This window comes from Ambystoma mexicanum, chromosome 1p, assembly GCF_040938575.1.
Source record: "Ambystoma mexicanum isolate Mex_15411 chromosome 1p, UKY_AmexF1_1, whole genome shotgun sequence".
NCBI lineage: Eukaryota > Metazoa > Chordata > Amphibia > Caudata > Ambystomatidae > Ambystoma > Ambystoma mexicanum.
In genome coordinates, this window is record NC_090921.1 from 92,070,295 (window position 1) to 92,552,400 (window position 482,106).

The 482,106-nt window shown below is 47.2% G+C and overlaps 1 protein-coding gene across 1 annotated transcript; it reads left to right on the forward strand.

The window, feature by feature from the left end:
* Positions 1 to 136,560: 136,560 nt before the first annotated feature.
* LOC138454998 (very-long-chain 3-oxoacyl-CoA reductase-like) lies at positions 136,561 to 403,116 on the forward strand. The gene is made up of 11 exons (XM_069607112.1): positions 136,561 to 137,191; positions 242,879 to 242,925; positions 246,372 to 246,447; positions 273,562 to 273,672; positions 278,327 to 278,394; positions 314,032 to 314,076; positions 324,354 to 324,388; positions 352,063 to 352,144; positions 380,900 to 380,965; positions 381,755 to 381,904; positions 402,773 to 403,116. Exons 1-11 carry the CDS (start codon positions 137,023 to 137,025, stop codon positions 402,860 to 402,862), a joined length of 939 nt encoding a protein of 312 aa, XP_069463213.1. The 5' UTR covers positions 136,561 to 137,022; the 3' UTR covers positions 402,863 to 403,116.
* Positions 403,117 to 482,106: the final 78,990 nt, after the last annotated feature.

Here is a 482,106-nt window from a genome sequence, read left to right on the forward strand (position 1 = left end):
ATGATATGTTAATATATAGCACTTTCACTTAAGTGCTTTATATACAACAAAACACACCCAACCTGTGTTTGTATGCATTTATCAACCTCAGAAGTATGACAGGCTGAGTTGGCCTTGCCGGGATTCGAACCTGCAACTTGCAGATCACACACATAACGCAGCAGCAAGCGCTCAACCTCTTGAGTCATCTTCCCGGCTATTGCTAGCTTGCCAGCTATCGTAAAATCAGCAATTACATGTCTGAATGTTCTCAAAGTCAGAAAGCAAATTAAACTCAGTAGTGGATACCATTAAACTGGTAACTGAGATTTAACGCTTGGCCATTTCATCGGCAGGTCTGGTGCAAAGTTGGCCACATGTCAATCCTGCGTGTATCTAGTTTTCAGGCTTCAGAGGTTGGCAAAATACATACCATTGGGAGGGTTCATAACTGTGTATTAAAGAATTTAGAGTAGCGCAGGGAAAGCAGTGCGTTCACACCTCATCCCATACTCTTTCTGTTAGGAGTGAAGCCTAACAGACAGAGTATGGGATGTTTTAATGTTTTAATTATTAATAACATATGGGTTACATGTACTGTATTGCATTGTTAATGTATTTTTGTATTTTATTGTTTGGTGTGTTAAAGATTTACTTAACCACAACAGTATGAATAAATATAAATAAATAATTGTTGATTGACACTGAATATTGGAGCTGATTGGTCACAATTTGATTGGGCTATGTTTGTGCTATTTTCCTGGGTCCGTTGGGCTACACAAAGGCTTCCGTTTCTGGAAGTCAAGTGCAGCAATGGCGGATAAAGAGAATTTGACCTGCATGATCCGTCCGTGTGGTTTGAGCAAATTAAGCCACAGTAAGGTAAGGAGGCAGTACATTTGTGGGCATTTTTGGGCTTATTTAATTCTAAGGCATTCGGTTGGCATGCTGGGGATCTGCGTGTCTCTCAGGACACATTAATTTGATTTACAAGGCGAGCCGTAGCTGCCTTTGTTCAAAAGCATCCTGTCCCAATCAGCGCGGCAAAGTCTGTGTCCCCTATCTACCAGAGCCGCTGCTATGCCAAAGCAGGCCTTTAAGTAGATGCCCTTTTCACCCCAATTCACTTTTGTTTACTCGCCCTCCGCTCCCCATTCAATGTCAGTCGCTATGTGAATGCACTTCGAGGAAAGTTTATAGGCGCCGCCATTGCTGCCTTTGCCGCCCTGAAAAATAATTCCTTTCTCCTTCCCTTTGCGACGCACGCAATGAAGCCCTACCTGCGTGAAATCTGGATGTCCTGCAGGCAAAGGAGATATGGGACGCTAATGTTTCATAACAAATTCAAATAAAACTTGTGTTCTTGTCGACAGAGTTCGTGCATGTGCAGAGTCTTTCTTCTCGCTCCCCTACCGATCAGGCTGTGTAAAAGACGCCAACTGAGAACAAAATACACCGGTCCCCAGTTCCCTGATGCCACTGGAATCAACGGGGATTTTCTGCACACCAGAAACTATACGTGTCACTGGAATATAAAGCGGGTATAGCATTAGCGATCATTAGGGTTGTTTACCAGGGCAATCTGGGTTCAAAATTCTATGTTGGCAGGCCAGCTGTCTCTCGCTCGCACACAGTGCACGCACGCACGCTGTATTATTCAGGGCAAACCCACAGTTGTTTCGGCGCCATGTGAAGGATTCGGAAGTAAAGAATTATTATGTACCCGTTAGAAAGTAATTTTTTACATGTTATGGAACAATTTGAACAATACAATTACAGTATCAAATTGGTAAGAAAACAATTCATGCCCATTTCGGTTGTACTTAATGGGCATTTCAAAGAAATGATAAAGATAGCAAGGCAGCTTGAAGGAAAAGTTATATGTATAACGTGTGGTCTCTGTTGCCATGATTGCAGACAAGCCCTGGCAAATGTGATGTATTCATCGGTGCAACCCCAGCGTATCCTGGAATGTGGTTACTATGTCATCACGCGAGACTCAGGGCATCACTCCATCCCTGCCATGATGGCTGCATTACTCGCAGCTGTGCAGGTAAATAACAGACCCCCCCCTCCTCTTGGAAGCCTGGCACAGGGTGTAAGGGCAGCAAAATGGGGTGCTAGCTTGCGACCACGGACGAATGTAACAGGTGGGAAATCCGCTGTTATTTCATTTGGTTCGCTCTCTGTGTTTTACTTTTTGCACAACAAAAGGAAGCCCGCCTGGAAGGGGTATGGTTGGTGCGGTAGACTCAGGTAGCTGGGGGAGGTGCAGGGGGGGCTGTGTTGGAGCTGCAGGCGAACTATTAGTTCCGGATGTAGTAACATCCTGCTCTGAGAAGGGGAGGGGGGGGGGAGTAAGACCCAATTCAGACGTTCGGCTGTGCTCCTGTTTGCAGCCTTGCCTGACTATAAACTTTTGGTGCTCTGCTTTCAATTCTGTGCCTTTGCGTCATTATGCGCATGCAGCTAGGCTCAGACCGCACTCTCTAGGAAGGGGTTCAGCCAAGCCTGAAACTGTGTCTACTTCTTGCAGGTAGCTCGTTGGATGGAGGAGATGCTGCGGCCTCTCCTGTGATCCTCAGCCTGTTGCTGCTGTCGACCCAGGTAAGGGGTGTGCAGTCTTTGAGTCCCTAGGGTGACATGAAGGTAACACACATGTTAAATATATTTATTTGGGGATTGTACAGTGCTAATTGTCTACTGCGCGTCCTTTCATCCAGGCATCCGTGTGCCAGGCACCACTTCTGCAATTTTATGCTTCTGAAAACCGCTGGATCAAATTCGACGCCACACCCTACTTCTCTCCTCACATCTCTGACGTCTCTAAGAAGTCACACTACCAGCTGCACCTCCTCAGGGGTATTCTTCCTTTCCTCTGCTTCCCCACAGAAGCTCACTGTTTCCAGAGCTCTCTCTCTAGGCTGGACTCTATTGCAACAGCCTCTTTCTAAATCTGCCTGCTTCTACTCTCTACCCCCTGCAATTTATCCAGAACAGTACTGCAAGACTTGTCCTTGGCCTCAAGCCCAGGGATCGTATCTCTCCAGGACTGAAATCTCTGCACTGGCTCCCAGTGGCTGCAAGGATTAACTTCAAAACCCTCTGCATCGTCCACAAGGCATTCTGGGGCCTCAACACCTTCAACTCTCTCTTCCTAAATATCTTACTTCTTGTGCTCTTCGCTCATCTGCCTCCAAATCCCTCAGGGTCAGTCGCTTTTCCAAACAACGAGTTGGTGGTAGATCTCTTTCCTCGGCTGATGCATCCCTCTGGAACAGCCTCCCTTAAACTTGAGGAGAATCATCTCTGGTTCCGGAAGCACCTCAAAACCTTTCTCTTTGCTTCTGCTTTTTCTTCTCCTCTCCTCTGCTGACCTCCTGGCTGTATCCTGAACTGCACTGGCTACCTGGACACCCTCTGATCACGGGCCCAGGTCCCTCCCCCGCCAGAGTCTCACACCTGCACTGCCCACCTAGCAACCCCTACAGTCCCCCTACCAGCCCCCTGATGTCTGCACTTACCCATGCACTTGCCACTTGCTGGCCGTCACTTACTTATTGCTATCATCTTGTACTGCACTATCCCTGCCCCCTTCCCACGCACTAGCGCGATCCGAATGTCACCTGGCTTAGTATGATTGTTGTCCACCCTCCCTTTGTTTCGCCTTGAAGCAGTTGGGGGCAGAAGGGAATTTGGTCACTGGTCATGTGTAATATTAATGTTTGTGCTACTATTTCGGTGTACTGGGATAGAATGGACTGGCATCGGAAGCTGCCCAACGGACACTGCCTGGAACTGGCTCTTCAGTGAAGAAAGAGGGGAGCCGGAACCACCGAGTGCCTGATCCTGGTCCGGCATCAGCATCAGAAGTAAGCACTCCTTGAGTAAAAAGCAAGTTGGTTGACACCCCTATTAAATGTAATGCTTTATCTTCTCAGTCAATATGCCAGTGAAATCTTAGTCTTTTCCTGCCTCATCTCTCGCCTCTACCCCGGCATTCCTGTGAAGACATCTTGGGGTTGATACCCTTGTAAAGTTTGCAATTGACTATATGCCTAAGCCTACAGATCTACAATTGTATGTATTGTGCTTACAAAGCTGTTTCACCAAAGCACGATACTATGTGAATAAATAACCAGTTAGGCAGAAAAGCAGTAAGGAAACAAGATAAACAGACCGCCAAAAAGAGAGCATATAATTGTGGATGTGGCTTTATTAAATATTGAAATCTGAACAATTTCCAGATCTTGATATAGTTTTTCAGGTTTGAGAAATCTAATCATTTTTCTTTTCTTATATACACATAGGAACATTCGTCTCGTTACAGGCTACATGGTGAACCAAGGGAGATTGTGATGTCGGCACAAAAAGACAGATGAGCACCTCGGCCCGCTACCTGCTGAAAAAAGCGCTGGCACGTGAATGTAGCAAAATGGCAGAAAAGGGAAGATTAACATTGGATTGTCAGTGACAAGAAGCAATAAAAGGTACATAAATGCCATTCAGAACACATATGTTAAATATATTTATTTGAAGCTTGTACACTGCTAATTGTCTACTGCACTTCCTTTCATCCAGGCATCTCTGTGCCAGGCACTTCTTCAGCAAAGTTATGTTTGTTAAGCATCTTTTTCCAGCTCTTTTCAAACAATTTCTACAGAATGATTCCTTTTTGCATTTCAGAATGTATCCATTAAAGCAACAGAAATGGGCTTTGGAGAACACTCTGCTGTTGAATACCGAAAAGCACTGCCGAACACAATTGGGATCTACTGTCTGAAGCAGAAGGCACCAGACTTGTCTTTTTCTACGCAAGTCTAGTCACTATTTACAGAATGCAAAATTCATCTTATTTTTCAAAACATTTAGTTATTGTATTATAAAATGCTAACTGGGTTGGTTCAGGGGAACTCCATTGCTGCCTGTACTTGTCTGGGGCCCCCCGGCCCTCTTGCTTCCTGCGTTGTGGCTGAGTCCCCGCCACCCCTTGCTACCTCACATGGTTTTGTGCCCTCCCCTCTCTTACTCTCTTGCTCCGTGGGCCGGTATCCCTCCCTTGGCGTCCTGGGCTGGGTCTGCGTCTTCCCTCTCCTCTGCTCCCAAGGGTAATCAAGGGCCGCCCCAACACTTGCTTGATCCCTGGGATGAGTCTGCACCACCATCTTGTTTAATCTCTGGGTTGTGTGCACACCTCCGTTTTCCTCCCTGGGATGCGACGTGCCCCCCAACTCCCTGGTCTGTGCCTGTGCCCCCCCTTGCTCCATGGGATGGTTCTGGGTCACCATCTGACTCCCCTGGACTTACCCTAGGTCCACATCAGAATCCCTCGCTCCCCAGCTTGCTCTGGTTCCCCATTTGACTCACTGGCTTGTTCTGGGTCCCTAACAAACTTCCTTACTTGCTGGGCTGTGTCTGGGTACCCATCTGGCTCCCTGCGCTGGTTCCGGGTCCCTCCTTCACCCTTGCTCCCTGGGCTTGCCCTGGGTCTCAATTTGACTCATTGCCTGGTTCTGGCTCCCCACCTAACTTCCTTGAAAGCTGTGCTGAGTCTGGGTACCTGCTTCACAATTGCTCTGTGAGCTTGGTCCGTACCTGACTTCTTGCTTACTGGGTATATCCGGGTTCGACTCCCTGGCTGGTATTGTTTTTTTTAAAATCCATACATGTGCACTAATTGTAAAGTACCCTGTTCTGGGATTGCTACAGTCATGCTTGTGTATATCGGCCCATTTTCAGGTTGAACCTCATTGTGCCTCTTTTAATAAATGCAATTTAATTAAAAGCAGGTGTGTTCTTTTTTAAAAATAGATAATATCCCATTAGCCTTGTTCGACTGTCATATCATTTTACCCAAATGACGACTAAGACCCAGTGAGTGTAATGCCTACAAGAGGGTTTCTTTTCAGGGTTATAGTTAACATCGCTTTGGGATTTTTATAGGATTGTCTTGGGTTTGCATTGCTTTTGGATTTTTATAGGATTGTTGTGGGATTTCATTGCTTCTACCAGGAAGGACTTCTAGTTAACATATTTCGGGTGCATTAAACCAAAAGGAAGCCATTGCTTGGGTTTATTTGAAGATTGTGTATTTTAGTGCAGCACTTTGTAATTGTGGGAGTTTATTGGGTGTGAGGACATGTTAGCTAGAGGTGAGAAATGAAATGTGGGAGTTTACAGATTGGTTCGTGACATGGGGGGATTTGCAATTTTGTACGCTAAATCAGCTTAGTTAACGACATTTGGGTGCTATAGCATAGAAGTCAAAGAGGGAAAGTGACGGCTGCAAAATTCCCTAGGAGTTTTTCCAGTACACTATACGTAAGTCTAAATAGTGTCATTCTAAAGTGATGCCACCAATCTTACTCAAAAGGGATACATCCTGGGGTAATCCAACCCCTTTTCCTAAATCTTTTGGAAGCATCTTGAAATCATTTAAACTCATCCTGGAGTGGTCTGCAATAATTCACAATTCAAAACCCATCCTAAAGTTATCATGGAACCATCCTGGAGTAATCCCCACCCATCCTGAAGTTGTCATGAAGTCATCCTCGAGTTGTCATGGAGTCATCCTCTAGTAATCCGAAGTCATCCGGGAGTAATCCCAACTCATCCTGAAGTTGTCATAGAGTCATCCTAGAGTAATCTGAAGTCATCCTGGAGTAATCCCCACCCATCCTGAAGTTGTCATGAAGTCATCCTGGAGTTGTCATGGAGTCATCCTAGAGTAATCCGAAGTCATCTGGGAGTAATCCCAACTCATCCTGAAGTTCTCATGGAGTCATCCTAGAGTAATCCAAGATCATCACTGGAAGTAATCCAAACTCATCCTGGAGTAGTTTCTGTGATGACTCAAGAGTCATCATCTCATTACATATTTTGGCCTGTGGGAATACTTTGGATGATCTTCCTGAACTATCCATGGATGACTCTAGAATGGAGTCATCGGATGACTCCAGAATGATTCCAGGATGATCTTCCTTTTTGACTAGGGCTGCTATGGTGGCTCCTTATCAGGAGCAGCGCTGTCTGCAGACCGCTTGATCTGGTGCTCCGCTAAATCTGGCAGAAATGTTCTCTCATGGAGCGCGTGCTCGCAAGATCTCGTTGTATCGAGATCTCGCGAGATGGCGCTCCCGCGATCACGTGATGTCCCCACACACCTTTGCTGGAAAAAGGATAGATCGTCATTCCAGGACAAAGTCTGCAAACTTGCTGGTTTCGTTTTCTCTCTCTGGTCTGCCTTGATCTGGAAACGGGGCAGGGCTGCGGGAGCACTCTTGGGGAGGTGCGGGTGATTCAGGTTCTCCTTGTCTTGCCCTTCGCTGTGACTCCCTGAGTGGCGTTGGGGAGTTGGCGCTTGAGAACTCGTCGCCGTAGGGTGACTCCGAGGCATCTCTTCCTGACTGGCGAGGGTTTTCGGATGGTTCTTGTTGGTCTGGGTCTTCTCCGGTTTTCCAGTGTGGCTGCTCAATGGATTCTTTTCTGCGGTACATGGCCACCCTTTCTAGATTCCATATCCTTCCGCCGCTGGTGCAAATGTGGTTTGACCCTTTCTCAATGACTTCCATGGGATTGCTGTATCGAGCCGGTTGAAGTGCCTTTGTGAGGGAGACGTATCTTTACCAGGTCGCCTTTGTTTACAGCTGTCTGGCGAGCGGCTCGACGCATGTCCCCTTGAGCCTTCATGGCTTCTTTGTTACGCTGCATACGAAAAACCACATCTTCCATGTCCACATCTTCATCAGCCCTCACTTGATGGAGCCAAGGTGGTACCAGTGTGGATGCTGCCCTTCTCCCCCTTAGCAGATGGAATGGTGAAACGCCGGTGGCGGCGTTGGGGGTGATGCGGTGGGCTGCGACAGTCTCTTTGACCGTCTTGTACGGGTTTAGGCCCGAGGCATGGGCTAGTTGCAGCACCCCTTTGATGAAGCGGTTCGCCCGCTCGACTAGGCCATTGGCCTGTGGGTGGTAGAGACTTGCTCTCCACTGTCGAATGTTGTTGAGCTTGGGGGATTTCTCCATCTCTCGAGAGACCAGCTGGACTCCATTGTCCGTCACAATTTCCTCGGGAAGGCCTTCGCGCTGGAATATGGTGCTGAGTGCTTCGATGACTGTGCTTGTGGTGATGTCTGAGGTGAAGTCAACTTCGACCCATTTGGTGAAATAGTCGACCGTGACTATCCCATATTTATGTTCTGGGGGCATGCTGTCCAGAGACCTAATGAAATCCAACCTAGTTTGCGCCACACCCCTTTGGGGACTTCAGTGGGCAGCATGGGGGCTTGTCTCACAGCCAGGCGCTTGTCACTGTTTGTGCACTCATGGCACTTTTCAACCATTTGTCGTATGTCCTAAGCCATGCCTGGCCACCAGTAGGCGTCGCGTATCCTGCGTCTGGTCATGTTGCATCCCAGATGGCCTGAGTGTGCTCTGCACAGTATCACTTTGCGAATTCCGCTGGGCGGGATCACTTGGTCACCTCTCAGAATGAGACCTTCATGGTGGTGATTTCGTCGTTCACCTTCCAGTAGGGACGTAGGCCTTTGGAGATTGTTCTTTCGTCAGGCCACCCTTCGCGGACCCAGGCTGCTATGCGCCGTAGAGGATCGTCCTGCTCAAACTCCTCCTGCCAGTGGCGCTCACTTAGGTCCATGTACTCGCCGTTCCTCAAGTCACTTATGGAGGCTACGACACATTCATTTTCCAAGAATGTGGTCCCAGGGGCGTTTTGGTTCAGGAGTCTGGACATGCAATCCGCTTGCGTGTTCTTCCAGCCAGCAATGTAGGCTATCTCGTATGTGTACTCTTGAAGTTTTGTGGCGATCCTGGCCAGTGTCTGGGTGGCAGTCTTGGTGCCGCCCGGACTGAACATGTGAATGAGGGGTTTGTGGTCGGTGACCAGTCTAAATTTCGTGCCCCAAAGATAGGATCTGAAGTCGTCGACGGTCCAGGCACATGCCAACATTTCTTTCTCAACGGTGGAGTAATTCTTCTCCGCTGATGATAGGGCTTTTGATGCAAACACCATGATATTTTCAGTGTCGCCCTTCTTCTGGGTCAGAGTGGACCCCAGCCCGTACGCACTGGCGTCCATTGTGATACAGGTGTCCCATTCAGAGTTGAACGGTTTCAGGCATGGTGCGTATAGAATTCTCCTTTTGATTTCAGTGAAGGCTTCATTTTGTTCTGGCCCCCAGGAGTAGGCTGCCACTTCTTCAGAAGCTCCCTCATGGGGGATGTGGTTTCGGAGAACTTTGGGACGAATTTTGCATTGTACTCGGCTAGGCCCAGGAACGAGCGTAGTTCTTTTCTGGACATCAGGGCCGGGGTGTCTGTTATGGCCTCCATAAGATTTTTCTTGGGGCTCACCCCTTCACTTGAGATGCAGTACCCAAGGTATTCTACCTTGCTCACTCCAAAAACGCATTTCTCGTGGCGTAGATGGACACCTACCTCTTGAAGCTTGCTCAGGACGGCCCTGAGTGCTTTGTCATGGGTCTCATTGTCCTTGGCGTACACGAGGATGTCGTCCTGAAAGAATGAGACATTTGTGAGTCCTTTAAGTAGGGAATTCATCATCCTCTGGAAAGCGGACTCTGCTGAAGACAACCCAAACGGCATGTGGGTATATTGAAAAGTGCCGAAAGGAGTGTTGAACGCTGTCAGGGGGCGTGAAGATTTGTGCAGAGGAATCTGGTGATAGGCGTCACGCATATCTAGCTTCAAGAAGATTGCCACCTCTTTCATCATGAGGACGATTTCGCTGATGCTGGGGAGCGGAAAGCTGTCAGTAACAACCTCTAGATTCAGGCTTCTCAGGTCGATGCATATTCTGAGGTTGTTACTGGATTTCTTTTTAACTAGAACCACTGGACTCAACAATTCGGAGGATTCCACGGTCTCGATGGTTCCTTCTTCGACCATTTCCCGGAGGTGGGCATCTAATGCAGGTCTCGCCGTGGCAGGTACTGCTCTAACTTTGTGTTTCACCGGCACCGCATTGGGTTTCAAACGAATCTTGTGGACAAAGTTTCTCACTTTCCCCAGGTTCTTGGAAAAACAGCTAGGGAAAATCTCCTTGAAATTTTGCACTGCTCCTGGGGAGACCATGAGTACCTGTTCCAGAGTGCTGGGATCCAGTTTAATACTGAGTCTGTGCTGATCTTCCCATCCAAGCACAGCTGGGCCTTTTGGTGAGAAGTACACTTTTGTGGTGGTAGACCTCCCTTTGAATTCAATCTGGGCTCTGATGTAGCCCAGCAGGTTGACAGTTTCACCTCCGAAGACCGTTGGTTTTTGCCTGGTCGTTCTGATTTCCACTTGTGCTTGTCCCATCATCTCCTTATACATGTCGATGGGAAGGATTGTGAGGTCTGATCCCGAATCTGCCATGACACATGTTTCCATTCCGTCCACTTTAATGGTGCAGTGGGGCTTTTCTCTCCTGGCGTGGAGGGCGTTGACCATGATGACCATGGGTCTTCATGTAGCTCGTCATCATCGCTTGAGGCGCGGCCGCCATCAACGCGGGAAACGGTTTTCTCCCACCATGTGCATGCCGGGGCCACGTGACCAATGCGTCCGCACTTGGAGCACTCTTTATTCCTGCCGGGGCAATCATGATCATTCGCCATGTGCTTGGTACTGGCGCATCTATAGCATTTCGGCACATCCTTTTGCTTGGGGCCTTTGTCCCTGGGGCTGTCGCGGGACTGCTTTTCTCTGCACCCTCTCCATTGTAGCGCCGCAAGCTCGGGTACGGGCAGGTGGCTTCCCGTCTCTTTGCGCCTGCTGGAGGTTTCTTCCTCCACCCTGGCAATTTGGATGGCCTTGTCGAGGGTCACTTCTTTTTCTTGGATGAACTTGTCCTGCACTTTCCTGGAGTTAGTGTGAACGACCAGCATGTCGCAGAAAACCTGTTCTGCGTTTTTGCTGAACGCGCAAAGAGAAGCCAGCTCCCTCATCTTGGTGATATAGTCATCCACGGGTTCACTCCCTTCTTGTTTATGGGTGTCGAACCTCAGCCTGTGTAGCACCACGTTCTCCGTATTGGTGAACCTCTTCACAATGCGACGGGTCGCCTCCTTGTATATGTCGTCGTCGTCATCGACCACTGGTATGGCTGTTAAGCTGGCAAAAAATGCGCTGACCTTCAACCCCCATTGCGTTCAGCAGCCTTCTTCCTGGCGGGCGCATATCCCGTGCCACCTAGAGCTTCCAGATACGTGGACAAAAGGGGCTCCCACTGCATCGACGGAATTGCTGGGGTCCCAGGTGAGGGGAGAAACGCAGGGGGCGGTGTGGCGTCTTGCATGGTGGGCCCGTGGGTATTTTGGTATCCTCGTCGCCAATTATGTGGTGGCCTCTAAGGACGACAGGACGCTTAGATGGGTTCTAACTGTCTTTATTAACAAAACAAACTGGTGGGCATAACTTGTCCATGAGCAGGGCAGGGGAGTTACTCACAGTTCCAGTCTGTGCCTCCCAGTTACTTCACTGGAGGCAGGGTGTGCACATGGATGGTACACTGTAAGCTTTCAGGGGCCCCCATGTGGCCTCCTGTGGCATTGGACTTATGCCCTGGAAGCTGGACTGCATGGGCCTCTCTGGGCCTCTGCTATGGTGGCTCCTTATCAGGAGCAGCGCTGTCTGCAGACAGCTTAGTCTGGCGCTCTTCCAACTCTGGCAGAAACGTTCTCCAATGTTCTCTCCCAAGGCGCGGGCTCGCGAGATCGCGCTCCCGCGATCACGTGATGTCCCCACAGTTAGGTGCGCTTTACAAATAAATAAAGTAAACTAATCCCGAGACTTGCAGTTTTATTTTTCTCCAGGTAGGATTCCAGGACTACAATTCACAGAATAAAAAGTCCACGATACTCAGGACTCCAGGACGTGAAAATCCTGATGAAGGTGGGATTTAGCCAGTGGTGTAGCACACATTTTTGGGGTCCCTCTTGTGAGCCTTGCTGAGCCCCCCCCCCGCGATGCCCCCCACACTCAGCAACAAATCACAGTTTGTGCCATACTCTGGCCCGGCCTAGACTACCAGCCCAACTGCCAGAATCAGCACCTCAGCCCAGACCTACCTCTGCCCCCCTCTTCTTCGTCCCAGTACTTACCTATGAGGCACCTTGCCTCATGGGTAAAAACTGGGATGATAAAGAGTGGGATTAGGAGTAATGAAAATTTCAGCTAACTGAGCCAGGCATTACATCCAAGTCCCTCTACCTCATCCCAGTGCTTGTGTATGAGGCAACATGCCTCATACACAAGTACTGGGATGAGGAAGAAGATGCCTAGGAGTAGTGAAGATTTCCAATAAGTAACCCCTGCATAAAACACACTTGTGTATGAGGCAATGTGCCTCATACACAAGTACTGTGACAAGGAAGAGTAGGACTAGAAGTAATTGTCACGACCCTCGCCCAAAACCCCCTCTGGCAAACCCATTGGCCAGGTTGGCCAGGTGGAATCAGGACTCGGGCCTCTAGAGCCAGGCATCCTTTTCCAAAACCCTCTTGGGGCCACTCCTGGCACCTATGGCGCCAGGCTCATACACCATGAGAAACATGTGCTTGGGAACTACTTTTTGTGTTGCCAGCCAACATGGAGGCATCCACATAGCTTGGTTCCCATGAACCAAGCTATGCAGTCTAGTGTTTTGGGTGTGGTAGCCTAGGGACTACTTTACCTGGACTATTTTGTTGGGGCTATTTAAACCACACCCTAGCAAGACAACACGCTTCGCGTTACTTTGCAGCTTGCAGCGTGACGCTTACTGTGTTCAGCTATTCCCTCGAACCTCGGAGAAGCAGAACCTGCAAGGAAACAAAAGGAACATCATTAGCAGCAGCATTTTACCTGCAGTCTTCATCTTTAACCACTCGCAGCTTCTGAGAACAGCTTCCTTGAATCTGCACGCCTCCCGGGCAATACAACCTGAATGAGGAAGATAGAGGCAACATTAAAGAAAGCAGTAGAGACATTTGTAAATTACAAACTGCTCAAAAGGCTTACCTGGCTGGTCGCCTCACGGCTGGCACCACTCCAGACATTCCACTCGCGCTGAAGAACACAGCGACCTACAAGGAAGGAAAACACAGGTTAGCAAAGGCAAGACTTCGCAGCGCTGCGCATAGCGCTTACTTACCGCATCATAGCACTCTTAATGCGCCATCATTTACCAGCGGGGCTCAACCAAGCCAGTTCGCCGCGCTAAAGCTCTGCATACCTAAGGGAGGAAAAAGAGACATTCAAAACAAAGAAAGGCATGCAGGATAGCAACACAACTAAAGAACAGCAATAAAACCTACCAGAACCATATCAAATGGCGTCAGTGAAGTAACTGGACCGCACACGCCCATGAAAGACAACACGCCCCTGCAAAGAAGGCAGGATGGAGAGCACGCCTAATTCGAACAACAAGGTGAGGAGAGGGCCCCAGAGGGGCTGAAATCATACGGGGTGGAGGGAGGATACTTACCCCGGTCGGTCAGTCTTGAGTGTCATGATCTCTGCTTCCAAAAGGTCAGGGTTTTCCCAACTCCCTTGGAAGCAGATCCATAACCCAGGTTCCGAGTGCCAACCAGTCCCAATTGGGACCTTTTGGACCCAGTCCTGGCGCCAGTGGCACCAGGCTCATAAATATGCCCAGTCCCAGCGCTGGAAGCGCCGGGCTCATAATGCTTGGGTGGACTTACCTTCAGCAGACCATGCTGCTTACTTGCCTGCCAGTTGAGCCTCTGATCCTCTTCTGTTTGGAACTACTTTTCCTGTTGGGTGGGGCTGGAGCCACTCCCTAGATTCAGAACACTGGAACTCTTCTGGAAGGCAGGAACTCTTTTCTTACCAGGAACTCTTTTCTTACTTAGGCGTGGCTGTGGAAGGAGACACCTAAGCACTACAGGAGGCTATTTAAACCACACCCGGTGGATGAATCTTGCTTTGCGTTATTCTGCAACCTCTGCAGCAGAACGCTCATCGTGTCTTCTGCATCCGGTCCTGGGCCTAAGGAAAAAGGCTTACCATCCTGAATCCAGTCTTCAGCAACACCTATAAAGACAAGAAAGAACAGGTTAGCATTCCGGCATCTGAAAGGCAAAGGCTTACCATCCTGAATCCAGTCTTCAGCAACACCTATAAAGACAAGAAAGAACAGGTTAGCATTCCGGCATCTGAAAGGCAAAGGCTTACCAACTCTTCGCACGCTCCGGAGGCCTTCGGCGCTGCATCCCGCATCTGAAAGACAAAACAAGGTGCGTTTAAAGACATTGGGGAACTTTAATACTCACGTGCCATTACTCCTTTCCACATCTAATCCAGTGGGTATTCCGGCACCCTGCAGCCGCTCCGAACTCGTACCTGCAAAATAAAAAGACAGTTAGAGCGCATAGTGAAGCAGGCAACAAGCGCTTACTTACGTGCTTCCAGGCGCTTCTATTCATCACACGGGCTCCATCTTCAACTCACTTCAGCCCGTCATCCGCCATCGCCGGAACCCTGCAAAACAAGAGACATCATTACTAAAGACTTTAAAGACATTTGAATGACTCGAAACTTACCGTTCGTGCAGTAAACGACGGACAGCAGTCCTCTGAAGTCAAGAGGCCTGCGCTACCTATCCAGTGAAGAAACTGGTTGCAGCACCCTGCCCCGAGGCAGATGGAGAGCTCGGCATTCACTTACCTAAGGTGAGAGCGTTAACCTTTGGGGGTCTACAGGAGAGGAGAAGAGGAAAGAGATTGGGACACCCCAATAACCCCAGTTCATTAACCCCATATTTTCTATCTGCAGACATCTTACTCTACACGTCAGGCATACAGTGCACAGAGGTCCAGCCAAAGAGCCAACCGGGTGCTACACATCACCTTTGAAGATACGGTAGTCGCCCAGTCAAGACCGGCGCCTCTGCGAGAATCAGGTGAGCGTTACAGAACGCAAAGCCTACCGCAAAACTCTCGCCCAGGCGCTATGGAAACCTCGGATACTGACCCCCTAGCCCGGTTACTTGGGGAACTAAGGGCAGAAGTGCATGCAGCTCGTCAGGAAACGAATGCTCTAAGAAGGGAACTAATTATTTCCAAGGAGAGAACAGACAATCTTGCTAGACAAGTGCTACAGTCACAAGCCGGACAGACCCCGTTACCCGCATCAGGGGCAAATCTTCCTTCAACATCCTCTATGAATCCAGTGCAGATCAACCTACCTGGGAATGTACCTCTGGCTCCGCCCAAACGATTTTCTGGTGACCCAAAGAGGTTTGCAGTATTTATCAATCAGTGCCGGTTGCACTTCTTATGCCGGCCAGCAGCCTTTCCAACTGATCAAGCAAAAGTAGCTTTTGTACTTTCGTACCTTAGTGGCAATGCGGCAGACTGGTCGATCCCTCTAGTTAATCAAGATGATCCGGTTCTCCATGATTTTCAAGCCTTTCAGCTTAGTATGGAAAAACTGTTCGCAAGACATTCACAGGGGCAGGCCTTGGACAATGAGCTTCTTTCGTTGCGACAGGGTAATCAAGACCTTTTGGCTTATATTGCATCTTTCAATAGACTAATAGTGGAAACTCAATGGCCTGAGGACAAAAGGATTACGCTGTTTTATAGAGGTCTACGTGGAGAGCTCAAAGACGTTTTAGCCCAAGTAGTGAATCCCCCACAAGACTGTTCGGATTATATAGACTTGGTCGTTCAAATAGATCACAGCCTGCAGAACAGGAAGGCCGATCGTTCCAAGTTTGATGCTCGAGTATTTTCCAAACCGCCAACTCCTTCCAAAGGAGTAGACTCCGGGGAACCCATGCAAATAGGGGGTCTGAAAGGTCCTCTAACACAAAGGGAGCGGGAAAGGAGGAAACAGTTGCAATTATGCCTATATTGCGGAAACTCAGGGCACTTTCTTCGAGACTGTCCGGTGAAACCTGCCAAGAAGGCAGTAGGAGCTGCAGTTACCAAAGTTACAAACTCTGAGCAGGGAAACGACCTCGCCCGACAAGAATAGAGGTCCTCTTGCCGAGCGTGAAAACCAGTTCCGTGACCTCGCATTTCGTGATACCTATGGTCCTCATTAGCCCTGATAATCCGGATCGATTACATGCAATTGAAGCTTACGTCGACAGCGGTGCCATCGGCAATTATGTGGATCATGAAATGGTTTTGAGGATGAATCTAACTCTTTGTCCCAAGGCTGTAAAGGACGTCATTACTACGGTGGATGGTACGGAGATAGCCTCCGGGCCAGTAACGCATACCACTCAAGAGGTGACGCTAGTAAGTCAAGATGGACACCATGAGAAGATCGTGTTCGATGTGATCAAGGCCCCTCAGTTTCAGATTATTCTAGGAATACCTTGGTTAGAGAAACACAATCCTCTGATCGATTGGCGAGCAAGAACGGTCCAGTTTCCAGAATGTGTCTCTACTTGTCACCCTCCACCTGGTGTTGCACTGGCCGCAATTTCTTCAGAGACTCCCCAGTTACCTCCCGAATACCTAGAATACCAAGATGTTTTCCGGAAGGATCAGGCTAACTCTCTACCTCCTCATAGGTCTTATGACTGCCAGATAGACCTGATACCTGGATCTACTCCTCCTTGTAGTAGAATTTATGCCCTCACCGAGCCTGAGAACCTTCACCTTCGACAATACCTGGATCAATTCCTGGCAAATGGGTTTATTCGTCCTTCCAAGTCCCCTGCTTCTTCAGCTTTGTTCTTCGTTCCAAAAAAGGAAGGAGACCTTAGAACTTGTATCGATTATCGCTCCCTGAACCAGATCACCGTTAAGAATAGATATCCGTTACCTTTGATCCCTGAACTCCTGGACCAAGTCAGAAAAGCATGCATATATACAAAGCTGGATCTTAGAGGAGCTTACCACTTGGTACGAGTAAAAGAGGGCGATGAATGGAAGACGGCCTTCCGCACCAAGTATGGGCTATTTGAATATCAGGTCATGCCCTTCGGACTTTGCAATGCCCCGGCCGCCTTTCAATATTTTATGAACGATGTCCTCAGAGAGCTCATAGATGTATGTGTTGTTGTTTACATTGACGACATCCTCGTTTATTCTTCATCGGAATCTGAACATCGGAAACACGTGAAAATGGTCCTCGAAAGATTGCGTCAACACAAACTTTTTGCTAAGTTGGAAAAATGTGTTTTCAACGTGACTGAAGTTGAATTCTTGGGATTCATATTATCACCTGGCGGAGTGCGTATGGATTCAAAGAAGGTCGATACAGTTCTCAAATGGCCATCACCATCCTCCGTAAAAGGTGTGCAAAGCATGTTAGGCTTCGCTAACTTTTACCGCAGGTTTATCCCCGAATTCTCTCGAATAGTCCAGCCCATCACTGCCTTGTTAAAGAAAAACAAACGTTTTGAATGGTCTACCGAGGCGGAACAAGCTTTCCAGGATTTGAAGACTAAATTTATCTCTGCACCAATCTTAAAACACCCTCGCCCCGAACTCCCCTACATCGTGGAAACTGATGCTTCAAGCCTTGCCATGGGGGCAGTTCTATCACAAAAGGACCCGGTAACCAATCAGTTGCATCCCGTGGCATTTTGGTCCCGCAAATTCTCGCCTCCTGAAATCAATTACACGATTACTGACAAGGAACTTCTGGCTATCAAGTCTGCCTTTAAGGCTTGGCGGCATTATCTGCTGGGGGCCCGACACACCGTTACTGTGATTACGGATCACCGAAACCTGCAATATTTGAAGACCGCAAAAGCCCAATCCTCTAGACAACTCCGTTGGGCATTATTCTTTGCCGAGTTTGACTTCATAATTACCTATCGACCTGGTACAAAGAACGGTAAAGCCGATGCCCTTTCTCGGATGGGAGTGGAAGAACACTTGGTCAACCCTAAACCTGTACCAATCATTCCCGAACAAAGAATTCTGGGTGTAATAGCCACAGAATCCATAGAGGAAGTTAAGGATAAAGCCAGGCAACTTGTAACTCCAGCAGACATACAGAATTGGCATCTGCAGGGAAAGGACTTTGCAGTAAAGGACAACTTATTGTATTTCCAAGAACGATTATACCTACCCAGCACAGATTTACAGAAAAAAGTAATCTCTTGTTATCACGACTCTTTAATGGAAGGTCATCCCGGTATAGCCAAGACCTCAGAAAAGATCAAGCGCTACTTCTGGTGGCCGTCTTGGAAAAAAGATATCAGAGACTTTATAATGTCCTGTGGAGTATGCGCCCAAAACAAGAGTCAAAAGGAAAGACCAGCAGGCCTCTTACGCCCTATTGACATCCCACCTCGCCCTTGGCATACGCTTTCTATGGACTTCATCACCGATCTACCTCCATGCTCCGGATACAATACGATTCTAGTAATCGTGGACTTATTCTCCAAGATGGCGCATTTCATTCCGCTCAAAGGCTTGCCAACAGCAGCAACTCTGGCCCGAGAATTTCTCAAAAACATCGTCCGACTGCACGGTTTTCCTTCGGTTCTAATTTCGGATCGAGGTAGTCAATTTATTTCTCATTTTTGGCGAAGTTGCTGTCGGTCGGCTCAAATTGATGTGAGACTATCGACCAGTCACCACCCTCAGACCGACGGACAAACCGAGAGGACCAATCAAACTCTGGAACAGTATTTACGCTGCATGCTGCAACAAACTGAAAAAACTTGGAAAGATATCCTTTGGATAGCCGAGTATGCCTACAATAACTCTGTCCATTCGGGAACTGGGAAAACCCCGTTTTTTCTTTTGTACGGCAGTCACCCTCGAACCTCGGAGTTGGATCCCCTCCAAGATCTTGAAACACCAGCAGTAGACTACCTGCATTCTACAATCACCCAAGCCTTTAAGGAAGCTGTTTCTCACCTTCAAAGGGCTAAAGAACAATACAAGAAAGGAGCAGATCAACATCGGAAGGAAGCCCCTCACTATCAAGTAGGGGATCAAGTCTGGTTATCCACCAAATATCTATCTCTAAAAGGGCCACGCACATTCAACCCAAGATACCTTGGTCCCTATTCCATCACTACCATAGTAAACCCAGTAGTGGTCAAGTTGGACTTGCCCCCGCACATGAAGATACATCCGGTCTTCCACGTCTCTCTATTAAAACCCGTGCAACCTCAAACCCGACTAACCAAATCTCCAAAACCTATCCTAGTGGATGGAGAACTCGAGTTTGAAGTCAAAAGCATTCTGGACTCCAAGATCTCCAAATCTAAACTATTCTACCTAATTGACTGGAAAGGCTACGGCCCCCAAGAGAGATCCTGGGAACCTGCTGAATATGTCCACGCTCCTCGCCTAATCAAAAGATTTCACCGAACATTTCCTGACAAGCCAAAACCCCCGGAGAAGCCCGGTTTGGGAGGGGCCTTGAGGGGGGGTACTGTCATGATCTCTGCTTCCAAAAGGTCAGGGTTTTCCCAACTCCCTTGGAAGCAGATCCATAACCCAGGTTCCGAGTGCCAACCAGTCCCAATTGGGACCTTTTGGACCCAGTCCTGGCGCCAGTGGCACCAGGCTCATAAATATGCCCAGTCCCAGCGCTGGAAGCGCCGGGCTCATAATGCTTGGGTGGACTTACCTTCAGCAGACCATGCTGCTTACTTGCCTGCCAGTTGAGCCTCTGATCCTCTTCTGTTTGGAACTACTTTTCCTGTTGGGTGGGGCTGGAGCCACTCCCTAGATTCAGAACACTGGAACTCTTCTGGAAGGCAGGAACTCTTTTCTTACCAGGAACTCTTTTCTTACTTAGGCGTGGCTGTGGAAGGAGACACCTAAGCACTACAGGAGGCTATTTAAACCACACCCGGTGGATGAATCTTGCTTTGCGTTATTCTGCAACCTCTGCAGCAGAACGCTCATCGTGTCTTCTGCATCCGGTCCTGGGCCTAAGGAAAAAGGCTTACCATCCTGAATCCAGTCTTCAGCAACACCTATAAAGACAAGAAAGAACAGGTTAGCATTCCGGCATCTGAAAGGCAAAGGCTTACCATCCTGAATCCAGTCTTCAGCAACACCTATAAAGACAAGAAAGAACAGGTTAGCATTCCGGCATCTGAAAGGCAAAGGCTTACCAACTCTTCGCACGCTCCGGAGGCCTTCGGCGCTGCATCCCGCATCTGAAAGACAAAACAAGGTGCGTTTAAAGACATTGGGGAACTTTAATACTCACGTGCCATTACTCCTTTCCACATCTAATCCAGTGGGTATTCCGGCACCCTGCAGCCGCTCCGAACTCGTACCTGCAAAATAAAAAGACAGTTAGAGCGCATAGTGAAGCAGGCAACAAGCGCTTACTTACGTGCTTCCAGGCGCTTCTATTCATCACACGGGCTCCATCTTCAACTCACTTCAGCCCGTCATCCGCCATCGCCGGAACCCTGCAAAACAAGAGACATCATTACTAAAGACTTTAAAGACATTTGAATGACTCGAAACTTACCGTTCGTGCAGTAAACGACGGACAGCAGTCCTCTGAAGTCAAGAGGCCTGCGCTACCTATCCAGTGAAGAAACTGGTTGCAGCACCCTGCCCCGAGGCAGATGGAGAGCTCGGCATTCACTTACCTAAGGTGAGAGCGTTAACCTTTGGGGGTCTACAGGAGAGGAGAAGAGGAAAGAGATTGGGACACCCCAATAACCCCAGTTCATTAACCCCATATTTTCTATCTGCAGACATCTTACTCTACACGTCAGGCATACAGTGCACAGAGGTCCAGCCCAAAGAGCCAACCGGGTGCTACACATCACCTTTGAAGATACGGTAGTCGCCCAGTCAAGACCGGCGCCTCTGCGAGAATCAGGTGAGCGTTACATTGAGCACAGTCCTCCTGTATTTTCAGGCAGAACCTTCCCCGCAGACCACATCTGGAAAAGCTGAGAAGCATACCAGCGAGTAACCCGGCTGGATGGCGTCCCTGTGGATACCAGGTGAGCGTAACAGTAATGAAGATTACCATTAAGTAGTCAGAGCATTCACCATACACTCACACACGCACACCCATCATGCACTCACTCATTCACTAACATTACATTATATACATTACATTATATACATATACAAACTTACATGCACTCACACACATTTACACAAAATACATGTTCTTACCTTTGAATCCATTGATCCAGGACAAAGAACAACGACTCCAGCTCCCTGTAGTGGGAGAGCTTGATTCTTCATGAAGCTGGGGGCTTGCATGTCACGGCGTGCGGGTGACCCCTATGGCTTCAAAAATAAATTGTTTCTTTTTTAAGACACTCTGCCATCATAAAGAAATTATTTCCACTACGGACTAATTACCGTAACAGAAACAATTTCTTTAAGAAGTGTAAAGAATCCTGCAGATCCCTCACTGAAACCCTGCCTAAGTCTCCTTGCAGGTGGCCAAGGGAAGGCCAACGCTTCCTGATCCCAACCCTGTGGGTGGTGTACTGTGGGAGGATCACCTGGGTGGAGACAAGGCCCAGGGTGGTGAGGATATTCAGTGGGATGAGACACAGTATTTTTCCTCCGATAAGGAGACTCTTAACACTGTGCCCAAAGAGGTTATGAGTTATTGTCCTTTTAATGTCTCTCAACCTCCTATTAAACCTAAGGTGGGAAGACAGACACAACGATCTTACTAGGCCAGGTGACATTGAGATCACGCAAGTTTGTTTGTTTGTTTGTTTGTTTATTTATATTGCGCACCCCACCCTAAGGTATCTGAGCGCATTACAAGAATATGCATGTTCATGGTTACAGAATAGGTAATACACACACTAATTACATAAAGAGGAATATAGTAAGAATACAGCTACACACTTTAAGAAAGAGGCAAGGTAGTTACATACAGCTGTAAATTAATACAATGTAAAGATCAAAGGGGGAGATATGTACAATGGGAGAAGGGCGGAGGTAATGTCTAAACAGGTGTGTCTTTTGAGATCAACCAGTGTTTAGTGTCTTTTCTGAATTTGTAGAAGGATTGGTCTGTGTATAATGTGTGGGGGAGGGAGTTCCATAGTTAGGCAGCCATCACTGGGAAGCTGCTACCCCCCACTCTTTTTGCTTTGTATCTCGGCACCATTAGGTGGACAGTGTTAGTAGAGCTGGTTTGTCTGGTGGGAATGTGCAGGTGCAGGGGGAGGGGGTGTGGGAAAAGTTCAGGCGAAGGGGGAGGGACAGGGCAGTACATGGGATCGATAGTAAAACAATAAATAGAATACATAAAAGCAATAAGTAAAAAGTGCAGCCCGCTGGTGGCAAGTGCAGGGTAAGTGCAGACATCAGGTGTCAAGTGCTGGTAGGGGACTGTAGGGATACAGAAAACAGTCCCCAAGTGTGGGGGTTGCCAGGGAGGCAGTGCAGGTGTGCAACTGGCGGGGAGGAGGCTTGGGCCCAAGATCAGAGGGTGGCCAGGTGACCAGTGCATTTACAGTTTCAGCCAGGAGTTCAGCAGGTGAGAGGAGGAGGGAAAGCAGAAGCAAAGAGGAAGGGTTTGAGGTGCTTCCGGAACCGATTATGGTTCTCCTCAAGTTTCAGGGAGGCAGAGTGGCTGTTCCAGAGGGAGGCCCCATCTAAACCATCTTTCTCTAAACCATCTCTAAACCATCTACCTCTAGAAAAGTTAAAACCTACAGCCCCTCTGTTAACATTATTAAGGGAATTAAATCTACCCTTAAAAGTTATCAAGAACTAGAAAAACCTAAGTTTGGTGAAACAAACTACATGTCCCAGATTCCTTGAGGAACTGAGACGAGGAAGAGGGCTGAAGAGGCATGTAGATGTAGTAGTCAGGCAATTGGGAATAAAGGCCATTGTAGGAGTCAGGAAATTGAAACTAATGGCTCACACCTGAAGCCAATTGCCAAACATTTGAGGCATAAAAGGCTGCAGCAGGAGAGGATAGAGGGAAGAAGCTGGAGCAGGGGTAGGAAGGCGGACATTAGTAGCAGTAGTAGAGGAGCACAAGGGTGGCAATTCACAAGGAAGTGTGAGCACAGAAGGGACGCCAGAACGTGAAGATAGCAAATTTCACCTGCTAGATCTGAGCGGGTCCTGTGTTCTCAAAACCTGCATTACCGTGGCTACACCGAGGAAGATGTGCTGAGAGTGGAGTTTTCCCCATGTGTGCCAGGTTGTTGTGATTGCAGAGCCATGACCATGCTGAAGCCTGAGGCCTATAGCAGAGGGCAAGCCAAGGGACTGGGAAGTGAAGAAGACTCCCAATTAATGTGGCCGGACATGCAACATCCAAGGTGCAGAAGGGTGTGGGTCGCAAGTGTGCGCAAAGCAGTAGTAGAAGTCGTGGAAGTGGCGAAAGTGAAGCACCCCACATCTGTAGTGATCCTGGAGCCGGTGAGTGAAGCTCAGCGTTCGGGTTTAACCAGCTCTAAAGTAACTCACGTATGCTTAATAGCGAGTATAAACAGTTAGTCGCTGTGAATCTATTTCTAACATGGAAATGTAGCAAGCGCACTAATAGTGAAAGCCATAGTGGGCGTGCAGGAAGTAAAAGAACATTATATCCATTGTTGAGCATTTTCACTGTTGCAGTAGTGGTCGTGTGTCCTTCATTTAGAAGGGAACTCCTGCTAAAACCATTTCCAAAAATAACGTTGACTTTCACAAGAGTTACAAGTGACTACAGCATCAAAGGAAGGTCGTGTGTGGCCAATTGTGTTTCCTGAAAGGACTCTGAAATCATCCCTGTGATATCACATGGGAATACAATCACTTTAAGGTTACAAATCTATCTTGAAGAGTAGTTGCGTGTACCTACATTTTTTTCCCTTTGAAAACTGAACCTTGTAGTATTCTGAACAATTGTTCTTCAATTCCCGAAGTTGTTGTACTGACAAGGAGAACAAGCATTACCCAAGCTAAGAGGCAAACCCTTTCCATAGGGAAACAAGTCCTATAAAGATCCTGATTTGTGAGGTTGTTAAAGGTCCAGTGGCCCCTGATACCAGTGTGGCAATGTTACCTGAAGCTGGAAGAGTGGCAATACAGCTTCTGGGTAATTAATGGAACCAAGCAGGTGTGAATAAAGCTGGGGAAGGGAGCTGGGTGCTTGTCAAGAAGATTAAGAAAATAACCTATAACACTGAATACTGCTGAAGCTGAAAGAAAGTCAGTCTTGGGGCAGAGGCAGGTTACACTTGTAGCAGTAAGGCAGACAGAAGAGGCAAAGAGGCTGCCCTTTTGTTACAGTTCAGGGTTCTCTTGTCCCCCATCGTGTTTGGCGCTCATTGCCCCATTTCGCCACAGGTCATCGCCTGGCTGCCCCGTTCCTGGAGGGTGACTGTTGCCATGGAAATGTTCTTCAGCGTCCTTTCATACGAAAGAAGCTGTTGCTAGGCCCCGACGCCAGGAACAAGTAACGTGGCAGAAAACACCATGCATACTCGCAGGTCACACCCTAAACTCTTTAAGTAGTGGTTGTCCCATTATTCGCTGCTTCTGTTTGTAAGATTACTTGCTACATTTCTTCAAGACACTTTGTATCCTGTTTTCGAACATTCTGCTACCCATTTTTGACCTCCCTATGTCTGACGTTTGGTACTTATTTGAACTCCTGTTGCCGAACCCTGCATGCTTCACAGACCACCTTTGCCTGACGTTTTGTCCTCATTTGATTCCTCCTGTTGATGAACCCTGCATGCTTCACGGACTTCCTTTTGCCTGGCGTCGGGGCCCTAGCAACGCCTTCTTTTGTCCAAAAGGACGCTGAAGAACATTTCCATGGCAACAGCCACTGCCTCTCATTTGTAGTCTCTCCTGGGCATCCAGCCCGGGTGTCTGCAGCCAAGAGTCAAAAGCAGCAACTGGCAGCTCATGTTTGGGCCTGTTGGGGATGGAAAGGGCTTATGGCCATAAACCCTGCTCAAGCCAGGACTTCACCAAGCTCACTCTTTACCAGACATCTGCTTCCACGCATAGAGATCCATCTGCCCATTGAGAAGCCATCCACGTGGAGCTGCTGTTACCACACAAGAGCAAGGAATACTGCTGTTTTGGCTCTATCTGTCATGTGTTTACTTATAGCACCATCCTAACCCAACTCCGAAGTTACACCTGGTTCTTTTGAGCCAGCCGCTCCCTTTCCGCTCACCCACCTCCCCTCCCTCTCTCTTGGGCTATACCTTTTCTTCATTGTCTTTACTTGTCTTCTACCCTCCACCATGCATCTTGATTTTTCTCTGTTTCTCCTTCTGCTCACCCTTCTCTTTCCCTTCTCTCAGAACCTTCAGTCCCAACTTGGTGTAACTTCAGCATAAACCACCGGCCTCCCCATCTTCCTCCTTCCTCCCAGTACCACTCAAATAAGAGACTCCTGTGCCCCCAGAATCTCCAATCTCATCTATACCCCTCACCTAGCGCCAGTGGAGGTTCGTCCATAGGGGGCACTAGGGCAGCACCCTCCTGTTCCAAGCCCACACACCACCCATATATTTGCCATTAAAAAATAAAATCAAAGACGAAAAAATAAAAAATGTTTACAAAAATGCATTTTCATTATGGGGCGAGTGATTTTAACTTCCTCCATTAATAATGCAAATGTAGCATATGCATTTGAAAAGAATGAAGATTCCCCCTGCTAATAGCGCAGGGAGCCTTGATTCTATTAAAGACAAGGAGGTGAGCATTATGCTTCAACTTCTTATTTATTCCTGTCTCCAGCAATTTCAACAAATCAAACATTTCAAAATGTTGTTTTTTTTCTGTTTTTTTTAAAAACTACATTTCCCTTAAAATCAAGTCTTTTCTGGAGTCCATTCCGACCCTGCCACGTGACTATAGTCCTTCCTGTTCCTGTCTTCCTCCTCTTCTTTGAATGCTCTGAATTGCACTCTGTCTTGTCACTGAACTCTCAACTTGTAGAACTACAGAGGTTTGACCCTTTCGCGTATCTGCACTGCTCTCCCTCGGTTGCGATCGTCCGATCTCGCGGATCTCTTTAACCTGTGCTCTCGCTAGCATGACTCAATTGTTCTTCTGGTCATCTCCTATCAAGATACAAAGAATACATTGGGGAGGCGGATACACTGCCCTATTCTGCATTGGAATAAATCATTAGTGCAATCATAAGACAAACAATTCATCTCCCCCCTGTATCTCGGGAGGTAAAGTAATGCTCACCTCCTTGTCTTTAATAGAATCAAGACTCCCTCTATGTCATCCTAATGGATGCTTGAGCCTTCTCCAGAGAGGTGCATGTTCCTACCAACCTCCCATCTCTTTTCCAAACGTTTCACCAAATAGGAGTCCCTGGACTGCTTCACCAGCTTCGTACGAAGCTAGATCCCCTAGTTGGCTGACTCTAGAGGCCTGAGCCCTGACTCCACCTGGCCAATGGGTTTGCCAGAGGTGGTTTTGGGCGAGGGTTGTGACAGCATGTCAGTCGAACCCCCTGGTTTTTACAGTGTCATTTAGCCCTCCTAATAATCTTTCACGATTTTCAATGGGAAATATTTCACCTAAAATTCTACAATTTTATATATGTGTACCTATTATCACAGAGCATGTTTGGATTAGGCGAGAGGAGGAGGGAAAGCAGAAGCAAAGAGGAAGGGTTTGAGGTGCATCCGGAACCGGAGATGGTTCTCCTCAAGTTTCAGGGAGGCAGAGTGGCTGTTCCAGAGGGAGGCCCCATCTAAACCATCTTTCTCTAAACCATCTCTAAACCATCTACCTCTAGAAAAGTTAAAACCTACAGCCCCTCTGTTAACATTATTAAGGGAATTAAATCTACCCTTAAAAGTTATCAAGAACTAGAAAAACCTAAGTTGGGTGAAACAAACTACATGTCCCAGATTCCTAGAGGAACTGAGACGAGGAAGAGGGCTGAAGAGGCATGTAGATGTAGTAGTCAGGCAATTGGGAATAAAGGCCATTGTAGGAGTCAGGAAATTGAAACTAATTGCTCACACCTGAAGCCAATTGCCAAACATTTGAGGCATAAAAGGTTGCAGCACAAGAGGATAGAGGGAAGAAGCTGGAGCAGGGGTAGGAAGGCTGACAGTAGTAGTAGTAGAGGAGCACAAGGGTGGCAATTCACAAGGAAGTGTGAGCACAGAAGGGACGCCAGAACGTGAAGACAGCAAATTTCACCTGCTAGATCTGAGCGGGTCCTGTGTTCTCAAAACCTGCATTACCGTGGCTACACTGAGGAAGATGTGCTGAGAGTGGAGTTTTCCCCATGTGTGCCAGGTTGTTGTGATTGCAGAGCCATGACCATGCTGAAGCCTGAGGCCTATAGCAGAAGGCAAGCCAAGGGACTGGGAAGTGAAGAAGACTCCCAATTAACGTGCAACATCCAAGGTGCCGAAGGGTGTGGGTCGCAAGTGTGCGCAAAGCAGTAGTAGAAGTCGTGGAAGTGGCGAAAGTGAAGCACCCCACATCTGTAGTGATCCTGGAGCCGGTGAGTGAAGCTCAGCGTTCGGGTTTAACCAGCTCTAAAGTAACTCACGTATGCTTAATAGCGAGTATAAACAGTTAGTCGCTGTGAATCTATTTCTAACATGGAAATGTAGCAAGCGCACTAATAGTGAAAGCCATAGTGGGCGTGCAGGAAGTAAAAGAACATTATATCCATTGTTGAGCATTTTCACTGTTGCAGTAGTGGTCGTGTGTCCTTCATTTAGAAGGGAACTCCTGCTAAAACCATTTCCAAAACTAACGTTGACTTTCACAAGAGTTACAAGTGACTGCAGCAGCAAAGGAAGGTCGTGTGTGGCCAATTGGGTTTCCTGAAAGGAGTCTGAAATCATCCCTGTGAAATCACATGGGAATACAATCAATTGCAACCCTTTAAGGTTACAAATCTATCTTGAAGAGTAGTTGCGTGTACCTACATTTTTTTCCCTTTGAAAACTGAACCTTGTAGTATTCTGAACAATTGTTCTTCAATTCCCGAAGTTGTTGTACTGACAAGGAGAACAAGCATTACCCAAGCTAAGAGGCAAACCCTTTCCATAGGGAAACAAGTCCTATAAATATCCTGATTTGTGAGGTTGTTAAAGGTCCAGTGGCCCCTGATACCAGTGTGGCAATGTTACCTGAAGCTGGAAGAGTGGCAATAGAGCTTCTGGGTAATTAATGGAACCAAGCAGGTGTGAATAATGCTGGGGAAGGGAGCTGGGTGCTTGTAAAGAAGATTAAGAAAATAACCTATAACACTGAATACTGCTGAAGCTGAAAGAAAGTCAGTCTTGGGGCAGAGGCAGGTTATACTTGTAGCAGTAAGGCAGACAGAAGAGGCAAAGAGGCTGCCCTTTTGTTACAGTTCAGGGTTCTCTTGTCCCCCATCGTGTTTGGCGCTCATTGCCCCATTTCGCCACAGGTCATCGCCTGGCTGCCCCGTTCCTGGAGGGTGACTGTTGCCATGGAAATGTTCTTCGGCGTCCTTTCATACGAAAGAAGCTGTTGCTAGGCCCCGACACCAGGAACAAGTCACGTGGCAGAAAACACCATGCATACTCGCAGGTCACACCCTAAACTCTTTAAGTAGTGGTTGTCCCATTATTCGCTGCTTCTGTTTGTAAGATTACTTGCTACATTTCTTCAAGACACTTTGTATCCTGTTTTCGAACATTCTGCTACCCATTTTTGACCTCCCTTGTGTCTGACGTTTGGTACTTATTTGAACTCCTGTTGCCGAACCCTGCATGCTTCACAGACCACCTTTGCCTGACGTTTTGTCCTCATTTGATTCCTCCTGTTGATGAACCCTGCATGCTTCACGGACTTCCTTTTGCCTGGCGTCGGGGCCCTAGCAACGCCTTCTTTTGTCCAAAAGGACGCTGAAGAACATTTCCATGGCAACAGCCACTGCCTCTCATTTGTAGTCTCCCCTGGGCATCCAGCCCGGGTGTCTGCAGCCAAGAGTCAAAAGCAGCAACTGGCAGCTCATGTTTGGGCCTGTTGGGGATGGAAAGGGCTTATGGCCATAAACCCTGCTCAAGCCAGGACTTCACCAAGCTCACTCTTTACCAGACATCTGCTTCCACTCATAGAGATCCATCTGCCCATTGAGAAGCCATCCACGTGGAGCTGCTGTTACCACACAAGAGCAAGGAAAACTGCTGTTTTGGCTCTATCTGTCATGTGTTTACTTATAGCACCATCCTAACCCAACTCAGAAGTTACACCTGGTTCTTTTGAGCCAGCCGTTCCCTTTCCGCTCACCCACCTCCCCTCCCTCTCTCTTGGGCTATACCTTTTCTTCATTGTCTTTTACCCTCCACCATGCATCTTGATTTTTCTCTGTTTCTCCTTCTGCTCACCCTTTTCTTTCCCTTCTCTCAGAACCTTCAGTCCCAACTTGGTGTAACTTCAGCATAAACCACCGGCCTCCCCATCTTCCTCCTTCCTCCCAGTACCACTCAAATCAGAGACTCCTGTGCCCCCAGAATCTCCGATCTCATCTATACCCCTCACCTAGCGCCAGTGGAGGTTCGTCCATAGGGGGCACTAGGGCAGCACCCTCCTGTTCCAAGCCCACACACCACCCATATATTTGCCATTAAAAAATAAAATCAAAGACGAAAAAATAAAAAATGTTTACAAAAATGCATTTTCATTATGGGGCGAGTGATTTTAACTTCCTCCATTAATAATGCAAATGTAGCATATGCATTTGAAAAGAATGAAGATTCCCCCTGCTAATAGCGCAGGGAGCCTTGATTCTATTAAAGACAAGGAGGTGAGCATTATGCTTCAACTTCTTATTTATTCCTGTCTCCAGCAATTTCAACAAATCAAACATTTCAAAATGTTGTTTTTTTCTGTTTTTTTTAAAAACTACATTTCCCTTAAAATCAAGTCTTTTCTGGAGTCCATTCCGACCCTGTCCTTCCTGTTCCTTCCTTCCACCTCTTCTTTGAATGCTCCGAACTGCACTCTGTCTTGTAACTGAACTCTCAACTTGTAGAACTACAGAGGTTTGACCCTTTCGCGTATCTGCACTGCTCTCCCTCGGTTGCGATCGTCCGATCTCGCCGATCTCTTTAACCTGTGCTCTCGGTAGCATGACTCAATTGTTCTTCTGGTCATCTCCTATCAAGATACAAAGAATACATTGGGGAGGCGGATACACTGCCCTATTCTGCATTGGAATAAATCATTAGTGCAATCATAAGACAAACAATTCATCTCCCCCCTGTATCTCGGGAGGTAAAGTAATGCTCACCTCCTTGTCTTTAATAGAATCAAGACTCCCTCTATGTCATCCTAATGGATGCTTGAGCCTTCTCCAGTGAGGTGCATGTTCCTACCAACCTCCCATCTCTTTTCCAAACGTTTCACCAAATAGGAGTCCCTGGACTGCTTCACCAGCTTCGTACGAAGCTAGATCCCCTAGTTGGCTGACTCTAGAGGCCTGAGCCCTGACTCCACCTGGCCAATGGGTTTGCCAGAGGTGGTTTTGGGCGAGGGTCGTGACAGCATGTCAGTCGAACCCCCTGGTTTTTACAGTGTCATTTAGCCCTCCTAATAATCTTTCGCGATTTTCAATGGGAAATATTTCACCTAAAATTCTACAATTTTATATATGTGTACCTATTATCACAGAGCATGTTTGGATTCATTTTAAACATTCCACCATGCATACTTTCCCCATAATTTACATTATCCTGCCATTTGCATTCCCTACATACTGGGGACAACTACTATGTCTTGTTTTAATGACATAAAAATTACATTTAAACTGTTAATCTTTCCCATTCTTGTGTGGTCCAGTTGCAGAAATAAAATTCTTAAAGTTTATTTAATAAAATAGTCTTTTGAGCCAGGTGGGCTGGCTTTTGTCCTCCAAATATGGTCATTCCTTTCCAGGCCTCAGCCAAATGTCAGTTCAGCCCAGTATTGCCATGGAGTTTGTCTTTGAAGCTCTTCAGTTGGAGTGGAGGGGAAGTGCTGCTAAAAAGTCACACCTATGTGTCCCAGAAATCCATTGTGCCAGGCTGAAGCACTGCCACAGAGTATGATGGGGGTGTGAGGTCTTCCCCTTGGCCCATTCATAGTTTCCAGATGCTGCTCCCCTTGGGGGGAGGCAGATCCTGTTCCCAGGAAGCAAATGTCCTTTGAAGCCAGGGCCTGGAAAAACCTTTCCTGCTGGTTTCACAGTAAATGCATTTATTAATTTATTTTGTTCTGAACCAAAAGCAAGTTTGTTGGAATAAAAGATTCTATATGTGTTTTCAAACAAAAGCCCCATCACATTATATGCAAATACAGGGCAACATTTCACTTTTAAACAGATATTTTTCTTGTTTGTAAAAGCACCATTTGACACATGCTCAATTTTCCTTGGCTGTCACTTGACTATGCGGCCTTCTCACATTCATTTTTGGAATCTTTCCAAAGCCCCAGTCATGTTTCTAATGCACAGGCATCTGTCCAAATAAAGATCCCTTGAAACTGACATAAGCTAGGAGACGGAGAGGGCTTTTTATAAAGAATTTAGCTATGATATTTTGTTGCAAAGTAAAGCGTTTTTCTTCGTACAGCTTGTTATGGAGTTCTTTGTTATTTCACAGATCTGGCCTGACACAGCCTGTCATTCAGTGAGAAATGCCCCCTTTTTCTGAAGCACCACCTGAATATGGATGGACATAGCTGGGTCTCACTGGATCAGAACTGTGTACTGTTGAACAGATGAAAACGAGCATCAGAGCGCATACATTTTAAAAGACAAAATATATATTTTTTTTCAGTGAAGTTTTGGGCTGGCAGCCTAGCAGCGCTGCCTTTGTATTCTTTACTTTTTGGTGCAAATGAACTTTTCTCTGGTGCCACTGATGAAAATACTGGCAGCAATTCTTGGGGTATTTGGGGTATTTGATGTTTCATCACGCCCAGGTGTGGCTGGTCAGACAGTGCAGCCATTATCTTGGTGACTACAAAATGCAGTTTTTAAGGCAAAGCAATAGTGCTCAACAGCGCCAGCCCAGCCATTCTTCCGGTGCTGAGATGTGGTTTTGTGATGTAGGGGAGTTCTGATGGGCGGTAGATGTATCCCACAATTCCCCAATAGCTCTGTGACTTTTTCACGTGATTACCTACTTAAGTTAGCCCTGTTTGATTCAGTGTGGCCCCAGTCCTTCAAGCCAGGCCCTTTAGTCAGTGCTGATAAAGATGATGTTAAGAAGGAGGTTTTTTAAATGCTTTCTGCTAAATGCTCGCTCTCTAGTCACGCATGTTACGACCTGATTTCAGATTTTTTGACTGATATCGTCTGTGTGACTAAAGCAATCTCCTCCAACCACTACTACTGTCCTCCAACTACAACGACTCTTCTTTAACTATTACTGAACTGCGTAGCCACATTTCTTTCACACAGTCCCCTTCACTTCACAGTCACTCACCATATAAGCCTCCTTTAGTCAAACGCGAACCACATCTCCCATAATCCCTCTCTTCCCCCGAAGGGAACCCCGGATGGACTGCAGTAAAGCATTTATGGATATGGGATAAGCAGCCCACAGAAGGGATTTCTAACCCCAAAGGAAGAGTGTCATTGGGGATTCTCACCCCTGACCTACTTAATATACATGGTAGCAGAGGGAAGCATCCAACGTATCCAGAGGGAACCTTTCTCTGGCTTTCCTCCAACATAAAGAAGTTTACAGCTGTGACAAATCCAGAGATGTCGTCACTTCTCCCCAAGGGAGAGCCCCTTCCCATGAAGGCAGAGAGGTGAGGCCGCTCCGATAATTCCCCTGGGGGTGGCACTCAGTGGGAGGATCTCATGGGAAGAGACTTCCCCTCTGAGGACATGGGAGACTATCTCGGGAGAATGCGGTATACTAACCCATACACCTTCCTATCCCATGAACATCACATCCACATCCCATACCCCTATATATGTCTGTAAGGTGACAAGTTTAACATCAACTGAGATAAGGAAGAGTAGGGACTACCTAAGGATGGCCTCCTTGACAAGTAATGCGACGAGGAAGAGGTGTGGAACAATGAAGGGCCACGTGAGGACTGGAATAAACATTCTAGTTGTTTTTACCCACTCATCATAAAAAAAGAAGGACTGACAAATATGTCAAGCCATCCCTGGAGGAGTGGCAAGCGTGGAGTTGACCCAGCATGGAAGACAGAAAAGGCAAGAGGCTGGGACGCTGATGAGGAGGTTACGACGTCCCTGATCGGTCCGATGTGGAGAGACCGAACTGAAAGCGGGAAAAGCAGAAGCCCTGGCCCGCACGGAAGTCAGTCTGCGTGGTGGAGCAGAGATGCGCAGATGGTGAGAGCTTCAAGACTGTGGAGCTGCCGCAGTGCACCAGAGAGAGAAGGAAGGCGTGGGAAACACAACAACTAGAGAGTCAGAGCCTTAGACCAACCAGAGCACACCCGCAGAAACCCTAAAGGTACTAGGATTACCGGGACGGTTGGTGGGCCCATAACAGGGTCATAGAAGAATAAGGGACAGATAAAGACCCCCACATCCTCACTACAGGGGCAAGACAGGAAACCCTGAAGGCAAAAAAAGCCATTGAGAATGCCAAAAAGAGAGGTCTGGGACACTCAGCCACAAAAGAAGTGAGATACAAGTCATCTTCTTCATGACAGTACCTGGCAAGAGAGTGAACCAGGTCTGCCAGATTACAATAGTAGAGAAACCCAGGTCTGGGACCCACACCCACAAGGAAAGAGAAGCATAAACCATCTTCCTCATGGCAGTATTTGGCAGGAGTGTGAACCAAGTCTGCCTTAGTCCAGAGATGAGGAAGCCTGGGCCCGGGACCCCAAATTGAGAGAAAATCCAGGGGAAGGGAATCATTCTCCCTGGTGTTGTTGGAATATGTTACTAAAAGGAACGAGAAGCCAGGGGAAGGGAGTCATTCCCTCTACTGTTGTTGAACTGTACATCCAAGTGGAAAGTGGCCAGGAGAAGCGAGTCATTCCCCTTGGTTATATCAAACCCTGAGGCCAAGATAATAGGATAAGGGAAGCATTCTCCTGGTTACCAAAGTTGTAAAGACTTTCTGATACAAACTGTTAGAAGACAGTCAGTGTGTCAGCCAAGGAGAAGTGCTTGAACGTTTTGCCTTTTTGTGCTGGAGGACAATTTTGACCCGGGAAGGGAGCCATTCCCTTAAGAAGATGCCAACACCTGGAGACACACTTCTATCCCCAGTATAGAAGAAAGGAGTCCTTCTTCTGGACCAAGACCGTCTACAGAGCCATTAGTGTTTTAGTTGATGCAAGGAAACTCCTCTTAGAGTTAGGGGGAACATTAGGGTTTCTCTACATTATATTGACTAATAAAACTCTATAACAATCATAATGCCACCTGTGTGAGTCTCCTCTTTCTGCAACCTTTAGATATGGTGTCAATAGTGGGATCTGACCTAATTGACACAAACTGGGGGGACCCTACTATGTTGTAGACTATGTGACAGAGCATCTAACTCATCTACTGCTACTAGGAAGTCTATAGGGTTTGACCTCTCCAGTAGCCACAATATAACTATAGAACTTGGAGAGCGACAACTCATTCCCATTGACCTAGTCTTGGCAGCCCCTATGGGTACATACATCTGATTGGTCTCCAAGTCAGGGCTTGCTTGGAAATATGTGCTGGATGTAATGGCTGGGGTGGGGGACCATAACTATAGAGGAGATATTAAGATCTTGCTCCAGAATAACAGTAAAGACGCTGATCATGCAAAAACCAAGGAGAACATTGCTCAGGGAATTCTGAGAGCACACTATTCCCCAAACTCCTAAGAGTACCGAAGCTAGATTCCACAAAGAATGGAACTACAGGTTTTGGGGAAGCTGACCAAGATCCAGACCCAACCTTAGAGCTACCCAGACAGAATATTGAGAAGGGGAAAACTGACATAATCCAAGATTTAATGTTCGCACAACGCAATGACCCTGTGTTGACTGATGCTTTCCTCCAAGTCATCTCAGAGGGGGTGGGCAGAAAGAAAGATGGTCAATTTTTTCCTGAAACAGGGATTATTATACAGAGGAAATACCACCAGTGAGGGAACCCCTCAAACCCAAATAGTAGTTCCTAAAACCCAAATAGTAGTCCCTAAAAGCCACTGCAGGGTTCTTTTAGAAATTGCCTACACCCAACTCACTGATGGACATTTAGGACCAGCAAAAACCCAGATATAAATGGTGAACCGATTTCATTGGCCAGGGGTATACACTGACATTATAGACTTTCTAACGACACAAATGTCCCCTTCTCCCCAATAGGGATGGATATTGTGAGACATCGATGGGGACATCGGGGGCATTGATGATTGGTAGGGGTTGTAAATGTGCTGGAGGAGGGTTATGTGGGGCTGTCATTTGGTAAAAGCATAAACCCTGGCCCACAGGGAAGTCAGTCTGCGCAGTCGAGTGGAGAAACATAGATGGTAAGAGATTCAAGAATGCAGAGTCACCGCAGTATGCCAGAGAGAGAAGGAATGCGCAGGTAGCCCAAGAACAGGAGAATCAGAGCCTGGGACCAACTAGAGCACACCGGCTGAAACCCTAAAGGTACCAGGGTTACCGGGATGGTTGGTAGGGCCATAACAGGGTCATGGGAGATTAAGGAACACATACAAACTCCACACCCTCACTATAGATGCAAGAAGGGAAACCCTGTAGGCAAAGAAGCTACTAAGAACACCAAACAGAGAAATATCAAAATGTGGGCCTGGGACCTGCACCCACAAAAGAAGAGATATACATGTCATCTTCTTTGTAGCTGTACCTGGCAGGAGAGTGAACCAAGTTTGCCAGATTACAATACTAGAGAACCCAGCTCTGCGATCCGCACCCACTGGGAAAGAGACGCATTAGCCATCCTCCTTAGACTTAACAGGAGAGAACTCATCACTCCAGCCCTGAGAAGTCTGCAGTGGTTACTACAATTTCAAAGCTCTATGCATCGCCCATAGAGTACTACACAGACAGGGAGCTGAATTCCTCCAATAAAAATCACCCAATACCAGCCAAGAAGAACACTGAGATCAAGCTCTGACCGGCTCATTGAAACAAGGCACTATGAGAAAACTAAATTTGGAGGAACAGCTTTCTCCATTCTTATCACCAAACTTTTGAATTCAATTCCTAAAGAAATCAGGACAATGGCGTACCACCTGACTTTTCAGAAACAGATACAAAGGTGGTTATTCAACTTTACGGCATTGAAGCAGACCAATAACAACCAAATACGGATCACTCCCGCTTGGGAGCTTCGCAACCCTCCCATACATGCCCAAGCCATCCCGCAAAAACACTTCAAAACCAAAGTTAAAAGATTAAGTGGATTGAGAGGACCCAATGCCAATCAATATACCCCTATGAGTCAAGACAAACGTATGCGCCAGGGGCCTTTATTGGATAGCTAAAAACAACTAACTATCCTACACCAACTGCTAGCCGCTTTTGCTCACACTCAGGCTAGACCATGTGATGAGGATCTCGTCACTACTCCCCAGAGGGGAGTCCTTCCCTGTGAAGCTAGGCAGGTGAGCCTGCTACGAAACATTTCCCCTAGGGGCGGTGGTCAGTGGTACCTCACAGGGAGAGACTCCCCTCTTGGGGACAAGGACTCCAATTCCATGAAGGAACATCCTGTCCCAGACCATCACTGCCTCAGAAGTCACATTCTGAACAAACCACTATCTGCAATTGTAATAGAATCCCAGTGTTAAAACCCATCACAGATCCACTGAGAAGAAGAGTGGCGGAGTAATGCTGATCACTCCTCCAAGACAAATAGAAAATACTGTGAAGAGTGGGAAGTATGGAGTAAGAAAGAAAACTTCAGAGAAAGAGAAGAAAGACAAAGATCCTCCGCTGGGAAGGACTAAGCTCAGATGCATATAAACAAAAGAAGGACTTACGTCTGGAGAGCACCGATCAGGTGAAGCCCGGGAATTTTGAACCTGGGGGAAAGGAACCAGAGCATTCCGGGGAGTCCTTGGTCAAGAGGACGTGGGCAATAAAGAGGAATTCCATCAGTGCAGGAGCCGGTAGGGAGCCGGCTTGTGTATGTGTGGCAAGCAGTACCACATGGTGACGTGACCTCAAGGAGGTGGATCATGTGTTCTGACAACAACGCAGAGAGCATCTTGCAAAATACTCGGCTTGAGCTGCAGAGACCAAAGAAGAGAAGGAAAGGAAGGCGCTGGAAGCCTGTATCAAGACAGAGTGATCCCGACCCCACAGGAAGAACCAGAGATGCCAACCCAACAAGTTAGATGTAACGGGAATGGGGGGGCGCTGTTGCGCTTGAAGAGTACGGCTGCCTGAAAGGGAATCTCTGTGCTGGTGACTACATCCTCATTCATATCTGTGGCTGTACTTCGACCTTTGCATATTAAAGGCTGGTGGATAAATGCTTGTATCCCCTTTCAACCACCATCCAATTCCTGGGCTAAAATTCAGCTTTGAGCCGAAGATATTGCTGATTTAGAGATGCCGCGAAGCAGCATCACTTTGATTCGGGCCACGATTCCAGCGAGGTCGGCCCCTTGCGGACGGAAGCGCCGCGGCTACAAGGCCTGCTGTGGGGGAGGGGCACAGTGACTGCCTGCCCCGCGCTCTCCCAACTGCTGCGGGAAGCGATGACCGGAGCCTACCCTGATGGGGACTGGTGGGCTGCCATCATCCATCGCACCCTGTTTGCCGCTGCCCCCTCCCACCGCCCGAGCTGGCCTGACTCGCTGTAGGTCAGAGCTGGTGCCGGGGGACCTGCTGGGGACTACCGGCTGCTCACAATACGGAAGCCCCTCCTGCCCTTCGCCAGAGATCGCGGGAGCCCGGCGACTTAGGACCGATCGTCCCGCTTGGTGGCAAGGGACCCGGGCCTGCACCCGGCTGGGTGAACGAAGGAGGTTGCGGCTCCGTGGATTCCACATAAGCGAAGACATTGTTCCTGCTCCTGCACGGTGAGTCCCTGGGACACTGCTAGGCTACGGGCAGTGCTCATCTGCGGCAGTCTACAACCACTTCGCCCTGCGGCCATGAATGTGGTGTATCTACTAATGTTACAACGCTCCGGCTGTTGACTCACCCCTCTCTTATCAAGGATTCATTGCCGCAAGTGTGCAGCTTCGGCCTCACTCCCAATATCTGCGTTCCAGGCGTGCGGACTCTCTTTATGGTCGGGGTTGGGACTCCTCCACATACCCTGTTGCTTACCTTTTATCAACGGAGGGTGCGCGGCTCCCTCAACTAACAGCCTGTTGTTACCCGGGAGACTGGGGTGTCGCTGCACCCTCCACAATACGTGGGAGGACACAGTCCAGACAGACATGGCTGGGGCCAGCTGGCTCAGACAATACTACTTACTATATCATCACCATTAAGTGAAACCCATTAGTCAACTCTGGTTCCTTCAGAGAGCCCCAACTGAGATTCACAAGGAAAGAATACTGGCTTACCCAGACCCCTTGGTCACTACCCAGTATAGTCAGGGTGAAACTGAACCTGCTTAGGTGAGACTGTACCTACTGGAGTCGCCTGTAAGCGAAGTGTATTACACTATCTGACCCCCTTACGACGCTGAATGTGTTTGCTAGTGAAATTGATTGCTGCTTGTTAATAAGGAGGCCATCCATTTTGTATTTAAGCATCCTCTTAACTGAATTAAAATCTGTTCGCCTCCTCCACTTGACTCAAGGGATACACAACCATCCGGCCCTCACCTCAAACACACCTACTGGCCCTGAGAAACGCTGCACATACTCCCCTTCAGAGTCCTCGTGTCAGAGATCTTGTACAGGACCCGTGCATGAGACCTTCGGACCCTCTGGTTGAAGACCCGCTCTGACACATAAGGGCAAGGGTGGGGACTGAAGCAATTACTTCACGCCAGAAAGCCCTACCACTCTTAATCAAAAAAAGTCTTACTGTGTTACATCAGTCACATACTAATGCCGAACGATTATCCACACCCTATTAGCGTCACTGTGTTAGAGTTGAATCTAGAAGGCATTCCCTACACCATTGAGTGCGCCCTAACAGCGCCACTGTGTTAGAGTTGAACTACTGTGTTATAGTTTAATCTAGAAGGCAATCCCTACACCATTTAGTGCGCCCTAACAGCGCCACTGTATTAAAGTTGAACGTAGAAAGTGTGCCTAATAGTGTCACTGTGTTAGAATTGAACTTAGAAAGTATGCCTAACAGCGTCACTGTGTTAGGATTGAACTTAGAAAGTATACCTAATACGGTTACTATTAAAGTTGAATCTAGAAGACATCCCCAACATCATTGAGTATGCCCTAATAGCGTCATTGTGCTAGTGTTGAATTCAGAAAGTATACCTAATAGCGTTACTGTGTTAAAATTGAATCGAGAAGGTACTCCCAACATCATTGAGTGTGTCCTAATTAGCCTCACTGTGTTAAAATTAAACTTAAAAAGTATGCCTAAAAGCGTTACTGTGTTAAAATTGAATCGAGAAGGTATTCCCAATATCTCTGGGTATGCCTGGTCGCATGCACTTTAATGATTAACAGCATAGCACACTACTACGCTTATTCTCTCCTATACACCATCATTCACCTAGAACACAGCGATACTATGACACATTGGGTATAGCTGTTCTCATACTACCATGACCCCTCAAACTACCCATCATTCTAAGAAAACACAGCTAGCTGAGTACACTCCGTAGCTTAGGCGTCTCCTCAGGCCTAACGCAGCCAGAACTCAGTCTGGGTGTCCACCCTCCAGACTGAACACATCCAACTGATTTCCTCAGCACCACACCTACCGCTAAAATGCAGCTATCATGCAACAACCACACCAGCTGCACACATATCCGGTGCACCCACTTACTTTAAGACACTCTCTCTCTACTGACTTGAACTACGGTTCCCGAGGGCGTTCAACCTACCAGCGCTTAGAGATCATACCAATGATACATAAGGTGCTATATAAATGCCAGGTAACATAACATAACATATTGCGGCACCGAGCCACATCCCCTCACCACGACCAGGCTAGCGACGGATACATCACCCAGAATTCACTGTCTTTTCGATATATGTCCCAAGCCACTCAATTGGACACTGATCTTTGGCTCGGACGAGGAGCTTGCCCTCTGGAGTTGCCCCTGCTCCTCCTGTATTGTCTGGTTATCGACAGAAGACCCCACTGGGACCATGACAATAGGTGCCAAACAAAAACAAAGCTCCATCAACATGTTCGCAAAAGTTCCATCTAAACCAGCTGACGATATTCTGGAGCCTGCCCCTACCACATCAGCGCTTCCTGAATCCACTGAGTCGCAGAAGATGATGGAATTTATGCGGGAAGGGTTCACCACCCTTCACTCCAAACTTGACAATATGAATGGAACTATCTCAAAGGTGTGCACAATCCAATAAGAGACATAATGGCTGTTTCCTGGGTCCAGATCCCTGGCTACTGATCCAAAAGCAATTACGCTAACTATTTACCATAATGGCTGATAACAAACTGGGTTACATGAGTTGGAACGTGAGGGGAATAGGTAATTACAAAAAGATGCAGAGTTTACAATTATATATTGAACGACATAGCGTTAAAATACTTCTTTCTACAAGAGACGACTGCTCGTACGGAGGGATGTGAGAGATTTGCTAAGGTATGGGGTCCGCAGAGATACTACACGGACTACTCTACCCAAAATCGAGGTGTCATGAACCTGGTTCACAGAAGTGTTAACTTTCAACCTCAGGGTATCTCACGTTGAGCCCTTGGTTAGATATGTCCTGATCGATGGTACTCTGCAGAACAAAGAGGTTGTGTTACTAAACATATATGGGCCCAACGTAGATGACCCTAAGTTCTATGCTCACCTGGCTTCTCTGCTTGCCGGATTCCCCCTTGTGCCGATCCTTTGTGGGGGGATTTTAATATGATACTAGACGTCAGTCTGGATAGGTCGGGCTCCAAGCCCTGTCAACTCTCCAAAGCGGCCAAAACTATCATCGAGGTTCAGTCCCAGCTGGCGGTCTCTGATGCGCGGAGACTAGTGTACCCTGACTCTCGAACATATTCCTTTTACTCTTCGGTACGTGACTCGCATTCACGGATTGATAGATGGCTGATATCAGACATATTTATTAGAAACATCACACATATGTCAATTCTCCCTGGGAAACACTCCGACCATTCCCCTGTGACCATCTCCCTCAATTGGAGTCCAGATCATAACCAAACTCGATCATGGAAAATGAAATCACAGTCCATACTCGACACAGCCTTCAGGACGGAACTAGAAACTACCATAGATGACTATTTTGTACTAAATACGGGTTCAGTCCGCACACAGGCCACCCTCTGGGAATCATTAAAGCCTACATTAGAGGCATTGCCATATCCAAGGAATCTGGGATTCTGGGAGTGATCCGAAGGGACATCTTTAAGAGTGAGGCAGCACTTTCTACCCTTGAGTCTCAATACACCCTACTGCAGTCCCCTGATATTCTAGCTAATATTGGTATAGAACTGGATACGTTCCGCACACATGCAGAGCGTGAAAGGAAATGTATTGATAACCCCTGCCTTGCTCGAAGATATGGGGAGGGGGAGCGGCCTAGGTTGTATTGGCTAGACTCCTCGGCCAAGAGACTGGCTCTCCACACATCCCAGCTGTAGAAATACCCAATGACGCCTTAGCCCTATCGCCGCAAGATTTTAATGCAGAATTCCTCTCTTTCTATTTATTCCTTTATTCGAATGCAGATAGTGTCACTACGACAGAGGTTGACACATACTTAGACAGTCTCCCCCTTTCCATTCTCTCTGATGAGACCAGCAGCTGCCTCAATATACTATTTACGGCTGAAGAAATATCAAAGGCCATTGATTCCTGCAGAAGGCATTTGACTCTGTCTCATGGAGTTCCCTCTGGCGAGTCCTTGAGAAGTGTAACTTTGGGCACCGTTTTCGGTCCTGGGTCAAATTGCTTTTCTCTGATCCGATGGCCAGGTTCCGCACTGAAGACAGTTGTTCACCCCTCTTTCGAATAGCCAGGGGCACAAGACAGGGCTGTCCCTTCTCCCTTTTAATCTTTGCCATAGCCATAGAACCATTTGCGGATAGGATGCGGCAGGTCCATGCACGCAGGGGGTTGATTGTCTGGGCAGCTGGACATTGTCTCCCTACACGCTGATGATGCCTTACTCTTTATTTGTTCCCCGGCTGACAACCTCGCCCCTATCCTGGAAGATGTTGTCCACTTTGGACGGATATCGGGACTTAAGGTAAACTGTACTAAATCGACTCTATTCCCACTTACTGAGGCCATGTTTCCCCTTCCTGATCCTCTGGGGATCACTTGGTCACAGACCATGTTTTCCTATCTCGGGGTGGTGTCGCCCGCCAACCTAACTTAGTGTTTGAGGATAATTATCAGAAATACCTGACGGCACTAACTAGGAAATGTCGGGTCTGGGTGAAGCTCCTAATTTCCCTTGCCAGCAAAGTCAGTATTTTAAAAATGATTGTGCGCCCCCAATTTCTATATCGGTTTCTCAATCTGCCCTTATGGCCCGGCAAAGACTTCTTTCAAACACTGAACCGCACAATCAACACATTTCTGTGGCACTCTGGCGCAGTCCCCCTTAAACTCGACACATTAACTGCCCCTATGGGTAGTGATGGCTTTGGTGCTCCAAATTTTGGTAGATACTGGCTGGTTGCCCAGGCACAATTCGTATCGCATTGGTTTAGCACTAGAGATCCCCCCACTCGCCACATGTTAGGCTCGAACGTCTTGCGGTCAAAAGACGGGACATCCACTCCCTGGTTCTTTCTCCCCTTTGTCTTAGACGTGACTCACTTCACCCTGTAGGCAGTACGTCCTTTGCGTTATCTAAAATATGGAAGTTACCCAGCGCTTCTTATCCCTTTCACAGCAGCCTACATCTCTGGAATTTTCTCCCAGAAGCTCCCTGTATTCCTCCGCCTTTGGTACGCCGCTGGGCTGTTTCGGGTTTCAAAACTATCCAGGATATCTTTGACCAGGGGAACTTCCTATAATGGCCAGACCTACCTGAGACCTTACAACGGAAGCCATTCGTTTGGCTCCAATACTCGGGCCTCCATCGATTCCTCAAGAGGAGATATCCTAATTTCCCCACTATACCCCCTGATGACCCTATACTTGCTGAAATTCTTAATGCCAATGCTTTCAGAGGGAAGGTCTCCAGATTGTATGCTCTAATACAGGCCAAAGCTGCACCTCCGTTTGATAAACTCATGCGCTCATGGGCGGAGGATCTATAGGTGGAAAATACAGATCAATGCTGCACTCGTATGTGTGCCCGTAGTCATAATGTATCATTTAACTCCCAATTTAAACTAACTCAATTAAAATGTTTTACATAAGCTCCACTACACCCCAATTAGATTGCATCGCATATCACAGGATAACTCCCCCAGGTGTCCTAAATGTGGATCCGAAAATGCAACATACATACATATGATCTGGTCCTGCCCACGACTGGCCCAATTCTGTTTCTGAAATCCTAGACTACACTATTACCCTGTCCCCACTAAAATGTCTCTTTCATGATCTCCCTGTGCTTGGTCGGGACACCAAAAAACTGGCGGGGCTCTGCATGCTCCTCGCAGTACGCTGTATTCTATTATGCTGGTCCCGTCCCAGAGCACCTACACACACACAATGGCTCAATGCCGTGACCTGGGCCTCGAACATGGAAGAGGCCTGGTCGGACCAGCAGCCGCTGATGTCCAAACCCAGGAATATCAGGTCCCTCTTTCGCTCCTATATTTCCTCTGTATCAGCTAATGAAGACGATGGATCCACTGAACCCTCTTCTCCCACTCGTGTCTCTATCTGATTTGATGCATTGATTATTGTTCTACATGTGAGATGCAATTGTTATGTGATGTGATAACCCGTTCACCTGTTTGTTTATACCACATTCCAACTGTATATGACAGATCTGTAACTGGCAGGTATTATTTACTGCTCGCTCTTACCTTGTCTTGTCAAGCTTAATAAAGTTTTTTTTTAAAAAGAAAGAAAAGTTGTAACGGGAATGGTGTGAGATCCGGTAGCGGCAACAGGCAGGCACTAAACAACAGAGAATATCACAAACACTGATAGGTTTATCATATTCGTCCCAGTAACTGTAGCGGTATCAACAAATATAACAAATACCGAGAGACTCATCCTACTCATCTCATTAACAGTAAAATCAACCAAGAGTATAACGAATACCGAGGGACTCAGCATACAGGTCTCAGTAATAGGAAAAACAGCAAAGAGTATAACGAATACTGAGAGACTCACCACACTCATAACAAATACCAAGGGACTCGTCATACTCGTCCCAATCAGTGTGAAAGAAGCAAAGTATTTATCGAAGACAGAGGGACTCTTCACAATCATCCCAGTGATTACAAAAGTAGTAAAGATACTGAAGAGAGTCAAAAGACTGGTAATATTTCTCTCAGTGGTTGGGAAGACAAGAACAATAGCAAAGAGGAACAGTAGAACCTACATGGTGGTTCCCATAATTGGAAGTGCTTGGAAGATAATGAAGTGGTACAGGGATCAGGAACACTGGTTTCCGTCGACTGAGAGACTGTGAAATAAGTAGAAGTGAAAGAGATGTTAAGGCAAAGGAAATCCATAGGAGTAGATGCCAAGACCCTTGAGTAGGGCAACAAGGAACTGTAAATTTGTCAAACCAAGGCATACCTCAGAGAAGGTGGAATAACTACGTCACAAGAAACTATCTCAAGATAGCCTATTAAGGCTGAGAAGACGTTTCAAGGAGAAGGGAATCATTCTACCGGAACCCTTTAGTGGTAGGGTCAGCATAGGGTAGCTTTTGGACAGAGAATGGAAAATTTGATTTTGACTACCACACTGACTACGAGCACCCTAGTTAGGTAGGGAAAAACCCTTTTGGCAGGGACACATAGGCCTTTAGTTTATTATTTAAATAAAACCACAGGTAGAAATGCCACCTCTTTGTCAGCCTCCTTCTTTGACTACCACACCCTGCATTGCCCCAAAAAGTTCTTACACCTACGTGAAGGTGACGCAGTTTCTCAAGGATGAATCACATACTTGCACTATACCCAGTGGCTATCCACAACCTGAAACCCAAACCCCACTAACAATCTCCTATTCAACTACCCTCACTCACCACACACTCGCCATACTTGCCCAGGTGGCTTGAGAAAACCTGCTAGCTGAACCACCCTAATCAACACTTCACTCAAACCAACAAACAGATAACCTTACTAGCCTCAAACATCCGACAAGTCAAACACTGGATGTCTCCCATCTGGCAACAATACGCCTCCAATATTGTAACACATCTGGAGACTTTATCCCTTCTTCCTTAGGGGGAGCCACCCCCTTTGAAGCTAGGGTTGTGAGCCCATTGTGTAAAGCCCTCCCTACGGGTTTAGGAAAGAGGGACCTCACTCACTGGGAGTGACTCTCCTTTAGCGGACAAGAACTCCCATTCCCATGGGGAACTCCCTAGACACAATGTATTCTCTGCCATTATGGGAGTAAGACATGCTGACAGTACATCTATATGGTTGGCTTAAGGTAATACTGATCATTCCACATGCTTGACAAACTGTGCTGAAAAATACGTCCCTTGCTGAATACCAGAGTGAGAATAATAGGCCAACGACCCCTGAAGAAACCCACCGCTGAATCAAGTCTCAGACGTGAGAACATCAGCAAGGGGAGGAGCCGCACAGACCAGCAGAGCTGGCTTTGGTGCAGAAGGAGGCAGACACCAGAGTACGATGCTGTATGCCAGATGAGGAAGCGCACAAGGCTGGAGAAGTAGAGGACGTGCAAAATGAACCGGTCCTGGAAGCGCGACCACAATCACAATGTGATGGGCCCCGAACCTGCAAACAGATGCTTAGTCCAGAGACGAACGGAGTTCTGGATCCTCCACTCTCGAATCGAGAACCAGCGGAAGAGAGAGAGCCGAGATGAGCGAATTTGTGAAGATCACTAGCATCCAGAACCGAGGAGCGGCAAGCTATGGAGAACACTTACGAGACATACCCTCACTAGAGCAAGCACTGCAAAACATCAGGTACGTGAGATGCCCATGTCGGAGGGAGGAGAAGAGAGAATGTGCAGGGAAGAGGGAAGGACTACCCTTGCCCCAGCCAGGTGTCACAGGGACCTGAGAGACAAGAGAGAACGAGACAAATCAAAGGGTTACAGAAGCCTGAGAGACAAGGGAGAACGAGACAAGTCAAAGGGTTACAGAAGCCTGAGCACCCTGAGCAGCATAAAACCTCCTCTGGCATAATGCTAGCACCTGCAGCCCCTGCGGTGTGGGGGGCCCTGCACATGTCCTGGGAGGGCGCCCCTCAGGCTAAAAAAAGAAATATTTTAAAAGATTTTAAAACAGAAAAAGAAATAGTTTCTTTATGAAGGCAGAGTGCCTAGAAAAATATGCTATTTCTATATGATGTCCGAGGGCTCCTCCACCCCATGACATGGAAGCCTACAGGCTGGAGGCCTCCATGTCATGGGGCGGGGTCAACCGTATGACTTCAAAAAGAAAACGTTTCTGTTTGATGCCACTCTGCCTTCATAAAGACATTATTGCTGCTCCGGTTCGGTCCGTTAATGGAAATCATTTTTGAAATCAGAGTGACTTCAAAAAGAAACAATTTTTTAAATAAGTAATGGGGCTCCCCTCCACCCTATGACATGGAGGCCTCCAGATCCTCTGCAGATGATGGGAACAAGGATTCCTAGCTGTTGCAGTGAGCTGAAGGTCTTGTTCCCTGGACCAACGGATTAAAGGTAAGAACATTTATTTTCTCTAAATGTGCGTGTGTGCATGTACTTGTGTGTGCATATAATGTAATGTGCATTACTGAGTGAGTGCATGATGCAACCTGGGTATGCCTGTGTGAGTGTATGGTGGAAGGGTGCACACTCAAATGTATGGGTGGCTGGGTGGGCATGTGTGAGTGTATGGTGAAAAGGTGCACACTTATATGTATGGGTGACTGCCTGGGTGTTAAATGTATGGGTGGCTGCTTGGGTGTGCCTGTATGGTGAAAGTGTGTATGCTTAAATGTATGGGTGGCTGGGTGTGCGTGTGTGTGCCTGAATGGTGATTGTTGTGTGTGCTTGTGTTCAGGGGCTCAGCAAAACCTACATTTCGGGGTGGGGGGCCAACCCTTCAAATATTGGGAGAGACGCTAACTTCACAGGCGGTGGATGAGGTACAAACCTATTTGTGTGGGGGCATCTAACGTCTTTACGCATTCTAATGAGACTATTCTAGTGCAGCTTCAATGTTACAAGCAGTTAACTTTCTCCTTTAAGTCCGAAAGCACCCACTTATAGGCTGCTGTGAGAATGAGGGGTTTCCTGTTGTTGTATGAATACAAGCATGCAAAGTGATTTGCATGCTCATTATTGTGTGAGGTAAGCTCATTCTAGATTGCATTTATGATGTATATTCTATCTCTGGAATTTAGAGTGTTTGACTATGTTATTGCTCAAGGATTGTCAGTTGAGCCTGGGTCATTAGATGTGTTGGGGGTCTTTAATATATGCTCTTACTTTTACCCAATAAAGTCACATAGTAAACATAACTGGAGTGTTTACATTTGCAACACCTGTCCCCTCTCTACCCTTCGAATCACCCCCCTGGCATGCAAGTACTAAACCCATATCACGATTTCAACTGCCTAAAATCTAACAGTGAAGTGCTTTGCTTTAGTAATTGCTGGGCCTTTGTTAACGGCAAAACACAGGCATGTTTAACATCTGTGTCCTGTTCTGTCCGGCAATGGCTTTATAGGTCAGCCAGGTCGAGTCGAGTCCACATAACCCAGTAACATCAATGGTGTTGTGCCACTGCTTGTGTTTAATGCTATGATTACTTATTGGTAATCTTCATTACTTGTAGCCCTATTTTTCCTCTTCCCAGTACTTGTGTATGAGGCAAGGAAGAGGGACGTGGAGGTAATTCTGGGCCGATGTGCTGATTTTGGGGTTTGGGGCAAGGGTTGAAGAGAGAGGGCATGTGTGGGGGGGGCGGGGATTGAACAATAAGTCGTAATGTTAATCCATCTCCAGGCTAAGCAGGAATTATATGTGGTATTAGTGGCTAGAGAGGCATTTTGGTGCAGCCAGTCTAGTCATTTCTTAGTTTGGCTTGACTTTTTTTAACTGGGAATCTCTGATAAAACAGTCCTGCTAAGTGTAATTTCCTGGCTAGACTGCTGCCAGTCTAGCCATTTCTAACTGTGGCATTGTATATTTTTCTGGTCATCTGTTATAAAAACAACCATGATAAGGGTTATTGCTTCAACTGGCATTTTGGTGCAACCAGTCTAGGTATGTCTAAATGTGGCCTGGCATATTTTACTGTATTATGTTATTATGTGTCTAAACTGGGTATATAGTGTGCAGCCAGTTTGACATGTTTTCATTGTGGCATGGCATTTTTAATAGCAGAGCATTACATTAATTAAAGCATTAATGTTCCTGTGCACTGTTGGTGACTTACATGTATTGGGATTTTTGGACTGGTGTTAACCTACAAAACAATGCAAACACTCTGGTTTTTTACCCAATTTTTCTCAGTAAGTGTGCTCCATAATGCATTAAAACACATATATATATATGCTTCTTCTAGTACATTCTGCGGCGTACCCCTAAAGTAGCACGTTAGTGTGTACTCCGCAAGCATGGTAATCTAGGCCGGCCCAGAGTGTGGCGCGTCCCGTGATTTGTTGCTAAACTGGGGTGGGGAGCCCAGCATGCGTCGCAGGGGGGCCCTCAAATTTATGTGTTACGCCTCTGAAAACCTCCAGAAGTGTCACAGGGACACAAGAAAACAAAGAGAGCCAGAAGGACAGAGGGGTCACGGGAACCCTAGCATAAATTCAGACGAAACAGGAGATTAACCCAGAGCAGTATCAGCGAAGGATCAGCAATTATAGTATGGTTTTACTATTATTTGAACAAAAATGTCTTGAGCACTTTTCGGAATGGATAGAGTGATTTGAGGGTCCTAATTTCTCTGGTGATAGTGTTCCACAGTTTAGGGCCAAAGAGCGCATATCTTCTGTCTGCCCTTGAGGTGCAGACTGAGGGTGGAATAGTTAACAGTAGATGATCTTTAGATCGTTGATAGCATCAGATCTTGTCTCTCAACCATTCAGACACTTAAAGATAAGACAGGCCACCTTGAATTTAATGCGCTCGTCCACTGCTAACCAGTGTAGTGCGCAACGAGATGGAGAGACGTGAGCGGTTTTACCCAGCTGGATAATCAGTCTGATGGCCACGTTCTGGGCTCATTGAAGCCTCTGAACTTGCTTGGCCGGAATGCCCATCAACTGGCTGTTACAGTAGTCCAAATGAGCGTTGGCTAAGGCACCCTCCACTGAGGCATGATCATCATTTGGAATATATGGCAAAGGTTGCCGTAAAAGTCTCAGTGAGTAGTAGACTGCCTTTACCTTGGCTCCCACCTGCCTTTCACTACCTAGGTTATCCTGCCAAATACAAACTAGGCTCTTAACCTTACAGGCAAAGCTCAGTTTGGCGCCCAGGAGGGTCGGGATAGGTAGTTCCTTAACAGCGGTAAGTAGATGCCTTGGTCCAAACAGTATAAGCTCTGCCTTAGATGCATTCAATTGGAGTTGAAGTAGGGTAAGAGTAGGGTAAGTGAGGCGTTTTCTTTTAATTTAATTAAAAACTGCAGTCAACCATGTCCTCTGGTCCAATTCCTTCTTCTGGCTCGCCACAATATTCAGAACAAAACACACCTGGAAAACACACTCGCACAGATGCTAGTTATTGCTGGTTCTACACAAACCAACAGCTGAGTGCAAGTCCTGTCTTTTCCCTCTTTCTCCACTAACCGACCCAACCCACTTTCCTTATCCGAACCACAAGAGTGCCTGGAGACCAAACAATTGACAGTGCTGCATGTATAAACCAGCATAACATAACAGACCGCAGAAGCGGTGCTAGGTGTATGGAATAGCTCTCAGCAAAGGTGGAGAATGAATGGGACAGAGCCCAGAAATTCATGTTGCCTTTTGAGGGACACAATACGTCATAAGTGGTGGGTAGGGATCAGAAGCTAATGACTGTGAGTGTCAATTCACTTCAAGCACTAGGCAAATGGGCCAACTGGATTGACTTGCAGTTCTTATCTACCCTCATTGTCTGCATAAGATATATAAACAAGGGTATGATGTGATATGATATGATATGGCATTTATAATGCGCCTATACACAAGTGTTTCAAGGCACGATGAGGCAAGGGAGGGGAACAAAGGGAGGACGGACAACGATCCTACTAGGCCAGGTGTCATTCAGATCGTGCAAGTTCGTGGGAACGGGGCAGGGACAGTGCAGTAGATTGCAAAGATGAAAACAATAAGTAAGTAGCAGTCAGCATGTGGCAAGTGCATGGGTAAGTGCAGGCATCTGGTGTCAAGGGTTGGGAGGGGGACTGTAGGGATACAGAGACAGTCCCCAAGTGCGGGGGTTGCCAGGTGGGCAGTTCATGGGTGAAACGCTCGCGTGGGAGAACCTGGTCCCAAGATCAGAGGGTGTCCAGGTAGCCAGTGCAGTTCCAGTTACAACTAGGAGGTCAGCAGAGGAGGGGAGGAGAAAAAGCAGAAGCAAAGACCAAGGTTTTGAGGCGTTTCCAGAACCACTGATGGTTCTCCTCAAGTTGAAGGGAGGCAGGGAGGCTGTTCCAGAGGGAGGCACCAGCCGAGGAAAGAGATCTATCACCAACTCGTTACTTGGAGAAGCGACTGACTCTGAGGGAGTTGGAGGTGGATGAGCGAAGAGCTCGAGAAGGAAGATATTTAGGAAGAGAGAGTTGAAGGTTTTGAGGCCCCAGGCCCCAGAAGGCCTTGTGGATGATGCAGAGTGTTTTGAACTTAATCCTCGCAGCCACTGGGAGCCAGTGCAGAGATTTCAGTACTGGACAGATACGATCCCTGGGTTTGAGGCCAAGGACAAGTCTTGCAGTCCTGTTCTGGATAAGTTGCAGAGGGCAGAGAGTAGAAGCAGGCAGATTTAGAAAGAGGCTGTTGCAATAGTCCAGCCTAGAGAGAACCAGAGCTCTGGAGACAGTGAGCTTCTGGGGGAAAGAGAAGAAAGGAAGAATACCTCTGAGGAGGTGCAGCTAGTAGTGTGACTTCTTAGAGACCTCAGAGATGTGAGGAGAGAAGGAGAGTGTGGAGTCGAAGATGACCCCAAGGTTTTTAGCCTTGCAGGTGGGAGCAGGAAGAGGTCAAGAGAGGCCGGCCAGAGAGCTGCAGGGTAGGAGGGAGCGGGTGTGCCGATGAGGAGAATCTCAGTCTTACTGGCATTAATGCAGAGGTCATTGGCGGCACAGCACTCCTAGATAGCAGACAGACAGTCAGAGATTAGGGAAGGAGAGGAGGAGGCTGAGGGTAGCCTGAAAATGAGCTGGGTGTCATCCGCATAGCACTGAAAGTTGGGGCAGAGAGCGGCCATGTGTCATGATGCATACCCCCGGGCATCCAGACCACGTCCATCAGCCCCGGGAGCAGGCATCATGTTGCCTTGAGAAAACCCAGCAACCCCTGCTAGGGGCTGTCTGGGTTCAGTCCTGGCGCCTATGGTGCCAGGCTCATATGGGACATCAGTCCTGGCGCCATAGGCGCCAGGCTCATAAGTGCACACTTACCTGATGCAGACCATGCTGCATGAAGATCCAAGCCCATGTGAGGCCTGTAAGGGACTACTTTACCTTAGGGACTATTTTGGTACTCGGGTGTGGTCAGGGAGAAATACCTACCTGGGACTACTTTGAAGGCTATTTAAACCACGTCGGAAGAGCAACACACGCTTTGCGTTATTCTGCATCCAGCAGCGTAACGTTCACCATGCCAGCAGCACCATCCAGCCTTCTGCCACGCCCGCCTCGAACCTGGAGCACCTCGAAAGAAGGAAAGAAGCAAAGGTTAGAACAAGAGTATTACCTGATTTCTTACCTGATTCCGGATTCATCGCATCTTCAAACCAGAGGAAAGACTTTGTTTTAAAAGCGTTTCATCGCCAGCAGCAGCGCCGCGCCATACTCACCGTTCCACGCAGCATCTCTTCGATCCGGCGCTGTCTCCATCTTTACATCGCTGAATCCCGGCACCTAAGGGAGACAAGAAACAACAAGGTGAGCGGAGAGGACAGACAGAGATAATCTCTTTAGCCGCCATATGCTTACCTGATTTTACCGCCAGAGGTATAATTCATCAGCACGTCACATCTTCTTATGCCGCACCTGTAAGATAAGGAGAAAGCAGCAAATTTAACCCTTGGCATTATTTACGGGACAGTGTTGGGTAACACAGACTTTTACCGGAGCGCTTTCAGCTGTCAATCTTCTTAATGGGTCAAAGCTGCAAGATAAAAGAGGAATTGGACAGGAGTGAACTCCAGACATTTTGAACTCTTACGAACTATATACTTACGGCTCTTCGCCAGGACCTTTTGGAGTCAGGATTCGTCTACAACTCTTCCAATATCCTCAGGCCAGTGAAGTAACTGGTCATCAACGCGCCCCTGCGTGCTTCGCAGGATGGAGGGCTCATCCTTCAAGAATATAAGGTGAGATTGCTGAGAGGGCGCTTCAGAGGTGATTAGTGTGGAGGACAGTGGGGGTGCTATCACTTGAATCCACAAGTGGCTAAATCCATCTCTCCACTTGTAGGAGAATATTTCTAGGGGTCAAGCTGACAAGATTAGGAGGGCAGATCCAGTCAGTCATCGCTGCACTACGCATCACGTGGGTGGAGGCCGCAGCAGTCTGGGTCCGACCGACGCCCCTGTGTGAGCCAGGTGAACGTAACAGAACGCAAAGCCTATCTACAGATCCTCACCCGGGCGTTATGGAAACCACAGAAACCGACCAACTGGCCCAACTATTGGGGGAATTTAGGGCAGAAGTGCACTCCGCTCGCCAAGAGACTAATGCCCTCAGAAGAAAACTAATTGTATCGAAGGAGCGCACGGATGATCTCGCTAGACAACTGCTGCAAAATCAAGCTGTACAAGCACCCCTACCTGGTTCCGGTAGAAATCCAGCTCCTGTGTTATCGAGTAACCCTGTGCAAATAAACCTACCAGGAAATATTCCATTAGCTCCACCCGAACGCTTTGACGCAGATCCCAAGAGGTCCGCTGTATTTATGAACCAATGCTGCTTGCACTTTTTATGCAGACCAGGAGCCTTCCCAAACGATCAAGCCAAGGTAGCCTTTGTATTATCATATCTCAGCGGCAGCGCAGCTGATTGGTCAATTCCACTAGTTACTCAGGATGACCCAATTCTTCGGGATTTTCAGGGCTTTCAAATGAGCATGGAAAGACTATTTGCCCGGCACTCCCAAGGACATGCCCTGGATAACAAACTTTTGTCCCTATGACAGGATCTGCTAAGCTATATCGCAACCTTCAATAGATTGATAGTGGAAACCAGATGGCCTGAGGAAAAACAAATTACATTGTTTCATCGTGGACTTCGGGGAGAACTTAAAGACGTCTTGGCTCAAGTTGGGAACCCACCATAGGATTGCGCAGAGTTTATAGACTTAGTGTTCCAGCTGAATCATCGACTCCAGAATACAAAGGCTGATCGAGCTAAGTTCGAAAATCGGGTATTAGTTAAATCCAACGTTGCCCCAAAGGAACAGATGCATCAGAACCTATGCAAATCGGGGGTGGGGGGGGTCAAAGAACCCTTAACTCAAAAGGAAAGGGAAAGAAGAAGACAGATGCAATTGTGTCTGAACTGTGGAACCTCACGACATTTTCTACGGGATTGCCCTATAAAACCACCCAAGAAGGTGGTAGGAGTTGCTGATAAAAGCCACAAAAGAGTCTGATTCGGAAAACGACCACACCCCATAAAGCGTAGAGGTCCGCTTGCCGAGCTTAAAGAAGGACACTCAGACCTCGCATCTGATCATACCAATGGTCCTAATTGATCCTAGACAACCCTCACGTATGCACGCAGTAAGGGCAAACATTGATAGCGGCGCCATAGGGAACTATATGGACCACGAATTGGTTTCAAGGATGAATCTACCTCTTTGAAAAAAGACCACTTCGGATGTCATCACCACAGTCGATGGAACTGAAATTGCCTCTGGGCCTGTAACTCATTCCACCACAGAGATGACACTGTTGGGTCAAGATGGGCATCAAGAGACTATTGTGTTTGATTTAATCAAAGCCCCGCAGTTTCAAATAATACTGGGGATGCCGTGGTTGGAAACACATAATCCTTGTATTGAATGGCGAGAGAAGAGAATAACCTTCCCGGATTGTGCACACACCTGTTACCCGGAGAGTACCCCGAACAAAGGCCTGGCCACAGTCATCAACCCAATCGTGCAGTTACCTCAGGAGTATCAAGAATTTCAGGATGTTTTTCAAAAAGAACAGGCCAATACATTACCACCTCACAGATCGTAAGATTGTCAGATTGACCTTCCACCCGGTGCACAACCCCCATGCAGTAGAATCTACGCCCTCACGGAACCTGAAAATCTTCACCTACGGCAATATTTGGACCAATACCTGGCTAATGGCTTTATTCGCCCTTCAAAGTCTCCTGTATCCTCAGCTTCGTGCCAAAAAAGGAAGGTGACCTTAGAATGTGCATAGACTACCGCGCACTAAATCAGATTACGGTAAAAAACCAGTACACATTGCCTCTGATCCCCAAATTACTAGACCAAGTAAAGGATGCCTGTATCTACACTAAGTTAGATCTCTGAGGGGCATATCATCTGGTACGTGTAAAGAAAGGCGACGAATGGAAGACGGCCTTTCGCACCAAGTACGGATTATTTGAGTATCAGGTGATGCCCTTCGGGTTGTGCAATGCACCAGCAGCCTTCCAGTATTTTATGAACGATGACTTTCATGAACTCATTGATGTCTGTGTTGTCGTATACATAGACGTTATCCTTGTGTACTCATCCTCAGAATCAGACCTTGTTAAGCACGTACGTGCAGTCCTTGAGAAACTATGCCAGCACAAGTTATATGCAAAATTGGAAAAATGTGTTTTTCATGTTACGGAAGTTGAATTCCTTGGATTTATCTTGACTCCAAAAGGAGTCCGAATGGACTCACGAAAGGTGGACGCAATTCTCAAGTGGCCATCACCTAGTTCAGTTAAAGGGGTACAAAGCATGCTCGGATTTGCCAATTACTACCGCAGATTCATTGCGGACTTCTCTCATGTTGTACATCCCATCAGCAAATTTAACCCTTGGCATTATTTACGGGACAGTGTTGGGTAACACAGACTTTTACCGGAGCGCTTTCAGCTGTCAATCTTCTTAATGGGTCAAAGCTGCAAGATAAAAGAGGAATTGGACAGGAGTGAACTCCAGACATTTTGGACTCTTACGAACTATATACTTACGGCTCTTCGCCAGGACCTTTTGGAGTCAGGATTCGTCTACAACTCTTCCAATATCCTCAGGCCAGTGAAGTAACTGGTCATCAACGCGCCCCTGCGTGCTTCGCAGGATGGAGGGCTCATCCTTCAAGAATATAAGGTGAGATTGCTGAGAGGGCGCTTCAGAGGTGATTAGTGTGGAGGACAGTGGGGGTGCTATCACTTGAATCCACAAGTGGCTAAATCCATCTCTCCACTTGTAGGAGAATATTTCTAGGGGTCAAGCTGACAAGATTAGGAGGGCAGATCCAGTCAGTCATCGCTGCACTACGCATCCCATCACAGCACCTTTGCGAAAGAACAAACGTTTCTTGTGGACCGAAGAGGCTGAAAAGGCCTTTCAAGAGCTGAAAGCGAAATTATTGTCTGCGCCTGTCTTAAAGCATCCACGCCCAGAGCTTCCATACATAGTGGAAACTGATGCATCCATTTTAGCCATGGGAGCTGTCCTGTCCCAGAAGGATCCTGAAACTAGTCAACTTCACCCAGTGGCATTTTGGTCCAGAAAGTTCTCGCCACCCGAGTTAAATTATGCGGTTAATGATAAAGAGTTATTAGCCATCAAATCCGCCTTTAAGGCTTAGCGGCACTATCTTCTCGGTGCCAGGCATACCATTACTGTAATCACCGATCACCGGAACTTCCAGTATCTAAAAACAGCCAAAGCCCAATCATCGCGCCAACTTCAATGGGCATTGTTCTTTGCCGAATTGGATTTTGTGATCACTTATCGACCAGGCTGTAAAAATGGCAAGGCAGAAGCTTTATCCCGAATAGGAATGGAAGAGGCATATGTGAAACCCGGAGCCAGTGCCTATAATTTCTGAACAAAGAATTCTTGGCATAACTACTTTACAGACACTAGAAGAAATTCATTTCAAAATCCAACAACTCTTCAATCCAGCAGCCCTGCAGGACTGGGTTAAGAAAGACCCGGATTACTCAGTCATCAATGACCTACCCTACTATCAAGGACGACTATTTCTACCACACAGGGAAGTACAGGAACTTGTTATCTCCAATTATCATGATACCCTAATGGAAGGTCACCCAGGTATCGCAAAAACCGAAGCTAAAATTAAGAGACAATTCTGGTGGCCCACCTGGCGAAAAGATATAAAGTGATGTCTTGCGGCATTTGCGCCCAAAACAAGAGTCAGAAGAAAAAAACAGCTGGCCTTTTACAACCTTTAGATATTCCACCTACACCATGGCACACCTTATCTTTAGACTCTATTACTGATGTACCTCCATGTAATGGATTTAACACCATTTTAGTTATCGTGGATCTTTTTTCCAAGAAAGCCTACTTTATTCCTTTGAAGGGATTACCTTCTGCTTCAATTCTAGCCAAGGAGTTCCTCGAAAACATTGTTTGAATACACAGGTTTCCTTCTGTATTGGTCTCTGACCGAGGTAGTCAATTCATTTCACATTTTTGGAAGAAATGTTGCCAATTGGCGCAAATCGACGTAAGGTTATCAACCAGTCACCATCCCCAGACCGATGGTCAAACGGAGAGGACCAACCAGACACTTGAACAGTACCTTTGTTGCATGCTTCACCAGACTGAAAGTAATTGGAAAGATATTTTATGGATTTCCGAATATGCGTACAATAACTCTGTACATTCAGGAACGGGACAAAGTCCCTTTTATACCATATATGGACACCACCCTCGAACCTCAGAACTCGATTCACCTCAGTACTTAGAAATGCCTGCAGTTAGTCATTTACATTCTACTATTACACAAGCCTTCAAGGAAGCTACAGACCATTTGAAGCAAGCAAAAGAGAAATACAAGAAAAATGCTGATCTACATAGAAGTGAAACTCCACAGTACCAAATTGGAGATCACATTTGGCTAGCTACAAAACAGATACCTCTGAAAGGAACTCAGACTTTTAATCCTAGATATTTGGGACCTTACACCATTAAGGCCATTATCAACCCGGTGGGCGTCAAACTGGAATTACCCTCCAATATGCGAATTCATCCTGTCTTGCATGTTTCACTTTTAAAACCAGTTCAACCAGGAACAAGATTAACCAAACCACCAGATCCAAACTTGATAGATGGAGAACCTGAATTCGAGGTGAAAAACATCCTGGACTCCAAGGTGGTTAAATCGAAACTTTTTTACTTAATCGATTGGAAAGGTTACGGGCCACAGGAAAGGTCATGGGAGCCTAGTGACCACGTTCATGCACCACGATTAGTGAAGAGATTCCATCAGGACTTCCCAGACAAACCAGGACCAAAGGGAGGAACGACCTTAGGAGGGGCCTTGAGGGGGAGTGCTGTCATGATGCATAACCCCGGGCATCCAGACCACATCCATCAGCCCCGGGAGCAGGCATCATGTTGCCTTGTGAAAACCCAGCAACCCCTGCTAGGGGCTGTCTGGGTTCAGTCCTGGTGCCTATGGTGCCAGGCTCATATGGGACATCAGTACTGGCGCCATAGGCGCCAGGCTCATAAGTGCACACTTACCTGATGCGGACCATGCTGCATGAAGATCCAAGCCCATGTGAGGCCTGGAAGGGACTACTTTACCTTAGGGACTATTTTGTTACTCGGGTGTGGTCAGGGAGGAATACCTACCTGGGACTACTTTGAAGGCTATTTAAACCACGCCCGAAGAGCAACACACACTTTGTGTTATTCTGCATCCAGCAGCGTAACGTTCACCGTGCCAGCAGCAGCATCCAGTCTTCTGCCACGCCCGCCTCGAACCTGGAGCACCTTGAAAGAAGGAAAGAAGCAAAGGTTAGAACAAGAGTATTACCTGATTTCTTACCTGATTCCGGATTCATCGCATCTTCAAACCAGAGGAAAGACTTTGTTTTAAAAGCGTTTCATCGCCAGCAGCAGCGCCGCGCCATACTCACCGTTCCACGCAGCATCTCTTCGATCCGGCGCTGTCTCCATCTTTACATCGCTGAATCCCGGCACCTAAGGGGGACAAGAAACAACAAGGTGAGCAGAGAGAACAGACAGGGACAATCTCTTTAGCCGCCATATGCTTACCTGATTTTACCGCCGGAGGTATAATTCATCAGCACGTCACATCTTCTTATGTCGCACCTGTAAGATAAGGAGAAAGCAGCAAATTTAACCCTTGGCATTATTTACGGGACAGTGTTGGGTAATACAGACTTTTACCGGAGCGCTTTCAGCTGTCAATCTTCTTATTGGGTCAAAGCTGCAAGATAAAAGAGGAATTGGACAGGAGTGAACTCCAGACATTTTGAACTCTTACGAACTATATACTTACGGCTCTTCGCCAGGACCTTTTGGAGTCAGGATTCGTCTACAACTCTTCCAATATCCTCAGGCCAGTGAAGTAACTGGTCATCAACGCGCCCCTGCATGCTTCGCAGGATGGAGGGCTAATCCTTCAAGAATATAAGGTGAGATTGCTGAGAGGGCGCTTCAGAGGTGATTAGTGGGAAGGACAGTGGGGTGCTATCACTTGAATCCACAAGTGGCTAAATCCATCTCTCCACTTGTAGGAGAATATTTCTACGGGTCAAGCTGACAAGATTAGGAGGGCAGATCTAGTCAGTCATCGCTGCACTATGCATCACGTGGGTGGAGGCCGCAGCAGTCCGGGTCCAACTGACGCCCCTGTGGGAGCCAGGTGAGCGTAACACCATGCAGTGGGCAAGGAGTACCACGTATTGCTTGAACAGCCAGGGAGAGAGGTTAGACCCCTGGGGGACACCACAGGTAGAGAAAAAGATAGCGGAGAGGAAGGACCCAAGTTGTACCTGCAAGAGACAGACAGAGAGGAAAGAAGTCAGCCACGCCAGAGCCTGACCACGGATACCTAGGTTATCACAGAGACGATTGAGCAGGGTGGCATGGTTGACAGTGTCAAAGGCAGAAGAGAGATCAAGCAAGATGGGGACACATGGGGTGTTAGAGCCAAGGTTGGAGAGCAGGTCTTTACGGATTTTCAGGAGAGCAGTTTCCATGCTTCTGGCAGCTCTGAAGCCAAACTGATGGTCATGAAGACAACCAACAGATTCAGTGTGGAGATTAAGCTGGGAGATGGCCAGTTTCTCCAGGAGCTTGCCCCGGAAGGGAGTGATGGAGATTGGGCTATAGTTAGCCGGGCAGGAGGGGTCGGCAGAGGGTTTCTTAAGAAGAGGGTGCACAAGGGAGTGCTTCAGGGGGGATGGGAAGAAACCAGTAGTGAAGGAGTGATTGCAGAAATCAGCCAGGGCAGGAGCCAGGGAGTCGATGTGGTCCTTGATGGTATGGAGGAACAGGGGTGAACCTGTTTCGACGAGACATTCATAGATTGAACTTGACTGGAAACCTCATCTGCAGAGAAAAGGGGAAAGGCAGAGAAGGAGGGAGAGGAGGTGGCTGCAGAAGGGCCAGAGGAAGAGCAGGGAGTAGGCAGTGGGGGGTATAGGTGGAGAGTGAGGATAGGATGTCCTGAGTTTTAGAGATGCAGTGAGAAGCCAGTGCCGTGCAGAGGGCCTGGGAAGGGACAGGAGAGTAGAGACTGCGGCAGGATTGGCAGTTCCTTGCAGATTTTAAAGAGTTCAGCCGAGTTCTAAGATGCTGCATTGCTACACATCCAATTTCCCCTTTAAGGACTGTTCCCTCCTGTAAGCATCTCGTGCATGCTGGCAACCCCTAGTGATCCATAGTGTGCCTTTGCATCAGAAGCTAGGTTCACACTTACAGCCGTAACTAAATAAAATACAATTTGTACATGTCACTTTTTGGGATATTTAGAAGCCTTAATTACAGTGTACAGGTATGATGCTACTATTTGAAGCAGATGCTCACTTTCCAACACTTTTCCAGATTGATAGAAGGTTAGGATTCAATCTATTAGTTTAGACCATGCTTATGCCTAACCACTTTCTTATAGCCTCTAATAATATGTTTGCAGATCGCTGACTGGCCAGGGAATCTGGATTCAAGCCTCCTCACTTGTGAAAGTGCATGACACGGTTGGCCGTTTGTCCCCGAGCTGGACTTGCTCCAACAGTTACATCTGCTTATCAATATTTACCACCGTCAAACCAACAGAGAGGTCATGTTTGAACAGTGGTGCACTGTTCATGACTCACCAAGGACATTGCAAGGCTAGAAGGCATCATGTAGAAGGTCAACGTCCCTGTTGGCCTATCAACAAACATAGAGGTGTGGAGGACCAATTTGACACCCACTGAAAGATGTCAGGTCTGCAAGAATGAGAAAGTGTCATCATGCTTTCAATCTGCGCAATGCTTACCTGTTAAAAAAGCTTTTATGGGGTTGATTTAACCATGTACCTATGCATTTGCGCCATTTGGGGAGCGCACTGTGGCTAGTTTCTTCCGAATGGTGGCTGATTTTCCTCCGAATGGTGGCTGATGTTCCTCCAAATGGTGGCTGATTTTCCTCACAATGGTGGCTGATTTTCTGTACGCGATCTTCAGAAACTCTAACGCTTATCATCTGATCTTGGTGCATTCAATGTTTCCAAACACTGACCACAATATATTTGCTGGAATGTTTAAAACTCACAATAGATTTTATGTCCTGACTTGCATTGGTTTTAACCTTGGGGCTTAGCAATACCTTTCTTGGGTGATACTGAAACCATTTGTGATATTGCAACGGGTAGATTTGAAGATTGATCTATTGACATGTTCTTTGCGGAATCACTGAATAAGTAGTGTTGGAGTCGGGCATATTGCCACCCTCTGACGTTAATGTTCAGCTATTAGTTTCCGTTCACCAAGTTGATGCACCAATGTTGGGGGAATTGGCAAGGAAACTGGGACGGATGTCACATTTAGGTTCAGGCACAGAGTCGTATCGCTCAGGGGCAACCTGCTTCTCTTGAAAGCAAGCAACGCTGAGCAGTCCCGCGAGTAGATGGTGGACTCCGGCATGAAGCGCGATATAAGAGCTCAATTTAATTTGTTGTTTTTTTAACAAATGGTTATCCACTGTCTGGACAGGCAACATGATGGATATATTTTACAATGTAGTCGTTTAGTTTGTTGTCCATGACTTGAAAGTCCTAGAAGGCTGGCTACACAGCAATATCCGGCATAATGTGTATGACTGGATACACCATAACAAAATAGAATATTGCCAAGTTCGAGAAACAACACCTCTCGTGCCGTAAGGGAGGCGGACAAGGGAGCCAAAGTGGGGATCATGAACAGGAAGGATTATGTTGATGAAATTCATCATCCATGAGCCAGGAATCTTTTAGAAAACTGAAGGACAATCCCATTATGGTTCTGCTAAAAACAATCAACGATTTATTGAGTGGGTGGTATACCATAGGGCCCACATTATCGATATGGTCCTCCAGGGAAACGTGGGGAGTGGAAGCGCTGGTAATAGATGTATGCCCACTTTTCCACGCAAGCCTAATTTTGAGGATTGCAATTTTGCCTTACGATCCTCCAACGGAGGAATGAGCTGCTAACATGATTTGAACTCTTCGGGAAGATTTAGCACCACAAAAATGACTGTAAATCCCCCATATTGAAAGAATGAAATCCGCCCCAAAAACAGGTTGTGTTCCTCCATAAAATGGAGGCTATACCAGGACATATTTGATGGAGCTAAATGCACCAAGATGATGAAATAAAATACATGGGTGTAGGAAATATGTTCCAAAAGAGTATATTGTATCCACAGCTTTCGCCAACACACTTCCCAACACCATGAACACCTAGAAGTAGCCAACCTTATAATCCAGAATCTCCTGCTTTTCATGGACCTCCACAATCAGTGTGCTGTGCAGCAGTGGGAAAGGATGACACTGGGGAAAAGGCGAAAGAGGCAACTGGTGCAGAGGCCACCTATTCCCCGAGTCAGACTACCCCTCTAGGCACTCTCTGCTAGGCAGATACATTTATTTATTTATTTATTGGGTATTCATAATGCGCCTATACAGAAAATGGTGTTTCAAGGTGCAACAAGAAAAGAGGGGGGAACAGGGATGAACAAAACAAAAACGGTCTTACTAGGCCTTGTGTCATTCGGATTTTGCTAGTACAATAACAAGAAGTGTGGGAGGGTGGAGAGGGGGGGAAGTGCCGGTCAGCAAGGAATGCACTAATGCTAAAGAGGGAAAGGAAGTGGTCCGAGTGGTGGGAGCGCAATAGTAGGGGGCGAGGGGGAAGAAGAGCCCATGGGTTAGGCAAGTGCTAAGGGAAGGCCAGTTGGATAAGTGCCAGAGGACTGCACAGAGTGCAGGGGAGAGAAGGTCCATGTTACGCTCACCTGATATCCCCGGGGGTGTCTGGAAGGCTCTGAGATCTGGAACCCTGGATGCGTAGTTGCCCAGTGCTGAATAATGAATCTTAGTTATTTGCAGGGTGAGGTATCCGTCCTGCGTTTCTTGTGCAGGGGCGCTGGACGTTTCTTGGCGAGCTGCCCGAGTTGCTTCACTGGTGCAGTATGCCTTCCTTGGGTCCAGGCCTGCTGTGACCCCGAATCTGCTGGTAGGCAGGTAGGTTTGTTAATTGTAAGTCTTTGTTCTGTTTATGGTGGGAATTCGTTAATGTCTTTATCTCCTTCTTTTCGTGTGCGAAGGTCTTGAAGCCGGCGTGCCGAATGGAGAGGCACGTTTCTAGGTAAGAGAAAGTGCGAAGCGCAGCGCCTTTATTGTCTTTTAAAGCTAACCTGTGTTTTCTTCTTCTTCTCCTCACAGGCCGCAGTGATGCTGCGAGTGGATGAGAGCGCGATGAAAAACAGGCCCCCGGAATCCGTTAAGGTAGCACAGCGCTGTGCGGTTCTTTAATATTGAAAGCGAACCTGAATATGTCTCTTTTCCTTTGCAGATGTTGCTGTGGTGCTCCGGACGGAAGCGTGGCGTAGCGCGATGGAATTCAGGTAAGGCTGATGGAATTCAATGTTTTGGAAGCGCGCGTTCTAATATTGTTTTTCCCTTTCTCGTTATTGCAGGTCGCAATGTTCGAACAGCAGCTGTGGTAGCGGTTCGCCGGAAGTCCTTAAGCTTGTACTCACAGGTGAGTGATGTTTCTTCTTCTCTCGCTTTCCACAGATTGCAGCCGAGTTGAGATGCTGAGTGCTGGATGGTGTTTTCTCAGGTAAAACAGAATAATCTTGTTCTTGCTCTTGCAGGATTACAGGAAGATGCTGAAGACCAGGAGCTGGACACGGTGAGCGTCACGCTGCTGGTTGCGGAATAACACGAAGCGTGTTCTGCAGTCAGGGTGTGGTTTATATAGCCCAGGTAAAGTAGTACCAGGGAAAGTAGTTCCAAGCCTGCCACATCCAAAACACTAGACTGCATGGCTTGGTTCTTAGAGCTAGACTGTGCGGGTGCTTCCATGTTGGATTTAAAGGCCCATGTACATAAATGGGACCTAGTTTGAACAGCCCTTCGTTCCTACATATGAGCCTGGTGCAAAGGCGCCAGGACTGGCTCCAGGAGCTCTTTTGCAGTGGTTTGAAGGACCTCAGGATTCTGGTGGGAGCCTGCTTGTGGCACAACTTGTGCCCCCTCACAGTGGTCATGACAGTCATGAGCTAAGTGCGAGGAATGGGGCTGGATGGGCTCAACGGGTGCAGCCCCAGCCAAGCTAGTGCAGGGGGAGGGAGCCTGGTAGGGAAAGTGCAGGTAAGGGGGGGAGGGTCGGTAAGGGGAGACCAAGTGCAGGTGTAGACTGGTCGAGGAGGGCCTGGTGCCCTGTATGAATCAGAAGGAACCAGGCAGCCAGTGAAGATGAGGCAGAGGGGAGCATTAGCAGGGGAGGGGGAGAAGGAAGGAGGAAGAGAAAAGGGTCTTGAGGAGCTTCTGGAACTTAAGGAGATCCGGCTCAAGTCTGAGAGGGGCAGGGAGGCTGTTTCAGAGGGAGGCACCTGCGGAAGAGAGAGATCTAGACCCCACTCTCTGCTTGGAAAAGCATTTGATCTGCAGAGAGTTGGATCTAGAAGACTGAAGGGCTCTAGCAGGGAGGTATTTAGGGAGACAGATTTGAATGTAGCCATGGAAAGCCTTCTGGATGATGCAGATGGTCTTGAGCTTGATCCTTGCAGCAACCGAGAGCCAGTGGAGAGATGTGAGGGCTTGAGCGATGCGCTCCCTGGGGTAGAGGCCTAGGATAAGCCTCGCAGTCCTATTCTGGATTAGTTGAAGGGGGCGAAGGGATGATTTAGGCAGATTGAGGAAGATGCTGTTGCAGTAGTCCAGCCTGGAGAGGACCAGAGCTCTGGAGACATTGAGTTTCTGGGGGAAGGTGAGTAAAGTGAGAATGCCTCTTAGGAGGTGCGGCTGGAAGTGGGCCTTCTTGGCAAGGTCGTCCGCGATGTGAGGAGAGAAGGAGAGAGGAGTAGAAGATGACGCCAAGGTGTTTTGCTCAAAGGAGGGTGAAGGGTGGGACCATGGAGGGTGGCCTGAGTGTTGGAGGGAACGAGGGAGCTGGGGTCCCAATGAGAAGGATCTCAGTTTTCCTGGCATTAAGGCAGAGATCGTTAGCAGCACGCCATTCTTGTGTAGCAGTCAGAGAGTCTGGAATAAGAGAGGAAGAAGAAGAGGCAATGGAGGGAAGTTTGAAGGAAAGCTGCGTGCCATCCGCATAACACTGGAAGTGAGGAGAGAAGGTGGAGATCAAATGGGCTAGAGGGGTAAAGTTGATGTTGAAAAGCCACAGCAAGAGGACAGAGCCCTGAGGGACACCACTGGTGGAGAGTGTGACGGAGGAAAGAAAAGGGCCAAGTTGAATCTGGGATGGTCGGGCAGAGAGGAAGAGGACAACCAGTGCAGTGCCATTCTATTTCCAGCATAGGCATACCATTACAGAAATACTGACCCTCATCTCACTCGACATCCATAGTAGGGTCAATATTAGAAGTGCCATCGAGCACTGTTGAAGCTGGCATCAGTCCTGCACGTTGGTGCCACTGGCACATATCAGTACACCATGGGCAAGCTGTACGGCATGTTGCTGCCGACATTTTTCATAGTGCTGGGACAGGTGCTCGATGCACTTCTGTGGCATGCCGCCCGCGGCATCTCCCTGCCCCTACGCTGTCTGAGGTGAATGCTGCAAAGGTCACTTCTACGGCACTGCCTACTTTCCTGATGTCATAGTACCATTATGTAATGTCATAAAAGTGTTGGACTGCACCCCATGTTGCACTGGTGCCTCCCCAGCGTTGCGGCAGGTGTACTGGAACAGGAAACTGCCGCATTTGTTGAATGCAGAAATAGCCGGTGATGCAGAGCTGACAGTAAACCACTGCAGTGTCCCCGTTCCTCAGGTTCCGCACAGGATTCCATGGTGCTACGGAACAACACCCTACCAAAATGCATTGACACCCAAAAACGTCAACGCACATGGTTCTTGGATATATATCAGATATGTGAACTCTATGTCCATGGGTAGGAATGGACATGGGAATCAAAGAAGCAAAAAGGGATCACAAGGGAGATGCTGGCTTCTAATGCAACATACATGCCCTGTGCAGAATCCAGCTGCAATCCAGCCCCTCCCTCTCTCACACAATATGCCCCAGAACATTAATACCTCTAGTGCTTACTCTTTAAAGGTTTTGCCTTGTGCGATGACGTCTCCTGCCTGACTCTGAAGAACAACCCAGGTGGGCCAGGCACCTCTCTGAGCCAGTGGATGATAGTCACACGACAGTCAAACTAGCCCCACCAAATCACGCAGTCTACCAACCCCATTTACCCCCTCCTGACTTGCAGAGTCCGCAAGGCTTCAGGGGGAGCCCCGTCGCTCCATCCATGAAGCCATGGCCTGGAACTTTAAGGGAGAAGCTTCCCAACGTTTTAGGTTCCTCCGCAGTGAGTATTTGCCAGTAAGATAGCTCTGCAAGTTGAGCACTCACTGCTGCAATCTGTGTGTGATCTGTAGGTCGCAAGTCTGAATCCTTCAACTCATCCTTTCTTCCTTTTGAGGTTGATAAATGAGTACTTACTTTGGTTGGGTGATAATAATTGCATGCACATGTTCTATGTACAACACTTTGGCAAAAGCACCATATAAATAAAATAACACATTATTATCGTTATCATTTTTATTATTATTGTGTTATTATTATTATTATTATTATTATTAATAATCATATGTGAGCAGAGAGAAGATACATCTTGTGAGGTCACAGTTCACCGCCTTAGACACAGGAATCTCACATACAGATTTGATCACGTTTACGAGCTTCCGGTCTCTTCATAAATACTGCTCCAAGGGAACCTTCTTTGTTTCCAGGCCCATGAAACCTGGTCTTGGGATGTTAACTTTCCATTTCCATGTGCTGTAATATTTGGAATAGAAATACCACATTCCCCGGCCTAAAAAACAAAAACACATTGTTAACAACCCAGCACGTGGTAAAAAAAAGTAGGAGTTCAAAATATGACGGCTTGCAGTTCTGAGCCACACTTCACACGTTCATCATTCTCCAGACCCCGGCTAAGACCACACAGCAACAAGAAGGTATAGAGGGTGTCAAAGAAATTTCAAAATGGCGACTGGGCCTCATATAATTATGGCCCATCCACTATGCACCAATCTGACCCAGGAGTAAGTAAAAGCTGAGACCATCTCAGTCCCTCTTCAATTCCTGGTCACAGTTGCAGACTCTCAGCATAAAATCCACCCACAGGGAGCAGCGAGCAGAGTACAAAGGCCATCAGTCCCAATTACAGGATGTTAGTTGTTGGAGCAGCTTGTGGCTGGCAGTTAGAGGAGTTTGGAGTGGAGGCATGTAGGCTGTTGGAGGCTAGAAGGAGAGCAGAAGTCAGGAGGAGGTGGTGAGGACTAAGGAGGGAGTAACATAAGGAGGAGAAGGTGGGAAAGAGCTGGGCACGGTAGTAATAATGGGAGGAGGTGCTGAAGAGTTGGAGGAGGTGGTAACACAAGGAGGAGGTGGTGAAGAGTTGGAGGAGGCAGTAACATTAGGTGGCAGTGGAACAGAAATGATGGTGGAAGAGCCATCAGGAGGAGGTGGTGAAGAGTTGGAGGAGGTGGTAACACAAGGAGGAGGTGGTGAAGAGTTGGAGGTGGCAGTAACATTAGGTGGCAGTGGAACATAAATGATGGTGGAAGAGCCATCAGGAGGAGGTGGTGAAGAGTTGGAGGAGGTAGTAACACCAGGAGGAGGTGGTGAAGAGTTGGAGGAGGTAGTAACACAAGGAGGAGGTGGTGAAGAGTTGGAGGTGGCAGTAACATTAGGTGGCAGTGGAACAGAAATGATGGTGGAAGAGCCATCAGGAGGAGGTGGTGAAGAGTTGGAGGAGGTAGTAACACAAGGAGGAGGTGGTGAAGAGTTGGAGGTGGCAGTAACATTAGGTGGCAGTGGAACAGAAATGATGGAGGAAGAGACATCAGGAGGAGGTGGTGAAGAGTTGGAGGAGGTAGTAACACAAGGAGGAGGTGGTGAAGAGTTGGAGGAAGTAGTAATACAAGGAGCAGGTGGTGAAGAGTTGGAGGTAGCAGTAACACTAGGTGGCAGTGGAACAGAAATGATGGAGTGTTAGGAAACATTTCATAATTGTAGGTAATGTTCCTTCCATGTGGCAACCCCCAAAACTTTTGCTGTTGTTTTACACCCTGATCTAGACTTTGCCAGAGAAGCGCAGCCTTCCGCCGCACTACTCTGGGCTTTCGCTCAATTCTTACAGGGAAACTGACATGCCCTTAAGACAGTCAGTACCGGGAGACTTCGTTTCCCTTAGTCCTTTCCTCATGTTGCAGCTTTTGAGCCACATGAAACAAGAGTGCACCGTAACTTACATTACCGCGCTCTTGGGTCCTATTGCAATGGCCCTAGAAACTCTCGCTGGACTTATCATGAAATGTGCAAGTGTGTCACGGACTGGGCTGGTGGCAGCTATCGTTTCTTTGTGTTTTGAACCCCTTTTTGCCATGTTAACCGCGCTTCCCGCGTTTGGTCCAAATGGGTGGCCTGGCCTCCAAAATGGCCATGTCACGAGGTTCTTTGTCCTGTCCGCTGACCGTCTTGCCCCTTCACCTTCCCCCAGGTCGAGCCGACCCGGGGCAGTCCTTATTTGGTCATGCACTTTCCCGCGAAACACAACGCTTTCTCGGGCTTCTGCATGCCTTGTGTGTGCCTCCTGGATGTGGGTTGGGATGTCTGTTTCCAATACACATCCTGGGTGCCAGAGAGTCTAGAGTGTCCTGAATGCCTGGGACCACCGTGGTCCGTGATAGGTCCACGTATGGTGTGAGTGTTTGTGAGCGGATCTCCCATTAGGCTCTCTCCGTTTTGGCGCGAAGGGAACTCTGGATAAGAGGAGGCTGAAAACCCCACTACCATGTCGATCCCCTGAGTTCTCACAAACAAAGGATAAGGAGCCAAGTATCCTGCAACTAAGAAGCTGAGTCGAGGAATCGCTGGTGACCTGCTGAAGGTTTGGCACCCTGCACTGCTGTCGTCCTGCGAGACCACTCAACCTCTGATCGAAGGAGAAGGTCTGCAAAGGCGCTTCAACCCTTTAGAATAGTGGGAACAAATATTCTCAGCATCTTCACCAAATCCTGTACGTAAGCCTTCGGAAGCGTCCCTGGGCCATCCAGCGGACTGACCAGCCTACACAGGAACCTTGCTCTGTCACCGCCGTCTGGCTTACTGCTAATCCCGTGTTCTCGGCACTCTCACACGATTCGTTCACTTGGCGTTCCCAGGTCTGAAGTGAGATGTGTGCTTTGGGACCGGAATACACGCGGTTGCCGAGTTGCCCTGCTGTGGTAACAATCTGTGCATGTTCGCTGCATTTGGGACACCCTCGACCCTGACGCCCGCTGTCGCGGAATCTACACGGCGTCGAGACATCCTGCTGATCGCATCTGAACCTGCCAGTACCGAAACTGAACCGGAGAAGCCTGGGTCTGCCTGCATCGGGGACCGGTGAGTAGTCAATGCCCTAACCGGTCGCCCTCCCGCAGGAGCCTGTGGCTTTACATCGCTGTTGTAAACAGCAACCCTTTTCCGCACTCGCGCCCTGCTTCTGCCCCCAAGTGGAGGCCGCGCTTGAGTAGCAGAGAACTGTTCATCATCGTTTTGTTCACCTCTCTGGACTGCCTGATTTCCCTGAAGAGACTCCCCTTTGCCCGTTGGCACCCGCGTGTGCAGGTACTTTTGAGCACAAGGCTCCACTCTTCGTAGGGCTCGGACTTCCTTCTAGTTAGGTGGCCTCTGATGTCGAACTGGGTCTAACGATTACTTGCACTGCCTGTTTTCCTCCCCATCTAGGTGGTCTGCATATTTTGTGCTTCTAATTCCTTAGACCCCTTGGTCTTGTATATATATTGTATTGCTTGTGATGTGTTGGTTTATTGTATTGGAGTTTTATCGTGATTCTTTACTATGGTCGATGTTACAAAGGCCTTGTAATAAATGTGTCTATATTTTTAATATAACACCTGTCTGGAGTAATTTGTAAGCATCCTTGCTTTGTGTGCTCATTGCGGGCTTTCAGTCACCCTCACCCCTCTTGAGACCTAGTCTTGACCGCCGCCATTGCTACCCTGATTGGTCTGGCTTGTCCAGAGGTTACCCTGTTCCAAGAAACTAGGCTGGCCTTCTCAACCTCTGCCCCTCCAGGACAGAGTTCAGAAATCCATCTTAACAAATTGGTGTACAGCGGTGGGATACGACTGAAAGTATCCAGTGTTGCGCACGAGCTAGGGAATTTCAAGTTATTCCTAACAGTACACGTAGTGAATTGTCGTAGTATAATTCTTTAAAGGCCATAGTCCTATCGAAACAGTATGGAAACAGGTACCTTGTTAACTTTAAATGCTTCTAAATCTGAAACATTGAAAAAGATGTGTGCTGAAAGAGGTGTCTCCTCGCAAGGCCCAAAAATGGAAATGATCCAAAGAATCATGGCGTGGCAAGAAGCTCAGCTTGACGCTATAGCTTCCGAGGACAGTGCAGAAGGAGGTGGGGCTGCTGTCACTGGTAGAACTGACAGTTCTGCCGCTGCACTGGTCCACCGCGACCATGAGGACAGGGAGGAGGAAATGTCCAATGTTTCCTCTGCCAGTGCTGATGGGGAGGCCATACTTGAATTCAAGAAGCAAGAACTGCTGTTTAGGCAGAAGGAGCTTGATTTCAATATGGCCAAACTAAAAATCGAACAAGCTGGGAGCAGTTGCGAGATCCAGGCAGTGGGAGCAGAACATGAGAAAGGAGAAAGTGAGAAGAAAGGCGGTCCAGGGATGAAGGTGGTGAAGCGGCCTGGGGAATACAGTTCTAAATGGGACACCTGTCTCCATCTTCAACCCTTGGTGAAGCTCTTGTTGTACTTAGAGTTGGTGGAGGCTATGCAGCAGTGTATGAATGAAAATGTCTAATTGTCAACTAGATCTGAACTGGTGGAGGACATTCAGAGTTAGATAGATAGCTGTGGTTACAGGATTTAGGAAAACCCACATCTAGCTAATTGTCAGCAATGGCATTGCCCTGGGGTAGGATGACTTGACAACCTAGGATGTGAGACGTGTTTTGGTTATCTTTGAGATCTTCCTGTTTGATATATTGACTTTTTGTGTTGTGAAACCTGGGGTAGGATGACTTGACAACCAAGGATGTGAGACGTGTTTTGGTTATCTTTGAGATCTTCCTGTTTGATATATTGACTTTTTGTGTTGTGAAACCTGGGGTAGGATGACTTGACAACCAAGGATGTGAGACGTGTTTTGGTTATCTTTCAGATCTTCCTGTTTGATATATTGACTTTTTGTGTTGTGAAAAATAAAGACTATAAACTCCTTCTTTGAATCCAGTCATGTGTGCATCCTACACATCTCTGTGGCAGCTCTTCACACATTGGTCATGAGGGAAATTCAAGTACCAGAATGCATGTGCAAGGAAGACTGATTTTCTGGTGGCCCCCTGTGATAGATGGAACTACATAATAGCCGGATACCCCGGTGTGCAGGCCAGTAGTCACCACAATCATTGATTTTCCCAATTACTTTGTGACATTTCAAAAAGGAAACAACAGCAAACATGAGTATGCCCAAACGTGTGCTAATAACATATAGCACCGATATGCACTGTTACAAAGTGACCCTGCAGTTATAATCACATGAAGCTGGAAATTGCATCTCCAGGTGCCCAAGACCAGCTGTATCCCAAGGCAAAGCCAATAGGCAAGAACTATGAATCCAATAATTCCCATCTAGGTGAGAGGAAAACCTGCACCAGGTCCAAGATAGTCAACTTTGAATTTGTGAACAGGAAGACAGTGAGGAACCCCTAACCAGGCTCTCGAAGACAAGAGGAATACCAGAGAACATGTGGGTTACCCAGATGCTGCCCACAGACCTAGGAGGGATGGACTACATCTACCATAAACCTGGAATGGACTGCAGTAATGCATTTGGGGATTTGGAATCAAGAAGACTATGGGGAAGATCCCAGCACCCTACAGAAGTGCTTTCTACTGCCCCCAAAGAGGGAGTCATGGGGGACTTGCACCCCTTACCCACTTACTGCGTAAACTGTTCTCTGGACTTAGCCAACCTTAAAGCAGTTCACAGTCTACAGACTAACCCGCAGAACACAGGCAAGCGCCAAACTGAACATCCAGAGGAGAGAACAGCTGTTACAAGCCATCCAGTGAAGAGAACATTCAAGAATTTGCATCAAGATGGTGGCTGCCCTACTAGAACACTTCCTCTCTGAGCTCCAAGCATGCATGACATCCCTTGGACTGGGCATCTTGAGAGGGTCACATGATCCCCTACCTCCAACCAATTACGGTAAAGCCATTCACCCCAAGCCTTATATAAGAGACGGCTTCCAGCACAACAGGTGAAGTGAATTCAAGAGTGCAGATTTGGAGATGTCAAATGAGCATTGGAGAGAGCTGGAGGCGGGAAGGGGTTGTGGTGGAGCTGAAGGTAGGAGGCTGGAGAGAGATGACGAGAGGGTAGGAGGGGAGGTCAGAGGTAAGAAGAGCAAGGAGGTGATGCAAAGGAATATCAGGAAGGTTGAGGTGGTGGTGGACATTAAGAAAGTGGTGGAAAGTGAGTTTGTACAACGGAAGGAGTGAGGCGGTTAGAGGAGGGACTAAATGAGGAGACAAAACAGCAGAGAGGATATTGGCATTTACAGAGTAGTGGGGGATAGAAGGAGGTTGGAGGTGACATTAAGGGATAGAAGGAGCTGGAAGGAAAGCACTAACGAGTGTATCAAAGAGGAGTGTGGCGGAGTGTATTCGGGAGGTGGTTGCAAGATATAGCAGAGTAGAAATAGAGTGTATCATTGAGGCGGCTTGAAGAAGAGTTAGGGGAAAGGAGGTGAAGGGAGAAGGTCAGTGGGGAAGAACAGAGCAAACTGAGCAAGGAGCAGGCACACCCTGAGTCTGAGGTTGGTGAGTAAATGTAGGGTGAATGTTTGAGCACATGGTGGAGCGGTGAAAAACTAGAGGAGAGTTGAACTGTATGATATGATATGATAGGTTATTTATAACACGCTTAATACCCAGAGGTTTCGAGTCAGACTACCCCTCTAGGCACTCTCTGCTAGGCAGATACATTTATTTATTTATTTATTGGGTATTCATAATGCGCCTATACAACAAATGGTGTTTCAAGGTGCAACAAGAAAAGAGGGGGGAACAGGGATGAAAAAAACAAAAACGGTCTTACTAGGCCTTGTGTCATTCGGATTTTGCTAGTGCGATAACAAGAAGTGCGGGAGGGTGGAGAGGGGGGGAAGTGCCGGTCAGCAAGGAATGCACTAATGCTAAAGAGGGAAAGGAAGTGCTGGTCCGAGTGGTGGGAGCGCAATAGTAGGGGGCGAGGGGGAAGAAGAGCCCATGGGTTAGGCAAGTGCTAAGGGAAGGCCAGTTGCATAAGTGCAGGACAACTGCACAGAGTGCAGGGGAGAGAAGGTCCATGTTACGCTCACCTGATATCCCCGGGGGTGTCTGGAAGGCTCTGAGATCTGGAACCCTGGATGCGTAGTTGCCCAGTGCTGAATAATGAATCTTAGTTATTTGCAGGGTGAGGTATCCATCCTGCGTTTCTTGTGCAGGGGCGCTTGACGTTTCTTGGCGAGCTGCCCGAGTTGCTTCACTGGTGCAGTATGCCTTCCTTGGGACCAGGCCTGCTGTGACCCCGAATCTGCTGGTAGGCAGGTAGGTTTGTTAATTGTAAGTCTTTGTTCTGTTTATGGTGGGAATTTGTTAATTTCTTTATCTCCTTCTTTTCGTGTGCGAAGGTCTTGATGCCGGCGTGCCGGATGGAGAGGCACGTTTCTAGGTAAGAGAAAGTGCGAAGCGCAGCGCCTTTATTGTCTTTTAAAGCTAACCTGTCTTTTCTTCTTCTTCTCCTCACAGGCCGCAGTGATGCTGCGAGTGGATGAGAGCGCGATGAAAAACAGGCCCCCGGAATCCGTTAAGGTAGCACAGCACTGTGCGGTTGTTTAATATTGAAAGCAAACCTGAATATGTCTCTTTTCCTTTGCAGATGTTGCTGTGGTGCTCCGGACCGAAGCGTGGCGTAGCGCGATGGAATTCAGGTAAGGCTGATGGAATTCAATGTTTTGAAAGCGCGCGTTCTAATATTGTTTTTCCCTTTCTCGTTATTGCAGGTCGCAATGTTCGAACAGCAGCTGTGGTAGCGGTTCGCCGGAAGTCCTTAAGCTTGTACTCACAGGTGAGTGATGTTTCTTCTTCTCTCGCTTTCCACAGATTGCAGCCGAGTTGAGATGCTGAGTGCTGGATGGTGTTTTCTCAGGTAAAACAGAATAATCTTGTTCTTGTTCTTGCAGGATTACAGGAAAATGCTGAAGACCAGGAGCTGGACACGGTGAGCGTCAAGCTGCTGGTTGCAGAATAACACGAAGCATGTTCTGCAGTCAGGGTGTGGTTTATATAGCCCAGGTAAAGTAGTACCAGGGAAAGTAGTTCCAAGCCTGCCACATCCAAAACACTAGACTGCATGGCTTGGTTCTTAGAGCTAGACTGTGCGGGTGCTTCCATGCTGGATTTAAAGGCCCATGTACATAAATGGGACCTAGTTTGAACAGCCCTTCCTTCCTACATATGAGCCTGGTGCAAAGGCGCCAGGACTGGCTCCAGGAGCTCTTTTGCAGTGGTTTGAAGGACCTCAGGATTCTGGTGGGAGCCTGCTTGTGGCACAACTTGTGCCCCCTCACAGTGGTCATGACAGTCCATGAGCTAAGTGCGAGGAATGGGGCTGGATGGGCTCAACGGGTGCAGCGCCAGCCAAGCAAGTGCAGGGGGAGGGATCCTGGTAGGGAAAGTGCAGGTAAGGGGGGGAGGGTCGGTAAGGGGAGACCAAGTGCAGGTGTAGACTGGTCGAGGAGGGCCTGGTGCCCTGTATGAATCAGAAGGAACCAGGCAGCCAGTCAAGATGAGGCAGAGGGGAACATTAGCAGGGGAGGGGGAAGAGTGAAGGAGGAAGAGAAAAGGGTCTTGAGAAGCTTCTGGAACTTAAGGAGATCCGGCTCAAGTCTGAGAGGGGCAGGGAGGCCGTTTCAGAGGGAGGCACCTGCGGAAGAGAGAGATCTACACCCCACTCTCTGCTTGGAAAAGCATTTGATCTGCAGAGAGTTGGATCTAGAAGACTGAAGGGCTCTAGCAGGGAGGTATTTAGGGAGACAGATTTGAATGTAGCCATGGAAAGCCTTCTGGATGATGCAGATGGTCTTGAGCTTGATCCTTGCAGCAACCGAGAGCCAGTGGAGAGATGTGAGGGCTTGAGCGATGCGCTCCCTGGGGTAGAGGCCTAGGATAAGCCTCGCAGTCCTATTCTGGATTAGTTGAAGGGGGCGAAGGGATGATTTAGGCAGATTGAGGAAGATGCTGTTGCAGTAGTCCAGCCTGGAGAGGACCAGAGCTCTGGAGACATTGAGTTTCTGGGGGAAGGTGAGTAAAGTGAGAATGCTTCTTAGGAGGTGCGGCTGGAAGTGGGCCTTCTTGGCAAGGTCTGCGATGTGAGGAGAGAAGGAGAGAGGAGTCGAAGATGACGCCAAGGTGTTTTGCTCAAAGGAGGGTGAAGGGTGGGACCATGGAGGGTGGCCTGAGTGTTGGAGGGAACGAGGGAGCTGGGGTCCCAATGAGAAGGATCTCAGTTTTCCTGGCATTAAGGCAGAGATCGTTAGCAGCACGCCATTCTTGTGTAGCAGTCAGAGAGTCTGGAATAAGAGAGGAAGAAGAAGAGGCAATGGAGGGAAGTTTGAAGGAAAGCTGCGTGCCATCCGCATAACACTGGAAGTGAGGATAGAAGGTGGAGATCAAATGGGCTAGAGGGGTAAAGTTGATGTTAAAAAGCCACAGCAAGAGGACAGAGCCCTGAGGGACACCACTGGTGGAGAGTGTGACGGAGGAAAGAAAAGGGCCAAGTTGAATCTGGGATGGTCGGGCAGAGAGGAAGGAGGTCAACCAGTGCAGTGCCATTCTATTTCCAGCATAGGCATACCATTACAGAAATACTGACCCTCATCTCACTCGACATCCATAGTAGGGTCAATATTAGAAGTGCCATCGAGCACTGTTGAAGCTGGCATCAGTCCTGCACGTTGGTGCCACTGGCACATATCAGTACACCAGGGGCAAGCTGTACGGCATGTTGCTGCCGACATTTTCCATAGTGCTGGGACAGGTGCTCGATGCACTTCTGTGGCATGGCGCCCGCCGCATCTCCCTGCCCCTACGCTGTCTGAGGTGAATGCTGCAAAGGTCACTTCTACGGCACTGCCTACTTTCCTGATGTCATAATACCATTGTGTAATGTCATAAAAGTGTTGGACAGCACCCCATGTTGCATTGGTGTCTCCCCAGCGTTGGGGCAGGTGTACTGGAACAGGAAACTGCCGCATTTGTTGATTGCAGAAATAGCCGGTGATGCAGAGCTGACAGTAAACCACTGCAGTGTCCCCGTTCCTCAGGTTCCGCACAGGATTCCATGGTGCTACGGAACAACACCCTACCAAAATGCATTGACACCCAAAGACGTCAACGCACATGGTTCTTGGATATATAGCAGATATGTGAACTCTATGTCCATGGGTAGGAATGGACATGGGAATCAAAGAAGCAAAAAGGGATCACAAGGGAGATGCTGGCTTCTAATGCAACATACATGCCCTGTGCAGAATCCAGCTGCAATCCAGCCCCTCCCTCTCTCACACAATATGCCCCAGAACATTAATACCTCTAGTGCTTACTCTTTAAAGGTTTTGCCTTGTGCGATGAAGTCTCCTGCCTGACTCTGAAGAACAACCCAGGTGGGCCAGGCACCTCTCTGAGCCAGTGGATGATAGTCACACGACAGTCAAACTAGCCCCACCAAATCACGCAGTCTACCAACCCCATTTACCCCCTCCTGACTTGCAGAGTCCGCAAGGCTTCAGGGGGAGCCCCGTCGCTCCATCCATGAAGCCATGACCTGGAACTTTAAGGGAGAAGCTTCCCAACGTTTTAGGTTCCTCCGCAGTGAGTATTTGCCAGTAAGATAGCTCTGCAAGTTGAGCACTCACTGCTGCAATCTGTGTGTGATCTGTAGGTCGCAAGTCTGAATCCTTCAACTCATCCTTTCTTCCTTTTGAGGTTGATAAATGAGTACTTACTTTGGTTGGGTGATAATAATTGCATGCACATGTTCTATGTACAACACTTTGGCAAAAGCACCATATAAATAACACATTATTATCGTTATAATTTTTATTATTATTATGTTATTATTATTATTATTATTATTATTAATAATCATATGTGAGCAGAGAGAAGATACATCTTGTGAGGTCACAGTTCACCGCCTTAGACACAGGAATCTCACATACAGTTTTGATCACGTTTACGAGCTTCCGGTCTCTTCATAAATACTGCTCCAAGTGAACCTTCTTTGTTTCCAGGCCCATGAAACCTGGTCTTGGGATGTGAACTTTCCATTTCCATGTGCTGTAATATTTGGAATAGAAATACCACATTCCCCGGCCTAAAAAACAAAAACACATTGTGAACAACCCAGCACGTGGTAAAAAAGTAGGAGTTCAAAATATGACGGGTTGCAGTTCTGAGCCACACTTCACACGTTCATCATTCTCCAGGCCCCGGTTAAGACCACACAGCAACAAGAAGGTATAGAGGGTGTCAAAGAAATTTCAAAATGGCAACTGGGCCTCATATAATTATGGCCCATCCACTATGCACCAATCTGACCCAGGAGTAAGTAAAAGCTGAGACCATCCCAGTCCCTCTTCAATTCCTGGTCACAGTTGCAGACTCTCAGCATAAAATCCACCCACAGGGAGCAGCGAGCAGAGTACAAAGGCCATCAGTCCCAATTACAGGATGTTAGTTGTTGGAGCAGCTTGTGGCTGGCAGTTAGAGGAGTTTGGAGTGGAGGGATGTAGGCTGTTGGAGGCTAGAAGGAGAGCAGAAGTCAGGAGGAGGTGGTGAGGACTAAGGAGGGAGTAACATAAGGAGGAGAAGGTGGGAAAGAGCTGGGCACGGTAGTAATAATGGGAGGAGGTGCTGAAGAGTTGGAGGAGGTGGTAACACAAGGAGGAGGTGGTAAAGAGTTGGAGGTGGCAGTAACATTAGGTGGCAGTGGAACAGAAATGATGGTGGAAGAGCCATCAGGAGGAGGTGGTGAAGAGTTGGAGGAGGTGGTAACACAAGGAGGAGGTGGTGAAGAGTTGGAGGTGGCAGTAACATTAGGTGGCAGTGGAACAGAAATGATGGTGGAAGAGCCATCAGGAGGAGGTGGTGAAGAGTTGGAGGAGGTAGTAACACCAGGAGGAGGTGGTGAAGAGTTGGAGGAGGTAGTAACACAAGGAGGAGGTGGTGAAGAGTTGGAGGTGGCAGTAACACAAGGAGGAGGTGGTGAAGAGTTGGAGGTGGCAGTAACACTAGGTGGCAGTGGAACAGAAATGATGGTGGAAGAGCCATCAGGAGGAGGTGGTGAAGAGTTGGAGGAGGTAGTAACACAAGGAGGAGTTGGTGAAGAGTTGGAGGTGGCAGTAACATTAGGTGGCAGTGGAACAGAAATGATGGAGGAAGAGCCATCAGGAGGAGGTGGTGAAGAGTTGGAGGAAGTAGTAACACAAGGAGCAGGTGGTGAAGAGTTGGAGGTGGCAGTAACACTAGGTGGCAGTGGAACAGAAATGATGGAGTGTTATGAAACATTTCATAATTGTAGGTAATTTTCCTTCCATGTGGCAACCCCCAAACCTTTTGCTGTTGTTTTACACCCTGATCTAGACTTTGCCAGAGAAGCGCAGCCTTCCGCCGCACTACTCTGGGCTTTCGCTCAATTCTTACAGGGAAACTGACATGCCCTTAAGACAGTCAGTACCGGGAGACTTCGTTTCCCTTAGTCCTTTCCTCATGTTGCAGCTTTTGAGCCACATGAAACAAGAGTGCACCGTAACTTACATTACCGCGCTCTTGGGTCCTATTGCAATGGCCCTAGAAACTCTCGATGGACTTATCATGAAATGTGCAAGTGTGTCACGGACGGGACTGGTGGCAGCTATCGTTTCTTTGTGTTTTGAACCCCTTTTTGCCATGTTAACCGCGCTTCCCGCGTTTGGTCCAAATGGGTGGCCTGGCCTCCAAAATGGCCATGCCGCGAGGTTCTTTGTCCTGTCCGCTGACCGTCTTGCCCCTTCACCTTCCCCCAGGTCAAGCCGACCCGGGGCAGTCCTTATTTGGTCATGCACTTTCCCGCGAAACACAACGCTTTCTCGGGCTTCTGCATGCCTTGTGTGTGCCTCCAGGATGTGGGTTGGGATGTCTGTTTCCAATACACATCCTGGGTGCCAGAGAGTCTAGAGTGTCCTGAATGCCTGGGACCACCGTGGTCCGTGATAGGTCCACGTATGGTGTGAGTGTTTGTGAGCGGATCTCCCATTGGGCCCTCTCCGTTTTGGCGCGAAGGGAACGCTGGATAAGAGGAGGCTGAAAACCCCACTACCATGTCGATCCCCTGAGTTCTCACAAACAAAGGATAAGGAGCCAAGTATCCTGCAACTAAGAAGCTGAGTCGAGGAATCGCTGGTGACCCGCTGAAGGTTTGGCACCCTGCACTGCTGTCGTCCTGCGAGACCACTCGACCTCTGATTGAACGAGATGGTCTGCAAAGGCGCTTCAACCCTTTAGATTAGTGGGAACAGCTATTCTAAGCATCTTCACCAAATCCTGTATGTAAGCCTTCGGAAGCGTCCCTGGGCCATCCAGCGGACTGACCAGCCTACACAGGAACCTTGCTCTGTCACCGCCGTCTGGCTTACTGCTAATCCCGTGTTCTCGGCACTCTCACACGATTCGTTCACTTGGCGTTCCCAGGTCTGAAGTGAGATGTGTGCTTTGGGACCGGAATACACGCGGTTGCCGAGTTGCCCTGCTGTGGTAACAATCTGTGCATGTTCGTTGCATTTGGGACACCCTCGACCCTGACGCCCGCTGTCCCGGAATCTACACGACGTCGAGACATCCTGCTGATCGCATCTGAACCTGCCAGTACCGAAACGGAACCGGAGAAGCCTGGGTCTGCCTGCATCGGGGACCGGTGAGTAGTCAATGCCCTAACCGGTCGCCCTCCCGCAGGAGCCTGTGGCTTTACATCGCTGTCGTAAACAGCAACCATTTTCCGCACTCGCGCCCTGCTTCTGCCCCCAAGTGGAGGCCGCGCTTGAGTAGCAGAGAACTGTTCATCATCGTTTTGTTCACCTCTTTGCACTGCCTAATTTCCCTGAAGAGACTCCACTTTGCCCGTTGGCACCCGCGTGTGCAGGTACTTTTGAGCACAAGGCTCCACTCTTCGTAGGGCTCGGACTTCCTTCTAGTTAGGTGGCCTCTGATGTCGAACTGGGTCTAACGATAACTTGCACTGCCTGTTTTCCTCCCCATCTAGGTGGTCTGCATATTTTGTGCTTCTAATTCCTTAGACCCCTTGGTCTTGTATAGATATTGTATTGCTTGTGATGTGTTGGTTTATTGTATTGGAGTTTTATCGTGATTCTTTACTATGGTCGATGTTACAAAGGCCTTGTAATAAATGTGTCTATATTTTTAATATAACACCTGTCTGGAGTAATTTGTAAGCATCCTTGCTTTGTGTGCTCATTGCGGGCTTTCAGTCACCCTCACCCCTCTTGAGACCTAGTCTTGACCGCCGCCATCGCTACCCTGATTGGTCTGGCTTGTCCAGAGGTTACCCTGTTCCAAGAAACTAGGCTGGCCTTCTCAACCTCTGCCCCTCCAGGACAGAGTTCAGAAATCCATCTTAACAAATTGGTGTACAGTGGTGGGATACGACTGAAGGTATCCAGTGATGCGCACGAGCTAGGGCATTTCAAGTTATTCCTAACAGGACACGTAGTGAATTGTCGTAGTATAATTCTTTAAAGGCCATAGTCCTATCGAAACAGTATGGCAACAGGTACCTTGTTAACTTTAAATGCTTCTAAATCTGAAACATTGAAAAAGATGTGTGCTGAAAGAGGTGTCTCCTCGCAAGGCACAAAAATGGAAATGATCCAAAGAATCATGGCGTGGCAAGAAGCTCAGCTTGACGCTATAGCTTCCGAGGACAGTGCAGAAGGAGGTGGGGCTGCTGTCACTGGTAGAACTGACAGTTCTGCCGCTGCACTGGTCCACCGCGACCATGAGGACAGGGAGGAGGAAATGTCCAATGTTTCCTCTGCCAGTGCTGATGGGGAGGCCATACTTGAATTCAAGAAGCAAGAACTGCTGTTTAGGAAGAAGGAGCTTGATTTCAATATGGCCAAACTAAAAATCGAACAAGCTGGGAGCAGTTACGAGATCCAGGCAGGGGGAGCAGAACATGAGAAAGGAGAAAGTGAGAAGAAAGGCGGTCCAGGGATGAAGGCGGTGAAGCGGCCTGGGGAATACAGTTCTAAATGGGACACCTGTCTCCATCTTCAACCCTTGGTGAAGCTCTTGTTGTACTTACAGTTGGTGGAGGCTATGCAGCAGTGTATGAATGAAAACGTCTAATTGTCAACTAGATCTGAACTGGTGGAGGACATTCAGAGTTAGATAGATAGCTGTGGTTACAGGATTTAGGAAAACCCACATCTAGCTAATCGTCAGCAATGGCATTACCCTGGGGTAGGATGACTTGACAACCAAGGATGTGAGACGTGTTTTGGTTATCTTTGAGATCGTCCTGTTTGATATATTGACTTTTTGTGTTGTGAAACCTGGGGTAGGATGACTTGACAACCAAGGATGTGAGACGTGTTTTGGTTATCTTTGTGATCGTCCTGTTTGATATATTGACTTTTTGTGTTGTGAAAAATAAAGACTATAAACTCCTTCTTTGAATCCAGTCATGTGTGCATCCTACACATCTCTGTGGCAGCTCTTCACACATTGGTCATGAGGGAAATTCAAGTACCAGAATGCATGTGCAAGGAAGACTGATTTTCTGGTGGCCCCCTGTGATAGATGGAACTACATAATAGCCGGATACCCCGGTGTGCAGGCCAGTAGTCACCACAATCATTGATTTTCCCAATTACTTTGTGACATTTCAAAAAGGAAACAACAGCAAACATGAGTATGCCCAAACGTGTGCTAATAACATATAGCACCGATATGCACTGTTACAAAGTGACCCTGCAGTTATAATCACATGAAGCTGGAAATTGCATCTCCAGGTGCCCAAGACCAGCTGTATCCCAAGGCAAAGCCAATAGGCAAGAACTATGAATCCAATAATTCCCATCTAGGTGAGAGGAAAACCTGCACCAGGTCCAAGATAGTCAACTTTGAATTTGTGAACAGGAAGACAGTGAGGAACCCCTAACCAGGCTCTCGAAGACAAGAGGAATACCAGAGAACATGTGGGTTACCCAGATGCTGCCCACAGACCTAGGAGGGATGGACTACATCTACCATAAACCTGGAATGGACTGCAGTAATGCATTTGGGGATTTGGAATCAAGAAGACTATGGGGAAGATCCCAGCACCCTACAGAAGTGCTTTCTACTGCCCCCAAAGAGGGAGTCATGGGGGACTTGCACCCCTTACCCACTTACTGCGTAAACTGTTCTCTGGACTTAGCCAACCTTAAAGCAGTTCACAGTCTACAGACTAACCCGCAGAACACAGGCAAGCGCCAAACTGAACATCCAGAGGAGAGAACAGCTGTTACAAGCCATCCAGTGAAGAGAACATTCAAGAATTTGCATCAAGATGGTGGCTGCCCTACTAGAACACTTCCTCTCTGAGCTCCAAGCATGCATGACATCCCTTGGACTGGGCATCTTGAGAGGGTCACATGATCCCCTACCTCCAACCAATTACGGTAAAGCCATTCACCCCAAGCCTTATATAAGAGACGGCTTCCAGCACAACAGGTGAAGTGAATTCAAGAGTGCAGATTTGGAGATGTCAAATGAGCATTGGAGAGAGCTGGAGGCGGGAAGGGGTTGTGGTGGAGCTGAAGGTAGGAGGCTGGAGAGAGATGACGAGAGGGTAGGAGGGGAGGTCAGAGGTAAGAAGAGCAAGGAGGTGATGCAAAGGAATATCAGGAAGGTTGAGGTGGTGGTGGACATTAAGAAAGTGGTGGAAAGTGAGTTTGTACAACGGAAGGAGTGAGGCGGTTAGAGGAGGGACTAAATGAGGAGACAAAACAGCAGAGAGGATATTGGCATTTACAGAGTAGTGGGGGATAGAAGGAGGTTGGAGGTGACATTAAGGGATAGAAGGAGCTGGAAGGAAAGCACTAACGAGTGTATCAAAGAGGAGTGTGGCGGAGTGTATTCGGGAGGTGGTTGCAAGATATAGCAGAGTAGAAATAGAGTGTATCATTGAGGCGGCTTGAAGAAGAGTTAGGGGAAAGGAGGTGAAGGGAGAAGGTCAGTGGGGAAGAACAGAGCAAACTGAGCAAGGAGCAGGCACACCCTGAGTCTGAGGGTGGTGAGTAAATGTAGGGTGAATGTTTGAGCACATGGTGGAGCGGTGAAAAACTAGAGGAGAGTTGAACTGTATGATATGATATGATAGGTTATTTATAATCCGCTTAATACCCAGAGGCTTCTGACGGTGGACCCGGGGATCGAACCTGTGGTGCTCGCCTCGTCTTGCATCCAAGGCGAGCACGTTGCCCCTGAGCTATCCTCCTGTGACTGTAAAAGAGGTCCCTCAGCTATGTGACTGTTGTGATATATTGAGGAGACAGACGAGAATAAGGTGTTGGGCACCCTAAGAAAGGGAGGTGCCAATGAGATGCAGAACTAGCTTGTAGAGAAGCTCTAGTTGCTAGCCTCCTGGAAGATGCTATTACACTACGAACATCTGTCATTGCCAAGGAACAACAAGGAGGCACACGAAGACCCCAAACCCAGGCCAGGGAGTCTTCCAAGAGATGAAGACAAGAAGCAGAGGAGCTAAATCGACAGACTGGGGAGCCAAGAAGGAAGTGTGGGAAATAAGTAACAAAGGAGGGAGAATATTTCTCCAGAAGGGATCCCCGATTGAGGAATATAAACCTCAGAGACTTTTCTTTGCACCCAGAGACCTTTCTTTTCCAACAGAGACTTTTGCTTGAACCTGGAGATGTCATCCTGTACAATCCACCATCCTATCAAGGAAATAAATAGCTTGAAACCCGCCATGTCGTGTCATATGTAACATTTGTTGCATGTTTGTCATTGTGAGATTTGAGAACCTAGTGCAACATTCAACTCGCACCCACCAATCACCATACTTGAAGCAGGCAATGAAGTCTGTGTAGCCAACCAGAGAAGGAACCCATCAGATCACAGATCTGCAGTTCACCTATTTAAGTCCGCAAGCCCAACTACCTACTGTGAGAAATCTGAGGGTATCCTCACTCCTATTCCCCCTGGATCCTCTGCCCAGGTGGCCAGGGAAAGGTCATTGCTTTTGGATCCCGGCCCTTGGATTGAAGAAGCCAGGGAGGATCACATGGGTGGAGTGTGCTTGGGGATTGGGAAAAGGGTACCCAACAGCGAGAAATGTCCCTTTTTACTGTGAAAACCAACCTAACCCTCCCCCGGCCTTTATGGGATATTGCACAACAGTTCCCCTCATTTGTCCTCATTCAACCTACTACAGTACTGGGACGAGGAAGAGGCGGCTAGGAGTAGTGAACACTAGTAACCTATTTCACCACTCTGGTACTGAGATGAGGAAGATGCTTGCAGACTATTGTGAAGGTCAGGCATGTCCCTCCAATTGTAGTCAGGCAATTCAAATTGAAGACTCACACCTGCAACCTGTCAAGTGGTTGCAGGTGTATAAGAAGTTATGAAACCAGCAACATACAGACCAACATAGGATCTGGGCAGCAGCAGCAGGAGTTGGGAACAAAGGAGCCAAAGATAAGCAGCTTCCAGCGCCCGCGGAAGCAGAGCAGAGCTGATAGTGAGGACCAAAGAACAACAGGAGAGTGAGCGGAGCCTTCAAGCGAAGGAAAGCCAACGATCAGAGATGAAACCAGCAGCACAGCTTCCTAGAGGGAATGCGAAGGACCAGTGAGTGAAGGGAGAAAGTCACTTGAACCAGGGCACTCCTGGGAGCTGTGGGGAAAGCAAGGCAAGCGCCAAACAAGTAAAACAGTATGAAACTAATGAAATGAACCTGAGGCCGTCGGTTGGGTGAAACTGAAACGGCAAAGCAAATATTAACAAATAGTAAATACTGCACTGAACAAAACCTTTATAAATAAAGTTGAAACAAGCGACAAATGCATTTGAACTGCAAACAGTGTTTTGTGAAAGCCAAATAAGTGGCAAGAAAGCAAGAGTGGAAGATTGTGAGAGAGCATGACCGCAGGGTGATAAAGGAGTGAAATAACCACCAAGTGAACTCTTGTAATTGAATGCAGTGTAGAAAAGCCTAGGAATGGGCCAAGTTACGTGATAGAGTGTGGCAAAGCCAAAAGGCTGACAAGGAGAAGCCAAATGAGTGGGAACAGCCACACAGGAGCAAAAGCAGAAGACACTGTGTGGGACAAAGGCCTAAGGATCCTGGTTGCGTGACCTATAACGGGTAGACCATGTGGTCTGATAACTGCGCCTAGACAGGGAACCCTCAATTGTGGAAGCCAAAGATATTTTTGAAGGCAACCAAGAATGAGCGAGCTGAATAAAGTGTTCAGCTTATCCAGAAGGGAAGTTAAGTTAATTTGGGACTTGTTTTGAACATTGAGAGATGAAGGCCAAACAGAGGTTGGCAAGTTGAAGTCTTGGGGAAGGGAACCCTGAGACTTGCTGAGGATTAATGTTGTCTAGAGGACAGAATCCTCAAGACCTGTTTTTGTGGATCTGTGTTGCCTTGAACTTTGGGAAGGGAACGCCCAGGATATGTGGAACTGTTGTGAACTGAAGCACCTTAATCCAGAGACTTTTTTGTGGAACTAACTAGAACTTGGGAAAGGGGAGCTGAAAAGGAAGCTAGGAGCTGGAAGAAGCTCAGAATGTTTGTTTGATCACAATTACTTTTATTACTGACATCCCTACACCTTGTTTAGCTTTAGTTGTGAGAGCAAGGCTAGGTTTTGGACACAGACAGACTTTCAAGTCGAACTTTTGGACTCAGGCTTTCATTCGTTTTGTTCAGGTAGGGAAATCCCACATTAGCATAGGGAAAGTTAGGGCTTCACCCATCCTGACATTTGAGTTAATAAATCATTCTATTTTGAACTTTGAATGTGTTGTCTGTGTCTTGCTTCCTGATGCCTTCACAAATGGTGTCAGGAGTGGGATGCGGCTCAACCGATAACAAGATGGGGACCCTACAATTTGAAAGCTAGGCACCAGAGCATCAGACCCCTGAGGGCTCTACTGGGTTTGATATCTGTAGCAATAGGGATGAAACTGTTCCTCCAGGAAAAAGAAGACCGATACCCACTGACTTGATACTGATTCCACTCCCTGATACATACATCAGACTAGCACTGAAATCAGGGCTGGCATGGAGGTTTGGAATAGATGTAGTGTGATAGACCCATATTTTAGAGGTGATGTTAAGGTATTGTTACTAAATCACGGGAGGGACCCATTTCAAATTACAATTGCTCAAGTGGTGCTAGAGAAAGCAGTATTCCCTAGGCTTAAAGAAGAATCCGGGAAGGAGAAAACAGATAGAGGAACTCAAGGCTTTGAAGAGGCTGATGAAACATCTGATGGCTCTCCCAACCCTGAACCCAGAAAAGCTAAAGAGGAAGGGCCTGAGGCACTTCCAGACGTAGCCTTTGCCCAAAGAAACTATCCCTTGTTAGCAGGAGAATTTTGCAAGTCCTGTCGGAACCAGAGGGCAGTGAGAAAGTGTGACCCTTTTTCTTTTTGAAACATGGACTTCTTTATATAGAGGGCTGGCAAAAACACAGTTGGTGGTTCATAAAAATCACAAAAGCTGGTCCTAAAGATAGCCCTTTCAGATCTGAAGGGGGTCCATCTGAGGCAGTACAAAACTCAGGGCCAAATAACAAGTGCATTTTACTGGCCTGGAATCCATGCCGACATAAGGAATTTCATTCAGGCCTTCAAAATCTGCCAGAAAACTAGCACACACATGCCGCAACCAACTTCCCTAAATCCACTACAAATAATTGAGGTCCTGTTTTCCCAGATTGGTATGGAGATGTAAGGCCCCCTGGAAACTTCCAAACTGGGGAATAAATACATTCTGGCCATTGTAGACTACACTACACAGTATCCCATGGCCTTTCCCCTGAGGGCCAACACAACCACTCCTGAAACACCTACTCCCTTTCTTCTCCCGAGTTGGATTTCCAAAGGAGATATTGACTGACCAGGCCTCTACTTTCATGAGCAAGCCTATGGAAGAGGTTATGCAATGATTGCATATCACCACACTACAAACCTCTGTGTATCACTTTGCCTCTGTGTATCATCCCCAGACAGATGGGCTTCTGGAAAGATTTATTAAGACCCTCAAGACCATACTCGGAAGGTTAGTTGAGGTTAGTTGAACAGGATGGTAGGAACTGGGATCAAATGATACCATGGGCTTTATTTGCAGTCAGGAAAACCCCTCAGGCCTCAACATGATTCTCCCAGTTTGAACTCCTTTATGAATGAGAACCCCAGCATGTCCTGGATGTGTTGAGAGAAATGTGAGAAGAGACAGAGGAAGCCCCAATCCCACTCTCCCAGACTGCCAATAGGTTGAAAGAACAAATGACGGCTGTTAGATCTTTAGTACAGACTCAGATAGTAAAAGCACAGTAAAAACAAAAGACCTCCTATGATAAAAAAGGTTTCTCTAAAATCCTTGTCCATAGGACAAAATGTGCTGGTACCTACTCTGTAAAATAAACTTGTGTCCAAGTGGCATGGACCATGCAAAGTTCTAGAACAAATGGTTCCGTGTAATTATAAGATCTCACAACCAGACCACCGTTTTACAACCTAATTGTAGCATGTAAACATAAAGTTCAGTACAGAAACAAGTTTCACAAAGTTCACTTTCACAATGGGTTCATCATCTTTGCATTAACAATACTTGAGGGGTTCCCTTCCCCAACCACCTTACTCTTCAGTTTCAACAATTAACCTTCTTGTGCTTCAGTTTACAATGCAGTACTTTCAATCAGATATTCATGACATGTCTCTCAGGCTTCCCTTGTCTGAGTCACTATCGTTTACCATAACACAGTTCTTATTCTTTTGACGTAACATAGGTCAATTTAAACAATGCGATGGAGCGAATCTCTCAGGCTTCCCTCACCTGAGGTCAGATCCTTTGAGCCCTCTGCGTGACCACTCCGACACTTGGGCTTCCTCTTTATTGTGCCTCTTGCACTCTTGCTTTCTTGTAAACGTGACCCTGGCACTCTTGCGCACTTTCTTGTGAACTTGCCTTTGGCACCCTCGAAGTTCTGTTTCCTTTCTCCTTCTTCCTGGTTTCACAATATAACTTTCTTTTCCAACTTCAAAACTTTTTCACAACTAGGTTCTCTATTTTACTCACACTTCGATCTTCACACAGCTCCCCTTTACTTCATGGATCTTCAGTTTTATTTCACAGAGACTTTCGATAATGTGTTGATTCACACAGGACCACTCTGTTACTCTGTTTCTAATCATTGCTCGTTTCACAGTTCATAGGTATTTCATAAATGTTTTCTTAATTTGGCTTTTCACTACCAGTACCATAATGCCTTCCACTTTCTTTAGGTTTTCTCCTCTTTTCCTTGTCTGTCTCTCTTTCTGGCTTTTGTTTAATTAATTTCAACATTTGCTCCCACTTCGCTAGCTCCTCTCGGCAGCATCTTTTCCCTTTACTTTCAGCGATCTTTGGATATTGTAACTTGCTACGACGCTTCCTTTTCTCTTACATCAAAACAGGCTTTCACTTGACATGCACACCAGGTTTCAATTTTGCATTCGTGAATCTTACAGGTTTCCGTGTTAGCCTTGTTTGGGTTTTGCTTCACCGGCATTGTATCAGGGTCACTTCCACTGTCCCCTCTGACACCTGGGCTACATCAATACGCCCAGGGAAACAAACACTTGGCTGGACATGGCCAGCAGGCTGCAGTCTGCCCTTCTCCGGCTCTCTGGAGACAGGGTTCCCTAGACAAGCTGCAGCCCCATCCTGGACACCAGCCAGCACTTCGCCACTCCTCTCTCCTCCAGACTCTCCAGGCACCTTCCTCTGCAGCTCCCTGCTCCTTGGCTCTCCTGGTCCAGTCTGCATCCCCAGCTCCCTCAACTCTCTGTGTAAAACCACACATTGTATACTTTGCTCACCAGTCAAGTGAAGCCAGGTGTGCATGATTGTGATTGATTGCCTGACCCTATCTGGCCTTATTAGAAGGACCACCTGGTGCTGGTTGGCAGCAATCTTCCCTCTGTTTCTTAATGTGTTTCCCAGAAGCAATCCTCACTGCTCTCCGTCGCCTCTTCTTCTTCCCAATGTTTCTTGGCAATGGGGAGGTGGTGTTTTGGGATTCCTAGGGTTCCCTAGGGATTGTGCGTAAATAGAGTAAATTACTGTCAGGAAAGGGGGTATAAACATGTTGCTGTAGAAAATGGGGTACTGTGTTTAATTCCCTTTTCTCTGTTCTGGGACGCCTCTTCTTTATCTCGGTACATGTTACAAGTGGTGAGGGGATAACAGGATAGGACTTATAGTAGCCCATGAAGGCAGAGGGAATATCGGGGAGGGGGTGTTGGAAAAAGGGGGATACCATGTCTCACCTTCTGGTTCCTCCCTCCCATCACCGAGCACCCTCTACCCAAGTGATCCGCCCCTGCTTGTCCACCCCCAGGTTCTGGATCCAACAGTGATGGGCGTCTCCTGGCCACCTGAACAGAGGATCCCCAGGGAGTAGATAGGGAAAAACCCTCAGGTTTGTCACACAAGCAAAACCTATATGACTTGATAAGACAGCTTACTGAAGTATTTTGAGATGAGCCCGGAAGGGTGAAGGACATTTATCATCAAAATTATCTGCACTGCCGTAGGCAAAGTCGTACACTTAAAACTGAATCGCTTACCCAAAGCTAGAAAAGATACCATTATTCAGGAAGTTATAAACATGCTTGGGGCTAACATCATCGAACCTTCTAACAGTCCATGGTCAACCCCTATTCTATTGGTGACAAAACATGATGGAAGTTGGAGGTTTTGTATAGACTTTAGAAAGGTGAACGCCATCTCTGCCTTTGACGCTTACCCAATGCCCTATATCGACGATCTGATCGATCAGCTTGGTAATGCAGTCTACCTTTCAACAATAGATCTAACAAAAGGGTATTGGCAAGTTCTGTTTTATGGGCCTGATAAAGAGAAAACTCCAGCAGAGACACTAACAAGTCGAAGTGGAGAATAACAATGATGTAGGAATAGAGTTCCTGCTCGCCCAAAAGGAAGATTCAGCACCTGGTTCTGCTGCAGTGCTCAAGCAACAGAGGAGGGGGAGGAAAGGGCAGAGAGAAGGTAAAGAGTAGGAACGGGGGGGAGGTACCTGGCATTTCAATTCCAAAGCTAGCACTGACGGGAGACTATGGCATAGTGATGGGACTGGTCAATGCAGATTGGTGGTGGCAGTTACAGCATAAGGGGTGGTGGGAGGAAGGCTGGCTGTGGTGGTAGCTATAGCAATAGGGGTATGGTTGCAGGCAGGATGATGTTTTTGGTAGCCATGGCCATCAAGGTGCCAGCTGGGGTCTTTGATGGAGTGGTATGGCGGCTGCCTGCACTGTGTCCTGCAGCAGGGGAGGGGGTGGATTCCAAAGCAGGGGGTTAGTTGTAGCAGCCGATGGGCCTGAAGAACTGGCACTTACTTCCTATTCATTGCCAACTTTGGTGCCTGTTAGTAGCGATGTGACTTGTTGTCAGTTGCAATGTTCACAAGAGGATTGTTGTATATGACACTTGTGCAATTTGGAGGAAGCTCATTGCATCGCATGATGAGAAGGGTGCAGACATGACACATCATCACTACTGGCATGCCCTGCCGGGCTACATGTGCCAGGTGAGGTGGCGTGGCTTGGTTGGGATGGCACTATTTGATGTTTGATTGCTTCCGAGTGGTCTAATAGATAGTTATGATCTGCCATGCTCACTGTTTCCAGATCCAAATGGGCCACCATCAAGTCGTATGTCACATGGGAAGATCCGAGCACCACAATGAGTACAGCCTAGGTGTTGAAGCCATATTAGGCGCAGAAGCCATGTCGGCACTGATGATTGTCATTATGTTTCAGTATATGTGCCATACATGTGGTTATTGCCTATGTACATGTTTGTAGCATGTGACTGTTTGACCTGTGAGATATTCTATTGTGAAGTTTATAGTCCATCATGCATTGGGATTGCATGTTTCAGAAGGTGTCAAGTTAAAGTGTGCTGTGATGGGTTGGGCAGCTGCTAGCATTCCAGATTACAAAAGGACACATGACCAGGTTTGGTTTGCTACATTGACAACGTTACATTTATCTCAATGTAGGTTCTTTTTCTGCATTGCCTGCCTTTGAGGTCTCATTACCCGATATTGATTGTGGCAGTTCCTCAGGAGCACTATGACCAGTTCACTCTGCAGTGGACCTGCCAGATTATGGCCTTGCCCTCATATTTGACATTGATATTATCACCAAGCCCTACATCACATCTGGCACTAAACAGGGTTTTCTTGGCTGCCTGCTTCTATCCCAACTGCTCCTGTTTCCTCCAGGACAGTCAAGTGCAGAAGGCTGGAGACCTCCTCCCACAGCTGAGGGTTTGGTGGATCCACAGTGCCGTCTCCGGTGGCTGCTGTCCCTTCCAGTGGATGACAGGAGACTGCAGAGCTTTGGCTTCACATAGGTTATTCCTCCTTTTTTTGTAGTCCTTCATTCGCCGTAGTACTATCAGCTCAGCCAACACCTTTTCCGTGATGTCACTCAAGATTGCAGTCTTCCTTTCCACGGTGGCTTTGCAATGATGGACCCAGGAAGAGTTCCTCAGCATGGCCAACCACATCATCTACATTTCAGGCACCTTCGCTTTGCTCTTGTCACCTGCCAGGATTCTTCACCGTTCGATGGCTGCAGGAAATGGGTGCTGTTCAGTGGAATGAGTTTTTAAAGATGGACAGCACACAGTTTCCTGTTTTCGGCATGATGCTGTGTCCGCCCCGGGCTAATTAAGCCATTTATTAGAGGAATTGCCATTACTGTAAATCCTCCAAATATCATGGCAGCAGCGGTAACTCCACCACAAAGTGGTTGATTTATCATTCAGTAATGATTTCTTAGGGTAATTCTGCCACCCATAATTAATTTCACTGATGAGTTGTTACTGTATACCCAAGAGGTCCTAATATGGTGATAACAATAATTCCATCAGCGGGATTATCTTCACTTCTAGTGCCATAACGAGGGCCTAGGTCTTATAACTAAAGATAAGTCTGATTACATTAACATACTGTTGCAGGGATCCACCTGGGACCAAGTAGAATACCAATGCCATATGCTGTAGTTCACTATGTTTTATCTGGAGATACTTCACAAGCAGGGCTAACTTTAATGAACATGGAAACTTCCCAAACAGAACAAAGGTCAGGATGTTCACCTCTGGATGGGACCGGGTGCCTTTTCCATGAGAGAGCCTCCTCTTGTCCAATGTCTCTTCTGCTGGTTGCAGGCTCCGGGGCATTTCCGGCTTCCGGCTCAATTGTCCCAGCTCATGAGGGGGGCCTCAGCCTTTCCTGGCACTGCAGGTTTTAGGGTGACACAAACCCTTCTTCTCTTGTCTGATCTAGATGCAAGCTCAAGGTTCCGTACCCTACGACTAACTTGTGTGCAAAGTCTTGTACATAGGTGGATCACGGGGTGTAGCTGGCAGGGAGATCTAGAGAGGGGCCCCGGCTTTGGGTTGGACTGGGCTTCCTCCTGATTTCTCCATCTCCACCTCTCAGATCTCACAATAATCTCCCTGACCCTGTTACGTTCTTCCACCCACCGTCAGACCCTGCCTTGGGCCAACCATGCCTGCCGAAGCCTTCCTGTTCTGGCTATCTAAGAGATGGTTCTCTCTCTTCGCCTTGGTCCTTCTTTCACCACCTTATGTTTTTATCTTTCCGTCTGCCTCGGAATGTTACCACCTGGTCTCCCTTCCCACTGCTGTTACTTAGCCCACCTCCTCTCCCCTGGCTTATCTAGTTCACCCTTAGTGTCACACTTGCAGCCTCTTTCATATCACCTCTTCACTGTGGTGTTCTTTTCTTCACTCTCATCCCCTAATATTGTTTTCTCTTTGCTGCTTCCAGTCTCTAATTTTAACACCTCCTCCTTCCCTTTGGGTTTCACCAACATCTCCTGCACCAGAAGAGGACCAAGAAGAATAGGATAACAGGAACCAGTATTTTTACTGCTGGCTCCAGCCATGACGGGACCCAATCAAAGGCAAGCGATAGCCAATCCATGTTCTGAACTCCACCTTCTTTCTTCATTTGAACACCTAGATTGTGCACCGCCTTGATGACGTGGGATAGTGAACCATTCTCAGCATCCTCCAGGTGGTACAAAAATGTAGCAGCAGCTTCTACCCCAGGAGCCAAAAAAGATGAAAAGAAAGTCTCTGCTGAGCTAAAAAGTCGACACTCATCAAGTATTCCTCTGAGCAGCGTGGAAGAGTACTTTTGAGAGAGTTTGAGCTCTTCTTTCTTCTCTGCCTTTGAAATCGTCCTTTTTCTGGCAGCATACCAAATTCTCGTGTGACCTGCAAGCTTCCTTCTGCTTCTTTAAGTGCTGGATGTGCTGTTGGCACCTTGACAGGCATTTCTTCTCCCTTCAGGTGTTCTTCCAGGATTACTAGTAGCACTGAGTGCAGGGTGGCCAGTGAACGCTTAACCCTCCATGAGGGTGGGAGGTGCAAGTAGGCTTGTTGGCCACAAACCCAGTAGTAATCCATCACTGCTGCCATACCTTTCGTCATATCAGGGATTACAAAAGTGTGGTTGCACTGTGTGTTTATGCCAACAGGAACTGTTCCTTCATTGAATCTATGGCTCTATGTATTCGCAGTGGCTTCTCCATTGTTGCAATCTGTGCCAGCCTTATGATGTGTTGGGACCATATTTGCTCCCCCATAGTCTCAACTTGGGCTATTGCTTCTCCGCTGTACTTGATCAGTCCATCTGACCGGCACGTCACTGTGGCGCCCTGCCATTTGTTGTTGCCATTTGAGTAACCTCCCAAGGAAAAATATGGTACTTGTAGACACTGGCGGTATTTCGTGTTGACATTGCATAACGCTGGGTGTAGATCAATGCTCCTCAACTGCACGCTGTGTGCCTGGAATGTACCCTTTATCCTTCATAGTGCAAGATGTACCAGGCATTGTGCCACTGTAATTAGAACTGGATGTGGAACTAAAACCTTAGGAGCCCCTGATGCTTACGGGATGTAAGTGATTTCAATCCGGCACACACCGAAGTCAATGCCTAGCGTGTAATGCGCAACTGAAATCCTTATTTATTTTTGTCTAAAAGTTCTTTATTCTGAACGATATACCACTCATATCACGCCCCTCTCCTGGAACCCCCCCGGGTCACACTGAACCAGGAATCAGGCTGGTTTGCAAAGTTAAAATATTTATTTATGTATTCACAATTTAATCACACTATGTTTTAATAGTTACACAATAACCACCAATGGGGTGATGTAACACTGAATAATCTCTTTAATACACAAGGAGCAATAGTGAGCAAAACAATTCAGCACAGAAATAATACTTTTGTGTGTGTGTTCAGATCAGAAAGCACTGTGGTTAAGGTTCCCCCTGCACACCCCCTCACACCCCCAATAGACAATGTAAAGATATTGGAGGAGAGAGCAGGTATTCAGGAATGGTAGAATACAAACAAAATAACAATCCCACTTTCCCCCAGCAAACGCAAGAGAAAACAGAATTGACTGTCAAGCTGTCTGAATGGCTTTTAAAGTTATCTTGGGAATGGACTGTGTAAAACACTAATATGGTCAAAATTGCTGAAATTGCTATAAATTCTTATGGGAGCCGCTTGGGATAGTTGCACACAAACACAGGCAATGATTTAGTACCAAGAAACAATTTGAAATCTTAAAATTCAAGTCGGAAGCAATCAAAAACTGTTTTACACGTGTCAGAATTTCCCAAAAACAAAATGTGTGGCAAACTTTTTACTGCACGATAACCACGATTACTGGAAAACCATATAGATTTGGGATGCAGTTTTAGATGCGGATTAAAGCTGTGGATGTTAGCTACAAGCAGACGTTGACATTTTGTTTCTAGGACTAAAACCGAGGAAGTTATGGACGTTGTAGTGGAGGTCGTTTTTTCGAGATAGGCGCAAGAATGGAAAACGGGAATGCGCTTTTAAAATGACAAATGGATTTCTGACTCTAGAGCATGATTATGAACAAAACGAATACCCCACAAGAACACAGCCACTTGATCAGAATGACTGCCTGCAGAGGACTCGTCTTCTTCAGATGAGAAAAGATCAGCGCAGAGATAGTTTTAGCAATGCTAGTACAGGAGGAAGATAGGAGGGATAGGATAGAGAGTTCAGACAATTCAAAAATACTCCTAACAATGCGGGTTCTGAATACAAGATAGAATGGTTTTAAGATAGGGATTGGACTAAGTAAGGTACATATGCTAGTGACACAGTTCTATCTATAGATTCTCACTGGATATGTTTTTAAACGGAAACGTCAGGATTCTGGTCCGTCAAGATTCCCCTCAGGGAATTGGATCTGGTTCTAGAACAGACAGGCAAGGCGCTCTGGACACAGCACCGCACAGAACTGGACTGGATCTGCAATGCTCTGGTCACGGCACAGGACTGGATTGGATATGTCCTTCTTGGTTCTGATGATAATAATATCAGCAGGCAAGCAGTACAGTGCAGCCCGGTTGTATTTTGATGCTTCCCCTTGGGTTTATGGGGTTCTGGTTCTGGATTTTGAGGCCTAGTTGGAAATGGTTCAGCTATGCAATGGGTTTCTGCTTTGCCAAGTTTCTGGAGTTTGGTGCAAGGAAGATGGAAAATTCTTCAGCAGGGTGCACTGCCAGTATCCGGATAGTGGGTGAATCTGTCTGTCTCTTTGAGTGGTGAGCTGTCTCTATTTATGCTATGATAAAGCGTGTGTGTGTGCTGGTTTATCCTAAGCTCGCCCCTTTGACAGGTGATTGGGTCAGAGTCTCCTCTCGGCCTTGATAGGAGGAGAGAAACAGTGTGTCACCTTTATGGTGTGATTTTATGAAGCTGAGAGTCCACCCCTAGACCCTTGAACACAAAATCTACTTTTGGCACCATACATATTTACACATGTGCAACCTCTATAAGAATCACATATCCAGAGTACATATTTTATACAGCAGCTATCCCTCCAAACCCCCTAGCAGCAATACATTTTGTGTAAAGTCGCATTTTCTGCCGTTTCTTTCCAGAACATGTCACATGATGTTGCCGCCTCTTGAAATGTGCAGCCAAAAATTAGATTCATAAATCTGTTACTTTTATATTTTTCACAATTTTCACTGGCAAATTATAAGTCTTTAAAGAAAGTGTTCTTTGTTAAGGTTCAGGCACAGATGGTTGTTTGGGTCCGCCTTCTTCTGTGTCCCTGCAGTTCAGGAGCAGTCTCCTCCCTGTTTGCTCTTGGCAGAGGCTATTTACGACTGTCCTCACACCTCGCATTTCCTTAGCCGCAGCTGTCCATTGTTCCTTTTGCCTCTGTAGATCAAGTTCTCTCCAAACCCTATAATTACAGTTTAGGTGTGATTTCCTGCTGGAAGGAGAAGGCCTCTGTTAGGAACCTGATGTTTCAGTTTGGTAGCTTTAGCCAGGCTTGATTTAATTGTTAATTCTGTTGCCTTTTTCCTTAGCTTAAAACAAACTTGTGATTTCAAAATAGCAGCTAGAAATCTCATTCTAGATTTTAAACCATGGAATCAAACCATTACAATATGGGTTACTATCAGCAGCAGGCCTCTTAGATTGCAAACATTTGCTTTCAGTTTGTATGCATGTTTAAAGTTTAATCAGGCAGGCTTCCTGACAGCTGTCATCCCTGCAGTCCACTGCTGCACAGAGATTTTCACATCCACCGACAGGCCACTTTTGCGGTGGAAATCCCTTTATGGTTTCAGCTTTTCAGGACCTTGCAAGTTCACAATGATTTCTTAAACTAAGTGAATTGTGGCACCCAGCAAGAATTTTGGATGTTTGACGGTGCTTTGTACCTGCATTTTGCAGTGCAGTTTCAGCAACATAGAAAAAGGGATTTAAAGCAAGATGTAGGGGTTTCATTTAGCAAAGCACTGCTTTTTCCTTCTGTACTCTATTTTCACATGTTGTGAAGAAGCCCAGTGACACTTACCAGGAATGAGATCTCTGTTCCACTACTGTCAACCTGCGTGACAGACTGGGCCAACATCTTTTTGTGCTTTGCAAAGCGTGATTTTCAGAGGCTTTGGCTCGCACAAGGGTTTTGCAGCCATTTTGCTATTTCTGGCACCATTATAACACAGTGCTGCAGCATAGCAGAGCAGAAGTGGGTTAAAACATCCCACAGAGCCCCCCCTCACGACTTGAGTTTGACCACCCGTCAAGGGGAAGTCGGGAGATTGGGATGTTCTTTCTTTGTTTGGTCCAGGTGGAGAAAGTTGACTGCTTCTCCCATAAATGCTGGATCGACATGCTCTCCTCGCCGGTTCTGGAGGGGAGTATGGACCGATATTCCGGGCTCCTTGGGTCTTTCCTCCCAGTCCCTGAGTGGTCGTTCTTGGTACTTAGAAATTCTTGGTTCCAATGCTATTAGACAGAACAGAGCATGGTTATGGAAATTTCCCCACTACTATTCATGTAGTGGGGCAGATGAATATATTGAAATACAATTTACAATATTCCCCACCTGTATTTACTAATGGTTTTCGTTGGATTCTTCTAGGTATCTGGAATGTCCCCCTCTGAGTTTCCAGTTAGCTCCTCTATTTTTGCTTCAAAGTATACCTGGGATGGCAACTCTTCAGCTGGTTTATGTGGACGCACTTATCTTCCCCTTCTGCCAAACTGCCCTTGGGGATGTGGATTTTGTAGGCGACTGGTGACATTCTGTCTACAATTTCAAAAGGACCCCGCCAAGTTGGGAGGAATGTGCGCTGTTTGGCTTGGTTCCTTTGGAAATTGTACAAGTAGACCTGGTCTCCTACTTGGTATTCTTTTTTAGTTGTCTTCAGTTCATAGTGGGTCTTCATACTGTCCGCAGATCTTTCTAGATTCCGCTGAGCATAAGCAAAAGCATGTTGAAGGTGTTTTCTCAGATTCTCAACATACTCATGAGTTGTGGAGGCATTTATCAAGGTCTGCTCTTGGGTTCTGTAGAGCAGATACTGGGGAAGCACCATCCTTCGTCCAGTCATCAGCTCAAACAGAGACATTTTTGTTGCAAAAGAAGGGGTAGATCTGATGACCATCAGAACAAGAGGTAATCGAATGTCCCAACTTGGCCCAGAATCTGCCACAATCTTTTTTAATATGCTCACAATAGTTTTGTTGTATCTCTCAACTCCACCACTAGAGGCTAGCCGGTAGGCAATGTGTAGTTTCCTTTTGACCCCAAGTCTCTCCCACATCTTTGTCATCACTTCGCTAGTGAAGTGGCTACCTCTGTTAGACCGTATCAACGTTGAGTTTAACTTGTTGCAGTCCTTGCCGGCTTTTGCTTCCTATTTCGGCGATTTCTGAGTGCAAAAATTAACTATTAATTTACCTGGATGCTGCACCCTTAAGTGTATATTGCGGCTGCTGCAATATTTTATTCAATTTTTCTTTTTAGAAAACACTTATGTGGAATGCGCGTCGGGTAAAAACAATATACGTCACATCATCAAGATTACTTCTTAAGTGATATTTTATTTTTTGCATTAATATCATACAATTTCCTTTTTCATTCATTAGTTCACATACTGATATTTATTTCATCTCAACATGTCTTTCCCCACGTTTTGTGCACGTGGTTCATCAGGAGAGATACTGAATAGAAAAAGAATATGAAAGAAAATAAAAAAAAAATAAGTACATTTTAGTTGTGTTGTGTATATTTGAATCATAAATAGTGGTGGTGAAAAGCGGTGGGCAATTATGATTACATTGCCTATTAAATATGCTCACCTAGATTCTTTATTAAGCAGTCATATGTCTTATTTATTATTCCTTTTTCATTTTTGTCTCTCTCATTTATGAAGATATTTTTTAGTAAGTTTCCTTAAATAAAGAGAGAAGGTATCATAAGTTTAGCCCAAACTCTATTATAGTTTCCCAGACTTTATTTTAAACCTTCTTTAAGGTAGTAGAGTTCATTAAAAAGTGGGGTTACCATTAATCACTCCATGGTACCCAAAGCTAAATATTACCAGAAATATAAGATATCTATTACTTGCTTTCCCTATTCAAAAGAAAATTACCTTCAGTTTAACTCGGTACGATTGCTTCCAGTCTGCCAGGATCCGCGCTGCCTTTCTACTAAATTTTCGGTCCTTTATAAAGACCGCGATCGCGTGATGCATGACGTCACCGTGTCACGTTACGCGATGACGTCACGCCATAGTGTCAAGCGGCCATTTTAATTGACTGTTTTTGCTGTGATACCAGGCAAATCTGAGACAAAATTATCTCAAAAATAAACCAGCAAAATTAAAACATAATCTTTCACTTAAAGAATCAAAAGCTATTGACGCTCTTGCTAAAAACAAACAATGGGTAACCAAATCCGCTGACAAAGGAGGTAACATCGGTCTCATGCAAAGAAAAGACTACATAACTGAAGGAAATAGACATTTGAGTGACAGGAATTGCTACTCCATACTCCAAAAAAATCCAATTCAAGAACTGCAGACTCAATGGCATCTTATGATTAAAAATTGGGAAGAAATGTGCCAACTCTCAGAAGAAGAATACAACTACTTAGATAACACCTACCCAATAATGCCCATAATATATTTTTTACCGAAAATTCACAAAACATTCGACCAATTTCCATTATGTAGACCAATAATAAATGGCATAGGCTCACTAACAGAGAGAGCCTCACAATACATTGATCTTCATCTACAGCCGTTAACAACCAACTTAGCATTGTACTTGAGAGACAGTAAACATGTAATACAACAGATGGAAGAAATATTTGGGAGAAAAGCTTTCTCTTTGTAACTTTAGACGTGGTATCTCTATATTCCAGTATTGAACATCTTAGAGGTTTAGAAACAACTGCATTTTTTCTAAAATCAAGATCAATTTAATTTTTGCAACAAAACAAAATGATTCTAGAAATGTTGCATTTTGCTTTAACCAATAACATTTTCATGTTCAATAAAACAATATATAGACAAGAGCAGGGTACGGCGATGGGGGCCAAGTTTGCACCGTCATTCGCAAACCTGTTCATGGGACATTTTGAGATCAATCACGCATGGCAACATCCAGCATTCACAGAAAGATATATCGTTTACTGGGGATGCTATATTGACAACATATTAATGATATGGAATGGAGACACAAGGAAACTACATGAATACATCAGTTATCTGAACACAAATGATTACAACATTAAATTTACAGACAAAACAAGCCCAGAGAGCATAGAATTCTTGGATTTACAAATCTACACGGATGGAGATAAGATGTTGACTGATCTATATATAAAACCTACAGCAGTAAACAAAGTGTTACATGCAGAAAGTAACCATGTGAAGCACATGATCAAAAATATACCTTATGGTGAAATTCTAAGAACAAAACGAAATTGCAGCTCAAAAGAAAAATATGAAGAACATGTCCTACTTCTCAAAGAAAAGTTTATAAAGAGAGGCTATAAAACTGAGGAAGTAGAAAGAGCCATAAGAAGGGCTGAAAAAATACCCAGAACTGAATTGCTGAAAGACAAACCAAAGTTAAAAAATAAAGAAACAAAGGTAGACTTCATTACCACTTATAATAGTGAAGCATATATTCTAAAAAAAACTTCTGAAAAAACATTGGAATATTCTACAAAGTGATGATACGATCAAATACAATATAGAAGCCAAACCAAGGATAATTTATCGAAGAGCTCCAACATTGAAACAAAAAGTAAGCCCAAGTCAACTGTGTAACATGTAATCAAATGGAAAATGGAATTAAAGAAATAAGATTACCAAATGGAAGATATGAAAAGATAAAACATATATTAATTGTAACACAAAATATCTGATGTATGCAATTACATGTATTTGCAAAAAAAAATATGCTGGAAGTACTATCAGAACACTAAAGATCAGCCTTCAAGAACATATAAGAGCTATTAAGAATAATGATATGAGATACCCTATGGCAGTGCACTACAATCAAGAACATCAAATAACTGAAATTAAAGAAATCAAATTTCTTGGCATTGAAAAAGTTGACACAATGGAAAGAGGAGGAAATAGAAAACTTCACTTAAGAAGAAGAGAAGCCAAATGGATATGTACCCTGGACACGTGTCACTCTGGCCTGAACTCTGAGCATGAGATGGCTTACTGGCTATAGAAAGCTTAATTTTGAAAATAGAGTGCTAGAGTTTTCAAATTGCATCTAAATTCACAAACACCATCATGTCTTAGCACATATATATAATTTCTTTTCTTATTATTTCCATGCTTTATGTAAATAATTTTTGATTTTTAGTATAATTGCTTATTCCTTTGCTGTGTATCAATATTATAGAATGCATTAAGAAGCAGTATAGATTGGTGATTATGTAAGCTAAAAGGTTTTCTCTTATTGGACTGATTTATCCATCTTTCCTTTTCGCACTTTCTTTTTTCCTTACCTTTTACCTGTAAAGCTGCATTTGTCTGGTCTCATATAAATCTTTGATCCATATATATGAGGCCTAAAAGGAAGGCTACACTTAAATAAGGCACATACTAAAAGAACATACATTTATTATAGCTTTATCAGAATTTTGTAATAAATAAAAATGGATGAATTAGCCTGGTATCACAGCAAAAACAGTCAATTAAAATGGCCGCTTGACGCTATGGCGTGACGCGTGACGTCATCGCGTAACGTGATGCAGTGACGTCATGCGTCACGCGACCGCAGACTTTATAAAGGACAGAAAATCTAGTAGAAAGGCAGCGCGGATCCTGGCGACTGGAGGCAATCGTACCGAGTTAAACTGAAGGTAATTTTCTTTTGAATAGGGAAAGCAAGTAATAGACTCTGGGCCGGAACGATACCTTATATTTCTGGTAATATTTAGCTTTGGGTACCATGGAGTGATTAATGGTAACCCCAACTTTTTAATGAACTCTACTACCTTAAAGAAGATTTAAAATAAAGTCTGAGAAACTATAATAGAGTTTGGGCTAAACTTATGATACCTTCTCTCATTATTTAGAGAAAACTTACTAAAAATTTCTTCATAAAGGAGAGAGACAAAAATGAAAAAGGAATAATAAATTTGAGATATGACTGCTTAATGAAGAATCTAGGTGAGTATAATTAATAGGCAATGTAATCATAATTGCCCACCGCATTTCACCACCACTATTTATGATTCAAATATACATAACACAACTAAAATGTACTTATTTTTTTCTAATTTTCTTTCATATTCTTTTTCTATTCAGTATCTCTCCTGATGAACCACGTGCACAAAACGTGGGGAAACACGTGTTGAGCGGAAAGACATATCAGTATGTGAACTAATGAATGAAAAAGGAAATTGCATGATATTAATGCAAAAAATAAAATATCACTTAAGAGGCAATCTTGCTGATGTGACGTATATTGTTTTTACCCCAAGCGCATTCCACATAAGTGTTTTCTAAAAAGAAAAACCTTATCAACGTTGGTCATGGTGGCAAAGCAGGAGAATAGGAAGAACGGCACATAACGTAATCTTGCAGGCTCCCAATGCTACGGTTCTTCATATGGAAGACAACGGTCTAGTTGTTTCACGTACATCTGACATACCCGGACCTGTTCACGTGACTCCTGATAAGGAAGGAAGTGTTGCTAGCATATGCGTCGCTACTGCCTTTACCAACGCTCCGTAAGTTCGCCTCTAGGATTCCGACCTTCCGTAACTCCTGACTCTCATTACCTTCTTATACCTAACTTCTGCCCTCTCTCTGCATCTCATACCCACAGGCAAATTCTCTGGCTGTATTCCGCCTTCACCATTAGTTTCGTGTCGGGAGTTCCGCCCTTGTCAGTGAGTGCAACTAAACTCTGCTTCCCCTCCAGCCCTCTCTCTCCTGCCGTACCTCACAATTCTTCCTCTCCATTTCTGTTCGCTCTAGCGCTACAGCTCTAACATAACTGAACAGACTCCTCGGGCATCCGGACATATCCGAGAGTATCCACACCCCGTTAAGGACCCCATTCTGAATTCCTTGTACGTGGCATCTTCAATACTCAGCACTTTTCTTTCCTCACAGTCTTCCTTACTGGAACTTTCCTGTTCTGTCTTGTTTCCTTGGAAAGGTCTCCGATCCTCTTCGCGTTCCAGCTCGCCTAGAGGGACCCCGTGCAGGCTTCAACCATCCTGTCCGAAGAGTAGCAGCGACTCCCCAAGAGGGTTTCCCTGGGGGTTGTGCCTTCCTCCTCACTGGTATTCATTACAGGGAGAGAGGGAGCAAGACTCCCACAGGGGATTCTCCAATTTCTGCTAGTTGTCTCCATTGCGGACCGCAGTCTGCCCAGGTTAGTGATATTTAAAACTATAACTCAATACCAGTTGACAACCTCAGTCTGACTCAATCCTTTTGGGTAGTCCAAAACGCGCGAATATGTGATTGATCATCAGGGCAGCTGCTGTTTCTGCCTTGAAATTTGGGGCCAGGAGACATTCCACCCATTTAGTGAACAAGGATGTTACGGTCAACATGTACTTGTTCCTCCTAGAGGAGCGAATCACGGGCCCGATAAAATCGACTTGTAAATCTGTCCAAGGCAGTGTCATCCCCCTCTTTTGGAGGGGAGCACGGTGTGTGAGTGATGTTGGCAGAAATTGGGCACACACAAGACACCCCTTCAAGTATTGGTCAAGGTCCTGCCCCATGGGTGGCCAGTATGCAACCTCTCACAAGATTTCTAGTGTCGTATGAAACCCCCGATGACCAGCTGTGGCCGCATCATGGGCGTGACTTAGCATCAGGCTTTGAGGTAGGGACCACCCACTGGTCATGGCCAGCTATGGATCTCCTCACCAACAAACCGTCTTGGATTCAGAAAATTTTTGGACATTTCATCAACACTCTGAGGTCCTCTTTCCCAATGTAATCGGTATCTGTCAGGGGAAGTTCTCAGGCTCCTCAATGTGTTGATAAAACTTACCAACTATTGGATCCCCTTTTGAGCCGTAATCAAATCAGCATCTGGGGTCTCCTTACTCCATTGTGCAGTTGAGAGTTCATTGTAAGCATTTACCTGGGACCTAGTGATAGCAGTGAACTGGATTTCCCCCAACAGGGACTCAATCTCAAGTAGATCCCCTTGGACGGCTCCAGTTTTGGCCAGCTGATCAGCTAGGTCATTTCCAGTTTTGTCTGGTCCCTCTACTTTAGAATGACCCTTGATCTTTTTCCAGTAGATGGTCATCTCATTCGAGGTGACCAGATCATCAATATTTCGTATTAATTTCCCATGTTTCAATGGTTTGTTATTAGCACATAGCATGCCTCTGGTTTTCCAATTAACCAGGTGCTCCACAAACCTGTTCCGTGCATAATCTGAATCAGTGATTATGACCAGTTTGTGGAGTTGGTGTTGGACAGCAGTGAGGATGGCTTGATGCACAGCCATCAGCTCTGCCGCTTGACTACTTCGGGGACTGATTTCATACCCAGCGGAGGGTTCTGGGGCATCATTCACCCATGCATTCCCTACACCGGCCACAAGTTCCTTTTCCCCGTTGTTGTCAACATGGTAGGAGCACCCATCCACATAGACAGTGGGCATTCCCGCACACTGGTCTTCTGCATAGAATTTGTGTGGGGAATTAAGGTACGCCTCCATGTTGTCCTTGATTTTAAGACTTTCGTCCTCGAGACAGTTTTCTCTGGCACAATCATGCAAGTCAGCCAGACCTTGCCCGAGGGGCCGCTTCTTGTTTTGGCCATATCTGACCTCCACAGGAAAGCCTTGCATTGACAGAATCCAGGAAGTAATTTGGGAATTACTCACATTTCCGGCCCGGATTCTGTCACTTTGAAGATATTGCAAAGGTTGGTGGGGAGTCTCCACTATGATGTGTTCCCCCTGGATAAACGGGCGGTAATTCTTCAATGCCCACACCGTTGCCAGGAGTGTCTTCTCACAATCGTTGAATTTTTCCTCCACAGAGGATAAAGTCTTACTTGCATAGGAGATTACTTTATTGACTTTGTCATGCTTTTGATACAATACTGCAGTCAAGCATGTATTTGAGAACCCTGTCTCCAAGAAGAACTCATTGTTTTTGACAGGGTAAGCTAGGCAAGGCGCTATTGAGAGGCTTCTTTTGAGTTGTTTTACTGCCTTGGCTTGTTCGGTGCCCCACTCTCACTTGGCCCCCCCTTCAAAAGATGGATCAGGGGTCTTGTGATCTCTGCATAGTCCTCAATGAACTTTCTGCTGTAATTAGTTAGTCCAAGGAGGCTCCTTAGTTCCCGCAGAGTTGTGGGGTGTTTTATTTTCTGGAGTGCTTCCGCTTTCTTTTCCTGGGGACAGAGTCCCTGAGGAGTTATCTCATGCCCCTAGAAATTGACACGGGTTCTGCACCACTGTGCCTTTTGAAAGGAGAGTTTTGCTCCAGCAGCCCTCAACTGTGTCAGGACATAACAGATCTCCGCTATGTGTTCCTCCACAGTTGAGCTTTTGACTAGAACATCGTCTACATAGGCCAAGTTACCCCTTTCTCCCAGGTCGGGCATGGCCTTATGTAGAAAGATGTTAAATTCATTGCCAGAGTTGATGTATCTGAAGGGAGTCCGGGTCCATGTGTACTGCTGCCCCCCCGAAGGTAAAGGCCAGCTTGTATTGGTCCTCCCTACTGACACGTACAGTCCAGTACCCATTGGTCAGGTCAATTGCAGTGAATACCTTTGACCCCTGGATCTGGGCCAGCCCTTGGTCAATGTAGGGAAGAGGCCATCGGGAAGTGTGGACCCGTTTGTTGAGCTCCCTTAGGTCAGCACAGAGTCTCCACTGGCCGTTCGGTTTCAAAATCCCCAGTCCCGGATTATTGAAGGTGCTGTGGACTGGACGAATGATCCCATGGGACTCAAGGTTCTTAATTATTTCAGTAAGGGACTCCATTGATACGAGAGGCAAGCGATATTGCTTCACAAACACTGGAGCCATGCCAGGGTCAGTGGGAATTGTTGTTGTGTGGATGTTGGTGCGACCACAGTCACATGAGTCCACCGCAAAGAGATCTTGAAAATCTAAGAAAACCTGGTTCAATTTTTGCTTTTGCTCCAGAGTCTCACAGGCATCAGCTTGGTTGACCCTCTCTTCAACCATCTGCCTGAAGCCTGGAAAGACTTCTGGTTTGGCTATCTCAGCGGCCTCCTCCAGCTGGGTGGAGAAGTCCCTGGTCAAAGTGCTGATTTCGACTAATGGCTTCAGGTGGGGAAGGCAGTCCTCGTGGACTTGAAAGATCACCTCATCCCTCCTGAAGTCACAGGTCACATCTTCCTTACCATAAGGGCAGGAAGTGTACACCAGGAAATTCCCCCCTTGCCGGCTGAAGATCCTATCTGGCGTTGTGTCATTGTCGCTATCACTAAATCTATGGAAAAATGTTGGTCATCAACCGCCATTCCAATAATGGTGCCTGCGCCCAGAGTGATACTCTTTAGGTCGCTGTTATCCACCTCTATTGGAATGGTGTTGTGTTCTATGTTGACTAGTGGTGTTGGGTTTACCCCCAACCCTTGCTGTTGGAAATGAAACTTTTGGCTGATTTCTCATTTTTTGGACTGTAGGAATGGGATTTTCTGATTGTGAATTTGTATAGAATTTCAGAGTGTTTCCTTCCAGTGTGGAATGCCACCTTAGACTAAAAGGAAGGTTGATTTTCAGAAATAGAGAGCACTCCCCATCACCAGTTTGTTATCCTACTGCAATTACAGTCACGTCTGGGATTTGATTATTCTGGAAGTGAAATTCAGGTTTTTGTTCAACCATGTGGCATGTGCCATTTAAACTAACATGGTTGACACTCTGTTTCAATTTTATTGGTCGGCTAGTCTGGGTCCAGAGGACCTTGTTTACACAAACTATGAGTGGAGACAACCTATGCAGGATGTCATTCCCTAGTAAACAAGGAGTGCCCTCTGGAGTCACAAATATGACCGGGTGCTTCCCCTTGTGTCACCCAATTTAAAGGTAAATCCGCAGTCCCCTCGACCGGAATTTACTTCCTGTCGAAGTTCAGATGTTGTCCAGGAAGAGGAGTGAGAGGAATTTGGTACTTCTCCCCCCTTCCCGAATTCAGCTGATTAAAGGCCCTTTTTGACAGAAGGGTAGCTTGGGATCCAGTGTCCACCAGTGTCAAAATTGTACATTGCATATATATTTGTACCAGGGCATAAAATCGTCCATCCTTTTCATCAAGGAGGCAAAGATAAGGCACATTTTTGGCCAACTGGTGGGTAAATTTCCTTGCTTTGGATACTGACAGAGAGGGGATTTGGGCAGGATTCTGTTTGGGATCTTGGGAAAGTGGAAGAAAAAGGTGGCAGCTAGATATGGGGGAAGTTTTGGGTTCCCCTGGTTCTGATTCTGGGCTGCCCCCCCTTTTTGGAGGCTGTCACCAGGATGGGTTTGAACCAGGGGATTTTCGTGCTGGTCAATCTGTGTACTGATGATGGGCGGTTTAAACTCAGTCCCCACATCTACCAGTCTGGATTTGGATCCTTTGGGACCCATTTTTCTTTGGGAGGAGTTCCCCCATCCCTGAAGGAGAAGATCCTTTTCCCAGAATCCTCTGAGGACCCCTCTCCTTCAAACTGGAAGATTTGCACCTCCTCCACAAAATGGGTCTTTTTAGGCTCTTTATTTCTCCTACCCCCCCTCTGTTCCTTGGGTTGCAGACTTTCGGGAGCAGGAGATTTTGGTTCCGGTTCTTCGGTTTCAGGGGCTTTTCACAAGTGGGGAAGGAAGCTTCCTCTAAGGCTTTACACCTCCCTTCCCCTTGTGCCTCCTCCCTGGGAACCGGTGGGTTGTCGGGGTTCTTCTCCCGTCATTGTTCTGGAGCACCAGACCCTGGATTTGAGGAATTCTGAGCCGCCATGCTCATCTGAGGGTTCTGTTGAGCCCTCAGCATGCGACCCAGATCCTGTGCCATGTTCTGGACCTGGCACTCTAGTTGGGACACCCGCTCTGGCTGGTACGGGGTCCTCAGATCTACCCTGGGTTGATCCCGGGAAGGGTAACTAACCCTTCTCGCAAAATACCCCTGGTTAGGAAAGTTTGGGTACCCCTCCACCCTTGGCCTCCCCTCTCCCGGATTGGGCTGTCTGGTCTCAGGAAAGTGTGGAAAGAAAGAAAGGTTGTTTTGGGGGTTGAAGTTTGGCAGGTATCGGGGAAAGAAATTTGGTCCGGTATTTGGGGGATTACTGCCCTCCCGGGGAAAGTGAGGAGGGAAGTTTCCTGGGTTTCCTGCTGTCTGGTTGGACATCCCCCACCCCTTAGGGCTGGAGGAGTCCACACATAGCCCAGGATGGGTCTATTTCCCTTGTAGTGTGGGCTGATGTAGTCAGGGGAGTTAGGGGTCCCATTTGTGGGGTTATCTCCCTGACTCCCTGTTTGGGATTGGCCCGTGGGCCTTCTGGGTTTAGGGTTGGTCGGATTCTGCAGGGGAAGGTTTTTAGGCCCCCCCATCTCCAGATCTAAAATGGGGTCAGCCTTCATCTCCGCCACCTTAGCAGCAGCAGGGGTGTTGGTTGGTTTAGGGCTCTTGCTCATATTTGTTTTTTCCAACGTCTTCTGTACTTCATAGATGCACGTGGCTTGTTCAATGACGCAGTCTAGTGATCTTTTCTCATGAAAGTCCCTCACTAGCTGGGTCATAATGTATTTCGGGAGAGCATGAAAGAAGGTGTTCACAAATTCTTTACTGTCAGTGTGCATCCTTCTAGTGGTCTGCGCAAAGGCGCGTGATAATTCCTGAACAAATTCTTGTGGGGCCTGGTCTTCCCCACATTGTAAGTTGTAGGCTGCCTTGCAAGCCTCTTGAGGGTTCCTATGAATGGAAAAATGTTTCAGGATGGCCGTCCCTATAGGTGGACCATCTGGAATGGTTCTGATCCTCCAGCCCCGCAAAGACGTTGGAGTACTCAGGAGAAAAAGTCTACTTTACATACTGAATACAGCTTTGGCTGTCCTTCAGATGGAAAGACTGCATCATCTGTTCGAATAATTCAAGGTGCTCCCAAACTGAATATATAGCATTTTTGTGGTAGGACGTGATGATGCTCCTAATAGTTTTTATTTGTTTCAGGGGGTCCTTGAGTAACGCCCTCTTAACTTTGTTGGCCTTTTTAGTTCTGGTCACCCTGGTCAACTCCTCCTCTGACTCAGAGGCATTGCTACCAGAGGTGGCTGTCTGGTCTTCTAGACACTCCCGGATTCTGCAGGTTTGGGAATGGCTGGCAGAATGTGGGGGCCTAGTCTCTAGGGACCTGTGTCACTCAGAAGAGTCTTCTGACTCTTCCTTGCTCCCAGGATTGATTGACTACCCCCACCCCACACTGTACTAGCTGGGAAGAGGTTTTGAGTATGCTCTTAGTGGGCCTATTCTCATGGAATTCCCCACCACATTTTACCGCCTGATCTCTTAGTAGGTTATATTTCTAAGGATCAATTTCTCTGATTCCCCACTCAATGGAGTCTCCCTGATCAGAGAAGATGGCCCTAGCACTTGGGAACCTGTACATAGATGCCCGCCCATCCATTTCTGGGGGGCGCTGCCCTTTTAGCTCCATATTTCCCATTGGGTTGAAGTCTACCATCCCAGGGCCCTTGGTTCATGTGAGCCAGTGGACATGGGGTGGCAGAGCCCATGGAACTGAAGGGATTAAAGTCTCTGGTACCAGGGTTCCTGATGTTACGCTCAGGGGTTTCCCTCTCCCATCTGATCTCATCTCTCTCAGCCCCTTCTCCCTGATTGCATGCAAGAATCTGACCCGTTTGTTCTTCTATTAAGGCCTTACTGGTCTCTATTAGTTGTTCCTGCATGGCTATCTGTCTATGGAGCCTGTCATTTTTTCCACAGAGTGCCTCATTGTCTCTCTGTGCTTCCTGTCTGATTTGGGAGTATTTGGCCAATTCTTGCTGCAGTAGGCTCACCTCCTGAGTCTGATCCTCACTAGCCTGAGTATTCTTTGCCAGAGCATATTCTGAAGGGCCAGGTGATTTTCTTCCACCTTGGTTTTTTAAATGGCTGATTTCCTGGCCTAAGCTTTCTGGCACTCTTCATCAAACTCTGTTTGGGATTCAGGATCTTTGATAATTAATTTATTATTTTCCTCTTTCATTTCATCAATCTGATTTTCCTGGGCAACTATCTGCCCTGCACAGACTTTATTATAACTTAATTGTTGCTCCAGCTTTTATTGGCTCTGTTGTAGAGAGTCCAATCTTTCCTGACACTCTTTTTGCAGTGTCAGTAATTTGGTATCTTGCTCTACCTTCTCTTGCTGCAGGAGATCCAGATCTTCCTTTAATTTTGTCAGGTACTGTCTGGTTTCTCTCTCTGACTCTTGGCTCTTTTGTAGCCTGAGTCCAGATCAGTTTGGGTTTTCTCTAGGGATTGTACTTGCCTCTTTGCCAGATCTAGGTTTTCGGCATATTTTTCCTGTATTACTCCAATGTGGAGGTATAGTTAAGCCGCTATTTTGGCAATTTTACATTGCTCTTCTTTTGCTTTGGGGCCATATACAATTCACTAAGTACCTGGTGTAATGGACCCTGGTCCTGCCATATATCTAATTCTATGGCAGTGATTTGTTGTTTGATTTCCTGCAGCCAGACATTCTCACCCTGCTCTACCCATTCACCCTTGACAAACAATTTGTGCAGTAGATGTTCTTTTGCAATATTGATTTCCACTGGGGTTGCCATTCCGGAAATATTAATTTCCTTCTGACTTATCTCAGGGTTACTTTTACTTTTGCAAAACAGGCCCAACTCCTTTGAGTATTTCTATTGAAGGGTGTTTTTACAGTATAGCACAGTATGGTAGCCAAACAGGGTGTATGTACCCCGTCAGTTAGCAAGCTGTGTTAGACTGTCACAAGTGGTTTGTCTAATTCAGGATCTCATGCCGAGCCCCTAAGCTGTAAGTAACTTCAATCCGGCACACATCCAAGTCAATGCCTAGCGTGTAATGCACAACTGAAATCCTTATTTATTTGTGTCTAAAAGTTCTTTTTTTTCTGAACGATATACCACTCATATCACGCTCCTCTCCTGGAACCCCATGGGTCACACTGAACCAGGAATCAGGCTGGTTTGCAAAGTTAAAATATTTATTTATATATTTTCAATTTCATCACACTATCATTTAATGGGTACACAATAATCACCAATGGGGTGATGTAACACTGAATAATCTCTTTAATACACAAGGAGTAATAGTGAGAAAAACAATTCAGCACAGAAATCATACTTTTGTGTGTGTGTGTTCAGATCAGATAGCACTGTGGTTAAAGGTTCCCCCTGTACACCCCTCAACCCCCCCAATAGACAATGTAAAGAGATTGGAGGAGAGAGCAGGTATTCAGGAATTGTAGAATTCAAACAAAATAACAAACCCACTTCCCCCCAGAAAACACAAGAGAAAACAGAATTGACTGTCTAGCAGTCTAAATGGCTTTTAATGTTATCTTGAGAATGGAATGGGCAAAAACCCTAATATTGTCAGAATTGCTGAAATTGCTATAAATTCTTATGGGAGCCAATTGGGATAGTTGCACACAAACACAGGCAATGATTTAGTACCAAGAAACAATCTGAAATCTTAAAATTCAAGTTGGAAGCAATCAAAAGCTGTTTTACATGTGTTAGAAATTCCCAAAAATGAAATTTGCGGCAAACTTTTCACTATGCGATAATCGCGATAATGGGAAAACAATATGGATTTGGGGTGCGGTTTTAGATGTGGATGCTTGCTACAAGCAGACGTTGACATTTTGTTTCTAGGACGAAAACTGAGGAAGTTATGGACGTTTTAGTGGAGGTCGTTTTTTCGAGATAGGCGCAAGAATGGAAAACGGGAATGCGCTTTTAAAATGACAAATGGATTTCTGACACTAGAGGATCACTATGAACAAAACAAATACCCCACAAGAACACAGGCACTTGATCGGAAGACTGCCTGAAGAGGACTTGCCTTCTTCAGATGAGAAAAGATCAGCGCAGAGATAGTTTTAGCAATTCTAGTACAAGAGGAAGATATGAGGGACAGGATAGAGAGTTCAGACAATTCAAAAATACTCCTAACAATGCGGGTTCTGAATACAAGATAGGATGGTTTGGATTGGACTAAGCAAGGTACATATGCTAGTAACACAGTTCTATCTATAGATACTCACTGGATATGTTTTTAAACGGAACCGTCAGGATTCTGGTCCGTCAAGATTCCCGTCAGGGAATTGGATCTGGTTCTAGGACAGACAGCTGGGCACATCGGATTGGATCTGCTATCAGCAAGGCGCTCTGGTCACAGCATGGCCCAGGACTGGACTGGATCTGCAATGCTCTGGTCACAGCATGGCACAGGACTGGATTGGATATGCCCTTCTTGGTTCTGATGATAATTGTTTCAGCAGGCAAGCAGTACAGCGCAGCCCAGCTGTATTTTGATGCTTCCCCTTGGGTTTATGGGGTGGTTCTGGTTCTGGAATTGGAGGCCTAGTTGAATATGGTTCAGCTATGCAATGGGTTTCTGCTTTGCCAAGTTTCTGGAGTCTGGAGCAAGGAAGATGGAGAATTCTGCAGCAGGGTGCTCCGCCAGTATACGGATAGTGGATGAATCTGTCTGTCTCTTTGAGTGGTGAGCTGTCTCCAGTGCCTTAAGTGGCACTGCAAATCGAGCCGGGGCCCATCGAGGGGGCGTGGCCTAACAACGGGGGTCTTGATGGGCCGTTAGGCCACGCCCCCTTGACGAGCCCCGGCTCAATGGGCTACTGGCACCCCTGCCAGGCAGCCTTTTGTAGAGATTAGCACCCTCTCCCCTACTGGGGAGAGGGTGCTAATCTCTGCATTTATTTTGTATAGGCTTGCCTGGCAGGGGACAGCGCCTCGCCTATTCAGCCTTAATGGTGGTGCTGCCCCTCGCCAGCTGGGGAGGGGCAGCGTCACCATTAAGGCTGAAAGGGTGAGGCCACTGGAAGCAGAGGACTTTTTCCTAAAGACTTAAACTCCCGAGAATCCGCGGGAGCTTCAGTATTTAGAAAGCAAGGCCTCTGCTTCCAGCGGCCTCACGTTTTCTCCATAATGGTGGCGCCGGCCCACGTGCATCCCTTGATTAAAGGGATGCCTCGCAGGTGCGGCGCCACCATTATGGCTGAAAGTCATTTTTTTCTGAAGCCCGAAGCTCTCGCACACGAGCGAGAGCTTCAGGCTGTAGAAAAAAATGCTTTTTCCTGTAGTGGCCGGGGCTGACCGGGGAGATTAGTGGGCCCCGGCAGGGCCCCGCCTCAAAACGAAATTTCGGAGACTGCCGGGGCCCAGCCCCGGCAGGCCCCGGCCCACTTAAAGCCCTGGCTGTCTCTATTTATGCTATGATAAAGGGTGTGTGTGTGCTGGTTTATCCTAAGCTCGCTCCTTTGACAGGCGATTGGATCAGAGTCTCCTCTCTGCCTTGATAGGAGGAGAGAAACAGTGTGTCACCTTTATGGTGTGATTTTATGAGGCTGAGAGTCCACCCCTAGCCCCTTGAACACAAAATCTACTTTTGGCACCATACATATTTACACATGTGCAACCTCTATAAGAATCACATATCCAGATTACATATTTTATATAGCAGCTATCCCTCCAAACCCCGTAGCCGTGGGATCTTGGCTCTGCTTTTCACAGAATTTTGCCCTTTTCATCAGGAACACAATGTCCATTTTATTAGCAAATGTCTACAAGTGTGCGCGTTGAACATGGGCATAAGTGTATAACGTTTTCATACTTCTAGCAGCAATACATTTTGTGTAAAATCACATTTTCTGCCGTTTCTTTCCAGAACATGTCACACGATTTTGCCGTCTCTTGAAACGTGCAGCCAAAAATTAGATTCATATATCTGTTACTTTTATATTTTCACAATTTTCACTGGCAAATTATAAGTCTTTAAAGAAAGTATTCTTTGTTAAAGTTCAGCCACAGATGGTTGTTTGGGTCCGCCTCCTTCTGTCTCCCTGCAGTTCAGGGGAAGTCTCCTCCCTGGTTGCTCTTGGCAGAGGCCATTTACGACTGTCCTCACACCTCGCATTTCCTTAGCCGCAGCTGTCCATTGTTCCCTTTTGCCTCAAGTTCTCTCCAAACACCATAATTACCGCTTAGGTGTGATTTCCGGCTGGAAGGAGAAGGCCTCTGTGAGGAACCTGTTATTCCAGTTTGGTAGCTTTAGCCAGGCTTGATTTAATTGTTAATTCTGTTGCCTTTTTCCTTAGCTTAAAACAAACTTGTGTTTTCAAAATAGCAGCTAGAATTCTCATTCTAGATTTTAAACCATGGAATCAAAACCATTACAATATTGGTTACTATCAGCAACAGGCCTCTTAGATTGCAAACATTTGATTTCAGTTTATATACATGTTTAAAGTTTAATCAGACAGGCTTCCTGACAGCTGTCATCCCTGCAGTCCACTGCTGCACAGAGATTTTGACATCCACCGACAGGCCACTTTTGCGGTGGAAATCCCTTTATGCTTTCAGCTTTTCAGGACCTTGCAAGTTCACAATGATATTCTTAAACTAAGTGAATTGTGGGAACCAGCAAGAATTTTGGATGTTTGAGGGTGATTTGTACTGGCATTCTGCAGTTTCAGCAACAAAGAAAAAGGGATTTAAAGCAAGATTTTGGGGTTTCATTTAGCAATGCACTGCTTTTTCCTTCTGTACTCCATTTTCACATGTTGTGGAGCCCAGTGACATTTACCAGGAATGAGATCTCTGTTCCACCACTGTCAACCTGTGTGGCAGATTTAGCAGCCATCTTTTTGTGCTTTGCAAAGCGTGATTTTCAGAGGCTTTGGCTCGCACAAGGTTTTTGCGGCCATTTTGCTATTTCTGGCACCATCATAACACAGTGCTGCAGCATAGCAGAGCAGAAGTGGGTTAAAACATCCCACAGGGATAAGTACACACACGTAACAGTTCTCATTCATTATATTCCTTCCTGCAATGCGCATATCAGAGTACCAGCTATTGGAGGATTCTGGGTACTCGATATCAGATATGACGTCAAAGTCCATCCCCTTATGTAAATCCTAGGTCATTCGTACTTCCTGTTTCATTCGTCTAAGAAAACTTGTAGATGTTGCCGGCAAAAAGTGAGCCATTTTGTATTTCCTTTTTTATATATTCATATTAGCATTATTTTCCCAACTGTCCCCCCCTTTATATGGCCACCCCATATAACAGACATACCTTCATCCACTCCAACAACCACAAACAGTGTCATACAACACAATATAATACTACATTCCTAGAAAACTAACATCTTTTTTGATCATTATCCCTACATAACAGAGAGGTCGGTCAGCCATCCTTGCTTGTTCATAGAGAGGAGAAAAAAGGTTATCTAGAAAGAGAGAGAAAGAGAGAGAAAGGGAGAGTAAGAGAGAGAAAGAGACAGGGAGAGAGAGAGGGAGAGAAGGGAGAGAAAGAGAGAGATGGATAGAGAGAGAGAGAATGGGAGAGAAGGGAGCGGGAAAGGGAGGGAAAGAGAGAGACCCTTTTTACACCATGGCCGTCCGGGTTCTGAACCTTCAAAAAATTAAAAAAGAAAAAAAATGAAAAAAGATAAAAAAGAAAAAAAAGAAAAAATGGAAAAAAGACCAAAAAGAAAGAAGAAAAAAATCAAACGTGTGCCACTTCATACCACCCTGGCATGGATCCTTTTTTAAAAAAAATAATCCCCTTTAGCTATGTCCTCACTTTGTTGATTGAGCTTTGCCTTGTCTCAGGTGCTCTTGGACATTCGAGAGATGCACCCAATATCTAACTCCTTCATACAGACGGTGAGAGGAGTACAGAACACCACCTCATATGGACCTTCAAACCTGGGGCTGATCAGTTCCCTAGGTAATAATGGTCCAGTTGTAATATGGGCAATGGTGTATATGGAACTATGGTCTTGCTTTCTACAGGGGTGGTCACTATTTCTCCCCCCTCTGCCTTTACTGCAAGCCACTACCACCCCTGTGTGCCTCAGTCCCGTCTCCTGGTCAATTATTTATGACCCATCAACATATAGTATGTCTCCTTCCGTCAATGCATGAGCTGTTGATCAGAGTGGGAAAATAAATAAAACTCCTGCATATAATCCAGAGTTCCTAAAACAGGGGCCGTGCAAATAGCTTATTTTAAGTCCTCAAATTGTCTATTCATTTCGTCAGTCCATTACAGTTTACTTTTAAGTCCTCTGTCTTTCCCTAAGACTTTATAACAGTGGCCTTGTGTAGGCTGCATAGTCTAGGATCCATGCCCTACAATAATTACATAAACCCAAACAATTCATACATTTCCGTCACAGTACTGGCCCTAGGGGTGGCGGGTATTGCTGCCGCCCTGTCTGGAAATATTTGTTTCCCGTTTGCAAAAATCAGATGTCCCAAGTATAATCCCTCTTGTTGGCTGTATTGTAGCTTCTTTTTATCTGTCGTGTACCCTTTGTGAGCCAGCAATTGCAATAATGCAACAGAATCCCTCCTGCACTGATGATCCTTTTCACTACATACCAACCAATCATCCACATACTGGATGATTGTGCTAAGCACCTGACTTCAATGTAATCTGTACTGGGGTCACAGCTCTCAGTAACCCAACATCATGTGGATTAACAGTCCATAATTGTGCTGGCACATATCACATGTCCTCCTCAACAAATAAAAACGACTGGGTCATCAATGCCATCAGGGGGCACTGTACGTCCCTATACTGCACCATGATATCACAGGGATGCAGTTTTCCAAAATAATCTCCCCATTGTGCTTGCTGTCCTTAAATAACTCCTCATCAATCATTTCCTTTAATTATACTGTCGAGTCTACACATAATACTGCGCGCCACTCGCACCCGTCCTGGTCTGTTCCAATCAGGACTACTCTTTCGTCTGACACTACTAGTCCTTGTAAATCTAATGACAATATTTTCCCTGCCACCATCTCGGGTGGCACCATGTGTTGGGAAATAAAATCTGTGGGCACTCGCCAACATTTTGTTGGAATTGGAGGCACTGCTTTTACTAATACCTTCATACCCTAGGAAAATATGTCCGGGACCACAGGAACCCTAAAGACTACTGACTCCCTTGCCATTGCATTGATTACTACCATTGCTCGAGCTATACACATCCCTGGAGTGGAAAACACTACCCCTTGATCTGTGAAGGATATAGTTATATTTAGTTTACTGAGCAGATCCCTACCCAACAAGTTCACAGGGGAACTCTCTGAATATAACAAGGGGGCTCTTACTACCTTCCCTCCAACTTTTATATCCAGCTCCTCAGTGTATCGAAGCATAGAAATAGCCCCAGAGAATTCCTGTGTGTAAAGAGTTTTACCTGATAATGGAATGTTCCCCACCATGATGCATGATTTAGTTGCACCTGAATATACCATAAATATAAATTGCCTGTTTCCTATTTCCTCCTCCATCAAGGGCTTCTCTTTAGGGTGTGCGGTTGTCAATAGAATTGGAAATGCGAGTGCTCTCTGTGGGCTGTCCTAACAAGACTATGGGGGTCATTCTGAGGTTGGAGATAAGGGAAAAACGATGCCGGTAAAGGATTACCGGCATCGCTTACCGCTCCGGGCTATTCCGACCTGCCAACCCGCTATTAGCGGCACCGTAAATAACGGTGCCTCTAATAGCGGCTTGGGTGCAGGCACGCTGCCCTTCATACCGGCAATAGCGGCATGCCGCTAAAGGGAGTAAATCACAAGTCAGGTGGACAAGCAAATACAGGCATCATGGAGGCGCAAATAGTGGATACTGGCATGCCGTAAATACCGGCATCGAGAACCTACCGTAAAATGCTATGTGCAGTGTTCCCAACTGCCACAGGTGCACACTATCAGCACAGGTGGATGCAATGGAGTCTGTGCCTGTACAAAAGAAGCACACCCACACACCACACCCCTTCCCACACCAAGATGCTTCCAATAGTAGTAGCAATACTGGAGCTGGAGGACATGCTTGCATTGCAACACCAGCAACAACAACAGCAACAGCAGGCACCACAGAGGAGACGCAGCAGGAGAAGGAGGGTGAGACAGGCCCAGCATGCCCCACCAGTGCAGCCAGCGTAACCACTCAGGCATCCCCCAATCCCTCACATCAGAGCCAGCCCTTTCAAACTAACCCCTAAGCAGATCCACACCCTGTACCGTCTGGCCCGGGACACCATCACCACCATCGTGGACATGATACACGACAACATAGTCAGCCTCATTGAAATACGCACCGCCATCCCACCTCTACTGAAGGTAGTGTCTGTGCTCCACTTCCTTGCCACAGGCACCTACCAGCACACAGTGGGGCTAATGCATGGCATATCACAACCCTTATTTTCACGCATTCTGAACCAAGTGCTGGATGCCCTCCTCAAGCACACAAGGGACTACATATCCCTACCAGGGACTCCACAGGATATTACTGAAACAAAAGTTGGCTTCCATGCACTGGCAGGCATGCCAAATTGTATAGGTGCCCTCGACTGCACCCACGTGGAGTTGGTGGTCCCGCATGCCATGGAGATGGTGTACCGCAACCGCAAGCAATACCACTCCATCAAAGTGCAGATGGTATGCGACGCCAGCAAGATCATCACACATTGTTGTGCCCGATATCCCGGATCAACTCATGACTCAATGGTCCTGCAGAACTCCACGCTACCACGCTTCTCGGAGCGACATGCTGTACGGCGTGCCTGGCTGCTTGGTAAGTTGCATGACAGGCACATGGCAGTGAAATGGGGGAGAGATGCACACATCACCATGGTGTCAATGTTTATGTGACAGCACGATGTGCACATCGCTAAACACTGTTCCTGAAAGCATCCCAAACAGAACACAACACCCAAATCCCATAGGAATGAAGTAAGGTCGACACCTATCACAACATGACTAACAGTAAACCACCGCATATTCCACAACACGAGCACCACTCATCAGCGGACCTCACCCTCCGTAACACGATCCAGCAACATGCAGTGTATATGCACTATGTTGCTGTCTCCAGCGATTCACCACACAGGACAAGCATCTATGGGAGAGCATTGGACTGAACCACCAAGGGAATCCACTGTCTGTCACAGGGCCGCCCCAACCACAGGAATGCTGCATGTCACCATGGGAAAAATCAGCGCTGAATGCCTAATATTGCAGAGCCTACTGGCAATGCTCCCAATCAGAAAATCCTAAAGAACACAACGCATCACCAAATGGACATGGACACAGCTGTGTGCGTACACAATGCATGAGCTACAAGACGGCAGAGCATGCCATATATAATCTTGAAGATGCAACTCACACCATTATTCCATGGCAAAGGACACATTGAGGGCCTAAAGATGGCATGCATACACCCAGGGACATGTGCATGTGACCTACGATAATCCGCCGGCATGTGTGACTAGTACAGCTGTCCATCATCAATTGTCTGACATATACCTTTTTGTGCCTATCCCTTGATGCCGTGGCTCCTCACCCCTGTCCGATAACCCACAGAACAGGCACGAGGAGGACTACTATTGATCCCACACCTGTACCTGTGTGGTCATTGAGCAGACCTTTGGCCTGTTGAAGGCATGGTTTCGCTGCCTTAGCCCGTCGGGTGGGGCACTCTTCTACAGGCATGAGAAGGTGGCCAAGATCCTCATGGCATGTGTCATGCTGCACAACATGTGTATCCGACGCAACGTGCCCCTGCCCCCTGACATTGAACTGCACCCACCTGGTGATGTTGAAGTGGATGAAGAAGAAGTGGCTGCATTGGTTCATGCCGGTAGTGCAATCTGCGCTTTACAACATGCTGCTAAGGGCCTTTTTTGGGCCTTTTACGGCATGGCCGTGATGCCCTTACCGGCATAGCACAAAGCTTGTGCCCGCAAAGTCATAATAGCCCTCTATTCGCAGGCTCTAGACTACACGGACACAGTATTTGCTCCATGCCGGTAAGGCCAGTTACTTACCTCCAACCTCGGAATGACCAACATTTATTTGTCCCGGGGAATGAAAATGGGCCACCCCCAGTCATTGTAACTCCTTGGAATGAGGTGCCTGTTCCCTCTGCCATCCTGGTAAACTATGTTCCCTCACCCTGCTGTAGTTGTCCTTGCCTGTAAGCCCCGTAAGGAAACTGATTTTGACCTCCTCACCCAAATTGCTTTTGTCCCATTCCTTGAGGCCCTTGGAATATCTACCCTGGAGGTGATGGCGCATAATTAAATCCCACCCAAGGCCTGTTCATGCACTCCCTTGCGAAATGCCCCCATTTCCCGCAATACCAGCACTGTGATGTTCCCAATCCTCCTCCCCGGGGCTCAATCCCCCCAAAGCCTCCGGTTTTTGCTCCTCGAAATCTTCCTCTTCCCCTTGGTGCTTCTTCATACTGCCACTGTGGGTTGGTGTACTGTCTCCCCCCACCCCATTGTCCCTGTCGTCCTTCACCCCATAGTGCCGCAATTGTGACATTCACCATTCACCATTTGTCGAGAGTCTCCTGTCCTTTCCCCATGAGCTGGTGTAGTCACTGGTGCTTGGACGACAACCTTATTTAGTTTCTTTTTCACTAGGTTTGCGGCTTCTGGGCGGTCACCCTGTCCCGCTCCTTGATTCTCTTACAATTGTGGACTATTATACTTTGTATCTCTGCCCACCCTTTGGCTTTAATTCCCACAATTTTATCTAGTGCCTTCTGGACCTCTTTTGGTAATCCCTTGTTTACGATAAAATAGAAAAATGGTACTGTCTCAACTCTCCACATTTCCTGTAACTTAAGAATAAACCTAACTGGATCCTCATCATCACCCATTGTGCACTGCATTAAAGAATGTTAGTCAGTGGTATCTGGGTAAATCCTTCGTAGGGCATCCCATACCCTTGGTCTTACCTCATTAAAGGTTGCTCCATCATGTTCATTATCTACAAGACTTATCCCAGAGTACCCCGCCCTTGCCCATATACCAAGCCTGGTCCCCAACTATGGCGACCAGTAAACTCTTAAGGTCTCCTAGTGCTAAGGCTAACCCTGCTATTTGTTTTTCAAATTCATAGATCCATTTACTAGCCCCGGCTATAAACTGGGGAAGAGCTTTAATCAAATTATTTTTGTTCATTTGATGCCATGGCACATACTGCGTTATCCCTACTCCTTTATGTATAAGAGGCATCTGCATAGATATTTTGTTTTCTACCGCTTCTGATTTTGTACTACCATGATAAAATCTGGTCGATTTCTTGGTCTGTCCCTCCTCACTGCCTCTTGTGGCAAGGATGGGTTTCTCACTGCCTCCTCTCCTTGATCTCCTCCTTGCCCTGCCTCTTCATTCATTCTACCACCTTGATCTTCCTCTCCATTTTCCCTTGATTGTTCTTCTTGTTGTCCCAGGACCATCAAGACCCTCTGCCTATCATCTTTTTCAACACAAACATTTATTATTGCCCCAGGGTTGAATCTAAACAAAACATCTCCTGACTTCCAATCTCCTATTTTCTGCACCGGTACCCTTATTTCTGGTGATACTTCTTCAGGCTCTTGTAACCTGACTAACCTTTCCTGCAATGCTCTTAACTCATTATTTATATCTGCTTGTGGACCCTCTGGGCATATCAGCGCTTGTGGATGGGTTATATGGAGGTGCAAAAGCTCTTGAGTCACCCCCCCCCAAGTTGCTAATCCTGTTGACACTCTCTCTACCACTGGAGTCTTATAGATTTGGTTTGTATACCCTACTGCAGGTTTAGGCGTTACAGGGTATATCCCCTTACATTGGATCTCGTTTTCACCTTCCTAATCTTCCAATACTTGCCAGAGATCTAGAATCTCTTTTCTTTTTTGGGATTTGTTCCCTTTATATTTAGCTGCTAAAAAGATGGACATTTTTTCTAGCATGTTTCTGTTATGGAAGCCCTGCTCTGGCCAGGAGCAGGACATCCCTGTTTCCTTTGTTTCTACTATCCATTGTTTTTTTATTCTGTCACAATACAGTGGCATAACCCTATGCATGTGTCTTATTGGGGTTTCTTCCTCTATAATGTTGTGCGCGTCCCTAATGCTTCACTTGAACCCTACTGCTATACTGCGAATGCTTCAGCTTAAACAAAAATACAGATCAACCTACTTTTTACCCACCCCCTTATACTTTTTCCACTTTAATTTCAGACACACACACACCGCGACTCATTCACCTTCCTTCCATTTTTACCACAAAAGACAGAAAGAGAAAATATACAAACAATAATTGACTAAAATCCAGGCCCTTTCCTTATAACGAGCCACTACTGTTTTTCCTTTTATCCTTTGTAATACCACCTTTCCCCACACTTTTTTAATATGCTGAGGATCCTGTTGCTTCTATCATCATAAAAGAATAATGCGTGGTACTACTTTCTCAACCTGTTATGGCTGAGGATCCCTTACCTCCCAGTCCTTATAAGCTGGGGTTCCCTTTCATCTCAGTCTTTTATACACTGAGGTTCCCTTTCATCTCAGTCTTTTATACGCTGAGGCTCCCTTCTTCCATTATAATGAGTAGAAAAACAGAAATACGCGACAATTTCAATACATAACCCACTTCCTATCCAATCTACTCCTTAACACATCACCTGAAATCCCATCCAATCTATTCCTTAGCACATCACCAAAAATCCTATTACATAATTCATACCCAAAAGTCCTATTCCTGTCATGAATACCAGGTATTTAGCTGGGGCAAGGTGGGTAAGAGCTTGGCAGGCCTGACATGTAGTACACACACACACAAACACCCCTAGTTGGTAAGCATCCCCTGGTTAGCTTTTGCATATCCTGTTTATTCCAGTCACTTCCTGCTTATGACTCAGCCACTTCCTGTTGCCAGAAAGGAAGTGTATGGGAACTCATTGTGCACTCTAGTGTTCCGGCGTGGCTGGCTTTATAAGCCACGCCCCAAGTTTCTCCAGCGCTTCGTGTTGCTTTCTGTATGCTGTATAGCAACACACTCACCTCGCTCCTGTTCAGCCCGGTTACCAGACATTTGGTCGAAAAAAATTGGTCGACTGGACAAATGGTCGAACCAATTTGGTCGAAAACCAAATGGTCGAATTTTGTTTTTTTTTATTTTCACCCCCTTTTTTTGGGGGTGGGGGCTCCCCCCAACCCTCTTTTTTGTCTAAAAAACCCTTTTTTTCCCTAAACGAAAACCAAAAAAATACATATATAAATAAAAATAAAAAATTCGACCATTTGGTTTTCGACCAAATTCCGTCGACCATTTGTCTTTCAACCAATTTACAGTCGACCACTTGTCTGGACACCGTTCAGCCCACATGCTCTCAGCTCCTGTGTTCATCCAGCTCTGGATTCTTCGTTGCGGCGCTCCCTTGGAAGATCCAGCAGCTCCGGTCAGATTCCTGTGCAAGAAAAAGGCAAGTTAGTAAAGATAGCGAGATCTTGCAATGCTGCGCGTACTCACCGGGCAGAAATCTTCATTCCAGCTCAAGGCGTAAGCCTTCTCCAGCTCCTGCAAACGAATAGAAAGACATTACACATTGCTCGCGAATCTCAGCAACGCCGCACATACTCACGGACTTCCAATACTTATCGTGGCTCGTAGCGCGAGTGTTCACCAGCTCCTGCAAAGGAACAGAAACATTAAACAGCGCTTTCAAAACTCATCTACGCTGGGCATACTTACCTAGGGTAACTTCTGGTATTTTTCGCGCTTTGGCAGCATCTAAAAGACAGAAAAGAACAGTATTACAAGCTTTACAAACTCAAATCCTTACACTGTGCTGATTGTGAGGCACACTTACCTGAGACTATCGGGTCACCTCAGCTAGTGAAGTAACTGGCACTTGGACTATTCAGCACACGCTGTGAAGTTGGAACAGCGTGGCATGTTGAAATTTGGCATTAACAGACATTGGCCATTATAACTCCAACAAGGGGGTGAAGTATCCCTCCCAGAAGAATAGCGTCCCTGCAGAGTACAGGATGGAGATTTCATCCATCTAAAAGCAAAGGTGAGCTACAGGGAAGTAAATCACATCACTTCATAAGGGGGAGATGGACAGAGTTCAGGGGTCTAGTTAGCCCAGATCTTAGTGTATATCTCTTTATTTGACAGACACACTTTCCAGACCGAATTGGGGGGGAGTGAGCACTCAGGACCTGGAGGTTGATACCATCGCTCCTGCAGAGACACAGGTGAGTGTGACAATTCCATAATACATCACCAAAAGTCCTAATCCGTAATACATCACCAAAAAGTCCTATTCCATTGACTTTGTACATCATCCACATCACCATACTATCATACATACATGTTCCTATGTTGTTATCACTTGCAAGAGTATACTCACATGCGTGTTTCACTTAATTTTTTTCCGCCGTTACAAACTCCTCATGCTGGCCTGTCTTTCTGGAGCCACGCCCTGCCTCAGTGAGCAGAGAGGATTTCTTTAAAAATAGCTATTACTATAACCGCTCAGGAAACACATGTTTTTTGATTTAAGGCACCGGTCACTATAGATGGGCGTGGCTGACTGACCTGGGTCATCGCAAAAGTACGGGCGTAAAAAACTAAGATGACATTGCTGTCACCACTGAAAGGTAGTCCAATTTACAGGGTTACCCCTTAATTATACGGGTACCCCTTATCACGCTCACACCAGATTAAAGTTCACCACTCTAGGGAATTAAGGCCAAGAGTCTTGATCTTGCAAGGATGACAAGTTTAATCTGTACAGAAATGAATATTGGGCAGAGAACTCTGCTCCCTGAACGGTGCATTCTGTCCATAGACTGGTGCCAGGCAGGGAGCTTAAATACTCTTGACTTGGTCACTGGATACTGGCATGGCTCCGTCCAAAACTGTCCTTCTTTCCTTACAGAGGATGGTGCTGTCTTCCTTCCTTCATGGCTGGGTTTCTGTTTAGGGCATACTACTTAGCATACTGCTAGTCTATGCAAGAATACATTGTAGCTCCTGTTTATCATCATTTTGCTACATTGTGAACATTTATATATAAACACATTTTCCCGTCATGCTCTCCATACTTCACTCAATAATATCATATTTTATCTGGTCCAGTAATTCCCCTTAAAACCTTGTGTTTCCTAATTCTGCATGTCGTGCACTGAGCATTTACACTCCCCTATTCTTAGTCTGCATGGGCTTTTGATGGACAGGAAACAGCTGCTCAGCCACTTCATGTGCTCTGCCAGAGTTTAGCCTCAGTGATGCAACACTGCATATTCTGCGATCCATTTTAAGCGCACGGTGCATTCCTTTTGGCACAGAGCCTACTTCTGTCGTACATTGAGAAAAACTCAATAGAATTTAACAATTTTACAAATGTATTCAGCTAATAGCTATTTACAGCTTATATGTAAATATTATCTTCATTTAGTGGCCCCCCAAGTCTGTGAGTGATTATATTTGCATGAAAAAGGCTTTTCAGTGCTCTAGTGCCTAGAAACAGTCAACAGAAGTCTTGCCTAATTGTAAAGCGCTTGGGGGGTGCAGGAAAGCACCTCCCCAACAGGTTGTAAAGGGCCAGGGTGAAATGCAGAAGTGAATGCAGGGCAATTAGCTTTTTCTTCTTGGCCGTATGACTGTGGTCCTGCTCCTGTGCTCTGCCCTCGCGGGGACCTCCCTTCACTAGCCGTATCACCTGGGCTGGCCCAGTTCCCCGTAGATCTGGTCTGGAATCTCAGTACTGCATTTGATAGCCGGCGGTCCTTTGCCCCCCAGATCGAAGCACTTAAGTGGGAAGTCTACTACCATTTGTACTGCATGGGGTGGACCCCCCCCAAACATTGCCATATGTAAGCTATTGCATCCTTTCAGTCCTGGCCGCTGCAGGGTCCAGGTTGCATTATTATGACATGTCCGTCTATTTGGACGTCTGCAAAATATATCACTGGCCAAATTGTGAGGAGTGCAACGCAGAGCATGGTAAGACGTCCTTTTGGAGAAAAAAAATTGAATAATATTTCTTTGGCTCCGAAGTCGTTGGGAGGAGCAAATTCAGGTTTGAGTTTTGGCACAGATTTGGAAAAGGCTCACTGTGGCAGCTCTACTGTACGTAGGCCATATCGTCCATTTATGTTCAAGAAAGATGTCCAAGTTTAAGGAACACTAGTGGTAACAAAGAGCAAATGGGGGATGTGTCGCTTAGGGCGAAAGGAATCTGCCTTTGGAACGTCCATTCCCAAAGCATTAGGAATTGTGAATTTTTGGTGACATTATAAAATTGGTTGAAATGCCATTTCTTTGTTGGTGTTCTTAAATGTTTACAGTAGCTAGTGGTTTGACCTTTCGTCTTCCTGTGGGTTTATGACACTTTAAGAACAAGGAGCCCCTGTGAAGGGCTCATGCTCATGTCACGTGCCAGTGACCATGTGACTGAATCAATAAAAGTAATTAGCAGCCTCCCGCTCATGTTATGATATGTTATGTTATGGCATTTGTAATGCGCACCTAGTACCCGAGGGCTGATGGGCGCAAACTAACGAACAAAAAACATGAAAATACGACACAACACAACACAGAGTTTTAATAGGCAGAAGTGTCTACAAGCAGTTCTCTAAGCGAAGAGCAAGGTCTTCAGCTTCTTCTTAAAGAGTTCTGTTGAGGCCAGCATTCTTAGTGAAGGTGACAAAGCATTCCAGGCGGTTGGAGCTGCTACTTCGAATGACCCCTGTCTTGTCTTGTTGGTATTACTACGGGGAACTTTGAGTATATTGGAGTTGTCTGATCTGAGTGTCCTTGCGTTGTCTTTCAGGATGATAGCTTCCTTCAAGTAGGATGGCATTTGGCCCATAAAGCATTTATGGGTAATAAGAAGAATCCTAAACCGAATTCTTGCTCCAATTGGGAGCCAATGAAGGCTCCTTCTGGCTTCGGAAACATGATCTCTTTTGCTTAGGCCCTTCACTACTCTCACCGCCCCATTCTGAATCACCTGAAGACGATGGATCTCTGTCTGAGAGATGCCCACCAATAGGCTGCAACCATAATCTAATTTGGAGCCAATGATGGCTCTTGCCAAAGTTTCTGAGTTTCTTTCAGAAATGATCAGTCGTAGATGACGGAAGAGTTTAAGGAAGTATGAGGCTGAAGAAATAAGACTATTTACCTGTGCCTTCACATTCAAGTGTTTATCCAGGTACACACCCAGAGTCTTAACCTTATTCAGGATCTCGATGACACAATTGTCCAAATTGAAATTCTTATAGTCAGCTCCCAGTTTATTCAATTTACTTGGAGAGCCTACGAGAAGCAACTCAGTTTTGGCACTGTTGAGGGCCAGGCCATTAGAGACCATCCAATTTTGGATTTCAAAGTAAATTTTATTGATGAATACTTCATATTTTTGATGTGTTCCTGTGATGGGTAGAACACATTGCGTGTCATCTGCATAATTAGCGAACAGGATCCCATCCTCTTCCAACATCTGGAAGAAGGGGATCATGAAAATATTATAGAAACATGGTGACACGCAAGCTCCCTGTGGAACTGCATACAATAACAGCATGGGGTCGGCTTCTGCCAACTCACTGGCCACTCTAATTTGCCTATCCTTAGGAAAGATGATATCCATTGGATTGCCTCTTCAGAGAAGGGTGCATTCTCTCTTAACCTGGTGGACAAGATGGAGAAGTCCACCAGGTCAAAGGCCGCGGAAAGGTCTAGAATCATCAGTAGAGCAATCTGGCCCTTATCCATACCTTGGATGAGATGAGATTTAAGGGCAAGAAGAGCTGTCTCCGTACCATGATTGGTACGAAAGCCCGATTGGTTGTTATGCAGGATTTGATTTTGTTCCAGAAATATAGAAATCTGGTTATACGCAACTCGATCTAAAATTTTTAGAAGAAAGGCAGTATTAATAATAGGCCTGTAATTAGAAGGTGTTAGCGGGCACAGGTTTGGTTTTTTCAAAAGAGGTGTGATCCAAGCATTTTTCAGGTTAGCAGGCACTAAATTACACTGAAATGAGGCGTTAACAAATTTCGTAAGTGCTGGTATTAAACTGGGTAGACATTCCTTAATTATGATGGCAGAGCATGGATTTCCTTTACGACTTGTGCTTTTGAGTTGGCTAATGGTTCTGGCGAGTTCATCTTGAGAAATGGGCATGAATCTGAATATAGGTCGGTCTTTGTCCTTAGCTAGAGGGCAAAAAACCTCATCTTGCTGATCCGATATGTTCAGGGAAAGTTTTTTGGTCTCTATTGTTTTTTTTAATTTTATCTAATTTGTTGGACATGGCCAGTTGGATTTCTGGGCCCTATGCCTTAATCTTAATGATCGGAACTGGTGTGGGTCCCGGAGTGTGTGTTTGTTCATTTAGAATTTTAAACAGCTCCTTACAATCAGATTTGGCATTGATGATGCTATCATTCAAAAACTCCTTTTTTGCTATTACGACCTCTTTTTTGAAGTCTGCTGCCATAATTCTGTAGGCTTCTAGATTGCTAGGGGATTTCTCCATGCATGAAAATGTTTATTTTTCTTGGAAAATCAATTATTATTATATTCGGTTCTTTTCATTCTATTTTTAATGGGAGCAAACTTATCAGTCACAGGGCCTCATTACGACCTTGGCGCTAAGTGAAAAACGATGGCGGTAAATGGTTACCGCCATCGTTTTCCGCCAGGGACGATTATGACCCGTGACCGTTAACTACGATGCCATTAGCGCCATCGTAGTTAACGCTGCCGCTAACTGCACCAAGGGAACGCGCACGCGACCTCCCACACCGTACTTAGCGCCATGGCGGTAAGGTACGCGAATGCCGACCCGAGCGGACATGCACCTAACGCCATCACCCAGGCCGTTAAGTACCTTACCGCCATGGTGCTAATTACGCCATCGCGAACCAACCGTAAAGGGACATGTAAAGTGAATGCAGCTGCCACAGGTGCACAGAAACAGCACAGGTGAAGGCAATACAGACTCAGGAAGTACAAAAAGTGCACACCCCACCCCTTCCCACACCCAGTCACACTCCACAATGATACCAATACGACTAGCAATGTTGGGGCTGGAGGACCTGATAGCAATGCGAGTGCTACAACTGCAGCAACAACAACAACAACAACAACAACAACAACAACAGGCTGCACAGAGGAGACGCAGGAGGAGAAGGAGGGCAAGGCAGGGCCAGCTAGCCCCACCAGCACAGCCAGTGGCACCACGCAGGCAGCCCCCAATCCCACGCATCAGAGCCAGTCCATTCAACCTCACTGCAGAACAGATCCATACCCTGTACCGTTTGGACCGGGACACCATTACAGCCATCGTAGACATGACACACAACGACATCGTCAGCATGATAGAAAGTCCAACCGCCATCCCACCCCTACTGAAGGTAGTGTCTGTACTCCACTTCCTGGCCACAGGCACCTATCAGCACACAGTGGGGCACTTGCATGGAATCTCACAACCATTATACTCACGTACGCTCATCCAAGTGCTCGATGCCCTCCTCAAGCACACAGATGACCACATCTCATTACCACGGACTGCCCAGGAGATTGCAAACACCAAAGTGGGATTCCATGCACTAGCAGGCATACCTGGTTGCATTGGTGCCATCGACTGCACCCATGTGGAATTGGTTGTTCCACGTGCCATGGAGGTACCGTACCGCAACCGGAAACAGTACCACTCAATTAACGTGCAAATGGTCTGTGACTCCAACAAGATAATCACACATTGTTGTGCCCGATTCCCCGGATCAACCCATGCGCAATGGACCCGAGGAACTCCACAATACCACGCTACATGGAGCGACATGCAGGCCCAAGATCCTGGCTACTCGGTGAGTCCAATGTCATGACCATGGAAATGTGAAGTGGGTAGGTGAATGACGTACCGATGCATACTCCACCTGGCTGAAAGGGGGGGGGGGAATGATGCATACTCCACCTGGCTGAAAGGGGGGGGGGAATGATGCATACTCCACCTGGCTGTGAGTAGCAGAGAGAACGGAGATAGATGATACCCTAGAGCAACCCAGACTCCACCCAACGCCAGTAAAGCCAATACCCAATGTATGCAGCCCTCCCCTGTGAATGAGGTCGTGCCCCAACCATGACACAACCATCTGCATGTGCATTTTACCAAATCAGACCCCATTGCCAACAATGAAGAACACCTAAATGCACCAAACACCATCAACCGACAGGCCTGTCCCCCACAACTGACCACGAAGGAGGCACATGACGGACAGAAACATCAACACACCATTACACAGACAGCAGGGCCCCCAAAATGGCCCTGTCCACATCACCATCGCTCACTGGGGCCATGATGAGGCGCACAGAAATGTTGCAATGATGTGCGCATTGCCATTACAGGACATGTGCCAGGCCAACTAACCAAACGGCATGAACGGACACAGTGGATGGGCACTCACAATGCACTCCACCCCACTGCATACATTGGGTGATGGCATGCAAGACAGGCCATGGGAGACATGAGCATATACTTGTTGCATTGTGTGAATTGATCAGTGCATGTAGGAGTGATCCAAAGTAACAGTTGGATACAAGCCATGGTGGCACATCATGTTTTTTGTCATACGTCATGACTGACACATACAATCTCGCCCAAATACAGGTGATGCAGGCTATCCCCTGAAGAGGTGGCTCCTTACACCAGTCCGGAACCCGCAGAACCAGCACGAGGAGGACTTCAACCGTGCACATACACGTACCCGTGTGGTCATAGAGCAAACATTTGGCCTATTGAAGGCACGGTTCCGATGCCTCAGCAGGTCTGGTGGTGCACTCCTGTACCGCCATGAGAAGGTGGCAAAGATCGTCATGTCATGTGTCATGCTACACAATATGTGCGTCAGACGGAATGTGCCCCTGCCCCCTGACGCAGAACTGCAACCACCTGACGATGAGGATGAGGAGGGTGCAGATGGGGCGGCACCCTATGGAGGAGGCGATGCCCAGGAGGGGCGTGCAATGCGCCAAACTATCATCGACCACTGCTTCTAACACACACGGCTGGTGTGTACCACATGGAGACTGCACTTGGGCCACTGTGTGTTCCTGGGACATGCACACTGTGGACTGTACACCAATAAAGCACACATATGCAATGAAAATGTCGACACAATTCATTTTGGAGAAGCAAAAAGTGTATTTCGGAGATAACATGTCGTGGCACACCCCCTCCCCCCTCCCCCCTGAATACCCCAACACACCCACTCCCCCCTCCCCCCTCCCCCCTGAATACCCCAACACACCCACTCCTCCTTCCCCCCTCCCCCCTGAATACCCCAACACACCCACTCCCCCTCCCCCCTCCCCCCTGAATACCCCAACACCCCCTGTGATCAAGTGGCTGATGTATTATTGCACCGGGCAGGCACTATTGGCAGCCCCCTCTCCCAGACCCCGGGGCACCCCTGCCTGTGCTCCGCAGGGTCCTGCCTGATCGGCGGACGGGGCTGCTCGGGGTGGAACTGGCAGCGGAGGATGTGCTTGGCTGCTCAGTTGGATGCATGTCCCGAATTGAGCGTGCAAGCTCAGACAGCACGCGCCGCATGGCAGCAAGTTCGGCACAAATGTCCTTTGTGGAGGACTGCATGTCAGCCCTCAGGGTCTCGGAGGTTTGCACCATCGCTGCCCTCAGGGTCTCGGTGCTTTGCACCATCGCTGCCCTCAGGGTCTCGGTGCAGTGTTCCATTGATGCCCTTGCACCCCCACATTCCGTGACATGCTCATTAAGGAGCGAGGAGAGTCGCTGCTGGCAAGTTATGGTCTCCTCCAGGCTCTGTTGTCCCCTCTGTGCCATGCCTATTGCCTGTGGTGTGTCCATGGGGCTGCTCCCCTCCTGCAGACTTACAACAGGGCTTGGGGGGGATGGCCAATCGTCATCATCGATTTGCACCTGTGTGGCATCCTCATGTGGGCTGCTTTGGGACAGGGTGGGGGATTGGAGGTGGGCAGTGGGGGGTCCCACATCAGTATCCTCTGCATCCCCTGCATCACTGTCTGAGCAAGCTGGTATGGCAGCAGTTACCCCCATAGTGCTGCTTCCTGCTGAACCTGTCCCCTCTGTGGGAACCATTTGGGGGATGTTTACTGCTTCTGCTGCAGCTACCTTGCTACCTGCTGGGGTGCCGGTCAGTGGCCTGTCCTGTTGTCTGCTGTGGTGTTTTTTTAGCTGCAGCAGAGGTGGAGGGTTGTAGTGTTGGCCCTGTGGTCCTGGCCCTCTTGACAGGTGTGGTGTCAGGTGTGTCCTCATCATCGGGTTCTGAGTTTGAGCCTGTGGTGGAGCAAAGGAGGAAGAGTGTTATTGATGGGTCTGCGTACATTGCGCGTGCATCGTGATGGATGACATCATTTGGGTTACTAGATGCGGCACATTTGAGGCAGGGGCATACAGGTTGTCTCACTTTTGCGTGGAAGTAGCATGGAGGTATGTGGGTGCCTGCAGTTAGGGTGTGCATACTGCATGCGTACTGGGTGGAGGTCAGATGTGGCTCTAGGCAGTGCCCTGCTGATGTGTTGCATTTACACTATAGGGTAACATTGGGCTTCACATGAATGGACTTCAGTGACTCTAGCATGGCTTCATTTGAGGCACCTACCTGCATCGCCTGATGCCGGTGCTCCTCGCTCCATCCCTCCTACCCCTTCAATGGACTCCATCCCGATTGTTGAGGCGCATATTTCTTCCCAGGGCTGTAGTTTGATTGGGGACTCAGATCCTCCCCCGGTCGCCATGCCCATGTTGCGGTTCGCCGAGAGGATGCTCCTGACGCGGAGCCGGAGATCGTCCCAGCGCTTCCGGCACTGCCTTGCGTTGCAGGGGACGGTCCCTACCGCACTAACCCGCTGGGCAACTAAGGCCCATATGGCCTTCTTCTTCACAATAGCCGGCCGGGTCATCTGTGTGGAAAAGACCACAGCGGAATTCTCCTGTAGGGTCTCAGCAAGTATGTTGAGCTCCTCCCTTGTGAACCGGTCTTGCCGCTGCCGGTCACAGGCTTTTCGGACAGATTTGGGCATTTTCGAGCAGGGAAATGGGTAGGTATTGGTTTTTGCAGGGTCTCAGGGTCAGATGTCGAGTGGTTGCGGAGGATGCCGATGGATTGTGTTTTTCAAGATGGCCGCCGTGCTCTTTCCCGTTCCGGCGCGATGGCGCTACTTCCGGTTCCGCTTATTTACGGTGACCGTAAAGTACGCTGACCGCTAATTACGGTCACCGCTAAGTACGGTGACCGCTAAGATGGATGGCGGAAGTGTACCTAGCGCGGCGGACGACGCCGGTGAGTGCCGTTTTGGGGTCATTTCCGCCATCGCGTACTTTACATTACCGCCATGGCGTAATGCTCGTGCCCGATGGGTCGGAATGAGCCGCACTTTACGCCATCGGGCAAAGCCGTAAACGCTATTTACGCCATGGCGGTAATGTCCGATACTTACCGCCAAGGTCGTAATGAGGCCCACTGTCTTTAATGAATTTATCAGCAGAGCCGACATGACTTCCGGATCAGCTATATTTCCTATGTCCAGGTTCAAAGATTCTGCCCAAGGACCCAGGGCCTCTTTGTTCAAGTTTTTACGACTTCTGCTGGTTGCAAATGATTTAGGGTGAGGGGATTTTCCTCTGAAAAATTCCATTTGAGATTGGAAGCATATACTAAAGTGATCTGACCACGGACAAGGTTGCACATCTACATTAATCACGGTTACATTAAGGGTATTTAGTATTTTTAGTATTTATTTTATTTATATTGCGCACCTAACCGAGAGGTAGCAAGGCGCAGAGGCATCAAGAGGATTGCAAAGCTTGGTTACATACAAAGGTACGCGGTCCAGCTGTGGTACAATGCTGGATGCGTAAAATAGAAACAATGCACGCCGAGGAGGCATAAATTACAGCGATAAACAATATAGGCAATATTATATACAAGATGCCGGTTGTCTCATGAAAGATATTTATGCCAAACAGATGACAACCTAAATGTACATATTTACAAAGGGGTAGAAACCCAGTCCAATGTATGACCCTTTATGTGAGTGGCAGTTCTGACATGATGGGCAAAGCCTAAGGCGTCAAGGAGATTCTCCATTGTCTTGGCGATGATATCTGAATCGCTGCCGAGCCAGAGATTGAAATCGCCTAACAGAACCAATTTAGTGTTTGGTTTCAAAATGGAGAGAAGTACACGATTAAGAAGGGCGGGGAAAGTGGAGTCAACTATAGGGGCTCTATAAAGTAGGAGAACATTCAGGCTGGTTTCAGCACTAATAGCAATTTTTGTCAGTCTTGGACCAACTGACTCCTGCCTGTTGTGTTGTTCCTTTCAGAACTATGTGTTAAATATATCTTTATATCATATACATTGTGATTTCATGTGCTGCATTGTTACTTGTGTGTGCGGGACAAGAAATCGATTTTATTTTTACTGGTATGCATTTGCGCTTATTAAAGCTGCTTGCCACTTTCCCGACTCCTGGGACCTCAGCCAAGCCCACTGTCCTGAGCCTCTGGGCTGCCTTTAAATTCCTCGGCCTACTGCCCGGCCCCAGCGGGGGCTCTTCGCCAGAAAGGTTGGGGTAGGGCATTATTGGCACCCCCCAATGGGACAGTCTCTTTACATTAGGTTGCCCAAGGACGAGGGGAAAACCAGGACACCTCTTGGCCTACCAGGCTCCAGAGTGGCACCACGAGGGCCACTCAATGGCCAGCCCTAATGAAACCTTCCTCATCTTGGAATGTAACAGAGGAGCAGTCGATTGCTGGGCATGCCACACATGTCAACCCCACCCCTCACAACGGGCGGGCGCCAACAATCATAATGTGATGTGTTGACAATGAGTAGGGTGGCCAACTGTCCCGTATTTTGCGGGAATTACCCGTAATTGGGCACTCTGTCCCGCAGTTTGCCGAGTGGCACTGCGGTACGCGGGTTGTCCCGACTTGCTCTGTTCAGCACAATTTGTGCTCGAACAGAGCAAGTCGGGAGTCACAATTAGGCATGCTGGGGGCTAGGCCCGGCTGTTGCAGGCAGAGCCGGACTTAGGGGGGGCGAGCCAAGCGACCGCCCGGGGTGCCACGCCCCCCAGGGCACCTTTTGCCCCTGCCACGCCAGCTCGGTGGAGTCTTTCAAGGGCTCCCCCGAGCTGGCGTTGTGGGACAAGGCACAGCAGGCAGCCTTTTACTGTAAAAGGTGCCCTTGGTGGTGGGTGCATTTAAATGCGCCCCTCCGCCGTGGACACTTTAACAAGAAAAGGCGCCATGAAGCCCCCTACCACGCAAGCTCCGGGGAGTCTTTCAAGCCCTCCCCCGAGCTGGCACGGTGGCAGAAGGTGTGGCAGGCGCCTCATTGTCATTGAATGAACCCGCAATGGCGCACAGGTCACAGCTAATTGCTGTGCAGCTATCCCTGTGTTACTAATTAGCTGCCACTTGCCAGCCGCTGTTATTCTGATTCGTGGGAAATGTATGTATATGGCCCCCTACGTGCTCCGAGCGGGGAGGGGGTCATATACATACTTTTTCCGTGAATCAGAATGACAGTGACTGGCAAGTGGCAGTTAAATGTCTAAACAAAAGTCCTATTGCATTCAATTGCCCCCCCCGCCCCCTCACAGCTGCTGACGTGACATGCCTGCTGTGCAGTCACGTCCAAACGTGGACGATGTGACGTCATCACCGCCTCGTGTCTGGCAAAAGCATCTTAAAAAGTTGGCCACCCTACCAACGAATAGGGTGGCGTCGGGTCCTAGAACCGTCCACTGCTTCCTCCAGTGGAGCTCATAGTACGTCCCATCATGGGGGAAGAACTTAAAGGAGCCTTGAGCATTTGGTGTAAATTGCCCCTTTTTACCCCATTTAGCCGGCCTAGCGATGACCCGCACGGACGCCATGTTGAGGTGGGGAATGCACATTTTCACTCTGAAAATGTCGTCACAGCTCGCAAGGTGAATTGATACTTCGTGCATTTGCTCTTGTGTGTGTGTAATATGTCCCGGTCACTCTGAGCAGGCCCTTCCTCCGCGAGCGTTTCTTTTTGGATCTCTGACAGGAGTGTTATTTTGTCTTTGGGACTTCAGTCAGCATATTTTTGAAAGGCAATCGCAGTGGGAAGTCTGGTTACTTGTTAACTAGGAGTCTGCCTTGGCACTATTGGCAGGTCATGGGGCAGAGGGACTCTGAACGCCAGCCTTGGGAGTAGCTGCTCTTCTGATGCTTGACTGGGGAGGAGTCTGAGATAGGAACAGGCCTGGCCAGGCCTACCTGTCCCCCACCTCTTGCTGCCAGCACTGCACTTCTTCTCAGAGGAGAGAGACACCCGCAGAGTGCAGCAGTCCCCACCTCTCGCAGACTAGGCTCTGTCAGTGGTCCACCAGGAGTGGGCGGCCAGGTGTAGCTGCTGCCCTGACACTTGTTGAGGAACACCAAGTACCCGAGGTGTTCTCCAGCAGTACAGAGAGCACACTGGTCTCCAGCAGGCGAGCTATAACCCCTCTGCCAGTCCACACCCGTGCTATCATACCCTGGCAGGCCTTTGAATTGGGAAGCAACGTTTGGGGAGAGCAAGGATCTTCGCCTTATACCGACACAGATCCAAGTGCAAGGCGCCCGTCCTGGCCATAGGAGGCAAAATGCCCAGCGAGGAAACCTGCGCCTGGAGCCAGGCGCTCAGCTACCTGGGAGCCTTCACTGCTGTGTACATCACGGTCCGCCTCGGCTATAAGATCCTGCGTGGCTTGCGGGTCCACCTGCTTTCCGAAGTGTGGCGGAAAGACGTGAGGTCCTATGGCCAGTGGGCAGGTAAGACCTCCCCCCTCCACCTTATAGGGCTTCTGCACACCCAGTGGGGCCTGGGCTAGATTCACCCCCTGAATGGTGAATTGCTTTCAGAAAGGGCCAAGCCAATGTTTTCTTCCCCACTAAAAGCGCTCTTCGATATTGATATATTTTAATGTTTTTCCCCCACTAAAAGCGCTTTTCGATATTAATGTATTTTATTTTAAGTTTCACCAGGTGCTAACTTACAGTACAGCCCGCTTCAGGGGTGCCATAGCCAAGGACTCATCTATTAAAGATGGTTTAACACAAACTAATAATATACATAGACCACACCCTTTAAAAATCACATGCACGCTATACATAGTTTTTTTTTAAAAAAAACTTTTTTAAAATATTCCTTTATTAAGCATTTTGGAAAACATCAGTGCACATAAAATGGACCATTACTGAAATGAATGCTAGACATTCTGGATGTGTCCCTTCAAGCAGTGCTTTTTAATTTCAAGGACGCCTGACCAGGGCCCGCCCCAGGATTTGCGAGGTCCTGGGCTGCAAAAGATGTGTGGGTGCCCCCCCTAATTTGCATGAATAGTGACATCAGTGAGATCACAGAATGAGTCTTTAGCACACAAAGGCTTCATGGGAAGTTACATTAGAAACATGGTGCCATGCATAAGGTTTGTTTGTTTGTTGTATTTGCTTATATAGCGTGCTGAACCCTGGGGTAGCTAGGTCTTAATCTTGTGGAGAAGGTCTTAGGGAGAATTCTCTCTTTAGGCTGAATTTCCTAACCTAGTGAGTCCCCCAGCAGCTTTGCTGGATTTCTGGAGTTTGTTTTTTTTCTCCTGCCAAGAGTGAGACTCTTTTTCTCTCACTCTTGGACATGATTTATGGTGTTCCTTTGACTGTTAATGTGTTTTATGGGCTATGGGGTCCTTTACTCCATAGGGTCTCATGTGTTTTTACTATGTGTGTTACACAGCACCCTCCGTGCCGTAACACAGGGGTGTCATGGTGACACCCTACCATAGACTCCATACCCTGGGACTGACTACTGTCTCCCAGGACATGTAAAGTCACCATTGGCACCACTAGTCCCAAATTATTAACAGAAACCAGTACAAACCATCATATTGTGGACGTACTGGTCTGGGCAATTCGATTGCCCCGGGGTCTGTTAGTCGAGGGGACACGTCTCCGTCCCCCCTGATCGAGTTTCAGCTGGTGGCAGTGGAAACTACTTTTTATATTCGACCGCGAATATTTCCCTATGGGATTTTCCCATTGTTCGAGGCTACCAACTTTAATTATTTAATTCTCATAGCCTCGAACATACCGCCGGTTTATTTAATTAATATTAATTCGCCGGTTGGTATTTTTTGCCAGGACTCGATTCTAAAATGGCGTTTGTGTTCTCTTCTGTGACTCCAACCCAAGTCGAGCCCTTTGTTCCACTTTTTGGCGGACTTCTCCACAGAAGCCTCTAAAAGTGAAGCAACTCTGTCTGGGTAACACAGGGGGAAGCGGGAGGGGGTTTAGGCACCCTGGACTGAGTTACCTTGGTAACTCAAGTCGCACTCTTGGGTGATTGGCCCAAGTGGTGAGCCGGCCGGCTAACCACTTAGCATGTTTGAATGACAGCTAGGCTGAGTGAATGGGGGTATGCTGCATAAAAGCAGGGCTTTGGGGACTGGAACTTCAGAAGTCGCCACAGGACCTGAGAATCCGACGAGGGAGAAGCTGAGCTGACCTACCACGACAACACCACCGGTGGAGCCCTGCGGAACCGACTCACCACTTCCCGATGACAGAGAAGATCTCCCGGCTGGAGAGGCTTCTTCCCCTGACTTGTGGGCACAACCAGTTTACCTTCTTCCTTCACACCCCAGCCCGGTTTGTATTCGAACTGCCCGTGCCAAGCACCCCGCCGGCTGGATAGCCATTCACCACTGAACCGCGAATCAACGGACCGTTCCTTATATCTGAGAAACTCCGCGGCTAGTTTCTTCCCTGGAAGTGCAACGGACTCCTGTCTTCCTCCACGACGAGATACTCTCTTCCGCCGGACGAAGCACCGACTTGCATCCGCTGCCAGGAACAACTGCCCCCGCTGGAGTGGTCTCACCACTTTAAGGTACTGTGTCCACCAGGCCTCCCTTTCTAAAGATTGCTACAAGGTAATAATAACCCCTTAACCTTCTGGACTGGGCTGGCCGCCTTGGCCCTCTAACTGGTCCTTTTTGAACCGTTACAAGACTTTTGTGCACTGCAACCGTGTGACCTTAGACACATTTCGTTTTGATCCTCTTAAAGCGGATCCGGCCTACTGACTCTGAATTCAGTGTACTTTGCCTTCCTCTCTTGTGTGTTCGTGAAAAAGTGTTGGGATCTGTTTCAATTTATTCTCTGCTTTCCTCTCCCTTTTAAAAAACGAACTATTAGAGTGCCATCTACGTTAAGCGCTCACCACTGTCTGAAAATAAGTGGGGCTTTACTTAAGACTTGTCTAATATTCTTTTAAGGGAGTGTATATCTTTTAGTGACCGTGTTTTTGAATTGCTTACTATTAGTGCCTGTGTGTTTTTCTAGATGTGGTTTTAAATAAATAATTATATCTCTTTTACACCAAGCCCTGGTTTGTTTACTTGTTCTATTGTGTCCTCTTGACCTATTGTCAATACTCTGTATAATGCCTAACTCTTCTTGAGGGAAGTCTGACTGCTCAGCCACAGCTACCAAGTGAATCTGTGTGGTACAGACTGCTACCAAGTGGGTTTACTGCCAAACACCTGTAGTCTTAAATCTTTTGCAGTGGTCCCAGAGGGAACTGCACAGGTTTCTGCCTAACAGAAGGTTACATACAGGTATAGTTACAAAAATACAGAAATGTACCGGCATAATTAGTGGGGCTAGTTACACACACAGACTTAGTACAATGATAAAATAATTTTCAAGATAGTACAGTACAGGCAGTAAAAGAATACAAAACGGCATTTACAGGATTATACAGGAATTTACAAATTGAAGGGCTCAGTTAGGCAATATTGCCGACTATATACAAGGTTGTCTCGTAAGTGTTAATTTATTTGGAAGGGAAGGTAGTAGACAAATACACTGTGGCGTCCAGTACATGAATTGTCAATATTAATATTTACCTATGTGGCAATATCAGGAGAGGCGTCTGTTTTTTGAAGTAGCAGACAGGTGAATGATATATTGTACAGACTTCTAACTTTGACAGGTATGATATGATATGGTATTTATAACCCACCTATACACAAGTGCTTCAAGGCGCGACGAGGCAAGGGAGGGGAAACAGGGAAGACAGAGACAACAATCTTACTAGGCCATGTGGCTTTGAGATCATACAAGTGCATGGGGAAAGGGGATGGGGCCTAGTGTGATAAAAGGACTTGCCTGGGAGCACTCACTTTGGTTGAGTGACAAAGCCCGGATTTGAGAGCAGTCTGCAAGTTAGAAACCTGAACAAAAACCTTAACAGATGTAATTGGGTAAAAATACTGTTTGCCAAAAGGTCTTTTTGCAACTTGGATAGGAAACACTATCTGTGGAAGGCATTGCAACAATATGGTGATTGTGTTTTGCTAACTGAAACGAGCAGCTGCTTTTGCAGAGCTTTCACGATTGTTCTTATTTCTATCGTGTGTGTATTTGGGAATACTAGCGCCTAGATGCCTACGGGCTTAGGGTGCTTTACAAATGTAAAATTAAATAAATATTGTCCAAAATTAACAATATGCTTTTATTTCAGAAGTTACAGATATGGATTATTTTGACTGTCAAAAATAAATAAAAATAATAGCAAATAAAAACTGTTTATCAAGTGCTGCTCGGTACAAAATGAGAAGGGAGCCTCTTGAATGTACCCGCTGAGGCTTGATTGGAGGGGGTGAGCAGGCCACAACTGTTTGCTGGTGTAGAATAGCGTGGGATCCTATAACAAAAGGTTGGAACGGCAACTGAGTGGGTTAGGAGGCTGTTGCTGAGATGTTATATTTTTGGACCTTCCTGAAAATCATCCGTCTTCTTTCCTATTCTGAGGCAACATGTGCTGTACAATGTGGTGTTTTGACATGGGGATGAGTACAGCTCCCTCACTTCACTCAGTGTGGGAACCTTTGCCCACATAGGGAAAATCTAAAGCTGGCACCCAAGAATATACGCACAGTCAGTGAACATATCTTAAGGTGAAAGATACACATTTAATTCAATTGACCTTTCCCCCTTAGAAGAAAGTGCTCTAGACAAAAGAGAATTGCCCTTTCAAAAAAAGTAATCACAAACAGAAAAATAACCAGAGAGAGGACATTTTCCTATAAATATGCTGGCAAAGTATAAAAGGTGCTCACCTTTTAAACCCAGCAATATGTGGTGAAATAGTCCCCAGAAAACAAAATCCCAATACGAGCATGTACTGGAGGAGATCCTGGTAGCAAATGCTTGAGCAAGCTTGCCACCTCAAACTCACCCAAGGGGGATTGTGTCTGCCCTCTGAAAAACATAACACTGTCCAACCACATTTATCCTTTAATAGTGCCTGGAAAAGCAGCAGATGGCCACAATCGGGGAAAAATAACTGCACGAGTCTCCAGGATTGCAACTTCTCTTGCCACATCCTGGGCAAATATTCAGGGCTCATTTCCCCTTCTCAGCCCCACGTCTGGCTTTCAGCAATACTCTGCTTTGTGAAGATGACTTGGAAAGTACACATACCATAGTAAGGTACACACTCATTTCAAAGAAGGTAGCAGGCGCGCCTCTCCAGAAAGAACATGGCATGATAACCAATGTGAAAATATTCATTTGCACATCAGTCTTTGTCCCGCCCACATGAGCAGCCCAGCACCGAAATGCCATGGCAACCTCTCTGAACAAGAGTACCAACCGCAACCCCATACACCTGTTTCAGCCTAGTTGGGCCTCATCAGTGAGGTGAAGCTGATCCTCTCTGGGCACAGTGAGCAGGGAGTCCACGTCTGGTTGCCCCCTGTTAACTCAGGTGACCACCCCCAGGTTCGTTGCAAACATTTCAAAAAAGGTAGCAGGCGCTCCTCTCCAGAAAGAACATGGCATGATAACCTGTTCTGAGATGAGAGTTTGCATCACACGCTTTTAGGTACACACTCATATATATCAATACTGACAGCAATATGTTAAGCAAGCAAAAAATGTACAATTGTGGCATTATTCCCCAATCTTGACTAGGAGACTACAAATACCAGAATGCAATTCAGCAAAAGGCAACAAAATGGCCTTTGTATTTTCAAGACGTATAACTACATGTAATGTGTGAAAAGGTTACTCGTTTCTGTGTTTGACAAATGCAGGGTTCATATATGATGTGATGAAAAAATCACATTCTATCAAAAATAAATGCTGTTTGCAAGGTTAAATTGGAACATCTGAAAATAATGTTGCTAATGTAAAACTGTTTTGTGTGATACATTTTTTATAATTGACCTGGAGGAGAGAGTAGATTTAGGCAGTTAACTCGTGCTTTGTGTGTGCATTCAGAATGCAAATGCCTACAAACCTCTCCTGCAAAACAATGGTCTCTTAAATGGTTCTCACTTGTTAATCTCCCCCACTGTAAATGCTCTGCTTGAAGGAAGAAAGTGATAAGTAGTTAGTAAGGAGCCTGCAGCGTCTGCTGGCTGCTGGGGTTGTATGTTTGTCTCTAGAGAGCCAAAGGAGGTTGCGAGTCGACTCTGTGGGCCTTATGCAAGCTTAGTACATGGAAGCTGCACAACCCCTCCTTAAAACAATATTATTGGTGTACTTGAGGCAGGCACTGGTGCAGGGCCCCCTCTGACAGCAGTGCCCTGGGCCACCACACAGACTGCCTATGCCTTGGGCTGGCTCTGCACCTGACTGGAATTTACAAGACTGTAGGCGCTGCATGTCTAGCCCGTTTCTGCCGCGCAACACCATGCATGCGGCAGCCTCGAACGGCTACCCAACCGGCCGGATATGCTCTTGAGCCTCACATTACAGTGGCCTATCAACAGCTCAGTTCCGGTGTGATGCATCCAGATGAATTCTCCTTTGCGATACGTTCACTTGCTGGTGCCACGGAAGTAAGGTCCTCTTCCGTGGTACAATAATCTATTGGCATGGAATGGGACAATATTTTGAGGTGAACTGTGCCATGGCACAGTATTCTGAGGGGTTGAGTTTTTCCATTGCGCAGTACTTCTATGAGTCTATAGGCTTCATTACAAGTACGGCGGTGTGGGAAATAAACTGTGGTAAAATGCTGGAGGTAAATCCTCCACCTTACTGCTAAGAAACGGCAAAATCAGCTGCCCTGTCTCTGGCGGCATACAGGTTCCTGTAAAAGCCACGGAATTCTGCCAATGTTAAACCAGGCTCTGAAACCAGAGTGCCATCTGCACGCCTAATCGTTTGACCCCTGCCTGTCCTTCCTTCTTCCTTCCTATGCCAAACGTGGGGTTGCGAGAAATCACACCTCCCTATCTGCCTCCTCTCTAAAGTGGTCTAGAGCGGATCAGACTACTGCCAGGGATCCCTCAGAGAAACGGGTTCCTTCCCTGGACTGCAGAATGTTAAGCTCGCCCTCCAATTCGCCCATCCTCCTGCGTACCGCCTTAAGCACCCTGCTTTCGATCGAAATACAGAACCATGTAAGGTTCACCTTGAATGCCTCCCAGAGGGTTCCAGCCGAAGCCACTGATCCCACATCCCACGCAAAGAATGACGCTATAATCTCTTGCACTTCACTTCGATACACCACGTCGTCACGCGTGGCTCTTGAAGCACCAGTGTGGTCGTGCAATCATTAGGTTCTCCAGCCGAGGACTTAAAACGGTCTTAATGGTGGAGATTCTTTGTTTTGGCACAATATGTATAATGAAAATTACTGTGACAGTGGATCAAAGTTAGAGGTGGACAGAATTAAGGCTATTTATTGCACATGCATCCAGGCTTGAAGCTAAGCAAGGATCCTTCAGGTGGGGTCTATGGGCTAAATAATGCAGTCACTGTGGTAAATGGTACCGTTTCAGTGAATTCTGAGCTCTCTGTCAGATCTATTAAAATAAATGTCAAGGTATATTACTTAAAGTGATAAGGATCTGCTTCTCCACCAGTAAAACTATGAGTTTCTTTCTTAAGGTGTCAAGAATAAGAGGTGATTTTAGTACGGAAAACACTCTACACAAATTACAGGACCAAACCATATCACTCATTTAGAAAAATTTGGGAAAATCTGCAATAAAATGAACCACTGGAAACTATGTTTCAAAAAGGTCTTACGTTGAATCCACTTCTACCCTTGCTTCCACAGACGGTGTAGTTACTTAATTTGATATCAGCGCTACTTCAACAGCGCCCGGATTAGTCTCAACGTCTACGATTTTGGAACATTGACAGAGGCCAGATTGTTGGAAAGGTGACACCATCCAGCACCGCCGCTCTGAAAAGTGTTGCCGCACCACTGCGGAGAACGCTCAGCGCAGCGTACAGATTGGGTCAAGACCCTTTGTGCTTCATCAAACCTTGGTATCGGTCTCGTAGCAGAAGCCTTGTGGCAGGCTGATTGCAGCCTAATCATGACAGTTGCCTGGCAATAGCTGGGAGATCCAGGTGGACATCAAAATATGACTGGGCAAAATGTCACTTTGCCTTGGTTGCCAATAACCGTACCACTGTGTGATGGAGACAGATATGGATGCCTTCTGATTTCTCCCTACAGTGTTTCTCACTTTTGTCATTTAACCAAAGTTATGCAAAGGCTTTCTGTATGTGTGTGTATAAGATCCAGACTTTTAAAAATACTTTTATTAATCATTTTAAGGCTGTAGCACAAAACCAACCATGCAAACCACTGTATAAAGACAATCGATAAGGAACACCACGCCTTTCAGAAGGACCACAGCAGAGGGTACAATCGTCGCAGACTTGTCAAATCATATATCCCCCAGTTTCTTCTCAGCAAATCTTTAATATCTCTCTCTTTCCCACACTCAATACATCCATCAATCGACCAAATTTGACAATAGCGAGAAATTACACGAAATTAAGGGGTTTCGTGCAATATTCAATAAAATATAGCTAAACATTTACAAATTCCTCCAACTGGTCAAAGGACAGGACCATGATTGTTTTGGTAACCAAGATGTCCCATATTTTCCCCCACCACATCTGCATTATGGACCCCCCTGGGTTTTCCCATATACGTGCAATGGTAGTTTTAGAAGCGAGCAGGAGGTAATGGATGAGGTCTGCATGGTGTCTAGACACTGGATATATCCCTTTTTCCGCACCTCCCAAGACCACCACCAATTGGTCCATGGGAATTTGGATACCACAAATTGTTTTGATTGTGGGTAACTCCTCCTTCCGGAAGAACCTAGCTTTGGATCAGGTGCACCACATGTGGATCAGGTTACCCTGGCACCACAACCAACAAGAAGGGTTTGGGGGTAGGATGGATTCATTTTATGAAGTCTAGCGGGGAGTGGTACCATCTGGCGCAGAGCTCGAAGAGGAATTCTCTATTCACGGCGCACCTACAGGTGGTGTGATTTCGGGCCCAAATACGATCCCAGACTGCCTCATCGTTGACCCCTACAACATAATGTCCCCATTTATTCATATATGGCAGTTTGTCTACATTATTATTCCCATACAATCATTTATACAGAGTCATCCCCTTCGCTTTAAGACAGCCAGTGGTATATTTGAGTTATAAGGCAGTTAGACCCTCGTACTCCTGGCCTTGAGGATTAGACACCCAATGCCCCAAATGTACGTAATAAACCTCACATCCTCACGACAAATGTTAATGTGGAGACATTCTTAGATAATTGTGATACATTTGTCAGTGCCCCAGCTTCCCATTGTTGAAACCCCTCGCTGGACAACAAGATTTATTTTAGCCACTGTCCTCTGGCCGATTCGAATTTGGTCCAAAAAAATGCCAAACGGGCATTGGGCAACCCAACTCTTTTTGTCTCACATTGAAGGAGCGGGGTGCTAACAAATGAGGGTGGCCAATTGGGATCTACAAGAAATTGAGGGGTTGGGGGGGACAGTGGGGAGCAGATCACTAAGTCTCAGGTACGGTGGGGAGTTCAGGGTGTGTGGACCTGGGTGTTAAGAAGGAGCCATTCCTTGAAGAGAAAGGTCTTGAGCTCTTTGCTGAACTGTACAAGTGATGGGGCAAATCTGATGTTGATGGGGGGGTAGGTTCCAGAGTCTTGGAGCGTAGATAGGGGAAGCCTGTCTTCTGGTGCTTTACTTCTTGCACCATGGTAATTCATTTTTTTTTTTTTTTAAAATCTGTTTTATTATTTTCATTGTGTCATCAACGTGAACATACACAAAAAACAAAGTGCAATCACACCCATCCCACCCTCCCCCTCCCTATCCCAACTTGTCCGGGCCCCAACGTGTTACACCACCAGTTCATCCACGTGATTGTTGTGGGTCATCTGTGTCATCGCCAGAGGAGCTTCCCATGTTGGGGCTGAACAGCGTAACCGTTAGCTCCACCCATTGTAGTAGGTCGTCTGAGGTGTCCTGCCTTTGTTGGCACTGCGCCATCTCCCAGACCGATGTCTCTGCGTTCGTCCATTTGCGGAGGTCTTGCCACCAAGTCAACAAGCAGGGGGCCCGCGGGCGCTTCCAATTCATTGCAATGCGTCTCTTCGCCAGTATATACATTAGGTCTTTTAGTTTATTGAGTGGTCTGTTCTTCTTGCTTCTGGGGTATATGCCGAGGATGCATGCTTTTGGCGTATGAACTTCTAGGGTGATGTTCGCCTCGGCCACCTTGGCTTTGACCTGGGCCCAGAAAGACTGAATGGCGGGGCATCCCCAAAACATATGTATCATCGCCGCGTGGGCTTCGTTGCATTTGGGGCACCCAGTGGTCACAGCTCCACTAAATCTGGAGATGACGTCTGGTGTGAGATACGCTCTATTCGTAATGTAGAATTGGATGAGTTGGAACCTGGCGTTCCTGGATACTTTCCTGTGGTATCCCATTATGGCCCCCCATTCATTGTCTTCGAATTGTGATCCTAGTTCCTGTTCCCACGCTGCCTTACACTGGAGGTTTCGTTGGGTGACGCTGTCTAGCAGTGTGTCATATATTCTTGAGGTCTCATGGCCACCCTCGGCCGCCCCGAGCAGGTCCTCAATGTGTTCGTGACCAGTATTTAACGGATCCGTTGGTGGCCAGCGGGTCACCAGTTTCCTAATCACTGCATTGTGGAGTAAGAACTGTCCCGTGTGGATACCAGAGACTTTTTGTAACTCCGCGAAGGTTAAGATTCCCTGATCATCCGCCAGGTCGCCCAGGGTAGCTACGCCGCAAGGTTCCCAAGTGTCTCTTATTATCCTATGGCTTCCCGGTCTGTTGGCCATGATGGCGGCTATAGGGATCTGAGGAGAGTAGGGGTCAGGGATCAGTGCAGCCTTACAGGCCCTCCGCCAGATTTGGACGCCCAAGAGAATCAGGTATGAGTGAGGTTGTTTAGACTTGGGTTCAGACCATAGCAGGTCCCTGAGGAGCAATTGCGGGACTTGCGGCTGTAGCAAGCGAGTGTCCGTAGTGGCCTCGTCGGCCATCCATTGTATCACGTGCTTCAATTGTCCGGCCAGGTAATACAGTTCGAAGTTGGGCACTCTGAGGCCCCCCTTGTCATACGGTCTCTGCATCGTTTCGAGGGCGACCCTACGCCTGCCATCCTGCCACAAGAATGTTCTGCACAGTCTGTGTAGTTCGTTGAAAAATTGTCGTGGTATGTTGTGTGGTACGTTGGTGAAGAAATACAGCAGTCTGGGAAGCGCCACCATTTTCAGCAGGCCCACCCTGCCCGCTACCGATAGCGGCAGCCTGCTCCAGAACTCCATTGACCTTGCCAGGCCTTCCTTTGCCCTCACTGTGTTCAGTACGTGCTCAGTCTTGGGGTCTCTGTGCACTCTGATGCCCAGGTATTTGAAGGAGGAGGGTTCCCAGTTTAGGGCAAGATCGGGGAGCTGACCGGCCATTTTCCCGCTCAAGGCGGCGAGGGGGAATAGGCATGATTTGTCCCGGTTGATCTGGATCCCCGTGTATCTGTGAAATCTATCTAAGGTTTCCAGTATGTAGGGCAGTATGTGTGTGGGGTTTGTTAGATAGAGGAGCATATCGTCGGCGTACATGGAAATCACATGGTTCACCCCATCTACTAGTATGCCTCCATCCCCGTATTCCTGTCTCACATATGCTGCCACGGGTTCTATAGCTATAATATACAGCATGGGTGATAGGGGGCATCCCTGCCTAGTTCCTCGAGAAAGCTCCCATTTGTGTGAGAAGGTGCTGTTGGTGCGTACTCTGGCCTCTGGATTGGTGTAAAGGAGTGTGACCCATTTTATGTAGCTGAGCCCTATTCCCATCTTAGACATGGTGGCCAGGAGCCATCTCCAGCGCACTGAGTCAAATGCTTTAGAGGCGTCAAGGGATGCTACTGCACATTGTGTCCGTCTGCCTTCAGTGCTGTGGATAACATGGTGCAGTCTGCGTAGGTTTTCCGTAATGGTTCTACCGGGCACATATGCTGTCTGGTCTTGGTGGATCAGGGACGGGATGACTCTGCGTAACCTCATGGCCAGGATTGCTGCGAGAATCTTGCTATCTGTGTTCAGTAGGGATAGCGGCCTGTACGAGCCGCACTCTGCGCCGTCTTTATCAGGTTTCAAGAGGGGTATGATGGTTGCCTCCCTCATGGTGCTGGGTAGTCGGCCTGTGTCGTATGCCTCGTTGAAGACTTGGGCAAGTAGTGGGGCTAGTTCGGCTTCATAGGCCTTATAGAACTCGCCCGGGAGCCCATCCGGACCTGGGGTTTTCCCTGCGGGGAGCGTTCTAATGATCACTGCGACCTCGTCGGGGGTTATTGGCCCTTCCAGGGATTCAGCCGCGTGTTCCTTGAGGTGTGGTAAATCAATGATGTCCAATACATCCCCTATTTCAGTGTCTGTTGGCTGTGAGGGGTCGGTGTAGAGGGCCTGATAGTACTTCGTGAATATATGGTTTATGGTTGCTTGTGAGTACGTGTCTACGCCTTCATCATCGCGCATGTGGCAGATAGGTATTCTAGGGGTTTCCCGCTTGCAGAGCCACGCTAGTAGCTTGCCCGGTTTGTCACCGAGGGCGTGGTTTCTTTCGATGTATTTCGTGTAGCTGAGTTTCCCGAGGGCCTCCCAATGTTGTAGACAGGCCTTCCTTAGTTCGATTATGCTATGTACGTGGGCTGGGTCTGAGGAGGCCAAAGATTCTAGTTGCTGCAGCTCGTTTTCAGCAATAGCCAACTTAGCTGTGATAGACTTTTGGGCCCCCCCTATAGTGGCTATCGCCTCCCCCCTAATCACTACTTTGTAAGCTTCCCATGCCGTGCTGACATGTTGGACGCTGTCCTTATTTGTCAGCCAATAGTTCGCCGTGCATTGCCTAATCTGTTCTTGGAAAGCCTTGTCTAACAGTGCTTCGCCTCTGAGTCTCCATGTGGGTATGGGGGGTCGCGGTGCCGTTAATGTCCAGGAGGTTACTATGGGGGAGTGATCAGACAGCACTCTAGCGAGGTATTGCGTGTCTACAAATGTGTCTAAGTGTTCCTCGCTCACCAGTAGGCTGTCGATTCTAGTGTAGACCGCGTGAGGGGGTGAGTAAAAGGAGTAGCCTCTTTCTTCCGGGTGCTGAGTCCTCCAGAGGTCTAGCAGGGCGTATTGATGTAAGAGGGCTTTCAGTATTTTAGCGGGAGGGGAGGGGCGGGTATGTTTGTTATCCGATCTGTCCATACGCGGGTCAAGGGTGCAGTTATGATCGCCACCCCATATGAGCGTGCCGTCTCTGTCTGGGCTAAGCCGGGTGTATAAGGAGCGGAAGAAGACCGTCGCATCATGGTTGGGGGCATAGGTGTTTACTAGGCAGAATTCTCTGCCGTCTATGGTGCCTCTGAGCAAGGCCATCCTACCTTCGTTATCGATGTGGGTGCATGTGAGGTTGACGGGAATGGTGGGGGCAATCCATATCAGGACTCCCCGTGCATAGTTAGAGTACGTGGTGCCTATCAGGGTTCCTCTCCATCTCTTAGCCAGTGCCGCAAGTTTCTGTGCATTCAGGTGGGTTTCCTGCAATAGGGCGATTCCTATCTTGTGGCGTTTGAGGAAGGTGTGGACCCTGTGTTGTTTGATGTAGCTGTTCAGGCCCCTAACGTTCCATGACATGACTTTAACAACGTTAGTCATGGGTGTAGCGTGAGTGTGAGGACGTGGGTGGGCTGCCCTGTGGTGTCGCCCCCCGGCCTATCAGTGTATGGTTCAGTGGCCTGCTCTGGCGGTGGCACTTAACAATACTAGTTTGAAGTGGTGATGTGTGGTGGTCAAGGTGGTTCCGGACTTTCCCATTAACTAACTGGGACGGGATGCTAACGGGCAATTTCCCGACCCTGCAAACAGTGAACTTGGCGTTAGCCAATAACAGAACTAGTCTAACGGGGTTCCCCCCATCCTGACATCCCCGTTTCTGCTCCATTAGACCTACGGTCCTCTGGTGCCCTACGGGCGGGTTAGATACCCAAAGAGATTCGGGGGTGCGGGCCAATCCCCTTGGTAGTGTCCGATACCAAGCGGTGCCATTCGGTCAGCTCCAAGGCACTCGATGGTGCCACAATCTGCAAGGTGAGATTACTTCGCATACGTCCCGGTAAAGTGGTTTCATTAGGCTTCCTTGGGGGTGCCGTTTTCTCTTGTTTTCCGTTGCCTTCCTTCTATGTCAGGGATCTGCTCCCTGTCCATCCATTCATTTATATCTGTCGGTGATTCGAAGAGGTGCGTTCGATTGTTATGGATGATCTTAAGTCTGGCCGGGTATAGTAGCATGTATCGCAAGCCCGCATTTTTCAATCTGGCCTTGATGTGGGCGAATTGGGCTCTGCTCCTTTGGACTTGGAGGGTATAGTCCGGGTAGATTGCGATTTTGGCGGAGCCAGACTCAATGTGGCCCCCATTCCGTGAGTGAGCCAGGATAGTCTCTCTGTCTTTGTAATTGAGGACTTTAGCTATTATCGGCCTTGGCGGGTTCCCCGGTGGTGGGCGCTTAGTGAGGGATCTGTGCGCCCTCTCGATGGTGAACCCCTGAGACAATTTGCCGGCACCGACCTCTTGCAGCAGCAGATTTTCGACAAAGTTCGTGGGGTCGTTCCCTTCCGTCCCCTCCGGCAATCCGATAATTCTTATGTTATTGCGGCGTGCCCGTCCTTCCGCCTCGTCCGCCCTGTCTTCGAGGTTCTTGACTTTCTGGGCTAGGGCATCTACCTCTCTTAAGAGGCGAGTTTTGGCGTCAGTATTTTCTTTAACCTGGGACTCCAATGCCTCCGTTCTGCCCGCAATGGAGCGCACGTCTTGTCTGAGTAGGTTTAAGTCGATGGCCATGGCATCTATCTTGCCCTCCATGGTTTTTTGGAGCGCCGTAATGGCTTCCAGTAGTTGCGAGTTCGTGGGTTCAGAGGGTCCTACCTCCGAGGTCGTCGAGGCGGCATCTGGTTTGAGGGCGCCAGTGGCTGCGAACGCCTCCATGGTTGTCTGCTTGTGCTTGTTCCTGGGGCCTTTTGCGGACATCTCTTGTGCGGGCGGGCTTGGAATGGGGGGCGCCGGCGGGTTGGGGTGCTGGGGGGCGAGGATTATGATCTCGGCAAACCCTTGCTTCCGGAGCGCCCCGGCCTCCAATAGGGCCGGTGGTAGAGTGCAACCTCTCTCAGGGATGATGCAGCAGGTTCGGTCGACGAGCCGAATGTCCCCCCAGCCCTGTTCCCACTCCGTACCTCGTAGCGCTGTTACCGGGTCTGAGCCCTTCGTTGTGCGCCTCTACCGCAGGGGAGGCGCACGGGGCAGATGCAGTCTCCGGCCGTCGGTCGACTGGGCCAATTCCCCCTGGTAGCCGGAGTCCGAGGCGAGCCTCCTTTTCCGCTCTGTGTTGGGCGCGATCCGGCGCTCGTCTCTTCCGCGGTCAGCAAGCGGTCGCCATTTTGAGTCGTGCGCTTTCCTCCTACACCACGGCGTTTCTCCTCGGTGAGGCCACGCACCGGCCCCAAAACACCGTCGGAAGGTCAGCCGACTGTACCGAAGCGATCTTCGGGTCGCAGGTGTAGTTTCATTTAAGGTGGATGCAGGTTGTGGGCAAAATGATGAGCGCATCAACGGAGCTGCTACGAAGCGCGGCTTTCTCACATGGCGGTCGGCCACGCCCCTCCACCATGGTAATTCATGTCTGCACATTTCCTTACTTGTGGGGGATCGTAGGCCTCGGGAGATGCTGAATCGCTCAGTGAGGTAGCTTGGGGACTTCAGGGTGACAGCTTTGTAGATGATGCAACAGGTTTTGAAGATGATTCAGGTTTGCAGTGAGAGCCAGCAAAGTTCGATGTGAGTCGAGGTGATGTGGTTGAATGTGCTTAGTCATTTAATATAATTTCAGAGGTGCCAGGGTAGACACCGGCAGGACTTCCAAAAGGGCAATGCACCATTGAGGTAGCAGCGAAAGGACAAAGACTTGGGCAGTGATTCTGAAGTTGTTTTCCGCAGAGGAAAAAGTTGGTAGCAGGCCGTTTGTGTCTTCCTTGCTATGTGCTGTTTGAAAGTGAGGTGTCGGTCGATGTTGAACTTAATGGACTTGCCACAGGTGACCGGCTGGGGTGTGAATTTCTCGAGGTTCATAGCAGAGAGCCTGGTCTGAATGTCCGGGTGTTCGGTGTTGTTGGTCAGCAGTAGGAATTCAGTCTTGGAGGCGTTGTGTTCAGGTAAGCATTGGGCATCCAGCCTGTGGATGTCTTAGATGGAGCATATTGTGAGACAGGAATAGTGACAGGAGAAACACAGACTAAGAAAGTAAGATTTTAAAACCTAAAGTTTCAGGGTTGGTGTAATAACTAACTAGCCCTAGCTCTAAAGAGTTGTTTCCCAGAAATGATGCTTCTAAGAGCCGTTGATGTCTGAAAGTCCAAATAAAGAGTCTGTGTCCAAACCTATATTTGCCCTCACTCTATACAAAAATGTGTTAGGGGATCTTTTGTCAAAAATGAAAAGTAGTGGTTCAACAGAAAAATAAGGAAACCAGGGTTGTTTTCTGGTGGCTTCCTTGCCAGGCGTGGTTTTACGCTTTTCAAAAGGAGGTCAATCAAACAAAGCTGCTTGCAAGACCTTCGCCACAGGGTCCTTGCAGTGAGCTCCAATACCTTCAGTGTCCTTAAGTTTCTTGGGGGTCTCTGCCCCAAGCTTCAGTCCTTTCAGTACTATAAAACAAACCAGTAGGTTTCCAACAAATGAAGGCAGCTGAAACATGGAGTTTGAGGGGTGTTGAATTTAAAAAGGCAAGTGTCTATCCGCACCTGGGTGTGACTATTGCGGATAAACAAGGAACGATCAGGAATATAGACGCATGCAATTTCTTAACAGGGCAAGCAGTATCACTATGGAGGGTACATCCTTGGTGGGCTACTATATATATATATATAAACAAAGTCTCACCCCCTTGCTATTATATCGCACAGAAAGTGTATGTATCACATCACTAACCTGATATGGTTGGATAAGCTAGAAGGGGTCTTCTGGCGCAAGGTATTGGGGCTTGCAAATGGGGTCTGCATTCAATCTATTCAGTATCATTTCACTGAGCATTATGGCCAAGATCAAAAGCCTATTATTGATGTCGAAGATGCTGGTACTTAAGAAATTTCCTCTACATCGTTTTTATTGCTGAGATTATGGAGACCTCCACTTGCCATAAGACTAGGGTTCTCGTGCGTCATCTTAAAACATTGATGGCTGCCCCAATGTGTGGCCCTATTCTCTTTACGTGTCCTCTAGGATGTCACTCCTACATATCCCTCATTGTGCTAACCTTTTGCTTCTCCCTCTATCCACTGTCCCACAGTTCTATCCTCTCCCTCCAGGTCTTCCCTCATTCCACCCGCTCTCACTTGCCCATCCCTTCTCTGTGCTTCCTTCCCTCTTCCTCTGCATGCTAAACCTTTTAGTCATCACCCTTGTTTCTCCTTCCTCCTGTCTCGCCATGGTTATAGGTGAAAGGATCGGAAAAAAAAGGATTGAATGCCCTCTGTTGTCTGCCCCCGTTGTGACTGCCACTTCTGTTGTCTACGTCCGCTGTTGGCTTTGCCCCATTTCCCCTGCTCCTTATTTTTCCCTACCATCTGTTTGCCTCGCTCCTCCTGTCCAACTCTCTCTAATTTGTCTCTTTTCTCTCTGTGAACCCCCGATTCACCTTCATTATCTTTAACTTCTGTGGTCCACTCCCTATTGAGTGGTTTCTCTCTCTGTATGTTTCTCACGCGTCGTGTCGCGCAGTCTGTCATTCTCTCTCGCGCGTGCCCTTCCTCTCACTGGCGCTTCCACACACTCTAACACCCTACACTCTCTCCGTCTCTCTTCCACTCTCACCCTTCTACTCACTCACAGCCCCTCTCTTTCTCGCCCTTCCTCTCACACGCATTCTCTCACTCTGCCTCGCGCTCTCCCTTGCTGCTCACTCACTCTTGCTCTTATTATGTCTTAACCTCCTTGCCTATCCTCCCAATATCTGTGTATCTCTCCTCGCTCGTTGATGCTCCCTGCCTGCCACCAGTTGTGGCTAAGGGCAGTAACCACCCAGATCCATGGGTCAGTCAGCTGCTCTTTGATCTCCATGTCTGTCCTCATGACAGTACCTGCTGCTAAAGGATGACCTGGCAGGGTAGAGAGGGGCAAGAGGAAGCATGTGCTGATAGTCAGTGCCCTGGTGACATTGACGTCTGAGGTCAAGACATTTGAATAAGGTAATGCATCTGAAATACATATACATAACAACAAGCTGCAGTCCTAAGCCAGACAATAACTCAATGAGATGTCTGTATTACACATACTCTTCTGGTGTTCGTCCAAGTCTTGAAAGTTGTACAATCCATACGACAATTTGCAGAGATTGCAATTGATCTCATGTCAGGTGTGACATAAACCAGACCTGGCTTACAGGTGCACATTACATTGCATTCTGGTACTTGTAATTCTGTATTTTAAATGTGTACAGGAATCCAAAATGATGTGCTTCAAAAAGCCTATTAAAGAACATCATTTAAAACTCTACCTCAGCATATTTGTCAGACACAAGAGTGCATGAAGTAGCGACACCTGGTGGGAGAAGTGGGTAGTGGTTCAGTAACATTTATTTTGATCAATTAAATGGGTTTTTATAATGTGGCCAGGTGCACACATATGTCACAAATCTTTCATCCTGCAGGCATATGTTTGAACTCTGACATGGCCATCTCTGACTTTCATTCTTACACAGTCGGTACAATGAGTTCTGGCTAGGTTACGTCTATGGTGTGCACACCCCCTCTCCAGTGTCGGACTGGGACACGAAATAGACCCGGACACCCAAAAGAAAGTGGCCCGCTCCTCGATTCAAAAAAGTGTCCCACCCCTCGCCTCACTACCCTTGACCTCTGATGACATAACCGGAAGTGATGTAATTTGACCCACCCCAAAGTGACATCCCGGGAAGGGATGAAACACAACCTTTCACCCCTTGACAAAACAGGAAGTGGCATCAAATAGCATTGTTCCTAAGTACACTATAAAAAATATGGTTATGATTTCACTAATGTGATATACATTTCATACAAGAATGGATCACCATATGTATCATTAATATCTGTGTGTATGGATCCATATTGCACTGAGTTTTTCTATAAAAAAAATCCATTTTTTTTATTTTTCCAAACCGGTCCCCACTCCCCAGGGACTATTTCGGCAAATCCGACCCTGCCCCTCTCTGTATATTGTGCAATGAGTTCTGGCTAGTTTACGGCTATCTGGTGCACACCCCCATCTGTATATTGTGCAATGAGTTCTGGCTAGTTTACGGCTATCTTGTGCACACCCCCATCTGTATATTGTGCAATGAGTTCTGGCTAGTTTACGGCTATCTTGTGCACACCCCCATCTGTATATTGTGCAATGAGTTCTGGCTAGTTTACGGCTATCTTGTGCACACCCCCATCTGTATATTGTCCAATGAGTTCTGGCTAGTTTACGGCTATCTGGTGCACACCCCCATCTGTATATTGTGCAATGAGTTCTGGCTAGTTTACGGCTATCTGGTGCACACCCCCATCTGTATATTGTGCAATGAGTTCTGGCTAGTTTACGGCTATCTTGTGCACACCCCCATCTGTATATTGTCCAATGAGTTCTGGCTAGTTTACGGCTATCTTGTGCACACCCCCATCTGAATATTGTCCAATGAGTTCTGGCTAGTTTACGGCTATCTTGTGCACACCCCCATCTGTATATTGTCCAATGAGTTCTGGCTAGTTTACGGCTATCTGGTGCACACCCCCATCTGTATATTGTCCAATGAGTTCTGGCTAGTTTACGGCTATCTGGTGCACACCCCCATCTGTATATTGTGCAATGAGTTCTGGCTAGTTTACGGCTATCTGGTGCAAACCCCCATCTGTATATTGTGCAATGAGTTCTGGCTAGTTTACGGCTATCTGGTGCACACCCCCATCTGTACATTGTGCAATGAGTTCTGGCTAGTTTACGGCTATCTTGTGCACACCCCCATCTGTACATTGTCCAATGAGTTCTGGCTAGTTTACGGCTATCTTGTGCACACCCCCATCTGTACATTGTCCAATGAGTTCTGGCTAGTTTACGGCTATCTTGTACGGCTATGGCTAGTTTACGGCTATCTTGTGCACACCCCCATCTGTACATTGTACAATGAGTTCTGGCTAGTTTACGGCTATCTTGTGCACACCCCCATCTGTATATTGTACAATGAGTTATCTTGTGCACACCCCTGATTCGGGTTCATAGGGTTTTCTTGATAACTTGTTAAATTCTCACTACCAATAGTTTGCTCTGTGAACTGAACACAGCTTCCCAGATTCTAAGCGAGTCTCATGTTATAAAATACATAATAATAGTACAATAAGGAGTATCACCCAGACGGGTGCTAGCAGTATTTGCTACTTACAGTCATATGAAGCTACTGCTACTTGCTGTGGTACTGCATACAGGCTCGGATTGGGCTTATAGGGCAATAGAACCATGGTCGAACAAAAAACACAAAATTCTTGTGTGGGTCATTCTTTTGGGTCAAAGTGGGGCACTTTTTGGGCCAATGTGGGCCAGTTCGATGAGTTACTTCACTATGCGGCTAAAAGTTTTTTTTTTCCAGGCAACTTTTTTGTTGCCATTTTCAAACATTTCAACATCATTTTTGTTTTATTTTTAACCTCCACCCACCCACCCTCCCCTGCCCCTCAGTCCGAACCAGTCCCTTCAAATGTCCCTTGACCCTTCGATTGCAGCTCTTCCTCCCTATTCTGTGTCCGAAGCCCCTTTAGGATGATAAGTGCCTTCTTTTGATTGGGCAAATAAAAAGGAAAGATTTCACAATAGTCCCAAAAGTCTCAATCTCCTCGGGCACCAGGCCCCCCTACCTCCCTTCTGTAAAAATCCCAGCACCAGCGACCAGTCAGCCACAAACCCTTGGCGGTCTCCTTGCAGCGAATAAGTGAATCATTCAAATGTTATCCCTACATATTATCCCCACCAAAAATATCGCCGTACATAATGGTCGTCTGTCTCGCCATAGGTAATATTTTTGGGGGGATAATATTTTGTGAGCAGGAGTTGCGGGGGTGGCCCCTGCACATTTGAATATAATGCGGGGGTTCCAAGGGTGTCCTGCGCAGGGTCCATGGCTCAATATCGCTGCAAACAATATGGCAATATTTTTGTATCGCAATATTTTTGCGGGGATATTAACACATGGAACCATTCAAATGCCGCGAAGTTCCTGACTTAACCCACCTATTCGTGTTCAGTAGGAGGGGCCTTCCTTTTCCATTTTTGGGCACATGCCAGTGCTACGGCCATTATTAGGATCGCATGTACTTTCCGTTCTGCTTTCGAAGACAGTTCATCCAGTAGACCTCCCAGTCCTATCATTGCCAGAACTCTTTTGTCCCCCCCCCATTCCACCCCTCTTCTGGCTCTTGGATTACCTCCCAGAATGTTTGAATGCGCAGGCATTCCCACCATATATGGCTCCAGGATCCGTCCATTCCACATTCCCGCCAGCATAATTTAGACACTGGGGTAAAATGAATACATTCTTTCAGGGGTTAGGTTCCATTGCATCACACGTTTTACCCATATTTTCTAGATTTGTAGAGACCTCGCAGGTTTGGGAATACTGGCCCGCACTCTCTGCCACTCTGTCTGCTCTATTAATTGTCCAGTTGCCTCTGTATTTCCTTACCGCTGGTACAAAATAATGAGCAATGGCACATGTCAAACATCAATTCTGGTAGCGAGCAATCGGGGGCAATGGAGGAGATGCGTTTTCAGAGAGACACAAAAGAGAGAGTAGGCAGTGATAGACCGAAGGGAAAAAGGGAGAGAGTTCCAATGAAGAGGGGCAAGAAGCTGAAAGGATCGAAAGCAGGACTGGCCACAATATGGACGGGGAGCATTCAACGTAAAAAGAGATGAAGAGCGGAGAGGACGAGAGGGAGTATAGAAAGACAGGAGTACAGCGAGATAATCAGGAGCAAGCCCGTACAGAGACTTAAAGACTAAGCAAAGAAAATGAAATTTAAGTTAGGAATGAAAAGGTAGCCAGCCAAGCGAGACAAGTGATGGTGAAATAGGGTCACGATGGGACAGAGGTCAAAGTAAATGAACAGAGGAGTGATACACTGATTTTAGAGGAGCAAAAGGCATAACAGAACAGTAGAAAAGTTGAGAAAAGATGAGAGAAGAAATAAGAAGTTTCGTAGCATGAAAGGTAAGAGAGGAACAAACCTTACCAATATTATAGAGATGACAGCGACAGGAACGAGACATGAGAGAAATGTGGTGAGCAAAAGAAAGATTGGGATCAAAGAAAAGACCAAGATTGCGTGCAGTAGGAGAAATAGAGAGAGTAGAGGAGGAAAAGAAATAGACAGTGGAGGAGAATGGGGAGGGAGAGTGTTAGCAGGGAAGAATGTTTAATGTATTTATAGATTGCTCCCACTAGATGTTTATCCCCTGAGTCTGTCAGTAAACATTTCTCGAATGATGTTAGGGGTTGTGTTGCTGCTGCCCTCATAGTCGGGTGCGTTAGCCAATGCCTTAATTGAGTATGTCTGAACCACTCCCCTTCGCCCACCGCAAAATCAGCCTTGCACTGGGTGAAGGGTTTAATCTCAGCACCCTCAAACATGTCACAGATCTTGTGGCATCCTCCCTCCCACCATTGAGCAAATCCCTCCCCCTAGTTCCCCGGGGAGAATTGTGTATTCCCCCAAATTGGTGTAAGTGGAGAAGGAAAAGTGGTAATTTAAGCCTGCTTTATTATCTCATCCCAGGATTCCCCCACTACTGCTTTTAGTTTGCTAAAGTACATGTTTGTCGGCCTATCCTTCCTGGGTTTCCATAGTACTTTCTCTAAATTCCCCCCCCCCCCACCGCCCTGTCCATTTCCCTCCATACATTATCCCGATCATCTCTCAGTCAGTCTCTCATCACTCTAACCTGGGTTGCTAGAAAGTATGCCTTCAAGTCTGGTTCCCCCATTCCGCCCTGGTCCCTTCGCATCATCATAACCCTTCTCGCTTTCCTTGGGAGTTTGTGATTCCACATAAATCTCCCAGTGTATTTTAAGATGGCTCTGAAGTACGATACAGGGAGCTGTATTGGAAGAGTCATGAAGTAATATAACAGTTGGGGAAGGATGACCATCTTCATAACGTTAATTCTGCCTAGCCCGGATACCGATAAGAGGCCCCAATCGACCAGTTTGTTTTTTATAACCTGCAACAAAGGGAGATAATTAGCCCTGAACAGATCCTCTGGCATTCTCGTCAGTTTAATCCCCAACCCAAGTAAGTTATGGCTTTCTCGCTCCATTAGTATGAAAACTCTTTTCTGATTTCCCTTTCTATTTCTGTTGGATCTGTCAGGTTCAGGAACTCTGATTTATGGGTATTTATTTTCAATCCCGAGACTACCCCAAACTGCTGCAGCTCATTCTCCAAGGCTCCAGGAAGGTTGCGGGATCAGTCAACGTTCATAACATATCGGCCGCAAAGGCGGGTATTTTATGTACCCTACCTCAAAATGGCACTCCTGCTATTTCCTTGTTACTTCTCACTGCTGCCAATAAATGCTCCAAGTGAATCGCATAGAGCATTGGGGACAGAGGGCATCCCTGCTTTGTTACCCTTCGAACTTTTATGGCCTCAGTTAGCTGACCATTGATTGCTAGACGTAGAGATGGGTTCTTATAATTAGCCTTGATTCTTGCCAGACATTTTTCCCCAAATCCCATCTTTACCATAGTGATGAATAGAAATTGCCATTCAACCCCCATCAAGGGCCTTTTCGGCATCTGGGGCAACTAGGAGGACTGGAAATTCATTTGTCTTCCCCCAATGAAGCCGGATTTATCTGTGCTGATGAGGCCAGGTAGGCTACGATCTAGGTGATTCGCTAGAACTTTTGTATAGATCTTACACATTGATTAATGCGATCGGCCTATTTGATCCACACACAGCGGGGCCTTTGCCCCCTTTAGAGAGTAAGACCACCTTCAGCTCTTCCATGGATGAGGTAATTTGCCCCTCCTTACCAAATTCATCAAAGAGGGGCATTAGGAATGGTATTAAGGTTTCCCGAAACGTCCTGTCAAACTCTGAGGTAAACCCATCCGGGCCTGGACTTGTTGAGGGGTAGGGCGCATATAGCTCTGCGTACTCGCTCTATGGTAATGCGTTGCTCAAGAACTTTCCTCTCTTGCTCTGTTATTTTTGTTATAGGGCACTCATCTATATATCCCTCGTGTCGCTGCTCCGATGGGTTTTCGGAGGTGTATAATTTAGTGTAAAAGTTTGAGAATTCTCGTGCTATGACCGCTGTATTAGTGCTTGTGTCCCCCCTTCCAAGTTTTAGTATAGTTTATGCTTTCTCCTCCCTTCTCAACATCCTGGCTAAAAGCCTACCCGTTTTATTTGCCTTGACATAGTATTTTTGTTTGAGGGAACATTTTGCTGCTCTGGTCTGGTTTATGTCCAATTGGCCTTTTATGAATCTATATTCTCTTCTAGTTTCCCCACTCGCCCCCACCCCCATCCGGACCATTACCTCTTTCAATTTTCCCTCCAGTTCTTTTTCAAGCTGGCTAATCTCGCTTTCTCTGTGGGCTTTGATAGCAATAATCCGCCCCCCCTTATCGTTGCCTTAAATGCATCCCTCCTCATGTGTGCTGATGTGCCCACTGTAAGAAACCTGAAGGTATCTCCCTAGCTAATCCCTGGGGATCTGTCATCCAGGTGGCCAGGATACGCTGATCGCTATTGGATCCAGTTCCTGGGGGTGGACCAGTAAGGGAGGATTGCCTAGATGGGGGGTCCTCGGTGAGTGGGAGACTGATGGGTGAGATGGGGTATCCCCTTCCTTCAACACCTTTTCCCCATCCTAACACTTAGGACATTCAAAACCTCTGCCCCCCCCCCCCTTTCACACGACACACCAGAGAACAGACTTGTAATAAAACCGTTTACTTGCCACGTCCCAAACTCAGCGTCAAGCAAAGTCAGGCAATTATCCTGAAACACACACACCTGGGCCCTTTCCTTTCCCCACAGAGATAAAAGGTGGAGCAAGAGAGCGCAGTACGAGTGAGGCGAGCATGCCAGACAGCATGATGAGACGGCTAACCCGTCACGGCAGTTCAAGCGAAGGAGAAAGGCAACAGGAATCGAGAGGGTGGCGGGGAGAGAAGTGACCTTGTCCTTTTCATCCCAGGCCCACAGAACCTTCGAGGAAGAAAGCCGAAGATCTCGAACAATAGCACAACTTCTTGCAGCAGATGGCAACTGTACACGGGGCAGGTTTATTCCGATAAGCAGGAGCGAGGGAAACTCCCACGTCCATGGTACCGGCCTAGACTCCAGGAAAGCTAAAGGCCAATCGGTTCATCACAGCAGGTGAGCTGAGGGGAGAATCAATAAGAACCGGGCTGTGTTGAATGAGAGAATCGCAAAGTGGCAAATTTGAACCAAGTTCAAGGAACTGTGAATGAACTGTAATAGTGTTAAGGGGAGACCAGCTGCAGAGGTAAACCGGCACCACGTGGGTGCTAACTGAAAGCCTCTGGTCTATCCCACTACAATTACCAAGAGGCCAGCAAAATAGGTCAAATTGGTCATACTGAGGGTTGAGCAAAATCCCTGTACAATCGAAAGACTTTGATCTACAAGCAGTGTAAGAGAAAGGGAGGTGAACCCTGTAAACATTGAACTGCGTAAAAAGAGAACATTTAAAGTAAAGAGAGGTCAGTGCCAAGAAGAGGGGAACACAGGGTTGAGCCACTATCACCCTCATCGAGGGCCACAGTAAACCTGGCAAAGGGAGGCTAAGAATCGAGAGGGGTCAGAACCTGGAAGAGGGGGATCCAAGGGTGAAAAGTTGTCACCCCAAGATTGAGAATAGTGAAATCAAAGTTAAGAGAAGGCAAGAGTGTACCCGAAGGAGGGATCCCAGAGAAGAAGGGTCCGAGCCCGGCAGAGGGGGATCCAGAGGTGAAGCTATCACCCAAGTACTAACAGTCAAGAGGAGTCCGAACCCGACGGAGGGAGATCCAGGGGTGGAGCTATCATGCAAACCTCAAGTAAGAAAAGAACTGATAAATAAATTGAAGAATACGATAAGTAAAGGTTGAGCGCCCAGAAGAAGGGGATCCAGGGGTGAAACCATCCCCCCATCTGAACTATGAATTACAATTGAGAAGGGTCAGCGCCCAGAAGAGGGGGAGCCAGGGGTGAATCATTATCACCCTAACAAACTTTCATTTGTTAAAGGAACCTTGTTTTTGTTAGCTGAATACGCCAGGCCCTCGAAGGCAAGAGACTTCTAAGTGAAACGAGACTTGGCCGTCAACGGTCCTGAAGGCTGCCATTAGAACTGGAGTCTTGTGCTGGAGGACCCTGAGACTGTAATGTGCTCCAAGCTACCATCTTACTTGGTGCTCCAAACGTGGGGAAGGGAGGCCCAGGCTAACGTATCCTGACATATTATTTGAGAACACCTTTTTCCTTTTCTTGAGAACTATCCCACACCCATTTTTGTATTAGTTGTAAGGTTTGGCAATAGGTTTCTTAGTATAGGCCCTTTTATTTTTTCATTTGATGGTGGACGCGTGCTCCCATCTTAGATTTAGGTTTAGATTAGGCGTTTTCCCAACCTGCATACAGAATCCATTGTTCAATATGCACCCTTGACCTGTGATCACTTGTGTCTGTCTTACTTGTTGGCACCATGAGTTCCTCACTGTTGAGACTGCCTTCTTAATTTGCCCTCGTAGTGTAGACGAAGAATTCTACCCTACAATGTAACCCTGTGTGTGGATACAAAAAAAGCAGCACCAGGGATCAATTGTTTGGAAGAATGGACCCAAAAACCGCGTGGCAGTAGACTCCCTCGGGATTGACAGTATTCCAGTTGATACAATAATGCTTTTTATGCCAAGTTCACAAGGACCAGAAAACTGCTGTTACAATACACAAGAAACAAGAATCCTTAATATTCAGATAACTTGAAATGAAAAGCAGAAACAAGAAAAAGACAGACACTCTTACCATGGGATTGAGAGCAAGTATTCCAGAACCAACCAATGCTCCAGTAAGACCACCAACTACAGGGTAGGACTATTCCCGCCAGCACTAGTACGCCTAAGGATCGAAAGTACAATACCCGACGAAACGAGGACGCTCCGACCTCAGCCCCTGATGGTACCACGGCAGTCTCTAGTCCGTACCGGGGAAGAGGAAAGGAGTGGTGTACTGGCAGTCTGGTTGAGGAGCAATGGGCACGTAGATTCCAAGAAACAGGAGGTAATCCTATGCAGTCCACGATGAAGGATTTATAAACAACGTTGATCAAACAAGTGGCAATAGCAATCCATAAGGCAATCCAGGTCGATAAGTGAAGGACTTTCACAGGACAAAACGTGAGCAATCCAGAAGGAGTTCCGATTCGGCAACGGGAGGTATTGATGATCAAAAGCGTGAGACAAATGGCAGTTCCTGGGTGCAGTCCAGTTTGGCAACGAGAAGCACCGGGGTGGAACGGGAATTATTCCGGGTGTAAGCTGGAAGGATGGAAGGAACGGGAGGACAACAGGTAAGGAGAATAGCATAGGTAAGAAGAGGAAGAACAATGGAGATTCCATTCACGGAGGCCGACACTTCGAGGAAATCACAAGTGTGAGGGTGAAGCAGGGGTAACAATTACGAGGCAGGACAGGAAAGCAAGGAATCCAGAAATAGCTGGCAAAAACAAGGATATCTCAGGATGCGTAGCAGGCTCCAAAATCAAAATCAGAAGCAACGAGTTGGTTGCTGGCTAGAGTTTATCTAGCTGCGGTCACATGACCTAAAGGTGCGGCTGACGTGGAGCGGTTCGACGTGCCTGCCCTAATCTCCATGGCAACTGCCAACGCAACAACACTGAGGGACGAGGTTTTGACAACTTCTGGTAGCCCTGAAATAACCCTCTTTTACGAGGAATCCGAAGGGATCGTGAGCGCTGACACCGTGTATAGTGTTCCTGTTGTGTCTGAGACGATGAGGAAGGAGCCGATTTGGTTTGACTCTTGTTGATCCCGGACCGATTCCTGACACTCACACCCCACAGTTGTTATCCCCAAAGTAGGCCATTATCCCCTCTCTGAGCTCTTCCCTTATGATCTCGTCCTTAAGCAAGTAAGAAGGTTATCTCCATTTCCACAAACCTACAGGGACTGTTTGCCTACTAATTGTCAGGGACAAGGGAGCATGGTCAGAGAAGGTTATTGCCCCACTTGTATTTCCGATACACGGCCCAGTAGCGCCAGGGACACCTATGTGTAGTCTATCCTTGATGATGAACGGTGAACATGGGAAAAGAATGTGTACGCTTCCCTTTCATCTTCCTTTTTCCTCCAGACATCTACTAGTGCCAGCCTATCCATTTTTCCTACAAGTTATTTCAAAGGTTTGCCCTGTGTCCCCAGAGCTTTCCTGCTCCTATCTTTTCCCGGACCCCAGGCCAAGTTAAAGAACCCCGTTATGATGATTGGACCTTTAGCACATTTTTCCAATTTGTTCAGTGCTTTTTGGATGAAGGAATCTTGTCCCGAGTTAGGGGCGTAGATCATTGCTATAGTATATCCTTCCCCCTGCCATTTTAGGTTCAGGGCCAAATATCTCCCCTGTAGGTCCCTCTAAGAGTCAGTGACATTTAAATCTAAATTGCTCCACAGGGCTATCAATACTCCCTCCCCTTACCCTTGTCGTTGGCTCGGTAATTTTGGCGGTACCCTCGTAGTCCCATTCTATCGCTGTCCAGTATCCGAACATGAGTCTCTTGTATGGTTATAATGTCTGGGGTTTCTCTTCATAAAAATCTTCCTAACTTTCTCCTTTTGACCGGGGAGTTCAACCCATAAATATTTAAAGAGAGGATACATAACCTAATGTGATCATCCATTTTCATGGGGTTGGATTTGGAAGTGTTGGACTCGCTTAGGATCGTGGGCAGACTCCCTACCCCATAACCCCTCCTTGTCCACCCCGCTCCTTCCTCCCCGCCTGCCTCTCGCTGGGTGGTCTCAATCGGCCTCTAGCCCCCCCGAATTGCCTTCTCGAGAATTGAGATCCATAGTATCCCAGCGTTTGCTTCTGTGGGTTCTTCCAAACCCCTTCCAGATTCCATCCCCTGCCTTCCCTCTCCCCCCGGAACCTTCCATGTTACCCCTTTTGCTTGCCCTCCCCAGACTTACTCTCTAGTTGTCCCGCAGTGCTTGTTTTAACTGTGTCGTCACCTTGTATCCTTTGTCGGAGTAGACCCTCTTCTTTCATTATGTTCATGAAGCAGGACCTTTCAGGTGAGGTTGTTATCCTCCTTTCTTACTACTTTTGGGTCTTTCCATCGACCATTCCCAACTCTTGGAATTGCTATGACACTTCACTGGAGGGTCCTTTTGGCGCTGTTCTTCTTATTCAGTACATAGTACTCTAGCCCTCTCTTCACAGGATGTTATCCGGTATTGTTTGCCCTGCCACTCAAAGACTAGGCAAAAAGGGAATGTCCATTGATATTGATTGTCCCTCTCTTGAAGCACCTTGAGGACCGTGGTCCTCATTTGCCTTTTTAACTAGAGTCGTCTGTGATAAGTCTTGGAAGAGGAGTATGTATGTTATGTTGTACGTTAACTGTTTCGCCTTCCTAGTGCTCTGCAAAATTGTTGTTAATTTGTGTAATCGTGGATGGCAGCTCGGGGGCCCATTCTGAGGACTCTGTCAATCCTCACTTCTGGAGTTTCCTCTTCTTCAAGTAGGTCGACAAAATAATTTTGATCGCCCCCTCAAGGTCCTTATTTGTGATCTCCATGGGGAGGCATTTGATTCGAATGTTCAACCTCCTGGACCTGTTTTCTAAGTCTTCTGCTTGAAGTTCAAGATTGTGGGTCACGTTTGCCAACTGTTCTACCAAGGTTTCTGTCTGCCTTGAGTCTTCAGTGAGTCCTTGGATATCTCTTTCGTTGATGTCTGCTCTTTCTTCCATTTTACTCACGTCTCTTTTGGTATCCTGCAGGGCGACCGGCAAGTCCTCTCACATAATTTCCATTTGTCTCTGGACCTTATCAGCAATTTTGTCCCCAAAGTCATTGAAGTGCTGCTTTTGGAGCGACTGCGTAACCCTTATCTCATGTTCTTCCTGTGAATGGGGCCCATCGTGCCCCGTTTCTTTCTGGCTCTGCTGCGCGCCTTGGGGGGAGGCCAATTCCTTACTCCACATCTTCTTTTAGGTCCTTCTTGGGGTTCCGTAGCCCCCTTTAGTGGTGGTTGTTTTCCCCCTAGTTTTGGACATTTTTTGCACACCTCCGTTTGCCGCCCGTTCTCCAGGAGAGTTTCTCCTCTTCCTCTTTATCTGGAGGCTAAGGTATCCAAGGGTTTTTTCTTTGTAAACTGTGCGCCAAGGGCCCACTTGGTGTAATATTACTTGGTTTCTCCGCTCGTCTTCCCTGCTCCTATTGCCCCTTTCCAAGAGCATTTAACCATGGCCAGGTTGCTTTTCTTCTCATGTATTTCGTCCAAGTTGCTGAGCCCTCTTACCAGCCATAGGTCAAAATGTGTGGCAAAGCATTATGAATGAAGTTGAGGCTGGTTAGTTTGCTTCTATCTCTAGCTTGTTAGGCTCTGACTATTTTCCCTTGGAAATGTCCTCCTCTCCGCTGCCTCTCAGCACTTCACACGCCTCTTTAATAGTTCGAGCTGCGGGAGTATTTAATTCGATCCTGGCTTCGGCAGAAGCAGGGTGAATCCGCCTTCACTGCCGCCCATCCGGGCTCTGTTAGATCTCCTCCTTCCCCCTGAGGTGTTCTCTTGCCCTCTGCATCTCCGGGCCCACCTCTGCTTACCACTTTGCCTGTACCGGAGAGGCTAGGCTGGCCTGTGCTTCCCAATGGGGTCCTTCTTCCTTTCCTGATGCGGCTCTGCTGCCTGCTCTCGTGGGGGTGCTGCTGCTTGAATCTTCATCCGACGCCAGACAGCCGTATAACTCTGCAGCCGGTGGGTCGGAGAGACTGATACCAAACCAGCTTGTGTTTTGAACCAAGGTTGCAAGGGGCAAAATTGTACAAATAGAACAGTGTGTGAGGCATTTGCAATAAGCGACGTGGATATAATTGGAAACCAAAAGGAGTAGTTGAACTTTAAAATTGAACTTTGGGAGAAAAGATACCATACACAGCGTGGTCCAGCGCCACGTGGGTGCTCATTCGAAAGTCTCTGTTTGGTATTCAACTGATGCTGAGTCTAAGAAAAAGGAATATTGAGATCGAAGTGGTCATGCAACGTGTCAAGCAAAACCCCTTGCACATTCGAAAGTCTTTCATAGTTTAAAGTACAACGCAATTGGTCGGAGCCTGGCTGAGGGAGACTAATTTAGTGAAAGAAAGGGATCTGAGCCCGGCTGAAGGGAATCCAGGAAGAACCGCGAGTCACCCGAGAAAGAATTATCTGAACATAGTTTGAAAGGGATCTGAGCCCTGAAGATGGGGGTCCAACATTGAACTTTTTATTTTGAAAAGGAATCTGAGCCTGGTTGAGGGGGATCCACGGTGAACACCCAAATTGAGTGCTGGAAAAGGAAAATAACGTTTTTGTGTTGTTTTTGTATACCAGGCCCTCGGAATCAAAAGACTAGCAAGAAGTAAAGAGGCTTGGACACAGAAGGTCTTCAACTGTGAATGTGGAACTCTATCCTCATGCCGTAGAAGCCTGTGAGAAACCTGAAGGTGTCTCCCCGCTAGTCCCCGGAGATCTGTCATCCAGGTAGCCAGGACATGGCCATCGCAATTGGATCCAGTTCCTGGGGAGGATCAACTGGATGGGGGGGTTTTCGGGGAGTGGAAGTGTGACACCGATGGGCGAGATGCGGTGCCCCCTTCCCTATAACTCCCCTTTTCTCCATCCTATCCCATAGGATATTTAGAAGCTCTACCCCCTTTTTCCAAAATGAACACTTTTGCACAGCATGAGAGACAATGGACTAACACCAGAGCTGTTTACCTGACATGTCCCAACACATGGGTCAGGCAGATTCAGGCAATTGGCAATAGCCACACACACTTTTCCCTTCCCCACAGGGATAAAGGGCAGAGCACGAGAGCACACTTTGAGCAAGGTGAAATGCACAAGTGGGCAGCTATTCCAGCACATCAGTTCAAACGGAGGAAAGACACGGCGAGGCCTGAAAGGAACACAAAGAGGGAAGTGTCCTTGCCGTTTTCAACCCAGACTTGTGAAGCCTCTGTGAAAGGAATCATAAGACCGGGAACTACAGCTGACGTGTGGTGTAACAGATGTTTGCGGTGCACAGGGCCTTCCCACTCTGATAACTAAGTCGGGGGAGACGTGCTTGCTACCGTGGTACCATCCTCCAGAGACGGGAAAATGCCAAGGAGTTCAGCACAGCCGGAGGGAGAACCCATAGTAAAACAGACTGTGTTGAGCGAAGGTTGCAAACTGCAACATGATATGAGTTCAATGAGTTCAAAGAATTTGTGAACAAATAACTTGTATGTTACTGAACTTTTAAGAAAGAGCTGCAGAGTGGTCCAGCACCAGGTGGGCGCTCATTCGAAAGACTCTGGCTGTTTTCCCCTTTTGTTTAAACTACAGATACCAGAAGGCCCTAGGAGAGCCCAACGCAAGAGTTTAAAGTGGGCATACAAAGGTCGAGTAACACCCCTTGTACAATTGAAAGTCTTTGACACATTGGGCCTCATTACGACCCTAGAGGTCTGGGAACTACGGTACCGGTAATGCTATCGGTACCGTAGTTCCCGGACCTTCATATTAAGAGTTTTGCTCGTGGGTGCCTGACAGACCCCCAGGTCTGATCTGGCGGGATGTGCAGCACTCGCGAGCAAAACTCGTGATTGCACCAGGACCGTTATAAACGGTGACGGTGCAACCATGCCCCCCACCCCATTCTGCCTCATGGGGCAGAATGGGAACCGGGAGCCCGGCCATACCGCCACCCGCGAATGGGCAATTACCGGCCCATTCAACTCGTAATGGGCCGGTTATGGCCCATTCGCGGGTGCCAGTAGCGAGTTTGGCGGTAGCCGTGCCTGTAATATGGGCACGGCTACCGCCAAACTCATAATGAGGCCCATAGTAAAGAGAAAGCTAGGGTAAGGGAACCCTGCTTTCTTATGAACTGTGTAAACTGGCAAATTTGAACCCGGCTGAGGGATGAGAACAAAACTTAACACCCCGTAAACATTGTGTTGACAAGTGTGAACCTGGCTGAGGGATGGCCACTTTGAACAGTTGTTTGAAAGGATATTTAGTCTCTTGAATATTACAGGTGATCATACTGGGAACGAAAGGCTGTGGTGAACCCGACTGAGGGAGGCCAACATTGCTAAATAATCGGAGCCCGGTTGAGGGGGATCCACGGGTAAAGGGAAATCACTCGACGTGAAGAAAAACTGAAAGGAACTTGTTTTGTTGCGTACAGCACATCAGGTCCTCTGAGGCAAGAGACTTTGTGTAAAGGAGACTGGGCCACAGAAGGCCCTCATATTTTGGAAACTAACTAGAAGCTCATGCAGGAGAAGCCCACAAGTGTGCTGTGCTTAAGAGTCCCACCTTGGCCCATGCTAAACATGTTATACCATCCTGACTTATCATTTTGTGAACACTTCTTTCTTATCTGGTGAACATTATCCCACACTATTTAGTAACTTAGTGGTAAGGTAAGGCAATAGTTTTTCTTAGTATAGGCCATTTTTATTTGGCAAACGCCTCTAGGACTGACTTATTAGTATTTGATGGTCGTATCTTGATCCCATCTTAGTTTTAGGGTATGATAAGGCGTTTTTCTCACCCATTCATACAGTTTAATAAACACCCTTGAACTGTGATCACTTGTGTCTGTCTCGACTGTTGCCACCATGAGTTCCTTACAAGCCAGAGTGTGTCCTTTCCTCGAGTGAACCACCTTGACCCGGGCTGAAAACGTGGGGAAAGGAGGCCAACGACCCGAACATCCTGACTTATCATTTTGTGAACACTTCTTTCTTTTTCATTAACATCACCCCACCTTATTTAGTAAATTAGTGGTAAGTATTGGCAATAGTTTGTTTTAGTATAGGCCCTTTTTAATTTGACAAGACTCCACTAGGCCTGCATTATTATCATTTGATGGTTGTAGCTTGCTCCTATCTTAGATTTAGGTTTAGATTAGGCGTTTATCTCACTGTGAAAGTTCAATAAACACCCTTGAACTGTAGTCACTTGTGTCTGTTTTACTGTTGATATCATGCCTTCCTTACATGGGGAACCTTGGGTTGATGCTGGTGGTGATGGGACTGACCTGTGGAAGTGTAGGTTGGACATGTGCTGCCTGTGCGGGAGATATATTTCTCGAGGGAGGCGTGCATTGAAGCTACAAATATATGTTATGTGGGAGGGAAGCTTGCATTGATGCTGCTTGTGATAGGCATGTGCTGTGGAAGTGTAGCATGCGCGTGTGCTGCCTGTGCTGGACCTGTTTCTCGTGGGAAGCTTGCACTGCTGCTACACATACATGTTATGTGGGAGGGAAGGTTGCACTGCTGCTACACATACATGTTATGTAGACGGGAAGCTTGCACTGCTGCTACACATACATGCTATGTGGGAGGGAAGCTTGCACTGCTGCTACACATACATGCTATGTGGGAGGGAAGCTTGCATTGCTGCTACACATACATACTATGTGGGAGGGAAGCTTGCACTGCTGCTCCACATACATGGTATGTAGGTGGGAAGCTTGCACTGCTGCTACACATACATGCTATGTAGGCGGGAAGCTTGCACTGCTGCTACACATACATGTTATGTAAGCGGGAAGCTTGCATTGAAGCTGCTGGTAATGGCCTGTTCTCTGGAAGTGTAGCTTGTGCGTGTGCTGTCTGTGCTAGACTTGTTTTCCGAGGGAAGCTTGCACTGCTGCTACACATATTTGCTATGTGGGAGGGAAGCTTGCATTTCTGCTACACATGCATGGTATGTGGGGGGGGGTCTTGCATTGAAGCTGTTGGTGACGGGCCTGTTCTCTGGAAGTGTAGCGTGCATGTGTGCTGCCTGTGCTGGATCTCTTTCTCATGGGAAGCTTGCACTGCTGCTATGCATACATGTTATGGGGGAGGGAAGCTTGCACTGCTGCTAAACATACATGCTATGTAGGAGGGAAGCTTGCACTGCTGTTACACATGCATGTTATGGGGGAGGGAAGCTTGCACTGCTGCTACACATGCATGTTATGGGGGAGGGAAGCTTGCACTGCTGCTACACATGCATGTTATGGGGGAGGGAAGCTTGCACTGCTGCTACACATACATGCTGTGTGGGAGGGAAGCTTGCACTGCTGCTACACATACATGCTATGTGGGAGGGAAGCTTGCACTGCTGCTACACATACATGGTATGTAGGCGGGAAGCTTGCACTGCTACTACACATACATGTTATGGGGAGGGAAGCTTGCACTGCTGCTACACATACATGCTATATGGGAGGGAAGCTTGCACTGCTGCTACACATACATGGTATGTAGACAGGAAGCTTGCACTGCTGCTACACATACATGCTATGTGGGAGGGAAGCTCACATTGCTGCTACACATACATGCTATGTGGGAGGGAAGCTTGCACTGCTGCTACACATACATGCTATGTGGGAGGGAAGCTTGCACTGCTGCTACACATACATGGTATGTAGGCGGGAAGCTTGCACTGCTGCTACACATACATGCTATGTGGGAGGGAAGCTTGCATTGCTGCTACACATACATGGTATGTAGGCGGGAAGCTTGCATTGCTGCTACACATACATGGTATGTAGGCAGGAAGCTTGCACTGCTGCTACACATACATGTTATGGGGAGGGAAGCTTGCACTGCTGCTACACATACATGCTATATGGGAGGGAAGCTTGCACTGCTGCTACACATACATGGTATGTAGACGGGAAGCTTGCACTGCTGCTACACATACATGTTATGTGGGAGGGAAGCTTGCACTGCTGCTACACATACATGCTATGTGGGAGGGAAGCTTGCACTGCTGCTACACATACATGGTATGTAGGCGGGAAGCTTGTACTGCACCTACACATACATGCTATGTGGGAGGGAAGCTTGCACTGCTGCTACACATACATGCTATGTGGGAGGGAAGCTTGCATTGCTGCTACACATACATGGTATGTAGGCGGGAAGCTTGCACTGCTGCTACACATACATGTTATGGGGAGGGAAGCTTGCACTGCTGCTACATATACATGCTGTATGGGAGGGAAGCTTGCACTGCTGCTACACCTACATGCTATGTGGGAGGGAAGCTTGCACTGCTGCTACACATACATGCTATGTGGGAGGGAAGCTTGCACTGCTGCTACACATACATGCTATGTGGGAGGGAAGCTTGCACTGCTGCTACACATACATGGTATGTAGTTGGGAAGCTTGTACTGCTGCTACACATACATGCTATGTGGGAGGGAAGCTTGCACTGCTGCTACACATACATGCTATGTGGGAGGGAAGCTTGCACTGCTGCTACACATACATGCTATGTGGGAGGGAAGCTTGCACTGCTGCTACACATACATGCTATGTGGGAGGGAAGCTTGCACTGCTGCTACACATACATGGTATGTAGTTGGGAAGCTTGTACTGCTGCTACACATACATGCTATGTGGGAGGGAAGCTTGCACTGCTGCTACACATACATGCTATGTGGGAGGGAAGCTTGCACTGCTGCTACACATACATGCTATGTAGACGGGAAGCTTGCACTGCTGCTACACATATATGGTATGTAGGCGGGAAGCTTGTACTGCTGCTACACATACATGCTATGTGGGAGGGAAGCTTGTACTGCTGCTACACATACATGCTATGTGGGAGGGAAGCTTGCATTGCTGCTACACATACATGCTATGTGGGAGGGAAGCTTGCACTGCTGCTACACATATATGGTATGTAGTTGGGAAGCTTGTACTGCTGCTACACATACATGCTATGTGGGAGGGAAGCTTGCACTTCTGCTACACATATATGGTATGTAGGCGGGAAGCTTGCACTGCTGCTACACATACATGGTATGTAGGCGGGAAGCTTGTACTGCTGCTACACATACATGCTATGTGGGAGGGAAGCTTGCACTGCTGCTACACATACATGCTATGTGGGAGGGAAGCTTGCCCTGCTGCTACACATACATGGTATGTGGGAGGGAAGCTAGCACTGCCGCTCATACATGGTATGTAGACGGGAAGCTTTTACTGCTGCTACACATACATGCTATATGGGAGGGAAGCTTGCACTGCTGCTACACATACATGCTATATGGGAGGGAAGCTTGCACTGCTGCTACACATACATGCTATGTGGGAGGGAAGCTTGCACTGCTGCTACACATACATGTTATGGGGGAGGGAAGCTGGCACTGCTGCTACACATACATGCTATATGGGAGGGAAGCTTGCACTGCTGCTACACATACATGCTATGTGGGAGGGAAGCTTGCATTGCTGCTACACATACATGGTATGTAGGCGGGAAGCTTGCACTGCTGCTACACATACATGTTATGGGGAGGGAAGCTTGCACTGCTGCTACACATACATGCTATGTGGGAGGGAAGCTTGCACTGCTGCTACACATACATGTTATGTAGACGGGAAGCTTGCACTGCTGCTACACATACATGTTATGTGGGAGGGAAGCTTGCACTGCTGCTACATATACATGCTATGTGGGAGGGAAGCTTGCATTGCTGCTACACATACATGCTATGTGGGAGGGAAGCTTGCACTGCTGCTAATCATACATGTTATGGGGAGGGAAGCTGGCACTGCTGCTACACATACATGCTATATGGGAGGGAAGCTTGCCCTGCTGCTACACATACATGCTATGTGGGAGGGAAGCTTGCATTGCTGCTACACATACATGGTATGTAGGCGGGAAGCTTGCACTGCTGCTACACATACATGTTATGGGGAGGGAAGCTTGCATTGCTGCTACACATACATGCTATGTGGGAGGGAAGCTTGCACTGCTGCTACACATGCATGTTATGGTGGAGGGAAGCTTGCACTGCAGCGAAACATGCATGTTATGGTGGAGGGAAGCTTCCACTGCTGCTACACATGCATGTTATGGTGGAGGGAAGCTTGCACTGCTGCTACACATACATGTTATGGGGAGGGAAGCTTGCACTGCTGCTACACATGCATGGTATGTGGGAGGGAAGCTTGCACTGCTGCTACACATACATGTTATGGGGAGGGAAGCTTGCACTGCTGCTACACATACATGCTATGTGGGAGGGAAGCTTGCACTGCTGCTACACATACATGCTATGTAGACGGGAAGCTTGCACTGCTGCTACACATACATGGTATGTAGGCGGGAAGCTTGCACTGCTGCTACACATACATGCTATGTAGACGGGAAGCTTGCACTGCTGCTACACATACATGGTATGTAGGCGGGAAGCTTGCACTGCTGCTACACATACATGCTATGTGGGAGGGAAGCTTGCACTGCTGCTACACATACATGCTATATGGGAGGAAGCTTGCACTGCTGCTACACATACATGTTATGGGGGAGGGAAGCTGGCACTGCTGCTACACATACATGCTACATGGGAGGGAAGCTTGCACTGCTGCTACACATACATGGTATGTGGGAGGGAAGCTTGCACTGCTGCTACACATACATGCTATGTGGGAGGGAAGCTTGCATTGCTACTACACATACATGGTATGTAGGCGGGAAGCTTGCACTGCTGCTACACATACATGTTATGGGGAGGGAAGCTTGCACTGCTGCTACATATACATGTTGTATGGGAGGGAAGCTTGCACTGCTGCTACACATACATGGTATGTAGGCGGGAAGCTTGCACTGCTGCTACACATACATGCTATGTGGGAGGGAAGCTTGCACTGCTGCTACACATACATGCTATATGGGAGGGAAGCTTGCACTGCTGCTACACATACATGCTATATGGGAGGGAAGCTTGCACTGCTGCTACACATACATGTTATGGGGGAGGGAAGCTGGCACTGCTGCTACACATACATGCTACATGGGAGGGAAGCTTGCACTGCTGCTACACATACATGCTATGTGGGAGGGAAGCTTGCATTGCTGCTACACATACATGGTATGTAGGCGGGAAGCTTGCACTGCTGCTAAACATACATGTTATGGGGAGGGAAGCTTGCACTGCTGCTACATATACATGCTGTATGGGAGGGAAGCTTGCACTGCTGCTACACCTACATGGTATGTAGACGGGAAGCTTGCACTGCTGCTACACATACATGTTATGTGTGTTATGTGGGAGGGAATCTTGCATTGCTGCTACACATACATGGTATGTAGGTGGGAAGCTTGCACTGCTGCTACACACACATGCTACATGGGAGGGAAGCTTGCACTGCTGCTACACATACATGGTATGTGGGAGGGAAGCTTGCACTGCTGCTACACATACATGCTACATGGGAGGGAAGCTTGCACTGCTGCTACACATACATGGTATGTAGGCGGGAAGCTTGCACTGCTGCTACACATACATGTTATGGGGAGGGAAGCTTGCACTGCTGCTACATATACATGCTGTATGGAAGGGAAGCTTGCACTGCTGCTACACATACATGCTATGTAGACGGGAAGCTTGCACTGCTGCTACACATACATGCTACATGGGAGGGAAGCTTGCACTGCTGCTACACATACATGGTATGTAGGCGGGAAGCTTGTACTGCTGCTACACATACATGCTATGTGGGAGGGAAGCTTGCACTGCTGCTACACATACATGCTATATGGGAGGGAAGCTTGCACTGCTGCTACACATACATGTTATGGGGGAGGGAAGCTGGCACTGCTGCTACACATACATGCTACATGGGAGGGAAGCTTGCACTGCTGCTACACATACATGCTTTGTGGGAGGGAAGCTTGCATTTCTGCTACACATACATGCTATGTGGGAGGGAAGCTTGCACTGCTGCTACACATACATGTTATGGGGAGGGAAGCTTGCACTGCTGCTACACATACATGTTATGTGGGAGGGAATCTTGCACCGCTGCTACACATACATGCTATGTGGGAGGGAAGCTGGCACTGCTGCTACACATACATGTTATGGGGAGGGAAGCTTGCACTGCTGCTACATATACATGCTGTATGGGAGGGAAGCTTGCACTGCTGCTACACCTACATGGTATGTAGATGGGAAGCTTGCACTGCTGTTAAACATACATGCTATATGGGAGGGAAGCTTGCACTGCTGCTACACATACATGTTATGGGGGAGGGAAGCTTGCACTGCTGCTACATATACATGCTGTATGGGAGGGAAGCTTGCACTGCTGCTACACCTACATGGTATGTAGATGGGAAGCTTGCACTGCTGCTAAACATACATGCTATGTGGGAGGGAAGCTTGCATTGCTGCTACACATTCATGCTATGTGGGAGGGAAGCTTGCACTGCTGCTACACATACATGGTATGTGGGAGGGAAGCTTGCACTGCTGCTACACATACATGGTATGTAGGTGGGAAGCTTGCACTGCTGCTACACATACATGGTATGTGGGAGGGAAGCTTGCACCGCTGCTACACATACATGGTATGTAGGTGGGAAGCTTGCACTGCTGCTACACATACATGGTATGTAGGTGGGAAGCTTGCACTGCTGCTAAACATACATGCTATGTGGGAGGGAAGCTTGTACTGCTGCTACACATACATGCTATGTGGGAGGGAAGCTTGCACTGCTGCTACACATACATGGTATGTAGGTGGGAAGCTTGCACTGCTACTACACATACATGTTATGGGGAGGGAAGCTTGCACTGCTGCTACACATACATGCTATATGGGAGGGAAGCTTGCACTGCTGCTACACATACATGGTATGTAGACAGGAAGCTTGCACTGCTGCTACACATACATGCTATGTGGGAGGGAAGCTCACATTGCTGCTACACATACATGCTATGTGGGAGGGAAGCTTGCACTGCTGCTACACATACATGCTATGTGGGAGGGAAGCTTGCACTGCTGCTACACATACATGGTATGTAGGCGGGAAGCTTGCACTGCTGCTACACATACATGCTATGTGGGAGGGAAGCTTGCATTGCTGCTACACATACATGGTATGTAGGCGGGAAGCTTGCACTGCTGCTACACATACATGGTATGTAGGCAGGAAGCTTGCACTGCTGCTACACATACATGTTATGGGGAGGGAAGCTTGCACTGCTGCTACACATACATGCTATATGGGAGGGAAGCTTGCACTGCTGCTACACATACATGGTATGTAGACGGGAAGCTTGCACTGCTGCTACACATACATGTTATGTGGGAGGGAAGCTTGCACTGCTGCTACACATACATGCTATGTGGGAGGGAAGCTTGCACTGCTGCTACACATACATGGTATGTAGGCGGGAAGCTTGTACTGCACCTACACATACATGCTATGTGGGAGGGAAGCTTGCACTGCTGCTACACATACATGCTATGTGGGAGGGAAGCTTGCATTGCTGCTACACATACATGGTATGTAGGCGGGAAGCTTGCACTGCTGCTACACATACATGTTATGGGGAGGGAAGCTTGCACTGCTGCTACATATACATGCTGTATGGGAGGGAAGCTTGCACTGCTGCTACACCTACATGCTATGTGGGAGGGAAGCTTGCACTGCTGCTACACATACATGCTATGTGGGAGGGAAGCTTGCACTGCTGCTACACATACATGCTATGTGGGAGGGAAGCCTGCACTGCTGCTACACATACATGGTATGTAGTTGGGAAGCTTGTACTGCTGCTACACATACATGCTATGTGGGAGGGAAGCTTGCACTGCTGCTACACATACATGCTATGTGGGAGGGAAGCTTGCACTGCTGCTACACATACATGCTATGTGGGAGGGAAGCTTGCACTGCTGCTACACATACATGCTATGTGGGAGGGAAGCTTGCACTGCTGCTACACATACATGGTATGTAGTTGGGAAGCTTGTACTGCTGCTACACATACATGCTATGTGGGAGGGAAGCTTGCACTGCTGCTACACATACATGCTATGTGGGAGGGAAGCTTGCACTGCTGCTACACATACATGCTATGTAGACGGGAAGCTTGCACTGCTGCTACACATATATGGTATGTAGGCGGGAAGCTTGTACTGCTGCTACACATACATGCTATGTGGGAGGGAAGCTTGTACTGCTGCTACACATACATGCTATGTGGGAGGGAAGCTTGCATTGCTGCTACACATACATGCTATGTGGGAGGGAAGCTTGCACTGCTGCTACACATATATGGTATGTAGTTGGGAAGCTTGTACTGCTGCTACACATACATGCTATGTGGGAGGGAAGCTTGCACTTCTGCTACACATATATGGTATGTAGCCGGGAAGCTTGCACTGCTGCTACACATACATGGTATGTAGGCGGGAAGCTTGTACTGCTGCTACACATACATGCTATGTGGGAGGGAAGCTTGCACTGCTGCTACACATACATGCTATGTGGGAGGGAAGCTTGCACTGCTGCTACACATACATGGTATGTGGGAGGGAAGCTTGCACTGCTGCTACACATACATGGTATGTAGACGAGAAGCTTTTACTGCTGCTACACATACATGCTATATGGGAGGGAAGCTTGCACTGCTGCTACACATACATGCTATATGGGAGGGAAGCTTGCACTGCTGCTATACATACATGCTATGTGGGAGGGAAGCTTGCACTGCTGCTACACATACATGTTATGGGGGAGGGAAGCTGGCACTGCTGCTACACATACATGCTATGTGGGAGGGAAGCTTGCATTGCTGCTACACATACATGGTATGTAGGCTGGAAGCTTGCACTGCTGCTACACATACATGTTATGGGGAGGGAAGCTTGCACTGCTGCTACACATACATGCTATGTGGGAGGGAAGCTTGCACTGCTGCTACACATACATGTTATGTAGACGGGAAGCTTGCACTGCTGCTACACATACATGTTATGTGGGAGGGAAGCTTGCACTGCTGCTACATATACATGCTATGTGGGAGGGAAGCTTGCATTGCTGCTACACATACATGCTATGTGGGAGGGAAGCTTGCACTGCTGCTAATCATACATGTTATGGGGAGGGAAGCTGGCACTGCTGCTACACATACATGCTATATGGGAGGGAAGCTTGCCCTGCTGCTACACATACATGCTATGTGAGAGGGAAGCTTGCATTGCTGCTACACATACATGGTATGTAGGCGGGAAGCTTGCACTGCTGCTACACATACATGTTATGGGGAGGGAAGCTTGCACTGCTGCTACACATCCATGCTATGTGGGAGGGAAGCTTGCACTGCTGCTACACATGCATGTTATGGTGGAGGGAAGCTTGCACTGCAGCGAAACATGCATGTTATGGTGGAGGGAAGCTTCCACTGCTGCTACACATGCATGTTATGGTGGAGGGAAGCTTGCACTGCTGCTACACATACATGTTATGGGGAGGGAAGCTTGCACTGCTGCTACACATGCATGGTATGTGCGAGGGAAGCTTGCACTGCTGCTACACATACATGTTATGGGGAGGGAAGCTTGCACTGCTGCTACACATACATGCTATGTGGGAGGGAAGCTTGCACTGCTGCTACACATACATGCTATGTAGACGGGAAGCTTGCACTGCTGCTACACATACATGGTATGTAGGCGGGAAGCTTGCACTGCTGCTACACATACATGCTATGTAGACGGGAAGCTTGCACTGCTGCTACACATACATGGTATGTAGGCGGGAAGCTTGCACTGCTGCTACACATACATGCTATGTGGGAGGGAAGCTTGCACTGCTGCTACACATACATGCTATATGGGAGGAAGCTTGCACTGCTGCTACACATACATGTTATGGGGGAGGGAAGCTGGCACTGCTGCTACACATACATGCTACATGGGAGGGAAGCTTGCACTGCTGCTACACATACATGGTATGTGGGAGGGAAGCTTGCACTGCTGCTACACATACATGCTATGTGGGAGGGAAGCTTGCATTGCTACTACACATACATGGTATGTAGGCGGGAAGCTTGCACTGCTGCTACACATACATGTTATGGGGAGGGAAGCTTGCACTGCTGCTACATATACATGTTGTATGGGAGGGAAGCTTGCACTGCTGCTACACATACATGGTATGTAGGCGGGAAGCTTGCACTGCTGCTACACATACATGCTATGTGGGAGGGAAGCTTGCACTGCTGCTACACATACATGCTATATGGGAGGGAAGCTTGCACTGCTGCTACACATACATGCTATATGGGAGGGAAGCTTGCACTGCTGCTACACATACATGTTATGGGGGAGGGAAGCTGGCACTGCTGCTACACATACATGCTACATGGGAGGGAAGCTTGCACTGCTGCTACACATACATGCTATGTGGGAGGGAAGCTTGCATTGCTGCTACACATACATGGTATGTAGGCGGGAAGCTTGCACTGCTGCTAAACATACATGTTATGGGGAGGGAAGCTTGCACTGCTGCTACATATACATGCTGTATGGGAGGGAAGCTTGCACTGCTGCTACACCTACATGGTATGTAGACGGGAAGCTTGCACTGCTGCTACACATACATGTTATGTGTGTTATGTGGGAGGGAATCTTGCATTGCTGCTACACATACATGGTATGTAGGTGGGAAGCTTGCACTGCTGCTACACACACATGCTACATGGGAGGGAAGCTTGCACTGCTGCTACACATACATGGTATGTGGGAGGGAAGCTTGCACTGCTGCTACACATACATGCTACATGGGAGGGAAGCTTGCACTGCTGCTACACATACATGGTATGTAGGCGGGAAGCTTGCACTGCTGCTACACATACATGTTATGGGGAGGGAAGCTTGCACTGCTGCTACATATACATGCTGTATGGAAGGGAAGCTTGCACTGCTGCTACACATACATGCTATGTAGACGGGAAGCTTGCACTGCTGCTACACATACATGCTACATGGGAGGGAAGCTTGCACTGCTGCTACACATACATGGTATGTAGGCGGGAAGCTTGTACTGCTGCTACACATACATGCTATGTGGGAGGGAAGCTTGCACTGCTGCTACACATACATGCTATATGGGAGGGAAGCTTGCACTGCTGCTACACATACATGTTATGGGGGAGGGAAGCTGGCACTGCTGCTACACATACATGCTACATGGGAGGGAAGCTTGCACTGCTGCTACACATACATGCTTTGTGGGAGGGAAGCTTGCATTGCTGCTACACATACATGCTGTGTGGGAGGGAAGCTTGCACTGCTGCTACACATACATGTTATGGGGAGGGAAGCTTGCACTGCTGCTACACATACATGTTATGTGGGAGGGAATCTTGCACCGCTGCTACACATACATGCTATGTGGGAGGGAAGCTTGCACTGCTGCTACACATACATGTTATGGGGAGGGAAGCTTGCACTGCTGCTACATATACATGCTGTATGGGAAGGAAGCTTGCACTGCTGCTACACCTACATGGTATGTAGATGGGAAGCTTGCACTGCTGTTAAACATACATGCTATATGGGAGGGAAGCTTGCACTGCTGCTACACATACATGTTATGGGGGAGGGAAGCTTGCACTGCTGCTACATATACATGCTGTATGGGAGGGAAGCTTGCACTGCTGCTACACCTACATGGTATGTAGATGGGAAGCTTGCACTGCTGCTAAACATACATGCTATGTGGGAGGGAAGCTTGCATTGCTGCTACACATTCATGCTATGTGGGAGGGAAGCTTGCACTGCTGCTACACATACATGGTATGTGGGAGGGAAGCTTGCACTGCTGCTACACATACATGGTATGTAGGTGGGAAGCTTGCACTGCTGCTACACATACATGGTATGTGGGAGGGAAGCTTGCACCGCTGCTACACAGACATGGTATGTAGGTGGGAAGCTTGCACTGCTGCTACACATACATGGTATGTAGGTGGGAAGCTTGCACTGCTGCTAAACATACATGCTATGTGGGAGGGAAGCTTGCACTGCTGCTACACATACATGTTATGTAGGCGGGAAGCTTGCACTGCTGCTAAACATACATGCTATGTGGGAGGGAAGCTTGCACTGCTGCTACACATACATGGTATGTAGGCGGGAAGCTTGCACTGCTGCTACACATACATGTTATGGTGGAGGGAAGCGTGCACTGCTGCTACACATACATGTTATGTAGACGGGAAGCTTGCACTGCTGCTTTACATACATGGTATGTGGGAGCGAAGCTTGCACTGCTGCTACACATACATGGTATGTAGGTGGGAAGCTTGCATTGCTGCTAAACATACATGGTATGTGGGAGGGAAGCTTGCACTGCTGCTACACATACATGTTATGTAGACGGGAAGCTTGCACTGCTGCTACACATACATTGTATGTGGGAGGGAAGCTTGCACTGCTGCTACACATACATGGTATGTAGGTGGGAAGCTTGCACTGCTGCTACACATACATGCTAAATGGGAGGGAAGCTTGCACTGCTGCTACACATACATGTTATGGGGAGGGAAGCTTGCACTGCTGCTACACATACATGCTAAATGGGAGGGAAGCTTGCACTGCTGCTACACATGCATGTTATGTAGGCGGGAAGCTTGCACTGCTGCTACACATACGTGCTATATGGGAGGGAAGCTTGCACTGCTGCTACACATACATGGTATGCAGACGGGAAGCTTGCACTGCTGCTACACATACATGTTATGTGGGAGGGAAGCTTGCACTGCTGCTACACATACATGCTATGTAGGAGGGAAGCTTGCATTGCTGCTACACATACATGTTATGGGGGAGGGAAGCTTGCATTGAAGCTGCCTGTGCTGGATCTGTTTCCCATGGGAAGCTTGCACTGCTGCTACACATGCATGTTATGGGGGAGGGAAGCTTGCACTGCTGCTACACATACATGCTATGTAGGAGGGAAGCTTGCACTGCTGCTACACATACATGTTATGGGGGAGGGAAGCTTGCATTGAAGCTGCCTGTGCTGGATCTGTTTCTCATGGGAAGCTTGCACTGCTGCTACACATACATGTTATGTGGGAGGGAAGCTTGCACTGCTGCTACACATACATGGTATGTAGGCGGGAAGCTTGCACTGCTGCTACACATACATGTTATGGTGGAGGGAAGCTTGCACTGCTGCTACAGATACATGTTATGTAGACGGGAAGCTTGCACTGCTGCTTTACATACATGGTATGTGGGAGGGAAGCTTGCACTGCTGCTACACATACATGGTATGTAGGTGGGAAGCTTGCATTGCTGCTAAACATACATGGTATGTGGGAGGGACGCTTGCACTGCTGCTACACATACATGTTATGTAGACGGGAAGCTTGCACTGCTGCTACACATACATTGTATGTGGGAGGGAAGCTTGCACTGCTGCTACACATACATGGTATGTAGGTGGGAAGCTTGCACTGCTGCTACACATACATGCTAAATGGGAGGGAAGCTTGCACTGCTGCTACACATACATGTTATGGGGAGGGAAGCTTGCACTGCTGCTACACATACATGTTATGGGGAGGGAAGCTTGCACTGCTGCTACACATACATGCTAAATGGGAGGGAAGCTTGCACTGCTGCTACACATACATGTTATGTAGGCGGGAAGCTTGCACTGCTGCTACACATACGTGCTATATGGGAGGGAAGCTTGCACTGCTGCTACACATACATGGTATGCAGACGGGAAGCTTGCACTGCTGCTACACATACATGTTATGTGGGAGGGAAGCTTGACTGCTGCTACACATACATGCTATGTAGGAGGGAAGCTTGCACTGCTGCTACACATACATGTTATGGGGGAGGGAAGCTTGCATTGAAGCTGCCTGTGCTGGATCTGTTTCTCATGGGAAGCTTGCACTGCTGCTACACATGCATGTTATGGGGGAGGGAAGCTTCCACTGCTGCTACACATACATGCTATGTAGGAGAGAAGCTTGCACTGCTGCTACACATACATGGTATGTAGACGGGAAGCTTGCACTGCTGCTACACATACATGTTATGGGGGAGGGAAGCTGGCACTGCTGCTACACATACATGCTATATGGGAGGGAAGCTTGCACTGCTGCTACACATACATGCTATGTGGGTGGGAAGCTTGCACTGCTGCTACACATACATGCTATGTGGGAGGGAAGCTTGCACTGCTGCTACACATACATGCTATGTGGGAGGGAAGCTTGCACTGCTGCTACACATACATGCTATATGGGAGGGAAGCTTGCACTGCTGCTACACATACATGGTATGTAGACGGGAAGCTTGCACTGCTGCTACACATACATGCTATGTGGGAGGGAAGCTTGCATTGCTGCTACACATACATGGTATGTAGACGCGAAGCTTGCACTGCTGCTACACATACATGCTATGTGGGAGGGAAGCTTGCACTCCTGCTACACATACATGTATGTAGGCGGGAAGCTTGCACTGCTGCTACACATACATGCTATATGGGAGGGAAGCTTGCACTCCTGCTACACATACATGGTATGTAGACGCGAAGCTTGCACTGCTGCTACACATACATGCTGTGTGGGAGGGAAGCTTGCACTGCTGCTACACATACATGGTATGTAGGCGGGAAGCTTGCACTGCTGCTACACATACATGTTATGTGGGAGGGACGCTTGCATTGCTGCTACACATACATGTTATGTAGGCGGGAAGCTTGCACTGCTGCTACACATACATGCTATATGGGAGGGAAGCTTGCACTGCTGCTACACATACATGGTATGTAGACGGGAAGCTTGCACTGCTGCTACACATACATGCTATATGGGAGGGAAGCCTGCACTGCTGCTACACATACATAGTATGTAGACGGGAAGCGTGCACTGCTGCTACACATACATGTTATGGGGGAGGGAAGCTTGCATTGAAGCTGCCTGTGCTGGATCTGTTTCTCATGGGAAGCTTGCACTGCTGCTACACATGCATGTTATGGGGGAGGGAAGCTTGCACTGCTGCTACACATGCATGTTATGTGGGGGGAAGCTTGCATTGGAGCTGCCTGTGCTGGATCTGTTTCTCATGGGAAGCTTGCACTGCTGCTACGCATGCATGTTTTTGGGGAGGGAAGCTTTCACTGCTGCTACACATGCATGTTATGGGGGAGGGAAGCTTGCACTGCTGCTACACATGCATGTTATGTGGGGGGAAGCTTGCACTGCTGCTACACATACATGGTATGTGGGGGGAAGCTTGCACTGCTGCTACACATACATGGTATGTAGACGGGAAGCTTGCACTGCTGCTACACATACATGGTATGTAGATGGGAAGCTTGCATTGCTGCTACACATACATGTTATGTAGGCGGGAAGCTTGCACTGCTGCTACACATACATGCTATATGGGAGGGAAGCTTGCACTGCTGCTACACATACATGGTATGTAGACGGGAAGCTTGCACTGCTGCTACGCATACATGTTATGTGGGAGGGAAGCTTGCACTGCTGCTACACATACATGTTATGGGGAAGGGAAGCTTGCATTGAAGCTGCCTGTGCTGGATCTGTTTCTCATGGGAAGCTTGCACTGCTGCTACGCATACATGTTATGGGGGAGGGAAGCTTGCATTGAAGCTGCCTGTGCTGGATCTGTTTCTCATGGGAAGCTTGCACTGCTGCTACACATGCATGTTATGGGGGAGGGAAGCTTCCACTGCTGCTACACATACATGCTATGTAGGAGGGAAGCTTGCACTGCTGCTACACATACATGGTATGTAGACGGGAAGCTTGCACTGCTGCTACACATACATGTTATGGGGGAGGGAAGCTTGCACTGCTGCTACACATGCATGTTATGGGGGAGGGAAGCTTGCACTGCTGCTACACATGCATGTTATGTGGGGGGAAGCTTGCATTGGAGCTGCCTGTGCTGGATCTGTTTCTCATGGGAAGCTTGCACTGCTGCTACGCATGCATGTTTTTGGGGAGGGAAGCTTTCACTGCTGCTACACATGCATGTTATGGGGGAGGGAAGCTTGCACTGCTGCTACACATGCATGTTATGTGGGGGGAAGCTTGCACTGCTGCTACACATACATGGTATGTGGGGGGAAGCTTGCACTGCTGCTACACATACATGGTATGTAGACGGGAAGCTTGCACTGCTGCTACACATACATGGTATGTAGATGGGAAGCTTGCATTGCTGCTACACATACATGTTATGTAGGCGGGAAGCTTGCACTGCTGCTACACATACATGCTATATGGGAGGGAAGCTTGCACTGCTGCTACACATACATGGTATGTAGACGGGAAGCTTGCACTGCTGCTACGCATACATGTTATGTGGGAGGGAAGCTTGCACTGCTGCTACACATACATGTTATGGGGAAGGGAAGCTTGCATTGAAGCTGCCTGTGCTGGATCTGAATCTCATGGGAAGCTTGCACTGCTGCTACGCATACATGTTATGGGGGAGGGAAGCTTGCATTGAAGCTGCCTGTGCTGGATCTGTTTCTCATGGGAAGCTTGCACTGCTGCTACACATGCATGTTATGGGGGAGGGAAGCTTCCACTGCTGCTACACATACATGCTATGTAGGAGGGAAGCTTGCACTGCTGCTACACATACATGGTATGTAGACGGGAAGCTTGCACTGCTGCTACACATACATGTTATGGGGGAGGGAAGCTGGCACTGCTGCTACACATACATGCTATATGGGAGGGAAGCTTGCACTGCTGCTACACATACATGCTATGTGGGTGGGAAGCTTGCACTGCTGCTACACATACATGCTATGTGGGAGGGAAGCTTGCACTGCTGCTACACATACATGCTATGTGGGAGGGAAGCTTGCACTGCTGCTACACATACATGCTATATGGGAGGGAAGCTTGCACTGCTGCTACACATACATGGTATGTAGACGGGAAGCTTGCACTGCTGCTACACATACATGCTATGTGGGAGGGAAGCTTGCATTGCTGCTACACATACATGGTATGTAGACGCGAAGCTTGCACTGCTGCTACACATACATGCTATGTGGGAGGGAAGCTTGCACTCCTGCTACACATACATGTATGTAGGCGGGAAGCTTGCACTGCTGCTACACATACATGCTATATGGGAGGGAAGCTTGCACTCCTGCTACACATACATGGTATGTAGACGCGAAGCTTGCACTGCTGCTACACATACATGCTGTGTGGGAGGGAAGCTTGCACTGCTGCTACACATACATGGTATGTAGGCGGGAAGCTTGCACTGCTGCTACACATACATGTTATGTGGGAGGGAAGCTTGCATTGCTGCTACACATACATGTTATGTAGGCGGGAAGCTTGCACTGCTGCTACACATACATGCTATATGGGAGGGAAGCTTGCACTGCTGCTACACATACATGGTATGTAGACGGGAAGCTTGCACTGCTGCTACACATACATGCTATATGGGAGGGAAGCCTGCACTGCTGCTACACATACATAGTATGTAGACGGGAAGCGTGCACTGCTGCTACACATACATGTTATGGGGGAGGGAAGCTTGCATTGAAGCTGCCTGTGCTGGATCTGTTTCTCATGGGAAGCTTGCACTGCTGCTACACATGCATGTTATGGGGGAGGGAAGCTTGCACTGCTGCTACACATGCATGTTATGTGGGGGGAAGCTTGCATTGGAGCTGCCTGTGCTGGATCTGTTTCTCATGGGAAGCTTGCACTGCTGCTACGCATGCATGTTTTTGGGGAGGGAAGCTTTCACTGCTGCTACACATGCATGTTATGGGGGAGGGAAGCTTGCACTGCTGCTACACATGCATGTTATGTGGGGGGAAGCTTGCACTGCTGCTACACATACATGGTATGTGGGGGGAAGCTTGCACTGCTGCTACACATACATGGTATGTAGACGGGAAGCTTGCACTGCTGCTACACATACATGGTATGTAGATGGGAAGCTTGCATTGCTGCTACACATACATGTTATGTAGGCGGGAAGCTTGCACTGCTGCTACACATACATGCTATATGGGAGGGAAGCTTGCACTGCTGCTACACATACATGGTATGTAGACGGGAAGCTTGCACTGCTGCTACGCATACATGTTATGTGGGAGGGAAGCTTGCACTGCTGCTACACATACATGTTATGGGGAAGGGAAGCTTGCATTGAAGCTGCCTGTGCTGGATCTGTTTCTCATGGGAAGCTTGCACTGCTGCTACGCATGCATGTTATGGGGGAGGGAAGCTTGCATTGAAGCTGCCTGTGCTGGATCTGTTTCTCATGGGAAGCTTGCACTGCTGCTACACATGCATGTTTTTGGGGAGGGAAGCTTCCACTGCTGCTACACATGCATGTTATGGGGGAGGGAAGCTTGCACTGCTGCTACACATGCATGGTATGTAGGCGGGAAGCTTGCATTGCTGCTACACATACATGGTATGTAGGTGGGAAGCTTGCACTGCTGCTAAACATACCTGCTATGTGGGAGGGAAGCTTGCATTGCTGCTACACATACATGGTATGTAGGCGGGAAGCTTGCACTGCTGCTACACATATATGTTATGGGGAGGGAAGCTTGCACTGCTGCTACACATACATGCTATATGGGAGGGTAGCTTGCACTGCTGCTACACATACATGTTATGTAGACCGGAAGCTTGCACTGCTGCTACACATACATGTTATGTGGAAGGGAAGCTTGCATTGCTGCTACACATACATGGTATGAAGGCGGGAAGCTTGCACTGCTACTACATATACATGCTATGTGGGAGGGAAGCTTGCATTGCTGCTACACATACATGGTATGCAGACGGGAAGCTTGCACTGCTGCTACACATATATTTTATGGGGAGGGAAGCTTGCACTGCTGCTACACATACATGCTATATGGGAGGGTAGCTTGCACTGCTGCTACACATACATGGTATGTAGACGGGAAGCTTGCACTGCTGCTACACATACATGTTATGTAGGCGGGAAGCTTGCACTGCTGCTACACATACATGCTATATGGGAGGGAAGCTTGCACTGCTGCTACACATACATGGTATGTAGACGGGAAGCTTGCACTGCTGCTACACATACATGGTATGTAGATGGGAAGCTTGCACTGCTGCTACACATACATGTTATGTAGGCGGGAAGCTTGCACTGCTGCTACACATACATGCTATATGGGAGGGAAGCTTGCACTGCTGCTACACATACATGGTATGTAGACGGGAAGCTTGCACTGCTGCTACACATACATGTTATGTGGGAGGGAAGCTTGCACTGCTGCTACACATACATGTTATGGGGGAGGGAAGCTTGCATTGAAGCTACCTGTGCTGGATCTGTTTCTCATGGGAAGCTTGCACTGCTGCTACGCATACATGTTATGGGGGAGGGAAGCTTGCATTGAAGCTGCCTGTGCTGGATCTGTTTCTCATGGGAAGCTTGCACTGCTGCTACACATGCATGTTTTGGGGGAGGGAAGCTTCCACTGCTGCTACACATGCATGTTATGTGGGGGGAAGCTTGCATTAAAGCTGCCTGTGCTGGATCTGTTTCTCATGGGACGCTTGCCCTGCTGCACATATATATGAGAAGGAAACTGTCATGGCGTCCGTGTCTACTCTGGGGAGGGAAGCCTGCAGTGCCTCTGCCTGTCATATATGCTGTGCCTGTTTTGGCCGAGGGGAGCGTGCACTGCAGCTGTATGCGTCGTGACTATTCTGTGGCTGCAAAGCCTGCACTGCTGCCACCGGTACTGCAGTTATGTTGAATGGAAGCTTCCACTGCTGGTGTCTATGATTTGTGGGACTGAAAGTTGCACAGCGGCTGGCTGTGCTACACAGCACCTGTCAGTGTGAAGCCTGCACTGTCCCGGCCTGTGCTGCACCTGTTGTGACTGGGATTCTTGTACAACTGCTTATCTTATCTTGTGTGAAGGAAGGTTCGTGCGGGTGTGCGTGCGTGCGTGTGTAGAGTGAACTACTTCTGCCTGTGTTGAACCTTGTCAGTGACTGAGAGGGAATGTTGCTCTGCTGCTGGCTGTGCAGTGACTAGCATGGCAATGTGGAACCTGGCAGGACAGTATCCAAGGCAGATGTACCAACTGGCAGATTAACGTGTCCTTAGCTGGGCAATGTTGCACTCTGGCACGTGTGGCTGGACCTGGCGAGATCGTACTTCAGGCACACGAGGCTGTACCTGTGAATGTAAGGTTGAAGGTTCTGTTTCTAGGCACTTTCAAGAGTCTCAAAGCCTGGATCACTTGTTCTAGGGATGTTCAGGGTTCTCAGCACCTCCTACGTTCTAGGTGCTTTTAGGGTTCTCGTGCCACTCTGACTCTATGTGTTTCTCAGGGTTTACAGCACCTCTCAGATTCTAGGCCCTTTCCCGGTTTGTTAGTTCCTTTCTGGTTTTAGGCGCTGTACACGGTTCTCAGCGCCCCTCCGTTTCTAGCATCTTTTCAGAGCTCCCAGCACCACAGAGGCATCAGGAGAAGCCTCTCGGGGTTCTCAGCACTTCTCAGGCATCAGGAGGAGCCTCTCAGGGCTCTCAGCACCTCTCAGGTATCAGGCGGTGCCTCTCACTGTTTTCAGCACCTCTCAGGTATCAGGAGGTCCCTCTCAGGGTTCTCAGCACCTCTCAAGTACCACGAGGTGCCATACAGGGTTCTTAGCCCCTCTCAGGTATCAGGGGGTACCATCTGGGGTTCCCAGCCCCTCTCAAGAATCTGGAGGTGTCTCTCAGAGTTCTCATCACCACTCTGGTATCAGAGGTGCCTCTCAGGGTTCTCACCACCTCTCAAGCACCAGGAGGAGCCTCTCATGGTTCCCAGCACCTCTCAGGCACCAAAAGGAGCCTCTCAGGGTTCCCAGCGCCTCCGAGGCACCAGGAGGAGCGTCTCAGGGTTCTCAGCACCTCTCAGGCACCAAGAGGAGCCTCTCAGGCACCAAGAGGAGCCTATCAGGGTTCTCAGCACCTCTCTGGCACCAGGAGGAGCCTCTCAGTGTTCTCAGCACCTCTCAAGTATCATGAGGTTCCTCTCGGTGTTCTTATCACCTCTCAGGGATCCGAAGGCGCCTCTCACGGTTCTTAGAACCTCTCAGGTATCAGGTGGTACCAACCCGGGTTCTCTGCACCTCTCATATATCAGGAGAGGCCTTTCAGGGTTCTCGCCGCCTCTCAGGCATCAGGAGGTGACTTTTAGGGTCCTAATTAATCATTTCTCCGGTATCAGGAGGTGCCCCTCAGGGCTATCAGCACCTTTCAGGTATCAGGAAGCACCTCTCAGGGTTCTCAGCACCACTCGGGCATCAGGAGGTACCTCTCTGGGCTCTCAGCACTGCTCATACATCGGGAGGTGCCTCCCAGGGAGCTCATCCCCTCTAAGGTATCAGGAGGTGCATGTCAGGGTTCTTATCACCTATCAGGTGTCAGGAGGTGCCTCTCAGGGTTCTCAGCACCTCTCAAGTACCACGCGGTGCCATACAGGGTTCTTAGCACCTCTCAGGCATCAGGGGGTACCATCTGGGGTTATCAGCACCTCTAGTACCTCGGAAGGTGCTTCTCAGAGTTCTCAGCACCTCTCAGGTATCAGGAGGTGCCTCTCAGAGTTCACAGCACCACTTTGGAATCAGGGGGTGCCTCCCAGGGTTCTTATCACTTCTCATGCACCAGGAGGAGCCTCCCAGGGTTCTCATCACCTCTCAGGCATCAGGAGGCTCCTCTCGGGGTCCTTATCACCTCTCGGGGATCTGAAGGTGCCTCTCACGGTTCTTAGAACCTCTGAGACATCAGGTGGTACCAACCCGGGTTCTCCTCACCTCTCATACATCAGGAGGGGATTCTCAGGGTTCTCGCCGCCTCTCAGGCATCAGGAGGTACCTCTCTGGGCTCTCAGCACTGCTCAGGCATCAGGAGGTGCCTCCCAGGGTGTAACGCTCATCTGGCTCCCACGGAGGCGCTGGTCTGGTCTGGGTTGCTGTGGCCTCTTCAAGCGTGATGCGCAGAATTCGGACCACCGATTGAACAGGACCCCCAAATTTATGCTTGTCTGGCCCGTAGGAATATCCTTCTGCAGATGAGAAAGGGGATTAACTGTCTGCTGAATAATGTGCTTGCTCCCGCCTTTCCCCCTTCGTTCTCCTCTGACTTCCTCCAAAACCCCCGGTTTAAGCTCACCTTATGGTTTGGAAGGATGAACTCTCCATCCTGCTTCTGGTGCAGGGGCGCGCGTTCGTCCAGTTACTTCACTGGTTTTCAGAATGGAGCTGGCAAATCCACTTGACTTTACTGAGCGATACGCCGTAAGTATGAAGATGCAAAAGTTCAAGTGTGAGCCTCCTTTTATGTTGTCTTTTTCTGTCCTTTATTTCAGGTGCAGAACAAAGGCTATGCGTTGAGGGGTTAAATTGCCGGGGTAAAATCAGGTGAGTTAGTGATGTGGGCGACCCCTCTAAATGTCTTTATAATTCCCCAGTAATGTCTTTTGTCCTTTCCCCATAGGGGCCGGGGTGCGGTACCTGCCAGAGATGTGGCGCCGACCCGAGATGTGGAATGGTTCACCAAGAATAGCCGGTAAGTAATATGGCTGAAAATTCGGCTTTCCTCTTGTGTTCCCTTGCTCACCTTTTGTCTCTTCTTCTCTCCCTTAGGTGCGGTGCAGAGATGTGGCAACCGGCACTGAGAGCCGCGATGGAGCCGGGCGGCGTCTCGGGAACAGGTGAGTGAAGTGCCGCGCTGCAGCGAGCAACGCGGTGCTTTTAAATGGAAGTCTTCCTTCAGGAATGCTGGCGTGAAGATTCCGGATGCAGGTAAGAAGGTTGAAATAGTTCTTGGTTTTCACCTTTCTCTTCTCTTATTCCCTTACAGATGTGTCCAGGTTCGAGGCGGGCGTGGCTGGAGTCCAGGTGCAGGAGCAGACACGGTGAGCGTTCAGCTGCTGGGATGCAGAACAACGCGAAGCACTTGTGGCTGTCCGGGCGTGGCTTAAATAGCCTTGGAAGAAGTTCCAGGTGAGTATTCTTCCACAGCCCCACCCAAGTAACAAAATAGTTCCTTCAGAAAAATAGTCCCTCCTAAGCCTCATTTGGCTTGGTTCTTCATGCAGCATGGTCTGCATCAGGTGAGTGTGCAGCATGGTCTGCTTCAGGTAAGTGCACCAAACACTTCCCCTTATGAGCCTGGCGCCTATGGCGCCAGGACTGATATCCAACATGAGCCTGGCGCCAATGGCGCCAGGACAGAGACCAAAGAGCCCCTATAAAGGGCCGCTGGACTTTTACCCGGGGGCGTGATGCCTGCTCCCGGGGGTGCTGGGCCTGGCATCATGACACAGGGTTCTTATCACCTTTCAGGTGTCAGGAGGTGCCTCTCGGGGTTCTCAGCACCTCTCATGTATCAGGAGGTACCTCTCAGGGTTCTAATCACCTCTCAGGCATCAGGAGGTGTCTCTTGGGGTTTTCGGCCCCTCTCAGGCATCAGGAGGTGCCTCTCAGGGTTCTCAGCACCTCTCGGGTATGAGGAGGTGCCTCTCTGGGTTCTTATCACCTCTCAGCTATCAGGATGTGCCTCTCAGGATTCCCAGCACCTCTTGGGCATCAGGAGGTGCCTCTCAGGGTTATAAGCATCTCTCAGGTATCAGAACTTATCTCTTAGGGTTCTCAGCACCTCTCATGTATCAGGAGGTGCCTCTCTGGGTTCTCATCACCTCTCAGCTCTCAGGATGTGCCTCTCAGGATTCCCAGCACCTCTTGGGCATCAGGAGGTGCCTCTCAGGGTTATCGGCATCTCTCAGGTATCAGAACTTATCTCTTAGAGTTCTCAGCACCTATCAGGTATCAGGAGGTAACTCTCAGGGTTTTCCACACCCTTCAGGTATCAGGGGTACCTCTCAGGGTTCACATCACCTCTCAGGTATCAGGAGGTGCCTCTCAGGGTTCTCAGCACCTCTCAGTTATCCAGAGGTACCACTCAGGGGTTTCGGCACCTCTTGGGTATCAGGAGGTGCCTCTCAGGGTTCTCAGCACCTCTCAGGTTCTGTAAGCAAACACCTCCCAGTGTAGCACCAGGTACTGTGACTCGGAGTATGCTTTCATGAAACTCTTAGCATGGCAGCTCAGTACCTCCAATCTAGCTCTGGAAGGCAACTTTTTCTCTACATATTGCTCTTCTTAAACCCCTGAAGTGCAGTTCACAGTCTGGCTGCTGGATGTTGACTGGGGAGGCTCCCATTTAAGTGGATAGTGAGGGTGGATTTTATTTTGAGAATCTTACTAGGGCATAAAGACCGCATATGGAAACTAAGACACAATAACCATATACTTCAGTGACACGACAGACACGAGGTTGGATTTCCAAACAAGTCTGGTTTATTTCAAAGTATCTCAGTCGGTCAACTGGGTCTCAACGTCTCGCAACGTGTGTTCCCAGACCTCTTGAGATGCAAGAGAGCAAGCAACGCTCAAGCAACAATATATATACATTACATACAATCTTTACGAAGGCAATTTGATCCTCCCATAAACGTGTCATTTGGGCTAGGGTTCGGTGATCGACAGTCATGACACTTATGACACGTTATGACAAGTCTTCATTCAATCTAAACATAGTTATTCTAGCAATAGCAGCAGAGACAACTTTCTGTTATGGGGAACATAGAGCTCTTAGATCAGCAAAGATATCATGTTCGTAGCAGAGAACCATTCCTTAGCACGTTATCTATGTGTCTCGGTTCATGAGCTCAGGGTCAGACAGTTCTGAAGCAGAAAATACCAATCTCCGCGAAGGAGCACCACTAGAAGAATATAATTCATGGTTTAACTGCCTTTTACTACAGTGTTTCCAAGACAGGCCGGCACCTGAGCTACTGATTAGATGCGACTTCTGCTCGGCTTCAAGGACTAAGTGAGAGAGAAAAACTATGTATTTCTGCATAGTTTGACATTCCTGTCTGTGTTAGTATTTCAGCATTCAGGCCGTAGCCTTGCACCGTGTGTAAGTTTGAAGCATAGAATACATTTACAAAGCATTTGACAGAAAAGAAAAAAGCAAATGGCTGATATTTCCCAAAATGGACGCCCTCTGGTTACAATGACGATTCTAGGATTGCAATGTTTGTCACATGATGCGATTGGTTTCTGGCCAACATACTATACATACTATAGGGTTGTTTCAGGTCTAACAATCTGAGGTCTCTTCATGGTTCGTAACGCCTGAGAAGCTGACACAGGAGACCTAGGTTGCAGAGTATCCATACTTGCTTGGTTTTTAATTCTTCCACACTGGTGCTGAAGACTGGGTGATTTTTTGCTGCTATTTAAGTACCATGGACTATTCATCAGCTAAGAAAATATGCGGCACTTCGATAGTAGACGAAGGAAAATATAAACCTTCATTATAGCTCTTCCCCTGAGGAATGTCCTGTATTAAGTTACATCATAACTAACAGGAATGTCCTGTATTAAGTTACATCATAAGGACAGAAACATGTTGGGCTATGTTTTGTACACAGATTGATACACATTTGTTTGATTTAAAATGTGTATGATATTCCAAGAATATCTGTTTTGAATCGAAATTTTCTCTTAGACAAGGGTTGAATGTCATTTCTTTTTTCACGCAAGTGCCTGTGATCTTATGAGTTTACCAAATATGTTTTTTATGAAATTATTAAAGTAAATTTCGCAATACTAGAGAGTATACTGATCCATTGTTGAAATACATGGGATATTTTATCAGAGATGTTTCGTGTGGGTCCAGAAACTAGAGGCGATCTTCCTTTTACATACTGTTAACGTCTTCTTTAACCCCTCCTTTTAAGTTCACATTTGCATGGAGCTCTCCTCCCTTTTGTTTAAATTACATTGGATCTTGGGTGCCCTATAGCTCGTCCCACATGACAGGGGAAGGTCAGGTGATACAAACCACATATCCCATTTTGGATGTTGTAATTTACTTTTTGCTGGTGGACGCCACCTCGTCCAACTATTACGCTGTGGAGTGACCTCTACAGTGAAGGAGGAGCTGAATGGATGGAGACACGTTGGGTTTGTCCCAAAAGGAATGACGAAAATCCATAGATGTTGTTCCGAGGGGCGACAAATGTTTCGATGGTCTAAAGCCATAGCGTGTGTCAGGTCCTACAGGGAGGTCCAATATCGCCAGCATGGGTTGGTTGTTGGACTCTGCAGCTGCCGGGGCATCATCCCACATTCCCAATAAGGAGGTTTCGGTGCCATGGTGGGTATGAAATCCAGATCGCACAGAAGAGGACCACTACTTTTGGTCTAGATAAGCTTGTAGCTTGCTAACAACTGGTTTTTCACTAAGTTTGAAAATGATGGTTTAGTTGGTGATGGGTCTGCGATTGCCAGCAAATATATACCAGGCATTTCATAGCAGGTAGAATAAAAGCAGAGGAAAAACCTAGATTTATTAGAGGGAAAATTACCTCAAGATAAGGTGGTGGGTGCTACAGTAACAAACAGCAGCGCTTCCTGTACAGGTTCTGTTATCTTGTATTTGCATAAGCCGGTATCCAGTGATAATAACGAAAAGATAATAACTAACAACATTTTTAACGAATCATTTCTACCGAAAAAATACCGAATTGTTTTAATATATATATATATATATATATATACATACACGGGGGTTGGGGCAAGGAGTTAAAACGGGTGGCGAGGGGGTTGGAGTGGGGTTATAGACAAAGATAAATGGGGAGTTATGGGGGACACCAAATAAATATTCGGTATTTTATGATTAAAAATGTTTCGATCATTATTTATTGATTCGTGAAAAGACGAGCAAGAGGAGCAGTGTAGTGCACACAGCAGAAACTGTAATGTATGCAGTTGAATGAAAGCAGATGTGTGTAGTGGGGGGCGTAGGAAGTCGAAGAGCGGAGGGAGTAGAGCCAAAGAGTGCCTTATGGATGATAGAGACTATGGAACGGCTTACCCACGTTTTTTCATGGGATTCAGCGTATGGTACGGGGCGCAGAGCTACATGAAGCGTACAAGTAGCGTGAAGGATACGCAGTCACATGCAATAGACATTGAGCAGAACTCTTACCTTGACTCAGCAGCTCTGTTGCAGCGCACCTTACTGTGTGGCCATCTTAGACAGACTCGGCTGCCAGCTCTGTTGCACCGCACCTTATCGAGCGGCCATCTTAGGCAGACTCAGCAGCTCTGTTGCAGCGCACCTTACCGTGCGGCCATAATAGGCAGACTCAGCGGGTGTGGCCATCTTAGGCAGACTCAGCAGCTCTGTTGCAACGCACCTTATCGTGCGTCCATCTTAGGCAGACTCAGCAGCTCTTTTGCAGCGCACCTGCACCTTACTGTGCGGAAATCTTAGGCAGACTCAGCAGCTCTGTTGCAGCGCACCTTACCGTACGGCCATTTTAGGCAGACTCAGCAGCTCTGTTGCAGCTCACCTTACCGTGCGGCCATCTTAGGCAGACTCAGCAGCTCTGTTGCAGCGCACCTTACCATGGGGACATCTTAGGCAGACTCAGCAGCTCTGTTGCAGCGCACCTTACTGTGCAGCCATCTTAGGCAGACTCAGCAGCTCTGTAGGCAGACTCAGCAGCTCTGTTGCAGCGCACCTTACTGTGCGGCCATCTTAGGCAACGTGTCCACAAGTAAAATTAGCTTATGAGCTTTGCCTTCATACAGTTGCACTAAGTGCCCAAGGTGGGGGCATGGAAGGGTCTTCCTGTCACAAAACACCTGTACGTTGGAATGCGAGACTGGTCATACAATAGGCAGGTGTTCCTTGAATGTGTTTACTGGGCATGTCATGCTGCACCTGGGCATAAGAAGGTGTACCTGGCATATATGGTAGCAAACAACATGTGCAGCATTATTAAATTCGATTAGCTAATGAACAAATCGAGCTGCTACTGGGGGACGCTCTGAGTGGGAATCCGGTGATTATTGTTGTCCTCTCGCCTTCCCCAAAAAGTTAGAGACTCCCTCCGCTCAGCTGGGCAGAACAATAAGACAGAGGCGAAGAGAGCGTAGAAAGAACACAAACTTCTTTTGGATATTTTGGACTATGACTCCCATGATCGTGCACCGTTGCTTATGATAGGTAGGGATGATGGGAGTTGTAGTTCAAAACATCTGGAGACTGAGCCAAAGGTTGCAGAACCCTGAAGCAGGGGCTGGTTGCATCGGTGGTGGAATATTGCTAGCCGTGCCATGGCAGCTGCGAGTAGCTCTTCTTGGTAAACTTCCAGTTGACAGTTAAGAAATGGCTTCTATTGCATCGAGTTGGAGAATATTGGTTTTAATTATGTAAGCCGCCTGATCAGATAAATGTACACCTTTATTGATTCGAGATTGAAGGGAGTACAGCAGGGTCGTCATTTCACCAAAATGCCAGGGATAGCGAAAGTGACATCACTCAACCCTTGACCTCTGATGACATCACAGGAAATGAAGTAATTTGACCCCACCCGGAAGTGATATCGCGGGAAGCGGTGGAATGCGACCTTTCACCCTTTGACAAAACAGGAAGGGGCATCGCATAGCATTGTTCCTAAGTACACTACGAAAAATATGGTTATATCTATAATGTGATATACATTTCATACAAGAATGGATCACCATATGTATCATTAGTATCAGTGTTTATTGTCCCATATTACCAAATTACTGTGAATGCAAGCAGACGTCCATGGCCAAATGATGTGTTATTATGTAGCACTTACACTTAAGCGCTTTATATAGGAAAAATATACATACAATATCACCCACCATGTGTTGCTACTCATTTATTGACCTCGGAAGGATGAAAGGCTGAGTTGAGGTGTTTAAGAACAGACTACATCAGTGACTCACCCCCTGAAGTGTGCCTGAAATAAACCTTTAATGAGTCTAGCAATTATTGTATAGAATTCCAGAAAGACACATTATTTGGTTTTCCTATTCTTTCTTATTTACTGTCACTGCTCAAAGTGTTAGACTTGTGGAACCCCTGTTCATTTTATTTTAAGAGGCCTGAACAAGAAAGCCAGCCAAGCCAGAGGCAAAGAGCCACATGGCGCTGGCCACAGCCCAGGGGTTTGCATTAATAAAAGAAGAAAAAAATGACTTTTTTAAAACATTTTTTTATGCGTAGCAAGGGAGACCTCAGGGGTCGGACCCCTAAATGACGTCCCTGGAGTACAGGCACCCACCTAAGATCAACTGGATCATTTAGAAACGATTTGGAAATAGATGACTGGAACTTATACCAGGACATCATAGGTTCAGATGAAAAGCATGAGACATCAAAGTACATACATCAAAACCAGGCTGGGATAGGTCAGTGGGCCTTCACAGGATACAGCTGCTGACTTATACTTTATTTGACAAGCAGGTAACCTGTACAAATGGCAGAAAAAGAATAAGCACGCGTTTTATGTCAAATCAAAAAGATGTTTTGTAGTAGGTAACATTCAGACTTTAATTAACACACTGCCCATATGTGGTGTTATCCCGAAACATGCTCCCACAATAAAATGCATGGCTGTTCCTATACTTAATAAAGAAGTGTTTTTCCAATTTCCATGCACCTTCTAAATGCTTTTTATGCAATGCATAACAATCTACCTGTCTGCTCTTTGCCAACATCGTTGATGTTCTGTTCCTGTTTTAATAAACGTTTCTTGCTTGGAGTCTTTAAGTTGAGCCTTGCAGGTATCTTTATATATAAAGCGGAATATATGTTCGTGTGTGTGAGTATGTTTGCGCGGCTATCCAAATCTACACCGTTGAACCCACAGCTACCAACCTTGGCATGGATTCCTCTTTTGTCTGGGGCAAGATCGTAGTCTATGGTTGGCTGCAAAACATTCCCTCCGTAGACACCCTCATTTACTGATGCTCACCCCGATTCACTACAGTAGGTACTAGAAGGAGGCAACATTTGGAAAAGTGTCTGAAGCAAAATGTTTGATGTGTTGGTTATTTCTTTGAAATGTATTACTACAGTTCAAAAGTGTTTATTAAAGCATTTTTAAAGGGAATTTAAAAAAACAATTACATTTTTTTATCACGCCACTTCAAATATGGGTGATGGAAGAGTTGATTTTTACGTAAGTTCATTCACAAGAAGAGATCACAATCAATCAATATTTCTTGGACATTTTCTCAAATGTGCTGAAGCCATTGAGTGACAGAAACATGCCGCACAAAAAACGAACATCTCTTGGAAAAGCTCCATCTGATGCAAAGCGAAAATCAATATCAAGAGCTTCTGAAGCACAAAAAACAGCAGCACGACTTGCCGACCAGAGGACAAGAGCAACTTTCTTCAGGGCAAATGAGACACCAGAGCAAACTGAAGCAAGACTTGCCAACCAGAGGACAAGAGCAACATCCTCCAGGGCACATGAGACACCAGAGCAAACTGAAGCAAGACTTGCCGACCAGAGAACAAGAGCACCTTTCTCCAGGGCAAGTGAGAAAAACTGAAGCAAGACATGCCGACCAGAGGACAAGAGCAACATCCCCCAGGGTACATTAGACACCAGAGCAAACTAAAGCAAGACTTGCCGACATGAGGACAAGAGCATCATCTTCCAGGGCACATGAGACACCAGAGCAAACTGAAGCAGGACTTGCCGACCAGAGGGCAAGAGCAACTTTCTCCAGGGCACATGAGACACCACTCGATCAGGACATGTGCAACGCCGGGTACCCCAACTAGTTCTTGTATAAAAGGCAGGCAAAAGCATACACATCACGGCTTGTCATCGTGCTATAAAGTGTCACATATGGATGTGTCTGCGTGTTTTCATTTGTATTACTCATTAAGTACAATTCCCCTTGGTCCGATATCAAAACCCCATTCGTTGCAATGAAATCCAGTAGAAACCATTTGCAAGTGCCCAATTAAAATGCCCACCAAGTTTGCATCAAATTCATCGGGTGCCGTTATGGAACAGTTTAATGGCGACTTGGGTCAAATTATTGCATTTTGGGGAGGCGTGGCTAGAACACTAGGGCCAGAGAGCTTGTTAAACACTCGCAAAGACTCCCTCGAAATGTGGGAGTCTTGGGCTCCCAATCCCTGGCAGGTTTTCTGCTAGATGTTTGCACCCGTCCTTCACACCAGTGCAACATCAAACTTAGTCTCCTCTCAGGTTATTTCTTAGGTTTCTTCCCTAAATCCCTGAACTCAGGGCACGCAGAGGAGCTCCATTTCCACAGGATGTTGTTTTGAAATGCATTTGCTCCATGGTTTTCTTCTAACACGCATGACAGAAAACGCCTTTGTGTTTTGTGTGTATGTGCTTAAATGTACACATAAAGTGATGCTTGAAACACTGCTCCCTTCCAAACTCTTGTCCAGTGCAAGACAGCCTGCATCCCCTACAAAGCTCTAATGTCCAAGACACTATCATATCCGTTGAAAAGACCACCCTCTCAGGAGGTCAACTCAACACCAGCGTCCTAGATACCTCCAGACTGGAATCCAAGAAGTGCAAGAAGGAGAAAGGCAGAAGACAGGTATTCTCCCGCTAGGCTTCCACACTCTGGAACAACCTTCCTGCTAACATCAGGCTGGCTCCCTCCTGCGATACAGGAAAGAACCGAAGACTCTCCTCTTCAGGGAACCATTCGCTGACAATGAGGAGCAGAGACTGACAAGACGATTGCCCCGCTCCCACCCCCCCTGTATCACTCCCACCAATGTCTCTCAGTAACCCCACTTTGGATTTCCTGAATCCTTCATGTAGGGGCTATATTCCTGAAAATGAGACACTTGAAGCCTGAACAAAACCCTTGAAAGTCTAAACCCTTTTAAATTTTAGTGAAACTGCAAAGATCGCAATACAAATTTCAGTGTGAAAAATATCCATCATTTTGCATTACCTTTCAATTGGGTCATGTTCAAAGAGGCATGTTCTTATATGAAAAAAGGCATATTCTTATATATATGAAAAAAGTTCAAATAATCCTTGGACCTCATTATGGGTAAGCTGGTCCGGTAAAAATGCTGGAATAAGTGACGGTACTAGCATATTTGGCATTTTCAACAGTCTGTCCGAGTCTGCCTGTAGGTGCAGTGAAGTACCAGGGGGCCTGACCTGCTGGGAGTTCAGGCCCCTACCGGCAGAGAAAGGGCTGTATCACCGGCGCCGTTGTGATTCAGTAGTTCCCATCCCATGGATCAAAAACAAAGAGGTTTAGAATGAATCTTAGCCACTGGCATTGCTCTGGGCAACCCTCCAGACCACCGTTCTTCGCCTGCCAAGCCATTACAGAAGGGGAAAGACCATATGCAAATCAGGCTTGGTCCCACCCCAAAAGGGGCAGTCCAGCACGAACTGCTAGGCCACATCCGTTCTGCACAAGACCACAAGCATCCCCAAACATGTTTCGCCCTTGTTGGGCCTCATCAGTGAGGAGTAGCTTGGGTCTCTAGGCCCAGCAGGCACGGGACCCACGTCTGGGCATACCCGTCCCACTCGGGGTGACAAAGCAAAAACAAAGAGGTGATCGCTGGAAGGTTTAGAATGAATCTTAACCACTGGCATTGCTCGGGGCAACCCTCCAGACCATCGTTCCTTGCCTGCCAAGCCATTACAGAAGGGGAAAGACCATATCCCCATCGGACTCCATGGAATGGGAGCTTACTGCTGTAGCCGGCACACATAATACCCCGGTAACACTGTATATCAGGCGCCGGTAACGATAAGGCGAGTTTGCCGGGCGGGCTACCGGCAAACTCGTAATGAGGCACCTTGTCTTGACAGTATTTTAATTTGGTGTGGCTGAAAGCTCAACTGTACATAGACGTTTCGTGTACATTGAAAGCGGCTGTGTGCAACCCGCAATCACAGGTAAGAATCCCGGGGGACAACTCAGCCCTACCTCCTGCTGAGCTCGGTATAGTGGGTAATAATAATACCTCCTATTGTTATAGCACTTCAAAGAGGCAATACTCTGGCAAGAAGTGCTATACAACAACAGGGCATTATTAGGGATAGTTATACGAATAGCTCACTTGTTTACTATAGAGTCATCATGTGTTTACTTTTGCTCTACAAATGTCCAAGCGCCTAGAAGCAGGATCAGGTGAAGTTTGAGCTTTTTATGAATACGTTCGGCTCCGAGGGCTTTTCGTGACATAAACATGTCCAAATTATAAGACATTAAAACAGGTTTTAAAAATGGCTACAAATAGAGGTTGTTAAAACCCAAGCCACAACAAGAGTACAAATTAATTTTCAAAATGTATAAAATTATTACTGTCTATCAAACTCTGTGCTCGGTTGACATAGGTCTGGGATCTCCAACATGAAGAACCAAGATTTTGTAGTGAACCTCCTTCCATCCACTCAACTCAGCCCCAACCCTATTCCAACTACCCCTCTACTCCCCTTCAATCCCCAGCCCCTCTGGCCTTTCTCCCTCACCTCAGCCTGGCCCACCCTCTCCCAGCTTCCCCTTTTCTCCCCTTGTACCCCAGCCCCTCTGGCCTTTCTCCCTCACCTCAGCCTGGCCCCACCGTCTCCCAGCTTCCCCTCTGCTCCCCTTGTACCCCAGCCCCTCTGGCCTTTCTCCCCCACCTCAGCCTGGCCCACCCTCTCCCAGCTTTCCCTTTGCTCCCCTTGCACCCCAGCCCCTCTGGCCTTTCTCCCTCACCTCAGCCTGGCCCCACCCTCTCCCAGCTTCCCCTTTGCTCCCCTTCTACCCCAGCCCCTCTGGCCTTTCTCCCCCACCTCAGCCTGGCCCACCCTCTCCCAGCTTCCCCTCTGCTCCCCTTGTACCCCAGCCCCTCTGGCCTTTCTCCTTCACCTCAGCCTGGCCCCACCCTCTCCCAGCTTCCCCTCTGCTCCCCTTGTACCCCAGCCCCTCTGGCCTTTCTCCCTCACCTCAGCCTGGCCCCACCCTCTCCCAGCTTCCCCTCTGCTCCCCTTGTACCGCAGCCCCTCTGGCCTTTCTCCCTCACCTCAGCCTGGCCCACCCTCTCCCAGCTTCCCCTCTGCTCCCCTTGTACCCCAGCCCCTCTGGCCTTTCTCCCTCACCTCAGCCTGGCCCACCCTATCCCAGCTTCCCCTTTGCTCCCCTTGTAGCCTCAGGCCCTCTGGCCTTTCTCCCTCACCTCAGCCTGGCCCCACCCTCTCCCAGCTTCCCCTCTGCTCCCCTTGTACCCAGCCCCTCTGGCCTTTCTCCCTCACCTCAGCCTGGCCCACCCTATCCCAGCTTCCCCACTGCTCCCCTGGTAGATCCAGCCCCTCTGGCCTTTCTCCCTCGCCTCAGCCTGGCGCACCCTCTCCCAGCTTCCCCTTTGCTCCCCTTGTAGTCTCAGCCCCTCTGGCCTTTCTCCCTCACCTCAGCCTGGCCCACCCTCTCACAGCTTCCCCTTTGCTCCCCTTGTAGTCTCAGCCCCTCTGGCCTTTCTCCCTCACCTCAGCCTGGCCCACCCTCTCACAGCTTCCCCTTTGCTCCCCTTGTACCCCAGCCCCTCTGGCCTTTCTCCCCCACCTCAGCCTGGCCCCACCCTCTCCCAGCTTCCCCTCTGCTCCCCTTGTAGCCCAGCCCCTCTGGCCTTTCTCCCTCACCTCAGCCTGGCCCACCCTCTCCCAGCTTCCCCACTGCTCCCCTGGTAGACCCAGCCCCTCTGGCCTTTCTCCCTCACCTCAGCCTGGCCCACCCTCTCCCAGCTTCCCCTTTGCTCCCCTTGTAGCCTCAGCCCCTCTGGCCTTTCTCCCTCACCTCAGCCTGGCCCCACCCTCTCCTAGCTTCCCCTCTGCTCCCCTTGTACCCCAGCCCCTCTGGCCTTTCTCCCTCACCTCAGCCTGGCCCACCCTCTCCCAGCTTCCCCTTTGCTCCCCTTGTAGCCTCAGGCCCTCTGGCCTTTCTCCCTCACCTCAGCCTGGCCCCACCCTCTCCCAGCTTCCCCTCTGCTCCCCTTGTACCCAGCCCCTCTGGCCTTTCTCCCTCACCTCAGCCTGGCCCACCCTATCCCAGCTTCCCCACTGCTCCCCTGGTAGACCCAGCCCCTCTGGCCTTTCTCCCTCACCTCAGCCTGGCGCACCCTCTCCCAGCTTCCCCTCTGCTCCCCTGATAGACCCAGCCCCTCTGGCCTTTCTCCCTCACCTCAGCCTGGCCCCACCCTCTCCCAGCTTCACCTCTGCTCCTCTTGCAACCCCAGCCCCTCCGGCCTTTCTCTTTCCACTCAACGCTTAGACAGCTGATCTATCCCGTTACAACTAACCAATTAAACCTTACAGGGACAGGATTTAGACAGCAGAACTATCCCCCTAAATCACACATGTGATATGATATGGCATTTATAATGCGCCTATACACAAGTGTTTCTAGGCGCGACTGAATTGTACGAGTGAGACTTTAGACAGCAAAGCTATCCCACTAACTTGTTCTAACTGATGGCATTTATAACGCGCCTATACACAAGTGTTTCTAGGCGCGACTGAATTGTACGAGTGAGACTTTAGACAGCAAAGCTATCCCCCTAACTTGTTCTAACTGGTGGCCCACGAAACGCCCGCATGTCACAAGAAGGCAGAAGACACACAGACAAAACTGAGAAATGTTACTAAAGAGGCAGTGGTAGACATGGAGACCATGAAGGGGGGTGTTGTGGGGGGAACATCAAAGACAAATGGAGACTGCTTCAATGTAACGTGGAGAGACGCCCGAATAATGCTTTTCTTCTCCCCAGCAAGCACGTCAAGGGTGCCCTTATGGGATACAAGTAATGACCTGCTCCCTTAGAAGACAGCACCCCACACATGGCCTCGAGGCTCTCACATACCAGGAACCCTCTTGTAAACTGCCCAATAAGAATAATTCATTTCTTAAATAGCGCTACACCCCGTTGGTCTCAGAGCGCTGAAATAAGAGAAGATGTTATCACATGGAGTGCTGCTCAATGTATCGACCTCGACCTCAGCTGAGTTGACCCTGCCAGGATTCGAACCTTCCACAGCAGGGTGCGCACAGATGTCGGGGCGAGCGCTTAGCTCACTTTGCTATCTGACCGGGTCTTGGACCATTTGAAATTGACAGCCGAAATGCAGAGAGCTCCAATGTAAAACCACTCTCTATTTTTCTATGCATCCTTTCTCTAGTGTCACTACTTGTTTGCTACTGGAGAAAATAAAATGTGTTGGACTGGCCATCTGTTGACTGAAATTGGTTTTCTGTTAATGTTAACTGAGCAGAGCTTTCATATATTACATGATAAGTGGCACTAAGGTCATAGAATTAAGTGCTGTCAGAGGCGGCCTTGTATTATTTGTGATTAGAATTGTTAGCAATATTATTAGTGATATGATTGGTTATTTAGAACGTGCCTAATACCCAGAGGTTTCTAAGCGCGGACCCGGGGATCAAACCTGTGTTGCTCTGTGTCATTTTTCTTCCAAGGCGAGCGCGTTACTGCTGAGCTATCCTTCCAAGACTATATAGTTCTTTCGCGTGACTGAATGCGTATATATTATTTTGATCATGATTGTTGCAGGCAGACCACGTTCACTTGAGTAAATAAGCCCATGTAATGCCTATGTGATGCCTTGTGGTGACTTCCCCTGCATTTAGACCACCTTAGGTGGATCGTATTGAAATAAATTTGAATTTTGATCACAAATAGCCTGTTTATTGGCCCCGAGTCGTGGGGCACGACTAGGTACGAGGGAAGAGACGAGTCAGATGAATAATGGCTGCTTAGGGAAAAGATCAATCAATTACACCCATCATGACAGTGCATGTCACCTAGAAAGGAGAGCGGGAACAATAAAGGGGAGAATGGGTTACTTTGCATGATCTGCAAGGCTGTCTGGGGCCTGGGACCATGCTACCTGCAACTCTCTTGTACTAAATACTCTCCTTCCACACCCCTTCCATCCTTTGACTCCAACTCGCTGCTGATCAAACGTTTCAACAAGCAGAGGGCTGGGGGCAGGTCCCTCTCCTCAGCTGGCTCCCTCCTATGGAACCGTATTCCTCTCTCTTTCCGTCTTCAACCGGATTGCAAAACAACTGAAGACCTTTCTCTTCTTCTCCTTCCATCTTCCCCCTCCTGTACTAACCTTCCCGTCTGTCGCAGAGATTGTCCCTCACGAGTTCAATTGGGCCCTGGCTGTTAGGGTTGGCTCTTATACCTGCATGTGTGCTGAGCCAGGATTGATGTCACCATCAGAATTTAGGCTGTGAGTGTGGAACGTGAGATTAGAATGTTTAGAGTTGAATGGGTTCCAATCCAGGCAGAGATTATGTGAGCCTGGGTGGTGGGAGCCAGTGGGCTCCTGCTCCTGTCCCTTTCCTCTTTATCTCCTAATAACTATGATGACATCTGATCCTTGTAACAGAAGAACCCTAATAAAGTAACCACTATGCGTACCTGGCCTGTGTATCCTGAGTGTCCCTTGGAGTGAACCCTATGACCAAGAGCGGGTCATAACAATTGGTGAAGAGGATGGTCCAAGGTATGGTGAAGAAGGACCTTGATGTGGACAACAGGTGAAGCAAAAGGAAGCAGGTACCTGTGTGATGTCATGTGAGAGAGGAGGAAAGACTCTGCTGCGGGGGTTGCAGGCAAGGGGATAAAAAGTGACTGTTGGAAGTGAGGGAGAGCTCACTGCCCCCCATGGACTGGTCAGTGCCCACCACTCAGGGCTGGAAGGGACAGCCTGTCAGAGGAGACCCCTGGGAAGAAGGGAGAGTGTCCTGTTTGAGGCCAGGAGTCATTAGAGGCTTTCCAAGAGTCTGGAGAAATGGAAAGCACCCAGGGCTGGAAGGGACATCCTGTCAGAGGAGACCCCTGGGAAGAAGGGGAGTGCCCTGTTTGAGGCCAGGAGTCATTAGAGGCTGTCCAAGAGTCTGGAGAAATGGAAAGCACCCAGGGCTGTTTGAGTCAGCCACCCAGTGCTGCTAGTCAGCCCCCAGGGCTGTTGGAGGCGGCCACCCAGGGGTGTCAGAAGCATCCTGCCCCATGGAGCCTGGGGCAAGGATGGTCTGTTGGAGTCTGCCAGGAGCAGGCCCCCTGGTACATGAGGAGACATGGGCAGGGTTGCATGGGGCCGCCCAAGTGTGCCTCCATTTCCTGAGTGACTATGCCAGCATTATTTAAAAAGGGGAAGTGTAATTTCCATGCCAAGTAAGCGTAAATGTGTCTTTTATGCACCTGAAAGGCTAAAGGTTTTAATGAGTATAGACGCTATCCTGATTTGGTCTGAAGTGGGGACCACGCAATGAGAAAACGGTTACTGTTTGGGTTTGGGTATGATAGTAGTTTTTGTGGATGATTAGTTTACACTTGCAGAAGAAATTTTGGAGTTTCATTTAAAAAGTAAAATGTCATAATGGATTGAGCAACGATGTGGCAAGTTGTGACTCAAGAGTACTGTTGTGCATTAGTAGTGAATTAAAATGAGAAGTATTAGTGAGAATGATGTTGCACTGAGAATAGGAGATGCATTTTATTTTAGATGTAACCATTTTGAGGCATTGCAGGTTGGTTTTAGAGTTGGCCCCAGTTGGCAACATGGACGTTTAGGTCTCATTTAAAGTCGGTTTCCACATTTGTGTTGTGACAGGGGTTGTGTGTGAGTGGCACATATGAGGTTGATTGAGGTGGACAATCAAAGGGTGTTGATCCCATCCTCGTCGCCAATTGTTATGACCGGCTCTTGGTCATAGGGTTCACTCCAAGGGACACTCAGGATACACGGCAAGGGGATAAAAAGTGACTGTTGGAAGTGAGGGAGAGCCCACAGCCCCCCATGGACTGGTCAGTGCCCACCACCCAGGGCTGGAAGAGACAGCCTGTCAGAGGAGACCCCTGGGAAGAAGGGAGAGTGCCCTGTTTGAGGCCAGGAGTCATTAGAGGCTTTCCAAGAGTCTGGAGAAATGGAAAGCACCCAGGGCTGGAAGGGAGATTTAGGAAATGAGATCTGCAATTTATAATGTGATTATTGATATGTCATTGCAATGCTTACTATAACCCTTTGTGAGGCATTGTAGGCGTGATGTTTTGTTTGTGCGTTCATGGATGTGCAACCCATGATGACTGCAAGAGCGACTGCAGCGCTCCTTAGCAGTTAACATTCTATGTGGGGGTTGTCTGTATTTTGAACATCCTGTGTTTCATGTGTGTGTTGGAGTAGTTTGTGAATGTTTTAGTGTTGGTGCATGACCAGTGTTTGGTTTTGAAATCTTTTGGGGCTTTTTGGAATGTGTTTTAATTGAGGTACATGACCAGGGTTGGTCAGGGGGCTCTGCGGAGTTGGAGGTGTTTGGTGTTTTGGGGACTTGCGGGGTCAGTGATGTTACTCGTGGTAGGCTAGTATTGAAGCTAGTTGGAGCTTTGATGAATTGGTTAGTGACTCTGAGGGGTCCAGAGGTATCTAGTAGGAGACTAGTACCTTAAGCTTTGCAAAGCTGTGTTGTTGTGATGATTGGTGGCTCTGAGGAGTTCACATGAAACTTAGTGAAGCTTTTATGTTGTTTTGGATTGTGGGTCTGCGGAGCAGTCCAGAGGCATCTAGCAGGGGACTAGTGCCTGAAGCTGTGTGAAGCTTCTATGTTGTTTTTGATGGCGTGGAGCTCTGCAGAGTTTACTTGAAGCTGTGTGAAGCTTTGATGTTTTTGGTGACCTCGGAGTCGTTAAGGTCCATTGATTTCTTGGAATTCTGAAGATGCAAGTGACATTGCATTTAGTGTTTTCTTTTAACTTTAGGTGACTTTTGGAATTGTTCTTGAGTCCGCTCTTGATTAATTTCAGAAGCCTGGCAACGTTTCATTTGCAGCTGTGTTCACTTTGGGGTGTTTATTTGGTTTTGAAGGGCTCATTTGTCTGGCCAACATTTGTAGCGTTATGCTGGTGGTGGTTGTTTAGTGACAGCTGGTTGCGTTTCTTTATTGGTGTGATGAGGTGAGTGACTGGTGATTAGGTGTGTCTGTGTTGCTTGAATTTTGGATTGGATTTGACAGCGGCATGAGTTGTGACTGTGGTTTCTTGGTGACCCGGGTAGATTGTTGGGTTGTTAGTAAGTATCTTGCGCAGTTATGACAGTACCTGGTTTTTCCCAGTTTTGGGAGTTAGTACTCGGAAGTGACAGTTCGAGGTTCCTTTGTGGCAGAGAGGAACGGAAGGAGCTTTGTGATGTTTTGATTGATTAGGACTGTTAGTTGTGGCGGCTGGGACTGTCGTAGGATGTTAGTTAAGCCTGTTTGTTCAATCTCTGGGGTTAGCGGAACTATGCTGAGAGTGAGGGGTGTCTTGCTGTTGTGAAAGAGTGTGTTGTCCTTTATGCAAGAGGAGGAGGTGTTAGGGTTGCTTCCTCTAAGTGTGTGTTTGAGGTGTGTTTGTTTGTTGTAGGAAAGGATGTGTTAGGGTTGGCTCTTACACTTGCATGTGTGCTGAGCCAGGATTGATGTCACCATCAGAATTTAGGCTGTGAGTGTGGAGTGTGAGGTCAGAATGTTTAGAGTTGAATGGGTTCCAATCCAGGCAGAGATTATGTGAGCCTGGGTGGTGGGAGCCAGTGGGCTCCTGCTCCTGTCCCTTTCCTCTTTATCTCCTAATAACTATGATGACATCTGATCCTTGTAACCGAAGAACCCTAATAAAGTAACCATTATGCGTACCTGGCCTGTGTATCCTGAGTGTCCCTTGGAGTGAACCCTATGACCAAGAGCCGGTCATAACACTGGCCTTCTGCTCAATCGCCACCAGCACTCCCTGCCCCTGCACTGCCCTCTGGCTTCACACAAGCCTGTTGGGTCTGTTCTGCACAGTCGCCACCAGCGACCCCCACTGGCCTCTGGGTGAATTGTCTCCACCCTGCACGTACCTGGTGGGCGGTTGACTTCGCCCATGCACATACCTGATCAGCCCCTCAACAGGCGCCTCTGGCACTTCACCCCCCTTGTAGCACTTAACCCCCCTTTCTGTCTTACTGCACTTGCACGCTCTGAATGTCACAAGGCCTATTAGGACCGCTGTTTGCTTTATTATTCCGTGCCTTTTCCATTGTTTATTCACTCCCTTGTTCCCTCCCCATTTGCCTTTTGGCGCCTTGAAACACTGTCTTGTTGTACAAGCGCCTTATAAACAACCAATAAATAAATAAATAAGAGGCAAGGGTTCCGCTTGAGGCCACGAAAGGTGGATGTACCAAGAGAAAGCAGACGGGAGGAGCCAGCAATGGGCAAGCTGGGGGCCACAGAGAGCCCTTGTGTCAGAGGGCTGGAAACGACCAGCTAGCCAAAAGAAGCCCACGTGGCTAAAACATATTTGCTTTCCGTAACTTTTGCAAATAGATTCAAAAGGAGACCAAACATGTTTTTGAAATGCATCCGGAAAAAGTATATCAAATTGTCTAAAAGTGTAACTATTCGGATCCACATCAGACGAGCCCACCCTCCTCGCTGCAGAAAGGAAGCCCCCTTCCACTTCCTCCCCTGTGACTGAAACAGCGGTCAGTGGAGAGTGCGCCCAGCTTCGTGGGGCACTCTGCGATATCCGGGCTCTCATCTTTCCAGCTCCACATTTCATCCACTTTTCGGAATCCAGACTCTCATCTTTCCAGCTCCACATTTCATCCTGAAGAACCTCCTGCAGGGTTTCCGGATCATTCTGAAACTGAAGTGATGGGACGGCTCCCAGCACCCGGTGAGGGGGAGCCTGTGCAAGCGGGATAGACTTTCATTTTGCCCTGTGGCTCTGTGCACTGTCGGCAGAGTCTGAGGCTAACGGTGAGATGCGTGAATCGACTTTCAGGAGAAACGAGGAGTGTACCAAAAAAGTAGTGGAACTGCGTCTCCAGCGGGGGACAGCTGGGTAGGAACACCGTTTTGAAAGGGTTGCGGTCATGCTCGTTGACAGCCAATTGAGTTTGGACAGATTTCAGTTTAGCTGCAACTGATATCCGGTGGTAAAGTGGGGACGCGTGGTTTAACTTCACAAAGAACAGTTCCTGAATGGTGAAACTTGTTGCAAAAAGTAATGGAACTTTTAACAGGAAAAAATAAAAGTAGCGGAACACCGCTCCGGACAGTTCCTGCTCACTTCGACCACTGGAATTCGGAGCCCAGCTCTGATCACTTGGCGAAAGCCTGATGAACGTCATTCATTGCTCTGAGGGCCAACGTCGAGGACTGAGACAGCACTCCGCCTGCCAGGCTGCATGCCAAGTATGTTGCATGAGTGCCAGCAGTCTTCAGATCTCAAACATCTGTTTCTCGGAACCAAACATTCCTGCCACCCATAAACCCGTCTGACGTTCCTTGTGGTAAGGAGTGGTCTCTCCAGGAGCCGCCACTTCTCTGATCCTTGTGGCAGAGAATGAGAGGGTCTGCCCGTGGCAATGTGCGGAAGGGGCATGGGGCCTGTCTGCAAGAATCCAGGCATGCAGACAGGATGTTGCCTTGCCGGGCCTTTTCGTGTGCTTTCTAGTGCCCTGTGACTTCTTTCCTGCCTTTTTTCTTTCTCTGCTATGCCATGTCATGATCTGCTATATCTGGTTGCTGATTTGCCAGCCGCCCTCACCATCCTGCCCATTAAGCTCTCGGGCTGCTTCCTGCGCCAACGCCCCCCAGTTCTAGGTTCCAGCACACACTACGCACACCAAGGAAGCCCCCCACAGATGGCAGTCGCACACCCCCTCCAAACAGACCAAACACAACATAACATTACACTTCTAAAACAAGCTCGAATGCTGCTCCAGCCTGCCCAATGCGTTCTAGCACCATGGGCACGCACAGCTCCCCTCGAGGCGCACATGCCTCTGCTGTCAATGTAGACCACCTAGAAAGTGAGGCCCATGCAGAGAGCGCGGGGCACTCACACATTGCACAGATCAGCTCAATGGAAAACACATCTGCCATGTTCCCCTCTCTCCAACCAACCTCGCCCGGTGATCACGCCAATGGCAGTATTATACTCGTGCTGGGCTGATGGGAGTTGTAGTTCAAAACATCTGGCAAGGAAGAGGTCGCAGACCCCTGAGAGAGCAAGAGGTCATTACCTACTATCTTCTCAGCAACTGCATGCCATAATATGCAGTTTCTCAAAACGCCCCTATATCAGCTGCCATAAGGCTTTCCAATATATCTTCCAAACATCTATATGTTTACAGTCTAGCCATCCCCTGGTTTGCAGGGCCCCTCAGACAAGCCCGCCATTCTTGTAACCCCACCATCAAATCAAAGTCCCCCAGCAAGTAGAACATTGCTGTTTCTACGTCACGTGTTCCTTCCACTTTCAGTTGATAAAGGGTTCTTGCTAGAGTCGCGGCCCTAAAGATGACGATTTAGAAGGGAGTATCCGGCTTTCGACATGCATGCTTGCGCCGATATTTGCATGAATTTCACGCACTCAGGTCCCGTTTCATCGTTGTATTATGCATTTTATTTGCCAAAAATTCGTTTGTAGCATCTGTTATGTCATGTTATGCTAAAGTTACTTGTATAGCGCATCGTCACCAATGGAATTGGTCCCAAGGCGCTCTGGCGGATCTGTAAATTGGAAGGGTGGGGGTAGGGTTAATTGGGAGGAGGGCGGACGTAGAGTGGGAGAAGTGGTGTGCTGTTGGCAACTTCAGCTCGGTATACACCGAGTGCTGGGCTTTGGTGCTAGTATCGGATCGGATGAAGGCCTCGAGTGCTGTGGGTGATGTTTATGTGTTGTTGATGCAGTGTGGTAAAGTGCGTGCAGATTGCTGGGAGAGAGAAGGTTGTGTGTCTTTGTGTGGGTTAGGTATGCAGAAGATTGAGGGTTGGGTTAGTGGGGTCTGTATCCTGATTCAGGTACTTCTGGTTCTGTTAGAGTTGTATACCTGTGGGTGGAGTTGTTGCTGGTTCCTCGTGGCCCACTCGCTTTGGTGGTGCTGCGCTGTTCCAGCTGTATCGTAGTCAGTATTGTTTGGATTGGTAGGTGCGTCTGAACCTGATCTTCAGGTGTGGGTGATATCTATTCTCAGCTGATCTAGTGTGACACTGGTCGGGTGAGGATTTGAATGGGGTTCATAGTCAAAACATCGAAAAACAAAAGGTCGAAAGTCAAAATATCGAGAAAAAAAAGGTCGAAAAAAAGAAATTATTCGACTTTTTTGTTTTCCGACTTTTTTTTCCGACTTTTTTGTCTTTTGACATTTTTTTTCCGCTATTTTGACTGCACACCTTTGAATGGTTCAGGGTCGGAGTGGTGTTGATGTGGCGTCCTAGTGCATCTGTGTTGGTGAGCCTGTGTATTCCGTCGTTCGTTTCCTTCTGTCCTGACTGTCTTTCCGTTGGTTCTTTGGTTTCCGTGGGGTGAATATTCTTGGGGCTATTGTTTAGCCCCAAGAATATTCATCTGGCTAATAATAATAATAGCCATGGTTCTTGTGGCCTTGACAAGGTTTTAGTACAGGGCCGTAGAGATGTATACTTTCTATGTTGATCCTAGCTTGGGAGATGGCTGATCTTTCCAACATCAGCCGCCATCTTAAGCTGGTTACTTAACTGCCAATAAAAATGATCAGAATCTCGTCCTTCGCTCTTAAGGGGTAACCTCTTTATTTTGTGTGATGTTGGTACACATGGAGCAAAGTTTCCAACAAGACCCATTCCAATCTGTAGGTGCTTCTCCAGTCCTTGTTTTTCCTTGCATTCTGGAACATGTAGTCTCACTTTTTCTATTAAAAATGTCGGACTGCAAGCCCCCGAATGCAAAGAAAAACAAGGCCTGGACACGCACCTACAGATTGGAATGGGTCATGTTGGCAACTATGATGGAGAGTGAGTAAACAAGAGCTCTTCCTGCTTCGAGAATTTCTCCGAACCCACCGGTTGCGTTCCCAGACTCGCTTGACTGCATATGTTGTTGGCCTGTTTCGTGCTCTATTCTGAACTTAAGAGAATCCAGTGTCAAGAACCAAGGCAGCGCTAGCAAAATCTTTAGGCAGAAGAAGTGGTATTTTGCAGCTTCGACCATCTCTACATTCGTGTTAAGGGCTCACAGCTCTCCCCCATGATGGTGGCGACACGTTGGTCCCGTTTCACAACTTATGTAATATATTCAAAATGGAGGCGGGGGTTGGTAGCGCTATCATACGTAGACTCTTGAGGTCTTGGATAGATGTGAAAAGGCCCTCTGCACGTAAAATGTAGTGTCAAAGAGCGTGAGGGAACTTCTCCCAAACATAAACAGTGCTCTTTGTGTACGCCTCTCGTTATCAGTGAGATAATGGCCCAGGATGAGATAATGGCCCAGGAGATAATAAGCTCAAGGCTGCACGAGGCGCGGGGGCAAGGAACTCCAGCTCTGGGGTGATGAACCCAGAGGCCAGAGACGTCCTCCCGCCGACACTACAGGGCGGGCCCAGGCGGCTTCACAGTGCACCAGCAGACATAGGACGAGCTACCGGGGAGTGCTGTGAAATTACAGCGCAAGGCCTTGCGTAGTACAATGTGCATATCTCTGATCTCGAAAGGTGCGTGACATAGCATAACCTCGTATGATACGTGATTTATCCTGTATGATAGATAAGGGAGCGGGCTCAGATGTCTAAAGTGCTCAGGTCAAGAGGGAGGTGCAACTGGCCCTGACAATTGGGTGCGCAGGGTCCACGGAGATCGAATGCATTCACATCGGTTTTTATTTATTTATTTATTGGCTAAAACAAAGTTGAACGTCAGCAATGATACAAGCATAAAAAGGGAAAATAATAAAAAAAATAGTGAAAAAAAAAATTCAACAATTTAAAAAGTTATCAAACGATTTACAAATCCATTACAAAATTCATTCTGACAGTCCTGCAGCTTAGGAAATTTAAAACACCAACAACTGCAATCCAACATTTCCAAATGCAGTCCTAATCAACATACCCCATTTTATGGAAACATTTTACACAGTGAACCCGACGTTTGGAACATGAAGATACACAGCTCATGATTGGATGGTCCAGAGTTTCAGTTGACGCCACTGCTGCACAGAGGCGACAATTCACAAAATCAGAGTCAATTTCATGATATCATTTCACAATTTCCCCGCGTCCTGTATAGATTCCAACGATACCTGGTCAAATCCCTTCTAAATTCTGGACATGGAAACAGTCTCCATGGGGGAGCCGGAGACCCCAACGTTTTATGCTCGTGGAGAAGACGTGGCACGCTGCTCTGACTGTAAAACCCATCCATTATATTAAACTCGCATTCCGTGGCTTTCCATGGATCATAAGGCTAATTGAAAAAAGAGCCCTTTCACCAGAATCAGGCATTTAATTCTCCCATATGGAATAACACCCTAAAATTCCAGGAAATTCAGATGAAAGCTGAATTTAGGGAATGCTGGCTATAGAAGATATTATAACTAATAATAATACCTTGTAATTACATATAACACTTTAAGGCACAATCTGCGCCAATTTTAGCTTTCTAATTAACTGGCCTTTCTATCACCCAGATCAATGAGTGCTAACAGAAGGCTGTCATTTTAGCATTTTACTGCCCTCAGTAACTCCAATATGATTTCATCATCTTAGCCTGGAATCATAGGAGACCCACTACAGCTCTACTGTTTGCTTGGCCGCCCTCGTGTGGTGCGGTGATAGTACCAGTCCAAGGAGCAAACTACCACGCCTGATTAAATCACTCCTTGCTAGGCGCCACCGCGGTCACGACCCACAAGTTTACACATGCTCAGGGAACGTCCTTCAATACCGGGAGACCACGCGGATCACGAGATCAAGGGTCGCGGCATGCTGGGATTTCTGCAATGTTATGTACACCAAGGCCAACCCTACACATAGATGAAGGTACTGCAAAGGGATCCGAACCAGGCTTTGCCTCGCCTGGAAAAGAGAGTGACCGCCTTGTGCCTGCACCAAACCTGCTTCACTGGGTTGCTTTGGAGTACAGAGTCAAGATCAAAGTATTGCCCACTGTGCACAGGTTCACCTACAGTCACAGTGTGTCCTCGCACTATACCATGTGGCGAATGCCACGCATTTACTCTAGATGTCAGGGTAGTGGGAAGAGTTTTGAGGGTCCTCCCCAACACTGTACAGGATAATTACTGCTTTATTCAAAGTCTCAAGGTGCAGATAAAAGTCTCTGGAGTAGAGAGGAAAGTCTCTGGGCTCAACATTGCTCAGTTCAAGGATCGCTTTCTCGTGCCCTTTACGTGAGGATAGCTCAGCCGCAACGTGCTGACCTTGGAAGCAAGACGACACGGAGCAACACAGGTTCCATCCCTGGGTCCGCGCTTAGAAACCTCTGGGTATTAAGTGCGTTATAAATAACATATCATATACCTTCTCTGTTTTTCACTCTCCACTCTTCCTTTTTTGCTCATCGCTTAGATCGTTGGCTTCTCATCTCCTTCACCCGTGTCTTACGTCCTTTGTGCGCTTACGTGGTAGGTCTTGGCAGTGGCTGACGCAGGCTGTGTAACGACGTCTATACCAGGAGCCTGTCCACCTACTCTATAGGCTCGGTCTGTTTCTCCTTATCAGCACCCTATCTTGGTGTCCTGGCTCCAGTCCTTGTCTACCTCCTCGGTGAGCCATCGCGGTTCCGTTTCTCCACTTTACTCGCCACCCTTTATCCTTACCACCTCCTCAATGCTCTGTCAGGTGCTCGTACCTTCACACAACCTTCTGCCATTCACCTTGGCTCCATGTGTAATTCCATCTCTTTCCTTTCTATTAATTCTCCTTCACCACTGATATTACGTCGCTAAGTCTCCCCCCTCTTCCTTGTCTCTTATTCCATCCTCTTCCGAAACAACTCCTCTGTCTCTCCTCACGTCTCCTCCTCGGCTCCTTAGGTGCCATCTCAAAGCCTCCTCTTCAAGACTCTCCTCCTCATTTCCCTTGATGTCCCTCCTACTCGCATTCTTGATTCACTAATCCCACTCTCTGCACCTGATAACCTCTTCTGTTTACCTTCCTTTCCTCCATTCGGTCTCCCTCAACCACCACAGGCGTTCTATTGCTCCTCCACACTATCACTTCCAGCCACCTCTCCTGCTCTCCATCAACTTCTCTCCAGCCTCCTTCCTCCTGCTCTCCATCCACTTCCCTCCAGCCTCCTTCCTCCTGCTCCCCATCAACTTCCCTCCAGCCTCCTTCCTCCTGCTCTCCATCCACTTCCCTCCAGCCTCCTTCCTCCTGCTCTCCATCCACTTCCCTCCAGCCTCCTTCCTCCTGCTCTCCATCCACTTCCCTCCAGCCTCCTTCCTCCTGCTCCCTTTCTGTCTCCAGATGCCACTCCACAGCTCAAAAGAGATCTGGAGACCATACAAAAGACAGCGGCTCACTGGCTAAATCCCAGTAACATAACAAAACTCTCTTGCATTGCTTTGCTGGGAGGAGACTCGTATATTGGGCTTAGCTTGAATGGTTGCCACTTGATTGGCTGGGGTGGTCACATGATGGTTCTGAGCAGTGGCACTGGCAGGAGGACTGTTTATCCGGGTCCCCCTTGGATGAAGTCTTTAAAAATGTAAGCCACCATCTTGGATTGTTCACTCAAGAATGTTCTCTCGACTGGAGCACCTGGACACAAAATGGCAGCGATGCATGCTAGAAATCCCACTAACATAACATGCGTTGCAGCTTCTGATCTCCCAGCAAGAACTTTGCACTTTGCCAAAGTAAGTTCATAGTTAAAATATGGTGGTACTCACTTGAGGTTCTGGGCTCAAAACTAAGTTTGACCCTCGATCCATTATGGAGCACCCAATCAGCCACCTTTTGTTTTGCAAATAGCTTAAACTTGAATGTACAAGCCAGGGCTGGCTGTAGATTTGTCTCGGCGCGCAAGCACCCATTTCAACAAGATGGTTTGGTGACCACCTTGTTTGAGTGGAGAACAACCGCCTGTGGCACCCGTGGGGTGCATACATTATGTTGGAGACAAGAAATACATCCAGGAGCTTGATACCCACCGATTATCACGAAACGGCCAGCCAGCAGGGAACTGAAACACTGAAAGTCCAATGAAAAGCCATTAATCCTTCTTTGTCAGCAAAGGGCTAACGTGGAGAAATCAGAGTAAAAAGGTACACAAGGCCGCGAGAGGTGACGTCCTGAAGGGCTCTAGCAAATGCAGCTTGTAACGTGCACGCTGCAAAGCGCTCATTTAAAGTCCTGAATGAAGGGCGTATATTGCAGCATTATAAGAAAGTTGACTGCCAACATGGGAGCCCTCACATAGGCTCGCCCCCAACGCTGCCCCTGCTTCAGACAAGCATTCTAACTCTGATCTGTTGATAGCTCTGGTGTCTTTGCACTGGCCTGGCAGCCGCTGAGCCACTCCTTCCCCAGACGTGCTGAAAAGGAAGGAGGGGTTGGGGACCCTGCATTGCATAGATGGCATATTACCACAGGAGTTGAGCTATGGCCTGATTTCTTGCTACGTCAATCATCACTTCAGAGCTTCCGACTGTTCTTGGGCCCAAAGGGGGAACTCTCTTCTTCAAAATAGCAAGAAGCCACATAGGAAGAGTCTGTCTCATTTCCTAACCAATCCCATATTGCTTTCACCTCCCTCCGTGGGCGCCCCAAAGCTTGGAACTAGGAGGGACTCCAATCACCTGTCTGGCCGGAAGTACTCTCACCTGCATACATTGCAACCCACTATCGCACACTAAACCCTCTTACACATTGTAGACCTTCAACTAATTCCCTTATGCTCTAATCCTCCTTGTTCCATATATAACTTTTTATATATATATATATGCCAGTACCCAATCCTAATAATACATACAAATATATATACTGGGATGCTTCAGTCAGCCTTAACTTTGTACACTGTTGGGGCTCATAGATGGTCATGAAGTTGGTGGGGTCAGAAATGAGAGGCGGGCACAAAATTCTAATATTTTCCTTTTCAGACATCTTTATTAAAACAAAAGGGTTGGATGAAGGCCTCTCTGTCCCTATCCTAAAGGGAGTGTCCCTACCCAGGAAACTAAAACTAAAGAGCAGTCTCTGTCCAGTCATCAAATTTATAAACTGTCCTTCTGTCCGAAGCATACCAATCTGACCCTCACATTAGTAACAAACAACTAAGGGTGCAAAGAAATGTCTCTGAGTTATATTTGGCAAAAAAGTGTTTGCAACTAAAACAATTGAATGAATAAAAAAAACCTGTATTTTCCAAGGAAGAACGCTTGTATCCACAGGATGTCTCCCTTTCCCTGGATATTTAGGTGGGATGGAAAAAGGTGATAAATCCCGAACCAAATGAAAAGGAACTCATCGCTTCTTGAAACTGAATTAGTGGAGCTTAATCAATTAAAAGGAAGAAGCCAAAGGGACAACAACCCGTATTAACAAACCTGATGTTCAGGTTTCTTGTAAAAATTGTCAAGTTACAATTAAAATGAAGTATAAAAAAAATAAGTATCTCTTCCTTATGGATGGCAAAAGATTTTCTTTTGAACAGAAATGTCCTAAGGATGCCAAAAGAGTTTCCTTCAAACAACAGTTTTCTTAAGGATGACAAAAGTGTCTTTTTCAAACAACAATTCCTTCAGGATGGCAAAAAAGTTTCCTTCGAACAACAACTCCTTAAGGATGGCAAAAAGGTTTCTCTTTCAAACAACAGTTCCTTAAGGATCCTTGTGCTCAATTCAGATACATTCTTATCTATACAATATGTTCCAGCTTTGAACTGAGTCTCACAAACACAAAGGATCTTATTCAAATGAAAATCAACTTTTATGGATCTCTTGATATACGTTCCTGCCAGGAATCTCCTTGTGGACTCTTCAGATCCCTGGTGTTTTCTCCTGCCAGGTATCTTTCCCACATTGTCCAGTCTTCTTCAAAATACTTTGGGTGGAGGGCCTGGTATACTCCGTCGCCAGGAATTCCCGCCATGTATCTTGTATATCCCCTTTAGCGTTCTCTACCTGATGTGCTCCTTTCACCATGAATTCTTCTTATGGGCTCCTCAGATCCCAGGTTGTACTCTCCTGCCAGGTATCTTTCCCACATTGTCTTATAACTTCCATATACTTTGAGTGGAGGGCCTGGTATACTCCCCTGCCAGGAATTCCCCATGTGTATCTTGTGTATCCCATTCAGTGTTCTCTGTCGGATCTACGTGATCCGACCGCGGCTGATTTTCCAACGACGGAAAAGTTTGCATGTGAAATGTACGAACCACAAAAGGTTCGTACATTTCCCATGCAAACACACATTCAAAACCCCTACACAACCAAACCCCCACCCACACCCACAACCACACCCCCACCCACACCCCCGACATAAACAAAACCTACTTACCTTTTCTTCACGCTGAGTCCCTGCAGCGCCAGTTTCCTTTCACTTCCATGATCAGGAACCGGCGCCGCAGGGTCCTTTTCTTTTATTTATTTTCTTCTTTTTTTACGGAAGGCTGCAGGGGTTTCCCCCGCAAACCCCGCTCACTATACTGTAGAGTATAGTGAGTGTGGGTGTTGCGGGGGACAACCCCGCAGCCCCCGTTTTTTTTCTTTTTCTCGGGTGTGCTGCAGGGGTGTCCCTTCCAACCCCCGCTCACTATACTGTAAAGTATGGTGAGCGGGGAGTTGCGGGGGACACCCACGCAGCCCCCGCAGTATTTTTTTTTAACTTACCTTCAATTCATGCTACCACCAAAGGTTCAAAATATTGGTGTTCGAACCTTCGGTGGCAGCATTTTTCAGACTTTTTGTGCATTCAGACTTTTTTTTCTCGGTCCGTTCGAACAATTCCTTTTCTGTCTGATGTGCTCCTATCACCAGGAGTTTTTCTTATGTTTCACTGTTCTTTAGTGTAGCACAGTTGCATCACTTCACTGTGCTTTTACTTTATTTGCTTGAGGTATTACTTGCTCCAACATTCCCCACATTGACATCTCATACATGGGGACTTGTCAACTTCTGCTACCTACTTATTGCAATAGTGTTCATTTGTTAGGTATTATTTGCTCCAACGTTGCCCACACTGACATCCCATACATGAGGACTTGTCAAGTTCTGCTGTGGTACTTATTTCAATAGGGTTCATTTGTTTAGGGTAATGCTTGCGCCAATGTTCCCCCACACTGCCATCTCATACATGGAGACTTGTTCAAGTTCCGCCTTTGTGCTTTATTTGGTGGTATTCAAATATTCTTGTTTTATTTATTTTCTTACATGCCTGTCGTTATGCCCTGGGGTCCCAACACCTCTGGCTAGACTCACCGGTATCTTGCAGCATTCCCAACCTGTGGAACATTGTGGCAGCAAAGCTTCCTCCCTGGGGTAGTTTCCTTCGCATTGCAGACCTGCCTCTACACTCCCAGCAGCTCTGCGCTTCCTCGCCTGCTTGTCTCTGTGACTGGGATCAAAGACTGCTGCTTCTCTGCTTGATTGTATCTCCGGTGGCTCTGTTTCTGCCCTTGTAGCTCCGACTGTCTCCCCATGGTGCTCGCAGCATCTCTCCTGGCCTCACACCACGCTGGTAATCTGCTTTCACAGTGGCGAGCTGCTGCTATATGAATGCCTATGTTCTCGACCTCCGCCAGCCTGGTCCTTCTCCGTACTGCTGCCTCTGCCTTCCTTTTTGGCTCTGCTCTCCTTTCTGACTATCTCTTGCTCTCAAGTGTGGATACCATCTTTAAATGTCTCCCACACTCCAGATCCACAAAAACAACTAGTCTGCGCATTAAACTTGGCTTTTCTTTCAAACTGCATTGAATCCTTCTTCCTCGTCTCAGTACTTGAGGCTTTATGCGAGTTGTAGTCAATAGAGTTTCTTGGATTTCTGAAATTATGTTGTTCAAAACCTTTGTTTAGAAAAATATTAGAAACCGGAAATGTTAGGTGTGCCTAATGTGTGTGTAAGTTTTAAATGGACCTTTCTCTATAGTGATGTGCACAAAGGAATTTCTACATTTTACAAGGGGAGGGATTTTTATGGCGACAGCAAGCCATCAAGAATTTAGGAATGATAACTTCTTCTTCTCTAGGAAGGGATGAATACTGCGTCCCTCCTGATGGGGTCACCAGCTTCTCCCGACAGCCAACTCCTCCAACATGATCCTCCCTCCTGGTACCACCCGCAGGGTCAGGATCAGGTAGCGGTTGCCATCACATGGCTAAATGGCCACATGGCAGGAGATCTCTGGCGGGGAACCCGTGATAACTCCACAGGATTCATCACAGGGTGCCCCATAGAATGTTAATTCTAAAAGCATGGCCTCTGGCTTGTGAATGCGGACTTCCGTGGGGCACCCCATGTCCTCTGACGGGCACCTTCGCCATCACTGGGGGCCGAGGAACACAGAGAGCCATCTTTCCTTCAGGGAACAGGGAGGGCACTCTGCCCTCTCAGCCATGTGCCTATACACCACTTGACGGTAGGAAGCCTGCCCTCTTCCAACATGACAGAGAGGTTTCACAGGCGCCAATTCCTTGCATCTGACTCTTGTGCATCCCAGGAGCACTCACCACCGGGGGAGGGGACTTGCAGACCGTGCGCAATGGCAGTCTATGTACGATTAAAAATAAACGCTGCCCAACATGTTTAATTGTAACTGTGAATGCTGCCTGACATGCAAGCATGTCAGACGGATTTTACTCACTTTGCATGGCAGACTGCAAAAGTGCAGGGCAAAATGCACGTAACATGCATTTGATGAAGGACAGACATGCCATGCCATACGCTTGTTGTATCTTGGATGACAGGGACTTGCAGCTGAAATGGTCCACAGGGGATCGTCCGCCCAACAACCTATGGCAATCTTTATAATAACCCGATTTTTAACATTACCCACTATATTTGACTTTCAGAGAAAAACTGATATCACTGTCTTTAGTGTCAGTCCTTCGCTGTTTGCTGTTCCCACATGCAGCCAGGATATAGGACATACCTCTTGCTACGTTTACAGAAAGTTTTGACTTTTACAAACAGGTTGCGCTGGTAGGACCCTTTACGATCAGTGTAGAATGTTGTGTACATATTTTAGTATTTTGCAGACCTCTGCTCAATATTTCCAAAATGGGTGCCCCGGGACCGAGACCAGGATTACAAACCAGGGCTCGCAAAATCTACCAGCCCACTCGTATTGGTGAGAAGATTTTATGAAGGGCAAGTACCATTTGCATGTTACTCGACCTTGCTGGCGAGTATGGGGATGTTTGAAATGTGGATTTGACATTTACTGCAAACAAAATTTGTTTTTGCAGTAGATGGCAAATTACGTTTTTGCTAAGCATAGCTGGCTGTTGGGTGCCAATAGTGCACCAAATATATGGTGTGCTTATGATATTGTGTTAGCTGTCCCCATGGGGCAAGGATATTTCTCTTAGGTCGAGTACGCAAACTAAGGAACTCGCCCTGCAGGCCTAGTAGGATATTTTAGCTTGTGCGAAGACTGTAAACCCTGCTCCTGATGTACATGCAGCAAGCAGAGACTGTGCTCTTAATAGTTATTGCAGGGATCTGCCAAATGCAGCTCTACCGTTGCTTTGGACTACAACTCTAATGTTCCCTCTCTAGTGGCTCTGCTGGCTGGCTAGGGCTGGTGGGAGTTGTAGTCCAAAGCAAACAGAGCCAAATGTTGCAGATCTGAAACAATGTGTGCGCAATTCTCAGATCGCATAAAAAGGCACAAGAAAGTCCCTAATGTTAAGCTCTGATTTGATTTTTTCAGGGAAGCTGTGCAATTCTGTGAGTGCTACCACTTGAGAACACTGAGTAGCAGCATGTTTACCTATACAGTGCCCATATAGAACCATATCACAGTAACCATGCTCACCTGGACTGTCGACTCGACAGCCAGCCAGGTCCTGAGAGCAGTGCTTGCAATAATCACAGACTCAGTGGTTATAAACATGTACACATTTTTATAATCAATGTAAAACATGGTCTTGAAACAGAAACGTCCTGTGCTGCAGTTGCAAAAATGCCCTATGCACTCACCACGAGAATGCATTCTTTTAACTCAAGGAGACATCGCTTCCAGCTCAGTTTTAAATAATAGCCAGTCAAACAGAGTCAGTAAGAGACATCACCAATACTTCAGTTTCAAATGATGCTCAAGGAGAGTCTGTTTAACAAATGAAACCCCCTATGGGACGACTATTATGAGGGAGCACTGTATCTACATACTCCACCCTACCTCCCTCATACTCCTACCCTACACAAACCTCTGTAGATCCCAACACTTCCATATAATTTTGCAGAATAGAAGATCCCATCCTCGTGAGACATACTGAGACGAGTAAGAGTAGGGACTACTCATACGGAATGCATGAGAACACAGAGACAATGAAGAATCCACCTAACCCAGTAGGGAGTAATGATGTCAATAATGGGATGAAGAAGAACTGCAGAGGAGTGAGGAACTCCCAGCGGAACCAAGGTACACATTCCAGCCAATACAAACAACCTGAGTATACAAAAACGGAAGACAGACTGAAAAAGTTGTCCGATCCTCCCTGGAGGAACCGCAAGAGCCAGCACAGTGTAGGAAAGAGGAAAGCAGACCAGGATTCTGAGAAGGGAGCAGGATGGTCCAGGGCGGTCCACAGTCGGGGGACCACTCAACAACCCCAGAGACAGAAGCTCCAGGCATTTCTAAGGCCAGGGTAGTGCAAGAATGGAGAACTGTGCTTCCTGAAGGAAGCATGCAACTGCAAAGCCGCCGCAGACTGAATGAAGACCACGAGAGTCAAGAAAGACCTAGGACAATCCCATAACATGAGAAAAGGTATGCAGGTTGCTGGGAAGGTGCTGGGGCCCCCGAGAAGGTGATGGGAAGCCCAAAGGGGAAAAGAATCTGAGAATAGAGGGTCTGGGACCCTGACCAAGGGAGAGAGACGTTGTCATACCTTGTGTCGCATGATATTACTTGGTTGGAGGGTAAACCAAGCATATCAACGAGGAAAGCCAAGCAAGAAAGATGAGTCTGGGACCCGCACCCATAAGAGGACGAAAGAGCATCATGATTCTTAATAGTCACAGTACCTCGCAGGGTAGTGAAGCAGGTTGACTGTACCTAACGAAAGGTGAGAGCTGTTGTTGCTTCCAGAGACAGAGAACTGGCAAAGTGCAAGGTAGGATTCAATCCAGGCAAGGGCTCAATTGCGAATCCCAAGAAGAAAAATAGTATTAAGTAGATCAGAGTGATCGACCATGACAAAGGCAGCAGGCAGTTCAAGGAGAATTAGGATAGAGGATAGGTTGGCGTGCTTAGCAGAGGCAATGAAGTTGGACATATTCATGAGAGCAGTTTCCATGGAGTGACCGGTCCGGAAACCTGCTTTTAAGGGGTCTGAAAGGTTGTGGATGGCGAATACATTGGTAAAACAGTTGAACACCATTTCGATCACTTTCTTTAGAGTAGTGCGAAAGGCAAGACATAGGGCGAAAGTTAGCCGGTAGATTCGAGTCAGCCTTTGCTTTTTTAGGAGAGGGATGACCATGGCTGTTTTGAAAATAGAGGGAAAGCAAGCGGAGTCGAAGGACAGGTTGAAGAGTTCAGTGGGGTGAAAGGCCACTAAAGGGACAATAGGCTTGACTATCTGAGGAGCAAGAGGGTCTGACGGGGCACAATCAGGATTAGCCATCATCAGTAGAGATAGGTCTTTGTCAGTATCAGTTTGACTGAAGTGGGAGATAGAGGCAGAGGATATTGGTAGAGTTGGCAGAGTGGAGATGGGAGTGCGAGGAAGGTCAGGAGAGAGTCTCTAATTGTTGAGATCTTTGCAGCAAAGTATTCAGAAAGGTAATTAGCTGTGAGAATGGAGTTGATAGTCATAGACTTAGGAGGAGTGAGTTTAGGGTGCCATGTAGCTGGCGAGGATGGTTGGAGTGAGAGTCAACGAGGGTTAGCTAAGATTCCCTTTTTGCTCCATCAAGAGTGTACTTGAGAGAGTTCAGGGCAGAGAGGCAGAGTTGCTGGTCCTCATGCGAGTGGGTACGCCTCAATTTGCGCAGCAGCCGATGCATGTCTGTGCTGTTAGAGTGTGTGAATTAGGGTGACCCATGGTTTAGGAAGCTGAGACTTAGGGGGGAAAGTAAGCAGTGGGATGTGAGAGGTGAATGAGTCATATAGAAGGGTTTGGAGGCTGGAGAAGGCAGCGTTGGTGGAAGAGGCATCGGGTGTAAAGTAGAAGAGTGAGGAATGTAGTTCAGAGAGAAAGGGGGGAATAGCAGTAGGTTTTACTTTCATTTTAGTAATAGATGAAGCAAGTGGTGAGGAGAGGTGAGAGGGTGGAAAGGAGATGGTGGTGGAAACAATGGTGTGATCACATAGGGATATTGTGACAGTCGTATTAGTGGCTGAGAGAGAGGTGGAGATGAATAAGAGATCCAAAGAGTTACCCCGGGTGTGGGTAGGTGGGTCATGGATAGAGTGGAGAGCATGAACACTAAGAAAAGACTGAAGTTCAGATTTCTGAGAAGTGGTTGGCGAGGGAATGAGAATAAGGTGATGTTTAGTGGAAAGAGAATCAAGGAGTTGTTCAAGAACATCATTGAACATCCAGTGGGACCAGGAGGGCGATTGATGGAGATGATCGAGTGAGGCAGATATGGTGAATTCAAAAGAGGTAGGTGAGGACGTGGCATAGTAGATTTTTGAGCATTGAGGCAGGAAGAGAGTAGGTGTCCGATGTTTCCACCTCTGCCAGTCGAGAGAGTGAATGAAGGAGAGTTTGGAGTCGTGTAGGGTCGCTAGAGTGGCAGTGTCAGAGGGAGAAATTCAGGTTTCTGTGATTGGAAGAAGGTCTAGGGGAGGAGAGCTGGAGCGAAAATAGTCAGTGAAAAAGGGGGTTTTGCTGCATACAGACTGAGAATTCCAGAGTGTACTGTTCAGTTGATGAGGCAAGGACAAGTAGAGAGGTTGAGTCTCAGAGGAATAGAAGCGTGGAGAGGTGTTAGAGGAGGTATGGTTAGCTCGTTGGCTTTGTTTGTTGGAAGGAGGTGGAAGAGAAATGGAGCAGTGGGAGGTTTGAGTGGTGAGTTCTATAATAGGGATAGGAAAGGAGGAAGGTGTAGTGTGATTGGAGAAAGTGTTGGGACAGACGAGCAGGAGGAGCAGGAGTGAATGCATTATAGGTGAGTAGCGCAGTGTGGAGATACAGTAGAGTCATTAGGAAGCTTTGGGCATTCATAGAGGCGACAGGGAGAAAGGCAAAGTCTAATAGGCTAAGAGGCTGGTCAACTGCTGGTCTTCATCCTTCACTGTTCCACCCTTAACTGGGACGCGATTGCTCTTACAAGGATGAGCCTTGGAGGCATATCAGCTGTTGTACATACTATTGTCAATCTGTAGCCTTCCATTTACATACTTGTAATCTTGCCAAACAGAAACTCTTCTCCCCCACTCAAGTGATGTTGTCTTTTAACATTGACCATTTTATCCAACGCAATGATTTGTACTACAGAAAAATGGATATCACATGGCTTGATGAAAAGAAGGGTCTATCGTACCAGGATTAGAAGCATACTTAGCATGTGCAACATTTTAGTGGTCACAAACTTTAAAAAAGTTAAGACAACCCCACCATACCAAATGGAGAGCGACCATCTTTCAATCGGTTTTGTGATTGATTCCATAATTTTAAGTATATGGACTTCAGCTGTTTGTTCCACCGACGTGGAAAACATTATTCCCACATATGTTTTAAACCCCCTGGTTTTCATGAGATGGTTTAGTCCGCAAACACGACCGTGAGACAAAACCTATACATTGAGAGAAACTTAGAGGACCATATTCTTTCATTTAGTTAAATTCTGGAAATTAAGAAATATTCTCAAGATACACAATAACATCGTCAGCATTTGCACTCAATTTAATTTCAAGTTTTTCTTATCCCGATTCCCTGTATTTTCATAAGCAGGGTTTGAGGGCTAGGATTAAAAGTAAATCTCAATTAAATGTTGTTGACTGACATATAGGACTTGGGAGCTTTATACAGCAGGTCGGTCAAAAATAGGACCAAAGGGCCAAACCCCAGCCATTCAATAGCTTTCATTAAGAGTCTCCACTCAATGCAGTTGAAGGCTCTCGCTGCGCTGATGGAGACAGCTGAAGCAGAAAACCACAATCTTTCTGCAATTTTCTTTTTTTAAATGTATTTATTTTAATTTTATTTATGTGCTTATGGTTATCAAACACCATCCCATTCCCCCAGATGCCTTCGGGCTCGGAGCACTATATAAATAACAAAATAACATTAAAGCAATTATCAATAAATAAAACAATTACATTCAATTTATACATTACAATGCATTAAATACATACATATAAAATATTAAGGAAAAGTACAAAACATCCATATTCAATATATTCAAACCAATCGAAAAACACATCTTCCTAATATTTCATTTACATATTTGAAAATTCAAAGCAATCTGGCATGAAGCAGGTTACATTGCGGCCCAATATTGTAAATTGATAGTATCAGCAGCCATCAGTGGCAAGCTTCATAAAAGGAGAACAGAGACCCTTATGATGGTAATAGCACTCTTTCCCAGATAAAATAAGCTGCCCCAGTTACAACCAGAGATCTGGCAGAGTATATCGCAGCCCAGAATTGATCCCGGGAGATAGATGTTAATTCTCTTACCAGTTTGCAATATCCTTTTATATAATATTGACTCAAGTTGGGGCAGTCCATCATTATATGCCTAGATGTTTCCAGACATGATTCACAGTATTTACATTTCCTATCATCAATAGGGATGCCAGCCCAAGAACCTCTATATTCATAGCATGGTAGTATGTTAAATCTTAGGTTGATTATAAAGCGCTTGAGGCCATAGCTACAATATTTCAGAAGGTATTCACTCTGGCACCCTAGGTTAAACCCTTGTGTGGCATATTGTCTATATCCCTTTTTTAAACAAATTGCATCCACATTTAATGAGCCCCATTCTCTTTCTCTTTAATTGTTAGTTTTATACACATATGTTTTATCAATTCTGGATTCACAATTGTAAATTCCAAGTAAATAGTCTGTATGATCATATTTTTCATTAGTGGATTGCTTTTCTTAATTATGTAGTCTCTTTCTATTAGGATCACCATAGAATCTTCTGCCAAACCCTGCGACTTAAACTTGATATATAGTTTACACTGTTGTATTTTCCAGAGTACATTTAACGATCTGATACCTAATTCACACCTAATGGCCTTGATAGGGACCGACCTTGGTAAACTTAATATCGACCTCCAGAGTTTACCCTCTGGCCTGTCGAACCATTGGATGTGCTGCTCAGTGAGCACCTCAAGTCAATATAGGATACCGGGTATAATGCTCGTCCTATAAATTTGTAGATAACCTTCTATTGAATGTCCACCCTGTTAGCAAGAAAATGTTTGGTAATATTCCATTTACTAATCACCTTTCTAGTCACAGTTTTCTCATACAGTTTTTTTGAGGGATTTACAAAAATAGTCGTACCAAGATAAACATAAGAGGATATAACTTCAAGGGGTACTCCATTAATTTCCCAACATAACTTTAGTTTACTGTGCAGGGGTACACCTATTCTATGACAAAACCAGAGGCGAGCATTATACTTCAACTTCTTTATTCTACACTTCACAGCAGATTTAAATCTTCATATTTCCTTTCATTTTTCTTAAACACAACAAAAAACCAAACTTAAACTACACATACACAAGTCCTTGGTAGTCTCTCGAACTGATTCCTGTCACTGGGTCTCACAAGTCACGTCCTGCGCAGGTCCTTTCCTCTTCTTTTTCTGCACTTCCTTTAGATATGTACCTTTTCGTTTCAGCTTTGGAATTGGAGCATATTACATACATGTTACAGTGTCATTTTACATATCAGTTAACTCTCCAGGAGGGTAGATGCAAAATATGAATGACCAATCTGAATGCTTGATGTTCTCGTAATATTTTCGTAGATAGGACTGGGTTCGGTCAGGCGAGCGCGATTTTGCATATGGCAGAGTACAGTTTCTTCACAGCATATGAGAGATGCAGCTGTCCCCAGGAGGACCTAGCTCACAGCAGAGCCCCGGCTGCACTTTTCGTATTTATCACCCCGAGCGCAGCGCAACCGAGTGAAGAAGCCGCTGACCTCCCCTAGGCCGTGCGCACTTTTCCAGACATTGCACAGGGGATGAGACTCTGGCAGACTCGCACACACTTATAAATAGAAAAGCCGATCGCAAGATCAGAACGCCTTCCGCAAGACACATTGGATGGAAGTGTACTGGAGGGCGGAGCGACCTCTGAACGGGCCCATGAGATTGTGAGCTCGCCCTCCGGCACCTTAAAACGAGATAGCTGCACCTTGACGAGGATGGGGTGCAGGATTCTCTTACTCCGACACCAATCAATAAGGACGAGTCAACGGTTTGGCAAAGGGAAGTCCGTTTAATGACAAAAACGGGGAAACAAATGGAAATCAGCAGTGTTGCGATCGCCTGTCTCGCTTCATCTCCCAACTTCTTCATTCCGACAGCAATAGTTATACCCAAAATTCATCATCATTGACGTGTAACACTCATAAGTTTGTCACGCAATTCTATTGGTTGGAAAAGGTAACTTACGTATAGGTGCTATATCTGTATATGGTAACACAGCGTAAGGATTGGATAACATTTATCGGGTGGGCGCCTACGCTCATCCCTCTACATCATTCGTAATAGACGTCACTACAACTACGACATCTTATTGGTTTTACAGCTATAGGACCCTAGATTATTTGGTCCTTTGTGATTGGGTGGGTTACACCCCTAGGCATAAATCTCCACTTTAATTAGCAGCATGCAGAATGATCACCCAGATGCGGTGTGCCCCAAGATTCACCCTGCCTTCCTTCCATCAATCAGTACTTTAGGGGTATGTGTCAATTAGTTGGCTGAGGATGGCCTCGAAACTGTAGCTTCTTATTAGGAAAAGTTATTGGGTTCTGGGTGACATCAGACGTTGGTACCTCTTTGCCCTTGGCTGGTCACGTGTCTGTTCACCGTGAAATCTGCTTCATTTTCCTGTTGTTCGTGTATTTGATTCTTCCATAGCCTCGCCACCTGCCTGGGGCCTCTTTATCTCGACCTTCACTGGCTGGCTGGTATGCTCTGAAGTTTCAATTCTCTGAGGCTGCCGCTCTCCTCCCTTCCTTAGGTTGACCTCGAATTCCCTGGCATTGAGCTGCTTCTTACTGAGTTTCGATTCTACTCCTTCACTTGGCTTTGGCTGGAATATGAATCTTGGCCTTGTTAATCCCTTGCAGCCTGGGCTTAATTCTGCTTTACAAAATGGAGTGGCACTTATATAATATGCTTTGTTGAGGTAGATACAGTTGGTGCTTGCCTCTCTATTCTTCTAGTAAGCATTGCAAGCAGTACCGTTTTCTTAGCTTCTTGTGTTCCAAGCCTATTTACAGGCATTTTAGTCAGTTACGTGTGTTCATCTCACTTCATGGTTACGTTTCTTTATATTCACATCTTTTCTCTTACACGTCCATTACAACATTATTCCTAGGATTTCGCCGTTGTGTGTCAACTTTCGTTCGTCGTTTATGTTCATTTGTACGTTTGTCTGGGCTTGTATGTCGTCACCATTTGGCCTCTATTAAGACTCTTTGGGTCTCTTCGGGGACAGTTTGTAAGTAGTCTTCATTTCGTGTCAGCTGCTGGTACTGTTGTCTCAGTGGGTACCGAGCTGCCCATGGCTGTCTGGTTATAGGCACTTCGACAGGTATTGCATTTATGATGGGCACTGGGCAGAGGCCTAGAATTGCTCTCTGTTGGTTCATTTGTTCCTCATACGTCACATATCTTGGCGAGTATGTCCCTGGTACCTCGAAATGGGGGGCTGGGGTGCTGGCCATGTCTGGGACCTCCTCTACAGAAGGAGAGCTCCAGAGCCACCGGCACTGCGCATATGGAGCAAATTTGGAGAAGCTCAGCCCCAGTAAGAGCTGAAAGTCCAGTGAACTGGAAACTCAAGCACTGTGTCTGCATCAAGAGCAGACAGCATGAGCAACACCTCGTGCTCCACGCACCAATTAAGTGCCATAAAGTTAACGGAGTACAGGAACTCTGTGCCCTTCCAGGGGCCACATTTGACACTCCCTTTGGGGAGCAGATAACAGCCCAAGAAGAGAGCGGTATCAGGCCAGGATTGGTACCACTCCCTGCCGATTTTCCCTCACCTCATCAAAGAGGACATGCCATTCAGCCTGCTTTGTTCCGGCACCCAGGCACTTTGATTTGTATTAATGGAGACTCATAGCATGGAGTTGGATGATGGGAGTGAGGGAAGCCAAGTCCAGGTGATGTTGGAGAAAGACTAAGACTGGACTCTTAGCTTCAAGAGTTTTGGGAGATTCCCTGGTAAATTCAGTGACCCAAGTGGTGCGCCCACTCCAAGAAAAGTTGGATGCGCTAGAAACCCTAATTGGGGATGGCCGTAGGTGAGGTAGATGGTAGCACATCTTCTAGCCATCAAAGCATTTGCAAAAGACAGAGTGGAGTGTTGCAACACCTTCAGCATGGACAACATCTCAGCAGTGTGTTACCTAAATCATCTGGGTGTACCCGGTCAAGAATGCTGGTGGAACTGGCAAAAGACTTCTGGCACCACTGATCGACCATAGGATCTCTGTGATGGTGGAGTACCTTCCGGGCGTTCAGAACGTAGTAGTGGATTGGAACTCCAGCTACTGGCACGACTCCAGCAATTGGATGCTGCACAGGGAAGTTTTGGTCCCGATAGCGGCCCTCTGGACACTGACCTGTTTGCGTCCAGGTTGAGCAGACAGTTAAACAAGTTCTTCAACTGGAGGCTGGATCCAGAAGCTCAATGTGTGGACACTTTTCGACAGTCATGCTCTGGCATGGTACACTACGCCTCCCCTCCCCCCCTTCATGAAGTTAGCCAGGACCCCAGCAAAGATCTGTCAGGAGAGAGCGGTCATCGTGATCGCCCCGAACTGGCAATCTCAAGTGTGGTTTACAGTTCTGATGGAACATTTTCTGATTTTCTGTGAGTGATTTCTCTCAGGCAGGAACCGTCAGGGAATTATCATCCTCTGATGAAGACGGGAGAACTGCAGCTGCTGGCGTGCCGGGTGTTGGGAGCAGATGGAGTCTGCCAGGCCTTTTAGGACCAGCTGCTGAGTTAATCAAGCAGTCTTGGGCTCCCTCTACCCATAGGAGCTGACGCAGAATGGGGGAGGTGGTGCCTACGGTACAGCCAATGCAGGATTCATCCTATTTCAGCCCCTGTAGTACAGTTTTTTCATTCTGTGGCTTCTCCAGCAAAGGGAGGCAAGGCGTTTAGGACCGTAGGAGTGTACAGGTCTGCAATTTCAGTGTGGCACAAACCTGTGGATGGGGCTCCAGTGAGGGAGCACCTGTCGGTAGTGAGGGTGCTAAGGGGTGTCAAGATTTGCACGCCTCCCATGCCTAAATACGCACAGCTGTGGGCCATCAAAGCAGTGTTGCGGCTATTTATGGACTGGCCGCATAACAGGGATTTGTCGGACTAGACATTATCAGGGAAATTACCTATGCTGCTGTGTTCTCTCTTCTACTGAGTCTGTCAGTCCTTTCATTGGGCAAGTTTAGTGTGATTCTGTTCAAAGCATAACCCAGGCTGTACAGGCCAGACTTCTTACCCTGGTTCTGTTCAACGTTCTCTTTTCTACTGAGTCTGTCAGTCCTTTCATTGGGCAAGTTTAGTGTGGTTCTGTTCAAAACATAACCCATGCCCTACAGGCCAGACTCCTTCCCCTGGCTCTGTTCAAAGTTCTCTCTTCTACTGAGTCTGTCAGTCCTTTTATTGGGCAAGTTTAGTGTGCTTCTGTTCAACGCATAACCCAGGCTCTACAGGCCAGACTCCTTCCCCTGGCTCTGTTAAATGTGCTCTCTTCTACTGAGTCTGTCAGTCCTTTCATTTGGGCAAGTTTAGTGTGGTTCTGTTCAAAGCATAACCCAGGCTCTACAGGCCAGACTCCTTCCCCTGGCTCTGTTAAATGTGCTCTCTTCTACTGAGTCTGTCAGTCCTTTCATTTGGGCAAGTTTAGTGTGGTTCTGTTCAAAGCATAACCCAGGCTCTACAGGCCAGACTCCTTCCCCTGGCTCTGTTAAATGTGCTCTCTTCTACTGAGTCTGTCAGTCCTTTCATTTGGGCAAGTTTAGTGTGGTTCTGTTCAAAGCATAACCCAGGCTCTACAGGCCAGACTCCTTCCCCTGGCTCTGTTAAATGTGCTCTCTTCTACTGAGTCTGTCAGTCCTTTCATTTGGGCAAGTTTAGTGTGGTTGTCTTCCACTTGGGTATCTGGCTCAATCTGAGGACTTGTGCAATTGTTTTGATTCTTTTCTTCGATGGTATTTCTCTTTATATTTGTCAGTTTTACTTCCCCCTCGTCCTAGGGTGTTGGACTCTTGCTATTTTGTCACATGTTGCCCTGCCTGATTACTAGAACTCCCCCCGCCCCTTTCCCCAGGTGCCTTTTATTTGCTGTTGCTGTAAGCCATTGATCCAAGGGGCCTCTTAGTTGGAGATCATCATGCGAGCCGCCCTTTAGATGACCAGGAACAGTCACTTGCAGGTCCTACGACATGTAATGTCGCTAGCATTCATTATTGCCAATGAACTCCCCTTTCTTTTATTTGATGTCTTGTTTGCCCTTTTCTGCTCTTTCTCCTTCTCGACCCATCTCTCTTTCCGTCTCCTGCATGTAGTAGCCTTGTCACTTTCATTCAGAGCACCCTGGTTAGTCCATACGCGAACTCGAGGACTATTCTCACAAGCTATTTGTATCATTTCAGGTTGTGTGATACTGTCAAGTTCTTGCCTTTAAGCACATGTGGGAGATTTATTGTGTGGCACACTGTTTTCCAGTATCATGTCGACTATTTTTGCCACAGTCATGCTAAGGTCCCTGTGTTCTTTAATCATTGGGCGGGAGGATAGTTCAGGGGCAACGCGCTCGCCTTGGCAACAAGACTACAAGGAGCAACACCGGTTCGATTCCCCGGTCCGCGCGTAGAAACCTTTGGGTATTACGCGCGTTATAAGTAACCAATTACATTACATTAATCAAGAGTCCGATTATATCTTCACAGTGTTCTGATTGGTTACTTTTCCGTTTGGTCAGAGAGAATAAATTAGTATCCACTTCTGTATTTTCTTTGTCAGTCTCTGCCTGGGTTATACCACCAGTCCCATCACTAGGCATCACTGTTTCAATATTCCTATCTGTCTCGTTGCAAAGAACCCAGCCGTTTTTGTTTGTTGCCCCCCCCCCTCCACGTGCCCGCCCTTCAGCCGGGCCTTGGAGTTATCAGGTCTCTCACTTTTGTCTTGTGCCATGGCCATGAGTAGTGAGGGGGGAGGATCCGGGGTTTGGGTTTGGCATTTTTATTTTTTGTAGCATACGCGTGTAGTTTGGGAGAGGCATATCTTATTAGGACCAAAATTAAAACCTTAGTTATGTCAATGAACAATAGTTTTGGTCTCTAGAGGTGTAGCTCTTTCCAGCGAGCTTGTACAAGCAACTACCAACGCCGCACACCAAACACTTGTCGCAACACTTTGCGCACGCGCTTCGCGCAGGCGAGGGTTTCAGTAGGTCCACAGACCGTTTAAAATGACTGCGGTAGTTAATCCTATCGGTGCAGCAGTAACACCAGGGGCCAGAATACAGATTGTTTGCACCGGTGCTTGCACACAGTATTAGCACTAGGGCAACGTTTGCCCTATTTTTAAAAACACTTGGAAATATTAGAAAACCATTGCACCGTGACAAGTGCATTTTGCATGTTATAATCATTAGGGCAAACATTGCCCTAGTGCAAAGAATAAACATTTTCACTGTATTTTCACACTATGGCATTGTTTGCCTTGATGCTTATACCATGCCAAACTGCACTTGTCATGGTGCAGTGGTTTTCTAATAGTTCCAAGTGTTTAGAAATAGGGCAAACTTTGCCCTACTGCTAATACCGTGCAAACTCTGCACTTGCCCTGGTGCAATGTTTCTTTAATCTGAAGAACCAAGTCCTAACAGTAAGCCGGCACGCCACGCCAGTAACACCAAACACTTGCGGCAACACTTTGCGCACGCCCTCAGCGCTGGCGAGTGTTGAAGGAGGTCCACAGACTGTTTAAAGTCAGCACAGCAGTTCATCCTTTCGGTGCTGCGGTAACACCGGGTCCTCGCGGTAAGCCACCACACCACGCCAGTAACACCAAACACTTGTGGCAACACTTTGCGCACGCCCTCAGCGCTGGCGAGTGTTTAAGGAGGTCCACAGACTGTTTAAAGTCAGCATGTGAGCACAGCAGTTCATCCTTTCGGTGCTGCGGTAACACCGGGTCCTCGCGGTAAGCCACCACACCACGCCAGTAACACCAAACACTTGTGGCAACACTTTGCGCACGCCCTCAGCGCTGGCGAGTTTTTGAAGGAGGTCCACAGACTGTTTAAAGTCAGCACAGCAGTTCATCCTATCGGTGCTGCGGTAACACCGGGTCCTCGCGGTAAGCCACCACACCACGGCAGTAACACCAAACACTTGTGGCAACACTTTGCGCACGCCCTCAGCGCTGCCGAGTGTTACAGACTGTTTAAAGTGAGCACGTGAGCACAGCAGTTCATCCTTTCGGTGCTGCGGTAACACCAGGTCCTCGCGGTAAGCCACCACACCACGCCAGTAACACCAAACACTTGTCACAACATGACAAACTAAAATACTTTCCATAGTAGCCCGGTGCTGTCAGAGAATAAACTCTAAACAAGTAATATTGATCACTGCATGGGTCCGTTAGTGCTCAGTTCCTATGCTTACTTTCCGCACCCAAAAATCTGAGTATATGTAGGTGCAGGAGAACATACTACATACAGGCCACCTGTGTGCAATTCAAGATTAACTGAACTCATTAAAAGTCACAACTGTGTAGCGGATGGAATCCTGGGAACCAGGCTCCTGAGTGGGGTCCCAATTGATGAGGGTCACACCAGGTTCGAACCCTGGTCCATCGATCTATCAGTCAGGGGTGCACCAAGTAGTAGGCATTCAACTTCCAAGGCCACCTCCGCTAGGAGAGTGACAGATGTCGGAACAGCCATGTGCCATGTGAAATGACAAGCAGCATATTGAAAGGCTGCATGCAAAGAGAATCGAAGATACATGGGCTCCACATGGTATCGAGATGTTTAGACGATGTGACAAATGCACCCATTTAAAAAAAGTGATATGGGCAATCGTTGCTGACAGGTACTGTAAGGTAAACGCCATTGCTAAAAAAGGAAAAATCACTCTTATCTTGCCAGTGTTTATGTCCGGGTTGGAAGTCCAGTTATGCGTTTTGACTATGACTTAGTTACATAACAGGCCGTCATTACTTTTCCAAAGGATTTAAATTCCCTAAATTTGAGGGTAGAAATTGGTTGCTATTTTCGCTGAGCAAAGAAAGGACAAGAACTGCTGGAGCCATAATTCAGCAACTGCATTCAAGTCGTTCTTTTGTCTTTTTTTAATTCCCTCACTTGTTGGAATATAATTGTCTGAGTTTGATCGGTTGCTCATCAAGCCTTCATCAGGGCATAGACTAGGGTCATGTACAAAGGCCATGTTATGATCAGTGAGCTCGCTGGATACAACTCGTCTGAGACTATCTTGAGAAAGTGTTTTCAGGAATCTTGATTGATCTACAAGCCGTCTTTGATGGAATCAATCCTTTTAAAAGGCCATAAGGGCATGCATTGAAGCTTAGCCAAATGGTTTTATTTCTTTTTATTCTGATAGAGTGAACCTCTACCACTGAGGAATCCTCTTCCGTGGAGTCCGACGGCGCATTGTCCCCACTTCTTGTCAACTTAAATTTGAAGCCACTACTTGAACATTTGTGATATGGTGATGTAGGCTTTCACACCCACATCGGCAAGGTATACCCATATTAAACTCACTGGAAGCCTAGAAACAGGCCCATCTACTCCCAGCAAAGCAAACCTAGTGCCTATATAAAAGAACGAATGAGGAAGGAAATAGCCTAAACTATGGTACAATAGAGGGAGCCAGAGTAGTGCCTTGAAAACCGAATGGATGTGGCCGCTTTGGTTCATATTAGAAAACAAAGTTTAGACATTTTGGAGCTTGCTTAGATGAGAAAATGAGCGCTATCCAAAAGAGACTTGCAGTAGTCCACGAAATCTCCTGAGGAACTCATTTTCAGATATTGGGTTTTGACAATGTGTAAGAAGGGTTTGTTGTCTGACATTTTGCATTAAATCACACTGCTGCAGTTGAGATCCGACCTACTCCAGATTTAAAGTTGGGTGTCGTCATCATAGATGTGAACGCCAAAACCAGACGGCTTTCCAAGGTGTCTCACGGGGTTCATGAAAATGTTGAAGAGGGTGGGGTGTGTCCCCGACAGGGAACTGCAGAAAAGCATGGTTAATATCATTGAACAAACAAATACATGTACTAAAAACATCTTACTAAGGGATCTCTGCTTCTCTTCTATAGCCATATAACTAAAAAAAGGGTTGATAAACAAATATCCAGAAATAAAGTTAGTTGAAGGAAAGTTAATTTTACATTCCAAAACCTAAAAACTACTGCGATTCATCAGCTTTGTTGACCAATGAAACTAACTCGCCATGCACTAATGTGGATGTCGCAAATGACATCACAGAGGGTCACACTTACACTACCTGCGGCCATGTCTACAGGGAACAATAACCTTCCTGACCAAGACTGTTGGTCACGGTTCAGAGGCGTGCCAAGCAGAAAGAGCGCACGGGCCCCGCCCCATTCCCCACCCTGATTCTGTGTGTTGTGGCCTGTGTGCACACATCCCCAAACCTCTGGATACCAAATGTGACTCTAACTTTGAAGGCCAATGCGTAGTCCTGCCCCATGGATTTGCAAACCCGCCACCTCGGTCTGCAGACTCTGCATCCAAAGGCTGGTGCGTCATCATTGATCGCGGACCTGGTTTCGGGAAGCAATGGAACGCAGTCAAAGTAGTAGGGGGAATGAAACGGTGAATGTAGCAGAGACAAAAGGGAGTGGGGATCAAACAAGGGAGGTGTGGGCAAGCCAATCTGGCATCAAGGGATCTACAAGCAACCAGGGGAGGAAATTGGTGGGAGCAGATCACCCAGTCTCTGGGTGGGGGGTGAAGGGTGTCTGGACCTGCGTGTTAGGGAGGAGCAATTCACTGAAGATGAGCGTCTAGGATCGCTAGGGCCAGGCCATATAAACCTATGTCCAAGTTTGCGAACCGACGATGGCCACCCGATACAAACTTTTGGGCTTTGCATCTACAAAGTTCATCCCTGATTTTTGATTTCCATTTGGTTACGGGAGCCCTTCATAACCTGATAGGAGGAAAAATACTACTTTTGGGCCTACTTTTCTATTTTTAGTACTTTTAAATAACCCATAATCCGTCGATGCAGTGGATTTGGCACTATGCGTCCGCAGAAATTTCTTAAAAAGAGATTTGCCATAGTTGATTTTTTTGTTCTACTGGATCTCTGTGTTTTGTTTTTGCTATATTTTGATGTTATACTGACTGTCTCCCTTTAATTTTGTCCCCCACCACTGTACGGTTTTGAACCCCAAAGAACAACCTAAAAGCAAACTGGAGTGGGCTCCCTATATATTTTTAATGCTGTTATACTGAGCAAGGCTCCAAAGACAGGAGACTCCCAAAATGGCCTTCAGCTGAGGGAGTCCAACTTTCCCATAACTAAGGAGGCCCTACGGCCGACTCTAATACATATAGGACATGGATGAGGTCATTTGAAATGTCACCTGTGATGTCAGGTGTGACAAGAACAGCAGCACCCAGTGCAGGCCAAGCGATAGTTGCCTGAGTAATCAAACTAATTCTTCAACTCACTTTTTCCCCCGGGAATTTGTAAGGTTTTTCTTAGAGCAGTTTATGAGATTACCAAACTAGAGAGCCATTGTCTCCCTTCCCTTCTTGGTGCCAACAGCAATCGTCCGGCATGGCCCATTCTGCCCCTGAGGCGTCCTGAGGGGTCCTGGTGACATGATCACCTACAATGATATCGCATTAAAAGTCGATTTCATGTTATGATGGGTTTATAGTCATTGCATCGAAAACGATGCATCGAAAACGATGCATCGAAAATAAAAGCATCGAAAGTCTATATTTTACATTAAAAAGTACATATCCATCAAAACTTTTCCACAAATGGATATGTACTTTTAAATGTAAAATATAGTGTTTCGATGCTTTTATTTTCTACATTAAAACGTTACATGGAGCTGTCCAGTGCTGACATTTCTGCACTGGCCAGCTCCTTGTAACGTTTTATTTATTTTTATACCCAACCCCAACCCCAACCCCCCTTAACCACAGCCACAACCCTAACCCCTGAGCCTAAACGTAATCTAACCCTTAATCTAACCCTAGCCCCAACCCTAACCGTAATCTAACCCTTAATCTAACCCTAGCCCCAACCCTATCCATCGAAATTAACCATTGAAAATGATTCAATGAATATGCTTTTCGATTGAAAGGAAATTCAATGAATCATTTTCGATGGTATTCGATGATATGGCTTTCGATGGAAAGACCAGATACCATGATGTTGTGGACACTTCTTCCATATGGTGGCCAGTAACACGCTGGGTTCGCGTTTTGTCGGTCCTATGCCATGAGTCGATTGAGCATGGACCAGAAGACAGTAATCACATGGCGTGCTGCACACTGATCATGCTGCCTAAAGAACACAAAGGGCAATGAAAGCCATGTGCAATGGGAGTCATTGGGTAACATGTGAAACTCACAGTTATTATGTTTATTGAAATAATTCATAGGTCTGACATCATTGCTGTGAATTGTGAGATGTGGAACTGCTAAGCATGGACAATATCTAGACATGAAAGGAACAGTGTGAATCAGCTGCATCTGACGTCATTTCTCTTGCAGTGGTGACCGGCGCGACATCTGGAATCGGAAAAGCCTACGCTCAAGAGGTAATGAATGGTCTGTCTGACTGCACACAGCCAGGTGCCTGCATATTGTTTACTCTTTGACATTCAAGCGATTGGTATGTTAGCCTCACTCACAATTCCTACATCAACTGGAGGTCCACGTGGCCTGTGAAGTGCTAGGGAGGCGTCCAGCAGCCACTGCAGAGAAGCTGACGGCTCCGCTGACAAGTGTGACAGATGCCCTCAAGATCACCCCAACTCTTACAGACAGTTCAGGGGGGTTTATTGACATCATCTAGAAGTGTCTCGCTCTGGGCACTCCCTCTCTCCCTCTCTTGCCTGCCCTGGGAGGTTCCCTCCCTAGCACAGGTATCAGATGGGCACTAGAGATCAGTAACCCTGGCTGTTTAATAATTGACTGCCTAGTTGTGATGGCCTAAAGGTAATCACATTATCCATCTCATGTTCTCTGGAACCCCCCCTAGGTTCCACAACAGAATCCTATCAAGAGAAGGTGCCTTCCAATCACCCAGTGGCCACTTGGTCCTTTTCGGGCCCACTCTTGTACTCGTCGCCCTGATGTGTTCTTGTTCTTTTACGTTTCTTCTATTTTTCCCCTCTATTCCTCCCACCATCCTATTTATTCCCCCTCTGTCCTCCTCTCGCTGTCCCTTCTATGCTCTTCTTTCTATGCCTACCCTCCACCACTCTCTACTTCTACGCTCTCCTCTCCACTCGAATACTCTGCCCTCGACTACTCTCCCATCTCCGCTCTACTACTCTCCTCTCTCCTTTCCACCCGTACCTTCTCACACAGTCACTCACCTGTCACCTTCCTACTCAGTTTCATTCACCCCTACTCTCTCTCTGTTAATCGCTCTCATTCACTTTACACGCACACTTACAACCAAGTACCACTTTCTTCCACCAACTAGTACCTCACTGTGCACACCCTTTTCAGCAACCCTCCTCCGCGTTCCTCTGCACCGTCCTTCTGCTGCACGGTCTGTTGGACTTCCTTCTCCTCCCTTGACCTTGCCCTAACAACCCACACTCCCTTGATTTCTATGCCCCTCTATATCCTCACCCTTCCTCTTCCATTGGTTATCTCCCTTAGCTGGTTCCCGAGCCAACCAGTGGCTTCTTTATCCCCAGGGATGAGATACAAGTATGCAAACACATAACACAGGCTTTAAGCCCTCCCCCCTCTACATACATTCACCGGCACTTGGTAATGGAGGCCTACTCAAAGTATAATCAGTTTCAGAGCTCACATGACAGCCATGGTTTGCATAAGGACCTCAAAGGAGCGTCTGAATTGCCGTTCTGCTATGCAGATCACTCCCATGTCTCGCCAATCCCCACCAGATCACTCTCGGTTGGGTTTCTTGCGCTTTCCTACACTGCCAGATCTTCTGGGTGATGTAGTCCTCTAAGGAAAACAGAAAAAGACTGGCCAGCATTATGAAAAATAGGTATGGGGGTAAGAAAATGTGTTACTTGTTTCATTTAACCAGGCACAGGTAGAAGGGATAGAGGCTAGGGACCCCTCAACTCCCACACAACCCCTCCGGGGCAGGACTGACTCTGAGAAATCACCTGCCAGACCTTCAACCCCAGACTGAAAAGGCTCTCCATCTCCTCCTGACAGGGTGAGCTCTATGAACCTGTCAAACACTCCATACGGCAATAGCAATGCACAGAACTATAATGACAGAGCACCAATCTTTGATAGCTATGCACCGATCTAAAATAGCTATGCACCAATGTATTTAGGATTCATAACCTTTAGCAACCCACAGATCAACCTTAAGTCTATACCAAATGCCAGTCATCTAGTCCACAGAGTGCATATATTAATCGGTGGCCATCCACTGATCCACACAAAGTCCATACTCCAGTGCCAACTCCCTGACCCTCCCGGAGTCCATCTCCCGGGCCAGTCCATCCATCCACTCACCCCAAATCCATATCTTTTGCCAATCCATGGACTCCTCCATGAGCCAATCATACCATGTGCCAGTAAACATACCCACCTATAATATATATTCCCTTGCCAATTTGCTGATCCATGCCAACTCTGCATCCCCTTAACCTTCCACGGTGCCACACAGTTTCCACATTGCTGTCCCAATCCATTGCTTACACCAGACACTATTCCCTGTTGTTTATCCATTGACCTGTCAAGAATTCGGACCCCCATTGCCAATCCACTGTCCACCCGGGACATGTGCACTATTGCCAATTCGCTGTCGTGGCCACCACTGACCTATCCGGGTTTATTATCTCCAATCCTGTGACCACTGAGGGTCCATAACATATTTCAGATCAATTCACCATACATGTTAGTGCCAATCCACTAGCCACCCAGGGCCCATATTGTACTTTCATTCCAATGACAACCAACTTAAGTGCCAATTCACTGATCCCCGAAAACTTAATTTAATTGTATTGTTTTACAGAGAACTTTATCACTCTATCACCCTCTTAACCTACCTCTCATCTGCCTGCTAGCTAACATTTGCTCCTCACCTCTAACCGTCCTTGTCTCTCACTTCCTCTGCCTCCATTCTATCACTTCACCGATCATGGTCGCATCCTGAGCACAGCTGGCCGTTCTGCCTACCTGCACTTAAAAATGTCCAATGTTGGTTGTCCTTAATCTATGTATGTCCTCTTATGTATTGTCCCCGGTGACTGGTCCGCTCCACAACCTGGTCAGAACGTCCCTCAAACTCACCCCATTGTAAGAAGCTCACTGCTTCCCGTCAAATCTGATTTCTTATCTATTGGACGTTCTTTTGGGATCAAAAGAGCATTGTTCCTTCTGTGTATGAATAAATAAACAAACCTTGAGGTGGGGCCTGAAAGCACTAAAATAAATGAGGCAGAAGAGATGTATTTGAGGTAGAGCTGGCCCAACACATATATCTATAGCAGTGTCAACCCTTGCTTTCGTCCCTTGCTCCAATGCCAACATCAGGAATGCTTTTTTGAGCTGTTTTCCTGGGTCAGCCTAGTCCAAAATACTTTTTTTTATTTGCAGCAAACATACAGGCTCCAGAAATGACCAATTTCCACCAATGCAACCATGGTCAATCCAACTACAACAACAACAACGCCATTCCTCACCGCTTGCCAGTATAACAGTGTGGTTCATTATAAATTGAACATTTCAGTTAAAACCTAAGTCCAGCTATGCAGCATTTCCAAGGTCAGCATCCCTGAACAGCTTAAGGATTACCTTCCAGACAGTTTTCCAGCATCAACCTAATGACTTCATGGCAGGTGGAGGAAACGGGGCGGGGTTGGCGGGGGGCAAATCCCAGCACTGGTACAGCCATGCAGACTCCATAATCAGTGATGATGCTTATATCACCAAGGCACCTCAAATCTGCCACATCAAACTAGATATGGCTGAGACATCTGCCATTGTGATCACTGCCTCTTGTGAAATTCACATTGTGCCCTTTCTTTCCTTACCAAAGCTTGCCAAGAGAGGCCTGGATGTGGTACTTATCAGCAGGAAGCAGGAGTTACTGGAAAACGTGGCAAAGGAAATTGGTAAGAAAAGGTTTTGGGGTATTTGGATGTCGAACCCTTTCTATTATTCACATTTTCTTCTGGTCTCCACTACCGCAACCCAGGCCGCCCACCACTTCATGCAGACGAGATGGCAGTGGTAGGGTGGTTGGGTATGGAGGGATGGGGTTTAGGTCATGGCTATGAGATGGATGTGGTAGAGAGCTCAGCTACAGGAGGTCTGGTGCAGTAGTGCTAAGCCTGAGAGTGCCGTGTGAGAGAGATTGAGCACCGGAGGGCTGGCGTAGAGGTAATGGTGTAAGAATGCCATGATAGAAGGGATTGGGCATAGGGGTTTTGGGTAGAGGTGATGTATGTGAGAGTGATATAGTAGAGGGATTTGGTACAGTAGAGCTGGAGTAGATTGTATGCTTATGGAAGGGCTATGATGTAGGCATTGGATTCAGAAGGGTTGGGGTAAAGAGGTTGGGTACAGACGATTTGCGAATGAGGTGATAAACGTCTCGGGGGGATAGCTCAGGGACAACGTGCTCGGATTGAAAGCAAGATGACGCGGAGCAACACCGGTTCGAACCCCGGGTCAGCTCTTAGAAACCTCTGGTTACTAAGCATGTTATACATAAGCAATTATTTTCACATGAGAGGACTATCCTCCAAGGATACGGCATGGGGGGGCTTGAAGTGATGGGTATGAGAAGGCTCTGGTGATGGGGCTTATCTAGAAGGGACATATGCAAGGGCTGTTGTCGCTGAGTTGGATATGGGAGGGCCAGGAAGACATGATGGGCATGAAATGGCTGTAGCGGAGGAGTTGGATACAGGACATGGGTATGGTTGTTAGGTAAGAAATGGCTCTGCTAGAGGCGTTGTGGTGGGATGGATGGGGTAGAGGTGGTTATATGATGGAGCTGTGGCAGAGGCCGTGGGTATAGGAGGGGGTTGGGTGGAGGTGATGGGTATGAGTGCTGTGGTAGAGGGGTTCTGAATAGGGTGCCTGGGGTAGTGGTGACAGTATGCAAGTGGTATTGCTAGTTAGGGTAGAGAGTATGCAACTTCTTGATTCTTTATTAGGGTAGATTTCATTCCCTTAATATTCTTTACAGAGGTGCTGTGGGTTTTAACTTTTACAGAGGAAGATGGTTTAAAGAAGACAACATTTCCACAATCCTCTGTTTTGCACCCTTGAGATTGAGGAGGACATTTCATTTTAAATACCAAAGAGGGTCTTTCGTTTGGCATAGTATGTTTTGATGTTTCAACCTTAGGTTTCACAACCTTAGATTTAATATGAGGTTGAGACATTAAAATGACAATAAGCCATAATCTCTTTTTTCGCACAGTGGTAAGAATCTCCCTATCAGAGCTCAGAATCTCCTCACCACCCTGGGCCCTGTCTCCACCCAGGTGATCCTCCCGCAGTACGCCATCCCCAGGGTTAGGATCAGGAAGCATTTGCCCTCTCCTGGCCACCTGGGTGGAGATCTTAAGCAGGGTTTCAGTGAAGGATCTACAGGATTCTTCACAATAGACTGCGTTGGAATTGTCGAGGCCCTGTTGAGTTCGATCCTACCAGATGCAAAGCACACCTCTGGTTTTAATTGGTCATGTGGAAATGGAGGTCATTCTCAGTTTCTGGGGCCAAGAGCCGAGTACAATCCTAGTTGGGCCTCCAATTATCATGAGCTGAGTTATGGAAACGTTCAAACACGTGTAGTTTTCATTTGTCTGCAAGTATATGTAAACAGTTTCTGCTTCTGAGTTGTGATCAAAGTCGATGTGGACATGTGCGTCATCTGGAGACATTTTGTAGGTCATGTAGACGGGCAGCTTATCCAAAGGTTTCCACTGAGTTATTAACAAGTAATGGCGATAGAGCTGAATGCGCACAATGCCTACTTAATTGATAAGGTGGTGTTGCAGATGTTTAAATTGATGGCCCCCATTTGGCAGGAAGGGACAGATCTACGGTAGCACCAGATCTGAAATCCGTGGCCACTTCCCCATATTGAGCAGCAGAATCCCATGGTCAAAGGCGCTAAGAGTTGAAGGAGGATCAGGTCTTCAGGCTGTGAAGAGCAGCAAGATAACAGTAGATCCTCGGTAACATCCACTAACATGAGTTTGGCTCCCCTGAGCGAGCTGAATCCCAACTTAACTTCATTGAGGACTTTCATTGTTCCAACATATTCTTGGAGATGGCTTTCATCCTGGCCTGGCAAAATCCGGTTCTCAATTTCCTTTTGTTATGGGGAGATAGCTAGCCGGTTCTTTCAGGCCAGTGGCTGCTTATTTTCTTTTTTAGAAAACATAAGGCTTGCTGCTTGTTTCAGGCTTTTGGGGCATTGGGTATTGGAGCTTAGTGTCTATTGATAAATGTTGGAGAGCACCTTCCTGATTTAGGTGTGCTTATTTGTGAGCAAAAGGCCAATCTTGATTATCAGTGGTAAAACTGTGATACTATTTGCAATAAATATAGGATGTATGTACACCATTTTTGTAAAGTGTTGATGCAGTTTTGGGTGCAGTACATAATAAATGCTCCCGCATTCAAAATACTCAAAAAGCAATGTTGTTTTGCTGTACAATCTCTCATGAAGTAACAGATGAACTCTAAAGGAGTCATATCTGTAAAATCTGTGAACTCATCCATGTGTCATAATTGGTAATATTGTGCATTTATTGGTCAAGTCGTTTTGAACTATTAAGGTTCTTAGAGTTCAGTCTTTATAGATTGCATCTACATTCAAGTCATAAAAACAATTCAGGGATTACATTGTTATCTACACCCCAGCAGAACGTTCTAAACAACTTTTATCAGCAATAAAACTGAAGTCTGCATGTTGAAAAGAGCTCCATTAGTTTGAAACGTCTTCAAGGGCGCAGTGAACGGGTCTGACACAATGGTGGCATGGTGATTGACAAAGACTTTTATTGCTTTACAAAAGTAAAGAAAAGAAAACCCATCTAGCCCTATTACTAAGAGGGGTTTCCCTGCCTCACGTAAAACTAAGGGGTCCATCAGAATGCCCATGAACTGAAAGAGTCCACTGACCCATGTCAAAACCTAATTCCAACCCTTACATTTACAAATAACCTAAAAGGGGTTTGCTGTCTTCTTGGTCCAGAAGAAGGACTCCCTTCTTCTGGACAGGCACAGTTCCTTGTATCAGGGGAACTGGTCCCTGAGGGAATAGATGCCTCCGCCCAGGTGGTCGTAATCCTTTTTCAAAGGTTAAAGGAAAGTTCAAAGTAGCAAAAGTTTGCTGGTTCAGAAAGAAACCAAGTTCCAAAACAAAGTTCCGGTATCAAGAGAATGGCTTCCTTCTTTTGGCTTTTCACAATGTTCACAAACACACCAAGGGGAGGACTGAGAGACCTATCCTGGAATAACAGCAGCATTTATTTGGATTGATTCTCCCGATCTTAGATGTAACTGGGGTTTTGTGATAGACTTCTTCATCCCCATAGACGCACGTCATTTTTACAGGACGTCCCCTTCTCAAATCTCTGGTTGAAATTAACTCAGCTCTAACCGCTGTCTGTTGGATGCCTGAATCGATTAAGGTCTTAACTAGCAGCCCGTTCACTATTGCGGAATCGTGTGTTTCAAATGGCGTAACCCTGCAGACAAAGTTACTTGCTATTTCAATAAATTCCTCTTCAGGAAAAGCTACATTCCTCCCACTCTCTTCCTGTCATATACCCAACTTCCGTGGGTTCCTCTTTCGTATTTAAAGGGCATTGCCTAGCTAGATGTCCTGACTGTTCACGGGAGAAACACACAATGGAAGTCGTGTTAAAGGTTCGTACCTCTGGGTTTATTTCCCCTCTTTCTTTACCTACTATGGGGTTTCTCTCTCCCCTTCCAAGATTTTTTAATATTGATTTATGGAAACTGTCTTGGTTCCTGTCTCTAATGGGTCTTCTGTGTCCTGGGGAAAAAAGGTGGAAGGGGAATCCCCTTTTGAGCCTTCTTAGTATGAGTTTTAGATGTTTGCTGGCTTCAGCATTATTTTGGGCTGTCTCTACAGCCATTGCCAAACTAGGTATTTTTAACTGAAGGACTGGCCTTTGTAGTTAAGGAGCTTATATATTGCTTGATGGTTAGAGCTTCTATTATCACAGGTAAGGGTTTCTGGCCGAGCCATAACGAGATGGTATTTTGTACTCAGGCCCCCAATTCTATAGGTGTTTCTCGAGGGTACAGTCTGATTTCTCTCAGTTTATGTTTATAGAAGTTATCTGTTTGGCCCACCCTTTGTAATCATCCTTGTTTTATTTCATTAAATGTAGCTGTTCCTAAAGGATTCAACAGTTGGTACACATTTGTAGTTCACCTTTCAATGGAAGACCCAGATAAAAAGTTTCCAAGTCATTTCCCCAGCGAAATTGCTGTGCCAACCTTTCAAAGTTGATAAAACATTTCTCAGGTCTTCTCCCTCTTTGTAAGTCTGTAACACACCATGGGGAAGCATAGGTCTTTGCTGAGAGGAAACAATTTGATCCAACCCAGTTTGAAACCGTATTTCGGCTTGGATCTGGTGGGCGGTTAACGGAGTGAACAGATTTTCTAGAGTGGCCATTTCGGGGTTCTCTATGATGGTGGGGACTACAATAGTATTTTCCTGTTAAACACGGTCAATGTCTCTTTCAAAAGTATAAAGAGCAGGGTCCCTAATACATCTCTCTATTTGACCGGTTGTGAAGGAAACACATCTTCATTTTCTTGGGACTGATCTATTTGTATTGGATTTTATTGGTCAGGAATGCCCCTCTGCTTGGTTGGTTCCCCTAGATTTTCTTTTCCAGCGGGAACATTGGGTCAGGGGTTTTCTAAGGCAGTGCTTTATGCCTGAAGGAATTACTGGTGGGAGATCTACACTGATCCTAACCACAATGTTTAATTTACTGTTGGATTTTACTGCATAATCAGTCAGTCTTAAAGCATTTAGAAAGGGCCCTCCTTGAAAAAGGAGCTGTTGACATCTGATGGGAGATGAAACTTACTTACTATTGCTTGCTTAATATTAAGGATTGTTTCATCTGCGGCTACCTCAAGAATACATTCCTCACCATTTAACTGTTTGATAATTAATATCATAGAAGATGACAATTATGAGAATTTACTTAAAATTCTAGTGGGTTCCCCAGCTTGAGTCAGCTGAGTCGGTATCCCACTCAGACACTATATATGAGGAACCAGGAACCAGGAATGAAACACGGACCCAGAGACCTATGGTTTTGGTGATGAACTTTTATTGACAAAAACAAAACTAAGGGTATGTCAAATGTCAAAAGTAAAATGCCCTGTGTCCAAAGTACTTTTCTGGCCCTCACATTATAATAAAAAATAACTCTAAGGTGAAAGGGTAAGGTCTTTGTCCTTGACTGCTTTATAAAAGTTCAAAAAAAAGGATAAGTGTGTAACTCCAACACAACAAATTCCTAAAGGATAGAGTTTCTTGTTCCAGAGGTTGTTTCTCTTCCCCTAGATTTCTCTTCACTCTGTTGTATGTTCAAAGATATCAGTTCCTTTAGTTTCTCTATATCAACAACACAACTGGTACACAAAACAACTTGGCTCTTTGTCTTCATCTTGTTAGGATACCTGGTGTACTCTCCTGCCAGTTTTTCACTCGTCTTCTCTTAATCAATGACACAACTCTAGTACACAAAACAACTTGGCTGTGAGATTTGTCTCTTGGTAGGATACTTCCTTGCCAGGTTTTCACTCTTCTTCTCTTTGGTTTTCTACTAGTCCTGATAGTCCCTCTCAGGACCCCTTTAAGTGATGTATTTCCTAAACACTGTTCACTTTGTCCTTTCCTGGTGTGTTTCCCTACCAGAATTTTCATATATAAACACACTTGCAATAGCCTGGTAGACCCTCCTGCCAGGGCTTTCTTAAATAAAGATAATTGCAACTGCCTGGTATACTCGCCTGCCATACTTCCTTGTATGCGCGCACTTTCATCTGCCGCTATACTGCTATTGCCAGGCCCTTCTTAAATGAACACACTTGCAGCTTTAATTTGCCTGGTGTACTCTCCTTCCAGGGCTCTTCTCATGTGGGCTCTGTACACACTTAACTTGATATTCTCTTAGGTTTGCTTTATCTGCTACTGTATCTGCCTGGCATATTATCCTGCCAGGGCTTTTCTTACATGTGTATTGCATACACTGACAAACTTGAAACTTTCTTAATTTTGTTCTCTGTTTCCTTTTAACAAAATGCTCACTGGTTCTTTCTCTTTCATCTACTTCATTTGCTTCCGTAATAGTTATTCACATTTGGCATGGCTGCCAATATGGCCCGGTGTCCCTGCTTCTCTCTGTGGACTCACCGGCTGCTGCTAGTGTACTTCGTTTATCCCACGGCAAGCCGGTGGCGGTCGTTTGGCGTTTCCTTTCATCTCACTGTATTTGTTCCTCAGCTCCTCTGTCTCTCGCGGTTCCTGCAAAGGTCTTCTGCTTCGTTTTGGGCTTCATAAAGGCAAACGCTGCTTCTCAGCATCTGCAAACGTCTATGAGCCCTGCATCGGCTTCTGGCGTTTTCCTCTTTCTGAAGCTGGTTGTCTCCACAGCACCCTCTGCAGGCCCACAGTCCTTTGGTCCATACCAAGAGAAGCAGGTCTCTCCCTCCAGCAGCACGCCTCATTCAGCTGCTTCTCTGTTTAGATTTCCCAGCCACAGTCACAAGAACTAGAGCGCAGCTTGTGTTCTTGTTCTCCTTTGCTCTTCATTACTCGGCTCATCTTCTTCCACCCAGTATTCTTGTAGTTATGGGAATTCAAGTCCATGCTTGATGTTTTACATGGAAAGTCTGGGTAGGTGTTCTTCGTGTTCTTTAAAGGTAAGTCAGCTCTAGATGACTTGTAGGTAGAGTTTGAGTAGGTGTTTTCATGAATTTTAAAGGGTAAGTCAGATTTTGATGGCTTACATACAGATCTCGTTAGAAGGTCTTCAGTACCCGTCCTAGGTGGATGAGGGGAGGTGTAACAATATTCCATTAAGGTATTTGGTATGGATGGGGTAGCCTCAAGAGAGGAAGGGGAATACCATGCCTTGTCCGATGGTGCCCGGATACTCTCCCAGAGGATGTCTCGCCCCATGTGACCCTCCCTCATATAGCCACCCGCAGGGTCAGGATCAGGTAGAAACTGCGTCCCTTGGCCACATGAGGAGAGGTCACCACTGGGAAAGAAGGGTTGACACCATCGGATTCGTCATACTTTCTCTGGTTCTCCTTCGGCTGCCTGCACTGCCAAGAGAATGGCTCTCTTCTCATGTCTTTCCTGCCTCTCTCCAGGGTTGTCGCAGTGACAAGAGATTGCCTCTCTTCTCATGTCTTTCCTGGCTCTCTCCAGGGTTCTCTCAGTGCCAAGAGATTGCTTCTCTTCTCTTGGCTTTTCACAATGTTCACAAACAAACGAGGAGGAATGATTCCCTTCCTCTGGATCTCTCTCAGGCTTTTCAGACAACACAACGATGGGGGAATGTCTTCCTTCCTCTGGCCTTGATCAGGCTTTCATTAATCACAGCCAACCTGGTTCACTACCCTGCCATCTACTGTGATTATGAAGAATGATGATGATTGCTCTTCCTTTTATGGGTGCGTGTCCCAAACTCGCCTTTCTTGCTGTCCACTTCTTCTTGATAGACTTGGTTCACTCTCCTGCCAAGTACTATTGTCCGACCCAAGGTATGCCAAAGTCTCTTTCCCTTAGTCAGGGTCCCAGACCCCATGTTCCCTGCTTCCCTCCCCCTTCTGGGCTTTCCACTACCTTCTTGGGGCCTCTGTGCCTTCGGGAGTACCTTTGTTCAAGGTCCCTGATTGTCCTGGGTCTTCATTGATGGATGAGACTAGTCGTGGGGCTTCCCAGACTCTTGCGGTCTGCTTTCGATCTCCGGCGGCTCCGTAGTCACAAGCGTCCATCGGACAGTAGGGTCCTCCCTGCTGGTGCTCTCCAGTCTTCAGGATGCCTGGAGCTTCACTCTCTGGGTTTGTTAAACGGTCCTCCCAACCTGGACTGCTCTGGACTTTCCCGCTCCGTTCTCAGCATCCCGGTCTCCTCCCTTTCTTAACCATGCTGGCTCTCGCAGTACCTCCAAGGAGGAGCTATCTGATTGGTGAGTCCCTCTTCCCTTTTCATGTCGCTGACTAGAGCAGATTGTCTAGTCTACTCCGTGTAGATGGTAGCACTGCTCTGCGCAGCTCTGCGCAGCTCTGCGCCTCTTATTCATCACAGTAATGTTGAATAAGGTTTCTGTATGGTGTCTGCTATACCTCTCAGTCAGGGCAGGCAGACTGACACAGATGGAGATAGTGGGAGGAGCTGGTATTAAAGGAGTGGGTAGATGTGGGCATAACATACCGCGTTCTCCCTAGAAACCCGTCCCTCGTCCCATACAGGGTTTCCCTCCACATGTGATCCTGCCTTGGTGCACCACCGCCAGGGGGGCTATTGGTAAGTGTCTGCCGCCCTGACCCCATGTGAACAGTCTCCCCCTATGGGAGAAGGGATGACATACAAGGATTCGGTACACATCATGTTTTTAATTTAAGGAAAGGAGAAATTGTACTACAAACAAAATATTCTATGAGCATAATCAAAAATAAGGGTGAGTGAAATTTTCACCCACAAAGCGAATAGTGCGTAATCCACAATGGATTCCGTTTCGCCCGTTTAGGGAAATCAGCATTACTTTTCTGCCACCACTGAAATTTTGCCAGGTTTTGTGGTGTTTCGCACAGTGCGTGGTATTTAGTTCCCATATGGGTTTTCATCTCAAACCGCGCTAGTTTCATGCAGCGACACCAAAAACTTTGCACATGCTTTTGATCCATGACTGGTTCTGATAGCAACACAAGCTTTGTGCAGGTCTTTTGTTGATCCGAGCTAGGTTCACAACACAAGAATCTTCGTGCAGGTCTTTTTTCAATCAATACTAAATTTGTGCAGAAGCACAAAAACTTTGGGCGGGTCTTTTTCGATCCATGGTGGTTTCGTGCGGCAGCACGAGAAACTTTGTGCCTTTTTCCACAATCCATGCTAGTTTTGCGCAGTGGCATAAGAAACTCTGCACTGATTTTTCTGTTTGATTCATGGTAGGTGTGCACAGCGGCAGGAGAAACTTTGCACAGGTTTTTCAAATCGTATTCGGTTCACGCTGCAGCACTAGAAACTTTTCATGTTTTTTTGTTCGATTCGTGGTAGGTTAGCACAGCTGCAGGAGAAACTTTGTGCTGCTCTTTTTAATTTGTGCTAGGTTTGCACAGCGGCACGAGAAACTTTGCACGGTTCGTGTCGGGTCGCGAGACAGCATGCAAAACATTTTGGCGAAACAGACCAGGTCTTTCAGAATTTGCTTCTGCAGCGAATGGAATGGAATTTCACAATTCACTCATCCCTAATCATAAAGTCCAGGCAAGAGGAAGATTCCATGTGTGTAGTTTTAAAAGAAACATTGGCAATTTTTCAATCCAAAAAAGTAAAAAAAATACATAATAAACATCAATAGAAAATACTTAATAAACAGCTTTTTTATATAAAGTATGGCACATTTATATTCCAAATATATAAAAAGCAAAAAATGCAACTAAAACAACTTTGACTATTACAGAAGGTTCTATATAGAAGCAGGACGAATGTTTGAAGTGATTTAATACTATATGTTACCAAAAGTAAAAAAGAGACACTGTGGTGAGATGTGCCTATGAAAAATAAGCACTATGTTTGTGAGTTTCTTAATGCATGGTACTCATAATTGAAAGGTAAAACCTTATGTTTGTTACATTTGCATAACACATTCATAAGCACTATATTCAAATTTCTTGCAGCTCTATAAGATTATAAAGATATTCGAAGGAGCTGAAAATTGTCCAACAAAATGTTTTTCAAAATTATCTAATCTGGTATTAACTTTGTGGAGTGGACCTGTTTCTGAATCGATGGCAGCAGTGATAATAACCTACAAAGACACCATTCTCAATGAAAATCTTAAATAGTCAATCCTAATTAATCGTTTATCCCAAAGGGTGGCCACATATTTAAAGCCTCACTCCGAAGCTTTCTAGTTGTTTAAAGAAATGTTCATAGTTGCCAGTTGATTAATCATGGAACTGAACTGCAGTTGAGCAAATGGTGTTTTGTTAAAGTGTCTTGCCAAAGAAAACTTCTGACAGTTTCTTTGAAACATGATCTGTGACCCTTCTGTCTTAGGTTTAACTTGTTCGTGGGCTTTCGCACTCAGTAAAGCCCAGCTAGCATTATACTTCAGATGGCCGCTAAGGTACCACATATTCCAAAGTAGCATAAAAACCTTTTTGTAAATGACAAATATAATTCGTCTTGCGGCTGTTTAATAGAATATCTTCTTCTTTTTGGAGTTTGTATAGATATTTCAGACAATTTAGTTTTTGGAGATATCTCCGAAGGTATCTTGGATTTTCTTTATCTTGGCTTTGAAAAAGAATAGAAGGTCCAAGCAGTGTGGAGGCACGCATGGATGGTGGTGACATAGGCAATTGGTGTCTAACCATTGGTGTTTCAGGTTCAGTCCCTGTTCATTCATCACAGCAAGGTATCAGTAAAACCGTTATGTTCTTGTCATGATGCCTACCTCCAAGGAGCCAGGTCCGACCCAGCAACCCCAGAGGCAGGCATCATTTCCCCCAGGGGAGTGCCAGCGGGCCCAAGCTGGGGCCCTTTGGACACAGTCCTGGCGCCTTAGGCGCCAGGCTCATGTGGGACCTCTGTCCTGGCGCCTTAGGTGCCAGGCTCATAAAGCTAGACATGTATTCATGTAGCTAGACATGTGTGCAAGTGTTTTAATGTGCACTTACCTGATGCAGACCATGCTGCCACATCCAGGCCCTCTTGAGGCCTGAATAGGAACTACTTTACCTGTGGGACTACTTTCCACCCGGGTGTGGTCGGGGAAGGATACATACCTGATCGGAGGAAGGATACACACTTGGAACTTCTTCCAAAGCTATTTAAACCACACCCGATCTGCAACTCACGCTTCGCGTTGTTCTGCTCCTCGCAGCTGGACGCTCACCGTGTCAGCTCCTGCATCTGGACTTCAGCCATGCCTGTCAGCATCCTGGGTCACCTGCAAAGGGAGACAAGAGACCTACCAGGTAATCTGCACCACTGAGACATCACCGACGATCCTGAAAGGGAAGACATCATTTTTAAAAGCATTTCGTTACGATCGCTGCAGCGCTGCATTTCACTCACCTTTCCTGGGTTCCTCCATCTTCAGCAGCGATCATCCGGATACACAGCCACTTCCCAGAGCCTAGAGAAAAAGACAAGAATAAGAGGCGAGAGAAGGAAGGGAATAGGAAAAGCTCAGTTTCCTTCTAAGACTTACCTGTTGGGTCATTCCCATTTCATTTCGGGTCTTGCTGCTTCCAAGCATTTTCCGGACCCCGGCCCCTATGGGGAAAAAAGACAAAGACATTAGATGAGCGAATGCAAAAACATTACCTGAGCGCTCATCTAGGAGTTACCAGATCTTTACTGGAACGGCACGTTTCACTTCGGGTCGGCGCCATATCTCCGGCATTCCGAACCCCGGCCCCTGCGGGGAAAAGACATCAACATTAGCGCTTTGTTGCAAGAAGTCTCCAAAGGAATCTTCATTCATCACCTGAAAAAAGACAATGAACATTATTATTTAAAGCTTGAACTTTTGAACTTGCAACAGAACTTTTACAGCACCTTACCAGTATAATCAAGCTTACCTGAACTCCCATCCAACCTCAATGCAGTGAAGTAACTGGGTTCAACGTGCCCCTGCGTCAGAAGCAGGATGGAGAGCTCGTCCTTTCAGACCCTAAGGTGAGACTTCACGGGGAATCGTGGAAGGGTATCGTGGAGGGTTGGAAGAGAGTGGGAGGCTTGAGCATAACTCAGTCAGTAGGTAATACTCCATTTTCACGCACAGGGGAATATTCCTGCGAGCCGGAGAAGCCAGAGTAGAGGGCCCTTCCTGTCCATCTTCAGAGTCCTGCGCTTCACCATTGAAGAAGCATCAGCACTCGAAGCCAGACCTGCGCCTCCGTGGGAATCAGGTGAGCGTTACAGAATGCGAAGCCTACCCACAATTTCCCACCCAGGCGCTATGGAGACTTCCGAGACTGACCAGCTGGCCCAGCTTTTGGGGGAATTATGGGCAGAGGTGCACTCAGCCCGCCAGGAGACTAACGCTCTCAAAAGAGAACTGATCTTATCTAAGGAAAGAACTGATGACCTAGCCAAAAGGTTATTACAGGCCCAGGCAGGGCACACTCCTTTACCTAATTCCGGAGACATTTTCACATCAATGGGTTTGAGTAACCCGGTACAAATTAATCTACCTGGACACATGCCTTTGGCCCCGCCTGAACGTTTTGCGGGGGATCCCAAGAAATATGCCGTCTTTATGAACCAATGTCGTTTACACTTTCTATGCAGACTCGGAGCCTTCCCTAACGACCAGACCAAGGTAGCCTTTATACTATCTTACCTCAGTGGCAGTGCTGCCGATTGGTCTATTCCATTGGTAAATCAGGATGATCCCATTCTCCAGAATTTTCAGGGCTTCCAGGCCAGCATGGAAAGATTGTTCGCTCGACACTCTCAAGGACAGGCCCTTGATAACGAACTGCTATCCTTACGACAAGGTAATCAGGATCTTCTGTTCTACATAGCCACCTTTAACAGACTGGTTGTGGAAACTGGATGGCCAGAAAGCAAAAGGATCACTTTGTTTCATCGAGGCCTGCGCAGAGAGTTTAAGGATGTTCTAGCTCAGATAGTAAATCCACCCCAGGTCTGCGCAGACTACATTGACTTGGTGGTTCAACTTGATCACAGACTTCAAAATAGAAAAGCAGATCGGTTCAAGTATGAAAACCGAGCACCGATCAAAACCCACGCTACCTCCAAGAGTACCGACGTATCTGAACCTATGCAAATCGGTGGTGTTAAAGGACCATTAACGCAGAAAGAACGAGAGAGAAGGCGGCAAATGCAACTTTGTCTGTATTGCGGGACTTCCGGTCACTTTCTTTGAAATTGTCCAATTAAACCACTTAAGAAGGTGGTTGGAGCTACTGATAACGAATTAGTGACACCTGATTCGGGAAACGACCTAGCCCGGCAAGCGTAGGGGTCCGCTTGCCGAGCTTGAAAACTAACTCTTTGACCTCGCATTTCGTCATGCCAATGGTGCTCGTGGACCCAAAACAGCCTCAGCAGTTGCATGCTATAAAAGCATACATCGACAGTGGAGCTATTGGAAATTACATAGACCGTGAATTGGCTTCCAGGATTAAGCTTCCTCTACGCCCGAAAGTAACCCAAGATGTCATTACTACAGTAGATGGAACCGAAATAGCCTCAGGGCCTGTAACGCATTCCACTGTTGAAGTGACACTGGTGGGTCAGGATGGACATCGGGAAGCAATCGTGTTTGATGTGATCAAGGCCCCACAATTTCAAGTAATTCTTGGAATTCCTTGGTTAGAAACACATAATCCCAGAATTGACTGGCGAGCAAAGAAGATAAGTTTTCCTGATTGTGAACCAACTTGTTATCCAAGAAATCCAGCTATGGGTCTAGCCACAGCAACTTCCACCCCTGTACAGCTACTGTCTGAATACCAAGAATTCCAAGACGTTTTTCAGAAAGAACAGGCTAACACGTTACCTCCCCATCGGTCTTATGATTGCCAGATCGATCTGGTACCCAATGCTCAACTACCTTGTAGTAGGATTTATGCTCTTACGGAACCTGAGAACCTGCATTTGCGTCAGTATTAAGATCAGTACCTAGCCAATGGTTTTATTCGCCCGTCCAAGTCTCCTGTCTCTTCAGCTCTGTTCTTCGTGCCAAAAAAAGAAGGCGACCTTAGAACGCGTATAGACTATCGTGCCCTAAATCAAATAACGATTAAGAATCGTTATCCTCTGCCCCTGATCCCTGAGCTTATCGACCAGGTGAAAGACGCTTGTGTGTACACCAAGTTAGATCTCCGAGGAGCTTATCACCTGGTACGCTTAAAAGAAGGCGACGAATGGAAGACTGCATTCCACACCAAATTTGGGCTCTTCGAATATCAGGTGATGCCCTTCGGTTTGTGCAATGCACCTGCCGCCTTTCAGTACTTTATGAATGATGTTCTTCGGGAACTTATCGATGTCTGTGTCATTGTTTACATTGACGACATCCTGGTGTACTCTTCTTCAGAATCTGATCACAGAAAACATGTTAGGGCAGTTCTTGAGAAACTGCGCCAGCACAGACTATTTGCAAAACTCGAAAAATGAGTTTTTCATACCACAGAAGTTGAGTTTCTCGGATTCATCCTGACACCTCAAGGAGTCCGAATGGACTCGCGAAAGGTGGACGCCATCCTCAAATGGCCATCTCCAAGCTCGGTGAAGGGAGTTCAGAGCATGCTCGGCTTTGCCAATTTCTATCGAAGATTCATCCCGGAATTTTCCCGAACAGTCCAACCCATCACCGCTCTCCTAAAGAAAAACAAACGCTTCAAATGGACTCTTGAGGCCGAACAAGCCTTCCAGGACCTGAAAACCAAATTCACCTCTGCACCTGTATTGAAGCACCCACACCCTGATCTCCCGTACATAGTGGAACTGATGCTTCCAGTTCGGCCATGGGAGCTGTCCTGTCGCAAAGAGACCCAAAAACTAACCAAATACACCCAGTGGCCTTTTGGTCCAGAAAATGTTCTCCTCCTGAAATCAACTACGCAATTACCGATAAAGAGTTACTGGCCATCAAATCTGCTTTCAAGGCTTGGCGTCACTACCTTCTCGGGGCAAGACACGCCATCACCGTAATTACGGACCACAGAAACTTACAGTATTTAAAGACGGCCAAAGCTCAATCTTCACGACAACTCCGATGGGCTCTATTCTTTGCGGAAGTTGATTTTGTAATTACCTATTGCCCTGGCTGCAAGAATGGAAAAGCAGACGCCTTATCCCGGATTGGCATGGAAGAACCTAATTCGAGCTTAGAACATGTGCCCATCATACCTGAGCAAAGAATCTTATACTTAACTTCATTGCAATCTATTGAGGATATCCAAACGCAAGTAAAACAACTTCTAGACTCTTCAACCTTATTGGAATGGAGTCAAAAGGGTCCTCATTACACCGTTAAGGATGACTTACCCTACTTCCAGGAGCGGTTGTTTCTGCCAAGTAAAGAATTGCAAGAACTTGTTATTGCCCATCATCATGAATCTTTAATGGAAGGACACCCTGGTATCGCTAAAACGGAGGAAAAAATCAAACGTCACTTCTGGTGGCCTTCTTGGAGAAAAGACAAAGTCTTTTGTACTGTCTTGTGGAATTTGTGCCCAAAACAAGGCTCAAAAGAAAAGGCCAGCCGGCCTACTTCAACCCTTGGATATTCCACCGGCACCATGGCACACCCTGTCAATGGACTTTATAACAGATCTGCCTCCTTGTGCTGGTTACAACACAATCCTTGTAATTGTGGACCTATTCTCCAAAATGGCCAACTTTATCCCTTTAAAGGGTTTGCCTTCAGCTTCCACCTTGGCCAAGGAATTCCTGGAGAATATAGTTCGCATACATGGTTTCCCTTCCATTTTAGTCTCGGATCGTGGAAGTCAATTTATCTCACATTTGTGGAAGAAGTGTTGCCAACTAGCACAAATAGATGTGCAGTTATCCACCAGCCACCACCCCCAGACCGACGGACAAACGGAGAGAACCAATCAGACCCTCGAGCAATATCTTCGGTGCATGTTACACCAATCCGAGTTAAATTGGAAAGACATCCTTTGGATCGCAGAATATGCATACAACAATTCAGTGCATTCTGGAACCGGACAAACCCCCTTTTATACTTTGTATGGTCACCATCCTCGGACCTCTGACCTAGAACCACCTCTGACCCTGGAAATGCCCGCAGTAAATCATCTGCATTCCACAATAACCCGAGCCTTCAAAGAAGCTGCAACTCATTTACAGCAAGCCAAGAAAAAGTACAAAGAAAACGCTGATTTGCACCGAAGTAAAACTCCTCCTTACCAAGTAGGAGACCAGGTATGGCTAGCAACTAAACATTTACCCCTCAAGGGCCCGCAAATCTTCAATCCCAGATTCATAGGACCTTATCCCATCAAAGCTATAATCAACCCAGTGGCCTTTAAACTGGATCTACCGTCCAACATGCGTATTCATCCAGTTTTTCATGCATCACTTTTGAAGCCAGTACAACCAGGAACCCGATTGTCCAAGCCTCCAGATCCAGTTCAAATTGAAGGGGAATTAGAATTCGAAGTTAAAGACATTTTAGACTCCACGGTGGTAAAGTCGAAACTCTTCTATCTTGTTGACTGGAAGGGATATGGACCTCAGGAGAGATCGTGGGAGCCTAGTAACCATGTCCACGCACCTCGATTAGTACAAATGTTTCACCAGAGATTTCCGAACAAGCCCAAACCCCCGGAGGGAAGAACCTTGGGAGGGGCCTTGAGAGGGGGTAATGTCATGATGCCTACCTCCAAGGAGCCAGGTCCGACCCAGCAACCCCAGAGGCAGGCATCAATTCCCCCATAGGAGTGCCAGCGGGCCCAAGCTGGGGCCCTTTGGACACAGTCCTGGCGCCTTAGGCGCCAGGCTCATGTTGGACCTCTGTCAGGCACCAGGCTCATAAAGCTAGACATGTGTTCATGTAGCTAGACATGTGTGCAAGTGTTTTAATGTGCACTTACCTGATGCAGACCATGCTGCCACATCCAGGCCCTCTTGAGGCCTGAATAGGAACTACTTTACCTGTGGGACTACTTTCCACCCGGGTGTGGTCGGGGAAGGATACATACCTGATCGGAGGAAGGATACACACATGGAACTTCTTCCAAAGCTATTTAAACCACACCCGATCAGCAACTCACGCTTCGCGTTGTTCTGCTCCTCGCAGCTGGACGCTCACCGTGTCAGCTCCTGCATCTGGACTTCAGCCACGCCTGTCAGCATCCTGGGTCACCTGCAAAGGGAGACAAGAGACCTACCAGCTAATCTGCACCACGGAGACATCACCGACGATCCTGAAAGGGAAGACATCATTTTTAAAAGCATTTCGTTACGATCGCTGCAGCGCTGCATTTCACTCACCTTTCCTGGGTTCCTCCATCTTCAGCAGCGATCATCCGGATACACAGCCACTTCCCAGAGCCTAGAGAAAAAGACAAGAATAAGAGGTGAGAGAAGGAAGGGAATAGGAAAAGCTCAGTTTCCTTCTAAGACTTACCTGTTGGGTCATTCCCATTTCATTTCGGGTCTTGCTGCTTCCAAGCATTTTCCGGACCCCGGCCCCTATGGGGAAAAAAGACAAAGACATTAGATGAGCGAATGCAAAAACATTACCTGAGCGCTCATCTAGGACTTACCAGATCTTTACTGGAACTGCACGTTTCACTTCGGGTCGGCGCCATATCTCCGGCATTCCGAACCCCGGCCCCTATGGGGAAAAGACATCAACATTAGCGCTTTGTTGCAAGAAGTCTCCAAAGGAATCTTCATTCATCACCTGAAAAAAGACAATGAACATTATTATTTAAAGCTTGAACTTTTGAACTTGCAACAGAACTTTTACAGCGCCTTACCAGTATAATCAAGCTTACCTGAACTCCCATCCAACCTCAATCCAGTGAAGTAACTGGGTTCAACGCGCCCCTGCGTCAGAAGCAGGATGGAGAGCTCGTCCTTTCAGACCCTAAGGTGAGACTTCACGGGGAATCGTGGAAGGGTATCGTGGAGGGTTGGAAGAGAATGGGAGGCTTGAGCATAACTCAGTCAGTAGGTAATATTCCCTTTTCACGCACAGGGGAATATTCCTGCGAGCCGGAGAAGCCAGAGTAGAGGGCCCTTCCTGTCCATCTTCAGAGTCCTGCGCTTCACCATTGAAGAAGCATCAGCACTCGAAGCCAGACCTGCGCCTCCGTGGGAATCAGGTGAGCGTTACAGTTCTCCATATCTTCTTATTTTGAAATGGGTTGGTACTAACCGGTCAGGTGGCCGATGATGTTAGAATGCAGAATTACGGGAAGCTGGCCTGGACTTGCACCTTCCGGAGGAGTCTCCATCCCTGAAAAAAAATATCCCAGATACTATTTGTGTTGATCTATCCCACCCAGCACACCATGACCACTGCCTGGAATCACATATAGTTTGCCCATATTCTTATTCTGCCGGGGTGCCAGAGCGATAGGAACTGTTGCCCCACTTGCGATGTCCTGCCATGTCTTTAGTTTCGAGTTTGAATTTGCAGGAGCCAGGAACAAAATATACATAAGATCTAGGATGTTCCCGGCCAGATAGGACACAGTCACCTATTGTAGCTATTTAGGCTATTTGTTCATGATGGCGTTGGACATCATAAAAATGATAAACAAGCGAATGGTGTCCTATGACGGGACACCCTGGTCCCCTGCACATATCAATGCTGTACACACAGCAGTAATATAAATATCAATAAAAATTGCAATGTCAACAAAGGCATTTCTGAGTAAAAGAAGCAAATTCAGAAGAAATTCATGTAGATTGATGAAGCAAGTAGAGTGCTCAACGTGGTTCAGGGACTACACCCCCTTCTTCAGGAGCACAATTGTAAACATAATAATGTGCACATAATTAATATCTCAATTTGTACATTTCTACCTCAATTCTTCACAAACAGAATATGAAAGATACCACCCTAGTCATTAATCTGTGGATATAAAACTGAAATCAAATAATAATAATAATAATCAATATCCCAAAACGAAAAAAAAAGTAACCAACAAAAGTGTGTAGCTGTGAACTTCCACCTCCACCTCTGTATACCCCAAATGATGTGAAGTATAGATATTTTGAAGTGCTTACTAGGAGAAAATCACCATTAAAATGTTAATTGGTCTTGTACCGTGCACTGTCGCCACCTGCGTGATCTCCTGGCGCTCTGGTGGATCTGCAATGGAAGGAGGTTTGCAGGTCATTTAGTGGGTGAGAGGGAGAAGAGCAAGAGAGCTTTGGTGTGCTGTTGGCAGCTTCAGTTTGGAGAAACCCGCCACTGAGTGTTGGTGCGTTTTCATTTGGTATCCGTCATATGATGTTGAGGTGTGATTGTGTAAGATTTGTTTTCATGTTGGGTGTTGTGAAGTGTGTCTGGTGTGTGGCGCAGTAATGGTATGGTTGTGTTTAGTTCAGAGTTTGAGGGTGCGTATGAAGAAAGGTGAGACCTTAGTATGGTTAGTTAGTGGCAATACTTTTCATACAACCAATATTCTGTCTAGATGTGATAGATTTCCAACCCCCAACTGTTCATTCTAGTGTGGTGCAATTACCTCCCCCAGCAATTCATCCAGGTGATTCACATTCCCGGTCTCCCAGCATTCAATCCTAGTGGAGTACGGTTTCAGCCCCCTACCAATCCCTCTTAGTGCAATGCATTTCTCCCCCAGCAGTTCATCCAAGTGTGGTACATCGGCCACCCCTAACAGTTTGTCCAATTGAGAGACACTTCCCACCCTTGACACTCTCTCAGGTGTGATACCCTTCTCGGCTTCAACAGCCTAACCATGTGTGACGCATCTCCCATCCCCTGCAATCCATCCCGGTGCAACACACTCCTCATCCTCCAACAATCCATCTGTGTGATACATTTCCTGTCCTCAACAGTCTATCGAAGTCCAATGCATTTCCCACCCCACACAGTCCGTCACAATAAACCCATCATGATACAGAAGTTTCATAGTGCCTGTCACAGAGCGCAGCAGGAAGTATAAGGCTTAGCTATACTATTAGACTAGATGCCGAATGTGGCGAACCTACACAGTGTGGAAGAGGCTAATTTACACAGTTCAGCTACATGTAGGATAAGGCTAGCCTATTCGAGTGAGCTAAATGCTGGTAGGTATATGATATTAGGTGATTAGAGTAGGGCATTTTCTCAAGTATATTAGTGGTTGTCCCTGCTTTTCTGGTCTTTTTCTCTTGGTGGATTTTGCATGGCTGTATTGTGTTGATGAAGGTAGAACCCTTTGCTCGGTCTCGCTTCATATCGGGCGTGTTTGGACAGTCCCTGGTTTTGAGGGTTCCTTTCTATGCATTTGTTCATTTCGTGGTACATAGATACTGTTCAGGCATTTTCATCCCCTCCCGTGCTAAAGAGCCAGGTTTTTAGAAGTTTTGGGAATTTTAGATGGTCCTCCGTAGTTCGTATTTCTTTTGGGAGGGGGATCCCGAGTTTTACTGCTATGCAGGAGAAGGTTGATCCTTCACGTTTTTTCCTCATGTAGAGTTTTGTTCTAGACGGTTGTCATTGCTGGATCTAAGTGTTCTTGCTGGTCTGTAGATGGTGATTTTCTTTTGTATGAATTCCGCTCCCTGGCCATGGACTGCTCTGTCTGTTGTGCACAATGTTTTGAAGGTGATTCTTTTTTTTGACTGGGATCCAGTGTAGCATCCTTAGAGCTGGTGTGATGTGGTGTCTTTGGGAGAGCTTGAGGGGGAGTCTGGCAGCTGCATTCTGTGTACATTACAATTTGTTCAGTAGATAATCCTGCATTCAGAGGTATACGGTGTTGGCGTAGTCTATCATGCATATGATGAGGAAGTGGTCTGTGCGTGAAGGAAAAGAAGGGTAGTATCGTTTTGATAGTGTGCAGATGGAAGAAGCATTTCTTAATTACTGCATTGACTTGTGGTTCTAAGGTTAGCTCATGGTCCATAAGGAGTCCAAGGTTTCTGACTACTTTGGATGGTTCGGGTGGTGTTCCCATGTCTGTTGGCCATGGGATGTTCTGGTTGTTTTTTTGGTTGTTCAGTGAAATCATGATTTCCATTTTGTCCGGGTTAATTTTAAGGTTATTGGTGTTCATTCATTAGTAGAGTTCTTTGAGACATTCTGTTAGCTTGGGGTTCTCCTCCTCATTGTTGTTGATTTTGTAGATGATTTGGGTATTGCCCACTTAATTGTAACGTGTGAGGCCGTGTCTTTTGATGAAGCTGATTAAGTGTGTCATGTAGATGTTGAACAATAGTGGGGATAGCAAGTAGCCTTGTGGGACTCTGCAAGTGGTGCACTCAGGTGATGATTTGAGTGGTTTTAGCCATATTGTTTCTGTCCTTCCACAGAGGAAAGATTTAATCCAAAGGAGCGCTGTGTTGCTGATCCCTATGTCTCTTGTTATGGTTGACTGTGGCAAATGCTGCAGAGAGGTCCAGTAGTATCAGTGTTGAGTTTGTTTTGGAGTCTGCATTGGTCTTCAGGTCGACCCATATAGAGAGTAGTATCGTCTCCGTTCATCTCATGGGTCTGAAGCCAACTTGTGCCTGATCCAATATCTGGTTGTTCTTTCAATTTGTTTGTAAACGTAGGTCGCTATTAGTCTTGCTGGGTATGGAATGTTGGAAATAGGTCCGTAGTTTGACAGGCCTTCCAAATCGCCCGTCGTATCTTTGAGGAGCAGTTTGATGTAGGTGGATTTGAAGGCTTGGGGTACTCTTCCCATTGAAAGAGACAGATTGAAGAGGTTTAGGTAGAATTCCGATGGTTCTCCCTGTGCATATATATGTCTGGTGGGCAGGGGTCAGCTGGGGAGCCTGCCTTGTTGCTTTTGTTGACTAGATTGATGAATTATTCTCTTGATGCTTGGGGAAAGAGGTTCAGCCTGGTCTGTGGGCCGTGGGTTTGTTGAGGTGAATGGTTAGGTGGGTCGGTCTACTTTGTATGGTCCGTTGTATGTTGGTGATTTTACTCTTAAAGTGGTCTGCGAGATCGACACAGAATTTTTGTGAGGGGACCAGTGCGTTACTGCTCCCGGGAGGATTTCTCATTTCATTTATGATGTTGAACAATTCTTTCAGAGTGTTGTTGGCTTTCCTGATCCGTTCATTGTAGTATTTATTTTTTGCTTTGAGAATTTCTGCTTTATATGATCAGATCTGTCTTGAAATGTTATTCCTTTCCTCCATGTTCTAGTTTCCAGTTTTTTTTTTCATTGCTTTGAGGGGCGGCGTGAACCCTCTAGCCACCGATTTCTTTTGTGATGGGATGACAAGTTTTTCCGGTGAGATATTATCTACTATTCTCATGACCCAGTTCAGGATTATGTCTGTTCTTTCGTCTGTCAGTTGCGTTCAGGGTGGCGATCAATGGCTTTGAGGATTCTAGTTTTTCCTCTAGGTTACTGCTTTTGACGGTTCTCCAGTTTCTGTTCCAGATTGGGGTGTGATTTTGGGGCTTGTTGGATGCTTTTGGTGGTATTTGGACCACAAAGAGGATAATGAGGTGGTCGCTCCACAGTATTTCAATTGGGGGCGTTGTTGTGATCAGATTTTTTGCATCTAGAATGTGGCCCGCTGTGTGCGTGGCTCCTTTCACCATTTGTTGTAGTTGCTGTGAGGAGTCAGTAATGCGAGGCGGATAACTGTTTGAAGCTCTTTCATAATATGCCATTTTATTTTAAAAGAAAATGTATCAAAACGTCTAATTTTCCCTACTCTATTGAGGAATTCCCTGCCTATTCTAAAAGCTAAGGGAACACACTCTAACACAGTACGTCTACTTACTTTACCATGAGAACAGATACCTCTTTTCCCACAGTATTTCACTTTGGCTTCAACCACTGCAACGTAGCATCTACTGACAACCAGATATACCTCTTTAGTTCCAATGCTTTGGACTACTGCCCCAGCTTCAATTACTTTTAGACAGACTTCGACAAGATACTTCAACCCCCTCAGGTAGGCAAGGCACTCTACACCTTTTAAAAGCTTTCTTCAAAGGGCAGTCTCTCTGCCTTTCTTGTCTAACTGCCACGAAAACAACCTGCGTTTGCCTTCAAGGCTCACTTTTCTCTGGCCTTGACCTTCTTGGGCACTATCTGCTTCAAGACAATTCTTTACAAGCTGCCAATTTCCCTTCCCCAACTTCAGCTTTGGCTTTCTCCCAGCTATCAGCCTATATAATTACCCAAAAGCCTCGGTGACACTCTCCTAGCTTCTGCTAATACTTGTGCACTTGTATCTTAGGCCTTTCGATTGTGAGTAACTTCAACATACAGCTGTATTAATTTAAACTCTGAGAAAAGTTCAGTTTCAATCTTAGTATGTGGTACCTCTTGGCTTAGGCAATTCTTGCACTCTTCTTCAGTCTTTTCGACTCTTGTAAATGAAAGGTATGTCACTTGTATATTGTTCAGTCTTTCAGAAGAAACCACAATTAGGCACACGCAACCACTTGATATAATTTTCAGGCTTTGAAGGTGGTTGTGTAATTGTATTCCTCCAGAAGCAAAGGATAGAGTTCAGGCCTCCTTGGGGAATCACAATAGTTTTCACACGATAAAGATTGTAACTTTGAAATTATCACTGTTAAGTGTTCTGCAATGATCTTCACAGTATTCCCTTTTCTTAACTCGGGACACACGACCCCTCTTTGAACATGAATAGTCTTTAGTTAGTGGAACAATGGGCTGTAAACACATTAGCACACTACGCAAGAAGCGTTTTCCTCGATACGCATGTGTTGCATTTCCATTATTCAAAGAATCTTTTAATACAACGATCCACTTCTACTCATTGAAAATCTTAAGCGAGTGGCAAAGGAGCTAGTTACTGTTACTGGCAATGCTCGCACAATTCTTTAGAACGCTGTGCTTCACTCACTGGCGTCTGTGGCATTTTCTCTGTGAGTCGCCCTGCTTTCCCGACTTCTCCTACAACTTCTACTACTTCTGGCTCGCTGGGGACCCACATCCTTCTCCTGAACAGATGTCTCTGGTCCAGCCACACGTCTTGGGAGTGTCCTCTACTCCTGAGACCTTTGATTTAGTAATTGCTTCTTGCCTCAATGTTCGACATGCCAGCAGCTCAGCAACCCCAGCAATCAGGTTCATACTGTTTCTCCAGCAGGTCTTCCACTGCCCCGCCTTTACACGTCAAAGTTTGGGAGGACAGGACTTTCTCAGAACATGCAGGGGAAATCTGCCGTCACCTTGTTCAGGCGTCCCTCTTGTTCTCCCACTTCTGCTTGGTGAGTCAGCCTTCTGTCTTCTTTCTGTTTCCACTGCCACAGCCTGCACTCCAACCAACGTTCCAGCTCTTTACACTCCTTCCTTCCTTCTCTGCCTGAGAGGGCATTTTATGCCTCCCAGGATGAGAGATAATTTTCAGGTGTGGGCCATTAGCCTCAATTGCCCGACTACTGCAATGGCTACTAGGCTTAATTGCCTGACTTTGACAACTGCATGCCTCCTCAGCCCTCTTCCTCGTCTCAATCCCTCTAGGATTCTGAGACTTGAAGTTTCTTTTAACAAAGTTAGATTTGAGCATATTTGAATTACTTTCAAGGGCAGGTTTAATTACCTTAAAGGTATTAAGAGAGGGGCTATGAAGATTAGCCTTTACAGAGGAAGCTAGCATATTGATGACAACATTTCCACATTCCTTTATATTGTACCGTTGGGTTTGAGGAAGGTGTTTAGTTTGGGGTACCAAAAAGGATCTTTCTTTTGGTAAAGTTTGCTTAGATCTTACAATATTAAGGCCTACAACTCAAGATCTAATCTGAGAGTTAGGGACATTAAAATGACAATAAGCCATTACCTCTTTATGTACCTTGGAAAGAATCTTTTTTCCAGAGGAAGAATACTGTGTCTCATCCCACAGAGTCTCGTACCACACTGGGCCCTGTCTCCTTCCAGGTGATCCTCCCAGAGTACACCACCCCCAGGGTTAGGATCAGGGAATGTTGGCCTTCCCCTGCCTACCAGGGAGGAGACTTTAGGCAGGGTTTCAGTGAGGGATCCGTAGGATTCTTCAAATTACATTTTGCATTTTATTCTTCCAACCATATGTTGAAATCACAGAGAATGTTCAGGCGATCGTGTTAAATGGCCATGTTAGTGACAGTCTCTGCGAATGTGTCTACAAAGGTTGCGTCATAGGTTAGGGTTCTATAGATGAGTATAAATGTGAGGTTTGTTCGCAGATCTGAGGTCAGGTGTTGGATGAGAGATTTGCTGTTCGGGATGTTCGCCGGATCGACTGTTCTTATTTTTAGATGTTCTTTGTATGTCACGTTAGTCCTCCGCCTCTTTTTCTTTTTCTATTTGCCTGTGTGCACTAACACTGTCAGGCATACAGTTGTGCAGCATGTCGTTGTAGTTTTGAACTAGTCAGGTTTCTGTGATATCTAACCCACGGTCGCAAAGTAGTTCATAGATCTCTTTGGTGTGTTTGGACATAGATCTGGCATTGATTAGGTTGCAATGCAGTTTTTTCTTTCTTGTGACCTGTTCTATCCTTGCTTGTGTCTTCAGGACACATTCCGTGAATCTTTTAGCACATCACGTGTAATGGTTACGCTATATTTGTACCAGCCATTCCCGGCAGAGTTGAATTTCACGATATGGCGAGCGTTCAGATGTGGTTGGAATACTCACGGGTGAGTGACGACACTGAACATTGTTTATGTATTGGGTGCCAGTTGGTCACTGCATATAAATGTATGAAACCCCACATTGTTCGTTTATTTATATTCCCGATTCTGTTTAGTGAGAGTGGTGTTTCTCTGAAACCACGTTGCAACAGATATACTTGGGAGTCAGTCAAATATCCCATAGAGAGTCACATTGTATTTGGCAGCAGATTTTGAATATTTGGGTATATAACTGGTGTACGACTTGTTTGGAACTGTGAGGTATGCCTTTTTATATGAAGACCTTTTGGTGATGTTGATTCGTGATTAACATACTGACGAGGTTGGGTCTTTTCTTTGTTTCTGTAGGATATTGTGAGGATTTGGTTTCATTTTAGTTAATTGTCCTGATACTGGGACGCGGGCAAGGTATGTTCTTCTGCTTTAAATTGTTCACATAATTGGTGTTTTGGTTATATTTGACGTTTATGTTTTTCAGCACTGGTGTAATAAATTATACCTTTAATGGTGATGTTCTCCTTGTAAACACTTTAGAATATCTATACTGTATATCATTTGGAGTGTACAGAGTTAAAAGTTTACAGCTACACACTTTTGTTGGTAGTTGATACTCTCTAGTATTCTTTTTTTCAAATGCGGACATTGATTATTATTTTTATTCCACTACTATATACACAGATTAATTACCTGGGTGGTACCTTTAATATTATGTTTGTGAAGAAATTAAGTAGAAATGTAGAAATTGAGATATTAATTATGTGCATATTATTATGTTCACAGTTGTGCTCCTGAAGAAGGGGGTGTAGTTCCCGAAACGCATGAGCTCTCTACTTTTCCAAATAAAGAAGCTTCATCAATCTACATGAATGTCTTCTGAATTAGTTTATTTTACTCAGAGAAGTCTTTTTTGATATAGATATTGCAATTGTTATTGAGATGTATATTATAGGTGTGTGTACGGCATTAAGGTGTGCAGGGGGCAGGGATGTCCAGTTCTAGGACAGCATTTTCTTGTTTGTGGATTTCTCAACTTCATGTCAGGGTTGTTGAACTTCCCCTGCACCCAAGTTTTATAACACTATTGTTTTTTCTTTTCATTGGACCTATCAAAAGGGTGTGCACTGTTACGTGTTACTTTGCATCATACAAATGATCTCATACAACTTTGTTCCAATTGGAACTACTGCTGGGATATCATAGCAGATTTTGCTGGATAGAGATGACAACAAATATACACAGAGTGTGTATTGGCTTGAAGGAGCTCGGATTCAGGTTGCAAGGCATATTACAAGAGCAGAAACCAAGTATATGGCACCAGTGTAGGTTGGTGAGCAATAAATCTCAAGGTTATTCTATAATTTTCCTTAGGCGTTGGTAGCTCAGAAAATACTGTCAACACTCTAAAGCCCCTTTCTCTCCCGAGCAAAGAGTAATGATTGTGGGCTTTATGGGTTTGCTTTCATTGGGGAAGTGGATTTGAGTTCAACTCCCAGACTTGATGACCAGGGCATGACCTCTCTTTAGCTGGTCAGAGAGTTGGGAAGAAAAAGGTTGATCCACGACAGAGAAGGAAAGACTGGATGAGAAAGTTGGTTCAAGATGGAAAATGACAAGATTCTGTCAAATGCTAAACATTAATTCTTGTTTTTGCAGAAGAGATGTATGGCGGGAAAACCAAGATCATACAAGCTGATTTCAACAAGGGACCCGAAATCTATGAACCAATTAAAAGCGGCCTGAAGGACCTCAACATTGGGATATTGGGTAATTCCTCCTATCTTAAACTTTGAGCACAGTGTCCCGCCTGCATCGCCCCTTTTACATGCTCCCTTCCCAGATGTCAGTCATATTAGCAGAGGCATTGGACAAGCGCCCTTAATGTTCTTGGCACACACAGTACCCACCGTAACATGCAGAAGAAGGCACTATTGCACACTTATTGTATGATATGATATGGCATTTGTAACAAGCCTATACACAAGTGTTTCACGGCGCGACGAGGCAAGGAAGGGGGAACAGAGGGAGGACAGAGACAATGATCTTACTAGGCCAAGTGACATTGAGATCGCGCAAGTGCAGGGGAGGGGTAGGGGGAGGGGTATGTGCCAGGGCAAAGAGGAGAGGACAGTGATGTATATGGGATCACAACAATAAAAAGAAGTGCAGCCAGCAGGTGGCAGGTGCAAGGGTAAGTGCAGCCAGCAGGTGGCAGGTGCAAGGGTAAGTGCAGCCAGCAGGTGGCAGGTGCAAGGGTAAGTGCAGCCAGCAGGTGGCAGGTGCAAGGGTAAGTGCAGCCAGCAGGTGGCAGGTGCAAAGGTAAGTGCAGCCAGCAGGTGTCCAAAAATGCAGGTAGGGTGACTGTAGGGTTACAGATACAAACCCAAGTGCAGGGGTTACCAGGAAGCAGTGCGGGTGTGTAACTGGGCAGGCAGGGACCTGGCTATGGTTTTCCTAGAGATAGTAGCGTGTGTTTGCGTCCAGGGGCTTTCCGGAAGCTAACATACATGGATGAATGGGATCTCATCTCCGCAGTTTCATCCTTGGTTCTTTACCAACTATACATATCTGTGTGTCAATTTAATCTGCAAGGTTACATCATCAGCATTTAAAATAAATGCCCACTTGCTTTTGCTTTAGGATATCCCCATAGCTGACCTTAAATGGGGAGAATCTCTGCACCCCTTTTTATTTTCCACATCACCCTCTCAATCTTTATTTGGCCTAGCCCCCGGCACCTTTCCTTCCACGCTCTCCAGACCTTGCTTGCTCCCTTATTAACTGCGGCTCTGGTTGTCCAGACCTAATTGGACAACCACAAAAAGGGACACGGCATAGACTCCACTAAGTAGCTTAAGTTCCTAATGCAGGCGCTGCAAACCTTTCAAAGTGTTTACATTTACAGCGGGAGGACTCCCTTCTCTGCACTGCTCCTGGATGCAACCCAGTGAGTCAAACAAACAAGTACTTTCTTGGTCTATCAGGAAAACGTTTGCTACCTGGATCAGGGGTGATGTTCACTAGGTGTCCACATGATTGGTCCAGCTCCAAGCCCATCACAGTGTCTATGTAGACCTATGTAAGCTTCCTACATGCTCCTTAAGGTAGAAACACTGCTTACATACCGCCCCCTCCTTCTCACATAGGCTCCGTGTAGTAGACCAATGTGTTTTCCGATTATTAAGCCAATGGAAGCATCTCAACAATTTGGCATATGTTCACATGGAAGACGGTTATAAGAAAAACAATTCAAGGAGCACCTACATATGGTAGGCTCACCGTGAATACCATACCCAGTATCACTCCTGGTAACCACCCTCTACATCCCACAACCTCTGTGCCATCCCTTACACTCATTCACTACTTTTTAGCACCATTACATGTTACCCAACTGCCTGTAAATGTAAAAAATTCCCTGTTATACCCAACAGTATGTCGGTGACACAGTAAATGCTGTGCTGTAATGATTGTTACCACCTCTAACCCCGACGATGTATATTACTTTGTTGCTTCCCAAACCTAGGCTCTTACTCAATAAATGCTACCAAAAATAAAATTAAAATAATTTAGTTTGTGTTGCTACTGGAACTTTTTGCTTCATCTCGAAACCTTGCCGTTGGGCACTCCTCGGCTCTGGTGGTCACTGGCATTGTGCACCTACAGGCCCTAATCAGTTCCCATGGAGATACATATTCTACTAGACCTTTTGGCCATACGCTTAAGCTCCAGTCACCAAGGTCTCAGCTATCCCCCAACCCCGGAGCATAATGGTCTCCACTCCCCTCATTTCCATCAGAAGTTTGCAAGTAAACATGATGAATTGTTATTTACTGCCAGTCCCTAATCCCAAAGTACTTTCCCTACACGTTGCTTCCTAGGATCTGCAGAGGGGAATCATCCCCTACCATAGAGAGCCCACATCCAAACCTGTGTCTCTGCAGCATCTAACAACTACAACTCGGCCAAACTCTTTAAAATATGCAAGGAGCTGTCCAACCCTGCTGCAGTCTCTACCCCTCCTGTCGCCTCCCATGCCCTTTGCCCGGCCCTTGCCTCTCACTTCATCTTAAAAACTCAGGACATCCTGTCCATCCTCTCCTCCCCTACCCCTCTTCTCCTCCCTCCTTCTATGAACTCTGACCCTCCTTCAGCCACCCCCCCTCTTTCTCCTCCTTTCCTCTTTTCTCCCCTGACAAGGTTGCTAGAGAAGTCCGATCTATGAAAGTCTGGTCAAAACAGGTTAATCCCTGTTCTTCTAAAACCATAAAGGACCACATTGACACCCTCGCTCCTGCTTTGGTCGACTTCAGCAACCTCTCCTTTACCTTGTGAGCCTTTCCCTCCCCTCTGGAGCACTCTCTTGTGCATCCTCTTCTCGAGAAACTCACAGCTGATCCTTCTTGCCCGGCTAACTATTGCCCAATTTCCATTACTCCTTTTCTGGGATAACTCCTGGAAAAGCTTGCCATCTCTCAGGTTAACCTCCACTCTGATTCTGTTGGCTGTCTCCACGACCATCAGTCTGGCTTTAGAGCTGCCAGAAGCACGGAACCTGCTCTCCTGAACATCTGTGAAGATTTGCTCTTCAACCTTGGCTCTAACATTCCCTCTGTCCACATCCTACTCGATCTCTCTTCTGCCTTTGACACAGTCAACCATACCATCCTGCTCAACGGTCTCTGTGATAACCTGGGCATCACCTATTAGGATTTGGTCTGGCTGACCTCTTTCCTCTCTGATTGACCCTCCCAAGTCTTACTTGGGTCCTTCCTTTCCTTTATCTCCCTCTCTACCCTTGGTGTTCCCTAAGGGTCCAACCTCTCACCTGGCTCTTTAACCAATAACTGGCAACTCTCGCCCACAGCAATGCTCTTTTCTGCTCAAATTTCTATGCTGACAACTCATTTTCAGGCTTCCCTCCGCCACCTCCTCTCCTTCTCTCATCTCTGATTGCCTAACTGCCATTCAAGATTGATGTGCCGCCAATGATCTCTGCCTGCATGCCAGCAAGACTGGGATCCTCCTCATCGGCACACCTTCACCCTCCTTTCCTGTCACTCTTTGGCCAGCCTCCCTTGGCCCTCCTCCTATCCCCACCTGCGAGGCCAAGAACCTCAGGGTAATTTTGACTCCACGCTTTCCTTCTCTGCCCACATCTCTGATGTCTCAAAAAAGTCAAACTTCCTAGTACACCTCTTCAGAGGTATTCTGCCTTTCCTCTCCTTCCCTCAGAAGCTCACTGTCTCTCGAGCCCTGGTTCTCTCAAGGTTGGACTATTGCAACAGCCTCTTTCTAAATATACCTGCTTCTACTTTCTGCCCTTTGCAACTTATCCAGAACAGGACTGCAAGACTTGTCCTTGGCCTCAAGACTTGGGATTGTATCTCTCCAGTGTTGAAATCTCTTCACTGGCTCCCAGTGGCTGCAAGGATTAAATTCAAAACCCTTTGCATTGTCCACAGGGCTTTCTGGGGCCTGGGTCCAAAATACCTTCTGCTGTCCCTCCATAAATACCTTCCCTCCCGAGCCCTTCGCTCCTCTGCCTCTAACTCCCTCAGGGTCAGTTGTTTTTCTAAGAAATGAGTTGGGAGTAGATCTCTATCACTGGCTGGGGCCTCCCTCTGGAACAGCCTCCCTACCACTCTGAAACTTGAGGAGAACCATCTCCGGTTCCGTAAGCACCTCAAGACCTTCCTCTTTGCTCCTGCCTTCTCTCCTCCTCACCCCCGTTGATTTGTTCTGTCTCGGCATCATGCACCTCGTCTCCCTCTGTCTTTAGGGGCCAGGTACCTGCTCACCTTGCCACCCACCCGCACTGCCTCTGGGCAATCCCTTGCACTGGGGTCTGTATCTGTAACCCTGCAGTCCCCCCCCACCCCACCTTCTCTTTCTGTACTTATTCAGGCACACGCTGTCTGTTGCCCTTTTCCTAGCACTTGCCACTTGCTAGCTCCACTACCACTGTTTGTTGCCTTTTGTTATTTATTTATTTATTTATTCGAGTTTTATTTACTTGTATTTTATTCTTGCTCAGCACTTCCACCCCTCTCCCTCTCCCATGCACTTGTGCATTCTCAGTGCCACTGGGCCTAGTAAGATCATTGTTTATGTTCTCCCTTGTTCCCCTCCCTTGCCTCGTTGCGCTATGACGCACTTGTGTACGAGTGCAATACAAATAAAATATCAATATCAATACCATATCCAAGGCTGCTGTGAAAGGGCACAACAGCTCTATTTCCCTTTTTCTTACTTATCGTATAGTATGCTCAATAGAAACTATTAATTTGACCTGCATATCAGGGTCTAAAATATACGGTGTATGTTGTATTTGGTAATCGAACAATGGAAATAGAAAAAAGACAGCAGTTGATGGAAAGATGTTGCTTCCTTATACCATTATGTTGTCTTTCCCTCTCAACAGTGAACAACGTTGGAATGATGTTTTCACATAATCGCGCTCGCTTCTTGGACACCGTGGGAATCGAAGAAGTAAGTGCTGGGCCTGTGCACTGGCATTGGCGTGAGGTAAAGCAGTCAGGAAGGGGAGTAGGGCAGGTGGGACAGCGACCTGAAGAGCTCAGAGATGGGATTGGAGATATAGCATTTATGCAGCGCTTGTCACAAAGGAGTCATTCCTTCTAGGGAGAAGGAAAGTGGATCATGATTTGAAAAAAGTATATCATTGGTTCTGCATGTCCTGCTGCCCAGCACTGTCCACTGTACTTCAAATCACAAATTTAATTTTACGACGCATGTGTATCTTCTCATAAAGTAGGTACTCCCATGAGATATTTAGTGGAAATTAGCAGGGTAATTCATAGAATTTCGCAGAAAAGTGTCGCAAGCGGCTGGCGCAGAGTGTCCGCGTGCGATTGACTGCGCCAGGCACGTGCGCTAAAACCGATTTCCGCGCACAGCGTATTCATGGATTTTAGGCTCCCAAACCAGCCGTGGCGCAGAGTATCGCAGCGACCCTGCAGCAGCGCCAGTAACGCCCCCAAGAACGCCCTCGCGCAAGGAAAAGCCATCAAAATCGCTAAATCATCGCAAAGGGCTGCGCTAACCCTGGACCAGTTTACAGGGCTGCCAAACAAGGAACGCAAAGCGGGTAACGTGCATATCAGGGGTACGCGTGAAGTTATACACGCGATTAGCCAGGGTACGTGTATTACAGGGGTACGCGGGAAGTTTAACACGCGATTGGCCAGGGTACGTGTATTACAGGGGTACGCGGGAAGTGTAACACGCGATTAGCCAGGGTACGTGTATTACAGGGGTACGCGGGAAGTTATACACGCGATTAGCCAGGGTACGTGTATTACAGGGGTACGCGGGAAGTTTAACACGCGATTGGCCAGGGTACGTGTATTACAGGGGTACGCGGGAAGTGTAACACGCGATTAGCCAGGGTACGTGTATTACAGGGGTACGCGGGAAGTTTAACACGCGATTAGCCAGGGTACGTGTATTACAGGGGTACGCGGGAAGTTTAACACGCGATTAGCCAGGGTACCTGTATTACAGGGGTACGCGGGAAGTTTAACACGCGATTGGCCAGGGTACGTGTATTACAGGGGTACGCGGGAAGTGTAACACGTGATTAGCCAGGGTACGTGTATTACAGGGGTACGCGGGAAGTTTAACACGCGATTGGCCAGGGTACGTGTATTACAGGGGTATGCGGGAAGTTTAACACGCGATTAGCCAGGGTACGTGTATTACAGGGGTACGCGGGAAGTTTAACACGCGATTGGCCAGGGTACGTGTATTACAGGGGTGCGTGGGAATCATCACACGCGATTTGGCTGGGTACGTGTATTACAGGGGTGCGTGGGAAGTCACACGCGATTAGGCTGGGTGGGTCCTCACAGGTGTTCCCTGTACACCCTCCACGGCCCCTGCAGGCAGCCTACAAAACAGGGGACTACCCTGCACACCTGCTCATGTCCCCCTGCACCCCCACCCCCCAGCAGTGCAGGGGCAGCCTCCACCAGGCCCCCACTCATGTCTCCCACCACCCCCACCCCCCCGCCACCAGGGGCAGCCTCCACCAGGCCCCCACCCATGTCTCCCACCACCCCCACCCTCCCGCCACCAGGGGCAGCCTCCACCAGGCCCCCACCCATGCCTCCCACCACCCCCAACCCCCAGCAGTGCAGGGGCAGCCTCCACCAGGCCCCCACCCATGCCTCCCACCACCCCCAACCCCCAGCAGTGCAGGGGCAGCCTCCACCAGGCCCCCACCCATGTCTCCCACCACCCCCACCCCCCCGCCACCAGGGGCAGCCTCCACCAGGCCCCCACCCATGCCTCCCACCACCCCCAACCCCCAGCAGTGCAGGGGCAGCCTCCACCAGGCCCCCACCCATGCCTCCCACCACCCCCAACCCCCAGCAGTGCAGGGGCAGCCTCCACCAGGCCCCCACCCATGTCTCCCACCACCCCCACCCCCCCGCCACCAGGGGCACCCTCCACCAGGCCCCCACCCATTTCTCCCACCACCCCCAACCCCCAGCAGTGCACGGGCAGCCTCCACCAGGCCCCCACCCATGTCTCCCACCACCCCCACCCCCCCGCCACCAGGGGCAGCCTCCACCAGGCCCCCACCCATGTCTCCCACCACCCCCACCCCCCCGCCACCAGGGGCACCCTCCACCAGGCCCCCACTCATGTCTCCCACCACCCCCACCAGTGCAGGGGCACCCTCCACCAGGCCCCCACCCATGTCTCCCAACACCCCCACCCACCAGCACTGTGGGGCACGTGGCCAGCAGGCAGTCAGGCAGCAGCAGATGGCAGGTGGGAGCGTGCTCAGGGCTCTGGGGGGCAGTAATTTGGCCTCCTGGCCAGGAGCGTGGTCTCTCGTGTGTGAACGCGTGGACAGCCTGATAGGGAGTGAAATCCCACACGTCAGCAAAGGCCCTTAGCGCGTAAACCCGTCAACAGCATATGCGCGCCTATAGTCACCTGCACGTGCAGGAAATTGTTGCGTGACACGTCCCAGTGTCAAAGCGTGTGATTGGTGAAAATGGATCTACACGTAGAAGTGACAAAGCGTGTGATTGGTGAAAATGGATCTACACGCAGAAGTGACAAAGCGTGTGATTGGTGAAAATGGATCTACACGCAGAAGTGACAAAGCGTGTGATTGGTGAAAATGTATCTACACGCAGGAGTGACAAAGCGTGTGATTGGTGAATGTACACGCCGCGTAAGTGACGCTGTACGTGTGGGCCTGTATATAAGGTACATGTAGAACACCATTTCCTTGTACGTGCTTTTCGTGGAGAGCGAGTGGGTGAATTCTGTACTTCTTGTCGTTTCACACGCGATTTACTTCACGGCGTTTCCAGTTCGTATTCCCTGTTACCTCTGACAGCTTTTTCTCTTTTTTCTCTTTTACTGGTTTACCTGGGCCTGTTCCCTCAAACAGTGTCCCCTTCTACTGTTGTCCTGTCTTCTCAGACAGCGTACACATCTTCTTTTGGCGGGGGTTTAGCCAGCCAAACGCGCTCATTTTTCACGCTCATTTACCTGGCAGACGGTGAGTCACGCACGTATCCAACTTCTGTGCTTGCCCCGTGTGTAGCCTACCCCTTCAGAGGTCATTCTAGGCTGCGTGTGACACGCATACGTTCATTCTTGTGTTACTGGGTGCCACAGCGTAGTGCAGGTTTTTCTTTCTGCACACGTGGTCTAGGAGGGGTTGCGTGCACGTCATCTCCCTTTTTTGGGCCTCCTGTGCATTGCGTGACCCGTCATCTTTCCCCAGGGGTTACAATCAGCCGTGCTAGAGCACTAGGGTACAATTACCATCTGGTACCCAACCCCTTTGACCCCCAATTGCCCAGGACAATTGTCTACAGCCACTCCCATACGCACATTAATATCAGTGCCATGGCTGGGAGGCGAGGATTCCGTAAGGGTGGCAAAGGTGGAAGAGCCACAAGTGGTGGCCGTGGTGGATCCGGTAGGGGACGTGGTCGTAACTTGCAGGGTGAGCCTGTCCCCCCATGTGTGGAGGACCAGTCAAGGGCACCCATCATCCCCCCCCTCCCCCCCCCCCCTCCCGTTGAGGCTGAAGTGGCTGACACCATCCATGCTCAGCCCTTGTTGGACCAGCCCATTGTGGCACCAGACCTGGATGACTCCATGGCTGACTTCCAGGTCAGCAGGGCTACGACACGTGCGCTGGTGCACGTTGATGCCATCATGCCACGTGGATCTGGGGCAGCAAGGTCATCTGCTGCACCAAGGAGGCAGGGCGGAGAGGCTGCAGGGGCAGCTGCGGCTCCATCCACCCCAGCCCTCACACACCCAGCCAGGACAGTGTCGATCCTAATCCATGCTGCTGACATTCCCCCTGACACCATCACACTAGAGCCAATGCCTGCACCAACTCCCATGCTGAGTGTGCAATCCCACACTCCTGATACAGAGTCCACCAGGGCTCCTGCCCCTAGTGTCCAGAGCGGCGCAGGACACTCAGGATCACCACCACCTTCCAAGCGGAAGAGGAAGAGTGCTCGTCCGGCACAGGCTGATGCCCCAGACACGGCTACACAGTCCGGCCCGTCCAGGAAGCCCAGCTTCACGGATGACGAACTGAATGCACTTGTCGAGTATGTGTCCGGACATGACAACGAGATGGTCATTGTTGCAGGATCCAAGACCACACCTGCACAACGCCAGGCACACTGGCAGACCGTTGCGGACATCGTAAGTGCCCTTGGAATCGTGAGGCGCACAGCCAATGATTGCTATAAGCGCTGGAATGACCTAAAGCGCAGGGCAAAGAGTAAGCTGGCCTCAAGTCATGCCGCAACTCTAGTGACTGGAGGTGGGTCTCCAGTAGTAGACATGGAACTCACTCCACATGAGTCAGTCGCTGGGACCTACGTCACGGAGGAACAGATCCAAGGCGTGGGAGATCTGGCTGATTACGAGGCATTGTCCGGTGAGTGCACATGCATGTGTGTGTCATCCATGTGCATGGTGTGTGTGTGAGGGCTTCTGTTCGGGTGCCAGGTGAGAGTGTGTGCGCCTGAGTCGTATGGGTCAGCCATGTGCTTCATGCAATCCTTCCTGCGCAGCTGCATTTGGCCATAGCAGTATCCCTTCTGCCAACAGTAGACATCTAGCACAACTGCACGCCAGTTGCCCTTGAAGTGTCACCTTGACACAACATATTTGCTTCTTTTTCACTGTTCATTCAGTCTGTTTGTTTGCATTCCACCACTTTCACTAGGCATGTCGCTGTCCACTAGTCACATGTCTGACATGGGTATGGTAAAGTGGAGTGACTTTGTTACCTGGATATCATTTGTACACACATGTCCCTGTGCAATTTGACCATTTCAGACTGGCAGCTCCAGGTGAAAAATCTGACCTGTTAGAATTAGAAAAGCTATTACATGCGGGAACTGGACTGAATGAATAGGTGCTGCCCTCCTCTCCATCTTCACTCAATAGCAATGGTACATGCCATCTGTGTGATGGCATGTGTGTTTCACCTGCCAATCACAGGCCAATGTGTGATGCCACTGCCAGGCAGCATGCAGAAAATTTGTTCATCTTCCATCTTGGTGTCATCAGTGTGTGCCATTTGCCTGCACTTCATACGCAGTGAGGGTGCATGCATGGGAGGGTTTTAGTCATGTGGGACATGTGTCAATCAAGTACTGGTTCTCTTGCTTCCCAGCCCTCAATGTGTGCCATGGTGCTAATGCCTGTTTCCATTTCTTTGTTTTCATGTCTTTGCAGGGGAAGACGCACCTGATACTGCTGGGGTTGTGGAGATGGTGCAGACCCAGGAGGTGTCCCAGGGCCGACCAACCACCAGTGAGGGACGTGGTGTGGTGGTGGGGGAGAACCCACAAGTGCTGCAGGTCGTGCTCTCAAGGGGTGTCTCTGGCTGCACCTCCCCCGAGCTGTACTCAGGTGTTGATTCGGATGAGACCTACGTGCCGTCGCAGGTGAGTGTTCCAGGGAGGGATTCTGTTCTGTCTCACCCACCTGCACCAGGGTCAGTACCCTCCATGGGGATGTCAGTGTTGGCAGCTACGCCTTCGGTGGTTACGGATGCAGGGTCACACTCCGCGACATCTGATCCTGTTCCTGGGCCAGCAGATCAGAGGGGGAATGCAGTCCTGCAGCCTCAGGCAGTGCCGGCACAGCAAGGCGCAGTTCGCCTTGCCCCAGACAGGTGTGGTGCCCGCCGACGTGGTGGCCGTACGCCACCCGGCAATACCGCATGGGAGCAATCCATTTACGGTATGGCTACCCAACAGGCTGCATCATCCGAGATGATGGCTCAGGCCATGGATAGGGTGGCCACTTCCATTGTCCCCCCAGAAAGGCTGATGGAGCGACTAGAGCAGGCAACCGACTCCATCTGCCAGTCACACAGGGAGGACATGTTGGGGTCCAACAGGGACAGGCGGGCGGCACTGGCGACTCTGCAGGAGGCCATCTCCATTGAGTCCCATGGCCACAGGGAAGCCCTGAGGCAGGAGCTCCTACACCTCAGGACGACTCTTGTTGAGCTTGAGGCTTCAACACACCAAAGGACAGAACAGCAGCTGGAGCGTCTCACCCGTACGCTCTCAGCTGAGATGCAGGCAACGAGGGCGGAGGTCCGGGCATCCCGTGAGTTGTTGCATGGGGACCTCCGCACACTCATCCTCCAGAACCAGACCTACCACACCCGCATGCTTGCAGCCATGGAGGAGCAGACTAGGGCCTTGCGTGGGCTGCCTCCCATAGTGCAACCACCTCCGGATGCAGCTGCACAGGGTGATAATAGCGACAGCAGTGATACTCCCACAATAGGGTAGCCGTGTGGGCCATGAGCCCATGGAGGTGTTTTTTTTTCCCAGGATCCACGCAGGTGGGTTCTGGTGTGCATCCTGTCCTCGGACCTCCTGGGTGGCCTCCCCAACCCCCCCGGGCCCATCAATGGCCATTTTTGATTGTTTCTTATTTTTATTTTTATTTTGATTTCTTTTATTCCCAATTTTTTTGGGACGATCTGTTGGCTTCGATCTGTTGGCTCCGATCTGTTGGCTCCGATCTGTTGGCTTCGATGTGTTGGCTTCGATGTGTTGGCTCCGATCTGTTGGCTCCGATCTGTTGGCTCCGATCTGTTGGCTCCGATCTGTTGGCTTCGATGTGTTGGCTTCGATGTGTTGGCTTCGATCTGTTGGCTCCGATCTGTTGGCTCCGATCTGTTGGCTCCGATCTGTTGGCTTCGATCTGTTGGCTTCCGTGGTTCCTGTGGGCATACGCTGCATTGTGGCTGGGCACATGCAGGCTTGTAATGTATTTGGTTCAGATGCTTGGGTTTGAGTCACACACACCCCTCCTGCTTCCCGTTTCCATGGGCTTGCAAAGGGTGTGCCCAAGTGACAGTGAATTACACAGTGACGTTGGACTCCCATGAGCTGTGTGGCCAGTCTGTAGTCAATACTGTGTATACATTCATAGTGCATATTGCTGTTGTGTTGTACACTGCATGTTGCATTGATGTGTAACTCTTCTTCTGTGTCTACCTCCCAATTTGCAGGTCCCTTCCTCATGTCCACACAAGGACCTCTAGTCTGGAGATGGAGACCATGTTGGCAGCAGTGCACCTACAACTCTACATGGCGACAACACTGCACAGTTGGTAGTGGTGGGAGTGCAGGCATTTCCAGGTGGTGAGACTACTAATATGTAACATTTGTGATGTCATGTTAATGGTACTACGTGCTCAAGTATGTTGTTGGTCCGGCATTGCTGTGAGCATTTCAGGTGTTGCAGGTTTCTAATAGTGCCACTGTACATAGTGAGACTGTTGTCATGTTGTGGGGATTACTTTGTTTACCTGCAATTAGCATGACATGGCACGGTGTGTCGTGTGGCGGTGCTGGGGTTGGGTTGGCTGACATGGCACTGTTCTCTTCTTGCATTTTGCAAGTGGGTATTCATTTTAGCTGCTTCAATGTGTAACTTCACAAAACTGCATTGGTGGTGTCTGTGTGGGTAGGGATGCACACATTGTGACACTTCCAGGTGAACAATCTCAGGCTGACATGGTATTCCCGGTTCATTCTCCAGACATTCAGGATCAGTGTCAGGTTGAGTCATCATTGATTGTCAGATGGAATGTGCCAGGGCAGTGTGCACTCCACAGGGGTGTGATTTCTATGTGAAGTAATTAGCCACTAGCTGTGTACGGGCTGCCTCCCCCCGTGCCCTTTCCCCTCCCATGCGCAGCGGCTGTGCATGTGGTTGGGGATGTGGGGCCACCACCATGTCCACGGCCAGGCCCCGGCGTGTTGCAACGTTGTGCAGGACACATGCTGCCACTATGATCCTGCACACTACTGGGGGAGCGTATAACAGCTGCCCGCCAGAACGGTCAAGGGAGCGAAAGCGTGACTTTAGCACTCCGAATGTGCGCTCCACTATGCCCCTGGTTGTAATGTGGGCTGTGTTATATCTTACCTGGGGTGGCGTGGTGGGGTTCCGAATTGGCGTCATCATGTGGGGGCTGAGAGGGTAGGCACTGTCCCCTGTGGAGGTGGTGATTGGTATCATTGGTGGGGTTGTGACCTTGCTCAGTATCCAACATGCATGCATGTGCAGTGGCATACATACTCACCAAGCAGCCATGTATCGCCATGCCGCCCAGCATCTATGTCCCGGCATAGGGTGGACATTCGGTAAATGAAGCTGTCGTGGGTGGACCCGGGATAGTTGGCATATACTGAGGTGATGATTCCCTTGGCATTACATACTACCTGCACGTTGATGGAATGCCAGTGCTTGCGGTTCCTATAGATGTGCTCTGATGCCCTGGGGGGACGTAGAGCCACATGGGTGCAGTCGATGGCACCTAGCACTTTGGGGAATCGTGCCACTCCGTAAAAATCCAGGGCGGCAGCATGCCTTTCTGCAGGTGTTCTGGGCAGGTATATGTGCCTGCGGACTTATGGGCGTGCAGTCATGATGTTCAAGACCTGGTGTAGGCAGCGTGACTGGGTGGCCTGTGACACCCCACCCACTATGGCACTTGTCCGCTCAAATGATCCAGTGGCTAAGAAGTGCAGTACATTGAGGACCTTCTCCAGGGGGCTGAGTGCTTGGGAGCACAGGGTGGGTGATGTGAGGTCATCCTCCCACTCACTCACCAGGTCCAGTATGATGTGTGGTGGAAACCTGTACCTCCCATACACCTGGTCATCAGGCATCCCGAAAAGGCTGGTTCTGGGTGTGAATATTCTGGCCCTGACTATCCTCCTCCTCCTCCTTTGGTAGCCCACTGCCACTGCTGCTAGGAACGGTATGTTCATCCTGGCGTCTGAGCTTGTTATTGTTAAAGTCCGCAATTTTATGCTTTGCGCGTGTTCTAGGCGAGCGTGTGACCCGCGCACCCCTGGAATCCAGTTCCCAGTCCAATAGCGTGTGGAAATTCACACGCACCACGGGATACAGCGTGTGACCCGCGCACCCCTGGAATCCAGTTCCCAGTCCAATAGCGTGTGGAAATTCACACGCACCACGGGATACAGCGTGTGACCCGCGCACCCCTGGAATCCAGTTCCCAGTCCAATAGCGTGTGGAAATTCACACGCACCACGGGATACAGCGTGTGACCCGCGCACCCCTGGAATCCAGTTCCCAGTCCAATAGCGTGTGGAAATTCACACGCACCACGGGATACAGCGTGTGACCCGCGCACCCCTGGAATCCAGTTCCCAGTCCAATAGCGTGTGGAAATTCACACGCACCACGGGATACAGGTTCGCTGACGTACTTGCGTGTGTAAGTGGCCGCGCACCCATTAAATACACGTACATAGGCCAATCGCGTGTACGCGCACTTTTGTCCAATTACACGCAATGAAATACACGTACATAGGCCAATCACGCGATGACACTCTGACGTGCAGTATTTCCACGTGTGTTCCGTCATCACGTGCTGAGTGGGGAACGCCCGTGCGGGTCACGTCAGACGCGCTTACGCGCTGAGGGACTCTGGTCCAATAGAATCGCGTATGCGTGCTGACGCGCTTACGCGCTAAGGGCCTTTCCTCGGATTTCACGCTGACGTGCAGGATTTTCACGTGCCAAATCACTCCGTATCAAGCTGGCCACCCGAAAACACACGGAACACCACGCTCCTGCCCAGAAGGCCGAGTTACTGCCCCCCAGTGCCCCGAGCAGCCTCCCACGTGCTATCTACTGCTGCCTGCCTGCCTGCCTGCCTGCTGCCACCGTGCCCTGCCATTTGGTGCCTGCACATCAGCCATCTGCAGGGGTCCAGTTGCTGTATCCACCCCTCCTGGAACTGAAGACTCCCAACTGGGATTACATCGCTCCACAGCCCAGCCCCAGGACCCAGTTGCCCACCCACACCTGCCTCTGGGGTTGCCATGTCGGGCACTTCCACATCTGGCACCAGTGGCAACCCCAGGCCAGAGGGGCAGAGGGGCACCAGCTTCACTGCCACCGAAGTTGGTGTCCTGGTGGAGCATGTCCTGGGGCAGTATGATGCCCTCTTTGGATCGTCCCGCGCCAGCAAGGAAGGACGGGAGAGGATCTGGGCCGACTGTGTGGTTGCCATCAACGCGGAGGGGGTGGCAACCCGCAACGTCCAGAAGATCAAGAAGCGCTGGGAGGACTTGAGGTCCAGGACCCTTGTGAAGGCCCGGCGCCTCGTGGAGGGGGGCCGGGGCCGCATGAGTTCCATCCAGAAGAGGGACCTGGAACGCGTACGCCCAGCGCTCCACGCCCAGGTCCTTGAGAGGGAGGCCCGTCTGGAGTTGAGCGGTATGTGTCCAAGCATTACTGTGTGAGACAGGGCATGTTGCGGTGTGCTGGTTCTATGATACTTGCCTGTATGTGTGCCATGGGCCATGTATGCATGTATGTGTGCAGGGACATCATGGAAATGCATGTGCGACCAGTGATGTGTGACCCACATGGTTGTTGCATGTGTTGAAATGCGGCATGGGCAGCCCTATGCAGATTTTGGACATGAGAGCATGCCAGTCTCTGTACCTGGACATGGATGGGGGTGAAGGATGGGTGCTGATGCCAGGTACATATATGGTAGCCATGTCTGTGTGCCTGACCTGCGTGTCTGTGACTTGTGCATGCCATGGATGCATGACACATGTGTGTGACAATGCACAGATTCAGTGACGCACCCAACTTACCCTTGTTTCGCCTGTGTTCGGTGTGTTTGGGGCCAGATGGATGTGACTGAGGTGAAGTGTGTGCATGTGATATGCATGAGCCATGATGCATGTGAGTTACATATCATTGAATGTTTCTAGAGTCCATTGGACATGCATGGAAATGTCCATGGCATGCACCATGCCTGTTACTGTGTGTGTTTTGCCTGGACTGACCCATGTGTTGTGGAGGGACATGATGGAAGTGTACTTTGACAGTGGTGCTCATCTGCTATTGCTTCCTGTCTAGGGGACCATTGTACAGTAGCCTGATGCTTGTGTCCTTTGTCTCCCTCTACGCAGCGGCTAGTGAAGAAGAGGGCGGAGACGGCGCTGTGGAGCAAGGCGGCGGGGATGCCCCCACGGCTGCAGCGGAAGGGGTGGGTGAGCCCCCACAGGGGCCTGGTACGGCGGGAGACGGTGAGGAGCCATCCAGGTTGGTGGTTTGCACAGAGGAGGAGGAGGCCGACACTGGTGCACACATGGGGCCTGGTGGGAGCATCCCTGCTGGTGCAAGTGGTGCAGTCCAGGGCCAGGGGCAGGAGGCAGCACAGGTCACCGTGGAGGGGCCTGTGCATGTCACTGTCCCTGACCCTGTGAGTGCACCACCATGCACCAGCAGGGATGCCCCGTCCCAGGCCCGTCCGCAGGTAGAGGGGATGTCCATGTCACCTGACTCCCCTCCACCTGCGGACGTGGTAACCCCTGGCCGCGTGGAGAAGGTCCTGATTGGGGTCGCGATGCGCACGGCTGTGATTCGTGATGACGTGCGTGCTTCCCGGGAGGAGCACGCACGTCATCACGAAGTGCACCGTGCCGACGTGGCCCAATTGGGATCGGCCATGTTCGGGGGTTTCCTGCATGTGTTGGCCAATCTGACGGCCCTCTCCTCCTCTGTGCAGGCTATCCACCGGTCGTTCTCCTTGCCGTCTTCCGGCCCAGATGCCACCAGGGCCCCCTGTGGACCTGCCCCGACCAATGCAGCCAGCTCGGTGGGGATCCCATCCCTGCCACAGTTGGGCGTCGGAGGTCCAGCAGGGGTGGACAACACAGCAAGTGGACCCCAGCAGATGGAAGATGTGACGGCATCATCGGGCAGGGCACGTGCACGACGGCGTCGGTGGTTTCCATCAGCCTGGATGCCGTCGTGCTGGCAGAGGCAGTGGCGTCGGAGGCAGCAGCGGGCTCGACGTGGGAGGCATCATGGCTCGGGGCCATCAAGATCCGAGGGGCAGGCATCGGCCGGAGGGCAGGGCAACCCTGGGATGGTGGTGTGTTCCGTGTGGGAGGAGTTTGGCCAGCGGATAGGTGCGGAGCGGCAGCGGGCGGAAGAGGAGCGGCTCGCCATGGTCAGGGCGGAGTTCTCCATGCGTCGGGCATTGAGGCGGGCTGAGTGCCTCGAGGAAGCTCGCAGGGAGTTTGAGGTGGACATGGGGTTGTCCCTGCGAGACCTCGGGGCCAGGACAGAGTCCCGCCTCCAGGACATCGACATGGAGTTCAATGATGCCCTGGCCAGCAACATCACCAAGTGAGCCGCAGGACTTGCCCGCTGCCTTTGTATATAGTTATTTAGTTAGTTAGTGCTAGGTTTCCTTTATTTATTTTTATTATTTTGGACCGCTCGGACAATGGCCACTTTTTTGTACATATATTTTTCATTAATTAGTGGTAGGTTTCATTTTTGGTGTTGGGCTCATGGACCCTGGAACATTCCTGTATATAGTTTGTTTTTTTGGGAGATACATTTTTTTAATTTCTTATTGTTTTCACCATGACGTAATGGTTTTTCATTAATTTCCTATTACATGATATTGCTTTGGACAAATTCATTTTCATTTTTTTTTCCTTTGTTTTTTTGTTTATCACTTTTGTTCTCGGACATGGACCATTTATTTACTTAGCCACATCGTTGTATGTTTGAAAATTTCACTTTTTTTTGGTATTTAATACATTTTTTATATTTTCTTACACTTGTGTTATTTTCTCATTGGTTTGTTACATGTCATGATATGGGTTTTGACATTCACTTGCACCCATTGTGTATGTGTGTGTGACGGACATGTGTTCTTTTGCATACTTGGCATTGGGGTTGTGTCATGTGATTGCATTCACTATGTGGGTGGATGCAATCCTTGCCTGGGTGTTTGTGCTGGGTATGCTGGCCATTACTGCCATGATTGTGTATCGTCAGGACCTGGGGCCAGGGGGACATGTGTGGGGGCCTGCTGGCAGGTTCCCCACAGTGCTGGGGGGTGGGGGTGGTGGGAGACATGGTTGGGGGCCTGGTGGAGGGTGCCCCTGGTGACTGGGGGGGTGGGGGTGGTGGGTGACATGAGTGGGGGCCTGGTGGAGGGTGCCCCTGGTGGCGGGGGGGTGGGGGTGGTGGGAGACATGGTTGGGGGCCTGGTGGAGGGTGCCCCTGGTGACTGGGGGGGTGGGGGTGGTGGGTGACATGAGTGGGGGCCTGGTGGAGGGTGCCCCTGGTGGCGGGGGGGTGGGGGTGGTGGGTGACATGAGTGGGGGCCTGGTGGAGGGTGCCCCTGGTGGCGGGGGGTGGGGGTGGTGGGTGACATGAGTGGGGGCCTGGTGGAGGGTGCCCCTGGTGGCAGGGGGGTGGGGGTGGTGGGTGACATGAGTGGGGGCCTGGTGGAGGGTGCCCCTTGTGGCGGGGGGTGGGGGTGGTGGGAGACATGAGTGTGGGCCTGGTGGAGGCTGCCCCTGCACTGCTGGGGGGTGGGGGTGGTGGGAGACATGAGTGGGGGCCTGGTGGAGGGTGCCCCTGGTGGCGGGGGGTGGGGGTGGTGGGAGACATGAGTGTGGGCCTGGTGGAGGCTGCCCCTGCACTGCTGGGGGGTGGGGGGGGGTGGGAGACATGGTTGGGGGCCTGGTGGAGGGTGCCCCTGGTGACTGGGGGGGTGGGGGTGGTGGGAGACATGAGTGGGGGCCTGGTGGAGGGTACCCCTGGTGACTGGGGGGGTGGGGGTGGTGGGAGACATGAGTGGGGGCCTGGTGGAGGGTGCCCCTGGTGACTGGGGGGGGTGGGGGTGGTGGGTGACATGAGTGGGGGCCTGGTGGAGGGTGCCCCTGGTGGCGGGGGGGTGGGGGTGGTGGGTGACATGAGTGGGGGCCTGGTGGAGGGTGCCCCTGGTGGCGGGGGGTGGGGGTGGTGGGAGACATGAGTGGGGGCCTGGTGGAGGGTGCCCCTAGATGGTGGGGGGTGGGGGTGGTGGGAGACATGGTTGGGGGCCTGGTGGAGGGTGCCCCTGGTGGCGGGGGGGTGGGGGTGGTGGGAGACATGAGTGTGGGCCTGGTGGAGGCTGCCCCTGCACTGCTGGGGGGTGGGGGTGGTGGGAGACATGAGTGGGGGCCTGGTGGAGGGTGCCCCTGGTGGCGGGGGGGTGGTGGGTGACATGAGTGGGGGCCTGGTGGAGGGTGCCCCTGGTGGCGGGGGGTGGGGGTGGTGGGAGACATGAGTGTGGGCCTGGTGGAGGCTGCCCCTGCACTGCTGGGGGGTGGGGGTGGTGGGAGACATGAGTGGGGGCCTGGTGGAGGGTGCCCCTGGTGGCAGGGGGTGGGGGTGGTGGGAGACATGAGTGTGGGCCTGGTGGAGGCTGCCCCTGCACTGCTGGGGGGTGGGGGTGGTGGGAGACATGGTTGGGGGCCTGGTGGAGGGTGCCCCTGGTGACTGGGGGGGTGGGGGTGGTGGGAGACATGAGTGGGGGCCTGGTGGAGGGTGCCCCTAGATGGTGGGGGGTGGGGGTGGTGGGAGACATGGTTGGGGGCCTGGTGGAGGGTGCCCCTGGTGGCGGGGGGGTGGGGGTGGTGGGAGACATGAGTGTGGGCCTGGTGGAGGCTGCCCCTGCACTGCTGGGGGGTGGGGGTGGTGGGAGACATGAGTGTGGGCCTGGTGGAGCCTGCCCCTGCACTGCTGGGGGGTGGGGGTGGTGGGAGACATGAGTGGGGGCCTGGTGGAGGGTGCCCCTGGTGACTGGGGGGGTGGGGGTGGTGGGTGACATGAGTGGGGGCCTGGTGGAGGGTGCCCCTGGTGGCGGGGGGGTGGGGGTGGTCGGTGACATGAGTGGGGGCCTGGTGGAGGGTGCCCCTGGTGGCGGGGGGTGGGGGTGGTGGGAGACATGAGTGTGGGCCTGGTGGAGGGTGCCCCTGGTGACTGGGGGGGTGGGGGTGGTGGGTGACATGAGTGGGGGCCTGGTGGAGGGTGCCCCTGGTGGCGGGGGGGTGGGGGTGGTGGGTGACATGAGTGGGGGCCTGGTGGAGGGTGCCCCTGGTGACTGGGGGGGTGGGGGTGGTGGGTGACATGAGTGGGGGCCTGGTGGAGGGTGCCCCTGGTGGCGGGGGGGTGGGGGTGGTGGGTGACATGAGTGGGGGCCTGGTGGAGGGTGCCCCTGGTGGCGGGGGGTGGGGGTGGTGGGAGACATGAGTGTGGTCCTGGTGGAGGGTGCCCCTGGTGGCGGGGGGGTGGGGGTGGTGGGTGACATGAGTGGGGGCCTGGTGGAGGGTGCCCCTGGTGGCGGGGGGTGGGGGTGGTGGGAGACATGAGTGTGGGCCTGGTGGAGGCTGCCCCTGCACTGCTGGGGGGTGGGGGTGGTGGGAGACATGGTTGGGGGCCTGGTGGAGGGTGCCCCTGGTGACTGGGGGGGTGGGGGTGGTGGGAGACATGAGTGGGGGCCTGGTGGAGGGTGCCCCTAGATGGTGGGGGGTGGGGGTGGTGGGAGACATGGTTGGGGGCCTGGTGGAGGGTGCCCCTGGTGGCGGGGGGGTGGGGGTGGTGGGAGACATGAGTGTGGGCCTGGTGGAGGCTGCCCCTGCACTGCTGGGGGGTGGGGGTGGTGGGAGACATGAGTGTGGGCCTGGTGGAGCCTGCCCCTGCACTGCTGGGGGGTGGGGGTGGTGGGAGACATGAGTGTGGGCCTGGTGGAGCCTGCCCCTGCACTGCTGGGGGGTGGGGGTGGTGGGAGACATGAGTGTGGGCCTGGTGGAGGGTGCCCCTGGTGGCGGGGGGGTGGGGGTGGTGGGTGACATGAGTGGGGGCCTGGTGGAGGGTGCCCCTGGTGGCGGGGGGTGGGGGTGGTGGGAGACATGAGTGTGGGCCTGGTGGAGGCTGCCCCTGCACTGCTGGGGGGTGGGGGTGGTGGGAGACATGGTTGGGGGCCTGGTGGAGGGTGCCCCTGGTGACTGGGGGGGTGGGGGTGGTGGGAGACATGAGTGGGGGCCTGGTGGAGGGTGCCCCTAGATGGTGGGGGGTGGGGGTGGTGGGAGACATGGTTGGGGGCCTGGTGGAGGGTGCCCCGGGTGGCGGGGGGGTGGGGGTGGTGGGAGACATGAGTGTGGGCCTGGTGGAGGCTGCCCCTGCACTGCTGGGGGGTGGGGGTGGTGGGAGACATGAGTGTGGGCCTGGTGGAGCCTGCCCCTGCCCTGCTGGGGGGTGGGGGTGGTGGGAGACATGAGTGTGGGCCTGGTGGAGCCTGCCCCTGCACTGCTGGGGGGTGGGGGTGGTGGGAGACATGAGTGGGGGCCTGGTGGAGGGTGCCCCTGGATGGTGGGGGGTGGGGGTGGTGGGAGACATGAGTGGGGGCCTGGTGGAGGGTACCCCTGGTGACTGGGGGGGTGGGGGTGGTGGGAGACATGAGCAGGTGTGCAGGGTAGTCCCCTGTTTTGTGGGCTGCCTGCAGGGGCCGTCGAGGGTGACAGGACCCACCCAGCCTAATCGCGTGTGTAACTTCGCACGCACCCCTGTAATACACGTACCAAGCCAAATCGCGTGTGATAATTCCCGCGCACCCCTGAAATACACGCGCCCAGGCTATTCGCGTGTGGAAATTCCCGCGCACCCCTGAAATACACGTACCCTGCTGTAATCGCGTGTGGGACTTCCCGCGCACCCCTGTAATACACGCGCCCAGCCTATTCGCGTGTGGAAATTCCCGCGCACCCCTGAAATACACGCGCCCAGGCTATTCGCGTGTGGAACTTCCCGCGCACCCCTGAAATACACGCGCCCAGCCTATTCGCGTGTGGAACTTCCCGCGCACCCCTGAAATACACGCGGCCAGGCTATTCGCGTGTGGAACTTCCCGCGCACCCCTGAAATACACGTACCCTGCTGTAATCGCGTGTGGGACTTCCCGCGCACCCCTGTAATACACGCGCCCAGCCTATTCGCGTGTGGAAATTCCCGCGCACCCCTGAAATACACGCGCCCAGGCTATTCGCGTGTGGGACTTCCCGCGCACCCCTGAAATACACGCGCCCAGCCTATTCGCGTGTGGAACTTCCCGCGCACCCCTGAAATACACGCGGCCAGGCTATTCGCGTGTGGAAATTCCCGCGCACCCCTGAAATACACGTACCCTGCTGTAATCGCGTGTGGGACTTCCCGCGCACCCCTGAAATACACGCGGCCAGGCTATTGGCGTGTGGAACTTCGCGCGCACCCCTGTAATACACGTACCAAGCCAAATCGTGTGTGATAATTCCCGCGCACCCCTGAAATACACGCGCCCAGGCTATTCGCGTGTGGAAATTCCCGCGCACCCCTGAAATACACGTACCCTGCTGTAATCGCGTGTGGGACTTCCCGCGCACCCCTGTAATACACGCGCCCAGCCTATTCGCGTGTGGAAATTCCCGCGCACCCCTGAAATACACGCGCCCAGGCTATTCGCGTGTGGAACTTCCCGCGCACCCCTGAAATACATGCGGCCAGGCTATTCGCGTGTGGAACTTCCCGCGCACCCCTGAAATACACGTACCCTGCTGTAATCGTGTGTGGGACTTCCCGCGCACCCCTGAAATACACGCGGCCAGGCTATTCGCGTGTGGAACTTCCCGCGCACCCCTGAAATACACGTACCCTGCTGTAATCGCGTGTGGGACTTCCCGCGCACCCCTGAAATACACGCGGGCAGGCTATTCGCGTGTGGAAATTCCCGCGCACCCCTGTAATGCACGTACCCTGCTGTAATCGCGTGTGGACCTTCCCGCGCACCCCTGAAATCCACGTACCCGGCCAAATCGCGTGTGAGACTTCCCGCGCACACGTATTTTTTGTCAGCGTGTCCATGTTTGTGGGTACCCCTTTGCACGTCATTTGTCCTGGAGGGCCACAGTATAGGACATTCATCATGGCAGTATATGGGTGCTATTTGTTGGCGCACCTTTTGGCGCACATTTCTTACAGCCGCTGAGACGCTACCGCCTGCTTTCTTGTGGCGGTCGTGTTTGTGCCTGTGCGCTGGTTTGAGCGTGCGCTTTTTTGACCTATTCTATTCCATGAATACGTGTTGTAGGCGAGCGTGTGGGCGTTCTGCGCACTTTTACCCTGTGCTTCCCCCGTGACGCCCACATTTTGGCAAGTTGTTCCCCATTCCGAGTGTTACGCCCCGTGTTCCGCCTACTTTTGTTGCGTGCGCCGCGCTATGTGCGATTTTCGCTGTGGACTGTGCGATTTTCGCTGTGACCTGGCGCATGCCGTTAGATGGCCTGTGCGCCAACGTGCGCCGCGCACTTTCTTATCGCACGTCCGATGGTTTTCTCGCGCACGGCCTTCCATGAATCGATGTGCGCTGCTTTTCGTGCGATTTTCGCTATTCCACTGCAATTTTCGCTATTCCACTGCGATTTTCGCTATTCCACTGCGAATCGCACGTTTTTGGCCACTTGCGCCGCGCTAATTATTCCATGAATCGGCCTGTAAATGTTCTCCCCAAATTATAAACAAGGTCACCCCTTTTTTTAGAAAATTCTAATACCCATAACCCTCAATGCTGGAACAGACTTCTGATTTCAGTGGAAAATCAAAATCCGTCATTGATATCTTATTAGTTATTGAAACCTATGTATCTGCACTACTGAAAGATGTATGTCTACTTTGTATATCTACTTTAGTAGCTATGTATAACAGTATTCAATCACACTGCAACAATGTCAAAAAATAGAATACACGTAACATCTATATAAAAAAAGTCATAAATATTGAAATGAAGAAGTGGGAAAAATAATGTATTGTGTGTTTTTCCTAACAAGTTAAAGATTAAGAAATGCATGATACATATAGGAACGAAATCTTTGTATAAAGATATCCTTGATATGTCAGTGGCGTCCGCAAGAGTGGGTAGAGGGTGTCTCTGGCGTAAACTAGTTGATTAGGATATTCCTGCAGACCGTCTTAATATTTTATTGTTATTCTACTCTAATAATAAGGATTCATATTTATTTCATTTATAAAGCGTATATGCAGCCCGGGGGCATTGAGGCAATACTGCAGGTACAAGTCAAGAGGAAAGCTTAGTCATACAGTAAAGAAGTTGTAGCATAGACAAGAATGTACAAAGGCAATATTAAAGTTACAGGGAGACATGGCATTCTCGTACATATCAGTCATGTTGTACCAGCTTTCCAGAGAACGGGTGTGGATAACATGCTGCTGTGGTATGAAGGGCAGGGAGTTAGGAGAAGAGTTGAGTCTTGAGGGCTTCGCCAAAGATCCAGTATGATTTCTCAGCCCTCACGGAGGGGGGAGGTCATTCCAGAGTTTGGCGGCGCAGTAGGGGAAGCTGGCGCCTCCAGCTTTGCATCTCCTCACTTTGGGCATGAGGAGTCTGTCCATGTATGGGGTCCCAGTGGGTCTTGATGAGTGGGCATTGGAGATTCTTTGTGTGAGGTAAGGGGGCGCTGTTAGAGAGGCACTTGTGGTCAATGGAGAGAATGGAGTGTATTTTGAAAGTGATCCGCTCCTGGATGGGCAGCCAGTGAGCTTCTCTTCTGGGTTTGGAGATGTGTTCCTGTTTCGGGATATTCAGGGCAGCTCTCAAGGCATTATTTTGCAGAACTTGCAATTTTGAAGGTTGCCAGCGGAGGTGCCTGTAAATAGGATATTGCAATAGTCTAACTTGGATCCAATTATGGCCCGAGCAATGATGAGGCAGGTGTTTTTGTTGAGGAAGGGTATGGCTGCGTTGAGGACTTTAGTGGCGGCGGCTGCAGATGACACAATGGCGCTAGACAAGGCGAGTTAGGCGTCAAGGTAGACTCCTAATGTCTTTACTGTAGTTGAGACTGGAATCACACATTGGTCAATCCGGAATGAAGTGTATAGAGTGTTAAGCGACTTGCGGGCATCTCGTGTGCTGACAATTAGAATTTCTGTCTTGTCGCTGTTGAGGCAGAGGTGATTAGCTGCCATTAATACTGAGGGGGTGCTTTCAAGAATGTTAATGTAAGATTCTGGCATAAGGCAAGCGTGTTTAGTAGCACCAACACTTTTTAACCTTTATATTTCTGATCTCCCTAAGGCACTATCGAAAGTTGGCACATTTCCTCCTAGATTGGGTTCTATGGAGATAGGCTGGTTACCATATGCGGATGACTTAGTGTTATTTGATCTGACCCCAATTGGGTTACAAAGGGCCATTAATATGGTGGGTCATTATGCAAAGGAAAATAACGCATATAGTGATTAACCAAGAGAAATCACAGATCTTAATATATAATTACTCGGCTACAGCAGTAGGCCTACAGAGACAACTTGAAGCTCTCCCACAATATGCTGTGATATTTGGCTTGAATATAAACGTAGCCAAATCTAATATCCTAAGAATAAATGCCAATTGGAAATCTACACGGGCTAAACCGAAGTGGTTCCTGAAAAAAAAAAAACCTTTGGAAATAGTTCATGACTATCGGTACCTGGACTTTTGCTTAAACAATCAAAAAGGTGATTTAATCGATAAATTAAACTTGAGGCAGAAGGCCGAGGTACTGGCTTGCCAAGGATCCATAAACAATATGGAGGTTTTTCAATGGTTCCAATACTGACCTTTGATTAAAAAAAGCAGTACCTACGCTCATTTACGGTGCAGAAATGTACTTAACGCTATCGGAGATAGATTGGCAACTAATGGAGGGTTTGTATTGGAAAGAAAATACTGTATGTACCTAAGAGCACGCCCACGCATATGTTAAAATAGATGTTGGGCCTTTCACCACTACGCGTAATGGTGATTTGAAAAAGCTTATCTCTTTTTAAAAACTGTATTGTAGCGTCCAAGCAGTCTTTGTTTTTTAGGATCAGCCAAATTTTGGAGACTAAAAAGGAAGCTGTACTCTGTGATTAAGAGATTGACTGTATTAAGGAATTTTAAAAGGCATATATACATATAGATGGATAAGTGATTGGAAAAATACTCTGATAGTATGTAAAGAATATAAAAGTTTTAATAATTTTAAGGATGAAATCAAAAGTGTTAATGTTATCCTGAAATATTTCGAAAAGTTCCCAAATTCCATATACAGCAACTACTTCTTGAGAGTATGATTGAACTAACTACTAACAAAAGAGGTTTTGGGAGCCCGGCATGAGATACAGGGGAAGGACCAATGCAGTTGGTGCCCTGAGAAGAACACTTACGGAAGCCGAGAAGCCAAGAAACAAAGGTGACAGCAACAACGGTTATGCATGTATTGTGGAGCCACTGACCACTATCTGGGTACTTGCCCACTATGACCGCCAGAGCTGCAGGAAAACTGATGGGCTTGTTGACAGACCAGAAGGAATCAACAAGTGCCATATAGAAGAATGTCCTTCCCATTGGTTCTATCCCACTGAGGCCTCCAACGAAAGTCTTTACCCTTGACAACAGATTCTCATTGGACCATGGGGACATTCAGATATCGACTATGATTTTTGTGGATTCCAGAGCCTCCGGCAATTCGGTTGACCACAGTTTTGTTCACGGGAAGACTTTACTGTGGATTCAGAAAACAGAGGCTTCAGGCTTCTGGCCCTATTAAACAGCACACAGGGCTCTTCTGTCTGACCATAGGCAATCACTAAGAACACCAAACAAACGCCAGCCAATCAATTCTGAGACTACCCAGTGTAGCTGATGACATCATCTCGCCCTTCCACAAGTCTTCCACATCCCTAACATAGAGATTGAAGAGAACAGTGGCAACAGTATACCCTTGCTTGAAACCCACCCATGTCTGAATGTGCGGGGACAAAGCACCCTCAGGCATGAGGCGCACCCTCATAGAGGTGCCAGTGTGGAGCAACGCCAAAAGCTGGACCAACGTTTTAGGTACGTCCCAGCTCAGAAGTTTGTTCCACAGGTGCGATCTCAGCACACAATCGAAGGCGCTTGATACATCGAGCCATATAAATCTCCCCCACGTCAAGGCGGGTGTGTATCTCGTGCCTTGAAACACTAGTGCATAGGCGCACTATAAATGCCATATCATATCATATCATATTGGAAAGAAGATGGGCAAGGATGGTAGTGTTGGGAGGAGTGCCCATATTTTTCCTAAACCCAACCTGGAATTTAGAAAAAAAGACCCCGTTGCCTAATGTGGAGCTCTAGGTCCCTAAGAAGTAGAACACAAAAGACCTTGCAGGTGGCATCAATCAGGGCAATGGGTCTATAATTGTCAGGTTCAGCACGGTCATCCTTCTTATAGATCAGGATAATGATTGACTGGACCCAAGAAGGTGGGATAAGATGGTAAGTGAATATTGCATCAAAGAGGGGCTTTAAAAGGGCAGCCCACAGATAAGGAGAGCTCATCAGAACGAAAGGAGGGATACCATTCGGACCAGGGGCCCTTGAAGGTTTAAGAATGTCAATTGCCCAGACGATATCTGAGAATTCCCAATTGCATTCCTCCCGCTCCACTGGTCCTAGATTTCAGTCCCCACAATCATGTCTGCCGGAAGCGAGTATTTAGCCTCTTAAAAGGCCACCCGGGTGGCGTCGGAAATGACAGAATCCATAGCTAAAGTTTGCTGCTCAGTAGCAGATTTGAGGTTTGCCCAGAAATGTACCTCGCTGCCCACACATAAACTGTCCAACATAGACCGGTTGTCTCGTTCGCAGGACTCGATAGACAGTGATTTAACCTGATTTTTGTGGGTCTGCACAGCTTTCTTAGAGGCTAGAAGATACTCTGCAGTAGTTAATCTCTGACTCTTGAGCCCACAAATGGCTAGCCGTTTAGCTTTTTTAGAGGCCTGGATCCTAAGATCAAAAGGTGTGGTGCTTTCTATCCAGAGACAAAAACCTCTGTTTATGCCCCAGAAGACTGAGTCCTTCAGGAACAATACAATGGTCAAAGTTGACTCATTCAGCTGGAGACCTCAAGGATAGCAGCCCCCTATTCATATCAGCCAACCATTTGGCAATACATTCGGGAAACTTGAATACTGTCTTGTTGTTCCATATTACAGTACGTCTGCCGGTATCTAGCTGAAGAAGGGCCAGATCGGTTCTAACCTCGTGTAGAGAGAAAGTAGTGTCCAATGTGACGGTCAACAACAGATGATCACCCACCCCAGGGTCTACAGGGGATAAAGAAACACATGTGGCTCCCACGCTGGTAGTAACATATACATAATCGAAAACTTTTTTGGTTTTGCTTGCTTGTGCTGTTCCCAACGAATAATTAAATTATTAGTTGGGAACAGCACAAGCCATAGATGTGAAGACAGGAATTACTGGCACAAAGAAAGGTGCAAGCAAAGCCAAAAAGGTTTTCTATTTTTACTAACGGAGTGGGGGAGCTCATGATCTCCGTGAGTGCATACACTTGTGCTACATACCGAGGGATAACAAAACAGAATATCCAACTCAAAAATTCCAATCTTTAGATAGATTTTGAGCAAAATTATAATTCGCGAGAGTACAATCCTAAGGATATCACCAATGTTTTAATGTTGATGTGCATACATGATTTTATTTGCAGGTTTATGTATATCCTTGTATTGAGTATAATGTTTTTGTAATTTGAAATATGTAAAAATTGTATGTGTAAAGTTTGAATTTATTTTCATTCTGTATCACATTAAAGAATTTGACTTTGATATCACCAAAAAGCACCTCAAATTGAACCATATACATAATGGATCCTCGGTCGAGAGTTCCCCCTATGCCATGTATATGCAAGTTCTCTGGTGGGATGATCCTCCATTTGAAACATGCCATACTCGCTCAGAAATGTATCCCATTCAAAACCTCTCTTCACATACAGGGCCTGTTGGTATGCACCGGTATTAGAGTGATTCAGCATCGCACCCTCGGCACAGTTACAAATGAAATCTCCAGCTAGGATAATATAGGACCCATTCTCCTTAGCATAACAGTCCTCGTGTAGTAGGCTAAAATACACCCCCCAGATACAGTGTCAATTAATTTGAGAACAAGCAGCCACTCAAAGTAAACCTCAGGCAACAGTTTTAGGTTAAGGTCAACAGCTACTGCTAATCCTCCCCACGGAAGTTCCAGACCAAACCAGAGGGCAGGTCTGATAGCCATCCAAGTAAAAATGGGTAGTGGACATGGTTTCCTGCAACATTACATTTTTGACCCTTGAAGTGACTGGATATTTGGCCCAAATTTGCAGAGGTTGTTTAAGTCACAGACATTCCAGGTTATGATACAGACTCTAATTTTGCTAGGGATGTCCCAAGCCTTGTCTAAGTAAACCAAAAGTTTTAAGTGCCGGCCCACCCAAGACCAATCTTTGGCCGTTTGTAAGAAAGCATAGCCTCTAGTTCTACACCCCCAATAGTTCCAGCAGAGACCCTAGTCCCGGAATCATGTCCAACATCTGCATTAGGTGGGATATAATCCAAAAAGGTCTTTACCTCGTCTCCTGCTTTTAAAGTATCGAGATCATAGCCAAGAGACATAAGGTTGGCCCTCTGTTCCCATATCATATTAGACACAATCGTGGGGGCGTGGCCTGATGTCCATGGTGTGAGGACGCGGTTCCTGTGAGCTCCGGCCGAGCCGCGCAGTCCGATCCTGTTCTGGGTACCGAAAACCCAACAAATCAGCCCATCCTTCGGTGCAGCTGTACATCAGGCGATTAGCTGCACCCTACGACTTGTTCCGACAGAAATCGGAGGTCAGGGAGCTTCTCCGACGCTTCGCCCCGGCCTCCCCCTGCCCCCTGAGAGAGGTGCACGGGATCTGGCCGAGGCGCGAGATCGCTTCCCGTTTCGAGCGTTGCGGCTCCTCTGCGGCGCCCAGCCTTTGGTGCAGCCGTAAATCAGGCGATTGGCTGCACCCGACTTCTTGCCCTGACAAAAAACGGAGAGCCGGGGCCCGCTGAGACGCTCCGGTTGGGCTCCCCCTCTCTCCCATAAGAGACTTCCAAGATGGCGGCCATGATGATCTGACGATCTCGGAGCGACCCCGGAGCGGGACAGGGAGCGCACACCCTGTGGGGGCCAGATCCCAGCCCTCCAGGCGCCTCTACCATTGCCCCCTACTGTCCCGGGGTGAGGACCACTACAAGACCCCATCGATCCATCGACACACCGCCAACAAAGCCGGAGCGCGACTGTGGAGGGGGGTCACCGAGTCGGAACTACTGGACTTTCCGGACCACCCACTGCATTCCTGACTCGGGGCGTTCGGGGCGGACCGCCTATTCTCCGGGGAGCGGACCCCCCCACCAGCGCAGACCTACACTCCTCGAACTGGATCGGAGGCTGGCTCCAGACCCACTCAAACTACGATCACAACGCTCACAGGTGAGGCCTTCCCGGGTTGGGCCGTTCCCAGCGGTCCGGGCCTGGCGACTTTCTCACGGGGTTGTGGGACCTTGCCTGCCCACCCCAGGCGGCTCCCACCGAACCCCCGACTCCTGCACTCTCCCTGGCTAACCTCATTAGGCAACGCTATCTCCCTGTAGGACCCGGACCTCTCTTGTCCTCTCCTGTCCTACTAAAGGCAGGGCGCTCACACCCGCGGTGCGCCCAGATCCCGACCCACACGGGGCCTAATATCCCCGAACCTCTACGTCCCGCCGAAATCAAACCAGAAAGAGAGAGGCCGCCTGCCCCGACGGGAATCCCCTTGCGCTCCCAACCAGAACTGAAACAGCCCATCATGGCAGCAGCAAGAAACAAAACCAAAAATGCCACCCTAGATCCTTTTGTCACGGCGAAATCTCACCCCACCGCCCAGACCTCAACAGATGACTCAGCAACACGAGATAGCCCGGACACCAGACATGACCAGCTGCTAGGGGCGATTGAGGCCCTAAAATCATTTATAGACACGAAGATAGGGGAAGTAAAAGCTGACATCCAGCTGATAAGGCAAGACGCTCGCAACCTAGCTGAACGTGTCACCGTTGTGGAGTCCCATCAAGAGGATATGGCGACTGAATCGGCAGCCATGAAATCAGAACTGGCAGAACTTAAACATAAGGTGACCCTGCTGGAGGCGAGGTCCGAGGAAGCGGAGGGTCGCGCTAGACGCAGCAACATTAGGATACTGGGCATACCGGAGGGGACAGAGACTGCTGACCCGACGACCTTCGTGGAATCCTTAATCCAACAAGAGATCGGAGCGGAGAACCTCTCGCAGGGCTTCTCCATAGAGAGAGCACACAGATCGCTCCAGAAGAAACCACCCCCAGGCTCCTACCCTCGCCCCATCATAGCGAAGGTCCTCAATTTCCGAGACCGGGAGGTGATCCTGAAGTTTTCAAGGGAGGGAGGAGAGATAATACGAGGCAACTCGAGAATCACGATATACCCCGATTATACCCAGGTGGTCCAGAGAGCGAGGAACTCCTTTGTCCCAGTTAAGGCCAGGCTGAGGAAACTAGACCTAAAATATATGCTCCTATGTCCCTCCAGGTTGAAGGTAATCTACAAAGGAAAATCAATATTTCTCGAGACTCCAGCTGCGGCTAACATGTGGATGGAGCACAATAACCTGGCTGATACCCCTGTGGAATCCCCACACGGGAAACTTAGCGAAGGTACCCAAAGATGAGGGCCGCACGCCCCGACACAGATGCTTGTACCCTTCTACAGTAGCCTGAGAGGGCAAGGAACTCTAATCTCAAGAAGCAAAACTACTATGTGAGTTGCTAAAAGACTGCGGGGCTCGCCCGTTCTCCCACGCATGGACGAAGACCTCAACCCCACGAAAGACCAGTGCAGGCCAGTTGCCAGCACACACCTACCCGCGCCAGACACCCGGATTGGGACAGGGAGCGTGGGAGCACCTGAGCACTCCACCGTTGTGTCAGTCGCTGGGTGCACAAGTTTTAACTGTTTCACACAAGTTATCATCGTTCTGACTGTCCTTACTCCGAGAGCATCCGCCCAAATGGAACCGAACCCAAAACTCACCACAGGAGCTAATCACTCCACTCATCTTGGACAGACCATGGCTCACAATAACAAGCGGAAAAATCCCAAAGAGGTCGTAAACCCCTCCTCAACAATTAACACAACCAAACAATGGCACCAAAACTTAGAGTAATCACATGGAACGTCAGGGGGTTGGGGTCCTACCTTCGGAGAAATCGAATACACTCTTATCTAAGAGGAAGAAGGTATCAATCGCACTCCTACAAGAAACACACCTCTCGGCCGACTCTGCAAATAAGTTACCAAACTACTGGGGGGGCCAAGGCTACGGATCATCATACTCGAAGTATGCAAGAGGTGTGTATACGTGGGTGAGCCCAGACACACCATTTCAACAGCTGGGGGTGGAGCAGGATATCGAAGGCAGGTACTTGCTGCTGTGGGGCATGCTGGAGGGCACCCGTATATGCATAGTAAACTCGTACTTCCCCCAGCATGGAATACCCTCTTTCCTCAAGAAGCTGTGCGCTAAACTCGTGCTCCACAGAGACCATAGCCTCCTGTGGGGAGGCGACTTCAACTGCGTCATTAATGTGGAATTGGATAGATCCACCACACCACGCTCAAACAATAATCTCCCTGCTCTGGCCCTCCACAGAACAATTGAAGACCTGCACTTGGTGGACACCTGGCGAGACCTTCACCCCACAGACAGATCATATTCATTCTACTCGGCCCCCCATAACCTGCACACCAGGATAGACTACCTCTTCATAAACGACAAACTGACCCCTCAGGTCGAGTCCGCAGAGTACCTGGGCAGATCAATCTCAGATCACTCACCACTATTAGTGCAATTCTGCCTGCGACCCCCCCTACCTCCTATCCCAACGTGGCGTATGCCAGTGGAGACACTATCTGACCCTGCATTTAAGGACCACCTGGCCGAGAAACTAGAGGAGTATATAGAGATCAATAAGGGATCAGTAGTAAAATGGAGTACTCTCTGGGAGGCAATGAAGGTGGTGACGAGGGGAGAGGTGATTGCTGAGGCGGGTGGAATCAGGAAACAATTGAGGAGGGAACTGGAGGCCGAGGAGGAAAAGATCAAGCACCTCGAAAGCAATTCCCCCCCCCCACAATTGAGACAGAGAGCAAGCTGAGAGAAATTAGGGAGGAATGCAGAACAGCATGGCAAAGGCTCTCGAAGTTTGACTTCTCTACCCGCACCATGAAAGCTCATAAAGAGGCGGATAAACCAGGCAGGATACTAGCCTGGTTGTGCCGGAAGGAACATCCGAAGCAGGCCCTTACAGAGATCAGAGACGGTAACGGCACAATCCACAAAACACAACAAGCAATAAATAAGGTCTTCACTGACTTCTATGCGGAATTATATGCTCACAGCGACCTTATACCCGAGTCAGACATAAGAGACACCCTCGAAGAAGTAGACCTACCTAAACTGGCCCCTGAGCAAAGAAATATGCTGGGAGAGGTCATCACGATCGAAGACATCACCGACGCGATTAGGTCCCTCTCCACAATCAAGACCCCTGGAACCGATGGCCTTACCCCCGAGTTCTACAAGACATACGAAAAGATTCTCTCTCCCATACTATACGAAGTCTACGCGGAGGCATTCGAGACAGGCACGCTACCAGGCACCATGAGAGAGACCCTCATAGTGCCGATGCTCAAGCCAGGAAAACCACCTGAAAAATGTGACTCATATCGCCCACTTGCGCTCCTAAATTATGATAGCAAAATTCTTACGACTATACTCGCTAAGAGGCTCTCAAAGGTTATAGGTTCCCTGGTACATGTGGACCAGTGTGATTTTGTCCCTGGACGCAACACTACAGCCAATTTGAGAAGGCTTCAGCACATAATGGCACAGACAGAGGAATGCAAAGAAGACCTGGCAGTTCTCTTGCTCGATGCCATCAAGGCTTTCGACTCGATCTACTGGGAGTGGCTAATCGAAACCCTGAGAGAGTTTGGACTGGGCGAATACTTCATCCGATGGGTCAAGGTTCTTTACAGTAACCCAGTGGCAAGAGTCAAGACAGGGGGCTTGGTGTCGGGAGCCTGGGCTATTCAGAGGGGAACCAGACAAGGATGCCCGCTCTCGCCAATGCTATATATACTAGGCCTGGAACCAGTGGCAATTTATTTCAGGAAACAGCTGTTCGATGCGGGCATAAGTATTGGCGGTACGGACAACATCATTTCCTTGTACGCAGACGATGTTCTTCTATACCTTCGAGACCCCCAGATGAATGCCCCGATAGCCCTAGACATCTTAGATAATTTTTCGAGATACTCAGGCATAAAGTTCAGTCGACAGAAATCATCCGCCTTCCCTTTGGCTGGCCTTAGGAGAAAGAGCACAGAAGAGCTACCTGAGATTGGGATTCAGTGGCAATCTGAGTCCTTCCGCTATCTAGGCATCACCATAAAGCACACACCAATCTCCACTCACGAATGCAACACTGAAGCCGCATTATCGGGGGTACGGAACTCCATCAAATTTTGGTCAAAACTACCGCTATCAATGATGGGCAGAGCTGCAATATCTAAAATGATAATTTTACCTAGATTCCTTTATTACTTCATCAACATAATATACTACATTCCTCCATCCTTCTTCAGGAAGCTAGAACCCCTGATCCGAGACTTTCTTTGGGGACGAACCAGGCACAGGATTACACTGAACATCCTCACACTTCCCTACTCCGCTGGAGGAATCCAACTACCCGATTTCCAGGGATATTATCTGGCGGCACAACTAACACATGTCAAATGGCTGAGCGATGAGCCCTCGGCTGAGACGAACCTTCTCTGCCAGCTGACCTCACCCCTGCATCCTAAAGAGCTAATATGGAATAACAAAATAGGGCCCCCTGACCCGCCCATAATAGTGCAGGTGGGTCGACAGGTGTGGAAAAAGACTAGATCTATGCTGGGTTTGAAGCACCTATACTCACCCGAGATTCCCATTCTTGCTGACGTATGTGTAGCCCCCGATGACCTATCAATAATGAGAAGATGGGAGAACTGTGGTGTCTACACGTGGGGAGACTTGTTCGACGAAGGGCAATTCAGAGACTTTGAATCACTACAGGGAAACGATGGGCTCGCCCCGTGCCACTACCTATGGTACCAAAAGGTTAAATTTATCGCCAAGAAGAAATGGAATGTGTGGTCTGAGGAACCCGAAACACACGCCCTGATCCAAGAGATGCACGGAGTCAGCGACGGTTGGAAACCAACATCAAGACTATATACCCAAATAAACGACAGATCGAACCCAAGAAGTACACGCTTGAAAGAGAAATAGGAATCTGACCTGGGGACTGAAATCACGGAGGGAGAATGGTCTAGAGCCCTAGCATACCCGAGGAGATATCCAGGAACGCCAGGTTCAGGCTAATACAGCTCAATGTCTTATATAGGACTTACATGTCCCCACACAGAATATCCACCTTCAATGACAGAGTCAGCCCGATGTGCCCATGGTGCCCCTCTGACCACGCTGACATGATCCACATGTTTTGGACCTGCCCTAAATCTCAGAAACTATGGTTCGCTGCTGAACAGACGTGCAGGAAAGCTGGCCTGGAGACATATGAATGGACACCGAAAGAGTGCCTCTTAGGCACCTACCCGAGGCTAAGCAAGATCAAGCACTTGATGAAACTAATGGACATAGCATGTGTGCTGATAAAAAGAACGATCGCAATGGCCTGGAAATCCCCAGCAGGCCCCAGGTACGAACCTTGGATCAGGGAGATGGAAAGATGGACGATAGCAGAAACTGGAGCATGGGAGGAGGGAAGCAATCGGGGCGGAGAAGACTCGAGCTCCACACTTGAGGCCTGGAAGACCCTTCTGAGAGACATGATCTTCTCGTCGACCTATAAACCTCCCTGAATCAACCACCCACAAATGTCACAATGGCCAAATTTGTGCACTGTCGCATCCATCCTGCACAAGCCACCCCCCCTCCGCGTACCTCAAAGACCATTCAGAGCCCAACGGAACAGAGACTGGGGTTCACCTCCACAAGCAAAGTCCACAATAACTCGGAGACCAAGAGACAGTCACTGTTATCACTTTTACTTCTTTTGTTTCTTTTCCCTTTTTTCCTCTTGTTTGTTCCGTTCACTGTTCAATCTTATTCATAACTAATATGGCATAAGTGGTATGCAATTCAGGATTGATACAAACCAGGATTGTAATGGTCCGTAATATAACTGTAAATGTTAAATGCCAATAAAAACATTACAAAATAAATAAATATTAGACACAATCGTTGAGTGAAAACAACTCACCATTCGCAAATTGTTAACTAGTGGTAGAGTGATATTCTGTAATGATAGATCTAAGCTGGGGGATCATTCTAAAGACATACAGGATACGTGATCTATTCAAAGCCATTATACCATCTTTTGTCTTCCTCACAGCCCATCCCACCAATACACCACAAATCTCATCACCCCTCTTTCCTCCATCATCGATCCCGACACTAGCCACTCGAACCCCAGCCTCTAAATTCAAAAGAGTGTTCACTTTGAGTGGCTCCTGCTGCTGTCTCAGTCAAACCCTCAGAGGGGTCCATTTTAGGAACACCCGCTTTGACTCACTTCTTGATCGAGATATTCCCAAAAATTAGGATCCACTGTCCCCATCAGCTCCGCATTGGATGACCTATCTTCTCGAGCCTCCACATTAGGTAGAACCGGGTAGATCTCCTCCACACATCAAATGATATCCTTCTCAGTAACCAAATTGACGGCACAAGAGACCTTCTTGTTACTTGAGTTATTCATTCCGTTCACAGTAGACAGGTGCATAATGCGTCTTAGGTGGCATTGTGCCCCTTTAACTTAGTATTAGGCTTGTTTTTAGATTTTTCTGCCTAGCCCTGACCCTTTTCTTTGCCAGTGTTTTTAGGCCCTCTAAGCTTAACCTTTTTCTCCCCCCCAACGTGCTTTCCATACTGCCAAGTGGCTCATCGTCTATCCCTTGTAGCTGATCTGGGAGTCCATTCGTCTCAAGGAAAGCCATGGGCCCAAGATAGCCCATGGCCTCCACAAGGCAAGTTGACTGTCAGGTGGTTCAGTCTGTTAAAGTGACATTATATCCGGATTGTTATCGGCTACCACCATGGGTATAGCACAGCGGGTGACTGTCACCTCCCTGTCAGCCACTTTGTCCCTAGAATTGGTTGTCAACAATTCAAAAAGAATACAAATTATTTTGTCCATCTTGATCAATCTTTTTTCATTAGCAACAGCCATTTTGGTCATTTCTTCCCACTGGTCACATCGGGTCGATGAACCCCGGCAGAACCCCTCCAGATATACAAGCCGAGCAGACAGATCATTGAAGGCCGGTTGTTGGCCTGTAAGAACCCTACCAATCAGATCTTTTTTTTGCCAACATTTTAGGAGCAAGGTTTAAGCTAATATGCAAGTTGGACAACAGCATAGATGGAAACTCATTGAGCAGGGGCTGGTCAGAGACTGCCTCAGCCAATTGCGGGAGGACACCCCGAGATGGGGAGGGACCCACTCACACACTAAATAGCTGCGGGCCCATATTGAGGGGCTCACAGTGCACATGATGGTTACATGCCCCGTACAAACTCGTCGAGCAACTCAGCGGCCACCCCGCAGTAGAATAATGCTTTAATGGAGAACTCCTCCCCTTCCTCAGCAACAGACACAGGAAAGAGACTGGACTTGCACTTGCTGCGCAGACTGCAACAACTCGTCGGCAGCGTTGGAATAATGGCTTAAAGGAAAACTCCTCTTCCTCAGCAACAGACACAGTAAAGAGACTGGACTTGCACTTGCTGCACAGACTGCAACAACTCGTCTACCAACTCCACCGCCGCTCCGCAGTAGAATAATGCTTTAATGGAAAACTCCTCCTCTTCCTCTGCAAAAGACACAGTAAAGAGACTGGACTTGCACTTGCTGCACATACTGCAAGAACTCGTCGACCAACTCTGCTTGACCAGCAGTGGTAGCCCAAGCAAATGTGCCTGCTCCTACTGTGTTACCAAACTGACAAAACTAACCTTACAAGAAGGGATGTTCCCATATGGTCTAAAGAGGTCCACATCTCTCCCAAAATGCCATTGTTCTCAATAACTACAGCTCAATAGCTGGTCTAGCATGGATGTCAAACACCATTGAAAAAGTTTCACACAACAATTTATGCAATTTGTTGAAGCCAACCATATCCTCGACCCACTCCAATCCGCTTTCCATTCTTAACATTACACGGAAACCGCTTGGATCATTGTTATGGGCGATCTACTCGTCCACTCTGAACAAGACCTGCTATCTTTAATGATCATTCTATTCTCCTAACCAGATTTGTATAACTGTAGGCTTACAGATGTTTTTTCAATGGAATTTTTATCAAGAAATTCCATGAAAAAAGCTAATCGAAATATAGAGGGAGTAAGGTGATCAAAGGGACAGTTAAGGGGTTGGGGTAGAGTTAAAAATATGTAGAAGTAGGGTTTGAGGAGAACCTCCCGAAATAGAAAAAAACACATTTGCAATTTTTTCTTACAAAAAACATTGACAAAAACCTGTCAGTAAACGGACATAGAGCCACGAGATTGACCCACATCGCTGGAGTTCACAGCACCACACTGCACTAGTATCGCAGATTCCTCTACAGAAGAACACAATCTGTGAAATGTGGCCCTTTTTTTCGCTCCCCTTGCTGAAATTATCTGTGGTGTCCCCCAGGGTACCTCTCCTTCCCCAATCCTTTTCAATATTTACATACTGCCACTTATGCCTATAATCCGCAGTTTTAAGGTCCACTTTCACTCCTCTGCAGATGATCTACAACTCTACATCAAAATGACAGGTCCAACAGACAACTTTAATCAAATACAACTTTGTCTCAATCAAATTAAATCATGGCTAGCAAAAAATGTACTTCATCTTAATCCATCAAAAACAGAACTGTTCTATTCAGGTCCCAAACATCTGCTTCCCGACTTAATTCAACAATCTCCACCTCCATTTGTGTTTGGCATGTCAATAATGCCAAAAAACAAAGTAAAACATCTTGGGGTCATATTGGACTCTAAATTGGCCTTATCTATAATGAATGTGTCAAACACGTCTTTGTCAGCATCTGTCTGCTCTGGAGGGATTTCCCTTATATTGCAATCTCCAACTACGCTTCTGTAGTCGGCATACTAGTACACTCTAAGCTAGAGTATGTGAATGTTCTCTGTACCAGCCCACGCAAATATCTGATTCACTGCCTCCAACAAATTGCTGAAACCACTGCGGTTTCCGAAGGATTACTCAATCACCTTCCCCAGGCTCAATCTTCACTAGCCGCCTCTGCATTCACGAATCCCATTCAAGATCCTATGTCTTGTCTTCAAGTGCGTTCACGTACAGGCACCACCATACCTTGCCTAGAGAATTCAACTGTACCTGCCCTCCCGAACACTCTATCGTCAACCGTGGTTCCCAAAAGCCGTTGTTCAACGAGATGACCGCCGCTTCTCAGTATTTGGCCTAATGTCATGGAACGGCCTACGTCCCTCTCTCCCCCCACTCCTTGGAATCACTCACGGTTTTTCGTAAGCAACTGAAAACCTTTTTCCCACAATCTGGATAGTCACTAAACATATCTTAGCAAACATCTTGATAAGTATCCCAATTTGAATATTATCTGCGCCCAGTTGCAGTTTATAAGTATAAAAAAAATAAATAAGGAGGTGAGAACTATGTCACCCCAAGACCTGCAGCATTCTTGCCCCCTAGGGAGCGGGTATTTAAAAGGTTATCAATATTCAGTATTGCATCAACTATATATAGAGCTAATTATATATTGCAATTATCTAGCCTTCCTGTATCCCCCTCACATGCCCCTCAATTCTCTCTTTTTCCTTCATCTCCGTCGCCTTTTCCTAATCTCTCCTCCATGGCACTCCACTTTGTAAGGATCATCTCTACCTTTTCCCATATCATGCTCCCCTCTCTCTCCCTCGCCGACATCTGTCTATACCTACCTCTCCCTCAGTCCCTTTCTCCTAATCCACATCCCTTGTCTTGCTTTTGCTGTGATTGTTCAGTTCCTCGCCCTACGCATCGCCCCTTTTACCTTCCTACACCACCCACTTAGCCACCACTGTGCGCAGCCCTCCACTGAGAATGAAGAAAAGCTTTCGAATTCTGTCCTATGGGCTGTAACCCACCCAGGATGCCCTCAATCACATTTGAGCCCTTTGTACCATCGCACAGAAGAATATCCATTAGTATATCAGTCTAAACCCCAACCCATAAGTGCAGCCCAGCCAATCTCCTCTGAGCAATAGTCCCAACAACAACCCCCGACACGTGTTTCTGCCTCCCTGGGGCACAATCCATGAGGTTCCACAACCAGATCCCTTTCACCACACCTTTGGAATAAAGTCTTCTGCTCAATTTCTCTTCCCATCAAACCTTCTGGACTAGATTGCTGCGTGGAACGCTTTCATTTCTGTTCCGGCTCACACATTTCGTGTCAAGTCCTTAACAGAACATCTGTTGTGACCAGGCCGGAGGTCCCCATTGGCCCCTTTTCAAATGTAATGAGGTGTGCGTGTATTGTTTATCAGCCTAGGCTAGAACACCAGTCAGATACAATGTTGCAGTGGTGCAATCTTTCAACAGTTAGCGCTTTAGGCCCCAGTGTGATGCCTGGAAGATAAAGGCTGTTCTCTCTGTTTCTCTTGCAGAAGATTCCCCACATCATCAACTGCAACATGCTCTCGTTGACCAAGGTGAGTGGAACTCAGACAACGGAAGTGTGCCTAGTGTTACCAGGTCTAGGCTACGCACTCACAGGGAGGAGGGAGCCAAACCAGCAGCGGCCAGAGAATGGGAAAGTGTAGAGGAACATTTATTGACCAAGGTGGGGAGAGTCCAAACAACGGAACTGTTCCAAGGGTTCCAAGGTCTAGGCTACGCACTCACAGGGAGAGTTAAACCAGCAGCGGCCAGAGAATGGGAAAGTGTAAGGGGCCATCTAACAACCAAGGTACGTGAAACCCAGACAACAGAACTGTGCCATGGGTTACCAGTCTTGACACTGCACTCAGAGGGAGGGTCAAACCAGCAGCGGCCAAAGAATGGGAAAGTGTAAGGGGGCGTCTATCAACCAAGGCGGGAGGAACCCAGACAACGGAACTGCCCTATGCATTACCAGTCTAGAACCTGCGCTCGCAGGAGCGGTCAAACCAGCAGCAGCCAGAGAATGGGAACGTGTAAAGGGGCATGTATCAACCAAGGTAAGTCAAACCCAGACAACGGAACTGTGCAATGTGTTACCAGGTCTAGGCACCACACTCGCAGGTAAGGGTCAAACCAGCAGCGGCCAGAGAATCGCAAAGTGTAAGGGGGCGTCTATCAACCAAGATGAGAGGATGTCAAACAACGGAATTGTGCCATGGGTTACCAGTCTTGACACCACACTCGCAGGGGGGTCAAACCAGCAGCGGCCAAAGAATGGGAAAGTGTAAGGGGGCGTCTATCAACCAAGGCGGGAGGAACCCAGACAACGGAACTGCCCTATGCATTACCAGTCTAGAACCTGCGCTCGCAGGAGCGGTCAAACCAGCAGCAGCCAGAGAATGGGAACGTGTAAAGGGGCATGTATCAACCAAGGTAAGTCAAACCCAGACAACGGAACTGTGCCATGGGTTACCAGGTCTAGGCACCACACTCGCAGTTAAGGGTCAAACCAGCAGCGGCCAGAGAATCGCAAAGTGTAAGGGGGCGCCTATCAACCAAGATGAGAGGATGTCAAACAACGGAATTGTGCCATGGGTTACCAGTCTTGACACCACACTCGCAGGGGGGTCAAACCAGCAGCGGCCATAGATTGGGAAAGTGTAAAGGTGCGTGTATCAACCAAAGCGAGACGAACCCAGCCAACGGAACTGCGCCATGCGTTACCCATGTAGACACCGCTCTCGCAGGGGGGGAATCAAACCAGCAGCGGCCAGAGAATGGGAAAGTGTAAGGGTGCATGCATCAACCAAGGCGAGAGGAACCTAGACAACGGAACTGTGCAATAGGTTACCAGGTCTAGGCACCACATTTGCAGGGAGGGTCAAACCAGCGGCTGCCAGAGAATGGGAAAGTGTAAGGGTGCGTGTATCAACCAAAGCGAGACGAACCCAGCCAACGGAACTGCGCCATGCGTTACCCATGTAGACACCGCTCTCGCAGGGGGGGAATCAAACCAGCAGCCGCCAGAGAATGGGAAAGTGTAAGGGTGCATGCATCAACCAAGGCGAGAGGAACCTAGACAACGGAACTGCGCCATGGGTTACCAATCTAGACACCGCTCTCGCAGGGAGGGTCAAACCAGCAGCCGCCAGAGAATGGGAAAGTGTAAGGGTGCATGCATCAACCAAGGCGAGAGGAACCTAGACAACGGAACTGCGCCATGGGTTACCAATCTAGACACCGCTCTCGCAGGGAGGGTCAAACCAGCAGCCGCCAGAGAATGGGAAAGTGTAAGGGTGCATGCATCAACCAAGGCGAGAGGAAACTAGACAACGGAACTGCGCCATGGGTTACCAGTCTAGACACCGCTCTCACAGGGAGGGTCAAACCAGCGGCGGCCAGAGAATGGGAAAGTGTAAAGGTGCATGCATCAACCAAGGCGAGAGGAACCTAGACAACGGAACTGCGCCATGGGTTACCAGTCTAGACACCGCTCTCACAGGGAGGGTCAAACCAGCAGCGGCCAGAGAATGGGAAAGTGTAAAGGTGCATGCATCAACCAAGGCGAGAGGAACCTAGACAATGGAACTGGGCCATGGGTTACCAGTCTAGACACCGCTCTCACAGGGAGGGTCAAACCAGCATCGGCCAGAGAATGGGAAAGTGTAAAGGTGCATGCATCAACCAAGGCGAGAGGAACCTAGACAACGGAACTGCGCCATGGGTTACCAGTCTAGACACCGCTCTCACAGGGAGGGTCAAACCAGCAGCGGCCAGAGAATGGGAAAGTGTAAAGGTGCATGCATCAACCAAGGCGAGAGGAACCTAGACAACGGAACTGCGCCATGGGTTACCAGTCTAGACACCGCTCTCACAGGGAGGGTCAAACCAGCATCGGCCAGAGAATGGGAAAGTGTAAAGGTGCATGCATCAACCAAGGCGAGAGGAACCTAGACAACGGAACTGCGCCATGGGTTACCAGTCTAGACACCGCTCTCACAGGGAGGGTCAAACCAGCATCGGCCAGAGAATGGGAAAGTGTAAAGGTGCATGCATCAACCAAGGCGAGAGGAACCTAGACAACGGAACTGCGCCATGGGTTACCAGTCTAGACACCGCTCTCGCAGGGAGGGTCAAACCAGCAGCCGCCAGAGAATGGGAAAGTGTAAAGGTGCATGCATCAACCAAGGCGAGAGGAACCTAGACAACGGAACTGCGCCATGGGTTACCAGTCTAGACACCGCTCTCGCAGGGAGGGTCAAACCAGCAGCCGCCAGAGAATGGGAAAGTGTAAAGGTGCATGCATCAACCAAGGCGAGAGGAACCTAGACAACGGAACTGGGCCATGGGTTACCAGTCTAGACACCGCTCTCACAGGGAGGGTCAAACCAGCATCGGCCAGAGAATGGGAAAGTGTAAAGGTGCATGCATCAACCAAGGCGAGAGGAACCTAGACAACGGAACTGCGCCATGGGTTACCAGTCTAGACACCGCTCTCACAGGGAGGGTCAAACCAGCAGCGGCCAGAGAATGGGAAAGTGTAAAGGTGCATGCATCAACCAAGGCGAGAGGAACCTAGACAACGGAACTGTGCAATAGGTTACCAGGTCTAGGCACTGTGCTCGCAGGGAGGGTCAAACCAGCGGCGGCCAGAGATTGGGAAAGTGTAAAGGGGCGTCTTTCAACGAAGGTGCAGGATCTCAAACAATGGAATTGCGCCATGGGTTACCAGTCTAGACACCGCACTTGCTGGGGAGGGGGAGTCAAACCAGCAGCGGCCAGAGAATGGGATATTGTAAGAGGACCATGTATTGACCAAGGTGGGTGGAACCCAGACAGCTGAAGTGTGCCAAGGGTTACCAACCTACAACCTGGACTCACATGAAGGGTCCGAGCAGTAGCGGCCAGAGAATGGCATTGTGTAGGGGCGTGGGGGGCAGTATACTGAAAAAGGGGAGTAGAACCAAGACAACTGAAATATGCAAAGGGCTACCAGTCTGAAAAGAGGACTCACAGGGAAGGTCAATGCAGCCGCGGCCTGAGAATGGGAAAGTGTAGGGGGGGTGCATTCTGGAGGTGTTGGTCGTTGTGCGGTTCCCAGGTAAAGATGCTCCCAGTCACTCGATTGCTTAACATGCTGAGTGAGGGTGCACTATGTTTGGAGCACCTTAGGGGGCCGTCCACTTACGGAAGTTTCTGGAAGTTCAGCTGCGTGAAGTGGATTGACCGGTGCTGAGAGCAGAGACAGGCTGGGGGCAGCCCTGGAAAAGGAAGCAGGCAGTCCAGTAAGAATGGGAAGTGACTAGGCCCCCAGATTCCAAGGACCCTTCTACCAGGGACCCCAAAACAGCCGTCTGCTTACTAGTTATGGACAGAAGCTCAAAGTTGTCTTTCGGGCAGGATACGCTAAATGTCATCAGTCAGTGATTTAAGCAGGAAATTGACCAAGAGGACGGGGGACTACTTTTCATTGAAGGTGGAGCTGCTGGTGGTCCTTATGCCCTCTCTAAACCTCAGATGCTGTGGCTAAAGGAGAAAAAAAACTTGGCCACTACAAGGGTAAAGGTCAGGAAGGAGTTCATAATGGGAGACCGATGGGCGTCCTAGAGGCTTGACTGCTCTCTACTGCGGATCAGCTCCTGCAAAGAGTTTCCAGAAATATAGTGCAAAGGAGCCCCACCCCCAACCCAGGCAGCCAAGCGTGATGTCCCAAAGGTGACCAGTGCAGTGCCAAAGCAGAGGCACAGAGGTCCTTCATCATAGAGAGAGTACACAAACTCTCTTAAAGCACATATTTTGAATCTGCTCGTGTAGTAGCTTCACGCTGCTAGTAAAGGGGAGGCTCCCAACCCCCAGAATGTCACCCCAGCTGCATGAATTAACTGAATTCTTTTGCCCTGGGCACCTGCTAATGCCCCTCGGAGCAGCAGTGCTGCCCATGTCTGCAAGGCTGCCAAGATCAGTCGTTCTGATCCTGCTGCTACTTAACCAACTCATCGTGGAAATCAAAATAAGTGAGGACAGGACTGTATGTACTTTAAGGCTGTTTTGTTACTTATGTTTCACTGGGCCGTGATAAAGAAAAAGCAGCAGAACCGGCTCAGAGTCCTGATGATTACTGCGTGACTTCATTGATTTGATGTTAGCAATTTATTTTCCTGCTCCTGTTTGACATTATTTATTTATCACAAGTTCTTATAAACCGCGCCACATGCCCGGAGTCCTCAGTGCGCGCACATTATATTTAGGCTCTAGGTGGGGGGGCACTGATATTTTAAGATATGTATGTCAAAGCATGTTCTGAAGTAGGGTCCTATGAGGCTATTGGCCAGTATGTAGGAATCATTAGGTTGCATAAACATGCACTGGTCCTGTTTGGGGGAGTGTCGGAGGTGGGGGGTACATCGCGAGAAGCATCCTGTCATATGATATCCAAAGCGTCACCAAAATATGACATACTAACAAGAACATCATTGTCAGCCAAAATGATGATGAGTTAAAATTAAGTGGTAGGTCCAGGCTTGTGGTTGGGTCCAGGATTAGTGTTAGCTCAGGGCCCCAAACTCCTAGGTCCATGCACCGCCCACGCCCCATATTACCCGAGTTTGGGTGATCGGATCCCCACTGTTTCCTCCCGTGGTTACTTGTAGGTCCTTTTCTGACAATGACCCTCTCTCCGCTGTTGTTCGATCGCATATCCCTTGTTTCTCTGCTCCCTAACCTTGTTCTTCCTCTTATGATTGTAAAGTGCTCCATTACTTCTGGGAACTAGATCCGTGCCCAATAAACTCCCAATTATACTAATGAAAGGGTCATAGTAAGAGTTAGGCTGGGAATAGGCTTACCGTCAGGGTCACAGCGAGTGTGAGGTTTTGGATTAAGGCTACGGTTAGGGACAGCAGTCTGCAACATCCAGCCCTCCAGATGTTTTGGACTACAACTCCTATCAGCTCGAGCCAGCATAGTCAATGGTGAGGGATCATTTGATTTGAAGTCCCAAACATGTGGAGGGCGAAAGGGTGAAGACTCCCGCATCAGGATCAGGGCAATGTTGAGATTAGGTTTAGGGTTAGTTTGAGGATAAGAGCAGTGAGAGGTTTTGGTGTGCTTCTATAAGATATACTTTAGAAAATAAATGAAGCTCCAGAGATCAGTATGGGAATGAGGCATCGGTTTACCCTGCATACGCACCTATTACCTTGCGACACAGATAGGGGTAGTAAACAACTGGATACACAGCGACCCCACACTACCACACATCATAATTGAACTGGAGATCATGGCCCCGTTAACCCTGCTGCAGATCCTGTACGCCACCCACAACCAGCTCCCGACGCTGCCCAAAATGACCCACCATATTCGTGGTGCCTGGCGGGATGCACACAAACTAATCGGCTGGAAAGGAAAGCCAACACTATCACAACCCATATGGCACAACGCGCTCCTCCCAGAAATAGTAAAAATGGGCTCTTTTGGTCACTGTAACGCTCACCTGACTCCCACGGAGACGCTGACCAGGTCTGGACTGCTGCGGCCTCTTCTAAGGTGATGTGCAGAACTCGGAAGACCGACTGGACAGGACCCCCAAATCTCGCTTGTCTGATTCGCAGGAGAATCCTTCTGCAGATGGAGAAAGGGGATTAACTACCTGCGGAGTAGCGCGTCGGCCTCCCACTTACCTCTTTCACTCTCCTCAGACCACCTCCGAAATTCCCCGTTAACTCTCACCTTAAGGTTTGAAAGGACACGCTCTCCATCCTGCTTCTGGTGCAGGGGTGCGATTATAGCCAGTTACTTCACTGGTGTTCGGATTGGTGAGGATCCAAGCTTACTTGACTTTCCTGGCAAGGTGCCGTAAGTTTACTGTTGTAAAAGTTCAAGAGTTGGCCTCCTTTTCTATTTGCCTTTATATTCAGTAGTCCGTCTCTTATCCCTTTTATCACAGGTGTGCTGAGTGAAGATTTCGTGTAGAGGAAACAATTCGCCGAAGGTAAACTCAGGTGAGTTTATGATGGGTGGTTCCTTTAATGTCCTTATATTCACCCACTAATGCGTGTGTCTTTTTTCCCCATAGGGGCCGGGGTACGGTACTGCCGAAGAAGCGGCGCCGACCCGAGATGAGGAAAGATTCTCCCAACAATAATCAGGTAAATCTTATGGCGAAAATCTGGCTATCCTCAATATGTTCCTTTTGCTCACCTTTTGTTCTTCTCTTCCCCCTTAGGCGCAGGTATGTGGCGGATCGTGCAGATGGTCGCTAAGGAGCACGGAGATGCCTCGTGAACAGGTGAGTGGAATGCGGCGCTGCAGCAAGCAACACAATGCGTCTTTAAAATAAATGTCTTCCCTTAGGATCGCCGGCGTGATGACTCCGGACTCCGGGTAGAAGCAGGTAATGTTCTTCTGTTCCCCTTTTCCCTTCTCTTCTTTCCTTTCAGGCGTTCCAGGATGGAGGCGGGTGTGGCTGGAGTCAGGATGCAGGAGCAGACACAGTGAGCGTCCAGCTGCTAGGTGCAGAACAACGCGAAGCGTGAGCTGCTGTCTGGACATGGCTTAAATAGCCCCCAAAGTAGTTCCAGGTACGTATTCTTCCCCGGCTGTGCCCGAGTGGCAAAATAGTCCCACAGGTAAAGTAGTCCCTTTCAGGCCTCAAAGAGGTCTGGATCTGGCAGCACAGTCTGCATCAGGTAAGTTCACATAAACACTCTCTTTATGAGCCTGGCGCCTATGGCGCCAGGACTGAGATCCAAAATGAGCCTGGCGCCAAAGGCGCCAGGACAGTGTCCAAAGGGCCCCTACTAGGGGTTGCTGGCCTTTTCCCCGGGAACATGATGTCTGCTTCCGGGGACGCTGGTCCTGGACTGGTTCTCCGGGAGTAGGCATCATGACAGTCACTGGCGCGCAAAAGGGATACACACACTTGCGCATGTGATACAAGGGGGTTGCCTCCTGGATTTTGAGACCATGCAAGAGCAATTCGACCTGACACCCATGGACCGGTTTCGACATGCGCAGCTGGCCACACGCCATCCGCACCCAATTCCCTGACACGACAATCATACCCCCCTGCTCGCCCATTGAGACCAATATCCTCCCGCAACGCATCTCCTCGAAGGTCACCTCCACTCTCTATCAGGCCCTTAACTCCTTCGGGGCTACACAGCTAGACGGGCTCAAAGCAAAGTGGGAAAGAGATGTCGGTCACCTTGAACCTGAAGACTGGGTTGATGCATTAATGTCCCCCAGAGAAATTGGTATAGAATCTAAGCTCAGGCTAATACAATTGAGAATCCTTCACCGCTCATACCACTCACGTGCTGTAATGGCCAGATGGGGGGGGACTAGAAGACGGGACATGCGTTAGATGCAAAACTGAGCCTGCCACCTTCTACCATATGATATGGGACTGTCGGGTGTTACAGGCCTTCTGGAAGAACTGTATTAACACAATCTCTGCTGCCCTGGCGACGCCAATCCCTAGGGATCCCAAAATGGTACTCTTATGCATCTGGGGTGAAGTAGACCTGTCAAAATATGAAAAAAAATGTCTGGCGATTGCGTTGGGGGCAGGCAAAAGACTTATTGCAGCTAAATGGGGCTCCGCCGACCCACTGTGCCTGAACCGCTGGAGTAACGAGCTGGACAGGTGCGCAGCTTCAGAGCGCCGGATCTATAACGCACGGGGCAGCCCCCGCAAATTCGAAAAAATATGGGGTAAATGGCTTGATGCTCACTGAAATCCGCTGGTGGGAGCAGATCAGTATCACTGTTAGCATTAGTTACCTGCCTTGTCTCATATCTGTCTTCCGGTCCTAGGCCCCGTGGGGCCCCTCTAGCTGCTGTTAATGCTATGCTGCCTTCATCTTATGTATGCCTATGATTCATTTTTGTTTTTTTAAGTTGTGTTGTTTAAACTCAATAAACAGATTTATAAAAAAATAAAATAAATGAAAATGTTTTATTGAACAGAAGTAACACAGTTTGATCCAGTTATGGGTCATTCCTCGCTGAAGGTGCACCCACTAGGATTTGGGCTCCTGCCTCCAGTGGTCTCAGTGACCACAAGATGGACTTGTGACGGAGAGAAAACTTGCAATCGGTCATGCCTTCACTTTGATATGACATCTGCTTGTGCTGTTGCAAACAATATCCCAAGTATAACAATGTATACAACAGTTAAACAACCTGTGCAGCACAAAACAAACAGAAACAATCCATTATGTGAATAAAGAAGACACATAAAATGGTGTAAAATCATTATGCAACAGAGAATGACCATGGCATAATGCCATTTCCAAAATGAAGGAATTTCTAGAAGCCTTACATTTCCATTTAATCATGTACCTAAATTACAAAGTGTCGGCTAATGCCAGGGGTATATTTCGTTCATACTGTTAGAAAAAAAGACAAACTAAAAGTCTCATTCTTCTTTTTCATATGCAGTGAAGTTTCCATTCAGTTTCTCCAAAGTTAATGTATGTTTTACAATAAAATAGCAAAAGCTGGTTTGTCTCAGTGTAGGCCTCACACAAACCACAGTGAACTGTTGCTTCTTTCCCATTTAGTTATTTTTTAATTATTGCATTTATTGACAGCGCCCAAACTCGCAAGTATCACAGCACTGGTAACTTAGGAGACAGAGCAAGTGAATAATATGATGCATAAGCATGATAGTACATGTTGTAGAGACAGGTGGGGACCAAGGGGGCCCCCCAATCAGGTTAGTCGTACTTGTCCTACACACGGACGGCCTGCTCCTTGGAGCGAGTGGACCTCCCATCTGTAAGGCTTAGAGCTGGACGCTCCGCCCTTTGGGATGCAAACCCCGCCCCCTATTCTCTTACCAGTTGCTAACCCATGAGCATCAACAGCTTGGATTGGTCAATCACAACATGCCTCAGGGACGTGACATTGTCATTGGACCAACCCTAGCGCCGCTCAGCCTTTGCCAGGGCCATAGGATATTTCGTGTGCCACAAGGGGATAATTACAACACCCGTTATTACAGTGCTTAGAAGGGTCCCACTGCATGCAGCTCTATATTAGTCACCAGTGTTATTATTATGAGATAATTGGTCAAAAGATGTGGGGCCTCTTTAAGAGTTTGGCAGTGTAGTAAAAAATTGGTAAATGACCACCGCTTTTAGAGTACTGTCAAATTCAGTTTCATATTACATGGAAGAAATATCCTCCACACAAAATAGTTACCGCCTGCGGTAATCCCCAATGCGGTAATATGCCATTTCCCAATGGAATCCTATTTGACTCCAAAATGGTAATAATTTAAATTCTAAATTAGGCAGAATATTACTACATGCACTAACAGTAATTCCTGTTAATGAGGCCTGTGGTGTTTTAAATACCGTCTGTTTTTAAATGCACACCTAATTATGAGGGTTCCATGTGATAGTGTCACTGCGAAAAAGTCGCCGGGTAGGAACATTTTTTTTTCCGACCCTTAAAATTCGTTCCTAAAATATTCTAGAGGCGTGTAATATAATATTAATATTTGGGGAGAGTGTTTGAGTGTCTGGTGGGTGCATTTCTAGAGAAATGTCGCCACCTGGTGGGCATTTTCACGGCGACATTATCACTACATAGCATTATACGAGTTGCGACCACATAGGATATGTACTGCACCGAGTACAAGGAAAGTGTGGTATATAAAATAATGGCATGTTTTTGGCAATTGCCATCATACTCCTAATCAAGGCCTCTGTGTAACTAATTCCTGGAAACTGTGTTTAAGCAAATCCACGTGTCAGGCAGCGTGGAGCCTTCCTTCACTACTGCGATACTGAACCCGCTCGTTTTTTGTTTTTTTCAGATGACGCAGATAGTGCTTCCAGGGATGGTGAAAAGGTAAAGTGGAAAACCGGAAGTGCGCACTGTCTGGGGAGTGGAGTGGCTGAGCTAGGGTGGTGGAGGGTGGCAGAGATGGGTATGCCTCGGAGCTTCGGCACAACACCCTCTGTACAATCCGGGGAGGCGCCAATGTTGTTATAACTCAAATACAGACTGTTTATCACACTGTTGGACACACCTATTTAAAAACAGGACATGAAACACTGATGAAAAGCATGAAATAATGTTAGAAAAATCAATTACAAACACTAAATAGAGCAAAGGAAAAATAGGACAAAAATCACAAAGTCTGTTGTAGTCTCAAGAAACAATAAAGATGACCTAAATTAGAATAGCAGAGGGAGTCTTGATTCTATTAAAAGACCCAGAGGCAAGCATTATGCTTGACTTTCTTTACTAACTCTCACAGCAGTATATAACAACTTAAACCTGCAAACCAAAACCGTTCAAAGAAAACGCATCTGAGGTGCGGTAGTTTTCTTAAAGAAATGTCCTCTCCAGGCCACCATAAGGCTCTCCCTATCCAGGGCCCTATAACACGCCATATCCAAGTTCCTCCTCTTTCTTTGATGGTCTACGTCATCCTTTTCTTTCCACCTGTTCTCGACTGCAGACTCTCAATTCGATCACGAAAATGTTACTTTGCTGACCCGGCTTGAAATGCCGAACTTCGTAAGAAGCCATAAATGCCTTCTTATCTCTAGGCCGTCGTGTATTCTTATTTGCTTCTACATCTGAAAGCAATCAATTGGAAACGTTAAAATTGATTAGAGGAAAGGATTAATTTACAAAAGTCACCAGTTACACTTTTGAACAATTCCCGGCACAGGAGGAATAGTGCTTACACAGCTTTGGCCTAACCGCAAAGTACGGAAAAGTAATGGTCTTGCAGTTGCACTTTGTTCGTCTCACCACCCTAAACGTGACCCTTTCTTGAGAAAGGCTCTTTATCGATATGTCCAAGGCTCTCACATCCAACACTCTTTCACAGGACAGTAGAGCATAACAGCACTGCTAGCTTCGCCAAGATGTCTCAACTCTAGCCCTTTGTTATTATTCAGCAATTCCTCAATTTTCCCTACGGCTAAATTACTCTGGAAGTCTGGTACATTTGATTCCTTTCAACAATCTACATATCCTCCTACATATCCTCAGGTGGTTCTCCATATGCTTGTGTCCTGTGGAAATTGCTGACATTTTAGCAGTGAGTGTATCGCGAAGGAACCTGCTAGGAGCTCCAACCAGTTTATGTGCAACCTCTGCTCCTGGTCAGCCTTTCTCGCCAAATCTGTACCCCCAAGCCTTGACTGCTGACGTCTGATTCCAGTATGGCATCCGGCGTCCTCCCAAAGATGGCTCTCCCATTCACGCCTCTATATGGCTTAACCACCGTTTAAGCTTCGTCCTTGATTCCACTTCTATCACCACTGGTACTCCTGTGTTTTCTGTAGATTCTGAATCTTCATTCTCTGTAGGGTCCTTTAGTCACATCCAACACTCTTTCACAGGACAGTAGAGCATAACAGCACTGCTAGCTTCGCCAAGATGTCTGAACTCTAGCCCTTTGTTATTATTCAGCAATTCCTCAATTTTCCCTACGGCTAAATTACTCTGGAAGTCTGGTACATTTGATTCCTTTCAACAATCTACATATCCTCCTACATATCCTCAGGTGGTTCTCCATATGCTTGTATCCTGTGGAAATTGCTGACTTGTAGTCCCTAACAGTGTGGAAATTCAGTACCTCTACTAAAGGCGCTGAAATGGGACGAAGATTTCGCTCCATGCACCATCTACACCTGTACTGGGCACCCAGGATTCCGGAATTAGCTCTGATGCTCTCTCTGACTTTCCTGGCGTCTCCATCACGACCTGAAACCCTGCAGGCGATCAGCTCCAGTGTCCACTCAATTTCTAGAAGGTTCCTCCCTCCCGATGATCCTTTGAGCAGCCATGGAACCAGGGTTGGATTGGACCCTCGGCCTTTTGGCCCGTGGCCGGGCTGAAATCGTCCCTGGGGAGTGTCGGTTGCCACACATGGGCTGTTTTGGAGAAGAAATGAAAAAAAGAAAAATGCAATGTTTTTTTTTTTTTACATATTTTTTCTTCAAAAAGCCTTTCATCCTTCTTGGGTCGATAAATGAGTACCAACACAGGTTGGGTGATACTGTATGCATATTTGTTCTATAAAAAGAGCTTAAATGTGAGTGACAATAACATTATCATTTGGCCTTGGACGTCTGCTCGGATTCACAGTAATTTGACAATATGGATCTATACACACAGAAATGTATGATACATATGGTGATCCATTCTTGTATGAGATGTACATCACACTAGTGAAATCATAACCATATTTTTTTCGTAGTGTACTTAGGAACAATGCCATTTGATGCCACTTCCTGTTTTGTCAAGGGGTGAAAGGTCGTGTTTCATCGCTTCCGGGGATGTCACTTTGGGGTGGGGTCAAATGACATCACCTTTTTGAGGCAAGGGTTGGGACACTTTTTTTTGGGTGACCGGGCCTATTTCTTGTCCCACTCCGACCCTGCATGCAACTGAGGGTAAAGTCAATGGCACGTCTGTCATGAGCTCCATTAGCATTGGGAACTCCACCAGGGAGTCACTAGTACTAAGGAAAAGTCACCTCTCTCTCATTACCTTGTCCAGGATCCTCACAATCATCGAACCAGGGGGGAAACGCGTAGCTGCCGGTCTCTTCCCAGACTTGTATGAAGGCATCAGTCACTTCCGCTCCCGAATCCCGCCTCCAACTGAAGTATCGCAGCACCTAATTTTTTTTCCTCTAGACAAACAGGTCCATCTGAAATGGCCTCAATCTCCAAGATGTCCCTCCTCACCAGCTTCCGTTCGATGTAAGCATGAATTCCAATCAACAACCGCGTTGTCCGAGGCTGGTAAATAAGTGGCTGTGACTTATATCTTCCGTTGCAGGCAGTAATACGACAAATCCTTTGCCAAATCCGCCAGCATCTTGTATCTGGTTCCCCCAGGTGATTTATATATCTGACTGCCGAAATGTTGTTCATCCTCAGGGGCACACATAACTCCACTTTCCATTTTAGCAGTGAGTGGATCGCGAAGGAGCCTGCTAGGAGCTCCAACCAGTTTATGTGCAACCTCTGCTCCTGGTCAGCCTTTCTCGCCAAATCTGTACCCCCAAGCCTTGACTGCTGACGTCTGATTCCAGTATGGCATCCGGCGTCCTCCCAAAGATGGCTCTCCCATTCACGCCTCTATATGGCCTAACCACCGTTTAAGCTTCGTCCTTGATTCCACTTCTATCACCACTGGTACTCCTGTGTTTTCTGTAGATTCTGAATCTTCATTCTCTGTAGGGTCCTTTAGTACAAAGGCCAGGGGATCATTGCGTGAAGCAAGACTGCCAGAAGACAATTGTATTTTGCGGAGTGCTCCCCTGAGCTCTTTTTGGATTCCTCTCACCTTCGCATTGTGCAACTCTGGTGTGCCATTTTGGGTGTCAACCATGTAGCCTAGAAACTCCAGCTCAAATATTTGCAAATGTATCAAGTATCCTAAACTCTGTAGTAATTGGATGGCTGCCACCGTCTGCTCTTGCAATCTCTCCTTTTCCTGTGACATGAATATCATATCATCCAGATAGATGACAGCTTCATGCCTGACTCTCCGGGGGCTGTCACAATCAGTTTCATTAACTTGGTAAAACTCCAGGGAGCTGATGACAGCCGAAAGGTACACAAGTAAACTCCCATACTGCTATGTTCCAGAAAAAAATCAGGAGTCTTTTGTGACTCTATTCTACAGGCACCGTCAGGTAGGAGTTGTTCAGATCTAGCCTGACGAGCCAATCTCCCTCTTGCAACATATCCCTGAGTAGGTGGATCCCTTCCATCTTGAAGTGTTGGTAGTTAAGCCACTTGTTGAGCTCCCTTACGTTGATGGATGGCCTGAACTTGCCTTTTTTGTGTACTGGAAAGAGGTTGCTTATAAAGATTGCCTGCTCTATGCCAGGGGCACAATCACACCTTTCTTCTAGAGGTTCAGCACCTCCTTTTCCAGCAGTTGGCTCTCAGTTTCTGACAGAACAATCGGAACACGCATCGTCCTCTGCTCGTGGTCTGCCCAGACCTCTAGATGGTATCCTTGCCCTATCTGCAATACCCATGCATCGCTTGACAATTTCCGCAAATAGTGCTGTCCTGCCCCCAACAGGTGAATTAGCTAATAGTGGGTTGCCGGTTCACTGATCACCACATTCTTCCTCTGTTGCCTCTGCCTCGGGAACAAGTCTGTCCGTACCGTATCCCAATACTGGGCTGCACCTCTTCCCCCTTGATGTCTTCTGCCGTAAGGGGAACGACAGGTCGAGTGACCACTGCCTTGCCCGGTCTCCCCCAAAACTCTGCTCGGGAATATTTTCCTGTTGGAGGACTGAGCCTTGTCGAGTGCTGTAAAGTTACCTATATACCCGCTGAACCCCTTTGCGAATGCGTCCCCGAAGGAGAAACCTTGGGCTGTCTACCCTAATACGAAGGAAGCTAGGTTGCCCAGCTTCTGTTGTATCTTAATCAGTAGACCCTTTCTGCACTCTGCAGTAATAGCACACTTTGCGTTGTCTAGGAGACAGAAGGTACGCTGGGCTCGGTTCGCCTGCACTTTGGGATACACAGGTGTTCCCATATCCTTGGCTTTTTGTGGCAGGTCCATAATCTTAGCTAAGGGACCCACGAGTTCCAAAAGTTTATCTTGGGAAATCCACCACAACCTGTTGATTCCCTTTCCAGGGTGCTTCTCATTCTTGGACACAAAGGCAGGTTTGGGGCACTCCACCCTGAGCCGTTTCCTGACCTTCCCCAGCTGCTTACGCAGGCGAACTCCGACAAAAGCCGGCACTCTTGCTGAGGGGGTCCATGCTAGGACCTTGCGTGCCTAATCATGTCCCGGTCAAATATGTTGTTGCGCTCAGATATTTTCACTTAGGTCTTATCTGTCCTTTTGTCCTTCTTTCACGGTTTACGGCTCCTTGTCCCCGAAGAGGATAATTCTCTGTCCGACATGGACGGAGCTCTACTATGGATACCCGTGAAGGTGCTGCAGGACCGTTGCCTCCCACAGTGTTCTCCCTATTGGGGTGTGGGGCCGTAATGAGGATGCTGGGCACCTCAGTTTGCCTAATCCCCTCAAATACCAGTACAGACACATATGGCATTTACTGCGATTTTATGGTATTCCTGTCTTGTGTGATTTAATTGAAGAATATTCATCACACATTTTTCAGTGAGGAATTTTCATCACCAAGAAAGTCACCTACAATATATAATTTAAAAAAAGATACAGATCGTAAGATTGGGAAATGGGATAATAGTTTTTTTAGGGATGGCAGTGGGTTGAGGCTTGTTAGTGGGGTCCTGTTCTCCGAATGCCTTATATAGAGGACTGCAGTTACTCCTGACTAGCTGATATACCCCCCTGAATTTATGTTTCATGTGTCTTTATTTTGTTTTGTGAAGCGCCCTTAAGCCTCAGGGTCTATGACCTGCGCTATATATATGTAATAAAGTAAAGTAAAGTAAAAGGGAGCAAGGGGATTTACCCCCACATTTTGCTGCTGTTCCAAATTTGAAAATGGTGCACATTTAAAAATTAAACATTAGGGGATGAAAAAATTAGGGGTAAAACACATGGGAGCTCATTGTCCATGGGGGGTAATATGAACGGAAGGCTTGAGTAAGGCTTTTCCATCTTTCATTCACGTCATGCCCCATTTTCAAGAATTGTTATGGTAGAGAGGAGGGGTGGAATGCAACTTGCGTTTCCGCTGCCTCCCCTCCTCTCCGCCATACAAATGCGACGGGCCATATATTTTCAGTAGGTCAGAAATGCTGGAGATCCCTATGGAGTCTGTCTGCGTAATGCACAAGCAAAAAGCAGACCGACTCCATAGGGATCCATTGTAAACACTCGCAATCGAAATTCAATTCTGTCTGACCTTAACGCATATCAGACAGCATTTCATTTCAATTGTGAAGACTGCTTACCATGCGCACATTTTTCAGGGTTCCTGAACCTTCTCAAGCCCCTCAGTAGTTCTTTGTAAGTTTACCAGGTTTTCCTGGACTCTGCCCCAGGTCCTGATTCCACAAACCTAAGTCTCTCAGTCAGCTGAGCTGTCTCCACCTCATTGTTGCTCTAATTACACTGCTTCGGTCTTCCTTGTCTGGCCCTCGTCACCTCCTCAGCCTGCCTTGGGCCATCCCTGCCTCCACGTGCATTCCTGTGCTCTCCCCTGTTACCACCGCCTTCTGTTCCACTGTCACAGTCTTCCTGCTCTGTATCACCATCTCTCCCTGTTGTCACTACCTTCGCTTCTGTACTACCTTCTCTATTTGAGCACATGACCTCCGTCTCTGTTGCACCACCTGCCCGCCTTGATGTTGCCACCTCCATCTCTACCACTGTACCACTGTCACGGTCTTCTGACTCTCTATCACCATCTCTCCTTGTTGTCACTACCTTCGCTTCTGTACTACATTGTCTATTTGAGCTCATGACCTCCGTCTCAGTTGCACCACCTGCCCACCTTGATGTTACCACCTCTGCCTCTTCCACTGTCACGGTCTTCCTGCTCTGTATCACCATCTCTCCCTGTTGTCACTACCTTCGCTTCTGTACTACCTTCTCTATTTGAGCACATGACCTCCGTCTCGGTTGCACCACCTGCCCGCCTTGATGTTGCCACCTCCACCTCTACCACTGTACCACTGTCACGGTCTTCTGGCTCTCTATCACCATCTCTCCTTGTTGTCACTACCTTCGCTTCTGTACTACCATCTCTAATTTTGATCATGACCTCCGTTTCTGTTGCACCACCTGTCATATGACTCTCCATCACCCTCTAGCCACCTGCTTGAAACCTCTCCAACAAGCTACATTGGCATATTGGGGTCACTGTTTTTTTATAGGGTACTCCCTGGACTGGGCTCTTAGTGAGTAGCTGCACCTATGTCTGGTAACTGGGGTTGGGCTGGGATTGGCTTCTGCTCTAGGTGCCGCAGGCCTTACTTTGGGAGCAGGGAGATGCACCAAACCTCTACCTGGCCTATCCACCTTCTTGGATGACAGTAGCCCCTTCCTGCTACACTCATGTGCTACCTTGCGCTAAACCCTGCTCCCTCGCCAAGTGTATTACAAGCTGGAAAAGCTCTTTGCAAGGTTTCTGAATCCTCTCAATGCCCCGAGGATGTTAGTTTGCAGAGAACTTGCAATCTTGTATCCGTGGGACGGAATGTTCAGCATGAAGACAATGTTCCAGGAACTCAGTATTATATGGGGAAAGTCCTGAGGCCGGAGAACTGCGAACTTGCAAAATTAAAGCAAGCCTCTGTCAGTGAAACTTGTGAAGCATCTACCTCTGTCTTGACGATAAACTATTTGTTACTGCAGTAGAAGAACCATGAGTTTGCAGATTCTATTGTGGGAATGAAAGTGACTTCGGGTAAATACAAAAATATTTCTCTTACATTGTTAGGCTTCTGGGTCTTTTTCTCCCCGTATCTCTGCTAGGCCATCAGCTACTGGCTCGTGGAGGCACCCTGTGCCCTGAGGCACCTCCTTGGATGTCCACAGAGACAGGGAGGGCACCTCATCTTACCCAGTTATGCCACTATATTTTGTTAAATAACTTCTTTAAAGTGCAAATTTGGTTTACAATAGACAGCGTATACGCAATATTTACTTGGATAGAGATCGTTACAACAATTCTTAAAAATCTAGACAATCGATTATATATACAAACATTTAGTAAATATACAATCCATCATTAATTTTTTATCTTTTACTTAAAATGTAATTTTATGATCATAATCCTGAGATTTTCATTTTAAAACAAACTTATTCAGAAACTTATCAACCTCTGACCTTAAATCTCATAGAAATCTTTACTGACGATTTACTGTATTATCACTTTTTTTGTTAGTTTATGCTAGAAAGCGACAGTTGCTAAATTTAGATTCATGTCAAAATGCATCTTGCAAAAAAATTATCCCGTCCCCGGCTCTCTTCAGTATGTACAAATCCCCCAAACATTGTACTCCTCTCATCCTGTACGCTACGGCATTCAATGTATGATGTTTCAGGGTTTCTTCTTCATTTTACACTGTGCACGGTCGCCAGCATGTAAGTTTACTTTCTACGTCTTACAATCCCCTAAAACCTCTAAAGTCTCCAGTTGTTTTAACCTGAACTTTATCCGGAGTCTCCTTGCAGTCTTGTTGGGAAATATTTTTGAATAGGGCCGATTGTCCAGAAATGTTGAATCGTGTTTGTGGTATTCCTTTGCTAGAACTAATTTTGATAGTTTTTCGGCCAGTGCCATAGTTTAGCTTTCAGCAATTTGCGTTGTGTTATTAAGGGATCTGAGGTATTCAAAGTAAACTCTATTTTTTCTATACACTCTCTAAATAAACACACATGCACATTCCTGCCTGAAAGGATGTCCTTTTTTAATATTTCGGGGAACATATTTGGTTCTAATAACAGGGGTTTTAGATAGAAAGAGCACTTGCTAACTTTCAATTCAGTCGATAGTGAGGTCAGCCCTAACTCGCATCTAGTCTGGCACACAGGGATGGACTTGGGTAGTCTCAGACAGTTTTTCCAATAGTATCCCCCTAGCTTATCAAGCCACGGGCTAATATCATCTGTTGTTGCCTCTAAGCCATGTAACATTGTTTGCGTGCATTTTTGTTTCTAGAGCATTAGAGCAGGATTGAGTGAAAATTCACTAAAGCGTCTGTGAAGAATATTTAATCTGAAGGCTGTACCCACTTTGTAGTTTATTTTCCATTAGTTTTCTGTCTGTGTATTTTATATGCATTGTGACTCCCAAATACTTGTATTGAGTTACCTCTTCAAGGATGGTTGATTGGCTGTTGCTTATATAATTTTGTTTTGTTTTCTTGTTCCCGAACATCATAATTTTGATTTTTGCGAAATTTACTTCACAGTGATAGTTAATAGAAAAATACCACAACACATTCAATGCACATTGTAAGCCCCTTTCTGTGTAGCCAGATGATAATGTTGTCTAGGTAGGACATCCATGTCATATGATCTGCTCCTATCTCGGGGATGCCAGCCTCTGCTCTTGTAAGTAGTTCCCGGATCAGAGAAATAGAAATTAAATAGAAATGGTGCCACTAGCCCTCTTTGTATGCTTAATCTACTAGTGTAGTGACCTTTGTGGTCCAATCTGATCTGCACCTGTCTGTTTGATTGTAGTTGTATCAGGCATCTTAATAGTCAGGGATCAACCGCCTTGGAGTCAAAGTTTTGCTGGGGGCAATCTCTACAGACAAGGTCAAAGGTTTCAGAGTAATCTATGTATGCCACAAATACCAGATTCATTTGTCATCTGTGAATTTTTACAGAGGAGTTTCAGTGCATCCACTTCTAAAGCCTGCTTGATAGCTAGGGAGTAAGCTCTTCCAAGCAGTAAGGAGGCAAATACCTTGCTGAATATATTCAGGAGGGCAATAAGGCGATAGGAGGTTGACCTTGTTCTCGGCCCTTTTTATAAATAGGGATAATGGATGATTCTTGCCATGCCGATAGGAATTGGCCTGTCGCAATTACAATTTTAAACGGTGGCAATAAAAACTCGGCGCACCATCGCGGATTGGATTTTAATACTGTATTATGTAGCCTCTCTGCGTCCTTGATCATTTAATGTTTCCCATGGCATTGGCTATTTCATTAGTCAAAATATTTATTTACTCCCAATTTTCGTGATTTCTTTGTTTCTCAAATGTAGCGCAATATGGCAAACTGAATTCTTTGCCACTAAATCGTTCTAGCTCTTTTCTCCAATATGCATGTTTAGAATCGTGCGTAGAGCCTCATTGTTTGCATCATTAATTTCCAAAATGATGAGTATCTTTAGTTAGAATACATTTTAAGATCCTTTCTTTTGTCTATTGAGTAGTTTATGCAATATTTGCCTGTTTTGTATTTCTGGGCTAATACCTTTAGTTTTAGTGAGGGAATCTTTAAGGTCAAATTCTCACAATGTAATTGTCTTATTTCTTTTCTATACAACAATTTTTGTCCATTTAACTGCAGGTCCCAATGTTGGTAAGAAAGCTTATCTAAATCAATTCTTACACGATGGGCATGAAATGCACTAAAGGGCTATATACATACAATACAATTCAGAAATTCGAATAAATCCATTCCTTTAATGTATTCAAAAAGTAATCTACAATTGTTTTCTTGTGTGACAGTTTCAGTTAAGAATTTCACTAACTGAGATTCTTGTTTCTCCAGAAATTAATTGAAAGCAACACTGCATTTACTTGACCAGTTTAAACGTATGCCCTCGGTGTTAGTGCAAACATCTCCTAATGATTTTACAGGCAGGGATATGTTCCATGTCAAACTTACTGATGACCCTCTCTCACCTTCCATCATCCCTGACTACCCTTCTGCCATCCAGGCCTGGTGCACTTCCAATGATCTCTGCCTCAATGCCAGCAAAACGGAGATCCTTTCGATTGGGACCCATGTGCCCAACTTCTTCCCTTCGTCCATGAGCTCTCCCTCTTCTACAGCCAGAAACCTCAGAGTCATCTTCGACTCCTCTCTCTCCTTCCTCCCTCAAATTCAGGACATTGCCGAGGAGTCCCACTTTCATCTGTTCCTTCTCAAAGGAATTCTACCTTATCTCACCTTCCCCCAGAAGCTCAATGTTACCCGAGCCCTGGTTCTCTCTAGACTTGACTATTGCAATAGCCTCCTCCTGAGTCTAACTTCCATTCTGTGACCCTCCAGCTAATCCAGAATAGTGCAGCGAGACTTATCCTTGGCCTCAAGCCCAGGGGCCGCATCTCTCCTGCCCTAAAAATCCTTCACTGGCTCCCAGTTGCTCCAAGGGATTAAATTCAAATCCCTCTGTATCATCCACAAGGCTGTCTGGGGCCGGGGACCACTGTATCCTCTACTGTGTCTTATCTCTGCACTCGTATGGCACCAACTCCTGGTGTGTAAAGCGTTTCGTTAAACAGCGGGCAGGAGATCAATCGGTTTCCTCTGCTGGAACAGCCTCCCCTTCCCTCTCCCGCTTCGACTTTCATAAATTCTGTAAGATCCTCAAGACCTTCCTCTTTACCTCCTCCATCCCTCCCTCTCTCCTCTGTTAATCTCACAGCAGCTTGTTTGGTGTTCAGAGACCTTATGCATCCTCGGGCCCTGGCCTCCCACACCGAATCGCCCCCAGCTTCTGTCTATCCTCAGCACTTGCCTCGGCTCACCCTCCACCCTTGAAGGCTTGCACTTACCTTACATTGCACTTCACTTGTTGCTCACCCATGAGCACCCCAGCACCTCTCCCTTCTGCACTTGCACGTTCTGAACATTCACAATGCATAGTAGGTTTGTCCCCCTCATCCCCCTGTATTTAATATTTTGTATGTATTTTAATTGTTTCTCATCCCTTGTCGCCTCCCTGTTGCCCTGTGGGTGCTTTGTATACTTCCTGTATAATTGACTAACAAGTAATACATAAATAAATAAATGTGTTTTAGGGTTAGAAAAGCATGGTCACTGTGTTATCTGTATTGACTCTCCAGGGACTTTATCTGTTCCACGAGATTCATGGATGCGAAAAATGAGTCTAGCACGGATTCAGAGACCACATCTCTTCTAGTGAATTTGCCTGGAATATCATTTGGAGAGCGGCCATTCAGCATAAACAGACCCCAGTCGACAAAGAAATTTACCCACAAACTGCCTACTAAATTATATTTCTTTTAGAACATCCTGGGCTCTGGTATTACCCCCACTCGTCGACACACATGCATTTGGAGGACCAATTTGACCAATTTCATTGGCACTTTGAATTGAGATCCCCGCAGGATATAATGTTGGAAGTAGGATAAAGATTTAGCCAATTTTCTAACATTTGTGGATGGCCCACTCTGAGCCTATGGGCAATACATTTTATTTGGGGAACTTCCATATTAATGACCAGTAGACAAGTTTTTGTCGAATTAGTTGCACAGTATTCTAATTTGCAGGCTTGAAGCCAGTCGTCTAGAGTACCTTTCATGTAAGGCATCTTGGGTAGCCTGTTTCTGACAGCCAGTATTAATTCCACCTTTGGGCGCCCATTAGCCCCTTGTTTTGATAAGGAGCAATACATTTTGTTTCCATAAACGTGAATCTCCAGGTAAGCCACGTCTCTTGTAGCACAATAATGTCATGGGACGTTAACCTTTTTAGTGATATTTGATCATTATTTAATTTTGTATGGCCCCTCGAGTTCCAACACAGTATACTTAGTTCCCTAGATTTACCTAGACGGTTAGGATGACTTTGATGGCCCCAATATCAAGGTGCCGAGTAGCCACGACCAATCTTGTATCTGGCTCTATGCCTTGTTTTTGAGTATCCGTTTTCTGTGTTGGGATTCTAGACCCTTCTTTTGATATGTGACTCTCTAGATTATCTATTTCCTGGAGTCCACCAGCATAACAGTCCTCGGATTCCCACCCGCTAGACCGCTTTATTTTTATCCTCGGTACATCGTAACCATTTATCCTAGGTAACGTGGTATGTTCCCATATTAACTGAATATTGATCCTGGAGTGTCATTTCAATTTTACTCTATTGAACACCGGGTATTCATGGGACGCTTTTCGGTCAATGTCACCTGAAATGATAGTCCTAAGCATGACAATTAGATATAAAATATACAGCACCCTGGATCTATTTAAAGGGCTGCATTAGGCTCTGATTCTGTCCTCCACAATCAAGTGGGTATGGTCGTATGTTGAGTTGTTCATTCGGGGGTCTTCTGGTCCTGCTACCTTGTCCATATTTATTTTATCGTCTGTCAATTTTAATTTGATTATGGAAATTGTTGCAGTTTCATTATACATTTCTTGATGGATACTTTTGTTCACATTGGGCCTCATTACGAGTTGGGCGGTATTCTAGTGGTGAATCCGCTGGACTACCACCCAACAGAATTACTGTTTCCGCCAATTGGTGGTGGCACAGTTAGAGTCCACTGGGCTCAATGGGAAATTTTTGGCAGAATTACCACTGCAGTAATTCTGCAGATTTTGCCGATGATGCTGGAGGTAAATTCTGCACTCGAGGCCATACTCGTAGTATGGCGGTACGGGAAAAGTGGCAGTAATTCCATTACCACCAATTTTTCCCACTCCGCTATACTTGGATTGAATCCCATATTTATTTCTGTCACTGAGGTCATATTCTCCTGTTCACCGGTTTGATGTGAAGTGATTGCTACGGGATCTGCTTCTTTCCACCTGTTTTCTTTTCCTTTTCCGATAGATGCAGTATATTCCTGTTTTGACTGTTGTCGTTTTTCTTTTTCCATTTGGCTTTTGCTTTATGTCTGTCTTTTGATTCAGGAATTTGTTCTACATCGTAGGTACCTCTGCTAGTTTCTATTAATATACATTCAGGGGCCCTAGTGTCCTTTTTTTGTTTTTCTTTCTCCATTTGTCCTGTCCTATTTGTTCCCCCCTATTGTTTTGTTTTTCCTTATACAGGGTGTACCAGATCTTGTGGGTCCTCCTTTATTGCTCTATCCTTTTCCCTTGTTGGTAGACTTTTTTTTGGTTCTGTACAATCAGAACTGCTACCCTGTTGTGAAGAGTCTCTGCCATCGCGGAGAAATCATAGACCGAGAAATTCATATCTAAACGTGGCACTATTTGGAAAGCACTTTGGTCCAGGCCTGCTTGGATGTTATCTGATTGTGTGCGCCCTATTCTTTTGTCGTGGTGGTGCTGTTCCTTTGCATAGATGTTTGGTGGATGTTAGCATGAGACCATGCTCTCGCCGCTCTCTTGCAAGTTGCTCAGATAACCTCACCATCGACTTCAGGATGAAGTGTAGTGCTCTTAGAGAAGATGGCACTGGAGGTTTAGGATTTGAACCATGTGCAGTAGAGTATCTGAACATGTCCAGGTTAGGGCTAATCGAAAAACCTGCGTCCTCCTTTCACCGCGCTGCTGGTTTATCCAATGAGTAGCTGTCAAACTCTTTCAAAAAGTCCTTGAGGGATTCTGGGTTAGTTTCTAATAGCCCTGCTGACCTCCCCGTGGACCGTGTAACTGACTCACGCAGTCTTTCCCTTGAGTGTCTTGGGGCTCAGATAGTATCCCAACACAGTTTTTTAGGTGTGTTGGATTTATAATCACTTCACATGGAGTAAACCATCATCTTTCTTTTGATGAGCCCCTCACTCCCTTTCCTTTTGCCCTAAGCCACAGAAGTGGATACCCTGGGGAAGGTGCGACTCCTAGGCTCCCATGTTATGGCAGGGTTTTAGGCGTCTGTTCACCAGACTCTGCGTGGGAGTTACTTCGTAGCTTGTATTTCATAATGGGTGTCAGCGAGAGGGATACCTGGAGGGGATCAGGAGAAAAAGGAATCTGCTCTTACCGTACTTGTAAGCAGTTTTGGGGCAGTCGGCACTCAGGAGCCTAGTTTTCACTCACCGCTCCTTCCACACCAACTGCAATAACTGCACTAACAGTTTTCCTCTCACCCTCCACTCAAGCACATGTCTAAAAGTGATGAGGTGAGGGTTAGCATGCTTATAACACGAAAATAAGAAGAAATGGTTAAAATCAACAGACTGGGCCAGGCGGTCCGCTTCCAAGGTCTTCTGGAACGTGGATGGCAGCACGGGTACGTTATTTCTCTGCGGTTCAGATCCACAACCGCAGCGCTTCCCAGTCACGACTGCCAGCACCCAGATCCCACGGTGCCCAGCACCGGGCACCAAAATACCTACAGCAGCTCCTCTGCCTTGACAAACATCGCCAGGTTAGAGGAAAGCACCAACTTGCGTCAAACATCGAGCCGCACTGCCCGCACCGAAAGACCAGCAGCGATCCAATTCCTCAGATGCAAGATATAGCCACCACATGAAAGGTACAGCCTCACATGTGCAGGTGCTGCCATCACATGCCAATTGCAGCTGCAAATGCTCTTTTAGTGCCGTCCAGTGAATCACTTATATGGTATGGTTACCACGTGTAAGGCGCACAAACATGTACATTGTGGCTTTAAATGCCCCAGTAATGCCACTCAAGTCCTTTTAATCCCCTACATGTGATGTTGCTGCCATCATAGTGTTACGCTCACCTGGTATCCACGGGGGTGCCACCCGATACTGGATGGAGGTCTAAGCGCTAACCCGGACCCCTCTCTGCTTGGTTATGTGCCAGACGTTGGGTAGCGCCTATAACAGGAGAATGGAGGGTTAAGATACTGGTTCTGTGATGGGTGCACTCCCACCTCCCTCTGGTCCAAATCACCTCCCTTAGGTTTATTGCTCACCTTAGGTTTTTGTGCATTGAAGTCTCCGTCCTGCATCTCTGTGCAGGGGCGCGTGGTTGGTGCGGCCGTTCCGTGGACCTAGTTGCTTCACTGGTCGTGTGCCCTTATGTCGAGTCCAGACCGGCTGTGACTCCGACTCTGCTTGCTGTCTTCCAGGTGAGTTATAATGTCTTTTCCGTCTTTATTCTGTCTCTTTCTTTCCCTCCGTTTTCTCTCTCTTCTCGGTATCTTGCTCCACTACGCTGTTCCCTAACAATGTCTCTTTTTGTTTTCACAGGGATGGTTGCGATCTCGGAGTTGCTGCACCGATCGCGAAGACCACAGTGAGTTATTGAAGCACGGAGCGCTGTGCGTTTATTGGTGTTAATTGCTAACCTGTGTTCTCTTCTCTTCTTTGTACAGGTTGCGGTGATGTTCCGGAGTGATGAGCGATCGAAGCACTGCTTGCCCAGGTAAGTGCTTTGTTAATGCTAACCTTGTTCCTTCTCCCTTGCAAGTTGCGGCGAAACCCGGAGATGGGCGAGGTAAGAGAAGTGCAGGGTGCTGCCAGGACTCGCTGCTTGCCCAGGTAACAATTGTTATTAATGCTGTCCTTGTTTCTTTACCTTTGCAGGTTGCAGTGAACTCCAGAGATGGGCGAGGTAAGCGAAGCGCAGGATGGATTCACAGGTAAGTGTTCTTGCTCGCTAATGCTGTTCTTGTTCTTCCAGGTTATTAATGGAATCCAGATCTAAGGCTTCAGGATCGGGCCGGCGGAGAAGCAGATGAGCAGGAGCTGGACACAGTGAGCATTACGCTGCAGGAGTGCAGAATAACGCAAAGCGTGTTCTGCTGTTTGGGTGTGGTTTAAATAGCCCAGGTAAAGTAGCTCCAGGCCAAGAAGTTCCAAGCCCAGCCACACCCAAAACACTAGACCGCATGGCTTGGTTCTAAAGAACGGAGCTGTGTAATAGGCCTCCATGTTGGATTTAGATCCAAAACTGGTATTGCTTTATTCCTGATAATGAGCCTAGCACCAAAGGCGCCAGGACTGACTCCATGTATGTTTCTGATGGAGTCCTAAGGCCCACTGCTGCCAGGGGGCTGTTTTACCTGAGGGGGTCAGGGGCATGGATCGTGACACATAGCCTAACAAATACCTCAGTAGTACCATTTATTGTCTCAAATACATAGCATACTCACTACATGTAAGACAGCCACACTTGTGCAGCTACTGTCAGCATATGCTATGTACAGCAGGAAACACCCCAATAATGCCATACAATGTCTCATATGCATGGTAAAGTCACTGTATGTAGTGTGCAGCCTCTTATGTCCTGTGGCATCCATCATAGGCCAAGCACAGTCTCAAATAATCCAATACAGCCATCATGTGCCAGTTAATGTATTTTAAGAAAAATATTGTCACCATGTGTAATGTGCAGGCTCACATTTCCAGTTACTGCCTTCTTATGCAGGGCAGAACCTCTTATGTTCATGCGATTTCATCTAATTCCAGTTAAGGACTCACATGTCCATTGGCTGCCATTATATGCCAAGCACAGCCTCAAACTGCTGCATAAGGCCAACCAAGATGAGCTAATTCCTTACATGCCCAGTGGCTCACAGTCTACGCCAAGCAGAGCCCCAGGTTTCCCTGTACGGCCACCCAAGATGAGCTAATTCCTTACATGCCCAGTGGCTCACACTCTATGCCAAGCACAGCCTCAAGTGTCCCCATAAGGCCAACAAAAATGAGCTACTTCCTTACATGCCCAGTACCCACACTCTATGCCAAGCAGAGCCCCAGGCTTCCCCTTAATGTCACCCAAGATGAGCTCATTCCTTACATGTCCAGTGCCCACACTCTATGCCAAGCAGAGCCCCAGACTTCCCCTTAAGGTCACCCAAGATGAGCTCATTCCTTACATGTCCAGTGCCCACACTCTATGCCAAGCAGAGCCCCAGGCTTCCCCTTAATGTCACCCAAGATGAGCTCATTCCTTACATGTTCAGTGCCCACACTCTATGCCAAGCACAGCCTCAAGTGTCCCCATAAGGCCAACGAAGATAAGCAAATTCTTTACATGTCCAGTGCCCACACTCTATGCCAAGCCGAGGCCCCGGTTTCCCCAAAAGGCCACCCAAGATGAGCTAATTCCTTACAAGTCCAGTGCCCACACTCTATGCCAAGCAGAGCCCCAGGTTTCCCCATAAGGCCAACAAAAATGAGCTACTTCCGTACATGCCCAGTACCCACACTCTATGCCAAGCAGAGCCTCAGGCTTCCCTGTAGGGCCACCCAAGATGAGCCAATTCCCTACATGTCCAGTGCCCACACTCTATGCCAAGCAGAGCCCCAGGCATCCCTGTAGGGCCACCCAAGATGAGTTAATTCCCTACATGTCCAGTGCCCACACTCTATGCCAAGCATAGCCTGAAATGGTCCAGTAATGCCAAAGAATGTCTCACATATCTAGTGGCTGCCTTCACATGCCAGGCGCAGCCTGAAATGCCCTAGTAAGGCCATCAATGCCCAGTTAATGCCTCACGTGTCCACTTGCTTCCAAAAAATGCCACACACAGCCTACAATGCCCCACTAATGTTATCTAATACTAGTTTAGACAGTGTAAACATGGCATGGTTGCCAAAAGTAACATGCACCCTCATGTGCCCAGTTGCTGCCAGCATGGGCCAAGTCCATGTGATCTGCCCACCCACCTGCCTGATCCCCATCCACCCCCAACAGTCTCACATGCAAAGCTGCAGAGGGGCTAGGGAAGGGACATTGGTTGATTACTTCAGCAAATAGAGCCCTCTTGGCTCTTGGTATGGATGGCACTGCCCCTGCGATCTACGTGGACAGCATCGGGGGGGGTAAGGGGGCAATGTTTTTTCATGAGGTAGCTGCAACCCAGACGGCAAATTCCTGGGATCAGAAATGTGCTTGACTCAAAAATAGGCAAAGACCCAAGAAATGTAAAGAACTTTAACCACAAATCCCCTTTTACCCTGATTCCTTATGCAAGATGTAGCCTAGTGCAGTAATAAAGCTTGCTCTGCATTAGCTTTTCTTTAGACTACCCCCTCTTCTGTTTCTTGATCTTACCCTTTCTTGATTGCCCAATAACAATTAATTTTTGGGTGTATCAATGTATGTAGTTGGTAAAGACTCTAATAGCATATATTTATTTCAATAGACATACGACCAATGGTGAGGCCAACACAGAAAGAGCCAATCGCCATCTCCAAAACCAGGCCTCAAACTTAATTACAGAAAAAGCCAAATAAAAATATTGGACCAACTTTTGCACTTTGCTCAAAACACTGCTCAATTAACTTGGCTGACTGTTCACCAATGCTCGAAAAAACGCAAATACTGAATGCATTACTAGTCCAACCCTAGCTGTAGTTTTTCAGAGATGGTAATTTCAATTGGTGTTGGGTGACAACCAGGGTCCATGATAGCCAACAAATTACTCATGTGCTTTCGGAAGAATATTTTAAAAAAAATATTATTATTTGCTTTGAAGCACCCAATAATCCCTTATTTGTCTTCTCAATGATCTTAATTTGCGTTTTGCCCTTGTTAACAGGTAACCCGTTCACTTTACAAGACGGAAATAGAGCATTTGGTTACTCCATATATGGCTATAACCGTGCTGTCAGCGGAGAGAATTCTAGCTGGACTATTAATGCTGATTTCAAGTGAAAAAGCTCTTACCTCGTCCATACAAGCTGTGATGTCAAAAATGTGCAATTCCAACACCGTTGGTGCAGCAAGGCATCCCTGACCGAGCCCAGTCTTTATTATGTGCAAGAAAACCCTATCCTTTTATACCCCGGAAACACTTGTGTATAGGCGTGTTCTAAATACCATATCATATTCATTCTTAGTATTGCCCACATACTAGTGTCATTGAAAAAAAAATGGGTAGGACTGCTGGAGCTAAACCCTTATCTTTGAATGTAACCTATAAAATGGTCCTATACTCCCTATCGAAAATTATTCGAAAGTCTGAAAACATTGATAAAGCCTTGGTGTCCTTTCAACATGCTTCCTGGAAGAAAGCAGCTGCTGTTGCAGGGATAATGCTCCCCATAACGCCTGCAACACCCCAAGAAGGCACTGAATCACGTGGGTCTCCACAGTTTTCAATATCATTTAGAAAAGCTTTACAATACATATTGTGGGAAGCTTAGAGTAGGGGCAATGGGATTGTAGGGCCATGGCTGCTCCCTGGAACCTTTCTTGTGAAGGGTGAGCCACAATCACTACTTGCAATTCCCTCAAAAGCAACTCATTCATACTCTGTAAGTTTTACTCTCCTCAATTTGCCGAGAAATTGAGCAGCAAAAGTTTGTTTGCAGAATTCCTTGGCCAGAAATAAAGACAAAATGTCTCATCATGAGTCTGGCGGTATCCCGGTGTAAATTCCGCCGGGATACCGCCAGAGCAAATAGCGTTACCGCCATTTGGTCTGGCGCTATTAGCGCCGGATCACGAATATCGGTTGGGCGGTTATTGTCCATCCTCCATTGGATCCATAGGACCCAATGAAGTTGTGGGTCGCTATGATGAAAATAGGCAGTAAGTGGACATTTCTAACTCCAGCTTTTTGCTGGAGGTAAAACTCCAACTTACCGCCCAACCCATAATAGGGCCAGCCCTTAAATGCGGCGGTAATAGCGTTACCACCGCATTTAAGGGCTACCGCCCAACTCGTCATGAGGCCCAAACTCTCAAGTAAAGCATTTCATCTTAGTTTGCTGTGAACTGCTTCAGTAAAAGTTAATTTGCAGAACTTTTTCAACAATTGTTGTGTTTTTGGAACTTGCGAAACCTATTTTGTGGCCTCTTATTCCACGGCAATTTAATGATTGCATTTTTCTTAATTACACAAAATTGATCAACTTTCACAAAATTTTAAAAAGCAAAATTGCCCACTTTTGCACTTGCCTACCAAAACCTAAAACATTTGTGATTTTTTAGTGGAAATCTCCTCCACCAGCCTAGCCTAGGCTCTTCATTAGACTTCCTTATCTTCTGTTTCATGACCTGATAGAGATTGCCAACCAGGAAACGCAACAACTCACCCTGCTGACCTTGGATGCAACCAAGCCTTTCGACAAAGTGGATTGGACTTACCACGCCTCACCCTTGAGGCCTGTAGCTTTGGCGGACCTTTCGAAGAATGGTCCTAGCAAACTATCCAGTGCCCAGGACCCGGCGGAGAGTCAACGGTCTCTTATCAGATCCGATCCCGCTTACATGTGGAACAAGACAGGGCTTCCCCTGCTTTTCACTGTAGCCATGGAACTCTTGGCCCAGCGGATCCGCCGGAATTCCCGGATTAGAGGCCCACAGATAGGCCCCGCCCAACACAAAATTGCACTTTACGCAGATGACGTGTTACTGACCATCACTAACATCGCGGCTTCCATGAAGACGGCCTTAACCGAGATCCATGGCTTTGGGAGAGTGTCAGGGTTTGCTATCAACATCGGGAAATCGTTAGCCTTAGGGATGGGACTGAGCCCAGGTGTGAGGGAAACCCTAGAACAACAAAGTCCATTCCAGTGAAGTGTCAAGTCTATTTCATATTTAGGGGTTCAGATCCCCGCCCAGCCAGCAAAAGTATACCAAACAAACTTTCCCCCCCCTCTTGGAAGAAATGGAAAGGGACCTCAACCGCTGGCAGTCACAAGAAATCTCTCTCATAGGCTGCATCACGGCATGCAAGATGAATCTTCTTCCACGGTTCCTCTGCGCTTGCTCCTCTCTTCCCGCCTCAATCCCGCTCTCCCCTCTGCAGCGGCTCCAACAGAAAATAATTGACTTTATCTAGGGCAAGAAAGCACATATTCCCTGAAGAACCATGATGGGCAGCACGAAACTGGGTGGACTGGGTGTGCCAGACCTCTGCAAATACCAAATCACTGCACAGCTGGCCCACTTTCAGGCATGAGGAACTGCCCTGGGGTGCCGAAGTGGGTGGAGATCGAACAATCCCGCCTTTCTCTCCCCCTCCGCTTTCTACCGTTTATCCCCCCGCCCTACGTGGAGCTTGGCCATACATGCTGTCTTCCACAAAACAATCAATGAAGGCCTGGGATTGGGCCCGCAGGCACAAGGGTTTCCCATGGGATCTGAGCTCTTTCTCCCCTATCTTCCTTAACCCAGCCTTCTCTCTGGGCGCCTGCTCAAGGAACTTTAGAAACTGGGTGGCGGGTGGTCTTGAGTCACTGGGACAGCCCTTTGAGGGGGGCGTCCCCCGCACCTTTGAGCAATGTAAACAAACCTTCCAACTGGTGGAAACAGTCAGGTTCATCTATGGCCAACTGAGGCACTGGTGCTCCCACCCCCAGACTCGAGCGGCAGCTACCCGAACCCCCGCCCCACTGGAACTTTCCCCATGTGCACTACCGCACGCCACGGTACGCACCAGCAAAGCATCCCCATTTCTGTAGCCCACTATTACTCACCCATACTGCCGTGCCTCTTATTTGTGTAATTGGAAAGCAAACTGATCCTTACCCTAATGCACCTGGCCACTGCTATTGTTATCAGGCTTACAACACTTTAGCTGTACCAACTTGGATCTTCTTTCCTATCGCATCCATCGCTATGTCCTAGCCCTGTGCACCCCACCTACCTCATTTTGGTATCCTATTTTGCGGCACCCTACCTACACTAGCCTCTTGCCTACCTGATGGACTAGCCTATTGTGTCTTGCATAACCTATTGTACTGTACCCTATCTACATTAGCCTTTTGTCTACCTGTTGAACTAGCCTATTGCTGTTGGATAACCTATTGTACTGCACCCTATGTACATTAGCCTCTTGCCTACCTGTTGAACTAGCCTACTGCTGTTGGATTACCTATTGGACCTACTGCTGAAATTGCACCTACCTGTTTGAACATTGCATTTTTAGCCTATACTGTGATTTTTGAATTTAGGTGAACCTCTACTGTTGAAATTGCACCTACCCGTTTGCACATTGCATTTTTAGCTTATACTGTGATTTTTGAATTTAGGTGAATCCCTACTGTTGAAATTGCACCTACCTGTTTGCACATTGCATTTTTAGCTTATACTGTGATTTTCGAATTTAGGTGAACCCCTACTGTTGAAACTAGCCACCTGCACACTGCATTTCTAGCCTATACTGTGACTCTCGAATCTAGGTGAACCCTATTGTCGAAACTGCACCAACCATCTGCACATCGCTTTTCTTAGCCTATATAGTGACCCTCGAACCTAGAAATTGCCCCTCAGGGACACCCAACGCCAACTGTAACTAACTGATAGCGTTAGCGAAGCACTCACTGCTTACAACTACCCTGCCTACCATAAGTAAAAACATAAATACCCAGACCCTCCTACTCACGATTGGTGTCCTCACAATCATGGCTTCTGCTACCTCTAGCACAGGATTCTGCAACCTGTAGCTCGCTAGGTGGGTTGGACTACAATTCCCATTAACCCTCACCATTGACTATGCTAGCCAAGGCTGATGGGAGTTGTAGTCCAAAACATCTGGATTGCCAAAGGTTGCAGACCCCTGCTCTAGCACAAGCCCACCCATAGACAGAAACATGAGACTTAGGGCAAGACTACCCTGCATTTATGAACCTAAAAAAAATAATATAAACAATACCACTGCACTCCTCTCTACCCATGACTACCTGGCTAAGTGAGCACAGGCAACTAAAACAGACACCCCAAACTCTGTGCCTGCCCACTCTTACACAAAGAAGTACCCGAGCCAAAATAGACACACAATCAAACCCTCACACAATCCTAATCCTAAGAGTACCTTGACGTTAACTGGGTCGCTTATCAACACCAGATCCATGGTAGCCCATGCCACTGAAATTGCAGACATTCTAAGCAACGGTAGTCTGGACCTACTTGCCATAACAGAGACCTGGCTCCACGAGGCAGCAGGACCTACCCTGATGTTAGCTGTACCTGACAGCCACCAGATCCTCAGAGTAGATAGACCCAATGCTAAAGGCGGTGGCCTAGCCATCATCTCCATAACTACCTTGCCCATTAGGCTTGCCACCTCACCTCCTTGCGCATCCTGTGAAATACTCACAGCTAACCTGTTGTATCCAATAACCGCACGCTGACCATCCACTTGATTTACAGGCCCCCAGGACCATTAGAAACATTCGAAGATGACCTTACTAGTCTCATAGCGAATAATACTCAAAACCATTCCCAAACCTTGCTGATGGGCGATTTCAACATTGGCCTCAATGACCCAGGCAACAAACATGCCCACTCAATAACAGCCCTGCTTAATGACCACGGGCTCACCCAAAAAGTCCTCTTCCCCTACCCACATCAAAGGTAGAAACCTCGAATGGGTATCTGAACTCAACTGTAACATTGCCATCACCGACATCGTCCCACAACCTTGGACACCGCCACACTTGATCAGCCCTAAATCCATCAGTATGATACACCCCCCTCCCTACAAGAAGTAAAAAGGATATTACTGCCAAAAAACTCATCCCTCTCCTCCTCCCCGCTATTAATGGCCTGGAGAATAACACAGACCCAGACACGTTAGTGGACACCTTCAACAAAGCTATGACCACTGCCCTAGACACCATCGCACCAACCAAACTACGTAAAGGCAAGCAGGAAGTGCACTTGAATGCCTGGTTCACACCCCAACTCAAGGATCTAAGAAAGCAGAAAAGAAAGCTTCAAGCTATCTGGCACAACTCGCCTACCGACAACAATAAAGTTAAATTAGCCCAACTATCCAAACTCTATTAGAATGAAATTATCAACACAAAACAAAATCTATTTGACGACAAGCCAAATCAAACACTAAGGAACTCTTTTCCATCCTCTGTGAAATGGAATCCCCCCTACAACCAGTAGACATTGTGCCAAGGACAAGATATGGTGTACTAACATACAAAATGCCCTTCCAACTTAAAATAACAAAAAAAAAGGACTCTCTGCCCCTCTCTGTTCAACAAACACCATTGCCCTCTGAGACTAATACTATTCCGCCCGTCAGCTTCAAAACCATCTCAACCATTGATCCTGAAAAGATCATTCTCTCCCTGAAACCCTCCAACTGCAAGGGCGACAGCTGCCCAGCGCAAATAATAAAGGATGCAGCCAGAGATTTAGCCCCTTTTATCTCAAAGCTCATAAACTCTTCCTTTATATCAAACACAGTACCTACTAACCTGAAAGAATCATGGGTCCTCCCCTTACTCAAAAAACAAACCCTTGATCCATCCATCCCAACTAACTACAGACCCATCACCACCGTGCCATTCCTACTCAAAATTATTGACCCAGTAGCTTACCTACAAATTCAAGACTACCTGGAAGCCAACCATCTGCTAGGCTCTCGGCAATCGGGATTCCGCCCCCTCCATGGCACCGAAACAGCCTTGCTAGACCTTAAGACAAAAATGGAGGAGTTAAAGTAGTGGAAAAACAGCTTTGCTATTTCTACTGGACTTGTCAGCAGCCTTTGACGTGGTGGATCACGCAGTTTTATGCAGCCACCTCAGGCTTGCTGCCAACTTCACAGGGGAAGCTATAGCCTGGGTCCAATCCTTTCTAGCCAACCGGACTATGAGAGTTTTCTCTACCTCCACCTGCGCTGATCCTATCCAAATAACATGCAGAGTCCCACAGGGATCCTGTGTCTCACCCACCATGTATAACATTTTCACCAAGCCACTGTTTGACAAGTTGGACAGCCTGGGCGTCACCTACACTAATTATGCAGATGACACCCAGATCCTCATACCCGTTTCGGGAAACTATGAAGCGGACTTGGCCTTGGTGAATAAGATAGACATCCTCATTCAGGCATGGATGGCGTCCCATTGCCTCGGCCTGAATGATGATAAAACTGAGATTCTGCTCCTCGGATCGGACTCTAACCTCAAAAAACTAACCCCAAACTACGCATCCTTTAACATTGACAACAATATCATTAAGGTCATGCCTGAGGTAAAAACCCTAGGATTCTATCTGGACTCTTCTCTCGTCCTTAAGAAGCAAGTCAACTCCTTCTCCTCCACAACAGCTTACACTTGCAAATTAATCCGAGCTGCCAGACCATTCCTCTCCAGTGCCAGCTGTGTCACCCTGGCCAATGCTCTTATCATGTCTAGACTAGACTATTACAACGCCCTGTACTCAGGAGCCAACAAGTATGTCACCGACAAACTTCAAAGATTGCAAAATAACGCCTTAAGAGCAGCGCTGAACATCCCATATAGAGAGCACATCTCTAAATTCCGGAAAGAGGCCCTTTGGCTAAAAATAAAGGATAGAATCCTCCTCAAAACTATCTCTATCACCTCCAATGCCTAAACAATCTAGCACCTCTTTACTTATCGGAAAGAATCTCTAGGAGATCTACAACCCGACCCATGACATCTGCCAATACACATATGCTTGAAATCCCCAGATTTAAACTGACCATGGCTGGAGGAACTAGCTTCCCAGTCAAAGCTGCGCAATCATGGAATACACTCCCAGTTGACCTCAGACGTCCCCTACGCCAGATTTAGAATCAATGCTCTCAAATGGCTTCGACTAACGACCCATAACCACCTCCCCCCCCCTACTGTCACCCTACCCTCTTGACACTACCCCGATAACCATTGCACTTAACATCACTATGGCAACCTATACACAGGACCTGTTTGTCCATAGCTGTAGGCGTTCCCTAAATATACGCAATGTTAAGCCTGATCCTTGTCATGTATCAACTATTGTTGAGCTGGTATTCACTTCCCCCTTCGCCTTCACCACTTTCAGTAGGCTTCGGACCCACAATGCTGGCACCGCTGCGGCCTTCCAGAGTCCTATTTTCATATGTGGTGCGCATGCCCCAAGGTAAGGGTGTTCTGGTCTCAATGCCTTGCTACAATAAAGGATATCACTCAAACGACAATACCACTGGCCCCCGAGCAGGTCCTCCTGGGGATCCCGATCCCAGACTCCTACCCGAGGACAGGGCGGAGGGCAGTGTTGATAATCCACCTCCTGCTGGCAGCCAAAATGACGGTAGCATGTGTCTGGAAATCTGCAGAGGGCCCCCTGACGACCCTTTGGTGGATCAAAATCTGGGGCATCCTAATAGCCGAAAAGGTCACTGCGGCCAAAGCGGGCCTTCTCCATCGCTTTATGAACATCTGGACACCGCTGTTAGACTATGACCAGAACTAACCGGCCATGACCAGGGTAGTTCTGGCCATAGTCTATCTCATTCAGAAAATGTACCAATGTTTTGCCCACCACACTGCAAAAACTCTAATCTCCACCTCCGTGCAGAGCAATCTTGACTTCTGCTCATGCCTTCTCCTTGCCTTCCTCGCTACTCATGCCTCCCTCTAGACCTCATCTTCACTACCCGCAAACTCTCTTCAACCTTCCTCCATCCTCCCCCATTTCTACCTACCAGCCCCATGCTGTCTAGCAGATGGAATATAAATTACGAAAACCTGCTAAAATGGCATTTTATTGAGTCACATGCCGACAGAGGGAATTTCCAATAGAAACTAATGGAGAAATTCCCCAGATAGCCATGAAAAACGAGTACTTCAAATCCCCTTAATATCAATTAAAATGTGGGTTCTTAGAAATGCCTCTTTCACTACACAAAGTGCTAACATCCTTATTAGTCCTGCGTACTGTTCTTAGGGCAAATAAACCCTTCATATTAGCCAAAAGGGCAGGAACAGTTCAAGGTGGTCAATTGATTAGCTTAACATAGATGCTGACTCCACCATAGCAAAATCGTCCAATTGAAACCACCATTTCAAGAACTTGTGCTAAGATTACCTACTTCATCGCTCGATAAATAAACCTGTTTTCTTTTCCTACCTGCTGATAGAAAAGAGTAAAAAGGTTGCTGTGGAAGCAAAAAGGGCACTTTCGCTTCTTTTAATTTTGCCCACCTCTCCATACAAATTTCTCCCATCTGTAAGAAAAACCAGTGTGCGCAAATCGCCAAAGATCCCACCCACTGAACGACAATTCCACCTGGTGTGCGTGGCAAGGTATTATCCTCCATATGCTGCACAAAGCATGCAGGATATTCCGGCAGCTGATTGGCTGACATTTTATCACCACAAACCTGGTCAATATTTCGACAAATTCTCATTGGTGACTGTCGGCTGCGTTTTCATTGGTGCGTGAGCCAATTTGATGCCCCACTCCTGCTCCGCACAGGGGTATAGACTATCACTGCTGATAGCAGGTCCTCTCTTAATACCTCTGTTTTTTTTGCTTTCTTTCTTGCAGGAAGAGAGGAGCTGTCATTAACATCTCATCGGAAGCGGGAGCCCACCCAACTCCATTGTTCAATGTCTACTCATCCACAAAGGTAACATAGAGAAACAAACTGCTCTTACATCTGTTTTTTAAATGCCATTTAGCACCAGCTGTTAGACTCCTCCAACCCTGTTTTTATTTTTGTAGGTATGAATAGTGAGGCACAGTTAGACAAAGGGATTTTCCAAGCATCACGCCATTTGGTCCAATTAGGGAGCCAGAGGCGGCAGCCGGGATGCAAGTTTATGTCACATGCAGAAAAATGTGTTCCCTTGAAGCAGCTGTATTCAAACTGTGGGGGGCAACAACCAGGGGGGCACGGCTTCATGTCCAGGGGGCTGCGAACCCACTGTCGGAAAACAAAAAGAAAAACAAAATATATATTTTTGGGGGGATTCTACAATCTAGACTCTTGGAGGCTTAAATCAAAAGGGTGGTAAAAGCACACAACTGCTTTCCTATATTATCAAAAGGAATGTAGGACAGTTCTTTAGAGCCGCTTTTCCACTTTAAAGAAGAAAAAAGTGGGCTGGTGTGCTCCCTGTGTACAGACACCCCATCCCTTGGAAAAGAACCCTCACCCTCCCAGAAAGGACCCCACTTATGGAGGGGCGCTCAATTGGACCACAATCCCTTGAAAGCCACAAAAGTGGAACAAGAACAGGAAAAACAAAAAAAACAAGAGTGGGGGGGGGGAGGGAGTGCAGGAGGGAACAGGAAAGGATATAGCATACAGGCTAAGGGTTTCAAGATGGCTGCTGGCCTGTCTAGGTTACCACAGCCTCGCTGACCTTGGATGCAATATGTGTGGTTTTAAGCTCTTTGGCTCCTCCCTCCTTAATGAAAAGGTTCATTCTGTTGCCCTGCAAAACATATTTGAAATATATTGCAGGCTGCAGAATAGTTAGCAACGAGGACCTGCCCGATCTACATCCAATTCTAACAATACATTTCAAAGAGACCTTCAGACTGATATACAGGGAATGCAACTATCCTCAAGATTAAGTGCAATACCTACGCTAAGTAAAGCAGCAAGAACATCAATAATGATGGAATCCGAACCACCCCGCAGAACCATCCTTATTTTCATACCATTCACTCACTCAAAATTTAAAAAGGGGACATACATTAGAAGACATTAAAAAAATCAAGCAAGGGGAAAAGTAAGTTTCCTACCTTACAGCACATGAATCCCCAGCCAGATCTCCCTCTACAGATGGGTGCCTCCGAGGTGACTTCTGGGTCTTTAAGTGGCAAACAAATCTCACTTGTTCCAAGAAAGGACATGGGATGAAACAAAAGAAGCACAAAAATGATCCAACTTTGCAGAAAAAGCAAGATGGCATCAGGGCATATATAATGCCGCCTGTTTTTGAAGGAATCATTTAAATAACTCTATGAAGACTAAGTTAACCAGGGGTTCAGAGCTAAGGTTGTAGACCGAAGCTCTATATTCTAGATCTGGCTCAGTCAATGATCTGCTAGGACCCTCGATCAAAGTTCAGAACAATGAGGGTGCAATGGATTACAATGAGAACGATTTCTTAGATCCTGCTGCAGAGGAAGAGCAGAAAGATCATTCTTTATAACTCTGTATTGAATCCGTACTTGAAAGGAACTCTGTTGTGTCGAACTGGTCAAAGATTTGATCACTGTTCGATCAAATACCAAGATTGCATGTTCTTAACTCCTCCGATGTAGAGTGGGTGGAATTTGAAGCGGGTAAAGAAATGGGTTCTGTGATTGTGCATTTGAAGAAACAGGTCAAGAATGCAGGTGATTTTATCTGAACTTAATCATTCATGATACTTTGTTTTGACATTTTAACAATACCAATGACTGAGTTTAACTCTGATCCTTGGGAGGATAGCTGAGGGTCAACATGCTCGTCTTCAAAGAAAGACGACGCGGTGCGCAAAGGTTCAAGCCCCGGGTACGCCCTTAGAAACTTCTGGGTATTATGTGCATTGTAAATAACTAATTATAATCATAATTATAATCGTCCAAAGTTGGGAATCAGGAAGTATTACCTCAATATATATAAGAGTGAAAGTAGGTATAGTAAGTTGGACAATCTAGAGTTGAAAATGGTAAAATTATAAAAATAAACATTCTCAACGGTCAGAGCCCAAGACTGGAAGTTATCTTTGTCAGATCAGAAAATTATTTGAACATAGACTTGTAATAGTTGCCACTTATGTTACCAAGCAAAAACAAAGAGGTGATGGCTGGAAGGTTTAGACTTAATCTTAACCACTGGCAATGCTCTGGGCAACCCTCCAGACCACCGTTCTTCGCCTGCCAAGCCATTACAGAAGGGAAAGACCATATGCAAATCAGGCTTGGCCCCACCCCAAAAGGGGCAGTCCAGCCCGAACTGCTAGGCCACATCCCTTCTGCACGAGACCACAAGCATCCCCAAACATGTTTCGCCCTTGTTGGGGCTCATCAGTGAGGAGTAGCTTGGGTCTCTAGGCCCAGCAGGCACGGGACCCACGTCTGGGCATACCCGTCCCACTCGGGGTGACATAGCAAAAACAAAGAGGTGATGGCTGGAAGGTTTAGACTTAATCTTAACCACTGGCAATGCTCTGGGCAACCCTCCAGACCACCGTTCTTCGCCTGCCAAGCCATTACAGAAGGGAAAGACCATATGCAAATCAGGCTTGGCCCCACCCCAAAAGGGGCAGTCCAGCCCGAACTGCTAGGCCACATCCCTTCTGCACGAGACCACAAGCATCCCCAAACATGTTTCGCCCTTGTTGGGGCTCATCAGTGAGGAGTAGCTTGGGTCTCTAGGCCCAGCAGGCACGGGACCCACGTCTGGGCATACCCGTCCCACTCGGGGTGACATAGCAAAAACAAAGAGGTGATGGCTGGAAGGTTTAGACTTAATCTTAACCACTGGCAATGCTCTGGGCAACCCTCCAGACCACCGTTCTTCGCCTGCCAAGCCATTACAGAAGGGAAAGACCATATGCACTTATGTTACCAATGCATTAGGGATTACGCCCCTAGCAGCAACCAGTATAATCTGACCGGAGACAATCTTACCATGCTCTTGCGGTTCAATAACCTTTTAAATGATTCTCAATTATCCCCTCACCTAAAAGGATTTGAGATGATTTGCCTTCAAGAGCTTTGGTTGAAAGACAATGTATTCATTGATGGATACATTTCCTCTTTGTATCGAGCCACACAGGTTCCAAAAGGACATCCCTTGTGTGGTCCGGTTATGCTAATTAAACATTCACTATAAGTTATTGCACATTAAAATGAAGGTCATTCTTGCAGTATTAATATCTGGGGTAATTTATTAATTATTCATTTCTATAATCCACCTAAAGATATAAATTGTCATCTTCTCCTCCCCTTCCTTTCCTCTTATTCACTCACGTCTTAAATCTTTTCTTCTGAACGCTGCTCTCTAATCTTTCGGTAGCCTGACTGTATTTGATTATTTTGTGTATGATGTTCCATGACTGTACTATGTTCTAAACTTTTTTTTATTTATTGTTCTGATAATTATAACACAGTATTGTACCGTTTCTTTTTGTGCACCACGCGTTGCGACAGCACGTTTTGATTTAATAAAATACAAATATAAAATACTTAGTCTCAGAAGCAGCCTTAACCAGTGACTGGAGACTTTTGCAGGCAGCTGGAGCAAATTTAGTGTAAAAGGTAATAGTACTAGGAGAAGCTCAAAATGCCCTTGCAAATCAAAGGGGATATTATTTAGGTCATTATAGCCCCCTGAATTTGAAGAACTGCAGGTTATTCCATCAACAAAGTAATGATAAAGGGACTGAATTCTTACAAGCATGGAAGATGATTATGCCGAATGGGCGTATGGAAGGGGATATCCCTGTTTCTTGGAATTGGGCAAGAGGTCACTACATGCACACATTGGACTAGATTTTGTATCCACAACTATATGGGAAACATTGAAGACTATGCGAAATCTGAGGGTATTCTCACTCCTTTTCCCCCTGGATTTAGAACATGGGGGTGGACAAGCGAGGGAGGATCACCTGGGTAGAGGGTCCTTGGGGATTGGGAGTGAGGCATCAACGGGAGAGACGCAGTATCCCCCTTTTCCTACTGAGGGCAAATCTACCCATACCCCTCCCACAACCTCTTTTTTTAAAAAACCTTTATTTTTGTTTTTTTCTATAACACAATACAACTTCTCACGCACATTAGGGTGGAATTAACTTGCGCCATTCCCATTCCCCACTCCCCCCACCCTTCCCCCCGCACCCCTACCATGGTGTTCGGTATCAATGTCGGCACACTCCGCACCAAGCCAGTTCCTCGTTACAGAGTGATGTGGAGTACTGGGCTCAAGTGTTAACTACAGCACGGTCAATGTCTAATGAGTGCTGGCAGGGGAGGCTGGGGCATCTTCAGCTTCCTTCATCAGGAACAGTGTCAGCGGGCCCCATATGTCTGGAGGACGGGCGTGGAGAGGCAGCAGTTTGACAAAGTCTGTTTCAACATCTTGGCAGTAAAGGATGTCTTTACGCCAGGAGGAGACTGTGGGGGGCGGGCCTCGGCCCCAAGCCATGGCGACCCACCTGCGGGTGAGTGTTAACAGTAGACCTGCCAGTTTTCTTGTTGGTGCTGTTAGCATTTTTGTCATTCCCAGTAGGGCTGCCGTGTGGGCAGGTTGAATAGCTTCTCCGATGATTGCTCCAGTAGTTTCTAGAACCTGGTTCCAGAACGTGGTCAGTTTGGGACAGTCCCAAGCGAGATGGACAAAGTCGGCTGGCGGTGTCCCACATCGCTCGCATCTTGAGGGAGATTCAGGGTGGTGTTTATTCGCCTTTGCTGGTGTGTAATAGGTTTGATGAAGGAAGTTGAAGTGGATTAATTTGAGGCGTGTGTTGAGTGCAATTTTTTGTGTTTGTTTCAGGATGAACAACCAGTCCTCTTCTGAGATGGTTGTACTGAGGGACTTCTCCCATCTGGCTTTTGCACGGGAGTTGTTGGAGGTCGTGTCGGCGATGATGGCCCTGTATAATTGTGAGACCAGCCTTCCTTCTCCTTGTGTTTGTATTACGTTGTGTAGAAGTTGCCAGGTTGGAGGTTGACGTCGGAAGTTGGGTAGGAGTGCTTGAAATGTGTAGCAAGTTCTGAAATAGATAAAGGTGTCGAGCACTGTGGTCCCGCCTCTCATGTTCGCCTGCTCTGGTGTTAGGAAGTTATCTTCGGTGAACAGGTCTCCCAAGGTATTTATATGAAGCTTTTCCAACCATTGATGGAAAACCCTTTCTGACGTCAGTGGGATCCCCGGTATGAATTTGACGGGGAGGAGGGGCGAGTATCTTGTTTGTACCTCACATTTTTGAGCGAGTTTCTTCCAGATTTTATACGTCGAAAGTACTACATTCATGGTATTGTTGGAAACAGGGATCTGGCTGAAGATAACCGCCCTCAGTAAGTTGGGCGTCACCAGGGCTCGTTCCACCTGCACGTGGGGTCTGACTGTCTATGTCGAGTACCAATGGCCGAGGAATTGCGCCTGCGCCGCCCAGAAGTATTTCTCCAGGTCCGGAAGGGCCAGACCTCCGCTTGTCACTGGAAGAGTCAGTATTGAGTGCGCCACTCTGGCCGGTTTGCCCGCCCATAGTAGATCGAGGACCATGCTTTTCAATTTTTTCAGGAAGGGTTGTTGCAGTAATAAGGGAATGCTGGTGAATAAGTATAACAGCTTAGGTAAGATCACCATCTTAACTAGGGAGGCTCTTCCCCAGAGGGTTAGCGGTAAGGTTTTCCAACGAGCCACCTTCTCCTGCAATGATTTGGCGACTTCTTCATAGTTGTCATGGAACACTTCTTGGTGATTTTGTGACAGTTGTATTCCTAGGTACCGGACTTTGGATGTTTTCCACGTGAGCTGGAAGTCGTCTGCAAATGGTTTGGTCACCGAGGTCAGTGGGAACACTATGGATTTTGACTGGTTGATTTTCAGCCCGGAGGCTGCACCAAATTTGATTACCTCTCTCATAACCAGATTCAGATTATCTGCGGGGTCTCGCACGAATAACACGACGTTGTCCGCGTACAGGGAAATGATGAGTTTATGTGGACCAATGATGAGTCCCCTATGTTTTTGCTGTTCCCGAAGGTTAGAGGCAAGTGGTTCCATTACCAAGGCAAATAAAAGAGCTGATAACGGGCAGCTTTGCCTGGTTCTGCGTTGCAGATTGATGGTAGCTGACTTTGCTGACCCCACTATGATGTTGGCTTGTGGTTTGGTATATAAGAGGGATACCAGTTTAATGAAGCGTGCTCCCAGTCCCATCCTGGTGAGCACTGGGAATAGGAACGGCCACTCCACCGAATCAAACACTTTCTCAGCATCGAGTAGGACTGCGATTGCTTGCTGGGATGGATCTAATGCCTCCATGACGCCGAATAGCCTTCTGATTCCAAAGGTCATGTTGCGGCCTGGTATGAACCCTGCCTGGTCTGCAAGTACTAGGGCAGGCATCAGTGGCATTAACCTGCTCGTGAGTACTTTCGTTAATATTTTATTGTCGAGGTTTAGTAAGGAAATGGGACGGTAAGATGCGCATTGTTCTGGAGGCTTGTCTTGTTTATGCAAGAGGACAACGTTGGCTTCGCAGGTAGACTGGGGGAGAGTGCCTTTTTCTAGGGCTTCCTCGTACACAGCTGCTAGGAGAGGGGCCAAAGTATTCGCAAAAGCTTTATAGAATTCTCCGGTGAGGCCGTCCGGGCCAGGGGCTTTGAAGTTTGGAAGCGACTTGATAGCCTCAATGATCTCCTCTTGCATGACCAGTTCGTTGAGAGGCTCCCGTAGCTGACTTTCGACCCAAAACAACTCTGTGTCTTTTAAATACTCGAGTGGTAGATTTGAGTTTCCATTATGCTTGGTCTTATAGAGGTCTTGGTAATAGAGTCTAAATTCTTCTGCCATTCCCTCGTCTGTGTGTATTAGCACTCCCTGAGTGTTGCGGATGCCTTCGATTGGAGTCAGCTTGCGGTCAGCTTTTATTAATTTAGCTAGAAGGGCACCGGGTTTTTGACCCTCGCCGTACTGTCTGATTTGGCTGCGGCGGTTTAGGAATTTTATTTCTCGCTCTGCCGTGGCGTTGAATTTCTGTAGTTCCTCTCTCAGGGCAGCCTTTACTCTCGGGTCATCTGAGCTCATGTTCTGGCGTTCGAGGTTTTTAAGTAGGTCTTCACTGGTTTCCAGCTCTCGTCTGATGAGTTTGAGGATGCCGTTTTCCTTGACTTGACAGACTCCCCTTAAGAAGCACTTCAGAGATTCCCAGATCATGCTGGCGGAGGGGACTGAACCAATGTTGGCTTCTAAGAATGTGTCAATCTCTTCTCTCAATTCGGCAGCGAACACCTCGTCTTGCATGGAGCCGGTTATGAAGCGCCAGCGTTGCAGCGTGGATTTAGTATGGCAGGAGTTGAGGTTTAGGATTATCGGGGAGTGGTCAGAGAGGGTTCTTGGAAGTATGTGGCAAGGGCCATTCTTTAGAGGACCATTTGCTGAGATGAACAGGTAATCGATTCTCGAGCTCGAGTTGTGTACCGTCGAGTGGAATGTGTAGTCTCGCATTTCTCCGTTGGCCGCTCTCCATGCGTCTTTTAAATCGAATGCTCTGCAGATCTTAGCTATTTGCAGGCTGGCTTTAGATTTAGGTTGTGGTACGGTTCGTGATCTGTCTTTAATTAGGTCGAGGACCGTATTCATATCTCCTCCCCAGATTATTGTAGTCGGTTCTTGTGAGGAGAGGTGTGATAGTACCCAGCCAAAATTATTCGGGCCGTCCACATTAGGTGCGTAGGAGTTAACAAAGGTTATCCTCTTGCCTGCTATAATGCCACTCACCAAGATGGCTCTACCTTTGGAGTCTTTTGTTGTGTTGATTAGGCGAAAGTTAGTCTTCTTGTGGATTAAGATAGCGACTCCCCTGGAGTAGGACGAGTACGATGAGAAGTACCTGTGGCAAACCCAGGATTTGGCCCATGTGTGGTCTTTCCCAGGGATTAGATGTGTTTCTTGGACCATAGCCACATCGACCTCCTGTCTTCTCAGGTACTGTAGGATTGTCTGTGTTTTGGACGGGATATTACCCCCCCTTATGTTCCAAGTTGCGACAATGAATGGAGCGGGTTAATATATATGTTAGCTTTTAAACCTTCATAATCCGTCATAGCTGACGAGGCTAGCCTTGATTCAACGGCTTGGTTGCTGTTTGTGAGGTACCTATTGGACAGCTCAGCAATGCCGGCGGTGAGGTGGGAGACGGTGGGATGGCGGGAGGTTTCGGGTGGGCGGTGCAGTTTTTCCCCTCTACCCCTAGTGAACTTTTTCCACGGGCAGCCCCCAACTGGCCCGTGAGTGGTCTGTTGCAGGAGACGGTTCCTGGGGTCACCAGGTTGTCGGTTGCAATCCCTTCCCATAACAAAAACTGTGAAACAAATAGGTGCTGTGCAAGGGGCACTCGGGGCTTCCCGTTGACCTTGCCAAGCAAGGGGCCCTAGCGACCTCCCGTGGTGCACGGCCTTCGGGTGTCTGTCTTCAACGATCTTTTCCGGAACCTGAGATGAGTTATCCCCTGCTTTGTGTCATTGCCTTTGACTACCATTTAGTTTACGGAAGGTTTCTGTTTCTGTCTCTTTGTGGGCGTGCCTGATTGGGGTTAGGTCTGGAGCAACCTGCGCGCTCCAGGAACTCGTTAGCCTCTTCTGGAGATTGGAAGAAGTGGACCTTACCTCCGTGTTGGATCCTGAGGCGAGCTGGGAACAACATGGAGTATGTGATCTGGTTCTCTTAAAGCCTCTGCCGGGTGGATGTGAAGGATCTTCTCTGGGATTGGACTGTTGGCGAGAAGTCTGGGAAAAAGTGGATTCTGTTCCGTTCATGGTATATTTCCCCCTTCTCACGGGCCAGGCGAAGGATGGCGTCCCGGTCCTTGTAGTTTAGCAATTTAGCAATTATCGCCCTGGGGGGCCCCACCGGGATTGGTTTAGTGGCAGGGATCCTGTGCGCTCTTTCTACATCAAAGAGAGGGGAGAGCGCATTGTGACCGAACAGAGTGGTACATAGTGTCTCTACAAAATCCTCCATCTTTGTTCCAAGGTGGCTCTCTCCCGCCCCGACTATCCTGATGTTGTTCCTACGGGAGCGACCCTCCAAGTCTTCGCACCTGGCGATAGTTGTTTTCACTTGGGATTCTAGCTGGATGAGTCTAGTCTCTAGGTTTGATGTGCCGTCGTCAAGGCCAGACACACGCTGCTCCACCTCAGTGAGCGATCTCGGAGTGCATGTCCAGTCGATGCTGGAGGAGATCAACCTTCGAAGCGAGACCATCCATTTTACCATTTAAGCACCAATGCCAGCTTTCAGCTCTAGGAGAAGGGCCTTAATATCGGTGGTCACTGTTGTGTCTTCCATTTGGGGTTCACTGGCTGAGGGGGATTCCACTTCCTCTTGTAGTCTTGGGGTTTTTGGGGCGGTGCCTGCCTCAAAATTGAGTTTTCTTTGTGATCTGTCCGTCTTCCCCATTTAGCCTGCTGTGTTGTGGAGATGATCTCAGTTTTGGGCTGCGACTGCAACTTGGAGGTCGTTACCCTTCAAGGGAGCGTGGTTAGTGTCGCGGAGAGTGTGGTGGCACCCAGTTGACAGATGTGTCTGTGGGGCTTCTGTGTGCGGCTTGACCCCGGCTTCAAGCGGCTTCTGCTGAAATGTATATAGACTCACTGCCGTGATGTTCGGTGTCCAGAGAGCTTTGCCACCTGAGGAGCAAGAGGCACATCTGGTCTGTCCTTTCGGGTTTTATTGTGGTGGGGTGGAAGCCGCCACACTACCATGACTGGGAGGAGAGACTCGCGTTAGCTGTGCTGTATCCGAGTTGCCAGAGGGGAGGTTCACCATTCAATGCTCTTCTGGGGGGGGGGCAAGGCCAGCAGAGACACTGGGGGGAATTCGAAGGGAATATCTTATGATTAACAGAGCACCTTGCCCCCTACGCTTATGTGCTGGTGAGCGGAGTCCAGGGGCCAGCCAAATGGGCACACCAACAAGGACTGGCTGCCTCAGGAGGAAGGACCATCGTGAAAAATTGATTTGCGGCGGGGTCTGCCGCCAGGCTACGGTCTGTGGAGGCTGGATTCACCTGGTATTCTGGCCAGGCTGGGTGAAGTCTATGTGTGTCTGGGACCGCCCCGGATGGATTGATGGTAGGGGTCCCAGCGTAGTCCCAGCACACTCGGGCCGCGGGTCACTTAGGTCACTGGGGGGTCTAGGATGACAGAAACACAGCTGGAGACCTCTGCCCCCCGTCGCACACCCTGTACCTGTTCACGAGGCGGACGATGCTTGCAGGCTGCTCACCTAGGCTCTCTGGCCGCGGGCGACGTTGTCAGTCTGTGCGGCCCCGGGGCTGCAGCGCCACGGCTCCGACGCCACGGCCCCTCGGTCTGGACCTTTCAACCTTGCGACTCGGGTCCGGTCACCGGGGGGAGGCCGCGGGGGCGGTGTTGGCTCCCGGGTCGCCCAATGAGCCTCCGGCGCCTGCGAGGCAGCATCACCACCGGCCGCGTTCCACGGGGCCATGGCTGCGGGTCTCTCCTCCCGGTCCGCCGCCGCCGATGCGCCAGCGTTCCCAGCTCCACGGGATGACGAGGGAATGGAGCGGTTTCCCAGTCTTGGTGTCCGCCCGCATGCCGGCAGTCCCTTCCCCTCTGCCCAGCCCGCCGGCCGAGTTCGGCACCTCGCCTCGCGGCTTCTTACAGGCCCACTCTCCCAACGTGGTCTCAAGACTGGAGGGCTGCATTTCACCGCAGGGCCATGCGATTTGGCTGCGGTTTTGCACAATTCTGTAGAGGGACCTTCTGGCAGAGTAGAAATGTCTTTGTCAAGGCAAAGGAGATCCGGAGTAACAAGGATTAAACAGGATTTATTTCAGGCCGTGCGGGAGCTCGTTAGAATGCGGCCATCTTGTTTGGCCCTCTAGCGCCCTCTTCCAACAACCTCTTTAGGGTGCGATAAAACATCTTCCCGCATTTTCCCACAGGTAACATCTACTGGTACTTAGACACAACATTTCCCCCTTTCCAGTTATACATCATCACACTCTCTCCCAGCCTTTTGGGGGTCTTTTCAATCTTATCCCGTTCCCCCTCCCCATTTCCAACACATACTGGGTCGAGGAAGTGGCGACCGAGAGCAATGAAGATTACCCTTGGGAACACCATTGAGATGCAAAAAGAGGCCTACTACATACCACCACTAGGCTGTCCCATTAAATCCAGCCCTGACCACACACTTGCAGCCCATTGATACAACACAGGTGTATAAAAGCAGACTGCTGAGAGAGCAGAGGGAGAAGCAATTTGGTGAGCTGAAGGGAGGCATGGCTGGGACCAGCAGGTGATCCCCTTCTCAATTCCAAGCCAGGTTCTGCCAGAATCATAGAGCGAGCAGGGGATGCCGCCTGGACCGGAGAAGTCAAGGAGCAGAGAGGGTCAGGTGCCGAAGCCTGGAGGAGAGCGGGATGCGGGTACACTGGGCCAGTGTCTGTGAGGGGCTGCAGCATGGCGAGGGAACCGTGTCTCCAACGAGCCGGAGTGAGGCTGCCTGCATCCTGCTGGAGACGTTCAATGGAGTGCTCATTCCCGTGAGACCTGTACCAGCCCCAATGGTGTCTGAGGGGCAGGTGGTGAGACCCTGATCTCAACCCTGTGGGACCTCCTGTCAACGCGACGCTGCCCGGTGAGACTCATGAAAGTTAATGAGAGAGAAACTCTGGAGCTTGTGTGTGACTGCAGCGGAGTGGGAGGAAGGCACTGAAGTAAAGCAGCACGAAGCGAAAGGCAAGTGACAGATTGTGAAAAGGCATAAAGCAAGAAAGCAAGCAGATAGAATGTAAAGCAGCACGAAAGAAAGAAAGCCGAAAGCAAGAGAGGGAAAACCAGCAGAAAGTCCGAAAGAAAGCTTGAAGGAAAAGGCACCAGGGGCGCTGAAAAGAGAAGGAAAGTGAACAGTAAGCAATATAAGAGAAAGAAGGGTGCAAGTGACCTGAAGCAGGAAAAGGGTGCAGGTGACGTGACAGATTTGAAAAGGGAAAGTAAAAGAAAGAGGAAGTGAAAAGAGGGTGCGAGCAACCCGAAGGTGAATACAAGAAAGTGCAAGCAGCACGAGAAAGTGACAAGAAGGTGCAAGAATGCACAGCCAAAGGAACAGAAGGTGTCAGGGGCACGATAAAGGCAAGAGAAGTGTGTAGGAGGCACTGCAAGATAAAAAGAGGGTGCAAGTGTGCACGATAGAAAAGAATGCGCGCAGGACACACTGAAGTGGAAAAGAACAGAGTGAAAGAGGCAGAGAAGAGAAAAGGTGCAATAAGAAATGTACAGAGAGCAAAGGGACCTGCATATATGAAAAAGTTGAAGGGGCCTGGGACCCATGTAATAAAGAAGAAGAAATACTTGAAACACAAGCATTGCCTCAGCCAAAAGGAAGCCAGTATTGTTTCAAGGAAAGGCACAAAGGTGAATAGAAGGGTGCATGTGACGTAAAAGTAAAATAAAAGTGTATCCTAACTAGGAGAACTTTGTTTAAAGATGAAAGGGGCCTAAGCTTGGGGAAGGAAACCCTGGGAGGCCTAGGAAGAATTGGGTAAGAAGCAAAAGATACATTCTGACCACAAGAATTTTGTTTTTTTGTTTGTTAAACAATGCAAGGGGCCTAGGCTTGGGGAAGGGAACCCTTACAGTCCTAACAAGAGTTGTGCAAGAGACATAGTTGAACTCTGTAAAGAGAGGCCTACGCTTGGGGAAGGGAACCCTAAAAGGCCTAATAGACATGAACTTTTATTTTGGGAAACCGAGAGGCATAAGATTGGGGAAGAGAACCCCAAGAGACCCAACATTGTGATCTTTGTTGATTTTCTGCAAGAGCCTTGCATGGAAGGTTCCAGGGCTCCCCTTTTGGATTGAGCTATCGTGCACTGGCAGAACTACACCCATTGGTTAGACTATCTGAATCCAGCTGTGGTTTACATTTACTTTTCTTTGAATCACTATTTCTTTATGAAACTTCCCATTTTATTTTTCAGAGAGTGAGGGCCAGCATAGGCTTAGACACCAACGGATTTTGGTTTTTGGACTTTTAGACATCGACGATCCTTAGAAAGAAAGATCAGTTGAGGGAATAATCCCTTTAGAGTTAGGGCCAGTTAGGCATTCTACCAACCCAACCAAGCTTATAAATAAAGGTTTTCCAACTCATTTCTTTGAGTCTGGACCTCTCTTGATACATGTCTCACAAGAGTTAAACATGATTGAAATAGGCCCAAGTAATCATAAAAACCTAAGCTTAAAATGAGTCTGGGAAATAGAAACTTCAAGAAAGATATGCTGACGTTTTGGAAGTAAACAAAGGGAAACATTGCAAAAAGTGAGTGATTGGTTATCGCAATTTTCAGCCAATAGCAGGTATTTATTTTCAACTTTCTTTATTGCCATTTCATCAAGGTTACATTAGTATTGTTTCACGATTAGTTTGCCATTGATATCGAGCTTGCTTATGTTGTATAAGAGGAACAATATCATAAAATAAAGAACAAGAACAACATTAACTGTCTCCTTGTGCTTAGTCATTTAGTTTGGTGTGAGCATTTCACCTGTAGAGGAATGTGTGATGAGCAAGGGAGGGAAAGAAGGAGAGGAGAGCGGGGGGAGGCCCCAATTAGGACCCAGGGGGCGCCCCTCCACAGGAGTCACCACAGGTGATGAGTTCCAGTGACCATTGTGCGGATGCGTTCATGGGGGTTTATCATCCGAGGGGTGAAAGATACTCCACATCAACTCCTTCCAGGTGTCGAGCGACACACTTGAATCATCAGCAGATTTGGCAACACTGTTCTCCCAAGCTTTAGTCTCGGCACCCACCCAGCGTTCCATCTCTTTGTACCATGTGTTGTATTGTGGGCCGTTAGGTCGTTTCCAGGCCATAGCAATGGTCCTTTTGGCTAACAAGTACGCAATGCCCATGAATTTCGCTGTGTGTTTGGATTTGGCCAGTCCTAAGACGCACTCACTGGGGGACCAGACGTATAGGGACATACCTGCCCTCCTGCAGGTCTGTTCAACTTCAATCCAGAGGCGTTGTGCCTTTGTGCATTCCAAAAACAAGTGTATAAGATCTGCCTTGTCAGCATTACACCATATACAATTAGGGCGAGTTTGTCTATTGAACTTCGCCATCCTGTGTGGAGTTAGATATGAGCGATATAGTACATTCAGTTGAATTAGTCGGAAGCTAGAGTTCCTGGACACTTCCTTGGGAAATGCGAGGGCTCTATCCCCTTATCAGGTATTACTATCCCTAGATCATCTTCCCAGCTGGATTTCAATTCTGAGCTGCGAGGGTTAGGGATATCACTTAGGTGACCATATATTTAGGACACTGGTTTCCAACCCTTGCCTAGGTTGTATAGCAATGTGAGTAAGGGGCATGGTTTGGGCTCTTCAGGCCAGGTCTCCCATCTGGCCCTTGCTACCATGCAAATTTTCTGATACCACAAAAATTGGCCGTTGGGTATGCCATTTTTGGCCTGTAGTGAGGTCAATTCACAGAAAGTACCATCTGTGTATAAGTCTCCCCAAGTATAAACTCCCTTTCTTTCCCAGAGCCTGATGGTCGCTAGGTCAGTGTTGGTTTTGTTTAGGTCGGAAACCAATGGAATTTCCGGGGAGTATGAACGTTCTAAGTGTAAGAGTGTCTTAGACCTATGCCATATTCTTCTTCCCAGGGTTGCTAATAAGGGAGCCCTGCTCAGTAAGTGTTGTGGTGTTTAGATGAGTTCTTTCAGTCATATTGGAGCGATCGTGTGTTGGAGCTGAGCAGTTTCAGACGAGACTTAGTCGGCCAACCACTTAGCCACAAAGCTATGTTGGGCAGCTAAGTAGTACTTCTCTAAGTTTGGGAGTTGGATTCCTCCCAGTCTGTATGGAAGGGTTAGCGTGGATAGTGCCATCTTGTGTCTGCCCTTCCCCCACCGGAACTTACGGACTAATGTCTCGAGCAGGTGGAAAAAGGGGGTATTGATATGGTAGTGTATACTTTGGAACCCATAAAGAAATCTGTGGAGGAGAATCATTTTAATAATTGATGCTCTGCCCATCGTTGACAGGGGGAGCCTAGACCAAAAACCCATTGACTTAGGCAGGGCGGGAAGCGCTGCTTTAGTGTTATATTCGTGCATCAGTTCCGGGGTGTGCATTACATTAACCCCGAGGTATCGGAACGTGGTTAGGTGCCACTGTATTCCCACCAAAGGTAGGTCTTCCACATTCTTGCCCCTCATGTCTGCCAACAGGAACAGGCAGGACTTTTTCCTGCTGAACTGTATTCCGGAGACCTTAGCATAATTATCTAGGACTTCTAGCATGGTCGAAACATTAAGGTGTGGGTCCCTGACATATAGCAGGACGTCGTCTGCATATAGAGAGATTATGTGGTTTCCTAAAGTAGATGGCGATTGGTTCTAGTCCTAGTATGCAAAGCATGGGGGATAACGGGCAGTCATGCCTGGTGCCCTTACTTATGTCCCACATTGCAGATACATACCTCCCGGACTTCACCCGTGCTCTTGGCCTAGCGTAGAGCACTTCAACCCATTTGACGAACCTCTGCCGAAGCCAAAACGCTTAAGAACCACTATCAACCATTCCCAGTTAATGGAATCAAATGCCTTTATGGCATCTAGGGAAAACAGCGCATAAGAGCCTCCGTTTAGGTTGGTCTGATCGATGACGTGCTGGAGCCTGCGAGGTTTGCGGTGGTGTTGCGTTCTGGTACAAAGCCGCACTGATCAGTGTGTACTACCTCGCCTATTCATCTGGAGAGCCTCCTGGCTAGGATTGTGATTAGTATTTTGACATCGTAGTTGAGCATTGCGAGAGGGCGGTAGGAATCGCTTTCGTTTGCGGGTTTATTGAGTTTAAGCATCAGGACCACGAGCTTTTCTCGCATGCTTTCGGGCAGGATCCCTTGGTCATATGCCCCCTGAAAGACCTTATGTAGGAGCGGTGTCAGAGATGGTTCATAGGCTTTGTAGAATTCTGGGGGTAGCCCATCAGTGCCGGGAGCTTTGGAGTTGGCTAGGGATTTAATAGCCTCTGTTATGTCTTCTGTGGTGATATCTGCATCTAGGATTTCTCTGTGTGCGGGAGATAGTCTAGGTAGCCCTATTGCATCTAGCGTATCTGTAATCGTTTCTGAGAGGACCGGAGAGTCAAGAGTGTATAGCTGGGCATAGAACTGTCTAAAGGCGTCATTAATGCCTTGTTGAGACTGGTGTAGGTTGCCATTTTCATCTTTCAATTCAGTAGTTAGGTGTTTAGGGTGCTCTTTCTTGCAGAGCCAAGCTAGTTGGTGGCTGCGTCTGTCTGCTTCCGTATGTGCCCTAATGGTTCTAATGGTATTGTCAAATTTAGCAAGCCTGCTCCAAGCCTCTTTACATTCGTCTCTAATCAATCTGAGTTTGTCTTCCCCTTGCTGTGTGCCCTGGGTGGTGTACTCTAGCATTTCAGTTTCTTCTCTGTGTTCACGTTCTGTCTGTAGTAGCTTTCTGATGCCCCCTGCTTTCGCTATGATTTCTCCGCGTAGCACCACTTTCAGGGCATCCCATATCGTGCTTATGTGGTCTACACTGCCCATGTTTACCTCGATATAATTCTCTAGGGAGTCTTGTAGTTCGTTTCTGAATGCTGGGTCTTTCTGGGCATCTATAGGCATTCTCCACATTGGAATGTGGGGGTCTATGGCCAGAGATGCTCCACTCCACTACTAGGGGAGAATGGTGTGTGGTGGATCTCCCTAAGTATTGCGCCTTTTCCATTTGGGGTAGGTGCTCCCTGTCAGTGAGGATATAATCTAACCTGGTGTAGAGGCCATGTGGGGATGAGAAGTAGGAATAGCCCCTTTCTCCAGGGTGTAGTTCCCGCCAGATATCTGCAAGGTCTAAACGGTCTACCATGGTGTTAAGCGCAACTGTGGCCACCGTCGGGCCGTTTGGGGGGGTGCTGACCTATCCATTTCCGAGTTGCTCACACAATTAAAGTCTCCTCCCAGATAAAGAAGCCGCTCCTATATTGAGCTATTCTAGTGTACATTTAATTTAGGTGAGCTGGGATATTGCTGTTTGGGAGATATGAGTTCACAATGCATATTTCTGTTTGCTCAACACGACCCCATACTATCACAAATCTGCCTTCTAGGTCTGTCTCGGACATTGTTAATTGGAAAGGGAGTTGGGGGTTGATCCAGGTGAACACCCCTCTGACGTATCTAGAGTAAACAGCCCCGAACCCCTGTACGCCCCAGTGTTCCTATAATTTGTTTATGGACTCCCCCGTACAGTGGGTCTCCTGAAGTAGGGCTATACCGACCCCTAGGAGTAGGTAGGATTTAATTCTGTTTCGGCGGTGGTAAATGCCTAATCCCCGCACATTCCACATCATCGCATTGATTTGTGTAGCCATAGCAGTTTAGGGGGAAGTTTCAAGGCTATTTGCACCTCATTGTGGGCACCCACAGCGGTGTTCAGGCAATAGGGACATCCTGCCGTCCGGAGACCCAGACCCGGCCAACCCGCCCCCCTCCCCAGTCCACCCCAAATCAAAGCATTATAGTATGGAGACATCGTAACTAAATTAACCTTCAATCTAATGACAGAAAAAACAGAACTTAACAACCTTAAACTGCCCCCAGCAGCCGCTTCCAACAGGCAGCGCTCAGGGGCTCTAGCGCCTTCAAGGCCCATCCAGGTCATTTGACGCGGGTAGTGTGCTGGCAACCGGCCTGCACGGGTTCCAATAGGGTGGGTAGTAGCAAATTGCATGTGCGGTTTCGTGAGCTCCCGTCCATGGTAGCAACTGATGGTATTGCAGCGATGGGCGGCCTTAGTTGTTTGCGTCCTGCATCATTATAGTGCCTCCTGTCACTTCTTGTGGACCTTGTTTTTTTCTCATTTAGTTTCAGATCGTGGTTCTGGTTCCTCGTCGCCAGCTAGGTTGATGTGTTCTGGCCACATGTTTGCAGCGGCTGGGGTCTCTAAGAAAATTGCTTTTCCTTTGTAGAGTACCTTAAGGCGTGTTTTTGAGATTAAGTTTTCGTAACCTCGCTTTCACTGGTACAAAGGAATTCCATGCACGTTGTACTGGGGGGTGTAATCTGGGTACAGAACAATCCTGAAGTCATTTTGCTTGATCTCTCCTTCCCTTGAGAATTTTAGTATTGTTTCTCTGTCGCGAAAGTTTAAAATCTTTGCGATCATCGGGAGTGGGTATGACCCTGGTGGGGGCCTTTTTTGTAGGGACCTATGGGCCCGTTCCACTGAAAATCGCTCGACTTCACGCAGGGGCCCCATTCCTCTTCTTCCATACACCGTCCAGCATGTCACACTGAACTTTCATTTGTTTGCCCGCCGGTGGGGGTACAATGTGCGGGAAAGCGGTCTCGGTTTCCCCGCAATTCAGCTGTGTCAGAGGGTTTAGCGCCTCCAGCGGAGACCGTGGAAGCCCGATCTGGCCTCATGGGCGCGCAGTGACATTTTGGAGATTGGGGGGAGACATCTTCGGTGGCGGTTTTCTCAGCTTGTGGGTTCTGATTTTTGTCGGAAAAAGCGCCAGCAGGCTCAGAGGAGGTTTCTGCGTCTTACGATATGCTCAGTTAAGAAATTGATGGCAAAATGTGTCTGCAGTAGGATCTTTTCCAGGATCTAAGACCTTCAGACAATAGCAGGTACCTTTTGAAGATACTTTATAGAAGGACTCCCAAAAATATGGAAAACAGTACCTAATAGTCAGGGGGAGCAAACGACTCACAAATCATTACCATAAGCTTGGGTGGATCACTACAAGTGTACGTTCAGCCACAAGAGTACAAACGAACAACAACTAAAAATAAATAGTTTACCAACCACGGATGACCTTTTTTTGGAGGAGGAAGTACTTAGTGCGTTAGTAAGACTAAATACCTCAAGAGTGGCTGAGTGTGGCGTGAAAATATATTTTAAGTTTAAATGAAAGCATAACAAGACTGATTTAGAAAGACAGCTCTGAGACCACTGTCACACCCCTACACACAAGTTTGCGTAGAGACTGGCAGGCTCGGCCGGGCCGCAAGACGGAAGCTGCAGGTGTATTAGTTAAGTGTGTGTGTCTGTAGAGGGGGCATGTTTGCACCGTGGAAGGGAGGGGGCTGTGGAGAAAGTGTAAATGTATTTGTGTAAGTCAGGAGGCATGTTTGTTGCATGGAAGGGAGGATGCGGGTGGGCGAGTAAGTATGTGTGTTTGTGAGGGAATGGTATAGGAATCTTTATGGCAGTGAGGAGGCGGGGGAGCAAAAGTGGATTCTGGGAGTGAACCCTACCCCCACGAAAATATGATATTGGCGAATATTAAAGGTCACACAAAACCAGACAAAATATATCAGTCTTTTTTGCGTGCAACCTTTAATATTTGAAAATATCACAGAACCGGGCGGCTGGCCCAGATGGACTACCTCCCTGGCTCTTGAAATCTAGTTCGGCAGGCTGAACTGTTATTTTGCAAGCCCTATATACTAAAAGTATAATTGAGTCTCGGGTTTCGCCGTCCTGGCAAAAGGGTATAATTGTACCTAGATGTGAAAGTGATTCATGAAGCTGTGTAAATAACTACAGACCTATTTCCTGGGGAGGATAGCTCAGGGGCAACGCGCTCACCTTGGAAGCAAGACGAGACGGAGCAACACAGGTTCGATCCCCAGGTCCACGCTACGAAACCTCTGGGTATTAAGCGCATTATAAATAACCCATCATATCATATCAATAGGTACTTCTGGGAAAGTGTTGCTTTCTGCTTATAATAAGGCTTGTAATAATTGCCAAAACAAAACAAAGATATTTCAAATGGGGTTCAAGGATTAGGTACACAGATTTGTGGATTTATAATAAATTGCCTAAAATAGGATTTATGAAAGCAGAGGAAGGTCCCCCTGTATCTGGCCTTTCTGGATTTTAAAGCAGTTTTTGATATAGTGGACAGTGATAGACTTTTAAAGACATTATTAAAAAGAAACACCCTCTTGGCATATTAAAATGGATCATGCTGTTGCATGAAAGGAATACCACTCAAGTAAGACTTAATGGGCAAGGGATTCTTCCCAAAAGTATCCCATTGGATAGAGGCGTGAAGCAGGGGTGCACCCTCACACCTTTCCTTTTCAATTATCATTCTGACCAACAGGAGGTTTCAGATAATTTAGGAAACTACCCTTAAAGCATTACTCCTAATAAATCCTTCAGTTAGCCTATGCCCACGGTATAATTCTGCATGACAAAACACCACCTCAGTTCCAACATAGCTTGGAAGCTGTGAGCAAATACTCAAAGTAGAATTCCCTTCAATTACACCTTGAAAAAATTAAAAATATGGTTATGAGCCTCTCAAGGTGTAAACAAAGACCTTCCGTGTGGAAATTGAATGGGAACAAACTTGGAAGTTGTTGAGGAGTTCACTTACTTGGGCTTCCTCTCATGAAGAATTCTGCTTAAATTACTAATCAGAAAATGTTTCCTATTTTATCAAACATTACACATTTTGAAAGGAATTATGGTGACTATTCCTGGTTCCCATTACCCATCAGGCCAAAATAATTCTCATTGTAACTTATGGTATGCAAAAACAGACAAAGATGGACTGGGATTCCCCAAATTTATTGGAAGGATTTCCATTGAGATATTTGTGGGGCTTGCCCCCGAGAGCACCATTCCAAGTAATTAGATTGCAATTAGCCTTGAAATCATTGAAATAATCCGAGAAGAACAGGAGATTAATGATTGCACCAAAATTAAATATGAGATTGAGGATTCAGGTATTAATGGAACACTCATTAAGCTTTCTCGTCTAAGTGCCAAAAAGAAATTATTAATCTTAAAAAAGAATGTCAGGATTTCATACAAATTCTAAACATAACTGAAGAAACCTTAGTGAATTTTGCAGTTTTTAAGGAGGTTGTCTTTCGAAGAATTGAGGCATGGGATTGTGAGTGTAATTGCTCATACTTGTATCTATGTACCTTGGTTATAACTAAGTTCACAAATATTGCAATAAATGTCTAAGTAAATGGGCAGCTAAAACCTTTATGGGTTATGAGATTCAGACTGAACTCCCTATGTGGGAAATGTTTCGAGCTTGAAATAAAGTCCTGAGTGACAAGAGCCATTGAGACACTACGATACCTTTTGTTTTGAATGTAATTAATTGGAAGTTCTAAGACTGTTAATATCTGGTCGTTTTGTGAGTAATACTAAATTTGTAAGTGAAAATGTAGTTTGCCAAAGGTTATTTCTAGAAAGGCAAATCTCATTGATTGCCATTTTAAAATTTTAGAATACAATTGAATGTAGATAATTTACTGCTAGAAACATGTAAAGAATAGTTAATATATTTAATATTCAAGACTTATTTATGTATCATGAAAGTCACAAAAGGAATATATTTTATGTTTTAATATTGGAATACATGTGTATGAAATATGTTTCTATGGTTTTATAAGCAAAAGCTTTATTGTAAACCCTATTGCTAAATTTAAAAAAAAGACTATGGGATCAGGTAGGTGGAGGAGAGTGGAAAGGAGGTGCGCAGACTCATGTTCTGTGGAATGATGCCCTGCGGAAACATGTCAGTAAATGCTGAATGGAAACTTGTGCGGGAACAGTAAAATGCTGACAAAGGGAACCAAAAAGCTGGAGACCATGTAGAACCATGGGCGGTCTAAATGAGCCGCTGCTGGCCACTTCAGTTCCATCAGAATGAACCTTTCCATTCCCTATATTTTCATCCGCCCTTCCTCCCTCATTCTTCTCACCACTTCTAACCTCTCCCTTGTGCCAATTCCAGCAGAGCAGCTGCACATGCCTCCTTCTGGATCCATATTCAGCCCATGGGTTTCTGAAAATAAGATGATGTTCGATTGTAGGAGGGGATGGTATGCGTACGCACCGAGTTAGAGACAGGCACCCACAGGCCTGGCAGGTGGTAAACACTCTTTCACTTATGACCCTCTAACACGCACTTGCCTGTCTCTTACGTGTATTTCCCGGTTCCAACTGGTTGAATGTTCTAGGAGTGCCCAAGGATTGTGCGGAAGGTTAGGAGATGGGTAGGTGTAGGAAGGCCGGAGAGCGGGATGTTCAGGGGAAATGGAGGTTTGCCAATTCCTTCAAAGCAGTAGAAAGGAGTAGTGTTAACTCAATAAAGGCACCAACTACTGAAGCTGGCTTGGCAGAAAGCTCTTCTGCTGCAGGCCATATGTATATGCCTAAGCATGGTTCAGTAGGGCCAAATGGGGAGGGTCATTCTCTTTCCCTTATGGCCCTGTTAATACATGCTAGGGCAGCAGATGCCGATCGCCAGGATATATTTACCCTTTTAGAGGATATCTCCTGATATGTCTTATTTGACTGAGGCCTGGTTTACGCCTCAGTTGAATCCTGACATTGTGCAGATGCAGAAGCCACCCCCCCCCCGACTACAACATCCTCCATTTAGATAGTGCACCCCCAGCAGTTGGGGGAGGATTGGCACTGCTTTATTCAGCATCTTGAAATTGCACCTCAGTTGTTCTTAGTCACAACCTTTTTAGGCTCCGAAGTTCACCTAAAACTTCCACTGATATTGTATTAGTTTATAGACCCCCTGCTTCACCATTGGTTAGTTTTGCTTGGGTGCTGATTTGGTTGTTGCCTATCCCGATTTGATTCTCATGGGCGATTACAATGTTAAACCTAACAACCCCATGCAAACACCTGATCAGTACGCAAGTAAGGGGGAAAATGTGCAAGACCTAATTTTCTCCGAAAGAAATCGTGTGGCCGTTTTTTAATCCTATTCCAGGTTTTTGGTCTGATCATTTTATTCTCCCTTTCATTATTGCTGTTACGGCTACTGCTTCTCTGCGTTCTTTAACAATCCCTTCACAGAAGAGGCACTGGGGCACCTTTTCCCCTGCTTCCGTAGATCATTTTCTGGGGACTAGGACAATCCAGTTTACACCCAAAGATGATCAAGATCCTTGCAATGCTCTTCTTAAGGCTATGGCAGATGCAGCAAATGTCTTTGCACCTGGTAAAGCCAGTTACAGTTGGGCTAAACCCTCAGAGCACTGGTTTCACTTGAAGCTTCGGGCCCTCAAGCAGGCCAGTCTAGTCTGAGCACAAATGGCTGCTTGATGTTGATGAGAATTCAAAAGTGACCTATAAACAGCCAGTAGCTCAATACCAGGAAGCAATCAAGGCGGCCAAATCTGAGTATTATGCCGACCATATTTCATCAGTTCCCTGTGCGGCACGTGTGCTCTTTAAAGTTGCCAAGGCAACTGACCGACAGCGACCACAAGTCTAATTTGACTCTATTGCGTCCTTCTTCAATGAGAGGATTCAGAATATCCAGCTTGCCATAGATTGTAGTGGAGTAGCTTGTTTAGAGACAAAGTTCTCTGGCTCTCCTCTAAAATGCAATGACTCCATGATGGCCCTTTCTGAACCTTCCGGAACCAGGCACTGGTGACACTGTCACTGAAATCACCCTCCCCGGCATACCCGATTTTGGTTTATCCAGTCTCTGCCAGTGGAAGCTATTCAACTTTTCACAGCTGCAGTTCATCCACCTTTATCTATGTGCTTGTCTCTCCTCTATTGAAGAAGCCACAGCTTGACGCTGCTCTTGCAGCTAATTATCTGCCCAGCTCATTGCTACCCTGCATCATGAAGCTCATGCAAGCTACCGTTACCACTGGACTGTCTCGGTAACTTGAATCCCAGACTCTTTTACATTCATTTCAATCAGGCTTTCGCCCAACTAGGGTTGCTGAGGCAGTGGTGGTCTCTGTTTTGGATGATCTCACCATACTCCTAGACCACAGAGAGGTCATGGTTTTAATTCTCCTTAACCTCTCTGGGGCATTGGACGCGATCGACCATAACATCTGGCTCTTGCACTGGCACTTCCTGCCCACTGCATTGCCACTCTCTGCCCCAACTTTCAATGCTATGTGGATGACACACAGCTCATTTTCAGGCTCCCCTCTGCCACCTCATCCCTGACTGTCTGCTATCCAGAAGTGGTGTGCCGCCAACAATCTCTGCCTTAATGCCAGTAAGACTGAGATTCTCCTCATCGGCACACCTGCTAAAAACCTCAGTGTCATCTTCAACTCCACTCTCTCCTTCTCTCCTCTCATCTCTGACATCTCTAAGAAGTCACACTACCAGCTGCACCTCCTCAGAGGTATCCTTCCTTTTCTCTCCTTCCCCCAGAAGCTCACTGTCTCCAGAGCTCTGGTTCTCTCTAGGCTGGACTACTGCAACAGCCTCTTTCTAAATCTTCCTGCTTCCACTCTCCGCCCTCTGCAGCTCATCCAGAACAGGACTGCGAGACTTGTCCTTAGCCTCAAGCCCAGGGATAGCATCCCTCCAAGACTGAAATCTCTGCACTGGCTCCCAGTGGCTGCGAGGATTAAGTTCAAAACCCTCTGCATCGTCCACAAGGCCTTCTGGGGCTTGGGGCCTCAATATCTTCATCTCTCTCTTCCTAAATTTCTTCACTCCGCTGCCTCCGACTCCCTTAGGGTCAGTCGCTTATCCAAGCAACGAGTTGGTGGTAGATCTCTTTCTTTGGCTGGTGACGCCCTCTGGAACAGCCTCCCTGAAATTTGTGGAGAACCATCTCTGGTTCCGGAAGCACCTCAAGACCTAAACTCCTGACTGAACCTGCACTGGTCACCTGGCTACCCTCTGATCTCGGGCCCAGGTCCCCTCCCCCACCAGCTGCACACCTGCACTGCCTCTCGGGCAACCCTTTCATGTGGTGACTCTTTCTGTATCCCTACAGTCCCCCCAGCTCTTGACACTTGATGTCTGCACTTACTCCTGCACTTGCCACAAGCTGGCCACCTATTGTTTTATTTATTCTTTTCTGTTGATCCTATGTATTGCACTTTCCCTTTCCTCCCTCCACTTGCACAATCTCAATTTCACCAGGCCTAGTAAGATTGTTGTCTTTGTCTTACCGCTGTTCCCCCTCCCTTACCTCGTCGCATCTTGAAACACTTGTGTACAGGCGCGTTATAAATGCCATATTATGTCTTGCTTCAATGCCTGGAAATGGCAGGGATCTCTGGTCCTCCCCTAGCTTGTTTTACATCGTTTCTGTCAGAGCGTGCACAGCTGTTTCTCTATTTCAATTTCAATCTCCCCCCTTATGGCTCTTACCTGTGGGTTCCCCCAGGGGTCCTCTCAATCCCCTCTTCTTTTTATCCTTTATCTTCACCCGCTGGCAGACCTTATCCAGGAGCACGGGGTGCAGTTCTACACATACGCTGACTATACCCAGCTGCTTTTCCACTTGTCCTCCCCAGAATCTGACTCCCCTCTTAAGCTTTGAAACTGCCTGGCCGAAGCAGGGGATTGGATGGCCAGAATTTGGCTAAAACTAAATGAAGAGAAAACAGATCATGGTCACAGGCTCTGCTACAGCGCAGGCAGCCTGGACCAAGGATTCTGGCCTGAATCTCTCGGACCATGTGTCAAACCTAGTAATTCGGTTAATAGTTTGGGTGTTAAAATTGTTCCATCTGGTTCATGGTCGCTTCAAATCTTGGCAGTATGTAATTCAGGTTTTCTAAAGTTAAAAATCTTGAAAAAAACACTACAACTTTTTCCATCATAATCTCGAGCCAAAGTTGTGGCAGCCTCCACATTACGGTCCATGGATTACTGTACTGGTATCTATTTAGGCTAACCAGCCTTTTTAATCCAGAGGTTGCAGCTACTTCTCATTCTCAGGCCCTCTTTCGGCAGCTTCACTGGCTTCCGGTAAGCAGTTGCATTAAATGTAATATCTTCTGCATTGCGCACCGCGCACTTCATCAGTCTGGCGCGGTGTACCTTTGCGATAAAATAACCCTCTATGTACCTTCTAGGGCTCTTAGGTCAGTCTCAGAAGCTCCTTATATAATAGGTTATTTATAAAGCTCTTAATACCCAGAGGTTTCTAAGCGTGGATCTGGGGATCGAACCTGTGGTGCTCCATGTCGTCTTGCTTCCAAGGCAAGCATGTTGCCCCTGAGCGATCTTCCAGAGACCGAGTTCCAAGATTCCGCAGAGCGCGGACAGGGGGCCGAGTGTTTTCGACTCTTGCACCTGCTATGTGGAACTCTCTCCCGGGTCAGTTACGGGAGGTGGGTGATCATCTGAGCTTCCTGAAAGCTTTAAAAACCTACCTTTTTCAATATAGTTTTTTGTCATTTACTGTTCTACAGAGGTCTCTGTTCACTTGCTGCTTTCTTAGCGCCTAGATGCATCTGAGCCATAGCTAGCGCTCTATAAATTCTGTTACATTACATTACACTGTAAACTCCGTTGCACTTCTTGTTAGTGGGTATTTCTAGCAAGGTGGGCTAAAACAAAAAAAATCTAAAAACAAAAAAAAAAACAGCAAGTATACCACTTGCATGACTTGTTTGTCCTTAATCAACCACAACAAAACAGGAGAGAGGGGACTTTCTAAAAGCCTAACCCTAGCTACATCTATAAATACCCTACCTCGCATCTGCAAAAACACTACAGAAAACCAAAGCTGACTTTATAATCAGCTCATAGGAAAAATGCTTAATGGTCTTCAACATGTTGGCAGCCTGGCTAGGGCTGCAGGAGGCCATTGATGCTCCAAACGATGATGCTTGCCGGTGAATTGAGGACTTGCAGCCCGTCCCTGTCCATCTGACTCCACTCGGCACCAAGTTGACGCTCACTTAGGCCCGCGTTTCAACGCTGGTCTTGTCTCTCGCCCTTGATCTAGCCGACATCTAACTTCTTGGACATTCTACCACATGCTCATTCCTCTTCCCCCTTCATCCAGAAAACAAATAGTCATGTGTTGTCTTGCCCTCCCATTTGGCACTCTCTCTATGCCTCCACCCCTCACTTCCTCCTCCTCCTCCCCTCCTGCAACTACATCTCCCTCCACCTTCTCCTTCTTGCGCTCTCCTGGTGGTAATCTATTTGCCCACTTCTTCACATCCTCCTCTCCTCCTAGGTTTCTATCTCCTGCAACCTCTCTTGTGGGCTCTCTGCTTTCTCTCCTCTTTCAGCCCCAGATCCTCCTGCAGCCTTTATTCCTCTGTTCCCTTTCTCCTTAACTCTAAACAAAACACAACCATACCTATATTGTGCAGCAAACCGCACGCACTTCACTACACCGCAACACCGAAACAGGGCAAACATAGCCTCGCACAACAGCACATGACAACTACCAACCGAAAAATCACACCTACGCTCAGCGAAAGGTGTAAACCGAACTGAAGCTGCCATCAGCACATCACGGCTCTCTTGCCCTTTTCTCGCTCAGTCCCACTAACTTACCCTACCCTCTTGCTTTTCAAATCTGCCAGCGTGCCAGGGGACCACTCCGGTGGTGATGGTGCGCGTTATAAATAACATAACTGCTCCACGTCTCCAAACTCCCACACTACCATTCCCCCTGGTGTGTGCTTGCAATTTCTCCCCGTAATCCTCCCCAGGTCTGGCTTCCCTTAACGACTTGCAGCGGAGTATGATTACATGGATTGTCTAGGCCAGCAGGCCTTCATGAGCCCACGTGTGTTTAAATCACTTGTACAAGCTGTCCTCCCAATGCAGACCGAGCCCTTAAAAGCATGATCCGCCATCTTGGATCTCCCAGAGTCACACGTGTGCACAGGTCCCCAGAGTGGAGCGACAGGACCAAAGTCTCCTCCACAGTGTGTTCTTCCTCTGCAGTAACAGTGAGCATTTTTCAATGAGTATCTTTTTAAGCCAGACACTGCAGGGTAAGGGTTTATAGTGCAATACGACTTTATTATAACATTCTGAGTCGGATTTCGTAAAAGCGCAGTAGCGGGAATGTGGCGGTTGCCTGCCTTATGCCCCCAGTGCTGTGTGGGGATCAGGGGGCTACTCCCCATGCCATCCAAGGGCCCCCACATCATATATACAAAAAAGGTACCAGGCGCCACTCTCTAGAAAGAACATGGCATGATAACCTGTTCTGTGGTTTTATCACACTTTGAGAGTCTGCAGCCATCGCTTTTAGCTCACGCAATATTAATTTGCATATCAGTCTTTGTCCCGCCCAAAAGAGCAGTCCAGCACCGAAATACCAGGCAAATCTCCTTTGAACAAGAGTACTAACAGCAACCCCATACACAGTGGGGGGCCAGTCTCCTGAGCTCCTCCCACACACACCTTAAAGGACAGGCAGAGGACATGGCCATGATCTAAAGACACTTTGCTAGCCATGAACCAACATCCCCTCAAAGATGCTCAAGAATCACAGAAATACTTTGCCATCTGAAATATAGGATGTAAAAGGTGCCCATTTATTGCAAAAACATACTTGCGTCTACTTCTTCTGCCTCTGCCATGGGGTACAATATAGCGACCACAATGGTATTGGCTGTTTCTGAAGAAGTCTGCCTATACAGAGTGACAGCAACGATAGACACACAGACCCAGGTGTGACTTGAATAAGCAGGCTGGTACCTGCAAATGGGTACACAGCCAATGGTAATAGACTCTTATAACCTCTTTGCAATTAATTTGCTTACTTTAGTTGTCACCGCCCCCTTGTGAGCCTTTAGGATTCAGTGAAACCCTACAGTGCTTTCAGATGGAAGGACTATCCAGCCAAAGATGGCCTCTACCCCCTGACACTGTGATTTTCATTTCAGGCATACGTTTCGTTCTTCTCCAAAGCCCTGGAGGCCGAATACAGAAACCTGGGGATTACTGTGCAGGTAAGTGTGCCTTTTCCTGTTAGTCATAAAAGAAAAGCAGACTTCCCGAAGTACACGTTTGCATTTGACCAGTAGAACATTCAAAGCTAGAGGGATGTGTATTTTGCAAGAAAAGCACAATGGCCCTAGAAACGTATAAACAGCTATGCGCTTAGAACGCATGGTTAAGACCACAACCACTGAGCGAAAAACATTCTCCAAGACAAATAAGAAGGGGATTTTACAATTACTGCACTGTTTTTACTGTGACCCCCCCGCCCCAAAATGTTGACTTTTTAAAATTTCAACCCCCTTTTCACCCCATATATATGTGGGGGGATGGGTATAGTATATAATGAATATATGTAAGAAGGCATTGAAACAACATTGTCAGTCATCTATATCCTTAAGACACTCTGTGGCTGGTTTAGTTGCCGCATAGCGGGCCATAACGTAACAGTGTGGGCAGTACAGTGCCCTTTATTCATCAATCCAGCCAAAGCTGACTTGCGTTCCCTTGGCCCACTTCTGTAACAGCGCGGGCGAGGTAAAAAAACAATGGAATGCCATGCTACCAAGAGGTGTTAACCCGTGATCAAGAATCATTGGCTCAAGAATTTCCATCCATCAATTTTCTAGGTAACCCTTTAGGAACATTTTGGAGGGTCACAGCAAGAAAATTACGACTGCTAAATGCTGGTAGTACGCTCACAGCGGGGTTCAGTTGCCAGATATGGATTCATAAGCCTGAGATGGCCACTTGTGTCATTCTGTTTAACGTATGCTTTTTAACTTTATTCCCCTTGGCAGTGTGTGGCACCTCTTTTGGTGTCCACAAAGATGGTTGAATACAAAAAGCCCAGCCTAATGGTGAAGACAGCAGAGGACTTTGCCCGGGAGGCCGTCAATACCATCGGCCTCACGTCGTCGACCAATGGCTGTCTATCCCACAGCATTCAGGTAAATATCTTGCAGCAGTAACACAGGAGTTGCGGTGATTAATTTACTGATTCTCTCATACTACCCCATTTCGATTGCAAGCTTCTTATCTACCTCCAAAGAATGAAAGTGAGTCAGCCCAGTCAATGATTCAAACCTAGGATTTGCGGGGTGTATTTAGATCAGCTAACCAACGCGTTAATGCACTGGGCTCGTCTAGGCCTTCATAATAATGATTGCATAAAGTACCTGAGAAAGTGTCCGGCCGCTGGCGTTCCAGCGTTCAGACACATTTTATTGAAATTGTAATGTTGATAAGTGATTCATCGCACGAGTACAGTTAAGCTGCTGGAAACTGGGACTCATGCATTTGGTGAAAGGCCTTGGAAGCCAGGAATTCGATTAGATTGCTTACATTTCCAGCCCGAACAGCACTACCGCTCATGTATAGTGCGTCTGTGCCGATTGCTACTCATCATTAACACACATGGCAGACATCTCCAATGGTAGGAGCCACTGTTATGTGGCAGACAGATTCTGAAATATTGTACCAGGATTTTCTCAGGTGGACAATCGGTCCGAATAATCCGATTCAGAGGGAATCGAAACTGCAATCTGTCATTGCATGGAGTGTTTCTGCGTCAGCTACAGCCCAAGTAATTGACATCCTGATTGATCGTGACTGTTTAGCTCGGGCCAGCACATGGAGAGGCTATTGGAAAGAAGAGGGTTGAAGAGCGTTAACTGAACCCAAGCGAACATACTAGCTCCCGACCACACACGAGCCGGCCAAAGATAGTGATGATTAAGATGGTCTTCCCATGTTGGGCTATAAATGATAATATCAATATACGCCCTGCAGATATCAGAATAGGTCTGTAAAATCCCATCCATTAGTCTTTGCAAAGTCTCTGGTGCACTGTGTAAACCAAAGGGTAGGACCTTAAATGTGAAAAGTCCTATTAGTGTTGAAAAGGCTGTTTTTTCTTTGTCCGGGCCATGTAAAGGAACCTGGCAGCATCCCTTAGTTAAATCTAATGTTGACAAGAAAACTGCATTTCCCAGCTTGTCTATCAGGTAAACTATATGCGGCATAGGATATGCATCAAAGACTGAGATAGCATTGACTGGCCTAAAATCTATACAAAATCTCCTAGTTTGATCTGGTTTGGTCACCAGTACAATGGGAGATGACCAAGGACTTGAAGAAGGCTCGAACATTAGCCTTGAGCATACTCTCCACTTCGTCAATAATAATCTTTTTCCTTGCCTCTCGGGGTCTATAAGGCTTCGAATGACCTACTTTCCCCGGTGGTGTCCGTATATAATGGTATGTTCTGTGTACCCTCCCTGGTGCATCACAAAATACATTAAGAAATGCGGGAACAAGATCATTCAAACTTTCTTGCTTTTCATGGGGGATTTGTTGGGGTATTAACTCTACATTATGAATTTCTTGGGGTGCCAAACAAGAAAATATAGGAGTGTGGGAGATCTCTGGGTTTCCTTTCCACTCTTTTAGAAGGTTGACGTTATAGATAAGAGTCTTTTGGCATCTGTCTGGTTGGGCTACTTTGTAGTTACATGTTCCCACCTGTTCCAATACCTCCTAATGCCCATGCCACTTTGAGATTAATTTGTTCTCCGAAGTCTGTAAGAGAACCAGAACTTTCTGACCCACTGACTAAAGACTTGACTTGGTTCATGTGTTCTCATAACCGATTTGTGGTTTGAGACAGTGGTATTGCAGTCTTCTCCCTCTCTACCCAGGTTTCCCTGAGCATGTCGAAGACCCCCCTTGGCTCTCTACCCTGCAGTAGATCAAAGGGGGAAAATCTGGTGGATGCTTGAGGGGGTTTTCTTACAGCAAACAAGGCACATGGAATCATGCAATCCCAATCCTTCCCGCCTTCACCAACTAACTTTCTTAGACACATGGCAAACCTGATCACTCACCTCCTAACGGCAGCAAAGATCACAATCGCCCATCTCTGGAAACCCACTGAAGGTGCAGTGATCGCCATGTGGTTGGCAAAACATTGGGACACAGCGGTAGCAAAGAAAATTACAGCTGCTTGCATAGGGAAAGGGTGGGAATTTTACAGCATCTGGTCCACCTTCTTTGATTACGCTGAACAGTGCCCAGGGGTGGCGTGTATCCCGCCTACCCTCAAGTGGTACACTAAACATTAACCCCTGGGAAGTGAAGGTCAGCCCCAAGCAACAAAAGACTCTGGCTCTACTAGACAGATGGATAAGCACCAATCTCTGATCTGCTCCCGACTGCTGTACAGTCTCCGGGGTTGAACAGGGTTAGGAGGCTTGGGGACTTCGTCTTACTACTAGTGCTTGGTAATGCACTGGATTTATGCTGGCCCCCCGTCATGTTAGCAAGTTTTATTGTGTTGCTTCATTTGTTAATGTTTTTCTTTTCTTTTCGTTGTTAACTTGAAATTGCAAATAAATAAAAGGGGGTTAGATAAATACCTGTCTCTCCCTATCCTATCAAGAATGTCCCTACCTAGCAAACTAAAACTAAATAAAGGTGACCTAGTGTCCAAGAAGTCTCTGACCCTCACACTAATACATACAACTAAAATATACAAGGAATATTTGGCTGTCTTCAGTTAAACAAAATGGTGTACAGGTTCTAACTTATAGGATTTAGAAAGTACTTCTTGTGACCAAGATTGGGCTCCTTTCCACGGGATCAATTCAGGAATACCCTTGGAAAAGTTCTGATTCAATGAAGTTCTGTTCAGTTCAACACAATATATCTTTTCCCTCCACTCCGTCCTTCCACTTGTTAAAGTAAATGTCTCTTTCAAAAACACTTGTTCAAAACTCAAAGCAATCAAGGTCTTCCACACAAATCTTCTTGGTAAGGCAAATGTCTTCTCACAAAACGCAAGTTCATAAACCAAGGCAATTGTTCTCCTCAGGATGTAAAGCAATTACTAGCATATCACACTTTTTCCAATGGAATACTTTTGTCAGGATAGCACAGCAACTACCTTTGGTTATGCAACAGTTTGGCAAAATGATAATAGACTTAACAAGATCTTTCCACCACACCTTTTTTACAACAATCACACTTCTTCAAAACATCATCTTCTTTCCTGGTACACTTACCTGCCAGGACTAATTGCTACTGACATTGTTTCTGGTCTACTCACCTGCCAGAAGAAAACTCCTTCAACTACAATTGGTCATAGTGGCAATATTTGATCCAAGATTCTCCACACCAGTATCCCATGTAAGGAGGCTGAATAATGATTGCCCTTTTTATAGTCTCCTGACTCTTGGCAATGTGGGTTACAGGTTTCCCCAAACTGGAAACTCAAGAAAGGAGAATTGCGCCCAAGTTTCCTCTTGTCGGCTTCTTGATATCCTCTTGGCTATTGGCAATGTGGGTTACAGGTTTCCCCAAGTTGGTATTCCATAAAAGGGGAATTGCGTCCTTGTTGCCTTGGTACTGCTTCTTTACAGCCTCTTGGCACAGTGAGCAGGGAGTCCACGTCTCATCTCAGAACAGGTTATCATGCCATGTTCTTTCTGGAGAGGAGCGTCTGCTATTTTTAAAAAATATTTTCGAAGACTTTAGGGGTTGGTCACTCTGAGTTACCTGAGGGAACTCACACGTGGACTCCCTGCTCACTGTGCCCAGAGAGGATCAGCTTCACCTCACTGATGAGGCCCAACTAGGCTGAAACACGTGTATGGGGTTGCTGTTGGTACTTTTGTTCAGAGAGGTTGCCATGGCATTTCAGTGCTGGGCGGCCCATGTGGGCGGGACAAAGACTGATGTGCAAATGGATATTTCCCTTCTGTGGAAGGTACAGTGAGCAAAAAGCGTGTGCTGCAAACTCTCATCTCAGAACAGGTTATCATGCCATGTTCTTTCTGGAGAGGAGCGCCTGCTACCTTTTTTGAAATACATCGGAAACTATGATGTGAGTACAGTCTGCTCCAAAGCCCTCTGCTATAGAGGTGAAGACAGAGACCCCCCAGAAAAAGAGTACAAAAGATGAATTGCCTAGCAACCCAGAGTCAATGGATCCTAACACGGAAACTGCCCTGGTAACTAAGACCAATAGGTGACCTATAGGTTGAGCCTCGTGGAAAAACTGAACCAGAGGGAGGCTCCATTGAGATCAGTAGATTTTTTGCCAGTAACAAAGCCCACCCTGAAAAGAAAACACCAATGCTCCTAGCCCCTTACTTAAGCGCTCTGCGTTCATAGATAGCCTAACCCATTGGGGAACTGTATTCTACAGCCTCTCACTAGCAGCGACCATGGCACATGGAATGCAAAGTTCTAGCTACTAGAACTATTTAGGGAGGCAAACAGCGGAGAACGATCCTTGCTCACCATGAGGTGCAGTGATAACTCAGGGTCAGATACCACCCGACATTGAGAACTTGCTGATGTTATCAATGTTTGCCCTGCTGGACTGGCCACAAGTTCAAATCCCATCAGGGCTATCGCACCCTTCGATCCTACCAAGATCGATCAATTGACTTGCTGTAAAAACGTACACATGACACAGTAGAATTGGGTTTCTAAAAAAGCTGATTTAATTCAGTATTCGGATAGGGAAAGATTTGGAACTAGGGCAGTTAAGCATCTATAATAACAAGGGCGTTGCTAAAGCAAATAGTGACAGAACTGGGACAACAGAAAGTGGGGCCTTCGTCCCATATTCTACATCTCCAGGGATGAATGGCCAAATAATACATTTTTCAACCTAAGTTTAGTCCTTGTCCCTCAGTGGCGCACTGGTTTACAAAGTCGTGTCCAACCGAGTGGCCAACGGAAAAGGCAAAATCCTAACCATAGACTAACCATAGAAAATGGCAACAAAAGAATGTACAAATCTTACTCTCAAACGTCCAGCTCTAATCAAATACAATTAAACAAAGGTTCTTCTGGCAATGCTATTTCAGGATTATTTGACTGTCTTTAATCTTGCAGCTTTAAAGGTGCCTTACAAGACTGTTCCCAGGTTTCATGAGTCTCTCTCATAAGGCATTAGTTCATCATTGTAGTGTTCACTTCCGGTCTCTCCCCACCTTGGATTTCTCAACATTCATTTCAGTTCCTTCGTAGGTATTGCTCCCTCCTTCATTCAAGGTCCTTTTCAGGCAGACACTATTACGATACTATCCTTCCTCTTCTTTTGTAACTCTTTACGAAGTCGTTCACCTTCAAGCTTTCTTCACGGTTTACTGCTTGGTTTGGGTCCATTCCTTGTGGCCCCTTCCAACGTCAGCCTGACGTGATCTGGATCAGTCCTCTGGGTTATCTTCATCCAGAGTAGTTGTTGCAAGGTTTCCAATACATACACTACCTCTTTTGAGGTAGCGGTTTTCTGTGAGTCCAGGAAATAAGATGAAGTTTACTGACACTTTATATTGTGTTGGCCCTTGGAATAATGTCCCCGCAAAAATGTTGCCATGCAAAGAATTTGCAGAAAAACTGCAGTTTTTTGCAAAAAACATTATTACATGGAACAGGGGAGCGGGGGATACCCCTGCAATACCCACTATCCCTGTCCCTATATATATGGTCACCTATATAATGTTGCCACAAACGTTTCCCGGCGACATTATGTACAGCGACCATATATATATATATATATATATAGGGACATTATTACCCGATACCCATGGGATCAGCTGGGTGAATCATGTGTTTCGGGGGTTTAATGTAGACCGCCTTATCCTTCTGAAATGTATTCTTAGCTTCATTATTTAGTTTTGGTTGGTCCTGTGAAGCAAATTCTAAATACTATCAATCTCTTGATTCTTCTCAAGTTTATTCTTTTCTCCTATGCATGTTCAAGTCCGTCTAATTGGGTCTATCTGGATGGTATAAGGAGGCGATTTCTTCCACCGGATTGTTCCGCACCCTTATATTATGCACATAATGTTGTCTACATCATGGACTCCTTCCAGTGCCTGTTTGGGCTTCCACAAAGTCCTGCATCTTCCAAGTTTCACACGTTCATTTTTAATAAAGAAAAACATGCCAGTCAGGCACAGTGTGGAATGCCCACAGCTTGGCAAAGCCTTAACAAAGGCTGGTCCAGATCCCCAAAGTATTCTAGATTCTCTCCATTATCACCCGAATAGGTCTGAGAACTTTGTGTGACAAGGCTAAAGTACTGGCCTTGTCAAGAAGGGGTGTAAGTGAAGGGAGGCGCTGTTACACGGCTGCAAATGCGGACGTGAGCCTCTGCAGCCCCACCCGGGCTGCCAGTACCCTGTGCAGAAAATCCTTGTTCCCGCTAGAAACCCACGTCGGAACAAACATTTACGGGTAGCGGAAAGTCTCTGCTACCTACTGTGTAATTTTTGGCCAGATCTGATGCCATGGAGCCCTGGTGAAGGAAGGGCATCCGGGCCAGGCGCCATCTTGCTCTGGCACCCAGAGTGGGAACTCCACGGACCGCTGGAGCTAGGCCAAGCCTGGTGCTCCAACCTGGGTGCAGAGAAGTAGGTGCAACGCAAGGGGGGAAAAGGGTGAGCTGGGGGCAACACGGTGCAAAGACGTAGCACAGCACCGGGTGCCCAGCAGAGGTCGGAGGCATGGTGGACAGAGGCCCGCAGCGGTGACAGTGTGTTGGCGGGCCGCTGTATGGCAGACACTGGCACCTGGCAAGCAACGGTTGCACACAGCGGGCAGATCGACACGCATATTGGAGGCCCTCGGCGGTTTACAAGTATAACGGCAGCGAGGGACTGAAACAGGCACACACTGCTGGACACTGTGGGCAGGCAGTGGCACTGCTCTGGTGGTGAGTGGGGTGAGTGCTGGGCCCTATAGTGCAAAAACTGACCTGACTCTGGCCCCTCCCACCTCCCCCATCAGAAGGGGGGAACATGGATAGGAGGTTCTCCCCTGGGCAGCGTGGCCCGATGAGATAAACACCAGCACAGTGCTCTATCTGCTGGGGGTGTGTGGGGACAGGACTGGGGGCCCGTTGGTTAAGGCTACCTAGGATGCCGCGGCCCCTTCTTAAGTGCATGCAGTCCAGGGGCACCGACCGTGGCACAGTGGTTGTGATTCAATACCACCACCCCACACTGGCAAGCGAGACACACCCTGAATAACTACCCACCGGGCTGAGCAGCAACACCTAGCTTTCTCTAACCCCTACCAACACCAGAGGAAGCAGGAGTGTGCTTGGGCATTAAGCTTGGTATACTACATAGCTGGATGAGCACTTCACTGGCACGGGGACCGCGGGCAGCGACTGAAATCACACTTAATATTCACAGGTCCCTTGGTGTTGGCATCCTAGGGGTCAAGTGCACCCGAGAAGCCATGTATCGGGAAACAGAGGTGCTGTGGCTAATGACTGGGGTCTGGCAAACAGAAACCATGGCTAAGGACAAAGCTAAGAAAACGGGGCTCCAACATAGAAGTGATCAGTACACAATCAGAGGCCCCTCGCCTGCAGTGGTTCACGCCCCCGCAAAGCCCGGCATAGGAGGGGAGACACAGGCATCTCAGATCTCCCAGACATCATGAGCGCCATAGGGGAGTCCAGATACTCTGTTGAGGAAAAAATAGATGGCCTATCAGCAGAGATGTCGTTTCTCCGACAGACTTTCTGTAAGCTTGCATCAAGGGTGGGAGAGACGGAACCGCACATCTCGGATTCCGATGGTGAGCTCAAATGCATGGAAAAGCATCTCATAGCGGTCTCCCAGAACCTCGCTCAAGGACAGTGAGGGGGATCATGCATTCAATACCCTGCACATCCTAGGGGTGCCGGAAAGGGAAGAGGGGCCCAGTATGGAGCTTTTCCTAGAACGGCGGCTAACAGATCTCTTTGCCCCAAAGAAGCTCTTCAATTTCTTTTCCATCAAAAAAGTCCACAGGATCCCAATGGGCCGACAGGTACCCAACAGGTACCCGGGGCCCCTCCTCGCACTATAATAGCCAGATTCCTGAACTTTCGGGACTGAGACGCTATGGGCCCCATCACCTACAATGGGTACCAGATTGGGTTTTCTTCGGACTATACAAGGGAGGTCCAGAAGGGGCACCAGTCGTTCCATTCGGTTAAAAAGAAACTGATTTTGTTGGGTATTAAACATGACCTTTTCTTTCCTGCGCTGCTGAAGGTGTATCATGGGGGCAAGGTTCAGCTCTTCAGCAATCACAAGGAGGCATGGACCTGGCTGGAAACTCAGGTACCGTCTGTGCCAGGACTCCAAAAGCCAAGGGGACAGCAGCGCCAGGAGCTGGGGCGCTCCAGGTTCTCTTTGAGACGCAACCCAAGGATTCTCCTACTGACAATGCAGCCGTGGCGGAGGAAACAGACAAAGGTGGAACTGCTGCTAGGCAGTCAAGGATCCATGGTGACTAGCTTCTTCAAGCGGGTTTGAGGAATTGAGCAACCCCTGGGGTCGGCAGGAGCGGCTTCAACAGTGACCTCGCACAAGGATACAATGATTTCTCAGCATCCGTTTGATGTGGTGTTAGAGAGACAGGTGCTTCGAGTTGGGGGGAAGTACGGGGTAGGGGAAGGGGGAGGTTTTTGTTGTGGTTGTATTTGGTTTACTGCATAGCTTCAGACATTTAGAGAGGGACGGGCAGACAGGGATTATGAGGCGAGCACCACAGTAGGAGAGAAGGATGGTGGGCTCTGGTGGGCAGGATCCTGGACACAATTCCTTGCGAATGATGGTACATGGCGGGGTGGTTTCTCTTTTGATGTGGAATGTAAATGGGTTGTGCTCCAGCATTAAATGCAGGCTTGTGCTTCAATTCCTTAACAGGTACTCACCGCGCATAGCACTCCTGACAGAAACATACCTAGCTCAGACCAAATGCAAGTCCTTTAAAAGATCTAATTACAAAAGGACCTTTCATGCGGGTCTCTCGAGAAGATACCATTCCAGCTGAGGGAGGTTCTGGCTGACCCCAGGGGAAGATTTGTCTTGCTGAAGGGTGAGTAATGGGGTCCCATTTGGGGTATTGTGGCAGTAAACACACCTCCCCCTCTGATGCTCGATCTACTGAACGGCCTTCAATCAATGATACTCCGAGATCAAGCTGACATGTGGATGTTGGCGGGGGTGGGGTTTTATTGAGGTTATGGATCTGGGTATGGATTGGACACATATTAGCAGCAGAAATGCAGCTCTCCCCAGCAAGCTACAGTCCTTCGCTGCTGCATTGGGTCTGGTTTATGCATGGAGGATGTTTCACGCGTCGGAGTTGGGGGTTCTCATTCTTCTCCAACATGCACGCCTGCCTGTCACAGATCGACCATTTCTTCATCTCCCATGGTATAACCCATAGGCTGCTCTCAGCAAAGTTTCTGGCCAGAGGGATCTCGGATCACTCCCCACTTCTCATAGAGCTTAAAAACCGGTGGGGAAAACCCACTGCAAAGTGGCGCCTCAATACATATTACCTGGGCATCCCCAAGGTGGTAGAGGGCTTATCACAGAAAACAGCAGAGTATTTTTCTGTCAACAAGCGGTCGGTCGACAGGCTGGCCATGCTATCAGAGGGCTATAAGACGGTGCTTCAGAGGGGGGCACACTCTCTTGTGGCGGTGAGACGCCGGCAGCATGCCAGGGAGATGGAAGAGGCAGAGACGCTTTTGGTGAGGGCAGAGGAGGAATAACTTGCCTTAGGATCTAGGGCTTCGCAGGAGGTTCTAGTTACAGCACAGGAGCACCTGTGCAATGTGGCCTTGGATAATGCTAGGGCCGCACACTGGGCAGGGCTTAGTCAGATTCATGACTCTGGGGACAAGGTCGGGAAAACCCTTGCCTGGCTTGAAAGACAGAATAGAGGGACTAGATATGTAAGGGCCAAACAGGGTGAGCAGGGGGACGTTAACAGAGGATGCGAACATCGCCGGAAAATGTGCAGCATTCTATGAGGTGCTGTATTGCCCCCCTGAAGGAGGGTCCCCCAGCGAATGCGCTGAGCATCCTTGACTCCGTGGCGATTCCACAACTCATGGAACAACAGGCACTGGGGCTCGACCCGGACATCACAGAGGAGGAGGTGGTGGTTGTGCTTTCTCAGCTTCAATCAGGCAAGTCCCCGGGGCCTAACGGCTTCCTGGTAGAAACCTGGAAGCGACTGGGAGACCTGGTGCCGGTCCCATGCACCGTCTATTAGAGCAGTGTAGGTAGGATGGACATCTTGCCCTGGATCTCAGAAAGGCCTGCATTGCGGTACTGTCGAAACCCGGGAAGCCACTTGAATTCTGCGCCTCCGTTGGCTGATATCACTGATCAACGGGGAGCCTAAAGGCATGGAATGGGTCCTGGACAACCGCTTGCTTGGGGTCATACACCCCTTAATACAACCGGTCCAATGCGGGTTCATTGCCTTTGGATCAACGCGTATGAATCTTCGCAGAGTTCAGTTTGCTATTAGTCAGGCCTTAATGATACCAGATCCATTGGCACTCCTGGCTGTGGACTATGAAAAGTCTATCGACTCGGCTGGTTGGGCTTCTCTCTGGGAGATCATGGGCTGGATGGGGTTAGAGGGAGGCTTCCTGTCGTGGGTTTGGCTGCTTTATGAGTACCTAGAGGCGGTGGTATAAGTCACAAGTCAATGGGGTGTCATCCAGAGATTTTGTTCTGGGGCAGGGGACTATGCAGGGCTAACCCCTTTCCCCAATGTTGTTCACAGTGGCCATAGAGCCACTAGCAATTAAACTTAGGACTGCACTAGATGGATGGGATTCACATGGCACGGGAGATGTGGGGCGGGTTTACTTTACTCTCATAACCTCCTAATTTACATTAGCAGCCCTGCAGTCTCCTGTCCCGTCGTGAGTAACATATTGGCGGAGTGACAGGGGTTTAGCGGGCTCAAATTGAACTGGCAAACGTATGTTCCCTTCTTACTGCAGGGGGGATGTAGCAATACCCCGTAACTGCCTGTACTCAGTCTCAGCCTCTGGCCTCAAATAGTTGGGCATCCATGTGAGCCTGAGTACCTTGGATTTTCTCTGACTTAACTTACAGCAGGTGATGGATAAATGTTCTTCAGGCATGGTACATTGGCAATTTCTCCCGCTAACGATGTTGGTCAAGGTGGCTCTCGCTAAAATGCTTACACTCCCTAGGTTTCTCTATGTCCTGTAGAATGCCCCACTCCCGGTTCCCACAACAGTTTTCGCTACCATTGAGGGCATGTTGCGTGGGTTTCTATGCGGGGGAGAGGAGACAGTCACGCATTGCACTCAGAACGCTTCAGCGTTCGGTATGGGAGGGGGAAGTCTGTATGCCTTGCCTTCACAGATAGTATTGGGCAGCACATTTGATGCTGGAGAACGATGGGTTACACAGCGACCCTAGGCTTCGTGATAGAAACATTTAGGATGGGACGGAAGTCACCCAAGCAATTATGGTGGTGGGAAGAAGACTGCAGATCTACCCTTACTCATACTACACATTCGGCAGATATGGGCCGACACACTCCAACAGATAGGTTGTGGAGGGAAACCAACGTTGGATCAGCCCTGCTAGAACAATAGGCATCTCCCTGAAATACTCAAAATATGCCACTTAACGAGCTGGGAGGAATGAGGCGTGGGAACCCTGCCGGATGTTGTGCATTGTGCAAGAGGGGCGGGTCATTCCGTTTGGGGCACTTTTGAGCCATCAGGTAGTGAACAGTGCAGACACCTGCAGGTGGTACATGCTATTGGTTCTCAATTCCCTGCCTTGGAGGTGGCCTTGGAGGTGGTCCTGAGGTGGTTCCCCCCTGGAAGCAAATGTCTTTCCTGACTGCATTGTCACAAAGGTCACATCAATGTTATACCAGGTATTCACTGCGTTCGGAGGACAGGAGTTGTCCCGACTTAAGGAAAGATGGGAGCGGGGGTGTCAGACTTTTGGAACAAGAGGAATGGGTAGCACTTATGTTCCCACGGGAAATCGGAAGTCACCAGGCCCCACTGTCACAAAATCTCCCTCTTGGAGGATTTGGGACACAAGGAAGTACTGCCATTAAACTGTTGCTCACACTCTTAATAGCGTGCTCTAGCGGTCTAGTGTTTTTCCAACATGTTTTGCTCCCGTTTGCATAAACACTTCTGGAACCGCCTCCTCTTCGCGTTGCAACCCTCAACACCGCTTTGGGCCAGGAGCTGTTTCTTGTTCTCTCATGCCTTCCTTTCTGTTCGCTATGCCTCGCTAGCGTTCTCCCTTCGGCATTTTGCCTGTTTTCGCATTCTGCCTCAGCTTCTGCTTTTCTCCTGCTCCGCTGCCTTCCTACTGTTTCTGTGGCTCCTGCCTGCTGTCTCCCTTCGCTTGCTCCGATACTGCTGAACAGTCTACGCATTCAAAATCTCTTCTCAGCCCGACGCACCTCTGGGTTTGTTATGCCTGCCAGATTTTTCCCACTGAACGAGCTGTTACCAGGAGGCACGCCATTCTTTCCTATTGTTTAGTATTATCTGCGACCTCCCGGAACAGACCCTATTCCTTTGAGAAGAAGAGTCCTATCAGGAGACTAACATCAGTAGCCACATCAGGATGATCAGGCCAGTCTGCCTCCCCATATACTTCAGGTTAGAGTAAAGGAGAAGAATACGAGAATTCTGAGACCTGCTTAATCCAATACAAAATATTGGAGAGGGCATATTACTCACAGGTGGCTATGGCTCGGTGGGGGGTAGTGGATAGCAACACGTGTTTGAGATGTGGGAGAGTCGAGGGCACTTTCTACCACACGTTCGCAGTGTGAACAAATTCAGGTTTTCTGGGGGAAGTGGATCCGTAGGTTAACTTCACTGCTTGGGTCCCAGGTTCCCTGAGACCCGAAGTTGCCACTGTTGGGGATTTGGGTGGAGGTGGGGTTAACCAAGTACGAAAAAATGTTTTTGTCTGTAGCACTGGTGTTGTCGAAGAGGCTCATTGCTACAATGTGGAGCTCCGCAGAGCGACCACGACTCAGCCGCTGGTCCGCTGCGGCCGAAAGATAGGTGTCCCTAGAGAGGTGCGTGTATACTGTCAGTTGTCCCCAGAAATTTCAGAAGGTGTGGGGCAGGGGGGTGAGGGACGGTGTTACCATTGTTATATTTACTGCTTTACCGGCCACCAGGCATAATGTTGAACCGTTAATGGTTTTGGGATCTTTCCGAAATCTTAATTTTTATTTCAATGCTATACCTCTGACAATGTGTAACCAAGCTAAGTCAATTGTTTGTTTGTTTGTTTTGCTACTTTACTTGAAGGGGTGAAAGTCCTTATAAGCGAAAAGTGAAAGGGCGCAATCCGATGTTTAGCCTTGGACCAGAGGAGGACAGCAATAAAGGACTCTGACTCCATCGGTGGTGCCAGAATACTTGTGTGCAGATTACGGTCTCCTACCATGCCTCTTAACAAAAGTGCTTGCCAGTGTTGCTTTTCCCATTGTAGATCCAGTGCCTTTCCAGATGAGCAGCCTGACCGAACCAAAAGACAACCGCCATTCACAGTGGAACCATGGCACCAACTGAGCGACTCCAACGCAGGCCCGAGCCAGCAAGCAAACACACGTTTGAATGCACTTGCAGAAGTTCTCGCTTGACCCACGAAACTACCAGCGACTCGTCCAAAAATGTAGTAGCATCAGCGGGAAGTAGAATCTGCAGTTTACTGACTGTGAACTTGGTACAACCGCAGCTTTCGACAACTGGCTGCAGAGGCAGTGGTTGGGGTTAGCGCTCCCTTCTGAAAATTCCCTGCACTCAGACACATCCTCGGACAGGGAAAGGAAAGCAGACTTGTGAAGAAAAGGATAATATATAATGGACAGCATGAATCGGGAAGTGGTGGATGCATCGGGTGAGTTCAGCAATGGAGGTGGAGGTGGAGGATGACCACGAGACCAGCAAGAGGAGGGACGGAGCAGCCGATCGTGGAAGAGATTGTTGGAGAAGGTGAGGTCTCGGAGTGATAGTGGTTCTGCAGTGTGAGTGTGAGAAAAGGGTGTAGTGAGGGTAGATTAAGGAGTGATTGTGAGAAGGTTGGAACTGGGTGAAAGGAGGGTGTTTGAGTAGTGATGTTGGAGGAGAGTAGTATTGTTTGGAGAGTAGTAGTGGTTGGAGGCGAGTAGTAGCGGTTGGGAGGAGAGTAGTAGTGGTAAGAGTCATAGTAGCATGTGCAGAGTAGTAGTGTGGGAGGAGTGGTCATGATAGCAGGAAGGAAAAGAAGTAAGGGGGTATCATCAAAGCTTGGAGACAGAAGGAATAAAACGTCAGTGGGAAAGAAGACCGGTGGGGAGGAGTTAAGGAAAAAGGAGTAGATCTAATAGAAGGGCGAGGCAAGATTGGGTGTGAGCACAGGTGTTGCTAGGGGGTGGCTGAGGGAGCTTTAGCCCCATATCCTTTGGTTGTAGATAGAAGCCCAGGGGCTAACACCAAAAGGCTAGCTAGCCCCGAATCCTGGCAGTCCCAACATTAGCGTAGCCCCAGATCTTTTGCAAATCTAGCAACGCCCCTGGGTGTTAGTGAAAGAGACAAATCATACAGAGCAACTGTCAGCCACTGTGCCTAACGCCCACTAGAAAACAAACCCGAGGTGAGAGTAGGGCAAGTTAGGAAGTCCCTGATGGAGTAAGTGAGCCTGCATTTAGCAAGATCATGGCTATAGACTTAGTAAGGGTTACCGGTCACACGTTATAATCTGGGGTTACAGAAGCCCGGGTTAAGGATGACAGCCTACGGGAGCCAAGAGAGAGCGTGACGGCTCTAGGGCTCTGAGGCAGATCAAAAAAAGGGCATGGACGCGGTAAGGCATGATCTTATTGTGAAGTTTATTTAAAGTAAATAAGGCCTCTCTCTCCCTTTGACTATGGGGTGTTCCCAGCCTATCTTTCTAACTCAAGTACTCGTCAGTCAGGATGAATGTCCAAAAAACAATCCGTCCTCTGTCCCAATCTAAGCTCTCTGACCCTACCACTATTATAACAAACTAAGGTTAGGAGAATGACTCCCTTCTCCTGTTCCTTGTGTTTTGCCACAAGTTTCTTCTCACTTCTCTTACTCTTTTCAGTAGAGCAAATGCATATAGTTTCTTGTCACCCTCTATATTAAGTTCGGCAGTTCTTTTAAAGGGTTAGTAATTCCCTTCTCATTCTTCCTGGTGGTCTGACTTCCTTTGCTCTATGTAGATATGAGATATGATATGATAGGTTATTTATAACACGCTTAATACCCAGAGGTTTGTAAGTGGGGACCCGGGGTTCGAACGTTTGTTGCTCCGTGTTGTCTTGCTTCCAAGGCGAATACGTTGCCCCTGAGGTATCCGCTCGAGACCTTTCTCAGGATTTTGTTTCTCCTTATTGCAGTATTGCTTAAATTTTTTGTTACACTCCTCTTCTATCTTTCATATTAGCTCAATTTCCAATTACAGTTCCCCCATTCACAGGTTGCAGTTTCATACATGAGTCTGGGCCTTCTGGCTTCACAGGTTTGGTCTCCCCAAATGTGTCTCTTTTCTGTGCTCTATTTCTAATCTTTGAGATATGGATGGGCCTTCCCTTGTTCCCAAAGTGATAAGCCTCCAATTCTATTTCTTTCCCACTCTATAGTTTTCGTATTCCTTGTTATCTCACTTAAAGAGCTGCTACTCCCCTGGACGGTCTCTGCGCTGTTGTACGGGCAGCCACCATCGCTCTTTTTCTTCCGCCTTGCTTGGTTTTCTTCCGCTCTTACAAGCCGGTTGCTCCGCATTGCTGGTTCCACATTGGAGCGGCTCTGTCGCACGTCTGCTCCGTGCTTTCCCAGAGACCCACCTTCTTTCGCTCCGTTACGCACAGAGAGCTTTCCCTGCTTGTCTCAGGTCTTGGCTCTCTGCCTCCTCCCTCACTTGGCCTTCTCTCTCTGTATCTCTCGTTGGTCTTGCATCCCTGTTCAGCCTCCTCGTTGCAGTCCATTAGAGACTTCAATTTAAAGGGATATCTTCCATTTCTTGTTGTTCATAATATAACTTCACATTATCTTCATGAGTTTGGTTTATAGTGTACGTCCATATAAACCATCACTTGAGGCCATCAGGGAGTTCCTTGCAGGAACGGGAGTCCTTGTTCCCAAAGGGGGAAACTCTCTCGGTGAGGGCACACTTGCCTCGACCCCTACAAGGGGACTGGGGGGCGAAGCAGACTCACCTCCCTAACCATACAGGAGGGACTCCCCTTTAGTATCAGGAGTGATTTGTGTGTGTTGCTTGTGACATATGCACCAGGTGCTTTCAATAAATCCCTGGTAGTTTGTGAATGACTTTGTGGATGGGAGCTGAACATCCTAAGGGTATTAATACTACCTAGTACCCATACTAGTACTAAATAGTGGTGGCCTCCCAGCCAATCATGAGGCTCAGAATGGTGGCTTTACCCCATGGTAAAACCCCCACTCGAGCTGGAGGCAGCCATCTTCCCTCACCAGGTCCAAGGTAAGTGGTCCCTGCACTCCCCCACATCACCTACCCTCACCCCCCTTTTTCCACATATTTAGACCCCGTAACCCGTGCTCCACTTACCTAGCGCTTCTGAGTTCCTCACTGGCACAGGAACACTAGTGTTCCCGGCACATCCCCGACCCGGCAATGGCCTGCCTAGAAAGGGAGAACGTGTAGGTCCTTTCTTCCCGATCCATGCTGGCCATATTGTTTTATACGTTTTTTTAAATTGAGAACAAACAGGTAGTTTCTCAACTTAAAAAAACAAAACCTATTAGTATCCCGGTGCAACATTCCAGGATACTAATAGCAATGAACCCCTCTTGGCGGAAGCATTACCGGGGCAGGTTATGCCCCCGCCAACAGGGTTTATTGCTTAAATCCTGGGGGTGAAATCCCACTCCATCCACCCTTTGGGAGACACACGGGTTAGTGGCTGGATCAACCAAGTCCCTAGCAGCTCGCCCCACACATACCAAAAGGGGAAGTTCATTTAAGCCACCATCAGTAATGACACCCTTCATTATGGCCGGAGACATTAATATCCATGTCCATGATCCTCTGGTTCCACTTCTTCTTACAATGTATCTCTTTATTTCTTCTCCCCCTACTCAAAAGGTAGCACGCACTAGGTGTCCTTTTTGCCAAGGAGGATGCATTTAATCTTGCTTCAGTTTCGACGGTCTGTCTGCCGCCAGCTGGCCATTTTCTTATTTATTCTGATTTTACTTGATTACTTTCTCCTGCTGAACCTCAATGTCTCTCTTCTAATACGTTGTTTGCTTTGTGATCATTGCATCATTTTGCAAATCTCCCCTTACTTCTTTGTACATTTTTCATTGCTGTTTCTTCTTCCCTGGTCACTCCATGTCTATTCCTTTTCTCCCAAACTTTATTTCCCCCACCTTGGCTTATCCCCTCTCTTGGAGGGTTACACATTCATCTGCGTCCAGCCGAGTGTCATTGGCAAGAATGTCCTTATATTCTTGATATGTGTTTCTCTTTTTCATCATTTTCTATGACTATTCGTAAGGCCTAATACAATCAACCTCTTATTTCTTTTCAGTTTCTTCTCCGAGATTGCTTTCTTCTGCGCCTTCTTTCAAGTCATCTTGTACTTTCACACTTCACTTTGAAGAAGTTTCCTCATTTCTTTCTAAAAAATTGAGGACATTAGAAACTCGTTTCCTTTTCAAACTGATCTCTTACTTCTCTGTCAACCCTCAATCGTGAGCTTATTCCTGTCCTTCTATCGCTCTCATCTATGGATCCGAAGGGTCTTCAGTAATTACCTGTTCTAATGTGACTGCTGCTCCCTCTGTTCCCATGCCTGTATACACGATTACGTTGGATTTTCTTTCTACACTGAATTTTCTTGACATTCCATTTAACCTTTCCACAGTCGGTCTGTTTCCCAATCTTTAATCAGCTGCATTTATTCCCCTGACCATGAAACTGACCTTAGAAACTTGCAATCCCTCCAACGTACAATCTATTTCTTGACTTCCTTAACTATCAAAAGTGTAGTAATTATTGATGTTATTATGACTACGACTGTAGTAATTATTGATGTTACCTCAACTATCCATTCTGCGTTTAATCTACTTACTGAACTGTATTAATATCTTATTTGGACACTTCTTGATCTTTCTGCTGCTTTTGATATTATTGGCCACTCTTCATTGATACACTATCGCTCTTCTCTTGGAACGTCTAATTCTGTACTAGCTTCATTTGCTAATTCTTTACACAATGGTTTCTTCCAGGGTTCCTGGAAAAGTTTGGTTTCCTTTCTTAGGCCAGTCCATTATGGTGTTTGTCAAGGCTGTGTTCTTGGTCCTCTTTCTTACTTTATTTACCCCACCCTTTGTCCTCCCCAGTTCAATCTTGTATTTCGAGATTGTAGTTTCTTTTCATCTTACAAATTCTCTTCATCACTATCTTTCTTTACGTCTTTCTTCTTGAGTGTTGAATGTGCCTCACCTTCAACATTTAAATTCTATAAAAAGTGAAGTCTTATTTTTTCAGCTTCTACTTAAGCAATATATCCAATGGGTAGGGGCATCACTGGGTCAGGTAATGGCCAGGGCCTAGTTACAGATCAGAGCGAGCGAGGGTCTTAATATTAAACCTGAAGAATTATCAGAGCTGGTAATGCCCCTGGCCTGAGAAGTTTATTGCCCTTTTCATCCCACCATGTTTTACCGGGATGCTAAAAGAATTTTTTTTAAAGTTGAGAGCCGGTGTGTTTGTTGTTTTTCAACACAACGAAACTACACAACAAGATGGCCGCCATGGACAAGGGAGAAGGACATGACGGCTGATGCCCCCATGATAGAAGGGGAGGCTGCTGGGGGGAGGAGTCCTGGAAGGACCGTTGCATGCAGGAGGACCAGGCCAGCCAGATGTTGCGGGAAGGAGAAGTGTAGCGCTGATAAAGCCTGGACGGAGAAGTCGAGCCTGAAGGGCACCCCAGCTCCTTTTCAATCCTTACGGAACTGGAAGGCCTAATTCTGGGTCTTTCCGCCAGTGATCGCTGGGTAACAACGACTACATTTCAAGCCCTGGCAGGAAGGGGGCCCAGGCCTACATGTGACTGGGTGGCTGCAAATGTTGCCCTGTAACCCAAATCCTATGAAAGAGGCCTACAGTGAATCCTCGGCTCGTAACACAGAAGAGACAGAGGCAAATATAACCTTATACAAGGAGAGAAGTCAGTATTCTAACTCAAGGCCCAGGAGGGAGGCCTACTGTGAATGTTGATACCCGGCTCCTAGTAGACCAGCCCAGGGGAGTTGCTAGGTCTGGAAAAGACCCGGGGCTAAACTGATGTCAGAACTGTTGGGACTGGGGGCTAGCTAGTCTTTTGGCTGTAGCTCTGGAGATTCTATCCGGGGCTACAACCAAAAGATCAGGGGCTATAGCCCCCTTATCCCCCCCCTAGCAACGCCCCTGGACCAGCAATGAGAATGGGATACTGTGAATCATACAGAGGGAGGAAGAACCATCAATCAAGGGGTGCGAACGGATGTTCCAGGAGGGGGGCCTATAGTGAATCCTGAAGCCAAGGCCTGGCATGTACTTGCATTGAATATAAAAGAATCCAGCATCTTGGAGTGGGCCTGTTATAAATCTTGAATGGCCTGAGAAGGAACAAGTTATGTACCCGTTCTCCAGCATTGGTATCTTTCATGGTAAAATGCTTAAATGTTATGATATGATACGTTATTTATAATGCGCTTAATACCCAGAGGTTTCTAAGCGCGGACCCGGGGATCGAACCTGTGGTGCTCCGTGTCTTCTTGCTTCCAAGGCCGAGCACATTGCCCCCGAGCTATCCTCCCGAGACAGAGGATTCCCAGCCTGATTGAGAATATTGAACAACATGTGAATCTCTAAAAGATCCAATGCTGGAGAAATTATATATTTTGTTTTGCACTAAAATAGGGATGGACTTTGAAGGGTAGGCCAATGAACGTTTACTTAGGTCAAAAGCTTGAATCCTTTGGGTTATTAGGACAGGATAGCCAGTGAGCTAAAGACCCATTAAGTTTAGGATGAAGACTTTTCTGTTGGCCACATCATTTGGACATTTCTTTGTAGATTAGAACCCTGTGGAGGGGTGAGGACTTGTTAGAATATGTTTTGGATCTTCTGTTTGATCACAGGGGGGAACGCTGGGAGCACTAAAGTTTCACTATTTAGTTCAACCCACCCTGATAGTTTTCTTTAGACGATTGTCTTTAGCTGCACAGCTTTCCCTAGTACCGATTAGGCATTTATCGTACCCTAACCCTGATCATTCTGTTATTAAAAAGAAAGATTTTGCTGGATCAGATCTCTCGGTGTGGCATGTATCACTGCCTCAAGATCCCCACACGTCTTAGTAATGGAAGACAGGTGCCTCCAGGATGGCCCATCAATAGACAAACAGAAAAACCATCAACTTTCCGATGGTATGTAGGCAGTGAGATTTATGTTTTAAAGGCAAGTTGGTTGCTTATGTTGGAATAGCAACTAATTAGCACTGCCACGCTCTGGGGAGTAAGTACAAACGTGTGGCGATGAACAACAAACAGGTAAGCCAGGCGCTCCTACTTAATGGCAGAGTCAGCAGGAACTGGTCAGCTTCTGATGCAGGTCCTACTTTGTGCCACACAGACCCCTGGATGGACTCTAGCTCAGGAGGCAACCATGTTGGGATCTGGTCATTAATGGGCAGCCGCCCTACTGAGGACAGTAAAGCCATCTTGTGGTTGGCAAAATGCAGCATCATTTTATGTAACAGGAAACAGTTGAAAAATGTGCATTGGAGACATATCCTTATTTAGGCTGCTGGGAGAGGACGTACGTGTGTCTCTTTTAAGATTATCATCTGTTCATTATTTCTGTTATTATTGAATGATCATCCTTTGAGCCCCAACCATTCATTTTACATGTACTTTCTTTCAGAGCTTCGTTTGCGAGCTGTTGGCGCCAGAATGGCTACGTCTTTCGGACTACAGTGTAAACCAGATCCTCAAAACAGCTGTGAAACAATAAAATAACATACAAATAGCTGAAGGACAAGAGCTTTACATTCCTTCTTTCACAACGTCCGCCATGCAGCAATGTGTAAACTACCATGGACATCAAAAGAGGACTAATGGCAGACTTCAGCGATGGACATGGTGGCCATCTTGAAATAGTCATTTCTACTTACCCTAAAGTTGCTCTAAAAAACTGCAGTGGAACGATATTTAAATCGGCAATACCTTCAGGTCTACATAAAGCTGTCTATTCAATTGCTCTAATAACCCCTTCGTCTGTGTCTCTTATAACATTTCTGAGTTTACTTGTACATTTGTGCTTTTTGGGGAAATAACGATGTGTCATTATTTACCTTTCTCAATTCCTCCTTCCCTCAGGCCATAGGATATAAGCAAGCTGAAACTGGGTCAAGTGGATACGGGTGTCAGGACCTGGTCCTTGATGGTAGACCAGTTTGGTCTAGTTACATATTTAATTGACCCCATCAGGCCCTGTTAGAGCCTCCTGTCCTTTCTCCAATACTTCTGCCTGATATCAGAGGGTCAGGCTGCCAGATCAGGGTAGCAGGACAAGCTAGGCCTTAGGCGCTGGGTTAAGAGATAATGGCGGTCCAACAACAGGAGCATGTATAGTGATGGACGGAAAAGAACAATAAAAGGGACCATGTCACCCATTGCTGGGGATGAAGTGGAACAGATTAGCAAAACACTGTAGGACTATGAAGCTCAGTCAGTCCAGACATGGCTGTGGAGCAAAGCGAGTGGCAAGTGTTGAGTAACGCGTGGGAATTAGTGGTTGCAGGAGTGTTTCCTGTGCCACACGTACTCCAACTAGAATGTGTGAGGGTGGGGTGGAGAATGAACGGGCAAAAGTGGTCAACCAGCTCCTTAAACATAGGTTGACGTGAGCTAGAATGAACAGGAGCTATGTTTCACTACTTTTAAATGTATTGGTTATAGTTTCACAACCATTACCCCCCCAACTCACCCCTTCATCACCTTCCCAAATTTGAATGGAAACCCGAAACGTCTTGAAGAAGAAAACACCCCCCTGACTGTATCTCCTTTGCTCCTCTCCGGGTCCATCCTCTTCTAAGAGCTAGCCGAGATTGGCCCTATGCATATATTTGTGGGGGTGGGGGAGAGTTAGGGTAATAACTAATCTGGGGGTTATGGAGGGGCTGCGGGGTGGTCTCCCCCTCATATTTGTGGCAGAATCTACCAAAAGAAATGAAAAATTCAATGAAATTGGATTCAATGGATTGTTATCGGCCAAATCCCATAGACGCCCAGTGGAGAGGAGAGGCTAGCCGTATCCGAGTGGGCATGGAGACATTATATATCCCCTATTTTAGTAGAAATGTGGCATTCTGACAATGAAATCTTATAGGTCTATAATTGACTAGTTTGTTCTACATGTAAAGTGATTAAGGTAATAGAAACAGCTGGTTTGATTTCCCATTTTTGGGTCTAGTTGACAATTAACTAGGAGAGGGTATGCTGACAGACAATAAGAAGCAGGGGTTTTGATTTTCACATGTTGACATGTAACTAGAACACGCAGGAAAGGTGCATAGTCATTTCTATTAGTTTCCTTTAAGTACATGGTAAAACAAATGCCAAAGGTTGTTTTCCATGAAATTGGTATCAGGTAATATTATCCCCACCAAAAATATCACCGTTTATATGGTTGTTGGGAACGGCCATAGGCAATATTTTTAGTGGGGAAAATATTTGGCGTTTTTGGGAGCAGGGGTTGCGGGGTGTAGCCTGCTCCCTTTAAAATAATATCGGGGTTACAAGGGTGTCCCCTGCAGGTTCCATGCCTTAATATCGCTGCAAAAATATGGCGATATATTTGCGGGCATATTAACACATGGAACCATGAAATTCTAGGCAGACATAATTCCATGAGTCAGAATTTTCCAAAATGTGCAGAAAATCCGGGAGCCCTTTACTGAGAACAAACAAGGCCACATGACTGTTCTATGGGACGGTGCTCACTCAGGATGGTCTACAGCCCCGTTTTAGCTCAGTGTGCCCCTTCACAGAGGAGAAATATCCCTGCATATTAGTCTTTGTCCTGCCCAGGGGCAGTCCAGCACTGAAACGCTAGACAATTCTCCTCTGAAGAAGAGTACCATCAGTCACCCCAGACATTGTTGGGTCTCATCGGTGAGGTGCAGCTTAGCCATTCTTAGCACAGTGAGCAAAGGGTGCACTTCTGGATTACGCTTAGTAATTTAAGCTTAAAACCCACATTTTTTAAAATTCGTAAAAATATTTTCCACATGCATTTTCAGAAGCAGGTAGATCTGTGTATTTCAAGTTTAGTATTCTATTATGCCTGTAAAGTAACAGGCCTTTAGCACGGATGTATTTGTGAGATGTTTAAGAATCTGAAGGCTATAGATATGTAGTCATAATAATTCGTTTTTCATACAGCGCTTATATAGCACTTTAATCTAAAGCGCTTCACATAGGACATATTTACATACATTACTATTATTACCCATTCGAAATTGGAACTCATTTATCCACCTCGGACGGATGAAAGGCTGAGTTGGCCTTGCCGGGATTTGAACCTGTAGATCAAACACAGATCACAGCAACAAGCGTTTAACCCGCTGAGCCATCTTTCCCTCCCTTGCTAACCATCCCACTGCCACTGTGACCGGTGGCCTGATCCCCATGAACCTCAAAGATTTTCAGGCCCTTTCTCCCCGTCATTACCAGCACCCCCGGCCCCCAATTTCATTGCCCTAAGGGCCTCTGCCTGGTGGCTCCACACACCACCCCCGACAGCTGCTTGTACTAGCACTTAGCCTGAGGTGCTCCTCCTGGCTCCCCTTAGCGCTTCCCTCTTGGGCCCTCCTGCAGCCCATCCCCACTTCTCTGCTCCCTCTTTCCACTCCCCTCCCCTGCACTTCTCATCAATGCACTTACATGGACAAATGCCACAAGGCCTATTAGGACTACGACTGTATATATATTATTGTTGCTTTTTGTATCTTACCACTGTTATTACCCCTGTTCCCTTCCCATTTAGCCTTGTAGCGCTTTGAAACACAATTCTGCTCTGTAAAGTGCCTTACAAAATGATCAATAAATAACTAAATACATATGTCATGGAAACAACACATACATGAAACCTGAAGAAATAACAATAGCAACCTGGAATGGGTGGGGACTCAACGCCTACGTCAAAAGACTCAGAGTGTACGCCTGGCTAAACAGAATCAAAGTCAAAATAGCAATGCTCCAAGAGACTCACCTAACATCGGAAAAACAGGCCAAGGTGAGCAAGAAATAGGGAGGACAAGTATACAGTACTAGATACTCGAACTATGCAAGGGGAGCACTAATAGCACTGGGAGTACCGTTCCAGCTAATAAAGCAAGAAAACGACCCAGAGGGGAGGCTAGTGTTAGTGCATGGAATGCTAGAAAACAAGGAAATATGCCTGATCAACACCTACGCTCCAAACCACGACGAAACTGAATTCTTCAGGAATATGGCACCTAAAGTGGCCCAATACAGGGAAGCTACACTCATCTGGGCAGCAGATTTCAATTGCACCTTAGACCCACTCATCGACAGGTCGGACGACAAGCACAGGAGACCAGCACCCCCGGCCAAGGAGCTTGAAAGGACTCTCGCACGACTGCAGCTGGTGGACGTCTGGAGGCAGGTACACAGAGGCAGGAGAGGGTACACACACACTATAGCGCACCCCACGGAATAGTCACACGAATAGATTACCTATTTACAGGTGCTGAATCTCTAATAGAATTCACAGGAATTGACATTAAAGTACGCACATTATCAGACCACGCCCCGATAATAGCAACATGGGCACACACCCATAGGAAAACCCCAATACCAACATGGCGCCTCTGAGCGGAAGCGCTGGGGGAGAGCGAATTGGAAGAACATTTGCAAAAGGTGATAGAAGATTACTTCGAACACAACGAGAGAAGTGTAGAAAGCAACGCCACGCTCTGGGACGCATTCAAGGTAGTAATAAGGCGGGGGCAGCGATTGGGAAAACAGGAGGGCTAAAAGGAGCAATCATGGAGGAACTGGACAAACTAGAAAGATAAATAAAAAAGGAGGAAAGAAGGGCAGAAAAGGCAGGCGAGGAACCCAGAGAACTATTAATGCTAAGAACAAGATGTATGGAACTCTGGGAGAAATTAGGGAAGCTAAATTATGGGAAATACCTACAGAGACTGCACGCAGAAGGGGATAAACCCAGCAGACTCCTAGCATGGCTCACTAAACAAGAAAACAAGAGGGATCCCATAGTGGTACTGAAAGATGAAACAGGGACAGAGGTCAGGAACCAAGAAAATATAAACAACTTATTCGCCGGCTTTTATGAGAGGCTTTATGCCCCTAATCCAGAGGTGGAACCGGAAGATATTCCGGACGCCCTGGCTGAGATAAGGTTACCGAAACTAACAGCGGAACAGGGCCAACTATTAGATGCTCCCATTACAGTAGATGAAATCGAGACAGTGATCTCTGAGCTCCCCTCGGGTAAAGCCCCGGGTCCTGCCGGACTCCCGGGAGAGTTTTATAAGACATATAATAGCACCATTGCCCCGAAATTGCTAGAAACATACCAGGAGGCATATGAGAACACACAATTACCAAATAGCATGTTGGAAACAACAATTGTACTGATCCTTAAACACGGGAAATCCCCAATGGAATGCGCCTCATATAGACCGAGCTCCCTTATCAACCAAGACACTAAAATACTCACGGCGGTCTTAGCGAACCGCCTGAAATTAGTGATACCCACACTGATCCACTCAGACCAAACGTGCTATGTCCCAGGGCGCAACACATCATGGAAACTCTGTAGATTACATCACGTTATAGAGCAAAGGAATCAGAGACAGGGCGAATGCGCAGTGGTGTCATTAGACGCCGTCAAAGCATTCGATTTGGTTAGCTGGAAGTGGCTGCTGAGTGTCCTGGCCCACTTTGGCATCGGGGAAGGGTTCCTTAGATGGATCAGGCTACTATACAAAGACCCCAGAGCAAGAGTGAAAACAGGAAGACATATTTCAAAAGCCTGGAAAATATACAGCGGTACCAAACAGGGCTGCCCACTGTCACCAATGTTATATATATTGGCTTTGGAGCCATGGGCGGTCTTTCTCAGGGCAGAATATGGGGGACACAGGAATAGACATAGATGGAGTAGTACGCCAGATCTCGTTATACGCAGACAATGTCCTCCTCTTCGTAGAAAACCCACGCGCTAACCTACCCTGTCTCCTAGAAGCGGCAAACGCATACACTAGACTCTCAGGGATAGCCATTAATAAAGAGAAGTCTGTCCTCTTCCCCCTGGTTGACCTAAAACGAGTCCCTCGAGACAAACTCCCAGATATGGGCCTAACATGGGCACCGAGCTCCTTCAGATATTTAGGAATAGAGATACACCACAACACCGCAGAATCACATGAACGCAATGCACAAGCGGCACTAGACAAAATACAAAAAGCCATGAGTTTCTGGGAGACACTCCCACTGGGGATGATGGGAAGAGCAGCCATCTTGAAGATGGTGGTACTCTCAATGATGTTATATTACTTCACAAACATCCCGCATGCCATACCCAGAGTCTTCCTCATAAAGTTGAACATGATGACGAGGAGGTTCCAGTGGGGAGGGGGGTGCAAGATCGCCATGACAACCCTACAAAGAGAGTATGAAGAGGGGGGCATCAGGCTGCCAGATTTAAAAAAAAAAAAATACTACCTAGCAGGGCTACTGCAATTTGTGGTAATGTGGCTAGGGGAGGATGAATCAAGAGACAAAACACTCTTCCAACCAGCTCTGAAATCATACTATCTTTGAGAAATCCCATGGCTTGACAAATCCCTACTCAAGACCCTACCAAACATGCTCAAGCTCGCGACAAAACTGTGGGAGAGGGCGTGGAGACTCCAGAAGGCTAAAGACCCTTGTTCGCCACTGATCCCATTAGCAGGGTTACTAGGCACAGATTTAAACAAACTCGCAATATACAGATCCAAATGGGAAGCGAAAGGAGTAGCGCAAATAGGAGATTTGAGGACAGATGAACAATGGGCAGAGTTCCAAGATATGGTGGAAGGATTTGACATACATGAAGGCCAATTCATCCTATATAACAGGATGATACTGACAATCAAGAAGAGGTGGCCAGAGTGGCCAGAACAAGAGGACACAGAAGGAGAACTGGATGCATGGTACGATATAGCAGAAGGGGGACACACAACATCAAGGCTATATGAACAATTGTTAAGATCTAATAATTCGCAAGTGTTACACACAAGAGGAAGCTGGGAAGAAGAACTCGGAAGACCCCTCAGCGATCAGGAATGGGCAAGGGCGGTTCAGGCAAGCACAATTATATGTCGCGCATAGGGCGTACCTCACGCCCAAAAGGATGAATACAATGAGGCTGGTAGACCCCCGCACATGCCCCCGTTTCCCAGAGAAGCAAGCAAACATGATACACATGTTTTGGACCTGCCCAGTGGTACAGGTCTTCTGGGAAGAAATCAGACACAGGGTGGCCGGAAGTGGACTCCAAATACAAGAACAGAATCCTGAGCTGTACCTACGTGGCCTCTTCCCAAGAGGAGGTAGACATAGGTCGCACCTTGCAAAAATGAAAGACCTAATATGCATACTAGCCAAATGGCGGATAGCAATGGGGTGGAACTCGAAAGAGGGCCCAAGAATAGACTCATGGTGGGTGGATTTCAAGAAATGGGCAATGACAGAAACGGCGGTGTGGATAAGGGCGGTACAGAAAGGAGTAGGGGAAACAGGACAAAAAATTACGGCATGGAACTCCCTGATGCAGGACTTATTCGAACGAAGAGAGGAAAGTGAAGAGGAAGACCCAAGAGGGGAGGTAGAACAGTAGAGGAAGACACTCAAGGCACCCCCCAGAATAAGAAGGTGAAAATGGAAAACTCTGAAACTGCTAAAAGGACAGGGGTAGCTCAAACGACAAGATCGCCTGCCCACTCGGAGGTGTAGATGAGGAAGGATACCTACGCATGGTGCCAAGTAGCCAGTCATGTTATGTGTTATATGTTTGTTTGTTTTTGTAATATTATCACAAAAACCAATAAAGTGTTAAAAAAAATACATATGTCATGGATGGATATAATAGCTCCCAGAGTCTTAAAGATGTTTCAAGAGTCAGAATCACTCTTTTTGTTCTAGTGAGGGTGCGGGCAGGGTACTCTAATGGGCTTCTCTCTCTCTCAACTTCCAGATGGCCCCCTAACATTGGTGACCCCAACCCACAGGTCTTCCAACTAGTGATCAGTAACACCCATGATCTAAAACTGGCCGCAGGCGATAGCCTGAAAGCAAAAACCTCATCTATCTGGCTCCCTCAGGGGTTCTTCTTGGGGTGCCCTGATCTAACACTCCCCACTTTTCAACATGGAATTATGGCTTTCTTGTCCCAGTGCTTCCCATTTCTCCTTTTCCTGATCTCACCACTCCTTCCACTACTCCCTCCACTCTTTCCCGTGTTGTCCACACCCTCTCCTCACCTCGTCTCTAAACACCTTCCTCCTCTCCTCTCTCGCCACCTCTCTACACACCCCCCTCCTCTTCACACCAAGTCCCCTTTCTACCTCTATGGCTCTACTCTTACCCCACTCTCTCTAATTCTTCCAACTATGTCCCCCCTCCTCCTCCATTACTCTGCCCACAGCGCTATTTCCACTATCGCCTTGCATTCTCTCCACACCCCCTAGCATATACTCCCCTCATCACACTCTCTTCTTTCCCCGGCACTTCTCTTTCTCTCTATATAGATTTAATTCTCTTTCTTGCTCACATACTAAACCCCCCCTCACCAGACTACAGCCAATTGGTAGCACTCTCTCTCACAACCAGTCCCTCACCTGCACTCCACTCCCCCGTCAGTCCTCTGCCTGATCGCTCACTCCACTTCCACGCCTCCTGACCTCAACTCTACACCCTACTCTCGTCTCTCATTCCTTCTCCTTTTATACTGTTCTCTTCCTGGTTCTCTCCCACCTCCATTGGTTCCAGCGCTCACCTGAGTCTCTGGGCTAATCTGTGGCTATGCTTTCTCCAGTGGCTGGGTTACAAGGGTACGTAGCTTTCAATAGCCCGGCTCCCTTTTTGGTCTCCAGTTATGGAGGAGCAGCCAGGCACGTTTTCCTTGTGTCTTTCTTTGTGTGCAGTTCAGTTTGGGGAAGATGTATGTGTTGTTCCTGCTCCCCTGTAGTCCCTTCCAACACTCAGTACGTTTTCTGTTGCCCCACCCATTTGCCTGGGGTCCATTTTAGGTTGGTAGGTTTGGGGGATCTCATCTCTGTTTGACAAGAAAAATACAAGTCTATTCCATGTCTGTTCTTTATTCCATTCCCCTGGTTCCAGTCCGGGTATTCCTGGTTGCGTCCAGGCGCATTCTGGGAGTTGTGGTCTGTTTTCTCTCTGCCAGAGTGTTTCCAGTTTTCCCGCTGTGCTGCAGACTGCTTTTAAGTGGCATCAGGTAAGTTGTGTGGTGTTCAGCATTTCTCTTTCATCGTTCATTTGGCCTGCTTGCCAATGCAAAGGATTCTGGACTTGCTAGTCCTGTAGGAGAACTCTGACCAGAACAGGGTATGGTAGGCAATGGGTGACAGATGGTGGTACCTTTGTGAACATGCATGGGATGTAAGCGGGACTGAACACACGCTCCCACAAGTTCCTCTGCCCGCCTCTAGGACAGGGCTGGCTCTGGCGTATGTCCTGGGAGCCCCCCTGTCCCAGGTTGGGAGGGGTCTGGGGGTATCCCTGGCAGGGACAGGTCCTTGACCCTGTCAAAGAAACCCTATTTTGGTGGAATGGTGTACAGGTAGCTGGTGGGGCCAATATCGAGTTGAGGTAACTACCAAAATGCTTTAACCTTCAAGAATAGTCTATTAAGTGGACCAAAAGTAGACTACTGGGAGTGTGCAAGTGAGGTCCAATATTAGCCTGTGACTTCAGCCCAAGGTCACACAAAATGGTAAACATCACAACACAGTCTGGCTGTTTATGAACATTAAGTATGAAAAGCAACCGTATGAATTAACTGGACATTTCATTTTTTGCTAATAATACATTTTAGTGATATTGAGTGAGGGAGTTCCTTGGCTGCAGGTGGCCAGGCTGGTTCTCTGTGATGTTCCCAAAGTTATTTTTACCGAATCAACTTTTTACTGAAAGAAATATAATTTTTTTCTTTTTTTGGGGGATAGGGTCACCCCCCAAACCCTCCGTTTCCCTGCATTTCTAACCCCACCCGAGCCCCCACACCCCTTATAACCCCTTACCTCCACCCCATATATATTTGTCAGTATGTTTTCGGTAAAGTTCATTCTGCATTTGTTTTGGTGCCATCAATGGATACCGCCAGGCTGTGTTGCGATGATTAAACAGTTGTTTATTTCATATTTCAAATAGTTGGCTTGCAGTCATACATTTGAAAAACGAATGAAAACCCCTGTTAATCGACCCTATTTTGCGGACTTTGCATACAGACCATACGTTTCTCTGACTGGTATGCAAAAGGGCATTGTGGAACAAATAAAACAGTGGTAAAAAAAAGGTGAAGGGAAGGAAGAAGCAGGTGTAGGGACACATGCGGGCTGCCCCCACCATAAACAAAAAAATGGCAAACAGTCATAGAAAATCTTTTTTTCCAGAAAGACACAAAAATTGCCAATTCACATTTCTGGCATATAGTCAACACTGTCCTGATGTCATCACTTTGTGTTTCTAATGCAAAAATTATTTCTGGTAATCTTGGATAAGATGGCATAACAAGCTTGCACTTCTCGACTAAAACATACATGTGTTATATGTACGTCATAAAGTTTCCTGCATGTCAGAGAATTTACATCAACAGAATGATCCTTCTCAGTTGTCTTTCTGTGTTGACATGGAGCTAATTCCAACCATGTCTATGTAAGGGTGGTGGTCCGGGCTTTCAGAAAACCTAGAACCTCCCCGGTCATTCCTAGAAGACAAGTGCTGGGGAAAAGGTCTACTGTAAACGTTTACAAACAAAACATCCAATGATATACAAATATAAAACATCACAAATACATTACCTACAGATGGACAATCACATTTAGGGCGACTTTGGATTGAAAGTAGCCTGAATATTACATAAATATCTGAATTCATCCCAACAGCTTTGGCCAGCGCACAGTCATGTCTGGGTACTGTTAATGGATGGTGAACCTTTGAGATTTAGAGAAAAGGGACTCACCTGGGGGTCCGGTTCCCCAACGGTACAGCATTTGCGCCTATTAGCACCGTTCTCTGAGTATATTTGCACAGGGCAGGTGGCTAAGTTCTGGTAGGGGATTAGATGAAGGCCGCCATGACGTACTGAAGTTTAAGTGCCAGGCTGTTCTGCAAGTCTATGCAAAAAGGACGACCAAACACGTCCTTGGCACTTAAGGGGTTAATAGGCCCTCAGATAAACCATAGTCTCTCAAATAAATTCTAATAGTCGTATACATTGGCTACCTGTCAGGGTATCCTACTACAGCATATTATCTGCAGCCGCTACACGAAGAGATAGCCTCTCACCACCAAATCCCGTGAATTGACTTATTTAAAAGAGCATCCCTGGGCTCGTGGTGGTTCAGAGCAAGCTTAGGAACCTTGTGAAGGTAGAGTGACCACCCAGTCCCACAATACTGTGGGCCTACTGTTATTAACAGTTGACCTACCTGAAACATGGCCCGGCCAAGTGGTTACTTTTTCAGATGTAGTGGTCACCCTGTGTGCCCCAGCTGCTCCAGATCCCGAAATATGCAAGGGTGAGGGCCTAGAAAAGCGATGTTTATTTGACCTTTGGGCGCAGTTATTAAAAGCTCTCTTAGACAATGCCTCCTCGCCTGCTAATCTGGTTCAGAAAAGAGTACTTATTTTGGGTAAAAAACCACCGTCATCCTGGATAATGCTAATGCTGTCAGGATTAAGTTCAGGCAGAGACACAGTTCGGACGCCTCCATTGGCCCCCTGGCCAATTAAATTAATTTCCCCTCCTTGCACATGCCCCCGCCAACCACTTCGATCAAGTGAAAACTAGCTTTTTAAGTGTCAGAATTTCGGATGTATACTAATTGACCTTTTCACAATTGACCTTGAGAGAATTGACCTCGGGACAAGTGACCTAATTTAAAAAGTCAATTAGGACATATATGCGGGGGAAACCCCCCACAACCCCTCACCCAAGCCCCTTATATTATTTATAATCCAAAACCAACCCAATACATATATAAAATAACAAAAATAATATAAAATTCAATTGTGCAGAAGGTCAGTTAGAACCACTATAATTAGGTCAATTAGGACAAAAGGTCAATTGTAAAAAGTCAATTTGGGTAATACCAAAATTTCAGCCAAGACCGTGCTGCACTGGCAGACACCAAGCGCCGGGCCGCCCCCATCAAGGTGAGTTAATGTGGTGTTAGCCACTTGCATGCAGGTGGGGGGAAAAACATATGGACCTTTGTCTGAGGGTAAATCACCAACAGGCCCTGCCAATACCGTCTGTGCCCCCGTTTCTGCGGTCCCTCTATTCACAGTCCCAGAGTTTTCTTTGCCTACTGGTGGCCCATTTGGGATCCCCCGCGGCTAGCTAATTGAATTAGTCAATTCTTTGAGGCTGGGTACAGTAGGGTTCATCAAGAGCAAGCAGCCTAAGCTGTGTTAAGTTTCCCCACTCCAGGTTGTTGGAACACAAAAAGGGGATATCTCACCGGAGAGTCGAACATCTGCCGCATCTGGAGCTTCAGGGGATGTGTTCATTGTACAGCTGGAAGAAATAGGAGTCCCAGGATCCGAAGCAATGACCCCCCTCTGTTGCTGTCCCAGGGAGAACATCCAAAGTCATTGACCGCGACACAGTTCCAATATCTTCGTTGGATGGGCACGGACCCCCCAGCATTTTCATATTTGCTAATGACAGCAGTGTCCTGACAGTCAGTTCCCCCTCTCCAGGGACCCAGGCAGATTGGGGCACCAAATGAGCCTAAAAAATTGTTAATCTCACTGATGAGAGAATAGGCTTCAACGGTTGGATTTGTGGAGTTTGCGGGATTGGGCTCTGTAATCTATGCAGTTAGTGTCAGTCAGGATTTTCATTTTTACTATTAAGATTTTCCGCTGAGGTTTGGGTACAGGTAAAAGTGCAGAGTTTGCCAGCATATCCGGAGTAACGAGGGTTGGCCTACTCATTAGATTCTTTTTTTTTTTATTTTATTTTATTTGGTTTTTGTACAAACCTTTAAAAATAGGAGCAATTTTACAAAACTTTCAAAAACTTTCAAAAACAGCCCTCATAACTTTGCATTTTAGGTTTAGTATGTGTGACTACACCCCAAACTCATGAACCACCCCGTGGCTAATCCTCATTTTTTATGGCTATCATAGCCAATAGGCGAGCTTTAGCTACCTGAAGAAAAGATACCAGAGCATACAAAACAGGTTTGTTAGAACCATCAAACAAGGCTTTCCACCAATCGTCACGAGTTAAGCATTTAAAGTTCTTTGTAATTGTACTAAAAATGCGATTTCTTTCTTGCTCAAGACCAGAGCATGACATCGTCAAGTGCTTCAGCGTTTCATTTGGGCTGTTACAGAGGCGACATCTAAGGTCTGAGTCAGGTCGTTGGGACCAATAACATAGCCGTTCCTTCGTCGGCAGAGCGTTCAATCTGAAGTGTAGGTATAGAGAACGTAACCACTGATGCGGAAACCGTGACAAGTAGGTCGGCACGCAGCCATAGGCTCTAGCTTCTCCCGGAACTTCTTGCATTGACATTGATTTTGCTCTTTGGGCACAGGTGTTTATCCAGTCATTTCTCCAGAGCTTCAATTTGGCTGCATCAGGATTTTCTAACAATAGTTGTGACGTAATATCGTATGAGGTAAGAACCTCCTGACATAACTCATTCCATTGATGGACCATTGACGGCGCATTGGCAGACTCTGGGGTTTGGAGGATTGCAGTTTGGAGCATGGGTTTTGTGTGTGTTAGCTTCCTATAAAGGTTTAGCAGATTCCAAGCAACCCTTGCGTATAGGGAGATATACCCAAGCTCATATCTAATACAGACCGTCGGAATACCTTTTGGGAGATGTAAAACTTTGGACCAAAAGATATTTTCAAGAGTGTTCCACACTTCGTTCCCACAGCCAAAGGCATTTTCACCAGCATAGATTAGTGAGGGAACAGCCTTCTGCTGGAAAAAATATAAGGTCGGTTTTAAGGAAAATTTTCCAAATTTTCTGTTTATTAGAGAAGCTTGACATGCTAGTTGGCGGCATTTTCTCTTTGCTTCTTCGACCCAAGGAGCGTCATTTCTACTTGCACTTAGACGCATCCCTAAGTATCGGGTGTTTAATACACGCCCAATGGGTTCTTTGTCTATGTACCATTTGAATGTCCTCTTATTTGTTTTTGCACCTTGCAGTTTCTCAAAGACGATGATTTCGCATTTCCCCCTGTTGATGTTTAGACCATTCTCTGATAAGTATTTTGCCACAGCAGTAAGTTTGCGTTGTAGACCTATAGGTGTTGAATCTAGCAAGATGATGTCATCCGCATAGATTAAATAGTCTACGTGTGTGCCGTGAATTTTGGGTGGGAACGTACGTACACCGTCGAAAGCGTCTTTGATGTCAGATATAAACAGGTTGAAGATGCTTGCTGCAAGGGGACAGCCTTGTTTCGCACCGCTATAGGTGTTAATAGGAGCTGATAACTTGCCTTTTAGATCTAATCGCACTCTGATTGAGGTATTTGTGTGGAGTTCACAAATGGCGTCCAACAAACTAGGCGGGCAGGCCCATTTGGACATTTTTTTCCATAATAGCTCTCTGTTTATGCTATCGAACGCCTGAGATAAGTCCACCAGCGCGAGATAGATCTTGGCATTTGAGCAAAGCGCTTCCATCTTCATGAGGTTCAGCAGTAGGAGATTAACGCAGCAACCTACCCCCTTTACAAAACCAGTCTGTCTAGGGTCTACGAGCTGGTTATTTGAAGACCACTCCAGCAGTTTTTGCTGAAGCAGGGTGGCATACACCTTTCCCAACACGTGAAGGAGTGCAACAGGTCTATAGTTTTTCGGATTATTGCAGTCTCCTTTTTTGAAGATTGAGATGATCACTGCGGATTTCCATGAGCTGGGGGTCTTGCGACACTCAATGGTCCTTTTGAACAGTGCCTCACAGAAAGTTGCCCAATATTCGGGCTGGTGCTTAATCGTAAAGTTCGTTAGTCCATCAGGACCAGGCGCTCTAGAGTCATGTACATTCTTGATGACTCTCAGGATGTCTTCGTATCCAAAAGCGAGAATCTAGTGTGGTAAATTTAGGGGCTTCCAGGTATGATTATGAGTACCTTTACGAAATAGATCAGCATAGAAATCTATCCATTCTGACTCGGGCACCAGGTTGGCCTGAAGGGCATGTTGAGGAGCAAGATGGTCATTTATGAGTCTCCAGTAATCAGCTGGATTAGCGGACTCCATTTTTGCCAGCATGAGCTCTGCGTCATTTTGCGGCATTATAGCCTTATGGGACTTTAACCAGTTCTTATAGTCCTGTTTGATCTTTTGAGCTTGACTTCCACCTTCTGTTGGGGTTTTTTTTTGTGCCATTCTCAACTGTCGGCGTAGAAGGCGTTTCCGTTTTTGTACTTCAAGATCAAATTTATGTTTAGGTATAAACTGGGTGTTTCTTAGTGAATTTTTTTGTTCTTGGTATTGCGTCAACAAGTGGTCATACTCCAGAGTCGGAAGACTGGAATCTCGTAAGAATATTGTTCACCTCACTTGGTTCAAGATTTAAACGAACCCGGCCAGTTCCTGTTCGAACAGAGTAAGACCATAGGTCCTGGAAAGGGTGAAGATTCGAAGTAAACTTCTGTACCACCATGTCGTGATCGCTATGAATCATTTTGATGACATTAAACCTGTCAGTTCTTTTGTGAATCGTTGGAGATACAAAGATGTAATCAAGTGTGGACTTTTGTTCACCTCTTCTCCAGGTTGGAGCCGCCGGAATATCACCAATGGTTTGACCATTTAGCATTGTCAAATCACGTAGCTCCATTTCTAAGCACCATTGAGATGACAATTGGTGACCCAAGTTGTTTAAACTCTTCTTATAACCCAATAGATTTGAGAAATTAAGGCAGTCGATGTTAAGATCGCCGCAAATGATCAGCTCATGTGGAGGGCCAACTTCCAGAATCTCATCCAGCGCAGTTGTGACTTCGTCTATAAAGTGTTTAGACTCAGCAGCTTCATGGTTCCAATAGAGATTGACGATGTGAAGGTTTTTAGCCAAGCCATCGGCTGCCTTTCCAGAGGCAATCTTTACCACTTGGATAAAGGGAGAAATGTTAGTAGATCCTAGTATCCGAAAGCCTGAATCGAGCTTAACTGCCACCAGCAAACCTGCCATAGGTCTGCCTTTACTCTGTCTAATTGCAGGGTTATGGGCAAGTTCGAAACCTTCCAGTATTGGATTGTCACAAAGCCACGTTTCCTGCAGGCAAGCAATGTCCAATTCGGCGGCCCAGGCTGTGTTGAAAAGATGATTGGAGCCTCTGGTGTTCCAGGATCCTAGTGTGTAATGTTTTCGTGAAGAAGGTGCCTGGCGTTAGCATGACTGGTCATTATTTAAAGTTTCAGCGAGCCAGGACCAGTCGTTTCCACTCGTTTTGTGCGACAAGCAAAGATCAATTGCTTCAGTTTTAGCGTGTATTAGATTGGAACCTTGAATTGATATTTTTATCTGATTGTTGCTAGATGGATCGAAGGCTGGCTTCCAGTTATTTACTGCAGGATATTGTGATTTAACACAAGAAGTCGTTTTAACAAAATCATTTGTCTTCATGTTATAAACTTGATTTGCTTTATCGTCATGTACCATGTTGAGAACTGCTTTTGGTACGCCAGTAAGGGTGCGGGCCGGTGCCATGGAGATGTCGAAGCCCAAAGACAATAGCACCGGACCGGCTTGGAGAAGTGTGTCAACTATCAGTTTGGACTGCACGTGTAAGATGACAGCGTCATTTTTCGTCTCGTCGAAGAATTCCACTATTTTTAGGTCTTCGGATTCAATTGCTCTAAGACTTGGGACGAGATGGCATAACCATAAAATGTTGTGCCGATTCAGGATCAAATCATCTGCAGAGTCGATACGTTCCAAGAGCACCTGATAAAGCAATGATTCATTTGTTTTTTTGTGAGGATTGCCCTTTTTGGAATCATTTATTAGGTTACATCTTGTTGGTCTCGATGAAGGATTCACATTTGAGGTCGATTGAGGGAGTGTGGGCAAAATGAGAGCCCTTGGGCCATTGTTTGCTGAGTCCAAAGTGACAGTCTCGGATATTGGCATCTTTCCACGATTATCCAACATTGTCTCGGCACTTGTCTCGACTGGTTGACCAACCAGATTGTGGGATAATGTTGCCAGCCTTGCACGCTTTTCTTCTAGGGTCAAGAATGTCTTCTTTTGACAGTTCAGGCTGTCCGCTGGAGCTATTTTAGATTGTCTGGTTTCGCATAATGTGACCACTCTGTTTAATGGCTGAGATGACTTGTTTAAGCAAGGATAGCTTACAATTGCGGCTCCATTGATCTCTGAGTTTGCACAGCCCACTGCCAGAAAATCTGAATTGATCTCTGCAGGTTCAACAACTTTGGCAGAGTTATTGTGCGAGATTTTTGTATCTTCGACCTCACCCAGATCATCAGTCTCTACATCCTCGTATACTGACATGTTTAGTAGTTCTTCGGAAGAGTCACATGAGTTGATTTTGGCTCCAATCGATTGGTCCTGTTCAATGACACCCTTTCCGGAGTAGGTTATGGCTCCAGTCGGTAGGTCCAGTTCAGTGACAACATTTCTAGAGTTGGTGTCCAACACTCCACTTTTTTCTTTTAGCGCCGTCTTGTTGACAGTTACATTAACTGGTTTCAGGTTTCTCAGAAATTTCCTCGAGTCGTTGCCTCGTTTTGTTTTTTTCAGGGGCATGTTTTTAGGTTTTTTCAGCTCGTTTCCTCTGCCGATTTTAGCACTAGGTCCAACCGGAGGATCCTTCTTGGCAGATTTAAAAATATCAAAGACATCCGAGGCAACGCTACACACCTCTTCTGATACGAGTATAGGCTCCTCGCCGATTAAGTCTAGATTTCGGGTCCGAAACGATGAGGAAGCCGGTTGAGGATCTAATAAGGCCAAATTTCCAACGGCTTGAGTTGCCAACAATATGTCTTGAAACTGTGTAGGGTTGCTTGGGTTAGGCCCGGCTGAAGCTGGAAGATCGTTACTTGTCTGAGCCCCAGGTTGCCTACCAGCAGAGAGCTCCACCACAGTCGTTAGATCTTGGATACTTATCGAAGGAGCTTCTTCCATTGTAATCGTCAGAATCTTACAACCTGTGTGAACAGTTGCAGGAATCTCCACAGACTGCGCGCGGGAGGACTCAGACAGACTACTAGGGAGACCAAATGTAGACTGGTGAGAGCTGTAAGAGGACTCGGTTCTTCTGTCATCTAAGAGGCCACTGCACGGGTGGTACGCTGACTTTTGATGAAACAGGTTGAGAGCTTGTTTTGCCACATCTGCCAGTAATATTCTGTCTAAATAGGCGTTTTTGTTGCAGTCTGTTAGGGCCCCCAGAGCCATTTCAGCCTTTTTGTTGGTGTTTAGCACTACGTCCATATAGGACGCCTGCGTATTTTCGAGCATAGCAATCTTAGTGTTCATTCCAGAGACAGCTACTGACAGATCTTTTAAGCTTTCGTTCAAATGTTCATACATTTTGATAAAATGTGACAACGACAACGTTGTTGACGACATGATGATGGTCTGTAGATCTTGCATGTTTGGCAAATGGCGTGCGTTGGCAATTGACTCTGATGTGTGACTCACTTGCCGTTTTTTGTTTAGCGGAAGTCGTCTGATTTTAGGAAAGGGTCGCTCCATCAAGGATGAATCAGAGGATGAAGAGTCAGTTGTGGAGTCAGCACGCCCATCATTCAATGGAGAGCCGCACGCATCCTTCCGTGCGGTATTCGATGAGCAGATTTGCTTTTGCGTTGCAGCCGCGAGACCTATTTTAAGGAGCTTCCTCTGTGAGCATTGTATGTTCGGAGATGTACTCGAATAAACTCTTCGCCTCTTCATCAAATTGTTTTTAGGAGGGCTCTGCAGTTGGCATTTGCTTACGTCCGCCTGTGGTTTAGCATTTGTAACGGCTTCAGATACATGTGTATTTGCCGTGTGCATAAGTTGCAATACGGCCTCCCTTGTATCTACATCTCCCGTTGTGCTATCTTTTGTGGGTGAGATAGGGAGTCTTTCTTTATTTATCTGTTTCAGATCTGTTAGGAGCTTGTTAACGATATCTAAAGAATTTCTGCGGTTAGTAACAACCTTGTCTTCCGATGGCTTCGATGTTTCCCAGACAGCTCCTGCAGTCGAGTGGCAGTTAGAGGCCACTAGGCACGGCTCAAAGACATTCTCCGCAGCGTCCATGTGTGAGGAAGCAGCGCTGTGAGGGAATTCAGCCTGGGCCCTGTTGGGAGATGTGGCTGACAAAGGTATTAGATTATCGTACGCAGTGAAGAATCTAGGTCGGTACGAGCCCGTACTTATCTCTTCCTGAGCTGTATTGTTTGTTTTGTTCAGCGCACATGCGCTCGATTTCTGAGCTTGTTCGCCAGTAGATTTGCACTTTGACATTGTGGGTACAGACATCAGGACAGACTCAGATTGCCAATCGCTCAGGTCGTTTGTTGGAGTACCAGTGATCAACTTGATGGGGCTATGACTTGTGACCGTGTCGAACGCGTTTACTCGGGCTTTATCTTGAGTGGAGTTTCCGTTTATCGAAGAGGTAGATAAAACCTCTTGCGTAACGCAGCTCGCAAAAATAGAGGCAGAGTGTGTTTTCGGTTGTATGGAAGGTGCGGAGGAGTCCGCTGCAAAGTTACCACCCATGCCTCTAGCGTCACTGACCTTGCCCCTCGACGAGGTACAAGCCGCAGGTATCACCAACACTTGTATAGATGGAATATTCACACACTCACTTACTTTTGTGGGAATTGTTGTTGTCTGTTTCGAGGCCATCGAGGTCGTCGGCGTCGTTCGTTTGTCTTCTGGGACACGATTGTGCTCCGCTGTGAGTGGAGCCAAAACAGGCTCAAGTGCCTCTTTAGGAGTCATCTTCTGAGGGGCGTCAGGGGGTTCGGGAGAAGCCGCCGATGTCCAAGATCGATCCAAGTCAGTGCACGGCGACTCTCTTTGGGCTTGTGTCTTCATTGATGGGCACGCAGCTTTGCCTTTGGCTGCAGTAGCGGCAATGTGCACCCTCATGATCGTGATAGAAAGTTAGAAGGGGCAGAGGGGAGGAGAGCCCACAGGGGGAGTCCGAGATTCCGCGGACTTCCTCGGACTCCTCAGACTCTGGCAGACTCCGCGCCCGCTCCGCGAGGATCGTCAGCTTTTGAAGTCACTGCCACAGTAGAAAGAGTAGAGTTACTGGCAATCACTCCTCAGACTCTGCCAGACTCCGCGCCCGCTCCGCGGGGATCGTCAGCTTTTGAAGTCACTCCCACAGTAGAAAGAGTAGCGTTACTGGCAATCACTCCTCAGACTCTGCCAGACTCCGCGCCCGCTCCGCGGGGATCGTCAGCTTTTGAAGTCACTCCCACAGTAGAAAGAGTAGAGTTACTGGCAATCACTTCTCAGACTCTGCCAGACTCACTAATGTGCAATGCACAAAACCATTTCCCACAGTGGTCCCAAAAGTTGTCCCATGGTAGCACAATAATAAAGTTGGTGCTCACCCACCCTCTCGCCTTGACTCTCTCATCTGATTCCTTGGATGCTCCTGGTCCAGCTCACGTCTGCCCCGGTCGTATGCTATCACAGGCTTCAGTGAATAGCGAGTAGCCTGTAAAAAAAGATGTAAGGAGCTACTCCGGCAGACCAGCCGTCAGGAAAGCTTCAGGAGGTTCAATAGAGAGTAGCTCATAAAAAGTGAAAAGAGCTGCTCCGGCAGCTACTCCAACAACAAGCAGGCAGGCCAGCCGTCAGGAAGGCTTCAGTAGGTTCAGGGCTTCCATGTCGCGCTAACCTGCAGGGCGCGAATACCCAGGAAGGCGCAAATACCCAGGAAGGTGCAAACACCCAGGCAGGCGTGTACACTCACGCCATTTACCCACACCGGCTTTGCCCTCGGGGTGGGGGGAGGGGGAATCCAGGGGGTGAATCAGCAGTTTTAATCCAGGAGGAGTCATGGCAGCAGGCGGCAAACAGGTAGTGAGGACAGACTCCCAGGAAGGAACATTTGCGCCTTTTCCCACCGCTGGCATAACCCTTGCCGGGGGGGATCCAGTAGTTTTAATCCATGAACAGGCATGGCAGCAGACAGCGAGGACAGACTCCCAGGCAGGAGCACTCGCACCCTTTCCCTCCACAGCATTCACTTCCGCACCCATACACAGTACACTCTCATTCATATGTGCACCTAGCACCCACTCATGCATCATTCACTCACACATGCATGCATATATACAGAAAACAGATTCTTACCTTCAGCCCTGGTCTGGACTCTTTCCAATGAACACTCAATGCCTCCAGCTCCCAAGGCACATTGAACAGGAACCTGGAAGCAAAAAGGGCTTGCTGGTTCCTGCACACGCATGCAGGAGCCCTTTACCACCCAATCACTGTGTGTCATGGGGAGGAATGGCAGTGCCCCCGTGCATATTCAGAGGTGCAGTTCCACAGCCTGCATCACAAGGGGTGCTGCAAGGCTGGCAAGCAAAACACCCCCAGCTTTGCAGGGTTCATTGTACATACGCACTGGGGAACAGAAACTGTCAAAGGGGAAAACAACAGCCCAGGAGCGCTCCCTAATCTGCAGAAAGCAGCTGGGGGAAGTGGTCGGTGTTTATACCAGGCTGGCTTGGCTCATCCATAATGGGCCAGGGTTCTGGTTTGTCGGCACCCCCTCGTGCATTACGGACAATCCCCCCACAGGCTGCTCCTTTGCCTGAGTCCAACTACTTCTCACTTTGTTCTCCTTCAACTCTCCCCCCTCTTACTCCACCCACTGTCCCTCCTCTCTCTCTCAACATCTCTCTTCTGTCCCTCCAATGGTCCCGTCTCCCTCTCTCCTGACCTCCTCCCTCCACACTGGTACTCTCCTCGCACCTTTCCTTCTCAGTCATCCCGTTTCACTACCTCCACACACCTTCTCATTCACCCCCTCCTCTCTCCTACCATTTCACTCATCCGCATGCATATTCACTTCCAGTACCCCTTCCTCTTACCAACCAATACCTTCCCCTGCACGCTGCCTACATAATCCTCCTAGACGCTCCTCCACACCATCCTTCCTCTGCCTGGTCTCTTGCCACCTTCACTTCCTCGGATCATACCATCCACAACTTCCTGTCTCACAGCTCTCCCTTTTTACCCCTTCTCCAAATTGGCCATCCTTCCCCACTGGTTCCCGAGGCCAACCATCCACTGGTCTCCCTAGGTGTTGCAAACAAACAGAAGATACACAAGTAATTCTAAGCCCTGCCCCTTTCTCGCATGCAGCTCCGCTGTGCCACCGCAATGGTGGCCCGATTTAATATTTTATGTATCAATGGCCCTGTTTGTGTTAGTGCCCTGTCAGTTCGCTGGGTAGCCTATTCGTGGCTCTCTCCCAGGTAAGTGCCATGTTGGTAAGGCCTAGTTTGTGTGTGGCCTGTTAGGTCGCTTGGATGACTGGGTAGCCATTTCGTGGCTCTCCTAGCCAAGTGCAGTGTCCCTATCCATCTGCTGCCTCTGGTCTGCACAGTGTCTCCCCTCCACCAGGCCGCTGAGCATTCTGCCTCCCCCTATTGCTTCAGACTGTATTCAGGTCCTTGGTTATGTGTGTAAACCTCTGGTCAGCTGGAAAAGGGGCTTCTCCTCGCTGGGAATGCTGGATGATGTAGTATAACTAAAAAGAAAGACTCTGCAGCATCATGCAAGAAAGGTATGGTGTGAACATCAGTGGTACTGATGGGGCTATGGAAAGGGACAGAGATTGGAGCCCTCCAAACTGCCACCTTCCCAGTCCAGGGTAGTATTGGCTTGAGTTTCCACACTGGAGGCCTCCCACCCCAAACTGAAAAGGGTCTCTAGCCCCTTTCTCTCATGCCTCCTCAACCCCTGGGTCACTAGCTACCTCACCTCGACACCAAAGATGCCCCCCACCGGAATCAACCACCTCGACCTCTGATTAGAACAATGGAGTGGGATGTTTCCCAGGGAGTGCAGGTACACATGGAGGAAAACCCCTCAAGTGGGTGTTCCAAGACAGGAAGGATGAGGGGAGGTCCACACACTGAAGATGGCAGAACTGCAGCAGGTTGGAGGTTTGGAGTATAGAACAAGGTAGCAGAGGGTTAGCCAGAAGGAGGACTGGAGGCAAGGAGGCGGTGCAGGATTAAAGACGCGGGGAGGCAACAACACATGTAAGAAAGGAAACGAGGATCAGCAGAATGAGGAGACAGGTTAACAACTCAAGGGCGCAGTGGTATTGCGATGCAAAGCTCACCAGTGGCGTCTGCCTTTATCCTCAGCAGCAGTGTTGGGTCTCCTCCATGTTCCTGCCGCCATCTTGCCTTGACACATTGGCATGTGTCCGTACACTCCAGCCACGTTGGATTGGTCTTCTTGTGTCGGCCATCCGCCCTCTGGGTAGGGGATGTTACAATCACCAGTGTTGCCATAGCAATGGTCCCATAACACGTGGCGGGAGTCGGTTCCGACAGCGATCCACTTGTTCAACAAGTCTCTTACTCAAGATGAGGTGTTTCTCCCTGTCTTAGGCATAGATGCCTCAGTCGTTTGCAACAGTGTTCTGAGTCTTGGGCAGTCCCTCTAGTATTCCATGTTTAAATTGCCCATAGCGTATTCTCCTATTAGGGTTGAGGGCTTAAAAAGCTTGTTGGGCTTCATCCATGAGTAATGGGGCTATGTACCTGGCCCATCAATGCTAGGTACATATAACACCCATTCAAAGTATCGCTACCTAATAAGATGGCCTCGGTTCTGCAGTTTTCTCTCTACGCTCCATAATACCCCCTGTGGGGTTGTTGGGGTCTCATGGTGTTGGTGACTGATGGCCAGTTAGCCTTTTAACCACATCCCTTAATAGGTTGTGTGACAAATCACGGGATTCAGTCACTTGTCCCGATAGGGGAGCCTTTCCCTGTGAGTCTAGGGAGGTGAGGCCCTCTACACAATACCATCCGTAGGGGTAGAGGCAAGCGGGAGACAAGGACTTCCATTCCGATGAGGATCTCCCAACCCTCTTATCTATAATTCGTAGGTAACAACATCTGCTAGAAAAAAACATGGAGAGCAAGCAGCCATTTGTTATTGTTACATAGAACCTTTGAGTGAACCTGAAAAGAATACTACTGTGGTACTGAGACGAAGAAAACCACTGGAGAAATACAGAGCGCAAGTAGAACAAAGAAGAAGGGCTATTACGCTATGCTGGGGAAGTGCCACTGCTGTGACATACAGTTGGGTGGAGGCGACCTGAGAGACAGAGAAGCCTGTGAGTTTCCAATCAGCTGGATGAGTGAAGCTGAAGGAGACCTGGACGTACAGCTTCTGAGCTTGGAAGGGAGCTCGCATGCAAGTCCACACCTGTAGCAACCCGAAGTGAGAGAAGTTAAAGGACTGGAAGGTCCAAAGAACAACTGAGTAAGAAGTGGTGGCGTGACCCGGAGTCTGTGGACTTGGGAGTCCATAAACTATGACAAGATCACTTACCAGCGGGCACCGCAGAGCATTCATAAAGAAGAAGGAATAGAGAACTGAACAGCCAACCTGACAATTACGGAAAAAGGTCCCATCCTAACCACAGGCTCAGTGACGCAACCCCTAAGGCAAAAAGGTAACGGGAAGAGTGGGAGACCTGGGAGGAAAACCGAAAATGAAGGGAACAATCGTACTTGTCCGAATGAGGAACGAGTATTGAAGGTACATAAGATGAGTAAGGATCATTACTGCAAAATGCATACTCAACCTAGTATGGATAGAGTAGGGGAGAAGAGTAAGAATCAGTTCTGAGTTCTCCTACTCATCCCAGTAAAGACCACATATTAGAAAAGAGTGACAATCATTACTGGAACTCTCATACTCGTCCTAGTAAATACCAAAGAGGAGAGAAGAGTAAGCATCAGTACTGGAGCTCTCATACTCGTCTCAGTAAAGAACACATATTGGAGAAGAGTGAGAATTATTACTGGAACAATCATACTCGTCCCAGTACAAAACACATATTGGAGAAGAATGAGAATCATTACTGGAACACTCATAATCATCCCAGTACTAAACACGTATTGGAGAAGAGTGAGAATCATTACTGGAAACCACATATTAGTCCCAGAAAGACTGACTCAAGTGTGAAAAGTGCATCAGAAAAGTGAGAGTTATAATTGGGATCAAGAGACAGAAACTAGTACAATGAAGGAAAGTTATTAACTGAACAGCTTCATTAATTCTAGTCAAGAAGAGGACTGGCCATTAAATAAAGAAGAAGTCTTTTGATTAATATGGGAAAAGCAAAATTGTCGCAAGTAAAAGAGGAATAAATCCAAACAAGATCACAGGAGAGAAGAACAAAAAGGAGAGAGAGAACCAGAGTATAAAGGACACTAGTGAATAATTGAAGAGCCTGTTGAGGCGTGTGGGGCCCAGATGCAGGTGCACCGCCCACCGCATCACCAGAAGTGCTGGCTGAGGAGGGTCCTTTAACAAAAACTTGAGTATCCCGACAGTGACGTAAGGGGCATGTGCTACAAGAACAGTAGCAGCATTAACAGCCTTAGGTGGGCTGCTGAAAGATGGCAATAGGTTTATTAAAGTGTAAAGTCGAAAAATCTGGATATTGTTTGTTGAGTAGAAATATCAAAAAGCGATAGAAGTTGGAAGTCATTGAAAAAAGTTGAGGAGCCATAGTGACTTGGAACCAATCCAAAAGGTAGAGATATCGCATTGAGAAATTAGAGGCTTGAGCAGCGATTGATGGTGTGCGCTCATATTTGTTGTTTTAAAGGTGTTGAAAAAAGTGGCGATTAACGTAAAAGTATACAGGTTATTTTATAAACCTGGTAAGTATTGACAGTCAATTGAGACTTGTCATCATGGGAGACACTTCTCTGATGCACTTATGCAAGACACTACCAAAGCACATGCCCAAGCTCAAACAGTATAGTGCGGAATGGGTGAAAGGCATGGCAGATAAGATGTTCATGCCGTGGCCACAAGGGGGATCGCTGTCAAAAGCGGTATTGCAACACATGACCACATGCTTGCACGCTGCATACACAGGGACGAAATTAGAGAAAAGATTAGCAATCTAGAGCTCTGGAAAATGTATCAGGAAGAAAGGGAAGATCTGCCACCTGAGGAGTGGATGCTTAGAGAAAGGAGGGAGGTGTTGAGCCCTCAGTTCCCCTTACCTTGCCCGAAGGAAAAGGTGCTAGTATGGAAGAAATAGGGTTGAATCCTCTAAAGGAGTTGAAAGCAGCAACAGGGTATAGTAATCTGATATATAAACCTCCCGCTTATAGTAGCGATGATGGTCCAGAGGAGAGTAAGAGAAAAGAAGAGATCATTAAGACCATACAAGACAAAGAAGAAAAGAGTGAGCAGTTGAATATATCAACAGAAATAGAAAGGGAAATTAAAAGATGAAAAGGAGAGAAGGATAAAGCTGATGAGGTAACGCTCGGGCACAACAAATGGATGGGATGACCGATATTACTCAAGTTTGATGGGAAAAGCATCAAGGAAGTTAGGAAAAGAGAAGATAAGGACAAACAAGAAAAAAGATAAAGAACAAGAGCAGGAATTGAAAGAAAAAGAACAGAAAAGGAAGAACAGGGAGCAACGAGAACAGATGTATCAAGAGGAGCAAGAGAGAAAAGAAGAACGGGCAAAAGAACAAAGAAACAAAGCCTTGATATCCATTCCATTGCTATATCCCAATGTCTCTTGGTATAGAACTGTTCTGTAAACTGCATGCGATTTTCACAAGGTAATTGCTTGATTGACTTCATCTATCTCCAATTATGTTTCTAAATATTATGTACATTAATTCTGAATCCATCTACTGTCTCTTTATCAGCTTCTCTGATGGGAATGTTCCTGCCAGTTTCATTGTCCTTGCACTGAATACGTTCTTTGTATCCATAATGCCAAATTGTTGTTAACAGGGATCATAGGACCATCTGATTGCAGATTGCAGAATGGATATAGGCAGGCTAAGTACTTGTGAGACTTAAAGTGTCATATTACAGGGACTCACTATGATTTGCCACGATTCTGCATTCATAAAACTGGTTGTAAATAAGTGGAAGGCTGGGATTGATCCGTTTTGCACTTTACGGAATATGTTATTCCTCCGATATATACTGTTATCACTGTTTACCTGAAATTCATTGACATTGTCTAGGTTTTCAAAATTGGGAAATACATATTTTTATGTACATTATATAAAAGTCTGCACCTATACGCATATGGCACTTAACATGGAGCATACATGCATTTGAGGTTTCTTTTCGGGTAACTTAGGTGTTCCCGGGAGTTTTTGGATACTATACACCAGACTTTAGGACACGCAGCACTATACACCTAACATTTTCAAGATGGCCGCCGCCGTCTTCCTACTCGTTAAGTTTAGTCTGTCGTTGATGTTGGCTTGCCCACACCCACACAGCTAGACGAACGTGGCTGCACAGCTTCGCTTGTTACAGTGGCCACGGACACCTGAGCAGCCCCCTTCTCGTCCTGATTCTTATTGTGGATCGCCTTTATGAGGTATGTTAACTAGAGTACTTCTGTTTAAGTCGCCGACCGCACTATGCGGTGGCTTAATCTGGGTATATACTTTTGGAGGGTGAACCTTGAACATACCTTTATGTTTGCCTTTAGGTTGACGGAGCCCTGATAGTATGATTGCACCGCCGCACACGGACTGCTACACTTGCAGTATAGCGCGTCCTTGGTAACTGAGCAGTTTTCCGTAAGAGCATCAGAGCCGAGCGAGATCCGGCTACCTGTCCCTCTCCCCGCAGGGTGGCTCCACATTTAAGCACGCAAGGTATTTTTGCCATTCATCTGTTCCTACAAACTGGTCAGTGGGTGTTCACTAATGTTTATGCTTAATACCCTATATGTGTATTTCCAAATTAGGTACCGTGAACATGTACAAACACTTACTCTGATGTTCGAGTCTCTGGTTGGGTTCACAGTAGGCACTGGGGTGTCAGAGGCAGCACCATGTGGTTCACAGAATATATTTAGGGTGTGTATCACCGCAATATGTTTCTCTCTATATATTACGCTCAGAATGAACGGTCTGGTCCATTAATAGTTCTTTTAACCTATACCTGTGTACAAGTAATACTTTCAATAGCAAATGAAAAACCTGATTGTTTTCACTTTTTTGAACTTCTTATAATTAATGAACTACGACTCTTTACCACCTTTCTTGTGGTCCCTTGATAGTGTGCATGGGACGGGAGGGATCCATATTAGGTTCCTTTTCTTTCTCTTGTGTATATTAGGCCTCTGTGCCAAGGCCTTATTTCCTCCCATGCACCTGTAACTTTAAAATCAGCATTGCTGGGATCTAACTGATACTTTATTATTTACCAAAAGCTGTGCACCTAGTTCCCCATTTTCCATTGCCTGAGCTAATACAGAGGCAGATGAAGAAACAAGTGAGAATGGAAGCGAAGACGTGGGCTGAGATACAGCTGACGATAGTGCATCAATGTTGGAAAATAGGAAGAAAGAAGAGACTAGAAAAATCGAGGAAGCCAAGGTAGTTCAGAAACAAGTGTCAACATTTGCAATAGGAGGGGCGGTATTGACAAGTGGGGAAGGATTGGGTATGCAGGAAGCAGTGGGTGCATCACAGGTGAATTATCAGCACCCGACGGACCAAGGTGGATACGGGTTTGTGCCACGAGGCAGAGGCATGGGCTATAGAGGAAGAGGAGAATCCCAAAATAATCAAGGTGGGTTTCAGAATACACAGAAGGACAATCATAGTACCCAGGGAGGATTTAACCAAGCGGGACTTGTCAGACAAGCACCCCCAGTATGTTGGACTTGTGGGATGACAGGGCACATTGTGCGCGTATGTGGGAGCCAAGGGAATGTACAGAATGGCTAATTTTCAGGAGGGGGACATCTTATCCTCCACCATATAGCACACAAATGAGGGAAGGGTTCACCCAAGATTACACAGTGTATCAGACACACGCGCCGCAAGTACTGCAGGTACAGCGAGTGCAAATGAATTTACCACAAGGGCAGTCGCAACAAGCCCCCATGTAGACACAGCAGTATGCAAACACAGGACAAGTGCTGACAACCAGAATAAGTGTCACTATGGTAGGAGGAAATTCCTTCACAGGGAGGGGGATTAGCCCTGTACCCACAATAGAACAGCTCACAGGGTGACTTGATGTGTTTAGTACTATCTGTGACACCAGACCCCCCCCAAGAGGAACCAAGGGTCGATGTGACGACAGTATGCAAATCATTTTCATTTCTATTAGACACAAGAGCTATTCGTTCATGTATATGAGAGGGAAAATATTCAATGTCGGGGATTGCCATGAATGCTCAAGGGTTCTCTGGAGCTACGAATTGCATTCCTTTTACTAATGAATTACCTGTCACTATAAGAGAGTGTGACATGTCTGTTCCTTTGTTATATTCACGACAGACACTGGTTAATATCTTGGGAAGAGATTTAATGACAAAACTTAACATGATGATTTCATTCACTGATCAAGGAATAGTGTGTTCCACACCAGGAATACATGATTTAAACGTGAGCAAATTTATACTGGCTTTCACAGGGCAAGTGGCTCTGCGAGGCATTCCATATTGGGTGAGCATTCTACTGGCATGGCTACCTGGCTTAGTTGGAAAAACTGTGAGGACACCGAATGAGTTATTGTTCAGACCACGAATACCTATGGACAAAGAGGGGGGACAGACTATCCCTACAGAATTGGAAGCAGAAGGGAAATGGCAATGCTCGAAGGAGTAACTAACAAGGGTAGACCATGGAGAGCAGTGTACAGATTGACTGACATCACTGATGACATGTTCAGGAAAGACCGAACAGATGATAAGGTGGTGTTCTTTATGAGCATCATATATTGGCTAAGAATCGAAAAGAGGGAAGTCTCACAGCAAATGGCGATAATGCGGCAGCGTCCCGCATTTTTTCAGGAAGACTTGGAGAAGGTGCCATGTGTTGTTTACACCACAGGCCCTTATGATGTAGGTTTATTAAAAGGAATAGGGGAAGTTAAAATAAAGCTGAAGCCAGGAGCAATTTTACCTCAAGTATTTATTTATTTATTTATTTAATATGTTTATATAGCGCTGCAGCCTGCGGGCATCAGAGCGCTTTACAAATAGACGGACGTGAGAGTTCAGATAAACAGGACACTGGCAGAGCCACAAAGGACATAACATATTAATAATAAAACATAGGGATTACTGGAGTATCTAGGTGTTGAGATCTTATTTGAATAGCAGTGTCTTTAGTTGTTTTCTGAAGCATAAGTGATTGGTTTCTAATCTCAGTGTGGGAGGAAGTTTGTTCCATTTTAGGATGGCTTTAGTTGCGAAAGCCCTGCCTATTCCCATGGCTTTTTTGGCTGGTACGACTTGGAGAAGGCCAGTGTTGTTTGATCTTAGGTTGCGACCTGATTCATGCCACTTGAACTGTTTTTTTAGGTATATTGGTGCTTTACCGAATAAACATCGATGTACCAATGTGATGGTTTTAAATGTGATGCGTTCCTCGATCGCAAGCCAGTGTAGGTCCCTTCTGTCATTTGTGACATGCTCTCTTTTATGTTTGCCGGTGATAGTTCTTACAACGTTGTTCTGAATCACCTGGCATTGTTTTAGGCATTTGCTAAAACAAGTATAACAGTGCACCATGTCTCGAGAGGCTGATGAGGGGATATTTCAGACCATCTCAGCACTGATGAAACAAGGGATTCTGATGCCATCAGAATTGTCATGTAATACCACGGTGTATCCGATCCAAAAATCTAAAGGAGGGTTGTGGAGATTTATACAAGATGTGAGACCGATTAAACAGATTGTAGATGCAGAGTTTCTTCTAGTTCCTAATCCGATGACGATACTGTGCAGTATCCCAGTGGAAGCTTGATATTTCACAGTGATCGATTTGAAAAATTCCTTTTTTACCACGATCCCATTGCACAAAGACTCACAAGACTTGACTTCCTTTACGTTTTGCCAAACTCGACTGAAACATACTAGTTGGCCCTAGGAATACTGTGAGTCCCCATCAATTTTTAATAGAGGCCTACAGATGGATTTAGGCAATATTGATCTTAAGAGTGCAGTGATACAATACAATTACATTTTAATTTGTAGCACCACAGAACATGAATTCCGACAAGATTCTATTCAGTTGATGACTATTATAGCACACAAGGGATATAAAGTAGACAAAGAGAAGTTACAATACTGCTAAGAAGAGGTGTTATATATAGAGCAGCTGATTTCACATGAAGGAAAGAAGGTGACACCTGAAAGAGCTGAGACGATTATGAAAACCTCAAAGCCAAATACAGTGAAACATATGCAACAGTTTCTGGGGTTGGGTTATGTAACTATGCTAGAGCCTTGGTGTTTGATTACAGTACATACACAAGACCCTTTTGTCAAGCTTTAAAGAAAGCACAAGTGGATAAGGTAAAAATAGAATGGACTGAGGCAATGGAGGAAGGTTTATAGTACAGCCCCTGTTTTCAGAATTCCCAATTATGCCAAGGAATTTTATTTGTTTTCACACAAAAATGCAACAGTCATGACAGCAGTGCTTACACAGAGAATTGCATTGGGATACAAGCCTTTAGCATATTACAGTGGGATTTTAGACCCAGTAATGAGAGGATACTTTCCTTGCCAACAGTCATTGGCAGCTGTCCCGTTTGCAATTGAGAAATCTACAAGGATTGTGATGGGCTGCTCTATGACTCTCTTCGTGGAGCATGCTCTATTTGCCATTTTAGAGAAACCCAAAGGTACGTGGACATCCCAAAGAGCTTCAGTTTATGAGGTAATGATTTTGAATCCAATTATTAAAATTGTAAGATATAAAATAGTGAACCCTGCTATGTTTATAGCTGAGCCAGTAAAAGAAGGCAAGCATGTGCATGACTGTGCTGATTATGTTGAATGTTATGCTGATATACCCCGAGTTAAGGAGAATGCTTTGGCGAGAGGGTAAATTCTCTTTATTGATGTTTCTTCGAAAATTGATCAGACTAGTGGGGAAAGGCATTCAGGCACAGCAGTGGTAAGGCACAAATGAAATAGAGAATTTGAAGTTGTAGCAAGTGCAAGACCACGTCTCACTTTTCAACACAAGCGGCAGAATTAGTAGCGCTTATTGTCACACTCAAGAAACACAAAGGGCAGAAAGTGATGATGTACAGTGACTCTGCCAACGTGATAACGGTCCACACAAGGCTAGCATGTTGGAAAAGGAGGAGTTGCCTCCATGCAGACGGTACTTCAGTGTAGCACGCATCCTTATTGGACAGACTTATTAAGGCACTACAACTCCCAGTGGCTATAGTGGGTGTTAAACACGCAGCTAATACTAAGCTAATAGATTTCATCTCTTGCAGGAACGAAGCTGCAGACGAAGAAGCCAAAAGGGTAGCATATTCTCCAAATATTTCAAGTGTTGATAATGAGAATGTCAAAGAAAAAATATTTACAACCATGTCTCAGGAGGATAGCTCAGGAGCAAAGTGCTCGCCTTGGAAACAAGAGGACACAGAGCACCAAAGGTTCGATCCCCAGGTCCATGCTTAGAAACCTCTGGGTATTAAGTGCGTTATAAATAACCTATCATTTCACATCATATACAAGAAAGGTTTAATAAATTATTGATAACCCAACTAATGGAGACTCAAGGGAGTGCGCCACAGGAAGATCAGGAAATATGGAAACGAAGGGGGTGTTCTTTATCCCCCACAGAAGCATTATGGCAACAAGATAGCACTGGAAAGCGGGTGATTTTAAAAGCCGTGCTTGAACAGCTGCATTATCCCGCACATGTAACTAGAGAGTATTGCTGCTAAGATAACGGAAGTCTGGTATATTCCGAATTTGTTGGAAAACGTAGCACTATTTACGGTAAAATGCACATTGTGTCAAAAGTGTATTGCTGGGCATACATTAGAACAATTAGAGGGGTAATACCTCGACTGAATGGTCAGTTTCAGCATTTACATATCGACTATGTCGATATGCTGCAAGTATGTAATGGATAAAGTGATCCATTAGTGGTGGTGTGTCCCCTCTAGGTGGATAGAGGCAGGTTCCTGTACACACCCTGATGCCACTTGCGCAGCAAAGGTTTTAGTGCGTGAGGTCTTCCCGAGATGGGGTGTGTGAAGTGCTGAGATCCGCCAATGGGCCCCATTTTGTTTATTAGGTATTTGAACAGATAAGGCTTCTATTGAATATTAAACAGAAGTTCTCCTCTGCTCATCACCCACAAGTGAACGGATATGTGAGAGACTCCTTAAAGAAAGGATTGCCAACATTAAATTGACTTTGAAGAAGGGATGGCTATACTGCCTACACTTAGCTTTATATGCCCTTCGGAATCAACCTGGATCACACATCACCTTACCCCTCCTGAACTAGTGACAGGGTGATGTATGAGAATGCCTCTTACACCTCCGTCTAGGAGTAGAAGTGATGCCCAGAGTGTAGCAAAAACTTTAGGTGACAAACTACATGATTATTTGACATGTATGACCTCTAGCATCTCTCTCATTTCAGATCATCTCAAGCGCCAGGGGTGTCAGTCTCAGAACATAGATGAAGACAATTCAACAACCAGCTCAATTGAACTTTTATCGGCACCCACTTGTATGTTGGTGCTTTAGTGTTGATAAAAAAATGTTACTAGAAAGTGGCATGAGCCAAGGTTTAATGGCCCCTTTTGCATCGAAAATACAACCCCATTAGCTGTAAAGGTCCAAGGAAGATGAGCTTGGCTTCACTTGGTTGACGTGAAAATCTATAAAGGTGAAACCCTCCCTCCCACCGTTGCTGATCCAGAAGCAAGACAAGAAGAATAATTTCAGCGTGTGCAGACTCGATCGATGACGAAGAAGGATGATAAAACAAGGATCAGTGAATGGTGCAGATTTAGTTTGGACTAAAGCTCAGGTGATACTCCTTATAGATGCTTTAGCAGGGGTACAAAGACTTGCAGTGAGTTTTAGTAGGCCAAAAATGAACTCTCGAAACACATTGAAGCATCAAATTTATGCCTAAACGTCAGTTCTTGATCAGAAATCGGAAACAAGATCTGTATCCAGATGAATTTTGTGGCGCATACCTGTTCTAAGCAGATAACCCCATGGTACTTACTGAAAACTGAAAGTGATGTTCATCAGCTTGTGCTTGCTCTTTTTGTATTTATACTTCAAGCTTATCCTGCTCTTGTCAGAAGCGGCACTGAAATTCACACTTTTTTACAGGATCCTAAAAATTGCCCTGTGATTAGAAGTCTTCTTATTGCTATAATTGAACAAGTAGCAGGATGGTGCAAAAGATGGTTGCCTATGTTTTGGTGTATAATGTATGCCTGCACGTTTACACTCTGTCTTTTTATTCCTTCTTTTTCACAATCTTTATCATAAAAGTACTCACTCGGGGGCGGAGGCCTCTATGATTCCCCCCACTACAGCAACTGCTTTTGATTTATTTGTTTCCACTGACACCGAGGCCCCTAGGGTTCCTCCCATTAGGCGAACCGCAGAGTAAGATAATGATGGGATAAATACCTACCTAGACAATGTAGCACACTTGGGTAATATGTGTTATCCGCACATGAGAAAGGTGGGAGAGAAAAGGGGTGTTGCTACGTCTGCTCTCTCATACCCTATGCCGTGAATGCAGCACAAACTTTCATTTCCAGAGAAGTTCCACAACACGATGCTAGGTGCCTCATTCATCTTGTAGCATGCATGACCAGAGGACAATTCCAGGGAAATTGGGCTCCTTTGCGAGGGAGATCGAAATGGTAATTTCTGTTTCAGGATGATTAGATCAAGGCTTCACAGATGGAAAAGCAACCTGGATGGGAGAGAAAGATGCTTCTGTATCCTGCAGACGGACAGGAAGAGGTTGTCATGAAATACAAGAAGAGAATGGAATGCACTGATATAACAGAGATAGCTGGATCACCTGGATGTTGGGAACAAACTAAAGTCTTAATCTATGGATGAGTGTAGTCCAAAAAAGGATGGAAGGAGGACTGATGTGCTGTGCTGCTCATCTATTGAAATCAGAATATGTACAAGATGTCCAGAGAATATACGATGGGTGTTTGTAGTCATGGGCTCAGCATGCCAAACTACTGACAAGGGTAGATGATGAATCGGGTCCAATGGTTGTGATCCCATTGGCAAATGAGACATTGTGTTTCCGAAGAGAAGGAAGGACGCATGTGGGAGATAACATAGGCTGCAAAACTACAGTTGATGTTTCTGGAATGTGAGCAGGGACATCTGCCCTGATGGATGAATATTGGGCTTGTGGGCCTAGGGCCTACATGAAGCTGCCCAGGGTTTGGGGAGGAACGTGTTCCTTCTTGCTCATCCATGTTCCAGCATTAGTGATTCCTAAAAGTGATCTGAACATTGGAGAATTTCCAAAAGTGGATTTCGAAGAGAAGATCTTGATGACGGTAGATCTTTGCCAGCAACGGGTCCCAAACGCCTGTAGTCTATTGTCGGTCAATGATGTAAAGAATCAAGAAAAACAAATTGTGATCGAAAAAAACTTGCAAAAGGCAAATAATTACTCGAATAGCAGATGAGAGGACAACAGATTATTTACTAGGCTCATGCAGTGATGGCTGAGAAATGGAGGAATATGTTCCGGTCTGTGCTTTGTTTGTACAGACTGCATGTAAGGTTGCCTCTTACATCCTTGATGATTAAATCCAGAAAGTTGACGAATCTAGAATCAGAATTGAAAGTAAATTGAATCTGTGTAGTACAGTTATCGAACCATATGTGACATTCTGCGGGTGTCTGGGGTTCCCCTCGCCAGATGAAAATAACATCATGACTATATATTTTCCATCTGCTAATCTGTTGTCGAAACAGGTTGGCTGAACTGAACACATACGTGTCTTCAAACATGGCCATGTAAATGATCGCTAAGCTTGGTGCAAAAGCTGCCCCCAGTGCGGTTCTGCAGAATTGGGTATAGAACATATCATTAAACATCAAAACGTTTTTTCAGAAGTGCAATGTTTAAGAGCTTAATGATGAAATTAACCGGAACTCTATCCTGAGTAGAATCCTGGGGAATATTCATATATAAACAAACTCCTCCTTTGTAATCCATTGTCATTCGTAGCCAAATGTTGTGGTCTCTAGGATCAACTGTTTGATGTCTGATCCCTATTTAGTTTAACATAATCAGTCCGGTCCTCCAAAAGTTCCATAACCATTTTTAAATACTTTCAGATTTAAACACAATCCCTTCCCTTTTATCCAATGGTTTGATTATCAGCTCTGTATTATTGTTTAGATGTTTCAGTGCTATTTGTTCTTTGACTGTTAGATTGTGTCTCATCCGATGCTTCTTGGATTGTAAGGATAACATTTCCTTCAGTATATAATATCACGCAGTGTCTGGCCCTTTTTGTGTGTGAAAGATGATTTCAGCCTCAAACCGGTGTCTTGCTGTTGATTCTCCCCGTCACCATCACAGAAGAAAGCTTTCAAGCGGATAGTTCAGAGAAAACTCAGCTTAGTCTCCACTGTGAATCAGTTAGTTGGCACTTAGCAAACGAGGCTACACCCTTGGCTAAAACTGATTTTGTTATCTAGGGCGAGTTCTAAACCAGAAATATTGACTACTGGTATTGAGAGCAGGGTATTCATCTCCTCTGGAATCACCTTCTGGGTCTGTATGGCCTACTGGTCTGGTATTGGAAAGAATCCTGTACAAACGAGCCCAGAACATTCCTCTGGGGTCCCCTCTTCCTAAAGAAAGCCTAAGCCTCCCTGCTTCTGTTCCAAATATAAATATAGTCACAATGATCCGCCTATTCATCACAGGACGAATCTGAGCTAGAAGCTACATTACAAGAATGAAGCCCATCGGTGTCTGGGTCTAGCCCTGCTGATTTGTTCTAGGATTCATTCATGATCCTAGGTCTCCAGATAGTTATCCGTTAGATATGGGAACACACTTTCGGACTTCAACTCTGTCATGTCTTTGGCCAATTTATTCATCTCTTTCTACAAGGTGGCTGCTATAAATTGATCTAATGTTTTGTTAACGACGTTTAACTTTTCTCATGCATTGGCAAGTGCAGCAGTGTTGCAAAATGAAACCTCTTCCGTGTCTAGTTCTTGTTGAATTTTGACATGAACCCACTGTGCCGTGCTGATGGCAAGCATTATCAGGTCGCAACGTCACTTTGTCGTGATTCGACTGAAACACGTTTTATATTCTATGTCATCAAGCAAGAAACAGTATTGGTTTGTTCCTGACTATTAGGCCCGCAGGGATGATATTGGCCTTCAGATACTTCAGCTGCCTGTGTAGCACAGTACGGAAGCATTTGTTCATGAATTTGTCGTTTTTTTAATTGTTATTATGAGATTTGATCAAAAATGTGATCTTATACACGTTTTTTTACAAATGGAATTCTTAAATGAAAAGAAAAAAAATAATTTTTACAATCGACAATAAGATAAAAATCGATACATTATATAACAATACATTAAAAAGTGAACAGATAACAAGAAGCAGAATCATAGTACAATTTCCACAGTTCACACATTATCTACCAATTGATCATGTAGTGCCACATCTGATTGAGCTAAACACCTTAACTATAGAGGTGTAGCTCCTGGAGCATTTGAGTCACAGCATAGGTTAAAAATAGCTCAGATCCGGCAGACAGATGTTTCCACACATCCTCTAAAAGTACAAAATTATTGTTATTACAGAAGAAGTGACTTACATGACGTGTTCCAATTTGTGCCAGGGCAGTACATTCTACTAAAAGATGTGAACAAGCATTATTTGTTCCCTCATATGTCATGGATCTAACATGAAGAATTTCACCAGTTGGCAACGCATTCAAACGGATGCGCAGGAAGACCTGTTTTGTTATGGGGCATGGATAACAGCAGAGATATTAAGGCAAATCTCCTATCGGTTTGTCGATGTACGGGAAGGTTGAATGGATTTTGTAGCATCGTGTTTTATCAATGGTGGCAATCCAGTCCCACTGCTTTAGTGACTTTTTTCTGTATTGGGGATTTGTTACTAAAAGAGAGCGATCTGTATTCATTTGGTTTAACAATTCATCAGTAAGTGTTGACATTTGATTACAAAATTGAGAGACCTTTCGGTTCAAATACACCTGAAGATTCTTGAACAAAGTATTTGGCAAGGGGGACAACATTTTTGCAAAGATTGATAATACTCACCAATTGAACTAGTAACGCAGAGACAACAAACCCAATTCAAAGCGCAGCAATGCCATGGGAAGAGAGGACGGCAGTCCCAGAACTCTCTTCCAAAGCCCCCCCTCCAATCTATCCCAATCAATGTTATATGCTGCGCCATCCAATTCAACACCATACATGATTTTCGGGATTATCTTTCGCACATAAAAATGTATCAGCGGTTTCATAGAAAATGGACAAAATGTTCCCAGGATTTGTCTCATTTGAAAAGATAATTGGTCAAGTTTTTTCTGCAAATTTAGATTGGTATGACATTTGCTCGAGAATCTGTTGATCTTGAATCCCAAATACAGCACTTCTATCCTGGTGTCAATGTTAATGCTGTCAATAGCCCACTTTAGTTTACTTGTTTCAGTCCTAGCATTACTAAATCTAATCATATTGCATTTTTCTTTAATTTCAGTAGTTCCTCTCCCAATGTTTGTCGGGTTAAAACAAGATGGGCCTCTAATGACCTCATTTGTCTGTTCCTTCATAAAACAAAGTGTATTTTTCATCATAACGGTAGGGGTCTGGGTGGGCGTCTGATTGTAATCTCCACTGATAGGGACAGATCACAGAACCCCCACACACTATCCAGGACACCTTAATCTATCCCCTGTGTTGTCTGACTTGAAAGCTTGGTAACTGCTTCAGATTCAGGTACAGACACAAGAGCAGACAAACAACAAGCAAAAGGACAACAACCTGTTACCCCAGAGAACGGTACCACACTATACAGGTGCAGCAGTATTGGGGGGGCAATCCTTTCCTACCCATCCAGCACCAACATAAACACACAATAGGACAGCACACAAAAGGCTCTGGTGTGCCCAATACCATCAGTAACTGCAGACCCAGAAGTGAAACCACAGGTGTAAGTGAGCATAGGCGGCAAGGCATTCACATTTCTGGCAGACATGGGGGTTACCAAATCTTACATTAGAGGAAAATTCCCCTTGTTTGACATAGTTGAAACACTTGTGTATAGGCGCGTTATAAATGCCATATCATAGTAATGGGCATGCATAGATTTTCTGGGGCTGTTGTGACAATTTCTATCACAAAAGATCTACCCCTCACCATTGGCGATCAAGAAATAGTTACGCTCCTTCTGTACGCCAAAGAAACACTGATCAACATATTGGGCACAGACATTATGGACAAATTAAACATGACCATTTGTCTCCATCCCATTGCACCCCGATTCTCAATATCTCACTGTGTTTACCTATCACGAGAAAAGGTTCCAGCACACTAGGCTCCCACAGAGATACCGTGAAAATCCCAGCATTTTTAACAGAGCACTCCACACTGACTTAGGGAATAAACAAGTGCCCAGTTTCATAATACAATACGTTGATGACTTATTGGCATGCAGTGCGAATGAACAACAGTGCAGAGAGGACTCAGTCACATTGTTGAATATGTTAGCACAAAGGATATAAGGTGCACAGGTCCAAACTGCAATATTGGCAACAGGAAGTGTGACATTTAGGACACCGTATTGCCATTGATGGTAAACGGGTCAGGACGGAGTGCACAGTTGCAGTGCGCAGCACGCCACAGTCAGTAATAGTTAAAGAAATGCAGAAGTTTTTAGGGTTGTGCAGTAATTGCAGGGCATGGATTTTCGACTATCCCACATACACACCACCATTGCTACAGGGACTGAATGAGGCCCAAAATGCAAAAGGTCCCATTACGTGGACAGAAGAGATGACATGTTTTAAAGAACTTAAAAAAAGATGCCAGCAGTAATATCCCTGTTCTAGAAAACTCTGACTACACACAGGAATTTTTGTTGCTTTCCCATTCAGATGGACAGGTGATGACAGCAGTATTGACACAGAAAAGCACTATCGGTCACAAGCCTCTGGTTTACTACAGTGGGATGCTAGATTCTGTGATGAAGGGTCAGTTCCCATGTGAACAAGGATTGGCAGCAGCTGCCTTGCCATTGAAAGATCAACTACAATTACCATGGGGTGCTCTGTAAAATTATATGTAGAAAACACTGTGTTTGCAATCCTTTAGTGATCTAAATCTACATTGGCTACACTGACGGAATCCATCTACGAGGTGATTTTATCAAGCCCATCCATTCACATTGTGAGGTGTAAGATAGTGAACCCAGCACCGTTTCTCACAGAGCCAATTATCAAGGGTGTCCAAGTACATAACTGTGTTACCTATGAGGGCCCGAGGAGGACATACCCAAGGCTAGAGACGGCGCTCTTGAGGAGGGGGTGGGAAGTATTCTTCGTGGATGATTCAGCAACCATAGACAAGGAGACAGGTAAGAGGCACACAGGCAGCAGTGGTCTGCTTAGTTGACTGAGAGTATGAGGTATTGGTTCAGAAAAGATAGCCCAAGCTACAGAACTCATTGCCCTGATTGAATTGCTTGTAGCATCCCCATGGTAGCAAGTAATAATTATACTGTGATTCAGTGTATGTCACGACCACTGTGCATTCCGGATTGTCACAATGGATTAGAAGAGGGGTTAGGAAAGCTGATGAGTCCCCAGTACAGCATGCAGTCCTACTAGATAGGCTAATGTATGCTCTTGGGTGACCCATACTTGTCGCAGTCATCAAATGTGCTGCACATACTAACACAAACCCAATTTCCCTTGGCAACCATGCAGCAGATGAGGCTGCCACAATAATGGCATACTTTCCTGTGTCAGATGTTATAGCCTACCCAGAAGTAGCCAGCTTGCAAGTACAAGTAGAAGTTCTGTATACAGCAGGACCGATCACACCGATAACAGAGATACAGGGACAGGCAGCCCAGGAAGAGAAAGAGCTGTGGCAAAAAGGGGCTGTATGCAATCACCCATCAATATTATTTGGAGACAGGTCCTCGAAGATAAGGTAATTATGCCCAGAGACCTGGTAATGGTCACTTTCGAGCAGCTACACCACCCAGCGCATGTGTCTAAACACATAGCAGCAGACATCTAGGAAGACTGGTTTGTACCGAACCTACAGGAATTGTTGAAAATGTGTATAGCCAACTGCACCTCATGTCACCTTTAGAACACTGAACAGACATTGAGGACACTGCGTGGCACACTAACCCCACCCCAGGGAGCTGTTCTGTTAATGCCACATATATTTTGCAGGCATGGGGGAGAGGTGTAACATATAGGTACCTTATTGTCATTTTGTGCCTATTCTCCTGATGGGAGCCATGCGTTCTCCCAGATGCCAAGTCGACAGCCACATTTTTAACTGGGGTGTGTGTGAAGTACTTAAATCCGACAGTGGGACTCACTTTTTCAATTAGCTATTTAAGGAAATTGCAGGTATATTAGGCATCCGCCATAGGATGGGTTCCAGTTACCACCCCTAGGCCAACATAGTTGTCCAAAAGATGAATGCAATTCTTAAGGGGAACTTATTGAAACTGTGTGTGACCCTCTAGATGAATTGGGTCCATTATTGACCAATGGCCTTGTTCAGCTTAAGAACGCAACACTGAAAGGACCATCACCTCTCCCCTCATGAAATTTTGATGAGGAGGAGAATGCACACTCCACTTTCACCTACACGTACTGCATATGATGCTCACAAGCCTGCGACTGTGTTAGGGGAGGAGTTTACAGGGTATTTGCGTCAGTTAACCAGATGCATAAAAGTTCTCTCTCGACAGATTTCACCAACATTAGATCATCCGGCAGCTGTTCTGAGACCAACAAAGTAAGCATACCGCCACAACAGCTGCTTCCAGGAGACACCATCTTGAGGAACTTTGCCCATCGCTGGAGTCAACCAAGGGTTAACAGGCCTTACATGGTGGTCTATGCCACTTCATTCGCCATCAAGGTAAAGGAATAAGTCTACCTTTCTGATGTCCGGAAGGCACCTCATACAACTTCCCATTTACCTGACTCGCAGCAACTTTTAGACTAAACAGTGATTGTCAGAATTAAAGATGGATTGGGTTAGGCACAGTTCTAAGTGTTTCATACATTACATTCATTCAGGATGTGTTTTCCTTTCAGGACTGTCTTCATACAGTGATATAACATGTTTGTTTTAATGCTACAAAGTATGAAAAGAACTTTTATCACTGCATTTTTATCTCATGGTTATCTCATTTTTCTCTCCCCTGCAGGCGTTGCATCACAAGCAATGTGTAAAATGTGTAAAAATGTCTATATATAGGTTTTGGGGGTGTACAGGAGGGCAGAGTGACCTATGTCGGGCCCATAGGGTCAGAGCTCACCCTCGAGTACTTTAAGATGAGATAGCTGCACCTTGAGGTAGATGGGGTGCAGGATTCTCTTACTCCAACACCAATCAATAAGGACAACTCAACGGTTTGGCAAAGGGAAGTCCGTTTAATGACGAGTAAAAAAAACAGGGAAACATGGAAATCAACAGTGATGCGATCGCCCATCTCCCTTCAACTCAATCTTCATTCAGCAGCAATAGTTATATCTAAAATTCGTCATCATTTATGTTTAACACTCATAAGTTTGTCATACAATTCTATTGGTTGGTAAAGGTAATTTAAGTATAGGTGCTATATCTGTATATGGTAACGGAGTGTGAGGATTGAATAACTTATCAGGTAGGCGTCTACGCCCTTCCCTCTACATTACTCATGCACACGTCACAAAAAGTAGGACGTCTCATTGGTTCTACTATCTATAGGACCTTAGATTATTTGGCCTACTGTGATTGGGCTGGCTACAACCCTTAGCATAAATCTCCACTTTAATTAGCAGCATGCAGAATGGTTACCCAGATGCGGCATGACCCATGGTTCACCCTGCCTTCCTTCCATCAATCAGTACCTTAGGGCTGTGTGTCAATTAGTTGGCTGAGGATGGCCGTGAAACTGTAGCTTCTTGTCAGGAAAAGTTATGGTATCTTCTGCCTTTGGGTGACATCAGACGTTGGCACCTCTTTGCTTTCTGCTGGCCACGTGTTAGTACACCGTGAATCTGTTTCTTTTTCCTTCTATTTGTGCATTTAATTCTCCTTAGGCCCGCCACATGCATTGGCATCCTTATCTCGACCTTCGCAGGGCAGGCTGCTCTGTTCTTAAGTTTCGATTCTCTGAAGTTACTGTCCGCCTCCCTCACTTGGTTTGACCTCGACTTCCCAGGCACGAGCTGCCTTTTGCTGAGTTTCGATTCCACTCTTTCGTCTGGCTTTGTGCTAGTGTATGAATCCTGGCCTGTTTGACCCCTAGCAACCTGGGTTTAATTCTGCTATTGTATAAAGTGGACTCGCACTCAAATAATGTGCTTCGTTGAGCTAGATATATAGTTGGCGCTTGCCGCTCTATTCTTCTACTAAGCCTAGCAAGCAGTACCTGTTTTCTTAGCTTCTTGTGTTCCAAGCATTTGTACAGGCGTTAGTCGCATATTTGCTTAATGGTTACGTTTCTCTATATTTCAACATCTTCTCTTCTTCTATGTCCATTACGTCATTTTTCGTAACATTTCGTGTTTATCACCTTTTTGGTTGTCGTTTCTTTCATCTGTGAGTCTATCCGGGCCCTTGTGTCGTCACTATTCGCCTTCAATTAAGGTCCTTTGGGTCTCTTCTGGGACAGTTTGTAAGTAGTCTTCATTTCGCGTCAGGTGCTGGTACGATTGTCTCAATGGGTATCTTACTGCCCAGGGTTGTCTGGTTATGGGCACTTCAATGGGCATTGCTCTTCTGATGGGCACTGGACAGAGCCCTAGTGCGGCTCTCTGCTGGTTTATTTGCTCATCGTATGTCACATATCTTGGCATGTACGTTCCTGGTACTTCAAAATGGGCGGCTAGAGTGCAGGCCATATCTGGGACCTCCTCTACAGCGGTGTGACAGGATTGTGTATATATTCTTTAGGTCAGTTAATATGATTGGGGTATATTAAGGGGTGTGTATATGTTATGTAGAAAATTATATTTTTCAAGATAATGTTATTTTTCAAACGTTCCAAGATGGGGTTACTCGCAATGCTATGGTGAACATGAAAAGAACCCTGATAATAGAAAACTTGGGTGGATCAAAAGACAACTCCTTAGAAGGGGGTTGAAGAAGAGAGGGAATATGATAATTACAGGAGGTGGTCTTTGAAACAATGACTGGTGTGCACCATAAAGAACTCAGTCATATATGCTGCGCTGAAAGGGGAAGGAGAAGTTGAATGGAGCTTTTACGTTTTCTCTCTCATCCCTCATGCGTGTGGGATGCCCAAACTGCTACTACCCCTAGAAAAGCCACCTTTGTTAGCCCGGTATTTGGTTCATTTGGCACTGTGTCGTATACAAAGCATGCTCCAAGGGCATGGAGTGCAAATTGTACTAATGGACAGAGATGAAGAATGTGCAAAAAAGAGGAAGGTCCAGGGTGTTGGAAATTACCATTGCTAAATCTAGAAGGGGTACTGTTCATGGCCAACAAATGTGAGGCGGCAGAAGCAAGCTCTGCAGCAGGTGGGTTGATGGGGTTCAATGAACAAGGAATACAGAACGTGAACAATAACTGTCATGCCATATGGGGCAGATACGTGTTGAAATTAACATGGATTGAAGCAAATAAGACCCCAGTGAAGGTGCATGCAGTGGCTGAATACGAGTTTTATTTCCAGGAAATGGCACCATTCCTGTGGGGACTAACAGCAAGTGAAACAAGACATTGTTCATGCCGGATCTCAGCAAAGGAACAGCTGTACTCATGGACATTTTCTGGGTGTGGTGCCAACAAGCACACATGCCTCTCCCGCTGTCATGGAGAGGCACTTGCTCACCGACAACCCTGTATTCAGCCTTCTTAGTGGTCTCTAATGCCCAACTGTCTCTAGCAAGTACACAGAGAGCAGAAACACCCCATCCAACCCCCACAAGTAAAAAATGAGCATACATTCAATCAGAAGAAGGTGCCAGAAACTGTCCAATTACCTGTCTGAAGACTACGCAAAACTGTTCAAAGAAATCCCAGACAAGTATCGCCTTTACACGAAGACAGACGTGTTCTTTGTCTCAATTTTTTCTGCCAGGTATCCAGGCTACTGATTACACAGATAACAGAGTTGCAGGGCAAAGAGTCAAGACGGCAACAGGAACTCTTGAATAAGAGAGGGTGTTCCCGTGGAGTGCCTCAATGATCTGCTCAAACAGTGCCTTGTGAAGAAGTGCACCACACTTCACAAGAGCTGGCTTCACAATCTACCTCTGTCCCTCTTCACTCTGCGCAATCAGGCGGGGTCTGCTCACCATCTCAACCCTGAGAATGTGACCGGCAGGAAGATGCTTTTGCCTCACACCTCTGCAAGAAATTCTCACTCTCTTTCAGACACGCCCACAGTACTGCTGACATTTTGGGGGAGGAGTTCAGTGGCTATCTTACAGAACGTACTCAACCGCTCAGATTTATCTCCCTACATCATCATCATCTGAGGCCTCGCCAGAGCAAGCGGAACAAGAGGTCCTGTGTCCACTTTTCACGATTTATTGGCCGGTCACTCTCAACTCTGGGATTCCTTCTCCCCCCTCCCCCAAGCAAGGTGGAGTGCAACAATGCGCTTTGCAGATTCAACTTTAGTTTGGCCTCCAACCTATCTCGTACCCTTCAGCAAATCAGCAAATACCCTCTTTACCACCAAAGAGCTAGGTACCAGGCCGGTGTATAGTAAGAATATATATTTAAGTTTTTACAAAGAATCATATAACGGGACTCACAAACATCACCCACCAACACCGTAATCCTACACAGTATCACAATTTCAAATTACTTGCACCAATTGACTGCCTTATATTTTTAATGGACTTTCAGTTACTACAAAAACACAGGTTGAATTTGAAGACTTTAAATCAAAACACACATAGCATTTCTTGGCACATTAACAAGTAGGACATTTTAAACAACCCCTAGTGATTGCTTGGGTTATCACAATGCTCTTCTCTCCCAGCAAGGCCCACCTCTAGGAATCAGTATTGTATGTCCCCTTAATTTGAAGGCAAGGTACAGGGAGTGGGAATAAAGTAGGAAACTCGTTTTGGCTTTTTATTAGAAAGGCAGGATTTGAGAAATAGACACAATGGGAAAATCGTTTTGGGCCTTTTATTTGAAAGGCAAAGTTTGGGAAAGGGAGTAAATAGGAAATTCATGTTGGGCTTTTTATTTGCATAACATTCTGGGCATTGGGATTCCGATTTGGGATGCAAGTGAATAAATGGCAAATTCCCTTTTGCACACATTCACGTGAATGGCAGAGATTTAGGGTTACTTATTTTGGGATTATGGACACCCCTCTTTTGTACAGAAGTCAGGGGCTTCGGAAAAATAGTCACCCAAGTACTTATTGTCTGTACCAGCTCTAAAACACTGGGCAAGAACTTTACTAGTTTCAAACTCTAACAACACTCATCGTGATTTTCTTTATGGGAATTCATGGATTTAACTTTAATTCAATGCGCCAAGGGTCTACACAGTTTCACCCCCTACCCACAATTTAATGAAAAGGATTAATGCAGTCAGTTCCCAACACAATTCAATTTAAATGGCTAGGGTAGTTTTCTATGGGGAATTCCTTTGAGTTATATTTAATAACATTTCCAAAGGGTCTACCCAGTTCCACACCATGCCCGCTATGTTAGATGGAGATTAAGGCTGGCAGATTCCCCCACCCCACTTTTGTTGGCATTTGGATTAATCTACTTACATGGGAGGCCTTGGATATAGGGCACCCATGGATACAGCAGGGCTCCTGTGATGACAGCACAGATCTGGTCAAAGGCTTCCGTCAAGGGCAGTCCCCAGCACCCAGTCGTCTGGCTCCTCAAATGGCAGGCCCAGCTAGCTTCTAAATTTCCCAGTCTTTGTCGCCCATTCAATGTTTAAGGCGTTGGTAGCTTTCCTTGTGTCTCTGCTAGTTGTTCCCCGCAAGCAGTAGACTACCTTAAAAAATAGAGTGGAGAGGTCAAGTGAAAAAGTCCTTCTCTGATTGAAAACGGATCTCTTATAGGGCTGGTGACACTTCATTATTATCATAATTCCCATGATACTGATTGGCTAGTTCTGTACCTTCCCCTCCCCCATATGCCCACTGCCTACTGATAGGACAAGGAGTTGGGAGGTGTGGATGATGGAGGCTGAGGGAGGAGAAAGTTTCATCCCAAAATGACAGGTGGGTTTACCCTTTTCACTGTCCGTAAAAACTCACTACATGGCAGCTACCTTAGTTCTTGAGACAAATCCAGACATATATACATTTTTGAGTTCTATATTTTATGGTGAGTCAGAAAATATGAATCTTATTTCAGCATGCCCTTCCCAGGAAGAGCTACTGTTTTTTTTTATTTGCTCCTGAACCAAATTAGTTACAAATCGGACCCTTCAAGATTCAAACCTTAAGTTCACAATCTATCACCACACCAACTTTCCAATTCTTCAGGAATTATAAGGTCAGAATCATAATTTTCTTCATAACTCAAATTGTATACATCACACATAATTCATATTCACATGGTATGGACGGGCTTCTTGTCCCCTTTAATATGAATCTGGGATGAGCTCACTGGGACACAAGATTCTTTTTTAATTAACGGAAAGGTGTCCCAATGTTAATCTATGGCAATGCATCACCTGGGAGTTCATGGTTCCATATATAGCCTCCACTTTTTTTAAAAGTTTCATTTCTGTTCTGCGACCCGACACAAACATCTGTTTATCCACAGAGTCTGTTTCACAGGGTTTCAAGACCCATTAGTGGCTCTGAAGGCCATTTCTTGAGGTCTAGCCAGCACTAAAAGTGTAATTTCTGTTGGCTTCTAATGCATAGTTAATGGGGAGGTCTGACCTCAAAGGTTATTTCTGCTGGCCGGATTATCTACCCCGCCACAATTCTGATCTAATTCTCTGTAATTCTTAGCATTTAAACTGAACACCAGGTCTGCTTTTCCTGGTGGGCCCAGTCAAAGGCCCCAAGGTCGCAGTTTAATTTCAGTGGAAAGACACAAGCTGCATCCATACTTCTGAAAGTACAGCTTTTAAATCGACAAGATGCGTTTACAAGTAACATTTACCATTATATCTGGGCAAGTTGCTTATAATACAATCTTTCTTTACATACGGTTTGGACAGATACAAGTTCACTTTTGGTATTATTCACACATAGGCCACAGTTGCATAGAACATTATTATTCACGTCTCCAACAAGTCGGCCTTTCCATTTAAATGTCAATTTATTTGTGGAAGTCTTTCTCCGAAATATGTCATTTTACTTCACTTTTTAAATGTAAGGCACAATTCCTCCTTTGTATTTTTCAAAGGCACAGAATTTCAATGTCTTGTCCCATTCATTGGGCATATCCAGCAGTTTTGAGCTCTCAGGTAGATTCCCTTTTACTGTTACGCTCACCTGGTCTCTGCGGGGACGTGAAGGAGGACCCCCGATCTGCTTCCTCCTGCTGCTGCTGCGATGAATTGGAACCCTGCTCTTGCGCAAATATGAGGGGACGTAAGTTTACCGGCCTACGGGTGAATTCCCTCCCAAAACCTTCCACCGATAGTGTGGTGAGCATGCATCATCCCATTAAGGCTCACCTGTAGATTATTAAGGGTGAACTCTCCGTCCTGCTACTTTTGGCAGTAGCGCATGTAGAAAGAGGACCGAGTTCCTTCACTGGTCCTTTATACGTGGTGTCCAGTCCAGCTGTGACGATACCACGTTATCTGGTAAGTGTCTTTCTGTTTGTCGTGAAGTATTGGTATTGTCTTGTTCTCAGCCTGTTGTCAGCTCTGTAAGAATGTCTGTTTTCCTCCCCACATAGATGTTATTGGTCCAGCAGAGCAACAGAGCCCGAAGTGGCTCCTGATGAGGAGCGGAGGATTCTGCAGCAGTCCGGCAGCAGATAAGTGTGCTTTTAAGGACAAGCGCAAAGAAGTTTGTAAGCGCAATCTTAAACTGCAGGTTCGCATGTCTAACCTTGTCTTTTGTCGTTTTACAGGGTCTGCCTTCATGGAAGAAGGAGATGTGCTGCGGAGTCCAGAGGTGAAGTTCTGCGTGCCGGAGATGAAGACGATGTCGTGCTGCGGTGCCGGGAGCTGGTGTTCTGCGTGCCGGAGGTGAAGAAGATGTCGTGCCCAGAGCTGAAGTCCTGCGATCCAGAAGATGAAGAATGGATGCCAGCCTCAGCAGTGATGGATGAAGGTGTAAGCTGACTCCAAGAGGTTAGCGTAGGGACAGGAGACTGGATGCCCAAGGTAAGTGCTAGTTAACCCAGGCGGCGGTGAGCGTTACGCTGCATGCGAATGTAGATTAACGCGAAGCGTGTGCCTTGGGGTTGGGCTGGCTTTTATAGCTGAGCTCTTAAGGCCATGCCCACTAGCTCAGTCGTGCTTGCCACACCATGCCACTCGTTGAAGTTGCACGTGCAGCTGAAGATAGATAGGCCACACCCGGACTGGTTACACATAAGTGGAAGGTTCTTGAAAGAACTCCTGCCCATAATAAAAGAGAGTCTTGCTTATGCTTTTCCATGGGCCTGGCACAAAAGGCGCCAGGACTGAGTCCAACCCGGCCCCCAAAGTATAAACGTCCCAAAGGACGTGCGTGAACCATGGTGTCCCTTTCTCCCTCCACCTGATGGTGCCGCTCCTGTGATTTTGGGCAAGTGGCCATGACATTTACTCAAGCGCCTGTCCATTTTAGTAGAGTTCGAAATAGGCCCATTTCTTTCCATTTAACTAGGCCTGATGGTGTAAATCCCTATTGTGTACTGTCTTTTATATTTCAATAGGCCTCTACATTAGCCAGCTTCACTCTCACAACAGAGGCCTAGCATAGTTTCTCCATCTCTGTCACTCTGGGGCTCTATTTTCACCCCACACACTACAGCAGAATCCAGCTGATCAAATTCTGATAGAAGTGGAGCAAAGGGCATTCATTCCTATGGGGAGGAGGGAGAAATAGAATCGCAATAAGGACCCTGCAGAAGGACTATGGAGAAGGGGGTATCAGACTACCGGACTTTGAGAGGTACTATTTAGCGGGACAGCTGCAATTTGCAGTAAAATGGCTGGGGGAAGACGAAACAATAGACACTCGCATTTTCCAACCTGCATTGAAACAGTATTACCTTAGGGAAATACTATGGCTCGATAGACCCCGGCTCAGAAGCCTGCCGAATATGCTTAACATCGGAGCGGACTTATGGAAAAGAGTGTGGAAACTTCAAGGGGTAAAGGATCCCCAGTCAACGCAAATCCCACTAGCAGGTCTCCTGGGGGGGCACACGAATACATTAGCAACATACCCAGCACACTGGGAAGCTAAAGGGGTAGCACAAATTGGAGATACATACGGGTCAATTCATCCTATATACCGGCATGCTGAGAAACATCACGGGAAGATGGCCAGATTGGGAAGACCAGGATGAGGAAACACTATTAGATGTATGGTATGACATTGCAGAGGGAACACATGCAACCTCTCGGTTGTAAGAACAACTATTGAAGGCCAAGGACCCACGGGAACAACACACGAGGCAGCGTTGGGGGGAGGAGTTGGGGAGGCCCCTCAGCAATCAAGAATGGACTAGGGCCTTACGATACCCAAAAAAGGTATCCAGAAATGCGAGGTTTAGGCAGGCGCAGCTATACGTCACGCATAGAGCGTATCTCACACCAAAGAGAATGAATAAAGTCCATACAGGGGCTCAGAGCGGGTGCCCCCGCTGCTCGACGGAAGAAGCGGACATGGTACACATGTTCTGGTCCTGCCCAGTGATACAGGAGTTCTGGGACGGGATCAGGCTCAAGATAGCAGGAAGTGGACTTCGAATCCAAGCAGAACACCCTGAAAAGTACCCGCTGGCCCTCTTCTCGAGAGGGGGTAAGCATGATTCACATTTGGCAAAGATGAAAGATTTGATAAGCATACTGGCCAAGAGACGGATAGCAATGACATGGAAGTCAAAGGAGGGCCTGCGTGTGGAGGCATGATGGTCAGACCTTCAGAAGTGGGCGCAGGCAGAGGCAGTGGTGTGGGCAAGAGCAGTGATAAGAGGGGAAGGAGAAACTGCGCACAAGCTGTCTGCATGGAACACACTGATGATGGCCTCTCGGAGGAGGGAAGCTCTGAAGACCCCTTGGAAACAGAGGACCCGTAGGTGAAATAATAAGGCCAGCACTAAGCCCAAGAATGGAACATTGTGCATACCAGACCTGGTGCTCGACTCCACGGGAGGTCCAGACCGAACTGACATGGTCGCTGGGGAAACTATGAAACCACAATGGAAAGACAAGTTCCACATGAAGTGCCAATAAGCCATCTACGTTAAAGTTGTTTGTATGTTATGTGTTTGTTGTTGTTAAAAAAACCAATAAAGAAATTTAAAAAAAAATAATAATAATAATATGTATTTAATGTGATTTAGTTTACATAAGAAACTTTACACATATTATGATAAGAACAAATCAGAAAAAAACATGAAAAATATATCATAATGTCTATAAAATCAAGAACAATCCTAATCAAAACCAACAAAATCATACATATTTATAAAATCCATTCAATTCAGAACTCATATCTCCAATACAGATCTGACATAAGAGCCATTAAACTCATATTTTTTACAATCCCGTGCAGTTCAGCATCTAATCATTGCCTTTCCACTTTTTATTAATATACTTCTATATTCTACTCAATAACTAGTGGTAATCTTAATGGTATACTTAAAGGTGTGCTCCCCCAATAGATATCTACATCATAGACACAGATACTAACTAATAAGTAATTTGCCGGTTTCTTAAATTGCTATGCCCCAGTTGGCTTCAATCTTTAACCAGATATTATACAGGGCAGTTAGCAGGCGCATACTATTAGTATTAGTACAGTGTAACCATTTCCCCAATGGATTCCCAGTCATGCACATACATACCAATATAGCATTTGATTGTACTGGCCATTTCGTGACATTCAGTTAGTAGATGTTTTGCTGTCTCCAATGTGTCCTGTTCTTTACAGATGCGGCAGAGTCGTAGTTCGATAGGGATCTTATCTATCCTCCCTAGAACACTCGTTGTTGGGAGCTGTTCCATTCTAAATAGTAAGATAAATCGCCTAAGCCTTTTAGATAAATAAGGCTGAGGCTTCTTGTAGGAGTATAATTGCACAAATGTGTAGCTCTTTAATCTATCAAGATGTGCATAATTCTCTAACCAGGCGCATAACTCGATACGTTTCCCCAACGCATTCTGCACTTCCTCTGAATAGCTCTCTTGTCTACAGGCCCAGCCTATTTCTGCCAATAATTTTATCATAGAACTATTCAGTGTACAGAAAGATGACTTTTTGGAGATTTCCTGGTGCACTGCTACTTCTGGTATCATGGGCAAGACCCTCTGAGGACCCTGATTTGATGATGGGCAGACTGACACACAGCCGTGACCTGGTTGGACATAGAGAGGGAGGCAGAAAGAATGACGTCCCTTTAACAAAGTTTTTCCATTGAATTTCATTAGTCCAACTTAACCATAACGTCCCTTTAACAATGTTTTTTCAGTGAATTTCATGGGTTTTTACCAGTGCATACTGTTTTCCTACAACTTACTAATATCATACTTACCAAATATAACAATATTTGTGTCCAATTTACAAAGTGTCACGTTAAAACTCTGCCATTTCCCACCTTCTAGAATCATTGTTAACACTTCTATACACTTTTTACAACTATTTCAACTAGTTTTTCATCCATAGATATCTACGAACATCTGACTTCATTGCGGACCTTCCGGACATTGCCACATGACCATAAACTGGCGCGAGGCATGATGACGTGTCCGAGAACCCGTCCGCACTTCACGATAAGATCCGTCCTTCGCGGACAGTTCGGAACTGCATTTTCTACTGATCTAGGAACTTTCAACTTCAAAATTTCCCTTGCACACCTCCTACACCTTTTCGTACTCATTATCGATTACCAATCTAGTACACAGTACATATTGGAAGAATTTTATCAAAACTGCTATTTATCTTAAAAATGGCATCAGTTATTGCCATCCTTCATCCCCAAGAGCCACCACCACCACCAGCAGCAGCTGGAGGCCCTTCACAACAAAAAAAGCACAGTACTTTCAAAGACAATGAAGAGGACCAAGAAGATGAGGTAGAGGAAGTGCCTACTTCTAGCACCAGGATCGAATCATGGGTGTACCAGTTCTTTGCTACTGTTGGGCGTGTACCAAAGGCTAAAGCTACCAAAGTGAAATGCACTGAGTGCAATTTTGTACTCAGTCGCAGACTACCTGGACAGTACTCCTACGGGACCACCTCCATGCGCCGCCACACCAAATCCAATGACCGCAATGCTCTCAGAAAGGTTATTCCTTTCTCAGTAAGTAGTAAGCGTCTTCCTCCACCTCATCTTCCTCAACAAATACTGTAACCACACAGCCTGATGTCTGCAGGCATTGGTGCATTATAAATAAATAAATTAGTAGGGCTACGGACCATTATCGTCCATTACAGCCCCTGAAATGGGGGATAAAGGCCATTAGCACCCCTGGTTCCCAAAGCGGGAACCCAGGGTGCTAAAACATGGATTTTTCTTCCTATAGCGGGACGCCTGTGGCGTCCCGCTGTAGGAAGGAAAATCCTTTTCCAAGACAGCCAACATGGAAAGAGAAGACAGGGCTTCAATCACAGCCCCTCTTCCCTTGCCATGGCAGCCCGCAAAACCCTATGAACATATTACCACAAGTACTTTTTTCCCTTTCAAACCTATCCTACCTTCGAATATCTTTACCACATAGCCGGTCCCAGGTAGACATAGCAACTTTAACACAATTTTTCGTCCCTAGCGGTCATGGCCAGTAGCCAGATTGTCCGTGCAATAACCTTATGCCATGACCCAGACAATCTGCCTACTGCCCACGGCCACAGGCTATACCTCAGTCACCAAAGGTATATGACTATTTTTTGTACCTACATTATTACACTTGTCAAAAAATAGAACACGGGCACATTTGCAAAACCATGCTTTAATGTCCTTGCCAATGCTCCTCACGAGTTTGCTCGAAATCCGCCCATGCTCTATTTTTTTTAAAGTTTCAAAATGTATGTACATACAATAGTCAAATAACTTAGCCCGCACTCGATAAAATCCATGCAGTCTTTACACAAACATTGAAGGTTTGGTCTATAATATTTCTCAAAACTTTTGTCCATATTCGTCAAATAGCAACAAAGTTATAAGCCATCAAAAAATGTTGAGACCCCCCCTCTAATTTCGCCCCCTTTTGAGAACATCCCACCAAACTTTAGAAAACCATTTATATCTAGATCCAAAATCATTTTGCCAAATTTTGTGCAGATTCGTCAAATGACACCACATTTATATACCTTTACAATATTTTGGAACCCCCACCCTCTAATTTCGCGCCCTCTTGACAGAATCCCAAAACATTTTGCAAAACCATTCAGGATTAGTTCTAGAATAAAATTGCAAAATTACATGCAGTTTCATTGTGTGGCGCAAAAGTTATGAGCCATCCAAAAACTGCTTTTCCCCAACCCTGTAATGCAGAAATAGGTACAGATGTCCTAGGACATCTGAAGTGTCCGTGAACACCTCAGGACTGTCCCAGGACATCAGAGTGTTTGCGGACCTTCGGGGGGTGAAACAACCCATTTTTTGGCTTCTTATGGCCATATCCAATCGAATCCTCATCCCCCCCACTCCCCAGAGATTGTTTGTCGAGTTTGACAAGTGAAATGCTGCTTTTTAAAAAAAAGTTTTCACCGCGCTGTTTGCGGAACCCAAAAAAGTCTGTGAATCCAAGATGGCGGGCGTCTCAAGAAAACACACGCATTTCCCGTTTTCTCACCATCCAATCAGCGAACGCGTCCCGGTGTTCGTGGACTACGCAAAAGTGTGCACATTTTTCTGGCCAATCGGAGGCCAGTCCGGGGACAGCACAGCCAATCAGAGGCCTGTCCGCAAACTGAACAGGGAAGTGAGTCCGCGGACCGGACATAGATAGCACTCATTTTTTTGCCTTACGTTTTGGTCATTTAGAAATAACACTACTAGACAGATTGACACCAAATTTAAAAAAGCATGCTTTCTGGACCAAGCCGCCGCTCCAGCCACAAATTTGGTGAAAATCCATCCAGCGGTTTGGGCTGTAGGCGTGAGCAAAGTTTTTTCCCATTATGTCTATGGGAAAAAAAAGACATTTTGGGAACCCCCCCTATAACTTTGCCCCCCCCCCCCCGGGACCAAACCTCACCAAACTTTGCAAAAAAAACTTCAGAGTAGGCCATAAACTTTTTATGCAAAGTTTGGTGAGGATTCATCCAGGGGGAGTGAAGTTATAAGCCACCCAAAAAGTGTTCTTCCTATGGAAACAGCAGCTTAACCATAACTACACAGCCACTACTGTGGCTGTGTAATATGTTAATGTTCTGAGGATGGCTATAAAATGTTAGGCCTGCAAGGGGCGTGTTGAAGTTGGCCTGTTTTGTTCCTCTTCCCGGCCGTGATGTACTAATAAATGTTTGTCTTTACTGCATGTAGTGCACTTCTTTTTTTGAGTTTCTGTGGATTGATTTTTTCCCTTGTTTTGGACACGAGCTGGGAGCTCCCTTGCCTTTACAAGCCCAATCTCTTAACTACGTAACTGAATGACAGTAGTCACTAAGAAGTACCTACGACTAATTTATACAACTAAACTTGATGAGAAATGAGCTCACAGAAGGGAGTCCTTCTCCTGTGCCTCATTTGGTTTTCGTAGTGGTAGGGTCAGGTTAGATTCGTTTTGAACAGTGGACAAATCTTCCTTTTGGATTTACTGACTAGATAGTTTTGGATAAGTAGAGAAAACCCATAGGTGACGGAAAGCAAGATGTTTGTTCTCTTTAATTTAATACATAAAACCATATAAATGGAAGATCCTAGTCTGTGTCCTTCTTCTGACCCGCCACAGTGTCCAATGCATGCTGGGATAGGGATCGTCAGGTGGAGTCAGCATGGCCTCCTCTTCTTCCTCATCAGGTCTTGTGAGATTTCTCTACAGCTGGAAAGCAGTGCTACTTGCAAGTAGAGACGTCTTTAAGGGAGGATAAAAGGGGCCCATGCTGCAGGCCCCCACCTTAGAGGGCCTTATCATGGCTGCCTGAATCAAAGAAGGCAGTGCATTTTTTTACAAAACATGCCAGTATGTTTTATAGTGCTCTGCTAAATCTTTAAACCCGCTGCCTGGTTGTTCACGACTGCATCCTGTCCTGATCAATGAATCCTGTAAAGCGTTCTGTGTTCACTGTAGAACACACAGTGGGCCAGAATCACAAAGCCTTTTTGCTCAGGTGATGAAATCCTCAGACAGAGACCATTTTAGCTAAAATCATCAACATGAGCAGAAATAGCCTCAGCATAGGAGTCCTGAGGGGATTAAATAGGAACCTAGTAATTCTGATTAAAAGTAAACCTTTTAATCAGAAGCTATAGACAATTACACTTTTTTGTGAAAACACAAACATCAATTTAAACATGTATTTAAGCGATCTATAACTTGCATCTATATGAATAAATAAGACACCCCATAATAAAATGTAAGGAACAAGTTAATTACCTGTAACTCTTGTTCTCCATCATGGGTCTTACATGAACTCGCATGTAGGAACCAAGAAGAGCCATAGCGGGGAAGGAGGGAGGCTTTGTATGTGAATCAATGTAAGACTCATGCTTGGGATGCATGTTATGCTCTCATGCCCACCCAAGCGATTTAGACTGCAGAAAATATATAAGTGCATGAGAAAATGAACGGGAGCGTCTGTATGGGGGCGGAACCTGCAAAGTTGGAATAGCAATATAGTGTTTTTTCAAGTAGTAAACATACGTAGGCCCCAGCAGAGGGCACGAGTGATATTGAAGCAAAGTATATTTGACATATAATGTACAAGGATGTAAACATAGGTCCTAGTCCCTGATTTGAGAAATACTGAAGCACTGCCATAGTTGAAGTGGGGCCTAGTATGTTGCCGGGCCCTGGTAGCAGTGCAGTGTAATCGAGTTCTGAATCACCTTCCCATCCCAAGCCCCAGCAGGGAAACCAAACAAAGAGGCCTTCAGGCCTGAAAGATAAAAATACAAGTGTATCTTATTGTAGGCCTGAGAAACCAGCAAGGAATATGAATAGTTGAGCTGGTGTAGGGCGGCACCCGTCCCGAAGGATAAGCACATGAGAGCCGGGGTAAAGGTCTTTAGTTGCCAATAAGCCTGGTCTAGATTTAGGGCATTACCACCCCCAAGAATGATGGCCATGCCATTTAAACTGCTGGATGCCCACAAGCAGAGCACCTAAATCCATCACAATTGGGCTGATCAGTGTGGTCCTCGAGAGGCCTAGGAGAGGCTTCGGGGGAGGGTCAGCTGATAAGGAGTGAAGCATCCTGTGATTTGCAACACAAGGAGCAAGAGCTGATGCCAACAAATGTAGGCCCACAGCAGGAAGGCATTGTGGGAGTGCCTGCATGTCTGGGATCAAGAGAAGCGATCCATTATTCTAGAGGGCCAATTTGACCTCAGAGGTATCCACTGAAATCATGTTAATGACCAGGTGCGCATCATGTGACCAGGCCCATGAGGAAGGTAACATTCTAAGAAGACCGCCAATCCGGCAGCGGGATCCAGAGGGGACGAGGTAGAAGACCATGTGTTAAGGGGCATGGGTAGATTAGAATGTGGCCAATCAGCCGAGGGACAATAGAGGACTGGTAGTATGTATATAGTGGTAGCCAATCCGGGTGAGGGATGAACACTGTATAATGTGTGTGTAACGAGTGATGATGGTGTATCAGGGGTTCATCAGGGATCGCAATCAATAAGTTACCACCAATAGTCTAAAAAAGAAGCACACACTGGACAAGAAGCAACGTTGTTTATTACAGCTGGGCAAGCACAAATCAAACACAGCAGTTGAACAGAACTGATTGATGAGAGCTGACAAACTGGCTCACAACGGACAGTAGTTTTATATTGCTAATACAATGTTTGTACAGTTAGAAACAGTTGCGCTTCAGGCTTCGGGTCTTCTTGGTTACAAAGAAGCTTACTGGTTAAGCTAAGTCATATCCCTATAGCTAGAAATGATTGGAGCAAACAGACCTACCATTTTTCAGCCCATCTACTCCCCGTGTGGCACCACATTGCTTCCTGCTCCTCCCCGTAAACACTTTGCAATTAGCAATGACCTAGTTGTGCTGGCCTCTGGGTCTTTATTCATCTGCCATTGGTCAGCACCAGAAAGGAATGAACTCAAGACACCCTGAACTGGTGGAAGGGGAGACATTCAAATGGCACCTGCAAGAAAGTAACCTTTTCAAACACTGTCGAGGACGTTCTGAGGGCTTGTTACTTCCCAGGGACCCCAGAACTTACCATCCGATTTGCTCTTCTTGGAGTGCCCCACCATTCCACCTCCTCATTCCCATACCCTCTGCCCAAGGGGTGATTTGAAACTGCCTTAGTGACATGCGAGTGCCTCTCTGGGTCAGGCTGATTTCCCCAGCTCCCAGAAGAAGTTGTGGGACTGGTTCGTCAGCCTTGATTTTATCACCCAGTGCTGTTCCCAGCGACTGCTGTCTGCTGGAGACAAGCAGCCTGAATTCAGCTTCCCCATCTCTTTCAGCTGAGGTCCATGGGCCAGGTTTTCAAAGCGTGCCTATGAGGTTTACCCCCCCCCCCGTGGCGATCCTATGGAGAGCGCTTGCCTGTAGCTTTGCCTTTCTTGCATATGTGCAGCTACTTCCCTTGTGTCCATAGTATGTTATATACAAAGTTCCCTCCCCTTGCTCCCATCCACGCCTGGGCCTTGAGGCTGACTACAACTCCCTGTGACTCCGTTGTTTCACCCTAGAGGATGTCCCAGTCCATCCCCCCTTGTCTGGTGCTGAATCAGCACTTTCTTTATATTTCCCTCTTCATTTCCCCTCTTCGATGGATCTTTTGATAGACACTTCCTTCCCTATCATTTCCTTACTGTGTTCCTTGGGCATCCATAACCGTGTTACCCTGTCCATGTCCCCTCCTCCTTCCTCGTACCCTTCCAGTGTGGCCCCAGTTATTACACAATCTTGTCCATCTAGGGAACATGCTACCCAAAATGCATCATAGTCTTCTTCATTCGTTAGGGGTGCTGCCAAAACCACATGCCCTCTGTCCTTCCACTCATTCACCCTGGGCAGTTGCCTTTCTACCTCCCTTTCCAATTTTATTAGCAGACATTATATACCGTACTTTTCCTTTGCAGCAGTTGCATTCTTTGATGATCCACAGGCCGACTCAGAAGGCAACGAGCACCCGGATAGTTATTTTGCACATAGTCGCTAGCTACTCTGGCACCCAGGCAAATAGTGCAACCAACTGTCCGAGGCGGTAGCATGTGTTTCTTTTACCATTTTCTCATGCAGGGTATGTATCTCCTCAACAGCTTACATGAGAGTTCAATTGGCAGCATTGCTTGCAGGTGTTGCTGTGCAACAGCTGCTTCCTATTTTGTGGGGGACCCCACCCTCCATTGCAGTCATTAAATCAAGAATGAATCTGTTCTGTAGGGCCAAACGTGCAGGGCACAGATATCTTCTCGCACTGCATTCAGTCCCTCTTCGGTTGCATTTGCAAACTGTAGGACGTCGTAGTGGGCAATCTGCAGTAATTAGGCATTGGCGGCTGCTTGTACCCCGCAGAGTACAAAGGGACTTGGCGATCACAGATGCTTTGTCAAAAAGTCTGAAATACTGGGGGTTTGCATCCAAGCACTGGGCTGATTCTGCAGATATGTAATTCCTGTCCCTTTTATTTCTCTTCACTTGCCCTTGCTTGTCTCTCACCTCCTTCTGTCCTTTTTCTGTAGTCTTCTGCCATTTTGTAGAAAGTTTGTTGAAAGGCAATAGGTCTGCCAGGGCATGACCAATGCAGGGTTGTGGAGGGTCACAAGTGTGTATACCCTTTCCGAGTCTGGAGGCAGCTGGTCATAAGCTTTCAAACCACATGCCCATCAAAAGTCCATCACCACTGCTGTCCCTTTCTGCAACGCTGAGATGCTCATCGTCCTCTCGCAGCCAGCATTCATCCCCAGTGCAGTCGTTCCTGTTGCTCTGAAACAGAGAATGTCTAGTTAGTGGCATTATGGACGCTGGACGGCGTTTCTCATCTATCCATGTCAGGCCATGTACATTCATATCCCATATTCCCCTACATTTGTTATTTAGTTTCTTTACCACCCTCTCTTCATATACTACCAGCCCTTTCTGCATGACACTGCATCATCCCCCGTTCCAACTTTCCATTGTGAAACACTGAGCCCCTTATCTGCATCAGGGCTCTGGTGTGGCACCATGGTATGCCATGCCCTGTTGAGGTTTTGCAATATATTCTCCTATGGGCAGTAGCAATTGTCTCCCCCATTTATTCCCCTTCTGTATCGTACTCCATTATCACATGCTTTGTTGCATCTTTCCTGACCATGCTGTCCAGTTGCATGTAATTATCTGCATACACCTCCTGCCCTTCTTCTATCCATTGCACTTCTACAATTTGCCCTGAAACAGCCCCGATCTCTGCACAGGGACAAGTGCATCAGGCATCCCTGTGTCTCTGCTGCTACTTCTTGTGGCAAGAATTGTTTTGGTGTGCCTGTAATGTGCAGGATTAGCAAGCACACATAGCAACTGCCATTAGTGCGCTCTCACCCCACTCTTTTCATTTTGTCGTACGACACCTTCCCAGATGCCATGTCTCCCCTCTCCCCGATGGAATCATAGAACTTCTCAGTGCTTAGTATACTTCTCTTAACATGCGTCTCCTTTCCATTGTCGGTGGGCGCATCCATACTTTCTTTATATAGTAGGAACCAGAAGAGAGAAGCAATCCTATCCCTATATTTTTCAAATCATATTTATACCTTCTCCCATTTATCCCATTTGTGTCCTGCCCACCTCCTTCTCCCTCTGTGGGCTTTCAGTAACGTCTGATAGTTGTATAAAATGTCAACAATAATTGTATTTAACTTCTCATCAGATTGCCTTTCACTCTGCTCTTTCTGTGGTGCTGTTGTTGACCTAGCGGATGTCAGCGTTTTGTGTCCATGCCCTCCTTTCTTTCACTTTCACAGCCGTGGGTGTCACGTACACAACTTTGTGAGGGCCGGTGAACCTTGGGTCTTACCACCTCCATATGACATTAGAGATGAGTACTTTGTCCACTGGGTAGAGGAGCTTTGCCTGTGGGAGTCCTTCTTCCCTGTGTGCACTTGTCTGTTCTTCAATGTTGGTCAGCCGACTTGTTGAACGTGGACCCTGGCAGGAAATGTATTTGAGGGCAGTTGTCATTTCAGTTAAGTATGTTTGCAGCTCTTCTCCCAGAACCTGTGCTGTGGCATTAGCATCTGAAATTGAATGTGCAGGAGGGGCAGGGACATGCATCCTCCTACAAGTCACAATTTTGTGCAGAGTCAAGTAATTATCCGCTCCGGGTGAGTTGCGAAGGACAAAAAACACAGATGGGAGGCAATAAAGCCAGTTTTTGCACAATGTTAATGTTAGCTTTGCTAATCGTTCTTTAAGCAAGCCGTTTAATCTCTCAATAACCCTGTTTGCCTGCAGCCGGTACACTGTGCATAGCCAATGTTTTATTCCCAGGAGGTGTGTTATTTCCTCGAAAAGGTAATTGGCAAAATGTTGCCCATTATCTGACCTCATCACTTCACATACCAACCAGATCGAGAACACCTCCTGAACTAAGAACTTTGCAACCAACTTTGCCAAATCTTTTGCACAGGGCCCCGCCTCAAGCCAGCGTGAAAAAGGACAGACCACAACTAGCATAAGAGGCACATCTCTCTTGTATATCAGCATAGCCTATATGCAAGTGCCAAAAGGGCCCTTCAGGTCGTGGCAATATTCCCTTCACAGTCTTCACAATATGGCCAGACAAAATCTGCTGACACACCACACAATTCCCTGTAAACTTTGCCACTTTTTCATGTAGATTTAGAACGTACCATCCCTTGCTTATTTCTGCTATGTGTGTTATCTTTCTAGCTCCAAACAAACGATCAAAGAAGTTGGTTTTTTAACTTTAAGGCAAAGGTAATCTCGGTAAAGGTAGACAATCAGAATAACAGCAAACTCTCTTACCTTGTCTTCAAACTCAATGTGGATATTAGCGAAATACCTGAGGCCCCTCTCTCCCAGCCTAAGGAAACAGGCGTGGAGTGGAGGCGTCAGGGAAACCCTTGGTCGGGAAAAACCCTTGTAGCTGGGGATCGTTGAGAGTTCCCGGCGAGGACTGTCGCGGCTCGTGAGCGTCGGGAGACAATCCCCGGAGGTACGAAGGAGTCGAGGATGTCGGTGTCCGTGTTTTTGCCTCTGACTGTTGATACAAACCAGAAAGGTAAGTGTTCTGTCTTTTATGGTGAAAGATACTCAAAAAGCGGGGAGGAAAGGAATCTCGTACCTTGGGAGGAATTCTAAAAGGTTTCAGGTGTTGGTAACAAGGTGGCTGGCGTTCGGCAGTCTGAGAAGGGATTACTGGAATTCGTTCTGAAGATATACAAGGTAAAGATAAGTAACGAGTACTATTTGACTGATCTAAGAGAGCGGGAGATAAGTAGCGTACCTACCCTAGCATATAATTCCTTCTGTGAGAAGTCGTGACTTCCATGGAAGAGGAGGAGTCTGGGTACTGTAGTTCAAGAGGTGGAATGTGTCTGCCTTTGCTAATACAGAGTGGGAGAGAAAAAAGGTTAACTGCGGGTTCAACTGAGAAGGGGAGAGTTGTGAGAATCGATGAGCTTACTTACTGGGAGGCAAGAGCCGAAATTACTAAGTAAGAGTTGGGTGTCGGGAATGGCTGGCCTGTGAATTGGTCCGCGAGGAGGCAACTAGCGGAACAAAAAAAAAAGGAATTAAGAAAGCAAAGTAGGAAAAGAAGAGGTTACGTAGAGCGGTCTGGGATATCCAAATGAATCCTAAATTACTCACGGAGCGTGGCTCACGATAGTCGTAGCAACGCGCTGGTCCATCGGTGTTGATGTGGGAAATACTCTTCCGTGCTGACGGGGAGGAGTCACACCCTCCTGACCTGATCGAAAGACTGGACCAGCGCACGAAGGACTGGGCGCCATTTTGGAAGGATAACTTCGCACCCCTTGTACATACCGCCAACGGCGCCACACAGACCAATTCCGCGTCGCACTCGTGACAGTGTGTTCTTTGGACCCATCAGAAGGAAAGTGCAGCTGCTCTAATGCTACACTCAACTCTTTTTTGGGCATGAATGGTTTCCTTGTGCTTTTTTGCCTCCATATCAAATCAGTGGGTGACAGGGAACAACACCTTTGTATCCATAAATCTTTTTGCTCATGCATGGCCTTCCCTTGCAGCTCTATAATCTGTATTAGAACACCCTAGTGGTGTTTCTGGGAAGCTGATTGGTCAATCTGTGGGCTATACGCACTGATATAGCCTGCAGATTGATTACAGCCTGCAAATCGGGTGTTTGCAAAGCAAGCAGCTTCCACATTGTATTCTGCAACGTTGAAGCTGCTTGCTTTGGTGTATATGAAAGTGTTGATATACACCCGCGGTGCATATGAACACTTTTGCGTACGTATATAAACACTTTTACCGGTGTCCAGTCATATTTTCGAATGCAATATTTTCGAAAGTCAAAATGTCGAAAATATTTATTCGAAAATAATAATGTCGAATTACAAAAAAGTCAAATTTCTTTCGAATTAATGTTAATACAAGGTAAGTGTTTATATATGTTTTATTAAGCATTTTTGAACATTGATATTATTAACCATGTTTTATTAAGCATTTTTGAACGTTAATAGTGTTTACCATGAAATAGGTATTATATATATATATATAGGTTAAATAATTATATATTTATTTTAAATATGAAATGTTAATAAATAAATAAATTGCAAACTGGTAATGTTGAACATTTAGTATACTTTTTCTCTAATAGATGGCGCTATTGTATAAGAAATGAGATTGTTCATTTTGTTGATATATGGTAATTGATTTCTACGTAAGGCTGCGTAACTCTACGTATGCGTAGGCGCCATTTTTAAAGTGTATTCTTGCAGCGTTTCCATCGCGTTCGGGTCTCCGTGCTTTCGTTTGGTTTTCTTTTTGGGATTTTCAAGGATTTTCACCATTTTCCATGGATGCATGGGGATGGCGGCATTCTGCTGAGATGAGTAGCGCTGAAGGTGAGTGAGAGCGCGATGCATGATGCACCCCTTTCGTATCTTTTTCTGTGTCTTTTAGGTGCTGCAACGTTTTCAGCCTGGATGCCGGTTATGAAGAACAAATGCAGTGGGTAGGCGCGGTATGCGGCGCCTCTAGATGTTTCCACGCTAACCTGGAGTGTCTTTTCCCCCTTGCAGATGGATGATAAGTTCCGGAGACAGAGTTCCCCCAGAGCGGCTGGGATTCAGGTAAGCGTTTGAAGCTCGTACAGTATTTAGAAATATGCGAAGATTTGCAGAATGCTTACTAATGCCTTTTTTCTGTTCTTTTCCCTTTTCCCTAGGAAGCGGCGTGCCGGGATGGGAATGACACCGCCGAAGATGCCCGCAGAACAGGAGGAGTGATGACTGATGGGCAGAAGCGCCGCAAGGTAAGGCTGTTCCTAACGGTGTTCTTGTTCTTGCAGGAGCTGAGCGCAGAAGAAAGATGCAGGCCTACTGGAGACCGATCCGAACATGGTGACTGTCACGCTGCAGGTGCAGAAAACGTAAAGCATGTTTCTCAGCCTGGGTATGGCTTAAATAGTCTCTGGGTATCCCAGGTGCCTCTGGGCTGAACCACACCCAAGAGAGTAGACTGCACATGCACTTCTGGGAACCGAAATATGTGGGGGCATCCATCTTGTCCCCATCAATGCACTACAAGTCCAATCCCCAATGTTATCCTATGGGAGTGAGTGAGTCTGGTGCCACAAGCGCCAAGTCTGAATCCAAGTGGGTCTTTGGAGGGATGGAGAGGCCCTTTAGGGCCATGTAGGTGATCGTGGCCTGGCTCCAGCCTGACATCTTGGAGGGCTGGGGACATAAGGAGCAAGAATCATGACACCTTCTCCCACGGGTTCGGATGCAAATGTTGCCGTTTTTACCACACAACACCTCCCTACTTCAATGACTGGGTTTGTCAGTATTACCTCATGCCCTGATTCCCTTTGCGTCGTGAATGTGCTTTTTGATTTTTCCAATATGGAAAATAATGAATGCTCCTTGTACAGTACTACGGGACACCCCATGATAATTGTCTGTGCCTTTTCTATTACAAAACACTGCAGCCATAAGCGATTGTTCGCACAGGAAATATCCCTGCATTACTGGGTCTAGGATACCACTATAGTAAGCGAATGGTATGTGATACTGTGGCTTCTTTTGCGTAAGGACAGCTGTCATCACTGAGCCATCTGAGCGTGAGAACAAGTAAAACTTCTCTTTGTAGTTAGGGGTGGCTCACAGTGGTGCATGAACCAATATTTCCTTTAGTTTGGCAATGTTTCCATTCATTTCCTGTGTCCATTTTAGCTCCCTCTTTTCCTTCTGTGCCTCCTTAAGGGCCTGCAGTCAGGGTTTTGTGAATGTAGATCAATCAAAAACCCATTCCTTGCAGTAATTGCATATCTCCAGGAACTTCTGCATTACCTTCACTGTGCATGGATGTTCAGTCAGGTGAATTGCCTCTACCCTCTCCTGTGTTATCTTCCGTCCCATGATTGATATTATTTGCCCCAATTGCACAACCTCCTCCTGGCAGTATTGCAGTTTTGCCTTCTCCACCGTATACCCCTTGTCTGCTAACAGTGTTAAGCGGTGCACTGAATCGGGCCTACTCTCTTCATCAGTCTCGCTGCATACTAGCAGGTCATAGACATATTATATCACTATGCTCGGCATTTGCAAATTGCTCAGGTCCATTTGTATCACTCTGTTAAAAATGCTAGGAGATTCTCAGTACCCTTGGGGAAATCTAATGTGCTTGAATCGAGTTCTACAATACTTATACGCTGTTAAATATGTAGATTCTGAGTGAACTGGGATGGAGAAGATGGCATTCTGTCATTAAGAGGGCATAAATCTTGGATAAATCTCCATGACCCACCCTTCGATTTCTTTATCAGGTACATAGCCATGTAACATGTCGATGTGGAGGTCTTTATAATGCCCTGCTGCCATAGTGCATGTAGAGTCGAGTATATTCCCTCATCTGCTTCTCTGGCCATTGGATATTGTTTTAATCTGGGCAGCAGCACCCCCACTCCTTTTAGTACCCCTACATTGTGGGGGCCCTTTTGTCCATAATTTCTCTGGAACTCTTTTGGCATCTTCATCTGTTTGTTTGCTTCCTTTCCTTACCAGTTGTGTCAGTATTGGCACTCGTTTCTCTACTACGTTTACTGGGCATGTTATTTGTAGCTGGAATAACATTTCTCCCTCCTCTTCCCCATCAGAGAACAGTTGTTCATCTGTTACTCCTGTTACTGTCAGTGTTGGGTCAATGCATAGCACTCTACACCATTCCACGTTGTTGTTGTCTGTCCAGCATTGTATCACCATGTCTTTGCAGATCACTACCTCTTCAAGCTGTAGCACTAGCATGGTGGCTTAGGTCTTCCCGGAACACCTTCCCTCATATTCCCGGGACCCATCCAGTAGTATCTCGACCACATACAAAAACATGCTAGGGTACATGGGTTGGCCTCGTAGTGTGCGCTGAGTGTGCACTGCTAAAAGGAGTGTGGCCACTCATGTGTAGTAAATTCCTGGCGTTGAGCACACCATCCCCTTTTCTGTGAATGATATTGTGGCGTTCAGTTTGCTGAGAAAATCTCTCCCCAAGATATTGATTGGGGATTCTTTGGAATATAGTACTGGCAATACACTGTGCTGCGTCCCTATTGTTAGTGGTAAAACCTTCATTACTGGAACCGGCACTACTGCCTCAGAGAAGCCATGTGTATCCATCACTTTGTTTGATAGCGGGAATTCCCCTCCCCTTATACAAGATTTGGTTACTCCTGTACCTATAAGGAGAGAGACTCTCTTGGTCCTATTTTCACGACTACCTCAGGTTCCTCTTCTGAACAATCAGTTACTGCTAGGACAAACTCAAGCCTTCTGCGGGCCTCCCTATTGTTGTGGGTTACTCTGTGTGAAAGGAGTTCCTCTGACAACACTGACCCTGGTGTAATTGGGTAACACGCTGTGCCCTAGCACCACTGTACTTCCTGCGGCCATTGCTGGCGTTTGATTCACATTTGGAGGTGCCATTCCACTATCCGTTGGTCCCCCTTGGAGCTGCTGCTGTCCATGTGGCAGGGGCGCCTGTCGCTGCTGCAACTGGACTTGGAGGGGTTGCACCTGCTGCCATTGTGGCTGTGCTGTGACAAACCCTTGCTGCTGTGCCATTTGAATCACTTGTGCCTGAGCTTGTTTTCTGAAAGGACATGTGTGTGAAAAATGACCCCTGTTCCAGCATATAAAGCTAGGTCCAAAAAGCCTATATCCTGGTACCTTTTATCCTCCTCTTCCTCATTGCGAATATCCTCTCCCCATTGGAAAGTACCCCCTGCATGTAATTCCCCTGCTGTGGTGCTCCCCACACAGTGGCATATACTGCACCTGTTGTGGTGCCTTCCCCACAGGAAACTCTCCCTGTTGGGTGGGTGCCAGAGCGGCACTGTCAGGTACAAGCATTGCCCCTTCCATTGTATACTGTGTCAGTGTCTTTTGTACTCATTTATTTTCTGGCTTTGCAGCATTCTCTGCCACCTACCTCTCGCTCTCCTGTTTCCTTTTGCAGTAATGTATTATCGGTGCAGGTATCTCTGGCTATCCCTTTGCTTTTATTACCACAATCTTATCTAACGAGGCCTGGACATCTGCCAGCAATCCCTTGACCAGTATGTGGTAAAACAAGGGTATGCACTCGTCCCAGCACGTTTGTGTTTCCTGCGTCCAGAGATCGTTCCCCCTTTTTATGTATCCTTCGGTGTCCTCGTACGGCTTCATTTTGTATGCCATTACTCTTCCTAAGTCATAGCTATCCGAGTACATGCTTCTCAGAAGCTCCCACATGTATGCTCAACAGTTGTTGTCATATGCATTAGAGTTTAATGTCACTCCCTTGTACTCTGCTTCCTCCCATATTTTGTCCCCTTGCTCTCCTATTATGGCCGCAAATAAACTTTTCATATCCCCTATTGCCAACGTCACTGCAGCTGTCTTTTTCTCAAGCGCCTACATCCATTTGCTAGCCCCTGGCGTGAGGGATAGCAGGCTGCATATTAGCTAGTCCCAGTGCATTGTCTGCCAAGGTACTTAATGTGCAGCCCCTTTCCTCTTTTGTAACAGCTACATCTGCTTCGCCATGGGTCCTGTTCCCCACCCCCTTTTGTGGTCTAAACCAGCCCAACTTTTCCCTACTACAAAGGGAGGTTGGCCAATCCCTCTCGGATTCACCCCTGTCCTGTCTTCTTTCCTTTCTCCCCCTTCTCCCAACTTTGTCGGGGGTCCCCTCATCCCCTTCTCTGTCACTGCAGTCTGCCCCTACTGCCCCTACTGCTTTTTCATCTGAGACCATCTGAGACCGCACTAGCCTCGCCTCCCTCCTTCTGTCTCTTCCTCTCCCATTCCTCGCTGTCAAACCTGAATTATTTCCTTCCCGACAACCATCCCCCCTTGTCCACTCCATTTTTCTTCTGCACCTCCTCTTCCATCACACTTTCTGCTTTGTTGAATAATGCATCCACCTGCTGTTCTGTGTTCTTCTCAATGTTTGCTAAGTATTTCCTCTCCACGCTTTTGTGTACCTCATCCCTCCGGGTGCCTCTATCCTTTTTCTCTGCCGTCTCTTTTCCGCGATTTCCTGCTACTTGTTTGTATGCCCCTGCCGTGGCCGTAATGTTTGATAGACACTGTAGGGCAGGGCAGAGAACTTGGTCCGTCCCCCTCCTTTATCCCGTCCCTCCTTCATCTGCTCCCCTTTTGTTTCGCTGTACAGTTTTCAGAGCCCCAGTATGTTCTGTCTGCTTTTTAACTTTGAGCCCTTGTATTTTGTTTACAAATATGAGAGCATATCTTCTATTATTCTACTTTCGAACGTTCCTTCTCCGGGCCACGAATGGAAACACTGACCTGCAGTCTCCTGGACCCACTGAAAATTATACTTTAAAATGTTATTGCGATACTAGGGCAATGTTTTACACATGTGGTCAAGAGGGCTATCCTGATAGGCCATTATTTCCTGTCTTTCTGCTACCCTTGTCTATGCCCCAATTATCCCAGGCACCACCTCCCCACAATACTGACACTCACCCTAAGCCACTCGCCTCACCCTTGTTTCCCCTTCCGCTCTGGCCTTCACCACAGGACCACCCACACACTCTCACTGACTTACTAGCCCTCTCCTCAGGACCAACCACTCACTCCGGGCAAGTAAGCAACGGCCCTCTCAATGGGCTCAGTTTCCCCTAGGTTAGTAAAGGTAGGCGCTGAGTCACCTACACCCCTCTCGTCCTAGTCTACCATATAAACTGCCAAGCATGCTATTATACACAAAGTATCTGTCGGTTATGACCCTTCCACCTAGGTCAACACCACTAAAACAAAACTTACTAGCATGTGCACGTCCATTTCCCCTTGTTCTAAATACTACTCCAACAACTACATCATACAATGACAACCCACTCCCCTAAATGAAGCAACTATACAATCAACTGTACTACACACAACTCTCAACTCCCAGGGTCCGCCCTCACTATGCATCTTTCCTGCTCTAATGCAGTGGTGCCCACACTCTCACGTCCACTCCCTATTGGGTAGCGTGTACTAAAATGTAGGACTTCTATGGCCGTTCGTCCTCCCACATGGAGGATGCGTCCTAAACACTACAAATAAGGATTCCGTTTTTTGGTAAATTCTGAAAAACTCTGGTATTTCACCCCCGGTATTGTTTACTTTTTTGGGGTACTCCGACAACCACCGTTATTTCAATTAATTAATTTAATACCTGCGCTGGCGGGATTCAAAACCTTGCTGCTCTGGTCTTGCAGACTGACACATTGCAGGTGAGCTATCCTCCAAGCCTTTGTTGATTTTCTCTATTGCCGCCCAAGTGGAATGCGATATATTAAAGACCTCCTGGAGAATGGATCGTGGGTCTCATTCACTCAACTAAAGAGGAATTTTGGATTGCTGTTACGCCGACTACAGACTACTGAGAGGTTTAATATCTACCAAACTTGAATTTAGGCCTGAAGATGGTGAACAAAATGCAGCCTGGCCTACATTGGAATTTTGTGCCCAAGCAAATCACCCAGCTGCCACTGTGTATAGCATCCTCACATCAAAAAGGAAGGGGGTCTCTGAACTTGCAGCCGTCTGGGCCAATGAACTGAATGAGGAGATTAGTCCCGAGTGCTGGCAGAGATGTTGCAACAATGTCCGATTCTCGAGCATGGACTGGGGGCTAAGAGCTATGCAAAACCAAGTTGTTTTTTTTAAATCATACTGGTCACCAGAAATCATGTTTAAAAGAGGGCTCTCCGATACTGACAGATGCTGGAAGTGTAACCAATCAGTGGGTACCCTGAGTCACCTCCTGTGGTTTTGTGTGAAAAATAGAACTTTCTGGGAAGAAGTTTGTGAGCGGATGGGCCTGGTACTCCAATGATTGATCCCGAGAATGGCCACGCTTCTGATTCTCGGGATGTCACTCCCTTAAGCGGCCTATCATTTCCAAAGAAAATATGGGGATTAAGAGGCTGTATGCTCGCAAAAAGAATGATCTTGTGTGCATGGAAATCCCCCAACAGCATCAACATCTATGATTGGGTAGAAAATCTGCTAACTGTGTCAATGTATGAAAAAGTAATTTTAAAGTATAAAGATGAATCTGACAAATTCAATGACCTCTGGAGTCTTTTTTGAGACACGTATGGTTGTCACTTTAATAATTTGCTGCATGAATTATGTATAGTGTAAATAATCATAATGATGTGTTATTTATTTAGCGCCTTAAGCCAAAGTGCTTTAGAGAGAACATATTTACATACATTTATCATCCCAACCAAAGTTGGTACTCATTTATTGACCTTGGAAGGATGAAAGGCTGAATTTGCCTTGCCAGGATTCGAACCTGCGGCCTGCAGATCACACACAGATCGCAGCAGCGAGCGCTCAACCCGCTGAGCTATCTTAGCTATATGATGCCCCATTACGTCAACTGTATAATCTGGTTACATTGCTGTTTCACATATGTACTCTGCTGGATGGATAGTTGATGGAGCATTATTAGAATACGTTTTTAGGGTTGGAAATTTGTGTTTTTTGTTTTTTTTTTCTCTTTCCATTTCTTTGTTTTTTCGTAAATTCGTGAATACTGCTGTACATGTTTAGTTGTTACATTAAGTTTGATAGATTGTATGGTACATTTGTTTTGTTTGTACAGTTCTTAGATGCTTATGTAATACCTTTGATGGTGATCAAATAAAAATATTTGAACTCTCTATTGCCCTTTATATAAATGCATGACTTAGCGATATTTTTTTAAAGCCACTAGATGGCACTGTTGAATCTCTTGTCGGGATTGGATATGCCCAGCACACATTTTTATCAACCTCGAGGATGAATTCAGTCTACGGCTCACTCGGCTTTCAGCACGTGGCACCCCATTTTAAGTGCAGGGTGCACTGAGAAATGAGGTTCACAGCACACATGGAGTGCACAAGCTGTCTTCTTGCGCTTTGTCTGTGCTGATGCCAGTCTCGGCCGTGTTTCTTTTGTTGGGGATGAATGGGGGAGCGCCACACAGCCTGATGTCACTGTGCTCAGGGTGTTTGTTTTCACTGTGCATGTGAGAACGAGGATGTCTCCTCCCTCCCCCCTCTGTTTGCTGATGGACAGGATTGGAGGATATGTACCTCAGTGAGTATCGGAATCTCATAGTGAGGATTTACATGCCCTACACATGGGACATGGCAAGCCATCAAGGAACCTCGTGACTAAATAGAGGAGGGGGGCCGAGGGCCTATATTAAGGGTATGAAAAAAAAGAGGACAGCAATAAACTATGGCTGATCTGTCTGGATTTGTACAGCGCCTGCACTAGCTACCAAGCAATAGAGGAAATACAAGGGGGTGAAGTCGACAGAGACAGATTTCTCACCCCCCAACAAACATGTGCAAAAGAAAAAGGGGGCGCAGTGAAGGTCATGTTCTGATCCAAGGGCGTCCTCAGAAGCCTCCTAGGGAGTGGAGTGTCAGTAACCCAATGGAGTGCAGTGTCAGTACCCAATAGAGCACAGTGTCTGGACCTGTTTGTTGCGCACAGCCAGTGGCACCGCGTCAGGGATCTGATGGAGCTTGGCATCAGTGAAGGACAGTGTGAATGTCCCAGTGATGTGCAGTGCCAGTGACATGATAGAGCACACTGCCAGTGGCTCAATGCAGTGCAGTCACTGAGTCAGTGACACAATGGAGCACAGTGTAAGTGGACGAATGGAGTGCTTTGTACACCATCAGTGATCCAAAGTGTGTGATTCCTGGCAAATAATGTAATCTCACTGCACATAGGCTAAAATAATTGTGAGCGAGTTCTCCAAATCTGCCACCTTTTATACATAACAATACATAACAATGTCATTGGATTTCGAGGTTAACCTCCCAAACCTGGGCCTAAATTATTCTTGCAGCTGGCCATGAGAGATAGCACCTTACTTATGCACGCAATGAAAGAATAAAATAATGTGTGTGTTTTCACTGGAAAAAAATGTTGTCGATTTTTCAAACGGGGCACGCGAGAAAACACTGAAAAACACAGATTCTGTATTTTTTAAAAACACTTGAAAAACACCACCGGAAGTAAAAATAAATAAATAAATTTAAAAAACCCAGCTAAAATAGGAAACCCTAACTACAAAATACAGTTCCTCCGTCCATGCAGTGCTTTCTTGCACGGTTACCCTCACATGTCCTAAAGATCCTCGAACCCCCTCAGCACCGAACCTCCTGTGCTGGCTTACTCATCTCCCTGAACGTGGCGGGCGCACGGGACCTGCCAGACCTTTGTGAACTCTGAATCTGCAGGGCCTCCTCAGTGTTGTGCGTGGATCAGGTCTGCGGTCACCGGACTCGTGGCCCGAGGGAGGGCAGACGGAATACCCTCATTTCACAGAGAGCTAAGGATCTTGCTGTGTACTCCAAAAATGTATCAGGGTCCTTCAGAGCTTGCAATAATTAAGTTACCACCAGTAGTCCAAAAAGGAGTGCACACTGTGCTATAAGTAACACTGTTTATTACAGATGGGTGAGCACGAATCACACAGCACAGTGGAACAGAACTGAGTGATGAGAACTGACAAACTGGCTCACAATCGACAGTTTTATACCGCTAATACAATATTTGTACAATTAGAAACAGATGTGCTTCAGACTTCGCATCTTCTCGGTTACCAAGAAGCTTACCGGTTAAGCTACATCATACCCCTAAAGGTAGTGTGAGAAACCAGAAGGTGTCTTACCCGCTAGTCCCCAAGGGGGGTCTCTCCCTTTCTCTCCCTCTCTCTCTCAGATGGCCAGGGCACAGCCATCGCCTTTGGACCCAGACCCTGGGGATGGACCAGTGCGGGAGGATAACCTGGGTGAGAGGTCTTAGGGGAGTGGGACCCCTGATGGCGACCCGCTGTATCTCCCTCTCGGTAACACCTTTACCCATTCCTATCCGGAAGGATATTTAGGAACTCTACCCTTCCTTTCCCTTCACAAACACTTTCACACAGACAGCCCGCTCTGGGAGATAACAGACTCAAACCCAAGCATTGTACCTGACATGTCCCACTACTATTGTCAGGCAAGGTCAGGCAATTTGTGGTATACACTCACACCAGACTTCCATTAAACTTCCCCACACGGATAAAAGGCAGAGCACGAGAGCACACTCTGGAACAGTATTTTCCAGATGGCACTGAACGAGGGAAGGAGGACAGCAAACCAAGAAACATGCGCAAGGAGGGAGATACCCTTGACCTTTCCGGTGAGAAACCATTGCTTTCCAGAACCCTTCAGATTAAAAAGTGTAAGGCCACGAAACCAGACTGAAAAATCCTGCATTCTGTGTCGAAGATACCCAGAGCCCTCCAGCACGGCTGACCGGGTTGGGGAGGAACAGCAGCCGCCGTGGTACCGTCTTTGGCTCTAAGATCAATTCGGCACCAGAGAGCTCAACACAGCTGGTGAGTTGGGGAGACCGATGCAAGACCGGTCGGTGTTGAAGTCAAGGATACAAATGGCAATATTGTATATAAAGAGCCAAGAACGAAGATTGGTAATGAGTGTGATAAAAGACGCGAAGAAAGCTTAATTGCTGATTGAAGTTTGAACATTAACGGAGAAAGATACAATACCAATGAAAGAGTGGTCCGGCACCGCGAGGGTGCTCAATCGAAGGTCTCTGTAAGGTATCCAGCCAAGAAGTGGCAGAAACAAAAGTAGAATATTGGTAAGAATGAGAAGTGAAGTGAATCAGAGAGGTCCTACGGCGGTTTAAGCAAAACCCATTTCACATTCGACAGTCTTTATTTTTTGATATAAAGAGGAAAACTTAGAGTGAGATTACATGGTCGAGGCCGAACGAGGGAGACCAATTGAGAACATTGTGCTAAAAGTGGTCCGAACCCAAACGAGGAAGATCCATGGTCCGAGCCCGATCGACGAAGACCAATTGTAAACATTGTGTTAAAAGGGGGGTCTGAGTCTGAAGGAGGGAGACCCATGATGAACACTGGAAGCGAGAACTTGTTAATGTGAAAATCCTGATAAGAAAGGAACTTTGAGTCTTGTTTGTTACGACAGGCCCTTTGCAGTAAGAGACTGTTATTGGGAAAGCGGCTTTGGCAGAAGGCCCTGATACCTATGCTTTGAACTGTATCCTTATGTCAGAGAAACCAGAGTGTGTGCGAAGCTCGAAAATGCCACCTTGTCCCGTGCTGAAACCGTGGGGAAGGGAAGTCAACTGCTCAATTATCCTGACATATTATTTCTTTTAACACTTTTCTGTTTGCATAAATTATTGTCCCACACCTTTTGTATTTAGAAGAATAGGTTTATTAGTATAGGGCCTTTCATTTTGTCAAGACCCCACTAGGACTGCGTTGTTATTATTTGATGGTTGTAGCTTGCTCCCATCTTTAGATTAAGGCTTAGATAGGCATTCAACCAACCCATTGAATTTCAATAAACAACCTTGAACTGTGATCACTTGTGTCTGTCTTCACTGTTTGATACCATGCCTTCCTTACATGTGGATGCGACTCAATCGAGACAAATTGGAGGACCCTAAAATTCCAGAAACATAGTCACAGAGACTCAGATCCCTCTACCGCCACGAAAGACTCCATAGGCTTTGATATTTGCAGCAGCAGAGAAGCTACTATACCTCCATGGAAAAGAGGGATGATTCCCATGAACCTAGTCCTAATACCACTCAACTCCTCCTTCTTGGAGACTTCAACATCCACCTGGATGCCTCCTGTCCCCCCTCTGGACTCTTTTGCGACCTGTGACTCTCTCTCACTCACCATTCTCGCCTCTGGCCTGACTCATTTTGCATGGCACACTCTCGATGTTCTGATCTCCTCAGACCTTCCCCTCTCTGTCCCTCTCTCCACTCCTCTCTCTTGGAGTGATCACTTTCTCCTATCCTCCCAATCCCTCAGGCCAAGCCACCTCCATCACTTCCACCCACCTTCTCGGTCATCTGACCCATGAAGTGCGTGTCGGTTTAGGCTTTCACCGCCACCTTCTCACCCCCTCCTTCCCCTTTGGCTGACTCTCACCCTGACACAGCCCCCTCCACACTCCACTCTTCTATATCTGATACTCTTGATATCCTTGCCCCTGTCATGAGAATCCGCCTGAAGCCCAAAGCGAAGTGTAACTCCTGGTACGACTCCGACCTCGTCACCCTTAAACGCAAGTGCAGGGTGGCCAAGAGGAAATGGTGTGCTTCATGTTCATCCTGTCAAACTGGCCTGCCCCAAAGGCAATACCGGCTATCCGTCCTCACCAAGAAGAGAGCTCATATCCAAGGCTGCATCTCTGTGGCATCTAACTACTCGGCGGACCTCTTTAAAATATGCAAGGAACTGGGCACTATTTGCATGAAGAAAGACCCCCCCAGGCATCCACCGGCTTCTCTCCTTTTGAACTACTTCACAGTAGTGAAACAAGAGATGTCTTAGACATGCTCTGGGAGACCTGGGAAGAGGCCTCTATTCCCCTCTCACAAACAGCTACCCGATTACGAGAGCATATGAAACTTGTTTGAAATCTAGTCTACACTTGAATGGAAAAAGCTCAAGCCCAACAGAAGTCCACCTATGACAAAAAGGTACATTTAAGATCCTTTTCAGTAGGACAAAAGGTATTAGTCCTCTTACCTATCTCTGAAAATAAACGTGTCTGAAAGTGGCATGGGCCATATGAGGTACTAGAGCAAACGGGGACCTGTACCTATAGGAAAGCCCAACCTGACAGGAAACAAAAGACCCACCTTTACAACGTAAATCTTTTAAAGGAGTGGAAAAGAAAATCTGTACACTGCCTCCGCCTTGATATTGTCTTGTTTGGCACCGGAGGAAATAGACAATTCTGAGCTTATTCCCCAAGAACTATCTAGACAGAAGCAAGATTTAAACAACCTGGTTATGGCATTCCCTGATGTGTTCTATGAGAAACCAGGGAGAAAACATGGTACTTTATCATTATATCAGAACTCCAAAGGGAACAGTGGTCCATTTAAAACCCTATAAACTCCCAGAAGTCCGAGAACAAATAGTGGTTGAGGAAGTGAAAAAAATGCTGAAGGCAAACATTATTGAGCCCTCTTCAAGTAAGTCCTTGGTCCTCCACTATTGTGTTGGTAATTAAACCTGATCATTCTTTGAGGTTTTGCATAGACTTCAGGAAGGTCAACACCATCTCCACCTACGTTGCCTATCCTATGTCATGCATCAATGAGTTATTAAATTCGGAAGTGCCACATTCCTATCAACCCTAGACATAACCAAGGGATATTGGCAGATCCACGTACAAGGACCTGATAAGGAAAAGACGGCTTTCTTAACACCCCTGGGACTATTCCAGTTGAAAGACCTCCATATTGGCCTGCATGAGGCCACAGTCACTTTCCAATGGCTTATGGACAGGATATTACATTTATAGTAAGACTTGGCAAGACCAGTGAACCCGTAGGCCCGTTAAGAGGAGGTAACAGTATCTGAGATGGATGGGGATGCAGATCTTACTCATACATCAATAATCAGACCGACTCAGGAAGTTTGGCAAAAACACAACTGTTTTAATTGCAATTGTCTAAAACAGGAAGTACAACAGACATCAACAGATGCCGCACAAGCATTCTCTCAAATATGTTGCATAAAAACACAGCTTTATACTAAAAATTCCTCATCACTGATGTCATTTACGTGGCAAAATAAAACCGAAGCTGGATTGTGGTAGGCTTAAAGGGAACATCTACGTATATCTACTGGGGACTGGACTGTGATTGGGTCTCTAGGGTCAGGTGGACAGATAGGCCCACCCCTAGTGCAAGTCATCTTCCGTGTCATACTAATACACGTTTTATTGGCTTCTCAAATTATAGGGCGCTTTGCTACATGGCCCTCTATGATTGGTTGGCACGCTTCTACACTTCTGGAATATTCCATTCGCTAGCAGCATACAAGCTGATACGGAAGGTACTGGAGGTGTAGGCCTGACCAAGCCTCCTCACCCAATTAGCCCAACATCCATCATCACTCCTGCAGTCTGCCATTCAATTGGTTCTTTGAACTCGGTCTTGCAAAGGATTACTGTGCCTGAGATTAAAAGGAAATGCGAGCATGGCCTTATCTTCTGGTCTCGGTGTAGCTCGCCCCAAAGTCTATTTTCATCTGACCATGTGACAGGAGACCACATTTTGAGCTACTTCAGTGTATTTAATACTATTAAATTAATAAAACCTGGCACTTCTAGTGTTTTTCCATTGCAGCTCAAACAGGGGCTTGGCCCGCTTCTCACGTTCTTTGTATCTTCTCGAGTAGATAACCAGATTCCTGGATGCCCCAACTCTGGACACTGGGCCAGAAAAGCCTTCTCGAATCTTCCTTCGCCGTCAGATGTTTTATTCTACTACGCCACACTTTCAACCCTTCAATTCACAGGGTTCAAGTTTTCTAAAATGCGTCATGGAATATCCAGATTCTATACATAAATACATATATATATATATATATATATATTCAGTGAAAAAACTTTGTTAAAGGGACGTTATGGTTCAAAGTAAAACCGAAAACCCCCTGAAATTCAGCAGTTATGGTAAGATAAGCAACCACAATTTGCGCCGCCACCGTGCACTGCTAACACTAACACCCAGGACATCAAAGATGACATCACAAATGTCATTGATGACATCACTCTGTACCGCAAAGGAACATCGCGTGCCTCAACATGAACTTTTGCGGATCGACAACAAAGACAAATGCAAATTGCTGAATATTCTCTAAACATTTGATGCCAAATAAATGTACTTTACAAAATCTTTGCTTTTAAATCACTGTTTCATATTCCGAATTGTGGCGCGCTGTGTTGTGACATAATATGTGTTGTCTTCCGGGTTCTGTGTAAAGTCACTTAGGACTAGAGAGGACTGGGCGCGTTTGATGACGCACCCTGTAACGTCACGGAGAGAGGCGGGGAATCTGAATGCTTTGATAATATTAGGCTTAGGGGCGGGAGATATGATTTAGTGTCGCAAAAGCAAGTCAGCCAGGTCAATAGCGCCAGTCATAGGATTTATCACATAATGTCGGCGCACACCAGCTGGATTTATGGTTTCTTTAGTGGACAAAAAGTCGGTTGACGCCCATAGGAAATTGTACTATTAGCGGACAAAAGGAATGGTCTTAAAACACTTTCACCCTGACAACGAACAATACAAACAACGTTCTCAGAACACCCCCATTTTGTGTAATTGCCACCATTTCGGGACACTGCGAGTGTTCTTAGAACACATTGAACTAGACAGATTACAATACGGACAGCGTCCTGAGGACACCCCCAGTTTGTGTATTTACGAACAATTAAGTACACCGCGAATGTTCATAGCTCATTTTTACCTTCCTTGCGAACAAAAATGACACATACTCCGTCCTCTAAGCACCCCACCATTTAGTTTATTTACAAAATGTCAGAACAGCCGTGTTCTCCGCGGACAAATCGAACGCAACAAAAACGTCTAGCACATAAAAAAACAAAACATTGAACCTATCTCATACTCCACCAACCCCCCCAAACACTCTTACACACCAACACAGGGCACTAAATACAATTTTTTATACACGTTTCACCGCGCTGTACGCGGTCGACGGCGAATACAAGATTCCGAAAATCTGACGCGCTCCACGCACCTCGCCGTCCAATCAGCAAACACGT

What these genes read in the sequence shown, in the direction of transcription:
- LOC138454998 (XM_069607112.1), top strand. Translation starts at nt 137,023, where the DNA reads ATGCCCAGCGAGGAAACCTGCGCCTGGAGCCAGGCGCTCAGCTACCTG. An exon ending in ACACCGTGGGAATCGAAGAA is followed by an intron (nt 278,395 to 314,031) that starts GTAAGTGCTGGG and finishes TTTCTCTTGCAG; the next exon opens with AAGATTCCCCACATCATCAA. An exon ending in ATGTCTACTCATCCACAAAG is followed by an intron (nt 352,145 to 380,899) that starts GTAACATAGAGA and finishes TTTTCATTTCAG; the next exon opens with GCATACGTTTCGTTCTTCTC.